This window comes from Oryctolagus cuniculus, chromosome 7 (genome assembly GCF_964237555.1).
Source record: "Oryctolagus cuniculus chromosome 7, mOryCun1.1, whole genome shotgun sequence".
Taxonomy (NCBI): Eukaryota; Metazoa; Chordata; class Mammalia; order Lagomorpha; family Leporidae; genus Oryctolagus; species Oryctolagus cuniculus.
The window spans coordinates 55,361,479-55,848,089 of record NC_091438.1 but is presented as its reverse complement, the minus strand read 5'-3'; the positions used below and the strand labels follow the sequence as shown (position 1 = coordinate 55,848,089).

General features: G+C 42.3%; 8 protein-coding genes, 2 long non-coding RNA genes and 1 pseudogene across 42 annotated transcripts; 5 read left to right on the top strand and 6 right to left on the bottom strand.

Moving 5' to 3' along the window:
- Positions 1 to 74,137: 74,137 nt before the first annotated feature.
- On the bottom strand, positions 74,138 to 86,723 carry BCAS2 (BCAS2 pre-mRNA processing factor). The gene is made up of 7 exons (XM_002715751.5): positions 86,500 to 86,723; positions 86,318 to 86,410; positions 80,465 to 80,535; positions 79,834 to 79,995; positions 77,476 to 77,526; positions 76,657 to 76,737; positions 74,138 to 74,500 (listed from the first exon to the last, which is right to left on the bottom strand). The coding sequence occupies exons 1-7, from the start codon at positions 86,590 to 86,592 to the stop codon at positions 74,374 to 74,376; spliced, it is 678 nt and encodes a 225-aa protein (XP_002715797.1). The 5' UTR covers positions 86,593 to 86,723; the 3' UTR covers positions 74,138 to 74,373.
- Positions 86,724 to 86,798: 75 nt separating this feature from the next.
- On the bottom strand, positions 86,799 to 166,846 carry DENND2C (DENN domain containing 2C). Of its 6 annotated transcripts, none has more exons than XM_008264627.4 (19): positions 166,054 to 166,846; positions 125,089 to 126,086; positions 124,421 to 124,557; positions 123,888 to 124,000; positions 122,792 to 122,962; positions 118,839 to 118,935; positions 113,488 to 113,532; positions 110,390 to 110,577; positions 105,914 to 106,023; positions 103,933 to 104,002; positions 103,269 to 103,346; positions 102,230 to 102,370; positions 101,616 to 101,764; positions 99,638 to 99,815; positions 96,848 to 96,889; positions 95,772 to 95,877; positions 92,168 to 92,407; positions 91,835 to 91,921; positions 86,799 to 90,181 (listed from the first exon to the last, which is right to left on the bottom strand). In XM_008264627.4, the coding sequence occupies exons 2-19, from the start codon at positions 125,913 to 125,915 to the stop codon at positions 90,150 to 90,152; spliced, it is 2,811 nt and encodes a 936-aa protein (XP_008262849.1). In that variant the 5' UTR covers positions 125,916 to 126,086; positions 166,054 to 166,846; the 3' UTR covers positions 86,799 to 90,149. The 6 variants fall into 6 exon arrangements, with proteins under 6 accessions (XP_008262849.1, XP_002715795.1, XP_069933919.1 ...); XM_002715749.5 differs by having other exon boundaries at positions 92,168 to 92,404; XM_070077818.1 differs by having other exon boundaries at positions 166,520 to 166,653.
- LOC138850570 (uncharacterized) lies at positions 88,876 to 94,223 on the top strand. Its single transcript, XR_011390510.1, has 3 exons — positions 88,876 to 88,992; positions 93,256 to 93,384; positions 93,689 to 94,223. It is a non-coding gene; the product is annotated as an uncharacterized lncRNA (long non-coding RNA).
- On the top strand, positions 147,103 to 147,728 carry LOC100352269 (mortality factor 4-like protein 1 pseudogene; annotated as a pseudogene).
- Positions 166,847 to 166,974: 128 nt separating the features above from the next.
- Positions 166,975 to 193,728, top strand: LOC138850572 (uncharacterized). The gene is made up of 4 exons (XR_011390512.1): positions 166,975 to 167,484; positions 169,417 to 177,424; positions 177,733 to 192,222; positions 192,619 to 193,728. It is a non-coding gene; the product is annotated as an uncharacterized lncRNA (long non-coding RNA).
- AMPD1 (adenosine monophosphate deaminase 1) lies at positions 169,689 to 193,817 on the bottom strand. 5 transcript variants are annotated; one of them, XM_070077833.1, is made up of 16 exons: positions 193,642 to 193,817; positions 191,540 to 191,551; positions 187,818 to 187,998; positions 186,396 to 186,561; positions 182,839 to 183,004; positions 179,414 to 179,633; positions 178,437 to 178,566; positions 175,804 to 175,998; positions 175,393 to 175,524; positions 174,567 to 174,730; positions 172,786 to 172,912; positions 172,443 to 172,606; positions 171,663 to 171,783; positions 170,808 to 170,981; positions 170,520 to 170,630; positions 169,689 to 169,863 (listed from the first exon to the last, which is right to left on the bottom strand). In XM_070077833.1, exons 1-16 carry the CDS (start codon positions 193,661 to 193,663, stop codon positions 169,705 to 169,707), a joined length of 2,244 nt encoding a protein of 747 aa, XP_069933934.1. In that variant the 5' UTR covers positions 193,664 to 193,817; the 3' UTR covers positions 169,689 to 169,704. The 5 variants fall into 5 exon arrangements, with proteins under 5 accessions (XP_069933934.1, XP_002715794.4, XP_069933936.1 ...); XM_002715748.5 differs by lacking the exon at positions 191,540 to 191,551 and having other exon boundaries at positions 193,628 to 193,786; XM_070077835.1 differs by lacking the exon at positions 191,540 to 191,551 and having other exon boundaries at positions 193,638 to 193,757.
- A 7,360-nt stretch (positions 193,818 to 201,177) lies between these two features.
- NRAS (NRAS proto-oncogene, GTPase) lies at positions 201,178 to 213,616 on the bottom strand. 3 transcript variants are annotated; one of them, XM_008264626.4, is made up of 7 exons: positions 213,460 to 213,616; positions 212,838 to 212,965; positions 210,236 to 210,414; positions 206,154 to 206,313; positions 205,507 to 205,630; positions 204,704 to 204,744; positions 201,178 to 204,604 (listed from the first exon to the last, which is right to left on the bottom strand). In XM_008264626.4, the coding sequence occupies exons 2-5, from the start codon at positions 212,946 to 212,948 to the stop codon at positions 205,511 to 205,513; spliced, it is 570 nt and encodes a 189-aa protein (XP_008262848.1). In that variant the 5' UTR covers positions 212,949 to 212,965; positions 213,460 to 213,616; the 3' UTR covers positions 201,178 to 204,604; positions 204,704 to 204,744; positions 205,507 to 205,510. The 3 variants fall into 3 exon arrangements, with proteins under 3 accessions (XP_008262848.1, XP_069933940.1, XP_051713328.1); XM_070077839.1 differs by having other exon boundaries at positions 201,178 to 204,624; positions 213,460 to 213,603; XM_051857368.2 differs by lacking the exon at positions 204,704 to 204,744 and having other exon boundaries at positions 201,178 to 203,447; positions 213,460 to 213,604.
- Positions 213,617 to 213,717: 101 nt separating this feature from the next.
- CSDE1 (cold shock domain containing E1) lies at positions 213,718 to 269,657 on the bottom strand. Of its 16 annotated transcripts, none has more exons than XM_008264621.4 (21): positions 255,821 to 269,657; positions 246,933 to 247,314; positions 242,195 to 242,341; positions 240,078 to 240,276; positions 237,599 to 237,708; positions 237,121 to 237,213; positions 236,395 to 236,492; positions 233,490 to 233,571; positions 233,075 to 233,203; positions 232,822 to 232,947; positions 231,946 to 232,158; positions 229,839 to 229,979; positions 229,587 to 229,751; positions 225,882 to 225,989; positions 225,115 to 225,290; positions 223,732 to 223,844; positions 222,654 to 222,773; positions 217,558 to 217,736; positions 216,612 to 216,775; positions 215,642 to 215,774; positions 213,718 to 215,031 (listed from the first exon to the last, which is right to left on the bottom strand). In XM_008264621.4, exons 3-21 carry the CDS (start codon positions 242,330 to 242,332, stop codon positions 214,984 to 214,986), a joined length of 2,535 nt encoding a protein of 844 aa, XP_008262843.2. In that variant the 5' UTR covers positions 242,333 to 242,341; positions 246,933 to 247,314; positions 255,821 to 269,657; the 3' UTR covers positions 213,718 to 214,983. The 16 variants fall into 16 exon arrangements, with proteins under 16 accessions (XP_008262843.2, XP_069933925.1, XP_008262845.1 ...); XM_070077824.1 differs by having other exon boundaries at positions 242,195 to 242,216; positions 255,821 to 256,053; XM_008264623.4 differs by having other exon boundaries at positions 242,195 to 242,283; positions 255,821 to 255,986.
- Positions 266,197 to 339,015, top strand: LOC100351515 (bile acid receptor). The gene is made up of 11 exons (XM_070077837.1): positions 266,197 to 266,320; positions 323,431 to 323,582; positions 325,710 to 326,075; positions 328,088 to 328,228; positions 332,990 to 333,129; positions 333,222 to 333,326; positions 333,455 to 333,554; positions 334,772 to 334,885; positions 335,290 to 335,421; positions 335,577 to 335,690; positions 337,677 to 339,015. The coding sequence occupies exons 2-11, from the start codon at positions 323,519 to 323,521 to the stop codon at positions 337,922 to 337,924; spliced, it is 1,524 nt and encodes a 507-aa protein (XP_069933938.1). The 5' UTR covers positions 266,197 to 266,320; positions 323,431 to 323,518; the 3' UTR covers positions 337,925 to 339,015.
- Positions 275,885 to 284,292, bottom strand: SIKE1 (suppressor of IKBKE 1). Of its 2 annotated transcripts, XM_002715742.5 has the most exons (5): positions 283,526 to 284,292; positions 283,188 to 283,293; positions 282,225 to 282,367; positions 280,065 to 280,178; positions 275,885 to 277,201 (listed from the first exon to the last, which is right to left on the bottom strand). In XM_002715742.5, the coding sequence occupies exons 1-5, from the start codon at positions 283,682 to 283,684 to the stop codon at positions 277,100 to 277,102; spliced, it is 624 nt and encodes a 207-aa protein (XP_002715788.1). In that variant the 5' UTR covers positions 283,685 to 284,292; the 3' UTR covers positions 275,885 to 277,099. The 2 variants fall into 2 exon arrangements, with proteins under 2 accessions (XP_002715788.1, XP_008262842.1); XM_008264620.4 differs by lacking the exon at positions 280,065 to 280,178 and having other exon boundaries at positions 283,526 to 283,788.
- Positions 339,016 to 339,617: 602 nt separating the features above from the next.
- SYCP1 (synaptonemal complex protein 1) lies at positions 339,618 to 453,152 on the top strand. Of its 6 annotated transcripts, none has more exons than XM_051856136.2 (33): positions 339,618 to 339,757; positions 342,185 to 342,337; positions 343,207 to 343,291; positions 343,458 to 343,501; positions 343,670 to 343,726; positions 345,444 to 345,608; positions 347,081 to 347,148; positions 348,780 to 348,853; positions 360,647 to 360,705; positions 363,161 to 363,230; positions 364,190 to 364,263; positions 366,036 to 366,144; positions 369,921 to 370,015; positions 371,221 to 371,405; positions 375,161 to 375,228; positions 382,808 to 382,869; positions 392,476 to 392,580; positions 393,319 to 393,422; positions 394,815 to 394,932; positions 396,048 to 396,118; positions 399,135 to 399,216; positions 399,791 to 399,853; positions 401,518 to 401,580; positions 401,736 to 401,798; positions 408,606 to 408,722; positions 409,443 to 409,553; positions 411,961 to 412,053; positions 415,249 to 415,323; positions 423,701 to 423,760; positions 430,074 to 430,247; positions 446,008 to 446,151; positions 452,462 to 452,548; positions 452,818 to 453,151. In XM_051856136.2, exons 2-33 carry the CDS (start codon positions 342,230 to 342,232, stop codon positions 452,953 to 452,955), a joined length of 2,991 nt encoding a protein of 996 aa, XP_051712096.1. In that variant the 5' UTR covers positions 339,618 to 339,757; positions 342,185 to 342,229; the 3' UTR covers positions 452,956 to 453,151. The 6 variants fall into 6 exon arrangements, with proteins under 6 accessions (XP_051712096.1, XP_008262839.1, XP_051712098.1 ...); XM_008264617.4 differs by lacking the exon at positions 339,618 to 339,757 and adding an exon at positions 340,666 to 340,923; XM_008264616.4 differs by lacking the exon at positions 339,618 to 339,757 and adding an exon at positions 340,667 to 340,828.
- Positions 453,153 to 486,611: the final 33,459 nt, after the last annotated feature.

The following is a 486,611-nucleotide window of genomic DNA, read 5'->3' as shown; positions in this document are numbered from 1 at the left end:
GGCAGTTGGGGAGTGAACCAGTGGATGGAAGACCTTTCCCTCTGTCTCTCCCTCTCACTATCTGTAACTTCACCTCTCAGATAAAATCTTTTTTTAAAAAAGGTTTTAAAATATTCATGTTTTAAAAAAAGGCAGAGTGATAAAGAAGAGGAAGAGACATAGACATCTTTCATCCACTGGTTCATTACCCAAATGGCCACAACAGCCAGGCTAAGTTGAAGCCAGAGCCAGGAATTCCATCCAGGTCTCCCATGGGGATGACAGGGGCCAAGTATTGGGCCATCTTCTCCTGCCATCCCAGGCACATTAACAGGGAGCTGGATTGGAACAGCCAGGACTAAAAATAGTCCTATGATAGGGAATGCTGGCGTCATAAACTGCACCGCAATGCCAACCCTTCCAATTTTTTGTTATTATAAACAATACTGTAATAAACATTGTAGTGAGTCATTCTTTATATGTCTATAGTTATTTCTTCTGAGTAGCCCTAAAAATAGAATTGCTGATTCAAAGAGTATGCCATTGTAAAAGTTTTTAATAGGAGCTAAAACTCAAAGGTTTGCCTATTGGGTTATTATATAAGTTGTTTTGATGTATTTTGTTCCTATAGATAAAGGTAAAATTAGTATGAATCTCTTTTTCAAGTCTCTTTTTCTCTAAAGGTCTTTATGTTTATGTCTGTCCATCCCACTCATTCCTCAATCTACTCTGGCCTGGCTTCCACTGTCATCAGGCTCCCAAAACAAGTTTTGTTAAGTCATCGGTTACTTCCACATTTTTAGATCGAGTGGGCATATTTGTTTCCCAAACTGTTACAGTTTGGACATGCAGTCCAAGCATGTCATCCCCAAAGTTCCCTGTGTCGGAGCCTTGGTCCTAGGGTAGCAGATATTGGGAGATACTCAGGCATTAATGAGGCAGGGCCTAATGAAAGGCCACTTTGTCATAGCGGGCACTGCCCTCAGAGCAGAATACAGGAGAAACCTGGAGTGAGTTCTCGTGAGAGCAAGTTGTTATAAAGCCTGAGTCTGATCCCTGAATCCATCTGACTTCTGTTTGGAGATGTGATCCTTCTTTCCTCCTGCATTTGCTCTGTCATCTGCCATGGGCCTTTGACAGAGCCTGAGCTGTGCTATTTGGACTTTTAGCCTCCAAAACTGTGAGGTTATAAATCTTTTTTCTTTATGGCCGGCGCCGCGGCTCACTAGGCTAATCCTCCGCCTAGCGGCGCCGGCACACCGGGTTCTAGTCCCGGTCGGGGCGCCGGATTCTGTCCCGGTTGCCCCTCTTCCAGGCCAGCCCTCTGCTGTGGCCAGGGAGTGCAGTGGAGGATGGCCCAGGTGCTTGGGCCCTGCACCCCATGGGAGACCAGGAAAAGCACCTGGCTCCTGGCTCCTGCCATCGGATCAGCGCGGTGCGCCGGCCGCAGCGCGCCAGCCGTGGCGGCCATTGGAGGGTGAACCAACGGCAAAAGGAAGACCTTTCTCTCTGTCTCTCTCTCTCACTGTCCACTCTGCCTGTCAAAAAAAAAAAAAAAATCTTTTTTCTTTATAAAATTAGCCTGCATCATTTATTTCATTGTAGTAACACAAAAAAGACTAAGAACTTATTTGTCTTCCCAGAGGATTTAACACCCTTGGCCACTCACCCTTCTGGAATCACTTCCTTCCTTGGGCCTTGTGATTACCACACTTAGTTTTGCACCTACCCTTGGGACTACTGTTTCTCTGTTACAGGCAGGACCAGAGGTCCCCAGGACAAGCCTGAAGCTTATTGACTTGGTAGAAGAACTTATAGGACTTACAGCTGTGCTATGGCTTACCAAAATGAATGCATAAATGGGGCCAGCATCATGGTATGGTGGGTTAAGGTGCTGCCTACTATGCCTGCATCCCAATCAGAATGCAAGTTCTAGTCTTGGCTGCCCAGCTTCCAATTCAGCTCCTTGCTAATGCACCTGAGAAAGCAGTAGAAGATGGCCTGAATGCTTGGGCTCCTGCCACGGACATGGGAGACTAGGTTGGAGTTACTGGCTCCTGGTTTCAGTCTGGCCCAGCCCTAGCTGTTGCAGCCATTTGGAGAGTGAACCAGAAGGTGGAAGATTTCTCTCCCTCTTCCTCTCTCACTTCTTTGCCTTTCAAATAAATAAATTTTTTTTTAAAGACAATAACAAAGGGAAAAGCACATGGATCAAAGTCCAGGTTAAAACAGGTTCAATTTTCCAGGTATCCCCTCCCACTGGAGCTGTGTGAGCATTAATTCCCCCAGCAATGATCTGTGAAAACAGGTATGGGAACCAGCCTTGTGGCATAGAGGGTTAACTGTGGCCTGCAAAACTGGAATTTCATATGTGGGACAGTTCATGTTTCAGCTGCTCCACTTACAATCTAACTCTCTGATAATATGTCTGGGAAACCAATGGAAGTTGGTCCAAATTCATGGGCCCCTGCCACCCACATGAGAGACCCAAATAATGCTTCTGGCTCCTGACTTTGGCCTGGCCCAACCCTGGCTGTTGCAGCTATTTGGGCGGCAAGCCAGTGGATGGAAAGATCTCTCTCTCTCTCTAACTCTACCTTTCACATAAAGAAAAAAATCTTTAAAATGCACACAAACACACACATGAAATATTGCTAACCAAGGAAGCTCACCAGAGCTCTTATATCCAGAGTTTTAATTTGGGTCAGTCGCATGAAAATATAACATAAATGATTCAGAGCCCATGCCCCCAGAAGTCAAACCAGTGCAGTGTTGCCCAATAGTTCAGACATACAGAAATACTCCCTAGTTTTTCTAAGAGTTAGCCAAGGGTCAAGCCTAAAGAAATGTTTCTTTGGAATGTGTACACAGATTTATTAAATATTGGATTTTCTCCAATCCTGGCTCTAGATTTGTTTGTCTTCCAAATCAGTTTTCTTCCCCAGGCAAACTTCTCTATGACACTAATTCATTTACCATCACTGATAACTTCCAAGTTTATGTCTTTAGCCCAGTTCCATCCACGTAGACCTAGGCCCATTTTGCTAACTATTTAATGTCTCCACTCTTTGAATATCCCAAAGGCCTTCAAACTCAGCATATCCAAGATGCACCTCTTTGTCGTCTTCCACGTTCTGCATCTCAATGCATGTGTTACCATTCACTTAATTCAACCAGGAAGACAGACATTGAGAAAGTAAATAAGCTGCTTTTACTGACAGATTGGATATAGGATGATGGGTCATCCTCAGAATCTACAACTTCTGACCCTTGTGTCCAATATATTAGCAGTCTTATCAATTTGACTTATTAAGTATTCATCTAGGGCCAGACATTTGGCACAGTAGTTAAACTCTGGTTGGGATGCCCACATTTTATATCAGAGTGCTTGGTTCAGTCTCAGCTCCTCTGCTTCTGATCCAGCTTCCTGATAATGCAGCAGATGATGGCTCAATTACTTGGGTCCCTACCACCCACATGGGAGACATGGATTGAGTTCTAGGCCCTTGGCTTCCTCCCGGTCAAGCCCTGACTCTTTCGGGCATTTGGGAAATGAAGCAGCAGATAAAGTATCTCTCTGTGTCTGTCTCTCTGCCTTTCAAAAACTGAAAATAAGTAAATAAACAATACTGTCTAAACCCATCCATTTGTCACCATTTCCACTGTCACTACCCTAAATCAATTTACCACCTTCAAAATATCACCACTGTCATCTCTATTTGCACTCTGACTCCCCTGAAATCTATTATCTAAGCTACAATAATAGTGATTTTTTTTTCAAAGGATAATTGTTCCCTGCTCCTCCAACAACCAATCCTACATCTTCCCATTACTCTTAAGATGAAGAGAAAAATCCTTAAGGGCTTGAAAGGTCTTATATCACCTGGTCTGAGCAGCCTCTCCGGCCACACCATATCCTATTTTCCCCTTGCTTTCTATATTCTAGCTATACTGGCCTTTAGTTTCCTTGCTGTAGCACGCTCTTTCCTTGCCTCAGGGATTTTGTACATGCTCTCCTCTAGCTGGAATGACCATTTCCCCAACATGGCCACCTACTTTACAGAATTAATTGCTATTCAAACGAAGTCTCAGCTCAAGCAGTACTTTCACTCCAATCTAGATCAGTTTTCTTTGTCAGATGTTCTCATAGATCTTGTTGCTTTCCCTCAGGGCTGTTTAGTAAAGCAATATAGTGTAGTGGTTAAGAGCAGGTACCACAATGGGTTTGAGCTCCAGCTCTGTCCACCAGCTATGTGCCTTTGAACAATTTATTTAATCTTTCTCTGCCTCCATTTCTTAGTGTATACCCATGTAAGTAAGAATAATAGTTAATAGTTACCCACTGTATACATATTATAGTACAAATAAGTTATCTAATGATTACTCCATTAAAGTATTTAGAACAAGGCTAACCCATAGATGCACATAGTATATCCTTTTATCATTAATATAAATTTGTAATAATGCATTCTTTTGTGTTACTATCTAATTAATCTTTATTTCTGTTATGAAAATTAATGAGAATAGAGTTGACACCTGCTTTTCCTGAGCATTTTATCACAATGCTCAATGTATAGGTGCTTATTAAATATTCAACATGGGTGGGCATTTGGCACAGCAGTGAAGCTACTCCTTGGAATGTTGGAATCCTGTATCAGTGCCTGGGTTTGAGTCTCAGGTCTGTTCTCCACTTTAGCTTCCATCAGTGTGCACCCTGGGAGACAGCAGGGAATAGCTTAGGTTCTTAGGTCCCTGTCACCCACATGGGAAACCCAGAATGGGTTCCAGGCTCCTGATTTTGGCCTGGCCCAGCCCTGGCTGTCAATGAACATTTGGGGAGTAAACCAACAGATAGGAGAACTCTCTGTATCTGTTTGCTTGTCTGTCTGTCTCTCTCCACATGAAAAAAAATTGGGGGGAAGCTGGTGTTGAGGCACAGTAGGCTAAGCCATTGCATGCAACACCAGCATCCCATGTGGACACTGGTTCAAGTCCTGACTGCTTCACTTCCCATCTAGCTCCCTGCTAATGCACCTGGGAAAGCAGCAGAGAATGGCCCAAGTGCTTGGCCCCTGCACCTATGCGGGAGACCTGCATGAAGCTCCTGATTCCTGGCTTCATCCTGGCCCAACCCTGGCCATTGCAATCACTTAGGGAGTGAACCAACACATGGAAGATCTCTCTCTCTCTCCCCTCCCCTATCTAGCTCTAGCTCTAGCTCTAGCTCTGTTTCTCTCTATCTCTATCTCTATCTCTACCTCTATCTCTATCTCTATCTCTATCTCTCTAACTCTGCCATTCAAATTTTTTTTAAAAAAATAATTTTTTTAAAAGATTTATTTTATTTATTTGAGAGGTAGAGTTACAGAGAGAGGTAGAGACACAGTGAGAGAGAACTTCCATCCGCTGGTTCACTCCCCAGATGGCCACAACAGCCGGAGCTCTGCGCCAGGAGTCAGGAGATTCTTCCGGGTCTCCCACATGGTGCAGGGGCCCAAGGACTTGGGCCATCTTCTACTGCTTTCCGAGGCCATAGCAGAGAGCTGGATCGGAAGAGGAGCAACCGGTACTAGAACCAGCACTCATATGGGATGTTGGCACTTCAGGTCAGTGCTTCATCACGTTTCACCACTGTGCCAGCCCCGAAATGAATCTTTTTAAAAACTGTGGTACTGGGGCGGGCGCCATGGCTCACTTGGTTAATCCTCCACCTTGCAGCTCCGGCATCCCATATGGGCGCCAGGTTCTAATCCCGATTGCTCCTCTTCAGTCCAGCTCTCTGCTGTGGCCCCGGAGGTCAGTGGAGGATGGCCCAAGTGCTTTGGCACCTGTACCCATGTCGGAGACCAGGAAGAAGTACCTGGCTCCTGGCTTTGGATCGGCGCAGTGCCAGCCGTGGTGGCCACTTAGGGGGTGAACTAATGGAGGGAAGACCTTTCTCTCTGTCTCTCTCTATATATCTATATCTATACCTGTTAAATAAATAATTTTTAAAATTTTTTTTAAAAAACTGTGGTACAGTGGGTTAAAGCTACGGCCTGCGGCACTGGCATCCATATGGGAGTCCCAGCTGCTCCACTTCCAGTCCAGCTCTCTGCTATGGCCTGGGAAAGCAGTGAAAGGTGGCCCAAGTGCTTGGTCCCCTGTACCCACGAGGGAGAACTGGAAGAAGCCCCTGCTTCTTGGCCTCAGCCTGGCCCAGCCCCAACCATTGTGACCATTTGGGGAGTGAACCAGAGGTTGGAAGATTTCTCTTTCTCTTTCTGTTTCCCTTTCCTTCTTTCTTTCTCTCTCTCTCTCTCTCTCTGCCTCTCAAAATAAAGAAATTGATCTTTCAAAAATAAAATAAATAAAATTTTTATGCATTTATTTGAGAGGCAGAGACAGAAAGACTGAGTTCCCAGGCCGGCGCCGCGGCTCACTAGGCTAATCCTCCGCCTAGCGGCACCAGCATACCAGGTTCTAGTCCCGGTCGGGGCGCCGGATCCTGTCCCGGTTGCCCCTCTTCCAGGCCAGCCCTCTGCTGTGGCCAGGGAGTGCAGTGGAGGATGGCCCAGGTGCTTGGGCCCTGCACCCCATGAGAGACCAGGAAAAGCACCTGGCTCCTGGCTCCTGCCATCGGATCAGCGCGGTGTGCCGGCTGCAGCGCGCCAGCCGTGGCGGCCATTGGAGGGTGAACCAACGGCAAAGGAAGACCTTTCTCTCTGTCTCTCTCTCTCACTGTCCACTCTGCCTGTCAAAAAAAAAAAAAAAAAGAAAGAAAGAAAGAAAGAAAGACTGAGTTCCCTTCTACTGGTTCATTCCTCAAATGCCTGCAAGGGCTGGGGCTAGGTTGGGCTGAAGCCAGAGGCCAGAAATTTAATCCCAGCCTCCCATGTTGGTGGCAGGGGACCAGTTTACTTGAGCCATCACCACTGCCTCCCAGGATACACATCAGCAGGAAGCTGAAATCAGGAGTTGGATATCAAATCCAGGCATTCTGTCTGACATGAGATACTGGCATCTCAACTGCTAGGCTAACCAAGCATCCCAGATGTGAGATTTCTGAGGTAATAATTGAACCAGTGCCCAAAGATATGAGAACATTGTTAAATAATATATACGACTCAGGTGTACAACAGATTGATTACACCTTAGAGTGTAATTCAGTAAGAGATTGATGCAGGGATGGATATTATGGCACAGCAGGTTAAGCCACCACTTGGAACATTCACATCCCATATTGGAGTGATTGATACTGCACTTCTGATCCAGTTTTCTACTATTGCATCCTGGGAGGCAGCACAAGATGGCTTAAGAGCTTGGGCTCCTGCCACCCACATAGGAGACCCCAGTGGAGTTCCAAACTCTGGGTTTCGGCCTGGCCGTTGTGGGCATTTGGGAAGTGAGGCAGCAGATGGGATCTCTTCTCTTTCTCTTCTTTCAAATAGGTGAAAAGAAATAAGTAGACAATTTTTTTTTTTTTTTGACAGGCAGAGTGGACAGTGAGAGAGAGAGACAGAGAGAAAGGTCTTCCTTTGCCGTTGGTTCACCCTCCAATGGCCGCCGCGGACAGCGCGCTGCAGCCGGCGCGCCGCGCTGATCCGATGGCAGGAGCCAGGAGCCAGGTGCTTTTCCTGGTCTCTCATGGGGTGCAGGGCCCAAGCACCTGGGCCATCCTCCACTGCACTCCCTGGCCACAGCAGAGAGCTGGCCTGGAAGAGGGGCAACCGGGACAGAATCCGGCGCCCCGACCGGGACTGGAACCCGGTGTGCCGGCGCCGCTAGGCGGAGGATTAGCCTAGTGAGCCGCGGCGCCGGCATAAGTAGACAATTTTTTAAAAAAGGAGGGATCAGTGCATTGGTTTTCATATTTATGGAACCCAAAGATTTCCTGTTTTAATGTGTATATTATTGGGAGGTCATTAATTGCTTACAATACCAACTTGTGGGGCCGGCTCTGTGGCACAGTGGGTTAACGCCCTGGCCTGATGTGCCGGCATCCCCTATGGACACCGGTTGGAGACCTGGCTGCTCCTCTTTCTGTCCAGCTCTCTGCTATGGCCCGGGAAGGCAGTGGAAGATGGCCCAAGTAAGATGCACCCATGTGGGAGACCAAGAAGAAGCTCCTGGCTCCTGGCTTCAGATTGGCTCAGCTCCAGCCATTGCGGCCATTTGAGGGGTGAACCATCGGATAGAAGACCTCTCTCTCTCTCTCTCTCTCTCTCTCTCTCTCTCTGCCTTTCCTCTCTGTGTGTAACTCTGACTTTCAAATAAATAAATAAATCTTTAAAAAAATACCAACTTGCACCTTAACTATGCCTACATTTTGGGAAATTCAGGTAGCTATCCTAAAAAAGGATGAAAGATAGTATCAAGGTTGAATAAGAAGAAAGAAATAGGGGCCAGTTCTGTGGCATAGCAGGTAAAGCTGCTGCCTATAGTGCCAGCATCCCATATGGATGCCGGTTCAAGTCCTGGCTGCTCCATTTCTGATCTGGCTCTCTGCTATGGCCTGGGAAAGCAATGGAAGATGGCCCAAGTCCTTGGGCCCCTGTACCCACATGGGAGACAGGAAGAAGCTCCTGGCTACTGGCTTCGGATCAGCCCTGCTCCAGCTGTTGTGGCCATTTGAGAAGTGAACCAGTGGATGGAAGACTCTCTCTCTCTCTCTCTCTCTGCCCCTGCCTCTGCCTCTCTGTAACTCTGCCTTTCAAATAAATAAATATTTAAGAAGAAGGAGAGAAGAAGAAGAAGGGAATAAAAGAATTGGAATTTCCCTGTATACAGAATTTTGATTTTGGGGGGGAGGGCTATAAGGAAGACCCAAACCAAAGGACACCTCCTGAGGCCAGTGCTGTGGCATGGCGGGTAAAGCCACCACCTGTAACACCAGTATCCCATATGGATGCTGGTTCCTGTCCCGGCTGCTCCACTTCTGGTCCATCTCCCTGCTAATGGCCTGGGAAAGCAGCAAGTATTTGGGCCCTGCACCCACATGGGAGACCTGGAGGAAGCTCTTGGCTCCTGGATTAGGCCTGGCCCAGCCCTGGCTGTTGTGGCCATCTGGGGAGTGAACCAGCAGATGGAAGAGTGCTCTCTCTCTCTCTCTCTCTCTCTCTCTCTCTTTCTCTCTCTGTAACTCTAACCTTCAAATACATAAATAAATCTTTTTCACAAAAACTAAACAAAGGCCACCTCCTGGCCCACTATAAAACACCACAAGAGAAATCCTAGTGGGTTTCACATGAAGAACAAATACTATTTGTTTTTTCAATTTTTCATTTTATTTGAAAGAGAGAGAGAGAGCATTCTTTCATCTGTTGGTTCACTCTCCGAATGCCTGCACCGGCCAGGGTTGGGCCAGGCCAAGCCAGAAGTCCAGAATTCTACCCAGGTCTTCCATTTGGGTGACAGGGATGCAAGTACTTGAGCCACTCTTTGTCTCCCGGGGAGCTCATTAACAGAAAGCTAAAATGGAGAACAGAGCTGGGACTTATACCTGGGCACTCAGATATGGGAAGAGCACATTCCAAGTAGCAGCTTAACCACTGTGCCAAACACCCACCTGCTATTGTTTTTTGGACGTCCAGCAGCTGGGGAGTGGCTGGGAAATATAGTCTTTAGGAAGGAAAATGAGCTGGCTTAGTAAATACATTGAATTGCCTTTGCCAGGTAGAATTTTGTGTTGAAGGATGGAGAATCAAGTACAAAAAAACCTGAGATCCAAATTCTAGACATAATAAACTGAAATTAACTAAGTTGTTTTTAAATATTGCTCTTTTAAAAGATTTATTTTATTTACTTGAAAGGCAGGATTACAGAGATGGAGAGGGAGAGGGAGAGAGAGAGAGAGGGAGAGAATGAATCTTCCACCAGCTGATTCATTGCCTGGCTGGGCCAGGCAGGAGCCAGAAGTCAGGAACTCCATCTGGGTCTCTAACATGGGTGGCAGGGGCCAAAGCTCTTGGGCCACCTTCTGCTGTTTCTGCAGGTACATTAGCAAAACATCGGAAGTGGAACAGCTGGATTGCAAATCAACACTCATATGGGATGCCTATATTGCAGGTGGCAGCTTAACCCGTAGTGCCACAATGCCATCTCCTACTTTATTTTTATATTTTTTATTATTATTTTTGACAGAGTTAGACAGGTCTTCCCTCCATTGGTTCACCCCCCAAATGGCCGCCACAGCTGGAACTATGCTGATCTGAAGCCAGGAGCCAGGTGCCTCCTCCCGGTCTCCCATGCCGGTGCAGGAGCCCAAGCACCTGGGCCATCCTCCACTGCACTCCTGGGCCACAGCAGAGAGCTGGACTGGAAGAGGAGACACCGGGACTAGAACCTGGCACCCATATGGGATGCTGGTGCCACAGGCGGAGGTTCAGTCAAGTGAGCCACGGCACTGGCCCCTCCTACTTTATTTTTTTTTAATTATTTATTTATTTGAAAGAGAGGCAGACAAAGAGACAAAGAAAGATGGAGAGTGATTTTCCATCTGTTGGTTCACTCCCCAGATGCCTGCTATAGCAGTGGACAGAATAGGCTGAAACTGGGAATTCAGGTCTCCCATGGGGATGGCAGGGATCCAACTACATGAGCATCACCTGGTGCATCACAGCGTATGCATTAGCAGGAAGTGGGAATCAGAAGCAAACCCACTAGAACCCAGGCATTCTAATATGAGATGCTGAGTTCCAAGTGGAACTGTTTAAAAAAATATTTATTTGAAAGGCAGAGTTACAGAGAGAGAGAGAGAGAGAGAGAAAGGGCAAGTGAGTTTCCATTCATTTGTTCCCTCCCCAAATGGTAACAATGGCCAGAACTATAGGATGGAGTCTGGAACTCCATCCGGGTCTCCCTTGTGGATGTATCGGCCCAAGGACTTGGGCCATCTTCTGCGGCTTTTCCAGGAATATTAACAAGCAGCTGGATCAGAAGTGGAGCAGCTGGATGCACATATGGGATGCCAGTGTCACAGGCTCCCCATGTGGTGTCTCAACTGTACCTAACTTCAACTCCCTGTTATGCTTTCTTAAAATAGAGTTCAACAGGGGCAGTTCCCTACTAGTGAACACCCCGGTGCAGCAGGTGATGGCTCCAGTATTGGGTCCCTGCCATGTACATGCAGAATCCACATTGAGTTCCAAGTTCCTCACTTCAGCCTGGCCCAGCCCTGGCTGTTGCAGGCATTTGGAACTGAGCTAGCAAATGCAAGATCTCACCTCTGTCTTTCTGTCTCCTTCACTGTCTACTTGCCTTTCAAATAAATGAAAATAAATAAATTTTTTAAAAATTAGAAGTTGCAATATTTTTAAAAGATTTATTTATTTACTTGAAAGTAAGAGTTACACAGAGAAGGAGAGGCAGAGAGAGAGAGAGAGCAGCGTCTTCTATCCACTGGTTTACTCCCCTATTGGCTGCAATGGCTGGAGGCTGTGCCAATCCGAAGCCAGGATCCAGGAGTTTGAAGATTTATTTATTCATTTAAAAGTCAGTGTTAGAGTGAGGGAGAGACACAGAGAGAGAAAGTGAGAGAGAGAGAGAGATCGATCTTCCATCCACTGGTTCACTCCCCAGATGGCTGCAACGGCTGGAGCTGCGCCAATCCAAAACCAGGATCCAGGAGCTTCCTCTGGGTCTCCCACATGGGTGCAGGGGCCCAAGGACTTGGTCCATCTTCTCCTGCTTTCCCAGGCCATAGCAGAGAGCTGGATCAGAAGTGGAGCAGCCAGGATACGAACCGGTGCCCATATGGGATGCTGGCACTACAGGCTGTGGCTTTACCCACTACACCACTGCACCGGCCCCAGAAGTTGCATTTTGAAGTGTAATATGTTTATTATTTTAAAAAAATCTTGGTGGGACTGGCACTGTGGTGTAACTGGTTAAGCCACCGCCTGCAGTAGCTATATCCTATATGGGCACTGGCTGATGTCTTGGCTGCTCCTCTTCCGATCCAGCTCTCTGCTGATGGCCTGGGAAAGCAGTAGAAGATGCCCTACACCCACATAGGAGACTTGAAGAAGCTGCTGGCTCTTAGCTTCAGATCAGCTCAGCTCTGGCCATTGTGGCCATCTGAGGAGTGAATCAGTGGATGGAAGACCTTTCTCTCTGTCTCTGCCTCTGTCTGTAACTCTGCTTCTCAAGTAAATAAATAAATCTTAAAAAACAAAAACAAACAAAAAAAAAACTTGTGGGACCAGTTCTGTGGCATAGTGGGTAAAGCTGCTGCCTGCATCCCATATGGGTGCTGGTTTTAATCCTGGCTGCTCTTCTGAACCAGCTCTCTGCTATGGCCTGGGAAAGCAGCCAAAGATGGCTCAATTGCTGGGGCCCCTGCACCCATGTGGGAGACCCAGAAGAAGCTCCTGGATCCTGACTTTGGATCAGCCCAGCTCTGGCTGTTGTGGCTATTTGGGGAGTGACCCAGCAGATGGTTCTCTCTCTCTCTCTTCTCTCTCTCTTTTTGACTCTGCCTCTCTATAACTCTGCCTTTCAAATAAATATTTGTTAAAAACTTGTTTACATAGAAAAAATGTAAAAGTTAAAATAAGGTGATTCTGTGAGCAGTGATCACCACTATTAACATATTGGTGTGTATCTTTTTAAAAATATACATGTGTTTTGAAATTATATGTTTTTGGTTTTATTTTTAATTTTAAAAGAATATTTTTTATTTATTTGAAAGAGAGAGCGATAGAGAGACATCTTTCACCCATTGTTCTACTGCCCAAATGGCCACAAGCCAGGAGCCAGGAGCTTCATCCAGGTCTCCCACATGGGTGCAGGAGCCCAAGCATTGGGGCCATCTTCTGCTGCTTTCCCAGATACATTAGCAGTGAGCTGGATTGGAAGTGGAGCAGCCAGGACTTGAATCAACACCTATATAAGATGCCAGTGCTGTAGGCAGCAGCTTGACCTTCTAGGCCAAACTGATGGCCCCCTGTTGTGTTTTCTGTTTGTTTGAATTTAAAAGTGAACTCCCATCTGCTAGTTCACTTCCCAAATGCCTATAATGCCTGGGACTGAGTGAGGCCTGGCCCAATCCGTGAGCCAGGAATTCAGTCTCCCACATGGGTGACAGGAACTCTGCTGCTGCTGCTTCCCAGGTCTGCATTTTCCGGAAGTGGGAGTCAGGAATTGGGGGTAGTTGAGCCCAGGTGCTCTGACACGCGATGCAGTCATCTGAACTGCTAGGCCGGACACTCACCCCAAACACATACCTTTTCACTGGGTCATATTGAGTGCTATGGCTTACATATTGTCACATGTTGGTCCCCTAAGAGTTCAAGTGCTAGAAACTTGGTCCCCAGTATGGAAAGATCAAGGTAAGGAAAACTTTAAGAGGCAAGGCCTGGTAGAAGGAGGTTAGGTCATAGGGGCTCCATCCTTTTGGATAGGTTCATTCTGTCTTTCAGGAGTTAGTCATATCTTGTGGGACTGAATCAGTTCCCATGAGAATGGGTGGGTATAAAGTGAGCCACCCTGTGCATGCTCCTTCTCCCCATGGCTGGTTTCCTTCCTGCTTCTCTGCTGTGATGTGACACAGCCCTGAGGCCCTCACCAGGATGCTGTCAGAATCATGAGCAAAATAAACCTCTTTATAAGTAACCCAGTCTCAGGTACTATGTTATAGAAACATAAAAGAGATGACACTGTGTATTGTTTTCGTTTAATACAAATATCTTCCCAAGTCAGTAAGTATCATTCAATACTTTTCATCCTTTTAAATTTTATTTTTTAATAAATAAAGTATTTACATGATTAAAATTCAAAACAGCATGCAAAAGTATATTTAAAGATGTTTTGTTCCTATCCTTGTCCCTTAAATCTCATTCCCACCAATCTCTATCATAATCTTTTCATTAGTTTCTGCTTTATTCTTGCTGTGTTGTTGTATTGTGTTGCTTTCCGGGGTAGGGGGAGAATATGAATATTCATATTTCTCTTTTCTTTATGCAAAAGACATCATATCATCTGGTAGTTTACATTTTTCATTCCTTACTAGTACATAGAAATCTTCCCTTTTTTTTTTTAAAGATTTTTTTTTTTTTTTTGACAAGCAGAGTGGACAGTGAGAGAGAGAGAGACAGAGAGAAAGGTCTTCCTTTACTGTTGGTTCATCCTCCAATGGCCGCTGTGGCCGGTGCACCGCGCTGATCCAAAGCCAGGAGCCAGGTGCTTCTCCTGGTCTCCCTTGCAGGTGCGGGGTCTAAAGACCTGGGCCATCCTCCACTGCACTCCCGGGCAACAGCAGAGAGCCGGACTGGAAGAGGAGCAACAGGGACAGAATCCAGCGCTCCGACCAGGACCAGAACCCGGTGTGCCAGCACCACAGGCAGAGGATTAGCCTAGTGAGCTGCGGCGCCGGCCTTAAAGATTTGTTTATTCAAAGATCAGAGTTATAGAGAGAGAGGGAAAGAGAAAGAGCAAGATCTTCTATCTGCTGGTTCATTCCCTAGATGGCTGCAAGAGCAAGGGCTGGACCAGGCCAAAGCCAGGAGCCAGGAGTTTCTTCTAGGTCTCCCACATGGACACAGGGGCCCAAGTACCTGGACCATCTTTTGCTGCTTTTCCCAGGCCATTAGCTGGGAGCTGGATCGGAAGTGGAGCAGCTGGGACACAAACTGGCACCCATAAGGGCTGCTGACCATGCAGGGGGAGGCTTTCCTCATTACGCCACAGTGCCAGCCCACCTTGTTGTTTTTATGGTTACATGGTATTCCATTGCGTAGATTTTTTAAAACAAACATCAAATTTCAATAAAACATCTGGGTGGAGTTCCTGACTTCTGACTTCAGCCTGCCCTCACCTGGCCTGTTGTGGCCATTTCGGGCGTAAACCAAGGGATGGAAGATCGCCTTCTCTCTCTCATTCTGCCTTTCAAATAATCGGTTTTTGTTTGTTTGTTTGTTTGTTTGTTTGTTTTGACAGGCAGAGTGGACAGTGAGAGAGAGAGAGACAGAGAGAAAGGTCTTCCTTTTGCCGTTGGTTCACCCTCCAATGGCCGCCGTGGCTGGCGTGCTACGGGCGGCACACCACGCTGATCTGAAGCCAGGAGCCAGGTGCTTCTCCTGGTCTCCCATGGGGTGCAGGGCCCAAGCACTTGGGCCATCCTCCACTGCCTTCCTGGGCCACAGCAGAGAGCTGGCCTGGAAGAGGGGCAACCGGGAAAGAATCCGGCGCCCCAACCGGGACTAGAACCCGGTGTGCCGGCGCCGCTAGGTGGAGGATTAGCCCATTGAGCCGCGGGGCTGGAACAGATAATCGTTTTAAAAAGAGAGAAAGAGAGGCATTTTTTTTTTAAATTGTATGCATTAATATCCTCAGGGTGAAGGAAGATTTCTTATCTAGTTTCTAAAACCATCAATTGTAAAGAAAAAAACAGGTAAATTAGTCTAAATTAAATATAAGAAATTGTGCTCATCCAAAAACATCATAAAAAGAGTAGAAAGATGGACTGCCACTTACAATACATATTAACTCACAAAGGATTCCTAATCTGATTATATAAAGACATCTTAAAAATCAACAAGTAAAAAAAAAGGCAATCAACTGGAAAAAATTGGACAAGAGGATTCACAAGAACATTTATGTTAAATTGCTCACAAAATATGACTGTGAATATTGTTGGTAATCATTGAGATGCACATGGAAACAGACAAGCTACAATACCTCCATTTGACAGAATGCAAAGATTGATCATGAGAAGCTTGGTAAATAAATTATTGTTATGTCCAGAAAACAAAATATTCTCCTTTCAAGAAATTGCATAATTTAAAGATACATATGATATAATGTATGAATCCTTTTGTAACATATTATTCATTTATTATTATTTGAAAGGTAGAGAGACATACAGAGAAAGGAGAGAGAGATTGTCCATCCTCTGGTTCACTCCTTTTTTTTTTTTTTTTTTCTGGTTCACTCCTACATGCCCACAAGGGCTAGGGCTGGACCAAGCAAAAGCCAGTATTTGAGAACTCAATCCAGATCTCCCATGTTGGTAGCAGGAACCCAATGACCAGAGCCATTATCAAGGTTTCCCATGTATGCATCAGCAGGGAGCTACAGTCAGAATCAGGGATAGAACTTAAACAAGACACTCTGATTTGAGACATGGACATCCCAGGCAGTGTCTTAGCTGCTGTGCCAAATTCCATGGCAGGCTCCCTAACCAGCATTTTAACCAGCAGGCCAACTACCTGCCCCGAAACACATTTTAAAATAAAAAAGGGCAGGTGCTTATCCTAACTGGTTAAGATGCACAGAACCTCTGCTTCCCACATGACAGTACCTGGGTTTGATATTCCTTTCCCAGCTCCACTTTTCTGCTAATGCACACCTTTGAGGCAGTAACTGATGGTTCAAGTACTTGAGTGCCTGCTAACCATGTGGAAGACCTGTATTGAGTTCCTGCCTATTTGTGGGCATTTTAGGGGTGAACCAGCAGCTGTGTTGTGGAACCAGGGGTTCCCAGCATGGTTTATTCCAAGTTCTTAGCTTAGAGTGAGAGTTGAATTTAAAGCAGAGACAGAGATAAGCGGCAAGCAGCAGAGCAGGATTTTTTTTTTAATTTTTAAAAAAGATTTATTTATTTACTTGAAAGAGTTACACAGAGAGAAAAGGAGAGGCAGAGAGAGAGAGAGAGAGAGAGAGAGAGAGAGAGAGGTCTTCCATCACTGGCTCACTCTCCAGTTGGCCACAATGGCTGGAGCTGTGCCTATCCGAAGCCAGGAGCCAGGAGCTTCTTTCGGGTCTCCCACATGGGTGCAGGGGCCCAAGGGCTTGGCCATCTTCTACTGCTTTCCCAGGCCATAGCAGAACTGACCAGAAGTGGAACAAGCAGGACTTGAATCGGCTCCCATATGGGATTCTGCCACTGCAGACTGGAACTTAACCCACTGCACTGCGGTGCCGACCCCAGTATGAACAAACTTAATGTGTCTGTTAAAACTCTTAAAGATTGGGGCTGGTGTTGTGATGCAGTGGATTGAACAGCCACCTGTGACACTGGCACCTCATATGGGCACCAGATTGAATCCTGGCTGCTCTACTTTTGATCTAGCTCCTAGCCAATGCACCTAGGAGGGCTACAGAAGATGGCCCAAGTGCTTGGACCCAAGCTTCCCATGTGGAAGACAAGGAGGGAATTCCAGGCTCCTGGTTTCAGCCTGACCCAACCCTGGCTGTTGAGGCCATTTGGGAAGTAAACTAGTGGATGGAAGATAGATTCTCTCTCCACCCCCGTCCCCCCCAACCCCACCCTTTGTCTCCCCTGTCTGTAACTCTGCCTTTCAACTAACTAAATAAATATTTTAAAAAATTTAAAAATTATTTGTAAAAGCATGTAATTACCATACAAGTCAGGTTAGTAGTTATCTGTCTCTGGAAAGAGATTAAAATCAGGAAGGAATGCTAGTAATGTTGCATTTCCTGACTCAGGTAGTACATAATGAATATGTAATTTATGATGATTGATTATTCTGCAATGCATATTTTATGTATTTTTTGTATGTGCATTGTATTTAAGTTTAATTCTGTTTCCAGGCCTGTTTTTTGTTGTTGTTATTGTAGTCCTTCTGCTAATCAAAATGCCATTTTATTTTTTTCATGGGTATCTTTACAGTTAGACTTTATATGTTTCCTTTCACCCTCACCTTTGCTTGAATAATATTTATTGCTTCCATGCTATACAACACAGTTTGTGTCTTCTTCCTCCTGTCTCACCTCCTTCTCTTTCTATATCCAAATTCAACTGATAGGGGGCTGGCACTGTGGTGTAGTAGGTTAAGCCTCTGCCTGTGGTGCCAGCATCCCATATGGTGCCAGTTTAAGTTCCAGCTGCTCCATTTTTGATCTTGCTCCCTGTTAAGGTCCTGGGAAAGCAGTGGAAGATCCCCAAGTGCTTGGGCACCTGCACCCACATGGGAGACCCAGAGGAAGCTCCTGGCTCCTGGCTTCGACCTGGCCCAGCCATGTCTGTTGCGGCCATCTGGGGAGTGAACCAGCAGATGCAAGACCTTTCTCTAGGTCTCTCCCTCTGTCTGTAACTCTGCCCCTCAAATAAATAAATAAATAAATAAATCTTTTTAAAAAATGCAAACGGTTTTCCATGCCTAAAATACTCTCATGGGCTCTTCAGCCATATCCGAATGCCTTAAGGGCTGAATCTGAGGCCAGAGTGCTATTTAGGACATCTGCCATTCTATGAGTCTACTGTGTATCCCGCTTCCCATGATAGATCGTTCCCTCCCTTTTTGATTCTATCAGCTAGTATTAGCAGACACTAGACTTGTTTGTGTGATCCCTTTGACTCTTAGACCTATCAGTGTGACCAATTGTGAACTGAAATTGATCACTTGGACTAGTGAGATGGCATTGGTACATGCCACCTTGATGGGATTGTATTGGGATCCCCTGGCACGATTCTAACTCCACCATTTGGGGCAAGTCCAATTGAGCATGTCCCAAATTGTACATCTCCTCCCTCTCTTATTCCCACTGTTATATTTAATAGGGATCACTTTTCAGTTAAAATTTAAACACCTAAGAATAATTGTGTGTTAATCACAGAGTTCAACCAATAGTACTAGAACAAAACAAAGAGAAAATACTAAAATGGATAAAGTATTATATTGTACATCAACAGTCAGGACAAGAGCTGATCAAGTCACTGTTTCTCATAGTGTCCATTTCACTTCAACAGGTTTCCTCTTTGGTGCTCAGTTAGTTGTCGCCGATCAGGGAGAACATGTGATATTTGTCCCTTTCCCTTGGAAAACCAAGACACCCTGGAAAAAAAAAAAAAAAGAAGACCTAAATGGAAGATCTCTGCGAGTGAGATCCCAGTGGAAAGAACGGGGCCATCAAAGAAGGAGGTACCTTTCTCTGAAGGGAGGAGAGAACTTCCACTTTGACTATGACCCTGTCAGAATAAGATCGAAGTCAGCGAACTCAAAAGACTTCCATAGCCTTGGCAACTTATGACTAGAGCCTAGGGAGATTACTGATGCCATAAACAAGAGTGTCAAATTGTTAAGTCAACAACAGGAGTCACTGTGTACTTACTTCTCATGTGGGATCTGTCCTTAGTGTGTTGTCCAAGGTGAAGTAATGCTATTACTAGTACTGAAACAGTATTTTACACTTTATGTTCTGTGTGAGTGCAAACTGATGAAATCTTTACTTAATATATACTGAATTGATCTTCTGTATTTAAAGATAATTGAAAATGAATCTTGATGTGAATGGAATGGGAGAGGGAGCGGGAGATGGGAGGGGTGTGAGTGGGAGGGAAATTACGGGGGGGAGCTATTGTAATCCATTAACTGTACTTTGCAAATTTATATTTACTAAATAAAAAATAAAAAAAATGCAATCAATGACATTACCTGATCAGGGCTCCCCTTTGTGCCATTAAATGCACTTATCCTTCTTCTACTTGATTTGTCTCCTTTAGAAGGTACCTTTTGATCCTCTTGAACTACAGACAAAGCTTTCCAGACTTACTCTACTTCCAAATTCTCTTCCCCTTCTCCATATTTTTTTTCATGTATTCCAAGCCTGCCTATATTGTCTGAGCACGGAATATTCTGTCTTCCTTATTCCCACCTTTACTCTTCCTAGTCCTAGTCTTATTTTTGGTTGTTTGTTTCAGATCTAGAGTTAAAAACATTCAATTCTCATTGCCAGATGAGTAAAATTGTCCTGTGTTCCCTTGGCGAGCTGTAGCTCATTCACCAGTAGGTAACTGGTAGATTCATACAATCGATGCTTTCTGTGCTCTTGTTGGATTAAGTCTGTTTGTCTTCACCTGAATGTTTGAAGGACAGTTTGGCTGAATATAAAATACTCTTTGGCTCAGTTTCTTCCTTTGCGTACACTGCATGCATTATTTCACTGCTTTCTGGCCTTCCCCGTTGCCGCCGGGAAGTCTATGCCAATCCGAATTCTTTCCCTTTTAAACGATCTTAACTCTCTACCTGGGTCACCAAATGCTTCTTCCTTGGAATGTGGATCCATTAACATTTTTCTTGAATGTACTTATTGATTGTTCTGATGCTTCTTTGGATGATTGTTCTCTTTCCTTTGCAAGATATGGCTGCTGAAATGAATGGACAAGGGCCTTGCCAAGAACAAAGACAGAAACCAAGGATTTTCATGCTGTACCCACAACCCCTTTTAAAGATTTATTTTATTTAGTTGAAAGGCAGAGTAGTAGTGAGATGGAGTCAGAGAGAGTGAGAGAATTTACTTTTTCTGGTTCACACTCCAAATGGCTGCAATGGTCAATGCTGAACCAAGCCGAAGTCAGGAGCCTGAAACTCCATTTGGGTCTCCCATGTGGGTAGCAGGGGCCTAACCACTTGGGCCATCTTCTGCTGCTTTCCCAGGCGCATTAACAAGGAGCAGGATTGGAAGTAGAGCAGCCCGGACTCAAACTGGCACTCTGATATGGAGTGCTGGCACTGCAGGTGGCAGCTTCACTTGCTGCACCACAATGCTAGTCCCCACACTAGCCCCCTTTTTAAGAGATATTCTCACTGTGCTCCAGAATAACCGTTTCTCATTAACTGCTTAATAGACCTTTGCTAGGTAACAGTATGAAGTAAAATAAAGCATAATTGACATTCAATAAATGTGCACACTTTAAATATAATATTTGATGAGTTTTGACATAGATAATTTTGATAGAGGGTATTTTAAAAAGGTCATAGAAGGGGCCGTCATCATGGAGTACAAGGTTAAGCCTCTGCCTGTAGTGTTGGCATCCCATATGGGTGCCGGTTCAAGTCCTAGCTGCTCCACTTTTGATCTAGCTCTCTGCTAATGCACCTGAGAAAGCAGTGGAAGATGGCCTAAGTACTTGGGCCCCTGTACCCACATAGGAGGCCTGGAAGAAGCTCCTGGCTCCTGGCTTCAGCCTGGCCCAACCCCAGCTGTTGTGGCCATTTGAGGATGAACCAGCAGATGGAAGATCTCTGTCTCTCCCTTTCTCTGTAATTCTGCCTCTGAAAGAAAGACAGAAAGATGGATGGAAGAAAGGAAAGAAAGGAAATTCATGGAAACATGGAATTAAGACAATATGCATTTTCCATGAACTTGAGAAGACCTGTTGTATAGGAGCCCTAGGTTGGGCTCTAAGAAGTGGGAGTACACATGCTCCCTGGTGTCATTGCCTCCAAAATTCACGTTGAAGCCTGGTCCCAAAGGCAGTGGTACTGAGAGGTGAGAGCTTTGGGAGGCGGTTAGGTCCAAAGGGCTCTCTCTGCCTCACAAAAGGGCTGGAGGGAACTGGCCGTGTCCTCGTTTCCCTTTCGCCTTCCACTGTGTGTGGACACAGGGTGCTCCCCGGGGGATGCAGCTTTCCAGGCACCATCTTGGAAGGAGACACCAAACTCTCACCAGACAGCAATTTGTTTATTTATTTTATTTATTCATTTTTTATTTTTATTTTTTGACAGGCAGAGTTGACAGTGAGAGAGAGAGACAGAAAGGTCTTCCTTTGCTGTTGGTTCACCCTCCAATGGCCGCCGCGGCCGGCGCACTGTGGCCGGTGCACCGCGCTGATCCAATGGCAGGAGCCAGGTGTTTCTCCTGGTCTCCCATGCGCTTGGGCCATCCTCCACTGCACTCCCTGGCCACAGCAGAGAGCTGGCCTGGAAGAGGGGCAACCGGGAAAGAATCTGGCGCCCCGACCGGGACTAGAACCCGGTGTGCCGGCGCCGCTAGGCGGAGGATTAGCCTAGTGAGCCATGGCGCCGGCACCAGACAGCAATTTGATCTTCAATTTCCCAGCCCCCAGAATTGTGAGAAAATTTTTTTTCTTTTTAAATAAATTACCCAGTCTGAGGTGTTTGGTTATAGCAGCACTAATAAATCCTCTTTGACAATTTCATTTGAGTGCTAACTCTGAGAAGAAAAGGAATCCCAACCTTCCTCCAAAGGAAACTGAAGAATACACACAAGAGAATGCCTACTAATTCAGCTACAGTCCTCCAAACACAAGTCTGAGGTTTGGCCAAAACTTCAAGTCTTTCTTTCTATTGATGTTGGTATGTCTACTTATATTTTATGGAGTGTTCTTTTGAAATTAATTCTTTATTAAAAGTGTTTAGATATGTAATACATAATTAAAACATATTTTTATTATATATTGTTACATGGACCAACTTTCGAAAGCCTCCTTGAGAATTTAAAAATGCAACCTACCACCATAATAAAGGAATCATCACAGTCCTTTAAAACTCCACACAGAGGGGCCAGTATTGTGTTGCAGCAGGTTGAGCCACTGCCTTCAACTCCAGCTTCCCATATTCATGCCGCTTCGAGCCCTGGCTGCTCCACTTCCAATCCAGCTCTCTGCCAATATGCCTGGGAAAGCAGCAGCAGATGACCCAAGTGCTTGAGCCCTGCTACCCACGTGGAAAACCTGAATAGAGTTCCTGGCTCCTGACTTCACTTTTGGGAGCTCAACTAGTGGGTGGAAGAACTCCCTCTCTTTCTCTTCGTCTTGCTCTGTCTTCTGCCTTTCAAATAAAATAAATAACTCTTAAAAAAAAAAAAAAGTACAAGGTCCAGCGCTATGGTTTATCGGGTAAGGCCGCTGCCTGCAGTGCCAGAATCCTAAACAGGCGCCAGTTCAAGTCCCAGCTGCTCTACTTCTGACCCAGCTCTCTGCTATGGCCTGGGGAAGCAGTAAGGATGGCCCGAGCCCTTGAGCCCCTGCACCCAGGTGGGAAAACCTGGAGGATGCTCCTGGCTCCCGGCTTTGGATCGGCACAGTCTGGCTATCAGCGGCCATCACAGGAGTGAAGCAGAGGATGGAAGACCTCTCTCTCTCTTTGCCTTTGCCTCTCTGTAACTCTGCCTTTCAAATAAATAAATCTTAAAAAATTAAACTGTACACAGAGTAAAATTTTTAAATTGTTGTCAAGGTTCTGGAAAACCAGCTTATAATTTTATGTATTTATATATTAAAGTCAGTGTTTTTAAAAAATTATTTTACTTATTTGAAAGGCAGATTAGAGAGAAAGAAGGAGGGAGGGGAGAGAGGGATATATATATATATATATATATATATATATATATATATATATATCTTCCATCTGCTAGTTCACTTCCCAAACAGCCACAATGGCACAATGGCCAGGGCTGCGCCAGGGCTGGGCCAGGCCAAAGCCAGAAGCCAGAAGCTTCATCTAAGTCTGCCACATGGGTTCAGGGGCCCAAGAACCTGGGCCATTTTTCACTGATTTCCCAGGCACATTACCAGGGAGCTGGATAGGAAGTGGAGCAGCCAGGACTTGAACCAGCACCCATATGGGATGCTGGCACTGCAGGAGGTGGCTTAACTGGCTGTGCCACAATGCTGGCCCCTATAGTCATTTATTTTCATTTTATGTGAAAGGCAGAGAGAGAGAGAGAAAAACTTCTTCCAACCACTGGTTCCTTCTCCAAATGCCTGTGACAGCCAGAGTTGGGCCAGGCTGTAGCCAGGAATCTGGAAATCAGTCCAGATCTCCTGTGCGGGTGGCAGGACCCCAGTTACCTCAGCCAGCACCAGCTGCAGGAGCAGGAAGCAGGACTGGACTCAAACCCAGGCATTCCATTATTTGCTGTGGGCCTCCCAAGCAGTGTCGTAACTGCTGCACAACTCCTGCCCTGGTTATAGTATGTTACTGAGAAATTTATTTCGGAGGCAGTGAGGAAGAGAAGAGGAGAGCCACATAAGACAAAGAGCTCCCATCTGCTCTTACTCCTCAAATGCTACAATAGCCAGACTGGCAAGCCTGGGTCAAAGCTGTTAGCCTGGAATCCACGTGAGTGGCAAGGACCCTGTCACTTGAGCATAGCTATTGTCTTCCAGGGAGTGTATGATCCAGAAGCTGGCATAAGGAGCAGAACTGAGACTTGAACATAGACACTCCCATATGGGATGTGAGCATCCTAACGAAGGCTTACACTGCTAGGCCAAATGCCCATCCCCAGATAACAGGGCATATAAATTACAGGTTTTTTAAAGAAATATTTATTTATTTGAAAGGCAGAGTTAGAGAGAGAGAGAGAGAGAGAGAGAGAGAGAGAGAGAGAGAGAAAGGGAGAAATAGGGAGAAAAAGAGAGGTCTTCCATCTGCTGATTCACTTCCCAAATGGCTGCAACAGCCAGAGCTGGGTCCATCTGAAGCCAAGAACCAGGAGCTTCTCTGGGTCTCCCACGTGGGTGCAAAGCACTTGGGCTGTCTTCACTGCTTTCTGAGGGGAAAATCAGGGAGCTGGATCAGAAGTGGAGCAACTGATACTCAAACCGGCACCCATATGATATGTGCTGGCAACACAGGTGATAGCTTTACCCTCTATGCCACAGTGTGGCCCCTACATTAATTTTCTGTTCATAAAACTGTTCATTTTTCTTTATAAATAACTCCAGGACATTGCGGCCAATCTGCAGAAGTTTTTATACATTAATAAAACAGAGAAATTAAACTGCACAAAACTAGTAAGTATATCAAAAGTTTTGCAAAGATTAAATAAATGCTCTCTTGCAACCCTAATTGTATCATCTGGGGCAACTACTCTTTTTGGAAAACTTTATGGAGAGGGTTCAGCAAGATTTCCATGGGTGCAATGTTGTTTTGCCAAAACTTATATAGGGTACGTGATATTGGGTGCTCTCTAGAATTTGTGTGCAGCCAAGGTTTGTAACACCTTTTCAGTAACACGTTAGCTGCCCTTGCTGAAGCAATCAGCAGGAACTCACTGCTTAGATCAGTGCCACCCAATGCAGTATGAATAAAATATGAGCTGCAGTTTTAAGATTTTCTAACTTTCACATTAAAAAAGAAGCAGGTAAAATTAATTTTAATGTTTTTTATTGATCCAAACTACCCAAAATATTGCATTTCAACAAACCAATAATACAAAGTATTAATATGTTATTCTTTTAATACTAAGTCTTCAAAATCCAGCACATCTCAGTTCTGACAAGCCACATTTCTAGTGGGCAGTAGCCATATGGACCTGTGGCTACCACACTGAGCAGTGCAGACTTAATTAACTTCTGCATTAACCACTCCTCAACGTGACAGGGTGAGAAAGTGAAGATTCTGGGACTTCTCACCCCCACAGTTGCTCACTCAGAGTTTTTAAAATGAATTTTATTTTTTAGAGCAGTTATAAACTTACAGGAAAAGTGGGCGCAGGGGCCGGCGCTGTGGCGCTGGTTAAAACCCTGGCCTGCAGCACTGGCATCCCATATGGGCACTGGTTCGAGTCCCAGCTACTCCACTTCTGATTCAGCTCCCTACTAGTGTGCTTGAGAAGGCAGTGGAGGATGGCCCAAGTCCTTGGGTCTCTGCACCCTCGTGGGAAACCCGGAAGAAGCTCTTGACTCCTGGCTTTGAATTGGCTCAGCTTTGGCCATTGTGGTCATTTGGGGAATGAACAAGTAGATGGAAGACCTCTCTCTCTCTGTCTCTACTTCTCTCTGTAACTCATGTCTTTCAAATAAATAAAATAAGTCTTTAAAAAAAACCCAAACAGGTGCAAAATACAGAGCATTCTGCTGCACTCCCTGCCTGCTGCCTCACACAGTTGCCCCACTACAAACATCCCATACCACAATGATACATTTATCACAATCAGTGAACCTACATTAGCAGGTCGTTATCATTTAGGGTTCATAGCTTACAGTAGGGTTGGCTTTGGTGTTTACCTCCTATGGGTTTTGACAAATGTGTGATGATAATTATTCATTAGTTTTTTTCTTTCTATTTTTTTTTAAATTTATTTATTTGGCAGAGTTAGACAGTGAGAGAGAGAGAGACAGAGAGAAAGGTCTTCCCTCCATTGGTTCACCCCCCAAATGGCCGCCACAGCCGGAGCTAAGCCAATCAGAAGCCAGGAGCCAGGTGCTTCCTCCTGGTCTCCCATGAAGGTGCAGGGGCCCAAGCACCTGGGCCATCATCCATTGCCTTCCTGGGCCACAGCAGAGAGCTGGACTGGAAGAGGAGCAACCGGGATTAGAACCCGGCACCCATATGGGATGCCAGTGCCACAGGAGGAGGATTAACCAAGTGAGCCACGGCGCTGGCCCCTCATTAGTTTCTTATATCATAGTTTCACTGCCCTAAAAAATTTCCTGTGCTCTGCCTATCAGGCTTCCCTTTCCCTCAAGAGCTGGAAATCACTGATCTTTTCACTGTCTCCAGTTTTTCCTTTTCCAGGATGCCAAGTAGCTGGAATCATAGAAGATGACGTTTGGGGCTGGCATCATAGCGTTCTGGGTTAAGCTGCAGCCTGCAACTTGGCATCCCATATGAGCACCGCTAAGTCCTGGCGCTCCACTTCCGATCCAGGTCCCTGCTAATGGCCTTGGAAAAGCAGCAGAAGATGGCCCAAGTGCTTAAGCCTTTGCCATCCACGTGTGACACCCAGATGAAACTTCGGCTTGGCCCAGTTCTAACCATTGCAGCAATTTAGGTAGTGAACCAACAAACAGAAGATCTTGCTCTCTGTCTCTCACTCTCTCATTGTAACTCTGCCTTTCAAATGAATAAATAAATCTTTAAAAAGTAAATAAATATGTTTTAAGAAATAAGATTCAGAAAAAAGAACATGATGTATATGCAGCCTTGTATGAATTTAAGTTTCCCCAATATTTCTTCTTTTATTTTATTTTTTAAGAAAGATTTATTTTATTTATTTGAAAGGCAGAATTCAGAGAGAGAGGGATAGATGATAGATAGATAGATAGATAGATAGATAGATAGATAGATAGATAGATATAGAGATCTTCTATCTACTCGTTCATTCCCCAAATGGCCACAATGGCCAGAACTGGACCAGGCCAAAGCCAGGAACCTCTTCCAGGTCTCTCATGTGGGGGCAGGGGCCCATCCTCTGCTGCCTTCCCAGGCATACCAGCAGGGAGCTGGATTGGAAGCAGAACAGGCAGGATTCAAATTGGTGCCCACATGGGATGCCAGGGCTACAGGCCGCATCTCAAACCCTCATGGCACAGTGCCAGCCCCTCCCCAATCTCTTTCTTTCACATCTTAATAGTTCTTTGTTGTTGTTGTTGTTGTTGACAGGCAGAGTGGATAGTGAGAGAGAGAGACAGAGAGAAAGGTCTTCCTTTGCCGTTGGTTCACCCTCCAATGGCCGCCATGGCCGGCACACTGTGGCCGGCCCACCATGCTGATCCAAAGGCAGGAGCCAGGTGCTTTTCCTGGTCTCCCATGGGGTGCAGGGCCCAAGCACTTGGGCCATCCTCCACTGCACTCCCGGGCCACAGCAGAGATCTGGCCTGGAAGAGGGGCAACCGGGACAGAATCCGGCGCCCCGACCGGGACTAGAACCTGGTGTGCCGGCGCCGCTAGGTGGAGGATTAGCCTATTGAGCCGCGGCGCCGGCCAGTTCATTTGTTTTTAATGCTGAGTGCTACCCCACTGTGTGGATGTGCCAGAGTTTACTTATCCTTTAGCTACTGAAGGATGTCATGATTGCTTTCAGGCTCTGGAAATCAAGACTACAGCTGCTGTCATTCCGGGGCCCTGGCCGCAGTTTCCACAGGGTCCCAGCATGCACCCCAGCTGTCTGGAACATTTCAGTTTGATGACCAGCCTGCATCCTGCTGCTGCAAGCCTCTCACCCGGCCACTGATGAGTGGGTCCTGCTTTTCACCAGCCCAGCCCCCCGCGGAGCTGTTTGAGCTTACTTCTGACTTCCCTGTGTAACAGGAACTCCATGCCAGGCTGCTGTTGATTGATTCCTGGTCAAATCAATCACATTCAGGCTCTGCCAACTCCCTGATCGGTTCAAGTAGAATACCTCATTAGTGTACAACTCAACCAATCAGGTGAACGAAATGGTCTGGAAGCCGTGAACTATTGACTTGCCTTTTTTTTTTTTTTGACAGGCAGAGAGGCCGTTGGTTCACCCTCCAGTGGCCGCCACGGCCAGTGCGCTACGGCCGGCGCGCTGCGGCCAGCGCACCGTGCTGATCCGATGGCAGGAGCCAGGTGCTTCTCCTGGTCTCCCATGCACAAGCACTTGGGCCATCCTCCACTGCACTCCTGGGCTACAGCAGAGAGCTGGCCTGGAAAGGGGGCAACCGGGACAGACTCCGGCACCCCGACCAGGACTAGAACCCGGTGTGCTGACGCCACAAGGCGGAGGATTAGCCTAGTGAGCCGCGGCCTGAACGTCTTTCTTTAGACGTACATAAAAATCCCAAGTCAGGCAGTTCTCGCTGGCAGCCCCTTTCTGGGCAGCTCCTGCCCGCTGCCAGGAGCTCTCTGCTGCTTTCAGTACATTTCCTTTGCATCGCTCACTCTGCGTGCCTCATTCTTCGTGGTCATGAGACAGAGAACCCAGTGGAGAAGAGGAGCTGTAACACAGAAGACGGCAACATAAAAGAGCTGCGGCTCGGAGAGCTGAAACCAAAGGAGCCAGGCCATCTCTAAAGAATCCAGCGGGAAGAATCTGCCACATGTCCTGGGGATGAGCGATTGGAGGGGCAGGTTCTGCCTGCGACGCTGTAGGCACCCACCTGCAGGTTTTGTGGGGACAGATGCTGAATGTACGCTAAGAGCATGTCTGGTAACTGCCCAGCTCTTCCAGGGGCCTGCACCGCTCCACACTCCCAGCTGCACGGAACGCGAGCTCCCGCTGCCGCATGTCTGCACCAGCATTTGTGGTTGTCCACGTACTGGGTTTTGGCCTTCGCAACCAAGTGTGTAGGATGTGGGCAGAAAAAAAAGGGGCACTGGGACCAGGCCAAGAATCTGAAACAGCTTGCAAGAACATACCCTCCAGAGGGTGTTTTTCAGTCCATGTTCCAGGAAAGCAACATTGTACTCAGACTAGGCCAAAGCGTCCCAAGAAAGGCTGGCTTATCACAGCAAAAATCCAGCTTTGGTGAAGTTATTTATTTATTTATTATTATTATTATTATTATTTGAAAGAGAGTTACAGAAGGAGGGAGAGAAAGAGAGACAGAGAGAGGCCTTCTATCTACTGGTTCACTCCCCAAATGGCCGCAATGGCCAGAGCTTAGCTGATCCGAAGGCAGGAACCAGGAGCTTCCTCCAGGTCTCCCACATGGGTTTAGGGCCCCAAGGACATGGGCCATCTTCTACTGCTTTCCCAAGTGCATTAGCAGGGAGCTAAATTGGAAGTGGAGCATCCAGGACTCAAACCACACCCATATGGGATGCTGGAGCTGCAGACGGGGGCTTTAACCAGCTGTGCCACAGTGCCAGCTCTTAGGGAAGATCTTTTTTTTAAAAAAAAAGATTTATTTATTTTTATTTCAAAGGCAGAGTTACAGAGAGCAGAGGCAGAGAGAGAGGTCTTCCATCCACTGTTTCACTCCCTGGATGGCCACGATGGCCGGAGCTGCGCCAATCCAAAGCCAGGAGCTTCTTCTGGGTCTCCCACGTGGGTGCAGGGCCCCAAGGACTTGGGCCATCTTCTCCTGCTTTCCCAGGCCGTAGCAGAGAGCTGGATCCAAAGTGGAGCAGCCAGAACTCAAACCAGCACCCATAAGGAATGTTGGCACTGCAGGAGGTGGCTTTACCTGTTACTCCACAGCGCCAACCTTTAGTGAAGATTTTTTTTAAACATACAAAATGTGTTGCTTTGTAGGTCTTTTTGTTTTAAAGATTTATTTTATTTATTTGAAAGGCAAAGTTACAGAGAGAGGGAGAGATAGAAAGAGATCTTCCATCCACTGGTTCACTCCCCAAATGGCTGCAATGGCTAGGGCTGGACCAGGCTGAAGCCAGGAACTTCATCTAGGTCTCCCACATGGATGCAGGCGCCCAAGCACATGGGCAGCCCTTCGCTGCTTTCCCAGGCACATTAGCAGGGAACTGGATTGGAAGTGGAGCAGGCGGGACTCAATCCAGCGCCTCTATGGGATGCTGGCCTTGCAGACTTTACACCACGACGCCGGCCCCATTTTGTACATCTTGAATACTGCCCTAACTCTTGCTGTAACAGTCCTCACAAACTGCTTCCCCAGGAGGCAGTGTCTTTTCTTCTCTTTCCTTTTGGAGAACCTTATCTTTTCAATGCCTCCTTCACTTGTCTCAAGTGAACAACAACTTTCCTCTGAGGAGCTCCCACTTGAGCTGATTGTGTTGTCGGGCAGGCCTGCCTACTGCCTGTTGTCAGAAAACACTGAGGTCATCTTCTGAGAGAAGATTTACGATGATTGCAGGCTTGCAAGGAGAAGGGGCAACTATCAAAGCCCAAGTCGATCTCCCCATTCAGAGAGCGGTTGGGGAGTTTTTGGAGCTGGAGTAAGTGGGGCACACTTGCGTGCAAGTGGGTGGCAGAAGATGGGAGGTCTGGACAAAAAGTGCGAAGGTGCCTCTCCCTAAGCTGAGTGTTTGAAGCTGGCTGCTGACGCGTCATAGGCGGTTTGTCATTTACCATGTGACGGTCCACAAGGTGACACTCTGGTCACTCTGAGTTGATCTGCGCAGGCTCCAGTTACAATGTTGCTGCAGCCAGTTCTGTCTGGTTTTGCCAGGGACCCCAAAAAGACAGCTCAGCAGATTTTTAGCAACACAACTATTATGGGAATCAAGTTACTGTCCAGCAGGCAGGCAAATGACTGTTGTGGCCTGTTAGTATGTTAGAGAGCTAAGGGAAGCCGTTAAGAGAAGAGGGCATTTTGTGTTGTCTACAGTTTCATTTATTCAGGTGGTACCACAAGTGACAGACCCATTGTGCCTGCTAGCAATTCTTTTTTATTTAATTAAAAAACGTATTTATTTGAGAGAGAAAGAGAGAGCCCATCTGCTGGTTCATTCCCCAAATGCCTGCAAAGGCTGCAGGCAGGGCATAAAATCCAGTAGCTGGGAACTCAGTCCGGGTCTCCCACATAGATACCAGGAACCCAACTACTTGAGCCTCCACTGCTGCCTCCCAGGTCTGCGTTAGCAGGAAGCTGGAACCAGGAGCCAGGAGCAGTTCTTGAGTCTAGGCACCGCGATGGGGGCACAGACGTCCTATCCAGTAGCTAAAGCTAGCCCGAATGCCCACCCATACAGTTCTAATGCACGTGTAGTGGTAACTCATTTTCTTTTTAGTTTGCAATTTCCTTTATTATGTATCATACTGAACATCCTTTCATATGTTTATTCCTCATGCATTTATTTTCTGCATATTTATATCTGCTCAGATCTTTGGCCTTATAAAGAATGTGATGCTTTGTTTTCCTATTGTTAAGTTTTTAAAGTTCTCTGTATATTTTGAATATCAGTCCTTTTTCAGATTTTTTCTTTCAAATATTTTCTCCCAGTCTGTGGCCTGTCTTTTTGATGCAGGCGTGGAGGCAGCTAGCAAGGGGGAGCTGAGGTCATCAGTCCCTCATCACAGCCTCAGACACTGATACTTGGCAGCCCTGCCCGCAGTGCCCAAATATGGCTCGGTGCCCCTGCAGTGGAAAACCTCAGCTTCCACACAATTAACACAGGAACTAGCACCAGCCAAAGACAAACCATGTGGCTGCATCCCCACAGTGACCTGTAGCTCATTAGAACATTATTATAATAAAATAACCATGGCCGACACACCTGCTCCCAGCACACACCTGACAGCATGGCATTTCTTAGTTTTCCAAAGACCTGGAAAAGTAGTGGAAGATGGCCCAGGTGCTTGGGCCCCTGCACCCGCATGGGAGACCCAGAAGAAGCTCCTGGATCCTGGTTGCAGCCTTGCCCAGCTCTGGCCTGTGGCTATTTGGGGAATGAACCAGCAGATAAAAGATCTCTCTCTCTCTTTCTACCTTTCAAATAAATAAATAAATACTTAGAATATTCATAAAATAATCTGTGGGGATTTTTATTTTGATTGTTTTGACTTTATAGATTAATTGGGAATAACCAACATCTTGACAATATTGAGTCTTCCTATGCATGAACCTGAAATATCTCTTCTTTGTTTTTTTTTTTTTTTTTTAAAGATTTATTTATCTATTTGAAAGGCGGAATTACAGAGAGAGGGAGAGACAGAGAGATCTTCCTTCTGCTGGTTCACTCCTCAAATGGCTACAATGGCCAGAGCTTGGCCAAGCTGAAGCCAAGAACCAGGAATTGCATCTTGGTCTCCCTTGTGGGCGCAGGGCCCAAGGACTTGGGCCAGCCTCTGCTGCTTTCTCAGGTGTATTAGCGGGGAGCTGGATTGGAAGTGAGGTAGCCAGGGCTTGAACCTGGATGGAAATCTTGGCTCCTGGAATCAGCCTGGCTCCGCCCTGGATATTGTAGCCATTTGGGGAGTACATCAGTGAAGAGAAGATGTCTGTCTGTCTGTCTCTCTCTCTCTCTTACTCTACTTTTCAAATAAATAAAATAAATCTTGAAAAAATGGAAAATAAAAAATTTGTGGGCAGAGTTATTAAAAGTATTATTTATCATCCTCTTAATGTCCTTGAGCTCTGTCAAGATGTTCTCACTTTAATTTATGATATTAGTATTTTGTGTCTTTGCTTTTTTAATTAGTTAGCATGGCTTAAGATTTATAGATTTTCTGTTCTTCTCAAAGAGCCAAATTTTAGTTTTGTTGATTTTCCCTTTTGATTTCCTTTTTGTTTCAATGATTTATGCTCCAATTTTTGTGACTTCTTTTCATCTGATTACTTTGAATTCAATTTGATCTTTTTCTGGATACCTAAGGAGGAAGCTTGAACAATTTCAGCTGTTTCTTCTTTCCTAATGTGTGCATTCAATATAAATTTTTCTTTAAGGTAGTTTCTGCTCTGCCTCACAAATTTTGATGTTACACTTTAATTTTCACTTAGTTCAGAGTATTTCTCAATTTCACTTGAAATTTCTACTCTGTGTTATTTAGAAGTCTCCCGTTTATTCCCTATGTACTTTGGAATCTTCAGTATCTCTGTTACTGATTTCTAATTTACTTCCATGTGATCCGAGAGCATAGATTACATGATTTCTATTATTTAAATTTGCCAAGGTGTGTTTTATGCCTTTGTCTTGGTCAATGTTCATGTGAACTTGAGGAGAATGTGTATTCTGTTGTTTGACAAAGTAGTCCGTACCTGGCAACTCTCTCCAGCTGATGGATGGCACTATTGAGTTTATCTACATCTTTGCCGATTTCCTGTGTGTGGGACCCACCCATTTCTGAGAGAGGGGCACTGAAGTCTCCTATTATAATAATTCATTCCATCTTCCCTGTGACGCTATTGGTTTTTGCTTCACATATTTGCTGCTATTGTTAGACACATATGAGAGGGCTTCCAAAACTTTCTAGAAAAGCTGAACTGACTTCAAAAAATTTTGAAGTCCTGGCATATGAGAGGTCTTAAAAATTTGTGGAAAATATATATCATGAAAAAATTATGCATGGATTTCAAAATTTTTTGCAATTTTGCAATTACCTTTAATTCCACATTCTACACTTTTTGAAGTGCTCTCATACATATTGAAGACTGCTGTCTTCTTGGAGAATTGACCCCTTTTTTCATGCTGTGATGTCCCTCTTCTCCTTGATAATTTTTCTTTTTTTAAAATCTTTTTTTTAATATTTATTTATTTATTTGAAAGTCAGAGTTACACAGAGAGAGAGAAAGAGAGAGAGAGAGGTCTTCCATCCATTGGTTCACTCCCCAGCTGGCCGAAACAGCTGGAACTGTGCTGATCTGAGGCCAGGAGTCAGGAGCTTCTTCCAGGAGTCCAACACGGGGGCCCAAGCACTTGGGCCATCCTCCACTACTTCCCCAGGCCACAGCAGAGAGCTGGATCGGAAGTGGAGCAGCCAGGACTCGAACTGGCACCCATATGGGATGCTGCACTGTGGGCGGCGGCTTTCCACACTATGCCACGGCACTGGCCCCAGATAATTTTTCTTTTTTTTTTTTTATAAATATTTTTTTTTTTATTTATTTTTTTTTTGACAGGCAGAGTGGACAGTGAGAGAGAGAGACAGAGAGAAAGGTCTTCCTTTGCCGTTGGTTCACCCTCCAATGGCCGCCGCGGCCGGCGCGCTGCGGCCGGCGCACCGCGCTGATCCGATGGCAGGAGCCAGGAGCCAGGTGCTTTTCCTGGTCTCCCATGGGGTGCAGGGCCCAAGCACCTGGGCCATCCTCCACTGCACTCCCTGGCCACAGCAGAGGGCTGGCCTGGAAGAGGGGCAACCGGGACAGAATCCGGCGCCCCGACCGGGACTAGAACCCGGTGTGCCGGCGCCGCTAGGCGGAGGATTAGCCTAGTGAGCCGCGGCGCCGGCCAAGATAATTTTTCTTACTCTAAAGCAGGGGTGGGGAAGCTTTATTTCTGCCAAGGATATTTATAACATAATTCATGGACCATACCAAATTATCAGCTTAAAAATTATCCTGCTATAGATCTATTGAATTTCAAGTTCTGCCTGTAGCTGCCTTGGCAGGGCCGGACCAATGAGTTGTGGGCCTTAGATGGGCTGTGGGCCAGATGTTCCCCACCCTTGCAAGTATGCCCTCTATGAAATTAATTTAGATATTCTAAGTTTCTTTTTTTTAAATTTTTGTTTATTTTTGCTTATTTGAAAGGCACACACACACACACACACAGATTTTCCATCTGCTGGCTCACTCCCCAGATGCCCACAACAGCCAGGACTGGGCTGGGCTGAAACCAGGAGCCCAGAGCTCCATCCAGGTCTTCCACAAGTACTTGAATCGTCACCTGCTGCCTCCCCAGGATGTACATCAGGAGGAACCATAGCTGAAGCAGAGGAGCCAGGAATCAAATCAGACACTCCAGTATGGGATGCAAGCACCCCAGAGGTAACCGCTGACCAATGCTCTCTCCTCTGGGCTGCGTTTGGTTCATGTTAATGTATATTTTCCTCCTTTCATTTACTTTGGTTGTCATTGTTGTTGTAGATGAATTAGCCCTTGTGTATAACAGGCTACAGGATGGTGCCTCCACCGGCCCTTCAGTTCCTTCAGTCTCTGACTGCAGACTTTGCTGTGATGGCAGAAGTGGTGCTGTGTGTCCAGGCACCACCAGCTATTGTTTTCATGAGAGCCACAGTGCCAGATCCCCACGGCACGTCTCTTCAGCTCGGTATTGCCACAGAAGGAGCAGGAGTACTTGGCAAGCTGGCTGATTTCAAGTTTCTTCACCACTTTCTGGAGAGAGGCGCCACAGCGGGGTCCCATATTTACCAACAACCCCGACCTTCTCAGTGCATTTAACCATATCGCCGCCCCCTCGATCAGAGCCCAGAGAGCTCCTTCATTTACCTTCAATCTATATGTGAATTTTTAGTGGGTTTCTAATAGACAAAATAGAACTAGATCTTGTTTCTTGACCCACTTTGACAATCTATATGTTTTAATTTGTGGTAGACTGCTGAAATGTATAGCAGTTATTTAAGTAGTTATATTACTATCTACTATATTTGTTTCAGTTTTCTATCCATTGCTCTTGTTTTTTGTTTCCTCCCACTCTTTCCTACATTTTGTGGTTTTAGTTAAACATTTCCTATGATTCCATGTTCTCCCCTTCTTAGTGTAATATTTACACCTATTTTTCACTTTTTCAAGTACTTGCAATATGTATTTGCAATTCATCCTAATCCACTTTCAAATAACTCTATCTGGGGCTGGCGTTGTGGTGTAACAGGTTAAGCCACCGCCTGTGATGCCAGCATCCCATATGGGTGCCAGTTCTAGTCCCAGCTGCTACATTTCCAACCCAGCTCCCTGCTAATGAATATGGGAAGGCAGCAGAAGATGGCTCTGCCCCTGCCACCCACGTGGGAGACCCAAATGAAGCTCCTGGTTTTGGCCTTGCCCAACACCCGGCCATTTCAGTGATTTGGTGAGCGACCAGCAGATAGAAGATCTCTCTCTCTCTCTCTCTCTCTCTCTCTCTCTCTCTCGTTCATTTACTCTGTAACTCTGACTTTCAAAAATAAGATCTATTGGGGCCGGTGCCATTGTGCAATAGGTTAATCCTCTGCGTGTGGCACTGGCATCCCACATGGGCACCGGTTCTAGTCCCAGCTGCTCCTCTTCTAATTCAGCTCTCTGCTATGGCCTGGGAAAGCAGTGGAAGATAGCCCAAGTCCTTGGGCCCCTACACCCATGTGGGAGACTGGGAAGAAGCTCCTGGCTCCTGGCTTCAGATTGGCGCAGCTCTAGCCATCACGACCATTTGGGGAGTGAACCAATGGACCGAAGACCTTTCTCTCTATCTCTCCCTCTCACTGTAACTCTACCTCTTAAATAAATAAATAAAAAAATACTTTTTTTTTTTTTAAAAAGACCTATCTATTTACTTGAAAGTCAGAGTTACAGAGAGAGATGGAGAGACAGAGAGAGCAAGACAGAGGAGAAAGATCATCTGTCCACTGGTTCACTCTCCAAATGGCTGCAATGGCTGGAGCTGGGTTGATCTGAAGCCAGGAGCCAGGAGCTTCCTCCAGGTTCCCCACATGGGTGCAGGGGCCCAAGGACTTAGGTTATCTCCCACTGCTCTCCCAGGTACATCAGCAGAGAGCTGGATCAGAAGTGAAGCAGCCAGGACTGGAAGCGGTGCCCATATGCAATGCTGGTGCTGTAGGCTGGGACTTTAACTTGCTGCACCACAGCGCTGGCCCCTCTCTCAATACTTTATTTATTTATTTATTTATTAACAGGTAGAGTTATAGACAGTGAGAGAGAGAGAGACAGAGAGAAAGGTCTTTCTTCCGTTGGTTCACTCCCCAAATGGCCACTACAGCCGGCGCGCTGCGCTAATCCGAAGCCAGGAGCCAGGTGCTTCCTCCTGGTCTCCCATGTGGGTGCAGAGGCCCAAGCACCTGGGCCATCTTCCACTGCCCTCCTGGGCCACAGCAGAGAGCTGGACTGGAAGAGGAGCAGCTGGGACTAGAACCCAGTGCCCATATGGGATGCTGGCGCCGCAGGCGGAGGATTAACCAAGTGAGCCACAGTGCCGGCTCCCCTCAATACTTTAATAGTTCATTCGCCTTTTCCTGCTTGCATGGTTTCTGAGAAGAAGCCGAATGTAATTTTTAAAATTTATTTTTATTTGAGAAACAGAGAAAGATAAAGAGTTCCAATCTGCTGGTTCACTCCCCCAGATACCTGTGACAACTAACTGCTAAGGCTGGGTCAAGGCTGAAGCTGGGAGCCAGAAATTCAATCCAGACCTTCCACATGGGTAGCCGGAACCCAATCACTTGAGCTGTCACTACTGCCCTCAGGTCTGCGTTAGCAGGACGCTGGAGACAGGAAGTGAGTCCAGGCACTCTGATAGGAGATGCAAGTCCCTCACATGTAATGCTTATCTTTGCTCACCTATATGTAAGGTATTTTTTTTCCTGTTTTCTTTCAAGATTTTTTCTTTATCTTTGATTGACTGGTTTTAGTATTAGGATAATGTTAGTCTCTGAGTTAAGCAGTATTCATTCTGCGTTTATCATTTGTAAGAGATTATAAAGAAATGGTATAAAATCTTCCTTAAATGTTAGAAATCATCAGTTGAGAGGTTGGTGTTGTGGTGCAATGAGTTAAGCTCCATCTACAGTGCCAGCATCCCATATGGGTGCCAGTTCAGGTCCTGGCTGTTCCACTTCCAATCCAGCTCCCTGCTAACGTGCATGGGAAAGCAGTGGAGGATGGCCGAGTGCTTGGGCCCCTTTACCACATGGGAGACCCAGATAAATCTCCTAGCTCCAGACTTTCTGCCTGGCCCAGCTCTGGCCATTGCTGCCATTTGGAGAAAGAACCAGCAGGTGGAAGTTCAGACCTCTCTCTCACTGCTGCTCCCCACCTCTCTCTTACTCTGTTTTCAAATAAATAAATCTTAAAAGGAAGGGAGGGAGGAAGGGAGGAAGAAATGGTCAGTTGAGACAACTTTTAGTCACGTCAAGGGCACAGCCCACAGCAGTCTTCCTCCTCTCCTGTCTTTGCAGAGAGCTTGCTGGATGGGCCAACAGCTAGCCTCTTCTCCAGTGTGACAGTTTCTGCACACCTCTTAGGTCATCAACACTTTGCCCAACATGTATGCCTGCAATGTTTTTTTTTTTTTTTTTTTTTTTTTTTTTTTTTTGATTTGTTTTTGTAGTCCCCACCCACAGGTCAAACTATTGGATTATAACTGAGTACCGTTAGCCAGGTAGTCCAAGGAAGGTGCAGAATGTAACAAAGTAAGAGAGAGATAGAGAGAAATCATCTGTTGAATATGATGTACTGAAGTGTAGCTTTTTGTCTTGCTTTGTTTTGTTTTTGCATTTATCCTGTTTTGTGTTTTCTGAGTTTCCTGGATCCATGGTTTGTTGTGCGATACTTATTTTGAGAGAATTCTCAGTCCTTAACACTTCAAATATTTCCTCTCATCCTTTCTCCCTTTTTTTTCTGGTTTTCCATTACACATATGTTACAACTTTTCTAACTGTCACACACTTTTTAGATATTTGTTTCTGGTTTATCAGACTTTTCCCTTTGCTTTCCAGCCTGAGAGGTTTCCACTGATACATCCTCAGACTCAGAGATTCTTCCCTCAGCTGTGTCAAGTCCCCTTCAGAGCCCGTCAGAGACGTTTGGTATTTCACAGTGGTTGGGTCTCTGGCGTTTCTGTCTGATTCTTTGAATGTCCATCTCTCTGCTTACATTACTCGTCTGTCCTTGCATGTTGGCCAATTTTTTCATTAGATCGCTTAGTATATTCATTTAAATTTCCTCATTGGATAACTCCAATGTTCTTGCCCTTTCTGGATGCTCTTTTAAAATTGTTTCCTGCCTTTTAGTATGCCTCGTAATTTTTTGCTAAAAGCTAAACATTATGTGTTGAGTAAAAGGAACCACAGTAAATAGGTCTTTAGTGATGGTAAGGAAATCTTCTGTCCTCCTATCATGAGGCCTCCATTTTTTTAGTGAGCCTGTACCCTGACTTCAAAAGTGCCTGTATGTCCCTGCTTCTCAATATCCTGCCTTAGGTGAGGATTTTTGTCCTTTCTTCACTGTAAGAACTTATAGAACTGGCCGGTGCTGCAACTCACTAGATTAATCCTCCGCCTGCGGCGCCGGTACTCTGGGTTCTAGTCCTGGTCGGGGTGCTGGTTCTGTCTTGGTTGCTCCTCTTCCAGGCCAGCTCTCTGCTGTGGCCCGGGAGTGCAGTGGAGGATAGCCCAGGTCCTTGGGTCCTGCACCCGTGTGGGAGACCAGGAGAAGCACCTGGTTCCTGGCTTCGGATCAGCGCGGTGCGCCAGCCGCAGCACGCCGGCCACAGTGGCCTCTGGAGGGTGAACCAACGGAAAAAAGAGGACTTTTGTCTCTGTCTCTCTCTCTTTCACTGTCTAACTCTACCTGTCAAAAAAAAAAAAAAGAACTTACAGAACTCCTGGAAATAAAACTTCCCCCTGTCCCATCTCTGGGACCCCTTTAAGTTTCTAACCCAGAGTTGTGCCCACTGAGACTCCAGAAATTTGTCAGTTACAGTTGAAGCTTTCCTATCCTAATACACAGCCCCTGGAAGTGTGCACTCTTGGGTTTCGTTTCTGTATGTTATGATTCTCTGCATCGACCTGTTTTTTAAATTCGGGGACAGCTGTTTCCCCTGTGTCCTCAGTTATCTCACAAACCTAATAAGATGGATCTCAGTTTGTCTTTGCTATAAGGGGAGATATTGCCAAGATCACTACATACCAGATTCTAAGCCAAAGCTGCAGAACCATTTTTGATCTATCTCTGGATCTTCTTTCTGTCCATTCTCTGACTTCATTTTTTTTTTTTTAAGATTTATTTTATTTGAAAATCAGAGGGGCCAGCGCTGTGGCTAAGTGAGTTAATACCCTAGCCTGAAGCACTGGCATCCCAATATGGGTGCCGGTTCTAGTCCCGGATGCTTCTCTTCCAATCCAGCTCTTTGCTATGGCCTGGGAAAGCAGTACAAGATGGCCAAGTCCTTGGGCCCCTGCACCCATGTGGGAAACCCAGAAGAGGCTCCTGGCTCCTGGCTTCAGATCAGTGCAGCTCCGGCCGTTGCGGCCATCTGGGGAGTGAACCAGCGGATGGAAGACCTCTCTCTCTGTCTCTACCTCTCCTCTCTCTGTGTAACTCTGACTTTCAAATAAATAGATAAATCTTTAACAAAAAAAAATCAGAGTTATACACAAACGCATTGTTCTTTAACAAAATAGACTTTTTCGTACCTTCAAATGCCATTCAGTTAACACTTCTCCACCTTAAACAACATTGTTAGGCCTTCTCTAGCATCTCTCCATCTTCTAGACCAGAGTGCCTTCATTTTTACCTGCAATTTTATTCGCAGGTCAGAAAGCAGGGTCAGTTTCTAGACTGATGTGAAAGAAAAAGGATTAATATGTTTATCTGTACCCCAGCAGATTATCTAAAATTTGTAAAACTTTTTAAAAAGACTTTATTGAAGTCTGAAAAACCAAAATGTGTGAACCTTTGAAGCAACGTCCAGACCTCCTGCCAGCCTTCCTGACTGAACGGGGTGCAGGAATGCATGGCTCTAGGCCGCGCACTGAGGCATCTAAGTATCAACGCGCAGCCTGTGGATCTGCGTTGTCCAACACGGAAACAGTTGTACAGGGCTGCTGGGCACTGACATGTGGCCAGTCTGAATCGGGATATGCCACCAGTGTAAAACACACCCAGGATTCTGAGGTATTCTGGAATTTTAATTATGATGAATAGGACTGTGCTTTGACAGCACTAACTGCATTCTGAGCTCTTAGTTGTAACAAGCTGTAACTGAGCCAAGGGGCTGACGCATGGCAAGAGGCTCAATATTTCACACTGGCCAGCTGACAGCCGTACCAGCAACTGTGTGCCAATATGCAAATGAGATATTTTGGATCTGACTTCTTTCTTTCTTTCTCTCTCTCTTCCTTCCTTCCCTCCTTCCTTCTTTCCTTCCTTCCTTCCTTTTTCTTTCTTCCCTTCTTCCCTCCCTTCCTTCCTTTCTTCCTTCATTCTTCTTTCTTTTTTAAAGATTTATTTATGGGACCAGCACTGTGGCATAGCACGTAAAGCCACTGCATGCGACACCAGGATCCCATATAGATGCTGGTTCAAGTCCCAGATGCTCAACTTCTAATCCAGCTTCCTGCTAATGTGCCTGGGAAAAGCAGAGGAGGATGGTCCAAGTGCTTGGGCCCCTGTACCCACGTGGGAAACTCGGAAGAAGCTCCTGGCTTCACATCGACCCAGCTTCGGCTGTTGTGGCCATTTGGGGAGTGAACCAGCGGATGGAAGACCTCTCTCTCTCTTTCTCTCCTTCTTTCTCTGTGTAACTCTGCCTTTCAAATAAATAAATAAATCTTACTTTTTTAAAGATTTATTTATTTATTTGAAGGGCAGAATTACAGAAAAAGAAGAAGAGACAGGAAGAGAGAGCGACATAGAGAGATCTTCCATTCACTGCTTCACTCCCCAAGTGGCCACAATGGCCAGTGCTAGGCCAGGCTGAAGCCAAGAGTCAGGAGCTTCTTCTGGGTCTCCCACACAGGTGCAGAGGCCCAAGGACTTGGGCCATTCTCTACTGCTACCCCAGGTGCAGGTGCATTAGCAGGGAGATGGATAGGAAAAAGAGCATCTGGGGCTTGAACTGGCACCCATATGGAATGCCATTGTTGAAGGCAGGAGCTTCCCCACTACACCCCAATGCCCTGAGACTTTTTCTTATAAGGTTGATATCTGAAAGCTAAAATAATATACCTCCTGGGGAAATAAACACTAGTGCTTTCAGACCGCCATTTGAGACACTTCTCACTGTGAATATATTCTTGGCGAGAATTCACTCTGAAAAGCATTGGCTGCTGGAGACTGCTGGAGCAAAACGCCTTTTACTTCACCGCACTGACTTGAAACAGTCAGACCAATTCAGAGTCACCTCAAAGTAGTCTATTTTCCCAGGCTGTTGGGGAAATTTCTTCAGTGCATGACAGTGTTTGCTCAAGTAATTTCATTTGTCTGTCTTTTCATATATTCCTTTTGCTTACTCTGCTTTTGTGTGCATTGCATAAACTGATTAATTCAGGAAATATTTTGCCTCAGTTGGCTTGTCATTTAACTTAAGGATAAAAGAACTGTACCTCTTAGAAAAATTATAATCCTTGAGGAAGAATTTTCTACCAGGTATTGGGGGATCTGGCTATCCTGGCTTGCCCAGCATGACCCACACAGGTAAAGATGATATTTTCGATATAATGTATTAACTAAAATTAACTTTATCTATTTCTTCTTACTTTTGAAAGCATAGCTACCAGAACTACTGTATATTATTCACAGAAATAAATGTAGCTAACAGAATAGCTGTGTCAAGAATTGTGAGATTATGGTTTGGCTTTTGTCACACTGGTTAAGACACCCCGTGGGACATCCACATCCCATACTGGAGTTCCTGGGTTCAGTTCCCAGGTCTGTTGCTGATTCCAACTTCCCGCTAATGTGTACCCTAGTAGGCAGTGGGTGATTGCTCAAGTCTTTGGTCAACACTACACACATGGGAGACCTGGATGGAGTTCCAGCCTCCTGGCTTGAGTCTGACCCTGCTCCAACTGTTGCAGGCATTTAGGGAGTGAACCAGTGAATGAAAGAACTTTCTTTGTCTCTGTCTCTCTGCCTTTTAAATAAAATGAAAGTATATAAATATTTTTTTTACAGGCAGAGTGGACAGTGAGAGAGACAGAGAGAAAGGTCTTCCTTTTCCATTGGTTTACCCTCTCAATGGCCAGCGCGCTGAGGCCGGTACACCACGCTGATCCGAAGCCAGGAGCCAGGTGCTTCTCCTGGTCTCCCATGGGGTGCAGGGCCCAAGCACTTGGGCCATCCTCCACTGCCTTCCCGGGCCACAGCAGAGAGCTGGCCTGGAAGAGGAGCATCCAGGACAGAACCAGCGCCCCAACCAGGACTAGAACCCAGTGTGCCGGCGCCGCAGCTGAAGGATTAGCCTATTGAGCCACGGCGCCAGCCTAAATAAATTATTTTTTAAATTATGAGAAGAGCTTGATGGTGTAGGATCATCTACATAAAAAAATATGTGGATAAATCACACTGGGGGATAGTGTTTAGCCTAGCAGTTAAGATACCCAAATCCAGGGACAGGCATTTGACCTAGCAGCTAAGGTGCCTGTGTTTTGTTTTGTAGTGCCTTGATTCAATAAGTGACTCCACTCCTGGCTCCAGCTTCCTGTCCATGTAGACCTTGGGAAATAGTAGTTGTGGGGATGGGGATCCCCAAATTATGTTGTGGGGTTTGAGAGCCCTGGCTGGACTTGGAGATTTAGTCTAAGTTCTTGTCTTCTTGCATGTAAGAATACAATCAGGAGATGTAGACAGAGAAGCAGGATTTATTGAAAGGCAAATAGAAGGTACCCACTCAGATGTGAGTGCAAGCAGCCTCAGGAGAGAGAATTGCCCTCACCAAAGGCTGGGGTCACCCTTTATGGGGTAGGGGTGGTGCTCAGGGCAGGGCCTGATTGAAGATCCAAAGGAGACAGGACTTGGGGTGGGCTGCAGCACATGTGGTAGCCTCCAGGAAGATGTCATGGCACCTGAACCATGATGGAAAGTGAGGTTTAGGGGCCGGCATTGTAGTGTAGTGGGTTAAGCCACTCCTGCAACACCCACATCCCATGAGTGCTAGTTCATGTCCTGGTTGCTCCACTTCCAGTCAATAATGCACTTATATGCTCCCTAATAATGCACTTGGGAAAGCAGCAGAAGATGGCCTGAGTGCTTGGGCTCCTGACACCCATGTGGGAGACCCACATGGAGTTCCAGGCTTCTGGCTTCAGACTGGTCCAGTTCTGGCCATTGCAGCCATTTGGGGTGTTAACCAGCAGATGGAAGATCTCTTTCTCTCTGTCTCTCCCTCTCTCTAGCTCTACTTTTCAAATAAATAAATAAAATCTAGAAGAAGAAGGAGGAGGAGGAGGGGTAGGGGAAGGGGAAGGAGAAGGGGAAGGAGAAGGAGAAGAGAGGCTTAGCTGTGTGATGAATGGATGTACTGCCTTCAGCCATGTTGGATCAGCAGGGAGGATGATGGGATTTGGAAGGTGACCATGGTTTGGGTGTTGGTTGTCTTTATTTCCTCCCCCACGTTACAATGATGGCTCAAGTGTTTGAGCTTCTGCCACCTGCATGGGAGACCAGGATTGAATTCCTGGTTCCCAGTACTGTAAGCACTTGGGAAGTGAAGCACTGGATGGGAGCTCTCTTTTTGTCTTTCTGTGTCTCTCTGACTCCTTGCATCTCATATCAGGGTACCTGGATTTGATATTTGGCCCTGGATCCTAATTCCAGCTTTCTGCTAATGCAGACTTTGGGAGGCAGTATTGATGGCTCAAGCACTTGGGTCTTTATTACTTTCATGGGAAATCTGGATTGAGTTCCAGGCTCCTAGTTTTGGCTCAACTGAGTCCTGGCTATTGCAGATATTTGGAGGATGAACCAGCAGCAAAAATGTGTTTACTAGCAAATTATTGAAAGTTAATTGCTCCTTAGGCCAGCACCGCAGCTCACTAGGCTAATTCTCCGCCTTGCGGCACCGGCACACCAGGTTCTAGTCCCAGTCGGGGCTCCGGATTCTGTCCCGGTTGCCCCTCTTCCAGGCCAGCTCTCTGCTGTGGCCAGGGAGTGCAGTGGAGGATGGCTCAAGTGCTTGGGCCCTGCACCCCATGGGAGACCAGGAGAAGCACCTGGCTCCTGCCATGGGATCAGCGTGGTACGCCGCCGCAGCGCGCCGGCTGCGGCGCGCCGGCCCCGGCAGCCATTGGAGGGTGAACCAACGGCAAAGGAAGACCTTTCTCTCTCTCTCTCTCTCTCTCACTGTCCACTCTGCCTGTCAAAAAAACAAAAACAAACAAACAAACAAACAAAAAAAAAAAAAAACAAAAAAAAAGAAAGTTAATTGCTCCTTAAAGACTACAAAGCATTCAAGAGAAACGTTTACTGAGACTTTGCTGAGGCATGGCGAGACAGAGCTGTTGAACTCCTCTAATAGGTCAATCTGGAGCAACCTTGAGGAAGCTTTTGTTCTTTATCTAATACTTTCTTTATTTCCAGAAATGTACTCCTTGGAATTAATCAGTAGCCTCTTCACAGAGGCAATATCCTCCCCATCTCTTAAGATGCTTGTAGGCAATCTTATTCTAAAGAAAGTAACTTCCAACCAGTGACAAACTTATCTCATTCATGTAAAGTCTGCCTTTTTAATCCAAGCCAATGTATGCTCCCTATGAACGTACACATTCTCACTACAGTTCGGCCACTTTGGAACACCTCCAAAGACTCATAAAAAGTCACTGAGCTTGTGTTTCCTGGGCTGAGGTGACTCATATTCTCCCTGAATAAGCCTTATACTACCGTTTTTGCTGATCCTGTTTATTTCTGTTGACAGTTTTGTCATGTGAGGAGTTAGGCTAATAGGTAGGTAGGTCAGGTTGCTGTAGGAATGAGACAAGGGAGCAGAGTCCCTTCAAGAGTGGACAAAGTCCTCGCCTCATCCCAGAGCCAGCCTGTAGCAATGCTTAGTGTTGTTCCTTTTTTTTTTTAACCATGAGAATAGGCTGGACAAGATTACCCATCTCCCCTCCTCTGTTGGGCTTTTAGTTTTATCATGAGCAGGCCATGCAGGATTACCTCTGATGGGTTTTGTCCTTGCCTCTGTTACCAGCTCTCTGATGGGCTGTCATTCTAGCCTCCTGATTGGCTGTTATTCTAGCCTTCTGATTGGTTGCTAGCTGTTATTCTTTTTCTCCCCTGATTGGCTACATCTAGGTAGTCACTTTTGTCTATAAAAGAGCCAGACATGGGAAGGTTCCCCGGGGAACTCCTCCCTTGGAGCCCCACTCCTGACTTCTGTGGCAGGAGGCTTATCACCTCAATAAATCTTGCTTTGTTCACCACCTGGAAATTCATCAGTGTGGACAAGAACCGAGGTCACCTTCATTGGTAACAGTCATGCATCAATGCTGGAAGACTTCATGTTTTCTGACTCTGTGAAGAGAGGACACCGGAAGTTCTACATTTGATAGGTCAAAGGACAAAATGCTATAAATTTAATTTAAAAATATTAAATAGTGGGGCAGGCGCTGTGGCTCACTCTGCCTGCGGTGCCGGCATCCCATATGGGCACTGGGTTCTAGTCCCGGTTGCTCCTCTTCCAGTCCAGCTCTCTGCTATGGCCCAGGAGGGCAGTGGAGGACGGCCCAAGTGCTTGGGCCCTGCACCCACATGGGAGACCAGGAGATGCACCTGGCTCCTGGCTTCGGATCGCCACAGCGCCGGCTGTAGCAGCCATTTGAGGGGTGAACCAACGGAAGGAAGACCTTTCTCTCTGTTTCTCCCTCTCTGTCTATAACTCTACCTGCAAAATAAAAAAAATATTAAGTAGCTTTTCTTTCAACTCTAGAGTTGTTAGATAGGAAGGTGGACATTAGCCTACCTGTGTGAGGGGGCAGTTGAATGAGGGCAGAAACACAGATGCAGCATATGCACATCAAAAGACTTGATCTCTCCAGGTACTTTGTTAAGTGGATCCCAGCCTCCCCCCGAGGGCATTTTAGGGGACACTTTCCTGCCCTGTGTCAGAGGGGGCTTTTAGGTGGGATGGCACCATTCTGATAAAGCTCTGGGAGGAATTTCATGAATTCCACACTTGGAAAACCCTCTGCCCAGCAATAGCTCAGAAGAGGGAGGTGGGCGGAGAAAAGATGGGCTCACATCTATAAAAGCTCCCATCTGAATGCAGGCCGGGCTCTCAGTCTTTGCTGCTATGCCAGCCTGGCCTACCAGGTATACTATGCCTCACGTGTCATTAGCTTGTGTACTGCCAATCTCAGTCTCACGTCTGAAATTCTTTTCTTATGAGAATCTAGGGTCTAGCCATCCCCAGAAGAGAGTTGGACAACGCTTCATTCCAAAAAATAGAATATGAGCCAAGCAGAGAAGACTGGCTAATGGACAGAAAAGGGGTAAATAAATGATATGAAAATAACTGATTGGTTAACACCAGGTTACTTCAAGGTTACTTTTTTTTTAAATTATTTTATTTATTTATTTGACAGGTAGAGTTACAGACAGTGAGAGAGAGACAGAGAGAAAGGTCTTCCTTCCGTTGATTCACTCCCCAAATGGCCACAATGGCTGGAGCTATGCCAGTCCAAAGCCAGGAGCCAGGTGCTTCCTCCTGGTCTCCCACGCAGGTGCAGGGGCCCAAGCACTCGGGCCATCTTCCACTGCTTTCCCAGGCCACAGCAGAGAGCTGGACTGAAAGAGGAGCAACTGGGACTAAAACCGGCGTCCATATGGAACGCCGGAGCTGCAGGCGTAGGATTAAACTAGCGCGACACGGGAGCCGGCCCCTCAATGCTACCTTTTTTGTGTAAAGATTAAGGCACAGAGATCCTTGTGTCAATTGAAGCTGGCCTATTTGGGAACTGCGGCTGTTATCTCTCTAGTCTTCATTTCCTGGAAGAATGTGAGTGTGAGTGACCATTTTCATTTTTAGCCTGGTCTGTTTAAGCCTAGTGCAGGAGCCTTGCCTGCAATGGCCTCCCGTAATTTTTATTTATAAATCACTTCTCCTGCCTTGGCCCCATGTGCTTCTGCCAGAAGGAGGCTGCCAGCAGAGTGGGAAGGAGAGCTGGGGTGTGTGCTGTTTTTCAACAGTGAACGCTGTCTTTCAGCGCTGAAACCTTGCTCTGGACTGTGCCTGTTGTTCCTAGAGGAGCAACCATTCCCAGAACACATTCCTCTCGTCTCCTGCCTGCCCAGCCAGCTGGAGTGGACACAGCGGTCTCTGAGGCTCTCATTACTTCTTTTTAAAAAGATTTATTTATTTTAGAGGGAGAAAGACAGAGCTGTTACCCGCTAGTTCAATCTTCAAACACCTCCAAGAGCCAGGGGTAGTTCAGGCCAAAGCCAGGAGCTAGGAGCTCAATCCAGGTCTCCCATGCAGACAGCAGAATCCCAATTATTTGCGTCATCTCTGGTGTCTCCCAGCATGCACATTAGCAGGATGCTGGAATCGGGAGTGGAGCTGGGACTCGAACTTAGGCACTTTGGTGGAGCTGGGACTCGAACTTAGGCACTTTGGTATAGGATGTGGACATGCAACCGGAGTCTCAACTGCTAGGCCAAACCCCTCAATCTCTCACTGCTTCCTTAAAGTTAAGGTAGAACAGGGTCTAAATCCTTCTTAAAGGTAAATCAAGTCAGTTGCAAGGACATTGTGGGGAGCGGGCATTTGGCATGGCAGTTAAGATGCCGCCTGCATCCCATATCAGAGTGCTGAATTCAAGTTCCAGCCCCACGTCTGATTCCAGTTTCCTGTACAAGAGGGGCCTTGCCACTCCTATGGGAGACCCAGCTAGAGTGTTCCAAATTCCCAGCTTTGGCCTGGAATAACCCTGGCTGTTCTGGGCATTTGTGAAGTGAATCAGCAGATGAAAGAACTCTTGTATGCCCATTTCTGTCTCTGCCTTTCAAATAAAGTGTAAAAGCTAAGACATTCTGGGGACACGTGGGGATTATATATTTAAATAATATTACATCAATGTTTAATTTTGTTTTTAACCTGATCTTTCCCCTACTCCTAGAAGTCACTGATGCTACCAAATCCTGGGTCCAAAGGGGCCATGTGGATGAGCCAGCCACTTTTTTTTTTTTTTAAGATTTATTTTATTTATTTGAAAGAGAAACAGAGAGAGGTAGAAACAGAGAGAAAGAGAGAGAGAGAGAGAGAGAGAGAGGTCTTTCATCTGCTGGTTCACTCCCACCAACAGCCAGGGTAGGCTGGTCCGAAGCCAGGAGCCAGAAGCTTCTTCCAGGTCACCCACATGGGTGCAGGGGCCCAAGCACTTGGGCCACTTTCCACTGCTTTCCCAGGCCATAGCAAAGAGCTGGATCGGAAGTGGAGCAGCCAGGACTTGAACCAGCGCCCATACAGGATACCGGTAGTACAGGTCGCAGCTTTACTGGCTATGCCACAGTGCCTGTCCCCTCAATCTGTTTTCACAAATGATAATACTTAATGTCACTGGGTAAAGAAATTATGGGATACACTGTGGAATACTACACAGAAGTAAAAAAAATAAGTTCTCTCATTTGCAACAAAATGGATGAAACTGGAAAACATCATACTTAGAGAAATAAGCCAGTCCCAAAAGGACAAATACCATATGTTCTCCCTGATCTGTGATAACTAACAGAGCACCTAAAATGTAATCTTTAGAAGTGAAGTTAACACTTCCAGATGCAATGACTTTGAACAGACCTTGTCTCAACTGTTGAAGGGCAGTTTTTTTTTTCCATAAAATTTGTGGAACTCTTTACTTAGTATAGAGTTAATCTTATGTGCATAAAACTAATTGAAAATAGGTCTTAGTAAAAATATAAGAATGGGAATGGGAGAGGGAGGAGGAAGAGGGGTAGGAGTGTGGGTGGGAGGGTAGATATGGTAGGAAGAATCACTATATTTCTAAAGTTGGTATTTATGAAAAAAAATACATCCAAAAATATTTAAAGTCACAATTATTTCAGGTTTGTCTTCAAGAGCAGCAAAATCAGTTCACATATATAACTTTGGAACAAAGTTAATGGCAAATCAAACAATTATCTCAACAATTATCCCTAGATATAAGGGAAACCAGGAAAAGCGCAGTATAAAGAACACCCATGGCCGGCGCTGCAGCTCTATAGGCTAATCCTCCGCCTGTGGCGCCGGTACACCGGGTTCTAGTCCCGGTCGGGGCGCCGGATTCTGTCCCTGTTGCTCCTCTTCCAGTCCAGCTCTCTGCTGTGGCCAGGGAGTGCAGTGGAGGATGGCCCAAGTGCTTGGGCCCTGCACCCCCATGGGAGACCAGGAGAAGCACCTGGCTCCTGCCATTGGATCAGCATGGTGCGCCAGCCACAGCGGCCATTGGGGGGTGAACCAATGGAAAAGGAAGACCTTTCTCTCTGTCTCTCTCTCTCACTGTCCACTCTGCCTGTCAAAATAAAATAAAATAAAATAAACACCCATGTAGTTTTCCCCTAGATTTATTTAATTGCTAATATTATGCTACATTTGCTTTACACCTCTCTTCATATATCTACCTATCATCTATCTATCATTATTCACCTTTCTATTTATCTATCTATATATACTTCTACTTTTTAGAAAAGCTTAAAAAAGATTTATTTATTTTTACTTTAAAGGCAGAGTGAGACAGATGGAAGGAAAGAGGTCTTCCACCTGTTGATTAACTGACCAAATGGCCAACAGCCAGATCTGGGCCAGGTCAAAGTCAGGAGCCAGGAATTCTATCTAGGTCTTCCAGATGGGTGCAGGGGCCATCATCTGCTGTCCTCCAGGCACATTGGCAGGGAGGCGGATCAGAAGCAGAGCAACAATCCCATATGGTTTGTTGGTGTTGCGAGAGGCTTAATCCACTACACTATAACACTGGCTCCTAAATACTTTTTTAAAGAATTTTTTTAAAGTTATTTGTTTGAAAGGCATGCACACATGCACAGATAGACGGCCAGAAATCTCTCATCCACTGGTTCACTCCTCATAGGCCCAATAAAACCCCAGGCTGAAGCTGGAAGCCAGGAACTGGATGCAGGTCTCTCCCATGAGTGGCAAGCAAGCAGGTACTTGAACCTGCAGCCTCCCAGGGTCTGCATTAGCAGGAAGCTGGAAGCAAGAGCAGAGCTGGGACCTGGATCCCAGCACTTTGAATGCAGGCATCCCAAGCAGCATCTTAACTGCTACACCAAATGCCCTTGCCAGTGTTTGTACTTTAAAAAGTAATTATTTATTTGAGGGAGAGAGAGAAATTGAAAGGGAGAGAGCTCCCACCTATTGCTTCACTCCCCAGATGCCCGCAGTGGCCCCTGGCTGGAGCTAAAACAGGGAACCAGGAACTCAATCTAGGTCTTCCAAGTGGATGGCAGAGGCCCAACCACTTGAGCCACGATCACCGCCCCTCAGGGTTTGCGTTTGCAGGCAGCTGGAATCAGGGACTGGTGGGAGATCAAAGCCAGGCACTCTCAAGTGGACGTGGCTGTCTTCACTGCCGGCCCCAACGCCTGCCACTGCTTGTGCTTCTTTTTCCCTTGCCAAAACCACTGAAAGCAAATCCTGGACTCGCGATACTTCCTCCTTAAAAAAATTCCAGTATATTGCCTTCAAAGAACATAAACCACAATGTCTTTATCTTATCAGTGAAATCGAACACGGATATAGTACTATTGGATAAGTATGTAGTCCCCAGTGTCCCCCAAATGTCCTCTGGCTGTCCTACGTCACAGTTCCCCTCATCTACACTTGGACTTGCCTCCCCGCTTCCTCCCGTTCTCTGTAGCCTGCCAGGGAGAGAGCCGGACCAGAGTTACAGTGTTCCTTGGCACCTTGCTCATCCCGCTCGGTTCTGAAACCTCAGCAGTTTCCCGGTTTCTGCGTGAGAAGTTGCTCAGCTTAGCGTAGGATGTGGCTTGGATGGGTTCTCAGTCCTCCCCCAGTCGTGAGCCCTCGTCCCAGGCTTCTCTGTCCAGCTATCAGGGTCCACCGATTCAGACTTCACGCTTCCACGAGCTCTAGTTCACTTGTCTAGTGAACCGTGGGGACCCTGCGAAAGTCTCAGGACTTCTGGCTGCTCTGGCAGAGCTGACGGATGCACCCGTGGGACTCTGATGTTGGCCTCATTCACTGTTTCTATTTTCAACCTGCTGTGTGAAGCCACTGACATCAAGGTGTGAGTGGACAACACCCCCGCCCCTCAACCCCGGACTGAAACCTTTCCGCTGTAACCAGCCACGTCCAGGGATCCAGCGCAGAGGGCTTTCCTCTGAGGAATCTTGCACCATTTCTCTTGGCTTGTACTACACAAAACCTTTCTCCAAATTAATTTAGGAGCTGGAGGTTTGGAGCCAATTTCACCTCTAATTCCACTCTGTAAATGAGGGATGGTAGTGCGATGAGCCAGAAGGCTCAAAGAGCTTCAAGCCAAATGGTACAAGTTACCTTAATGTAAGTAAACACCCAGAGTTCCTTTTCTTTCTTTCTTTCTTTCTTTCTTTCTTTCTTTCTTTTTTTTTTTTTTGACAGGCAGAGTGGACAGTGAGAGAGAGAGACAGAGAGAACAGTCTTCCTTTTGCCGTTGGTTCACCCTCCAATGGCCGCCACAGCTGGCGCGCTGCAGCTGGTACACCGCGCCTATCTGAAGGCAGGAGCCAGGTGCTTCTCCTGGTCTCCCATGGGGGTGCAGGGCCCAAGCACTTCCCTGCCTTCCCTGGCCACAGCAGAGAGCTGGAAAGGAAGAGGGGCAACCAGGAAAGAATCCGGCACCCCGACCGGGACTAGAACCCGGTGTGCCGACGCCGCAAGGCGGAGGATTAGCCTATTGAGCCGCGGCGCCGGCCAAGATTTTTTATTTACTTGAAAGGCAGAGTTACAGAGAGAGGTGGGGAGAGACGGAGAGAGAGCTTCCATCTGCTGGTTCACTCCCCAAATGGCTGTTACAGCTGGAGCCGGGATGATTAGAAGCCAGGAGCTTCTTCCAGGTCTCCCAGGTAGGTGCATGGGCCCAAGCACTTTCCCAAGTGCATAGCAGGAGCTGGATTGGAAGTGGGGCAGCCGCGTCTCAAACCAGTGCCCATTTGGGATGCTGGTGATACAGACGGTGGTTTAACCCACTATGCCACATCGCCGGCCCCAATACCCAGAATTCTGATGGTCTGGAAGATAGCACCCAAAGCAGACGACACAGCAGCCTCTCAGATACGCAGGCCAGCTTCCCTGGCCTTCAGGTTCTCCCCAGAGGACACATGGCTGTGGCAGAGTTTTCCAGATGCGGGTCAAGATACCATCAGATCTTTCCAGACTTCCTTGTCATTCGTTTAATGTTTAAGGCCTCTGGTCTCCTTCCAGCTCTGGAAATTGTAGCTACGTGTCTGCTTGCTCATTAAGTACATGTAACTGGCAATAATCCAGGCACATTCCTGAATATTTACTGGGAATTTGAGAAAGGAAGGTTGATTTCTCGGGTATATAATTGCTCCTAAAAATTCAAGCTTTCAGTGGGCCTGAGGATTACCTCTGCAATGGAGATACCAGAATTCGTGCAAAAATGGAATACAAGAATATTTTTTATTACTTTGTTAAGTATTTTTGCATTTTTGAAAATTTTTTAAAAAGATTTATTTATTTAATTGAAAGTCAGAGTGGGGACTGGCACTGTAGTGCAGCAGGTTAAAGCCTGGCCTGAGGTGCCAGCATCCCATATGGGCACCAGTTCTAGTCCCAGCTGCTCCTCTTCTGATCCAGCTCTCTGCTGTGGCCTGGGAAAGCAGTAGAAGATGGCCAAAGTGCTTGGACCCCTAAACCCACATGGGAGACCCAGAAGAAGCTCCCGGCTCCTGGCTTCTGGCTTTAGATCGGCACAGCTCTGGCCATTGTGGCCAACTGGGGAGTGAACCAGCAGATGGAAGACTTCTCTCTCTGTCTTTACCTCTCTCTAACTCTGTCTTTCAAATAAATAAATAAATCTTAAAAAAAAAAAAAGAAAGAAAGAAAGAAAGAAAGCCAGAGTTACAGAGAGAGAGAAGGAAAGGCAGAGAGAGAGAAAAAGGTCTTCATCCGCTGGTTCACTCCCCAGTTGGCTGCAATGGCTGGAGCTGTGCCTATCCAAAGCCAGGAGCCAGGAGCTTCTTCCAGGTCTCCCACATGGATGCAGGGGTCAAAGGCCTTAAACCATCTTCCACTGCTTTCCCAGGCCATAGCAGAGAGCTGGATTGGAAGTGGAGAAGCCAGGACTTGAACTGGTGCCCATGTGAGATGCCGACACTGCAGATGGCGACTTTACCCACTACGCCACAGCGCCAGCCCCAATTTTGATGGTTTTTAACAACTGTGGAAAATATGCATGAAATTCACCACATTCACCATTCTTAGGTATTTATCTCAGTGGCAGTAGGCACATTCACATTATGGTGCAGCTGTCACCACCATCCATCTCCAGTACCTTTTCATCTTCCCACACCCAGACTCCTTCCTACTTGCTAAACAGATCTCTGTTACCACCTTCTCCCAGCTCCTGGCAACCACTGTTCTGCATTTTGTCTCTATGTCTTTGCTCCATGAATTTGGTATATTGTATATCTGTTAATGACACTCCAGTTAATGTGAGACGTAACAAGAGATGTGACTATATAGAAAAGCGCGCAAATGTTTATATGTATAAATGCAATGACCCTATATGTATATTTACGAGTATATGTATATATGTGCATACACATGTATATATATGTATGTGTTTTGCAACTTGCTTTTCTTCACTCAACATTGCAATATAATATTATGATTAGTTGTCTATTGCTGCCTAACAAATTGTTCCAAAACTTGGTAGCTTAAAAAAAACATTATTGTCTGATATTTTCCAGGGGTCAGGAGCTTAGGTGTAGCTTTGCTGAGTCACCTTTTCAGTCTCTCCCAATCTCTGTGAATCAGGGTGTTGCCTGGGGCTGCAGCCATCTAGTGAACTTGACTGAGGAGGAGCCACTTCCACGCTCACTGGGGTTTTTGAAGAATTCATTTTTCTCCCAGGCTGTTGGGCTGAGGGGTGCGTTTTTTCATTTGGTTTGCTGGAGGTCGCCCTCAGTTCCTTGTCACGTGGACTTTTCCTTCGGGCAGCTCACAACGTGGCGGCTTGTTCCATCAGAAGAAACAAACAAGAACCAGAGAGACAGCGGAACGAATAACTCTTTATAACCTAATCTCAGAAGTGACACACAGCACAGGTGTGACCACCAGGAGGCAGGAATTCCGGCTGTGTGTGTGTGTGTGCGCACAGTGGGGTTATCCTTGTTCCCTTTTAACTCCAAGAGCACACGTGCGGGACAGCGTCCCCCTGCCTCCTGGAGGAGGGTGCCGGGAAGGCCGCAGAGGGACAGGGATTCATCCAGCAGCAAGTGGGGGAAAGCCTTCCGTGGAGAGCAAAAGGCAGATGAAAAGAGACAAAATAGTGGAGGGCCACGGCATGGTGGCTTCGGAGAATTATGAACATTTCCAGTTGCCTTGAGAACGGGGTTCAGGTAATGAAATGGCAGATGAGATGTGAAAGATGATTTGTCTTACATTTCAAAACGAGAGGACTGTGCCATGCCCTTACTGTGTGTGATCTCATGTAATCCTTAGAACCTCCCTATCCCATGGGAAACACACACACACACACACACACACACACACACATGTAAATCAACTTGCCGGAGGTTACACAGCTATTCAGTGACAATCAAAATATACCTCACAGCAATATGATCTAACCACTGGGTTCACCATTTTCCTTTCTCTTAAAAAAAAAAAAAAGAACTTTCATGCTCTATTTTAGATTTTAATTCCAGGCAACAAAGACCCAATGAAGATTTTGGAACAAAGGAATGACCCTATTAGATCAGTTTTAGGGGACCATTACTTTGGTAGCAGGAAAAGCAGGGTTCACGAGGAGCAGCTCCAGGCAGGTGTTATGGCTCAGCGAGTTAAGGTGCCACCTGAGATGCCTGCATCCCGTCCTGGAGTGCCAGTCCCGGCTACTCTGGGCTTCTGATCCAGCTTCCTGTTAATGTGCACCCTGGGAGGAGGTGAACGAAGGCTCAAAGTATGTGAGTTCTTGCCGCCTTCATGGGAGACCTGGATTGAGTTCCAAGCTCCTGGCTTTGGCCTGGCCCTGCCCCAGCTGTTGCCAGCATTTGGGGAATGAACCAGTGGATGGAAGATCTCTCTCTCCCTCCCTCCCTTCCTCTCAGTTATTCTGCCTTTCAAATAGACAATCTTTAAAAAAGAATGAGAGAGGCCAGCGCCACGGCTCACTAGGCTAATCCTCCACCTGCGGTGCCGGCACACTGGGTTCTAGTTCTGGTTGGGGCGCCAGATTCTGTCCCGGTTGCTCCTCTTCCAGGCCAGCTCTCTGCTGTGGCCCGGGAGTGCAGTGGAGGATGGCCCAGGTGCTTGGGCCCTGCACCGCATGGGAGACCAGGAGAAGCACCTGGCTCCTGGCTTCGGATCAGCAGAGTGCGCCAGCCGCAGCAGCCATTGGAGGGTGAGCCAACAGAAAAGGAAGACCTTTCTCTCTCTCTCACTGTCCACTCTGCCTGTGGAAAAAAAAAAAAAAAAAAAAAAAAGAATGAGAGGGACCAGCACTGTAGCATAGCAGGTAAAGCCGCCTCCTGCAGTGCTGACATCCCATACGGGTGCCAGTTCAAGTCCTGGCTGCTCCTCTTCCCATCCAGCTCTCTGCTATGGCCTGGGAAAGCAGTATAAGATGGCCCATATGCTTGGACACCTGCACCAATGTGGGAGACCAGGAAGAAGCTCCTGGCTCCAGGCTTCAGATTGGCTCAGCTCCAGCCATTGCAGTCAATTGGGGAGTGAACCAGCGGATGGAAGACCTCTCTTTCTGCCTCCTTTCTGTGTGTAACTCTGACTTTCAAGTAAATAAATAAATCTTAAAAGAAAAAAGAGTGAGAAAGTGCAAGAGGAGGAAAAGGAGGAGGAGGAGGAGAAGGAAGGAGAGCTGTTCCTATCATTCAGAGACGAGAGGACCTGAACTCAAGACTGATGGCAGTGGATAGAGATCAAGATTAGGGTGACATTTTCAGAGTCATTGAACAGGGTTTGGTGACTGGTTAAATGGAAGGAGTAGAGAGGAGTTAAAGACAACAAGCCGAGTGTGAGACTCCTGTGGGACCTCTTGGTGGAGCTGTAATGGCAGCAGTGCTGGGAGACAGTCATGGGGAAAGACCTGGATGAATGAGCCAACTGCTTGCTGGCGTTAACCGAAGCCCATGGGTAGGGCCGGCTCAGCTTAGCCAACTGAGGACAAGGCCTCAGGGAAGCAAGGGGCAGAAGATGAGCAGTGGCCCATAAAAAGACAAATACCGGTCGAACAGGTAGGGAGCAGATCAAAACCCAACAAAGAAAGCAATAAATACCACAAAGGAGTTACAAAAAGGCAACGTGGGAGTTCAGAGGAGGATTACACTTGGCCTCTCCGGGCCTCTGCTAAGTCATCTGTGAAATTACGTCAACCAAGTGGTCTCTGAAGTCTCTTTTGTCTCTGACCTCCGGCTCTGTTCAATGTCTACCATGTGCCCATTAACAGGGTAGATGCTATGGGAAGAGGCAAGGCACGCCCCCAGCTTACTGGCACTTCCAACGACCGGGGAGCTATGGCAGCTATGCACACACACACCTGCACATGCACACACACACACACACACCCCACAGGAGACAGATTGTGGATAATTAAGGGGTGAAATGTGTGGCATGGCCTGGGGGCTGTAGACCCCGAGGAGGAAGAGAGCACAGCACTGCATGTATAGACACTTCACGGAGCAGGAGCGTGGACATGGCTGGAGTCAGACACAGAGGAACAGGGTGGACACAGCAAGGGTGGGAGGTCACTTGCCCCACTGAACTTGAGGATCTCAGTTGAGAATTCATGGCAAGACAGGTTTAGATGGACAGGGTAAGGCTTTCCTTACTAACCAACTTATACCTATCTTGTAAAGCAAGAATGGGGTTTAGAATTGACATATAGTTGTGGGGGAGAGGGGTGGTGGTGTTGTGGCACAATGAATTAGGCCACTGCTTCTGAGGCCAGCGTCACACATTAGAGTGCCAGTTTGAGTCCCGGCTGCTCTGCTTCTGATGCAGCTCCCTGTTAATGGGCCTGGAAAGGTAGTGGAAGATGGCCTACGTCCTTGGCCCCTGTACCTACGTGGGAGACCCGGATAAAGCTCCTAGCTCCTGGCTTCAGCCTGGCCCAGCCCTGACCATTGTGGCCATGTGGGAAGTGAACCAGCAAATGGAGGATCTCTCTCTCTCTTTGCCTTTCAAATAAGTAAATCTTGGGCCCGGTGCTGTGGCGCAGTGGCACAGGCCTTGGACTGTGGTGCCAGCATCCCATATGGGTGCTGATTTGAGACCTGCTCCACTTCCGATCCAGCTCTCTGCTATGAGTCCCTGCACCCTTGTGGGAGACCCAGAAGAAGCTCTTGTCTCCTGGCTTTGGATCAGCTCAGCTCTGCCTGCAGTCAACTGGGGAGTGAACCAGCGGATGGAAGACCTCTCTCTCTCTCTCTGGCTGTACCTCTCTCTGTAACTCTCTCTTTCAAATTAAATAAATAAATAAATAAATTTTTAAAAAAAGAAAAAAGAATTGACCCGGAAGTAGTAGTGAGCCACCAGGATTCTTAGGCAGGGTTGCTGTATGTTCGTGGTACAGGACACAGGTTTTTACTGCAGAAAATGTCTACTGCTCTTTAACTCTTTCCTAGCCCTAATTGTACATCATGGTAGCTGCTGTGGGGTGCTGTCCAGATCACTCACCTCCAGGTCGGAAGCACTCACGACCCCAGCTTCCGGGAGAGCAGGTGGCTGGCAACTGTCAGCTATAAGTCCCTGCCTGTGACGTGCCTTCTCACCACCTTGCCAGGGGCAACCCACATGTGACAACTGTTGGGCGGGGTCTCCCAAGGTCCAGTCTCCCACCGTGGTTCAGGAAAGTGTAGTGTTCACTCAGCTCTTCATCTATGATCCTCAACAACTTAACTATAGGAAAATTTTGTCATGACAACAAGTTATTTGACCGGAAACAAGAATGAAAATCCTGTCATTTAAAGTAAAATGGACAGACCTGGAGGACACTATGTTAAGTGAAATAAGTCAGGCACAGGAAGGCAAGTCCTGCAGGTTCTCTCTCACACGTGGAAGCCACAGAGTTGCTCTGGTAGAACAGTGATTGTTGGAGTCAGGAAGGTAGGGGTGAGAGGATGAAGGGAAGCTTGGCAAAGGCACCAGACACAGACAGAAGTCACAAGTCCTAGGGTTCTGCCAGTTCACAAGCACCTGCTATAAACTCCATGAGGAACTAGAAGAGAGGTGCTGGAAGTCTCTAACATAAAGAAACGATAGGAGAGAAATGCTAATGACTGTGATTTGATCAGTACATGCTGTATAAATGTCTTGAAATATCACACAGTACCCATAAATAGGTACAATTATCACATGCTAATAAAAATAAAGGAAACTCTTGGGGAATGTGAAAAAGCTAAAGTCATTAAAAGGAAAACAGGAAGAAAAGAAAAATTTTGCAAGCTTAAGATTTTGGTTTGAATAACATTCTTTACAGTTTTGACACCTGTGGTTTTGAACACCAAGATCTACCTTCCTTCCAGTTATTTTTTTATTTTTTCAGTCTATTTGACAGACAGAGACACAGGGACAGAAAAAGCACCCATCCACTGGTTCACTACTCTGCCACTTGAGTGCCTGCAACTGCAGAGGCTAGTGAGCCCCAAACTGGGAGCTGGGAACTTAATCCAGGTCTGTCCAATCCTTAACAAGATTAATAGATGCACAACATTCAAGGTTCGATGAAATTCAAGGTTCGAGTTTTTAACACTGAAGTGAATGAATTTACATGACATTCTTTATAGTAAGAGGAGCCCTCAAAAACTTTGTGGAAAATGGAATTCAAAGATAAGTTTATCTGGAGGGCTTGTACTGTGGCAGAGTGGGTGAAGCTGCTGCCTGCCATGCCGGTATCCCATATGGGCACTGGTTCCAGACAAGCTGCTCCACTTCTGATCCAGCTTCCTGCTAATGCACCTGGGAAAGCAGCAGAAAATGGCCCAAATACTGGGGCCCCTGCACTTATGTGGGAGATCTGGATGGAGTTCCAGGCTCCTGCCTTGGATCCTGGCCCAGCCGTGGAGGTTGTTGCTATCTAGGGAGTGAACCAGCAGATGGAAGATCTCTCTCTCTCTCTCTCTCTCTCTCTCTGCCTCTGCCTCTGCCTCTGCCTCTCCCTCTGTAACTGTGCCTTTCAAATAAGTAAATAAATCTTTAAGAAATAAATGTTTATTTTAGTGCAAAATTTTTTTTGAAATCCATGCATATTTTTTAGTTAAAAAGCTAACAGATATAAAAAAGTATACATATTTACGGGGTACTATGTGATGTTTCTTTACATATATACATTGTGTAACGTCAAATCAGTGTAAATATACTTATTCACTTTTTATGAGATTTTATTTATTTATTTGAGAGGCAGAGTTACAGAGAGAGCGGGACAGAGAGAAAGGTCTTCCATCTACTGGTTTGCTCCCCAAATGGCTACAATGAATGGAGCTGCGCCAATCCAAAACCAGGAGCCAGGAGCTTCATCCAGGTCTCCCACGTGGTTGCAGAGGGCCAAACACTGGGGCCATTCCCACTGTTTTCCTAGGCCATTAGCAGGGAGCTGGATTAGTAGTGGAGTAGTTGGGACAAGAACCGGTGACCATATGCAGGTGGGGGCTTAACCTATTATGCCACAGCACCAGGCCCAAAATATTTATTCTTTCAAATATTTAACATTTTTTAAGTGAAAACAACCCCAAGTCCTACCTTCTAGTTTTTTTTTTTAAATAAAAATAGAGAAATACACAGTAAATCAGTTTTGTTCATCTTCACCCTACTGTACAGAATCCCAGGACTTCTGACCCTAGCCAGCTGTCCGCTAGCACCCGCCAGCCAGCCATTCCCAATCCCACTCTTGACATGCACATCCCACAAACTTCTTGAAAAGTTCTTGTACTACAAATTCTGTAAAAGGAAACATATATTGAAAATGCTAGGTCTGCAAGTGACGTGTTGCCAAGGAATAAATTATTTCCTGTGCTGTTATTATGTATTTAGCAATAATGAATACTAGGAAAAAATAGCAAAGTAGTAATTACAGCAATTATAACTGATTAGTTGTCATTATCATAAAAAGATGTTCTTGTTGTATTATACTCTATTACACCATAAGAACACTGATGTATTAAGATGTTTGATTTCTTTTTATAATTGATCATATTCAATGAATATGGAAGGATACTGGGAATTTATATAATTGCTTATGATAAAATTTTATGTGGTTATCTGTTTTCTACTACTAGAGGTTCTAATTTCCTAATGTCTTTTTCTGTTATTGGAACACCATCACTGCATTTCTAAAAGTGGAAAAAAGTAATGCAAGAGAACAACAAATCTTGATTGCATCAATATCTGTCATTTCTTATTTTTTGTTAGAAATTGAGATTAAAATTGGCAAGTTGGGCAGGCATTTAGCATAGTAGTTAAGGCATTATTTGGCACACCCAAATACCATCCTGGAGTGCCTGGTCCCACTACCACTTCCCACCCAGCGTCCTGCTAATGCACTCACTGGGAGGCAACAGGTAGTGGCTCAAGTTGGTGCCTGCCACCCATGTGGAAGACTCAGCTTCAGTTCTGGGTCCCCGGCTTTGGCCTGGCCTGGCCTGGCCTGGAGAATCTTTCTGTCTCTTTGTCCGTTTCTCACTCCATTTCTCTTTCTTTCTTTCTTTCTTTTTTTTTTTTTTTTTTTTTTTTTTTTTTTTTTGACAGGCAGAGTGGACAGTGAGAAAGAGAGACAGAGAGAAAGGTCTTCCTTTGCTGTTGGTTCACCCTCCAATGCCTCCAATGGCCGCCACGGCTGGCGTGCTGCGGCATGCACACCGCGCTGATCCGATGGCAGGAGCCAGGTGCTTCTCCTGGTCTCCCATGGGGTGCAGGGCCCAAGCACTTGGGCCATCCTCCACTGCCTTTCCGGGCCACAGCAGAGAGCTGGCCTGGAAGAGGGGCAACCGGGACAGAATCCGGCACCCCGACCGGGACTAGAACCCGGTGTGCCGGTGCCGCAAGGCAGAGGATTAGCCTAGTGAGCCACGGCGCCGGCCTCTCCGCCTTTCAAAAATGAAAATAAATAAAAATGAGAAAAAGGTGGCAAGGTAATTGCTATTCTATAGAAAACAGAGTTCTGTTTCATTGTAGATCTTCAGAGTGAATTTTATGGTGTAGCAGGACAAGTTAAAAATATTAGACTCTTTGGGGCCAGAGCCATGGCTCACTTGGTTAATTCTCCGCCTGCGGCACTGGCATCCCATATGGGCACCGGTTCTGGTTCTGGTTGCTCCTCTTCCAGTCCAGCTCTCTGCTGTGGCCCAGGAAGGCAGTGGAGGATGGCCCAAGTGCTTGGGCCCCTGCATCCACACAAGAGACCAGGAGGAAGCACCTGGCTCCTGGCTTCAGATCAGCGTAGTTCCGGCCGTAGCAGCCATTTGAGGGGTGAACCAATGGAAGGAAGACCTTTCTCCCTGTCTCTCTCACTGTCTAACTCTGCCTGTCAAAATAAATAATTAAAGAAATATTAAACTCCTTTGGTGCATTGGATGCCATTTATTTATTTAATCTTATTTTGAAAGACAGAAAGAGCAACAGACAATTCACTCCCCAAGTGCTCACAATAGCCAGTGCTAGACCAGGGAGCTAGGAACTAACACAGGTCTCGCACATGGGCTGTAAGGACCCAACTATGTGAGCCATCACTGTTGCCTCCCAGGGTGCATGTTAGCAGGAAGCTGGGATTGGAGTGGATCTGGCACTCAGACACTCCCATATGAGAGGCAGGTCCTCTAAGCAGCATCTCAACTGCTAACCAAAACCTGCCATGCACGTGCACACACAGACATGCACACACACATTTTTCTTGAGATGGAGAAACAGACAGAAAGTGTGTTCCCATCCACTGGTTGATTCCACAAATGTCCACAATAGCCCCAGACTGGGCTGCTGGCCAATGCCAGGAGCCTGAAACTCATTCCAGGTCCCCCATTTGGGTGGTAGTAACCCAATTATTTGAGCCATCACTGCTGTCTCCGAGGTCCACATCAGCAGGAAGCTGGAGCCAGGAGCCAGAGCCAGGCACCAAACCCAGGCACTCCAACATGGGCTGTGGTCCAATTGACATCTTTTTTTTTCTAAATTATTTGAAAGGCAGAGTTACATAGAGAGGAGGAGAGACAAAGGGGGGGAGGGAGAGGGGAGAGGAGAGGGGGAGGGGGAGGGAGAGAGAATCTTCCATCCACTGGTTCACTCCCCAGATGGCCACAACAGCCAAGGCTGAGCCAGGCTGAAGCCAGGATCCAAGAGCTTCTTTGTAGGGACCCAAGCACTTGGGCCATGTTCTGCAGCTTTCTCAGGCACATTATCAGGGAGCTGGATCAGAAGTGGAGCAGCCGGATCTTGAACCAGCACCCATATGGGATGGTGGCGTCCAAGTGGAGGCCATGGCATTTGGGAAGTAAAATAGCAGATGAAAGGTCTCCCTCTGTCTCTGCTCTCATTCTCTCTACCTAGCAGGAAGCTGGAGTCAGGAGTACAGCCAGGTGTTGAACCCGGGCACTCTGATATTGTATTGGACATTGTAGTAACAGCTAGGCCAAATGCCTGCCCCTCTATTGTCTTCAACTGGCTAGACATTCTCTTGTAATTGATTTTTTTATGATGATACAAAACCAGCTTTGGAAAAGCTGGTTTGACTATAGGTTACTAAACATTGGAGTTGAAACTAATGGTTTTTACTGTAAAAATCTCACTTTAATGAATTTGAAAGGCTATGTTGTATCCAAATCTCACAAAGGTAGAAATTTATTGCCACTGTACATAGACAAGCTATTAAGGTAAAATAAATATGAGCACATTGTTCACATCATTATTAAGACAGTATTCTCTCTTTTCCTGTCTACATTTACCCTTTAAAAAAAAAAAAAAGATTTATTTATTTGTTGAAAGTCAAGTTACAGAGAGAGAAGGAGAGGCAGAGAGAGAGAGAGAGGTCTTCCATCTGCTTGTTCACTCCCCAGTTGGCTGCAATCCAAAGCCAGGAGCCAGGAACTTCTTCCAGGTCTCCCATGCAGGTGCAGGGGTCCAAGGACTTGGGCTTTTTCAGGCCATAGCAGAGAGCTGGACTGGAAGTGGAGCAGCCGGGACTAGAACCAGCACCCATAAAGGATGCTGACACTGCAGGTGGTGGATTTACCTGCTGCGCCACAGCACCGGCCCCTCTTCTCTTGCAGTGTTGCTTGATGGTGATTTGTGGTGTGATGCGAGGCAGGTCATCACTAGGCACAAGGCCGCTTGTTGATAAAAGGTGGGAACCAAGGGTGTGATCTGCGAGTTGTGTATCACTTTAGTTCTTATCTCTCTGGACACAACCTAGTTACGTGAGTTACATGGCATAAGTAAGTGGTTGGACAAGAAACTCCGAAACTAATTTTTAGCTGAACACCCATGTGCTCAAGGTAAAACTTATAGGTGTGGGGAACCTTTTTTTCTGCCAAGAGCCATGTGGCTATTTATAATACCATTCATGGGTTAACATTTAAAAATTGGCCTGCTATGGATTTATTGAATTTCGGGTCCCACTTGTAGTTGCTTTGGGAGGGTCAGACCAAATGATTTCACAGGCCCTGTGTGGCCCATGGGCCAGACATTCCCCACGCCTGCTTGGAAGGACAAGTGGTGGTCCCAGCTATAATTTGTCATTGAACGAGTTATATCTGGGTTGTCTCCTTTTTCTTTGAAAAACGTGGCAGATACAAACAAATGAGATAGACCTTATAGGAATAATCTTCAATCTGTTTGACATTCTTTAATAGAAAGACTCTAAAAACTGCAGATCTCAACTTATTGTTAATAAAGAATTACTTACCCTTTGGGGCAGGTACATGGCTCAGCAGTCACGTCTCCAAGCACGCCAAGGGAGGCAGTAGGTGATGGCTCATGGGTCCCTGCCACCCACGTGGGAGAGCCAGGAGTTTCAAGCTCCTGACTTCGGCCTGAGCTGTTGCGGGTATTTGGGAAATGAAACAGGATTGGAAGATCTCTCCATCTGTCTCTGACTCTGTCTCCTTCTCTTTCTTCCATTCAAATAAATGGAAACAAACAAATGTTAAAAAAAAAAAAAAGAATTATTTAGCTCCTATCTCTCAACAAGCTTAGGAACTATTAACTCCTATGGATAGTTCCCAGCACAAACTATAAATCAGACCAGAAGGGGCCCAGTGCTGTGGCATAACAGGTTAAGCCACGGCCTGCAGCATCAACATCCCATATGGGCACTGGTTCAAGTCCTGGCTGCTCCACTTCCGATTCATTTCCCTGCTAATGGCCTGGGAAATTGTTTGGGCCCCTGCCACCCACATGGGAGACCTGAATGAAACTCCTGGCTCCTGGCTTCAGCTTGGGCCAGCCCTGGCTGTTGCAGCCATCTGAGGAGTGAACCAGTGGATGAAAGATCTCTTTCTCTGTGTCTCTCCTCTCTCTTTGGGACTGTGCCTTTCAAACAAATAAACAAATCTTCAAAGCAACAATGAAAACCAGAGCCCACGGGAGCCCTGAGGCGGGAATGATGTGTCTCTGCATAATAGACATGCAGTCTTTATTTGCCCTCTTTTTTTTCTCTTTTTCTGGTAGAAACACCATCAAAACTGTGAGGTGAGCACAGGCTGGCAAAACGAAGACAGGATTTCAATGGGTTGATGAAGGTCTCTGGGTAAAAATAAGCTGAACACAGGTCACGGCCTGGCTTCAGTCTCCCTGAGAGTTACAGCACCCATCCTGGGAAATCAGAGAGCAAGGCTCTGAGTCCTGGGAAGCACATGGCTGGGGGTCCCGGCGATGCCCGACTGCGGGCAGGAATGCAGTCAGGAATGAACTCCCTCTCAACCCTCTGGACAATGGGCACTGCAGAACACGCCCTGCAGGACAAGCAGGGGAGGCTGGGCAGTTCATCAGGACCTGGTTAGAGCAAGTCAAGAGCAGGTGAGAACGAGGCCAGCCTCACCTGGCCATTGCTCCTCCGTGTACACAGACGGTACATGGTGGTAGGCACCTTGGAGAGACAGGGCTGAAGCGCCACACTATTCCAGTCTGAGCTGCCTGTCTCCTACGGAGTGAGAGGCAGAATCCTGAGACCCTTCTCACCCATCTCCTTGGATGACTCCCCTTACTTCTTCCTCATGTTGGGTCAGACGAGCACATCCTGCAGCAGCTCCTTAATAATAATACCTGGGGGGGGGGGGGGCGGAGCTGGCGTTGTGGCACAGAGGGTTAAGCCACCACCTGCGAGCCTTGCATCCCATATTAGCACCGGTTCGAGTCCTGGCTGCTCCACTCTGATCCAGCTCCCTGCTAATGTGCCTGGGAGAGGCAGCAGCAGATGGCCCGAGTACTTGGGCCCCTGCCACTCACAAGGGAGACCTGGATGGAGTTCCAGGCTCCTGGCTTTGGCTTGGCCCAGCCCTGGTTGTTGCAGCCATTGGGCGAGTAAATCAATAACTGGAAGATTTCTTTCTCTGTATCTCTCCCTTTCTCTATCGCTCTGCTTTTCAAATAAATAAACCTTAAAAAAAAAAAAAAAAAAACCGTAGGACGTAAACGATTGAGCTCTCACATGACTGAAGATGTCTGTATCCTCACACTGCCCCCCGATCTGGCTGTGGAGAGTCCTAGGCTGGAATAATCTGTCATAAGAACCCTGAAGGCATTTCTCCACCGCCTGCTCGCTAGTGTCCAGAGCTGCTGTCCAGAGCCTGAGACATGGTGATTCCCGATGCTGCACCTCTAACCGCCTCCCACACAAACACCTTCCCGCAAGCTCCCAGATTCTCCTCTCTGTGCCTGGTGGTCCTACATTTCACAAACCACATGCTTCAGGGTTGACTTTTTTTTTTTTTTTTTTTTTTTTTTGACAGGCAGAGTGGACAGTGAGAGAGAGAGAGACAGAGAGAAAGGTCTTCCTTTGCTGTTGGTTCACCCTCCAATGGCCGCCGCGGCTGGCGCGCTGCACCGCGCTGATCTGATGGCAGGAGGCAAGTACTTATCCTGGTCTCCCATGAGGTGCAGGGCCCAAGGACTTGGGCCATCCTCCACTGCACTCCCTGGCCACAGCAGAGAACTGGACTGGAAGAGGGGCAACCGGGACAGAATCCAGTGCCCCGACCATGACTAGAACCCGGTGTGCCGGCACCGCTAGGTGGAGGATTAGCCTATTGAGCTGCAGCACTGGCCAGGGTTGGCTTATTTTCATCCATTGTGCTAGAACCTTTGGAATTTGGAAATCCATATCCTCAGGTCTGGAAAATTCTGAATTATTTTTGTTGATGATTTCCTTCCTTTTTTTTTTCTGAATATCAAGAAATTTGGATATTTACTTTCTGGACTAGTCCTCCTATTTTCCTATCTTCCCTCTGTTCCCTGTGTTTGTCTTCTTGGTTCCTCCTAGGAGAGTTATCAATTTTAATTCCAATCCTTCTATTAAATTTTAATTTATGCTACCATGTTCCTTAATTTCTAAGAGTGCTCATGATCTCTGATTTCTTAATAAAATAACAATCTGTATTTTATTTTATGGCTGCAGTATCTTCTCTGAGGATACATTTCTTGCAGGAAAAAAAAAGGTTTTTTCTTATGCCATCTGTTGTTTGCCCCATGGTTTTCTTATTTTTTTCATGTCATTAAAAAATACTTATTTATCTATTTATTTTAAGGCAGAGTTACAGAGAGGCAGAGGCAGAAAGAGAGAGAGAATCTTCTATCCACTGGTTCACTCTGCAAATGGCTGCAACAGCCATAGCTACACAGATCCAAAGCCAGGAGCCAGGAGCTTCTTCTGGGTGTCCCACATGAGTGCAGGGGCCAAAGCACTTGGGCCATGTTCCACTGATCTCCCAGGCCAGAGCAGAGAGCTGGATCGGAAGTGGAGCAGCCAGGACTCGAACCAGCGCCCATATGGGATGCTGGCACTGCAGGTGGCAGCTTTTCCTGCTAAGCCACAGCACTCGCCCCTCCTTGTCTTTCACAATGAAGATTTGCCTTAGGTTTCTATCTGGTAATCCTCAATTTCCTATTCTTATTTATTTATTTATTCGAATAACAGGAAGGAAAAGAAAGAGGGAGGGAGGGGGCACACACTCTTATACCTTGGTTCACTCCCCAAATGCCAGCAAAGGCTGGAGCTGAGCATTCAATACAGGACTCCCTTGGGGGTGGCAGGAACCCAACTACTTGAGCCATTACTGCTGCCTCTCAATATGCACACTGGCAGGAGCTGGAGTCAGGAGCTGGGTATTGATCCCAGGTACTCTGGTCTGCATGCAGGCCTATGTAATTGCTAGGTGGACCACCTGCTCCTGTGTGTGTGTTGTAGGGTTTTGTTGAGCCACACTGCTCAGTTAGTGACCTGCGTCATCTGATTTTTTTTAAAGAAATATTTCTTGGGGCCGGTGCCATGACTCACTTGGTTAATCCTCCACCTGCAGAGCTGGCATCCCATATGGGCGCCGGGTTCTAGTCCCGGTTGCTCCTCTTCCAGTCCAGCTCTCTGTTGTGGCCCGGGAGTGCAGTGGAGGATGGCCCAAGTGCTTGGGCCCTGCACCCGCATGGGAGACCAGGAGAAGCACCTGGCTCCTGGCTTCGGATCAGCACAGCGCCAGCCACAGCAGCCATTTGGGGAGTGAACCAACGGAAGGAAGACCTTTCTCTCTGTCTCTCCCTCTCACTGTCAGTAACTCTGTCAAATAAATTTTAAAAAAGATTTATTTCTTTGAAAGTCGGAGTACAGAGAAAGAGGGAGACACACAACAGAAAGAGAAATCTTCCATCTGCTAGTTCACTCCTTGAATGGCCGCAGTGGCCAGGGCTGGGCCAGGCCGAGGCCAGGAACCAGGAGCTTCATCCAGGTCTCCCATGTGGGTGCAGGGGCCCAAGTACTTGGGCCATCTTCCACTGCTTTCCTAAGCACATTAGCAAGGAATTGGATGGGAAATGAAGCAGCTGGGACTCGAACCAGCACCCATATGGGATGGGATGACGGTGTTGCAGATGCTGGCTCCCCCCGCCCCCACTTTTTTCCCCCAAAGATTTATTTTTATTTGAAAGGCAGAGTTACCGAGGGAGAGACAGAGTAAAGGGTAGGAGAGAGAGAGAGAGAGAGATATCTTTCATCGGCTGATTCACTCCTCAAATGGTCACAACAGTTGGGGCTGGGTCAGGCTGAAGCCAGAAACCTGGATCTCCATCTGGTCTCCCACATGGGTACAGGGGCCCAAGCACTTGGGCCATCTGCCACTGCTTTCCCAGGCACATTAGCAGGGAGTTGGATCAGAAGTGAAGCAGCCAGTACTTGAACCAGCGCCTATATGGGATGTCAACATTGCAGTCAGTGGCTTAACCTGCTGCAACCTGGTTGGGTCATTTTCTATGAACCTCCCAATCTCTACATCTTTAGGTCTTTTCTCTTGGGCTAGTCAGATCTCTGGAAATCTTTTCCAATTTCCTTCTGAGAATAGACAGAGGGAGAAGGACAGTGGGATAGATCACAGCATTCAGTACGCATTCATTCACACAATCTTCAATACAGAAATGTGGCTCTCAACTTTGTCTTAATCCTAGGGCTGTCATAACAGGACCCCACAAACTGGGTGGGTTAGCTTCTGGTGGCTGCCAGCAGCCCTTGGCCTTCCTTGGATTGCAGACATCACTCCAATGTGTCTTCACTTTGGCTTCTTCCCTTGGTGTGTGTGTGTCTCTTCTTATGAGGACACTAGATTGGATTTGGGGCCCATTGTGTATGTGGACGACTACTTTGCTCTGCTCCAACTAACCACTTTAGGATTGAGTCACTGAATGGAGGGGTTAGGGTATTTTAAAAACATCCAGAAACTGACACACTTCACATCTGAGGTGTCATTCATCTCTTCTTGAATATGAGCTCTTACTGACCCGCACATAAAAAATGTAAGAGCCTCCTGGCTTTGTCTGGCCCAGCCCTAGCCATTGTGGCTATTTGGGGAACGAACCAGTGGATGGGAGTTCTCTTTGTAACTGTGTCTTTCAAATAAGCAAAATAAATCTTAAAAAAAAAAAAAAAAAAAAAAAGCAGAAGTTAACACTGTGATTTCCAAGGCCAAATTATAAAAAGTTACATAATTTTTCCTTTTTTTCTGAACTGACACATGCCTTTGGAACCCTGAGTAGTCACACACATTTGCTACCCTGTAGCTACCGTTCCAGTGCCCGCATACACACACAGGTGCTCAAGGACTCTCACCTGTTCCAGCCCCCATTTGTCTCCCAAGCTCTGGTGTCAGCCGAGTATCCTTTCAGAGGAGTGTAGTCTAACTCACCATCTGACCTCGACTTCATGAGAAACCCTCAGGGAACACTGTCTACCCGAGCCATCAACTCCCAGAACAGTGAAAGATAACATTACAGTTTTATATCACTGCTGCTGGGGTGGCTGTATTAGATGGGGAGAATGGATAGGAGAAATGGAGAAGAGGAGGGTGAGATGGGAGAGGAGAAAGTATGTAGTTTTGATAAAATTAAATTTTGAAAAATTACAAGGAATAATGTGATGAAAGTATTTAAGATAAATTTTAAACATGACAGCGATCCTGGTGGTAACTGATTCTTTTCATACGGGCTAGGAAGCCTACTTTCTGTGGAAGTTGACATGGGCTGATCATTTCACTCCTAACTCTTCCCAGTACTTTCTCCCAAGAAGTACAACAGAGAAAAGATCCTAACTGAAAGTGTATATTGGGGCCGGCACTGTGGCGTAGCAGGTTAAGCAGCGGCATCCCATATGGGTGCTGGTTCAAATCTCGGCTGCTCCACTTCCGATCCAGCTCTCTGCTATGTCCTGGGAAAGCAGCAGAAGATGGACCAAGTCCTTGGTGGGCCCCTGCACCCACGTGGGAGACCTGGAGGAAGCTCCTGGTTCTTGGCTTCAGATTGGCGCAGCTCCAGCCATTGTAGTCATTTGGGGAGTGAACCAGCGGATGGAAGACCTCTCTCTTTCTGCCTCTGCTTCTCTGTAACTCTGCTTTTCAAATAAAAGAATCTTAGGGAAAAAAAATGTATATTGGGAGATAAACTATATAAATGTTTTGCAGCATACAACGTAAACACCCTTGTTCCAGGAAAAAGATTGTGTATGACAACTGCCTACCAAAGGCAGAAGGTGCCATGAGACCCAAGAGGTGGACAAGAGTAATTTATTAAGGACTTAAAGACAGAAGCACAGTGCGCAGTCATGACAGATTCCCATGCATGAAGCAGGAGAAAAAGGGTTTGACAGACAAAGGTGGTCTGCAGCTGGCAGAACTAAACGTGGACTTTCTCAAGAAACAGTTAACAGTCCAGGTATCTGGTAACAGGGGCAGGTTACCTTACCAACCAACTTTGTTTATCCCATAAGGTTTGGGATGAGTGTTGGGGTCACCTAAAGGGAAAGATGACAGTTACCACAGAGATAGTTATGTCAACCTGGATCTCTACAAACCTGCAGAAACTCCTGGCTGTTTTACCTTAAAGATCTTATGCCAGAATGGTTTACGTTGAAAGGAGAAAATCCAACCCAGCGACCTAACAGAATCATCAATCTTTTTTTTTTTTTTTTTTTTTTTTTTGACAGGCAGAGTGGACAGTGAGAGAGAGAGACAGAGAGAGAAAGGTCTTCCTTTGCCGTTGGTTCACCCTCCAATGGCCGCCGCTGCAGCCGGCGCACCGCGCTGATCCGATGGCAGGAGCCAGGATCCAGGTGCTTTTCCTGGTCTCCCATGGGGTGCAGGGCCCAAGCACCTGGGCCATCCTCCACTGCACTCCCTGGCCATAGCAGAGGGCTGGCCTGGAAGAGGGGCAACCGGGACAGAATCCGGCGCCCTGACCGGGACTAGAACCCGGTGTGCCGGCGCCGCAAGGTGGAGGATTAGCCTATTGAGCCACGGCGCCGGCCAGAATCATCAATCTTTTGGATCACATATTAAAGGTCCGGGTAGGCTGGTTAACTTGGTGTGGTAGCCCAGTGTCAGGTGGGCTGCGTTTAGCTTTGTTGGGTCGATCTTCAAACTCCATGTAATTATTATGAATAAGAGAGGAATCTCAAACAATGGCGCAAAAATTTACATGCTAAAGAAACACACAACCAGCTCTATTTAAATAGTGATTTGTCATTTAATAGAGCTGCTTCCAATAGAGAGATACAGCCTCAATCTGGCAAGCTCACCTTGGCTACAGGAATATGCAAGCTTTCCAAGGTCACTCTTAGTAGGATGGGCACTGTTCCAGCAACCTGGAATTCAATAGGTGGCAGGGACTCAACCACCTGTTGCCTCCCAGGTGTGCATTAGCAAGAAGCTGAAATGGAATGGAGCCGGGACTTAAACCCAGGCACTCCTAAATGGGGATGTGGGAAACCCAAGCAGCATCTTAACCACGGCACTAAATGCCTACCCCATCATGTATAAAGGGCAATACAGGGAACGGCACTGTGGCATAGGGTTAAGCTGCCGCCTGCAGTGCCAGCATCCCAAATGGGTGCCGGTTTGAGACCTGGCTGTTCCACTTCCGATCCAGCTCTCTGCTATGACTGGGAAAGCAGAAGATGGCCCAAGTCCTTGGGCCCCTGCACCTGCATGGGAGACCTGGAAGAAGCTCCTGGCTTTGGATTGGGACAGCTCCGGCCATTGTGGCCATTTTGGGAGTGAACCAGGGGTTGGAAGATCTCTCTCTGCACCTCTGCCTCTCTGTAACTCTGCCTTTCAAATAAATAAATAAATCTAAAAAAAAAAAAAAAAAAAAAAAGGCAATACAACAAAAAGATTCAATAAATCATATAAACTGTACAAAAGATGAGCAAAACAGCTGTGGGCCATGAGTTGCACTTTACTTGCTCCCCCACTTCTCATCCAGCTCCCTAGGAGGCTCCCTGGGAGGCAGCAGATGATGGCTCACGTACTGGGTCCCTTCCACCCATGCGGGAGACCCCGACTGAGTTCCACGCTCCTGGCTTCGGTCTAGCTCAGCCCTGGATTTTGTGAACACTGAGTGAACCATCAGATGGAAGCTCGCTCTCAGCCTTTCAAATAAACATTAAAAGACTCAGAATTGGGGTCCAATTATATAAACTGTTAAGTAACTTTTCTTAAAAATACCCTTCAAAAGCATTATCATCATAAGCCAAAACAATTCTAGGTTTATTTTGTATTTTCAGTGCTAATCATTTACATTTTTCTGGTGGTCTATTCATCTCAGTGATTTGTAACATACGACCATCCTTTAACATACTGCTAGTATTTTTCCTGAATTGGAAAATAATCTTTTCTGTTCTTTAATTCCTTATAAATATAGGAGTAAGGGGGCCGGCGTGTGGCACAGTGGGTTAATGCCTTGGCCTGAAGCGCCAGCATCCCATATAGGCGCCGGTTCAAGTCCCGGCTGCTCCTCTTCAGATCCAGCTCTCTGCTATGACTGGGAAAGCAGTAGAAGATGGCCCAAGTCCTTGGGCCCTTGCACCCGCGTGGGAGACCCGAAAGAATCTCCGCTTCGGATTGGCGCAGCTCTGGCGGTTGCAGCCATCTGGGGAGTGAACCATCGGATGAAAGACTTCACTCTCTGCCTCTCCTCTCTCTGTGTAACTCTTTCAAATAAATAAATCTTTAAAAAAAAAAATAAATATAGGAGAAAGAACAAACTCTAGAGCTGGACTACTGGATTCAAAACCTGGCTGACACTTTCTAGCTCTAATACTTTGGCAAATTACTAAACTGGTTTTTGTTACATGTTTGTACACGGGAACACTACCTACCCTCTGATGTCTGTATCAAATGATCTTTTATTCATGTAAATCTAGTTTTTTTTTGTTTTTTTTTTTTTTTGACAGGCAGAGTGGACAGTGAGAGAGAGAGACAGAGAGAGAAAGGTCTTCCTTTGCCGTTGGTTCACCCTCCAATGGCCGCCGCTGCAGCCGGCACACCGCGTTGATCCGATGGCAGGAGCCAGGATCCAGGTGCTTTTCCTGGTCTCCCATGGGGTGCAGGGCCCAAGCACCTGGGCCATCCTCCACTCCCTGGCCATAGCAGAGAGCTGGCCTGGAAGAGGGGCAACCGGGACAGAATCCGGCGCCCCGACCGGGACTAGAACCCGGTGTGCCAGCGCCGCAAGGTGGAGGATTAGCCTATTGAGCCACGGCGCCAGCCCGTAAATCTAGTTTATCAAACATAATAAGCTTGATATAACTGCCACCTATAATGATATCTGTACAGTTACTGTATTTATGAAGTCTTGTTTGGTGATTAAAAATGCATTTAGAACTACCTTTTTATTAGACAAAGGCATAAATCAAAAGTTTCTAACTTTTTATATATGTTAGAAGCTTTATATAACAGTCTTTGGCTACAAAATGTGGTGTAAGTAGTTCAAAATTAATTCTATGAAATATTATATAGTCATACTTCATCTTAAGTCTAAAAATTTTTTAATAGCAATCAAATACAATCACGTTGAAAATCTTTATTTTGCTAAGAAATACAAACAGGACAAAACACTTCACACATTTTAAGTTTTCTGAAAATTTCACAACCATCAACAGTTTCTGTGACAAGCTGTTGTCCTTCATAGTCCAGACAAAGTTCAGATGCCTGACAGTTTACGAAACCCCAACTTTTCTTCCTTTCTCCCCACCAAATTAGTCTTTTCAGAAGTCTTGCCGGATGTTTTCTTTGTTTGCCTCTCCATGTTGCTGCTTAATTTGATAGATTTCATTTTCTAGTTGCACAATTGTCCGTTCAATCTCGTAATTCTTACTGACCAGGGATACCCAACTTAAAAAGGAGAAAGGGGGGAAAAAGGGAAAAATCACTCAATGTAAAATTTCTCTCAGAAACTTTTATTTTTATTAATTTTTTTATTTGAAAGGCAGAGACGGAAGAGAGGGGAGGAGAAGGCAGGGGAGGAGGAGAGAAGACAGGAGAGGAGACAGAGGACAGGACAGGACAGGACAGGAAAGGAGAGGAGAGGAGAGACAGAAACACTGAGCTCCCCCACCCACTGGTTAGGCCCCAGACCCTTGCAATGGGCACACTGCCTATTTGCCAGGAGTTTGGAGCTAAGGCCTGGTCTGCTAGTGGGCGGCAGGAATCTAATCACTTGCGCCATCACTGCTGCTTCCCTTCTGCTTCCCAGGGACTGCGTTAGCAGGAAGCTGGAGTCAGGAATCGAAGCTGAGCACTGAACTCCAGCACACCGATATGGGACACGGGCAACTGAACTGCTTGGCCAAACACCTGCCCCGAAGATCTCATTTTAAAACGTGTAACAGGGGCTGGCTTTGTGGTGCAGTGGATTAAGTGACTGCTTGCAATGTCAGCATCCCGTATCAGAGCATAGGTTCAAGTCCTGGCTGCTTTACTTCTGGATCTAGCTTCCTACTAATGGGTCTGGGAAAGCAGCAGAAGATGGCACAAGTACTTGGGTCCCTGCCACCCACATGGGAGACCCAGATGGAGTTTCTTGTTCCTGGCTTTGGCCTGGCCCAGCCCTGGCTGCTGCAGCCATTTGGGGAGTGAACCAGCAGATTTATTTATTTGAAAGAAGAGCAATGGGGGGAGGCAGGGTTTGAGGGAGGTAGGGAAAAGTGGGAAGACAGGAAGAGAGACAGAGAGAGAATCTTCCATCCACTGGTTCACTCCCCCAAACTGCAATGGTCAGGGCTGGGCCAGGAGCCAGGAACTCCATCTTCCATCGCCTTCCCTGACAAACAGTAGCAGGAAGCTGGATTGGAAGTGGAACATCCAGGACTTAAACTGGCATCCACATGGGATGCTGGCATTGCAGGCAGCAGCTTAAACCTGCTGTGCCACAGCACTGTCCCCATTTATAAAAAAATGAAATAAAACATATATACAGTTTCACCCAGGGTCATAACACTTTTAAACTTCCACTTTAAAAAACAGGCACGATCATGAGAAAGTAGATTTATTTATTTGAAAGGGTTTACTCCCCAAATGGCCACAACAGCCAGGTCTGAGCCAGGAGCCAAGAATTCCATCCTGGTCTCCACATGGGTGGCAGAGACTAAGCACTTGGGCCATCTTCCACCGCTTTTGCAGGCACATTAGCAGGGAGCTGGTTGGGAAGTAGAGTAGCCAGGACTAGAACTGGCACTCCAACAGGGGATGTTGGCATTGCAAGTGGCAGGTTAACTTGCTGTACCATAATGCTGGCCCCTTCATTACTTCTTACAACTGCATGTAAATCTACAATAACCTCAAAACAAAATGTTCAACTCAAAAAGAGGCAAAAAATTAGAAACAGAAGAATAAAAAGAGATTGGATAAGATATAAGAGAAATAAAAAAATCAAGGCAAAGGCAATAGTTCCAGAAAGATGGTGGGGAACATTCTCCAATTGAAAACTCTAACCCAGAACCAAGAAGTCTCCCTTTTCACTGAAAAAATCTTTAGGACAATAAAAAGAGACATACAGTCTAAGAGACAGATAGCATGGGTACATGGACATGGAGCGAAGTGCAAAAAAGGAGATAAAGGGAGGAAGGGCAGGGAAGTAGCAAAGGAAAAGGAAAAATGACAACAAATTCATGACTATATTTAGAGGTTTGTACAAATGTAAAAACAAAAGGGAAAAAAATCTAAGGCACAAATGATCAAGTATGGAGTTTCCCTTCCTGTAAGATTTTAAACATTAATATTTTTCCTCTTAAAAGGAGAATATAGGTGGAATTCAATTCAGAGCCAGAAATACTGAGCTAAAAGCACAGTGCTTTAAGACCAGGAGTACTTAGTGATTGGATTCTTGTAACTCTCATTGCTTTCTAAGTCTACCTCCCAGGAGGAGGCAGGCAGTGAAGGGTGGACTCAAAAAAAGTCTATTTTTGACACCCAGGTCATCTCGTTTGACTCACTGAATCTTGATCTTGGAATGCACTAATCTAAAAGATAATGGAATTACAGACACTTACTTCGACTCCATTTCTCTTAGTTTAGATCCAGCTGTGAGTTGCATGTTCTTTCGCTGCCAGTTTAAATCTTGAATGTGTTTCCTATAAAAAATTATATGCACAACTCAACTACATTTTAACATAAGACTAAAATCAATAGGAAAAATTCTATTACAAGAGAATCTATCAGAAGTCCTTTCTCCTTGGTAATGCTGTTGAGTTTAATCCCCATTGTGAGGTACTAAGAGGCTGGAAACTTCACCCAACTGTGTTTACAGCTGGGGCCTCTGGATGTGATTAGGATTACACAGCTGAGTACCGGTGGTTTTACACAGCCCAGAACACGCTCAGACGCACTTGTATGTACCACCTGATGACTCTCCTAGCAACAAGGCCAGAACCAGACAGCCCCTTAGTCGTGGGCCTTTAGAATTGTGAATCAAAATAAACCTCTTTTCTCTGAAACTTACCCAGTCGTGGTACTGTGTTCATAGCAGTACAGAGTGGGTGTCCCCCCTCTTTCCTGTATGTACTCGTGCATGTACACATTCATTTTCAATGTAAACCAAGATACACATGGTTTTCTGCAACTTTTTCCTCCTCCAGGGTGTCTTGTACGTCTCAGACTTGCAAGCTGCAAATGGCCTGGCAGAGAAGATTTCAGACCTCAAACCTAACTCTCCCTCACTCAGGCAGGGCTAACCCAGGGCGAGCCGCTGAACAGACTGGACCAGCTGTCTGCTTTCACGCGACTGCAGTCTCCATAGTTGCTTTTTCCTCCCATTCTTTATTAAGGCTTCACCTAAATGTCACTCTAAAGCAATACAAACACCAACTTACCTTAACTTCTGAAGCTCTTTCTGTGCATGTTCAATCATGTGAACTAGATTTCTAAAGAAAGAAAAGGGAAGTCAGTCTAAGGCATGTTAAAACTTATAGTGCCACTAAAAAGTGAACTACTGAGGCCGGCACTGTGGCACAGGTGAAAGCACCTGCAATGGAGTTCCAGCTCCTGATTCCGCCTGGCCCAGCCCGGCCCCTGCAGTCATTTAGGGAGTGAACCAGTGCATGGAAGATCCCTTTCTGTGTCTCCCTCTAACTCTGCCTTTCAAATAAAATAAAAGTGAGCTACTGAGTTCATGGAAAGTCAAGCTTTTCTGTTAAAACACTAAGTATTTATTAAGTTCTCTGGGGCAGGCATTATGTTAGACACTCTATTAAAATTAGCTAATTTAATTTTCACAGAAATTCTCTGAGGCACGATTATCCCAATTTCCCATGTAAGGATACAGGCTTTAAAAGATTACATAACTTGGTTAAGGTGACACACGTGTCAGAGTTGGTTCTATTTCAGGCTTTTTTTTCTTTTTTTTTAAAGATTTATTTATTTACTTGAAAGGCAGTTATAGAAAGGCAGAGAGAGAGAGAGAGGTCCTCCATCCATAGGTTGACTGCCCAGATGGTTGCAACAGCCAGAGTTAAGCCAACCCAAAGGCAGGAGCCAGGAGCTTCTTCTGGGTCTCCCATGCAGGTACAGGGTCCAGGTACAAAGACTTGGGCCATCTTCTACTGCTTTCCCAGGCCATAGCAGAGAGCTGGATTGGAAGTGGAGCAGCCAGGACTTGAACCAGTGCCCATATGGGATGCCAGCACTGCAGGTGGCAGCTTTACCCACTAAGCCACAGTGCTGGCCCCTTCAGGTCTTTTAAACTCTAGAGTCTACCAGTTTGATTTTTCTTAAGCCATCAAAATTTATATTTAATAAGTATATCAAAATTTTCTGTTTCTCCATTTTTTTTCAAGTTTTACTTATTTATTTGAAAGGCAAAGTGACAGAGACAGCTGGAAAGACACACACAGTCATCTTCCATCCACTGGTTCACTCCCCAAATGACTGCAACAGTCAGGTCTGGATTAGGCAGAAGCCAGGAACTCCATCCTGGTCTCCCATATGGGTGGCAGGGACCCTGCTACTTGGGCCAACTTCTTATGCCTTTCCAGGCACATGAGCACCAAGCTGGGTAGCAGCACAGCAGCTGTGACTGGAGCTGGCACTCTGATACAGGACACCAGCATTCCAATCTGCTGCCCACAACACCAGCCTTAGGCCAGGTTCACATCCCTTCTCTGAGCTGCTGTTGTTTATAGAGCACAGCACACAAAATAGACCCTGCCCATGTATTGCCAAAATGGACTACTGGTTACTTGGTGTAGTACTTCTAGTCTAGATAAAGCTTCTTTAGGACAACAATCGCATTTTCCCACTTTGTGAAACACAGCTTTTTGATTGATCTCTATCTTCCATCTCTTCATCTTCCTGATCCCACATCTCCTTCTGTTGCATTGCAATAGACTTGTATTCATAAAGGAAACTGAGTCACCTGCTCCACAGTTTCCCAAATGATGGATTTTGTCACTTTCCACATCTGAACTTTTTCCCCCTAATATAAAGAAATCAAAATCAGCCAAGATGAGTGGATTTTAGGAGTCAGATTACAATGTAAGTCAGATATGTGTTTATTTCCACTAGAAGAAATGGTACATCGTGAGCTAATTCAGTGTGCACAGGGCCTTCAGAGAACATAACACACGAGCAATGAGAATGAACTACGTAAGCACCCCTACATTAAAGATTACCTTCTGTGAATCACACCCTACAGCTCGTTTTCTTATACTACCGTATCGTCAGTGCAATAGTTAAGTCCAGGTCACCTCAGTATTCTTCAACTTTGAGGTGGGTCTCAAAGCAGTGGCCTTTAATATGGATTACTGTTCTGGTTGTAGTTCCAGCACAGGAGCCAAGTCAAGGTCTAGCTGTATTACTTTTATACCGCTTCTCTTCCTAACTTCCGTCCCTTCTTAAAAATACTAAAATTTTGGCTCTGATGCATTTTTTTTTAAAGGGGCAGGTGTGTAGCATAGTGGTTAACACACCATTTGGAACATCTGTATCCTTTATGAGAGCCTGTGGGTTTGAGTCCTGGCTCCACTCCTAATTCTAGCTTCTCACTAATTCATACTCTAGGGGGCAGCAGGTAGTGGCTTGTACTTTGGTCTCAGCCATCCATGTGGGAGACCTGGATTGGGTTCCTGGCTCCTGGCTTTAGCCTCGCCCAGCCCCAGATGTTGTGGCCATTTGGAGAATGCATTCAGCAGATAGGAGCTTCCCTAGGAAAAATGAAAAAGCAAGGTTCTCACTCATTATATACTTTCCAGGCATTACATCCATGCTGTGACATCAGTTCCAGATTCTCAATTCGAACAGCCTGGTGCTCTAGCTGGGCCATAGAATTGTTGACACATTCTTGCCACGCGGTAATGTCATTTTTCTGACCTGAAGATGGGGCTGGAAGCTCGTATCTGAAATTAAATAACGAAATAAAACAAAGCCACAAATCCTGCTGAACCTTTATCCCTCCTCCCAACAGAAAGTGCCACAGGTGTAGGCACTCTGTGAAAACTATGAGACTGAAGATGTAGACCTTGTAGTAAGAAGAAATGGATTTATCCTTGGAAACAATCAACTTATGAATAAGACTTAGCACCATTATATAAAGAAACAGAAAGTTGTTTTACTTCACTGTGGACTAAATAAGCTACATGATATTCATATAAGGGATTGTTATATTAGCTATTAAGTTATATTACCGAAGAATACTTCACTCCTATTTTTGTAAAAACACCTATAACGGATAGAATAATTCTTTGCACGTGGACCCTTCTCCGGTCTCTCGTTTCAAACTATCCAGTCCTCCAACACCACCAGCACCGCCAGCAGCTCACTATAAACAGGGTATTACAAGGGGAATTTTAATTTCAATACTCTCACCGTTTCATACTGAGCAGTTCAATTGGTTGTCGAGCAGCCAGTCTTTCAAATTCATTTCTCATTATGTCAGTCTAGTGGAGAAATCAAGAGAATTATTTCTAAGATCATACTGACAAACTGCAATCATCAAACAATGGAGTTCAGCCTATTCAGTGTTTCTACTTTACAACGCCCACTGCAATGGATCATGTCCCCCTCCTCAACTCTTCCCTCAAGTACATGCTCTCAGGATGGGTGGCAGCACATTTAAAGAGGCCCCAGAGCAGGAGTCCCTAACTTGGTGGTTCTCAATCCCAGCAGCACATCACAATCAGCTGGGAGCTTCAACAGCAACCGTAATTCAAGCCAGTCTCACTCTTCTTCCCTACTCCCACTTAACTGGCTGGAGGTAGAGGCTGGGCACAATATTTTAAAAAATTATTTCATTTATTTGAAAGACAAGTCAGACAGACAAGGCTCTTCTATCTACTGGTTCACTCCCTAAAAGCCTGTAACAGCTGTGTCAGGCTGAGTCAGGAGTCCATGGGTCTCCTGAGGGCATGGCAGGGCCTTAAGTACTTAAGCCAGCACCTACTGTCTCCCAGGGTGTTCATTAGCAGGAAGCTGAAGTCATGAGCACAGCCAGGACTGGAACCCAGGCACTCTTAATTATGGGATGTGGGCATCCTAAGCAGAACTGCTAGACCAAATGCCTGCTCCCAATAATTTTTTTTTTTAAAGATTTATTTATTGATTTCAAAGGCAGAATTACAGAGAGGGAGAAACGGTGTGTGTGGGGGGAGATGCAAGGGGGTGTTGAGAGAGAGATCTTCCATCAGTTGGTTCACTCCCCAAATGATCGCCAACAACCATGGCTGGGCCAAGTTGAGGTCAGGCGCCTCAAACTCCAACTGGGTCTCCTCCTACATGGGTGCAGGAGCTCAAGTACTCAGGCTGTCCTCTGCTATCCCAGGTGCATCGGAAGTGGAGCAGCCAAGACTCAAACTGGTGTCCATATGGAATGCTAGTGTTGCAGGTGGCAGCTTAATTTGGTATGCCACAATGCCAGCCCCACCCCCAATGATTTTTAAATCATCAGTTGACTGTCATTGAAGCAAGGGTTGAGAACTATGGGTCTCAGCATTCACTGACGATAGGGAAAGATGGAACTTAGACAAAATTATTTGATTTAGGGCTATACGCCTAAACCTTCACTTTCTTTTTGGTCTGGCTGCTTTCACACTTTGTTCATTTCAAGCAATGGAGGAGAGGGGAGAAGGAGCGAAGGTACCCGCTTCTGTTACCTGCTCTAGCAATTTAAATGTTCAAAAAAAAAAAAAAGCAGCACAGCTAATGCATCATAAGGCCTAATGCTTGGTCATTATCCTAATTTCTGTTCTGCACATTTCTTATTCTGAATACAAAACTGCTTATGTAAAATATTAATCACAGTAATATTCTGGTTACCCCAGGTAATTCCAATTTTCTGAGGGCTTCAACCATCCTAACATTTAAAGACTAAAGCAAAAAAGCTTTCCAGAAGCTCATGTACCTGTTTAAAGTTTTACATTGGCATTTTTTGTAGGAGAAAAGTGTTTTTTGTGGAGTAGGGGTGACTGTTAAATTATACACAACTAAGAAAATTTAGTTATCTAGCTTTCTGCAGAAAACCAGGGCTTTCTAGCTATAAAATTATGCACACTAACAAACAAGGAAGGAAACTACAGGGGCTGGTGTTGTGGCATAGCAGGTTAAGCCACTGCCTGCGATGCTGGCATCTCATATAGGTGCCTGTTTGAATCTCAGATGCTCCACTTCTGATCCAGTTACCTGCTAATGGCCTGGAAAATCAGTGGAAGTGTTTGGTCCCCTGCCACACACATGGAAGACCCAGAAGAAGCTCCTGGCTTCTGTGGCCATTTGGGTAGTGAACCAGCAGATGAAAGCTCACTGGCTCTCCTTCTCTGTAACTCTTTCAAAATAAATACATCTTATTTATTTATTTGAAAGTCAGAGTTACACAAAGAAAGGACAATCAGAGATAAGAGAGAGGTCTTCCATACACTGGTTCACTCCCCAACTGGCCGCAACGGCTGGAGCTGCGCCTATCTGAAGCCAGGAGCTAGGAGCATCTTCCAGGTCTCTCACACAGGTGCAGGGGCCCAAGGACTTGGGCCATCCTCTACTGCTTTCCCAGGCCATAGCAGAGAGCTGGATCAGAAGTGGAGCAGCTGGGATTTGAATCAGTGCCCATATTGGATGTCAGCATTGCAGGCAGCAGCTTTAGCCACTACACCACAGCGCCAGCCCCCAAAATAAGTAAATCTTAAAAAAAAGAGAGAAACTACAAAAACACTTTACAAGTAACCCTGACCCATGCAGCATAGAAACCCTTGCCTAACTCAACAGATCTGGAATTTTAACTCAATGCTCTCCACAGACTGAGCCAGCATTCATGGATCTAAGTCATCAGAAGAACCGCAGGCCTGCTGGCCATGCAATGAGCATTCATTAAATTCAACTGCTCTGGAAGTTCTTTATATAGTCAGTTATGAATATCTGAGTGCCTATTGTGTACTGTCATAGGCAAATGAAGATATCATGTCTCTAATTTTCTCTATATTTATCAACAATCTGATATTTTCTGAATTACTGTCTCAGTATCTAGAATGTAAGCTGCATGAGAGAACTGACCTTGCTCCCAAATACTTGGCCTAGAACAGACCTTCATAAACAGCTGTTAAATCAATTGATGGAAGAGTGATTTCAAAGGCAGTCTGAAGAATGGTTAAGGTCTTGGTCAACTAGTGGCGTTTCTTAACTGCAATTTTCCCATCTATGGGGATAACGCACATACAGTTATATATAGCTAACAGGGCTGTTCTGTGGACTGAGATGGTAAGCTCAGTACACTATTAGCAGCTATTAGTAAGAAATAACTGAGGCAGGTGTTGTGGTGTGGCAGGTTAAGCCACAGCTTGTGCCACCAGCATCCATATGGGCGCTGGTTTGAGTTCCAGCTGCTCTACTTCTAATCCAGCTCCTGGCTAATGCACCTGGCAAAGTGGAAGACGGCCCAAGTACCTAGTCCCCTGCAACCACGTGGGAGACCTGGCCCAGTCCCAGCGGACTGCTGCGGCCATTTGGGGAGTGAACCAGCGGATGGAAGATTTCTCTCTTCTGTCTCTCCTCTCTATAACTCTGCCTTTCAATTAAATAATTTTTTTTAAATAAGAAATAATCTGTGTACTAATAAAGGTAGGAAGCATACTGTATTAGGTGTGGGGGGGGTGCTGATTAAAGTATTTAAGTCTGTGATTGAAAGGCATCACCTGAAACCTTCAGAAAGCAGTCCAACAAGGAAGCAGTATTATGCTTAGTTCTTAATGGGATAATTTAGGAAACAACACTGAGAAAAAACATGGGAAAACTGCATTTCACAGGGACATCTCTGTCTTACTTAAAATGTAACTTGGGGCCAGCGTTGTGGTGTAGTCAATTAGAGGGGCATCCCACATCAGAGCATTGGCTGGAGTCCTGGCTGCTCAGCTTCTGATCCAGCTCCCTGCTAATGCACCTGGGAAAGCAGAAGATGGTCCAAATATTTGGGCCCTAGCCACCCACATGGGGAGACTGGATGGAATTCTGGGTTCTTAGCTTCAGCCTGGCCCAGGCCTGGCTGTTGCAGTCATCTGGGGAGTGAACCCGTGGATAGATGATCTCTATCTTCTGTCCCTCCCTCCCTGTCACAACACTTTCCAAATAAATACATAAAAAATAAACAAATATGTGCAGTATAAAATGTACTGCAACCATGGCTGGCACACATGATGCTGTATGAGTAAGACTTCAATGGAGCCTCAAAGCTCCTACGGCCTTATGACAACAGAGGGTTCTTAACATTTCACTGTAGCACGCTATGTGTATGTGTGTGTGTGTAGTAATATTGCCACAAACCCACTGTGCTGACAGCAGCATAAAAGTACATGTGTAGCAAATACAACCATGTTCACTACATAATGCTAGATAAACTACGGTGTTACTGGTTCACATATTTACTATACTATACTGTTGTTTTAGAGTACGTTCCTACTTACAAAGGGGAAAAATTACTTTAAAACAGCATGCTGCTATACCTGCTGCAGCCCCATATCTCACCCACTCAATTCCTATGTCTTGATTTCATCAAATGGCCAGTTAGATGTAAGCACACTCTAAGGTTCATACAATGACAAACGCCCAAGGACGCATTTCTCAGAATATGTTCCATCTGTTAACACAGGAATTTACTGCCTCTCAATAATATAATCCTTTCTTATCTAAATGGCTGTGTATAATTAAAAAAATTAAAAAACCAAGCATGCATGTATTGACATGCTTGACAGAACCCACTAGTCTAGAAATATTAATATTAAAATATAAAATAGGTGTTTGGCCTGGAGGTTAAGACACTGCTTAGGATGCTTGCATCCCATGTTAGGAGTGTCTGGTTGGAGTTTTGGCTCCACTTTGGATTCTGTCCTACTGACACCCTGGGAGGCAGCAGATGATGGCTCAAGTATTGGGTCCTTGCCACCTACATGGGAGACGTGAGCTGAATTCCAGCTTGATCTGGCCCAGCCCTGGCTGTTGCTGCTGTTTGGGGAGCTGGACAGCAGGTTAAGAGATTTCTTTCTCTGCATCTCAAGTAAATAAAAATTGCATAAATAAAAAAATAGAGAAGATGTTTTACTTCTCACTTTGCCGATTGGACCTTAAGGATTCTCTTGGGTGTACTTGTAGGTTAAATATTTAAAGTCGGATCTACTTAAACAGCCGGCATTTGACATAGAAGGTAAGGCACTGAGTACCTGGGTTAGGTTTCTAGCTTCAGCTCCTGATTCAGCTTCCTGCCAGTGCAGACCCTGGCAAGCAGCAGTGATGTCCCTCGGGTAACTGGGTTCCTGCCACCCACATCAGACACCCAGCGTTCCCGTAGGCATCTGGGCATTGAACCAGCTGCTGGGGGCTCTCTCTCTCGAACATTTTATTTAAAAAGAGCTTAAAATAACTAAAGCAAACGGTATATATTTAAACACGGTTTGTCCACTTCAGTCGTTGGCACATTCTGTAGATAGCTAGGTTTCCATATAAAAGCCGCCCTCCAGTGGCCCCAAAGGGCACAGGCTATTTTATATAAATAAATAAAACCCTGGATCACTTGCGGCATAGTGGACCTTAGGGAGTAAAATATTTGAGAATTTACGCACGGACACTATCTTTAAAAAAACAAAGAAGTACTAATTTTTACATTAAGTGAGAGCTCGCGAGGCCCCATGGGTATCTAAAGAACCCCGGAGGCCGGCGCCGCGGCTCACTAGGCTAATCCTCCGCCTAGCGGCGCCGGCACACCGGGTTCTAGTCCCGGTCGGGGCGCCGGATTCTGTCCCGGTTGCCCCTCTTCCAGGCCAGCCCTCTGCTGTGGCCAGGGAGTGCAGTGGAGGATGGCCCAGGTGCTTGGGCCCTGCACCCCATGGGAGACCAGGAAAAGCACCTGGCTCCTGGCTCCTGCCATCGGATCAGCGCGGTGCGCCGGCCGCAGCGCGCCGGCCGCGGCGGCCATTGGAGGGTGAACCAACGGCAAAGGAAGACCTTTCTCTCTGTCTCTCTCTCTCACTGTCCACTCTGCCTGTCAAAAAAAAAAAAAAAAAAAAGTAAAGAACCCCGGAGACGACTGATCTATCATCTACCCGGCTGATTGCAGTAGACTGATGCCTCTCCGACAGCAGTTAACGCTAGGATTTAACATTCACTTACGTAGCTAACGCTCTCAATTCAAAACAAAGGGCCACAGGAATTCCTGTCCGTACGCTGCGTTCAAGGCATCGCACTTACTTCAAAAGCAGAATAATCCGGGGCTGTCAGGTAGCTCAGGTAGTTTTTAGTGGGTCGGTACCGGCGAGTTTCCTCCTCCACCAGGGCTGCAGCCTAGCAACGAGAACACGGGCCATTGCAGCGCGCTCCCTCCGGCACTGGGCCCGGGGCGCGGGGCAGCCACGCCGGCACCGGGCACTTACCGCTTCCCGCACACCAGGCGCTTCATAACCTTGATCGAAATACGGCAGCGCGTCCACCACAACCTCTCCGGCCACCAAGCCAGTGCCCGCCATGCTGGGGCACTCGGGTTCGCCTACGTTTCCTGAGTATCCGCCTGCGCTCGTCACTGACGTAACCCTCAACGTTTACGTATCTACTCTGGCGCATGCTCAGTTACTAATTCTGAAGGCCCGCACGCCCGGCCGCGGCGGCGGCTTAGTTTGGGCGGAAGTGACGTCAAGCCCGGATTCCCAAAATCTGCGAAGACCCCCGACTTCCTGTTCTCGGTTTCCTGTATTTTGCCTGGGAGTGACAGAACTTCGGTTGAGTTGATACTTTTCGTTTCCTCCAGGATGCTGATACCCCGGGGAAGGGGAGCCCTTTAAAACGTTTGGCGGGAAAAAGCTTCAGATTTGGTAGGGAGAAACTGGTTTCCCACGTCCACTTGGTGTTCTAACCTTTCACCTTCTCCCGTTAAGCTTGTCTTTGTGCCAGGCCTTGTACGTCCTTGCTCTACAACCGTTATGCTTAGGTCTCGGCGCCTGAAAAAATCTTTGCGTTGGATAAGTGCAGTTCGTTCACAGCCCATTAGAAGTGGGCACAGTCTCCAATTAAAATTGGGAAGCTTTAGGGTCTGTGTAATTAAGCCTTAAACTGCCCCCAGGACGAGATTTGAAATAGTATACCACGCCCACCCTTAAAAAAAAACTTTTCATGTTTGTATAGGGTGTATACAAAATCCACAATCATTTTTTGCCTTTAGGACTTACTGGATAGAACAGTGCTCCTCGTCCCCGCCCCCTCCCCCCAACCCACCCAGGCTGCAGCAGGTACACCCGCTCTGCTACGTGGCTCCTAGGCTGAGCAGGCAAAACCAAATAAGATAGACTAGGACTGAATACCCTACCTGTGTGCAATCTAGACTCGGGCCTTGTCTGCCAACACCCGTGTCAAATATTGGCCACGGTTAAGCTGGTTTGTCTATGACCAATTCAGATTATCTTTTTAATTTAAACATTAGGCAAATGTGCTAGCCATAGGTTGAAGATCTTAAGCAATTTTATTTAAAATTCTCCAAGAAATCTGTGGGATTTTTTTTTCATTTTTTTATTCGTTAAAAGATCTGTAAACAACATTTTATACAAATCTTGAGCAATTTTTTTTACAAATATGTTCAGATTTCACAACACTTTACAAAAACAAAATACAACAGACATTAAGGATAGGAAGTGACCTTAGATTGCAGGGATAACCCATTCTTGAAACCAAGCTCACCTCACGGAGGGATAACCAGGATCCACCACAGTAAACCCCCTTAAACCCATTATATAAATATTTATTTATTTGAAAGGCCAAGTGAGAGAGACAGAGAGAGTGAGCAAGAGATACCTGGGCATGGGGGAAATGGATCTTCTATCCACTGGTTCATGCCCCAAATGTCCACAACTGCCAGATCTGGGCCAGGCTGAAGCCAGAAGCCAGGAACTCCATCCTGGTCTCTCACATGAATAGAGGGTCCAAGTACTTAGGTCATCTGCTGCTTTCCCAGACACATTAACAGGAAGCTGGATCAGAAGTGGAGCAACCAGGACTCCAACCAGCGCTCCAACATGGTATGCCAGCTTTGCAAGCAGTGGCTTAACTTGCTATGTCACAATGACAGCCCCATAGTCCATTTTATAAACAACCAGTTATTGTTCCCTCACAGTTGGTATATAAGAAAAGACCAAGCCGGCGCCGTGGCTCAATAGGCTAATCCTCCACCTTGCGGCGCCGGCACACCGGGTTCTAGTCCCGGTCGGGGCACCGGATTCTGTCCCGGTTGCCCCTCTTCCAGGCCAGCTCTCTGCTATGGCCAGGGAGTGCAGTGGAGGATGGCCCAGGTGCTTGGGCCCTGCACCCCATGGGAGACCAGGAAAAAGCACCTGGATCCTGGCTCCTGCCATCGGATCAGCGCGGTGCGCCGGCTGCAGCGGCGGCCATTGGAGGGTGAACCAACGGCAAGGGAAGACCTTTCTCTCTGTCTCTCTCTCTCACTGTCCACTCTGCCTATCAAAAAAATAAATAAAAAAAAAAAAAAAGAAAAGAAAAGACCAACTGGTGAGATATCCAGTAGGAGTCCCATGGGGGAGAGCTGCTTAATCAGTATTTTTTAGGAAGACACAGGCTCAGTTCTATTCCCTGGATCCACATCTGTAGGAATTACATTACATAGCACTCTTCTTAAATGGTATCTGATTCAGATTCATTTCTGCACACCTGAATGGGTTGTAATGACTACACAGTGCAAGTCCATAAACTGTATCACATTACAACTTACAAGTTTTGAAAGTTTGAATAAATATTTTCTATTCCAGTTAAAACCATCAGCAGAAGTTGAAGAAAACAAACTGATGCTTGCAGTAGTATTTATCAATGAAAACTGCACCATCACTGACAACCCTGTTTTCCAATCACCACTACTACTTTAGATGGTAAGGACCTGCATGATTAAGTGGGGTATGTTCAAGAAATGTTCATATTCTGAGTCCAATTTAATTACAGCAAACTTTACAACAATTCTAGATGAATCAAGAAAGTTTCATCTAGGCACCTGTAATTTAAATAAAATCCCTTATCCTCAAAGCTGACAGGTGGATCCAACAGACTTAATGGAAAACTTTTTAAATAACTGTGGTCCCATAGAGTTGAAATTTGCATCTAACCAACTTTCTCTGTAGTTACAAAATAAAATTCCTGGCTTCAATTCTGTATTTGTTGTACAACTTTGGAAAAGTTATCTAACTTCTTTGAATTCCAGTTTCTTCATTAGCAAAACAGAAATGCAATTATCTATCTTAAAAAGCTGATTTAAGGACTGAATAAAATGACATATATACATGTGCCACAGTGCAAGGTACATGGTACACACACGTAAAAAAAGACAGTTCCAATGTCCTTGAGAGGACATTCTCCTCTATTAGCTATAATTCCACAAAGTCCAATGTTGACATGTGAGGGGTAAGATACATAATGTGGAGGAGCTGCAACATGTCTGTTTTTATAGGGTAACAGTAACAGTGCTAACAGGGAGGGCTTCAGATAAGTCAGATTCCCCTTTCCAGAAATTAGATTTAAAAATGAAGCTACCTGATGAGTACATTTCCCAGCCCAGCTCAGACATGCTCTGGGTTGAAAGCTGCCATGATATTTCAATGATGAGAAGTGCATATGGCTAGTGTTCTCCACTTCTGTCCGGCTTCTGCAGGACCTTGAACTCAGCATCTCTCACTCTGCTCCTCTTGGGCTGTTTTTTAAATGCAATACCAAGAATCCTTTCCCTTGTAAAAGACAACTGCCTTCACAAACCAAACACAAAACACAGAACAAGCCCAAGAATCAATTAGAAAACAAAAGTCAAAACAAAAACACTGGTGGCAGAGTAAACAGAACATTGGTTCCAGACTATTCCCAACAATGCTCCAGTGATTACTACAGCAGCATCAGGACAGTCTCTGAGAGCATGACTTGTTCTTTATACTTTTAAATGTCAAGGATTTTGTAGAATACTTCAAGGGATCCTGACCCCTGGAAAAATATCTTCTTTGGCACTCTTTGTTCTATTTAGGATGGAGGCAGTCAATCAAAATTTTCATTTCTTCTGCAGAAATTTCATTTTACTTCCTAAAGGGAGAAAAAGATAATGTGAACTCAATTCATTTTTATTTATTGGATATTATTTCAGGCAAGGAATTAACAAACTAGTTATTCAGAAAAGCCCAAGATTTAAGCTGCCATCTCAAATTCAGTTGACAGTTTAACCACCAAAAACTCCAAATGTCTAATGGTAGAGGTACAAAAGAACCCAGACATTATCTAATCCAGTGGTTTTCAACGCCATTTGTAGGTTAAAAACCACCTGGTTTGCTCCTTAGAGATGTCCTGGATCCCAGATGAAAATATTTTTAAAGTGCCTTGAGGTTGATAATATGCACTCAGAATTGAGAACTACTGATCTAATGTAATTCCATTGTATAAAGATGAAATAATTTCCCAGGACATAATCAGTCCATTGTCCCTTAGTTAAGGACAGGACCTAATTAGGGGCATGTATTTAGAAACCAATATATTTATAGATATCACAGAATATATATTCTTCATTGTACTGAACTAGTCACACCAGTATTCTCATATATCATAATGGATAATTAATTGTAATTGAAAAATTATAAACATTGTGTTTCCTTATGAAGTACAAAAATAGAGATTTGCAAAAAATCCTTATTTTTGCCTCAGTTTCTCTACACATAGTATTAAATTATTTTTTATTCTCTTCTTTATTTTGAAATGGCGAACGAGAACATAAGCTCCTACCCATTCATTTCCCCTGCAAATGCCTGCAATGGCCAGGGCTGGGCTGGGCCAAAGCTGGGAACTCAATCCAGGTCTTCCATGTGGGTGGCAGGAACCCAATCACTGAGCCATCATCACTGCCTCCCAGAGCCTATATTACCATGAAGCTGGAGTGAGGAGCTGGAGCTGGTTACCAAACCCAGGCACTCTCAGGTAGGACATGGAAGTCTTAACTGGCGTCTTAACTGCCAGACCAAATACCTGTCTCTAAAGGAGATACATTTTAAAAATTAATATTTCTTTATTCATTTAATTAATATACACATTGATCAGGAAGGCAGAGACACAGAATTCTCTATCCACTGGCTTTCTCCGCAGATGTCTGTAACAGCTGGGGCTGGGCTAGGCAGAAGCCAGGAACTGGGAACTCAATCCAGATAGGGACCCAACTACTTGAGCCACCACCTGATGCCTTCCACAATGCACATTATCAGGAAGCTGGAATTGGGAGTGGAGCTGGGACTCAAACCCAGGCCCCTGATATGGAACGAGGGCATCCTAAGCATTGTCTCAACTGCTTTGCTAAGCACTCGCCCTGAGAAGACATTGTTAATCTGGATTCTGTGGATAGGCTTCAGGGGAGGTCCCTGAGTGCCCTAAAATTACATGCAAAGTTTATTTGTATGGCATAAATACATTTTTCTAGAGAAAAGCACCATGGCTGTTATAAGACTCTCCAAGGAACATGACCTAGAAAAGATGAATAATCATGATTTGTAAACTTCTATCATGAAGGGATAATCACAGAGCTTCGTTTAAGGAAAACAGCCCCACAGACCATTCTGATAGGGAACCCCAAGCTCTATAAAAGAGACTTAGGTACGAGGGTTGTGGTTTCTGGTCAGCCTAGTTGAGGTTCTACTGGTGGTCTACTTACAGAGTCTGTGTGATACACTTCTCTAGCAGGAAAACACAGCAACTTACCAAGACTTCGCAAAATTTTGTTCATTCCACTGGGCTCAGACTCAGGCAGTGTTTCCAAATACTGATGGGCCCGGACCTCAAACAAACCTAGGAGGAAAACTTGCTGATGAAACTATTCAAAACCCAAGATGAAATCAATTACATTAAACTGTTCTCATTACCAATATATTACTTCTATGGCTAAGCAATATTACAAAATAAATAGTTCCCATAATAAACAACTCAGATTTTGAGGCCTTGAAGCTTTAAACTATTTTTTTTGTTTGTTTCTACTATTTTCAATCATTTCAAGAACTCACCAAATAAAGGGAGTACTTTATGATGGAAACTGACCTTTAACCCCAGTTTTCCGAAGCTCTCGGTCCTGGATGAATCCTGCAAACATCTGAGTCTCCATGAAGAGATCCAGGAAGTGGCGTACACTTCGAGAGGTGTGGGACTTACGGAATGGCTCCCTTTGGAATACACGTTCCCCCTGCTCAGTGACAGTCATGTTCAAAGAATAATGTCCCACTAGCTCCACAAAAAACCTGACAAATGCTTCTGATACCAGACAGTTGAGTGTCACATCTGCTAGAAAATGAAAGAAAGAAAACAGCCTCTAAGATTTGTGTATCTATGAACACCAGCTTTGGTTATGGAAGTTACAGATTTTTAAAGACGGAGAATAAATCCGGGAATGTTCATTTTAGGCTTCCTTGTACTATCCATGACCAACAAAAAACATTTTCTTCCCACACTTATTCCTATTTAAATCTTGTGGCCCTGGTAACACATCGGTGATGTCACCAGAACTGCTATTTCAAAAGCCCCCAGGAAGAACCAGCCACATTTAATCTGCTTTTCTATTTTTATCTTCCTGTGTGCTCCACACTGCATTCGTGCTGATGGCCTACTCATTTCTCTCCTACAAGTATGTGGGCTCCTAATTTCCTGATTCCTTTCCTTCATGACTGAGCATTTCTCTGGCACCGTCCTCCCCTAGAGCATGGTCCTCAGATGACTTTTAGTCAACATTCCCTCCCTTAACGAGCTAACTGGCACAGAGGAAGAGCTCCTCACGTTGATAACTTCCAACCTCAGTTCTCTAGCCCTGGTATTTCACCCTCTATACTTTCAGACTGCCCATAAGTGACTGTGATTTGGCTGTCCCATTAGTACCTACATTCCATTTGTCTAAAACTCACCATGTCAGGCCCCAGTTGGAACCTGGTAAACTATAAATCAATTAAATAAATAAAACATCTCTAAAACCTAATTTATTATATTCCTTACCAAATCAGATTCCCTCTGAACTTTCCCATTTCATATCACACATTATTATTCTATAAAAGTAAAAAATTGTAGCAGGTACTATAAGGTACTTTTGTAAACATACAAATAATAAATCCAGTGAGGTAGGTATTATTTTTCTTTTACAGCTCAGTAAACTGAGGCTCCAAATGATCAAAGAAGTTCATCAGGATCATCTCATCTCATAAATGGATATGCTGGACTCCCAAGTCAAGTGGTTGCTAACTGATACAACAGACCAGGGTACTGCCTTTCAGGTACTAGGATCAAACCTCAGATTCCACTAAACTCCTCCTTTTCCTGCCATATGCAAACAGTCTTCTCCTTCTGCTCCTTCACAAGTCTCTTTTCCACGGGTTCCACCCTGGATCAGGAATCAGGGACCTAGGCTGGGTCAGAGTTCTATCATACAGCAGCTATGGAGCAGGGGGTGGCTTACTTCACCTCTTTCGGCCTTTCCATAACTGTGTAGTGAGGGGCAGCTGATTAGGTGATTTCTAAGGTCTCTCCTGCATTACATTCTGATTTGAATCTAGGTTTCTGTTGTATTTTGTCCAACAGACTTTCTTCTCATCTCTCTCCTGCAATGAAGAACTGATGGTCCGTCACTGCATGCGTCATCATTACTTCCGTCCCACTCTCCCATCCCACCCAGTCACTCACTGCCCCATTCTCCTCCACTTTGCAGCAAAATTCCTTCTAAGAGTTCTCTATACCACTCATATCTACTTTATCGCATCTCTGTCTTTTAATAATTGTTTTTCTGGGGCCAATGCTGTGGTGTAGCGGGTAGAGCCGCTGCCTGCAGCGCCGGCATCCCTTATGGGCGCTGGTTAGAGTCCCAGCTGCTCCACTTCAATCCAACTCTCTGCTATGGCCTGGGAAAGCAGAAGAAGATGGCCCAAGTCCTTGGGCCCCTGCACCCACGTGGGAAACCTAGAAGAAGCTCCTGGCTCCTGGCTTCCAATCGGTGTAGCTCTGGCCGTTGTGGCCAAATGGAGAGTGAACCAGCAGATGGAAGATCTCTCTCTTTCTGCCTCTCCTTCTCTCTCTGGTAACTCTGACTTTCAAATAAATAAATAAATCTTTTAAAAAATTTTTTTTCTGTAAATTCCATTCTTCATTACTGTTACATATTCTTTTACACGTATGAATATGTTACAAGGTTAACAGTGAAATGAATATCCAGCCATTTACCACAAAGCTTAGAAACTGACTGTGACTGGTATTTTGGAATTCCCTATGTTATTTCATCTCAACAGTACTCTAATTCTACTCTCCAACAGAGAACCTGGAATTCTATATTTATCATTTCCTTGCTTTACATTACAGTTTCAGTATACACACATGCAACTCCAACAACATACTGCTAGGTTTTGTGTCTTTGAACATTATATAAAAGATCATGTTGCAGCCTGGCATTGTGACATGTTAAACCGGCATCCCACATGGGTACAGTTCATGTCCCAGGTGCTCCACTCCCAATCCAGCTCCCTGCTAATGCATCTGTGAAACAGCTGAAGATGGCCCAAGTCCTGGGGCCCCTGCACCCACATGGGAGACCCAGAAGCAGCTTCTGGCCTGGCCCAGTCCTGGCTGTTGTGGCCATTTGGGGAGAGAACCAGTGGTTGGAAGCTTGTGCTCTCTCTCTCTCTCTTTTAAGATTTATTTATTTATTTGAAAGTCAGAGTTACACAGAGAGAGAAGGAAAGGCAGACAGAGAGAGGTCTTCTATCTGCTGGTTCACTCCCTAAATGGCCACAACAGCCGGAAGTGAACCGATCTGAAGCCAGGAGTCAGGAGCTTCCTCCAAGTGCTTGGGCCATCTTCCACTGTTTTCCCAGGCCATAGCAGACAGCTGGATTGGAAGTGGAGCAGCCAGGACTCAAACCAGCGCCCATATAGGATGCTGGCACTGCAGGTGGCAGCTTTACCTGCTAAGCCACAGTGCTGGCCCCTCTCTCTATCTCTCTTCCTCTCCCTCTCTTGTTGTAACTCTGTCTTTCAAATAAATAAATAAATATTTCAAAAAAAGATTATTTTCTGTGGCAACTTTTATTTTTAAAGTTTCAAATTATTTTTAAATAATAATATATTTTTAAAATTATTTGAGAGGCAGAGGAAAGGATAGAGAGAGAGATAGAGAGAGAGAAACAGAGAGAGAGAGAATGAGCATCACTCTTCCCACCCCTTACCCCAATCCACTAGTTCACTCATCAAATGCCTGCAATCACTGAGGATGGGCCAGACCAAGGCTGGGAGCTGTGAATTCAATCCAGGCTTTCTGTATGAGTGGCAGGAATCCAATTATTTAAGCCATCACTACTGCCTCTTCAGAATGCTGAAGTTAGGAGCCAGGAATCAATTTCAAGCAATCCAATGGACCATCTTCTGCTGCTTTCCCAGGCACATTATCAGTGAGCTGGATCAGAAGTGGAGCAGCCAGGACTCAAACCAGTGCCCATATGGGATGCCAGTGATGCAGGCAGAGGCTTAACCCACTATGCCAAAGGGTCAGCCCCAAGGAAGCTGATTTTCAAGGTGTATGCAGTCTAAACCACTTTTTAAAAACAGATTTTAGCAGAGCACTGGGCAGTCAGTAAATATTTACAGCAATAACCTTAAACTTTTGGCCCATTTGTACCTTGTGAAAAGTTCCGCTCCTGAGCTAAGATTTCATTTCGTTCTTCCAAAATTTGCATCAGGGCAGCCTGAAGTTTAGATGGTAGAATTTCATCCTCATCAGATACCTTAAGGGAAAAAAAGCTGACATTTTGTATGGGCTCTAAGGGAGAAAATCTCAAGTATGTACTAGTTAGGTTCCCAAAATTCCACACATGACATTGTATATATTTTGGCTAAAGAGTCAGGTTGAAGTATCCTAACTTCCCCTACATGGAATAGATCCATGTTGTTTATAGTATATATATATTTAACTATACTTAAAAACATATGTAGTTTAGAAAATTTTCTGGCACTTTCCCAACGAGTATCTCTCATCTATAAGTCTTATGCTACACTGCAAAGATTACCTCTAAACAAAGGGTGTTTGAAATGTGATGATCTAATTAGACGTCTGAAAAAAGGCAAAGTCCTGGGAAACTTTTCACCCTGGGTCAGTGCTTACAAATCTATACACGGTCTACATGCAGAGGACTGCTCTAAAAGGACTTTACTAATAACTCTTCCTTATGACTTCAATGTGCAGAAGGAACAACTTATTTTTTGTTCACTGTTTCTTGTACAAATTTTTATAAACTTTTAATATATCTTCATGCATACTTCTACTCTCCCCCACACAGACATACGCCCCATTACATGATTAAGGCCTCAAGGCTTATACTATGTCTTAGTCATCTTTAGATTCCGACTTCCTACCAGAATATCTAGAAATAATTGGTGCTTAATAAATGCTTTTAGACTCAATTGAATTAGAAGTCTACCAGGTCAACCCATCTGGAATTGAAGGGAGGATTACTTCTTTTGAGAATGACACTTATCTCTTTCCTCCTTCCTTCTTTGGATTAAGCAGCTATAAACCTAAGCCAAAATTTTCAGGTCCATCTTGTATGAGTAGCCACAGTGTCAACTCAGGTAAGTGTAGAACCTACAAGCCTCACCTGAGTCATCTTCTCTAAGTACTTTCACATATTTTCTGTCCAATTATCAACACAGACTTTTCTCCTCAAACGTTATGTAATCACCTCTTTTGTCACTCACCTCCTGTAAGAACTTGTCTGCACAGAGATCAACTATCAGCACCTATGGAACAAAGGAGACAAGCAGGTTCAACCAGAGACACTCACAAACAAACACATTAGGCACTGCTGGATCAGGAAGAATGCTTTGATTCTTTCAGCAATGGGAACAAAATCAACTCAAAGTTGTACCCTATCTTAAAAGTTAACCCATCAACACAACAAGTTGCATGTTTAAAAAAAGATAGTATATACACCAATAGATTAAAAAAGACTAAAAAATATAGACAAAATGCACTTTGTGGACTTTATTTTGGAAGTGATTCAAACAATTAAAAACTTGTAACACAACTGGATATCTGAACACCAAATTTTGCTGACAGTAAGTAATCATTATGTTTTTTAGTGATGGTGGTTTTATATTTACATTTGAAAATGCCCTTACATTGTTATAAACATTCATATCGCAATATTTAGAGGTACAGGTAAAGATTAGCCATAATGTGATAAGTACTGAAGTAGGATGACTGGCACACAAGGATACATTTGATGTTTCTTTTCTTTTTTTTTTTTTTTTAAGATTTCCTAATCTTCCATTCTTCTTTTACAACTTTTTTTTTTGACAAGCAGAGTTAGACAGTGAGAAAGAGAGAGACAGAGAGAAAGGTCTTCCTTCTATGGTTCACCCCCCAAAATGGCCGCTACGGCCAGTGCGCTGCACCGCTCCGAGGCCAGGAGCCAGGTGCTTCCTCTTGGTCTCCCAGGCGGTGCAGGGTCCAAGCACTCGGGCCATCCTCCACTGCCTTCCTGGGCCAAAGCAAAGAGCTGGACTGGAAGAGGAGCAGCTGAGACAGAATCTGGCGCCCCAACCGGGACTAGAACCCGGGGTGCTGGCATTGCAGGCGGAGGATTAGCCTAGTGAGCCATGGCCCTGGCCTACAATTTTTTTTTTAAAGATTCATTTATTTATTTATTTGAAAGACAGAGTTACACAGAGAGGAGAAGCAAAGAGAGAGAGAGAGGGAAGAGGTCTTCCATCTGATGGTTCGCTCCCCAGTTGGCCGCAATGGCTGGAGCTGCGCCGATCCAAAGCCAGGAGCCAGGCACTTCCTCCAGGTCTCCCATGCAGGTACAGGGGCCCAAGGATTTGGACCATCTTTGACTGCTTTCCCAGGCCATAGCAGAGAGCTGGATGGGAAGTGGAGCGGCCGGGTCTTGAACCGGCGCCCATATGAGATGCCGGTGCTACAGGCCAGGGTGTTAACCCACTGCACCACAGCGCCAGCCCCTATTTATTTTCCTATGTTGAAATTTTCCACAATAAAAAGTTTTTTTAAAAAGTTAACACAGCAGAGTAGTGGGAATGAACAATCTTTCCAATAAGTGGTACTTGCACAGGTGGCTATAAGTACAAAAAAAGAAATGAAATTATCTCACACACACACAAAAAATCAAGTCCCAGGTGGATTTAGAGACAAAAGGAAAAGGAAAAATAATATAGCGGTTAACGTAGGAGGACAGTTTCATTAACAAAAACTTAAGCAGCTCACAGGTAAACAACAGACACAAAGAAAAAGGCTGATAATTTTAATCTCATTACAATTAAGAAATTCTATACATTAAAAAACCCCACTTTGGAAAATGAAAATGCAAGTCATTTACAAAATGGCTGCTAACTAGATTATAAAATGTCAGCTTACAAATCATTAAGAGGGTGGAGAAGGCATTGTGATGCAGTGGGATAAGGCACTGACTGCAATGCTGTAGGTATCCCATTTCAGGCTACCTGTTCACATCCTGGCTGTTCTGCTTCCAGCACTGTTGGAGGGAGCTGAAATGGGCACAACTGCTTTGGAAAACAGACTGGCTTGACTTGAAGATAGGCTTACCCTATGACTCAGCAATTCAATGTACAAGTATATACCATAAAACCATATGCATATATGTACCAAGGATCATGTATTAGAGTATTTATGGAAGCATTATTCATAATAACCCCAAGCTGGAAATAACCAACTCAAATACTCATCAACAATATAAGAAATATAAGAAATATAAGAAAACTGTGGTACTTTCACAATGCAATATCAAACAAAACTAGAATGATCCAACTACTGTTAAACTCATCAATATGGGATTAATATTACAGACATAAAGTTGAGCAAAATAGGCTTGACCAAAAAATACACACACACACACACACACAGTCCATTTATATTAAGTTTACTACCAGACAAAACTGAATTAATGTTGTTTAGGGAAGAATGCCCACATGTTAATAAAGAAAAACAAATAGATGAATATCCTAAATATCAAGACAGAGGTTACCTTTTGTGGAATATGGAGGAGGAAGCAGAGATTAGAAAAAGGCATGGTAGGGACTTCAACCATGCTGTACAATGCTTCTACATTGCTGTAGTGTTTTTACCCCATTTCCTTGCTTGTTGTGTAACTGTTCATTTTGTCATAATTTACCTTTGTGTACATTTTGTTTGGGGCACTTTTCAACATGTGTGCTATATTTGAAACAATTTTTTAAGTGAATCCAGAGTTTTTATATTTGACTTAAAAAAAAATGGACCTACCCTTCAGCATAACACAAGAGTGAGTCCATGGTTCACTACCATAAATAAGACAGAACTTTGGATTTGTGTGTAGCATAGTTTTTCTCACTTAAAAATACCAAAAATATGACTGCATAATATATTAATTATAATAATATCAGCATTCACTTAAAAATTCCACCACTCATAAAAGACCACTTATTTTTAGTTTTCAGTGTTCCAATATTTTAGCATTTCTTCCATCTCACCTCTTCAATGGGTAGGTCCTGGAGCTGTGGTAAGGAGCAAGATAGGATTCCAATAAGGAATGGGGTAGGTGAGCAGACAATGTCGATCATAGATGCTGGTAGGACTGGGATGTAGGTGTGCTGCCAGGTGAATGGATACAGCGTGGCTACCACAGCATGGCCACATTTTGACAGGGTGCTAGCCAGGGAAGAAAGCAAACAGTGTCACATACAGAACAGAATATGGAAGGTGTTTCAGATAATACATTACAGAATTAGAGCAGTCTCCCCTTCACTGAGAATCTTATGTTCAAAGTCCCCCAGTAGATGCCTGAAATTGTAGATAGTATCAAACCCTATATATTTGTTCATGTTTTTTTCTATACATACCTATGAGCAAGTTTATTTTATAAATTAGTAAGATATTAACAACCAATAATAGAATAATCTTAAAAACACCATAATAAAAGTTATTTGAAATATACAAATTTGTTTTTAGAATTTTCTGTGTAATATTTTTGGAATATAGTTGACCAGAGGCAATTAGAACTGCAGAAAGCAAAATCTGAGGTAAGAGGGGACTGCTGTACAACCTGATGCTGGTTAGGGATCGGAGGTGACAACTATATGAATATCCATTAATTTCTAATATTTTACTTTACTGAAAATGGGTTTTTTCTTTTCTTAAAGATTTATTTTATTTATTTGAAAGACAGAGTGACAGAGAGGTTCACTCCTCTAATGGCTATACTGGTCCTAGAGGAAGCCCTGAGTCAAGAGCTTCATTTGGGTCTCCCACATGGGTGGCAGGGACTCAAGTATTTGGGCCATTTTCTACTGATTTCCCACATAAGTAGGGAGCTGGACTGGAAGCAGAGTAGCGAGTAGCCAAGACTTGAACTGCTGCTCTGATATGGGATGCTGGTGTCACAAATGGCAGCTTAACTGGCTGTGCCACGTTGCTCCTTTTTACTGAAAATATTCAATATCCAGCTCTTCATTAAAATTTATCATGCCAAAAATTAGCATGTATTCAGAAAAGCAATACCCATCTTTAATAACAACTTAAGCAAAAATGTATTTAGAAAGAAAATCTTGGGAAGGCATTTGGCACAGCAGGTAAGATGACACTTGCCACTGGAATGCCTGTATCCCACATCAGAGACCTAGGTTTGAGTTCTGGTTCCACTCCTCATTCGAGCTTCCTGCTGATGGGTACCCTGGGAGAGGAGCAAATAATGGCTCAAGTAGCTGGGTCTCCCCTATCCATGTGGGAAAACTAAACTGCCTTCCTGGCTCCTGGTGTGGGCCTTGCTCAGTCCTACCTGTTATGGGCCTTTGGGGAGTAAACTGGTAGATGAGCAATCTCTCTTTATATCTCTGTGTGCCTTTCAAATAAATAAATGAAAATGTTTAAAAAGAAAATTCATTACAATCCAAAGAAGTCATTGTTACAGTCTAATGCAGATGGCTTCTTGATTATTTACGATTCAGAATTACCCATGTTACTGCAGCATTACAGGTAATTGAGAGATCAGACTAAGCTTACATTTTTTAAAAATATGCCCAAATTTTTTTTTAAAGATTTTTGTATTTGTTTATTTGAAAGTCAGAGTTACACAGAGAAGGAAAGGCAGAGAGAGAGAGAGAGAGAGAGAGAGAGAGAGGGAGGTCCTCCATCCAATGGTTCACTGCCCAATTGGCCGCAATATCCAGAGCTGCACCGATCCGAAGCCAGGAGTCAAGAGCCTCCCCCGGGTCTTCCATGTGGGTGCAGGGGCCCAAGGACATGGGCCATCCTCCACTGCTTTTCCTGGGCCATAGCAGAGAGCTGGATGGGAAGTGGAGCAGCTGGGACCTGAACCAGCACCCACATGGGATGCTGGCGCTTCAGGCCTGGGCGTTAACCCACTGCACCACAGCGCTGGTCCCAAAATATGCCCAAATTTTAAAATATGCCACTAGTATGAAATGATATATTTCACTTGTTTAATCTTACCTTAGGCTGTTGGCAACAAAGATAACCCTCCGCTCTAAAAGGAGAGAGGCACAGACCCGGATGAGATGACATACACTCAGGCACTTAAAGAGGCATTCAAAATCGACATGCTCCAGTCGGGAGTCTAGTGGTCGGCAGAGTTCAATAGACTGAAATGTAAGAATTTTAATCAGGGGTGCTGATGTTGGAAAACAATTTCTAATGACTGATAACACTAATGGATCCTGTGTCATTCTCTTACAAGTTATTAACTGTTACAAGTTAAGAGTCTACTATAAAGAGTCTGTAAAGTCGTTTATACTAATCCTTCTATAAACTTCTGGCTCTTTATTCTATCTGACAAAAAATATGTATAATCTTCATTTATCACATTGAAATTGTCACTACAAAGAGGCTCAATCCACATATGGTAGAAAATCTGAGTTTTTAACCCAGGATCAATTACATATCTTGCAAACCAATTGGATATTTCTCCAGTGTTTTATGGAAATAAAACATTCTTCACAGTTTATGGAAAAGGGACAACTATGCCATTAAACTTTTGGAAACTCTGCCTAACAGAATAAGACCTGCTTTTTAGTGGCTAACACACTTTGTAAAATGAATTAACTTACCCCATCTCCAGCCCCAGGGAGGTAGCTCTTAACTGTGATGGTGCGTCCAGGGGCTGGGAAAGGAGCTTCCATGACACTTCGCATGAATGGGTAAACAAGCGCTGGAGACATTTCTCTTCTCTTCTCGACTTCATCCAGAATCTACACACAGAAGATCTTTTATTAAGGGTTCAGTTAAAAACTATAAAAGAATCCTATTACAGGAACTACCAACCTTGATGTATAAGCTTGAACATGACACTAAAAGGATTTAAAAGATAAGCTTCTGCAACCAACACAAGTTCATTAAAGCATTATATCTCTTGGGGTATCTACACCATCAAGAAAAATTATTAACATATTTCTACTTTAGGGCTGGTGTTGTGGTTAAGTCGGTTAAGCCACACTTGTAATGCTGGCATCCATATCAGAGTACTGGCTTGAGTTCTGCTGCTGCACATCTGATCCAGGTCCTTAAAGTACCTGGGAAAGCAGCAGAAGATGGCCCAAGTGCTTGGGCCCCTGCATCCACATGGGAGACCAGGATGAAGTACTTGGCTTCCGGCTTTGGCCTGATTCAAACCTGGCTGCTGTGGCCCTTTGAGGAGTGAACCAGTGGATGAAAAATCTCTCTTTTTTTGTCTGTCATTCTGTCTTTCAAATAAATAAATACAAAAATCTTTAAAAAAGTCAACTTTGTTGTAGAGGAAGAGTCCTTTTCCATTTCACTAAACAAAGGCAAAGAAGGTGACACTGACAATGATACTCTGCAATGTGAGGTCTAGGAAAGATAGGAGCCAAGATACGCTTCTGGTTGTGTTCTCCCTTAAGCCAGGAGTTTTAGCAAAACAAAATGAGAATGATGAAGCAACAGCATCTGGATTAAAGATCTATATTTAGGCCTTTATAACTATAGTTCTTAATCTGCCAGTGGGCACCTTTCTAAAGTAATATGTTAAAGTCTGTGGCACTCAACATTGCTCACTGAAGTCATCAGCAACAAAAATTCCTCCAGGCTCAGAAGGTACAGCACTTTTCATATAGCCTATTCTCCACTCACCTTTGAGAAAAGATTGAAGCAGCCAAGGCGACTGACCATGCAGTAAACCTCAGGGAGTCGCTTTCCTTTTCCTTCTGGCTAAAAGGAAAACCCAACACAAAACATGAAACAGCACAAGTTTCTGCTAATCTGGACTATTAATGTTCTTTAGTATATAGAGCAGGAACCAAGGCTATCCTTCTCAATTAATAATGAAAGATGGGAAAAGTGATAAAACTGATAGCATGATCTATTCAAGTTCTGGCTGTCTCACTTCCGACCCAGCTCCCTGCTAATGCACTTGGGAAAGCAGCAGAAGACGACCCAAGTACCTGGGCCCCTGCCACTCTTGTGGGAGACCCAGATGGAGTTCTAGGCTCCTGGCTTCAGCCCTGGCTGTTGTGGCCATTTGCAGAGTGAACCAGTGAATGGAGGATCTCTCTAACTCTGCCTTAAAAAAAAACAAAAACAAAAACAAAAAACAAACAAACAAAAAAACAAGCAAGCAAATTGGAATACTCTATGGTTAACCCCCATCTAGTTCTTGCTGTTTAAAGCTAACATAGCTTCTTTAACACAGAGATCACTGAGTAGCCCTCAAATTCAGAGGCTTAGATAGTATTTCTGAAGTTCTTTGTCTAACTTAATTCTTTTACCAACTTTGTAGCACAAGTCTGGTACTTACCAAGAGCTTCTTACAGTAACCAAACCATCGACTCCCATCTTCACCAGTCAAGACAAAGGAGAATGTCTCACTGAAAGAATTTCCAATAGTTATTTTGAGAACAACCACTTATGATATTCCTCATGAAAAAAAAGTTGAAAATTAAGGTCCAACAGAAGTCAATTTGTGATAGAAGAGAAGGTGTTTATATATTTATTCCAAGTCACATTCCTGCTCAGGAATATCTAGCCCTTGAGAGTATCTTGCCTTGTACTGGAGTGAGGGAATATGTAAGGAATAAACTAGAAATCCCACTGCCTCCTTACTTTTTTATCCATCCACTCTAGCTATTAATCAAGCCTATCTTTCTCCTGCTGAATTCTAATTTAATCAAACAAATAAGTAAGCTATAAAGAACTTTGATGTTTGATGTTTCCCTTCCAAATTCTTTATTTAGTTATAGGAGACCGTATGGAACAATGATAGGCAAAGATTGTATCCTTAACACATAAAAATCAATAGGGGGGTCGGCCCTCTGGGGTAGTGGTAAAGCTGCCACCTGCAGTACCAGCATCCCATATGGACACCAGTTCGAGTCCTGGCTGCTCTACTTCCAATCCAGCTTTCTGCTATGGCCTGAGAAAGCAGTAGAAGATGGCCCAAGTCCTTAGGTCCCTGCACCCACGTGGGAGACCTGGAAGAAGCTCCTGGCTCCTGGCTCCTGGTTTTGGATCAGTGCAGCTCCAGCTGTTGCAGACAACTGGGAAGAAAACCAGTGGATGAAAGACCTTTCTCTCTCTCTGCCTCTGCTTCTCTCTCTGTGTAACTCTGACTTTCAAATAAATAAATCTTTTTTTTAATCAATATGAAGAATGTCAATTGATTAGAAACATGGGCAAAATATATAAAAAGATAGTTACTAAAAAAACTAAAAATACCTAAGAAAAAAATGTATTAATCTAAGAAATCCATATCGAATAACATACATATACACATATATATATGATCAAAGGTAAGATTGGAAGGGAATATATGAAAATATTTACAGTGATTATCTCTATGTAACCAGATTGCCAATGATTTTTAATTTCTGCTTTTTATTTACTCTTCTATGTTTTCTAAATATTCTAAAATTAACATGCAGAACTTACTGGGGAGACAAGCCAACCAGGGAGCTTCCAGGCCAGTATGAAAGAAATGCCTACGTAGTTAGCAGGGCCACTGACAACACAGGTACATCACCATCGATGGCTGAGATGAGAGTGGCGATCAGGCCAAACTGTTCATGAGAGAGAGCAGCTTGGTCTGGAGGCAACAGGAGGCTTAAAGGCAGAGCTGCTCAGGCAACAGCTGAGCTGGCACCCAGCGGGCCAGCAGCATGTGATACAGTTCACCTAATCAAGCTGGTTCAGCCTAAATAGCTTTAAAAATAATTACAGCATTGAACAAAGAAGTTATCTATTTATAAGCATGATTCAGAGAAATGATGTTTTATTAACTAGAAATGGTAATTTCCTGTAGATATCTGGAAGAAATTCTTCAACACCTCCCTTCTCAATATACCTACAGCTCCCCAACTGAAACCGCCTTTCGTCCAAATCCCACAGGGGAACACACATGGGGCTGTGGCTTCCTCCATCACCTTAAGGAACTAGTGGAAGACACTGCTCTGTTTTGTCTCTGTTTCTCGGTAGAGTCCCAAAGTCCAGGTCTTTTTTTTTTTTTTCTTTTCCATCCACGTGGGGGCAGTTCTAGTTGAAAGAACTATTTTTTCTGCAGACCCGGCAAACTGAAGAGACTGTCAGATTTCCCTCTGACAATGAAAGTATTGTGTTTTCTGAGTCCCACATAGGAAGTGCTCTAATTTTGTTTCTTCTTTCCTCCCACTGCATCTTTAACCTGCCACAGCGTAGCTTCATCTCAGCTCTGCCCATTTCTCAAATACCCTGATTCTATTTTGGTGGTTCCAAGAAAGAGAAATCAGAAAAAGTAGTCCCTTTACCTCTTGAGTTCTGAGGTTGGCACCCAGTCCTTTGAATCAGGAAAACAGAATTTTGGGATAACTTTGAGCCTCTCTTCAGTGTCTCTGGATTGCTTATAGCCATGATCACCCTGAAAAAGAAAACATTGCAGATGCTGTTATTCTGTGTAAGTGGAGAAGAGAAGGAAAAAGCCTGGCCTGGGCTCAAGAAAAGAGGTCTCTGCTAAGCCTGAGCAGATGTCTCAGAGTGGCTTCGTGCTGCTCAACAAAACAGGCGGCCAGGATAGAAAATTACCCAGGATGCACGAGGATTGCTTCTAAGAAAAAGCAGCCTAGGCCGGCGCCGCGGCTCACTAGGCTAATCCTCCGCCTTGCAGCGCCGGCACACCAGGTTCTAGTCCCGGTAGGGGCGCCGGATTCTGTCCCGGTTGCCCCTCTTCCAGGCCAGCTCTCTGCTGTGGCCAGGGAGTGCAGTGGAGGATGGCCCAAGTGCTTGGGCCCTGCACCCCATGGGAGACCAGGATAAGTACCTGGCTCCTGCCATCGGATCAGCGCGGTGCGCTTGCCGCAGTGGCCATTGGAGGGTGAACCAACGGCAAAGGAAGACCTTTCTCTCTGTCTCTCTCTCTCACTATCCACTCTGCCTGTCAAAATAAATAAATAAATAAATAAATAAATAAATAAATAAAAAGAAAAAGCAGCCTACTGTTACTCAGACAGGGCACCTGTGGAGATCCTGTAATATAGTGTAGGAGAGATGACTGAAAAGTTTCTTTCTTTCTTTTTTTTAAAGATTTATTTATTTATTTGAAAGTGAGAGAGATAGTTACAAAGAGAGAGGAGAGGCAGAAAGAGAGAGTTCTTCCATCTGCTGGTTCACTCTCCATTTGGCCACAATGGCCAGAGCTGCACCAATTGGAAGCCAGGAGCCAGGAGATTCTTCTGGGTCTCCCACACGGGTGCAGGGGCCCAAGGACTTGGGCCTTCTTCTACTGTTTGCCCAGGCCATAGCAGAAAGCTGGACGGGAAGTGGAGCAGCCAGGACCTGAACTGGCGCCCACATGGGATGCTGGCACTGCAGGCGGCAGCTATAGCTGCTACGCCGCATCACCGGCCCCTGAAAAGAGTATCTAATCTAGCACTCACACACAGTAGGAAACCAGTACCAGTATTTTTATCACTTATGGGACATAAGATAAATAAAAAATACATTCTACAATACAGTCACAGCAGAAAACTAGTCAGCTCAAGACATTCTCTGATAATCAAAGATACTTTGAACAGGTAGATGAATATTTAGAAATATCCTATTTTTAAATCTACAATATATAATCACTTCCCTTTAGCATATAATCTTTGTTAACCTAAGTACTGGTTAGAAAACTTAATGTAAAATTTGAACATGGAGGGGCTGGCACTGTGATGTAGCAAGTTAAGCCTCTGCCTGTAGCGCCGGCATTCCATATGGGCACAGCTGTGTCCTGGCTCCTCCTCTTCTGGCCCAGCCCTCTGCTGTGGCCTGGGAAAGTTGTAGTGGATGGCCCAAATGTCTGGGCCCCTGCACCTGCGTGGGAGGCCCGGAAGAAGCTCCTGGCTCCCAGCTTCAGAGAGACCCAGCTCTGGCTGTTGCAGCCATTTGGGGAGTGAACTAGCTCTCTGTCTGTAGCTCAAATAAATAAATAAAATCTTAAAGACTAATTAGCATACTGCCTTCAGATAACTAGTATAAATGAACTGTCCTTTACTTCCTTAGAAAACTGCAGTCACTCTGGGTTACTTGGATATTAAGCTCTTCAAAATGGAAAAGCATTCTACCAAATTTTCAGTGGTATTACAGCCTATTATTTTTACATGATTCCTAATCATCTTCATTCAGGGTTTTCTACAACAGAATGAAAAACAGGCTGCATCAGCTCTCTCTCTTCCCCACCACCTAAGAGTGCCTGAGCACTGAGCACAAAGATGCTAATCACTCAGAGACATCCCTGAGTCCCTGCCAGAGCCACCAGCCCCTTATCTGATTCTGAGCCTATTAACTCAGGCTCAGGTTCTCCCCTGCAACTCCAAGACTGCTCAAAACCAGAAGGGAAAAATTAAGCTCCTCCCGACAGAAAACTTGATTAATCAGGCTATAAAGATTACATTATTTTAGACTATTATAGTACCGTTTTACTAAATCATGTTGTGGCATTGTGCTGTCAGGTTACACTGAAAAATTTTATGAGAAATTAAATTTAGAGGTTTATTTACTATAGGAATATTGTTGAAGGTATCTCAAAATGAGAACCTATGCAGGACATGTCTCTTAGACTCCAAGCACATGAGCTATCACCTGCTGCCTTCCAAAGAGCACAGCAGCAGGAAGCCAGATTGTAAGGGGAAGAGCTGAGACTTGAACTGCACTCCAACATGGGATCTAGGTGTCCTAAGTGGCAACTTAACCACTACACCAAACACCTGCTCCCGGGTCTTTATTTGGTATTTTAAAATGCTCTAAAATCACAGGGGATGAGTGCAGACCCTAACAGGTACCCAGGGCCACCAGCATTCAATATGAAATCCAAGTGGCCTACCAACTGCTGGGTTTCCTCTCTGGCCAGCTTCAGAACTGAGACTCTAGGGATGTAGAAGTTGAGCTAAGTATCTCCACATGGGCCATGTTTTAACCTACACTAAAGGGCTATGCTTGGTACATGGATTGGAGTAATAGCAAGGCCCACTCTCACCAAGTCACCTCTAAACACATGTGGCACGACCAGCCCAGGGCAGGGAAGTCAGCCTTCACGCCTTGCCTGGAGGCCCTGCAGGGCCGATGTTTGCCTGATCCTAGGCTTCCTCGTGTCTGTGCCCCCAGACCCCTGCCAGGGACAGAAGGTGGCAGCAATCACTGAGTGGAAGTGGAAAGGAAGCAAGACAGGGCCAGGGGAGCTAGGGGTGGGGAACAGGACAACTCAGGAACCCACCCTGGGGAGGTGGTAGGGAGTGAGGCCATGTATGAACTGAGGCTTTAAGACCTTGGCACATGTCCAACTGTCCTATCAGATTCACTTATAAAACAGAAATTCGGGGGCTGGCACTGTGGCTCAGCAGGTTAAAGCCCTGGCCTGAAGCACTGGCATCCCATGTGGACACCGGTTCGAGACCCGGCTGCTCCACTTCCCATCCATCTCTCTGCTGCGGCTTGGGAAAGCAGTAGAGGATGGTCCAAGTCCTTGGGCCCCGGCACCCATGTGGGAGACCCAGAAAAAGCTCCAGGTTCCTGGCTTCGGATTGGCGCAGCTCTGGCCATTGTGGCCATCTGGGGAGTGAACCATTGGATGGAAGAATTCTCCCTCTCTCAGCCTCTCCTCTCTCTGTGTAACTCTGACTTTCAAATAAATAAATCTTTAAAAAAAAACACAGAAATTAAAAGATAAGATGATTACACATTTCAGGATGGTGACTGCGGAGCATTAAACTCCGAGCACAGGGCCTTCTGAGCCTGTGTGACTCTACTGGTCCTGCCGCTCCTCACCCAGTTTCAGCCGGTTCCCACCGCCTAGAATGTATGCCGACTCTTGGCAGTCTTTCCAGTTTTTCAGGAAGGCAGAAATACAGATTAGCAAGTGAAATTTGATTTTTAAATATTGGCAACAAAAATTATTGATGTTATTTTTACAAAAACATTATGAATCCCCCCCCCCAAAAGTCCCACATGTCTGTGAGCTTAGTTTGCTCAAGGGCTCAATAAGCTACATGGGAGCAGGAATGTAAAGATCTTTTTCAGTTGTATCCCGTAATCCAATCCTGGCAAAATTAGGTATTTTAAAAATATCTGATTAAATGAATACATGAATCATTTTATTTAAAAAATAAGGCAGAGAAAACCCAGTAATAGTGTTAATAGGAAGTACCATTTATCACCTGCATACTTTGTTCCAGGAACTGTATTAAGTACTTTACAAACATTATCTCATTAAATCCTTACTAACAGTAACAGAGCTTACTCTATGCCAGATACTGTTTTAAGTATCTTACATAAATTAGCTCATTTAATCCTTAACTCACAAAGGTGGGTACTATTGTGATCACATTTCACACATGAGGAAACGGAGAGGCACGGAGAGCTCAGGTAGCCACTCAAAGTCACAGCACTGATAAGTGGCAAACACAGAGTGTTGGCTTGGAGTCCATGCTTCAAAACACTGCCCTATTCTGCCACTAGTATTAGTCCCCTCTCTAAGGGTGAGAAAATTCAGGCTTTGTAACTTGCTAAAGACAATTAAATGGCAGAGGCAAAAATAAAAACACAAACTTGGAGAAGGAGCTTGTTTGTTTTTCCCTCTTTGGTTGCAGCTGATGCCTGACAAAGATGTCATCAAAGTGATTTACCAGCCCCTCCAACAAGCACAGTACTGGTGACAGCTGGCTGAGATAACAATAAACAAGAAGAGAGGGAACAGATAGGTGCAGAGGCACCAGAGCATCCTGAATGCCTCTTGGCCTCCTTGCTCTTACCTTGCCAGGGAACTGCTGTATGACCTGGGGAATATAGCTAACTCCTGATGGCTTCTTCTGCAGAGACACCACCACAAAAAGTTCAAACAGCTGCTGCTCTTGTAATTCAATAAGATCCCGCTCCAAGGTCTGGTAGTGAGGGTTTCTTTTGAAAGACTGCTGCCGTTGTGCTAGGCGCTTGTGGCGATCTGTAATGAAATCACAGAGCAATGTTTTTCTTCTGCAGCCTTATCTTCTCTCTAGCACCCAGAGGTCACAACCCATACAGGACTAATCTTCACACAGTCACTGCTGAATAAATGTTGACTAAGTAATACCTGCCACTAGAAACACTTGTAAGGGCTGTGACATGCTACAGGGACAAGAGCAGACTGCCTAGGTGCCCAGGGATCTCACTCCACCTCCAACGAGCAGTGGGATGGACATTCCACGTCCCAACTAACACTCTAAATACATCCCAACACATCCTCTGTGCTAGCCCATTTGTCATGGCCTCATATCAAGGCACATGGAAAATGGCACTGGACTGATGACAAATACCATTGCTGGGAACACCACAAAATCATGGGAGCAATGCAGGGATTTGACAAAAGAACTAAGTGCTGTGGAAGTTAAGTACAGAAAGGGATGTGGTTGAGAAAATTAAAACAAAAATTATTCTCATATTAAAGAAACTTCCTTTCTTTCTCTAATGGGCATATATAACTAATAAGGGATATGTGTTTATATCAATAAATGGTGCTAATTTCAAAAGGGAAAAAATGAAGTGGAAGAAGACATTTATTAGTAGACTTTCCTCAAAAAGGTGAACTAATTGGGCCGGCGCTGCGGCTCAATAGGCTAATCCTCCACCTAGCGGCGCCAGCACACCGGGTTCTAGTCCCGTTTGGGGCGCCGGATTCTGTCCTGGTTGCCCCTCTTCCAGGCCAGCTCTCTGCTGTGGCCTGGGAGTGCAGTGGAGGATGACCCAAGTGCTTGGGCCCTGCACCCGCATCGGAGACCAGGAGAAGCACCTGGCTCCTGCCTTCGGATCAGCACGGTGCGCCGGCTGCAGCGCCCTGGCCGGGGCAGCCATTGGAGGGTGAACCAACGGTAAAGGAAGACCTTTCTCTCTGTCTCTCTCTCTCTTTCACTGTCCACTCTGCCTGTCAAAAAAAAAAAAAAAGTGAACTAATTGAAGCAAACTATTTATTTTTAAAGATTTTTATTTATTTATTTGCGAAGTGGAGTTACAGACAGAGAGAGGGAGAGACAGAGAGAAAAGTCTTCCATCTGCTGGTTCACTCCCCAGATGGCCGCAACAGCTGGAGTTAGGCAGATCCAAAACCAGGAGTCAGAAGCTCCCTGCAGGTCTCCCATGCAGGTGCAGCAACACAAGCAGCTAGGCCATCCTCCACTGCTATCCCAGGCCATAGCAGAGAGCTATGGATCAGAAGAGGAGCAGCCAAGACTCAAAACGGCACTCATATGGGATGCTGGCACTGCAGGCAGAGGCTCAGCCTACCACACCACAGTGCCAGCTCCAAAGCATACTGTTTAAAGAATAGATAGCAGGCCGGTGCCGCGGCTCAATAGGCTAATCCTCCGCCTTGTGGCACCGGCACACTGAGTTCTAGTTCCGGTCGGGGCGCCGGATTCTGTCCCGGTTGCCCCTCTTCCAGGCCAGCCCTCTGCTGTGGCCTAGGAGTGCAGTGGAGGATGGCCCAAGTCCTTGGGTCCTGCACCCGCATGGGAGACCAGGAGAAGCACCTGGCTCCTGGCTTCGGATCAGCGCGATGCGCAGCGGCCATTGGAGGGTGAACCAACAGCAAAAGGAAGACCTTTCTCTCTGTCTCTCTCTCTCTTTCACTGTCCACTCTGCCTGTCAAAAAAAAAAAAAAAAAAAAAAAAAGAATAGATAGCAATCCCATCCCAAACTGGATAGCACCTCTATTCTCACTTACCTTCAAATTCTGAACTGGGAGAAGCCACCCCCACTCCCAGAGGAAACTGTGTAGTTAAAAAAGAAATAGTCCCCGTGTCCCAGAGATTTGTTTATCAGTCATTCTGAGCCACTGATCAAAAAACTCATTCTCTTTCTCTCTCTCTCTTTTTTTTTTTTTTTTTTGAGCTATATGTATACTGCCCCAAAGTTACACTATGGGTCAAAATATTAAGAACACCTAAAAATAGGAGGAGGCACCTCAGTACGTTTAGTGCTGGAGGCAAAGCTTTCTTACTGACCCAAAGGGCTGAGTTCAAGTCAAGAAAATGTGAGATCCTATTTCTATGTGGCAGCAGCACGAAATTAGTCATCTCTACACATCTAGGCTGAAACTGATGATGATGTAGGTTTCACCTTCAATCAGGCTACAGAATCAAACACCTGAGACAATTTAGGCCGGTGGAGGAAGCACAAGACTATTAATCATAACGTTAGTGTCGAACTTGGAACTGCCCCATATTCAGGTTTGGTAATTCACAACTCCCACTTTTTCCATGCCTTAGTATGTCAGCCAGTTAAATAGGAACTAAATAACTTGCTGTGACAAATCATTAGGTGAATGAGACAGAGCACCAAGATGTGCTTGGGACAAATATATAGCTAGAAATGCATGATGCATTTTATATTCTAACACAAAGCAGACAGCACAATAATTTGGAATATAAATGCCTATGAAGAAGTAACACAGAAGTGTTTCCTTTCTCAATGTCAGAGACATCAAAGTTAATTAAATAATTACATTTGAGTGACTGTAAAATCAGATATTTAATGCTAAGCGTTAGTCTCAGAGGATGATTCATATCCACTGTTTTGGCTGCCAGGAAACTATGGCATAAATGTCTGGACATGCAGCTCTGTGCTGCTCCCCTAAGAACATTCCACCCTAAAACCATCCAGGTTTGCCTCACTCCACTACAGCAGATTTTCAACACTGTCAAACATCTGACGGTGTACTATTTAGTTCCCCAAATCTCAATGGGTTCTGGAAATGAAGACATCAACAACAAAATCAAAGCTCAAGTGGGAAAAACACGTTTACTCACAAAGGCTGGGGCCACCCCACCCATACCCATGATCATCACGAGAAAGGGAGCAGCCCCACTGACTCACTCACTCTTTGGCAGATACTCGGCATCACTTTCGTTCCCACTGGTTTCACCTGAAAAGAGAGGAAGAATTTCCATTCGTATTGTCAAACAGCAGGAAGTACATGAAGATGAGGACAATGTCAACTTCCATAGAGCTGGGGACCTGGAGTAAGGATGAATAAGGATGCGGGTCTCTTCCCAAACCATTTAGCTACACCACGATGGTTACCAAAAGAGAATACAGTAGCTCCACCTTTTCTGTAGGGGGTATTTTCCAAGATCCCAGTGGATGCCTGAAACCATGGATTGTACTCTACCTTCTTTATACTGTGTTCTTTCCTATACATACATACCCACAATAAAGTTTAATTTATATATTAGGCACAGCAAGAGATTAACATAATAACTAATAATAAAACAGAATAGTTATAATAATGCACTGTCATAAAAGTTATGTGGATGTTGTCTCTTTCTCTCAAAGTACCTTACTGCACTGTACTCACCCTTCTGGTGATGATACACTACCTATGTCGAGATGAGCTGAGCTGAAAGACGTAAGCATTGTGATGTAGTGTTAGGCCACTTTGTAAGGGTAACACGGGTTCTGTGATGCTGTGACAGATCTGATAATCAAGACAGCTACTAAGTGACAAATACGTGGGTAGCATATATCCTGTGGATACGGAAGGACAAAGGGATGATTTGTGTCCCAGGTGGAGCCAGAAGGTGTGAGATTTCATATCATGCACCCCAGAAAAACGTGCAATTTAAAACTTACAAAAAGTATTTATTTGTGGAACATTGCATTTACTGGTTTTGGACTACTGCTGACCCTAGGTAACTAAAACTGTAAGGGGGACTACTGCAAAAGACTCAGAAGAAACTATTCCATCTTCTGCCCACTCTGCCTCACTCCTCAGTTTCCCTCATTTCAGACTAGTTTTAAATAGTTTATTTCAGAGTAGATTTTATCTTTCCATTCACATCTTTGTCCATGCATTCCCAAATAAAGTACCAAAGACAGAACATCAGGCTGATTAAACAAAAACCTGCACACCAGCAAGACTGCAAGTTTAGAACAGAAAATGTGGGGACTAGGAGAAACGGGTAACCAGGAAGTCTTAAGGAAGTAACATTCTACTTCTTTTATGATACCTTTAAGCTACTTTTGGCCATTACTGTGATTTTTCCTTTACTATGAATTTTCTTAGTACTCAAACTGCTTTGAACTATTCTTATTTTTCCCAATAAGGTATTTTATTTTAAAAAAAAGTTACTTATTTATTTTGAAAGTCAGAGTTACATAGAGAGAAGGAGAGACAGAGAGCTGTCTTCTATCCACTTGTTCACTCCCCATATGGCCACAGTGGCCGGCGCTGGGCCAGGCCGAAATCAGGAGTAAAGAGCTTCTTTAGGGTCTCCCACACGGGTGGTAGGGGCCCAAGGAGTTGAGCCATATTCTGCTGCTTTTCTTAGGACATTAGCAGGGAGTGCTCTCTAACTCTGCTTTTCAAACAAATAAATCAATCTTTTAAAAAAAAGTGCAGCAGTCAGGACATGAACTGGCACCCACATGGGATGCTAGCATCATAGGCAGAGGCTTGACACACTACATCACAACACTGGCCCCCCAATAAAGTTTTAATTATCTTGAGGATAAGAGGCTGAATGGCTTTCATAAGGGAGTATTATGGATCATAATCCCAGACACATAATTTAAGGGAAAACAGCTTTTTGAATAAACAAATAAAAGTTTTTGGGATGGGGCCAGTGCTGTGGTACGGTGGACTAAACCTCTGTCTGTAGCACTGGCATCCCATGTGGGTGTGGTTCTAGTCCCGGCTGCTCCTCTTCTGATCCAGATCTCTGCAAGGGCCCAGACAAACAGTAGAAGATGGCCCAAGTGCTTGGGCCTCTGTGGACACATGGGAGACCCAGAAGAAGCTCCTGGCTCCTGGCTTTGGATCAGACCAGCTCCAGCCATTGCAGCCATTTAGCTGCTTCACTTCCCATCCTGCTCCCTGTTAATGTGCATTGGAAAATAGTGGAAGATGGCTCAAGTGCTTGGGCCTCTGCACCCACGTGGGAGACCTGGATGAAGCTGCTGGCTCCTGGCTCCTGGCTCCAGCCTTGCCTAGCTCTGGCCATTGTGGCTATTTGGGGAATGGACCAGCAGATGGAAGAACCCTCTCTTCCCTTCTCTCTCTCTGCCTCTCCTTCTCTGACTTTCAAATAAAATAAATAAATCTTTTTTAAAAAGAAAAAAAAAAAGATGCCAGGTAGGATACACACACACACACACTCCTTAATTGTCCACAAGTTAAATAAGATGTTAGAAATAGCTAAACATCCATTTCTATCTATATAATGATAGTACAGCTTTGCTGGGGGTTGATACTGAAAGACCTATAAAACACATGAAGATTATTTTAAAAGGAAGGCATTCAAAGTCTGAGTAGTATGAGTTGCAGGACCATTTCCATAGAAAAAGTGTTACCAAGTGTTCAGAAAGAAAAGAATGAAGACAGTGAGAAAAGGCAGTAGAACTAGAAAGGACTTTACATAAGCAGCATTTACGTGGGTCTAGCACATGGACAGTCATAGGCTTTGATGACCTGCATTCTAAATAATGAATGAAGGTTAAGGGAATTATGAATCAACAGGGAAATCTATTGAGAATCAATCTCTATGGACTACAAAAAAGTACTAGGTTATTCCTTTTTTATATGTGACTTCAACAAATAACATTATAAAGGCAGAATGTTACATCATTCTGTAACACCTGAAAACTGGAAGTTAAGAAATGTTTCAGTTGGAGTTTATTCGCAAACTCTGGCATGTACTGACAGAGTAGGCAAGTGTAATTATCTGCATTTTTTAGGCATTGCTGATGTGTCAACAAGCACGTAAGGAGGAACACAAAAATCTGAGAATTCTGATGACAGAGCCGAGTGATCTGTGGACAGGAGAAAAACTCCTCTTGGCCATTGAAAGAACTGATCACAAAGGCTGAGAAAATGCTTATTTTCTTTGCAAAAGAAAACCAACTTTTGGGGTGTGGCTGTGGTGCAGCAGGTTAAACCTCTTCTTGAAGGGCGAGCATCCCATATGAGTGTCAGTTCGCGTCCCAGTTGCTCCACTTCCAATCCAGTTCCCTGCCAAAGTGCCTGGGAAAGCAGTGGAAAATGGCTCAAGTGCTTGGGTCTCTGTGCCCATGTGCGAGACATGGATGCAGCTCCCTGGCTTCCACGTGGAGTAGGCCTGGCTGTTACAGCCATTTAGGAAGTGAATCAGCAGATGAAAGATCCCTATCCCTGTCTCTGTCTCTGTCTCTGCCTCTCTCCCTCTAACTCTACTTTCAAACAAATAAATAAGTAATCTTTAAAAATAAACAAAAAGAAAACCAGCTTTTTGGGAAGAGTTACAATGTAGGGGCTATCTTTTGTTTTTGATGCTACAAGTTGGCAATTCTAGCTATTGAAGAATTTTTTTCAACAATGACACAGTTTAAAAAAAAGGATTTGGTTTGCAAAAACTTGTCTTAGAGTGAAATATACTAAAATGTTCCTACCCCATATGCATAAAGCATACAGAATGAACTAGGATCATTAAGAACCTATTCAGAGTGGAGTATCTGGAGAGTAGTTATCAGCAAAGTGCTATCAATGTGGAGAAATGATAATGTGTGCAAGCACTTGTTCTGGCTCTAGTGTCTTCATATGTTACATAATCTGCAATTTATAATTTATTCCCTTATCTATGAAGTAACAACAATATGTGCCACACAGGGCTATTTAGAAAATGAATACTAATGCATGAGAGATTACTATCTGTGGATTAAAAATAAAAATATATTAAAAATAAAATAAAATAATAATGCATCAGAAAGGATCTATCACACTATTTCACATTAGTTTCTATTTTCTGTATTTTAAATTATAAAAATAATATGAAATTATACAAATAAAATCCTTTGATAATACCCTTGTGGAGGATAAGGAAACACACACAAAAGAGAGAAACTTCTAGTTTCTCATAAACTTTGAGTTTATGAGAAAAATTGAGAGTAATTGTTTTGGTGAAAGAAAAGGGTAAGATTTTGTGGAGTCAAGCTCCTTGATTCAAATCTACATTTCCCCTTCTGGCTCAGTTTGTCTGCAAAATTAGGGCAGTCCCTTGGGTCTGGCATTGAGGCAGTGGGGTAAGCCAGTGCCTGAGATGCCATTATCCCATATTGGTACTGGCTCAAGCCCTGGCTGTTCCACTTCCTATCCAGCTCCCTGCTAATGCACCTGAGAGGGCAGCAGAGGATGGCCCAAGTGCTCAGGTCCCTGCCACTCACATGGGAGACCTGGATGGAGTTTTAGGATCCTGGCTTCAGCCTGATCCAGCCCTGGCTGTTATAGACACTTAGGTGATAGGGACCCAAGTACTCTACCCATCCCATCTTCTGCTGCCTTCCATGATGAGCATTAGCAGGAAGCAAAGCAGCCAGGACTCAACAAGTTACTCTGATAGGGGAATGGGCATCTCAAACGGCAACTTAACTGCTGTGCCAAACATCCACCCCTCCATATCTTAACTGCCAGACAACCAAGTTAAGAATTTTAAATGAGGTTTTATTTATTTATTTATGAGAAGAAGAAAGAAAAATTGAGCTTCCATTTGCTGGTTCACTTGCCAAATACCTGCAACAGTCAGCCAGGCTGAAGCCAGATTAAGGAACTCAATTCAGACCTCATGTGGGTGGCAGAAACCCAAATACTTGAAATATAATGCCCCCCAAAGGTCTGCATTCGTAGGAAGCTGGAATCAGGAGCCAGAGCTGCATATCTAACCCAGATACTCTAATATGGGACACAGGTATCTCAACAGCTAGGATGAATGCTTGCCCCCTTCATAAATTTTTAAAAATTTTCTAGGTAATTTATTATAAATGCTTCAGCCTTAATTAAAACAATGTAAGTTTTATGTTGACATCTGCAAGATGATAAAACGATTGAACTTATTAGTAAGTTACTAACATACAGCTTCAGCCTATGTCTATCTAATATTTTCATTTCTGCACTGAAAGAGTCGATCTATACTGTTAAATACCTATAAATCAAAGTAGGACTACAAAACAATGATTCAGAGTGCCTGTGAAAATTAGTTTGATTTATAATTTTTTCATTTATTCATCCAATAGCTATCACTTGACACAGAATTAAATAAAAGAGATCTGAGAAACTGTCCCTCATTCTAAACGTTATATTTAAGTGCAATCAACAAAAAGTAAACCAAAAGTGTTAATACATATCAAACATTAAGTCACATAATTATTTTTCCCTCAAATGCTGACAGCCTACAGTTGGCTGGAACAGAACACAATTCTTACCTTTTGAGGGAGGTATCTCTTTTCCAGTGTAAGGGTGTAACTTTACCTTCTTCTTCCCTCTCTTAGACTCAAATATATCATCTATTTTCAATACAAACTGGAAAAGGCCAGAAAAATACAAATTAAAACCAACATTCACGAATTTTACAGCTTGATGGCATTATTATTAGTGATTCTCACTCAGAGAAAATATCTGTTTTATAAATAAAAACCTTTATGGCTCTCACTTTTGAATTTAAATGGTAATCTTTAGTTGGATGATATTTGTTCTTTTATTTATTTATTTGACAGATAGACAGTGAGAGAGAGAGACAAAGAGAAAGGTCTTCCTTCCATTGTTTCACTCCCCAAATGGCTGCCACGGCTGGCGCTGCGCCAATCTGAAGCCAGGAGCCAGGAGCTTCCTCTAGGTCTTCCATGCAGGTTCAGGGGCCCAAGCACTTGGGCCATCCTCCACAGCCTTGCCAGGCCACAGCAGAGAGCTGGATTGGAAGAGGAGCAGCCGGGACTAGAACCGGCATCCATATGGGATGACGTCGCCGCAGGCGGAGGATTAACCTAGTGAGCCACAGCGCCAGCCCCTGATATTTGTTCTAATACCAAGTCCCTACAACATGGGTAAGGGAAGTAGGAAAGGGCATCTCCTCCCTGGGGTTTTAGAAAGACTTCTTGTCATTCCATGTCACAAAATGAAGATGTGGATACTGTACTCCACACAGTGACCAAGCCTTTATCATCAAACCCAAGTTTTTTCCTGCCCAGAAAAGGAAGTGGAAGGGACACTCATTCACTTGGAAGGCAGGGTGGGGCTCAGTTATTTCTGCTGCCAAGAATTCTTCCCAAAGAGAGGATCACCACACTTAGAAAGCTTCTGTCAAGGGAAATACTCTTTGCTGCTGGGGGTACTAACATTAAAATTCATTTTATAAATATGTCCTAAAGGGCCGGCGCCGCGGCTCACTAGGCTAATCCTCCGCCTAGCGGCGCCGGCACACCGGGTTCTAGTCCCGGTCGGGGCGCCGGATTCTGTCCCGGTTGCCCCTCTTCCAGGCCAGCTCTCTGCTGTGGCCAGGGAGTGCAGTGGAGGATGGCCCAGGTGCTTGGGCCCTGCACCCCATGGGAGACCAGGAAAAGCACCTGGCTCCTGGCTCCTGCCATCGGATCAGCGCGGTGCGCCGGCCGCAGCGCGCCGGCCGCGGCGGCCATTGGAGGGTGAACCAACGGCAAAAGGAAGACCTTTCTCTCTGTCTCTCTCTCTCACTGTCCACTCTGCCTGTCAAAAAAATAAATAAATAAATAAATATGTCCTAAAGATGAGAAATTCTCAGATATGTTCAAGTACAAAAATTGTTTTGTTCCCTTCTGCTCATCATTCTATATCTCAAGCAAGCAGAATATGGACCATTTAATTTGTTATATAACTGTTCCTATTTAGTAAACATTACTTATTAAAAATTTTTTTTTTGCTGCTGTCAAAGGGGTGTGGGGTGAGGAGAAGGTTGGAGAGAGGGACCCACAGATTGGAATTAAAAAAAGTGTAAAGAAATAGAGCAGGTCAACACACACTTATTAAAGGAGAAACTAATCAGTTTTGCCATGTATGCTTTTCTTAAATTTCCAAATTTTTCTTAAGTATTCATCCTTAATGAGAATTACGATTACTAAGAGCATTACATAAAATTACAACCAACAAAGTTGCCTGAAAAAAAATATTCTTGCTATTTTGCAATTGTTTCTCTTGTAATCTCAGCAATCAGTGGGCAGTGAATCAGTTCACTGCAAGAAAAACAAGTGAGAAATATGAGCTTCCAACACACAGATTATTCCCACAGTACTAGATTATTTTTTTCTCTTAAAAAGATTTTTGTAGTTTCCATTCAAGTGAAAAATGCTAATGTTCTTAAACACTACCATTTAAAAACCAAATAAGGGGGGACAGAATTGTTGTAGCATAGTGGGGGGTTAAGTTGCCACCTGCCATGCCAGCATCTCCTGAGGACACTAGTTCATGTCCCTGCTGCTTTGCTTCTGATCCAGTTCCTTGCTAGTGTCCTGGGAAAAGCAGAGGAAGTTGGCCCAGGTGTCTGGACCCCTGCCACCCACATGAGAAATTAGAATGAAGCTCCTAGCTCCTGGCTTTGGCCTGGCCCACTGCTGCTCATTGTTGGCCATCTGGGGAGTGAACCAGTGCATGGAAAAGCTCGTTCTCTCATTCTCTCTCTCTCTCTCCTCTCTCTCCGTAACTGTGACTTCCAAAGCAAATAAATAAATCTTTGAAAGTTAGTGTTAGGCAGTATAGGGAAGATTATGTAACAGTAAACATATGTGGGTACATGATGACTCAAATAGCATAATTATTCATGTGTATCTGAAGTATAAGCAAAAGGTATTGACAACTGGTCTGGTAGAAAAGACACCAGCTGGGATGCCTGCATTCCATATCGAGTGCCTGGGTCTGAGTCCTGGCTCTGCTCCTTATTCCTGCTTCTTTCTAATGCAGACCCTAGGAAGCAGCAAATGATGACTCAAGCAGTTAGGTTCCTGCCACCCACATGGGAGACTTGGCATAGGTTCTTGGCTCCTGACTTCAGCTTGGCCCAGCCCAGGACATTGCAGGGATTTGGGGAATGAAGCAGTGGATGGGAGTTTTATCAGTTTGTCTCTCTGTCTTTGTCCTTCTCCTCTGTCTGCCTCTTGAACAAGTAAATAAATATTTTTGAGGAATACTCAAATATTATAAAGGAAAAGAAGCCACGTGCTCTGGAAATATGAGATAAAGTGATAAAATTTTAGTTAGGAGCTAGGAAGAATCTACATATACCTTCTAGTTGCAGGAAGCACTGTAGGTTGTCTAAAAAAATGATAGAAACCATAGTGCTATAGAATTGCACTCAAACAATACAAAACACTAGGAAATGTACTCTAGCCAACAATCCCACCCATGCTTCCACAGCAGGAAAGAAAGGAAAGGTGGGAAAAGAGGCAGCTGGACTAAACCAGCAATTTCCAAATGTGAAAGCAGTTTCCCTTCCAAGAACAGCTGCAGTCATCAAAGGGGAAATAAATGAAAACTCTTTTCTAATGGAAAGTTGTTCCTGAAGATAATCCAAAGCCAAATGTGTATTCCATGAGAGACATCTAAAAGCATGTCATCCAAGGAGGATGACAGAAGGGGTAATGACCTGTTTCTGACCAACAATCAAGAGGTCATCACCATTTTCTTTCTCCTACTTCTCCAAAAGCCTTTGAGAAAATAGTAGAAAAGGAAAAGTTGGATTTATCACCTATAACCACAGAAGAATAAGCTTTGAGAAGTTGAGATCCACAGTATATAAAATACTGAAGCATGAAATCAAAAGTCTTGGAAAATCTCCTTGGATCTCATTTAACTCTGCAGTCCATAATTCCTAAGTATCTGCTAATGCCATTCCAATGATCAGGTCTTAAGCACAGTCCCTTAGATGTCTGTATTCTATGAACACATGCTCTGTTTTCTCCAAGAAGAAAGCTGACATGCTGTGCCAGCATGCACTACCAGAGGAGAGGGCGACTGCAGGCTGCTGGGCAGTCCTTTAAACCTTTGATTCTGCGATATTCCTCACCATGATGAGAAAATAAAAAAATCCAAAGACTTTTTTTCCACTGAGAGAAATCAGTTTAGTGCTTTATAAAAACTGTGCGTCTTCCAACTTTTCACATATTAAGGGCAGGAAACAGATCAGAAAAATGAAAGTAATTCTGGAGCAGACTATTTCCCAAGGAGCCAGTTAGCAGTTACTAAACCAATAAACAGCTGTGACTTTTATTTAATGTTAAAATCAGGTACAAAAATCACGTGTTCCTTTCCAGATCTTCTAATTCCAACCTATTATTCGTTTCAGTCTAAAGCTTATTTATTCTCTTATTAAAAAGCTGAAGTAAGAGTCGAAGCATGAAAACACTGGAGTCCTTACTCTTGGAAGATTTCTCCTTTTCCTGTTTGCAACTTCTCCAGCTCTGAAAAGCTTCCATTCAGTTAATGTGACAGGCAAAGTGGTATCCTTTGTGAGCTTTGGCCGTAAACAAGCTCGTGAGTTCTTCAGTTCCATAGTCTTCCGGTGAAGGAACTGAGGTTTGGGAGGAAGCTAAAACAGAAGATGTACCGGTAAGATAAGCTCATCTGGTTAATGCCTGTGTTCTCACACAAAGTCAAAGCTAGCCTAGAAAAAATTTAGCTTGTCCCTCATTTCAAATCGTCTCACATGAAGATACCATAATTTCCTTCTCACCATTTGTAAAGAAGTTTCTCAGGTTTCTAATCCAAAGCTCTTCTACTACTATAATGCAGTCAAATGCCCAGAAAACAACTGCTCAGCATATTCATAACCTGAACAGAGCCTTTGCCTCTAGGGGGCTCAAATGCTCTCCAGGCCACAAAGGTTAATTTGGGCTTAGGTTAATAACATAATGACAGTGAACCAAATGGTCATGGCTTGTCTGAGGCATTCCTATTAAAAATTTTTGATGGGCTAAAGCAACAACAACAGAACAAAGAAAACAAAAAGATGTGTGTGGTCCAAAAGATAAAACAGGAAACAAAAATCCTCCACCAGGGGCCGGGCGTTGTGGCATCCTGGGTAAAAGCCACCACCTGTGATGCCGGCATCCCATATGGGCTGCTCCACTTTCAATCCAGCTCACTGCTAATGGCCTGGGAAAAGCAGCGGAAGATGGCCCAAGTGTTTGGGTCCCTGCCACCTACATGGGAGACCTGGTTGAATCTCCCAGCTCCTGGCTTCTGCCTGGCCCAGCCCATTTGCAGCCATCTGGGAAGTAAACCAGCAGACAGAAGATCTCTTTCTCTCTACCCTTCTCTCCCCACTCCCCTCTTTGTAGCTCTGACTGTCAAATAAATAAATAAATCTTTAAAATAAAAAACAATTCTCCACCAACAATATAACCTACATTTCACTGCCTTTTAGTTTTGGCCCCAGTTAAGCCATTTTAACTTTTTTGTAGAGACCATAAACAAGAGATCAATGATTCCTTCATTTAATCCTCTGGTTATACCTTGGGTGCTCTGAAAGCATATTTAGGGGGTGACAGCTTCCATGCTGAAGGAGATCTCCACATGGGTAGAGGTTGCACTGGAATATCTTCATAGGGATTTTCTTTGGCAGGATCTTGAGAGTAATAAGGGGAAAAAGGCTTAGAGGAACATAACTAAATGGAAACAAAATGAGTACAACTAGCAAAAGAAACAAACAACCTGATCATCATCAGCTCTCTTATTCTACATTGCTATAGCAATGTGAGTCTTAAAATCACTGTCTTTGTAAGCTTATAAATCACTTTAGTGTCCAACCAAACTAAACTAACTCTCCAAATGCTGTACTATAAACAGCTTCTGAACTGAGCATTCCATTACACTGGATGTAAAACTCATTAAAGAATAAAAGAACTCATATACCAAAGGTTTTCATATTAAAAAGAAAAATCCAGAGCAAGGTATGTTTGATTGTAAAAAAAAATGCCATCCTACAATTAAGGGTTTCACCAAATACATACTCATTAAATTTAATTGCAAAGTTGTGGACACCTACATATGATATCCTCATAGATATTATCCTCAGATTGCGTGTAATAAAGTGCTGAACCAGAATTTCTTCCAAGTTCTTCATGGATCTTCTGTGAGTTCCGATTTCGAAAGTGCTGAATATCCTCAAATTCAAAGGATTTCCTTAAGAAAGGAGATATGTTTAAAGTTCTATTGTTCAAAATTCTAATCTTTAAATTGACACAGTAGATAGAAATCAATAAGTAAAGAACTCACATGCAGAATTACAAAGGTGTTTTTATCAAAGATCTAAGAATAATACACTCGACTGGGTGCCCTATATGTACCACGAGAAAAATGAGAGACTTCCAGCCAATCACATTCATATTCTCCATTGGGTTCCCTGAAAGTTCACTCTCTAATGAAAGCTGGAGCTAAGGCCAGCGTGCCCTAATTGAAATGGAAGAATGTACTTGTTTCCCTTCAGATTCTTAAAGATATAAAATGGAAGGTCTTCTGATGTCCTTATGTCAGCAGAGTGTGTTAGATATTACTACATCTCTACTTTCCCCTCACGTTAATTAACATCTACATGTTCAAATTAGGGCTGCCACCTAAGCTGGGAAATGGAAATAGGTGGGAAAAGGAAAAAACAGCTCAACAAACCTGTGAGGGAAATACTTAGATGTCACTCTCCATAGGATAAAAACATACCTTTTGGACCTCCCTCTGATCTTTCCACCATATTTCTTTGGTTCAGGTTCCCGAGAAGAAGAAGCCAAAGAAGATTCTGCACAAGAAGTATTTTCACAGTATTTTTTGTCACAGCTTCTTTCCTTACATGGCATAACACCAGATTCAGACAAATATCTGAATGTCCTACGAGGTTTTGGCAAAGGATTTATAGACGATCCACATTCTTGCCCCTCAGGTTCAGAGTAAATATTTTCTAAGCTCTTAGTTATTCCATATGAACTCTCCAGAACCCTGAAATTCAGTTCTTTTTCTGAAGAGTCACAATGTTCTAAAGCCAAATTTAAGACTTTATTTGGGGGAAGTGATTCTATTTTCTTCCATAATATCTGTGAGGTATAGAGGTTTCCTGGAGGTAATGAAGTCTCTGGATCCAAAACAACTTCTTTCCAGCTTTCAATTTGTTTGATACGAGAACATACCCAGTTGGATTCTGATTCATTTTTAAAGAAACGTGTATTAAGTTCATGTTTTTCACTTTCATCCTCACTTTGATCACAGCTTTTTGCATCTTCACTCATGCCTAGACCCACATTTTGAGAGTTGCTTACATCCAGCTTTTTGCTCGGTCCCTCCAAAACAGGATTTTTCTTAGGAAGAATCTGTTGTTGATAGTTATTATATCTCACTCCAAAGTCCTTTGGATGCCATTTAACTGGGTTAGATATACCATTAGTCCTTCCTTCCCACTGAGAAATTTTTTGTTTGATGTTTTTGCAGTGGCTTCTTGACAGTGTCTGAACAGCAGAACGAGAAAAACCAACATCCATGTTCCCAGTTGGGTGCATGACAAGTAATGAATTTCACAAAGGTTCCATTACAAGTAGCTGTGAAATACTGTATTCTTTATCTTGTCAGACTCCAAGTGTTTCCAGTATTTTCTTTTCATGTTTAACTCAGGAATCTCTTTTTAAATTTAGATCATTGATCTTTGTTGAAAATGGCTATCTTGAATAACCCTATTAAAATGAGACAAGAAAAACTGTTAACAGTTTTATAATTTCCTAATTATTAAAACTCCAACAATTTTGTCTACCTACCCATAAATATTCATTCACATTGCATATGTACAAATGTATAATTCAATTCCATAAATGTACTCCTAAGCTGGTCATATATTCTAAGAAAATGTTATTTGTGGTATCTCTCAAATTGTGAGCTTTAATGTATTGCCATATTTAATTTCCGAAAGCTAGGCAGAATAAGGTTTTATAAGAGATTACACATAGGGATATATAGTATTATTTTGCACTAAATCAATCCTTTTGAAATCTCCTGCTGAAATAAGAATTAATGGAGTACTCTAAAAAGATGCATATGCAGAATTACATCTCAAATAACCCAAAAGTCCTGTACACATCCAAAGCGAGAACCAGTTAGTCTGGAAACACTAAGAGCTAGTTTCCTGCTCACGTCTTATGTTGATAGACAATATTAGCCTATCACAAACCCTTACTTCTACTTTACTACTAGCAGGATAGGATTCTATATACACCACGCTAAAGACAGTCCAAGGTGCCCATTAACTTTCAGTGGCTTTAAAACGTAATAACCTATTTTGTCACTGAACTTCCCACATCTCTGCCACCACACCCTTGACCCAAATCAGCAAAAATACTTACAGTCACTGTCACATTCCTTCCTTTCACACAGATGCTTCACTCTTTCAGGCCCATACACTACTTCCTCAAATGTAAAATTTGGCACAAGACCTTTCCTACCAGCTGGGTAAAGACCTGATCTCAAGTTCTACTGCATACTGGATATAAATAGCAACTGATTCAAAACTTCCTGAGGCAGGGGTCATCCTTCCGGAGCACTGTCTGTGTGGCCTTGATTAAATAACAGGCAGGAAGATATCTTAGCCTAGCTCCGTCAGGACAGCTGACGAAAACTGATATATATATATATATATATATATACACACACACATATACATACACACACACACACACACACACACACACACACACTTTCTTGGCAGAGAAACTACTCATCAAGGCTTCCATCAATTTTCATTTAAGCCATTACCACAAGCCTAAAGGAAAGCTGTGCCACAAACAAAACTTTGGTGATGGTCTGATGCAAAGAAAATCATCCTCCTCCCCTTTTTTTTTTTTAAGATTTATTTATTTATCTGAAAGGCAGAGTTACAGAGACAGAGGCTGGTCCAAACCAAAGCCAGGAGCCAGAAGCTTCTTCCTGGTCTCTAACGTAAGTGCAGGGGCCCAGCATTTGAGTCATCTGCTGCTGCTTTCCTAGGCACATTAGCAGGAAGCTGGATAGGAAGCAGAGCAGCTGGGACTTGAACCTGTGCTGGCACTGTAGGTAGCAGTGTAGCTCACAGGGCCATAATGCTGTTTCCCTCTATTATTATTAATTTTCTATTATTATTAATTTTCATCTTATTTGAAAGGAAGAGAGAAAGAGAACGACATCGATTTTCCATCTTACTGGTTCACTCCTCAAATGTCTGCAACAGCCAGTGATGGAGCAGGCTGAAGCAAGGAGCCCAGACTCCATTTGAGTTTCCCACACTGGTGGCAGAGCCAACATATGCTTCTTCCCAGGGTGTGCATTAGCAGGAAGTTGGATGGGATGCAGAGTAGCTGGAACTCGAACCGGGCACTCTGGAGGGATACAAGCATCCCAAGAGATGACTTAAAATGCCCACCCTGCAAAATATTTTTTGTGGCAAAATAAACTTATTTTTGAATTCCATTTTTCATGGAATTCTTAAAATACCTTTGTATATAAAATAAATGCTTTCAGATATTTAATAACAGACAGGTCAGAACTGTGAGCCCTGCAAGAAATGAGAAAGTGAGATAGGCCCTAGGATGGCCCAGCTTTCTTCCTGGAGACTTTCAAGAAAGGTGTGCTGAAATAAGGAACCCAAACAGAGTATAATCCTGTTGTGGAGCTGAGGATAAAGAGACTGAAGTTTGGAAAGGCTGAGGCAGATATAATTTCCAGGGAAGGCTGAAAAGAGAGGAGAGAGCAACTCAAAGAAAAAATCTATATAGGGTCAAGAAATCTATACAGGGTCTCCTTGAATCTCCGGCTGAATACAACTGCTAAGGCAAAAGTTAATACTACATGAGGCCGGAGGACAAGCAACTAACAGGAAAAGAACAACTAAGGGGGAACTATAGACTAACTAATATCCCGAGTTCACACAAGTCTGAGAAATGTTCAGATTTCAGTAATAAGCAAGGGAACAAATCACTGAAGAGCCAGGTAATTTAGCATGGACACCACGAGTTCATGGCCTACAAGTAAGGCTTAACTAGTTCTGGAGAGAAGACTACTTTAGCACCACACGAACAAGGTTTCATAAGCAGATTCATGATTATTAAGTTCCTACCCAAAAAAGTAATAATCTTTCCATGAAGACAAAAAACCTCAGACACTCAAAAATGTAACACTGTACAATGCTTAGTGTCCACTCTAAATTATTTAACATGCAAAGAAGCCTGAGACTCATAACCAAGATAAAAATCAGTCAGTAGGACAAGAACCAAAACTGATAGACTTGATGGAGTTAACAGATAAGACTTCAAGTTAGCTTTTTTAAAATATATTCATAAACTTAAAGAAACAAATATTTCAAGTAATAATGGATGATTTTCTAAATTTGATTTAAACCCTAAACCCACAGATCCAGGTGGCTCAATAAACCTCAAACATATAAATACAAGGAAGGCAACAACAAAGCAAACCACAATCAAGTTGCTAAACCCCAGCGATACAGAGAAAATTCTTTTATATATATATATATTTATTTTTTAATTTATTTGACAGAGTTAGACAGTGAGAGAGAGAGAGACAGAGAAAAAGGTCTTCCTCCTGTTGGTTCACCCCCAAATGGCTGCCACGGCCGGAGCTATGCCAATCCGAAGCCAGGAGCCAGGTGCTTCCTCCTGGTCTCCCACGCAGGTGCAGGCGCCCAAGCACTTGGGCCATCCTCCACTGCCTTCCCGGGCCATAGCAGAGAGCTGGACTGGAAGAGGAGCAGCCAGGACCAGAACCCGGCACCCATATGGGATGCCGGCACCGCAGGCGGAGGATTAGCCGGCACCGGCCCCCAGAGAAAATTCTTAAGAAACGGCTGGAGGAAAAAAAAATACATATTACATAAGGGAAACTAGGTATGCCAGAAAACAATGGAAAATGTTTAAGTTTTTGGGAGAAAAACACTGAATCTAGAACTCTACATTTCCTTCAAAATGAAGGCAAAATAAAGACTTTCAGTGAAACAAAAGCTCTGAGAATTTGTCAACAGCACCTAGGGCCCATGAAATAATTTGCAGGTCCAAGACAAACTGAAAACAGTGTTCAAAAGGTAAGAAAAGCAGCTTTAACATAAAGCCTTTTCCTCTCTTTTGCAGATTCTTTCAACTGGCTGTAATGTTGCATTTAAGTTAAAAAAATGTATTGCCATAAATTTTACCAATCATTTTGACATTAAACAATGTTCATTTAAAATGAAAGCATCAGCATGTAACTTGTATGCACAATTACCGAAGGTAAACAATTGCTATTTGACTTGTTCCAACGGGTATCTAGAGCTGGCCAGCAGAGACAAACGCAAGTCAGCATTAGGATGGTTAGAAGAAGGAGGAAGACAAGCCCCTCCCAGGCATGGAGTCAGACAAGAGAAAGTTCTCAGGCCTGACAATAATTGTGGGGTGAGTGTAGATCCTCATTAGAATTTGGGACCTCAACCCTGCGATATGGGGCATGTACTTAGGTCTAATAGCTACCTTAATCTCCCTTCTGTCAGTCATCAAAGTAATATCCCATGATCTGGCTAGGGCAGGACCTGGAAAGTTCAGTCATATGTTTCCCCATCCCATAGGTCTGTTGCTGCAATCCATGATAGACAGATGACCCCCAAAGATCTTTAAACCTCTACCCAGAACACACTTGGGACCTAGATCAGATACAGGCAATAAGACTGCCTCTGCAAAGGCAGGGCCTTTACTAGCTGCCCACCAGACACACATGATGTTGTCAGCTGGGGGCCAGACAGCCATTGTCAAGCCCTGCTCCAAGACCCCATGGGCATGTACACCCAACCTCAACCCTCACATGCCCAGACCTCTTAGGGACAGCAGTGGTTGCAGGGGGTTTGGAGGAACCAGGCAGGGCCAGGAGTACTAGGGGACTAGAGACAGAGTATCGAGAACCCATCACTGGGAGGTAGGCAGGAGGCTAGATCATGTGTGAATGGAGGTTTCAAGCCTCTGGTGCACATTCCATTGCCCCATCAGGCCTCATTTTTTTTAAAAGATTTATTTATTTGAAAGACCGAGTTACAGAGAGAGGTAGAGACAGAGAGAGAGGTCTTAGATCCGATGGTTCACTCCTAGATGGCCGCAACAGCCAGAGCTGCTCCGATCTGAAGCCAGAAGCCAGGAGCCAGGAGCTTCTTCTGGGTCTCCCACGTGGGTGCAGGGGCCCAAGCACTTGAGCCATCTTCTACTGCTTTCCCAGGCCACAGCAGAGAGCTGGATTGGAAGTGGAGCAGCTGGGACTAGAACCAGCACCCATATGGGATGCTGGCGTTTCAGGCCAGGACTTTAAGCCGCTGCACCACAGCGCTGGCCCCAGGTCTCATTTATAAAACACAATTTCAAACATAAAATTATTAGGAATTTCAAGATAGCTACCACAGAACATAAAACCCCACAGCGCCCCTTTGAATGTAGGGTCCCATGTAACTGGGTCATATGCCAAGAAAATGATTCTGTTTACACCATATGAAATGTTAAAGAAAGTTCTTTGGGGCTGTGCTGTGGCGCAGCTGGTTAACGCCCTGTCCTGAGGCGCCGGCATACCATTTGGGCACCGGTTTTAGTCTTGGCTGCTCCTCTTCTGATGCAGCTCTCTGCTATGGCCTGGGAAAACAGTGGAAGATGGCCCAAGTTGTTGGGCCCCTGCACCCTTGTGGGAGAACCGGAAGAAGCTCCTAGCTCTTGGCTTCGGATCAGCACAGCTGATCAGCACAGTTGTGGCCATCTGGAGAGTGAACCAGCAGATGGAAGACCTCTCTCTCTGTCTCTACTTCTCTCTGTAACTGGCTTTCAAATAAATAAAATAAATCTTTAAAAAATTTTATTTATTTGAAAGCCAGAGCAACAGATAGAGAAGTAGAGACAGAAAGAGAAATCTTCTATCTACTAGTTCACTCCCCCTAAATGGCTGAAATGGCTGGGGCTGGGCAGGGCTGAAGCCAGGAGCCAAGAGCTTCATCCAGGTCTCCCATGTGGCTGCAGGGGTCCAAGCACTTGGGGCATCTTCTGCTTTCCCAGGCACATTAGTAGGAAGCTGGATCTGAAATAAAGCATCTGTGACTTGAACCAGTGCCCATATGGAATGCTGGCGTGGCAGGCAGCGGCTTAACCTGCTATACCTCGATGTCAGTCCCAGATACCTTCCGTAGTCAAAATGAGCTGAGGTTGGGTAACAAATCTTATTACATGGAATTCATCTGGAATTAGTCAAACCTCTAACTTTCCAAATTGCTGCTTTTTAAATCTTGACAATAGTTGAGCTGGAAATAACATGGCTGCAATTTCAGATATTTTTGGTTCACCTTATTCAATTCAGGCAGAGCATCATTGCACAAATCTGTGGGACTAGGCAATCTCCAACTCCACCCCCACTGCCCTTCTGCAATGCTGCTTTCTTAGCAAAAACTGAGAGGAGGCGGACACGGTAGATAATTCCTGGGCCAACTGGTTTGTTTTTGTATTTGGGATTCTTCCAGATTCTAATCTGTATTCTAATTCCCACAATTCACACTGCTAGGGAAGGCTTGACTGATTTCCATTTCCCTTGACTTATCACCATCTATGGTGAGGGCTACTTTTATCCAGGCCAAGTGCTGGCTTCAAGGTATAAAAACTGCTTTGATGGCCGGCGCCACAGCTCACTAGGCTAATCCTCCGCCTTGCGGCGCCGGCACACCGGGTTCTAGTCCCGGTCGGGGCGCCGGATTCTGTCCCGGTTGCCCCTCTTCCAAGCCAGCTCTCTGCTGTGGCCAGGGAGTGCAGTGGAGGATGGCCCAAGTGCTTGGGCCCTGCACCCACATGGGAGACCAGAATAAGTACCTGGCTGCTGCCATCGGATCAGCGCAGTGCGCCACCTGCAGTGTGCTGGCTGCAGTGGGCTGGCCGCGGCGGCCATTGGAGGGTGAACCAACGGCAAAGGAAGACCTTTCTCTCTGTCTCTCTCCCTCTCTCACTGTCCACTCTGCCTGTCAAAACACACACACACACACACACACACACACACACACACACACACAAAAACTGCTTTGAATCTCTACTCACATAAGAAGGGCTCACTTCACTTTGTAATTCGGTTTATCAGTTTCTTTGTGTCCATTGATATTCACTAGCCCTAGGAAAATATATGACTTTTCTTTCTTTTCCTTTCCCTTCTTTCTTTTCTTCCTTCCCTCTTTGCTTATTTCCTTCCTTCTTTCTTTGAAGGCAGAGACAATTGGAGATCTTCCACCTCCTGGTTCACTCCTCAAATGCCTGCAACAGCCAGGCCAAAACCAGGAGTTAGGAATTAGGAACTCAAGCCAAGTCTCCAATGTAGTGGCAAGGATCCAAAAACCTGAATCATCACTTGCTGCCTCCTAGGGTGTGTATTAGCAGGAAGCTGGATGAGAAACAGAGGCAGGACTAGAAGCAGGCACTTAGATATGGGATGTGGGCATCCCAAGTGGCATCTTAACCCCTGCACTGCATGCCCACCTCATTGTAAGTTATTTAAATAGTGTATGTGTATGGCTGTCAGTACACAGTCTTGCCAAATTTAACCTCCTGAATGTCTGTCTCACTCTTAATTTCTAACCTCATTACAATTACCTTAATTTATGCTTTTACCATTCTTCTGCTAGCACTACTATACATACCCTCTTTTGTGGTCTACCTTCCTCCAATTGCAATCCTATGCCAATATCATTGCCACAGTGCTATTCCCAAAACTTAGATATGATCAGGTCACAAACCAGTAAAAACTCTTTAGGAAAGCTCCATTATTTACCAAAGTGGTTAGCAAAACACACTGCCAAGGAACAATGGACTTTCAAGAACTAGAGCAAGGGTCTGCTATCAAAATTGAGTAATACTCCCCCTTACCAGTTTGCAATTACATTGGTGGACATAAACTCCTCTATATAGTCACCACTCTGCATCTGTGAAGTCAAACAACCACAGATTACAAATACTCAGGGCTGGCCGGCACCGCAGTTCAATAAGCTAATCCTCTGCCTGTGGCTCGGGCACCCCGGGGTTCTAGTCTTGGTCGGGGCGCCGGAGTCTGTCCCGGTTGTCCCTCTTCCAGTCCAGCTCTCTGCTGTGGCCCAGGAGTGCAGTGGAGGATGGCCCAAGTGCTTGGGCCCTGCACCCACATGGGAGACCAGGAGAAGCACCTGGCTCTGGGCTTCGGATCAGCACAGTGCACTGGCCGCAGCTGGTATTGGAGGGTGAACCAACGGCAAAGGAAGACCTTTCTCTGTCTCTCTCTCACTGTCCACTCTGCCTGTCAAAAAAAAATAAAAAATAAATACTCAGGGCTGGCGCTGCGGTGTAGCGGGTTAAGCTGCTGCCTGCAGTGCTGGCATCCCACATAAGCGCAGTTTTGAGTCCTGACAGCTCCACTTCTGATCTAGCTCCCTGCTAGTGTGCCTGGAAAGCAGAGGAAGATGGCTCAAGTGCTTGAGCCCCTGCACCCACGTGGGAGACCAAGAAGAAACTCTTAGCTCCTGGCTTTGGATCAGTCCAGCTGTGGCCATTTGTGGAGTGAACCAGCAGATGGAAGAGCTCTCTCTCTTTCTCTGTCTCTCCCTCTCTCTCTAACTCTGCCCCTCAAATAAATATTTAAAAAAATACTCAGAAAAAAATTGTGTCCATACTGAACATGTCATTATTCCCTAAACAATAATTACTTACATTGCATTTTCACTGTATTAGATAATCTAGAGATGATTTAGAAATACACAGAGGGCCAGGTATTTGGCTCAGTGGTTAAACAGCCATTTGGGACATTTTTTCCTCCACAAATTAATCTTAAACATTTGATCCTTGCTACTATCTATTATACATATCAATACCAACATAACAATAAAAAATATACAGCCAATATACATTACTGAAAAAAGTTGGGAAAAGCTAACCAAGCAGTTTTAAAGCTTTTTAAAAAAAGTTGTAAGTACACCTATACACAACTGTGTTTTTAAAAATTATTTATTTATTTATTTGAGAGGTAGTGGGGGAGAGAGAGAGAGAGAGAGAGACAGTTCCCCTATCTGCTGCTTCACTCTTCAAATCCAAGAACCCAATCCAGGTCTCTCATGTGGGTAGCAAGGGTTCAACTATCTGGGTCACCACCTGGGTGTGCATTAGCAGGAAGTGGGAATCAAGAGCAGAGCTGGAACTCAAGCCCAAGTACTCTGATAAAGGATGTGAATGTCTCAAACTGGCAACTTAGCTGCTAAGTCAAACATCCACCCCCACACCTGTGTTTGTATGGTACATACACAAAATACGGACACACAAAATATTTTTGCTCATATATAGCCTCTGGCTTAAATGATAAAATATTTTAATATTTCATGATGTACTGAGATGAAGTCCATATTCCTTAATACAAGATCTTTCACTTTTTTTTTTTTTTTAATTTTTGACAGGCAGAGTGGACAGTGAGAGAGAGAGACAGAGAGAGAAAGGTCTTCCTTTGCCGTTGGTTCACCCTCCAATGGCCGCCGCTGCAGCCGGCGCACCGCGCTGATCCGATGGCAGGAGCCAGGATCCAGGTGCTTTTCCTGGTCTCCCATGGGGTGCAGGGCCCAAGCACCTGGGCCATCCTCCACTGCACTCCCTGGCCATAGCAGAGAGCTGGCCTGGAAGAGGGGCAACCGGGACAGAATCCGGCGCCCCAACCGGGACTAGAACCCGGTGTGCCGGCGCCGCAAGGTGGAGGATTAGCCTATTGAGCCACGGCGCCGGCCCTAGATCTTTCACTTTCTGATTCTAGCTTTAACTCCTACCACTTGCCTTGCTCACTTGTTAAATATATTCCAATAACACCAAATAATTTGCAACTACTAGCAGATCAAGGCTAGAATGCTGGAGTAATACAGAGTTAAAATACTACCAGATTTGCTTCTTGGCTACATACCTTTGTCAAGTTACTTAACCCTTTTCAGGTTAAGTATGGTCACAATGATTATAGCATAGATAATACTATGCATTTTACATGAGACAAGCATAAACTACTCAATTTAGTAACTCATCTAATCCTTAAAATAACTCAATGAGTTCAATACTACTGTTAGCCTCATCATACAATGAAGAAATGAGGCACTTGGTACCACCGTTGTGGCACAATGGGTTCTGTGGCCTGCAACACCAACCTCCCATCAGGGAGTATTGGTTAAGTCTCAGCTGCTGTGCTTCTGATCCATCTTCCTGCTACTGTGCCTGGGAAAAGTAGTAGAATCTGGTCCAAGTGCTTGGGCCCCTGCCCGCTTGTGGAAGACCTAGATGGAGTTCCAGGCTCCTGGCTTCTGCCTGGCCCAGCCCCAGCCATTGCAGTCATTTGGGGAGTGAACAAGCAGATGAAAGATCACTGTCTCTCCCTCTATGTCTGTAACTCTGCCTTTCAAATAAATGAAATAAGTCTTAACACCAGTGGCACCGGCATCCCATACAGGTGCTGGTTCGAGTCCCAACTACTCCACTTCTCATCCAGCTCTCTGCTAATGGTCTGGGAAAGGAGTGGAAGATAGCTCAAGTGCTCGGGCTGTTGCACCCATGTGGGAGACCTGGAGGAAACTCCTGGCTCCTGGCTTTGGATCAGCCTGGCTCTGACTTGTCATCTGGGGAGTGAACCAGTGGATAGAAGACCTCACTCTCTTTGTCTCTCCCTCTCTCCATCTGTAACTCTGCCTCTCAAAGAAATAAGTCTTCAAAAAATTTCTATTAAGTATATTCATATTAAAATATGAATATATTAATTTATAATTCATCTGGATAATTTTTTAATAAAGCCCACAGGAATAAACCTTGCATAAAATTCTTCACTGATTTTAACTGTCAATATTTTAATACACATGATAAAAGATTGAACCAATAGAGAAAAAAGTAAATGTGAAACTAGCTTCTACTTTTTAAATTTTTATCATCTTACTTGCTCCTTGAATAACAAATCTTCAAAGCAGCAGATACAGGATATCAGCCTTTTATCTCCTCCTATCAGAGGAAACAGACTTTTAAGTCACTAAAATGGTTCCCAAAATAGCAAAGAAACTTTTTAAAAAATCATACTACTACTCATAATACACAGCATAAATTTCTCAGGCCATTATTGTGCCTAACTGCAAAGCAAGAATTAAGAGAGATTCCCTAGCTGGCATGGTGGTGTAGCAGGTAAAGCCGCCGCCTGCAATGTGCCTGGCTGCTCCACTTCCGATCCAGCTTCCTGCTAAAAGCCTGGGAAAGCAGCAGAAGATGGCCCACGCCCTTGGGACCCTGCACCCACATGGGAGACCTGAAAGAAGCTCCTGGCTTCAGCTTGGTCCAGCCTTGACCATTGGGGTCATCTGGGGAGCAAACCAGTGAACAGAAGATCTCTGTAACTCTTTCAAATAAATAAATCTTTTTTTTTTTTTTTTAGAAAAATGATTCCTCAAAAATTTATTTTTTTCAAAGCTCTATCCAGTCTGTTGAGACATTTGTTATGGAACTTTCTGACATTTTTAATTTATAAAATTTCTTTTCTTTTCTTTTTTTATTCGAAAGGCAAAGAGACAGAGATCTTCCATCCACTGGTTTGCTTCCCAAATGCCCACAAAAGCCAGGGGTGGGTCAGGCTGAAGCCAGGAGCCTACAACTCATACTGGATTTCTTGCATGGGTGGCAGGAACCCAAGTACTTGAATAATCATCTCTACCTCCCAGGGTGCACACTAGTGGGAAGCTGGATGGGAAGCGGTGTAGCCAAGACTCAATCCAGGCACTCTAATATGGGATGTGGGAGCCCCAAATACTGACTTAATTGCTGTGCCAAATGCCTGCCTCAAGGTTTTTTAAATGAAAGAATTAAACATTGATAGTTGATATAAATACATGTCATATTCTGAATTTTGAAGCATAAATCTAAGACTAAAAACAATGTTAACTTTGTGTTACATGGTTAATTATCCATATTGTTTATAAAACCATCAAAATGACAGTTCCTCTTCTTTGCTGTTCACTGATTCTAACACATACCACTGGAGGCCTTATTTACCACAGTCAAGTGATCCTGGGAGTTAGCCCCATTAACTCATACAATGGTGATTCCTGTTGGCTTTACCTTCAAAACGTACCTCTAACTCTGACCACTTACCTTCTTCACTGTTAACACCTAATCCAGGTCATCATCATTTTCCTTCTGATTTTCCATTTCTATTCCATTTTCATCTTCCCTGCTCTTCCTATCTAAAATAAGATTCCTTTCCCCATGGTTCTCCATGCCTTTACTTTGCTGTATATTCTCCATTTATCTGACATTTTATTATTTTAATTGATAGGATAGAAACAGGATTCACAAAATCATGCCCCTCCTGATCTGACCTGACCTGTTTCTATCTCCCATTTGTGCAACCCATCTCCCACTCCCTGGCAGCTCTACCTCGCTTCAAACCCATCTGCATCAAGAAGTGTCTTCACCCTCATCACAAAACACTCTGCGCTGCCCATGCACATGCTCAGAGTTCCCCATGTAACTGGTATGTGACAGCAACACTGCCAAATGGAGCATGTCATGTTTAAGAGGTACACAGCCCCTGGGCAGAACACCAGGTGGGGTGCCAATCGAAATGCCATGTTCCAAAGAGCCAGAACAACCAGGCCAGGTGCAGATCCAAGCGTTGTGTGCCACGGGTGTACCACCATACCTCCCCACCCCACCTGATTAAAAACCCCTCCAGTGCTGTGGCACAGTAGGTTAATCCTCTGCGGGCAGCGCCAGCATCCCATATGGGCACTGGTTCTAGTCCCGGCTCCTCCTCTTCTGAGCCAGCTCTCTGCTATGGCCTGGGAAAGCAGCAGAAGACGGCCCAAGCACTTGGACCCCTGCATCCACATGGGAAACCCAGAAGTTGTTACTGGCTCCTGGCTCCTAGCTTCCGATCATAGCTGCCACTTGGGGAGTGAACCAGCAGATGGAAGACCTTTTTCTCTGTCTCTCCTTCTCACTGTCTGTAACTCTACCTTTCAAATAAATAAAATCTTTAAAAAAAAAAAAAACACTCAAAAGAAAAAAAAAAAAAAAAACCTGCCCAGCTCCTGCTGTGCTAGAGCACAAGCCCCCAGTAAACCTTGTTTAGGTTGCACATTGGCCTCTTTATCAGTTTGCATTGCAAGGAAGTCAAAGTATTTTGTGTCTGCATCACAGTTATTTGTTCATCTTCTTACTGCCTCTCTGCCCCGTTGGAATTTTCACTATTGCATCCCTAGCACCTAGAAGAGTATGCACCATTCAGTAACCCTGAACAAGTGTCTGTTGAATTAATGATGAACTCCTACGGGGCTGGTACTGCTCCACTTCCAATCCAGCTCCTTCCTTATGTGCCTGGGAAAGCAGCAGAGGACTGCCCAAGTGTTTGGGCCCCTGCCACCCATGTGGGAGACCCGGAAGAAGTCTCTGGCTCCCAGTTTTGGCCTGGCCCAGCCTTGGTCATTGTGGCCATTTGGGGAGTGAACCAGAAGAGGGAAGATTTTCTTTCTTTCTCTCTCTCTCTCTCTCTCTCTCTCTCTCTCTCCTTTCTGCAATCCTGCCTTTCAAAATAAATAAAGAAATCTTAAAAAAAAAAAAAAAGAAAGAAATCCTAAGTATAGGAATGTTTAAAGAAGAAAGTGGGTTTATGAAAAATTTGCAATGTCTATTACTTTACAGGTCTCTAACGACTTGAAGTTGTCCCATTTACAGAATAGGAAAGCATCTTACAATATTTTAAGGATAAAACACCAAAATAACTTATCTGAATGACAATTATCATCACAATAATAAGAATGTTTTTCAGGATTCACAGTTTGTCAGACATTATATGCATAATCTCCTTTAATCCTCACAGTCATTCTTTTTTTTTTTAACTTTTATTTAATGAATATAAATTTCCAAAGTACAGCTTATGGATTACAATGGCTTCCCCCCCACACAACTTCCCTCCCACCCGCAACCCTCCCCTTTCCCGCTCCCTCTCCCCTTCCATCCACATCAAGATTCATTTTCAATTCTCTTTATATACAGAAGATCAGTTTAGCATATATTAAGTAAAAATTTCACAGTTTGTACCCACATAGAAACACAAAGTGAAAAATACTGTTTGAGTACTAGTTATAGCATTAAATCACAATGTACAGCACATTGAGGACAGAGATCCTACATGAGGAGTAAGTGCACAGTGACTCCTGTTGTTGACTTAACAAATTGACACTCTTGTTTATGGCATCAGTAATCACCCTAGGCTCTTGTCATGAGTTGCCAAGGCTATGGAAGCCTTTTGAGTTCACCGACTCTGATCATATTTAGACAAGTTCGTAGTCAGAGTGGAAGTTCTCCCCTCCCTTCAGAGAAAGGTACCTCCTTCTTTGATGACCTGTTCTTTCCACACAGTCATTCTTAGAGGAAGAAATCTTCATTCACTACGTGAGGAAACTAAAGCTTAGCAAGGCAACGTGACCTTCTCAGGTCATACACATTACTCTAACTGGGAAAGCCAGAATTTAATAGGACATAATATACTACCCTCAGGATAGAAAAGGGCAATATCTAAGATAGGGTTCCGTAAACTTTGATCTCAAATCCTCTGAAGGAAAATTTGATTTCTATGTATTTGCTTATTTATAAATTATAGTATATACAACTATAAGAATATCAAATACAGAAAGCACATAAAACCTAAAAGTTTTAAATCCACGAGATGTTCTTAAAAATTACTGTCTTTTATTACTTTAAATTATTATGCTATATTTTTATTATGCTATGTTTGTAAGAGGAGGGTATAATAAATATTTCGCTCTCACTAAAATTTAATTACAAGTATGTGTAAGAGCAATGAGACTAAACAAAATGTTTTATTTTTCAAAGATTTAGTGCTAAATTCAATTTATTTCAATACTTGGTTCAAAGTGTGTTATAGGCTGACTTATGTCTCCTAAAAATTCCTATGTTAAAGTCCTGACCCCTAGTACTTTAGAACATGACTGGATTTGCAGATCAGATATTTAAAAAGATAATTAAGTTAAAAAGTTACCAGGGTGGGTCCTAATCCAATATGCCTAATGTCCTTAGAGAAAGGAGAAGAGGAGTTTTGTGGTATAGTGGGTTAAGCTGCTGCTTGCGACAGTGGCATTTCATTTTGGGCATGGGTTCTACTGCCAGCTGCTTTGCTTCCAATCCAGCTCTCTACTAATGTGTATGGGACGGTAGCAGATGGCCCAACTATCTGGGCCCCTGCCACCGACATGAGAAACCAGTGTGGAGTCCCAGGCTTCAGTCTGGTCTAGGATGGAATATTTCTTTTTCTCTCCAACACTCTCTCTCTCTCTGTCTTTCAAATAAATTTTGAAGAGAAAAGAAAAAAAGAGAGGAACTTTGGACATAGAAATAGGATGACCATGGAAAACACATGGAAGGATGGCCATGGGAAACACAGAGAGAAAACAGCCTTCTACAACCCAAAAGAAAGGCCTTAGAAGAAACGTACCATGCCAACACCTTGATCTCAAACTTCTATCCCCCAGAGTGGTGAAAACATCCATTTCTGCTGTTTAAGCCACCTAGTCTCTAATATTTTCCTATGGTAGCCCTAGCATACTAATACAAAGAGCCATAGAATTCAAGAAAGTTAACACACCAGACACATACAGCCGATGAGAGAAGACCTTCATTGAATGAATCAAAATATTCGTTTGGGGGTGAGTGTTAGGCATAGCAGTTAAGATGCCTGTGTCCCAAATCAAGAGTACCCGCTGAATACCAGCTCCTTTACTGATTCCAGCTTCCTAGTAGTGCAAACCCTGGGAGGTAACAGGTGATGGCTCAAGTAGTTGGGTTCCTGAGACTCACACGGAAGACCTGTACTGAGTTTCCTACTCACAACTTCTGCCCAGCCCAGGCCAGACCATTGCAGGCACTGGGGGAGTGAACCAGCAGATACACATTCTTTGTCTCTCTGCCTTTGTCTGCCTCTCAAATAAAAAACACTCACTTGTCAATTCTGTTCACCTTAAATTAAGCAAAAGTTTTTGTTGAAATTGGCTAGTAAATTCTCATCTTCCCCAATGTCCCTCAACTGTATTTGCAAACTAACTGGACAGTGCTATATTTCTACATTTTCTTCTTTTTTAAAAGATTTATTTATTATTTTAAAATAAAATAAATTTATTATTATTATTATTACAGAGAAAGAGAGAGGTAGAAGGAGATCTTCCATCCACTGGTTCACTCCCAAAATGGCTGCAATGGCTGGTGTGGGTAAGGCTGAAGCCAGGAGCCTGTAACTATATCTCCTTCTCCCACATGGGTTCAGGGGCCCAAGAACTCAGGCCATCTTCTGTGGCTTTCCTAGGCACATTAGCAGGGAACTGAATCAGCACTGGAACAGCCAAGACTGGAACTGGTATTCATATGGGATCCTGGTTTGCAAGCAGCAGCTTAACCCATTGTACCACAACACTGGCCCCACATTTCTACATTTTCAACAAACTGATTCAAACCTAAGTGTGTGGGCCGGCGCCATGGCTCACTTGGTTAATCCTCTGCCTGCGGCACCGGGTTCTAACCCAGGTTGCTTCTCTTCCAGTCCAGCTCTCTGCTGTGGCCCGGGAGGGCAGTGGAGGATGGCCCAAGTGTCTGGGCTCCTGCACCCGCATGGGAGACCAGGAAGAAGCACCTGGCTCCTGGCTTAGGATCAGTGCAGCGCCAGCCGTAGTGATCTTTTGGGGAGTGAACCAACGGAAGAAAGACCTTTCTCTTTGTCTCTCTCTCTCACTGTCTATAACTCTACCTGTCAAATAAAAAAAATTCTAACCCTCCCCCCCAAAAAAAAACTAAGTGTGCAAATGTGAGAACTTTATAGACGGCACATATCTTTGTTTTGGGCAATGAATACTTAACCAAATATCAAATTATCTTGGCAAATCATGGTTCTTAAGAAAACCAACTGTGATGTAGCAGATATTCAGGGCTCTGCTAAAGTAATCAAGTAGCCAAGAGGTATATGAATATAAAATGTAAATAACCCTTTCTTTGCTTACTTGGGAGAAGCAAGAATTGTTTTTTTTTTAAATTCTCTTTTTTTGAGACAGAGTCCTTCAATTTCCATCGACAGATGCTATGAAATTCCATAGTATCTACAGCCACATAAACATAAAATGGGAACAGAATTGATAACAAACTCATCTCACCAGCAAAATCCAACCTTGGCTTTGAACCAACTAGACAGCAATCTTCTCCTTGAGAGCTGCATTTACAATAAACTCTTATTTTTGCTTAATCAAGTACTCTTACCAAATTGTGTGTATATTTCTATTGTTTTGTGTTGCTATGTACTAATAATAATTGCAAAGAAACTTCCAGAAAAAAGTGTTTATCATTTGGAAACCTGTGTCAGAGCAAACCACTAAGCACAATGTGTTGGGGGTGGAGTGCTGCTGGGGTGGCTGGGAGACTCCCACTTCAGACGGAGTCCCAGGCTGCTCAGCCCTGTCATCCCTCAGGCTCCCATCCATAATTCAGCCCAAGACCCAAGGAGTCAAACCTGTTGCCACAGGCTCACTGCACCCATACTCACCAGCACAGAATAAAAATTTTTATTTTAAATTGATATGGGGTATGGGGTATAATGTGATGTTTTCATATATTTACACATTGTGCTAAAATTATATTAAGCTAATTAACATATCCATTACTTCACATACTACTTTTTTTGTTTAAGATTTATCTATTTATTTGAAAGGCAGAGTTACAGAGAGACAGAGGCAGAGAGTGAGAAAGAGGTCTTCCATCAGCTGCTTCACTCCCCAGATGGTTGCAACGGCCCGAGCTGTGCCTATCCAAAGCCAGGAGGCAGGAGCTTCTTCCAGGTCTCCCACGTGAGTACAGGGGCCCAAGTGCTTGGGCCACCTTCTACTGCTTTCCCAGGCCATCCATAGCAGAGAGCTGGATCAGAAGTGGAGCAGCAGGGACTTGAATCAGTGCTCATATGGGATGACAGCACGGCAGGTGGCAGCTTTATCTGCTACACCACGGTGCCAGCCCCCATACTTACTATTTTTTAATAGTGAAAATATCTAAAATCTACCCTTAAAACAATTTTGAAATATACAAACCATTACTATGACTATGATCACCAGGATGCACAATAGATCTCAATCTTATTCCTTCTAACTGAAACTTTGGACCCTTTGGTCAACATCTCTTCCCAGGCATCACCTCTACTCCCAGCCTCTGTTGTGAAGTCCATATGTCTAACAAAGTCATTGACATATGGACAGCACTGATGCTTTCCCAAATGAGGGGAACCAGAGGCGCCTAGCAGTGAAGGGCAGAAAAGCTCTATAAGCAGGAGGAAAGAAGAATGCAATTGAAAACTGTTGCTCTCAGTTTAAGTATCAAAGACACTAGAAATCACAAAAGTAGCTGTGCTTCTGCTGCAACTGGACCTTAACCTAATGTTCCAGCCAGTAACTAGCATAGAGACAACCTCGGTATAGTTACTCAAACTGTACTATATCCAGAAATACACCAATTATAAGAGGCTATATGGAGCCATTGGGGAAATATGCTTTAAATAAAGTAGAAAAAGAACTAACTCCACAAACTAGTTTCCTATACCCATAAAGACAGCCAAGTTTTTTTTTTTTTTAATCAGTATTTACAGAAAAATTCCAGGGGCCAGCGCTGTGGCGCAGCTGGTTAACGCCCTGGCCTGAAGCGCTGGCATCTCATATGGGTGCCAGTTCTAGTCCTGGCTGCTCCTCTTCTGATCCAGCTCTCTGCTCTGGCCTAGGATAACAGCGGAGGATGGCCCAAGTCCTTGGGCCCCTGCACCCACGAGGGAGACCCAGAAGAAGCTCCTGCCTCCTGGCCTTCGGATCGGCGCAGCTCCGGCCGTTGCAGCCAATTGGGGAGTGAACCATCGGATGGAAGACCTCCTCTCTCTCTCTCTCTCTCTCTCTCTCTGTGTAACTCTGACTTTCAGAATAAATAAAAAAATTTTTTTTAAAAAAGAAAAGAAAAGAAAAATTCCAAATCCCTAAGAATGGGGCAGGGGTTTTGGCCTATTGGTTAAGCCACTGGTTAGGATGCCCGTGTCCCACATCAGAGAGTCTGGGTTTCCTTCCTGCCTCCAGCTCCTTACTCCAACTTCTTGCTAATGTATATCCTGGGAAGCAGTAGTGATGGCTCAAGTAATTGGGTCCCTGTCACCCATGCAGGAGTTTTGGATTGTATTCTCAGCTCTCCTCTTTCCCCTCTCCCCACCCCTGTGGGCACTGTGTCTCTGAGCTCAGTCAAATGAAAAAGAAAATTCCTAAGAATGTGAAAATAGGCTCCTTAGCCAGACACAGTGATTAGCATTTAAGAGATAATTCTGATTTCCACAGAGTTACTTTGGAGCCTACAGACCAAAATAGACTAGGAAATTAGATTCATAGGATCCCAGTGCTGTGCTAGTGAATTATCTGTTTCCTACATTAGGAGTATGGAGACCAAACTCCCAGCAACTCCTCCCTCATACTATATGTCTTCATTATAAACACAGGAATTTGGGGAAATGCATATTCCATTTTTAATGTTAGAGGTATAAAATTATTTCACTCATTGAAATATATGTATTTTAAATGCAGCAGAATAAAGACAAGCAATATCATCATTGTCCTGGCTATAGAGGATGAGAACAGTTTAATTTGTACAATGGGCACTCTGTCAAGATTACAAATGTCTAGCAGATCAACAGGATGAAAATCCACTGCCCAACTTTCTAACACTCTGTTGGTTTCTCAAGTCTTTTAGTTGGTTTCTAAGTCACCTCTTCCTGCTATTAGGTAATGTTTGTGAAAGGCAATGATTGTAAAATTAATTTGTGCAAACTAATGTTCTTTTATAATAGAACCTCTGCTATAACATATATGCTAATTAGTATACTAATCAAACCACATTCTTGAACTGAAACATAATAATGATAAAAGACTACTGGTGTTAACAAATAAACTAACGTTTTGCCAAATACTAGTATTCTAAAGATGTGCAACTGGATATACCTAAGGAAAAAAAATTCAGAGTCTTTTTTTTTTTTTTTTTTTTTGACAGGCAGAGTGGACAGTGAGAGAAAGACAGAGAGAAAAGGTCTTCCTTTACCGTTGGTTCACCCACCAATGCCAGCTGCGGCCGGTGCACTGCGCTGATCCGAAGCCAGGAGCAAGGTGCTTCTCCTGGTCTCCCATGTGGGTGCAGGGCCCAAGCACTTGGGCCATCCTCCACTGCACTCCCGGGCCACAGCAGAGAGCTGGACTGGAAGAGGGGCAACCAGGACAGAATCCGGCACCCCGACTGGGACTAGAACCCAGTGTGCCAGCGCCACAGACAGAGAATCAGCCCATTGAGTTACGGCGCTGGCCTAGAGTCTTTAAAAGAGAGAAAAATATATAATCTAGCGCCAAAGTTAAAAATATTTTTCACATAGTCTAATGATATAGTGTATTATCCACAGGCCTCTTCCATAAAGAAGGCTATCAGTTAACAGAATAGCACTTAAAGTCATTTTTTTAAAAAGATTTATTTATTTGAAAGAGTTGCACAGAGAAGGAGAGGCAGAGAGAGAGAGAGAGGTCTTCCATCCACTGGTTCACTCCCCAGATGGCCACAATGCCCGGAGCTGCATCAATTCGAAGCCAGGAGCCGGGAGCTTCTTCCAGGTCTCCCACACAGGTGCAGGGGCCCAAGGGCTTGGGCCTTCTTCTACTGTTTTCTCAGGCCATAGCAGAGAGCTGGATCAGAAGTGGAGCAGCTGGGACTAGAACCAGCGCCCATATGAGATACTGGCACTGCAGGTGGCGGCTTTACCTGCTATGCCACAGTGCCAGCCCCTTAAAGTCATTTGATAGCATGACTGGGTTCAAAGCTAATTTTGCTTTTTTTTTTCCTAATTGTTTATACAATCCCTCCCTTTTGACTTTTACTTATGTATTTATTTGAAGGGCAGAATTACAGAAAGAGAAGGAGAGATAGAGATATTCCACCCCCAGTTCACTCCCCAAATGACTCAACAGCCGGGCCTGGGCCAGGCCAAAGCCAGGAGCCAGGAGCTTCTTCCAGGTCTCCACATGGGTGGTAGAGGCCCAAGGACTTGGGCCATCTTCTGTTGTTTTCCCAGACACATTACCAGGGAGTTGGATCAGAAGTGGAGCAGCCAGGACTTGAACCAGCACCCATATGGGATGCTGGTGCTGCAGGCTATGGCTTAACCCGTTGTGTCAACACCAGCCCTAATTTTGTTCTTACAATATTTCTGATCAGCAGTGGAACCTAATTACTGTTCCAATATTTTTAGCAAATAAAATATAAACAGAGAAATCATGTAGGATCAGAAGAGATGTGTTTGTATGGTAATGTAATATTTTAAATGATATCATGAAATAATTATAGAGGTTGGCATTGTAGCACAGAGATTAAAGCTGCTGCCTGCAACGCTGGCCTCCCATATGGACGCCGGTTCAAGTCCTGGCTGCTCTACTTCTGATATAGTTCCCTGCTAATATGCCTGGGTAAGCAGTAGAAGATGGCTCAAGTACTTGAGCCCCTGCACCCATGTGGGAGACCCAGAAGAAGTTCCTGGCTCCTGGCTTCAGTCTGGCCCACCCCTGGTTGTTGTGGCCATTTGAGGAGTGAACCAATGGATGGAAGATCTCTCTCTCTCTCTCTCTCTTTCTCTCTCTCTCTTTCTGCCTCTTTCTCTCTCTGTAACTGTGCCTTTCAAATAAATAAAATAAATCTTTAAAAAAATTAATGAACAGAGTGGAAGTTGAAATAAAGATTGCTGAAGAGCTAAAACCATGGCTTGTTCATGACTGGGACTTAATTACCCAATTACAGACAAAAACAGCTCTTTTATCTTCCTGCCAAGAACAATGTGGATTCCATTCTGGAGGATTATGCAATTATCAGAAATCTCCTGGAAACACAGATAACTCAGAGTACACTGTTACTGAAGCCGTGGCAGGGATAAAAGAATACCTCAACATAACACTAGGCACTCAGCTGCTCTATGAATCTGAGACCCTGGGAAGCTGAAATCCTCGCAGATCACCCTGATGCCCCCTTATTCCAGGTGTCTGGAGTGCCACATCTATTGCATTGTTTGTGTGAACTGCAGCCATGTTGACCTATACACCTCTGCATGAGAAGAGCCTTACTTTATTACTGAATTATCGTCACAATTTCTTAAAGTACCTGGCAAAGAATTCCGCAACTGTGTTTAGTGCCAGTGATTATGAAGTGGCTCCTGCTGAGTACTACCGGAAAGCTGTGTGAGAGGCGTGCATATCACTCACTAAGGAGTGCATCTCTGGAAACACATTTTTGTTCTTAGTCCTTCTCTTGTCCAAACGATGTACTTTGAAGATGATTGTGTATAATAGAATTGATGTTTGTTTTCTGTTTGATTTTAAACCGAGAAAATAAAGGGGGTTGCGGCTCCTTTTTCTTTTCTTACTTTCTCATTTCAAAGTTTCCAGAGTATTCAGTGATGGACAACAGAGGGACATGCTGAAGAGTGTTTTATTGCCTAGTTCACAAAGCTGCTTTTGAATGCTGGTGCTCTATTCCTTTGACACCATGCACTTTTTTCTTTTTTTCAGGCAGAGTGGACAGTGACAGAGAGAGACAGAGAGAGAAAGGTCTTCCTTTGCCGTTGGTTCACCCTCCAATGGCCGCCGTGGCTGGTGCACTGCGCTGATCCGAAGCCAGGAGCCAGGTGCTTCTTCTGGTCTCCCATGCAGGTGCAGGGCCCAAGCACTTGGGCCATCTTCCACTGCCCTCCCGGGCCACAGCAGAGAGCTGGCCTGGAAGAGGGACAACCGGGACAGAATCCGGCACCCCGACTGGGACTAGAACCCAGTGTGCCGGCGCCGCAGGCAGAGGATAAGCCTATTGAGCCGTGGCGCCAGCCAACACCATGCACTTTCACAGTATGTGTTAATGCTGTGTGACAAGACGCTCTGATTGCTAGTGCCAAAGGTTCAATTCAGTGTTTATAACTGAACACACTCATCCATTTATGTTTTTTTTTCTTATGGTGCTTAAAGTAAAGAGCCCATCCTTGGCAAGTCATTCATGTTGTTCCTTAGGCATTTTGTCTTTGCTCAAATTGTTGAAGAATGGTGGCTTGTGTCATGGCTTTTGTATTTGTGTCTAATATATGTTTTAACACAATAGATGCAATGCACTGTGTAGCTACAGTTTTCTGGAAAAGTTGATCTTTCATGAATTGTTTTTCAGATCTCCAATAATTTTTTCCTTTAAATTAAAAAAAAAAAACAGCTGAGCTTAATTGGTTAATTCAGTTACCCTAGGGAACACAAGCCTAGTTCTGCTTTACAAGTTCATGCATACAACCACTAGGAGTTTATTGTCTGTGGCTAGACATAACAATAATATCAGCTAATATAACAGGATGTCAAATGCAACTTTCTGTCTTCTCTGTGTTTCAGCAGGGACTACAAAGTCCAAAATCAAAACAAGAGGAGCCAAATATCCCCACCTTCTAAGAGAAGTGCAAAGCTTCCCAGGTGGGATGGCCAACTGCCTCTGCAAGTATCCATTCGTTTACTGTTCTCAAGGCTATGTAGGAGAAGAATTGCAATTCATTCATTTGAGGATTACAAGGGACCTTCCTTAAAGAAACTAGATGGTGTGTATTTCCCTGCCTCCCATGGAGGCTGGGGGTGGGAGAGGCATAGTTCTTCCTATCTGCCTCAACCCCAAGGCTGGAACCTCGAGATAGCCACTAGAGTACAGGGGCAGGGAAGAACAAGGCACACCGGCACTGGTGTCTGACCTCTGCCTAGGCGATAAAAAGAGCTGGCTCGTAGCTCAATTTTAAAGACTGCCTAGGTACAATAGGCAAATGAAAAGTTTCAGCATAAGACGATTTACAAAATGCCACAATCTGGAAAGTTATATACTCGTTTAACTAACTTCAATAACATGACACTTTGAGAATATCAATAAAGCAACATTAGAAACTATCCATATAATTAAATCAAACACATCTTAATCTTTTGATCTGATTATCCTTTAAAAATCCCCTTTAAAATAGTAAAAAAAAAAAAAAAAAAACCTGTCACAAACTAGGACTTTTCAGTATTCAAACTGCTTCAAAATTGTTTTAACATAACCTAATTTTTTAACCTAATTTTTAAATCACAAATTTAAACTGGGCCAAGTTCTTCTTAGCAAGACACTGGAAAACAAAGGCAACAAGATATTACTTCCTAAAGTAAGTTCCAGAAACTGAATAGAAGTACTAAATAGAAGAATTAAATAGTTCTATTTAGTTCCAGAAACTAAATAGAAGCAATTTTTAAAAAATGTTTTAAAATGTTTTAAATTACTACTACTTCTGAAAAAGTTTAAAAACAAAGAAAGGGAAATATACCAGTAAATCTATCACCTCCATCATAATCACTGGTTTATTTTGGCATATTTCTACCCTGTGTTTTTTCATAAGCATACTTTTACATAGTGTCTGTGTAATTGTATACCACTTTTTTTACTCAGAGTTATATAAAAATATGCAATTTTCAAGGTTTTCCCATTACAGACATAACAGGCTCTCCTAAAAACAAACATTCACATCCATTGTACGTAATTTCCTACCTCATTCTAAAACTTAGAAGCTAGAAGACATATGTTTCCAAGTTTCCAAATCATATCCGCACTTGACAATATAAAAGTAAAAGTGCATTCACATAATCATACAGGTAAGGAGAGTAACGAGAGGATCCTTGTATTTGGTAACAGATTCTGATTCCAAAAGGACAGTGAGAACAGATAACAGTTCAAACCTAGGGAGAAAGTAAGTGAGGAAATGGACAAAGTATGAATACCTATATTTGAAAGTCAGTAAAAGGGATACTAAAAACAAAAGGGGCAGGCAACTTCAATGTAACATTCTTTTTTAAAGATTTATTTCTTATTTTCATTTGAAAGGCAGAGTTACAGAGAGAGAGCAGAGACAGAGTGATCTATATTGGGGGGAAAGCCTATATTTTTAAAAAACTGACAAAAAGCAGTAAGAAATATAATAACATAAGGAAAAGGGAGGGGAAGTTAAGTCTCAGTAGAAAGAGGGTTCGCACGGTTCGCATGGCAGTCTGAGAATGATAGCAGTTGATGTGTAAATAATGAAGACCATCACCGAGCCAGCAGAGCTTGCTAATACTGATGTATTCCGTACAATTCCAGACCATTCAGGAGCAAGGAGCACTAGGACCTTAACTACAAAAGACCTCCTCCTACTGCCTTGTTAGGGATTTTCCCTCTCTGTACCCACACCTGGAATAGCCCAACGTGACTGACAGCTGACCTTCCTGGGATGGCAGAAGTGAGTAATACTGCCATTTTGAGCGTGCTGTTCGAAAAATCCAACAGCACCTGTGCAGAACATTGAGCAAGGTGCATAAACCAAAGTACTGTGTATCAAGGGATGTCAGCCAGAACTGCAGACTGAGTGCAGACTGAAGCACTCTGTGCCAAGGAGAAAAGTCACACCTTCACAGTGCCATAAAAGTACCTGTTCCCTTGGAGCTCCCACTGGACCACCAGTCTTGTGCTACAATGTCTCCCATGTGTTTGAGCCCCCAGCAAAATAAACCTTGATTAGAGACTGGTGTTATGGCACTGCAGGTTAACTCACAGCTTGAGACATGGACTGGAGTACCAGTTTCCACTGATCAAGTTCCTCCTACTCCACTTCCAATCCAGTTAATGTACCTGGGAAAGCAGCAGATGATCCAAGTTCTTGGGCACCTGCCATCCATGTGGGATACCAGGATGAAGTTCCTGGTACTCAGCTTCAGCCTGTACCAGAAGCTGGCTGTTGTGGTGGTATGGGGAGTAAACCACCAGATGGAGGATTTCTGTCTCTCTTTTTCTGTCACTCTGCCTTTCAAATAAATAAATTTAAATATTAAAAAAAAAAACTTGTCTGGGTTGCACATTGGCCTCTTGTCAGTTTTTAAAAATATTTATTTATTTGATTGGGGCCGGCACTGTAGCACAGTGGGTTAATCCTCCGCTTGTGGTGCCAGCATCCCATATGGGCGCTGGTTCTAGTCTCGGCTGCTCCTCTTCCTATCCAGCTCTCTGCTATGGCCTGGGAAAGCAGTAGAGGATGGCCCAAGTCCTTGGACCCCTGCACCCATGAGGCAGACCCGGAAAAAGCTCCTACCTCCTGGCTTTGGATCGGCGTAGCTCCGGCCGTTGCAGCCATTTGGGGAGTAAACCAGCGGACAGAAGACCTTTCTCTCTGTCTCTCCCTCTCACTGTATGTAACTCTCTCAAATAAATAAGTAAAATATTTAAAAATATATTTATCTATTTGAAAGGCAGACTTATGGTGGGACATGGGGAGAAAAAGAGAGAAAGATCTTCCATCCACTGGTTCATTCCCCAAATGGCCTCAATTGGTGGCACTGGGCCAGGCCAAAGCCAGGAGGCTGGAACTCCATCTGAAGCTCCCATATTGGTGGCAGCGGCCCACGCACTCGGCCATCTTCTGTAGCTTTCCCAGGTGCGTCAGCAGGGAGCTGGGTCGGAAGTGGAACAGCAACAGCACTGGCATCTGAGGCAGCAGGTTAACCCACTATGCCACAAGGCCAGCCCTCCTCTTGTTAACTGCTATTTGCAAAGGAACCAAAGAATCTGAGCTCAGGTAACAATACCATGTGACCTTATTCTGTGAAAATTAAAAATAACCATGTTCTGAGTTAGAGAAACTGCCTGCTTAGTTGAGGATAAAACATTTCTAAGAGCTGCTCAGCAGCAAGCTGGGTAGTTAACAGAAGATCAACAGACTATTCAACTGAAGCTGGACCACGTGATTTATGGAGGGTCTGTTCTACGTGATTCTTCAACTCCATTTTGAAGCGAGGCATAAGGAATGAAAAGTACACCAGGGCCAAAGACAGGAAAACTAGAGATCAGCTCTACCTGCGGGGATGCTTTGCTTCTTAGTGTGCACAACAGGAGATCATGGGAGGCAAGGAGCCTGGCGTTATGAGGAGGGCAAAATTAAAGTCTGGGGCACTGGGGGAAGAAGAAAGACGTATGTGAGGGAGAGACCCAGTCTGAGAAAGACACAAACAAAAAGAAAGCAGGAACACATAATATCAAAAAGGGAGGATCTGGAGTGAGCAATTACAATTTTGGGAAGAAGGACTGAGAATCAAGGACAGAGTGTCTAAGGGCAGCAACAGCAAAGGAGTCGATAGGCATGGTTTTATAAAATGCACACAAAGACACCTGGCCTCTAAGGGTCTTGAACCTGCACTGTGGAGGAGAAGGACCAACTACTGAGCCAAATCTTCCTTCTCTTGCACTACAGATCAGTGTCTCATGAACTTTTAAAATTACAACCATGGTAAGAAATACATTTGCACACACACACAAAACAGAAGTTTCACAAAACAACAACCACTCTTCCCACTTATGATAAAGCATAAGACAAAGTTAAAATATTACCATTATTTAAATACTTTGAAATTTCTAATAAATAATACAAAAATTAAGATTAGGAAAGATTCAACTTAATGAAATAGGTAATCTTTCCTGTTCATAAATTAATTCCAGTCTGGAAAGCACAGGACAATACTATGTACCCATGAGATTCATTACGGGTCTGTTTTATTCTTTTGCTTTTAATTGGGCCAGGTTGGAAAATGCTAGCTGAAACAGTAAGTCGCTATGAATGGCAAAAATGGCAATACACTTTTTCTAATTAACAACGTAAGTTCTTTACTCAATATAAAATGATAAGCAACGGCATTTAATCATTCTTCAGAGTAAATGAAGAACTAAGTTGCAAGAACTCATTCATTTGTTTGGAGTACATATTTAATTCAATAAATGTGATGGAGTGGGGAGGTAAGTGGGTCTTTTAGCCAAAAGATTTTTTAAAATGTTTCCAACTTTTCTTCAGGTTTGTGACATGGAAACAAAATGTAGCAATATTTCTATTTATTCAAATATTTATACAGAGAGAGAAGCAGAGGCAGAGAGAAAGAGAGAGAGAGAGAGAGAGAGAGAGAGAGGTCTTCCATCCCCTGGTTCACTCCCCAATTGGCCACAACGGCTGGAGCTGTACAGATCCAAAGCCAGGAGCCAGGAACCTCCTCCCGGTCTCACACACAGGTTCAGGGGCCCAAGGTATTGAATTGGGCCATCTTCCACTGCTTTCCCAGGCCACAGCAGAGAGATGGACCAGAGATGGAGCACCACGGACTTTACGGGCTATGCCACAGCACCGGCCCCTCAAATTTTCTTTACTTAGAAACACAATGGATTCATACAATCTGCTTAGCTCCTCATCTCTTAACAACTGTCAAACTTTGATATGATATGCCACAGTAAAGACGTACAATTTGCTCTAAGTAAACTCTACAATTTTAAAACATTGCTGCTCTGGGGCCAGTGCTGTGGTGTAGCGGGTAAAGTTGCCCCTGCAGTGCTGGCATCCCATGTGGACACTGGTTTGGGTCCTGGCTGCTCCGCTTCCAATCCAGCTCTCTGCTATGGCCTGGGAAAGCAGTAGAAGATGGCCCAAGTCCTTGGGCCCCTGCACCCACGTGGAAGACCCCTAAAGCAGTAATTTTTAAAGGCAAATTGGCTTAGTTTGATTTTAAAATTACAATGATTGTTAAACTGTTGAAAATACTACACTTCAAAAATGCATTTAAAGGTCACAAATAAAACCATTTTTACCAACAGCGGATAAAATTCCCCACACTTTGCTTGACCTTGAATTATATTAATATAAATTTACTGTGTAATGATAACCATTGCTTTACGGTCATGATCAAATTAACCATCACTCTAATTCACATAATTTTCTGTTGTGTTCCATATTATTCCTTACAGTTTAAACAGAGACCGAGGTAAAGAGGATTTTTAGTAAATACTCTTGCGGAGCAGGCTGTGTCATTTCCTCCCCAGCAGGCCCTATTACTAGAGTCTTAATAGATTCTTATTTAATCAGAATATCAAAGCATACAAATAAGCCTTTATATACAAAATTATACTTCAGATTGCTAAGTAACCAATTCAAACATATCCCACACAGCTGGAAGTGATTTGGTTGTTTGTTTTTTTTTTTTTTTAACTCCAACAGGAAAAAAGGAGAAAAGAAAAACAAATTCTTTTTTTTTTTTTTAAGATTTATTTTATTTATTTGAAAGATAGTTACAGAGAGAGGTAGAGACAGAGAGAGGTTTTCTATCTGTTGGTTCACACTGCAAATGACAGCAATGGTCAGAGCTGAGCTGATCTGAAGCCACGAGCTAGGAGCTTATTCTGGGTCTCCCATGTGGGTACAAGGGCCCAAGGAGTTGGACCATCCTCCGCTGCTTTCCTAGGTGCATTAACAGGGAGCTGGATCAGAAGTGGAGCAGCTGGAACTCGAACCAGAACCCATATGGGATGCTGGCGCTGCAGGCCAGGAATTTAACCAGCTGTGCCATGGTGCCTGCCCCAAAACAAATCCCTTTAAAGTGGCAGCAAGCAAAACACACACACAGTTTCATTAATCTGCCCTAAATTTTAACATTCTCACAGATTAAAACCACAAATATATCATTTCTATGCATAGAAACTTGGAAGGAAAAAGTAACAACGATGGGTCTTCATGTCCTCTGCTGTAAACATTCATCACTGCATGAAAACCATGGGAGTGGCCAGCGCTGTGGCTCAGCAGGTTAAGCCACCGTCTGCAGTGCCAGCATCCCAGGTGAGTGCCAGTTTGAGTCCTGGCTCCTCCACTTTCGATTCAGCTCCCTGCTAATGCACCTAGGAAAGCAGTGGATGATGGCCCACGTGCTTGGGCCCCTGCACCCACATGGGAGACCCAGAAGTTCCTGGCTCCTGGTTTCAGCCTGGGCCATCCCAGCTGTTGCAGTCATTTGGGGAGAGTATCAGCAGATGGAAGATCTCTCTCTCTGTATCTCCCTCTCTCTCTTTCTCTCTGCATTTCCAACTTTCAAATAAATAAATAAAGCTTTAAAAAAAATGGGAATCAGTTATCTGAAAAAAAAAGCACATAAATAAAACCTTTACATAATATCACTGGATTGTTATTGTCTGAACTAAATGTTTAAAAATTCTATTTTCAGGCTGTAATTAGGAATCTAACATTTGGAGAGGAAAAGAATTTTGAATTTTCTGGGTGAAAATAGAGTGAACACCTTGATAGCAAGATGTGAAAAAAATTTAGTCCTTTTCAATTTCTTTTTCTTATCTCACCATCATCTACTTAACTGTTCACTCTTACAACTCACTGTAATGCCTATGTAGTGAAAACAAAACAAAACAAAAACTTCATTTTCTTTTTCCACAGGATAAAAATTATTTATTCACATCAGAGAAGGAAAAGATCAAAGATGCCATCCTGTCCAATCCTATGGGAACCAGTCCAGGATACTCCTTCAAGCTTATGCCTTTTACTCCACCAAGGTTTCAAGGCCCCCACTTCATTGAGGCAAACAGATCACTGATTCACTGATTCAGTAAGCAGTACTGAATACTGAAAAATATTTTCAAACATACTGACATTAATCTATTTCTTGGTATCTTCGGTTCCAAATCAGTAAAGGGAATAGTTGTGTATATGAGAAATAAGATGAATGGGAATTTTTCAGATTTTTTTAATGTACTAAAATTTGGAAATAAGAGGTATAACACTTTGAAAAAGCATGATTTTTTTCTTCTCAACTTATAAATCCAAGTTATTTCAAAGAGTATCTCTTAGGATAAGGGAGAGCAGACAATGGCCTGGCTGGAGGCCAAATATGACCCAATGCCTAGTTTTGAAAAGCCTCTGAGTGGTTTCTATATTTTTAAATGGTTAAGGGGGAGAATCAAAGTATAATATTTTGTGATGTGAACATTATATAAAATTCAAATGTTAGTGTCCATAAATAAAGCTTTATTGGAACACAGCCCATGCTTATCATTCATTTAAGTCAGGGGTGGGGAACTGTTTTTCTGCCAAGGGCCATTTGGATATTTATAACATCTTTCATAGGCCATACAAATCCATCAACTTAAAAATTAGCATGCTACACATTAACTGAATTTCCAGTCCCCCCTGTGGTTGCCTTGTCAGGGACAGACTAAATGACTGTGAGGGTTTTATTTGGCCTATGGGCTGGGCATTCCCCAGTCCTAATTTAAGCATTATCCATGGCTGCTTTTTTGGCAGAATTTGGCCATCGTGACACTGTATGGTCCACAAAGTCTAAAATATTTACTATCTAGCCCTTTACAAAGAAAATGTGCTTGTTTAGCATAGTGGTTAAGACACCTATGATCCATATCAGAGTAGCTGGGTTCAGGTTCACATTGAGGCTCGGATTCCAGTTCTAGTGTCCTGCTAATGCACATCCGGGGAGGCAGCAGATAATGCCTCAAGCTCGTGGGGCCCTCCACCCACATGGGAGACTAGGATTGAATTCTAGGCTCCAGCTGGGGCCTGGCCCAGCCTAGGCTGTTGTGGCCATTTGGGGAATGAACCAGTTGATGGAAGAATTCTTTGTGTCTCTGCCTTTCAAAAAAGAAAAGAAAAGAAAAAAGTTTAAGTTTGCCTAGCATCCCTTAGAAGACCACTTACTCTAATGATGCTGCAAATTAGGAAGACAGTTTTGAATTATCTGTTTTGAGAATTCTTTTTATCCAGTAGTGGAAAACTTTTTTTTAATAAATTGACTTATTTGAGAGACAGAGATATAGATATCTAGCCAAAGAGAGCTCCCATCTGCTGATTCATTTCTCAAAAGCCCAAAATGGTCAGGACTGGGCCAAGCCAAAAATGAAAGCCAAGAATTCAATCCAGGTCTTCCACGTGGGTGACAGGGACTCAGTTACCTGAGACATCACCTGCTGCCTCCCAGGACAGGCACTGGCAGGAAGCTGGAATCAGGAGCCAGTACTAGATATCAAACCCAGGTACTCAAATGTGGGAAGTTGGGACTGGCGCTGTGGTGCAGCAGGTTAATGCCCTGGCCTGAAAAACCAGCATCCCACATGGGTGTTGGTTTGAGACCGGCTGCTCCACTTCCAATCCAGCTCTCTGCCATGGCCTGGAAAAGCAGTAGAAGATGGCCCAAGTCCTTGGGCCCCTGCACCCACGTGGGAGACCCAGAAGAAGCTCCTGGCTCCTGGCTTCCGATCGGCGCAGCTCTGGCCGTTGCAGCCAACTGGGGAGTGAACCAGCAGATGGACGATCTCTCTCTGCATAACTCTTTCAAATAAATAAATAAATAAATAAATTTTTTTTTAAATGTGGGAAGTTAGCATCTTTGTTTTTAAGATTCATTTGAAAGGCAGAGCATCAGTAAAAGAGAGAGACAAATATTTCTCCATCCACTGGTCCATTCCCCAAATGGCCACAACAAAGCCAGGGCTGGACCAGGCTGAAACTAAGAGACAGGAACTCTATTCATGTCTCCCACATAGGTGACAGGGTCTAGGCACTTGATCTTCCCTGGGGCATCAGCAGGAAACTGTACAGGAAGTAGAGCAGCAGGATTCCAACCGGTGCTCTGATATGGGATACCAGCATGGTAAACTGTGGCTTAACCCGCTGCAACACAATAGCTGCCCCCCCCTCGCAACCCCTGCCAGCAACATAGGCATCTTAACTGCTAAGTCAAACAGCTGCTCCAAATCTCATTCTTTAAAGAGAAATATGAGTTTTGGAAATGGCTAAGATATTTAGAGCCAAAACTATATAAAACTGGTATCATGATGAATCAACCAGCAGACATCTATTGATAATCTAAATTTATGGAAGATAATTTTTAACTTTTTTAAAAAAGCTTTATTTGAAAGATGAAATAACCAGGGGGTGGAGATGGGGACAGAGAGAGAGACAGAGAGATCTTTCATCTGCTGGTTCATTTCCCAAATAGCTGCAGCAGGGACTTGGTCAGGCAAAAGCCAGGAGTTCCTTCCCAGTCTCCCATGTGGATGCAGGTACCCAAGCACTTGGGCCACCATCTGCAGCCTTCACGCGTGCATTAGCAGGAAGCTGGCTCAGAAGTGGAACAGCCAGGACTCAAACAGATATTCTGATATGGGATGCTGGCACCACAAGTGGCAGGTTAACCCACTGTACCACAACGCCATTCCTCATTCTTTTTGTTTGTTTTTTTAAGTTCTATCTCTGATTTCTAGGAGCTAACAATCTAGTGGATCAGTTACATGCTTTCATAGCCTTGAGTCAAGGTAAATGGGATACAGATGCCATGCAAATAGAAAGCATAGAAGAGAAAAGAAAAACTGTATAATAAAGCTAGAGATCTACTTTCTCATGGGGCTGTGAATTTTCTATGAAAGAGGAACTTCAGGGGTGGATGTTCGGCCTAGCAATCAAGAAACCAGGGTAAGATGCCTGCATCCCATACTGGAATCCTGGGTCTGACACCTGGCTCTAGCTCCTGACTTCTGCTTCCTCCTGATGCACACCCTGGGAGATGGCAGTAATGGCTCAAGTGATTAGGTACTGCCACCTACATGGGAGACCCCCAGTGAGTTCTCAGCTCCCAGCAACAGGTGTTGTGAGCATTTGGGGAGTAAACCAGAGAAGGTAAGCTCTCTGTCTCTTTCCATCTCTGCCTCTCAAATTAAAAAAAAAAAAAAAGAAAAGAAAAGAAAAGAAAGGAAAAAGAAAAGAAAAAGAAAAACAGGGCCAGATTCCCATATGGGTGCCAGTTCAAGTTCCAGTTGCTCCACTCTAGTCCAGCTCCCTGTTAATGTGTCTGCAAAAGCAGCAGAAGATGACCCAAGTGCTTGGGTTCTTGCACCCACTTGGGAGACCTGGAAGAAGCTCCTGACTCCTGGCTTCAGCCTGTCCTGGTCTTGGCCATTTGGGGAGTGAACCAGCAGACGGAAGACCTCTCTCTCTGTCTCCTCTCTCTCTCTCTCTCTCTCTAACTTTGCCTTTCAAATAAATAAAATACATACTTTTTTAAAAATAAAAAATAAGGGGCCGGCACTGTAGTGCAGTAGGTTAATCCTCCGCCTGCGGCACCGGCATTCCATATAGGTGCCAGTTCTAGTTAGTCCTGGTTGCTCCTCTTCCAATCCAGCTCTCTGCTATGGCCTGCGAAAGCAGTAGAGGATGGCCCAAGTCATTGGACCCCTGCACCCACATGGGAGACTGGGAAAAGGCACCTGGCTCCTGACTTTGGATAGGCCCAGCTCCGGCCATTGCAGCCATTTGGGGAGTGAACCAATGGATGGAAGACCTTTCTCTTTGTCTCTCCCTCTCATTGCCTGTAACTCTACTTCTCAAATAAATAAATAAAATCTTTAAAATAAAAAATAAAATAAAATAAATTTTTTTTGACAGGCAGAGTGGACAGTGAGAGAGAGAGACAGAGAGAAAGGTCTTCCTTTTGCCGTTGGTTCACCCTCCAATGGCCGCCGCGGCCGGCGCGCTGCGGCCGGCGCACCGCACTGATCCGATGGCAGGAGCCAGGAGCCAGGTGCTTTTCCTGGTCTCCCATGGGGTGCAGGGCCCAAGCACCTGGGCCATCCTCCACTGCACTCCCTGGCCACAGCAGAGGGCTGGCCTGGAAGAGGGGCAACCGGGACAGAATCCGGCGCCCCGACCGGGACTAGAACCCGGTGTGCCGGCGCCGCTTCCAATGGATGGAAGACCTTTCTCTTTGTCTCTCCCTCTCATTGTCTGTAACTCTACTTCTCAAATAAATAAATAAAATCTTTAAAATAAAAAATAAAATAAAATCTTTTAATAAGATTAAAAAAAAAAAAGAGGAACTCCAGTAGTACTTCAGGCAATAGGTTTTTTTGTTTATTTGTTTGTTTTTGTTTTGTTTTTTTGACAGGCAGAGTGGACAGTGAGAGAGAGAGACAGAGAGAAAGGTCTTCCTTTTGCCGTTGGTTCACCCTCCAATGGTTGCTGCGGCCGGAGCACCACGCTGATCCGAAGCCAGGAACCAGGTGCTTCTCCTGGTCTCCCATGCAGGTGCAGGGCCCAAGGACTTGGGCCATCCTCCACTGCCCTCCCGGGCCACAGCAGAGAGCTGGACTGGAAGAGGAGCAACCAGGACTAGAACCAGCACTTATATGGAATGCCGGCGCTGCAGGAGGAGGATTAACCTAACGCACCACTGCGCTGGCCCCTTCTGTTCACTTTCAAAGCCAACTTTTTAGTCCTATCAACTTCATATTATCATTATCTGTCCTCTCCTCCCCACCCACATGACTGCCTTCCTATTCCAAGTCCTTTTCTTATCTAGACTATTTCAACAGCCCCTAAATTGTCTCCCAATCTCTTGCCTTTCTCCATCCAACCCAGTTTACACACCAAACCTTCCCCATATTATCTTTCCTAATTACTTAAAATCTTTCCCTGGCCTTCCATTGTCTTTAGGATCAAGTCCAAAGTTCTTAGCAGGATACAACAGTCCTTCACCACTTGGCACCAGAAGACTTTTTTTTCTCATTTTCTGAATCAAAACTTTTTAATTACCTAAATCTGTATGTTATCTTAACATATCTTGCACTTAGAAGTATTAAAAATGTATTTAACAACATATTATATAGTGAAATATTTTACCAAACTGGATTAATCGCTGGTTTTATCACTCCAAATTAGGGGAACTAAAACCACACACTTACCTAGCAATTTCAGTGATCCTCATGTGATCAGGAGCCAAGCTCTGAATTTTCTATTTCCAGCTTATTTCCAGGCACCTTCTCCTTTAGTCTAATCACCATCTCCATAACATGCCATGACTTTTAGCAACAACAGACTACAACACATTCCTCAAACATACCATATACTTTCACCTATATCCCCGGTTTGCATTCATGTCTTGTTTCCCTGGCCAAATCAGAAACTCCTCTTCATCTTTCAAAACCAAATTCAAATACGGTGTGTTCTCTCTAATCCTCCTTCTTCCCACATGTAGAATTATTCTGCTTCATCCGTGTTCTCATTAAACTAGCTATCCCCCTGCGATGGCTCTTACCACACTGAAACTGTAGGAATTTACTTATGTATCTGGCTGCAACTATCTTGAAGACAGAGACACATTTTCTTTCCTCCAGCACTTAATGTATTGTCTAAAAACGTGTATTTTTTTTTAAATATTTAAAAACTTATGGGGCTGGCACTGTGGCGTAGTGGGGAAAGCCAATGCCCTGCAGTGCCAGCATCCCATGTGGGTACCAGTTTGAGTCCTGGATGCTCCACTTCTGATCCAGCTCTATGCTATGGCCTGGGAAAGCAGTAGAAGATGGCCCACATCCTTGGGCCCCTGCACCTGCATGGGAGACCAGGAGGCTCCTGGCTTCGGATCGGGCAGCTCCAGCCATTACAGCCTTCTGGGGAGTCAACCGGTGGATGGAGGACCTCTCTTTCTCTCTCTACCTCCGCCTCTCTGTAACTCTGCCTTTCAAATAAATAAATAAATCCTTAAAAAAAAAAAAAAAAACTCTTACTGAAAAATAAGCATCTCTTATGGCACTAAGATAATGCCAAAACTGTAGTCTGTAGTTACAGAGTCACCAAGAGCTTGGAAACAAAAAGAATCCCATGTTATTCACCAGCAGAAAAAAACATGTTCATACGTACAAAGTATAATTAAATCGTAGCTTGTACATGTCTTCATCTATATCTTACAATACCAGTTTCTTTCTTACATTCTTCTTGAAAAAGTTCTTCATAGAACTCTCTTTCAAGTGTCGCATGTCATGTGTATCTCACTGGCACAATTTGAAACTCATTTTGCACAGAGGTTAAGATCAGAGTCCTTGGAGCCTGACTGATCTGAATCTTTCCTCTGCTACCAAGCTGCCAGATCACAGGCAAGTTATTCAACTCTCCATGCTCTCCATGTGATCTTAATAACAACATAGAGGCCGGCGCCGCAGCTCACTAGGCTAATCCTCCGCTTTGCGGCGCCGGCACACGGGGTTCTAGTCCCGGTCGGGGCGCCGGATTTTTCCCGGTTGCCCCTCTTCCAGGCCAGCTCTCTGCTGTGGCCAGGGAGTGCAGTGGAGGATGGCCCAAGTGCTTGGGCCCTACACCCGCATGGGAGACCAGGAGAAACACCTAGCTCCTGCCTTCGGATCAGCGTGGTGCGCTGGCCGCAGTGCGCCAGCCGTGGCGGCCATTGGAGGGTGAACCAACGGCAAAAGGAAGACCTTTCTCTCTGTCTCTCTCTCTCACTATCCACTCTGTCTGTCAAAAAATAAAAAAAAAAATTAATACATGCAGTGCATTTAGAACACTGCGTGGTTCGGAGCAGGCCCTAGTCAATGCTATGATGATCACCAGCTTTTTTAACAAATTTACATGAGATATTCAACACTTTATAATATTTACTTTTCATGTTATCTGAAAGGCAGAGAGAGAGAGAGAGAGAGAGAGAGAAGGAGCAAGCAAAAAAAGAGACATTCCATTCACTAGTTCACTCCCCCAAATGTCCACAAGAACCAAGGCCGAGCCAGGACAAAGCCAGGAGCCCAGAACTCAATCCAGATCTTCTTTGTGGGTGGCAGGGTCCCATGCACTTGAGTCATCTTCTGCTGCCTCCCAGGGTGTGTATTACCAGGAAGCTGGGATTGGAAGCAGAGCTGGGACTCAAACCCAAGCACTTCGATGTGAGATGTAGTCATCACAAACAGTAACTTAACCACTGGCCATACAGTTGCCCCATCATCAGCTTTTAAGATCACTTTTTTTAAATTTATTTTAGTTCACTTGCTACAGTCTAATTGTCCAGATGGATAAAATTATACGTTGCTCATATGTGAATAGAATGTAAGCGCTAAGACTGTGCCTTGGGATACAACAGGTGTTTGATAAATATCGTGACTATAAGGCTTCAGATTTCCATGATCAGCAAGTTACAAATCATAGCATATTTTACATAGAAAATACATGCTTAAAACTGGTGTTTTAAAGAACTTTCAAAACACCTATTTTCCACTGAATTGTAGAAAACATGTTAAAAAAATTTAAGTGTCACATAAGCTATATTCACTTGTAACTTTCCTTCTACTACTCAATTTAATTTGATCTTGATATCTAATGGTCTAAAATTCTTGCTTGCAATATAAGACTCACTATGGACCATTTAAAAGTAATATATGGGGCTGGCACTGTGGCGCAGCGGGTTAACACCCTACCCTGAAGCACCGGCATCCCATATGGGTGCAGGTTCGAGACCCGGCTGCTCCACTTCGGATCCAGCTCTCTGCTATGGCCTGGGATAGCAGTAGAAGATGGCCCACATCCTTGAGCCCCTGCACCCATGTGGGAAACCTGGAGGAGGCTCACGGCTCCTGGCTTCGTATCAGCACAGCTCCAGCCGTTGCAGCCAACTGGGGAGTGAACCATCGGATAGAAGACCTCTCTCTCTCTCTTTCTGTCTCTCCTCTCTCTGTGTAACTCTGAATTTCAAATAAATAAATAAATAAATCTTTAAACAAACAAACAAAAAAGTAATATATAGGGTGGGGCTGTTGCTGTGGTATAACAGGCAAAGCTGCTGCCTGCAGTGCCGGCATCCCATATGGGCGCCGGTTCTAGTACCATCTGCTCCACTTCTGATCCAGCTCTCTACTATGGCCTAGGAAAGCAGTCAAAGATGGCCCAATTCCTTGGGCCCCTGCACCTCCGTGGGAGACCCAGAAGAAGCTCCAGGCTCCTGGCTTCAGATCAGCGCAGCTATGGCCATTGCGGCCAATTGAGGAGTTAACCAGTGGATGGAAGACCTCCCTCTCTCTCTACCTCTGCCTCTCTGTAATTCTGCCTTTCAAATAAATAAACAAATAAATCATTTAAAAAAAAAAGTAATATAGGGTGGGAATTTGAGATGCCAGATGGAAAACTTGCACCCCATATCCTAGTACCCATTTGTTTCCCAGCTCCCAATTCCAGCTTCCTGCTACTGAGGACCCTGGGAAGTGGCAGGTGATGACTCACATAGTTGAGTCCTTGTCACCCAAGATGTGGATTGAGTCCCTGGCTCCTGGCTTTGGTCAGGCCCAGTTCTGGCTATTGTGGCTATTTGGGGTGTGAACCAGTGGATGGAAGCGTTGTCCTATTCTTTTTGCCCTTTGAATCATTTTTTATTAAACATGATTTCCAGCTTTAGAAAACTGCTTAATGTCAATCAAAAAATTAATATTCTTCTTTTATTTCTGTATTTAAAGAATGTATTGGGCTCTCCCCCCGACACATTTGTTAAAAATCAAACCTGAATACAATTACAAGTTTAATATGAAAAAAAAAGAATGTATTGCCAGTTCAACACACATATCTAAGATTAATGAAAAGTCAAGAACACAAAAAGACACAGTTCTTATATTTCCTGGTTTGTGCCTGGGAAACTGCTTCAGAACACATCTACAAGTATGCCCAGCAGAGGCCTGACGGTTACAAACTACTATTCGTGTTCTTATTTACCATGTTACCCCCCCTCCAACCTATCTCACACACACCCACAGAAAAAAAGGCAAATATCCATAATAAATCCTGTACAAAAAATACAGCTATGTGTTTCTACAGTAACTTGGAATGACCTAAATCTTCCTATTAGCAGTCTCTCAGTGTACAAACAAAAACATAAAGTCCTGATTTGAAAGTCAGCTTATTAAACCAGATATCTTACACTTATTTAGGTTGACCGATACCAAACTTGGTGGTAAATGATTCCACAACAATGTATATGAGCTATTCTAGAAAATGTCATCCATCAGTTAAAAACAGACCACAGTTCAAACGACGCTGATTGTGTGAGAAAAGAGCTGAAACAACTTATTTACATAGTAAACAGAAATTCAACACTTTATCTGAAACACTGCAGGTGAATCACCAGCTTCAGGTAAAGGCTTACAGAGCGCCTACTGCCTACTACGCGCCAGCCCGCCCCAGGTACACGGTCCAGTAACAATGCCTGACTAGCCCTGAACGCCGCGGCTCGGCTCTCGACCCGGGGGCGACCCACAGGCACGGGCTTCCCAGCTTTGCAGAACGCAAGCACGGGCCCGGAGGAGTTAATCTGACGAAGCTATCACATCTGGCAAGTGGCTCGCGGCCCAAGCCTCGGACTTGACTCATAATCTACTCATCTTCTGCCACACTAGTTACTCCGATATTCTTAGGTGTTTCCCCGTCAGATCGTTACCATTCGAATCCTCCTTGCCATCTTTCAGCACGGTGCTTGTCAGACTCTGTTAAGATCCGACACAAACAGATCCTAAGAGCCGTGTCGAAGTTCAAGCGCGCCGGCGAAAACGCCGTCCCTCTTCCCGGCTTCCCGGGAGCCTCAAGCCGCTGCGAGGGCCGGGCAGGAAACCCGCGGTCCGGCTCCACCACACCCCCCGCGCGGCCGAGCGCAGCACCACCCCAAGCCCGGCGTCGGCGGCGCGTCCCTGGGGCGCCGGAGGTGCGGAGCCAGCCCGCGCGCGGGCCCGACTCCCTCAGGGCCATCGGACGGCTCTCGGCAGCCCGGCGGCTCGCACCCGACGCCCATCGGCCACGCCAATAGCCCCAAGTGGCCGAAACTGCGGCCTCAGACCCCGCCCCGGGTCGCCTCGGTCCTACCTGCCAGAGGCTCGACGCTGCCTCCGCCGCGGGGCTGCGAGGCTCGCGTCCTCTCCGCCGAGGGGCCACCGTCCCGGCTCCCACTCGCTTCGGCTCCGATCCGCCCACGCAGGTCCGGCCGAAGTTCCCGCCCTGGCCCCACCCCTGCCCGTCGAGGACCACTTCTTATTGGCTCCTGTTCCCACCCGTCACGCTCGGCCCGCCCCGGGCACCGCCCGGGACCGTGGTGAGGGGGAACCTCCGGGTCCGGAGCCCGCGTCCCGGCCAGAACCTTGCCCAGGGCCTTGGTGGCCGCGACTCTGCCACCGTCGAGCGGCCGAAGCCTGGAGCCAAAGCTCCGCCGCCCACCCCGTGCCACCCGTCAAGGCAGGTCAGAGAGCGGCGGACTTGAGCTTTTACGTGGCGGTTGACCGTCCACGGCTACCCACGAAATAAAGCCAGCTTAATCAAGGACTGCAGATGGCACCTCAGTCGAGGAAACTACGGAACTGCGCCTGCCGCCGGGCCCAGCAGCCCTGCCGTCTGCAGTGGAACAGCAGCGCCGTTTCGCTGGGCGGTCCGCAGGAGCAGAAGTTCCTCGGGCCATAGCACTACGGCTCCAGCGTGGAAACGCAGATGCTGATAACGCTGGGAGCACCCGAGGCTTGACAGGGTGCCCTGGGCACGCCCTGCCCGCCGTGGCCGGCCGCGCGCTCCTGCTGAGGTGCGTGCGAGGCGCCCGGTTGCACCAAGGCTGCCCGAGAGGAGCCTGTTTCCCAGGCGTTCGCTCACCGCCCCGCCCACCTCACCGCACCCTCTGCGGCTGATGACCCAGCTCTTCCCACATTTGTTCGCACGGAGGCACCAAAATAGTAAGACTTCCAGAAAGAGAGGTGTTGGGTTACACATCGCACCCGCCTCTCACAGCCAACTTAACCGAAACACAAAAGGTAGCAAGCCGGTGCGAAGCCCGGAACTGCGGACAGACAGGATTCACGCCCTAAGAGGGAGGGAGGGGGAGTAATGATAAAATGTAAGTGGAAGTCCAAAACGGAAAAGAAACGTGAACATCGTCTGTTAAAATTTTGAGCTCTAATCTTAATGAACTCCTCCCTTCCAAAAAAGAATTCACGTTTGACATATTTAGAAAACTGCCTGGAGAGTCGTCTAAAATGAGACTTGGGGCTAAAACAGTGTCGCTTTGAAATTACTTTTTGAACTTTTCATTGAGGAAGATTGGGCGGCAGCCATGAGGCAGACTGAATTCCAAGTACCAAGTATGAAATCAAATCTCCCATGGATTGTATGCAAATTCATTGATTCTTTACCCCTTGGGCTGCCCTCTCCAACACAAGTTGGAGATTCAAATAATGATAGGCAATGGGCTGTTAAGACTGATAATCGAGTGTTTACTTGAACGATTTGTGTTATTTTGCTGAGAAGAAGGCCAAGGTAAAAATAAAATCAGTTTCTCTAAGGGACAAATACTCAGCGAACAAAACTTCAACTTCAGAAATCAGGAAGAGGATTCTTACCCCAGGACTAGTCCAAACACGTTGTCAGGGCCACACCTACGCTTGTGGCTACCTGCACAGATGTGGAAACATGCAGGGATTTGCTTTTCTTTTTTTTTTTTCTTTATTTTTTTCCACTTGAAATGTAACTTCCCGAGATGTTTCACAAAATTTGCTTTTTTTACATTTGTAGCCTCAAACTCAGTAACTTTGTAATGCAAACAACTTGAGGGTAGGAATGAAATTTTATTCTTTATATCTTTGATACCGGATGCTTTAGATGTTTCAATGATTGTTAAGTTCAATGAAATATCAGCCCAGCCACTAGGTGGCAACACAGTAGTATGTGTAGAAGTATAGTCTGGCTAACTGGAATTTCACCTTGAGTAACAGGCATGTTCTGAAAATTTACATGTATATCTTACTTTGCAAAATCATTTAATAGGTACCACTAGAGTTCACTATAACCTTATTGTCAATTAGATCCTTAGGGGTCAGCACTGTGGATTAAAGTCTCTGCCTGCAGCACCGGCATCCCATATGGGCGCTGGTTCAAGTACTGGCTGCTCCACTTCTGATCCAGCTTCCTGCTAATGTGCCTGGGAAAGCAGCAGAGAATAGCCCAAGTGGTTGGGCCCCTGTACCCACGTGGGAGACCCAGAAGAAGCTTCTGGCTCCTGGTTTGGGATTGGCTAAGCTTCTACAGTTGTGGCCATTTGGGGAGTGAACCAATGGATTGAAGACCTCTCTCTCTCTGTCTCTACCTCTCTCTGTAACTCTTTCAAATAAATAAAATAAATCTTTACCCAGGATAGGCAGGGCCTGTACTATGCCCCTCATAAGCAGGAAGCATCTATAGACGATATGATTTTATCCCTTCAACATCCCTTAAGATGAAAGGTATGGAGTCTCTGAGAGGGGAATGTTGTAGGCAGGCACATAGGATAAAATTGATCAGGTTTGTGAGCTGGAAGACCACGCCTTCACCACACCCCTGTGTGTACTTGGCCATACCTGTGTGTCCACGGGCCAATCAGACTAATTAACCGTTCTCCTTTGGAAGTGGATTAAAGGCGAGGGACACGGTGGGTCCAGCCTTTTGGCCCTTTTTTGGATTGTTTCCCTTTTGCCCTGGGCCTGCTTTCTGCCCCTGTGCCTTCGGGTGTGTGGCTTTCAGGCCACCTGCCTCATGCTTCCTGGCCTACATGCTCCTCCACGTGGCTGGCTCCTGGTACTTGGTACTTCTCCCACTGAATAAAAAAGTTTAAAAACTTAAAAAAAAACTTTAAAAAGACTTAGATCCTTTAAGTTGATAATTCTTTTTTATATAAATAACATTTTTTGAAGATTTATTTATTTATTTGAGAGGCAGAGTTATAGACAGTGAGAGGCCGAGACAGAGAGAGAGGTATTCCATCTGCTGGTTCACTCCCCAAATGGCCGCAATAGCCAGAGCTCTGCCAATCTGAAGCCAGGAGCCAGGAGCTTCTTCCGGGTCTCCTAAGTGGGTAGGGGCCCAAGCACTTGGCCCATCTTCTACTGCTTTCCCAGGCCATAGTAGAGAGCTGGATCAGAAGAAAAGCAGCTGGACTCGAACCAGTGCCCATACAGGATATTAGCACTGTAGGTAGAGGCTTTACCTGCTATGCCACAGCACCAGCCCCCAAAAATTCTTTTTTAAGATAAAATTTCCCTGCATATAACTGACAACTACTGGTTTCCTATAACAGGATATATCTGTTCTGTTTTTGTATGAAAAAACCATTGTTCATTTGTACTTTGTCAAAGCCTTTTAATGGTTTTAATTGCCTTGAGAAAGTGTCATTACATAACTCCCAATAACAAGTCATTTGCTTGTTTTTTCACTCAGCCTTAATAACCATTTTGCCTGAAAGTCGCAGCTACCCTGGCGTCAGACAAACCTAGGTTTCCACTGCTACTCCATCAGGTGAGTCCTGTTTACCTTGCTAACTTCAGTTTACTCATCCTGCCTCAAATGGAGATAGTGTCTACTTTGTAAAGTTGTGAAAAGTATTAAATGAAATAGTATTAACGGAACATTTAATACAATCCTTGGTTTGTAGTAGAGACTGAATAACTGGTAACTATTATTCAAACTCTACAATGAAAATCTCACCCATATCACTATTTGGTTTCTTTATTCTGTTGATTTAAGCCCCTCAGCAATTAAATTGAGTTCATAACACCAGGTTTCATAGCGATAGGCCATGCGGATTTGGGCTACATTCGTCTTCCGGATATCATTTCCAATGGGGCCTTCCTCAAGGTAATTGTTGCCCAAAAACTTTGCTTTTTCCTAGAAGAGAAAAAGAAACAGAATTATTGTGGCCTATTTTCACCCTGATGTGGACAATATTACATCCTCCACAAAAATTCCTTCCTTTTGTTAGCCACTGGTGAAAGGAAAAACAAAGCCAAACCATGTAGGCCTCGATGTGCGTAGTCTGCTGAGAAATTGAATGTATTTTATTTCTTTTGCCCAAGAGGCATGGCCAGAGACAGAATAATGCTTTCTTGTAGGAATCAAAAACCGCATATAATGGTGTGTCCCCAGCTAATTTTTCAGATTCAAATTGCCAGACCCTAAACTCAAAAGGGCATGGAGCCAATGTTGTGGCATAGCAGGTTAAGCCACCACTTGTGATGCCAGCATCCCATAGGGGTGCTGATTCAAATCCTGGCTGCTGTACTTCCAATCCAGCTCCCAGCTAACGAGCCTGGGAAAGCAGTGGAAGATGGTGCAAGTGCTTAGGCCTCTGCCACCCACATGGGAGACTTGGATGAAACTCCTGGCTCCTGGCTTCGACTTGTGCCAGTCCCAACTGTTGCTGCCATTTGGGGAGTAAACCAGCAGATGGAAGACATCTCTCCCTTTTGCGCGCTCTCTCTCTCTGTAACTCTTTCAAATAAATAAATAAACTAAAAAAAGCAGCCAGTCCAGGACAGGTCTACCTCATGAGAAATTCCACACTGCAGAACACTGTTCCTCGCCACTTCACACATGTCACAGGTACTCAGCTTGAAGACTTGTGCTGCAATGGCGTATTCTTCCATCAGGGGCTCCTGTAGTTATTTAAATGAGGCAAAAAAGAGGAATGCATTAATAAAAGAAATAATACACATCCTACACAAAAAAGAATAATGAAATACCTTGATTTGACTTTTTAAATTCTGGGTAGGGAAAAAATAGTCCAGCAAAATATCTACTTCTATTGCTCAGGAGCCCATATGTATAGTTACCTTGGTGAAGTGGAACTGCATCGGATCATCGGTAGACAGTGAGATCATTAGTCCTTTCTGGAGAAAATCTAAAAATGGATTTTTGGCATACTCTAGAAATAGGCTGTTGTTACTTAATGGTGACATGGCGATAGGAATCTGGGCTAAGAAAAACAAGTATTGTAACACAGGACTCTGAAAAGGAAGAAGAGAAAAAATATTGAACATTGAAAAAGAGATACAAACTGGATAAATATTAAAATCTCATAGCCTGCCTTAAACTGTAGCTTTCAACAAAACAATCACCTATTCTTCAAAATCCCCGAGTAAAGAAGAATTACAGTTTCTCAATGTAAATACTATTTAGAATAAAGGTATTTGCGACCATCCATTTTCAGAATCAATTTTTGAATCAAATCATCAATTTTTGAATCAAACCAAATTATTTGAGTTGCCTAAAGGTCGATGGCCTGTCTTAGGCAAAACACTTCACCTGAAAACATTTTTTTCTCTCTACAAGAAAGCTCTGACTCTCACAAGAAACATCTTAAAGCACGCTGGAACAAGAAGTCTGGCAAGACCAGATGAAGGTACGCCAAGCTGCCTCTGAATTACCCCTTGTCAGAATCCTAAACCGAAAGTCAGGAGATCTGTACCAACTCTTCCCTGCCAGCCATGAGCTCGGTAACCTTGAGCAAGTCCCTGTACTTCCGAATGCTCCACAATGGACTGTGCTAAATAATCTGAAACATCCCTTATGCCCCTTGAATTTAATTCTCGAATTGGTAATGACTCCTAACACTTCTGTAGGGGAGAAGAAACATGCTTCAAGCTCGCATTTATCCGTTGATATTAAGGAGAGAGCTTCCAACTCACCTTTTTTAAATTCAGGCCATGAGAGATATTATCTGCTGTCATGAACGCGGTCATGAGGTGGGTGAGAGCCCCAGCTTCCCCGCAGTGAGGTCGGAACAGAAATGTATTCATGCCTCGTTCCCTAGGGAAGTAGAATTGCAGGTTCTGGGCACAGAACTGACTTACAGGAAACTTTGGTAGAAAAACAAACACTCTGGAAGGGAGCAAGTCATCCAGAGAATTCAAAAGAACTGGTGATCTCAAATAATCATCTTAATTCTTCCTAAAGAAAACTTTTAAAATAAGGACAGTCGGAGATATGGGGGTAAAGAGATCAGAGTTGATTAGCTAAATGGAAACATCTTGAGTGTCAATGGATTTATATCAGTGTCTCAGCATTTCTCCTACCCACACCATAGCAGAGAATTGTTTCCAAAACACCTCATAATATAATATTCTTTACCGAGATATATCAAGAAGGGTCAATATATATGCCATTTTATAAAATATCTTATAGTGATGAGTGTGAATTTGTTTTGTTTCTTTTATCAAAGGGAGTGGTAGTGTAAATTACTTAGCTTTCAACAAAAGGAACTTTGTTAATGAAGGTGACAAAAATGTCCATTCCTGCCCCTGAATAAATAAACTGAAGGAGAAGCTAAGGGAAAAAAATTTCTGATTTGAGTCAATTGGATGCACCCCAAGAATGCACTGTTGCCCTTGACCACCTAGAGTGCCAACGCATGAGTAAAGAGCTGTGTCAAACAGAATCTCCTGTGGCTCCAGTTCTCGTGTACTTACTTTCTCAGGCTGTTGAGCACCATGATGTTTGCATACATGTAGTAGGCATAGTAGGTGTAAGATGGATTCTTCTCTATTGTCCACTCCTGGGGTTTGGGGCTCTTGGAGGAGAACATGTGGCCACTGTGTTTGGACTCATCATCCACACTGTCAAAGCCAGTGATCTGCCAGGAAAAACAAGCCACATAGTGGGCTCAGTCTGTCTGCAGGCTTCCAGCCCTCAGACGAGCTTTTAGCTCCAAAGGCAAGGACCAAATGCAAAGAGAGAAATACAGACTCATTCATGGCTGTGGAATCGCCCATTCATGAGCAGCAGTACCAGGGTCTAAAGAGCTGTGCTTACATGCTTGAGGAAGACACTGAGTTCTGGATGAGCTTGGGGGTTGATGGTCGCCTCAAATACTGGCATGAACACATTCTCCAGCATCTTTCCGAAGTGTGGAAGGAAATTCTTGGATCGAAACACATCACTAGAGGCAAGAATGAGAATTGGGGAGGAAAGGAATATTTATAGGACTGATGGGCCCCAAATGAGGGAAGCATAGGGTCCAATGCCATGTACAGGAAAAGACCTGCTATGTGCATCCTAGGTTCGCTCTCATACACTCTTCTTGGTTACTCATACCCATGGCATGCTGGGCCACACGCTTCATCTCTTCAACAAACCTGCCATGGTAAGAAGACTAAACCATCGCAGATCATTCCAGATAGAGAATGAGGAGTCTGGCAGTTACATCACACAAGTTTCAGTGGTTTATCTGTGTACACGGTGTACAAGATGGTGAGCATGAAATGGTTATCACGAATATCTCTTGTCTGTTGGGGCAATTTAGTACTGAATATATGCAAGCCATTCTTCAAATTTCATTCTCATGTAACTCAATAACTTAGATGTCATTTTTACCCCATTTGAAAGTTGATGAAGCCAAGCATAAAGAGGTGATGTAACTTACTCAAGGTCACATAGCTAATAAGTAGAACCAGCATTCAAGCACAGTGAGTCTGAGTCCAGAATCAGACTCCTAACCGCCGTTCTCTACTGTCTGTTTGCCTTATGGTATTAGATAAGAATTGCTACCCACCTCAGAATGTGACTTCTAAAGTTGAAAGACAGGATGAAAGCCTTGCATTGCCACAGGGCATACAGAGCACAGAGGCAGGTGGCCAGAGAATATATAAACACAGAAGTTAGATTTAAAAAAAAAAAATCAATGATACTGAAGAAACTGAGAGAAGCCATCCCTGAAGGCAATGAGGGATAGCAGATGGTGTGAAAGGGAGTGGACTTCTTTAGCAATGCTATTCGTAAACACTCACTGATGCTGGAGAATTTGGGTGCTTGTAAGTGAGACAACTTGCAGACAGTAGCAAAGGTCCTGACACAGGAAAGCTCCATCCCACTACAGAGGAGTGTGGGAAAGAACAGACCAGACACAGAGAAAAAGACAAGGAGAAAGAAGATAGACACTAAACTGTCACATGATTCTTATTCGAGCTTAGTTTTAAACTTTCTCAGTAATGTATGTGTGATCTTGATAAAGTCCTGAGTTTAAAACAAAACACAACACACTCCTGATTTGAAAACTGAACTGAAATGATGTTCCCAACTCCTGTCTGTGGTCAAGAGTGCTGTACACCGTGGGCATTTGGTGCAGTGGTTAAGGTACCATTTGAGACGCCCACATGCCATATTGGAATGCCTGGTTCGAACCCAGATCCTCTGCTTCTGATCCAGGTTCCAGCCAATGTATACCCTGGAAAAATAAGGGAGGATGGCCCAAATGCTTGGGCCCCTGCTACCCACATAGAAGACCCAGATGGAGTTCTGGGCTCCTAACTTCAATCCAGCCCAGCATTGGTGGCCATTTGGGAGGTGAACCATTGGGTAGGAGATCTCTTTTGTCCCTCCTCTTTCTTGTCACTCTGCCTTTCAAAGAAATATATACATCTTTAAAGAGTGCTGCACCCAGCGTGGGCAAACTGAAGACATGGGACCTGGGACTGATTTGTGCTTTCAGGAAGCTCCTTTCGCTCTAGGAGAGCTGTACATGGTCGTTCATGCGGGGGCAATGAGGTGGATGAGACAAAGACAGGCTTGAGGTTGTCTGCCGGGCAGGTACGTACTAGATCCTGGGGACCTGGATCATCCATGTCATGTTAGAGCTGTAGATGCGGTTGCGGACGAACCAGGAGGAAAGTTTGCTCCACTCATCAGGGCTGCGGCCATAGATGGACAGACGAGGCTCAGCATGCTGGTACTTGGCGTCCACCAAGTCTGCACCTACCTCCTGCAAAGCCAAGACAGGAGTCCAAAGCCGGAAATCCCCCCAAGTCCCTCAGTGCTCTACACCTGTGGGAGCTATGGAGAGGAGATGGGTGCTGAGAAGAAGCGAGGAAATGTGAGAGGAAGTAGGAGGAATATGTCGAAGTTTAACATCTGAGGGATCTGAGAGTTGAGGAGATCCACGGGGGGACTCAGACGTTTATGGAGATTAGAGAATGAAACCTCAGACTACGGATGGTGAAGCAGCCAATGCGTTTACAGAGCAAAGGTGGCTTTTCCTAGCCCCCCTGCCTCCCCAAACACACCTGTTGCGGCTCCAGGTGCTGTTTCTGCTGCCTGAGGCACACACATCATGAAGGTGAGAGCGTTAGCATTCCTACCCTAAATCTTGAATTCAGTTTCCAACCCTGAGAAGGCCAGGTCCCAAAGCCACACCCTTAACTTCTCTACCCTAGGAACAGAGGTCTTGCAAAATCGTTAGAGTGGACATTTCAGAAGAGCTTCTTAAATCCATGTGTGTAGTCCTTGGCCCCAGAGATGGAAGCTTTCTTTGCCCCTCCCTCTCAATCTCCCTTCGCCCCTTCTTCTTTCTGCCCCCCACACCCGTCTTCCTCCTCTCCTGAAGAACCATGCCAGTGGGCATCAATCTGATCTATTCTTCCTCACCTTGATGATAGTGGCAAAATATTCCCCGTTAATGTAATTGTCTGTCTTCAGGTAGAGATCCCGCAGCTCACTTGCTCCTACAGGATTGTATTTGTCATTGAACTTATCAAAACGCTGGAAGGTCTGGCGGCCCTGGATCAGGAAAACGGAGCAGACATGTAGGATAGGCAGAGCTATCTGGACACAGAGTGCTGGGGATTGGCCAAGTTAAATAGAATTGTCAGCAGGGGAAGGGGCCGGGCCCAGGAATGGAATTTGGGACAGTTGACAAAGACCGACTGTCAAAATTGTGGTGTTTTCAATCAGGGTAGTAAGCAAACATAGTTAACATAGCTAAGAGAAGAAGGGCTGGTAGAGGAAAGACGTGAGGTTCTGAGTGTTAGTGAAGCAAACATTATCTTTTCAACATACAGCATGAACATCCAGAGAGTCGACAGTCAGGTCATAGGGGTGCAGTTTTAATTTATCAAAAAGTTGCTTTAGGGTTAGATTCTTCTCTTTGGTGCTGTAGACCACTCTGTCGGCATCCACTTGGTAAGATTTCTTAATGAAGCGGAGCAGGTGTTTCTGGTTCATACAGGCAGCTGCATGGATGTGGGTGTCCACCTGTGTGTGCATTCAGAGAAGGAAAAACCAGAAATTAGCCTTAGTTTTGCTGGAGTGTCAGAGGCTGTGAGGCCTGCAGGTCCCGCCATGGTGGGAGAAAGGAGTGCATAAGTGGCAGGCGTGATCTGACAGCTGGTGCAGACAGACCAGCGAGAGGAGCCGGGAGGACCCTCTAGGTGCCAGGATACCAGAGGTTTCGCTACAAGGAATAATAATGTTGCCTTCTCCTGTCTCGATTTGCATCCAATGTACTTCCTGTGTGTGACCCACACAAAATCCTCAAGGGCTCTTCTCCATGCCTGAAACACAGTTGGAAGTATTGTGGCTACTGCAGCTTTTATCTTCAAAGGAAGAAAGATTGAAATTATGAAGCTGTGGCACAGTGATGACATTTATGTAGTAGATATTTTTTCCTTTTAAACTTTTCTTAAATTTATTTCTTAAAAAAGATTTATTTACTTATTTATTTATTGGAAAGGCAGAGTGGCAGAGAGAGAGAGAGGGACAGACAGAAATTTTCTACTGGCTGTTTCACTTCCCAATTGGCCACAATGGTCATGGCTGGACCAGGCCAGAGCCAAGACCCCAGAACTCCAGCTGGGCCTCCCCATGGGTGGCAGGTACTTGGGTCATCTTCCTCTGTTTTCCTAGGCATATTAGCAGGCAGCTAGACCAGTGCTACTTAACCCGCTGTGCCACAACACCCGCTCCTCTGCATTTTTCTTGTAGGGATTCTGCTGAAAATAGTTAATCTGACGGCTTTTTTTGAAGTTGAAGTTCAGAGAGGCCGTGATCAATACCATGCTGATCCTGCTCAATCTGTTTTTACTTGGGAAGGTTGGGAGGTCTAAGCACATGGAACCAACATCTCCCTGACAACTGGTGCAGGTGTTCTTGCCAGGTCATGTCAGGGCTGACAGCATCGTATGGTGAGACAGAGCAAGCTTCTACAGCAGATATTGTTAGAAGTATAATTTTGTAAGATGAAGTTTTGACTGATCAAGTTAATTTGCCCAAGATTTTATAGACAGCTGAGCCAACATTTGGGCCAGAATCTTTGCTCTTGTATTTCCCATTCTCATGTCCATGCAATCATTTATTTAAATGGTTAGAACACATTTTTTAAATGCTCCTAATTGATTGTTTTTCATAATCATTATCTCATTTGTTGTTAGCAGTCCACTTGTGCGTTGAACTGAGCACATGTAGTTCCCAGTTTTACAAATGAGGACACTGAAACTCAAAAATACTTAATTACTTCCCCCAGGGCTTTATAGTCGGGAAGTAGAAGAAAAAGAACTAGATGAAAGGTCTTGCAAATCCTGGAATAGTAGTTCTTGAGGTTTTATGCATTCCCATATGGCGCCGGGTCTAGTCTCGGCTGCTCCTCTTCCAATCCAACTCTCTTCTATGGCCTGGAAAAGCAGTAGAAGATGGCCCAAGTGCTTGGGCCCCTGCACCCATATGGGAGACCGGGAGGAAGCTCCTGGCTCCTGGCTTTGGATCGGTTCAGCTCCGGCCATTGTGGCCATTTGGGGAATGAACCAACAGAATGAACCAACAATTTGCTCTCTGTCTTTCCCTCTCTCTGTAACTCTACGTCTCAAATAAAAAATAAAAAACAAATTAAAAAGAAAAGCCAGGAGCCTGGAACTCCACTCAGGTCTCCTACATGGGTGGCAGGGACCCCAGTACTTTGTCCGTCTTCTACTGCTTTCCCAGGTGCTTTAGCAGGGAGCTGGATCAGAAGCAAAGCAGCTGGGACTGGAAGTGGCATTCATATGGGTCGCTGTGTTGCAGGCAGCAGCTTAACCTGTTCCACCACAATGTTGCCCCTGATCATTGTAATTTTTTATACCAAGAATATGGTAAATTTTTCTCTGAGAAAAACAATAAAAATGACATTTAACCTTTTAGACACAATCTGGAGAAAACAATAGTAATGGCACTTTTAGGAGCTAGCACTTAGGCACAAAGGGTTACACTGCCACTTGCAAAGTGCCAGTTCAAGTTCTGGCTGCTCCACTTCCCATCCAGCTCCCTGATGATATGCCTGGGAAGGCAGCGGAAGGTGGCCCTAGTGCTTGGGCTCCGCACCCACATGGGAGACCTGGAGAGATTCCTGGCTCCTGGTTTCAGCCTGGCCCAGACCTTGCTGTGGCCTAGCCCGCATTTGGATGTTTTGGCCATTTGAGGAAATGAACCAGTGTTTGGAAGATCTCTCTCTCTCTCTCACTCTCTCACTTCCAAATAAATAAATCTTTTTTTGAAACAAATGGCATTTTTACTCTTGTAGACACAATTTATCTGCTTTCACTAAAACCTCACTACAATTGCAGCGATCTTAATCAGAAAATGGTGTTCTTCTTGTCCCTCTCAAGAGATAATTGGATTAACGTGTTTACCCAGGCATTGCCCTGCACAGCTAAAACATTTACCTTCCTGCAGTTGTAAAAATCGCGGTGAGGGTTGTTCTTCAGCTCCTTCAGCTCGTCCATCTCGTTGAGCATCTGGTGCACCTGGAACTTGGAGGAGAGGAACTTCAGACGCCGGTGCGTATAGGTCTTACTGTGAAAAACACGATCACACGATTCTCAAAGCATTCCAGACATTTAAGGAAAACTGTCACAATTTCAAAACGTTGGGAGCCTTATCACCCATCAGGCATAATCATTGGAACTAACGTTTCAGGTTACTGTGCACTTGGAGCTCCAAGGGCTTAATCTTTTCATGAAAGCTGAGCACAACAGTGGAGGCCGTGAGCAGGCGTTTTAAAAACCAGTGGAGGCCGGCGTCGCGGCTCAACAGGCTAATCCTCCGCCTTGCGGCGCCGGCACACCAGGTTCTAGTCCCGGTCGGGGCGCTGGATTCTGTCCCGGTTGCCCCTCTTCCAAGCCAGCTCTCTGCTGTGGCCAGGGAGTGCAGTGGAAGATGGCCCAAGTGCTTGGGCCCTGCACCCCATGGGAGACCAGGAGAAGCACCTGGCTCCTCCTGGCTTCAGATCAGCGCAGTGCGCCGACTGCAGCAGCCATTGGAGGGTGAACCAACGGCAAAGGAAGACCTTTCTCTCTGTCTCTCTCTCTCACTATCCACTCTGCCTGTCAAAAAAAAAAAAAAAAAAAAACACCAGTGGAGACAGTGTCATTCCAAGTTAAGGGCCTTGGCACTGGAGTCGACAGATTGGGCTCAAATTCTGGCTCAGCCAGCTGTGTGACTTTGGCCAAGTTGGTTAACTCAAGAGCTTCAGCACATAAAACTGTAATTATTGAAATAGCTACCTCACAGAGCAGTAGTTAGGCGTGAAAACAATAAGGTACACGGAGAGCTTCACTTAGTATTTGAGCACGATAAATATTGAATAAATATTCTATCACCAGTAGTAGTGCTACTTGCTTAGGTCTCATTCAACACTTACACAGGTCCTTGGGCAATTAAAGCAAGCAAAAAATTCATATCATCCAAGAACTCCTCCATATTTGGGTAAAGAAGTGGCTTGGGCTCATCTTTGCCCGCTGCTGCTTCGTTAGCATAGATGTAAACCACACCGTCTTTCATTTTGAGGTGATAGCCCAGGTTTTCGGGCAGGTTGTCTGTTCGGAAAGGGTCCTCTCCCTTCTTCAGAGCAGGTGTAAAGACTTTTTCAGTGAAACAAAGAGTATATAACAGCACATAGGATGAAGAACCACATTAAAAATAACCAAAATACGAAATACTATAAAATCACATTAGTATGGTATCTCATACATCATGAATTGCAATTTTGCAGAGCTAAGCTCAAGTTCACTTTTTCATTTTTTAAAGGTGGCTAAAGTGGTCTAAAATAACCATAAAATAATATTTTATCTAATAGAAGGATATGATTTTTCAAGTTCTTTAGAAGCACTATTTATATAAGGTAATGGATATACTACTTATAAATAATTTTTATTATTTAGTGAGGTTGGTTACTAAAGGCTTTCTATTTAGAGTTTTTAATAGTCTATTAGATAACTGCATAAAATAAAACTGAAACTACAGTTAAAAATACAAGGATATTTTGAAAGTTCATGGAAAAACAAAGTTCAAAGTTTATTTTGGTGCAAAACGTCTTTGAAATCCATGCATAGTTTTTTCATAATATGCATTTTTCCATGAACTTTTTTTTGGAGTCCTCTTGAAGAATTTGGATCTTTAGCTTATTTAAACTAAGTTTCTTCATTGGTCTTATTTAGAGTGTTTTTAAAGTGGGCTTTCAAAGAGCAGTTTCGGGGCCAGCACTGTGGCACAGTGAGTGCCAGTTCGAGTCCTGGCTCCTCCACTTCTGATCCAGTTCTCTGCTATGGCCTGGGAAAGCTGTAGAAGATGGCCCAGGATCCTCGGGCCCCTGCACCTGCATGGGAGACCCGGAAGAAGCTCCTGGTTCCTGGCTTCGGATCAGCTCAGCTCTGGTTATTGTGGTCATTTGGGGGGTGAACCAGCAGATAGAAGACCTCTCTCTCTCTTTCTCTGGCTCTACCTCACTCTGTCATTCAAATAAAAAAATTTTTTTAAAAAGAGCAGTTTCTAGTAACAGAAAAGCTGAGTGGAAAGAGCGTTTCCAGGTATCCCCACAAACACAGAGCCATCCCCACTACTGGCAACCTGCATCGAGTAGTAAAGTTTTTTTTTTAAGCATCAGTGAACCTGCATTGTCATAATCACCCAAAGTCCACAATGTACAGTAGGGTTTGCTCTTGGTGTTGTACAGCCTGTGGATTTTGGCAAATGTGTAATGACTATCTTCACTCTTAATGTAACATGCAGAGTAGTTTCACCAGCCTAAGCTGGTTTTAATACAAAGCATACAATAACTTTACAAGAATTATAATTTTTATGTGCTTACCACCTTTTAAAGCACATACAATTCCTGCTAATGGAATTGAGAAGGGAGTAAGTGGATACATGTTCCCTTCTTTCTACAGCTAACAATTTCAGCCTAAGGAAGCCAAGAACACATTCCACGCTGTAAGGGCATTTAAGCATTCATCCTTACCAGCAAGCATGGTCACTCCTGGCTTCTCACTGCTGTGCCCAGTGAAGGCATCAAAAAGTCTCCTGTTGGCAAGTGATGCCTAAAGCAGCCAGAGAGAGAAAATAACACAGAAAGAGCTGGTGGCCGGCGCTGCGGCTCACTAGGCTAATCTTCCGCCTGTGGCGCCGGCACACCGGGTTCTAGTCCCGGTCGGGGCGACGGATTCTGTCCCGGTTGCCCCTCTTCCAGGCCAGCTCTCTGCTGTGGCTAGGGAGTGCAGTGGAGGATGGCCCAAGTGCTTGGGTCCTGCACCCCATGGGAGACCAGGAGAAGCACCTGGCTCCTGCCTTCGGATCAGCGCAGTGCGCCGGCTGTGGCGGCCATTGGAGGGTGAACCAACGGCAAAGGAAGACCTTTCTCTCTGTCTCTCTCTCACTGTCCACTCTGCCTGTCAAAAAAAAAAAAAAAAAAAGAAAGAGCTGGTGTATCTTCTTCTCACAACTGGGAGATAAGAAAAGGGAAGAAGTGAATCAGGATATTGGTACACCAGGTACCAGTTTTCTAATCCCGCACTTAAACAGATAAATAAAGTATAATTTAGGGACACAAAAGCAAGACAAACATCCTAAAAGCTATTATTATAGAGGATGGACCAAATTGGGTAATATGATATTTTTTAACATTTATTTTATTTTATTTGAAAGGCAGAGTTACAGAGAGAAAGTTACAGAGAGAGAGAAAGATCTTCCAAGTGCTGGTTCATGCCCAAATCCCAGAAGGCTGGGGCTGGGCTAGGCTGAAGCTGGGAACCAGGAGCTCCACCAGGGTCTCACACATCGCAGCTCTCCCGGGCACATTAGCTGGGTGCTGGATGGGAAGTGATACAGCCAGGACTCGAACCAGGGCTCACAATGGATACTGGTATCACAGGCAGCAACTTAACCCACTGCACCAGAACACTGGCCCCACGCTTAATATTATTTTAACATTAATAGGAATTACAAAGGAGAGGTTATAGATCTTTAATAATATGGCAATTTGCCTTTCAAATAAATACATCTGTAAAAAAAACACGACTCATATTTTTAGATTGTGCTATTTGCAATTTGGGTGTATATTTTAAACTTTTTTCTTTTTAAAAGATTTACCTATTTATTTGAAAGGCAAAGTGGCAGGAGAGAGGGAGAGACAGGGAGAAAGAGATCTTCCATCTGCTTGTTCACTTCACAATGGCTGCAACAGCCAGGGCTGAGCCAGGGACCAGGAACTCCATCTGGGTCTCCCAAGTGGGTGCAGGGACCTCAGTACTTGGGCTGTCTTCTCCTGCTTTCCTAGGTGCATTAGCAGGGGGCTAGATTGAAAGCAGAGCAGCCAGGACTTGAACCAGCACTCTGATCCGAGATGTTGGCATTGCAAGCAGTGGCCTAATTACCTGTTGCACCACAATGCTGGCCCCAGACATTTTTCTTTCAGAGAAGCAGAGAGACAGTGAGCTAAGAGACATAGAGAGAGTTCCAGTCTGCTGATTCACTCCTCAGATACCGGAATGGCTAGGAGTGGGCCAGGCTGAAGCCAGGAGCCAGGAACTCAATCTGGGTCTCCCATATGAGTGTCAGAGATCCAACGACCTGAGTCATCGCCTGCGGCCTTCCAGAGTCCACATTAGCAGGAAGCTGGAATCAGGAAGCAGAGCCAGGACTCGAACTCTAGGTGCTCTGATATGGGACGTAGGTTATGTCTTAATAGGCATCTGAACAGCTAGGCCGAAGACTAGTAGCATACTTTAAATGGAATATTCAGTAGTAAAACCAAGCTGCATGTCGCATACCTGCTATGAGATAATTCCTTACCTGGATAGGAGCTCTCATTTGCTTTCCAAGCTGTGCCTTCAATGCTCCGCAAGTACTTGGAAGGGGTTTTGGGGAACCTCTGAAACGACTTCAGCATGTATTTCTCCCGGATACACAATGCCCGGTACAGCCCTTTGCACACTATTTCGAAGTCTTCCACTGTGACCTGGCAAGAAAATGTCAGCCTACCAGAAGCTATGGAGTGGGTACCACTTCTCTCAGGCACCCAGCTCCACTGTGTGTTGCAGCCATACTCACTTGGCTGCTTCCTGCCCCACGTTTTCCCTGGGTCTCTCTCCAGGAGCTGGTCCTGAGCTCGCTCATCTGCACCAAGACTTCCATATGGTCTTTCTCTTACCGTCCTGTCTTTGCTTTGGCTTTTTGCAGTGATTATCTAGTGAGCATTATTAAAGGAACTCTTTCTAGCATGGTGTATACTTTCTTCCCTCCAGGCTGCATACGGACAGACAGCTTAAGTTACAGGATTTTGAAGGTAATGAAAAAGCGAAAGGCAATGTGATTCTAACTGTGAGAATTCAAACCATTTGTTGGTCAGTCAGGGACATAACTATTTGGGGGTGAATGAGGTGTCAAAAGTCCCTCAAACATCATCAGCCATGCATTGTTTTCTGCAGCTGTGGATGGAAGAGAATAGCATCCTATGAAAAGTCAGTCCTCTGGGTGGTTTTAAAGAGAATTTTATCTGTGACTAAAAATGAAGAGATTCTACAGAAAAGCTTTGCAAGAGCTGCTAGTAATTTCCCAGATTGGTCCATTTCTCCTGTCTGCCCTGCTCCTCCTCCCCCAGCAATGCCTGGCTGGGCCAGGCCTGCTTAAGTGGCTATCATTGAATACTCATTATCAGAGTCCAGACATTTTCTTTCTAGGATCAACATAGGCTTGTTCCCAATAGTTTGACATTCAGATATTGATCCTGGTCAGATTAACTATTTACAAAAAGATTTATTTATTGAAAGGCAGGGTTACAGAGAGTGGAGGAGACTGCGAGAGAGGGGAGAGAGGGTGAGGGGGAGAGAGAGAGAGAGAGAGAGAGAGAGAGAGAAAGATTCCATCCTCTGGTATATTCCCCAAATGACCCAAACAGCCAGGGTTGGGCCAGGCTGAAGCCAGACACCAGGAGCTTCATACAGGTTTCCTATGTGGGTGTCAGGGCCCAAGTACTTGGGCCATCCTCTGTTTCTTTCATTAGGCACATTAGCAGGGAGCTGGATAGGAAGTGGAGCAGCTGGGACTAGAACAGGCGCCCATATGGAATGCCAGCACTGCAGGCCATAGCTTAACCCACTGTACCACAATGCCAACCCCAATTTAACTATTTTTAAAGGCCTGCCGAGCTGGGCCGAAAGAGGTGCTAGGTCTGGACGCCAACTTCCTGTGGCACGCTTGTCCATTGCCACCTACTAGACCACCAGTCTATCAGCTCCTCAAAGACAGCATCTGGGTGCTATTCACTTTCATATCTTCAGTGCTTAACACACAGTGCCCACTACAGAGCCACAGCTCATTAAGGACTGACTGAAGTGAATCAATTTTTATCTGGAATTAATGGGAACTTAGCCCTTATTCCCCCTTTACCTTTCTGTTTGAATTACTAGGATGGGCTGGATGCTTGGCTTAGCAATCAAGAGCCTCATTCAGATGCCCACATTCCATGCTTGGGTCTGAGGCCGAGCTCTGCTCCTGACTCTAGCTTCCGGTTACTGCAGACCCTAGAGAGCAGCAGTGAGCTCAAGTGACTGGGCTCAATGCACTCATGTGGGAGACTTAGATTTAGTTTCCAGCTCCTAGCTTCCGGCCCAGCCTGTTGTGGGCATTTGGGGAGCAAACCAGTGGATGAGAACTCTCTCTTTCTCTCTCTGCTTCTCCAATAAATTAAAAAATTACACTAAATATGTAAGTGACAAGGATAAAGACTGATTCGGGTACAGACTACAGCCAGGTGGAGTGTGCACAGCAGTTCGGCCACATTCAGCCAGCAGCTATGGCCCCATACTTGGCTCTTCAAAGACTCCAGGCCAAGCTTGCAGGTGCCCTCAGCTTTCACGGGAGCAGCTACTCTCTGAGTTGTGTACCTTGTCCTCCCTCCCATCTTCCCTCTCTTTGTTGTTATTTTCATTCCTACCAAGCCTGTGTTACATTTGTCTCCTAGTTTTGTTTGTTTGTTTGTTTGTTTGTTTTTTTTACAGCAGACAGGGAGAGTTAGACAGTGAGAGAGAGAGACAGAGAGAAAGGTCTTCCTTCCATTGGTTGATTCCCCAAATGGCTGCTATGGCTGGCACACTGCACCAATCTGAAGCCAGGAGCCAGGTGCTTCCTTCTGGTCTCTCATGCGGGTGTAGGGCCCAAGCACTTGGGCCATCCTCCACTGCCCTCCCGGGCCACAGCAGACAGCTGGACTGGAAGAGGAGCAACCAGGACAGAATCTGGCACCCTGACCAGGACCAGAACCCCCGGGGTGCCAGCGCTGCAGGTGGAGGATTAGCCTAGTGAGCTGCGGCGCCGGCTGTTTCCTAGTTTTTATGTTGTTTTTTTTTTCCCCAACTCTGGAGTTCTCCAAACTGTGTTTTCCATGTACTTATCACTATTAAATGTTTGTTTTTTTTTTCAATTATTTAGTGTCTAAAACCCCTGCCACTGGCAGAGGACCATGTCCTCACGGAGCAAATGGGCAAACAAGAATGGTGAGCATTTCATTGCTCTGTCATTTTCAAGTATCTTGCGACTTGCCATAAATGGGTTAGTTATATGAGAAAGGAATCAGGACTGGTCGTAGAACTATATTTGGAGCATAGACTAATGGCTGAACAGCAGTTTCACCAATATGATGCTGATACTGCAAGTCCATGTGGCAGAGATTTATTAATTGAACCAACTGGTCTGGCCAGGGCAAGCAGGTCAAGTTGTTGGTAACATGAGTTGGCTCTCTGTGTGGCATCCTGGAGTCTGTTCCAAAGCAGTAACCTACTGTGTAAGCATCTGCAGTGAAATTGCAGCGTTCAGTTGGTCAAAAAACAATAGCCCTGGTAGAGTTCTCTCACTTCTCCCCCATATGTCCCATTTTCTTCTGGTCTCTTTTCCTCTACCCCTCTCCTGATGTGTTTTCTTTGGTTGATTTATGATACCTCTACCTCATCTCTCTATTCTAGGTCTGCGCTAGATCCGTCTTTCTTGAGAACTCCCTGTTCCTCTCCAAGGCTCCCTTTCCTGCTTATGAGGCCATCAGCAAGACTGGAGGCCTGCTGCTGTCTTCAGTTCTTTTGCCAAAATATGTCCACTGTATTCTGTAGCACGTATACCACATTTTACTCCACAGTCTCCATAGTGAAGCAAAGGAGACAGAGGACAGACTATGCAGAATGGTAAAAGCAATACAAAAATATAAGACATACCAGTAGTATTGGAATTCAATAGCGGAGCATAACAAGGGACAGGTGGGCTAAACAGCTTTCTCAATGGGAAGGGGAGAGGGAAGAAGCTAGACTGGTCAGGCTGAATGGCTTGCCACAGCTGTGTTGGAGTGACAAGAAGTAACTCACCCCAGAGGCATAGTCTCCCGTGATCTGCACTCTCTGAAAATCAGGGACTGTCTGGTAGGTTGGAGATAAAGAGATGTATTCATCAATGTGCGACAGTTTGGTGGAAGATGCTTCACTGAGTGGAATGGACAAATTAACAGTCTTCCGTCCTTGGAAACGCTTTTTCCTGGGTTTGAAATTTAAAAACAAGAAGACTTAATTTTGTTTTCACCAGGAGTTTCCTTGTGATAGATATTTAACTACACAATTTTATTTTGAAGACAAAAAGTCAAAGTTAAAATGTGAGTTGGGTGTCAGAAACAGGATCCAAGTGCAGTGGGAAGAGAAATCACTGCAGATGCACTTTTTCCTGGTTATATGATGGAGTAGTGGTCCTTATGGAACATACTAGAAAGCCTTCAGCATGACACCATTCTTCCCAGGCAATCCACTCCTGGCCAAAATAGGCAGTCTGGTTACTTCAATAAGCACAGGCTAAGTCAGGTACGATCTGTGTCATTTTTGTTCGTGTTCCTTCAATTCTGTGAGCTTCCCTATCTCCTTATCTGACAAAATGGTGCAATAATGGCTACCTTATAGAATTCCTGTGAGATTTAATGTATATAAAATGCCTAGTATGGTACCTGGAACTTAAAAGATGCTTAACACAATGTGCTCAAATCAGCAAGTATTTACTGAGTTTCTGTTTTGAACCAAACCCTATATTAGGACCTATGGGGGATTCCAAAGAAGGTGTATTATTGTTCTTTTCTTAAAGACATAAAACCAGGAGAAAGCTGGCAGAATGACCTTTTCCCCATGAGGCTGGTAGGATGGAGGATGCCCAACAGGAGGGAGTTCCAGGTCAGTGGTAACTATAAGTTTGAGAACTAAAGTGTGGCAGGCCATGACAGATGGCGAATCCTGGAGTAGCTCAAATAAAAGGAAAAGGACACTGCAGGAGAGGGATTTCTGGCAAGTTCTGGGGAGGCGGTGTGTATGCTATCATGGACGTAGGCTGGGCAGGGCTGAGGGCTGCCTCCCTGAGGGGAGCTACATCCCTGAGGCCAGGAGGGCCGGGTTCACGGTGGGGAGGGAGCATAACACTGAGGGTGACTGGAGGCAGAGTCCAAAGACGAAGGCTGTTGCATTCTGGTTTCTGCAACCATTGTGTGTAGGCTGCACGTGTTAGCAGCCTCAGCGCACCTGGGCTTGGAACAACTGCATGGGTAGCGCGAGTCTGCTTACTTGGGTAGACAGGGAGGCATCAAGTCAAGGGAGATGTGGATGAGGATAGGAGACTCGTGCTTTTTTCTTTTAGAGTCATCCATAGGAAAAAAATTTGAAACCATTACGGAATTCTTCCTCTAAGCTGAGCCATCATTTGGACAGACTGAGCCATGCCTGCATTTCCCCGCCTTTGCCCCCCCTTAGGTCACTTACCTCGTGCCTTCTGGGGAGGTGGCCAGTGTCTCCATGTGGAGTATGTGCGCTTGCATCTCATGATGAGAAATTGGACAGATCTCATCCACATCAAAAGGGGAGATCTCCTGGCGGCCCCCCTCATCTTTGACTTCTGAGGCAAACACTTTTTCAGCGAAGCTACGCATTGCATCATCGAGTTCTAAAAGACATTCACACGTATTAGCATTCAAGGCCCTTTTCAAAAGGGACTCAAGGTTTTGGCTGGGTGTAAGCCACGGGCAAGTGACTGTACTGGGTGTGTGGTTACTCTGCTCTCCAGCCAGAGTTCCAGAAACGTGACGGAGCCCTGTGCCTGCTCTTCTTTAGTGAGAATCTGTGTGTGAAGCTTAGGAAATCTGCTCTCAGAAGCACGAGGTCAGATGCTCACGGCACATTGTGGGAAAGCGTTAAGAGTCACTGGGCTCTTGCAGCACTAGCCCTGGGCATAAGGGCACCTGTTTCTGGCATCGTGTCTGACTTGGTAGTACTCATTCATACAGCACAGTCCTGCCCATTAGGTTGGTGGGGTTTTTCTGATGTTTCAAAGATGTGAGTAGGGTTGTTGGTCCCAGGAAGAACCAGTGATCTCTCGGATCTATGTAGTTCTGAGAAACCAACGTGCCCTTTGGGGCCTTTCTTAGGACAGATTTTGTGTTTCTCTCACACATCAAACTTGATTTTGTCTGTCAAATCCTGACAATTTGGTGATAGGTTGCCGTGTAGGGGAAGGGAGCCACTAAAATACCTCACTGAGTACTGGGAGTCCCATTTCTTCCAGATCTGGACCTTCTGTAATGAATGACCCCCGGAGAGCTGATTCTACTTTTACATGCCTTTATTTTCTCATTCTTAAAATGGGGGGAGAAGGCGACCCTTAGCAGTGGGTGACCCCAAGACCTTCAGGATGTAAGAGCACCAGTCGCATCAGATAGGACTGTGATGACCTTCAAGCTATTCTGTGGAGTTCCACTGTGTTCTTTAGACTTCCAGTTGTTTCTATCAGTCACCTGCAACGCTTCTAAAAGTCTCTTGGCATTTCCAGAAAAGAGAGCTGGTGGCAATCGTGGGAATGGCCAACAGATAGCTCTGGGCAATAGCAAAAAACAGAAGCATTCCCCATAGGGTGACAGAGCACATTGTGTGCTCTGAGAGCGTCCACCCCCTAACCCCCACCATTCCATCGGTGTCTTTACAGACCTCCAAAGGGTCACGTTTTCAGTTATAACTGAAGTAGCTGTGGTATGCTCAGGCATCTGCTTTGCCCGTGCCAACTCCTTCACCTTCCTCTGTTTCAGTTTCCTGATCAGTAAAGAGGGAATACTAATGCTTACTCAGCCTTACTCGAGGTGCTGTTATGAAACCATGTGAGATAATGTGTGGGGATGGTTTAAGGAAAATAAAGCACCACATTAAACTGAGTGATGTAATTGGGTAGCATTGGTCAAATGCACATTTGCTATTTGTGTTAGCTTTGGGTAATTAAGGAAATGATCAATGATGTGACTTAGTATAGGCTGAAGCATGCACTGGAAATGATTGGAGTTTATCAAAACTTTGTTAACACTAACAGGTTAGTCAGTTTTCAAAGCCCGACTTGTCACAGCAGAGTTAACAAAGAAGCCCACACTGTGGGTGGAACTTCATGCATCTGTTTGCCTCATTAAGTTCAAACACTCCCCAAAACTAAAAAGCATCTTTGGATACTGTTACTAGTTCTTTGGCAAGCATCAGGATCCACAAAGGAACAAATGGAACATGAAGTACATTCATTTTTTTTTCAATGGCCTAAGAATGCCTCTCTAACCCACTGCCAACTGATCCCCAAAAATAGTACCACTCCTCCCTGAACTTCACACACAGGCACATGCACATCCAGGAGGAGTGGCAAGCGGCAGACAGAAGAGGCTGCGTGCACCAGGAGGGGCCAATGAAAACAAGCCAGTGGGTTATGACGAGGAGGAGGAGGATGGCGATGCAACTGACTTGTCTCGCCGGGTCTGGACACCTCTGGGAGAATACCACAGAAATGGATGCCTAGAAACCAAATGCTACTTGCTTGAGATCTGGCTCTTCCATAACAAGCACTCATAGCTGGGACTGCACACACTCATTTGTTTCAGATCTTTAAATGTGATTTTTACTAAGATTATCTCTCCCTGAGCTATTACAGACAGTTGAAAAGCAAAAACTAACAAGTAGCTTATATGATGATCCCAAAGTATGTTGCTGATAATCCCTATCACTCAATCAACCAGCTGTTTGGTTCATGCAACCACCGCCTGGAGCCGACGCTGTAGCATAGAAGCTCAAGCCTCTGCCTGCAGCGCCAGTATCCCATATGGGCACCTGTTCAAGTCCCAGCTGCTCCACTTCTGGTCCAGCTCCCTGCTAATGTGCCTGGGAAAGCAGTGGAGGATGGCCCAAGTGCTTGGCCCCCTGCCACCCACATGGGAGACCCGGAAGAAGCTTCTGGCTCCCAGCTTCTGCCTGGCCCAGCCCCAACTGTTATGGCCATCTGGAGAGTGAACCCGCAGATGGAAGATCTCTCTCCCTCTCTGTCTCTCCTTCTCTCTGCATCTCTGCCTTTCAAATAAATAAATAAATCTCAAAACAAAACCACAGCTGAAATGTGATCCCTAATTCCAAGAGCTATGCCTTTCAGAAATACTTCAGGGAATAGTGGTGATTATGGAAAGAAAAGAGTGAAACTGGTATTTCAGAAGATTGGTAGAGAAGACTTGTTGATGACCTGAATTCATGGAGGAAAGGAGAAATGATTCCCTCAGCTTTGCGTAGAAAACTACTAACTTCTTTTTTCAATGTGTTATATTTGAGACAGTGGAACATGTGAGTAGGAACACCTTGACAGTAGAGCGTCTATTTTTGGAGAGAAAATGGACAGGAGAATAGAAACAAGTGGAATAGTGAAGCATAAATAAGCTTGGATTAGGAGGGGGAGAAGTGTCTCTGACAAAACACACAGTCACTGGGCGTTCAGTGTTCATCATCATAAAAGCACAGTGTTAGCGACAATAACGCCAACCTCCCAGAGTTGTGGCAAAGATGAGCAAGAGGTACTTTAAAAACTACACATTACTATCCAGAAACGTGGCGATTATTATTAGCACAGGAAGTGCAAGACTCTTGAGAAAAGGAATGTCATGCTTACTTCTTTGTCCAACAGAGCCAGAAAAGCATGCTGACTTCTCAGCAGTGTTTGATTAACGTGCAGGAAATACAAGGGTGCAGGCCTTTCCTCTTGCACGTCTCGTCTCCTCGAGGATCTGAGGCAGGCGCACTCTCAGTGAGCAAAAGGACAAGTCGCATTTGAGAGCGAAGGGAACCTACAGCTAATGTTACGGTTTAATCTCAAATGAGTTTTTACTTTATTGGGTCACAAAAATTCACAACAAAATTTTTTGCACTGGAGCTGAGTGTTGACTAAGGCAAGGCTCAATATGTGCTTCTTGTTTCAAAATATCACATAAATGCCCCTAAGAGGTCTTCTTTATAGTCTTTTTTTTTTTTTAATCCAGAAAAGCCATGGATTCATTTGCTATGCTATGGGATATTCTCTGTTGACTTTCAATGGTATCACTTAATAAACACTGCTGAAAAATAACCATGTTTCTGAATTAAGGATCCATATTGTATCCTTAATTGGTGGCAAATGTCAGGGAAAAATAGTCCAAAATACTCACCTTTTCCTTCAGCTGTATAAAATAAAACAAGATAAAACACATGAACAACTTGTGGAAATCATAGAGGCTACGAATCAGTGCACTGACAGAGGCAGGTAGGCTGCGAGAAGGAGGCCTCAGGTGTTGTTCCAGCTCAGTCTGAGACTGGCTACATTTTGCTGTGGTCAGAAACTCTGGGAATGTGGTCATTATATAGCTAGTCATTTCCTTTTCCTTGCTAACATGACTCTTTAAATTAATGTGTGTAATCTTAAAAAGGTACTTTTTGTACAATGTGAATTAAAAAAAAAAACCTGGTGAGGAATGATGGGAACTCTCATACAATACTGGTAGCAGGTGAGCTAAAATAGCTCATTTGGTAAGCGGTTTGGTAGTACCTACCAAACAGCCATTTCTGAGAAGCTATCCTATGGAAATAATCTTCAAACACAGAAAAAGCTTTAGATACAAATACTTTGTTAGAACATATTTATACTCACCATGCATGGACTTCAAAAACTGAAAGAATATTAATTCTTTATATTCAGAATGTATTATAATTAGAATACTTGACTTATATGAGAGTATTTCAAAAAAAGTTTGTGGAAATTGAATTAAAAGATAATTTTGCTGCAAAAAAATTTTTGACATTGGTGTATAATTTTTTTCATAATATACTTTCCATAACCTTTTTGAAAACCCTTGTACATGAGCCGGCGCCGTGGCTCAATAGGCTAATCCTCCACCTTGCGGCGCCGGCACACCGGGTTCTAGTCCCGGTTGGGGCGCCGGATTCTGTCCCGGTTGCCCCTCTTCCAGGCCAGCTCTCTGCTATGGCCAGGGAGTGCAGTGGAGGATGGCCCAGGTGCTTGGGCCCTGCACCCCATGGGAGACCAGGAAAAGCACCTGGCTCCTGGCTCCTGCCAGGATCAGCGCGGTGCGCCGGCTGCAGCGGCGGCCATTGGAGGGTGAACCAGCGGCAAAGGAAGACCTTTCTCTCTCTGTCTCTCTCTCACTGTCCACTCTGCCTGTCAAAAAAAAAAAAAAAAAAAAAAAAAAAAAAAAAAAAAAAAAAAAAAAAAAAGAAAACCCTTGTACAGCTTTTTAAAATGATGTTTAGGAAGATTTTGGAATACCATGGTAAAATGGTTAAGTTATAATGTTAATCCAAAATATTTTCCTGCCAAAAGCAGGATATCAAATTACATATGCAATATGTAATGTAAATATACAATAAACTACATATATACTATGTACATGTAAATTTACAATAAATTATATATACAATCACAACTGAGATTTACAAAAATTCTTTAGTTTTACACAGAAATAGGTGGAAAAGAAAAACTCTAAAAGATAGATGATGGGACTGTGTGATTTTTTTTCTTATTATTTCTTAATTTTCTAAATGGGTGTTTATTACTTTTTTCAGTATAGTTCCTTTTTCTTTTATCCAGAGCATGCATTAATTTATGATGAAAAAGGATTCTAACTTCTTAGTGCATGATCACTTCAAAAGCCTCATGGAAAATGGAATTAAAGACAAGGTTTTTGGTGCAAAAATTTTTGAAAGCCATGCACATGGAAGGTCTTCAAAAATTCATTGAAAACCTGTATTATGACAAAAACTATGCATGGATTTCAAAAATCTTTTGCACCAAAATATACTTACTTTTTAATTCCATTTTTTTCCATGAGCTTTTCGAAGTACCCTTGTATTTTTTCAAAGTACTCTGCATACAAACCTGGGTCATGAACCATCATGAACACAGTTTGGGTTGATACCTCTGTCATGCTGCTAGTGATTTTCAGCTGATACTTCAGCTAGAAACATTGTTTAGGACCTTCTCAGAGCTATGACCACACAGGTTTGTTTAGACTAGCAGAGCTGATGAAATACCTCAATAGTTTTCTATTGGGGTCATCAAAGATGCTACATACTGGACACAGTTCTAGAAAATTCCCGACCTCCCAAAACTAGAACAAAGAAAGAAAAAAACCTTGAAAATGTTTTTGCTTCTTTCTGACATGTATGAACCCAGAATTATCCAAGCTGATATGATAGTTAAAGGAATGATTGTATATGAAAACAATGAGCGCTCCAAACACTTTTGCACACCTACCTGGAAGTTTGAACAGAGGCATTGCTGCTGGGACTCTGGTTTCTACGATAGCACAGTAGAAAGGAAGAGTGAGGAGACTGTGGGGCTGGCTGGCTGACACTATAAACTATCCTGACGTTCATTTTTTTTATTTTGCTTTGCCCCCTGTAATCTGACCCTTGTCTGCTAAAAGGAGCAAGATGAGCTTTGGACCTATTTATAGCTTTAAGCAATTGACAGTGAAAAACAGGTGAAGGCTTCAGTCTTTATTTTGGGTTTTAGAAAAGACATCTGTGGTGGGCCAGGAATGGCATTTCAATACTCTAAATCTTTCTGCAGGTTGGATTTTTGTCAAGTGTAGTTTTATTACATGATGTGACCACTGATGAGTATTTTCCACCCTACTGAAACACAGGGAAGTCTTCCAGGCTTCTGATAAGACAAAATCCTCAGAGTTTCACATGATGAAAACAGTTTCTGTTAGATGCTAGTGTATCTTGAAGCTACACACACACAAACACACACACATGCTTGTTTTCAAGAGAAATATCTCCAACTTAGCAGATATTCACTTGACAGAATTTATTGAATGAATTCAGTGGTAAATTTAGACACCCAACTTCTGTCTGGAGTGTTCAGCTACCTGTATTCTATCTATTGTCATAACAATAGCTTCCTTTTGCATAACATTTTATAGTACTCAAGACACTTTCCAAACATTATCTATTTGATCCTGATTACAATCCTATAAAGGAAACACTGTATTTGAAAGGCAGAGTGACACAGAGAGAGGGGAAACCAGAGAGATCTTCCTTCCACTGGTTAACTCTCCAAATGGCTGTCAACAGTTGGGACCAGGCAAGGAAAAAACCAGGAACTGGGAACTCCATCCCGGTCTCCTATGTGGGTGCAGGGGCCCAAAGACTTGGGCCGTCCTCCACTGCCTTCCCAGGCACGTTAGCAGGGAGCTGAATCAGAAGCGGAGCAGCCAGGACCCAAAATGGCACTCTAATATGGGGTGCTGTCATTGCCAATGACTGTCTAACCCACTGTGCCACAGTGTTTGCCCCAATAGATAAGTATAGATAAGTATTTAAAAAATACTCAGTAATATAATTTATATATATATATATATTTAATTTTAGAGGAAGAAAAAGAGAGAGAAGCTGGTGCTGTGGCAAAGTATGTTAAGCCTCCGCCTGCTGTGCCAACATCCTGTGTGGGCTCCAGTTCATGTCCCAGCTGCTCCTCTTCTGATCCAGCTCTCTGCTATGGCCTGGGAAAGCAGTAGAAGATGGCCCAAGTGCTTTGGCCCTTGCACCCATGTGGGAGACCAGGAAGAAGCTCCTGGCTGCTGGCTTTGGATTGGCCCAACTCTGGCTGTAGTGGCCATTTGGGGAGTGAACCAGTGCATGGAAAACCTTTCTCTCTGTCTCTACCTCTCTCTGTCTGTAGCTCTACCTCTCAAATACATACAAACATACATGAAATCTTTAAGAGAGAGAGAGAGAATATCATGCTCCCACCCACTGGCTTACTCTCCAAGTGCCTCCCCAGTGTCAGGACTGGGCCCCAACTGGGCACAGGAGCTGTGATGCAACCCAGGTCTCCCATGTGGGTGGCAGGGACCCAAGTGCTGAGCTGTCACCTGCTGCCTCCCAAGATGCACATCAGCAGGAAGTGGGAATCAGGAGCAGAGCCGGGATCCAACGCAGGCACTCTGATGTTGGCTGTGGGTAGCCCAAGTGGCACCTTTAAGTGCTAGGTCAAACATTTGCGCCATTCAATAAGATGATTTCAAGTGGAAATTGTTGCTATGAAAACAAAACAAAGCACGGTGATATCTAAGAGGAGAGATGATTTTCAGCTAATTCGACAACTGAAGACAGGAGTAACTGTCTTCTCAGAACTCTTTAGTACTATGGAACCGATCTCACACAAGTCACTACTGGATTGAACTAGCGAGTGCACCAGTGGATGGAAAATCTCTCACTTTCAAATAAGTTAATAAATCTTTAAAAAATTTTTATGAAAGGTGATGAATGCTGAAAGAGATAAATCACAGAATTGGAGTGGAAATGATAGATCCCACCTATTTTGAAGACAAGACTATCAAAGCACACACTAGATATGAGGAGTAATGGAAAATGAGTTTTGAGATGAAGTCTCAGGTTTCCTTGTGGGTGATTTGTAGAAGAGCACTGCCATTCACTAAGATAAAGGACACAAGGCAAGCAGGATTAAGACCAAAGATGATGCACGAGGAACTTGAAAGTCTATGGGAAAATGGAATTAAAGGTGTTCATTTTGGTGAAAAAAAAATGGAATTGCACGCACAGTCTTTTGGTGATAAGCCTTTTTCCACAAACTTTTTTAAAGGTCCTTCATATTTGGCTTATTTAATCAGAGTGGAAATGCCCATGGGGCAGATATTTGGCTTTGGAGCTCAGGGGAGAATTGTGGACCAGATAGATTTGAGCCTCATTAGTAATGATGTTGGTTAAACTTTGATAATAAGTTACATTACTTTGAGAGTGTGTGGTGAGAAAAAAAAAAAAAAAAAAAGGAGAGCAACAGATAGATGACTCTTAAGGAAAACCAATATTTCAGGGTTGGTTGTGGAAGGAAGAGACCACAAAGGGAAAGCTGAAATCATGGGGGAAGGAGGCGAACTAGGAAACATTGGCTCATGGAAACGCTGGGAGCGGAGCAATCCGAAATTGAGTCACAGGGTTAAAAGCTGTGTGAGACTTCCTCAGAGGACAGAAAACACTCCATGGGCTTCTGCATTTAGGAAGGTTGCTGATTACTGTTGGCTCAGTCGGGTCCTTTAAGAAGCTGCCCAGAAAGAAGAGAGATGCAAGAGACACAGTGGGATAGCCTAACGGGAGCGAGCAGGTGGGCAGAGTTCAGCTCGTGCCAATGCCGCACAGGTTGGATCCCGTGAAGGGAGCGGGGAAGGAAGGCAGACCGTGTAGGCAGAACCTCAAACTGTGGTCTGAGAATATCTTAGCCAGGGCAGTGGGGAGTTCCCCAGCAAAGACTGCCCACAGAGAACAGCTGGCCCGGCCACGGCAGCCTCCCAGGTTCACCCTGTGGACGGGAACAAGGAACATCAAGGCATCGCCTCAGGGTTGCTGATGAGCAGTGTGGCGACTAGAAGCTGCCAGCCAGCCCATGGCAGGTTCCAGAGCCCTTTCTCCCAGTACTGTGACGGCCCCGGGTGGAGAAGTTTGAGAGTTCCGGGAGTAGGGGCTTTGATGGTTTTGTGAGTTGAAGGGTGAATAGAAGTGCAACCTTTGAGGGGTGGTGCTGGTTAGTTGGGGGCATGGTGGGCACCACCCTTAGAAGGGGTGAATGTCTGTCTCAAGGGAGTGAGTTAGGTCTCTTGGGAGTGGATTAGTCACCACGAGAGCGGGTGTTACGAAGCAAGGCCCCCGCGTGTGTCTGGCCCCTTCTTCACATGCTACACTGCGATGCGGTCTACCACGTGAGGCCGTGACATGAGGCCTTCCCCAGATGAGGCTGTCCCATCTTGCACTTCTCGGACTCCCAAACTGCGAGCAAAAATCCCTCCTATTTTCCTTTTTTAATATTTATTTTATTTATTTGAAAGGGTTTTTTTTTTGGGGGGGGGGGTAGACAGAAAGATCTTCCATCCACTGGTTCACTCCCCAAATGGCTGCAATGGCTAAAGCTGAGCTGATCCGAAGCCAGGAGCCAGGAGCTTCTTCCAGGTCTCCCACGTGGGTGCAGGAGCCCAAGGACTTGTGCCATCTTCTACTGCTTTCCCAGGCCACAGCAGAGAGCTGGTTCGGAAGAGGAGCAGCCAGGACTCAAACTGGCACCCATATGGGATGCTGGCACTGCAGGCAGCGGCTTTACCCGCCATGCCACAGTGCGGGCCCCCACAATTTGCTTTTAATAAAACAATCTAAATTTCAACAGTGTACTGTGCTGTTAGAGGAGAGAAGGAGACATGCTAAGGGGTCCACACAATAATAAGTTCTCAGCACTAATGTATTAACTCAGGGCCGGCTTTGTGGTATAGCGGGTAAAGCCACCACCTGCAGTACCAGCATCCCATATGGGCACTGGTTTGAGTCCTGATGCTTCATTTCCTATGCAGCCCCCGCTAATGCACCTGGGAAAGTAGTGAAAGATGGCCCAAGTGGGTCCCTGCACCCACACTGGAGATCTGGATGAAGCTCCTGGCTTTGACCTGGCTCAGCCCTGCCTATTGCTGCCATTTGGAGAATGAACCAGTGGATGCAGCCCTCTTTCAAATAAAATACATCATTAAAAAAATCAAAATACATCAACTCACCTAATTTTCACAATAATCTTTTGAGGAACTATTATTGTCTCCATTTTACAGTTGAAGAAATTCAGATACCGAGAAGTTGATTTGCCCAAGGCCACGCAGCTAATAAGTGAGAGAGGCAGAATTGAAGCCCAGATATTCTGGCTCCTGAACGGAGGTCCTTAAGACCTGACTATTGCTTAGTTGTGCAATAAGCATGATTGTGTTTATAAGATACTGGGTTCTGGACTAGATATGAGGATGAGACTTAGTGATTTCCAGATATATGGTCGTGGGGTAGACTGGTTAAGTGATTTTATACTTTTATTTATGAAATCATCTTCAAATTAAATCTTGAATGGGAGCCTAAAATGAAAGAACCATCAAAGTGGAACTGCTCCCGAAGTAAGAGGACAATAGACGAGCACAGCCTTATCCATTCAGCCTTTCTTCAAAGTATCTTCCAAATACATAAATAAATCCTAAAATAAAGATGCTAGAGAGGGAGAGATAAGAGGTAGATCTTCCACCTGTCAGTTTACTCCCCAAATGGCCACAACAGCCAGTGCTGGGCCAGGCCAAACCTAGGAGCTCCATCTGGGTCTCCCACTGGGGTGCAGAGGCCCGAGGACTTGGGCCCTCCATCCTCCACTGCTTTCCCAGGCACAGTAGCAGGCAGCTGGATCAGAAGTGGAGCGGGGAGGGGGATGACTTGAACCACTGTCCTTGTGGGATGCCAGTGCCACCGTGCAGGCCGTTCTATGGTACTCTAGCATTAGGTTTGAGCAGCATAGTTTGAAAACTAGTGAATCAAAAAGAGCAGATTCTGGAATCAGGAGAGCTTGGTTCAAATCTTAGTTAAAGTCAAGTTAGGGGTTTCAAATTTCTCATAAACAAAATGGAGATCATTCTTACTTTACATGCTGTATGAGGATTAAATCAGATGAGTTACGTAAGAACACTTTGAAGCAATATACAATGTTGGTTTATCTTTCTAGAGAGCCTTGACTTTAGGAAATTTTCACAGATTTCTCCCCAATAAAGATTGTTAATGAACCACTGTTTATCTGGTTCACTGCTATATGCGCATGATTGTAATAGGTGTTCAATAAAAGCCTGCTAAATGGATTAGGAAGGAAAGCCATCTGGAGAATGTTCTGAACCAATGGGCTTGTGGTTATGCTTCACAGGGGATACAAACAGAGTTCTCAGAGAAACCCAGGCCTTGGGAATTTCAGTTCGCATGCCATGCTAGAGTTTTATTTTGGACTTTAATGTTGAATGTCAAGCTCCTCAAATTCACAGGCAAAGCATAAGCTTACATGATCTAACTTTAGAGATGCCTTTACACCATATACCATTATTCCTATCAGGGATGCTGAGTCTCAGCAGTAAATGTGGAGAACAGATACTAAAATGTTTTAAAATAATGTTTTTTCAAACTTACATAGGTGTAATTTATACATCTTAAGCCTCTACAGAAAGTGTCCATAGTGCCAGTTTCATCACTCCCATAGCAGCCACTCTGGAAGATTGCTTTTCCTAACCTGGATAATATTTCAGACACCTGCATTTAAGGCTTTAGTAGGCTCAGTCCAACCACACCCCCACAGGGCATGTACTGCCTCTATCTTTAGGAACAGTTAATAACACTTTAACCCCCAGTACTGAAGGTGCTATCCATTTTTTACTTTATATGATCCCTATAAATTGATGGCATTTTGAATACAGCATTAAGAAGGACTAAGTTTGGTGTTTGAGGTTGAAAACTAACAGTGCTCCCGCTCCATACCAGTAGTTAAGAAACTATCTTAAGTGTGACGTAGATCACATGATGGAAAACGAAGTCACCAAATAAAATGATCAGCTCACTAGGTCACATCTTCCAGTCATAAATCTGAACCTTCTTATGCTTCTTTTGGCATTGGAAAGGGCATTTGTTATCTGTACTTTGTGTTCCCACAGTTCCAATTTTCCTTTATTAAGGTAAAGGACCACATTTCATTGCCAAGTTATTTTAAAAACACTACAAAGCATTCCTAACAGTTATGCAAAATGAACACCAGCAAGGCCTCCTGGCCCTTTTTCATGTATTTATGGATATCAGATAACTCATGAAACTATGCTGGCCTTTTAATGACCTTGAATATTAACTTGTTATGACAAATGAAACCTTAATAGCACAAAAAGATGCATCGGAGATTCCCTCATAGTCCCAATAAACAAACTTCTTTAGGTATTTTTTCAACATTTGCCATCTAAAATATTTATATCCCTCCATATATCTTCTTTTTAGGGAGAAAAATTAAATTTTTGTTAAATCTTTGGCCTTTGGTAGAATGCACCATATTCCCTGTATTGCAATATTATAGTGTTAGCTATGAAAGCTTAGGTTTTAAGTAATTCTTTTATAACTCAATCTCCTTAATTAGGGCTGGGAAATCTGAGATAACCTAATTCAACTCCTGTATTTTGCAAATGAAGAAACTGGGACAGAGTAGTAAAATTATAATTGGAACCCAGGTTCTCTGGCTCCTAGACCATTGCTCTTCCAAGTATACTGAGATTGCTAGATTGTGCAGTAATAATAATAAAAAAAAAGACAAAGAATTTCCAATGGTAGTTTCAGGTGCTTCATATCAATGTATGAAAATTTAAGAAATATCTACATATCCTCCTAAGGCAATATTTTAAAGCAGGCTTTGTCATAATAGTAGTCGCCACTTACCTGTGGAAAATATGCTGCAGGAGCCCCAGTGGATGCACGGAACTGCAGATATTACTGAACTATTTATATGTGTGTATGTATGTGCATATATGTGTATGTATACATACAGTTTTTCTTAACCAAGTAGAATTCTAACAATATGTAATACAATTACAACATCACTACTCTTGTGCTCTCAACATATGTACTGCAATACCTTGATACTCTGACAGTCAATCTGACAACCAAAAATGTTACTGATTAACAGGCAGGTAATAGATGTGGTGTGGAAATACAGGACAAAGGGACTAACGCGATGTTGTGAGACTTATCATGCTACTCAAAACACTGTGCATTTTAAAATTGATGAACTATTTCTAGAATTTTCCATGTAGTATTTTCAGATCACAGATTAACTGAAACCAAAAATTCAAAACTGTGAAGGGGGTGGGAGGCTACTGTACTGAAAAAATGAGGACCTTCCCACACTGTAAAAATATCATATCTAAAAGGCATTTCAGTGTGGAAAAAATCAGGACTAAGCCAAGAACTTCCAGTTTTTATTTTTTAAGCATTATTTAACAAGAAAGACATTCAACCAAATTTAAAACAAATTCGGATGGCTTAATTTACAATAAAATAACCAACTTTTCATTTAGGGCCAAAGAGGCCAATAACTCTCATTTTAAACAGCAGAATTGCACAACTGATATTTTTACCCATATATGATGACAAAGAAATATAAATGTCATAAAACTTCCATTGACACCCATCCCTTCCCTTCAGAGTAGAGTTCATATACTTGTTTTAGGTCAGTACTCAGGCTTTTCAAAATCAATTACATTTTGAAATATATCTACAACTACTCTGATAAGAACATTTTAAAAACAATTCTTATAGAAAACAAATACCTTAAAAAATTTTTTTTGTGGCACATTAGACTGTTTAAAGAAATAGCAAAGAAGAAAAATAATGTACAAGAATTATAGTCCCCTTGTTTGTGTTTTCCCTAATTAATTATTCTTGCTTCTTATAATTTATTAGCAGAGATGAATTACAAGAAGCAGATGCACCATGTTTTGGTTCTTGGATTTAGCTGCCAGCTTAAGAGTTCATGACTGTAAATACAAAGCAAAATACGCTTATGTTCACAAATTCTGGAATGGGAAAAAATCAAAATCTCTCTCCAAAGTTTTGGTCTATCTTTGCTTTCAAGTCATGACAAAAATTCACAGCAGTTTAAAGGCTGATAAACTACTAAACATGGCACCCACTAAAATAAATTTGTGATTAATTTTACTTGTAATACTCCTAAAGTGAAAACTGTAATAAGTATTATCTTGTGTTACCAAGTCAAAATTCTATAGTAAGTTGCTGGAGCATATACAACATTTAACAGATTCATTTACAGATCAGGCATAGTAGCCTTTGGACAGAACATCTTATTTTCACACTCCTGAAGGTGCAACCTTAAAAAAAAAATAAAAAAATAAAGCAATATGCAATTTAGGACAGCTGGCCAGGCACTTAACTTGGGGAAAGTGACTTTGAGATTTTTGAGGTAAATTAGAATTATTTTCAGCAATTACAAACATAAATCTAAAAACCACATTTTATACCACACTAATTATTCAGCTTTTAACTCTAAGTTTGTCACTCTATTGTGCCAAAATTCATACCTCAGTATTACTTCTTAGGAAGTTATGAAGAGCATTTTCAGGTTTGAATTTTGGCTTCTTTTTGATACTTCTGTGCTTAGAAAGAAAACTGTTAAAGGTGCATACATACAAGAGCCCAAATGGGTAACTATCTTTCCCTGTAATTTGACATTAAATTTGACAGAAGCTTTTTAGAAAAAGAGTCACATAGCCAGTCACATAGATACTTAGAAAAAAGGAACACAGCTGAGGTGGTAAGCCTCGATCTAGCCTCAGGAAAATCACAGAGCGATGCTCTAACAGGAGCACAATCAAAGAAGCAGTTTTTGTTTACACATGACGGCAGTACTGTAAATGAGCTGTAAGGAGCACATCTCTCTGGGTTTATCAGACTCTGGGCCTGGTATATGTCTCTGTCCCTCTTCTGAATTCATTTCAATGATATGTGTTTGCTTAGTAACTGAACATCTGTATTAAGAGGATGAGGGACCTCAGTAAGTATGGAGACTTTAGAATACCAGAGCAGAAAGTGGCCTTTCTGGAATTAGTCTTTTATCAAAAGTTATCCAAGTCTGTTTCTCATTAGAACTACTAACTGTCTACAAACAGAAATGCCATGCCTCTGAATCCTCAAAACAATTCATTGTATTTTTCACTCCTTTCTCAAACAGCAGGTTCAATCCAAAGTTACTTTTTATTTTGAATACACGCATCAGGTTTCATTATCTGCTATGCACAGGTAAATTTATCAACATTCTGTTTCAAACACTCCAAAGAACATTATGAAAAAGGAAAATCAAAAAAAATTTTCATTGGAGGCATCCTCATTCTCAAAGAAATGAGAAAACATATTGGCTTAGAGTTTCCATGTGGCTAAAAACTGGGTCTAAATACTTTATAAAGACTTCTAAACTGACCTGCCTTGGGATACTACACTTTTTCCAGCCATGGTAAAGGACTCATGCTAACTCACTTCTTGTTTCCTTACAGGACTAACAGCAGGAATCCAGCAAAGCTAGGAGCTGGAATTACTGGTATGGGAGCAGATGTGGAAGGGTTTCTCTCTTGGTGATGCTAAATGGTTCATTCAAGTTTTGAAACTGTGACCTTGGTCATCAGCACCATGCTTTACTCCACTGGAAAACTTCATCTCCTGTTGCTGTGGAAAAAGGGGCAGAGGGTGAGGTGAGAAGATTGAGGAAAATTATATGCTTCATTAAACTATTAAATGCAATGAAAATGCAATTTGCCTGTTAATATATTGTATCTGAGGTTTAAGAATCATTGATCACAGCTACTAAATAACACCACATCACATTTTTACAATGTTTGAACGTCTATAAATGTAGAATTTTCTGGCATGACCCAAATTTGAATACAAATGGAAGTTCATTGAACATTAGGTTATCAGTAAACTAGAAGAAACAAATTACATACATTTTCCAGGTAGTAACCTACAAAAAAGTAGAGATTAGGTAAAAATTAAGTGAAATTATTCATAATTGTTTCCAGGTTCATCTTTCTCCTGGGAGAACCTAAAAACATGCCTCTGGAAAATCATCTTCATACATGTCAGAAATGGCATCTGCTATCATACAGTTATCTTTCTCTCAAAGGTAGATAGGTCATAGACATTTCTCAGACATTAATTTTTATGTTTGGGTCATCTATTCCACCGAAACACTGTAAAGGAATTATAAATCACTTTTAGGAAAAAGGCACTTTGTTGTGAGAGTTGGATTTAATTTCATGAAAGTTCAGAAGACTAGGATAGACTCAAAAGTCAGTATTCGCTTTTGTATTTATGAATGCAGAGCAGATGCCAGTTAACAAAATATAGCTGAAATACTAAAAACAAACCAAACAGCAACATTAACTATATTCTTGGCAAACAGTAATTTATGACATTTCTCTACAAACTAACATAGTTCCAAGTTTAATAGTAAAAAGAAGAAAAATCACCAGCAGTTGCTACGTTAGAGCCCAACACTGTTTCCAACAGAATTTTATGTCTACAGTTTGGTTCTGTTTCAGAGCATAAATTGCTTTTCAGATGAAAAACCTGGGGTGGCAGAGGTGTGTTTGTGTGGATTGGGGGAGAACCCAGTGCAGAACAATACTGGGGAATAACAAGAGGTGCATTTCTCTGGTCAGACAACCAAGTGAGGAGGTAGTTATTCTGAGAACTTCTCAAATAGAGAATATTGTGCTGATCTACTATGAGTTGGGGAAGTAGCATGAGCTTCTCTGTGAGAGTGAAGACAGCAACAAGAATGCTTCTCCTCCAGGAAAGTCAGGACCAGGGTGTCAGTGCAGCTGGAATGAAAATGGAGCGTCTGTAAGTGGCTCAAAGTATAAGATAAACACAGTGAAAAAATCAACATGAATGATTATTCATATGCAGATGTGTCCTACCTTGAAAGTGGCTCTTTTCTGATGACAGAACTTTGCAATAGCTATAAGAACAGAACACACGCCATGTCATTATTACTTAATTTGCTTATCATAATCCTTCAAACTCCTGGTGTGAAGCATATGGTATGCATACACTTCATAAGTAATACCTTCTAATTTCTAATAATATATATAAATAAAAGAGGCTTGTAGAATGTTTTTAAAAGTTTACAAGCCAGGCACAAATACTGCACGTTCTTCTTTATCTGTGTAGGCTAAAATTAACAACCAAAAACCAAAAAAGAAACCCAAAACAAAACAAAAAGGAAATGTGTGTATCAGTTTTGTTGCAAAATCAGTGTTTTGTCAAATTTTGTTTTAAACTTTTGTCAAACAAATTGATTGGAACTACACACTATTATAGTTTCAATGATTTTGTGACTATTTTAAAATTTACCTTACATGAGTGAAACTGAACATCTTGTCATTTGATTATTGTTTACAGCCCTTACCTATTTTCCTGCTGAACTATGGTCTTCTTTTTATTTACTCTTTTTATTTAGTGGAGCATTAAGCCTTTGACTATAATGTAAATTTAAAGTGCTATCTTAATAAATAAATAGAATATTACGTTGAAAAATAAAACAAAAATAGTTTAGACCTCAGTAATCTCGGAGAAGATGTCACTGGGGAAATACTTCATAGTTACAGGTGCACAGAAACTCCGTTGAAAGGCAACAAAGAGACAAATAACACCAACATCCTTATTTTGCTAAATAGTAAGATTTTGTAATTCTGTCGTGAGGCCACATACTCACACTCACCTTGTTACATCACCACACAGGGCAGCCCCATACAACCTTGAGTCCCATCATCACTGCTGTTGAGCTTTTTCATTCGGTACTGGCGTATTTCCCTTACCAGTGTGTAAAAGGCATCTTCGACACCCTATAAAAGAGGAAAGAAAAAAAAAAAAAAAACAGAGAAAATTAAAGAGCTCAGCTGACACGATCCAAGTTACAAGCTCTCGCATTTGCACTTTATGTGGGTTTAAAGTTCTAATTACTCAATTAGTAGCTGATAAGAGAGGGTGATTTAAGTGTAACAATCCTCTTGAATCACATTAACGGTTCATATATAAATGGCACTTGTAGAAAAAACATTTAAGCAAAGAAAAAAGGGTAATGTGGGGCATGCAAGACAGAACTATTAAATACAACGTGCTGTTGATGGAAAATGGATTAATGTTTATAAATATTTTTAATCAATCATCTTCACTAGATTTGTGTGTGTTAATGCAGGAGTAAAAATGCCACATTAGATCAATAAATACACTTTGGATTTAAACTAGATTAACAAAATTATAATTTTAAGAAATAAAAAAAAAGAAAAATTAAAAATCCATAATGACAAAGCATACAGATAATACTCACTAGAATCCATCAATCAAATTTTTCTGCCTAAGACAAACCTGTCTGGTCTTGGCTGAAGTTTCAATGAATGGAATCCCATAACTCTTGGCCAGTTCATGGGCTTGTTTTGTGTCAACTGTCCTTGTTGGCAAATCACACTTGTTTCCTACCAGCACCATAGGTACATCATCTGAGTCTTTCACTCGCTTAATCTGCTCCCTAAAACAGCAGATATGTTATCAGAACATAAGAAAAACAAACTTTCAGGAAGGAATAAACAGGGCAAAAGAGAAAATGGCAAATTTCACAGTCCTACTACCTTCTAGAACTGACTTCGGGTCCCTGTCGCCCCCCACAACCCCATAAATCCACACTAAGGAGACTGGTTCAGACTTGATGTGGTAGTCACAGGGAAATCATAAGTACCAGTACACTTCCTGGTTTAAGTCAATGGGTATTCTAGTCTGACCTGTGTTCTTCTTAGGTTCTTATATTCTCCAAAGAGCTCAGCTCTGGATTTTACTAGTAACTAGAATTGTATCCTAATGAAGGTGTGAAGCATAAAAAGTGAAGCTGACTGCCTCTAATAAACTGTTACCTTTAAAAAAAAAAAAAAAGATTTATTTATTTGAAAGTCAGAGTTACACAGAGAGAGAGAAGAGGCAGAGAAGAGAGAGAGGTCTTCTATCTGATGGTTCACTCCCCAATTGGCCTCAATGGCCGGAGCTGCGCCGATCTGAAGCCAGGAGCCAGGAGCTTCCTCCGGGTCTCCTATGTGGGTGCAGGGGCCCAAGGACTTGGGCCATATTCTACTGCTTTCCCAGGCCATAGCAGAGAGCTGGATTGGAAGTGGAGCAGCCGGGCCTCAAACTGGTGCCCATATGGAATGCCAGTGTCCCAGGCTAGGGCGTTAACCCATTTCACCACAGCGCCAGCCCCTCTAATTAACTTTTTCAAGTTCCCTTAGGAGTAATGGTATATAAAACTGTCCTAGGCTGGCGCTGCGGCTCACTTCGCTAATCCTCTGCCTGCGGCACCAGCACCCCGGGTTCTAGTCCCGGTTGGGGTGCCGGATTCTGTCCCAGTTGCTCCTCTTCCAGGCCAGCTCTCTGCTGTGGCCCAGGAAGGCAGTGGAGGATGGCCCAAGTGCTTTGGCCCTGCACCCACATGGGAGACCAGGAGGATGCAATGGCTCCTGGCTTTGGATTGGCACAGCGTGCTGGCCGTGGCGGCCATTTGGGGAGTGAACCAATGGAAAAAGGAAGACCTCTTTCTCTAACTCTGCCTGTCAAAAAAAAAAAAAAAAAAAAAAAAAAAAAGAATAAAACTCCTTAAAATTTTTAAAAAATTATTTTCACATTTTTTTTTATTTGAAAGGCAGAATTCTTCCACCTGCTGGTTCAACTCCCCAAATGCCTGCAATAGCCAAGGTGGGCCAGGCCAAAGGCAGGAGCCTGAAACTCCACCCAGGCTTCCTAGGTGAGTGGCAGGGACCCAATCATCTGCTGCCTCCCATAATGCTCAGTAGGAGGAAGCTGGATTGGAAGTGGAGGAGCCAGGACTAGAATCACACACATGGATACAGGGCATGGACTGCACCAAATGCCCACTCCAGGTGTGACAGTATTCAGTTCAAGGCAATCTATCTGGTTTTTCTTCACACAAAACTATAGGCAGAAGTAAAGACATAAAATAGAAAACAACAGAACTGCTCTGAGTAAACAGAGCTGAAGGCTCTGGAACTCCCAAGTGATAGCATGCCTTTCAATGACTTGCGAGGCATACCACAGTTGGTAAACTACTGCTCCAAACTCTCTTGATCAGTGCTGTATCAACAGATTTTTCTGAGATGATGGAATGGTTTATATCTGCACTGTCCGACAGGGTAGCCTCAGGTCACACATAGCTATTGAGCAGTTTAAATCTCATTTTAAATTTTCCTTAATTCTATTGAGTTTAATTGCACATAACCACAAATGGTGGTGGCTAACATACTGCTCTGGATGCTACCCTTGGATTATATATATATACACACAGTATAGACCTAAATTGCATTAAGTTGGCTATCTACAGACCTGTGATCTGGTGTGACAGCAGCAGTCTATGTTAAGGAATAACATAAGAGAGCCTAAAATACCTGGGACATGTCACTTTTAGGTCACTACTGCTCTTTACATCAAATAACACCCTCTGAGCATCCAAGAAAACTTCTTTCTGGTGTCAGTATTAATTCTGCTGCTTCTAAGCAACTGATTTGTTTTCAGCATCCAGATACTCCATCTTTCAGCTGGCTACTTCCCTTTTCACAACAGCTGCCCAATTTGTAGTCAATCCCTAGGTCATTGGGGCTTCATGCAGTTGCAGAATAACCACATTCCAAATATCATTTTAATTTTACTTTTATTTTCTCTTTGACTCACTTCTTAGGCCTACTATTCATTAACTTAATCTTGCTATACCATATGGTTTGGTGTAGGGCATAAATAAAAAAATAAATGCATTATAAAGAAGAAAAATGACTTCTAGAAATTCAGCAATTAGATGTTTGCTGAATGTTGAAAATTTTATTAAGTACAGTCATCCCTGTTTCTGGTAGAAGCCTGATTCTAAGACCCACTTCTCCTGAAGATTTCAAGATCAGGGATGCAGAAGTACCTCAGGTAAAGTGGTATAGTATTGTAGTATTAGCATTTTCCTTTTGCATATCTTTCCATATACTTTAAGTCATCCCTAGATTAATTCTTTTTTTTTTTTTTTTTGACAGGCAGAGTGGATAGTGAGAGAGAGAGACAGAGAGAAAGGTCTTCCTTTTGCTGTTGGTTCACCCTCCAATGGCCGCCACGGCTAGCGTGCTGCGTCCGGCGCACCGCGCTGATCCAAAGGCAGGAGCCAGGTACTTCTCCTGGTCTCCCATGGGGTGCAGGGCCAAAGCACTTGGGCCATCCTCCACTGCCTTCCCGGGCCACAGCAGAGAGCTGGCCTGGAAGAGGGGCAACCGGGACAGAATCCAGCGCCCCGACCAGGACTAGAACCCAGTGTGCTGGCGCCGCTAGGTGGAGGATTAGCCTATTGAGCCGCGGCGCCGGCCCCTAGATTAATTCTAATTCCTATTATAATTTAAATGCTATATAAACATTTGCTGTACTGTTTGGGTTATATACAAATCAAAAAGTCTGGACCTGTTCAATACAGGGATGTGGAACCAATGGCTAAAGAGGGCTCACTGTGCTACAATTACTTTCAGAAAGAGAAAATGGAAAATAGAGCAGGCTTAAGAGAAAACACTGAACAGTCATGGATGGAAAACAGGTTGGAACTCAGGGCAGCAGAAGACTTGGGGAGCATTTACTATTTACCAGGCACTATTCTGAGTGATTCACTTACTTATTAACTAGCTTAATCTTCCCAATGACTCTGGTGCATATCATAGATAAGGAAACCAAAACACCGATTTAGTGGTCTGCTCCAAAGTCACACAGCTAACAAATGATCAAGCTAAATTTCAACCCAGGCAGCTCCACATTCTTAACCATCCTATCATTCTTCCTAAAACACACCATGCTAAGGAAAAAAAAAAAGCTCTGGGTTTTTAGTCCTGACTCTGTTACTACTCATAATTATTTCAGAAAACCTAACAAACCAGCTTCTGAACTCTATTTCTGATTCTGTAAAATAAGAAATGTTGTACTGGCATTTTTTTTTATAGTTCAATTTAGCTTAGAAATGACGGTCCTATGACAAAAGCACATCTTCATGTTCCTCTGCCTTGTTTCATCTTTGTCTACTCCTTCTTTGCATTGTCCCCATCATCTTTTCTCCTAATTCCTGAAGCATGTTTCTCAGAGGTGTTTTCCTCTTGGATAATCCCTTTGTGATCTCTCATCACAACACCACCTCTGGTTCTGAGATGCACCCAGTGGCAAGCTCCATTATAAAAAATTATAGTGACAGTATATTACAGAAAAATAAACGCCAGTATTTACTTTTAGTAATAATCACATGTTCTATGTCAAACAACCTAAACCCAACTCTTCAATAATTAGAAAGCTGTTATCTGCCCTGATACAGTATCCTAATTCCTCCACAAAGCTTTGCAATACCCTTAAAGACCACCTTTCAGAAGAAATAACGCTCTTAGTACCTGTAGAGGTTAATATCTGCAAATGATTTGCTATTATTGATGGCAAACACACAGAGGAAGCCTTCGCCTGTCCTCATGTATTGGTCTCTCATGGCACTGTACTCCTCTTGTCCAGCTGTATCCAGAATGTCCAACAGACAGGTTTCACCATCTATAACCACCTGTTTTCGGTAAGAATCCTGGGGGTGTGGAAGTTAGGAGGCAGGGAGGGAGAAAAACGGATTTGATTTTTGCATAAAAAAATTCACATGAATGCAATGTTATTACCAAGGAAAAATAATCTAACTATTCAAGTTCATTTCTTTCTATCTGGTTTGTCCCCGAAACTGCAAATATATTATCAGGAGCAGAAAGTATTTATGTCAAGTCTCTCCAGGAACAATGCCTCAACTCCTGTATGCCTACAGGAAAGAAAATCATTCTGTTCCTGGAAAAAATGAAAAAATAATTCAAGTGGCAGCTCTCATGTATTTAGAAGACTAGAGATTAAATTCAGTGTACTTTTAAGAAGCTATAAACTGGACTGTTTAATGTTTTGAGTTGTTTACTTTTAAAACTGTAAATATACCTCCTCCAATTATAACCTGGCAATGGAGACAGAATCATTACATTTATGATAAAGGTACAAATTCCTTTTGTTTCAGGGAAGATTATATTACCAATTTCTTTTTCATAACAGATTGTGCTCTTGGGAAATATTTCTGAATGCTGAAGGTACCAAACAAATTAAAATTAATTCCCAGGAAGAGAATTCCTCAGGAAGACAGACATTCATAGACCATATTAAAAATATTTCCAGTGTAGCTTTAAGGCAGTCATTTTGCTTTTACTGTAATTTTAAAAAATATTTATTTGAAATTCAGAGACAGAGACTTTCCTTCCATCTGCTGGTTCACTCTCCAAATGCCCACAACAGCCAAGGCTGGGCCAGGTTGAAGCCAGGAGCTCAGGTTTCATTCCTGTCTCCTACCTTAACTCACCTCCACTGCCTCCCAGGGTGTGTATGAGTAGGAAGCTACAATCAGAGTGGAGCAGACTTGAACCCAGCCACTCCAAGATGCATGTGGTGTGAGCACTGTACTGAACACCTGCCCTGCTTCTATTTCAATATTCTCCTGACATCTGCGAAAACTCCTCTAGGCGACTGGAAATGTTGTACTTTGTCATCTAGGTGGTGGTTACGTGAACGTATACACAAATGTAATCTGAGGGGTATCAGGAGCTCTACTTCTCACATCTGATTCCCTGGGTTCAAGTCCTGGCTTTAGCTTCTAATTCCAGCTTCCTGCTAATGCAGACCCTGGGAAGCAGCAGGTGATGAAGGCTCAAGTAGCTCACGCTGATGGCAAATCTGGATTTGTGAGTGCCCAGATCCTGGGTTTGGCGTGGTCCAATCCCAGCCATTGGGGAAATCTGGGGAGTAAACCTGCAGATGGGAGCTCTATCTCTGCTTCTTAGACTAAAAAAACAAAAAAGGAAACTGAGCCGTAGATATAAAATTTATGTATTTTATTTATGTAAACTAACCCTCAGTAAACTAAAAAAATAAACTTCAATTAAAATGTTAAAAAGGTAGTATAAAATATGAAAGCTGTAAAGTCTGAAGACTACCGGTAAGCATTAGCAACTAATTTTAAATAATGGCCATATTAAAGTTTGTTTGCATCAATTAAACATTCAATAGCCAGGTGGTAGAGGGGGCAGTGTGTGGATTAAGATACAATAATCTCTAGACATTTCTCATTTGAAGAACATTTTTTACAGGGCTTCAGATGCCACTTGCTGAACATGCTCTAGAACACAAACTCCCATGGTAACAACAGAATCCTTTATGCAGAGCTTTACCATTCACAAATAATTGAAACATTGATTTTTGACATCCTTGTGTGGTAACTACGGCGTGTTTAAGGTAATTTAATACATGAGGCTCAGAGATTGATTTTCTCAATATCACTAACGACATAAGCTGAAAACCAGGACTGAAATCCAAAGCATAATGCCCTACATATCGAGTTTTCTAGTCCAATGCAATCACTGCTGCCCTGATGAGCTAAACAATGAAAACTGAGGAATGACTGGATTTCTGGATCCTTTTACAAGACTACTTCAAAAAGTTGGTGGAAAATATTAATTTAAAAATGTTATCTTGGTACAAAAAATTGTGAAATCCATGCAGTTTTTTCACAAGCATTTCCATGAATTTTTTGAAGAACACCTTAATATATGATTTCAAAACTTTCTGCACAAAAATACTTATCTTTCAATTCGATTTCCCAGAAACTTTATGATGTACCCTCCTCTCTTATATCCTGCATTTGATCTATGGCCTGTGTTTATATTTAACACAGCTACCATATGAAAACGACCTATATACATGTCAACACTGAATTTGCAAGAGTTTACGGAACTGTTCAAAACAGTACACTTTTAAGGCAATCTTCAGCACCTAATTAAAAAAAAAAAATTCCTCTCTGGGAAGCTTTATTTACTATATGAGGCAGTACCTAAAATAACTTTTTACTGCATCTCTTTACAGAATGGATAATGGATATGGGTAAACTGAGGGCCCTGGTCGGGTCAGTGATCTACCACAGGTCCTCACCTCTATGGTGGGATCATATTCATCCACAAAGTGGTTCTGGATTAGCTGGATTGTCAGTGCGCTTTTCCCAACACCACCTGCTCCAACCACCACCAGTTTGTACTCAGTCATTTCACACCAGCAAGCACCTATGGGATAGTTATCAATTAGGGTTAATGGGCAAGCCACAACTACTGCACTTCAAAGCTTTCTATAATCAATAGTAACTAAAACCGGAGTTTGGATTGAATCGGTTCCATACACGTGACCTCCCACTACACTCTCAACGTGATTTAGTAACGCAGAAACTATTGCAGGTGTGTGGGCCACAGATTTCTGGATTATAGCCGTCTACCTACCCCCACCCCTTTCAATAGTCCTTGGGCTCCGCCCTCAGCCTAAGGTAAAGGAAAGCCCCTCTTCCCTGCCCCCACCCCTCACCCTTTCTTAAAGTCTTCTCACTTCTGAGAGGGTGGCGTCCAGGCTGCGATCCCTTCTGTCTACAAAGAGCTCAAGTAGGGCCCTAAGCCAAAGACCCCCGCCCAAGGCCTTTGTCTCCAGCTCGTAGATTCCGCTCGACTCCTGGCACCAACCAGACGCCTGCATGCTCCAGAGCCCAGAGATACGCACGCCAGATCCTTACCTCAAGCTCCGCTGCCTCCACTTCGAACGAATTCAGCACTACAACCGGGAAAAATGCTGGAGACCCCGGAACCGCCATGAACAGCCCCCACCAGGGAGCGGCACTTCCGGCCCCGCCCGCTACGTAATCAGTCGGCGCCCGGGGCACCCGAGTCCCCGCCCCGGCCACGTGGGCCTCCGACCTAGAAGTCACGCGGCAGGCCGCACCCAGACCCGCCCCTCCCGCACGGGACGTTTCAAAAATGAAAGCGCTAGGTGCTAGTGTCTCAAAAATCAGTAAAACTTTATTCGCTTCCATTCTTTCGCCATTAACAGAAAATTGGAGAAAGCAAAAAATGTTTTGTGTTTACAAAGATAAACGGCCTCTTTACCCAGAGATCAAAACCTCAAACGACAACGGGGAAGATCAAAGCGCCCTCCCCCGCATCCCCTGAGCTGACCCTTGTCATCCTCGACAAAGCCTTCAGTCCACTGGCCAGGGACCCTGTATTTGGCCAATTTGAGACGAGGGCCAAGAAATCAGACCAATCCATTCCCGTGATAGAAAGTGGAACAGAAGCTACACCAAGGGTCAAGTGCCTTTATTCTACAAGACACAGGAACCAGGCGGCTACTTATAAAAAAAACAAGATTCATTTCAGGCACAACTTTTTTATTTTTTTTTTCTGTTTTGTTTTTAAATCAGTAAAAGAAACTGGGTCCTAGAAGCTGCAGTGGTCTAAGCAGCAGCAAGTTTGTGCATTCTTCTTTTGTTTGTTTAAATACGTTTAAATTATCACACTGCTGGCACACCTCATTTGCATGAAATTCTGCACCATACATACTAATTGCAGTAAAGTTATTTACCCCCCATCCCGGAAAAAAAAAAAAAAAAAAAAACTACTCTGGAAGATAATTTTCATTAAAATCTAACCAAACTTCGTTAAGTGGATTGTGACAAGATTATAAATGATATGAAAAATAACATTTTTAACATTTGGCCATCAACTTAAGAAAATGGTTTGCCTATACAAGTTTTTGTACTTTTTAAAAAGGTAATATAATCTACCCTCATATGGTCCTCAGAATTAAAGCATAACGAACAGGAAGGAAAGGAAAAGAATGCAACTGAATGCTAAGGCAGAATATCTTGCCAGAAGTAATGAAGGTAGAGTATACACTAAATATCAAGTGCAGAATTTCATAGGGCCAACAAGATAACAGTCTATTTTTCACTTACACAGGCGAAGTGGATTTTGCAATTACCAGTTGCGTTAAATGCACCAAATAAAGCTCCTAAAATTGATACTATAAGGCGCCACCTTAAGTTTTCCAGGCTGCAACTGTGCATAATTTTAAAATGGTTTTCTTAAATTTATTTATTTTTTTAAACATAACACGAGGAAGGTGTTAAAACTGGTGTAATAGCTCAATAGAATAAGTATTCCAGATTTTGGGAGGGATGAAGAGGGAGATACTCAAAACCCTTCACCAGAATCCCCCCAACTTGATCATAGTGGATTAATGATGTGCTTTGTGGATGTGGTTAGTCAATGACACCAGCTTGACGGATCTTTCTTTCTGCGCCAAATCCCTATGAAGAAATAAAATTATAGTTAATGACTTGGATGCACCACCATCACAGTACATTCACAGTTCCACACACAAGTTTAGAGTATTATTTTACATCAACTTTTCTCTAGAGGAGGAAAATCCACAGTACATCCTCTTGACCCTAAGCTACGTTCAAAATATCAGGAAAAGCCAGAAGTATATTTCACAGAGGCTGGTACTGTGGTGCAGTGGGTTCAGCCGTGGCCTGCAGTGCCTGCATCCCCTATGAGCACTGGTTTGAGTCCCAGCTGCTCCATTTCAGATCCAGCTCCCTGTTTATGGCCTGGGAAAAGCAGCGGAAGATGGCCCAAGTACTTGGGCCCCTTCCACCACATGGGAGATCGGAATGAAGCTTCTGGCTTTGGCGTGGCTCCGCCCTAGACACTGTGGCCTCTTGGGGAGTGAACCAGTGGATGGGAGATGTCTTTTTCAAATAAATCTTAAAATATTTCATGTTGTAAGTAACCACTCCATTAGGGGATGAACCACACAGAGAGTCCTAACTAGTTATATGCAAAATTTTGAAATAGGATCTCAACAGTAAGTTCGTTTGTCAATTGGTCTCCCCCAAGCTCTATATGGAATCATACCATTGAGTTATCTGGTCCCTTTGGCTGACGAAGAACCATTAGGCGAGGAGCACTGGCATCATCAAGGGTGATGTTCTTCAAACGATTGACCAAGCGATCAGGTCGAGGAGCTGCAACAGCCTTGGGGCCCTCACTGCAGTAAAGTCAGGCGGTGAGAAAAAGTACTTAGAAGAGAAGTTATCTTTTTACATCTAACTGCCCAAATGACTCACTTTTAATGAGGACTATTGCCTCATCAAGCCAGCTGGCAAGACAAGACAGGCAAGTCTGTTTATATGTATTTCCTCCATCTCAAGGTTACCACTGCACAGAAGCTAGAATAAAAATTCCTCTCACAGTAACGAATGAATCAGCATGACTAAGGCATAAAAATTAGAATTTTAGGGGAAGGTATTGTGGTGCAGGGGGTTAAGCTGTCACTTGGGAAGCCTGCATCTCATAGCAGAGTGCCAGTTCATGTCCTGGCACCTCTACTTCTGATCTAACTTCCTGTTAATGCATCCTGGGAGGCAGTGGATGATGGCCTAAGTGCTGGGACCCCCGCCATCAATATGGGAGACCTGGATAGAGTTCCAGATTCTTGGCACTGACATGGGCCAAGCCCTGGCTACTGCACATCTCTCTCTGGTTCTGCCTTTCAAATAGCTGAAAATAAATAAGCAGCAAATAACCTAGAAATAGTTTAATGAAAGAAAAAGAGCTAAGCAGAATTCCTTAAGTGCAAGAAAAAGAGCTCAGCAGAGTTCTTTAAGGGACACTCAGGGATCTCATATAAGATCTAGCACAGCATAATAACCAATTGTTTCATCTGGTTAAATTTATGAGACTAAAGTCAGACAATGAACACCAAAGGCAGGAAACCATCAAGAAAAAAAAAAAAAGAGGAGGCACAGAAAAGTAAAGAAATGTGATAAAGCAGAGCTTACAGAAGAGACAGGGTGTTTATTAATCCAACTACAACCAAACTCACCAGACCCGCCAAACATTACAGGCACTGCACTTCCCAGTGCGTTGATTAAGAATCACTGAGAACTCCACCTCATCTCCTGCCTGTAGCTCAATACCATCCTGAACTTCTTTCACGTGGAAAAAGAGCTTCTTGCTATCTCCTACTTCATAGTTAATGAATCCAAACTGCAATGAAAAAAAAAAAAACCAGATATAAAGGGGCGCAGAGCACCTCAATTTGAAAGAAGCACAATACCTTTATCCTAACTAGAAAGGACACATAAAAACACGGCAATAAAGTTGATGTCCCACTTTAGCTGCCTGTGCAGAAAAACTGTCTGGGAAGAAATATATCTTTATGATCACTGCCATTCACTACAGCAGCAGATTGACTGAAACAAAGAAAGGCTGTATTATTCCTTCATATTATGAACTGTGTTTTCTAAGTTAGGAAAAATCAGGAAGTCATTACTTTAACATACATATCCCTTCTAGAATTACAAGGGTTATGGTATTATGGCAAACAGCCATACAATGTTATATTCTCTGTACTGATGCTGAAAAATGTTTTTGCTGAGGACTTGAAAGATTTCCTTGAGATCTCAGTATTAAAACTAGTTTTGTTTGCCTTAGCTTATTTTATGAACACTTGTAAATATGGTTTATTTGTGTGGTCTGAAAAAGAAGCTCTGAGTAGAAGTGTGTAAGATCTTCTCATCTTTCTATTCTGGAAACCTGAATTCAAAATTTATTTTCCCTATTTTGTTAGCTACTAATAACCTCCAATAGTCCTTTGCTCTCAGGTGGTTTTCTTCCTATTTTCGTAAGCTACCTAAAATCAATGGAAGTAAAACAGAAATATAAAAAAATCAAATACATGTAGATAGCTTCCCCTTGGCTGAAAAAATTTGAAGGTCTTGGTTACTCATAAAAGGATCAAATACAAATCCAGAGATGCTAGTACTTACCTGATCTTTCACACACTCCACCGTGGCCCTACGCAGGGGTGTGATGTTGTAGGCCATAGTCTGTGCATTTTGACCCAGGACACACAATTGGAACTTGACACTCTCCCCTTTCTGCAGGCAATCCCCTTTGTTGGCCATCCCAACTATGCCAAATGGATAGACCTCACCCTTCATATCCCCTGTAAAGAGAAAATAGGTGTGAAGTCTAAAAGCTAGTAATTCAGTTATTTGCTGATGGTACTAAGTTCATAAATAAAATTGTGAGAAATGTTTTTATAAATATAAAATTTTTGAATACTTTAAGGCTTAAATTAAATCCTAAAACTTGAATACTACCATGGGAAAAAGTATCATCAGTATTTGACTAGTTCTAATGAACAGTTTTAAACTGCATTTACTAACTTAAAAATAACACTAGCACTTAACAATCCCATTACCTAAATTTTAAGCACTATGGGGGCCAGTGCTATGGCATAGAAGTTAAAGTTGTCACCTGAAGTGCCGGCATCCCATATGGATGCTGGTTCGACTCTCAACTGCTCCACTTCCTGTCCAGCTCTCTGCTGTGACCTGGGAAAGCAGTGGAAGATGGCCCAAGTCCTTAGGCCCCTGTACCTACATGGAAGACTAGGAAGCTCCTGGATCTTGGCTTTGGATTGTCCCAGCTCTGGCCATTGCAGCCATTTGGGAGTGAACCAGTGGATGGAAGACCTCTCTCTCTGCCTCTGCTTTGCCTCTCTGTAACTGTGCCTTTCAAATAAATAAACCTTTAAAAAAAAACAAAACACTATGGGCCACTAATATATATATGTGTGTGTGATATGTATGTATATATATTTTTGAAACAGAGGTTGATCGATCTTCCATCTGCTGGTTCACTCCCCAAATGTCTGCAGCAGCCAGGGCTAGGCCAGACCAAAGCCAGGAGCTGAACGCAATTCAGATCTCATTTGTAGGTAGCAAGGACTCAACTACTTGAGCCATCACCTGCTGCATTCTAAGGTGCACATTAGGAGGAAGCTGGAATTGAGGTAGAGCCAGGACTTGAACCAAGCCACTGTAGTATGGTATACAGGTACACAAAGTAGCATCTTAACCACTGGGCCAACTGCTAGTCCCTGGGTTATTAATATCATCCACAGGACTATCTTCTTTCCAAGCATACAATATGAGCCTCTAGCCAAAAATATTTTTGCCTACTCTCAGGCAGTAAATTTGACATCCCTTCTTTATGAGTTCTGACTCAAAACAACAGCTTTTCTCCTAGATCAGGTCTAGGAGAAACCTTTCCTTAAAGGGCCAGATAGTAAAAATTTGGGCAAGTCATTCTACCTCTGTCAACCTACCTAATTCTGCTATTACAGTGAAAATGCAAGCAAAGACAACACGTGAACAAATGACCTTGATTACGTTTAAAGAAAACTTTATGGGGCTGGCACTGTGGCTTAGCAGGTAAAGCCGCTGCCTGCGGTGTTGGCATCCCATACAGCCGCTGGTTCAAGTCCTGGCTGCCTTGCTTCTGATCCAGCTCTTTCTTATGGCCTGGGAAAGCAACAGAAGATGGCACAAGCCCCAGTAGAAGATGCACCTGTGTGGGAGACCCAGAGGAAGCTCCCGGCTCCGGATCAGTGCAGCTCCAGCCAACTAAGGAGTAAATCAGCAGATGGAAGACTGCTCTCTCTGCCTTTCCTTCTCTCTCTGTGTAACTCTGACTTTATTCAAATAAATTTTTTTTTTAAAAGAAAACTTTATTTATGACAGGTCATTTTGTGTGTGTGTTGAACTCTGTCCCAGAGTAAAAAGTTGTCCAAAGGCCAGCACTGTGGCATAGCGGGTAAAGCTGCAGCCTGCAGTGCTGGAATCCCATATGGTCACTGGTTCGAGTCCCAGCCACTCCACTTCTGATCCCGCTCTCTGCTATGGCTTGGGAAAGCAGAAGATGGCCCAACTCCTTGGGCCCCTGTACCCATGTTGGAGACCTGGAAGAAGCTCCTAGCTTTGGATCAGCTCAGCTCTGGTCATTGTGGCCATTTGTAGAGTAAACCAGAGGATGGAAGACCTCTCTCTCTGCTTCTCTGTAACTCTGGCTTTCAAATAAATATATCAATCTTAAAGGAAAAAAAAAAAACAACTTGTCTTGATACCAGTGCAGGCTATAATTGAAAACTGGATCAGGCCGGTGCCGCGGCTCACTAGGCTAATCCTCCGCCTGTGGCGCCAGCACACCGGGTTCTAGTCCTGGTCGGGGCGCTGGATTCTGTCCCGGTTGCCCCTCTTCCAGGCCAGCTCTCTGCTATGGCCCGGGAGTGCAGTGGAGGATCGCCCAAGTGCTTGGGCCCTGCACCTGCATGGGAGACCAGGAGAGGCACCTGGCTCCTGCCTTCGGATCAGCGCGATGCGCTGGCCGCAGCATGCCGGCCGCGGTGGCCATTAGAGGGTGAACCAACGGCAAAGGAAGACCTTTCTCTCTGTCTCTCTCCCTCTCTCACTGTCCACTCTGCCTGTCAAAAAAAAAACAAAAAAAACAAAAAAACAAAAAAACAAAAAAAAACAAAACACTGGATCAAAGAGTTCCGCTGCACATTCTAATGAATAAAGGGAAGAGGAAATTAAGTATGAAGTAGAAGCTTCAGAATTGTAAACACTTTTACCCTTCTTATGGTGGTAGGTGAACATTTAGAATACACAGGACCCAAAATCTTTGAGAAAATTCCTACAGAACACAAGTAATTAAAGAGGCTAGGCATTTGGTGCAGCTCTGTTGCCATTTGGTACATCTGTATCCCATATTGGAGTGCCTGGATTTGAGTGATGGCTCCATTCCTGATTCCAGCTTCCTGCCAGTATGTACCCTGGGAAGCAGTAAATGATGGTTCAAATACTTGGATCCCTGGCACCCCATCGCAAGACCCAGAATGAGTTCTGGACCCTTGGCTTTAGCCTGGCCCAGCACTAGTTGAGGGCATTTGGAGACAGGTAGATCTGCCTGTCCTCTGTCTTTCAAGTTGAAAAAACAATTATACTCATTGTTATTTTAATATTAAAAAAAAAAAAAACTGGAGAAGGCTGGTTGTGGTACAACAATTATCATTTATTAAGTAAGCATGTATTATGATTCACAATTAGTCTCCATAGAACCTTCTAAGTCTGAAGATATCTCTAATTTAAAGATGAACAAGATGAGTTAAGAAGTACTTAAGTAATCTGTCCATAGTTACACAGTTAGGAAGCATTCAGATCTTGGCCTGCCTTACTCCAAAGTCTTACAATCAGTTACAACTGTGTTCCTAAATAAGAGTTGCAAGAGCAACTCTTTAGAAAACCATCAGGGGCTTACGTTGCAGCGTAGGAGGTTAAACTGCCGCTGCAGCAACAGCATTCCATAGGGGTCCAGGTTCTGAGTCCTGGCTGCTGTATTTCAGATCCAGCTCCCTGCTAATGCGCCTGGGAAAGCAGAAGACACCAAAGTTCGTGTGTCCCTGCACCCACCTGGGAGACCTGGAAGAAGCTCCTGGCTTAGTCTGGCCCAGATCTAGCTGTTGTGGTCATCTGGAGAGTGAACCAACAATTGAAAGACCTGTCTTCTTTCTGTCTCTCCCTATAACTATGCCTTTCAGATAAATAAATCTTCAACAATAAAAAAAACCCAAAACAACAAAAAGGAGACCATCAAGTGGGGAAATGTGATTTGTCCAGGCCCAGAAAACTCTAGGCTTGGAGATGCATGAAAAGCTTCCTTTTCCACAAAATTTTTGGTTTGGATTACATTCAACAGCCAGTGTTGGAGAACAAGTGGACTGGAGGTTGGGGATGCAAAGGCCATAAAAGAAACATGTTTGATACTACCTCACAATTTAAAGTGGGTATCCCATACTCCCATGGCCTTTTCCCAGGGTGTGGTCTCAACATGCATAACACTGACTTGATATGAACTACACATGGTAAAAGAACAGGTTATCAAGTTCATGTCCTTGTCCCAAAGGGTCCTGCTACAGTTTGGCTCCCCAACTCATAGATCAATTTAAACTCTAAAGTCGTAAATTATTGGTTCAGAAGAGCTTGGATGCTTAATCCAAGTTTGGTGACTGGGAGGTGGGTCTAGTGGGAGACCCCTGGGGGCATGCCCCCAAAACATAATTCTCCAGAGAGGTTTACTTTTTTTTTTTTATATTTAGTGAGCATAAATTTCCAAGTACAGCTTATGGACCACAATAGCCTCCTCCCCCCATATCTTCCCTCCCACCCACAACGCTCCCCTCCAACTCCCCAGAGAGGTTTACTTATAAAAGTGCCTAGGTGTGCTCTCTTTCTTGCTTCTGGGTTTTTCAGGTGATCTTTCCTCTCCTTGTATTTTGCTGTTAACCAAACTTACCAGACACTAGATCAACAGGGCCACCAAACAGGGACCAAGAGAGGGCCGTGAGCCCCCAAAACTGATTCCTTCATAACCACGAGACAGGTATTTAGCTGTCATAATGAAAAGCTAAATAATATATATCTGCTATTTTCCTACTCTGTTCTGACTTCTGGATGGTAAAAGGATTTATTTTCTTTGGTTGAAATGGTAAACGCTCATCTATGTAACTATGCTATTCTTATCACCTATAGTTTCCATTTCTACTGCAAACTTCTTTTATCCACACAGACCTAAGCTGATCCTTCTGGAGCTGGTGATTGGAAGGGTGGCATCAGAACCCAGATTCTTGAAGATGGGGAGGAAGAAAAAACAACAAAGTAAAAACTGTAGGGAATCTTGGTGTAGAGATGAGAAGTAAGAATCCCATGGAACTCTAGCAATTAAAGAAGGGATATAGTAAACTCCTGCACAAATATTCAACATTAAACATATATTTTAGTGAGAGATTTTGTTTTTGGTCTATCTCAGTATGACTCAGAATCAGTCATATGCTCACATAGAAATACTTCGCTTATAATTTAAATTCAGGCTGACCTTAATGCCAAGGGACATAAACGTGATTTCTCCTAATTAAATTTTTTATGAAATCTGAAAACAACAATTATTATTCTATTTTAAAAGCTTAAAGCACTCATCTGCAGGTATGTCAAATATCAGTCTGACAGGACGAAGTACTCACCTTCCTCTACAATCTCAATCATTCCTTGGTACTCTGTCTGTGTTGGATCGACACTCCTCAGGGGGCGAATGACTTTACCAGAGTATATGGTGGGATCAGCTTCCTCAGTAATGCCATTCACTTTGAAACAAAAACATGTACACCTCTGAATTTTATTTAAACTTTCCCAAAGGAAAAGAACTAAGCAAATAATATCACCATAATATAGAGGGTGGACTGACTGCCTACTAGTCTTGAAATGAGATAGGTCCTTCTTTCTAGAACAGTCACCATTAAAATATCTGATTTTACTAAGTAAATTTATTTGAGCAATTAACAGGTATTCATATTTAAAACATCTTGGTTTCTCAACTTTTCCAGATGACCAAATGTCACCATTTTATTAAGATCTTGTTTGATCTCTAAAATGACAATTCCAATACTTATAAATTTCCCTGAATTTATACATGTATTACTATCTTTTTAAGTATAATACAAATAATATGTTATATATCTTCTCGTCATATTTTCCAGCAAAAAAATCAAGTTCAATGAAAGCAGAGATTTGTCTTCTTTCTTCACTACTGTATCCTCAGTGGCTAAAACACAACATGCACATTTAGATATTTATGGAACTGAAATGAATCTGCTCTCAGAAAAGGTTATATGGAGAGTAAATGAAAGCCAAAAGTTAAGCTGGAGATTTAGACAGCAATGGTTTTCTTAAGTCCCATTTTTCTTATTTATACTCTTTCTTCTCCAAAACAGTCCTCTAAAGAATGTCTCTCTCCCTGGCCTCATGTAGACTGACACACATCTGGGGTTAATTTTGAGAAAGAGACAATGAATTGAAAATGAATTTAAAGCAGATGGCCTAAAATATCATTAACAGTGCTTCCCAATTACCTGCAAGACCTCAGATTGCTTACTCCTAGAATTTTAGTACGCTGGGATGGAGTCAAGACAATGTCTTAAGCTGCCAGGGGATGCTGTTGATCTGGGGTTCACACTTGTGAACAAGTGGATCTCCCTCTCCCACCCTATCCTTTATTTCCCACTTAAAAGCAGAGGCTGAAGAAGTACAGTCACAATTCACTACCTGAGTGTGTTTTGTTCACTTTTTCAGCACTGATTTTGTTGCCTTTGCCTTTGGACAAGCTGTACTCGACCATGTCCCCCAGTTCCAGGCTATCGACATCACCAGAGAACTCACTAAGGGGAAAGGAAACGACATTTAAATAAGCTATTACCAAAAACACCAATGATAGTTAAGTAGCCTTCATTTCTTCTATAGCATTCATGGCATGCTTCTTTATGTGGATATGGCTTAAACCACTTTATATATACTAACTCATTTAATCCTAAAAATACCATTGAAGAGATGCCATAATTCCTAGTTTCAAACATTAGAGATTAATTAATTGATGAAAGTTACTAGGAAGTAAGTGGCAGAGCCTGGATTCAAAAGTGAGCCATGTGGTTAAGAAGCCATGCTCTTAACCATTATGTTGTATCTCACCATGAATGTATAACTGGGGAACCAACCTATACAAAAAGACAATATTCTTTCATTGAAGCAGAAAGGCTCCTATCCAATGTTCAAAGCAAGCACAAACCTGTGTCTTTTGGCCCCATGTTCCCTATAAAGAGGTAGATGACTACCTCTAGGTTTTATCTTGCCATAATTTCACCAATATGAATTCTTGAACTCAAAAAAATTGAGAGGGGGCCCAGCATCCAGACGCAGCACATTAAGGTACTGCTTAAGACCAGCATCTCATACTGGAACATCAGTTCTAGTCCTAGCTGCTCCACTTGATTCAGCTTCCTGATAATGTGCCTGTGTAGGCAATAAATGATGGCTCAACTATCTGGTCCCCTGCCACTCCATCCAGGGAGACCTGGATAGAATTCCTGGCTCCTCACTTCAGCCTGGCTCAGATCTGTTTGTTGTGGCCATTTGGGGATGTGACCAGCAGATGAAGATCTGTCTCTGTTTCTCCCTGTTACTCCACCTTCCAAATATATACATGCATACATAAATCTTAAAATTGAATTAAAATAAGCTTATATTTTGATGCAAAAAATTCTGGAAGTCTATGCATAATATGCATTTTTCACCAACTTTTTAAAGACCCCTTGGTTGTACTCCCACATTGATAGTGCCTAGGTTCAATACCTGCCCCTGTATCCTGACACCATTTCCTACTAATATAGACACACAAGAGGAGGCAAGCGTCACAGCTCAAGTAATTGAGTTCCCCGACATGGGAGACCTGGACTGAGTGTCAGGCTCTGGCCAGGCCTGGCCTAGTCCCAGCCACGAGAAGGCATCTGAAGAATAAACCAGTGGATGGAAAGGCAAGTGCTCTCTGCCTCTAAATAAATAACGCTGTATAATCAAAAAATATTAAATATTTTTAATTCTATCCCAAAAGAATGAATGATAGTAAGCTGCAAGTTCTTACAAGGAATTCCTTACCTGTAATGGAAAAAGATTTCCTTATCATGATTGGCTGTTTCAATAAATCCAAAATTATCCTTCAGAGTTGCGATATAACCCAACAGTCTCTTAGAATTGGAATTACGACCTAAAAGTCGCACACAAGTTGCAATCTGCTGGCCAGGCCTCTGTTTGTCACTAATACTAAATTCAACCTGTGAAAAATAAGGATGCTCATCAATACTGTACCACTTCCACATCAAGCTTCTTCACTATTAAAGCAATATCTATAAAACCCATTCCACGTCTTCCACTCGAATATCCTTGATAATTACTCTGATGGAATAGGTTTTCACCATCAGAGAGACATACACTTTAACTCATTCCACTTTCCACAAAGGTCCAAGTTTTGTCTATTACATATTCCTTAGAGTCTCAATTACTCTAGAGGATGAGCCAAAAACCACATATTAAGTAGGAGAAAAACAGTAACAGCAATGTAAAAAATCTGTTGGGATTTTATCTTTATGATGTTTCATAATAACTTTCTTAGAATGACCACTTTCACCAAAGCCAATGGATTTAATCATTTCCTATCTAATGCTTAAACACTGATTCCTCAAAAAGCTTTAACTAGGAGCCTGCTAAGATCTTAATAGCTACTTTTAAATTGGAAGAATATCGTATTTAATCTTCTAGGCAAAGAAAACACTAGCAAAACTTGATTAAAATTTAAAGAAGTCATCCCGCAGGAATACTATCAAGGTAATCTTTAATTCTCGCTCACAAAAGAAGAATTATCTTGCCTTATCTCCTATTTGAGGAGAAGTAGATCCTTCCACATCCTTGGCTTGAAAAGCGATAGTCAGTTTCACCCCACAATCATCATAAGCAATGATGCCATCCTCAGCTTCCTATGGAAAGATATTTAATGGATCACCATCAAAAATCTTAAGCACAAAAACACAGCAGCATAAGCAACTGTAATTCTTAGACACCAGAGCCAAAGAACTAGCAGAGCTGTGGAAGTAGCTTCTCCTAGGGTTCTCTAACAATCAAAGATTATTCATGTGAATAAGACGTAATTTTGCCTTAACCCAAGACTGGCTCAATCTGCTGCAACATGGTCTTTCAGATTTAATTTTTTTTTGCTATTGAAGAGGGGAATAGTAAACTGAAAATTTATAAACATTTATTCTGTACTCCACACAAGTGAACAAAAATCAAACTGGATGTGTTATTTCCAACCAAGTGAACATACTATAGGCCAACCTTTATCATCCCATCATCTTTAGTATCCCTACAGAAGCTAAGGTATCCCTTTTTAATAATTCACAGTATTTCAGTGTTTTGTAGACAATCTATGTATTTACCAATGCATGAGAATTGAATTTGGTAACAGATCTAGCTGTTTAAGTCAGGATATACTAGTGTTCCTATAACACCTAAATTATCCTACATAAGAACAAATAGCTCTGTAAAGTTTCAAAAATGTCAACTACGTCACACAGAAAAGAATGCACAGCAGCTACATAAATGATGCTGTTTTTAGGATTTCATCATTTCTATGGTGATAAAATCAAATATTGCATGTTCAGAGCCAACTCATTTGTATTCTATCTATAACTACTATGAGAATATTCACTGGACATTTAAAATATAGCAGGCATTATGTAATATGAAATTTAATATTATGACAAAAATATCTTATTCCTCACATAATACAAACTGGGAAAGTCTTAGCAAGTTAAATAAACTTGACCAAGATGACAAAGTTAGTGACAATTTACGTGACAAGCTGATCCAGAAGATTTGAGTTTAGTTAAGGGAAGAACCATGAAATCAGTAAATGCAGGTCTAACTCCAATGGCATGAATGTGCCTGCAAGTAAACCAAACTCAAAATCTCAGCAAGCATTGTTTGCTGTCAATCCTGTCTAGCCACCAACTGAAATATCTAGTCAGCATCTGAGGATACTATACAGATAAAATAATCCCTGTGGAGCCCAGGGTATTAAAACAGATTCATAAACAAGTTAATAAAATAGTGACAGAAGGATGTATATACAGTGTTGATATAAGACAAACAATTAATTAAAGGGCAGGAAGATTTTCTTAATCAAGCCAGTTTTGCCAAACAAGAGGGGAGTAGGACATCTGAAGAGTTAAAAGCCAACAGAAAATAAGCCATGTTCAACTTTATTTTTGTTGTTGTCACTTATTGCATCATCTGCCATGTGTGCAATTCCTACTCAAGTGCCTTTTTTTTTTAATCTGAGAGGTAGAGTTACAGTTGAGAGGGAAAGACAGAGAAAAAGGTCTTCCTTTCATTGGTTCAATCCCCAAATAGCTGTAACAGCTGGAGCTGCGCCAATCCAAAGCCAGGAGCCAGGAGCTTCATCCCAGTCTCCCACGTGGGTGCAGGGGCCTGAGGACTTGCGCCATCTACTGCTTTCCCAGGCAGTATCAGAGAACTAGATTGGAGGTGGAGCAGCAGGGACTAGAACTGGCGCCCATATAGGATGCCAGCACCGCAGGTGGAGGATCAATCTACTGTGCCATGGTGCCAGTCCCTAGGAGTGCTTTTTACACACAAATTGAATCTAAGGAGCGGTATTGTGGCACAGCAGGTTAAGCCATCTCCTCCAACACCAGCATCCCAAATGGGCACTGGTTCCTGTCCCAGCTGCTCCACTTTCTGATCTGGCTCCCTGCTAATGGCCTGGGAAAGCAGAAGATGGCCCAAATACTTGGGCCCCTGCCACCCATGTGGAGACTTGGATAGAACTCCTGGCTTTGGCCTGGCCCAGCCTTGGCAGTTGTGGCCATTTTGGGAGTGAACAACTGAAGATCTGTCTCTCCATCTATTGCTTTAACAAATAAATAAATAAATCTTTAAAGACTAAACAAAACTGGGGCTTCTGCTGTGGTGTAGTGGGTAATGTTGCCGCCTGCAGTGCCGGCATCCCATATGGGCCCTGGTTCGAGTCCCAGCTATTCCACTTCTGATCCAGCTCCCTGCTAATGTGCCTGGGAAAGCCGAAGATGGCCCAAGTTCTTGGGTCTTTGCACCCATGTGGGAGACCCAAAAGAAGCTCCTGGCTTTGGAGTGACCCAGCTTTGGCCATTGCAGCCATTTGGGGAGTGAACCAATGGATAAAGACAGCCTCCCTCTCCCCATGTAACTCTGCCTTTCAAGTAAATAAATATTAAAAACAAACTAAAGAAAACTGAAGTTCAGATGTAAAGTAATTTTCCAAACTATAAAGTAAGTGCAGAATGCTGTCTCTAACTCCTAAGTAGTTATTTTTAAGTTATTTGACTTTCTAATCTTTTCATGTATCTTCTCTTGAATATATCCATTATCTCTGTCCCTATTTAAGGAGTATCTTAACTACTAAGGAAATTTGTATCAACCCCCTTCATTTTTGTGTGTATGTCTTTTCTCTACCATCCAGACTTAAAAAAAAAAAAAGGATTTATTTATTTGAAAGAGTGACAGAGGGAGAAGGAAGGAGAAATATATCTTCCACCTACTGTTTCACTTCTCAAATGGCTGCAACAGTCACATCTGAACATGGCCTAAGCCAGGAACCAAGAGCTCGTCAGGTCTCCCACTTGTGTGGCAGGGCCCAAGTATTTGGGCCATCATCTGGTGCCTTCCCATGTACACTAGCAGGAAGCTGGATTGAGGCAGAGCAACCTGGCCTCCAACTAGCACTCAGAAATAGGATGTTAGCAGAAGATTAACCCACTGTACCACAACAGCCCCTTGGTTGTTCTTCCATTCATCCATATTTCTCCTATCCTCCCCTCACTAAAACCCAAACAAACAAAAAAACCAAACAAACATGATCTTCCTGCTAAATTACTGCTTTCTAAAGAAAGCCTGAGTTCTTTCACCTGTACCTCTATTTAAATATGAAAGCTCATTCCTACCACCATCCATTAAATTTCAGTACTTTCCCACATCCTTAGTTAGAATTTTTGGCACAGTACTCAAGGTCTTTAATGGTAACATTTTGCATTATGTATAATTTACTTATTTCTACACAACTTTCTCAATTTGTTATTTACTTAAGACCAGAAACCATCTTCAGTGGATTTTTCAGTAAATGGAGCTTAAAATGGGTGAAGTGAGCCTTCTCAACTTTCAAAGTCTTATTAAACTGTTTGGGAAGAAAACACTGTAGATAACTGGCATTCGAGAGGTAATTGTGCATCTCATGGGACATTTAACCATGTTTGGAGACATCTCTGACTGTGAAATTGACCTCTAGTAGATAGAGGTCAGGGATGCTGCTAAACAACCCAACCACTCTATCCACCACCAGCAAAAAATTACCCATCTCAAAATGTCAAAAATGACAAGGTTAAGAAACTTGCTTCAACTAGTTCACCATGAATAATAGGAAATCCTTAAAGAAACAACACTATTACATGATTATTTTGTGTATGTAATTTAAAAAGGAATAGAAAGCTAATAACTTATTTTGACCATATGAAACTTACCTTCTCTTTGCCTTTATTTGGGCTAGTGGTTTTAGAATTGGAAAAAGTGGCTTCTTTTTCTACAGTGCCCAGAAAACGATGATCTGAATGAGAATGGAATGAAACCGTGCCCTTGGGAAGCTTTTTAATCCTAATAGCATGATTTCTTTGGGCAGAGAGCATATCCTACAAATGATAAAATAAATTAATGATGATCTAAACAATGAAATATCTGAAAACTATCTCCTCATATTTTTCTCAAAAACTACTCACAGGAACCACAGTAAACTCCACTTCATCTGCAATATGGAGCTGGTTCCCATCCAGAATTTCACTGAAGTGGAAGAACATACGAGCATCACGATCCACGCACTTGATGAAACCAAAACCATCTCTCATGGCAGCGATCACACCCTGAAATCCAAGTAACATTTTTATTGGCTATGAAGCTTATCAAACTCTGGAAGAACTACCAAGTTAAACAGATCAGGAATTTTCTACTCGAGACCTGAATACTATATCCACATTTTTATTTTCACTGAAATATAAACCTTAATTGTTTTCAATAAGGCAATTTAATTTCAGCAGTTTTCTGAGACTACCCAAATGTTATTCTTCGGCAAATATTTGAACATGAAACATGCCCACAATATCTCATAAAACTAACTATTAACAATATACTTTTAAAAATTTCACTAATTTGTTAGGACAACATTTCAAAAACATCAAAGAGGAATCTCTCTGGTTTCTACCTCAAAAATTTTATTCAAGTTTAGGTACCAGAAGGACCTAAGATTTATGTTTGAAGAATAAAATATGGTAAAATTCTTTTCTTATATGCTTTCTCCTCTTATTATCAGTTCTGTGAGAGAATTGTCATCAAGCACCTGGAACATTTTACGCACTCCAATGTTTACTGAAAGCAATGAAAAGGAATTATCAACCTGCAATCAGATAGTACAGCAGTGACTATTCTAACTTGTTTTAAATATGATCTAAACAATATTCTGACATTTAATTCTTGTTAAGTCTTGATGATAACCAGGCTAAGTAAAGTAAAACAGATCCTGCATGAGCAGCTTGAACAAATCACTCAGATGTCCAAACTAAATTAAAGTACACTGTCAAGCATCCAATAAGATTATTTCTCCAAAGGCAAAGGTTAAAAAAAGGATTGTAAAATTTGAGTGCATCCAGTCTACTGAGACATAGAAACAGAACTAAATGTAAATTATGCCTGGATGGGGCTGGCGCTGTGGCACAATGGGTTAAGCCACTATCTGCAACACTGGCATCCCATATGAGTGCTCATTTAAGTTGAGGCTGCTCCCCTTCCAATCCAGCTCCCTGCTAATGAGCCAGAGAAAGCAGCAGATGGCGGCCCAAGACCTTAGGCTCCTGTAGCCAAGTGGGAGACCAAGAGAGTTGTCAGGAGCCTGACTTGAATCTGGACCCAGCCTTTATGGCTATGTGAGGAGTGAACAAGCAGATGGAAGATCTCAGTAATTCTGCTTTTCAAATAAATATTTAAATATATATAAAAATTAATTTATTTGAAAGTCAGAGTTAGAGAGGAGGAGAAGCAGAAAGGGAGAGGGAGAGAGGCAGGGAGGTAGAGAGGTAGGTAGGTAGGTCTTCCAACCACTGATTCACTCCTCAAATGGCACCAACGGCTGGAACTGTGCCGATCTGTAGGCAGGAGCCAAGAGCTTCTTCCGGGGCTCCCATATAGGCGCAGGGCCCCCAGGACTTGGGCCATCTTCTACTGCTTTCCCAAGCCATAGCAGAGAGCTGGATAGGAAGTGGAACAGCCGAGACTCAAACCGGTGCCCAATATGGGATGCCAGCACTACAGGCGGCGGCTTTACCTGCTATGCCACAGCGCCAGCCCCAATAAAAAGTTAATTCACAAAACCTGAGTTTGTAAAACATGGTTAGGAAAACAATGTTAGTAAACATATCCATTAAAAAGAATTTGCAAAGTTCTACCACAAAAGAAAACAAATCTAATCTATTGTTTAATTTAGTGTATCTATTGAACATCTTAGGAAACAGTTTGGGAAAACCCATTTTCTATAATAATAGATTTGAATCCTCTCATTCTTCATATTAGGGTCAATCAGTAACTTTCAAAATATCTTAGTGATCATACTGTCAGATTTCCATTCTAAAACGTCTTCACATGTATTTCCAATATAACTGAGACAGACACCAAACCCAGACTGATTCATATGTCTGAATACTACTACCTTAACAAAGTAACTGCCCAATATGGTCATTCACTCACAAGAATTGTTAATGTAGTACCAATTCAACTGTAATACTACACGTGCACACACAATCTGTATTATATACAGATCCGGTAACATACAACACTTACCATTTCTCTGGATTCATTAGTGAACTGAAATGTATTTGATAGAACTTCTATGTTGGTTGCTCGTTCTAATTTGTCACGTCGATCTGTTGAAATATTAAACCTAACATGGTCGCCTTCTAGCAAGGTCACCTTGGATTTTGTATCTTTGTCTCCAAAGGGAAGTTCTTTAGGAATCACAAAGTCAACTTTGATGCGTCCTGGCAATGGGTCATTCTGATGAGAAGGAAAAACGATTTTAGCTGAAGATTTCTCATCCTTCCTAGTTCTAAGTCAAACAAGAAGAACACACAGCAAACCCATGTTATTTATGACAGATAGTTCCCTGAAGGGAAAAAAAGGTGTTGACAATATAAGTCCAATTTGAAAGTGAATTTCACATTGTACGGTTACATGATACAAGCACAAAATCTCCGCCCTGCAGTTAAGACCTTAACTCTAATATGAAGAGATTCAGGTAAGAGCATTTCAGTCTTTTTTATTTCCTCACTTTTTAAATTTTTATTTCCACATTTACTCAGCAATGACATCATCCTTCTCCTTACACCCCTCCCAAAGAAAACAAATTGCTGAGAGGTGGGGTGTGAGGAATCAGAAAGAAATAAAACAATGCACACCCCAATAGAGCCTAATCCAATAGCTTTCCTCACAATTTAACCAGTATTTCTTCTTCCGGCCTTTTCTGTTTATCACCCAGGCAAAAAACACATTTACGGATACATCAAAACTTCTCAATTAGTTGAATTACACAAAGAGATATTTAATGGTTCATTATTACATGACAACATTCATCACAAGGAATAAAATTTCAGTATATTGGAGCATATTATTATATTGCTAATGAGGTGAAAGACAACTCTCCTGAAAAAGACTATTTACCTGGTTTTTACTGGGTACTTTTGGGATAACTTTGGTTACAGTTCCTTCAAAATGTTCAATGCTGATATCTTCAAAAATGACTGTTCCTTGAGGCAATAGTCTGACATCTGTTGCAACTTCTTTACCCTAAAATCAGATGAGGGTGGAGGAAAAGGGAGTAAGATAATTATAAGCAATTTCTTAAACATGTATTATTAATCTTTTTTCCCCATTATTAATCTTAAAAGGCCAAAGATCAAGTTAACTATCTTACATTTCTATCCTTGATTGTGAATTCCACATCATCTCCAGGCTGTAAGGCTTCTATGTCACCTTTAAATTCACTATAGTGAAAGAATATTTCTTTTACAATATCACCTCTTTCAATAAAGCCAAACGCCTCCTAAAGCAAAACAAAAAAATCCAAGAATATTACCAGAGTACAAATTTATGATTATGACTTAAAAACCAACAAGCTTTTCAGAAAATGATGCAGTTGAAACAACTGGGTAACATTATCAATTAAACAGCCCATGTTATTACAAGAAACTTTCAGAGATGAATCAAGTTAAAGGTGAAATATTTCTGAAAGGGAAGAAAGATGAAAAGGAAAAGGTTTGGTTTTGAAATACAAAACTTAGAGCAGAGCAGTCAAAGAAAAACTCAAGATCCTCAAACTGAATGCTTACCTTCATGGCACAAACTACTCCCTGACAGCGGGCTTGCTTCTTTTTCAACAGCATAATGTTACGAGCACTTACAGCACCAGTACTAGAAAGGAATAACAAGGGAATGAGATTTGCTAAAAATGCATTAGTCTGGTTGGACATCAGTTTAAAGAAGTAATTTTCTATGGTATCAAAAATTCAATACCATTTTTAAGAACAAATGTTAAGATTTAAGACTTCTAATTAGAGAAGGACACATGAAGGACTTTTGCTGAAAATTCCCTGCTTTCTAAACTTGGCGTGCACACGCAAACACACGTGTGCATGCACATATGTGCGCACACACACACACACACACTCGGGTTTTTCCTTGGACTGCTGAAAAGATGATTTTTTTAAATAAACTTATTCTAGGTTATATAATGTTCAACTCTTTCGAGTCCAACTAAAGAACAGTGAATGCTACCAAAGGTAGACAATAAAGTTCTAGAAACAGTTATCCGCTAAACAAGTATTTGAATATTATGTGATGCAAACTAAGGCACTGGTGACACAGAAATAAAGAAAGGTGAGTAAATGCAGTAATTTTGAGAACTTTTCATGTTTTTAAAAACCCTGACATTCACTTTCATTGAAGAATTGAAACCAGAGATGTCACCTGTTGCTTATACTGCCCCCATCTTTGTGCAATATAAATTCAACTTTTAGAGATAACAGTCTCCATAACATATAACACTATTGTTGACACAGCTGTTTTAAGAGCTGAAGACCAAGCAATTTACCTCCCTTAATTCTTCATAGACAAATCATAGCCCAACTACTTTTTATTTCAAATATCTAACACGATAACAAAGACAGCAGACCCCTATTTGCTTCTGCAAATAACTGCAGCAATAAGGCTTTTGAGTCAGTCAAGGATACAAATGTCTGCTAATTTGTAAGCTGTATGAATTTAGGTAACTAAATTTTTTTGAGAATTTGTTTTAGGCTGGCGCCGCAGCTCAATAGGCTAATCCTCCAGCTAGTGGCACTGGCACACCGGGTTCTAGTCCCGGTCAGGGCACCAGATTGTTTCCCGGTTGCCCCTCTTCCAGGCCAGCTCTCTGCTGTTGCCCGGGAAGGCAGTGGAGGATGGCCCAAGTGCTTGGGCCCTGCACCCCATGGGAGACCAGGATAAGCACCTGGCTCCTGCCTTTGGATCAGCGGGGTGCACAGGCCGCAGCACCGGCCGTGGCGGCCATTGGAGGGTGAACCAACGGCAAAAGGAAGACCTTTCTCTCTGTCTCTCTCTCTCACTATCCACTCTGCCTGTCAAAAAAAACAAAGAGTTTGTTTCATTTTACAGATAAGACACCAAGTAAGACAACTGTGAGAATTAATTATATATAAAACACTAAGTCCAAGGGCTTAGCACATACAAGAACTAAATAAAATGTTAAAAGTATCAGTGAGCTGGCACCAGAGCGCAGTAGGTTAATCCTCCGCCTGAGTTGCCGGCATCCCATGTGGGCGCCGGTTCCAGTTCCAGCTGCCTCTCTTCCAATCCAGTTCTCTGCTATGGCCTGGGAAAGTAGTGGAGGATGGCCCAAGTGCTTGGGCCCCTGCACCCACATGGGAGACCGGGAGAAAACACCTGCTTCCTGGCTTCAGATCGGCGCAGCTCTGGCCGTTGCGGCCATTTGGGGAGTGAACCAACAGAGGGAAGACCTTTCTCTCTGTCTTTCCCTCTTACTGTCTGTAACTCTCTCTCAACTAAGTAAATAAAATCTTAAAAAAAAAAAAAAAAAAAAAAAAAAAGTATCAGTGGCTCCTTCATTAGAAATCATGTTCTATCCTCTGGTTTCCTACTTTTAAACTGAGGCCTTCAGATTGGTACTAATAATATCCATACCCACAACTCAGATTCTTTTGAGCCTTACAAGATCAAGGCAAATAATTCTGTCCATATCCTAGAACTTTTCTTTCCATATGCCATTTAAAAGTACACTGCTGGCACTTTCTCCAACTTGTTTTTAACTTCCTTCTCCACTTGGATCTTTTGTCTCTCCCAACCCCCAAATAAAAATTTATCTACTTTCCTTGACTATTTATGCTCACCAGCTCTACAAGTAGAATTCCTGCCCATTATTAGCCTTCTAAATCTCAGTTACGCATGTAAATGCATACTTGGTATATCTAGATATACCAGTGACTTCAAACTCAGATTGCCAAAATAAATATAATGGTTCTTCCACCCTGAATACTTCCTTCTGTATCTCCTTAGCCCACTTAACAGTGCCAACATCAGCCCAGCAGATGAAAAGAACAGTATCTGGGACTGCCCTTAATTCCAATAACCTCTGTATCTAATCTACTATTAAGTTTGATACTTTATCTTCCTAGTGACTTGACTTCTCTACTATCCCATTTGTGCTTTATCTTTTGTAGGGCTCCAACTTTCATGTTGACTCTCATTACTCACCCCTGGCCCAGAGCACTCCTATTCTCCAAAGTCTACTATCTCCACAATTCCAAAGATTCCATGTCTTAAAGCCTTCAAATCCCTAAAAGCCCAACTTCATATCCCTACAACCCAATTAAATCAACTCAGACTTTTGGTCATTTTCCCAAACATGCCATGGTACCCCTCTAGGAGTATCTACAGATCACTCTTTCTTCTCACCTCCCTATTAACTTCATATCCTTCCCTCAAAACCTTACCTCAATCACTGCCACTTATTCACTAATCTCTAGGACAGCTCCTTAACTCTAACCATCTTTCAGTTCTCGTTCTATTTCTGATATCCTGCATAGGGTCTGTCAGAGAATACTCACAGACCCTCAAATACTCAGTTAAGCAAACAAAACGATCAAGACAACATGGAAAAAAACTGAAATGCAATAATCCCAAAAAGAATACCCTAGGAGAATTTTTAATAGAACTTACTGTTTATTATTATCAATTACAAAGTTAATCTTATCTCCGGTTTCCAGCTGAACATTCCCTTCAACATCTTCAGGGGTGTAAGTCAGATAAAACACTTCCTGTGAATTAATAAGTTATTATTACTATCTTGGCAGGGTGTAGTATTCATTGTATACTGTGATTTTCCTTAAATACTTCTGATACTGGCATTTTAAGCCAAATGTCTTAAAATTAAATGCTTTATGACAATTAAGTTATTTATGTAAACACACACTTTCCCTCCATGGTGCTAATGACTTCTGCGAGTCCACAGCTGAGCAGCAATCAACTTCAAAAAGCTTACACAAGTGGAAGCATTTGCCCAGAGACTGTAGTTATAGTTAAAAAAAAAAAAAAAAACCCAATTTTTATATAAGGCATTCCAAACAAAAATAAAGCTCGAGTTAGTACTTAACAGGAACCAGAAAAAAAGATCCCCTCCAACAACCCCCAAAAAAGTGATTAAAAGGAGCATTTTACCTTAATGTTCTAACTAAGGTCACACTTGGGCAAGCTAAGACAATTGAAAGTCCTATGGAATTTTTCGTTTTAGATTTTTTGATCATGCTGCACTTGAAGTCTCTTAGAAACCAAATTTAAAATTGATTTTAGCAAATGCAGCTTAAGTTTTCTATTGTGAATTTTAAAGTACGCTTATAGATCACATAGTGGATCAGGCAAAGGTTTAAGAAAAATACACAAGTTTACCCCATTACGTTCGTAGCATACACTCCCTGTTGGACTCTGACCCGGGGCAGCTGGAGATTTACTCTCTAAGTTGTGAGGAACAGCGCACACAACCTACCAGTCAAAAAAAAAAAAATTTCCATTGCTAATCATTTCAGGAGCAGCACTGTGCAATATAAACTGAATTTTAATATCCTCTATACTATACACAGGGATGCATTTTGATATGATCCACAAGAGGATGTCATGCTGCCAAGTCTCAAACTTATAGTACATAAATTGACAGTAAGGGTTTTATGTAAAAACCCAAATTGAGTCTTGACCATATTTTTATTAGTCAAGAAATGCCAGTGCTTCTGATATAATTTTAAAATAATAATCTTTACACTACAGCTCTCTTGCGTGCAAACTAAGGAGATGGGGAGAATCTTCCTTTTCTAATGTGAAAGATATGCAAATGTAGGGCCCTAAGAAAACACAAAGCATCAAAGTCACTAACTTGTCCATTCATTCGTTCTTCAGGGAGGATTTCTGATTTTATCTTCACCAGTTTAACAGCAATGGGTTTCCCAGTCCGCCGGTCAGATGATACTTCAAACTCAACATCATCTAAAATAAAGAATATGTTATGCTTATTGCACTAACTTTTGCAAAATGGTATTTCATTTCCAAGCTATACTTAACATAGCATTTGAACTGCTTTATATCAATGGATGGTCTCAAAGACCCCTGGGGCCAGTAACATCAGCAACACCTAGGAGCTTAGTAGAATGCAAATTCTTGGGCCTTACTCCAGACCTATACAAAAACAAACTTGGGATCGAGTATAGCAACCTATGTTTTAACAAAACTTCCAATTAAATCTGATACATATTAAAGTTTCAGAACCAGTACCTTCAAAACAAGATAGCCACATCTTAAGTCTTAGCTTTCACAGCATTAACACATACTACCAATGAAGCAATATAACTTTCAGCAAGTTAAAAAGTCACCCTGTGGCCAGTGTTGTGGAGCAGCAGGTAAAGAAGCTGTCTGTGAGAGCAGCATCCTATATGGGTGCTGGTCTGTGTCCTGGCTGCTCCACTTCCGATCCAGCTCTCTGCTAGTGGCCTGGAAGAAACAGCAGAAGATGGCCCAAGTGCTTGGGTCCCTGTACCACACAGGAGACGTCAATGAAGCTTTTGTCTCCTGGCTTCACTCTGGCCCAAACCTGGCCATTGGAGTCACCTGCAGATTGAACCAGTGGATGGAAGATCTTTGTCTTGCCTTCTTTCTTGACTTTCAAAATAAATAAATAAATCTTAAAAAAAAAAAAAAAAAAAAAAAAAAAAAAAAAAAAAAAAAAAAGGGCACCCAACACCTCAACTTCCTCTTCTGCAAAGAATTCCTAACAAACAGGGTTGCTGTGAAGATTCACCAAAATACTGCTCTGATAGCATGCATCTAGAGCATCTAGAATACCAAATATTCAAGGTGTGAGGCAACTACTTTGTCAAAGATGTTTTAAAAACGATACATTGAGGCCGGCGCCGCGGCTCGCTAGGCTAATCCTCCACCTAGCAGTGCCGGCACACCGGGCTCTAGTCCCGGTCGGGGCGCCGGATTCTGTCCCGGTTGCCCCTCTTCCAGGCCAGCTCTCCGCTGTGGCCCAGGAAGGCAGTGGAGGATGGCCCAAGTGTTTGGGCCCTACACCCCATGGGAGACCAGGAGAAGCCTGGCTTCGGATCAGCGCAGTGCGCCCGTCGCAGCGGCCACTTGTGGGGTGAACCAACGGCAAAAGGAAGACCTTTCTCTCTGTCTCTCACTATCCACTCTGTCAAAAACAAAACAAAAACAAAAACAAAAACAAAAACAAAAACGATACATTGAGACTTCAAAACTTCAGTTCTTTAGTAAGTCAAACATTTTCATATGTTGAAGTGAATTCTGTGACAACCACCAAGATGAATTTTCAAATAGTCCTAGTAGTGGTATTCTAGGTAATGTAAGTCCTATAAAATATATTACTTGGTAAAAAAAAAAATCTTAAGTATCATATTTTTGCTGGCTTAAAAATCTGAGTGCACGGGGCTGGTGCTCTGGTGAAGGTTAGCAGTGTTGGCATTACATACGGACACCAGTTCAAGTCCCGGCTGCTCTACTTCTGATCCAGCTCCCTGATGATGTAACCTGGGAAAGCAGTGGAAGATGGCCCAGGTGCTTGGTCCTCTGCATCCACATGGGAGACCTGGAAGAAGCTCCTGGTTTCAGCATGGCCCAGTCTTGGCCACTGTGGCTATTAGGGGACTGAATCAGTGAATGGAATACTTCTTGATTTTTTCAAATAATAAAATCTTTAAAAACAAAAAGATAGATAAGTTTATTTCAGTGCAAAAGCCCTGGGAATACATGCACATGAAGAACCTTCAAAAAGTTCATAGAAAATGTCTATTACGAGAAAACTGCATGGGAGCTGGCGCCGTGGCTCACTGGGCTAATCCTCCGCCTGTGGAGCCAGCATCCCATATGGGCACTGGGTTCTAGTCCTGGTTGCTCCTCTTCCACTCCAGCTCTGCTGTGGCCCGGGAAGGCAGTGGAGGATGGCCCAAGGGCTTGGGCCCCTGCACCTGCATGGGAGACCAGGAGGAAGCACCTGGCTCCTGGCTTCGGATTGGCAAAGCTCCAGCCGTAGCAGCCATTTCGGGGGGTGAACCAAACGAAGGAAGACCTTTCTCTCTCTCTCACTGTCTAACTCTATCTGTCCAAAAACAAAAACAAAACAAAATCTCAAAAAATCTTTTGCTCAATAAGTATTTCACTCCTAAAAAAGAAACCACTATAACACGAATTAGGATTATACTAGTTTACACAAATATACTTCAGTGAGTTTAGTACCACTAAAAGACCAGAATTCTGACTAAAACACTTTTTGAAAAGCAGTCTCAGGAACATCCAAGAGCAACTTGAGATTACATTTTTGAAAAGAACTGACAGATTACCTCCTACTTTTAAGTCCTGCAGGTTGCCATTATACTGTGAACAGTGGAAGAAGAGTCTAGCTTGACGTTCTGAACACTGAATAAATCCATAAGAGGTTAACAGTTTTTCAATAACCCCAGTTTCACGCAGTGCTGCTGAAGTACCATTGGGGTACCCATTGTGTCCATTGTTGTGGAGAAGGTTTGGATCAAAGCTCATCTGTTTTTTAAAAAAGAAAAAGATCTCAATACATATTGTTCTGTACATTATCTCCACAGCATACTAAATCTAATTAACAAATCATTAAATCTTCAAAATAAAAGGAAAAAAGTTAAAGGGTTGAGTTTTATTAATGAAAAGTTAATTTAGCTAATAAAACATTTCAGAGGAAACATTCTGGGGGAATTACCACCATTTAAGTTAGAATTTTCACTTACTAGACAAAAATCTCTGGAATTTACTATTAAGGTAAAGCAACTACATTAGTAAAGGCTGACTGTTAACTTTACACTACTAAACAATTTCAGAACAATAGTTACTAATATTTAAGATGAGATATTAACATCCATTGTGAAAATTACACCGACCTTTTAATATTACTCGTAAGCCATGCACCTTGAAGGCATAAAGTTAATAGATTAATGCAGTAAACTTTCTTTGCAATGCTTAACCCACACCGGACAAGTTTGGACTAATCCATGTCCTCTAATAGAAAGTAATACAAAACAGTGAGAAAATTTCTAAGACAAAAGTCCAAGACAGCCAAGAGTATTTCCATTCTAAAAATGTTTTAGCACTTCACAGGTCCATTTAAAAGAACCCTTCACCTGAAATGTTCCACTTTCTAGATATTTATGAAATCTGTAAATACTGTCATTTTGTTTTTTTGGAAAAGATAAAGCAAAAGGAAATATTCTTCAATGAAAAAGCAGCTACTTAGATGTAATGCAATGGAATCTCTTTAGGCTATCAAGCATTATTACACACTATCACATTGGGTATTTTGTTTTATTACTTAGTTTAGGAAAGTTTGAGTGAAGCATAAAATAGGCCAAAATGCCAAAATCTGTAGGAAAGGCTAGGTCTGTAATTTACTCGAGTAGCAACACTTTTAAATCTTTAAAACTTTAGGCTCTTACCCTGAAAAACTGATTAAGCATTTTAAGTGAGATGTTGGCTATCATTTTTAAAAAGGGATATATTTTCGGCCGGCGCCGCGGCTCACTAGGCTAATCCTCTGCCTTGTGGCGCCAGCACACGGGGTTCTAGTCCAGGTCGGGGCACTGGATTCTGTCCCGGTTGCCCCTCTTCCAGGCCAGCTCTCTGCTGTGGCCAGGGAGTGCAGTGGAGGATGGCCCAAGTATTTGGGCCCTGCACCCCCATGGGAGACCAGGAGGAAGCACCTGGCTCCTGCCATCGGATTAGCGCAGTGCGCTGGCCGCTGCGGCCATTGGAGGGTTAACCAACGGCAAAGGAAGACCTTTCTCTCTGTCTCTCTCACTGTCCACTCTGCCTGTCAGAAAAAAAAAAGGGGGGGAGGGATATATTTTCATTAGGAAAAATATAATTACTAAAATTCTAGGGAGATAAACAGAAGCGTAAGTAGTTAGGAAGGTAACTTCACCTCGTATCTATAGGTGGCTAAATTCTAATTCCTTCATACTACACTGTTCTTTGAAATACAGTAATGCTAATTTTCATAAAAGCCCATAAAATATATTAACCGCCATCTTACCAATAAGAAAATAAGACACACAGAGGCTAAACAACTTGCCATAGTCATGCAGTGGCCGATTTAAACCAAGAAGGTCTATGTCCGAATATGGGCTCTAAACAACAGCTTCTCAAACTTAAGTTACCTGGCATTTTGGTTAAAATCAGATTTGGAGGTGGTAGGGGTGGGGACTTGGATCCTCTATTTCTAACAAGATCCAAGGTAACAATCAATGCTTGATTCTTGGACACATTTTGAGCAGCAAGGTCCTAAACCACATAAGTTATCTCTCAAGATTCAAGGTTAAAGAGATGATTAGGCAAGTTAGACAGTCTTCAGGGCATTTCAACCAGACCGAGAGGGCCTAAGTCATGCTATTAACACAAAGCGAGACAAGTTTGGATCACTGCTTTCCTGACTTACAGATCTCTGATACGTGGGGGTCCTTTTTTGTTTTTTAGTCCCAGGTGAGGTAGAAGATGAAGACAAAGGCAAAGAGAGTGAAGGAGGGGCTGGAGGAGGGGGATGAGGATCTGATGACACACTAAACACGTTTTCCATCTCAAACAGCTGTAGTAACATAGCAATGTTTCAAACTATGATCAGTAACTATGTAATGCACATTTCATAGTCAATCTTTGTACACACACCAGGTCCAGCAAAACATAACTCGATCTTTTTTTTATTATGCAGGAAAAATATAACATTAAAAAGCCAAACTGAAACATTTAAAAAACTCAATCACTAACCCATGGTTTCTACAATTTTTTAAATGCTATAAGGATGCTCTGTCACTGGAGTGAGTCTGTTCAGCCCAATGTCTTCTCAATGTGCAGCAACTTTAAAATCCAACCTTCTATATCAGTGCTCTCCCTTAAAGTAGATTACACACAGGTAATCCAACTGGGTGCGGAAATAAGGAAGTAAATTTTTTTGCCCAGAGATTAAATGATCTTTCATAAATACTAAATATTTACAGTAGAGTTCTGAGTCGGCATGTCATATGGTCATGTCTCACGTATTACTCCAAGACTGTGTGGAAAGTAGAGAACATAATAGGTTGATAATGAAGCCCTCGCTCATTTATTTGTTCTCAGTATATTACAGTTAAAATATGTCCAATTAAGTGGTCATACAATTTAGTTATCTAGCTTAACTATCCTTACAAATGTAAAAATTGCTGAAAAAGAATCTCACAGAAGAAATCTCAGATGGAATATAAGGCAAGTATAGGCAAAGTGTTTAGAAGCTAACACTTCTATTCCTAGTACTGGTTCTTTAACTTCCACATTATGAAAGAACTGTCCACCTAATAAAACCTGACAAACGTACCAAATAGTCAAGGTCTAGATTGTATGAACTCACAATTGTAACAAAACACATACACGTATATTGTCCAAGATACTAACTCATGATAGGATAAAGTTTTTAAACAAAATACTTAAAAACTAAGCATCCAGAAAATAGTATTTCCAATGAGAATGAAACATTTCTGCACTGTTAATAGGAAACTATTTAATAATGCTTATTTCACCTTTATCCTCTTTATCTAACACTGTTTTACAACTCAAACACAACACATTTTATGTTTTTAACTAACAAGCATATGATCAAACTAATTTGAGGATTATTCTTCTGGATCACTAACTTACAGCAGGCCTTTTAAGTTTTTTTCTATGTTTAGACTGTAGTTCTCATTATGCAAATAAAATATGACTTGTGATAAGCCACAAAAAAAAAGCTGCAGAAAGAGAGACTCAAGTCTCCAGTCCTGCCATAAATACCTGCAAGTTACAGATGAGAATCCTATTTTTCCTCAACAAAGGAAAAACCAGCCAGAATTGGAAGGAATTAGGCTAGTGTTCCTTTCTATGTCAGGGTTTTAGGCTGTACTGCTCGAGTCTTATCCATAAATACACACCAAAAGAGCCGAAAAAGAGCTTTCCCTCTCTCCCAGCATCTCTGATGACTTGAGCTCTTTCTCTAGCCTTTATCCATTTGGAAGGGGGCTTGTTTCCCAAAGGGAAAAACATACCAAATGACTCTAGACATGATAAAATGTTAACACTTTTCTGTTCAAAGAATTGCCAATAATTTGGCTGAACTCTATTTCTATAGCATTGTAAATGGATTTTTTAACCAGCACCAAACACTTTCAAGAAGTCCCCTTAAACAAAGTGGAAATTCTTGTAAAAACAGATAGATAAAAGTAGAAGACTAATGGAAAGAGCAAACAGCTGAACAAACTGGTTTATTAAAAAAAAAAAAAAGTTAAAAGACACATGCACTCAGAAAAGAGGTGGTGGTGGTGGAAGGGACAGGTATGTAAATGTTAGTTGGTTTTTAACACGGGGAAAAAATTCAGTTGCCTGCTTCATAGCATACAAAACACATGTTCCAAGTGAACTGAGTTGATGCCCTAAGAAATATTAGAAAATCAGATGTGCACTCACATATTTATAAAATATGTGAGACTTTCTAGATGTGAAATCATTGGAAAAATTATGCAGGAAAGGATCAATATTTGATTATACAAAAAAAGTACATTTAGGGGCTGTTGCTGTGGTGCAGCGGGTTAATGCCCTGGCCTAAAGCACCGGCATCCCATATGGGCGCCAGTTTGAGTCCCGGCCGCTCTCTTCTAATCCAGCTCTCTGCTATGGCCTGGGAAAGCAGGAGAAGATAGCCCAGGTCCTTGGGCCCCTGCACCCACGTGGGAGACACAGAGGAAGCTCCTGGTTTCTGGCTTTGGATGGGCACAGCTCCGGCTGTTGCAGCCAATTGGGGAGTGAACCAGTGAATGGAAGACTTCTCTCTCTCTGCCTCTCCTCTCTTTGTGTAACTCTTTCAAATAAATAAATAAATCTTTTTAAAAAAAGTACATTTATATTAAACCCTAAAGAAACTGATACTTAGAATTAAAAATATTTTAGTGCACTAAAATTTAAGCAAATCAAACTGCAGAACAAAAGCTTCTTGAGGGCAGTGACTTTCTGTTCAAAGCTAAATCCTGGGAGTCTATAGGAATAGTGCCCGGGATACAGTATGCACTGATTTGCTGAATTATCGATAAATAAAAAGATAAATGAAAAAAATTACTCTTGAGGATCATTTATCATTAAGCACAAAACCTTTAAAACATACAAGAAAACCCCAGGGCTGGAGCTGTGGTGTAGCAAGTAAAGCTGCTGCCTGTAGTACCAGCATCCCATATGGGCACTGGTTCAAGTCCCAGCTGCTCCACTTCTGATCCAGCTCTCTGCTATGGCCTGGGAAAGCAGTAGAAGGTTGCCCAAGTCCTTGGGCCCCTGTACTTGCGTGGGAGACCTGGAAGAAGCTCCTGGCTCCTGATCAGCATAGCTCTGGCTGTTGCGGCTATCTGCGGAGTGAACTAGCAGATGGAAGACCTCTCTTTCTCTGCCTCCGCCTCTCTTTGTAACTCTACCTTTCAAATAAATAATAAATCTTTAAAAATAAAGAAGAGAAAACCCTGTATTTTGGCAATAAAAATCCAGATAATTTGCTTTATCATTATTCATATTCCAAAGTAGAAAAGACTTTAAAATATTTAAAAATTAAAAAAAGGGTAAGAATAATCCATATGCTTTTACCATAGTAAAATGGTACAGTTTCTCTGAGATGCAGTTTAGCAATATGTATCAAAACATAAAGGTATTTTCTGAATAATTTTACTGCAGGAAACTTCTCCTGAGGAGATCTGAAACCTGGACAAGTTTTAGGTACAAGTACATTCACTCAAACATTCTGGTAAGAAATTCCTGGACACAATCTAAAGCCTAACACTTCACAGTTCAAGAAGTCATGGTAATTTACATAATGCTAAGCAGTCATTAGGATATACAAAAATATGCTTGCACTGTAAAATGAAATGAGAAATACAAGATATTTATATGACTTCAACTGTATTATAATAAAAGACCAGAAATAACCTAAGGTTTATAAATAAGAAAACAGGTGTCTGAAGGGCAGAGATCTAAAAATGGTAAATATGGGGAAAAAATCCAGTTCTGACTCCTCACCTCATCCTTAAACCATTGTCTTATTCATTCAACCAAATCTTGAGTACCTATAATGCAGCAGTACTATTCTAGGATCTATTCATATAGTAGTCAATACGAGAGACAAAAATCTCTAAACTTATGAAATTTAGGCTTTTATCCATCTCTCTTTTAAAAAAAAAAAGTATTTATTTGAAAGTCAGAGTTACAGAGATGAGAGAGGGGAGAGGGGAGAGGGGAGAGGGGAGAGAGAGAAGAGAGGAGAGAGAGGAGAGAGGAGAGAGAGAAAGAGAGAGAGAGAAAGAGATCTTCCATCTGCTGGTTCACTCCCCAGATGGCTCAACAGTCAGGGCTCGGCCAGATTGAAGCCAGGAGCCAGGTTCATCCAGGTCTGCAGAGGTATTAACACTTTGGCCATCTTCCACTGTTTTTCACAGGCCATTAGCAAGGAGCTGGATCCCTTGGTCGGCGCCGTGGCTCACTAGGCTAATCCTCCACCTTGCGGCGCCGGCACACCGGGTTCTAGTCCCGGTCAGGGTGCCGGATTCTGTCCCAGTTGCCCCTCATCCAAGCCAGCTCTCTGCTGTGGCCAGGGAGTGCAGTGGAGGATGGCCCAAGTGCTTGGGCCCTGCACCCGCATGGGAGACCGGGATAAGTACCTGGCTCCTGCCATCGGATCAGCGTGGTGCGCCAGCCGCAGTGGCCACTGGAGGGTGAACCAACGGAAAAAAGACCTTTCTCTCTGTCTCTCTCTCTCACTGTCCACTCTGCCTGTCCAAAACAAAACAAAACAAAAAACCCACACACTAAAGTCTGTAAAATCAAGAGACATAATCACTCAGTACCAAGACAAAAGATAAAATGTACTTTAATGAAAAATTATTTAAAATCTATCCAGGAGAGAGCACTTAGTACAGTTGGAGCTTCTCTAAGAGACCAAATAAATTAAAAGAGCAGAATGTATTAATATAATCCTGTGTGGAAAAATATCAGTTTGAGTCAAACACTCCCTTTGTCTTACAATAGACAATAAATAATCTAGTATTGATATTTTCATTCTAGATGGCATACAAGATCAAAGTGTTATACTTAAATAATTACCATGGTATTCATTTTTAAAAACAAGAAAACTACAAACCTACCTCGCAATGATAATCAAATATTGCACTTTCAGTAGTATTTGCTGACTCTTCTTTTTCAGCACACGTTTCAAAGGATGAAAGTTGCTAGTATTAAAGAGCGAGAGAAAATGATCTATCAAGCTAATAAAGAATACAACTGCTGCTGCACCGGGCAATCTCACAGTACAGCACTGAAGAAAACAAAGACTACTAGCAGCGTTGGGAAGTGCTCTTTCAAAGCTGTTGAGTAGGCACAAACTTCTTGTTTCAGATCAAGTGTTGTGTCTTCAACTTAAGTGTACTCTTCTTTGGTCTTGTTGGTTGTTTCGAGGTTTGTTCTTTGCCTGATCTGAACTTGAAGCAGCAGTTTCAGGTGGTAAAGTCTGTTCTGTTACACTTCATACTGGAAACAAAAAACATAAGTACAACATACAGGGGAGAGTTAGGAACAGAGGGTGAGAAAATGAACAAAATTACTTCATTAACTTATAATCACGAGTCAAGCAAGTAAAGCAGGAAACTTCCAAGCAAACTCATTTGATATTTGTACAATCTCTGCAGTATTAACAACCACCTCCTTTAGTAACACACTTAAGATCAAGTTATCCACAGTCTTTACTGACCAAATAAGCTTGAAATTATACAGAATATTCAATTTAGTATAAGCATTTTATAAGCACCCTGCAACTGTTAGATTTTATGGAAAACATAACTATAGTTCCTGTCATCAGAGAACTTGCAATCTTGCTGAGAAGACAGGAGTTATATATGGAGAAAAATCAGAACACAAGACAGAAAGGTAACAAATTAATTTGCTCAATTAATACTTGAATTCCTATGTCACATACTATACCAGAAATACTACTCAATTTTTATTCACTACTGTATGTGCATCAAAGCAACATGGTGCGCACAGAGGCTTGTTAAGAGGTAGAGTATGAACTGAACCTGGAAACAAAAAGGCAGAATTTTAGAAGAAAGAAACAACTGAATGAATATTTTAGGCATGAAATATAACACAGGCCATCTCAGAAAATGTCAGTAAATTCTAAGTATCTTGCAAGCAAGGACCAGGTATTACATAATCTTCATAGTACACATCAAAAGTTTTCTGCATGAATGTTTGAGGCAACAAGTGTGATTGCTTGTTTCAGAGGAAAATAGGCTAGCCTGGCCAGAACAGAAGTGAAATGGAGTGTGTGGTCCAAAAGCTTTTTAGAGCCGATTATGAAGCACTTCAACTTGATAAATGAGTAAAAAAGTCCTAGTTTTTGATAAAAGCGTTAAGTCTTGAAATCCTTTGGGAACTGACTGAAGCAAACATAAATGTCATTTGAGCTGTTTAGAGTAAATAGATGAGAAATGTCTGGAGAAAAAGTAAACACATTTAGAAATAAATACAATTCTGCTTTACATGAATTATAAAATTATAAATGATTAATTTGTCCTACTCTCCAATGTTAACTAAAATGGTGCTGTTAACAGATGATTCGCATAGGGAAAAGAAAAAAGTGGGTATAGTAAGCAATGGATATTTATTTGGAAAATATCAGCAATAACTGTGAGGGGGCTGGTACTGTGCCTCAACAGGGCAAGCCACAGCTTGTAGCACAGGCGTCCCACTTGGGGGCCAATTCTTTTCCTGGCTGCTCTACTTCCAATCCAGCTCCCTGCTAATGTGCCTGGGAAAGCATGGGAGGACAGCGAAGTGCTCAGGCCCCTATACTCATGTGGGAGACCCAGATGAAGCCTTAGGCTCTGGCTTCAGTCTGGCCCAACCCTGGCCAAGGTGGCTGTCTGGGGAGTGCACTAGTGGATGGAAGACCTAACTCTGCCTTTTAAATCTTAAAAAACACTGTGAGAGGGGACAGCTGGTAAAACAGCTTAGACTAGGAGAATGAAATTCCAATCACTGATACCATTAAACAGGTTTAGCATTTCTAATCCTAAAATCCAAAATGTTCAGCTAACCAAAACTTTTTGAGTGCTAGCATGATACCAAAAATGTTTTGAGATTCTGGAATTTGGGATGCTTAACCAGTAAAGTCTCTACAAAAAATTCCCAAGTCCAAAAAAAACCTCTAAAATGTGGGGGCTAGCACTGTAGTGTAGGCAGGTTAAGTTGCCACTTGGGACTCTAGTAGCAGCGGTTTGAAACCCAGCTGGTACTTTTCAATCCAGCTCCCTGCTAATGCAACTGGAAAAGCAGTAGCAGAAGGGCCAAGTTCTTGTGCCCCTGAACCCAGGCGGGAGATACAGATCAATTTCTCAGTTTCAGCCCAGCTCAGCCCCAGCCACTGCCAGTGAACCAGCAGATGGAAGATGGATCCCTCTCTCCCCCAACTCTTTCAAATAAATAATAATCTAACACTACTTGCTTAAAAACTAACAGGGCAGGTGCTTGGTGCGACAGTTAAGATGCTGCTTGGGACACCTGTACCCCTTATCAGAGTGCCTGAGTTTGAGTTCCAGCTCTGCTTCTTACCCAGCTTCCTTCTATTGCGCATCCTGGGAAGGCAGATATGGCTCAAGTACTTAGGTTCCTGTCAACCACAGGGATACCTGGTTAAGCTCCTGGCTTGAGCCTAGACCAGGACTTTACTGTTGCAGGTATTTGGGAGCAAGCCAGTAGGAGGACTGTCTCTGCCTTTCAAAGAAAATGAAGGAATAAAACCTAGCTCTAGCCCCACCTCAAGATGTTTCTGACTGGCAGCCAGGGTTAAGAACCACTATTCAAGGCGTCACTACCTTTCTCCACTTCCTACTGCTCTCCAGTCCTTTATCTCATTTCTTCCCTTAATCTTTAAACACAACTACTGGGTGACTGCTAAATTCTATCTGCCTTTGCTCACGTGAGCGAATTTTCCACAAGGAATTTAAATTTTGCTATCTTAGGATGGGAGTTGTACTGCTGTGGATTATACTGTTGCTTGAACACCTCCAACCCATACTGGAGTGATGGTTCAAGTCCCAACTACCCCGCTTCCTATCCAGCTCCCTGCTAATATGTCTGGGAAACAGTAGATGATAGTTCAAGTATGTGAGCCCCTGACATCTACGTGGGAAACCTGAATACAGCCTGGGCCTGGCTTAGCCCTGGCTGTTGCAGACACTTGGGGTGTGAACCAGGTATGGAAGATCTGTCTCTCCCTGTTACTGCCTTTGAAATACATTTTTGCTAGCTACAAAGTGACAAAAGAAAACCTTTCTTGACTATTACAGCACAAACTTTGATTATTTTCTTAATTTCTACTAAATGAGACAGATGTACCCACTTACTGACTCAACGTCTGATCAACTTTTCAGGTACCAAACCATTTTTTTTTTCAAAGATTTATTTATTTATTCGAAAGGCAGAGAGAGTTACACCGAGAAGCGGCGGGGGGGGGGGGGGGGGGGGACAGACAGACACGTCTTCCATCTGTTGGTTCACTCCCCAATTGGGTGCAATGGCCAAAGCTGTGCAGATCCACAGCCAGGAGCCAGGAACTTCTGGGTCCCCCACGTGGGTGCAAGTGCCCAAGGACTTGGGTCATCTTCCACTGCTTTCCCAGGCTATAGCAGAGAGGTGGATCGGAAGAGGAGCAGCCGGGTCTCAAACTGGCGCCCATATGGGATGCTGGCACTTCTGGCCAGGGCGTTAACCCGCTGTACCACAACGCCAGCTCCCAAACCATTTCTGTACTTTGTTTACTTCATGTGTCTGACTGTGTATGTATCTTGGTCTTCCAATTGTATTTCAATTTTCTGAGAAGCAGACTCAAGTTTATTATCACAACATTCAGGATTATTGGAGGGCCAGTCTTGGCCTGTTAGTATCTATTAAAGCTCAAGGAAACCTACCAACAATTATGAAAAATTTAAGTGGCTGAATGAGTATTTTCACAGCTATGAGATTTCTATAATTAAATGTTTTCAATCAAATTAACACTGAAGCACTTAAAAAGTGTTGGTCAGGCATCAGTGAAATTAGCTATCTATTCAGGCCAAGATTATTAACATTCATTGGTGGTACTGACAACTTCTTGTGCCTTAACTGTCTGGGTATAAATGTATCTCCCTCCATCTCCTCCAAAGCTAGACAGAATCACAAAAAAAAAGTACCACTCAAATTGTTACTAGTTAGGCAACAATTCAAAAGTTAATCTGAGGGGTTGGCACTGTGGCATAGCAGGTAAAGCTGCTGCCTGCAGTGCCGGCATCCTATGTGGGCGCCAGTTCTAGTCCTGGCTGCACCACTTCTGATCTGGCTCTCTGCTATGGCCTGGGAAAAGCAGCAGAAGATGGCCCAAGTCCTTGGGCCCCTCTACCCTCATGGAAGATCTGGAGGAAGCTCCTGGCTCAATAGGCACAGCTCCAGCTGTTGTGGCCCAACGAAGAGTAAACCAGCAGATAGAAGATCTCTCTCTGCCTCTCCTCCTCTCTCTGTGTAACTCTGGCTTTCAAGTAAAATAAATAAATCTTTAAAAAAAAAAAAAGTTAATCTGAGAGTCTCCCTGACTACTGATTATAATCAACTTTTTTTTCCTTTGCTTAATATGGAAACAGTATCATTACTAATTATTTACTATTATGTCACAATGTTTCAGGAGCTAAAGCTAAATCTTTTACTTGGACAGAATCCAGATGGCTATTCCCTATGTTATCTGTCTTAAAATTATAACCACCTGTTTCATTTACTATTTGCCTTGGGTCATTGCTTTATCTCAAAGGCCTAACAGAAGCCAGTGACACAGTTAAGTATTAAATTGAAACATGTTGAGCTAATTTATTTATGTGCTAAAAAATCCATCTCAAATTACACTACCCACTTTATCATTTTTAAGTAAATTTTTTTTTTTGACAGGCAGAGTGGACAGAGAGAGAGACAGAGAGAAAGGTCTTCCTTTGCCATGGGTTCACCCTCCAATGGCCGCCGCGGCCGGCACACCGCGCTGATCCGAAGCCAGGAGCCAGGTACTTATCCTGGTCTCCCATGGGGTGCAGGGCCCAAGCACTTGGGCCATCCTCCACTGCACTCCCTGGCCACAGCAGAGAGCTGGCCTGGAAGAGGGGAAACCGGGACAGAATCTGGCGCCCCGACCAGGACTAGAACCCGTGTGCCGGCGCGGCAAGGTGGAGGATTAGCCTAGTGAGCCACAGTGCCGGCCCCCACTTTATCATTCTAACAAATGAATCTGAAAGTGAGACAGCACTCACTGGATAAGAATGGTAATGAAAGGGGCTGGTGCTATGGTGTAGTAGGTTAAACCTCCACCTGCAGCACTGGCATCCCATATGGGTGCCAGTCCAAGTCCCAGCTGCTCCACTTGTAATCAAGCTCCCTGCTGATGGCCTGGGATAGCAGTGGAAGACAGCCCAAGTGCTTGGGTCCCTGCACTCCTGATGGGCCCAACTCCAGCCGATGCAGCCATTTGGGGAGTGAACCAGCAGATGGAAGACTTGTCTGTAACTCTGCCTTTCAAATAATCTTTTTTTAAAAAGGCAATGAAAGCCTAAAAAGATCTCTCCACCTATCTCCCTTCTTTCTAGGACTTTCTTCCTTTGCGAGGAAGAGCAAAGACCCTTACAGGTCAAAGTTCTCAACTGCCTTACTTAAATTTTCCAATTGGAAACCTGACTTAATGTCATTATTTCTTGATGCATTAACTTGTCATAAGTTCATGTATAACACATTTTGCTATAACCTGTTTAGCTTTGGTGCTTAACAGGTTTGAATTCACTGTTACTTTGGGATCTAAGTAAATGATAAAGTTTAGATAACTAACCAACTTAAAACATCTGTTACCTCCCACTGAGAAGATATAAAATTGATACTACTAAACATACAAAACCAGTAGAAACAACTGTGCTAGGCCATTAATGACCTGAATGCTACTACCATATTTATCTGTTGTTACATACACGAATACTTTGAAGTAGGACATATGCCAGAGTGGAAAGATGAAGAAAGCTCCAGGCACATCAGAGAACAATGTAGATGAACATAATCCAACAGAAACAGAATGCAAGCCACATGCGAATGTGTAAAGTTTTCTAGCTATTTGATTAAAATCAAAAGAAACATATGGAATAAATTTTAATTCAATGTCTTATTTAAACCAATTACAGTCAAAATGTAATCACTGTGCTGGTTATAAAAATACAAGATTTTTACACTGCTTGAAATCTGACATTATTTTACATTACAACATTTTTCAATTCAGACTAGTCACAGTTTAAAAGCACAAAAGCTACATGTGGCTAGTGGCTACCACACTGGACAGCGGGGATGGGATGGGGTGGGGAAGTACTGATGTAGCTAATAAAGAAACAGCAAATCCAAAGCTTTGGGGCAAATGTTTTCAGTAATAAAAGGAGGCACCATGTAACAGAGCTTGTGGCTATTAAAAAAGAAGGAGTGCAAATCACTAACTGATTAGTACTGGCTGTAGCCTCAAACCAATGGACAGCTTACATGTGCAAAATGTGAGAATTGCTGATTAATCTATTTTCAACTACACACTAATGTTTTACCTCAGCAGAAAAGGATGTGTTATAGTTGCTTTTAACTAGATATTCACACATGTTAAGTGGAAAACATTCTAATATCAAGACAAAGGAATTTTTAAAATACTGCTTGAGCAGAAGGGATTTAACACAAGAAATGATGGTATTCAAGAAAATGAGTCTCCCACCACACACATTCTAGTTACTAAATCCTATTAAATACAACTGCCATTTTTCTAACTGTACTAATTCTCTATTACGAAAAATGCCAGTCTTTACAGCTCTCCATAAGACAGTTTGATTCAAGTATCCTAAAGTAGTTCCCCCTTTGTTTTTTGAAAACACAACGCTAGCAGGCACACCACTTGTATTTAATAAGACCTAAATATTTTTATTTCATTTTGCAATACAGTATTAAAATCCATCCCCTCAAAAGTCTGTCCAAAAGCAATTTGCATGTTGCAAGTACTTTGTTGAAAGTATGGCCTTCACAATGTGAACTTATTACAACTGAACTATATACCTGAAAAAGGTTAAAACAATGTTTTGTACATTTGCCCTAATTAAAACAAACAAAAGACATGTGCGTGTCTTTAGGAGGGGGGAGGGGAAAAAAGGGGTGGGGTAAAGCAAGAGAGTATGTCAGCTTTCACCCTCTCAATTCTCATTGCTAAGAATTTACCAGAATTATCAACCACACTCTTTAAAGGTCACTCTTAAGTCAGAACTTATTTACAAAAAAAGAAAACCTATCTTCTGGGCCTCAAATACTTTACTTTTCAACTCAGCTGCTATAAATACTCATCTCGATGGTAAACATCCAGAGCAGCTGCAAAACCACTCAAACTACTACCATCTCTTTTATTTCCGTCCTAGGGCTAAAAGGAAACAAAAAGAAACAAGGTTGAGTATTTATCTAGGTTTCATGACTTAGGTATACACCTATTCAAATATATAAACCCCCTCTTTACCCACTCCAAGGATACCCATTATTGGTTAGTCCCAGAAGAACAAGGTATTATACATAATACCTCTCAACACAGTACTGAGAATGTATTCCTTATAACAACCCAAAATGAAAATTACTCAGCATCTTGGTATAGTGCAGTTTGCATTACTGGGCTGTAATTTGGAAATCTACATTTGAAAAAATAAAGTTGGCAGTCCTAGCTGCGACCTGCCGGTCCTTAGCAATCCCATAAAAACCAAAGGCTCTCAAAAGAAACAGATTTAACTACCGGAGCCTTAGAACATCCTCCCTCCCGAGCACATTTTAAGAGCAAAACGAGATAATTAACTGGTCCCATAGTGTTCAGAATCTTTTTTCCCCACAGACTGAAGGCTGGGTTAGAGAACACTGCCTGCCATCTGGGTGTTTCTAAGGGAAAATCTTAAAGCAAAAGAACAGGAAAAAAAAAAGGCAGCTACAAGATTTGGTATTGATAAAACATCAGATTGGTAAAAACCTCAAACGTGTGCTCCTACTGGAGCTCTAAAAAACCAACCACACAGAATGACAAAGCCAAGCCGTTCATTGCACAATGCTGGCCAAGCGCTTGCACCATAGAGCCGGAGGAGGTGGTGGGGAAGCCACCACTCGACTCTCCCAGCGCACGCCATTTCCCCCACGATACTGGGGTGGGAGCCACGTGCCCAAAATATTAGGGGCTGGTTTCCTTTCTCCAGAAACCCAAGGGAGATGAACAGGGGACGTCGGATGCTGACCCCCAGCTCTAGCTGGCTGCAAGTGAGGGTGCCAGTTCTGCCGCGTTACTGTGCCAGACTGTGGAACCGACGTTTCTCTAGGCACTTCCTTAGATGGAGCGGGGTCTCAGTCCACACACAAAAGAAGGCGCCACTGCCGCACTGCGCTCTGGTCCTCGTAGTCTGCTTCCCAAGCAGGTGACAGCCAGGAAACTAAGAGTCAAGAGTAGGCCCCTCTCTTCTGCCTCGGGCTCTTCCAACCTAACACAAAGGACCGCGCCACCACCCCCTCGCCCCGCCCGCCGGGACCTGTAGTTCTCATTTCCCCGGCCAAGCCGCAGAGGGGGAGGCGGCCAGACTACAGCTCCCGGCAGCCTCCGCGCCCCAGCCCCGCACCCTCTGCCTCCATCTTGGCTGCGGTCGGAACCTCCATTTTCGCTCCCTCCCCCCACTTTAGTCACCACCACCACTGCCACCACGCGCGCCCCCCGGCCTCAACTCCTCGCTTCGGCTTTGAGGCCTGACACGGAGCCCAGACAGTTGAAGGAGGACGAATGGGGAAACCCGGGGCAAAAACTCAGGGTGAGATCCACCCTACCCAGAGCTCTAGCAGTTCCCACCTTGACTCAGAAGTCTCTCCCATTAGTCCTGGTCTTCTCATCCGCCCTTAGCCAGGCTTCTCGCTATCCCTAAGTGGACCCTGAGGTCGTACTCACCCCAACAGCTCAGCGCCCCCTCTCCAGCGCCGCCATAAGCAGCACGGCCCGGTACGTAGGAATAAATCTCGCTTCTCTCGCGAGAGTTGCAGGCTCCAAGCGCGTGCACGGGAAAGGCGGGGCGGGGAGGGGGCTGTGTGCTCCTAATACGCTTGCGCACGAGGGCTGAGTGACGCTAACCAGTGCGCTGCGCTTAACCACAAGCAAGATGGTGGCTGGTTTTTCTCCGGGTTGTACTGCGGAAAGCAATCTCGATGTTTACTGACTCTGCTGGGACGCTAGGGGCGGGGTGGTGAAGGATTTAAGGCGTCTCTAGTCATTGCAAGACTAAATATATTTTAGCGAAGCTGGATTAAACTTTGAGGACTAATGATTCTGTGGGCATATCAGGGAAAACAGGATTTCCCAGGGATAACCCAGAAGTCCTAAAACCTTAATTTCTCACAACGCAAGCATTCCTTCTTTTATCTACTACAATTAAACGAATTTAGAGAGTCAGGTTTTTAGTAAGGTAATTTGAAAGTCTAAAGTAAGACCTTTGTCTTCAAGAAATACATTGCAACAGATCGAAGAGTGAGCAAGGCTGCATAATCAGTTAAACCACACTTTAAATTCCTTCAGCCGACCTTTCTAGTTACCAGAAGATATTCACAATGTTATCAGATAATCGAAGAGACTGAATTAGTAATTAAAAGGTTGAAATCAGGGCAAAGGGATGGTTCATCCAATTGGAGAAGGAAGAAAATGGTAAATTCTGGCCACAGAAAAATCCAATTTATTATCCCATCAAAGGATACAGCACGCTCCTCTAGTGAGACTAATGCTTTTCACAGGTTCAGTAGCTCACTCCACAATAGTGGATAAACAGTGACCACTCTCCTACCCACCCAGTTTTCACTTTTGGGGGAGGGTAAAGATACCTTCCTAGGCATACTGCCATTTGGACCTCTGCAGACACAGACATGGCTCTGAAAAGCTTTCCTTTTATACAAAGAAATTTACATTAGTAAAGTAAGCTACTGATTCAGAGGTTTTCCTTCCAGAAGTCCCGCTTGTCTGCCTAGGAGAGATCTTTTCACAGGTAAAAGATTAGAGAATTGACACCTGGCTCAGAGAGAGGTGGACACAGGTGGTTCTCTGAAAGCTGGAAACTGACTGCGAAACGAGACAGACTTTGATTGCCATGCAGTTCCTCTCCTAAATCTCCCATGGCTGGGGTGGCCACCTCTACCTTCAGGAGTGCCCAGCTGCTATTCTTTTGTGTAATACAAGATTATTACATAAACTTCAACCATCTGACTCACACTTTCAATCAGTCTTATCCTTTGAATGTGGCCCCATGCCTGTGCACATGATACATTTCTTTCCCAGTTAATCTGCCTACTGTCAGTTCATTTTGCAGATTAAGGTTATTTAGCCTTCAGGGGGAAAAGAGAAAATTTAAAACTTCCCTATGCTTTTTTTTTTTTTTTTTGACAGGCAGAGTGGACAGTGAGAGAGAGACAAAGAGAGAAAGGTCTTCCTTTTGCCGTTGGTTCACCCTCCAATGGCCGCCGCTGCAGCCAGCGCACCGCGCTGATCCGATGGCAGGAGCCAGGATCCAGGTGCTTTTTCCTGGTCTCCCATGGGGTGCAGGGCCCAAGCACCTGGGCCATCCTCCACTGCACTCCCTGGCCATAGCAGAGAGCTGGCCTGGAAGAGGGGCAACCGGGACAGAATCCGGTGCCCCGACCGGGACTAGAACCCGGTGTGCCGGCGCCGCAAGGTGGAGGATTAGCCTATTGAGCCACGGCGCCGGCCCTTCCCTATGCTTTTAACGCATGTATTCAGCATCTCATACGTCCAATTTCTGGGAAATATATAGTAGTAAAAAAAGGACATGGGTCCTGTTCACAAGGAACTTTTAATCTAGCATCATTAAATAATCACAAAAACAAATCCAAAGATAGATACTAGAATACATACAACAAAGGAAAAATTCTCAGTATTAAGAGTAAGTATATAGGACCAGCGCCATGGCTCCCTTGGTTAATCCTCCGCCTGCGGTGCCGGCATCCCATATGGGCGCTGGTTCTAGTCTTGGCTGCTCCTCTCTCTGCTGTGGCCCCAGGAAGGCAGTGGAGGATGGCCCAAGTGCTTGGGTCCTGCACCCACATAGGAGACCAGGAGGCACCTGGCTCCTGGCTTTGGATAGATGTAGTTCGGGCCGTGGCAGCCATTTCACGGGTGAACCAGAGGAAGGAAGACCTTTCTCTCTCTCTTTCACTAACTCTGTCTAATAATAATAATAAGAGTATATAATTTCCAGTTCTGAGCAAATTGCCTTGAGTACTAAAAGAAAGAAATAGCCTGTTTCTAGTCAAAGATTTCCTCTCTACGTCTGGAGCTGTTGATCTAATCCCAGGCATACCACCTCAAAGCTGCCTCTTTGCTCTCCTTGATGCCTTTCCACATTATCCTAAGCACAAATATTAGCTTCACCTCCAATCACTTGAAAGCTTACTCTTACAATTATAACTTCACACTACAGGAGAGGGCCTCTAATGTTCATCTGTGCATCCTTTGCTCCTGTCAGTGCCTGGCCTAGACAACTCTCAACAGCTTGTTGAATGAACAACACTGGATAACAGTATGAGAAGTTGGAAATTAGAATATTCTGCTGGGGGAGTACAGAATGCAAATGTTTCAAAACCAGCTGTTTTCTTTCCTTTGTCGAGTTTTTAAACTGAGATCACTCCTTCCCAGCAATGGAGCTAGTCTGGATATTCTAATCTACTGTTACAGAGAAACTATGCTGGGCTCTTGCGCTAGATACAAGGTCATGTGAAGCTGGGCTAAAAGTAGAATTAAGTCTAAGAGCACACATTCTCAAATATCACAGCAATGCAAAATGTAAAAAATAACAGTGTCACTAAATTCTACCGGTGTAATTCCCATTAGTCTCAATTTCTACCATTACACATAGCTCCAAAGACTTTCTTAAACCATGAGACTATTTCATACCCTCATTCTGAAATATCCCAAATGCTTTAAATTCCGCCTTTATCCAAAATTATTGTCAATTTACATTTGACACAAAATGCAAAAGTGTTCATATACTTTTTAGCTTGTAATGCATTAAAGAAAGTAACAGGTGGAATAATTTGAGTTAAATCACTAATTAGTATGCTATCTTTTTTTACAACTCATTTTTACAAGATCAGAATTTAAGGCCACTTTTTCAAATGAATTTTGAAGTCAAATCAAAAAATTAAAATATATATACCTTTTAATTTTGTTTTTAAACTGAGATTAGTTAAAAACTTTTCTAAAGTTTCATAAAACCAAGTGAAATCACTTGGAAAACCATTTCCTATACAACAGAGTGGGAAGAGATTTTGAGAAGATGATCAGTCTATTAAGGAACAACCATAAAGGGAAAAAACGGCTAAATTATTTTTAATTATTCATCATACTTATTTTTCTACTCTGAGAGACTTAAATAGACAATGAAATTGATTAGAATTATGTGTTTTATTTCTCTACAGTTATCAGAAAGTACATTATCTCTTGAGCCCATTTAATAATCAAAAGTAAGCAGCTCTTACATTATTTTAAGGTTTTCTTGAATAGAGGGGGACAAGATTTCTGCAGTTCTCTGTCAGATGAGAAAAATTAGGTCAATGTGGAGCTTTTAAAAAAAATGTTAAGTAAGGCTAAATGTATTCAAGATTTTAAGGACAGTTTCTATTTTGATATTATGTCCTTCCTAGTTAGGAAGGCTAAAAGGGACCTTCTTTTATAACATTGTGATAACAGAGGATTGAAAAAGTGCCCACATTCAAAGTCTCAGACCAGGAAAATACATCTAGAGCAAAAACTTTCCTAAAGAACAATTATTTTCATAAGAATTAATGTAAATAATTAAAATTTGGTCCTTAAGCAATACAGCCCCAAATTTTTATTCCTTAACAAGCTCCTAAATGGTTAAAATGCATTGTACAAATAAGTATAATCTTATAGGGTCCCTGCCTGCTGGCCAGTCAGGCTCTGTGAGACTGGTTTTTTGATGAGAAAAAGAGAATATTATTATTATTATTATTATTATTATTATTTGTGAGTAAGAAGGCAGCAGAAATATTTCCCAAATCTTCCTGATAGGGGTGGGGGAAAGCTTTATAGATTGAGTAGCAAAAAGCTGGTATGTGGAAATGCCTGGCAAGGCAAATCATGATTGGAGAGGCTTGGAATCAGGCCAGCACAGTAAGTTGGACTTTTAATTTCAGATTTCCATGTTTAAGGGACCTTTCATTTCTGAAGGGGCTCCAGTGTCCTCAAGTTCTCATGCAGCTCTGGCTGCTTGGTTCTGCCAGCTAGATTTTCCTTCTTTTATGCATGCCTCTGTTGGTGACATGCAGCTCTCTGTTTTGGGTTTCCTCTGCATAAATGTGCTGAAAAGCAGTGACTTCAAAAAAACGTGATCAGCCCATCGTTAAAGCCTAAGATGGGGAAATTTTCAGGAAAAAAAAGGGGAAACATGCAAGAGGTTTTTATATTTGGGCATCAAACCAAATCCTGTAAAAGGACAGTCTAATGTCAATAACATTAATGTAATACATTATTAGAGTTTAAATAATACTGTATAAAAAATAATGCAGGGCTGGGGCTGCTGTTGTGGCGCAGCAGTTTAAGCTACCTCTTGCATCACTGCCATTGCATGCAGTGCTGGTTTGAGTCCTGGCTGCTCCACTTCCAGCTACTGATCCAGCTTCCTGCTACTGTACCTGGGAAGGCAGTGGGAGATGGGCCAGATGTTTGGAGCCTGCCACCTATGTGGGAGATTCAGGTGAAGTCCCTGGCTTCTGATTTCAGCCTACCAAGACCTGATTGTTGTGGCCATTTGGAGGATAACCAGATGATTAAAGACCTCTTTCTGTTTCTCTGCCCCCTGACCCCTCCCCATTGCTCTGCCTTTCAAATAAATAATAAATCTTAAAAAAAAACAACAACAACAACAACAAAAAAAAACAATGCAGTGCAGGTGTTTCGAGTTGAGGTTAAGATGCTCCTAGGATGCCCACATTCCATATCTGAGTGTACTGGGTTTGAGTCCTGGATCTGCTTTAGATTCCAGCTTCCTGTTGCTGCACAACCTGGGAAGCAGCAGGTAATGACTCAAGTAGTTGGATCCCTGCCACCCACATGGGTGATCTGGATTAAGTTCCTGGCTTCTGAGTTTGGCCTGGCTCAGTCCTAACTGTTGTGGGCATTTGGGGAGTGAAACAGCAGATAGGAGACATGTCTCTGGCTTGTCTGTCTCTTTCAGCCTTTCAAGTAAATACTTAGTTTTTAAAAAGAAATACTTTAAATAAAGCTTCCCTTTAAAATATTAACATGGGAGCTGGTGTGGCACAGAGGGTAAAGCTGCCACCTGAAATGCTGGCACCCCATATTGAAATATAGGTCTGAGTCCCGGCTGCTCCACTTCTAATCCAGCTCCCTGCCATTTGCCTAGGAAAACAGCCAAAGATGACCCAAGTTCTTGGGCACCTGCCACCCATGTGGGAGAATGGGATGGAGTTCCTGGCTCCTGGCTTTGGTCTGGCCCAGCCCTAGCCATTGCAGCCATTTGGGGAGTGAACCAGTGGATGAAAGATCTCTCATTCTGTCTGTCTCTCTCTGTGTGTCTCTCCCCCTCTCCCTCTGTAACCCTTTCTTTCCTTCCTTCCTTCCTTCCTTCCTTCCTTCCTTCCTTCCTTCCTTCCTTCCTTCCTTCCTTCCTTCCTTCCTTCCTTCCTTTCTTTTTCTTTCTTTTTTGACAGGCAGAGTGGATAGTGAGAAAGAGAGACAGAGAGAAAGGTCTTCCTTTTGCCGTTAGTTCACCCTCCAATGGCCGCCACGGCTGGCGTGCTGCGGCCAGCACACCGTGCTGATCCGAAGGCAGGAGCAGGGCCCAAGCACTTGGGCCATCCTCCACTGCCTTCCCGGGCCACAGCAGAGAGCTGGCCTGGAAGAGGGGCAACCGGGACAGAATGTGGCGCCCCGACTGGGACTAGAACCCGGTGTGCTGGTGCCGCTAGGTGGAGGATTAGCCTATTGAGCCGCGGCGCTGGCCTCTGTAACCCTTTCAAATAAATAAATTTTTTAAAAATTAAAATATCAACATTGCATGTTATATAAACATACTATGCTGCTGCGCCAGAAGTATTCACCATGACATAGTAACTGTGGGAACCAGCTAACCAAATGGAAGGGTGAAGCACAAGATTTTTTTTTCAAAGATTTTTATTTACTTATTTGAGAGGTAGAGTTATAGACAGAGAGAGACAGAGACAGAGAAATGTCTTCCATCTACTGGTTCACTCCCCAGATGGTTGCAGTGGCCGGAGCTGAGCCAATCCAAAGCCAGGAGCCAGGAACTTCTGGGTCTCCCACGCAGGTGCAGGGGCCCAAGTACTTGTGTCATCTCCACAGCTTTCCCAGGATATAACAGAGAGCTGGATTGGAAAAGCAGCAACCAGGACATGAATTGTCACCCATACAGGATGCTGGTGCTGCAGGCTGAGGCTTAGCCTACAAAGCCACAGCACCAGCCCCAAAAGAATATTTTAATTTAGCAGAAATTAGAACCTGATTAAAAAAAAAAAAAACAATTGTACCTAGGACATAGTCTATAAGGCCCTAACTGATCTATCTTATTCTCTAAACCATGGTTCACTATGATTCAGTTCCACTGTCATTTTTGCTCTTCCCACACTGTCAGTTTGTTCCTACTTCAAGATCCCTGAACTCTACTGTTGTCTCTCCCAGGAATGCCTTTTCCCTGGATCAATATGGTAGCTGGTGCTTTCTCATCCTTTCAGATTTCAGCTCAAATGTTATTGACTTATGGCCTTTTCTACATTTAAAGGACCCACAAGCATCATCACTCTCCACAATATCAGCTTTGTTTTACTGTATTCACTGCATGTATTGCCATCAAAAGTGAACACCTTTATGAATTTAATTGTTTATTGCCCATCTTCCTGAGCCATAGCATAAGCTTCAATTCTTTTTTTGATTCATCACTGTATTCCTAAAACCTAGGACAGTCATGTATGTAGTAAATATTTAGTAAATATTGGATGAATGAATCACACCTGTTTTATTGAATCTACAGCAGCAGTATTGATTGTATATCATTATTTATGGATTACCAATATGGAAATGTCATTTTTACTATAACATTCTTTCACTTAGAATTATTTTACACTAAAAGACCTATTTTAAACATACTTTGATGTAGATTTTTTTTATCATGTTATTCTGTGTATGTAAAAAAAGAAAAGCAAAATAAATTAAGGCATTTCTGAAACTCTTTTTTATGAAGTCTTGTGCTTCCAAATCACTTTTTCTAATAATAAATTTGACCACATTTTAAAAAGTCCATTCACCAAAGGTCGAGATTAAAATTAAAAATCAAACCCAGTATTGTGGCACAGTGGGTTTAGCTACTTCTGTGCCACTGGTATCCCATATGGGAGCACAGATTTGAGTTCCAGCTGCTCTACTTCCAATCCAGCTTTCTAATGCCCCTGGGAAAGCAGGAGCAGATGATCCAAGTAGCTGGGCCCTTGCCACCCATATGGGAGACCAGGATGGAGTTCCTGATACCTGGCTTCAGCCTGGTCCAGCCTTAGATGTTGCAGCTATTTGGGGAATGTTCCAGCAGATGAAGGCCCTCTCCCTGTCTTTCTCTCTATGCTCTTTGTCATTCTTCCTTTCAAATAAATATTAAATAAATGTTAAAAAGCTAAAAATCAACTGAGAAGTATATTTGCTACATATAAAACAGCATATTTGTACCATGAATATGTAATACATTAGTACATAAGAAAAATCCAAAAATGAAGAAAGGATTTTAATGTCCATATTTTTACCTGTTGTCCAGATTTTATCTAATATCCAGATTCATCTATTGGGGCTAGGAGCACCAGCATCCCATGTGGGCACTGGCTCAAGTCCTGTTTGCTCCATTTCCAATTCAGCTCCCTGCTAATGTGCCTGGGAAAGCAGTGAAAGTTGGCCAAAGTCCTTGGGCACTTGCCACCCAAGTGGGAGACCCAGAAGAAGCTCTTGACTCCTGGCTTCAGCCTGGCCCATCCCTGGCCATTGCAACCATTTCTGAAGTGAACCAGAAGATGGGAGATCTTTGTTTCTGCCTCTCCTTGTCTCTCTGTAACTCTGGCTTTCAAATAAATAGATAAATCTTAAAAAAGAAAACTAAACCAAAAAAATTTATTTGAAAGGCAGAGTTGAGAGAGAGAGAGAAAGAGAGAGAGAGAGAGAATCTTCCATCTGCTAGTTCACTCCTCAAATGGCTGAGCTAGGCAAAGTCAGGAGCCTGGAACTCCATCTGGATCCCCCATGTAGGTGGCAGGGGCCCAAGTACTTAAGCCATCTTCTGCTGCTTTGCCAGGTGCATTAGCAGGGAACTGGATCAGAAGCAGAACTGGCAAGAGTAGAACCAGTGCTCTGATATTGGATATTGGTGTCACAGGTGGTGGCTTAACCTGCTGCACCACAATATAGGCCCCTTAACCACGTTAAGAAAACTGTGAGGGCAAATAAACACTTGAAATTATCTTAGCCTCATTAGTAATCAGGTCGGCATATTTATTTTGAGATAATTTTAGACTTACTGAAGAGTTGAAAAATACTACTGAAAGTTCAACCAGTTTCCCTTGTTACCATTATATAACCATGGAACAGTTATCTTTTTTTAAAAAATGTATTTATTTATTTATATGAGAGGCAGAGTTAGAGAGAGAGAGAGAGAGGGAAAGAGAGGTGTCTTCCATCTGCTGGTTCACTCCCCAAATGGTGCAATGGGCAGAGCTAGGCCAATCTGAAAGGAGCCAAGAACTTGTTTCTGAGTCTCCCATGTGAGTGCAGGGGCCCAAACACTTGGGCCATCTTCTGCTGCTTTCCCAGGCCATTAGCAGAGAGCTGGATTGAAAAAGGAGCAGCCAGAACAGGAACCGGCACCCATATGGGATGCTGGTGCCACAGGCAGAAGCTTAATCTACTACGCCACAGCACTGGTCCCTCACAGAACAATTTTCAAAACTACAAAATTAAACTTGACACAGTATCAAATGAACTACAAAATTGATCTGGGTTTAATCAGCTTTTCCTCTAATGTCCATTTCCTCCCCCAATATCAAACATAGGATTCCATGTAGCATTTTGTTTTAAATATTTTTTTATGGATTTTTTTTTTATTTGACAGATAGAGCTAGACAGTGAGAGAGACACACACAGAGAAAGGTCTTCCTTCCGTTGGTTCACTCCCCAAATGGCTGCCACAGCCGGTGCTGTGCCGATCCGAAGCCAGGAGCCAGGTGCTTCCTCCTGGTCTCCCATGCGGGTACAGGGGCCCAAGCATCTAGGCCATCCTCCACTGCCCTCCCAGGCCACAGCAGAGAGCTGGACTGGAAGAGGAGCAACCGGGACTAGAACCCGGCATCCATATGGGATGCCAGTGCGCACTGCAGGTGGAGGATTAACCAAATGAGCCATGGTGCCAACCTTAAAGATTTATTTTTTATTTATTTGAAGGAGTTACTGAGCGAGGTAGAGGCAGAGAGACAGAGGTTTTTATCCGCTGTTCACTCCCCAGATGGCTGCAACAGCTGGAGCTGTGCTGATCCGAAGCCAGGAGCCAGGAGCTTCTTCCAGGTCTCCCACGTGGGTGCAGGGGCCCGAGGACTTGGGCCATCTTCTACTGCTTTCTCAGGCCATAGCAGAGAGCTAGATCAGAAGAGGAGCAGCTGGGACTACCGCTGGTGCCCATATGGGATGCCGGTGCTTCAGACCAGGGCTTTAACTTGCTGTGCCACAGTGCCGGCCCCCCATGCTGCATTTTTAAACTGCGTCTCCTTATCCTCTATTCTTTGACAGTTTCTCAGTCTTTCCCTATCTTTCATAACATCAACATTTTGAAACAGAATGTTATTTTGTAAATGTCCCTCAGTTTAGCTTGATTTGATTTTTTTTTCCTGATTAGCTTGAAGTAATGCATGATAGTCACATGTCACAAAATTACATTTTGGTCAGTAACAGTCTGCATAAACCAGATTGTCCTGTAGGATTTTATTGGAGCTTAAAGACTCCTATCACCTAGTGACATCTTAGCTATAGTAAGGTCTTAGCACCAGACATTACTCTTGTGTTTGTAGTGATACTGATGTAAACAGAATGGCTGTTCTGTAAGTCATATAAAGGTATGACTTCAGCACATACAATTATATATAGTACACAATACTTATGTTAGTAAGGGATTGTTACTGGCTTATATTTTCTTGGTACTATACTTTTATTGTTATTTTAGAGTATACTCCTATTTTTTTTTAAAGCTTTACTATGAAACAGCATGCTGTGTTCTGCTGGTGGTGGCCTCGCATATCTTGTTTACTGTTGCTCTTGATTGCATTAAGAAGCCACATGAAGGAGTGATGGTGCTAAAGCATCTAGTTTTGGGTAAGTGTACTCTGTGGGTGGTATTCATGACAAAATCACCCAATGGTGAATTTTTCAGAACATATCCCAGTCATTAAACAATGTGTGACCATACCTGGAAAAATACTACCCTTCTCATTGCATCATATCAAGGGATATATGATTTTGAAGTGTATTATTACGGTGTTTACCCTCACCAGTTGATGTCTATTAGGATTCTTCATTTTAAAATTACTGTTCTTTCCTTTGTAATTACTAAATAGTTTGGCAAGAGCGTCTTTGGGATTTATTGGATTGTATAGTGACCTTTCTAAATTCATGTCCACTCAGAACTTCAGAATGTGACCTTATTTGGAAATATGGTCTTTGCAAATGTAATCAAGTTGAGATGAAATCATGTTGGATTAGGGCAGGGCCAAATCCAATGACTGGTGTCCTGAGAAGTGGAGATTTTGGATAGAGACAATAGGCAATGAGAACACCATGTAAAGAGTTTGGAGTGAGCCATTTAAGTCATGGAGGCCGGCGCCACGGCTCAATAGGCTAATCATCCACCTGCGGCACCAGCACACTGGGTTCTAGCCGGGTTCTGTCCCGGTTGCTCCTCTTCCAGGCCAGCTCTCTGCTGTGGCCCGGGAGGGCAGTGGAGGATGGCCCAAGTGCTTGGGCCTTGCACCCGCATGGGAGACCAGGAGAAGCACCTGGCTCCTGGCTTCGGATCAGTGTAGTGCACTGGCCGCAGCGGCCATTGGAGGGTGAACCAACGGTAGAAGGAAGACCTTTCTCCTGTCTCTCTCTCTTTTTCACTGTCCACTCTGCCTGTCAAAAAAAAAAAAAAAAAAAAAAGTCATGGAATGCCAAGAATTGCCAGCAACCCCAGAAACTGGAATAGGGGCATGGAACACATTCTCCCTCAGAGCCTTCATGAGGAATCAACACTTTTTATTTCAGACTTAGCCTTCAGGTCTATGAGGAAATATGTTTGCTTTTAAAAAACAATTTATTTGTTTGAAAGGCAGAGTTAGAGAGGGCAGGGAGAAACAGAATCTCAAAGTGCCCTCAACAGCTGGCAGAAGGCCAGGCCAAAGTCAATACCAGGAACTCTATCCAGGTCTCCCACATGGGTGGCAGGGGCCCAAGTACTTGGCCAGCATCCACTGGCTCCCCAGCACATTCCCAGGAAGCTGGATCGGCAGTATCAAGTAGCTGAGACTCCAACTATCACTCCAATATGGGATGCAGGCATCTCTTGCAGTTTAAATTGCTGAGCCACATGTCTTCCTCAAATTTCTGTTGGTTTAAACCACAGTTTGTGACACCTGCTTATGGCAACCATAGGAAGCTAATACACAAAGAAACTATGCAAATATCCCATTTCTGCTTAAACTTTACTTTTTTTTTTTTAAAGTACTAATTTGAAAGGCAGAGCAACAGAGGGAGAGACAGAGATCTTCTGTCAGCTGGTTCACTCTCCAAATGGCTGTAACAGTCAGCTTTGGGCCAGGCGGAAGCCAGGAGCCAGGAACCCCATTTGGTCTCCCACATGGATGGCAGGGACCCAATACTTGAGCCACTCTCCACTGCCTTCCCAGGCACATAACAGGAGCTGGATGGGAAGTGGAGCAGCCAGGAATGGAAGTGGTGCACCAATATTGGATGATGTCATTCCAAGTGGAGGCTTAGCCCACAATGCCACAACACCAGCCCTTGGGCTTCAAGTTTAGTCCACTGGTTTTAGCATCTATTGCTGGATCTTGCCGAATCTCTTTTGCCACGTAGAACTGTTATTGGACCACCAACATTTGTGCTGCACCACTTCCTCAAAGGGTGCTTTATTGTTTCTAGGGTTTTATTTCAAGCTGTGAAAAGCCATTGAAGTAGGCAAAATTTCTCCAATGGCCACCAGATTCCCACTGCCTGGTATAGATGCTGTTTCAATCCCTCTTGAACATGGGTGGGACCTATGAATATAAGAAAACATCACTCTTTTAAAGTAAAGGAATCACTACAGATATAATTAAGATCTCTAGTTGTCTTAGTCAAGATTATTCTGGCTAGGCCTGACTCAATCAGGTGTGTTCGCAAAAGAGAGAAAAAAGGTGGAAGACAAGAGAATTCACACAGATGGTCTCTGTTGGTCTTGGAGACAGTCTTTGTGAGTTCCACAGGCACAAGAAAATGAGTTTTTTCGGGGCCGGCGTCGTGGCTCATTTGGTTAATCCTCCGCCTGCAGTGCTGGCATCTCATATTGGTGCCAGGTTCTAGTCCCAGTTGCTCCTCTTCCAGTCCAGCTCTCTGCTGTGGCCCAGAAGGGCAGTGGAGGATGGCCCAAGTGCTTGGGCCCCTGTACCTGTGTGGGAGACCAGGAAGAAGCACCTGGCTCCTGGCTTCGGACTGGCGTAGCTCTGGCCATAGCAGCCATTTGGGGGATGAACCAACAGAGGAAAGACCTTTCTCTTGGTCTCTCTCTCTCTAACTCTATCTGTCAAATAAATTAATTAAAAAAAAAATCAGGTGGACTGAGTTGTCCTACTTGAAAAAAAAAAGAAAATGAGTTTTTCAATATTCATGAGTTTTGAAGGGGGCTCAGAGCCTCAGAAAAGATGAAAGCCTTGTCCAACACCTTGATTTCAGCCCTGTGAGGCTGACAGAACTCATTTGATCCCTGTAGGGACTTCCAGCCTACAGAACTGTGAGATAATAAATGGATGAGTGTTGTTCTAAACTGCTAAACTTGTACTAACTTGTTAGATGGTAGTAAAAATGAACATGGCCATACTCCAAATTTTTATATTGGCACTCTCCTGATCATATAAGTTTTTCATGAAAAATGCACAGAAACAGCCAAAACCTGGATTCCTTTTTCAAACGCTCCTTAGTTTGTTGACTGAGATTGCCTTTGTCCAGTCATACCCCAGGAATGCAAACCAAGTTTGCTTATGCTCACAATTAACCACATCACAATCTCAGACATTCCAACTTGAGTGATGTTAAAAAATGAAATAAAAGGCCGGCGCCGCGGCTCACTAGGCTAATCCTCCACCTGTGGCACCGGCACACCGGTTTCTAGTCCCGGTCGGGGCGCCGGATTCTGTCCCCGTTGCCCCTCTTCCAGGCCAGCTCTCTGCTATGGCCCGGGAGTGCAGTGGAGGATGGCCCAAGTCCTTGGGCCTTGCACCCGCATGGGAGACCAGGAGAAGCACCTCCTCCTGGCTTCGGATCAGCGCAATGCGCCGGCCGCAGCGCACTGGCCACAGCGGCCATTGGAGGGTGAACCAACGGCAAAAAGGAAGACCTTTTTCCTGTCTCTCTCTCTCTCACTATCCACTCTGTCAAATAAATAAATAAATAAATAAATAAAAACATTTCTAGGATAACATACAGAAACTCAACCATTAATTCCACAGATATTTTCAGGCTCCCTGAACTGCTGAGTGAAGTTATTTGAAGCTCTGAAAATTCTGCCTCCTTTAGCAGGTTTTGGAGAGTGATAAAAGAAAAGGCATCATCCACATTCCACTATGAATAACAGTAGATAAAACTCATCAGTTCATTCTGAAAGTTGCCATCAGACTTTCCAGCGAAATAGGAAACATGACAGCTTATAAACATGTGTAACACAGATGAAGTAGGTCAATTAGTTGTCATATTAGTGTATGACACAGATAGGTATGTATGTAGTACAGATGAAGTGGGTGAACAATTAAAAATTAGTTGTCATACAGTAGCAAGAATTTTCTATTTATTTTATTATTTTTTTTTGACAGGCAGAGTGGACAGTGAAAGAGAGAGACAGAGAGAAAGGTCTTCTTTTGCTGTTAGTTCACCCTCCAATGGCCGCTGCGGCTGGCGCGCTGCGGCCGGCGCACCGCGCTGATCCGATGGCAGGAGCCAGGTGCTTCTCCTGGTCTCCCATGGGGTGCAGGGCCCAAGGACTTGGGCCATCCTCCACTGCACTCCCGGGCCACAGCAGAGATCTGGCCTGGAAGAGGGGCAACCGGGACAGAATCCAGCGCCCCAACCTGGACTAGAACCCATTGTGCCGGCACTGCTAGGTGGAGGATTAGCCTAGGGAGCCACGGCGCCAGCCAAAAATTAGTTGTCATATAGTAGCAAGAATTTTCAAAAATGTCATTACCTATGTATCTGAGCAATGAATTTTATAATCACACAATGAAATATATACTGGTGAAAATGAATGAATGATGGTTGTCTACAACAAAAATGTATGAATCTTAAAATTGAATGAAAAAAATCATATTCCTATACTACAAAAAAACACACCATTTTTATAAAGTTCAAAAAGGAACAAAACTAAAAAAGAAAAGTCACTTTAGGGATAAATATTCTAGGCCTTTTTACATGTGATAAAACTACTAAAGGGAGCAGGGGGTGGAGAAAGATAGGAGGGGCTCAAATAGATGAAAGCAAAGCACTGGTAGTATTCCAATTCTTTTTTTTTTTTTTAAGATTTATTTATTTATTTGAAAGGCAGTTACAGAGAGAAGGAGAAACAGAGAGAAAGAATCTTCCATTCCTTGGTTCATTCCCAAAATGAACACAATGACCAGGGATGTGCCAGGCCAAAGCCAGGAGCTGAGAGCTTGTTCCAGGTCTCCCTCATGGATGCAGGGGCCACAAAACTTCGGCCATCCTCTTGAAGCTTTCCCAGGTGCATTAGCAGGGAGGTGGATCAGGAGTGGAGCAGCCAGGACTGAAACTGGCACGCATATGGGATGCTGGAGCTGCAGGACATGGTTTAACCTGCTGTGCCACAGCTCTGGCCCTACTACTTCTTAAGTTGGGTGATGAGCCACTGTCTGATCATTTATTGACATGCCACATTTATTCTTTTGTAGATGTTAAATATTACATGGAAATATAAATGCAAAATCATAAAGTAGTCCCAAGTTTATAGATATATGTCAGTTTCTGAAATATACTTTTCAGGATTCTTTGTTACACACAATTCAGGTTAATTTTAAAAATGAGTTCATCATAAGTAATTCTCAGGCTCTCTAGGACAGCCAGGAAACCAGAATTGGAGGCTACTGAGTCGGTAATAATGCTACAGACTTGCTTTCGTGACGATCCCACTGTCTCCAGATGGGTAGACACTTCAGTTTACATCACAGTGGAGACTGAAGGTTGTCACTAAAAATAACCTCAGCAAAACACCTTTGCTGCTGCGCTGTGGAGCCGAATGTAGTGCTCAGTGTTGGTGGTCACCATCCTCAAAGGATCCTACATGGTTCCATTCTTTTGTAACACTAACTTCAACAGTGAAGACATCTGTATCTTCTCTAGCTGCAAAGGAGGCTGGGAAGTGTAGCACTTTCAAATTATTTTGGAGGGGGAAGGTTATGTCTCATTAGTGAGGATTCTTTAAAACACAGGAGTTGGGAGGCAGCAGGGATTGTGGCACTTCAGGTTAAGCTGCTGCTTGGGATGTCCACATCCCGTACTGGAGTGCCAGCTTGAGTCCCAGCTCCTCCACTGTGGTCCAGTTCTCTGTTCATGGGCCTTGGTTGCAGCGAATGAGGACCCAAGTAGCTGAGTCCCAGCCACCCACATGGGAGATCCAGATGGAATTCCTGGCATCTGGCTTCCATTTTGCGGGCATTTAGACAGTGAACCAGTGGATGGATGATCTATCTGTCTCTCTCAACTGTGCCTTTCAAATAAATAATCTTAAAAACAAACAAAATACAAACATATTGGGTAGCTGAAACATAAATGAGAGCTGTCTGTCCCAGTCCACTCTCTTGGCTATATAGTATGAACAGACTCCTTCAGCTTATGGAGACATTAGTCACTTTCTCAGTATTTTTTCGCTTTGCTAACAGAATACTGGCATTTTGGGGGCAGTTATGTACTTAGTACCCTTTTGCAGCTAGAGGTGGCAAATAAGGCAAGAAATGTGTTGGAATGTCTAGGAAAACTTTGGGTAACAAACCCTTTAGATGACATTAGGGGATATAGACAGCTGCACAGGCCACTTCTGTTTTTCTGTCTTCAATATGGGAACATCTGCATCTTCTGCATGAAGGATAAGTCAACACAGTAAGGAGACAGATTTGACATAACTGCACCTGCTCCTGTTTGTAGTATGGTTCACTGATTATTATTCCTTCCAGTTACATATACTCTCATATACCACTCTAGAAAATTAACTATTGTATTTCATTATTTAAGACTTAACTATTGAGGTCATGATAGTTTCTCACATAGGAGCTGTGGTGTTTCTTTTGCACTATTTTTTAAAAAATATTTATTTTATTTATTTGAAAGACAGAGAGATCTTCCATGCGCTGGTTCACTCCCCAATTGCCCACAATTGCCAGAGCCATGCAATCCAAAGCCAGGAGCCAGGAGCTTCTTTCAGGTCTCCCATGTGGGTGCAGGGGCCCAAGAACTTGGGCCATCTTCTACTGCTTTCCCAGGCCATAGCAGAGAGCTGGATTGGAAGTGGAGCAGCCGGACTCAAACCAGAACCCATGTAGGATGCCGGCGCTGCAAGCCAGGGCTTTAACCTGCTGTGCCACAGTGCTGGCCCCTTGCACTATTATTAAAAAATAGATTTTGCTAATCAAGAAACACTTGAGCAGTGTTTGATATTTAGACATTTTAACTGAGCAGTTAAGAACGTGTATTAAGAATCTGCCTTGGTAGTAGCTGACATTGCGGCCCAGTGATGCTGGCATTCCATATGAGCACTGGTTTGAATTCCGGTTACTCCACTTCCAATCCAGCTTCCTGTTGATGTTGTCTGGGAAAGCAGCAAAAGATACCCTAAGTGCTTGGGCCTCTGCCACCTATGTGGGATACCTAGATGGAGTTCTCAGCTCTTGGCTTTGGCATGGCCCAGCTGAGACCCTTACAGCATATAGGGAATGAACCAGTGCATGGAAGATATTTCTTGCTGTAATTCCCTCCTTCTCTGTAACTCTGCCTCTCAAATAAAAAAAATCTTAAAAAAATATATAATAATAATATGAGGTTGGCACTGTAGCATATGGTTAAGCTTCTGCCTGTGGTGCATCCCATATGGGTGCTGGTTTGAGTCCTGTCTGCTCCACTTCCAATCCAGCTCTCTGCTATGGCCTGGGAAAGCAGTAGAAGATGGCCCAAGTGCTTGGGCCCCTGCAACCATGTGGGAGATCCAGAAACTCCTGGCTCCTGGCTTTGGATTGATCCAGCTCTGGCCACTGCGGCCACTTGGAGAGTGAACCAGTGGATGGAAGACCTCTCTCTCTCTTTCTATCTTTTCCTCTCTCTCTAACTCTGCCTGCCTCTCAAATAAATCTCAAAAAAAAAAAAAAAAAAAAAAAAAAACTGCCTTGGCTAGAATCTTAGTTCTAGTTTGACAAATAACCTCTTTGTGCCTGAGTATCTGTGAAATGAGGTACAGTTGCAATGGAGATTGTTTAACATAGTACATGACACATAATAAGGCACTCAATAAATGGCAGTCATTATTGGCAGTACCATCTGTACTTTGTGTGGAGCTAAGGTTTTCTAGTTCTTCTCTTACCCATTTTTGTTTCCACTAGACTCTCAAGTTTGACTAAGTCCCTTTTCTGTGTCCTATACACACTTCCATTGGATTTGTCACACTGCATTGTAATTATATGTATATTTGTCTCCCCTGCTGGGCTTTTCTATGAAAAGCATCTTTTTTTCTTCCCCTGTAACTCTTAATGAAGTTATCAGGGATTGGTGCCGCCTGTGGTGCTGGCATCCCATAAGGGTGCCAGTTCGAGTCCTGGCTGCTCCACTTCCGATCCAGCTCTCTGATATGGCCTGGGAAAGCAGTGGAGGATGGCTCAAGTTCTTGGATCACTGCACCTGCCTGGGAGACCTGAAGGAAGCTCCTGGCTCCTGGCTTTGGACTGGTGCAGCTCCAGCCATTGTGGCCAATTTGGGGGTGAATCAGTGGATGGAAGACCCCCCTCTCTCTCTGCCTCTCCTGCTCTGTGTAACTCTTTCAAATAAATAAATCTTTAAAAAAAAAGTTATCAGGAATTATTACTAAAATACAAATTCCTAGATCTCATCCTCAAATTTTTATTCATGGGTCATTGAATCACTCTGAGGAACAATGAAATAAGCCATGTTTGAATTAAATTAAGTATAAGGAATTCATCTAAGAATTTTATCTAAGGTATTGATGTGATTCATACCTTTTTATTATGAGACTACTGGTAGAGTTACAATGCTCAGTACGATGTGCTAATTACTAATTATTTATAGGAGCTGGTGCTGTGGCATAGCAGGTAAAGCCACTGCCTGCAGTGTCAGCATCCCTTATGGGCGCTGGTTTAAGACCTGGCTGCTCCACTTCCAATCCAGCTCCCTGCTGTGACCTGGGAAGGCAGAAGATGGCTCAAGTGCCTGAGCCCCAGTACCCATGCGAGAGACCTGGAGGAAGCTCCTGGCTCCTGGCTCTGGATCAGCACAGCTCCAGCCATTGCAGCCATTTGGGGAGTGAACCAGCGGATGGAAGACTTCTATCTGCCCCTTTCTTTAACTCTTCCTTTCAAATAAATAAATAAATCTTTAAAAAAATTATTTATGAAAGTCTTATGGCTACTTCACAAGGTTGCTAAATATGTGAAAAACTCTCTGCACTTCCTAATAATTAGACTCATTACTAAGGAAAATAAGCTAGTCTTCTAAAAATGAAGTTTTATTAGGGAAGATAATTTTGTACTACAAAAACCAGTCAAGTTCTGCTACCCACTATAAATAAAACTTTAATTTTCAAATGAAGCATATTTTTCCTCCATTAAATTTTTTTTAAAGATTCATTCTATTATCTGAAAGGCAGAAAGAGAGTGAGAGAGAGAGAGAGAAAAGCAACATAGAGACAGAGATTGATTAATCTTTCATTTGCTGATCCACTCCCGAAGTGGATACAATGGCTGTGGCTGGGCCAGGCTGAAGCAAGGGGCTTCATCCAGGTCTCTCGTGTGGGTGCAGGGCCCAAGCACTTGGACCATCCTCTGCTGCTTTCTCAGGCACATCAGCAGAGAGCTGAATTGGAAGTATAGTAGCTGGGACTTGAACCTATGACCATATGGATGTCAGCATTGCAGGTGACTTAACCTGTGGTGCCAGAACACCGGCCCCCATTCAATTTTCTAACTATCCATTACCTTCATAGCATTAACCCACTATCTCTCTCACTATCCCCCAGTGTAGTGGGCCATTTGATCACTTTACCATTCCAATGAAATTTCACCATGACAGCTGGCATATGGCCTATGGTAATCTGTGTCTTGAATGGACTTGTGGGACACACTCAGGGCACTTAGGACATCAAGCCAAATCACGGGACTCAAAGTATAGTCTTGGATGGAGATAAAAATGTTTGCATTTGAGTTGCTTTTTAGTCAAATTCTCTGCAGAACATCAAACAGAAATTTGATGAATTTTAAGGTGACACACAACTCTCCATTAATGCATAGTAGATGAGCAAAATCCACTGGTATTACTGGGATTTGTTGCTTTTAGGACATATTGGAGAGACTGGAATTAATTCTGTACAGCAGTGCAAAAGAAACTTTACATCACACATAGAACTAACAAAAACCTCTTTTTAATCCTGTCATTCCCATGCAGCATGGTGCTTAATGTTATGGGAAAACATTGATGAGTTTAGTACTCATTATTCCAACTACTTTTTGATAAATCTAAATAATAAGATAACATGAGGTAACTTAGAAATTTGAAACGTGAGTAAACAGACAGGGGAATGAGTTGAGGAGTGAACCTAGTCCACCATCTCAATGCTGCTTTCGTGTTGTCTACACAGCATTATGAATGTAATAATTCTCAGGAGACAATAAAACTCATCTAAAACAAAAGTCAAATACTAGTACTAATAATGAAAGACACCCGAGTAAATAGTGGTTCTTCAGTATAAAATGGGAGTGTTAGATAAATAGAAATATAGTACCTAAGCACTGTGATGTGAATAATTCTATGGTATATTCTTCACACGGGGTAAACTGCCTGCATTGAGGATTTCCTACTAGGACAAAATTGAAAAATGTTGACTCATATTTAATAGAGGAAAAGCCACATTTTTTTAAAGCATTTAACCATGCACACGTGAGTGTGCACATACACAGCCCAAGCCCCTCAGCATTCTCTGAACAATGTGACCACTGCATTGCCCTGGGGGAGAACAGCTGACTTAGATTTTTCAAGTATGTTTCCTGGGGACTAACAATAGGTTCTCTCAAATTAAGAGTAAAGACACCAGGCACAAAGTGCCAACTCTTAGCACCAGAGAGACTTAAACCTTCACAGGATGTTACAAAGAAGAGAATCTGCCCATTAAGTTCTAAGCAGTTGCATTCCTTCTGTCAAGTGGGAAAAAAACCCAGGTTTATGCCAAATAGATTTAAAAAGTTAAATACTTTTAAAAATCCTCATAAGTGTATTTCACAATCCTATATAAAATAAAGTTCCTGTCTTACAATAAAATGCTTGAAGTTCTAGAGATGTGGAAAACAAAAATGAACTGAAAACAGAGCTTATAGAAAATGAAGGTCCCAGGATGAAAATCAGAAGTAGTTTCCTGCAGAAAGGAATGGTGAAATTCACTGTGTATTCTCACCAATACACCTAAAACTGTTTTGTGGACAGCCAATATTAACTGGTACTCTAAACTGTCACGTGGGAAGTTTAAATCAAGTCTGAGGCAAGATACTGAATGGACAATACTCCAATGGAAAGACAGCAACTTCCTTCCTTGATAAGACAATTTCCAGCCATCATTCAGAAGTTCAGTTATTTGATGGCTTGGGAAGCAGTGTCCACTGAATTCTCCTTTCTGACCTGAAGTGACTCGCTGCTGATAGACAATAATTCTCGTAGTTCCTTGTTTTCAAGCTGAAAAAAAAAAAGAGAACAGATACATGTTTATTTCCAGGATTTGTACTGCCAAATTGCATCAGGACAGATTGGTTTGGGCCAGGAAAAGAAAACTTATTTTCATTTTAAGGTTATAAGGAAATTCAAAACACACACACACACACACACACACACACGCTGAGACTTTCCTAAAAGACTACTTATTAATTTAACATTTACTGAGTACTAAAACTGCAAAGAAGAAAAAACACAAAGTCCCTTGAGGAATTTACCATTTGCCATACCCTTCATGGTTCCCACGCGTTTTAACTACTGTTTCTTCAATTTTCAATTTCTAATAATCTTTTCACTCTCTCCTTCCAGCTCTCCCACAGTTTTAGAAAATGAGAGGAGAAAGGTGGCAGGGAACTAGTGCTTGAGCATGCAGGGAGGTACCTGCCAGGTTCATTATGTATGCCATCTTACAGCACTCTGTAAGGGAGGTCTCTTTGCTGACATCCGTATTCTACTCAAGATAAAGATGCTGTAGTTCGTAAAACTCCAAAAACTTGTCCAAATCCAGGTCACCTGGATGTGGTATTGCTGACATCTGTGTCCAATGACCATTTTTTTTTTCTTTCTTAAAATAGTAAGTAAAACTGGTCCCACATTTCCTTAGGACTGTATCCATAACTGAGGTAAACCAGGAATAGTGCAGACAAGGGTGATTTGTTATTTAGCTAGCCACGAAGTCCTTCTTAGGACTTGCCACTCCCTTTGATTCCCAAACAGAGCTTACACTCTTCATCTTCACTCTCTCTACAGGACACTGAGACACCGCACTTCTTCAGCCTCGCCAAGGGGTCAGAGCCCACGGGCAACACACCTTCCACCATTCCAAGTGCTTCCCCGGGACTTCCATCCCTCTCCCAGCACTTGCTCTCATTTCATATCACTTCACTTCTAGTCTTATTCTTCCTGCTGGGTGCTGGGCAGAGAACTCTTTTTCTCTCTGGCAGTTCTTTTTCTTTTCCTTCCTTCTGTTTTTCTTTTTTAATTTAAATATTTATTTATTTATCAATCATTTGGTTCATTCCCCAAATGGCCACAGCAGCCAGAACTGGGTTGGGCTGAAGCCAGGAGCCTTTTCCAGGTCTCCCTCATGGGAGCAGGTGCACAAGTACGTGGGCCACCTTTCGCAGCTTTATCAGGTGCATTAGAAGGGAGCTGCAGGAGAAGTGGAGCAGCCGAGACTTGAACCAGTACCCAAAAGAGATAGCCAGTGTCATAGGCAGTGACTTAACCCACTGCACCACTGTGCCAGTCCAGCTCTCTGGTTTTTCTCAAAAGCCCATTATAACAACTTATAATAAGTAGGACACAAACCACCTACCAAAATGTTTTTCCTTAATATTTTTATGGGAGGCCGGCGCCGCGGCTCACTAGGCTAATCCTCCACCTTGCGGCGACGGCACACCAGGTTCTAGTCCCGGTCGAGGCGCCGGATTCTGTCCCGGTTGCCCCTCTTCCAGGCCAGCTCTCTGCCGTGGCCAGGGAGTGCAGTGGAGGATGGCCCAAGTCCTTGGGCCCTGCACCCCATGGGAGACCAGGAGAAGCGCCTGGCTGCTGCCATCGGATCAGTGTGGTGCGCCTGCTGCGGCGGCCATTGGAGGGTGAACCAATGGCAAAGCAAGACCTTTCTCTCTGTCTCTCTCTCTCACTGTCCACTCTGCCTGTCAAAAAAACAATTTTTTTTATGGGGTACACTAATAATCCAGGCCTTTTTTGTATATTTCTATTTTAATAAAAATATTACACAAAAATAGCTTTTAAAAAATCAAGACTTTGGGGCCGGCATGGTGTTGCAGCGGGTTAAGCCTCCGCCTGCAGTGCTGGCATCTCATATAGGTGCTGGTTTAAGTTCTGGCTGTTCCACTTCCAATCCAGTTCCTTGCTAATGACCTGGGAAAACAAGTGGAACATGGCCCAAGTCCTTGGAGACCCACAAGAAGCTCTTGACTTTGGCTTGGCCCAGCCCCAGCCACTGTGGCCATTTGGGGAGTGAACCAGCAGATGGGAGACTTCTCTCTCTCTCTCTCTCCCCCTCTCTAACTCTGCCCCCTTTTTTGTAAATCAAGAATGTGAGGCTGATAAAATAAATAGCAGTTCCTTGGCTTTGTTCCTTAAAAGCAGTACCACTTTATGTCTTTTCTTCCTTAATTCTAAATAATCTGCCTACACTTGTATTTCCTAGTCATCAACTTTAGGTATTACTCATATGACTTCCTCCTGTGGCAGATGGGGAATACTGGCTCATATAACCTATTCCTTTCACTTTCTCTACTCTCATAGTATCTCAACCTCTAGGCAATTCTTGGTTGGTAGTTTCACAGAATGCTGTTTATTACAACACTGCCTTTTTTTTTTTTTTTTTTTTTGGACAGGCAGAGTGGACAGTGAGAGAGAGAGAGAGAGAGAAAGGTCTTCCTTTGCCGTTGGTTCACCCTCCAATGGCTGCTGCGGCCAGCACACGGTGCTGATCCGAAGCCAGGAGCCAGGTGCTTCTCCTGGTCTCCATGCAGGTGCAGGGCCCAAGAAGTTGGGCCATCCTCCTCTACACTCCCAGGCCACAGCAGAGAGCTGGCCTGGAAGAGGGACAACCGGGACAGAATCCGGTGCCCTGACCGGGACTAGAACCCGGTGTGCCGGCGCCGCAGGCAGAGGATTAGCCTATTGAGCCATAGCGCCAGCCAACACTGTCTTTCTTAAAACGATATGAAGAGTTTTAAGTCGTAAGAAAACAGAAAATATCAATATATTACAGTGATAAGGTAGTGATGGCATATATTCCAGACTATGAAAACTGTGAAATATCATGAACTAAAAATGGCAGCAATCTTACCTCTAATTGGGCTAGCTTTTCCTGAATCTTACAGAACTGGTCATCATCTACCTGAACTGCTTTCCTCATCACTTCTCCCATTTCACAGATTCTGTCAATCTGACTCTCAATTTCCTGTAGAGAAATTAAGAGGGGGGAAAAAAGTCATTCTACAGATATGAAGTGCATGAGAACACATTATTATGATTTTTAAAAGTTCATTTTTTCTATATTATACAAGTTACAATGTAGTTACACTATAATCTGAGTCATGGAAAGTAAAGTCATAATAGAGTGAGCTTATGGCATTCACAAAAAATTTTTTTATTTTAAAGAATTTTTAAAAGGAAATTTGTTTACTTTAGAGGTAAAGAGAGAGAGGGAGTACACTTCTCGCTGATTTGCTGGTTCATTCCCCAGTATCTGCAACAGCTTGGACTGGATTGGGTTGAAGCTGGGAGCTAGGAATGCCATCCAGGTATACAAAGTGGGTGGCAAAATCCCAATTACTTGAGCCATCACCACTGCCTCCCCCGGTCTGCATTAGCAGGAAGCTGGAATCAGGAACTGGAGGCAGGCACACAGACCCCAAATACTCCATGGGACAAGGATATCTTAACTGCCAGGCTAAACGCCTGCCCCATGAATCCAAAAGTCTAAGAACAACTAAATGTTGGACGATATCATCAGGTGGCCATTTTTCAATTAAATTTGAAGACTTTTACTGGCAAGAAGCTTACCACAGACCAAGGTGTCTTTATCCGGTCATATTGCTTAGAAAGTATTTCTGAATGAGCTAAACTTTGTCTCCCTGAAGGTTCATATTTTTCCTTCTGAACCACAGTAAATAACATTTATTTTTATTTTTCATATGAAAGGAATCGAGTATTTAAAATATCCCTTTGGTGGGAATCCAAGTACAGCAGTTAAGATGCTGTATGGGATGCCTGCATCCCATTTCGGAGTGCCTGGTTTCAAGTCCTAGCTCTTCGGCCTCTGGTCCAGCTTCCTGCTAATGTGCATCCTGGGGGCAGCAGAGGAACAGCTCAGGTAGTTGGGTCTCTTTCACCCACATGCACATGGGAGATCCAGACTGAGTTCCAGGTTTCTGGCTTCAGCTTGGCCCAGGTCTGCTATTGTGGGCATTAAATTAGTGGATGTGAGACCTTCTGTCTCTGCCTTTCAAATAAAATGAAAATAAATCAATAAAATGCATCCAAAAGGATCTGAGATGAACTGTATCTTCCACTGCAGCAATTAGTGAGGCTCCAATCTATTGTCCAGGATTCAGTAATAGTACATGTGATTGTATAATGACAACTATGAAGCACTCAATGAACACAACACCAATTACTGGCCTCTCAACTTACATCATTCCCAGCCAAGTGTAGAACTGGGCCAGGTTTTTGTTTTTTAAACCATACTTGTCTTGTCTAGTAACACAATATAATGCTACTTTGTTCATTTTGATAAAGATTTACTGACTGTTTGTTATGTGCCAGGTACTACGTTAGGAATTAAATGAATTCATATTCCTTACAATTAGGGAATTTATAGTTTGGTATGTGCAAGTAATACTCAACCAACCATGAAGATACCTCAAAAAGTTCATGTAAACTAGAATTAAGCAGTTAGTTTCTTTTGGTGCAGTTTTGAAATTCATTCAGTTTTTTAAATAATATGTACTCTCCATGAACTTCAATGATCAGAGCTGCACTGATCCAAAGCCAGAAGCCAGGAAATTCTTCTGGGTCTCCCATGTGGGTGCAGGGGCTCAAGCACTTGGGCCATCCTCTACTGCTCAGGGAGCTGAATTGGAAGTGGAGTAGCCGGCACCCAAACCAGTACCCATATGGGATGCTGCACTGCAGGCGGCCGCTTTACCCACTCTGCCACTGTGGGCACCACCTTCAGCACTACCTGAAATTGCTGGAAAAGCTAAGCATTCATTAACATCTTAAAAACAGATCTTAGCGAAGGATGGAGGGACGTTAGCCCCACTCAAATTAAAGGATCTCAGGAGCCACTCATGCCCTTCTATTCACAGCTTTACAAAGCCACAGCAAATAAACACTGAATGTAATAAACCTGCCTTTTATTTTTTAAAAAAATGGACATGATCTAAAACAATCTCAAGATTTTCATTCAGTTCATTTAGAATTTAGCATCCAAGTTTCTTACTGCAGAGTGAGACTGGTGAGCTTTCAGGACCGGTTCAGCATCCACTGCCTTTTTAGCGACCATTAACTGTAGCATCTGTTTCCGGTACTTGCTCATGATGAGTTCCAAAGCATCCTGGTGTTCTTCCAGGGAAACCCAGAGCTCTACCAAACAGATACAAAACAAAATAACTGAACAGTGAAGGCTGTGAGACAGATCCCAAAGGCTAACTATTGATAGGTGGAATTCGATGACACTCCATGATACTGTGAACCCAAAGTTGTAGCAAACTGAACAGCTAAAGTCTACATGAAAAATAACTTTCTAGGTAGAGGCAGCAGTTTGGCAGAAACAACATGGGGGTGTGTAATCAGAAAAACACCGGCTTGAGTTCAGTTCTGTGCCTTACTTGCTTACCACTCATAAGTAACTCATTTAACTTCTCTGAGCCTGTTTCTTAAAGGCACTGTATAAATACCTGGCTTGCCTACCTCAAAATGAAGACAGGAGACTACAGGGTAATAACATATACGAAAGCCCCCTGTAAAGCGCTGTACAACTAGTACTATTAACGTCGTTAATAATGCACTCATCAACCTAAGAATGCAAATATATATTCTGAGGATAGAATTCCACTCTTCCATCATGTGTAAGAACATATACAAAACCTTCGAACTTAACATCAGGGTTCATTACGTTAATATCTAAACATTCAACTTTAAGCCCTTAAGGATATACAGTGTCGTCATGCAAGCCTCCATCTGGGGGTACCTAAAAAAGCCATGCAATAATTCAATTCAAGCAAGCGTCTCTTTGATAAGCTGCTTATAAAAACAAACCTTGGAACGGGTAATCTAACAAGCTTCTTACTGGGCCAGCACACGGTAACTTTCCTAGTAAAAGTACTGACCTGAAAATACATTTAGGGTAGTTTCGCCACTCCCAGACGTGAAACAATCCTAACCACACAAAGGCCTGACTCACCTCTGTTTTCCTGCTGTAAGTCTCTAATCTGTGTGTTTTCTTGGGACAGCAGAATGTGGGGTTTGTATTTGGACATATCCTTCACATCGGATGCATCCTCTTGATACTGCACAAACAGAGACAGCCTAAGCGCACTGTAAACAGAACTGGGGCAGACGCAGCTGAAGAGGCAGGAGTCAGAGCGCCAGGGCAGGATCACCAGCCCCTACCCTGCAGAAAGGTCTTCCTGCCGCCCTGAGACCAGGGATAAACTGCGGGCCGAGGTCCCCCGTCACCTCGCTCTCCACTCCTCAAGCGCCCAGAACCCCAGGGCCCTGGTCCGCTACCCTCCGCCTGACCTGGTCCGGAAGCGCTGTCCCCGCCTCCCGCATAGCAGCCACTCGCCGGTGCAGCGCCGCCGACTGATCCACCAGCGACTCGGCGGCCGCATCGTGCTCCCGCAGCCTCTCTAGCAGCGTCTTGGCGTCCGTCAGAATCTTCTCGATGGTGCAGCTCATAGCGGCTGCCGGACCCAAATCCCGGCCAGTTCACCTACGCTATTTGCTCAGCTCTCCCTTGAACCTGTCTCCGCGACACAAGCGTCACTTCCGGTACGTCGAGAAGCGCCTGCGCAGTGGCCGCCCGGTCCGCCGGGTGACCTGCAGTAACCTGCGGCTTCCCTGCAGCCCCGCCCGGCGCGGAGCCCGAGGCGTGCCCTTGCCACGCCCTTGCCACGCCCTTGCTTTCCCGTTCCCACAGCCGGGTGGTCCAGCTCAGCAGTAGCGGGATGAGCCTGAACTCCTCTCCCTGTTGGTTTTGATTGATGTCGACTGTTTTTCTGTCGTGCCTGGCTTTTTCTTTTTCCATGTAACTGTTAACAAAACTGTAGTAAAACACACATTACGATGTGCCATCGGGATCGTTTTTCGTGTACAGTTCAGTAGTATTAAGTACATTTCCAGTGTTCAAGCATCCCAGCATCCATCTCTGGAACTCTTCATTTTGTGAGACTGAAACGCTGTACCCTTTAAGGAAAATTATTACCATTCAGTATTAGGGTCCTTGATTGAAATTAAATAAACAATCACTTAAATAAAGATATCTGGTAGCAGAAAAAAAAAAGCAAAACAAATGCCTTTTCTTGTTTCTGTTATCACCTTTCACCCACTATTAGAATCATAGGATTGGGTAAGAGTTGGCTGCATTTGGCCTTAAAAAAAAAAGAGGTATAAAGGATTTAGGGTGTACCCTGTTCATTTCCGGCCTCTCCCCACCCCCAGCCCCTGCAAACCACCTTTCTATTTTCTGTCTATGAATTTGACTAAGCACCACATATAAGTGAACTCATATGGCATTTTGTGTGTGTGTGTGCGATTGCTTATTTCACATAGAACACAGTGCTATATGGTTAATCCATGTGAGTATTGTAATGTGTCTACATTTCCTTCTTTTTAAAGGCTGAATGATGCTCCTCTATGCAAGTGTGTATATACCACATTTTGTTATCCATTCATCTGACAATAAACACCTAGGTTGCTTCTACCTTTTGACTGTTGTGAATGATTCTGTTGCAAGTATCTCGCTGAGGTCCTTCTTAAAGCTCTTTTGGAGACATGGATTTATTTACATCTGTGGATCTATATGTTTGGAATTGCTGACTCATCTGTTAATCCAACTTAGAATTCTTTGAGAAATCATTGTATTGTTCTTCACAGAGGTTGCACCACATTACACTTCCACAGTGTACAAGGGTTCCGATTTCTCCACTTCCTTGTTGACGCTAATTATTAGCATTATTGTTGGAAATAGTCACCCTAAGCGGTGTAAGGTGGAGTCATCATTATTTTCTGCTTGTCCCGTCAATTTGTTGTGGCTGTTAATTCAGTTAGAAAATTGGAAATAAACTAACCAGAATAGCAATGACTCATGTGTTGTTATATTGATTTGCAAGTGTTCCAATAGTTGTTCCTCTTCAGAAATTTTACATCTTTTTTTTTTTTTTTTTTTTGACAGGCAGAGTGGACAGTAAGAGAGAGAGACAGAGAGAAAGGTCTTCCTTTGCCATTGGTTCACCCTCCAATGGCCGCCGATCTGATGGCAGGAGCCAGGTGCTTCTCCTGGTCTCCCATGGGGTGCAGGGCCCAAGCACTTGGGCCATCCTCCACTGTACTCCCAGGCCACAGCAGAGAGCTGGCCTGGAAGAGGGCAACCGGGACAGAATCTGGTGCCCCAACCGGGACTAGAACCCGGTGTGCTGGCGCCGCAGGCAGAGGATTAGCCTAGTGAGCCATGGCGCCGGCCCCCCTCTTCAGAAATTTTAAACATGACTTTTTAACCTTTTGATACCAGTCTTTGTTTCAATTGGTCTTGTTCCTATAACCCCTTCTCCCACTACTACCTCTTTAACCTCCTCTAGGTCTTTAATTTCTGAATACATTTGTATTATCCCTGTTTATCAAACTCTTTTCTTGTGTTCTTTCTTTACTTATCAGGCTGGATTCTCATGATTGGCACCCTGAACCATTGTCTCTCTAGCACCCCTAAATCCTTTATACTTTCAACACTTGTTCAATCATGATTCTAGTAGTGGATGAAAGGTGATATAGAAACAAAAAAGGGTATTTGTTTTTGCTTTTCTTTTTGTTACCAGGTATCTTTATTTAAATGATTACTTTTTAAAATATTTATTTATTTATTTGAAAGTCAGAGTTACACAGAGAGAGAAGGAGAAGCAGAGAGAGAAAGAGAGAGAGGTCTGTCATCCGCTTGTTCACTCCGCAATTGGCTGCAATGGGCAGAGCTGTGCCAATTTGAAGCCAGGAGCGTCTTCCAGGTCTCCCATGTGAGTTCAGGGGCCCAAGGACTCAGGCCATTTTCTACTGTTCTCCCAGGCCATAGAAGAGAGCTGGATTGGAAGAGGAGCAGCTGGGATTTGAACCAGCGCCCATATGGGATGCTGGCACTGCAGGCGTCACTTAACCCGCTACGCCACAGCACCAGCCCCTTAAATGATTATTTATATCAGCTTCAACCAAGGACCCCAATACAGAATGGTAATGATTTTCTAATAAATTACAAGTCATTGTAGATACAATATAAAAGCAGTAAATCAGGTTTTGATGATGACATATTTGGTATGCATGAAAAGAGGAAGCATCAAGAAAATCTTCCTAAAAAGAAAGAATATTTGTCATTTGAACAGTTTTGTTTTTACTTTTTAATTTAAAATTTTTAAAGATTTATTTATTTATTTGAAAGGCAGAGTTACTGAGAGGCAGAGGGAGAGGGGGAGAGAGAGAGAGAGAGAAAGAGAGAGAGAGAGAGAGAGAGGTCTTCCATCTCCTGGTTCACTCCACAAGAGGTTGGAACAGCTGGAATTGGGCTGACTGAACCCGGGAGTCAGGAGCTTCTTCTGGGTCTTCCATGCAGGTGCAAAGCCCCAAGGACCTAAGCCGCTGTCGCCGCCTCCTCCTCCTCCTTCTTTTTCTTCCTCCTCCTCCTCCTCTTCTTCTTCTTCCTCCTCCTCCTCTTCTTCTTTTAAAGATTTATTTGTTTGAAAGGCAGAGTTACAGAGAGGCACACAGAGAGAGAGAGAGAGAGAGAGAGAGAGAGATCTTACATCCACTGGACTTTGGTCATCTTCCACTGCTTTCCCAGGCCATAGCAGAGGGCTAGATCAGAAGTGGAATCAGGACTCAAACCAGTGTCCAACATGGGATGCTGGCGCTGCAGGTGCTGGCTTTACCCACTATGCCACAATGCCGGCCCCATGAATTTAATTTTTCAAGATTTTTAAAATTTATTTGAAAGTCAGAGTTAGAGAGAGGTCCTCATCTGCTGGTTCACTCCACAAATGGCTGCAATGCTGGGGCTGGGCAAGGCTGAAGCCAGGAGCCAGCAGCTTCTTCCAGGTCTCCCACTTGGGTGCAGGGGCCCAAGCACTGGGGCCATCTTCTGCTGCTTTCCCAGGCACATTAGCAGGACCTGGATATGGGATGCCACCATTGCAGGTAGTGGCCTGTTACACTACAATACCAGCCCCCTGTTTTTATTTTTTAAAAATGTTATTTACCTACTATTTGTTCCGGAGGAGGGCAAAGAGAGGGAGTGCGCCTCATCCCCTGATTCATGATTCATTCCCCAAATGCCCACAACAGCCAGTAATAGGCCAGGCCAAAAGTGAGAGCTGGGAACTCCATCCAGGTCTCCCACAGGGATCGCAGGAGCACGAATACCTGAGCCAGCACTGCTGCCTCCCAGGATGTGCGTTAGCAGGAAGCTGGAGTCATGAGTCAGAGTTCAGATGCTCCAGTGTGACATGTAGGCATCTTAATTGGCGTATCACCATTAGGCTAAACAACCACTTCTTTTTTTTAATGAAGAAGGCTTGCACATGTTTATAGGATTTTAAAAATATTTATTTATTTGAAAGGCAGAGTGACAAAGAGAGGGAAAGACCTAAGGAGAGAGAGAGATATCTTTCATCCACGGTGTACTCCTCAAATGCCTATAACAGCAGTGACGGGGCCAGGCCATAACCAGGAGCCAGAAACTCCGTCTGGGTCTCCTATGTGGATGGCAGGAACTCAGGTATTGAGCCATCATCTGCTACTTTCCAGATGCAGTAGAAGGGAGCTGTATTGGAAGCAGAGCAATTGGCACTTCAACTGGACCTTTGAAATAGGATGTTGGTGTCCTAAGAAATGGCTTAACTCACTGTGTCACAACTCTGACCGCTTTGCAGGGGAAGGAACCATTAGACAAAAAGATACAGATGAGTGTGATGGGGGAGGGAGAGGGGAGAGCATTTGAAGAAGGAAGAACCAAGAGGAAAGGGAGCTAGTAGCTACTCATTTCATCTTTGCTGGGTGTTGACTAGAATGGTGGGCATAGGGTCAAGAACACAGGTCCTATATTTGAATGTCCCCCCAAAACTCAAGTTGAAATTCAATGCCATTGTGACAGTATTAAGAGATGGGACATTAGGGCCCGGTGGTATGGTGTAGTGGGCTAAACCTCTGCCTGTGGCATCTGTTCATCTTCCAATCCAGCTCTCTGCTGGGGTCTAGGAAAGCTGACGGAAACTTACAAACTGGGTCAAAAGCACACCCTCCAATTAGAAGCTGGTAATAAGAGGCCCACAAGAAATATGTAACATCAAAAAGTTTACAACAGTGCATAAGGTTGACACAAATAAGGGCTCCCTGCGAACTTGAGGGAAAGCATCGGGATTCAGGGCCCAAGGGGGACTCACGGTGATGGGCCTGTGAGAGGAGTCAGGGCTCAAGCGCAAACCAAGACTCAGCTGCTCTCCCTCAGCTTCCGCAGCAGCTGTCTCCACTCCTCCCCAAACCTTTCTACAGGGTCTTCTCCCATCCTTGCCTGTGGCCCTCCGAGCCCATGACGCACGTGCCACCTGCAGTGCATGACGGGCTGCCTTAGTGCAGAACCGGCTATGATGTCCTCTAGGTGCCAAGTTGTCTCCAGCTCCCAGAGACAGCCACGGGCTCCCTTTCATTGCATCTTGTTCCTTTTCATCTTTTGCTTTGTTTTCCTGGTTGGTATTTTCCACACTGAGATTGGTTACTGCTTGTTCCTCTTTCCTTGTCCTCCTCCTCCTCCCCCCACCCCATTTTTTTCTCTCCCCTCCCCCATTCTCACGGCCCCTCATCCCATATGTCCTGGCTGCTTCTCTTCTGATCCAGCTCTCTGATATGGCCTGGGAAAGCAGTAGAAGATGACCCAAATCCTTGGGCCCCTGCACCTGAGTGGGAGACCTGGAAGAAGCTCCTGGCTCTTGGTGTAGGATCAGTCCAGCTCTGGCTATTATGAACATTTGGGGAGTGAACCAGCAGATTGGAAGACCTTTCTTTCTGTCTGTCCTTCTCTCTATAACTCTGCCTATCAAATAAATAAATAAAATCTTAAAAAAAAAAAAAAAGGCAGAAGAGAGGTGAACAGATTTCTTCAGAGACTCCGAAGGCTCCAGTCCTGCTGAAGGCAGATCTGAGACTCTGGCTTCCACAGCTGTGAGAGAATGACTTGCTTTTAAGCCACCTAGTGGTAATTTGTTATGGCAGTCCTAGGAAACTAATACACACATGTATGGTGTTCTGTTTTGCTTTTTAGTGAAATTGGAAAAATATCATTGGTACTGTTCATTTGCCTTCATTCATAGAAATTAAAAACAAATAAAGGAAAGCTATCGCTGATGGGTTTCTTAAATAATCAGAATCTAATCTCATTCAAATTAATAGGAGAGAATTTTTAAAACAAGTGTTTTTGGTATCACATGCATTGGGAGAGATAACAAGATAGATATCTTGGTCATGAAATCCAAAATACTTCCTGCTGAGTTTTTCAAATACTTAAAAAAAAAAAAAAGAAATACCACGTGATTCAGGATTTTCACTTTGGCAAAGGCATTTAAGCAAAGGAAATGAAATTAGTGTCCCCAGGGCAAGGCTTTGACCTAGCAGTTAAGAAAGGGGTTTGGAAATGTATGGAGTTAGGCTAATTGGGGCAGAAGTGGGTGAAACAAAGCAACAGAATAGGAGAGGTGCAGAGGAAAGGGGCGGGGAAAGTCCTTTGAGCATGTTATTTCTTTACATATCTTGTTGCACGTTCAGCAGGACTACTGAAACTTCATCAGAGATGTGGCACTGAACATCATCACCAACCATAAGATAAGTCTCCAGTCGTTCTCACTCCATCTGTGTAGACTCCAGTTACAGGGTTGACTGCAGCCGGTTCTGTCCAGTTTTATCAGGGACCCCGGAAAGATGGCTACACAGATTTTTTTTTTTAAAGACATGTATTCTGGGGTTGTAAGTTACCATGCAACAGAATACCTCATCAGGCAAATGACTATTGGGAGCTATTAGTATATGTTAGGCAGCCTCAGGAAGCTTGCTGTTAAGCAAGGAGAGGGAGAATGCTTTGATGTCCATGGGAGCAGTATCAGTCAGATTCTGGAAGAAAATCTGCATGACTACCCAGCCTTTAGGAAACACTGCAGGCCCACCTGCCTCATCATTGCAGAATTTCAAACAACCCTTCAATATACGCCCTTACTAAATCCCACGCTTCATCTAATTAGTGCTTTCCTGCATTTTCCCACCACATTTAAACACAGCCCTTCAGATACCTACAGTATCCAAAGAGAGGTCTAAGCACACACAGCAGGTAGGAGACACCGGCTGTGAGAGTTCTCTAATTCTCTCCTTGCTATGCTTGCACATTCTGTTCCATCAAAACCTGGAAAGCGACTTTTCAGGCCCACTCAAGGCCAAAGAGTAAGCAGCTCTATTGAATTCTGCCTCTTAGAATCCTGTGAACCTTTTCTGCACGTATTGCCATTCCCTTCCATTTCTCAGGATGCCTAGATCCTGCCCCAGCCAGTTTCTCCTGATAACTTGAGATGCGATGGAAATCCAAAGTGTATAGCAGAAGAAACCTGAGTTCTGTGGCGCCGTAACCATTGTAACACCCTGTCAGAGAAAGGGCTTTATCCAGAAGAGATGTCATTGGTACCAAAGTCCCACTTCAATAACAGGATAATGCTAATAGCTGGTGTTTATTAATTGCTTAATATATGCCAGGCATGGTTCTAAGAGCTCTTTATTCATTAATTTAGTTAATTCTCCCAATGTATTTTTCCAAATGATGATGCCTTATGCATTAGAGAACTTCAGTATTATCTACAAAGCTCAGATTTTTCTGATATTGATCATTTTCCCTAATTCATCTTTCAAAATTTTAAAATTTATTTATCTGAGATGCAGAGTCAGAGGGAGAGAGAGAATGCATGAGTTCCTATCTCTGGTTTGCTCCCTAAATACTCGTAACATCTGGGACTAGGCTGAGACTGAAGTGGGGAGCTGGAAACTCAATTTGGGCTTCTTATTGGGGTGGCAGGAACCCAGTTATTTGAGCCATCACCACTGCTTTCCAGTGTCTGCATTAGCAGGAAGCTGGAGTCAGGAGGCTGAGGCAGGTATTGAACCCAGGCACTCTGATATGGGACACCTGACCCAATGATGCAGGACAATTGATTTCCTTCAATTTGCTGTGACAACTATTTCGATTAGTAGTATGAATAATGTGCATCTTTTATGCATATGCTCCTCTTTTACAGGAGCTGCTGCCTACAGATTAATGATTTCTTCATAAATCTAGACATAGATTACCCTATCATGGAAGAGAATCATTGCTTTTCTTTGGGATTGTTGTGTGTCTTTGAATATTTGCTCAGAAGAGTTAGGAAGAGGAGCACAAAGATCTGAAATCCTTTTCCCTGTAACCTGGAGGATTGTGTGTGAAAAGCAAGACGGAGTCCATCATGGCAATGCCTGAGCAGGGCAACCAGTGAACCTCATGTGGTCTTGGTTAAGGCTGCATAAATCAGACTTTGGAAGCTGTACTTTGAACTGTGAGATATTGGTTTCCTGGACCCAAGCTGCCTCCCAAACTTTCATGGCAGAGAAACAGAAGATCTTTCCTGAATACAATGTGTATTCCCACTATCAGTTATCCTGCCCCTAGACCCAGTTAGAGAAGGCCACTCTACTCTGGCTGGCTCTGGGAGAGAGTGTGAGAGGCCATGGCTTGGAGAGGCCAAGACAGCATTGAAGGGATGGCTGACCTTGGGAGGGAAACTGTCATTCTACAACACTGTGACCTACTGGGGAGTAAGAGCAAAGACAGGAGCCCTCTGGGGTAAAGTATGGCCAGTAGACTCTAGGGCAATGATGGTTGTATTTTGTTTTATAGTGTCGTAGTCCATTTTATCTTGAAGCCAGCAGTAAAGTTTGTAAACACTAATGCTTCATATCAGCTGTACTTTGGGATTTTAGCAAGGTATGGATGTCTGTACTTGGGGTAAAGTGATAGACGGATAGCTCTGGCAGGATGGAGAAATGATTTTGAGAACATAGCAAGAGACCTTGGAGAAACACAAAGCGGTAGTTTGGAGTAGCAGATGGCAGGAACCCATGATGCATTTGTGGAAGATGTGAGAATTTCTCAGGCAATCTTAGGAATACTTGCAAGGTGGAAAAAACTCCCTGAGATCACATGGGCTGGAGGCTTAGACTGTGCTAACAGGACATTAGAGAACAAGATGACCTCCTTGCTGCTGGAGAAGTTGGGGGTTATCCTTGTAACCCAAAGAACCTTGGCTAAGGCGTATCAGTGTGTGTTAGAACCTTGTTGAGGGTAGAGATCTGGGGCAAGCTGTCAGTCTGCCACCTGTGGCAGGGTAGCCTGCATGTGGGGTGTGAGGAGCTTCCCCTGCTGCTCCACCTGAAAGCCAGCCTGGCATACCTGGGCACGTCAGCTGTAGACAGTCTTGTGCTATTTGTGTCCTGTGTATCAAACCTCATTTTCTTACCCACTCTATAAGTTGTATTCCAAGCCTGTCTCCATCTCGGCATCACCTCTTGTTTACAATTCTGTTCCTGCTCATGGACCGGCATCACCACCTGCTGGACTCCTGGCCCTCTCTCAAGGACTGTTTTGGGATGATGAAAGTGCTCTGGCCAGCGCCATGGCTAATCCTCTGCCTGCGGTGCCAGCACACCGGGTTCTAGTCCCGGTTGGGGCGCCGGATTCTGTCCCTGTTGCTCCTCTTCCAGTCCAGCTCTCTGCTGTGGCCCGGGAAGGCAGTGGAGGATGGCCCAAGTCCTTGGGCCCTGCACCTGCGTGGGAGACCAGGAGAAGCACCTGGCTCCTGGCTTTGGATCAGTGTGGTGCGCCGGCCATAGCGGCCATTGGAGGGTGAACCAACGGCAAAGGAAGACCTTTTTCTCTCTCTCTCTCTCTCACTGTCCACTCTGCCTGTAAAAAAAAAAAAATGCTCTAAAATTATATTGTGGTCATGGTTTTACAACTCTGTGACTAATAAAAAATCACTAAAATGTGTATTTTAAATGTGTGAATTTTATTACAAGTGTACTTTAAAATGTATAAAAATGGAAGTATAAGTTAAGTTTATTTTTGGTAAAATTTTTTAAACATTTATGTATTTGAAATGCAGTACATGAGAGGGAGAGGGAGAAGGAGAGAGAGACCGAGCAAGAGAGCGAGATATTGATCCTCCATCCTCTGATTCTTTCCCTAAATTGCCACAACAGTCTGGGCCAGGCTGAAATCAGGAGCCAGGAACTCCATACTGGTCTCCCACGTGGGTGGCAGGGGCAAAGATATTTGGGCCATCATCTATTGCCTTCCTAGGTGCATTAACAGGAAGCCGGATCAGAAGTGGAGTAGACCCAGCTTGAACTGGCCCTCTGATGCAGAGTTAACCAGTGGTTTAACCAGCTGTGCTACAATATTGGCCCCGGTGCAAAAATTTTTTGAAATCCATGCAATTATTTTCTTATACATTTTTCCATAAACTTTTTTTGAAAACCTATTATATATGAACATATAAATATGGTATGTAAAAACAGCTATTAAAAATCAAGTTTTGGGGGCCAGTGTTGTGGCACAATGTGTTAAGCTGCTGCCTATGACATCACCATCCCATGTGAGCACCAGTTCATGTTCTGGCTGCTTCACTTCCCATATAGCTCCCTGCTAATGCTCCTGGGAAAGCAGTAGAAGATGGCCCAAGTGCTTGGGCCTTGCCACTCATGTGGGAGACCCAGATAGAGTGCTAGGCTCCTGGCTTTGACATGGCCCAGCTCTGGCCGTTGCAGCCATTTGAGGAGTAAAACAAGCTGCTGGAAGATCAGTCTCTCCACCCTCAGCACTATAACTCAGCCTATAAAATAAATAAAATAATTAAAAAAATCAAGCTCCAGATCATTGATTGGGCAGTGTGCAATAAATTAATAGTAGCTTACATTTGTATTTATACAATATAACATTCATTATGTACAATGTAATGATCTAAATGCTTTATTCACAATTCCCACAATAACTTATGAGGTAGATAGCCTTACTCCCACTTTTACAGAGAAGGAACATGAGATGCAGCAAAATCACAGTTTCCTCCAGGTCTTACAGTTTATCTATGCCATGATGCTGTAGTGTGGTATTAGGGAATTCTGAGGGGTTAAATACGTCTTCTCATTGAAAAAAGGGGTAAAGTCAGGGTAAGAAGGGTAATGTGGGTGATTGGTGTAAATATTTGGTATACTATATTTTTTTTTTCCCCGACAGGCAGAGTGGACAGTGAGAGAGAGAGAGAGAAAGATCTTCCTTTGCCGTTGGTTCACCCTCCAATGGCCGCTATGGCCGGCGCACCACACTGATCCAAAGCCAGGAGCCAGGTGCTTCTCCTGGTCTCCCACGCAGGTGCAGGGCCCAAGGACTTGGGCCATCCTCCACTGCCTTCCCGGGCCACAGCAGAGAGCTGGCCTGGAAGAGGGGCAACCGAGAGAATCCGGCGCCCCGACCGGGACTAGAACCCGGTGTGCCGGCGCCGCTAGGCGGAGGATTAGCCTGTTGAGCCACGGCGCGGCGCCAGCCTTAGTATAGTATTTGGAATAGGCTTCTCTCTCACTCCCCCGTCCCTCTCTTTCCCTCTCCCCTCCCCCCCCCCCCAAAAAAAAGGAATAAATTGAATCAAGTGGATCAGAGGGTATATCATTTATCTATTGGTGAATAATAATCTCTCCCAAAACCTACTGGCTTAAAACAATAACCTTTTATTTTTTTTTTTTTCATGAACCTGCATTGCAGTTCCAGTGTGAGTCAAGTTCAGCAGATTCTGGTTTGTGATTGATTGATTAGAAGGGTCTATGCGGTTCTGGATGGATTCTCTCACATGTCCAGGGGTAGGCTGGCTGTTAACTGTGGTTTTTGGGAGTGACTGAGTCATGTTGCTCTTCCTCTAGCAGACTAGCCCAGGGTTGTTCTTATAGCTCCAGGCTTATGAGCTCATTCCAAGCCCTAATGTGCAAGTGGTTTTCAAATTCTGCTTGTTTATGGATGCTACAGCACCTCTTTGGCCAAAACAAATCCTGTTTCCAAACCACGTTCAAAGTGTGTTGAAATAGATCCTAGCTGTTTCTAGTAAACAAGAAATGTGAGATCATTTTTGCAAACCACCATAGAAGGAGAGGTGATAATGTTAAAGGTCAATAAGAAGGGTGAGAAATTATACTCTGGTGGCACAATCACCCATGGTTTTAAAATGTTCTCAAGCATGGCTCAGCTTCTTAGAAACAGATTGACACTTACAAAAAAGATTATAGAGCTAGGAATGGAAGAAAATGAGCTCTTTGGGAATCGGTAATGGTTTCCAGTTGAAGAAGGTGGCAGTGGATCTAGCGATGTGGCGCCTGGTAGAGAGGTGGCAGGGGTGCTTGACAGAGGCCGTTCCGCTGAGGAGAAGGCACCTAGTAGAGATCACAGTTTTAGTGGGTTGGAAGAGGAAACACAATATGAGTTCCAGACAATCTTTGGTCTTTATTGTCATATGTGACATATTCCTTAGGACATTGATAAGTGTGAGTGTGCAAAGCAGGTGGAGTAGTCAGCATTCTCCAGAAAACAAACCCAATAGAATCTCACACACACATTCACACACTCACACTCACAAAGCACACTGTCTATGCAGAGATTTATCAAACTGGTTCACATTATCACAGAGACCAACAAGTTCCACCATGACTATTTGAAAGCTGGCAGCACGGCTTAGTGCAAGAAGCCGGCAGCTTCAGAACTGGGTAAGCCAGTGACAGAGACTTCAGCCTGAGTCTGAAGGCCCAGGAGCCCCTGAGGGACACTGGTGTGAGTCCCAAAGTCCAAAGGCCTAACCACCTGGAGCCTGATGTCAAGCAGCAGAAAACGTGCCTGCTCCGGAAGAAAAGCAAGGCAGAGAGGGGGTTTCCTCCTTGCTTCATGTTCTTCTTCCCTCTGGGCCCCGATGATTGGATAATACCACATTCAGGGCAAGTCTTCCCCACTCAGTTTGCTGACAAACTTGCTAATCTCTTCTGAAAACACCCTCGCAGGTATACCCAGAAGTTATGATTTACCAGTTCTGTAGGCCTCCCTCAGCGGACACCCAGAATTTAACCATCATGACAACATACTCTATAGAAAGAACAAGTAGGGGCAAAAGACAGTGATACACTAGATTTTTAAATACCATATGTGTTGTGAACCACAATTTCTAGGGAGAGAGTGGCTTCAATTTTTAATAAATTGGTAAGTTGGTTTATATAAGTGTGCTTTTTTTTTTGTTTGTTTTTTGAAATTTGTGAGTGATTCATGTGTATCTGGGGAGTGCTGGCACAGACAGAACTCCAGCTTTGTTTCTCCCAAATGGGGCAGTAGTGATGACGTCATCGACTTCTTCCATTGCACTCCTTTGCTAAGGTTTCTGCTTTTCCACTTATGTATGTGTTACCAATAAAGGTTTAGGGTTGTAATTTAGTTTGTCAACAATGACTATTTTCAGATATCACTAGACATTTTTGCTTAAAAAGTGCTATCAGGGCCGGCGCCGCGGCTCATTAGTCTAATCCTCCGCCTTGCAGCGCCGGCACACCGGGTTCTAGTCCCAGTCGGGGCACCGGATTCTGTCCCAGTTGCCCCTCTTCCAGGCCAGCTCTCTGCTGTGGCCCGGGAGTGCAGTGGAGGATGGCCCAAGTGCTTGGGCCCTGCACCCCATGGGAGACCAGGAGAAGCACCTGGCTCCTGGCTTCGGATCAGCGTGGTGTGCCGGCCGCAGCGGCCATTGGAGGGTGAACCAACGGCAAAAGGAAGACCTTTCTCTCTGTCTCTCTCTCTCACTGTCCATTCTGCCTGTCCAAAAAAAAAAAAAAAAAAAAAAAAAAAAAAAGATAAAAAGTGCTATCAGGATTCTTTGGCGAACATTTTTATTAAATAGAACATTTTTATTAAATAGAATTAAAGCAATAACAAAACTTAAAGCTGGTATATCCCCCATAATAACTTTGAATAACAATAACCAGAACAATAATGAACATTTACTAATGTTTTTTTATTTAATAAATGTGTATTTACAAAGTGCAACTTTTGCATTGTTGTGGCTTTCCCCCCCAACCTCCCTCCCACCAATGATTTTATATGGTTTGCGCATACAGTAAGCATTTACAGGTATTAGTTCATTTGCGTTTTTTTCTTAAAAGACATTTATTTTATTTGAAAGACAGACATACAGAGAGAAGGAGAGAGAGAGAGAGAAGGAGAGAGGGAGAAAGAAAAGGAGAGAGATCTTTTATCTACTGAGTCACTCCCCAAATGGACACAATGGCCAGAGCAAGGGCCGCTCTGAAGCCAGGTGCTAGAAGCTTCTTCCAGGTCTCCCACATGGGTTCAGGGGCCGAAAAACTTGGGCTATTTTCTTCTGCTTTCCTGGGCAAATTAGCAGGGAGTTGGATGGGAAGTAGAGTAGCTGGGTCTTGAATTGGTGGCTATATATAGTAAATACTCTTGTCTGTATTTTAAAATTTCTGAAAATTTTTTTTAAAAAGATTTATTTATTTATTTGAAAGTCAGAGTTACACAGAGAGAGGAGAGGCAGAGAGAGAGGAAGTGAGGTCTTCCATCCGCTGGTTCACTCTCCAATTGGCCGCAATGGTCGGAGCTGCACTGATCCGAAGCCAGGAGCCAGAAGCTTCCTCCGGGTCTCCCATGAGTCTTACTCCAGGTCTCACAGTTATGCAGGGGTCCAAGGATTTGGGCCATCTTCTACTGTTTCCCAGGCCATAGCAGAGAGCTGGATCAGAAGTGGAGCAGCCAGGTCTCGAACTGGCGACCATATGGGATGCTGGCACTGCAGGCCAGGGCATTAACCTGCTGCACCATAGCACGAGCCCCTGAAATGTTCTTTAAATTTAATGATAAGTTCATTCATGCCAATCAACCACTAAATTCACATGAATTTAAAACAGAAGACATCCCTGACTAAAAGGGATTCAAATTATCCACTGAGATATTCCTTAGAGGAGTATCTGTGTAATAATAAATCTGTTGTTATGTCATGTTATCAATAACATCTTTGTGCCTTTTACAGTAAATATCTTCCACTCAAAATTACAGAAATTCTTTGAGTTGACTTTTTGATTTTCTACCAGATTTCCCTGGTGTTTGCTTTCCAAAAATGTTCAGCAAACCATAGTTTCACAATAGTAAATATTTAAGTAACTGTTTTAGACAGTTTCATTTAAACTTTTAAACTTTACTATCTCATTTAACATTATTGTTTAGTACATTCTTTGAAACTTAAATGGCCATTAATATATGGGAAAATATTTAAATAGATTTTTAGCCATTTTTACGTATGTAATATCATCAAATGAAGCACAGTGGAAGTTCAATTCATTTATCTAACAACTATTCTGAATTATGTAGAAGAGAAATACAATGTGTGTACAAGTTATAGATAACATAATGAGGTCATTCACTTAGGTTGTTTATGTTAGCATTCCCTTGTGAGCTCAATCTAATCTCTCTCTTTTAGAGACTGTGTTCTGAAGATCTTTTCATTTCCTATGTTTCAGATATTAAAGTACTTTTCCCAACGTGTCCTGGATAATTAGGTTTCCACAATTCTCCCGTAGCATGCAGTCATTTTACCTTTGAATCCCTCTAACTCTCTCAACAGTCCTGAATGCCTTTATCAAACTTGATTATACATTTCTGCTAGGAATTAATGGATTAGTTCCTTGGTTTTTTGGGATTTTCAAGATGCTCATGTATTTATGCCTCTAGCTCCTTTTGGCTCACTTCCATCACTTTCTTCCTGGTGGAAAACTGCATGTCCCAATGGATGAGCTTAAACTCTGGTTTTATTATACCATGATACTGTCCTTTGCAATACTCAACTAGCCTGCCAGCTCTTTTTATTTTTTAATGTTTATTTATCTTTCTGATAGGCAGAGAGAGAGAGTGAGCTTCCATCAGTTGGTTCAATTCCCAAATGCCTGCAAGAGCCAAAGCTGTGCTAGGAGCCAGGAAGTCCACCTGGTTCTCTCACATAGTTGGCAGGGACCCAAGCACTGAGTCATCTACTGCCTCCCAGGATGCATTAGCAAGAAGCTGGATCAGAAGTGGAGTAGCCTGCACTTGAATTGGCACTCTGATGTGGGATGTGGGCATCCCAAGCAGCAGCTTATCCCCAGTGCCCACCCCAGTCTGCTGATTCTTTGGGTGGTCTTATGTGAGATGAGCACGTTGGTAGACAAGCCAAGAAGTCCCAACAGATTTCTCCTAGAACATGGGGCTTATGATTTTTATTTTGAGCCTCGTTTTTCCTGTAGTCATCTGGCCATATATTGTGGTCAATGTTTTGAGGAGGTTAGTCCAGTTTATCTACTGTGTTAATCTATCCCTTATTGAACCATTGCATAAACCTTGGAGTTAAACATACCTAAATTTTGGTTGGATTCACATCTGCCAGCTCTGTGACCATGGACAAGCCATTTAACTTATCTGAGCCTCAGTTTTCTCATGCATAAAGTGAAGCTGACATTAGTGCCTGTATAATATGGTGATCGTGAAAATTAGAAAGGCAATATATACAAAGAATCAAGCCTAGTGCCTGGCCCATAAAGGGACTGTGCCATTTTGTTCGGGATCATTGCAGAGTTAAATAGCACAGAAAATTGAGCTGTAGGACTTGTCAGTTTATTGAGAATGACCCCTAATGAAAATAGCCTTTTGGGAGTCAGAAGTAGAAAAAACTACCATAATACAGGGATACTGAGACCTCTATTATGTTACCATGATGCTCAGACCTTACTGCAGGTATCAGCTTCCCCTGCACAGTTGTTGACCTGGGTCTCTGGTGAAGTCCCCAAAGTGCCACATTACAACTGTATCTCTCTCTCTCTCTCCTTTTCAAATATTTATTTATTTATTTGAGAGGTAGAGTTACAGAGAAAGAGAGGTCTTCCATTGCTGGTTCACTCCCCAAAATGCCACAATGGCTGGAGCTGTGCCGATCCGAAGCCAGGAGCCAGGAGCTTCTTCCAGGTCTCCCACAGAAGTGGAGCAACCGGGACTTGAATCGGCACTTATATGGGGATGCTGGGACTGCAGGTGGCAGCTTTACCTGATATGCCACAGCACCAGCCCTAAGACTTGAGATGAAATAACGAGGGCCAGATCTACCCCCTTGCCTATTTTGAGCAAAAAAATCCAAAACCAAACCAAACAAAAAAACTTGGACAAGATATTTGTGCAAGAACAATTTATATGACATTGGATATCTTGGATATTACTGGAGAGTGATCCTGAGAGAAGGGAAACAAGCAAGTGAGCCCTATGACTGCCCAGTGTCCTACCTGGAGAGATTCCAGGCACAGCCCAAGAGAGAGCTACCCAGGTAGAGTCCAGTGCTCTCCTAGAGTTGAGAAGGTCTGGGGAAGCCAAGGTATCCCAGAGTTCACAGGTCAGAGTTCCCAGTGAGGCAGAGAGGTGCCCTGACCATGAACTGTAAGGGGACCTTCATTCTTGGATACTTCGTCAAGCACAAGCTTTGGGGGACTGTGTGAGGCTGCGGAAAGACCTCCCGACAGACTAGAGGGTACCACGCTTGAAGCTGCTGAGCCACAGCCTAAGGGCAGTTCATTACTCTCTGCAATCCAGAAGCCAGAATACCAGCACTTCTGCACAGATCGCCCTCTGTAAACAGGGTGCGATGACACCGCACATGTAGTGGGGTGTGGCGGATGAGAAACTCAGAGCTTAGGGAGCATGAATCTTTGATCACGTTTGATAGGAATACCTCCCCTTTGGTCATATTTCATCTTTGAAAGCAATTTGCTGGTTAAGTCCCCACTGCTCCACATATGATCCAGCTCCCTGCTAATATCCTGGGGAAACAGTAGAAGATGGCTCAAGTCCTTGGGCCCCTGCACCTGCATGGGAGACTTGAAAGAAGCTCCTGGTTCCTGGCTTCTTGCAGCCTTTTGGGGAGTGAACCAGAGGGTGGAAGATCTCTCTCTCTCTGTCTCGCTTTCTCTCTCTCTATAGCTCTACCTTTTGAATAAATGAATAAATCTTAAAAAAAGAGAAAGCTATTTGCTATTCGAACAACTTCAAAAACAGCCTCATTAAAGGGGAATAAGTGTAGAAATATATATGGAGAATTCTTTCTCCACTGTTCCAAACACTGACTTCTTTCCTTGTAGGAGCTGTAAACTCAAAGGCCAAGAGTGTCGTAGGATCATGCTGGAAGCTATCCTGGTGCTGTAGGTTATAGAATTAGTCCTCTTTCAGGGTCCAGTTGATGTAGAAGGAAAGGCCTTGGTGTAGTGCAGACTGCTTGGGCATGGGCTGAGGGGTGCTGGGGCTGGATCCCTCTGTGGTCTGCCTTAAGCTGCTCTGGGGCCCACTGGCTATGTGTGGGGCTGTGAATGCTGCTGCTCCTGCCACTCCTGCCACTGTCACAGCTTGAAGACTCTGTTCCAGGAACCCTGAAAGACAGGGTTTCTACTGCTCCTTTTATTGCTGATCAACCCCCAAGCTAGTTAGAGGTGTTGCTGTAGAACCCCCAAACCTGGGCCTCTTGCCCAACACACAGAAAGCCAATCCATGACACAGGGGCAGTGGAGAAAGTAGGTGTTTATTACAAAATGCAGAGCAAGGAGCCAGACAGCTATTACTCAATTCCTGGGCTCTCGGAGGAGTGAGGGGTGAGGGTTCCTACAGATTGAAATTGGAGCTGAGAGGTGTGTGATCAGCTTGTGTCCAAGATCCTGGATGGTCAGCGGTACTTGTGACCTTCCTTTGACTGGCCAGTGATGCCGTGATCTGTAGGGAATTTGTGATGGCCAGGTGGGCTTTAGTTGTTCTGGGGTGGGAGGGTTACATGTTACCTTCTGCCCCAGACCTGGAATTTCCCTGCCTGGACCCAGAATGCCCCTAGACAAACTCCTCTGGACAATACTGGCCAACAAGTTTTATCTATCCGAGAAACAAAGGACTTCTTTAGTTAGGTGATTAGAAACTCATAGTACCAGCTGTACCACTCCCTCAGTACAGTGAATTCCTTAACAGGAAGTGGGATTGGAAGCAGCGTAGGCGGAACTCAAGCCAGCATGCACATGGAATGCATCAGCATCCGAGGTGGTGGTTTAACCTGCAGTGCCACAATGACACGCCCACACTTTCATTCTTTCATCTCTGCCTGAGATCCTTCAGGGCGCAACTCAAATATCTCTCACTCTTGAGATCTCAACCAACCATTCTTCATCAGGAAACCTTCTGCAAGCCATCAGTTTTGGTTAGGTTTCTTTATTACACACTGTCGTAAAATTGTGGGTCTTTTTTTTTAAGTACATCTATAATTACATAGTCACCAGGGTGATTATGAGATTACTTTCTGTTTTCCAGTAATCTCCATGACAATGGAGACGATTTTTTTGTTTGTTTTTACTACCACTGATCCCTGGAAGCTACAAAATGCCTGAAAAATTCTACAAATACTGTGGAATGAATCAAAGGCTTCCTCTGGACCTTTTGATCAAATATCCTTAGCTTGAATTTGGAAGCAACTCAATTTGATTCTGCTAGTAAGACAAATTTGTGGAGCATTGCTGTAACTTCATGAGATATAGGGAACTGGATTGGAAGTGGAGCAGCCAGGACTTGAACCAGAACCCATATGGGATGCCGGTGCCACAGGCTCCTGGCTTCAATCCTCCAGAAGGAATGGACATTTGGAGAATGAACTAGTGAATAGGAGCTCTTTTCTCTCTGTGTCTTTGACTCTCTCCCCTCTCAAATAAATAAATAAAAATTAAAATTAAGAAACTTCCCACACATCATGGTTTACAACAAAGGAAAAAAAAAAAACAAAAAACAAAAAACCTTAGGCCGGCGCTGCAGCTCACTCTGGCTAATCCTCCACCTGTGGCACCGGCACCCCGAGTACTAGTCCCATTTGGGGCGCTGGATTCTGTCCAGGTCGCTCCTCTTCCAGTCCAGCTCTCTGCTGTGGCCCGGGAGTGCAGTGGAGGATGGCCCAGGTCCTTGGGCTCTGCACCCGCATGGGAGACCAGGAGAAGCACCTGGCTCCTGGCTTCGGATCAGCACAGTGTGCTGGCCGCAGCGCGCCTGCCGCGGTGGCCATTGGAGGGTGAACCAACAGAAAAAGGAAGACCTTTCTCTTTGTCTCTCTCTCTCACTGTCCACTCCTCCTGTCAAAAAACAAACAAACAAACAAACAAACAAAACAAAACAAAAAAACCTTAGATATGTGGTAGCCAGAAAGAATAATAAATGTAAACGAGGCCAGTGCTGTGGCACAGTGGATTAAGCTCCACCTGCAGCGCTGGCATGCCATATGGGTGCCAGTTTGAGTCCTGACTGCTCCACTTCCACATCCAGCTCCCTGCTAATCTGTCTGGGAAAGCAGCAGAAGATGGCCCAAGTCCTTGGGCCCCTGCCACCCATGCAGGTCAGATGAAGTTTCTGGCTCCTGGCTTCAACCTGGCGCAGCCCTGGAATTGCAGCCATTTTGGGAGTGAACCAGTGGATGAAAGATCTCTCTCTCTATCTCACCTTCTTTCTCTGCATCTCTGCCTTTCAGATAAATAAATAAATCTTTTTTAAAAAAAAGTAAATGTAAACTATAAAAGCTGGCTGTGGTCTGTACTAGTTATTTGTTTCTTCCTCTGCTATGTCTCCACAGTTCTTTGTTTGCATAGTACTTATGACAGTCTATCCTGGGTAATGTAGACAATATAATATAGACAACTAGAGGCCGGTGCCGCGGCTCACTAGGCTAATCCTCTGCCTTGCGGCGCTGGCACACCGGGTTCTAGTCCCGGTTGGGGCGCCGGATTATGTCCTGGTTGCCCCTCTTCCAGGCCAGCTCTCTGCTGTGGCCCGGGAGTGCAGTGGAGGATGGCCCAAGTGCTTGGGCCCTGCACCCCATGGGAGACCAGGAGAAGCACCTGGCTCCTGCCATCGGATCAGCGCGGTGCGCTGGCCGCAGCGCACCTGCTGCGGCGGCCATTGGAGGGTGAACCAATGGCAAAGGAAGACCTTTCTCTCTGTCTCTCTCACTGTCCACTATGCCTGTCAAAAAAAAAAAAAAAAAAAAAAAAAAGACAACTAGAAAGGAATTATATTGTATGGAGGGGTCTTCAAAAAGTTCATGGGAAATAAGTAGTACAGAAAAATTATGCAAGGATTTAAAAAAATTTTGCACCAAAATAAACTTTTTCTTTTTTACTTGAAAGAGTCACACACACACACACACACACACACAGAGAGAGAGAGAGAGAGAGAGAGAGAGAGAGAGAGATCTTCCATCTGCCGTTTCACTCTCCAAGTGGCTACAACAACCAGAGCTGGGCCAGGCTGAAGCAAGGAGCCAGGAGCTCCATCTGCGTCTCCCATATAGGTGGCAGGGGCCCAAGGAGTTGAGCCATCATCTGCTGCCCTTCTAGGTACACCAGCAGAAAACAGAACAACAGGCAGAGGAGTCAGAACTTGGCCTGGCATCCTCACATAGGATGCCGGTGTCACAAGTGGAAGCTTAACCTTTTGCGCCACAATGCCAGCCCCTAAACTTATGTTTTAATTCCATTTTATAAAAACATTTTGAAGTAACTTCGAATTTGTTTTTGTATCACTTAACAGCTATTGAAGTGCCTACATTATAGTCAGGTGGCAGGGGGTTTGGGATAGTCATATTTGTTGAGAATCTTTTATTGAGGTGTGCTGTGAATGGCCATAAATTGAACTTGATTAAATTTGTCATTGGGAGACTGCTATCTAAAACACTTATTTGAAAATTCTTTAGAGTTTTTATGTAGTATATAATAAATCAATTCCTGGTGCTATCAATATCAATTTGAATGCTTCTAAATTCCTTCTCTGGCTTTTTAGTTACATCAACCATAAGTGAATAGAAATAAGCTAGTTAACACAGAAACAACTGTTTAAACTGTCCCTTTCTCCTCCTGCTTTTACTTTTTATCACGTTCATTCTTCTTAGCCTGTGGAGAATGGATCAATTTTTCATTCTAATTTTTAGTGTTTAACTTCAGCTTGATAAAATACTTAAATGTGTGTATCAAGTGAAAAATGAGGTTACAAAAGGTTAATGCTTTAATGCTTTTAATAACAATTAGTGCCATTTCTGCATCATGTCAAAATGATACAAGTTCACTTTGGCAGGACCCAGATGAGCTGCTAACTAAGAATTACTTGATTTTGTTAAAAAACAAGAAAGAGCAATCATCCTCCTTTATAGATAATTTTAAAAATACCCATTCTAGCAGTAATATTATATAAATAAATGTTAAATAACCACAAGCATTATGTTTAAAAATGTAAATAATTTTTTGTCCTTACAATTAGAACCTGAGCTGATCTGTTAGTGACTCACTACCCAGGAAAGACTGACAACGCCAGAAAAACCGGTCCACATGAATCATGTGCATTTCTACAACAGTCTATCAAATATATGATTGATTAAGGAAAAATGGGGTTATAGCAAAATAAAGTGTTGGAGTATTTAATTCTACATTTTAAAGTGAATTTATACAAAATATCTGAGAGCCTAAAATCACTGGTAAAGAGCTTTATGGTAATAAATACTGAAACCCCAATTCCTATGGTATTGTTTAAATCTTTAATTCATATAACGGTGACTCACCAGGCCACTTAAACCAAGTGTTTCTAAATTCATTTCACAATGAGGAGCTATACATCTTGCCACTTTGGATGAAGAAATAATATTTTTCCCAGCAGATTTTGACTGGTATAGGAAAAAATATTGGCAGTATGACTTTCTAAATTGCTTAGATAGGAGAATTATAAATAGAATACTTTACAAAATTTCCTGCCCTTGAAATTGACAATGTCATGAGCTTTACTTTCTCCCCTGGGGATTTTACTAATATGGTTTCAAGGGGTAGATGTTTGGTGCAGCATTTAAGACGTTGCTTGGTTTGCCTCCATCCCACACTGGAATGCCTGAGTTTGAGTCCTGGCTTTGCTCCGGGTTCCAGTTTCCTGCTAACTTGCACCCTGAGAGGCAGCTGGGGATGGCTCAAGTAGTTGGGCTTCTGTCACCCATGGGGGAGATATTAAGCTCCAAGATCCTGGCTGCAGCCTGGCCCCACCCTGATTGATGTGGGGGTTTAGGGAGTGAATTAGCAGATGGAAGATCTGACTTTCTCTTTCTCTCTTTGTGTCTCTCTGCCTTTCAAATAAAAAAAATGTGTAAGAGGGGCTGGTGTTGTAGCATAGTGTAAAGCCACCACTTGCCATGCTGGCATCCCATATGGGTTCTGGTTCGAGTCCTGGCTGCTCCACTTCCAATCCAGCACCTTGCTAATGGCCTGGGAAAGCAAAGCAGCAGGAGATTGCCTAAGTGCTGTGTCCCTGCACCCACGTGGGAGACCCAGAAGAAGCTCCTGGCTCCTGGCTTTGACCTAGCCCAGCCCTGGCTGTTGTAGCCATTTGTGGAATGAACCGTGGATGGAAGATTTCTCTCTGTAATTCTGCATTTCAAATAAATAAATAATTCTTTTTTTTTAAGCAGCTCAAATACACACTCAAATTGATGATCAATCACTAGCATCATATGTATGCAAAGTTTACATTGCACTATTATCCCTTATGTTTTCCTTTAGTATCCTAGTTTTTTGCTTTATCTTTCTAAATTTAAAACATTCTCAACTGTAGGAAATATGATACTTTGGTGGAACGAAGCATATTTTCCCATAAATCCTTTAAAGCTTTGTAACATTCTTAGTCAAGCCAAGCAAAAATCTTTTATAAGTAGAAATCTAAACTTAATTTTGTTTTTGGGCACGCAAACTGATAATTTGCTTGTGCTACTTCACAAGAAATATTCCCTAAACTATATGTTAAACCGGTCTCTCAAGCTCTTTTTCACTCATCAAGCTAAAAGTTATGTATAATAGAAAATAATGTCTAAAGTTGGCTTGACTAAGAATCCAATTTTTATATTTTACAGACATAACAAAACAGCTAAAAATTCAGCTATAAAAAGCTAAAAATAAATGGAAAAAAGTGCTATTTAAATAATTAGCCTTATATGAAAGAATCAGACTCTGAAACAACTTTGCCAAGAGAAATGTTGTAGGTTTCCAGGCTTCTTTCATAATAAACGGAAAACAACAACATAGGAACTAGCATACCCTTATAATTAGTGGCAGTAGCTTTTAAAGGGATGTTACTTTGCCCAGATCCTATTCTTTGTTTAAATTTTGTGTGACAAGCATTTTATAAATGATTAGAAGAGGTGGTTTCTGTTTCATTAATGAGGCTGATAATGGTTAATTTCTAAAGTGGCGTAAACAGTTCAAAACCAGATCAGGAATGAAAAGCCAATTATGTAGAAATGATCCAGCTGTATTTAATATGATTTTTTTTTCGCTGTGAAAAACCTCAAATATGTTTTGAAGCACTTGAGAGAAAAAAAAAACAACTAAATCACCTATCTGGTAATTATATTTCTTATTGTTTTGTTTAGAATTGAAAGCTACTTCAAGTTTGGTTTTCAAATTCAGTGAAACAGCTCCCAGCCACAAAATGAATCCACTTGATGTAAACATAAAGTGAAATCAGTATCTTAAGAGACATTCCTTTTGGTTGCTTAATATGAGCTCCATCTGTAGAGCCTGGTTTTATTCAAAAGAATTCACGCGAGAGCCACCAGCTTTTCGCCCATTCACAATGCTGTGCGATTATCACCTCTAATCCCAAAGCATCTTCACTCCAAAAGGGAAGTCCATACTCCTTAAACTGTTGTTCTCCATTCTCCCCATTCCTAGCTGGTGGCAGCTGGGCCAATCTGAAGTCAGGAGCCAGGATCTTCTGGGTCTTCCACATGGGTGCAGGGACACAAGGACTTGGACCATCTCTCACTGCTTTTCCAGGAAGGGAGCTGGATCAGAAGTGGAGCAGCCGGGATTTGAACTAGCATGCCCATATGGGATGCTGGCACTACAGGTGGCAGCTTAACCTGCTACAACACAGTGCTAGCCTCTATTCACTCATTGTTTAATAGACACTTTTTTTTTAAATCTTTTGGCTGTAATGAATATGATGATGTGTTGTGAATATATATTTATTAAGTTTCAGTACCTAGGAGAGGAATTGCTTGGTCACAGTTATTTTGTGTTTCACTTTTTGTGGAACCACCAAACTTGCGCACCAGACTGAACCATTTTACATTTCCGTCTATGATGTCTGCAGCTTTCAGTTTCTCCCTGTGTACACCAATACTTCTTTTTCTTTTTTTTCTTTTGCATTCCCAGTGTCAAGCGGTACTTCGTTATCATTTTGATTTATATTCCTCTAATGATTAATGAGTGGAGCATCTTTTCTTGTACTTTTTTTTTTTAACCTTTTGTATGTTTTCTTTGGAGAGATGACTATTCCAGTCCTTTGCCCATTTCTAAGCTGGAATTTGGGGGCAAATGTTTCACTTAGTGGTTAAGATGCCCACATCCCACGTTGGCATACCTGGGTTCAACTCTCACCTCTGGTTCCTGGATCCTGCTTCCTGTTAATGCAGACCCTGAGAGGCAGTGGTGATGGCTCAAAGGACTGGGTTCCTATCACCCAAGTGGGAAAACTGGCTAGTTTACCCACGTACCAGCTTTGGCCTGGCCCAGCCCTGGCTGTTGTGGGCATCTGGGGAGCAAACCAGCAGGTGGAAAATCTCTCTCTCTCTGCCTTTAAATAAAAAATAAATGAAAATTTTTAAAAAGTCAAATTGTTTTATAAAAATTAAAAAGAAAAAAATTGGAGAGTTCTTTTTGAGTTGTAAGAGCTTCTCCAGCTTTGGAGAATGCCTATTTACTGAATAACAGATGTGATGCAACCTAGAATTTTTGTGTTCCAAATAAATTTCATTTTTTGAATATTTGATCTATTAATTTTTAGCATCAATAGACTTAGTAATAGTTTGGTGCTGAATTGAAAATAACATGTGGCATAGCGGGTAAAGCTGCTGCCTGCAGTGCCAGTATCCCATATGGATGCTGGTTTGAGTCCTGGATGTTCTACTTCCAATCCAGCCCTCTGCTGTGGCCTGAGAAAGAAGTGGAAGATGGCCCATGTCCTTGGGCCCCTACACTCAACGTGGGAGACCTCGAGGAAGCTCTTGGCTCCTGGCTTTGGATTGGCGCAGCACTGGCTGTTGTAGTCGTCTGGGGAGTGAACCAGTGGATGGAAGACCTCTCTCTCTCTCTCTGCCTCTGCCTCTCTGTAACTCTGCCTTTCAAATAAATAAATAAGTAAACCTTAAAAATAAGAAAATGAACATGAAGTAACTGAAGTGAAAACCAATGCCATTTACAATCACTTAAAAAATGAAATACTTACTTATGTACTTTATGAATCATATATAAGGTTTGTACTCTGAAAACTATGAAGAAAATATCAAAGACCTAAATAGAGGTACACCATGTTTGTGGATTTGAAGACTTAACATAGTAAAGATGTAATTTCTTGTCGCTCCCCGTCTTCGTGGAGGAACGACACAGGACCCTGCGCTGTTCTTTTGTCTGCTCGGCCCTCCCCGGGTTTGCTGCTGGTTCTTCCCGGGTTGGCTACCGTCCCTTCCACCTCCGTGGAAGGGCGGTTCCCCCTGCCACTTTCCCCACTTCCGCGGGGGAGCGGCACACCGCCGGCAGGCTCTCTCGGGGGCTGCACAGGTGTTCCTTCAGATAGATGTTCCCCGGTGCATGTTGTTTCTCTCCTCCTTTATAGTCCTCTTCCACCAATCCCAACTCTGCTACCCACACGCCAAGCACGCTGCTCTCCTCCAATCAGGAGTAGGTCCTACAGTTTATTGGTTGAACTGGAGGCAGCTGTGTAGAAGCTGTTTCTCCCTTCTCAGCGCCATATTGTGGGAGAGCAGATGCATAGAATAAGTCTTAATTCCAGTAACTTAGTCTAGTCCGAGTTGCTCCCCACAATTTCTCAGAATAGCTAATAGATTTAATGCAAGTGGGCTTCAAAACATTTGTAGAAAATAGAATTAAAATAAAATGTGCATTTCCACAAACTATTTGAAGATCCTTTGTATAATTCCTATAAAAACCTTTTGAGTTTTTTATAGTGATATTTAAGCTAATTTTCAAAGTTATATCACAAAGCACAACAGAATAACTGAAATAATCTTGACAAAGTGGGGTAAAATTATAGCTTACCAGGGGCTACCATAATCAGAACAGTGCATGATATTACTGGCAAGAGAGATGCAGAGATCAGTGGAACAGAATGAAGAACTCAAAGATCCACACAAATATTTCCGACCAAATTTTGACAAAGGTGTAAAAGCAACTCAATGGAGGAAAGATTGCTTTTTTTTAATAAAGATTTTTTATTTATTTTATTTGAGAGAGTTACAGACAGTGAGAGGGAGAGAGAGAGAAAGGTCTTCCTTCTGTTGGTTCACTCCCCAAGTGGCTGCTACGGCCGGAGCTGCTCCGATCCGAAGCCAGGAGTCAGGTGCTTCCTCCTGGTCTCTCATGCGGGTGCAGGGGCCCAAGCACCTGGGCCATCCTCCACTGCCTTCCCGGGCCATAGCAGAGAGCTGGACTTGAAGAGAAGCAATTGGGACTAGAACCCGGCAAGGATTGCTTTTTTAACAAATGGTGCTGGAGCCATTGAACATCCATAAGCAAATAAATAAATTTCACCTCATGCTGTATAAACATTTTCAATAAAATCGAATGATTAGGGGTGTGCGTTTTGCATAGTAGTTACTTAAGACACTGCTTAGGATGCCCACATCTCATATTGAAGTGTCTTGTTTGCTGCCAGCTCTTCTACTTCCAATCCAGCTTCCTGCTGGGGCACATCCTAGGAGGCAGCAGGGGATAGCTCAAGAGCTTGAGCCCCTGAGTCTGGCCCAGTAATGGCTGTTTTGGAAATCTGGGGAGTGAACCAGCAGATGAGAGATATCTCACTGTCTTTTTCTCTGTTTCTCTCTCTTTCAAATAAAATGAAAATAAATACAGATTTAAAAAAAAGAAAAAGAATTAAAAATGAATGATTAAGTTATATTTAAAACTTAGAAAACACAGGAGAAAATCTTCAGGATCTAGGGCTAGGTCAAGAATTCTTAGATTTAACACTAACAGTGGAATCCATAGGAGAAAAAGTTGATAAATTAAACTTCATCAACATAAAATACTTGGTATGCAAAATACTCTGTGAAGAAGATGAGAGAAGACAAGCTACAAATAGGGAGAAAATTTTGCAAGTCACATATGAATGAAAGACACTGGTATCTAGAATATATAAAGACTCTTCAAAAGTGAACCTCATAAAGATAAACAATCTCACTACAAAATGGGAGAAAGATGTGAGCAGATGGTTCCCCCAAGAGGGTAGATGAATGACAAATCAGCACATGAGAGAATATTCAGCATGGTTAACTGTAACAGAAATACCAATTAAAACCGCAATGACATTATTACGTATCTATGGAAAGGGCTAAAATAAACAGTGGCAATATCAAATTCAGGTAAAGGTGCAGAAAAATGGAATCATTAATTTATTGCTGGTAGAAATGTAAAATGGTGTGGTGGCTCTGGAAAACTTTGACAGGTTCTTGTAAAATGAAATATCCAACTATTGCATTCTTGGGCATTTATCCTAGAGAAATGAAAGTCTATGCTAACACAAGAACCTGTACATGCATGTTCATATTTACTTGAAAAAACCATAAGCTAGAATGAACTCATGTTTCTTTGCACAGATGAATGGTTAGAGAAACTGTGGTACACACGTAACTGTGGGATACACCAACAATGAAAAGGAGCGGGTTGTTGATACATACAACTTGGGTGAATCTCCAGGGAATCAGGCTTGGTGAAAAAAAAGACAATTATAAAAAGTTACATGGTGTGGGAAACTTTTGTATAACATTGTGAAATGACAACATTTTAGAAATGGAGGACTGATTAGTAGTTGCCAGAGCCTGGGACTGGGGGAGAGGGGATGAGAAGGAAGGTGGATAAGGTCTAGAACAGAGAAACATGAGGGATTTGCCTAGTGACATAACTATTCAGTATTTTGGCTGTGTACATGAACCTATAGAAGAATATTGTGAAAAACTTCATATACACACACAAAGAAGTGCAAGAAAATCTGGGGAAATCTGAATAAGATAGGTGATTTGTATCACTCTTAATGTCATGAATGTGACACTATACTATCATTTTACCAAGTGTTACCATTGGGGGAAACTGGATAAAGTGTGAGAGCTCTCTGTATTATTTCTTACAACTGCAAGTGAATCTATAATGAACTCAATGAAACATTCAATTAGAAAACAAAGCAATAAAAGGGAATGACAAAAATGTACTTCAAATATGTGCTTTTTCTATTTAAAATCATTGAAGGGTTTCCCACTACACCCAGAATAAAATTCAGACTCCTCTGTGAAGGCTTATACAAGCTGGTGTGTATTTTTCCTTCAGTCTCACTTTGTTCTAATCCTTTCTTCTCTCAGCATTCACCACACTGGCTTTCTTTTGGTTCATACAAGCTAAACTTCTGTATGCTGCTTCCATTAAAACACTCACCTCCAGCTATTATTGTATCTGGTGTTTTCCCATCTTTTCGGCCTTGGTTCAAATGCTGTCTCCTCAAAGAGCAATCCCAATGACAATCACTCAAATAGTAATAGATATTTAAAAACAAATAAATAAAACAAGTGGGGAGGGGCGTGGAACTGTGGCATATCCAGTTAAAGCTGTTGCCTGCAGTGTCAGCATTCCATATGGGTGCCGGTTCGAGTCCTGGCTGCTCCATTTCTGATCCAGCTCCCTGCTGTGGCCTGGGAAAGCAGTAGAAGATGGCCCAAGTGCTTGGGCTCCTGTACCTGAATGGGAGACCTGGAAGAAGTTCCTGGCACCTGGCTTTGGATCGGCTCAGCTCTGGCTGTTGCAGCCATTTGGGGAGTGAACCAGTGAATGGAAGACCTCTCTCTCTCTCTCTCTCTCTCTCTAACTCTGCCTTTCAAATAACTAAATAAAATAAATCTTAAAAAATTAACACATGGATTATATTTGTAATTGTTTATTTGAGCAGCAGAGAGACATATAGAGGGAGGCAGAGAGATACAAAGAGGGTGAGCTCCCTCCCATTTGGTGCACTCTCCAAGTGCCTGCAACAAGGGCTGGCCTGAGGCCAAATACATAAATAAATCTTTAGAAAATATTGACATATATTACACATAACTTTAAATGCCTTGGAATGAGTACTGTGTTACCTTTATAGCAAATCTAACATGCTATTGCAAACCAAGTAAGAACACGTAAAACTCTGTACCTGCATCATTCTGAATGAAGCTTCCTTTGTAAAACTAAGCAAGAAGTAAGTTGCCAATGAATTGGAATACCTAAGATATAATCTGGATCCTGAGGATATATATTCTTTTTAAGTTTTTAATGTTTTCAGAATAGTTTTAAATTTATGAAACAAAAATTTGAAGTAGTAATATAAATAGTCCCATAGAACCTTCATCCCACCATTAACACCTCACAGTAGTTTGTCACAATTAATGATCACATCCAGTTTCCCTTTTGTAAAAACCCAAACTCCTATCCCTCCTACCCCTCTCAGCCTCTAGCAATCAACATTCTGTGTTCAGATTCAGATTTTTTAATTTCTGACTCATGAAGGAGAGCATGCAGTATTTATCTTTCTGTGTGGGGCCTATTTCCTTCAACATCACGTTCTCAGTTCCACCCATTTTGCTACGAATGGCAGGATTTCATTCGTTTTATGGCTGAATAGTATTCCATTGTGTTTATCTACCACATTTTATTTATTTATTCATTTAAGGATGCACATCTTGGTTGATTGCATAGTTTGGCCATTGTGAATAGTGTTGTGATAAACATGGTAGAGTGGGTGCCTCTTTGATACAATGATTTTATGTCTGACAATATTGAAGATACATATGGTTCTAGCTTATAACGGATATACTGTAAACTTTGGTTTCCAAGGAAGTTTGTTAGAGGCTTCATTCTCATTTTAGTTATATGATAATGATTTAAAATTAATTTGGAGTTGTTGGTATAGTGGTATTGAGGGTACAGCAAGATAATATGAATTAGTGGAAAGTTTAAATCATTGAGTACGTGAAGATACAGCAATTCGAATGTAGAAACTAATAATTCAGCTTCTAAGTAGATGCTAAAAATGGGAATTATTTAAATAATAAAAGCAATTTAAAAATTAGTCTTGATATTTACAACTAATAATTAAAGGACCAATGTTCTTTCATCAGTATTCTCTTAAGAAACATGTTCCTGATAAATAATCCTCTTTTTATTTTTTAAAATTTTTAAAATTATTTTTAAAAGATTATTTTTATTTATTTGAAAGTTACAGAGTTACAGAGAGAGGAAGAGACAGAAAGAAAGGTCTTCCATCCGATGGTTCACTCCCCTGATGGCTGCAATGGCTGGAACTGCGCTGACCTGAAGCCACGAGCCAGGAGCTTCCTCTGAGTCTCCCATGTGCGTGCAGGGGCCCAAGGACTTAGGCCACCTTCTACTGCTTTTCTAGGTTGTAGCAGAGAGCTGGATTGGAAGAGGAGCAGCTGGGTCTTGAACCGGCACCCATATGAAATGCCAGCACTGCAGGCGGCAGTTTCATCTGCTATGCCACAGCACTGGCCCCCCAAATGGCTTCTTAGTCATTGCGCTTCACCCCTACTCGATAATATGTACTTTTGAAGGTAAGCATTCCTTACAAAAAAAAAGCACTACCTGCACTGTATGTTTATTATTTTTTTTAACATAAGGTTGTTTCGGAGTATTTCCTTTAGTGAATAATTTGGAGGCTATTTTTGAGATATTTTAGAATCAATACAGTGAATTTTAATGCAATGATATTATTCTTTGGTTCACTGATTACAATTCATAGATAAAGAACCTATTATTAAAAAAGTGAGCACAAACTCCACATAGTCTGACTTTGTAGATTTTTTTCTCAGATTCTGCCAGGTAGTAGATGAGGACCCTTGAAGAATTCAGCATGAATATGGTAGTTTTGGGGCTGTTGTTGTGGTGCAGGGGTTAAGGACCCATTTGAGTCCTGGCTGCTCCATTTCTGATCTAGCTCCCTGCTAACGCATCTGGGAAAGCAGCAAAGTTGACCCAAGTGATTGGGCCACTGCAATCCACATAGAAGACCTGGCTCCTGGCTCCTGACATAGCCAGGCCACTGCAGCCACTTAGAGAGTGAATCAGTGGGTGGAAGGTCTCTTTCTTTCTCTGTCTCTCCCTCTCTGTCTTGCAACTCTGCATTTCAAGTAAGTAAGTAAATAAATAAATAAATATTTAAAAAAATGTGGGAGACACGGATGGAATATGGTATTTGCAAAATGAAAAACTGGATTGAAATCAAAGCCTAGAATCATGAGGTCAGAGGAGATGTGACAAGGAAAATCAGAATTTAGGGGTGGACCATTTGCCTCCTTCTGAATGCCTTAAAGGGTTGGGACTAGTCTAATATACAACAGACTTTGTGTGACACTTAAAAAAGTGAAATCACACCCACCCACCCACACACACACACATATTTATGTCCTGTTCAGATTCTTGGCTTTTCATTGAGTTTCATCTCTGTTGCTAATTGATTAGCCATGAAAATTTGAGCAAGTAGTTTCTTTTTGTGTTTTCTTGGCTGAAAAGAAAGAGGGAAGTTGTATTCAATGACTTGTACAGATCTAAAATTACATCATTTATGAACTATTATTCACACTTCTAATGTGCTTAGCAACTTTGATTTTTCTGTAAGTAATGCAAAGGTAAACTTAAAGTTGAATTGTCAGGCCGGCGCCGCGGCTCACTAGGCTAATCCTCCACCATGCGGCGCCGGCACACCGGGTTCTAGTCCCGGTCGGGGCGCTGGTTCTGTCCCGGTTGCCCCTCTTCCAGGCCAGCTCTCTGCTGTGGGCCAGGAGTGCAGTGGAGGATGGCCCAAGTGCTTGGGCCCTGCACCCCATGGGAGACCAGGAGAAGCACCTGGCTCCTGCCATCGGATCAAAAAACAACAAAAAAAAAAGTTGAATTGTCAAAGAATCTGTATAAATGGAATTTCAGTTAATGAGTTTTTCTCCCTTTCCTGTATATATTACTCATTAGTTTGTAGAGACCCAATGTTTTGTAATCAAAGTGGAAGAATGTCAAATTCAATAAAGAAAACAAAATATTTATTAACTAAACAACAAGGAACTCTGGAGAGAGGGTGACCTGAAGCTTCTGAAGGCCTCAATCCCTGATGATATGGTTATTATTTGATTGATGTCAGCCTGGAATTGCCCTTGTTTTGACCCAAGAGAGGGTTATGTGGGAAGTTTGTCTCTGCGATAGAGCTGAAGCATTGCTCTGCAGAGTGTCTGGAGCCTAAGTGTATGCAGAGCGACCCCCCATCCCTTGATAAAGAGAGAAAAGGCTCAGTTTGCTCCAGCTGGAAGGTTGAAGTGATTGCTAAATCTATCTATACTCATTCTGTGAGGAAAAGGACCATCTCTAGGAATATCATATAATTGTGAGTATTTTATCTTCTTTAAAACAAAGAAATTTTATACTGTCTATAATAAAAAATGAATGTTAATTTTGTTGAAACCTTAAACTAATATTAAACTGTGAGATGTTAATAAAAAGGGTGTTTTTGAGATCTTTTATTTCCACTATCATAAACTAATTTTTGCAAAATGAATAAGCTAGTTATTGTTAAGCTATTAAAATGAGAGTCAAGCTATAAAACTTTTTTACCCTTGAAAATAAGAACTTTCATTAACTGTTTTATATTGTAATTTAATTCCGTTCTGGAGAATGTTAAAGCAATTCTGGGTTATGGTTGCACCTCAATTTAAGTTGCTTCATATTGATTATTTACTAATATATTTGCTAAATGAAACTTTAAATCAAGAACTTAGGATAAAATATATATATTTTTTCAGACAAAACAGATTACATGTAAATTTAAATGAAATATATTCTGATAAATGTGCATTCATGATAACTCTTATGAAAATACTATGGAATTAGATGTGGAATATATTTCTATATTTATGACATATAAAATATTATTTTCATAATCATGAATTTTCTAAATATTAATCTAGTTTCCATTAGCTTAAGATATGAAAACTATTCCACAAAATACATTAGTCAATTTTTGCATTTAAGATTATATATGAAATTGTGGGATTCAATTTATATAAAGTCTATAATAGGCAAATCCACAGAGATAGAAAGTGCGTTAGTGATTTCCAGGGAACCAGAGGAAGGGTAGGGAATGACTGCTAATTGCTTTGGGATTTCTTTTTGGGGTGATGAAAATGCTCTGGAATGAGATGGTGCTGACAGTTGCAAATAGTGTGACTGCTCTTGATTATATACTTTAAGAGTCGATTTTATGATCTATAAATTATGTTACTAAAGCTACTGTAAAAAAAGCCATCTGTGAAGATTTCATATTCTCCCTCTAGCCTAAAGTTAAAAGGTAGAGTCTCATAGAGGAATCAAGAAGCCCTGATTTGTGTTGTTATTCAGATACATTCTTTACATTTTCTGTGGTACCAGTGAGCTCTGACTAGAGAACTCTGACTCAAAGGAGCCCCACCATGAAAAGCCTTTTTATGATTGTCTTACAGCACCGCCATTCATTCTTCCCATGGAGGCTGTTGTGGAAAAGAAAATGTGTTTCTCGAAAGTTATCTACTTTTCAGTTCTATCAATTTCATGTGCTGGATTACTTGCAATTCAAGTGACATACATTGCAAGAATAAAAATGTAAAAAGTATAAATTCCACCACATTCAGGTTTCGTTCTCAGGATTTCAATGTGTTTTCCCTATTAAAGTTCTAGGTATATGAAAGTGTACTAAGAACAATATATGATTAAAGCAGAGGAAATGCAAATTCATTTGTAGAACTGAGTAACATGTAGCAAGAATGCCATCACAACTTGTGAAAAATACAGTTTTTATGAAAGTTATATTTGTTAAAGAAAAAATATAGACTTTTTCCATGCCAAGTTGATCCTCTTGATAAAGGCTCCTCTTTTAACAAAGTTATTTTGTTTTAAATAAATATTTACTAGGAGGATAACAAAGCAGAATCATTCCAGAACCACTGAAACTTTTCTCTTTAGCAGTCTAGGAAGTTTTTGATTACATATTTCTCTCTGCTATGAATAATCTACTTAAATGTTTTAAAAACTGATTTTCTGAGCACTTTAAGTTTGAAGGGTTTGTTTTCACCACGCACACATATTTTTATTAAACATCTGAAAGTCTCAAGAAAAATTTAGTGAAAATTTTAATTTAGAAAGTAGTACAAGTATTTCCATGAGTGTCAAAAAAATAAAGTTCATATTTTAAAACACATAACTTCATCAGAGGCTTATTAAATCCTATATACATATTCCCTGGAGTGTAACTAGTCCATCAAGCTGATAAAAATAGGTTTGTCATGGGGTGAGCATTTGACCTAGGGGTTAAAATGCCCGTTGGGACACCTGCATCCCATATCAGAACTGAGTTCAATTCCCTGCTCCAGCTTCCTGCTAATCAGATCCTGGGAGGCGATAGGTGATGACTCAAGTGGTTGGGTCCCCGCTACCCACGCGGGAGACCTAGGCTGAGTCTTTGGGGAGTGAGCCAGCAGATGGGAACCATTTCTATCTATTGGTCTGTTCTCTCTTTCTGGCTCTCAAATTGAAAAAATAGGAACAAATGGGTCTGCTCTAAAAAATATTTTGAGACATTTATTTGCTAGCAACAGAAGGACTGGATTTTGAAATAATGCTATTCATGATATGAACCCTGACAGAGGCATAATTATGAAGTATCTACGTATGTGTTTTTTTAAATTTATTTTTATTTATTTATTTGACAGGCCAGAGTTAGACAGTGAGAGAGAGAGAGAGAGAGAGAGAGAGAAAGGTCTTCCTTTTTCTGTTGGTTCACCCCACAAGTGGCTGCTATGGCTGCACGCTGCGCTGATCCGAAGCCAGGAGCCAGGTGCTTCCTCTTGGTCTCCCATGCGGGTGCAGGGCCCAAGGAGCTGGGTCATCCTCCACTGCACTCCCTGGCCACAGCAGAGAGCTGGCCTGGAAGAGGGGCAACCGGGACAGAATCCGGCGCCCCTACCGGGACTAGAACCTGGTGTGCCGGCGCCGCAAGGCGGAGGATTAGCCTATTGAGCTGCGGCGCCGGCCACGTATGTGTTTTTTAAGATATTGCCAGTTTTGTTTAATATACCGCCTCTGCTTTGTTTTATATTATTTCTCTTCTTCTTCTTCTTCTTTTTTTTTTTTTTTTTTTTTTTTTGGACTGGCAGAGTTAGACAGTGAGAGAGAGAGAGAGAGACAGAGAGAAAGGTCTTCTTTTTCCCTTGGTTCGCCCCCAAAATGGCCAGTACGGCGGGCTTGCTGCGCCGATCTGAAGCCAGGAGCCAGGTGCTTCCTCCTGGTCTCCCATGCGGGTGCAGGGCCCAAGCACTTGGGCCATCCTCCACTGCACTCCCAGGCCACAGCAGAGAGCTGGACTGGAAGAGGAGCAACTGGGACAGAATCCGGCGCCCCCTAGCGGGACTAGAATCCGGGGTGCCGGCGCCGCAGGCAGAGGATTAGCCAAGTGAGCCGCGGCGCTGGCCATGTTTTATATTATTTCTCAAATTAACCCATAGTAGGCAAATTGAGCAAAACTAAAGAGTACTAAATACTTTTTCATTTTCATTCTTCTTCAGATGTTTAACATCACATGGAACTTGATAGTAAATGCAGAAATTTTAAAAGTAAGGTCAATAAAAAAACCTCAAGTTCTCACATTGGCTTGTAATATTCTGAGATCTTATTGAGATTCAAAAGAATAGCTTGGAAGGATCTAAACAGATGTATTACTTTAAAAAATCACACAAATTAAACCAACATCACATGGAATTCTTTTCTTATGAGAGCCAATTGATTTGTTGTAGTGTAGTGCAAATAGGAATATGTACTAACTGGTCTTATTGATAGTAGTTCTTTCTTTCTTTCTTTTTTTAATTTATTTTGTTTATTTGAAAGACACAGTTACAGAGTGAGGTAGAGATAGAGAGAGAGGTCTTCCATTCACTGGTTCACTCCCCTGATGGCTGCAATGGCTGTACCTGTGCCGACCTGAAGACAGGAGTCAGGAGCTTCTTCTGCGTCTCCCACATGGTGTGCAGGGACTCAAGGATTTGGGCCATCTTCTACTGATTCCTAAGCCATAGCAGAGAGCTGGATTGGAAGAGGAGCAGCAGGGACTAGAACCAGTGCCCATATGGGATGCTGGCGCTTCAGGCCAGGGCTTTAACCCACTGTGCCACAGCATCTGCCCCAGTAGTCCTTACTTTTTCTTTCTTTCTTTTCTTTTCTTTTTTTTTTTTTTTTTTGACAGGTGGAGTTAGTGAGAGAGAGAGAAATAGAGAGAAAGGTCTTCCTTCCATTGGTTCACCCCCAAAATGGTCACTACGGCCGGCACCTGCGCCAATCCGAAGCCAGGCGTCAGATGCCTCCTCCTGGTCTCCCATGCGGGTGCAGGGCCCAAGCACTTGGGCCATCCTCCACTGCCTTCCCGGGCCACAGCAGAGAGCTGGACTGGAAGAGGAGCAACTGGGTCAGAATCAGTGCCCCGACCGGGACTAGAACCCGGGAGTGCCGGCGCCGTAGGCAGAGGATTAGCCTAGTGAGCCGCGACGCCGTCCTAGTCCTTGCTTTTCAAGGGAGGCCATGTTGAAAGTGCACCTGGTTGGGAGCACTTCATTTGCTTCATCTGTTCCACCCAACACACACATTCATATGATTGTTGCTATGCTATCAGAGGAATGGGAGAGTCAAGTTTAAAAAGTTTGGATCCTATTAGATGATGAAACAAATTCCAGAGTTTTAGCCACAAATTTATCACATGAATAATAATAAATCATAGTGTAAAGTTTTTCAATGTAATCTAAAAAGCTATCTTGAAAGTTTGTCGGGCATATATTTTTTGGCATGATTTAAAAGCCATTTTTTCTTTCTTGGAACTTTAAATTTTTACTTTATTTTAAAATTTTAAAAAATTTTATTTAGGGGCTGGCACAGAGGCATAGTGGGCTAAGCCTCCACCTGCAGTGCCGGCATCCCATATGGAAATTGGTTCATGTCCCAGCAGCTCCTCTTCTGAGCCAGCTCTCTACTACGGCCTGGGAAAAACAGTGGAAGATGGCCCAAGTGTGGGGGCTCCTGCACCTGCGTGGGAGACCTGGAAGAAGCTCCTGGCTCCTGGCTCCTGGCTTTGGATCAGTCCAGTTCTGGCCATTGGGGCCACTTAGAGAGTGAACCAGTGGATGGAAGACCTTTCTCTCTGTCTCTCCCTCTCTCTGTCTGTAACTCCACCTCTCAAATAAATAAATAAAATCTTAAAATAAATAAGTAAAAATTTGAGAGGCAAAGAGAAGGCAAATTTCCCATATACTGTTTCCCCACCTAGATGCCTGCAATAGCTGTAGCTGAGCTAGAGCCAAAGCTGGGAACACAATCCAGGCCTCCTATGTGGGTGGAGAAATCCAGTTACTTGGTCCCTCACCACTGCCTCCCAGGGTTCAAATTAGCAGGAAGATGGAGTCAAGAGCCAGAGCCAGGTATTGAATGTAGGAACTCCAGATGTGAGAAGACGTCTTAACCACCAGGCTAAATGCTGCCCTTGGAATTTTTAGAGGTGAAAAATAGTCTTTTAGAGGTGTGTGTGTGTATGTGTGTTTTCTTTTTTTAAAAGAATTATCTATTTATCTGAGAGGCAGAGAGAGAGAGAGAGAGGTCTTCCATTTGCTGGTTCACTCCCCTAAATGGCTGCTACTGTTGGAGCTGTGCTGATCTGAAGCCAGGAGCCAGGAGTTTCTCCCCGGTCTCCCACGACGGAGCAGGGGCTCAAGCGCTTGGGCCATCTTCCACTGCTTTCCCAGGCTATTAGCAAGGGAGCCAGATTGGAAGAGGAGCAGCTAGGACTCGAACCAGAACCCATATGGGATGCTGGTGCTGCAGGCGGCTGTTTAACCTTCTAAGGCCACAGCGCTGGCACAGTCTTTGTGTTCTAATGGAGAGGACAAGCTATAAAATAGAATGGTCTCTAGAGTTATCTATATTTTCTTCCTAATTCCTATGTAATTCTATTCAAAGGCACATTCTTTTCAAAGCTCTTCCTAGGATAACAAATACCAGTGGTTTTCTTATAAGTTATAGTCTTAGATTTTGATAGTTTTTCCTCATAGCAGCGTATTCTTTTAAGGATTTACTATTAAAAGACTTTTTTTAAATAACTAGTAAACTGTTGGTATTAGTCAAGCAAAACCAAAATTAATGTCTTAATGTTTAGAATATCACAGTGCTGTGAAAAACAAACATTTACAAAGAAATCAAAAGATAGAAATGCTATGAAAGCTATTATTTTTCTACTGTTTAATTGCCTCTGTCTCTATGAAAAAGCCTAATTTTTCTTCCCAGTTCATCTTAATTTAGAACACTGAGATTCTGAAGCCATTAGAGTAACAATTACAGGAATTAATTGTTAAGCCAATAACTGCTGGGTTTTATATATACTGAACTCTCTCAACAACTTTACTAGGATAGTTTTGTTGTTGTTGTTAAAGTCTGTGGTTTTGTGGATTTTTAAAAAAAAGATTTTATTCATTTATTTGAGAAGCAGAGCTACAGAGAGAGGGAGAGACAAAGAGAAAGGTCTTCCATCTACAGGTTCATTCCCCAAATGGCCATGATGGCCTGAGCTGACAGATCTGAAGCGGGGAGCCAGGAGCCTCTTCTGGATCTCTCACGAGGGTGCAGGGCCCAAGCACTTGGGTCATCTTCTACTGCTTTCCCAGGCCACAGGCAGAGAGCTGGACTGGAAGAGGAGCAGCCGGGACAGGAACCCACCTATATGGGATACTGGCGCTACAGGCAAAGGGTTTCTACCAAGATTTATTTAGATATTTGTAAAGAATTGAGTATTTAAAAATAGCAGATTAAATAATTTTGTATTTAGAGATATGAAAAATCAGCATTTTCTCAATTAAAGTTAAAAATAAATGCCACAAGCCGTTGCGGCCAACTGGGGAGTGAACCAGCGGATGGAGGACCTCTCTCTCTGTGCCTCTTTTTATCTCTCTGTGTAACTCTGACTGTCAAATAAAATAAATCTTTAAAAAAATGCCACATATATAAATTCTGCTAAATCCTTTAGTTTTTAGAAACAACATTGTACTTTCATAGAATCATACTGATTTAAGAATCATACTTTCAAACAGTCCACACAAACTTTGTTTCCATCAAGTTTTATTTTGAAAAATCGAGCGTTGATTGAAGTAAATGAAGCAGTGAGAACTGAACTGGAGAATGGCGAATACTTATGTCACTTCATCTGATGGGCGCTGCCTTGTGGACCCAGTGCAGTACTATGGTATGTAACAAAAACCTCCTGTAAAATAATCAATGAGACTTTGTTTTTGTGGGAATCATGGTTAATTACAAAGATTTTTTAAAAATATACTAGTAAACAAACAAAACACTGTAAATTATTCCATACAAAAGAAAATAATAATAAAGAAGAAAAACACAATACTCTGAAATTGTTTTCAATTTTGAAAAAAGAATTAGCATGCAAATTTGAAGTTATTTTTAGGGCTTAGCTGAAGCTAGTTTCTACACAGTTTGGTACATGTAATTTGCAGTAGCTATTAAAGATACTTGAATTTTTATCTTCATGTAAGAGTCTTACAAAAGAGAAAAAGATAGAAAAGAGAATGTAGGAGACAATAGAAATTTTCTATTAAAAGATTAAGGCTATACTCTAAATTTAATCTTACATACAGTTTTCTTATACTTTGAATTCTTGATTTCCATGCCATTGGAACATGAGTCATATTCTTCTAGGGGGAAAGAGGCAACTTTTTTTTTTTGACAATCATCCAAGAAGGCCCCATTTCTTTTTTGAAAACAGCTGCATTGTTTCATTGGTAACTTTTTATTATCAGGCTGTCATTTGGTATTCACTCAACATTTAGCATTGCTGCTAATAAAATGCTAATAAAAATAATAAAATTGATGCTAATAAAATAAGATTGCAAATGATTTATGTGAATTAATAAAAATTATGTTGTTTATAAATCTGGGTGGCAGAATTTCTAGGATAAGAATAATAAAATCACCTAGAAATTCAACAGGAAAATACAGATAATACTTGTTACAGCAATAGAACAACTAAATATTTCTGGGTCCTTTGGAGCAATTCAGTAATTCTGAGAGCCAGAAGTGAGTGGTGTCTGGGAGCTTCTGATAATAGTATGATGCACATCAGGCATAAGTTTGTAGTTATAAGTGCCTTTGAGTATCACATTTAATTTTATTTTTTAAAAAGATTTATTTTATTTACTTGAAAGGCAGAATTACAGAGAGAGAGAGAAAGAGAGGGAGAGGGAGGTATAGAGAGATCTTCCATCCACCTGTTCACTCCCCAAATGGCCACAATGGCTGAGGCTGAGCCAGGCTGAATCCAGGAGCCATGAATTCTTCTGGGTCTCCCACACAGGTACAGGGGCCCAAGGACTTGGGCCATCTCCTGCTACTTTCCTAGGCACATTAGCTGGTTTGGAAGTGGAGCATCAGGACTTGAACTTGTGGCCACATGGGATGCCCTTGTAAGCGGTGGCTTAACCTGGTATGCCACAATCATGGCCCATTCATTTCATTCTTTTTGTTTGTTTGTTTTAAAGATTTATATATTTATTTGAAAGGCAGCGATAGATAGAGAGAGAGAGATCTTCCATCCGCTGATTCACTCCCCAAATAGCTGCAAGAGTCAGGGCTGGGCCAGCACCAAGCCAGGAGCCAGGAGCTTCTTCTGGGTCTTCCACATGGGGGCAGGGGCCCAAGTACTTGGACCATCTTCTGTTGCTTTCCCAGGTGCATTAGCGGGAAGCTGAATCAGAAGTGGAACAGCTGGGTCTTGAACCCTGTGAAATAAGTAAATTTATCCCTGATAAACAACAAACAAGAAAGGATCTAGTAATTTTAAAAAAGGCAAAGGAGGGTGTTAAAATATGTTAAGTAAGGTGTTCAAGCAAAAATACTTTTTTTTGTTTGAAGTAACAAGATAATTGATAAAAGTATATTTTAGCTGGATTTTTTGAGGGGTGATTGGATAATTTACAAGCTCTGTTTCCAGCTTGAATGCACTAAAGCTAGTTATATTTGTAACAAGGAAAAGGTAGAAGATGGGGAAAATATTTTCCCGTTCCAAACTTTGATAAATAATACTTCTACTTAAAGAGTGGGGCTGGATGGCATGTAAGCTACCAGTAGTTATCGCTCTTTCTGTCACCTGCTTAGAGACCTCTGCAGATCTCTGGAATGGTAGCATTTATTATAAATTGCAATTCAGTTTTTGGTCTGCCTGTCATGGTGGACAGCAAACTCTTGGCATGTAGTGGACATGTTGAACTCACTGTTGGGTGTAATGCTTTGAAATTTGAAAGCAATTATAAAATTTTGACTTTTTACATTTGTTTTTTTATTTAAAAAAACCTAGATATTTTGCCAGAACAAATCAATTATCAACTTCACAACACTGATTTTCAAGAATCACCGTATTGCCAGTATTCCACTGCTCAGTTTCCTGCAGCTTTACAGTCCCAATCTTTTCAAAGTCATTTCAACACTTATAGCTTGGATCCACAGTGCAGTGGTGATGGACAATGTGGACTTGGTTTCTGTGAATTAAGCAAACCCACTTATATGACTGCTCTTGATGCTGAAGATGAATACCCTGGAATAAAAAGGTCCAGATCAACGTACTCTTCCTTGCGAATTAAGGGGCAGGAAGAACTTTGTGTAGTTTGTGGTGATAAAGCATCTGGATATCATTATAATGCACTTACTTGTGAAGGTTGCAAAGGTAAGGATAAAGTTAAAATAAAATGAAATCTTAGTGTTCACAGAAATTATAACATTTTAGGCACATGAGAATATTCTTCCTTTTTAAAAATCTGATAAATTAAACCTGGCAGAGTCATGATGTTTAAAGGGATTAATCTGTGGTATCAAATGCATGAAAATGTAATATAAAATTTAGATTTCATTTTCTTTTCATTTTTTATGAGATCTTTTACATCTAAACACAAAATTCTATACTATATACCAGAAGGTTTCCATATTTGTAGATGAATGTGATGAAATAGAAAATCATGTTTCAAAAAGAGCTGAATGTTAACTATTACATCTTTTCATGTGGTTGGTATAACTCGTGCATTTGAAGGGAATTTGAATTACATAACTTCTAAAATTCTATTTTCAAATGCTTTTTTAAAAGCAAATTGGAAGTTTGAACATGAAGACATCATTGAAAATATCATTTTCAAAGAATGAAGCAGTCTTTGTTGAAGTTTTGAGGTCTTGAAAGACTCTTAGATCTTTTTAAATTTACAAACAGAGAGTTGAGCAGGACCTGGACATGATTAAGGCCAATACAGTATTAGGTAAACATGTCTGTTCAGGGTGAAGTTGTGCCGTTAGAATCTTACAACTCACCCCTTGCAAAGAAGAACCAAATGATGATCTCACAAAAAATGGTGAAATGAAAAACACAGGAAGCGAGGTAGTAGCCTTATTAATAGACTAGATCAAAGAACATTTGCTTACTCTTGAAATGCAAGGCCTTGCTATTAAAACTAGATTGAAGAATGAGAGTTAATTCTTGAAACTTAGATTGAGATTTTTTAAAAAAAGATTTATTTATTTATTTGAAAGTCAGAGTTACATAGAGAAGGAAGGAGAGGCAGAGAGAGAGAGAGAAAGGGAGAGAAATATATAGAAAGAGAGAGAGAGAGAGAGAGGTCTTTCATCTGCTGGTTCACTCCCCAATTGGCTGCAATGACTGGAGCTGCACCAATCTGAAGCCAGGAGCCAGGAGCTTCCTCTGGATTTTGCCACATGGGTGCAGGGGTCCAAGGTCTTGGGCCATCTTCTACTGCTTTCCCAGGCCATAGCAGAGAGCTAGATTGGAAGTGGAGCAGTTGGGACTTGAACCGGGACTTGAACCGGCACCCGTAGGGGATGCCGGCACTGCAGGTGGTGGCCTTATCTGGTATGTCACAGTGCTGGCCACCAGACTGGGATTTTTACTCTCTGTGTTGAATATGAATCATAAAACCCCTCATTCCCAAGGGTCAGTAGAAAAAGAGGATATAGAAGACTTTAAGAAAGCATTGACTAAGCTACCAACTTCACTGCTTAGAAGGAAGAAGAGTAGGATAGGAGGGCTTATTGCAGAGAACAGGAAATGAGGGAGGAAACGGGAAGAGAAATGGCTATGCCTGGGTTTAGAAGTAACAGAAAAAGTATAGATCTTCATTTCCCCTACTAAGCATGGCGCCTTCATTGTCTCAGACCAAATAAGCTAGCAACACTTTCTCATCTAGGGTAGTGCTAAAAGGGGGAACAGACAGACCAAGTTTGGAAGAATATTTCTTCCTTGGTGGGTTGAGGTGAAAATATGAGGAGAGAAGAGATGTCTTTCTTATGCTGTTACTTTACATGACCACATATTCTTTGAAAGAAGCTTCATGGAATCTTGATATTTTGTAAAATATAGTCTTGGAAACGTTTTTAGATGATATATTATAGTCAAAGTAAAATTGAGTTGTCTTTAAGGGATAGTCATTTGCTTTAATTTCCAGATGTGATTGTTGAAAGGAGCAAACTTTGAATAGAAAATATGAACCATGAAAGGGTTAAGACAATTATCCAGACAAATGTATATTAAAAAAAACCTGCCTATTGAGGGAAAATCATTTTACTGAAATAATTTTGTTAACTTGACTACTTAACTCTATTGTGTAGGTGTATACTACTGAAAATGATAGGTTACTAAAAATGCTCATAGTAAAATTATTAAAAATTTGTTATTAGGTTTCTTCCGACGTAGTATCACCAAAAATGCAGTATATAGTTGCAAGAATGGTGGTAACTGTGAGATGGACATGTACATGCGTAGAAAATGTCAAGAGTGCAGACTGAGAAAGTGTAAGGCAGTAGGAATGTTGGCAGAATGTAAGTGTCATTATCTTTTTGCTTTGTTTTGTTTAAAGAAGGATTAATTTTTCTTTTCTGAGAAATTAACATGTTTTTCAAGTTGTCATTTTAAACATTTATGCATTTGTTTGGATGTAAGCTATTTCTCCAGCAACTATTCAATGACAATGACCAAGTTACCAGTGTAGGTGATTATTTCCATAAACCCTGATCTATTCTATATTGCTCTAGCTTTGGAAATTATGATACTTTCTTCTTACTTAGGTTAGTAATCTAAAGTTACATAAAACATCCAGGAAGAGCAGAATTTTAAACGAGTAGTTCCCCAAAGCCATCATGATACCTAGGAATGTAGAATGTACTGACAACTAACACATAAGCATTAAAATTCAACTTCACAGACAGTAATGGACATAAAAGTACCTAGTCTTTTTGAGTGTTTTCTATGTTCACTGTATTTTTGCTTAAATGAAGTGATGCCATTTGATTCTTATAAATTTTTAAAAAGATTTATTTATTTGAAAGGCAGAGTTACAGAAAGAGAGGGAGAGACAGAGAGAGACATCTCCCATCTCCTGGTTCACTCCCCAAATGGCTGCAACAGTTGGGGCTGACCCAGGCCAAAGCCAGAAGCCTGGAACTCCGTCCGGGTCTCCCCAGTGGAAGCAGGGATCCAAGCACTTGAGCCATTTTCCACTGCTTTTCCAGGAGCTGGGTCAGAAGTGGAATAGCCAGGACTCAAACAGGCGTCCATATGGGATATTGGTATCACAGGCAGCAGCTTAACCCACTGTACCACACCAGTCCCAATCCTCATAAATATTTTGGTATCATTTCTCCTCTACAGAGTATTTTTTTTAAAAGGTTTATATATTTATTTATTTACTTGAAAGGCAGAGTGTCAGAAAGAGAGACAGAAAAGGAGAAGAGGTCTTTCATCTTCTGGCTCACTCCCCAAATGACTGCAACCACCAGGGCGGGGCCAGGCTAAAACCAGAAACTTCATCCAGGTCTCCCATGTGGATGGCAGGGACTCAATTACTTTAGGTACCTCTGCTGCTTTCCCAGGCACATTAGCAGAGAGCTGGAGAGGAAGTGGAGCAGCCAGGACTTGATTGATTCTCCAATATGGGATGCTGGTGTTACAAGCAGCAGTTTAACCTACTGCATCACATCAGTGGCCCCTCTGTCAAGTACTATTAAGTATTTTCTTTTCAGGTCTAATGTAGTCTTGGCAAAGTCTATTATCTTACACTCATACTAATACTAAATTAATTTCTGAGTCATTTCCATCATTCTCTTTTTCTAGTTCAATCTGTTTTAAACTGCTATAATAATCTTCAATTTTTATTTTTACATTATTATTCAGTACACACTAATGCAGTTTTATGTTTATGTTATGCAGCTTAATACAAATAAGTAAATCTTTAAAAACGTATTTATATGTGTTATAAGTGGGCTGGCGCTGTGCTGTATCAGGTAAAGCTGCCGCCTGCTGTGCCAGCATCCCATATGGGCACTGGTTCAAGACCTGGCTGCTCCACTTCTGATCCAGGTCTCTGCTATCACCTGGGAAGGCAGTAGAGGATGGCCCAAATCTTTGGGCCCCTACACCCACATGGGAGACCTGAAAGAAGCTCCTGGCTCCTGGCTTTGGATGGACCCAGCTCCGGCTGGTGTGGCCATCTGGGGAGTGAACCAGTGGATGGGAGACCTCTCTCTCTGCCTCTGCCTTTCTGTAACTCTGCCTTTCAAATATAAAAATAAATCCTAAAAAAATTGGATCAAAAACATTGCAGGGCTACTTTTGCAGTTTAAATATATTAGTACATCCCAACAAGAAGTGTTGGAAAAGTCAGAGACTCATGTTATGTGCATCTGTTATATACATATTAACATCTATCCTCTATAAACTTTTTCTTTGTTACATTTCAGTCTATTATTGTTTGTGAAGACCTTTTAAAATTATTTTTCTGTCATACAGTCTTTGGGTTATTTCTCCCAAACATTGACAATTGATCCAAATAGTGGTTTAATATATTGTCTAGAACTAGTTTATAATATATTGGCTAGTTGAAGGATGTAATCCTGTAACTTACCATTAAGACTCTTCCTACAGGGCCAGTGCTGTGGCACAGCAGGTTAAGCCACTGCTTGAGATGCCAGCATTTCATATCAGAATGCCAATTTCAGTCCCAAATTCATTGCTGCCATTCAAGCTTCCTGCTAATACACCCAGGAAAGCATCAGATAATGGCCTAAGTACCTGGGCCCCTACTGCCATGTGGGAGGCTGGGATGGAATTCCTGGCTCCTGGCTCCTGGCTCCTGGCTTTGGCCTGGCCCTGCCCTGGTTGTTGTAGCCAATAGGAGAATAAACCAGCAGATGGAAGACCTTCTCCCTCTGTCTCTGTTTCTCTCTCTCTCTCTCTTTCTGCCTTTCAAATACATGAATGAATCTTCAGAAAAAGAATCTTCCTGCACATTGACATTCATCCATTAATCATAATTTTTTAAATATGGTTGCTAACCCTAGATTTGCAAAATGACATGTTAAATTCCATGTGTATTTTGTCTAAAGTATTTTCTTGATCTGTCATTTGAAGAATCCTATTCCAAAAAGAACTGAAATTAAGCTGAAATAATTGTGTGATTAAATTATACTGAATTTCACTGATTATTGCTTCTCCTTTCAAGTTCTCATGAGAAAAATTTTCAGGTGTGTAACTTGTATAACATTTATGTTTCTGCCTTTTTTTTTTTTTTTTTTTGACAGGCAGAGTGGACAGTGAGAGAGAGAGACAGAGAGAAAGGTCTTCCTTTTGCGGTTGGTTCACCCTCCAATGGCCGCCGCGGCCGGCGCATCGCGCTGACCCGAAGGCAGGAGCCAGGTGCTTCTCCTGGTCTCCCATGGGGTGCAGGGCCCAAGCACTTGGGCCATCCTCCACTGCACTCCCTGGCCACAGCAGAGAGCTGGCCTGGAAGAGGGGCAACCGGGACAAAATCCGGCACCCCAACCGGGACTAGAACCCGGTGTGCCGGTGCCACAAGGCGGAGGATTAGCCTAATTAGCCATGGTGCCAGCCCTCTGCCTTTTTTTTTGAGAATCATTATGAAGTCTCTTAACTTTAATGACATTCTGGCTATTACCTAACATTTGTACAGTATCTCAGACAGCAGCTCAGTTCCATAGCAACTCATTTTTTCAGGTGAAGAGATAAAACTCATTAGAAACATTTTTTCTTAAATCAGTTCTTCACTCTTTAGATGACTATTTTATTTTTTTCTCTCTGAAAAGGAAGATTCAAGTCATCATAAAACACTATATATATATATATATATATATATATATAGAGAGAGAGAGAGAGAGAGAGAGAGAGAGATGCCCCAAACTGTGAATCTTATTATTTTTTGCTCTGAGTGAAACTAAAGCATGCCCTTTTCTCACATGCCATGGACTCCTGATGACATGGCTCCTTTATTTAAAGGAGTCTACAGATATAATTTCTATACCCAATCAAATTATTCTTGTCAATTAGAAATAATAGAAATTCTTTACCATAATTTCCTCTTCTGTGTGAGATTTTATCAATTTATTTTCACCTCCCATCACTTGTGTATCCTCTCCTCTCTGCCATTCTCTATCTTTTTTTTTTTTTTTAAGATTATTTATTTATTTGACAGATAGAGTTACAGACAGTGAGAGGGAGAGACAGAGAGAAAGGTCTTCCTTCTGCTGGTTCACCCCCAAAATGGCCACCACGGCCGGAGCTACGCCGATCCGAAGCCAGGAGCCAGGTGCTTCTTCCTGGTCTCCCATGCGGGTGCAGGGCCCAAGCACTTGGGCCATCCTCCACTGTACTCCCAGGCCACAGCAGAGAGTGGGACTGGAAGAGGAGCAGCCGGGACTAGAACCTGGTGCCCATATAGGATTCTGGCGCCGCAGGCAGAGGATTAGCCAAGTGAGCCACAGCGCCAGCCCCATTCTCTATCCTTTTAAGATACGTTTCTTACTCAGTGAAACTTAAAACCTCTTTCCAACATACCTCATTCCCTGACAAAATAATGAAACCATTTAGCATGGGTATTGGATTTTTGTTTTGAATCAGCTCCTGATATAATACTTTTTGTATGATAGGTATGCTTTAAATACTCATGAAAAAAGACAAACATGACAAAAGGCAAATATTAATCCTTGGTTGATTTTAGTAGTAGTTTATGGTAACTGCTCTTATTCAGGTAGAGTTGTCAGTTGATGATATAAAGTTCTACGAATATAAAGGCAACAAACCATCAATAAAAACTGTCTACTTTATAAAATAAACATCATGACTAGTTTTGTTTATAAAGAAAAAATTGACTTAGCTTGTTTTAAAAATCATAAGCTGTTCCCTTAAACTTATAAAAATCAAGGATAAAAGCTGTTGATGTTCATTTAGCTTCTCTACCGACTGACATTCTATCTTGCATCCAAGATATAATTAATATGGAAATTTCTCTAAAGTCTAAATTTGTAATTTGGAGAAGCAAAATTAATTTTCAATTTATGTTTGGGATGACTGTCTTCTTTAAAGTAGACAAGTTAATAAGGGAAACAAAAGGAGAAAATAATGTAGTAAATTTAGCTGTTGTGTACATACTTGACCCAAAGGAAAGTTCTTCATAAAAAGACAAGTCTATGATCATGTGTATATATTATTTAAGATAATTTTCATCAAATCCAAACTGTTATTTGCCAAAATAATTGCTCAAAACAATTTATGTGAATTTTATATCACAGGTTTGCTCACGGAAATCCAATGTAAATCAAAGAGACTTCGAAAGAACTTTAAGCAGAATAGTTTTTACTCTAGCATCAAAGTAGAAGAGGAAGGAGAGGACAATAAACTTGTATCATCCACCACAAGATCTGGAAAAGTGGCAAGTCTTTTCATCAAATTTCTTGTTCGTTTAATAATGTTGCTTCTTTAATAAGTAGATGATACAGTTTTTCTTCTCATGTGTTCTTACAGATTCAGGAGAGCGTGGAACTAACTCAAGAGGAACATCAATTTATTAATACCATTGTGATAGCTCATCAAAAATACATGATTCCTTTAGAGGAAACCAAGAGATGTGTATGTGTTCATTACTGGCAAAAAATATTGTATACTTAAGAAATAAGAGCACAAATATAAGTTTAAATTTTCAATAGTTACTTGCAAGAAAATAAAATTTGCTAATCTTATTTCTTTTTGTGGGTTAGCTGCAGCAATATGCAAATCCTGAACTGAGCTTTTGGTGGCTCTCAGAGACAGCAACGCTACACATACACGGTTTAATAGATTTTACCAAGGCTCTCCCAGGTAATTACCTTTGGAGGAAAATTAAGATAATTTATTGTTTAAATATTTTTGAAAAGTTCCCTGTTTTAAAAGAATCGGACATTTTAGGAAGACAGAAATCCCTTATTTCTATCAAAGCTGATGTTAACAGCAAACTGATGTTTATTTTGTCTGTATTAATTAATCAGCTTGATGAAATCTAAATATTTAAAAATATTACTCAAGTGACTTTAGTGACTTAGAGTTAAAACAAACAATATGGTTGGTTTTATAGGTTTTTAAATTTTTAAAAGGTTTATTTATTTATTTGAAAGGCAGAGTTACAGAGAGGCAGAGAGAGGGAGAGACAGAGAGGGGTCTCTATCTGCTGGTTTAATAATTCATTTTTATTAATATAAATAAAACAGATTTTATGTAGTTCATAGATACAATTCTAAGAATATAATGCTATTCCCCTCCCTCCCTCCCTTCCTTTCTTTTTCATTTTTATGATAACATAGTGCTAATTTACTTTATAGCCACAGGCTTAAGGCTCCACTAAATAAAGAGTTCAGCAAGTAAAAAGTAGAAAGACCACTAGTAAGCAGGAATTTCATTTCATTTCATTTTTTGAAATGGCCTGTGATTTATATTTATATTTTATTTTTTTTAAAGATTTGTTTGAAAGGCAGAGGTACAGAGAGGCAGAGGCAGAGAGAGAGGTCCTAAATCTGCTGGTTCACTCCCCAGTTGGCCGCAATGGCTGGAGCTGCACTGATCGGAAGCCAGGAGCTAGGAGCTTCTTCTGGGTCTCCCACATGGGTGCAGGGGCCCAAGGACTTGGGCCATCTTCCACTGCTTTCCCAGGCCATAGCAGAGAGCTGGATCAGAAGTGGAGTAGCCAAGACTCAACCAGGGCCCATATGGGATGCCAACACCACAGGCAGAGGCTTTACCCACTATGCCACAGTGCTGGCCCCAGTGTGTTTCATATTTAGATTAAAACATGAAGCAAAGTAAATTCCTCAAGACTAAATGAACTATATTTAACTTGTTCTTGTCATAGGCAAAAATTATCCAGTTCTGACAAAAGTGTCCCCCAAATTACCGTGTGGAATCAAGAATTTTATTCAGATTTGAAGTCACATAACATGATTACTCTTAGGGAGCATTTTGGATTCCCTAGTAAATAATTTAAAATGTTAAATCCTATATCTGAAAACCACCTTTTCATGATCCATATCTTCATCACCTTATAGGTTTTGAAAACCTAACCAGTGAGGATCAGACTGCATTACAGAAGGGCTCAAAAACCGAAGTGATGTTCCTTCATGCAGCCCAGCTCTACAATCAGAAAGAATCAGCCTCTGAAAGTAAAAAAAGGCCTTCTTTTAAACCTCATTGTTAACGTTACCATCAACATTAGCAACAAATCATGTAACATTGAGCTATGTTTCTTATATTTTTATTTTACCTGTTAGTATGGAAATAAATACTTCACAAGAGCTGTTTGTAAATTTACTTTTCCAATGTAATAGGTTAGCTTTTGTTTTCCTTTTAAAGAAAAGTCATTCTTTATTACATAGCATCCTGGAAGAGATATTTTCTGTAAAATATGACTGTTTAGGTGGCTTCATGTTTTAGTAATAAAAATGATAAAGCTACCATGTGTTAAGAATGTTTTCCATCTAAGAGTTATGTTGGATTCTAAAGGAGAATTTACTATCTTTTTGAAGATTAGAGGAACTAAGACTTCATATTTTTCCTTTTTGACCAGGTCCTATGAGGATAGCAAGTCATTCAGCGCATATACTGAACCTGAACCTTCACACTCAGAGTGACACTAGAAGTGTTAGTTATTCTACAGAACAATTTCGCAATGAGGATTGTCCTTCTTCTGGTTTAACTGGTAATGCTATATCCATTATAAACTATTATGTTGGATGGAAAAATTTAATCACATAGGCTTTTTCTTATACTGTTCTAAGAAAAAAATGCTACGTGCAATATGTTTGATTCTATGCATATTCTGATGAAAATACATTCTCACACTAATCTTTCTAGGTATTACTGAAGAATTTATCACCTCAGTGTTTTACTTCTACAGAAGAATGAGTGAACTTAATATAACTAATACAGAATATGCTCTGCTTGCAGCAACAACTGTGCTTTTTTCAGGTAAAAACCATTCAGCAGTAAAAGTCTGGATTAAATTTGGCAAAAAAAAAAAAAAAGGTTTGTAGTTAAGTTATTCATTACAACCAAATGTATTACAACCAAATGTATTAATTTGTTTCATGAAAATTTCCATCTCTACAGTATCACTTCTTTACACTTATGAAGATTCTGTAATTTCCTACAACTTAAAAAATGCCTTGAGGTGGACATTTGGCCTAATGGTTCAGTTGTTTGCATCCCATGTAGGAGTCCTTGAGTTCAAGTCCTGGCTGCTGCTACTGATTCCAGCTTCCTGCCAATGCAGACCCTAAGAGGCAGCAGATGTTAAGTAGCTGAGTCCCTGCAACTCGTATGAAAGACCTGAATTGAATTCGTAGCTCTGGCTCCAGCCCAGCTCTGGTCATTAGGAGGTGTTTAGGGAGTTAACCACTGGATGGGAGCTGTGTCTATTGGTCTCTCTGTCTCTTGAATAAATAAAATTTATTTTGAAAAAACAGTGCCTTCCTGACGTCATGGATCTTTTCGGGTTTCTTTAAGGGGTTGTCCATGTTCCTGTTTCCATTTCTTCCATTTGCTTCTGAATTCTCTATAGTCAATAATGCCATTTTGCCCCCTATTCACCCCTCTACCAGAACTTGTCAATATCTTTGAACTGTTGGCATCACTGATTCCAGTGATCAGTTATTAGTTTTCATCTCACTTGATGCATCAGTTATACTTGGCAGAAGAGAGAGAGAGAGAGAATGTCTTCCATCCTCTGGTTCACTCCCCAAATGGTCACAATGGCCAGAGCTGGGTCTATCCAAAGCCAGGAGCCAGGAGCTTCATTTGGGTCTCCCATGTGGGTTCAGGGGCCCAAGGACTTGGGCCCTCTTTCACTGCTTTCCTAGGCCATAGAAGAGAGCTGGATCAGAAGTAGGGCAAGTGGGACTTGAACTGGTGCTCTTATGAGATGCTGGTGCCTGTGGCGGAGGCTTAGCTAATTATGCCACAGCCATGGCCCCTATTTTTACTTTTTAAAATGTGTGTATTTTTTCCTCCCCCACTCTTCCCAGACCCCAGATAGAAGCTCAATGAGGGAAGGAAATTTTGTCTGCTATGTTTACTCCTGTATCTCCATCATGATGATGTTATAAATGAATGCTGCCTGTTAAAAAACTCTTGGTTGGCTCTCATATTTTACAGCTAGATTTTGTTAACGTTCAGGAAATTAATCTTTTTAAATTTCATGTATGCCATGGTTTCTCGTATACAAGGTACTTTAAAAAGTTCATGGAGGGACCAGCGCTGTGGCATAGTAGGTGGGGCCGTCGCCTGCAGTGCCGGTGTCAGATGTGGGCGCCAGTTCAAGTTCTAGCTGCTCCCCTTCCAATCCATCTCTCTGCTGTGGCCTGGGAAAGCAGTGGAAGATGGCTCAGATTCCTGGACCCCTGCACCCACATGGGAGACCCAGAGGAGGCTGCTAGCTCCTGGCTTCGGATTGGCCCAGTTCCAGCTGTTGCGGCCATTTGGGGAGTGAGCCAGTGGATGGAAGACCTCTCTCTCTAACTCTCTCTGTCTCTGCCTCTCTGTAACTCCACTTTTCAAATAAATAAATTAGTTAATTAAAAAAAAGAGTTCATGGAAAATGGAATTAAAAGGTAAATGTGTTTTGGGTGCAAAAAAATGAAAGGCATGAATAGCTTTTTCATAATATGCATTTCTGTGACCTTTCAGGACCCCTTATATTCTCAAATTGACCTTTCCTTCTTATGTGACTTAATTCTCTAATAATTACTTAATTCTTTAATAATATGACTTATAAAGCTTTATGAAAATTAAATAACTCACATAGAGGAAAATTAATTGGCATAATATCTAGCATATAATAATGATTTGGTAAATATTTGTGATTTTGTTATTAAAAACTGCATTATTTTAAATGAATTCATTTTCTTTTACCACTTCCCAATATACATTAAGATAAATATCATGTTTTTTTTTCAGATCGTCCATGCCTTAAAAATAAACAGCTTGTGGAAAATTTACAAGAACCAGTTTTACAAATTTTGTATAAATATTCAAAAATTTATCATCCAGAGGACCTACAGCATTTTGCTCGTCTCATAGGGAAACTTACTGAACTAAGAACTCTGAATCACAACCACTCAGAGATACTTAGCAGTTGGAAAACAAAGGAGCCCAAATTGATGACTTCACTGTCTGAGAAATGGAATTTGTATTCACATTGTTGAAATTTTAGGATGTTGTGGTTTGCCTTAAAGTTTGTAATCTAAATTGTTTACTCTGTCATCATAGATTCATTTTTTGAAAAACATGAATAGGATTGCTGTTATCAATGTATCACCACAAAACGGACATCATTAGTGCTAATTAAATGGACTGCCACTAGAGGTCCATCTAAGACTCTTTTCAAGATTGGATCCAGAAGAAGCAATGGTCATCGTGCATGGTTCTTCAAGAGGAAAGAAACTCCATTTTTTTAATGTAGAGAATTGAATGAAAATATATAGATGTCTTATAGACAAGAAAAAGGCTAGCTAGTGGCAACAGTTGTAATTGGAATAGAAGCAGTTTGGGACCCTCATTAAGGTCAAATTGATGAAATAATAAGGAACTAACACTTTAAACTTATTCCTGTTACAGTATTTTATGAAGTATTAAAGGAGAGCAAACTTTGTACAACTCTTATCTTTTCTTTTTTCTTTTTATTTTTTTTTGACAGGCAGAGTGGACAGTGAGAGAGAGAGAGACAGAAAGGTCTTCCTTTTGCCGTTGGTTCACCCTCCAATGGCCGCCGCGGCCAGCACGCTGCGGCCGGCACACCGCGCTGATCCGAAGGCAGGAGCCAGGTACTTATCCTGGTCTCCCGTGGGGTGCAGGGCCCAAGCACTTGGGCCATCCTGCACTGCACTCCCTGGCCACAGCAGAGAGCTGGCCTGGAAGAGGGGCAACCGGGATAGAATCCAGCTCCCCGACTGGGACTAGAACCCGGTGTGCCGGCGCCACAAGGCGGAGGATTAGCCTATTGACCTGTGGCGCCGGCCTCTTATCTTTTCTTAATGTCTTTTAGAACAGAGAGCTTTTAGAAGTCCAGATGAGAAAATGTGTGATGAGGATTAGAAGATATTGAAGACATTAAGATAACAGACCATTAAAATTTGTTAACATATATTAGAAAAATTGGCATATATTTTGATGTTTTTCCAATTTTTAAAAAATGAAGATGGTGTTTTTAAAACCTGAACTCTTTCCACAAACATTTAGCCCTTTGTTGGTATAGAACGGTAATGTATAAAATAAATTTCTTGAAGTACATGAAAGTGAGAAATTCTATTGTGGCACTATTTTTAAGGACTGGAATAAACAAATAAAAGCTGTGAATTTTAGTTTCTATAATACTAGGAGTAGAATTTGGTTTTCAATAAATAAAAAAACCATAATTGAATTTTTCACTATTATAAAATTAAAAATAAGCGAATATTGGATTTATACCTCCAACATTTTTTTACACCCCTAACTTTGAGAAAATTAATTAATTGTATCAATCATTGTCCCTAGAAAGTAGCTTGTGTATATTCTTGGTATCATATCTTGGAGGGAATGTCTTCTCTTTTTTAGGAAAATGTTTTCAAGTGTTTACTTATTTACTTCAAAGGCAGAGTTACAGTGAGAGAGAGTGGGAGACCGACACCGACAGAGAGTATGCCTTCCACCCTTTTCCACCCATTGTAAGGGCCGCAGCGTCGCGAGGGACCTGGCTGAAGCCAGCCTCATCCGGGTCTCCCACGAGCCCTCCCGCCATCTTCCTCTGCAGCCGGCCTGGAAGGCTGCGCAGCCCGCCGGCCACAACGCTGACCCCTTAAGGGGTCTTAACTCAATTTCCTTAATGACATGGGGGGGGGGGTTTAAACTCATCTTCTGTTCCATATCAAAAATATTTTAACTTTAGCGGACACTATTCTGTCTGACAAGTTTATACAAAATAGTTTTGATATCTAGAGCAAGAAAGCAAAGTTAATACTATTATTCCAAACGGAACTCATTATCGTGCTGCTCTTACCCAGGTACTTAGCACCAAAGTAATGATACATTTCGCGTTATCCAAACCTGAAACCAGACTATCATCTGAGACCCCTTCCTGTCTTTTCACTTCGATTAGCAAGCCATCAAGTTCTAATTTCACTTCCTAGATGTTTTCACACTTGGCGCTTGCTTTTCCTCCGCACGTCTTGCGGAGACCGTGACAACCGTTTAAAGTCCAGTCTCATCAGCTTAAGCCGTTCTTCTTGCCACCCTCTCTACTCAAGTCTCTAAGATGCTCATCCGTAATATCTGAAACCCAGCGGCCCTCGCGAGCCCTTCTTAGCTGCCCCTGAAACGCCCAGTCCCGTCTCTTGCCATTCTCCACTTGGTCCTCACACACCTACGCCACACTTGGTGGGTTCACTTTATTAATCTCTCGACTCCAGTGTCGTTGCCGGCATGTGTCCTCATTTACTGCCGGGCCCACTCTCACCCTTACTCGCCCTTACTGACTGAAGCGGGAAGCCGCGGGAAGCGCCACTTTCCCTACGGCTCACCGCACTTTGTACGCATCGTCTTTAAACAATCACACAGCACACTGGCGCTTACTGGCACATCTGTTTTCTTTCTAAGATTGGGGAACCGTAGAGGGCAGAAATGGGTTTTTTGACTCCTAGCTACAATCTGTCATGGTCTTTGACACTTTTCCCGGCATTCTTTGACAATAGCCTAAGTTTAAAGAACGCCAGAAATAGATTTTTGACTTCTAGCTACAATCTAACATGGACACTTTCCCCGGCATTCTGTGACAATAGCTTCAGTTTAAGGAAAGCCACCCGTAAGCAGAAACAGAATCCAGAGGAGGATTATTTCCAGCGAGAAAGGAAATCTCGCGAGATGTAGGTCTCGTGAGCGTGGCCAGCTGGGGCTGATGACCGTTATTTAGCCGTTAAACCGCAAACGGTCGGTTCCACTCGTGGCGCCACGCTGGTAGAGATGTTTCCCGCCCTTTCTGGGGTTCGGAGGCAGAAGTTCGGGGTTCTTTTTGACGCCATCGTAGACAGCAGTTCGCTGGGACACTAAGTCCCTGGTTTGCCATTAGTTCTTCAAAGGTAAAAGGGGCCGAGTTGTTTCTGAAGAGGGAAACCAGAGTCGGGGTGCGACTGGAAAACCAGAGTCGGGGTGCGACCGGGAACCCAGAGTCGGGGTACGACTGGAAAACCAGAGTGGGGGCGCAACCGTGAACCCAGAGTCGGGGTGCGACCGGGAACCCAAAGTCGGGGTGAAGCCGGGAACCCAGAGTCAGGGTGTGACCGGGAACCCAGAGTGGGGGCGCAACCGTGAACCCGGAGTCGGGGTGCGACCGGAACCCAGAGTCGGGGTGCGACCGTGAACCCGGAGTCGGGGTGCGACCGGGAACCCAGAGTCGGGGTACGACTGGAAAATCAGAGTGGGGGCGCAACCGTGAACCCAGAGTCGGGGTGCGACCGGGAACCCAAAGTCGGGGTGAAGCCGGGAACCCAGAGTCAGGGTGTGACCGGGAACCCAGAGTGGGGGCGCAACCGTGAACCCGGAGTCGGGGTGCGACCGTGAACCCGGAGTCGGGGTGCGACCGGGAACCCAGAGTCGGGGTACGACTGGAAAACCAGAGTGGGGGCGCAACCGTGAACCCAGAGTCGGGGTGCGACTGGAAAACCAGAGTGGGGGCGCAACCGTGAACCCAGAGTCGGGGTGTGACCGGGAACCCAGAGTGGGGGCGCAACCGTGAACCCGGAGTCGGGGTGCGACCGGGAACCCAGAGTCGGGGTACGACTGGAAAACCAGAGTGGGGGCGCAACCGTGAACCCAGAGTCGGGGTGCGACCGGAACCCAGAGTCGGGGTGCGACCGGGAACCCAGAGTCGGGGCGAGGCCGTGAACCCAGAGTCGGGGTGCGACCAGGAACCCAGAGTGGGGGCGCAACAGTGAACCCGGAGTCGGGGTGCGACTGTGAACCCGGAGTCGGGGTGCGACCGTGAACCCGGAGTGAGGGCGCAACCATGAACCCAGAGTTGGGGTGAGACCGTGAACCCAGAGTCGGGGTGCGACCGGGAGCCCAGAGTCAGGGCGAGGCAGTGAACCCAGAGTTGGGGTGAGGCCGGGAGCCCAGAGTCGAGGTGCGACCGGGTACCGCACCCCCGCTCCCCGAGGCAGCCAGCCACCATCTCCCGGGGAGTCGGCCAAGAACCCCAGTTTCTCCTGGCGGGTGAGGCCATTGCACCGGGTGAGAGGTGGGCTTGTCGCGGCGACGCCTTGTGGACGCCGGGACTGCGGGTGCTGGTTGGGGGTTGGCGGGGAGAATTGGCGGCTGTTCTACTTTGCACTGCCTGCGCGATACGCGACGCCCTGGGTGAAGCCAGGATTTCGTTAGCCACTCAGTATACAGATTTCACCGTTTTATAAATAATAACCTGTTTGTTGATGGAACAGTGTGAAACGGCCCCCTCGCCTCCTCCTGGGTCGAGAAGAAAGAAAATGGAGAAGCAGAAACCCTTTAAATTGTTTGTACCACCAAGGCTAAGCAGCAGCCAAGTGTCTGCAGTGAAACCCCAGACCTTGGGCGGAGACTCTAACTTCTTCAAGGTAAATTTACTTGTGAATCTTGGTCTGACTGTTCTTACCCTTAGATGAATGAAGCGGAAGTGTACTTGTTTTTTTTTTTACTATTCCTTTTTGTACACACGTGGTAGGAGCTGCATATATTAACCCTCCTCTTAAGTGATCTGATGCAATTTGTAAGACATACAATTAAATAGTAAAATGTAAATTGGGAGAAAAAAAACTAGGAAATCTCCTAAAGAAAAATTAAGAATATTGGCCATATGTCTACATAGGCCTAATAATGGGTGCATTGACTCTGCTTTAGCTTTGGATTTGAGCTTCCTGGTGGACGGGACAATGAAAATAATTTATAGTAGAGTTCTCATTGAAAACGGAGGAATTACACCAGACTTCTCAGATGAAAGAATACTTTTCCCTCCCGAGTGAATTTAAATATTTCTTATGTGGTACTTGATATTGGAGGTGCATTGATACAATGAATGTTTAATTTTGAATACTGTAAAATATTTCTTAGGGCTCTAACAGTATATTGTTAAAATGCTATTCATTGAAGACAATTCTCAATTCTATTGCAGGAGTGATCATAATGGAATTGAAGACTGATAATATTCTATTTACTCATTAAAATTACTAATACACTTGAACACCTATAAAGCATATATTGAGTAATTTATAGTTTAATTTCATCTAATGAGTAATAGCACCTAATTATGAATATTTTTACTTTGTTTATATAGCAGAAGTATTTGATATTTTAAATAATATATGTATTTTAAAGAATCTACAATTATAGTCACTTCTTTAGGCAGGTGTATGTTTATGTATGTGTTACAAAGTTGGGTATCAGAATTCTGTGGAAAAGTACATTTAAGAGCTTCTTGTTGTTTTAGAGTTTCAACAAATGTATTGAAGATGATTTTGGTTTTCCATTTGCGATGACTAATCTCTCCAAAAGTGGGGAAAACATTGATCCAGGTAGGACCCTGAAAAAGTAATATATCAGCTTGCATAGAAGTGTTTAGTTATATATACATTATTTTTGAAAGTGCAGCATTGATATCTTTACCATTAAAGCTAGATATGACACTTAATATAAAAAAAAAGTGGGAATATTTATTATCAGTTGTCTTTTATCTTGCAGATCCTGCCTTACAAAAAGTTAACATTTTGCCCATGCTTGAGCAGGTCAGTTAAGCAAAGTATGTATAGATATAGTCTGTTTAGGTATTGAATTGCTTATTTGAAAAAGCAAAAACTCTTTAGTTGTTAGATTGCTAACCTTTCTGTGATTAACTGCTGTTATTTGGAAGCTCTTATCAGAAATATTTTCTAATAGGAAACATTTTTTTTTAGGTTGATAATTCTAATAGTTGTCACTATCAGGAAGGACTAAAAGACTCCGATTTTGAGGTCAGATTTCCCATTTACTTTAAATTTCCTGCAAGTGGAGTATAATTTATTAGTTGTGTATATATTTTAAAGCTTCAGAAGGGTTAATATTTGGTTAATGTTTTAAAATATAGTCTTTAAAAACAGTTTTTTGTTTTTCTTTCAAAGTTGCTGAAACACTAGGGTTCTGTAATTTTCTGGGTTGTAAAAGTGTCTAGTTCTTTAGGGGCAATTTACTTTTAAATCATAGAAGTCAAGAACAAAGTGGGGACCGGTGCCGTGGCTCACTAGGCTAATCCTCTGCCTGCGGCACTGGCACACCGGGTTCTAGTCCTGGTCGGGGCGCCGGATTCTGTCCTGGTTGCCCCTCTTCCAGGCCAGCTCTCTGCTGTGGCCAGGGAGTGCAGTGGAGGAATGGCCCAGGTCCTTGGGCCCTGCACCCGCATGGGAGACCAGGAGAAGCACCTGGCTCCTGGCTTCTGATCGGCTCAGTGCGCCAGCCGCAGCATGCCGCCAGAGCAACCATTGTGGGGGAGAACCAACTGAAAAGGAAGACCTTTCTCTCTGTCTCTCTCACTGTCCACCCTGCCTGTCTAAATAAATAAATAAATAAATTAATTAATTAAAAAATAAATTAAAAAGGGGGGAAGATGGATACAATATGTGAAAAAAACAGACTCAAGTCAGTATTTCACAAAATAATCTTTTATTTTTTCCTTTTTTTTTTTTTTTGACAGGCAGAGTCAGTGAGAGAGAGAGAGAGAGACAGAGAGAAAGGTCTTCCTTCTGTTGGTTCACTCCCCATATGGCTGCTATGGCCGGCGCACTGCGCCATCCAAAGCCAGGTGCCAGGTGCTTCCTCCTGGTCTCCCATGCGGGTGCAGGGCCCAAGCACTTGGGCCATCCTCCACTGCCTTCCCGGACCACAGCAGAGAGCTGGACTGGAAGAGGAGCAACCGAGACAGAACCAGTGCCCCAAGTGGGACTAGAACCCGGGGTGCTGGCGCCGCGGGTGGAGGATTAGCCAAGTGAGCCGCGGTGCCCGCCAAAATAATCTTTTAATTTGTAGATGAAATCGATTATTTAGCTGGCTTATTGTATAAGGAATTTGTAAGGCATCTATACTTTTGATTTTAGTTATACAAATCATTCTTATGATATAGATGTCTTTAAAATGAAGAGAACTGATAAAATGTTATGTGTTTGTTGCTGATACAGTATAATTTAAAAGTATATAACTTATTAATAAATCTTGATAACAAAGAACTATCAGCAATCGTATATGTGTTGCCGAAGTGAGCACAGAACTGTCAGCAATCAGAAACCAGTGTGGAAAAAACCAAAAAACTCTGCATTTACAGTATAATGTGGATAAAAAGGCAGGAAATCCAAATAAAACCTCAACCTTAATGAAAATTAAATCTGTATTTGCTATTATTTTTCTTGTTATATTGTTAAATTTCATGTATTTTAGTTTGCATAATCAAAATGTTTCAAGATTATTATTAGGATTTATAGTTTTCTTGTAGAGTGATTTATTATAGCTTTCAACCATCTAAATTCTCTTATTGTCTAAAATATTTCCTTAGTAATTTGGAAGAGTTGATGAATCTTTCAGTGTGCTACTATGTAAGTGGAAGAGATTCGAGTTCAACTGTTAGTGCGTAGGTATTTTCAAGAGTTAACTGTAGTGACTATATTAAAAATTTTAACAATGTTTTAAAACTTATTTTAATAGAATTCAGAGCCAATGAGTAGACTATATTCAAAACTGTATAAGGAGGCTGAAAAGATAAAAAAATGGAAGGTGAATGTAGAATCTGATGTGAAGCAAAAAGAAAATAAGTTGCAAGAAAACAGAAAAGTAATTGAAGCACAGCGAAAAGCCATTCAGGAACTACAGGTATAATTTTATTTTGAAATATAATATAGTAAATCTTACCAGTGTTGTGGAAAATACAATAATATTTCAGGATAAATTGTGTTAATCTTGTTTCTGTGATGGGGATTTTAAGGATAGTGCTTTTTTTTTTAAACTTTAGGAATGAGCACAGAGGGCAAGTTATATAAAACTTTTTTTTGAGTGTTTGCATTTCTTAAGCCTTTCTAAACTATCCTAGCATTTTCAGAAACCCATCTATCTTTTTGCTTATCAGTTCTCATGTTAATGTGAAATACAAAGAGAACAGATTCAATGCAGTTCATGGATACAACTCTAGGAATATGATAATGCCCTCCTTCCCCAAGTTATACAAAACTTAACAAAAAGGGGGACAGTGTGTTTCAGCCAGTTAAACTGCTGCTTGGGCTTCCCATATTTCAGGAGTCCTGGATCCTCTGCTTCAGATCCAGCTCCCTGCTAATGCACCTAGAAGGCAGCAGATGATGGCCCAAGTACTTGGGTTTCTGCTACCCACATGGAGACTCAGATGGAGTTCCAGGCTCCTGGCTTGACTTGCCCAACCCTTGCTGTTGCAGGCATTTGGAAGAGTGAACCAACAGATGGAAGATCTCTCTTTGCCTCTTCATCTCTTGTGTCACTCTGCCTTTTAAATAAATCTTAAACAATGAGAAATAATTAGGGAAATGATAATTTAAATATTGATTTAATGATTTGAATTTATTATAAAGTTATTTTTATTATTACTGATTATGTATTATTCGATATAAATGTCATTACATTAAAATATAATACTTGTATTTGAAACTCTGGCTTTGGTTTTTGTAAAAAGTGAGAGAAAATGTTGAGGAAATACATTGTTGGGTTAGAACAAAGATAAAACATTATTTCAAAATATTTGGGGAGCCGGCGCCATGGCTCACTTGGTTAATCCTCCGCCTACGGCGCTGGCATCCCATATGGGTTCTGGGTCCTAGTCCTGGTTGCTCCTCTTCCAGTCCAGCTCTCTGCTGTGGCCCGGGAAGGCAGTGGAGGATGGCTCAAGTGCTTGGGCCCCTGCACTCGCATGGGAGACCAGGAGGAGGCACCTGGCTCCTGGCTTTGGATCGGTGCAGCGCCAGCTGTAGCAGCCATTTGGGGGGTGAACCAACAGAGGGAAGACCTTTTTCTGTCTGTAATTCTACCTGTCAAATTAAAAAACAAATTTTGGAGAAGATAATGTTGTGTTAAGATATTGGTGAATTCTTTTTAAGAGATGATTAAGCAAACTTCATTTTAGCTTGATGACTATAAGACTCATATTCTTATGGGAAATCCCTGTGCTGTGACCAAAAATGTTACTTTTTGTGTGGAAAGAAAAGAATTCTTACAAATTATTCATTATAGTGTGTTAGCAAAGAAATACTGCTTAATGATTACAGTGATCTTTATTTTACTAATCAAAGTGTCGCAAACTGTTTTGTTTTGTGAAATAGTTTGAAAATGAAAAAGTAAGCCTGAAATTAGAAGAAGAAATTCAAGAAAATAAAGATTTAATAAAAGAGTAAGTCATAAATTTAATTAATTTATTCTCTCCAAATTTATTTTTGGTTTCAAATTGTTAAAATAATTTTTAAAAATTCCTCAGCATTTTCTATGTGTTTTGTTAATTTGTAAGTAGAATTCTATCCCAGTCTGCATTTTTGTATTTGGCAAACTGTGGGTCATTAATAACTACTCACTTTTTAAAATGTCAGACATTTGGAAGAACTATTTTGATGTTAAAAAAAAAAAGATGCCTCATGATCCTGTTTCTGTAACTGCTTCTATATACTAGGAGTCTTCCAAAAGTTTATGGAAATGCACATTATAAAAAAACTATGCATCATTTTCAGGATTTTTCTTTGCACCATAAATCTTTTCATTTTTCCATGAACTTTTAGAAATACCTTTGTTTTATTTCCCTTTGTGTTTCACTGTTGTCTTAAGTATGGCATTTTTAAAATAAGGCTTAATTTAGTTCCAAACTAATTCTTATTCTCAAATTCCTGTGGAACAATTCATTTCTATAGGACAATGTTTAGTTTGAAAATTAAATGTAGCTGTTAGAAACTTCAATAAGACAGCTGGAGTTCTTATTATTCACATAATAAAGCCTCATCTGAAATTTACCTTGTTTTATATTTGAGGGTTAGGCATCTAGAACATTTCTGTGGTAATTAATAAATGAAAAACCCAGTTTTATTTTCTCACTAGGTGTATCTGGAACTGTTTATTGAAAGATTGTTAATAGCAACTTGGTAGAAATTAAATAAAGAGCTTTAACTTTTAACTTTTTTCTTTTCTTCTTTTTAAAGATGTATTTATTTATTTGAAAGGCAGAGTTACAGAGAGGCAGAGGCAGAGAGATATCTTTCATCTGCTGGTTCACTCCCCAAAAGTCTGGAAGGCTGGAGCTGGGCTAATCCGAAGCCAGGATCCAGGAGTTTCTACTGGGTTTCCCATGTGGGTGCAGGGGCTTGGGCCATCTTCCACTGCATTCCCAGGCTGTAGCAAAGAGCTGGATTGGAAGTGGAGCAGCTGGTCTCGAACTGGCATGCATATGGGATGGCAGCACCGCAAGGGGCAGCTTTACACACTGCACCAGCCCCTACATTTAATTTTTTTTAAAGATTTATTTGAAAGTCAGAGTTATATATAGAGAGAAGTCTTCCATCTGCTGGTTCACTCCCCCAGGTGGCTGCAGCGGTCAGAGCTGTGCTGATCTGAAGCCAGGAGCCAGGAGCCTCTTCCGGGTTTCCCATTCGGGTACAGGGGCCCAAGCACTTGGGCCACCTTCCACTGCTTTCCCAGGCCATAGCAGAAAGCTGTATCAGAAGTGGAGCAGCCGGGACTTGAACCAGCGCCCATATGGGATGCTGGCACTGCAGGCGGCAGCTTTACCTGCTATGCCTGGCTCTTCACTGCCCCACAATTACTTTTAAAGGAAGGCAGTTACTAAATAATCTTTGCTAATAGGGCAATCAGACCTTTGTTCATGTAGTTACTTATGAATGATATATGATATATGCCAAATATTTTTAAAAGTTCTTGAAAAATTTAAAAACTGTAACAACATGTTTCGTAGCTTTTATGTATGATTTTGCTTTGAGAGCAGGTTGCACTTAGGCTAATTCTTTTTTGTTGTTGTTTCAGGAACAATGCTACAAGGAATTTATGTAATCTACTCAAAGAAACATGTGCTAGATCTGCAGAAAAGACAAAGAAATGTAAGTATCTTTCTCTTCTATATGATTTTATTAATTTAGTGGTGTAGGTGGATAGGGGAGAAATTATCTGTCCATTTTTTGTAACCGCTTTTTTAGAAAGATTTGTTTATTTATTTTTAAAGTCAGAGTTACAGAGAGAGAGAAGGAGAGGTGGTGGTGGTGGTGGTGGTGGGGTCTTCCATCCACTGGTTTACTCCCAATTGGTCGCAACAGCCAGAGCTGTGCCGATCCGAAGGCAGGAGTCAGGAGCTTCTTCTGGGTCTCCCATGTGGGTGCAGGGGTCCAAGGACTTGGGCCATTTTCTACTGCTTTCCCAGGCCATAGCAGAGAGTGGATTGCAAGTGGATCAGCTGGGAATAGAACTGGTGCCCATATGGGATGCCAGCACTGTAGGCGGCAACTTTACCCACTATGCCACAGTGCCGGCCTCTGTAACCACTTTTGGTTGACCAAGTTTTTATGTGCCTCAGAACATTTCTTTATACAAGTTCTCAAAACTATATGAAAGATGATGTATTTCAAAATGTGTTATTTTATTAATCCTCATTTTTTTTTAAAAAAGATTTATTTATTTGAAAGGCAGAGTTATAGAGGGGCAGAGGCAGGGGGAGAGAGAGAGAGAGAGAGGTTTTCATCCACTGGTTCACTCCCCAAATGGCTGCAATGGCTATAGCTGTGATGATCCGAAGCCAGGAGCCAGGAGCTTCTTCAGGGTCTCCCACATGGGTGCAGGGGCCCACGGACTTGGTCAATCTTCCACTGCCTTCCTAGGCCACAGCAGAGAGCTGGATCAGAAGTGGAGTAGCTGAGCCTCGAATTGGCACCTGTACGGGATGCCGGCACTGCAAGCAGAAGCTTTACCTGCTAATCTACAACGATGGCCCCGTTAATCCTCAATTTAGTTAATGTTAATCCTTAAACTAACCCTCTGTTCTGTCTGTATTGAACCAAGAATAGACTACTTAGCCATGTTCATGATGGGAAGCACTGAATAAGGACTGTGCTGAAGGTATAGTTTTTAAGAACAGTGGTACAATGTTATATCCGGTAAAGAAGTCTCAAATTTCTCCTGAAGAAAAATTCTTTTAAAAAATCCTGATAAGGTTGTGGTGTGCATTTTCTGCATAATTGATTTTTAATTGTAAAGAGGGATTTTTTCATTTTGATGAAAAACATGATTATTAAATATTAGTCTTTATCTTTGCCATTAATTTGACAATAGCTCTGCTTTGTTTCTGCAAGAACCTTCTTGGAAATACTGTCCATTTGCTTTTTCAGGATATCCTCTATTTTTCTTAACTAAAAATTTATCATATCATACGGCTTACTGCTTAACAGCCTGTATTCAAAAATTAGGCTGTGCTCAAATTCAGATTTTCAGTTTCTATCTGCTTTGAATAATTTGAATAAATTATGTAATCTCTGCCACTATGGTTATTAATAAATAAAATGCTTATTAGTATTGTTTTGATAATTAGTTAATAAATATTAAATTCTGAGAAAGTACAAAGTGCTTAATAAATGTTAACTATTATTACTATTATTATTTCTAGCATGTACTATTTCTAGGTATTTTTTATTCTTGGTCCCTGCCTGAAGTATTTTGGTTCTTAGAAATATGTCTTCTGGAACATACTGTATTACTGCTAACTCCTCTATTACATTTTGTTTATTCAACTTCTGAGATGAACTTTTCTGCCTAGATGTAAATAGTGGTGAAAAGTACACAATGGGTGCTGTGGTTTTGAGAGTTTTAAAAGTTCATGTGCTGGAAGTATGGTTCCCAGTGTGGTCATGTTGAGGCTGTGGAACCGTTAAGCAGTGGGACCTTGTGGAAAGTAATTAGATCATAGGTGCCACCCCTGGGAGAGATTAATGAAGTTCTTATAGGAATAAATTAATTACTTCAATAATGAGTTGCTATAAAAATATTGAGGCTCTTGCTCCTTCAGCCTGTTGCTCCTTTGCGTCACCATAAGGTCTCTTCTTCATATGCATGATGGCATTTGCTATGTTGAGACGCAGACAGAAGGCCCTCACTGGAGATGAGCAGATACTGGTACCAGGCTACTCTTGGAGTTCCAAAATTCTGGGCTAAATAACAAATAAACCTCTCTTCTGTATAAAAGACTCAGCCTCAGTCATTTTTATCATAGTACCACAAAATAAACTAATTCACTGGGGTGGAGGGACAGTACATTGGCTTTGTCATAGAAACTGACCTGGGCTAGAGAAACAAGGCTGTTGGTTCTTTCCTCAATTTACTTTTCATCTCTGTAAGTTAGTGATAATGTGGTTGGGGAGGCTTGAAGAATCTTTTAAAACATTTTATTGTGATTTCTTATATGAGCTAAAGTTGGGAAATGTTTTAGTACTTATTATTAGTGTAAATGCTATCCAGATTCTTGCTTAACTTATAGACCAGTCTTTTATTGAACTTTCTTTTAATTATCATGCTATTGTTTGTAGTGCTTACTGTATGTCATGAAATCTTCTACCTGCTGAGGAAAAATTGCAGTGAAAGTAGAGGGGGCACAGAACATAAATAAATGAATAATAGATTTATATAAGGTGATGATAACTACTAAAGAGAATAGTTGGGGGTAGGGTGGTTGGGGAATTTTTCTTTTACATTTGAATAGAGACTGAACACAGTAAAGGAATAAGCCCATGTACCAATTTTGGGAAAAATATTTCAAGCAGAGGAAAGCAATAACTGCAAAAGTGCCTGAGATGAGAGCCTGTTTGATCTTTTTAAGCCACTGTTCTATATCTTCTGTCTTTCTTACTGCCTTTGATATTTTTTGTCTTTTTGTCTCATTGTGTTCCATTCAGGATAATTTCTTCTAACCTTTTTTCCAGCTCAGTAATTCTCTGTTCAGTTAATTCTTGTCTGTTTTATAATTCATCAATTGATTTATTAGTTTCTCTTGCTATATTTCTGGTTAAGTATTAGCTGATTATTTAAAATGTGTAGTGTCACTTTTTAGAGTTTTAAGTTCCTTGCTGAAAATTTTAAGCTCAATTTGTTATCTCCATGAACATAGTAAACACAGTTGTATTGCAGTTTGTGTCTAATAAAGCCAGTTGTCTGTTTTGTAGATTTTAGATTTGTTTCTTATATAATCATGTATCTTTTTAAAAATATTCATTTATTTATTTGAAAGTCAGAGTTAGAGACAGGGAGAGACAGAGAGATATCTTTCATATGCTGGTTCATTCCCCAGATGACTGCAACAGCTAGGTCTGTACTGGGCCAAAACCAGGAGCCAGAAGCTTCTTTCAGGTTTACCATGTGGGTAGCAAAGGCCCAAGCACTTGGGCCATCTTTTGCTGCTTTTCCCAGGCCATTGGCAGGAAGCTGGATTGGAAGTGGAACAGCCGGGACACCAACTGGAGCCCACGTGGGATGCTGACATTGCTAGCGGTGGCTTTAAGCACTATACCACAGTGCTGGCCTTTCTCATCATATATGTTATCCTTGATTATTTACTAATTATTTGAGAATTGTAACAGTCACATTTTTCTAGTTCGTTGAATGTTGAACAATTTCGGATTATGTCCTGGAGATTTCAGATATTATATAGTGAGATTCTGGGTCCTGTCTAAATCCCATGGAGAACGTTTGGTTTTTAACAGGTAGCCACTCCAGTAATTCAAACCACAAGTTCTTTTTTTTATTTAATAAATATAAATTTATAAAGTGCAACTTTTGCATTGTTGTGGCTTTCCCCCCCAACCTCCCTCCCACCTGCAGCCATTCCATCTCCCACTCCCTCTCCCATCCCACTCTTCATCACGTTTCATTTTCAATTATCTTTATATACAGAAGATCAACTTAGTATATACTAAGCAAAAATTTCAACAGACTGCACCCACACACCTGCACAAGATATAGAGTACTGTTTGACTAGTAGTTTTATCATTAACTCTCATAGTAAAACATATTAAGGACAGAGATCCTGCATGGGGAGAATGTGCCCAGTGACTCCCGTTGTTGATTTAACAACTGACACTCTAATTTATGACGTCAGTAATCACCCGAGGCTCTTGCCATGAGCTGTCGAGGCTATGGAAGCCCCTTGAGTTCACCATCTCTGATCTTATTTAGTCAAGGCCATATCACAGTGGAGGTTCCTTCCTCCATTCAGAGAAAGGTGCCTCCTTCTTTGATGACCCGTTCTTTCTGCTGGGATCTTGTTCACTGAGGTCTTTCATTCAGGTCGTTTTTGCCACAGTGTCTTGGCTTTCCATGCCTGTGAGACTCTCATGGGCCTTTTAGCCAGATCCAAATGCCCCAAGGGTTGATTCTGAGGCCGGAGTGCTGTTTAGGGCATTTGCCATTCTATAAGTCTGCTGTGTGTCCTGCTTTCCCCGCAGGATCATTCTCTCCCTTTTAATTCTATCCTTCATTATTTGCAGACACTGGTCTTATTTGTGAAATCTCTTCGACACTTACCCTATCTTTTTGATCAATTATGTACTTAAACTTATCACTTTACTAAGTGAGATGACATTGGTACATGCCTCCTTGATAAGATTGAATTGGAATCCCCTGGCACATTTCTAGCTCTACCACTGGAGGTAAGTCCGAGCGAGCATGTGCCGACTTGTATATCTCCTCCCTCTCTCATTCCCACTCTTATATTTAACAGAGATCACTTTTCTGCAAACCACAAGTTCTATTTTGTATTTTGTGTGTGCAAGTTTCAATGTCAGTTCAATTTTCAAAGCCTTTGCTATACTGCACTAATCCATGTATACTTTGGTTCTGATCCATGTATCCTCTACTCAGAGGGTAGTTCTAGGACTTGAATAGTGGTTTGTTTGGAGTTCAGTTTTCAAAGTCTTTGCAACGTTACTTTGGGTATGTCTTATACATGTACATTAATTCTTTCCACCATGGGATTTATGCTAGCTCATGCACAGCTATCTCCAAGATTATCCCTGGACATTCTGCTTCACAAGATTATGCCCTCTCTTCTCCATCCTCTGGCCAGAAATATGGGTTATTTTGAAGTTTTGTCTGTCCTTGCTGCCATGGCTTCTGCAGTTTTACTCCTGATGAAACTCTTGAGGCAGGACTGGGAAAGAAAAAAAAAGAAAAAAAACATGTGTTTCCTGTTTGCTGTTTGTGCTTCATGTTGCAGTCTTGCTGGAGTTTTACGCTTGTATTAATGCCAGTAGACAGGGTGGGGAAAAATATAAATAGGAGACTCACCTTTATATGAAGTACTTTTTTCCAAGTTTTTCTCTCCTTTTTTTTTTAAAGATGTATTTATTCATTTGAATGGCAGAGTTAGAGAGAAAGAGAGACAGAGACAGAGACAGAGAGACAGAGTGAGTGAGGGAGAGGTGGATCTTCCATTAGCTGGTTCACTCCCCAAATGGCAACAATGATAGGAGCTGGGCCTCCAAAGCCAGGAACCAGGAGCTCCTTCCAGGTCTCCACGTGGGTGCAGGGGCCCAAGGACTTGGGCTATCTGCCACTTGCCCAGACACATTAGCAGAGAGCTGGATCAGAAGTGGAACAGCGGGGATTCAAATTGGTACCCATATGGGATGTTGGCATCGCAGGCAGCAGCTTTACCTCCTATACCACAATGCTGGCCCCTGCTCCTCTCTTTAATTTACTTGCTTTTGTATCCTTTTTAGAGTCCTCAAAGAGTTGCCTTTTGCATTCATTCAGAGTTTTAAGTTTTAATCAATGGAAGAGATAGATGGTAGTGTGCTTAATCTTGTCTGGCACTGGTGTTTGTTCTAAATTTTTTTTCCAATCCTCAACCTATTCTAAACCTCATGATTCATTATTATTTGCCCTAGGTATTTGATTCTTTTAATAATTAACAAAATTGCCTCCAGGTTTTTAGTTGTCTCAGCAGGAAGGTTGGTCTGAACTAATTACTCATTAACAGAAAAATAGAGTCCAAATGCAATCAAATGTAGAGTTCACAATATAGATCAAATCATGTTATTGTCTAATATGACTTCTCATAGTTTACAGGATAGCATACTATTTGCTTCTTAACCTTTACCTTGTCAGATATTTCCAGGTGTCCCACATATACTCATGGAAAACTACCCCTAAAGGGATTATGCTTCTGTGCCTTTGCATATGTCATTCCTTTTTACTGGCTGCTCCTTCTTCCTTCTTTTTTAAGATTTATTTATTTATTTTGAAAGAGTTACAGAGAGAGAGGGAGAGACAGAGAGCGAAATCTTCCATTCATTGGTTCATTCCCCAAGCGGCCACAATGGCCCGGGCTGGGCCAGGCGGAAGCCAGAAGCTTAGAACTCCATGTGGGTCTCCCAAATGAGTGGGACGAGGCCCAAATACTTGGGTGATCTGCTGCTGCTTTCCCAGGTGCATTAGCAGGGAGCTGGATCAGAAGCAGAGCAGCTGGGACTTGAATAGGTGGCTTATGTGGGATGCCAGTGTTGCAGGGGCTGCTTAAACTGCTGCACCACAATGCCGGCCCCTCCTATTCTTTAAAAATCAGAATAGATATTACTCAGTCTTATTTACTCTTCTTCTTTCACTCAGTACTTTGCATGGAGCACTATTGTGTGTTTATTAATTCCTTCAATAAATGCTTGAGTGCTTACAATGTGCTAGACATCTCAATGTCAGCTTGAGGGCAAGAGCTTATGTCTTTTTTTTTTTTTTTTTAAGATTTATTTGAAAGGCAGAGTTACACAGAGAAAGGAGAGCCAGAGAAAGAGAGAGGTCTTCCATCTGCTGCTTCATTCCCCAACTGGCCACAATAGCCAGAGCTGTGCCGATCCAAAGCCAAGAGCCAGGAACTTTTCTGGATCCCCCATATGGGTGCAGGGGCCCAAGTACTTGGGCCATCTTCTACTGCTTTCCCAGGCTACAGCAGAGAGCTTGATTGGAAGTGCAGCAACCGGGTCTTGAACTGGCGCCCATATTGGATGCTGGTGCTTTAGGCCAGGGCGTTAACCCACTGTACCACAGTGCTGGCCCCAAGAGCTTTTGTCTTAATTGATTCAGTTTATTCAACACTTTGCATACTGTCTATGAAGAGAATAAGGAATGAATTAGTGAATGAACAGGAACAATTCTGATCTTAGATATTCCCTATAAAAATTCCCTTTTATTAAAAAAATTATTTGAAAGAGTTATAGCAAGAGAGAGAGAGAGAGGGAGAGAGAGAGACAGAGATCTTTCATCTGCTGGTTCACTCCTCGAATGGCCAGAACAGTCAGGGTTGGGCCAGGCTGAAGCCAGGAGCCAGGAGCTTCTTCCAGGTCTTCCACGTGGATGTAGGGGCCCAAAGACTAAGCAGTATAGTGGTAAGGTGTAGAACGAGTGGAAATATTCTGTAGACATTATATCTCAGTCTTTTAGTAATCTTTTGCTTCTTGAATGTGACTTCACAAGTACTTGTTATTATCGTTCAGGGACTAAGGTGGGACAGGCTGGAGTTGGGAATTTCCCTTTCCCCAGGTCAAGGAGGTGGTGATAAAAACCCAGCTGACTGCTCTGTTTAAATAGTTTCTCTAAAGGGTAAGCCTTGATGAGAAGAAATGGATACATTGGTATATTTCATAATGGTTCCTTTCCCCATTCCTTGTCAGAAGCAGAGAGTATGTTACTCCAGTGTTCCCTGTGAGTACCTGGTAATAATCACAAGAGTGTGTGTCCCTTCCCTAAAGACTGGAGATTGAGTCTCCCTGCATTTTTCTTTTTTTTTTCTTTAAACTGGCCAGTGGTTTATTCAAGTCTTCAAGCAGGTAAATAAAAGAAACTAAATAATATATAATGTATAAACATTTGTGAGGGAATAAACCAACTGCCTGTATTTTTCATGACTAGATATTTGGTGAATTGTCAGGGAAAGAATACACATTAGACTAGAGATAGTCGCCCATTTTCCTATGAGAAAACAAACCTCATTTTCACTAACTTCGTGTAAAAACACTGCATCATTAACAAGCCATTAGATCACTAACTTGTCTTGTCCCTATTAAGATTCTCTAAGACTTGATTCATGATATTTTTTGATAATTTTTTTCTAATGTCCAAGTAAAACTTATCCCTTAGTAAAACCAAGGTCACAGACATCAGTGCACACTTTGATGTACAATGAAAGATGAAACCAAAAGCAAGCAACCAGCAACTCAAGATATTACTGAGAAAATTCAGCAGGTGTAGGTGAACAGGTAAAAGAAAATATGCAAAGGTTCACAGGAACATGTTTCTACCATTTAAAAGTTCTTCAGAGATTATATGTGAATTCTATAAAGTATATATGTATATAATTAAGTAAAATGTTTTAGACAAATTCATTGTGCTTTTATTTTAAATAGTGAAATTAAATACACAATTTTTTTCTTTTTTGTACATTTTCCTGAGGTACAGTGTGATGGTTCATGTATACAATGGACAGTGATTAGACAGTGTAGTTAACATTTCCATTTCCTTAAACATTTTTCTTTTAGATTTTTATTAACATGCAATAATGATACACATTGCTGGGGTACAAGATGGTACCTTAGTTTAATTACATATATGTACTGATCAAATTAAGGAAGACAACATTCCATCTCTTCAGAGTCACTCCATGTTTGGAGCCCTTGAACTTTTCTCTTTCAGCCATTAACAACATATATAATTAGTAATCACATAGTTTTCATAGTATAATGTAAAAGAATGTTTGGAAAAATAATGTTTCCATATAATATCAAATTGAAAATTTTGGAATTTCTTCCAAGAACCATTGTTTTTGCTATTTCTTGCTATTTCTTTCTGAGCTTTTTAAGTATGCATACTCAAATTTAGACAAACTTACTCCAAGTATCAAACCACCCAAATCAGAGTGAATTTTTATATTTTATATTTTAATACTTCTGCAAATGCATAGAATTTCAAGTATCGCTCTGGCGAAAAGCCACTTATGTTTCATTTCTAATCATCTTTAAGAATAATTATGTAATTCTAGCTCCAAGATACGTTTATTTACTAAGTTAAAACTGGGAGCTGATTTGCTTCTGTTTCTTCAAAGCAAAAGGGAATGTATGGCTTCTCTGATAAGGCATATTTTCTTCAAATATGTAGATTTTTGTTTGTTTTTTATTTTTGAAATCAATGCTTGTTCTTTGGTAGTCACCAATTAAGAAACTATAGTTTCCTATGGGTAGGGTAAAGAATCCAAGATATAATCGTAGGTGTCACCTTACATACCCACAACTGGTCCATAGGACAATCCTGCTGCTGTGGTAGCAGAGTGCTGACAGTTTTTTCCCAGTAGTTCATTTATATTTATGTACATTTTCATTATCTTCAAGGTCCTTTAGAATCTTAATTAGGCCTCCCAAAATAAGAGATGACTTATGATAGCAGTAAGCAATACTTTTAATTTGAGGAAACATCTCATCTAGGGCAGCAAAACAAACTATTTGCATAGCACAAACATAGAGGGTCAGCTTCTTTGCAGGTACACTGTTGATCTCATCAATAAACCGGTTTGTTAGAGAAGAGGCAGTGTCCTCCAAATGGTGATAGAGAATTTGTATTGTTCACTCAGATGGTTTATTTATTTATTTTTTTGACAGGCAGAGTGGACAGTGAGAGAGAGAGACAGAAAGGTCTTCCTTTTTCCATTGGTTCACCCCCCAATGGCCGCTGCAGCCGGCGCGCTGCAGCCGGCACACCACGCTGATCCGAAGCCAGGAGCCGGGTGTTTCTCCTGGTCTCCCATGCGGGTGCAGGATGGACCTGGGCCACCCTCCACTGCCTTCCCGGGCCACGGCAGAGAGCTGGACAGGAAGAGCTGGACTAGAACCCGGTGTGCTGGCGCCGCAGGCAGATGATTAGCCTATTGAGCCATGGCACTGGCCCATTCAGATTATTTTTTTAAAGCTGTTGTTAGACCTTTGTATCACTGCAAATCTGGAAGAAATATGTAGATTTGTGCCAGAGCTGGTGGTAGATGTAAGATTCTTCTCTATATATTGGTGATTCTTTGAGTATGAATTGGAATTGGTATGGTTTTCTATGAGGTGACACAGTAATATGGCAGTACAGAACTCAGATTTTATTGATGGCAATGACCTGTCCATGTCAGTTACAGCCAAGGGTAGTCATGTGTCTTTCTTGGTTAGTGAAATGTAAATGGATGTCTTCTATTTTTTTCTTCCCCCTACAAAGTAGATATGCTTTTGGGAGCTTCAGCAGCTATAGTTCTGGAATTCCAAGAGCAAGGTGCTGGCATCTGCTCAGCATCTGATGAAGGCCTTCTAGGTACATCATGGCAGAAGCCATCACACAGCAAGACATCTGGAATTTTTAATCTCTCAGATTTGTTCACACTGAGTTTCTAGCAATCCACTAGTTACAGTTCAGGCTTACCCTGGCTCTGGTTTCCACAGAGTTTCTTGTTTGAGGGTTTCTGCCCTAGTAAATTGTGATTCTCTTTGAATTTTTGTATTTGCCTGCTTGTCTTTCTAATTTTAGGGGCAACAGTTGGTCTTCAGATCTAACTTATCTTGTAAGAAAAGTTACTGATTTTTCATTTTGTTCAACTTGTTGGTAGCATGAAATAGTGACTTCCAGGCTTTTTTTCACATCATACTAGACCCAAACTGCTTTTGCTACTATTTTTAAAAAATATGTATTTATTTATTTGAAAGGTAGAGTTGCAGAGAATTAGAATGAGAGAGAGAGAATCTTCCATCTGCTGGTTCGTTCTCCAAAGTGGCCAGGAGTCTGGAGTTTCATCTGGGTCTCCCATGTGGGTGGTAGGGGCTCAAGCACTTGAGCCATCTTCCACTGCTTTCCCAGGCACACCAGCAGGGAGCTGGTCAGAGCTGGAACATGGGACTGGCACCGTGATGCAGTGCGTAAAGCTGCTGTGGGTAGTACCAGCATCCCATATGGGTGCTGCTTCAAGTCCTGGCTGCTCTACTTCCAATCCAGCTCTCTGCTAATGCACCTGGGAAAACAGTAGAAGATGGCCCAAGTCCTTGGGCCCCTTAGCCAATGTGGGAGACTGGAAGAAGCTCCAGGCTCCTGGCTTCGGTTCAGCCTCGCTCTGGCCATTGTGGCCATTTGGGGAGTGAACCAATGCTTGGAAGACCTCTCTATATCACTGCCTCTGCCTCTCTGTAGCTTTCCCTTTCAAATAAATAAATAAATCTTAAAAAAAAAGAAAAAGAAAAGGATTTTTAAAAAAGATTTTATTTATTTATTTGAGGGGCAGAATTACAGACAGTGAGAGGGAGAGACAAAGAGAAAGGCCTTCCATCCACTGATTCACTCCCTATTGGCCTCAATGGCTGGAGCTGTGCTGAACCGAAGCCAGGAGTAAAGAGCTTCTTCCAGGTCCCCTACGCGGGTGCAGGGGCCCAAGCACCTGGGCCATTTTCTACTGTTTTCCCAGGCCATAGCAGAGAGCTGGATCGGAAGAGGAGCAGCTGGAACTTGAACTAGTGCCCATATGGGATGCTGAGACTGCAGGCGGCTTAACCTACTGCGTCACAGCATTGGCCCCAGGATTTCCTTTAATAATAATAAAAAAAAAAAGTAAAGAAAGAAGAGAAAGAAGAAGTGGAACATCCAGGGCTTGAACTGGTACCCATATGTGATACTTGCATTGCAGGCAGTGGCTTAATCCACTACACCACATTGTTAGCCCACTATTTAAAACATTACTAAATTAGATATCCCAATGTCCTCATTAATGCAGAATTTCAAAAATTTAAAGATATTTTGAGTTATCTTATTGGTATCATAAATGTTTTAAAATTTAATTTTGAATTTTTTTGTTATAGATGAATATGAACGGGAGGAAACAAGACAAGTTTATATGGATCTAAACAATAACATTGAGGTAAGAGTGAAAATTTGAATATGTTGAACAAGGAATTTCTAAGCAAAGTACAATGATTGCTGCAAGGATACAGACAACTGTTCCTTCTAAAAGGATTACTAGCTATTTGTTATATATGTGTGAACTGACAATAAAATTCCTAGGGTCCTACACTGTGAATATTGGTGTTTTTATGTATTTGGAAGAGAGAGATTGAGATCTCCCACTGGCTATTTTACTCTCCAAATTCTTTCAACAACTGCCAGGCTCCTGGGAACTCAATTCAGCACTCCCAAATGAGTGTAGAATCCCAATTACTTGAGCCATCACTGTATTGCCTTCCATGGTTTCCATTAGCAGGAACCTGGAGTCAGGAGCAGAGCTGACCAGAACCCAGGCACTTTTATATGGAATGTAGGTTTTCCAATTGGCATCCTAACTGCTAGGCTTGTCCCATATTAATCATTCTTTAATGTAGTGGATTTTTTAAAATTTTCATTTTATTAGTGGGAGAGAGTGAATGAGAGAGAGAGAGAGAGAGAGAGAGAGAGAGAGAGATCTTCTATCTACTGGTTTACTCTTCAAATGCCTGCAGCAATCGGGTGGGCCAGGCCGAAGACAGGAGTCTGGAGCTCAATCTGGATTTCAGTTGGGTTCCTTGGCAAGAACCTGCTGCCTCCCAGGTGTGCATCTGCAGGAAGCTAGATCAAAAGTGCAGGAGCTGGGACTTGAACCAGTGGCTCCCATTATGGAATATGAGTGTCTCAAGCAGCATCTTAACTGCTGCTTCAAATGCCCATTCCTGTACTAACTTTTTGAGTTATACATTAGTCACACTATTTAGCTTAATTTATCGGTTATTTATTAACTTAGAGACTAGCACAGTGTGATGTATAACCATCAGTTTGAAAACAAAGTATTATTAAATCTGTGTCTGGTTTCTGCCTTTCCTTATCTGATTTCCTATTACTCATCACTTTGCTTTTCTATTTTAGTCAATCTTTTCTTTTATATTTCTTAAATTTACTCCTTTTGATCTTGGTTCTCTGAATTTGTATTCTCTTTCCAAAACTTTTGTATCTTAAGATCTTATATACTTATAAACTTCACTCTGTTTTTGTTATCTACCCTTACTACTTTATGTAAAATGTCTTTTTATTATTCTTTATCTTTCTGCTTCATTTAATTTTTATGAAGAGCATTTAAGACCACATGACAGGTTGGCATTGTGATGTAGTAGATAAAGCCAATACCTGCCTTCCATATTATAGTGCCTGGGATAGAGTTCTGCCTCTGTTTCCAGTCCAGTTTTTGCTACTGTACATCTGGGGAGGCAGCAGGTGGTGGCTCCAATACGTGGATCCCTGTCACTCAAGTGGAAGACCCAGAGACCCAGATGGACTTTTGGCTCTTGGCTTTGGCCTTCCCAGACAGATTGTTGTGGGCATTTGGGGAGTGAACTAGCAGATGCAAGATCTATCTCTCTGCCTTTCAAATAAAAACAGACAAGCAAACAAACAAAAAAACCTTAAAACCCGAAAACACCTGGCATGGCATTTATTTAATATATATATGTCTCTCTCTCTCTCTCTGTACATGTGTACTCTATAATAAGTTCCAGTAGTGTATTGACTGTGTATTAAATTACAAATGTCTAAAACAGTCCCTAGCATATAATAGACAACTGTTTATAATGAATGAATGAAAAATTCATCTGATTTTGCAAAGCCAGATTTGTTGAGTATTGAATGAATACATGCTGCCAGATTATGGATGTATAATTTTGGACTGTTATCGGGGAAAGGTTTTACTTTAGTGGGGGAAGACAGAAGTAAAATAAGTAAACACAAATAAGTATAGAATTACAGATTTTTGGCCGGCACCGCAGCTCAATAGGCTAATCCTCCGCCTGCGGTGCTGGCACACGGGTTCTAGTCCCGGTCGGGGCACCAGATGCTGTCCCGGTCGCTCCTCTTCCTGTCCAGCTCTCTGCTGTGGCCTGGGAGTGCAGTGGAGGATGCTCCAAGTGCTTGGGCCCTGCACCCGCATGGGAGACCGGGAGAAGCACCTGGCTCCTGGCTTCGGATCAGCGTGGTGTGCCGGCCGCAGCGGCCACTGGGGCATGAACCAATGGCAAAGGAAGACCTTTCTCTCTGTCTCTCTCTCACTGTCCACTCTGCCTGTAAAAAAAAAAAGAATTACAGATTTTTGTATGTCCTGTTAAGTAAATGACTAGGGTGTCCAAAAATCATTTTGCTGCCGTTTATATTATGTAAAATAGCTGTAGTTACTTTAAGCATCTGGAAAACTAACATAATAGATACTCAGTAGATTTTAAATACATTAATTATTCAAAGTTATAGGTTTTTCATTATTTAAAATTGTGTGTTTTCTATGTAATGATTGCATATTACAAATTTATTAATATTTTCATAGTTTGAAGAAAACTGTTTAAAATCTTAACTTTGTATTTCAGAAAATGATAATAGCTTTTGAGGAACTTCGTGTGCAAGCTGAGAATTCCAGACTGGAAATGCATTTTAAGTGTAGGAATTCCATTTTATATTACTGTTCTTTCATTTCTATTTTTACTAGCTCATATTAATGATTTCCTCCTTTTAGCTTGAAATCTTCAACTGTTTTTACATTTTGTGCTTTTCTGTTTTTTTTTTTTAAGTCCCTCAATATCTTGTGGGGTGTGGTAGGGAATTGATATATCTTAAAATTATTTATTTATTTATTTATTTATTTATTTATTTATTTATTTTTGACAGGCAGAGTTAGTGAGAGAGAGAGACAGAGAGAAAGGTCTTCCTTCCATTGGTTCACCCCGCAATGGCTGCTGTGGCCGGCACGTTGCACCGATCTGAAGCTGGGAGCCAGGTGCTTCCTCCTGGTTTCCCATGCGGGTGCAGGGCCCAAGCACTTGGGCCATCCTCCACTACCTTCCCGGGCCACAGCAGAGAGCTGGACTGGAAGAGGAGCAACTGGGACAGAATCTGGCGCCCCAACCGGGACTAGAACCCGGAGTACCAGCGCTGCAGGCGGAGGATTAGTTTAGTGAGCCACGGTGCCAGCCTTAAAATTATTTTTTAATTTCAAACCTCTTTCCATGAAATCTTACTATAGTTCATATTTAACTTTTTAGAAGTGTGGTTTTATTTTATTTTTATATTTATTGGTAATGTGTGCATGTTAAAATAAATATATATGTAAGATATATTATTCCAGATTTGTATATTAACAAGGAACAAACTTTTACATGTATACAATTTAAGACTTGAAGAATTTTAAGTTATTATAACTTTGATATTATTTAAATTCCCTAGTACTAAAGGGAAAGTTAGCAACAATAAAACAGCAATTTTAGCTCATTACAAAATTTTGAAGTTTAATATAATTTTGAGATATATAAAGAAATGAAATAAACTTGAAATTTTATTTGTAACAGAAAAGTTAAACAATTATGTTAAGACATTGTGGTATATTTATTTTATTTTTACAGTAAAGGAAGACTATGAAAAAACCCAACGCCTTGAAGAAGAATATAAGAAGGAAGTAAATGACAAGGAAAAGCAGGTTTTTTAAAATCAACTCTATGTTCTTTGTATTTGCTAATTCATAAAATACTTAAAATTTTGAAAAAAATTTACATTTTCTGACTAGATGGTAAACTTCTCTCAGTGAATTTTAATATTATACATCTTAAGTATTTGCCTTTTGCTTAGCTAAGTGAATTTTTATTGACTCAGATATACACTCACTGAATACTAGCCTTTTTTGGTTTTTCAATTAATGAGTTATGTATAATACTTACATCAGTGGATAATAGTACATTGTGAAAAAAGATATTATTTTGTGAGAAATTTTGTTTAGACAAACCTCATAAAATGTAGAGATGATTGCTGAGCACTCAACTCAAATTTTACAATCTATTTTGAAATACACTATTCCATAATACCAATGAATGAAAATGAAACCATTCATTTGCTTCTTTCTATTAATATCACATAGTGGGAGACTTGAAAATGGCAAGTGTTTATTCGTTGACTTTTCAAGAATGTTGATTTCAGATTATTATGCCAATTCAAGCCTGTGCTTCCAAATGAAAAGTGATAAAAAGAGTTCTGTTCTATTTCCCACTATTTTTGCAGTTTTTTTTTCTAATTTGCTTCAAGATATCCTATAATCGCAGGTCACAAGGATATCTACTTAAACAATAGTCAAGAAATTTAAAGTACAGAGAGGATATTTAGAGTTTTAGGTTGTGATTAATTGATGAAATTTCAACCTAAGTGTTATGCTTAGATATTTTGAAAGAGTTACAAGTTTTTAAATTTTAACTTTGTTGTTAAGCTATGTCTCTGAAAGAAGGAACTGTTTTTACAAGTTAAAATTATGCTTATTATAAAGAACACAAAAATAGAGTGAAATGCTAAAAAAATGCTTGCTGGAGTTTTGGGTACATGGGCCTTGTTGGTCTTGCTTGTAAAATGGTGTCATGGCCAGCTGCTGACCAGTTTTTGTTTGGGACTCCCAAGTTTCATTATTTGTTAGACTTTTTTTTCTGAGGCTCTCCAAATCCTTGGCTGATGGCATATTGGAACTGGGTTGGTCAGGGTAGGAAGCACAGGCTGAGTATCATCATTCTATATGCTGGCTCTTCCATTATATGCTTTATCCTCACCTCTTTCTGTACTTGGGTATTCATGCTTAGCGATGATTTTTTTCAAAAAAGGTTTATTTATTTACTCGAAAGGCAGAGTGTCAAATGTGGGGAGGGTAAACAGGAGAGAGAGAGAGAAAGAGAGAAAAAAAAAAAAGAGAAGAGAAGAGGGATTATCTTTCATCTACTAATTCACTCCTCAGTTGCTACAATAGCCAGGGATAGGCCAGGCTGAAGCCAGGAACCAGGAACTTCATCCTTGTTTCCTACATGGGTGGCAGGGATTTGAGTACTTGGGGTGCTGCCTTCCCAGGTGCATTAGCAGAAAGGTGGATCAGAAGGTGGAGCCCCTGGCACTTGACCTGGCACTCCAATATAAGATGCTGGCATCGTAAGCAACAGCTTAAAATTTTTAGTGCTCACTATTTGTTGAATGAGTCAGTACACTCCATTATGTAATTTCAGTAATAACTTGAAATACATAGTATGGTATTGGTTATATCATAATAGTTCATTCAATTAGGTATTCAATAAATATTTATTATTCAAGCATACATTGAATGTCAAATACAGCCAAGTGAGAAGTATGTAAGCAAGTATGTAAAATAATTCTAGGTGATGATAAATGCTATGGTGCCACATTTACCTTTTAATCTATATGTTTTATTTAAATATTTCATTTTAGATGTCACTACTTTTGGTCCAGATCACTGAAAAAGACAATAAAATTAAAGATTTAACATTTCTGCTAGAGGAATCCAGAGATAACATTAATCAATTAGAGGAAAAGACAAGTAAGAATTTATATAAGAAAATATGACAATGTGTTTTATGTATTCCTATTGCTGAAACCTAAATTTTAGCTTTTATTTAAAATGTATTATAATGCTTTCTAATGCTGTAAATTCTCAGTTTGAGTTGGGTCAATTGGAGGAGGGCATAATAGAATCACTTAAGGAGCTTTTTCCAAGTACCTGTACTCCTTTTTTTCTCCTTTTCCATACTCCTACTTTCTTCAAAGTAAATTTTGAACATCACACTCTATAAAGATAGATATTTAAGTCTTTTATCTTTCCTGAGGTATTCTATGAGGCTGGAATATTGCCTGGTGCATATGAACACTGAGTATTCCAAGGGAGGAGTTAACTGATTCTTCCTGGAGCAAGATAATTATTTGCCATTTGAAGAAGAGAGAGTGTTTTAAAGAATAGGAAAACAAATGCCACAAGATTCCTATGATGCTATGGAAGATGTATGATATTTCACAAAGTACATTTAGGAAAAACTGTTGGTGGTTCAGAGTTTACTAGATGGACAAGTTTTGTGGTGCAGTGGGTTAAGCTGACACCTGCAATGTCCAGCACCCCGTAGTTCAAGTCTCTGCTGCTTTACTTCTGATATGGCTCCATGCTAATGCACCTGGGAGAGAAGCAGATGGCCAAACTGCTTGGTTACCTGCCCTACATGGAGACCTGGATGAAGTTTCTGGTTTCTAGGTTCAGCCTGCCCCAACCCTGGCTGTTGTGGCCATTTGGGGAATGAACCAAAATGTCTCATTTTGTCTTTTCGTCTGTCTCTGTAATTCTGCCTTTAAATAAATAAATAAATTTAAAAAATCCACTAGACAGTGAGTTAGAGGAGACAGTATAGACAGAAGAAATGTCTTGTGCAAGACAAGGAAATGTGACAAGGTATAATTTTAATTGATAAACTGACTGGTGTGACCCCATATTTTTGATAACTCAAGCAGATAGATGAGACTATTGTGGGGAGCAACTCGGACTAGACTAAGTTACTGGAATTAAGACTTATTCTATGCATCTGCTCTCCCACAATATGGCGCTGGGAGAGGAGAAAACAGCTTCTACGCAGCTGCCTCCAGTTCAACCAATAAACTGTAGGACCTGCTCCTGATTGGAGGAGAGCAGCGTACTCGGCGTGTGGGCAGCCGAGTTGGGATTGGCGGAAGAGGACTATAAAGGAGGAGAGAGACAACATGCACCAGGAACATCTAAGGGGAACATCTAAGAGGAACACCTGTGCAGCCCCCGAGAGAGCCGGCCGGCGGTGTGCCGCTCCCCCGTGGAAGTGGGGAATGTGGCGGGGGAACCGCCCTTCCACGGAGGTGGAAGGGTCGGTAGCCAACCCGGGAAGAACCAGCAGCAAACCTGGGGAGGGCCGAGCAGACAAAAGAACAGCGCAGGGTCCTGTGTCGTTCCTCCACGAAGAGGGGGAGCGACAACTATAAAGAATGTTTAGATTCATTTATGCAGGACCTTAAATGTCATGTCATGTTTAGACTATGTTATTATTTTGCAAACTTGTTCAAGTGGCAGGATACTTGAAAGTCATAGTGTACTTTGTGAAATATCATACATCTTCCATAACATCATAGGAATCTTGTGGTATTTGTTTTCCTATTCTTTAAAACACTCTCTGTTCTTCAAATGGCAAATAATTATCTATTTCTTGCTAACGTGTGCTAGCTAATTTTACCTTATTGTCATTATCATAGGCTATATTCCAAATATATTGAAATTGTTTGTTTCTCTTCATTTTATGTTCTTCCTTTCTTACCCCATGACTTCTATCCAAAATAAGTCTCAAATCTCAACTCCAAATCTGTTGGCTAAATCCTAGTGAAGTCTTTCTGATTCTTAATAATGGTTTAGGCATTACCCTTTTGTCTTCTGTGACTGTGAGTGTCTTGAAGGGATGGATGATGTCTCATTAACTATCTTTTTGTAATTCTAGTGACCTAGCATTTTGCTTTGCATATAATAAGAGTCATTTGGATGAATGGATACTTAACCTTAAATTATAAGCTGGAAACACTGTATTGGTTATAAAGGACTATAATTCTATATGATTTTGTAGACTCATAGCCACTGAAATCTGTTCATTTAGATTACTTTTCATTGTTTCCATACAATGTACCTTCCATTTTTTCTTTTGGTTTTTCTTTATTTTATTTGGATACTTTCTGTTGATCTGTAACTTAATCCTGCCTCGACTGTCTATTTTGCTTTAAATCCATCTACTGAATTCTTAATTTTGGATTAATCATATATTTTTCTCTTCTAAAATTTCCACTTGTAATTTTAAAAAAGATTTATTTTGTTTATTTGAATGGCAGAGTTATAGAGAGAGAGGTTCACTCCCCGAATGGCCGCAACAGGTGGGCTGTGCCAGGCCAAAGCCAGGAGCCAAGAACTTCTCCTGGGTTTTCCTTGTTGGTGCAGGGGCCCAAACACTTGGGCCATCTTCTCATGCTTTCCCAGATGCATTAGCAGGGAGCTTGACTGGAAGTGGAGGAGCTAGGTCTCACACTGGTGCCCATATGGAATGCTGACGTTGCTGGTGGCGGCTTTACCCAGTATGCTACAATGCTAGCCCCATTTGACTTGATGTTTTAAGATCCATTTCCTTGGTTAAATTCTCTTTCATTTATTTATTTATGAAATAAACTTGAAACTTGGCATTTTTACTTAAATTTTTAAAAATTGAGTTAAGCAGAGAGAGCGGGAGAGAATGCGAGAGAGAGAGAGAGAAAGAGAAAACCTCTTTTGCTAGTTCTCTAAATGTCCACAATGGCTGGGGAAACCAAAAACTCAATTGAAATCTCCCATGTGGGTAGTAGGAACACAGTTACTCGAGCCCATTGCTATTACTTCCCAGGGTCCACATTAGCAGGAAGTTGGAGTCAGCAGCTGGGAATCAATCCCAAGTACTCTGATGTGGGATGCAGGAACTGGTGTCTTAACCACCAGGTCAAATGCCCATTCCAAAATCTTTTATTTTAAAAATCATATTTTTCATCTTGTTTTGAATATATTAATGATTGATATTTAACATCTGTTATCTGTTTACTTCAATATCTCTTTTACCTATTAGTTGCTTTTTTTTAAAAAAAGATTTATTTATTTGAAAGGCAGAGTTACAGAGAGGCAGGAGCAGAGAGAGAGAGAGAGAGAGAGAGAGAGAAAGGTCGGTCTTCCATCCACTGGTTCACTCCCCAAATGGCTGCAACAACTGGAGCTGGGTAGATCTGAAGCCAGGAGCCAGGAGCCACGGGAGATAATAGTCTTAAAGAATCATTTTAAGATCATGCTTAACAGGGCCGGCGCTGTGGCGCAGCAGGTTAATGCCCTGGCCTGCAGTGCTGCCATCCCATATGGGTGCCAGTTCTAGTCCTGGCTGCTCCTCTTCCGATCCAGCTCTCTGCTGTGGCCTGGGATAGCAGTAGAAGGTGGCTTAATTCCTTGGTCCCTCACACCCGTGTGGGAGACCCTGAAGAAGCTCCTGGCTCCTGGCTTTGGCCATTGCAGTCATCGGGGGAGTGAATCAGCAGATGGAAGCTACCTCTCTGTAGCTCTGTCTTTCAAATAAAATAAAATAAATCTTAAAAAAAATCATGCTGACCAATATTAGCATATTTATATTAGCATCATTTCCCTCCATTTGGACTGTTATTTAATAGAGAAAAATAGTCATTGTTATAAATAACAACTAATTTTCTTGGTATGTTTTTTTGTTAAATACTACTTACCTATATAACTTTCTTTTTTAGGATTACAGAATGAAAACTTAAAAGAATTAAATGAGAAGCAGGATCATTTGACATCAGAACTAGAAGACATTAAAATGTCTTTGCAAAGAAGTATGGTATGATTTATTTATTTATTTTTTAAAGATTTATTTACTTTATTTGAAAATAAGAGTTACACAGAGAAAGAAGAAGAAGAAGAAGAAGAAGAAAGAGAGAGAGAGAGAGAGGTCTTCCATCTGCTGGTTCACTCCCCAATTGACCACATTGGCTGGAGCTGTGCCGATCCGTAGCCAGGAGCCAGGAGTTTCCTCTGGGTCTTCCCATGCGGATGCAGGGACCCAAGGACTTGGGGCATCTTCTGTTGCTTTCCCAGGCTACAGCAGAGAGCTGGATTGGAGGTGGAGCAGCCAGGACTGGAACTGGCACCCATATGGGATGCTGGCACTGCAGGTGGCAGCTTTACCTGCTATGCCACGGTGCCAGCCCCAGTATGGTATGATTTAAAAGCTAATTGTTTGAGCTGGCACCGTGGTGCACTAGGTTGATTCTCTGCCTGTGGTGCTGGCATCCCATATGGGTGCTGGTTCTAGTCCTGGTTGCTCCTCTTCCAGTCCAGCTCTCTGCTGTGGCCTGGGAAAGCGGTGGAGGATGGCCCAAGTCCTTGAGCCCCTGCACCTGCATGGGAGACCAGGAGGAACCACCTGATTCCTGGCTTCGGATCGGTGTAGCTCTGGCTGTTGTGGCCATTTGGGGAGTGAACCAATGGAAAGAAGACCTTTCTCTCTGCCTCTCTCTCTCAATGTCTGTACCTCTATCTGTCAAATAAATAAATAAAATCTTAAAAAAACACTAATCGGTGTATAATAAGCCTCACACTATAAATCAATCCACAAATATGTGTTATATACTAATTATATAAATAAGGACCCAGGACTTCAAGAAGAGAAGACACAATTTCTGTCTACAAAATGCTTATAGTTTAATTAGTGACATTGGATAAGAACATCAAAAGTATATATAAAATATGAGCAAATACTAGGTAGCAACAGAGTGATTCAGGCAATAAATTGTTATATTTTTAAGAATTGAAAGAACATTATGGGCTGGTTTGACTATGAAGACTTTATGGAGGAGTTAGAACTGTAGGTGGAATTTAGAGAATGATGAATAGAAAGAAGAATGGTACGTGGACATTCTAGAGAGAGGAGGGTGGATGATGGGTAGATGTGTAATGGAAGAGGGGCAGCATATTTATAGAAAAGTATTAACTATTTTTTCTTAAGGCCTTTAGATCATTGCTTTTCTTTTGTATTTCATTTAGAGTGCTCAGAAAGCCTTAGAGGAAGATTTACAGGTAGCAACAAAAACAATATATCAACTCACTGGAGAAAAAGAAGCCCAAATGGAAGAATTTAATAACACTAAAACTGCCCACTCATTTGTTGTTACTGAACTTAAAACTACTATCTGTAACTTGAAAGAATTACTGAATACAGAACAGCAAAGGTAAATTTTTTTAATTTTTAATAAAATAAATGATTAAAAGTAATTTACTTCAATATTCAGTACCATTTTCTATTAATTGTTAACAAATAAGTACTTCCTGGAGCAACTATAATCAAGTTCTTTTTTTAATGAGTACAGTGGGGAAAACATTTTAAAAGTTTGTAGGTGAGCATTCTAGGAAAAGATTTAAAAGTAGATACTTGCTATGATAGTTCCGCTGCATGTTTTGTCAGAGTCAAGCTAAATAAACTCATCAATGCTGATTCAATGATTTTTTTTTTTTTTTTTTTTTTTTGACAGGCAGAGTGGACAGTGAGAGAGAGAGAGACAGAGAGAAAGGTCTTCCTTTGCCGTTGGTTCACCCTCCAATGGCCGCCGCGGACAGCGCGCTGCGGCCGGCACACCGCGCTGATCCGATGGCAGGAGCCAGGAGCCAGGTGCTTTTCCTGGTCTCCCATGGGGTGCAGGGCCCAAGCACCTGGGCCATCCTCCACTGCACTCCCTGGCCACAGCAGAGAGCTGGCCTGGAAGAGGGGCAACCGGGACAGAATCCGGCGCCCCAACCGGGACTAGAACCCGGTGTGCCGGCGCCGCTAGGCAGAGGATTAGCCTAGTGAGCCGCGGCGCCGGCCCTGATTCAATGATTTTATGTAATTAATAAAATTGTTGATTATTATCTTCTTAGAAATAACTTCCAAGTTTGTCTGTAACTTTTTTTTTTCTGATTTACTGGTGTCTGTAGACATCTTTTGTTATAGAGTAGGTACTACTCTATGTTTACTAAATGAATAGATTAATGAATATTAACTATACAAAAAACTATTCATTTGCATTTCATTTTTTTTCTTTTTTTTTAACTTTTATTTAATGAATATAAATTTCCAAAGTACGGCTTATAGATTACAATGGCTTCCCCCCCATAACGTCCCTCCCACCCGCAACCCTCCCCTTTCCCACTCCCTTTCCCCTTCCATTCACATGAGGATTCATTTTCGATTCTCTTTATATACAGAAGATCAGTTTAGCATACATTAAGTAAAGATTTCAACAGTTTGCTATCACACAGAAACAAAGTGAAAAATAATAGATGATTTTTTAAATGATGATGAAATCAGATAAGACCTATTGTCATGTTTAATCCCAGTGAGAGTCAAGTTGGGAATTGATAATTTCTTCTTCTTCTTCTTCTTCTTTTTTTTTTTTTTTTTTTTTTTTTTACAGAATATCAGTTTAGTATACATTAAGTAAAGCTTTCAACAGTTTGTACCCCCATAGAAACACAAAGTGAAATATACTGTTTGAGTACTCATTATAGCATTAAGTCTCAATGTACAGCACATTAAGGACAGAGATCCTACATGAGGAGTAAGTGCACAGTGACTCCTGTTGTTGACTACAAATTGACACTCCTGTTTATGGCATCAGTAATCTCCCTATGCACCAGTCATGAGTTTCCAAGGCTATGGAAGCCCCTTGAGTTCTCCGACTCTTATCTTGTTCAGACAAGGTCATAGTCAAAGTGGAGGTTCTCTCCTCCCTTCAGAGAAAGGTACCTCCTTCTTTGATGGCCCTGTTCTTTCCACTGGGATCTCACTCACAGAGATCTTTCATTTAGTTTTTTTTTTTTTTTTTGCCAGAGTGTCTTGGCTTTCCATGCCTGAAATACTCTCATGGGCTTTTCAGCCAGATTGGAATGCTTTAGGGCTGATTCTGAGGCCAGAGTGCTGTTTAGGACATCCGCCATTCTATGAGTCTGCTGAGTATCTCGCTTCCCATGTTGGATCACTCTCCCCTTTATGTATTCTATCTGTTAGTATTAGCAGGTACTAGACTTGTTTATGTGCTCCCTTTGACTCTTAGAACTTTCATTATGATTAATTGTGAACTGAAATTGATCACTTGGACTAGTGAGATGGCATTGGTACATGCCACCTTGATAGGATTAAATTGGAGTCCCCTGGTATGTTTCTAACTCTACCATTTGGGGCAAGTCAGCTTGAGCATGTCCCAAATTGTACATCTCTTCCCTCTCTTATTCCCACTCTTATGTTTAACAGTTCATTTGCATTTCATCTTAATAGCAGCTTGCCTAAAAGTTTTATTAAAGACTTGTTCTGGGGGCCAGCTCCGTGGCTCACTTGGTTAATCCTCCGCCTGTGGCGCTGGCATCCCATATGGGCTCTGGGTTCTAGTCCCGGTTGCTCTTCTCCCAATCCAGCTCTCTGCTGTGGCCCGGGAGGGCAGTGGAGGATGGTCCAAGTGCTTGGGCCCCTGTACCTGCATGGGAGACCAGGAGGAAGCACCTGGCTCCTGGCTTCAGATCAGCTCAGCATGCCGGCTGTAGTGGCCATTTGAGGGGTGACCTTTCTGTCTCTCTCTCTCTCACTGTCTAACTCTGCCTGTCAAAAAAAAAAAAAAAAAAAAAAGACTTGTTCTGTTTTTCACTACTTTATATTAAGGATATATTCGTATAAAGCTGTGTTTTGAGACCTAGGTTTTTGTCACATTAGCATTAGAATTATTTAAGTTTGATAGGATAAAGGAGAACAAGATTCTCTTTAAAGTCATGAGTGTAGCAGTTAGTTCTTCTTTTCTGCTTGTACGTGGTGAGGAAAGAAAAGCTAGGTTTTCTAGCTCCCTTAATTTTATATATTGTGTGTGTGTGTGTGTGTGTGTTTAAAACCATGTGTATGTTTCCTTCTTAGGTAGGAGCAGCCTGCTTTGTCATTTATTTATTTATTTATTTGAAAGTCAGAGTTTGAGGCAGAGACAGAGAGAGCGATTTTCCAATTACTGGTTAACTCCCCAAATGGCCACAACGGCCATTTGAATCTTCTGGGTCTCCTGCATGGGTGCAGGGTCTCAAGCACTTGGGTCATATTTGCTTTCCTAGGCCATAGCAGAGAGCTGGATTGGAAGTGGGGCAGCTATGTCTGTAACGGGCAGCCATGTGGAATTTTGGCACTGCAGGCGGCAGCTTTACCTGCTGTGCCACAGTTCTAGACCCTAATTTTATATATATTGTTGATTGACCTACCCAGGCAATTTTCAAATTGTAAGTTCGCAAAGGTTCGTATGTCCCCTTAGCTCTGTTTTATAGATTGAGGAAACAGAGAAATTAAGGCAGAATTCAGGATAATAATAGTTATAATCTCTCTCACAGTTCTAGTATGCATTAATTTCATTATCAATAACTAGGAGACAGGGGTGCGTTTTCTGGCACAGTGGGTTATGAAATGGCCTGTGATGCCAATATCCTATTTGAGCTCTGGTTCAAGTCCCAGCTGCTCTACTTCTGATCCAGCTCCCTGCTAATGGCATGGGAGATCAGTGTACGATGGCTCCTGATACTCATGTTGGAGACCCAGATGGAATTCCAGGTTCCTGGTGTTGGCCTGTGGTTGTTGCGGCCACTTGAGGCGTGAACCAGAGAATGAAGCTCTCTGTCTCTTCTCTCTCTTTAACTCTGCTTTTCAAATAAACAAATATATAAATCTTAAAAACAAAAACAAAGAGACACATTGTAACTATAAGCTGTAAGGTTTTATGTAGATGTAATTAATATATATTTTTATTATTGTAACATTTTATTTAAAAATGTTACACTACAGCACAGAGTAGGTATTAAATAAATGTTTAATAATTGGGTAAGTCTGTGCTAAGGTGTATCAGTTGCTAATTTGCAGCAGTTCTACTTAATAGATGAATTCTGAATAAAGGCATATTTTAAGTTGTAAAATTATGTATTTTATAAGGCTGGAAAAAAATGAAGACCAGTTGAAAATAGTTAACATGGAGCTTCAGAAGAAATCAAGGGACCTTGGTAAGTTTTAGAGAGTAACATGTACTTAGATAATTTTAGCTACTTATAAAGATATAAACACTGTTTCAGAATAAAAAATAGTTTTTCCTCTGACATTTGCTAATAGTGATTTTTTGATAATTTTTATTTGATATTTTTTGAAAACAGAAAATTTAAACCTTAAAGAATATTCAGGCCGGCGCCGTGGCTCAATAGGCTAATCCTCTGCCTTGCGGTGCCGGCACACCGGGTTCTAGTCCCGGTCGGGGCGCCGGATTCTGTCCCGGTTGCCCCTCTTCCAGGCCAGCTCTCTGCTATGGCCCGGGAGTGCAGTGGAGGATGGCCCAAGTCCTTGGGCCCTGCACCAGCATGGGAGACTAGGAGAAACACCTGGCTCCTGGCTTCGGATCAGCGCAATGTGCCATCGCAGCGCGCCGGCTGTGGCGGCCATTGGAGGGTGAACCAACGGCAAAGGAAGACCTTTCTCTCTGTCTCTCTCTCTCACTGTCCACTCTGCCTGTCAAAAAAAAAAAAAAAAAAAGAATATTCAGTTTCACTAAGCAGCTCATAGATATCTAGAAGTGAAAAGAATTTAAGAAATGTTTATATTTTGTTTATTTTAGGATACAGGAACTTTAGTAATTATCTGTTCTGTTTTAATTAAAATTTAAAATGTCATTGCTTAGTTATGTTGAATTATATACTATTTATTATAAAATGTGATCTTGTTTTATCACATGGTATTGTTAATATTTAACAACTTTTGTGATCAAAAGAGGGACAAATTCTGTTACAGCTATTTACTAATAACCTATGCTTCATATTTATAAATTTTCCTATCTACAAATATGGAGAATTAGAAAGATACAAAATATTTTCTTTTCCAATTTCAGTGAAAAGAATTCTTTTTAATTTGTAAACATTAAAAAATAATTCAAGGACTGGCAGATATTTTTCTAGAATGACACTGTAGCTTTCTGTAAGCTTATTAGCTTTGAATACACAATAGTTTAATATTTTTAACTAATTCTGCCTAATATCTTAAATGTTTGTTTAAGATTTCATAAGTAGTTTAGGCTATTTTGTTGAACTTTTGAACCGTATTTATGCTTTTCCTTTTGCAATGTTTAGTTTTCCGCTATTCATTAACCCTTGGTCATCCAAAATTGTAATATTCAAATAATTTTATTTTTATTTTATAAGAATGGTTGTAAGTACATTCCTCATCCAATATTTAAATCTTCCTTCAGAGCATAAACTTGTATTTCAAATCACTGTGTGTATCTACTTTGTTTAGAATTATTTAATAGAATGTTGTAGACTAAAACATAATTTTGATCATTTAACATACCTTTAAATGAGTATTTCCTTGTAACAATTCAGTCTACTATTGAAATGAAATGGCAGTTGTTTACCATATAAAAAATTCAGTTGTACAGTATGATTTTTCTTGGAGCGTACATTATGAGAAGTTTGAATAGGAATCCTATAACTGAAACAGTAGCGTCTGTGATTTTTAGTGTTTTCATAGACATTGCATGTTTTGGGAACATACACAAGTAGTGAAATACCATGCTCATGAAAAATCTCTTATATGGGCAAAAGGTTAATAGAGCAGTGATATCCAAAATAAGGGAGTAAGAATTCCACTAGCATATGGGAAGAACACATTAGAATTTCTATTTATTTTTTATGTTTTATTTATAATGAATCATATCCTCACATATATTGATAAAGTTATATAAATGTGAGGATACTTTAAAGAGTTCATGGGAAATGGAATTAAAAGATAAATTTAGGTACCAGCATTGTCCTGTAGTGGGTAAATCCACAACCTGCAATGCTGGCTTATGGGCCCATATGGGCAATGCTGGCCCACAGGGGCACTAGTTTGTGTCCTGACTGTTCCACTTCCAATCCAGCACCCTGTTGATGGCCTGCGAAAAGCAGAAGACAGCTCAAGTGTTTGGGCCCCTGCCACCTATGTAAGAGACCCATATAAGGCTCCTGTCTTTGGCCTGGCCCAGTTCTGGCTGTTGCAGCTGTCAGATGCATTTTTTTAAAAAATATTTTATTTATTTATTTGAAAGGCAGAGTTACAGAGAGAGAGTGCGAGAGACAGAGAAAAAGGTCCTCCATCTGCTTGTTTACTCTCCAAATGGCCACAATGGCTGGAGCTGAGCCTGATCTGAAACCAGGAGCCAGAAGTTTCTTCTGGGTCTCCCATGTGCGTGCAGGGGCCCAAGTACTTGGACCATCTTCCATGGCTTTCCAGGCCCATAGCAGAGAGCTGGATCAGAAGAGGAGCTGCTGGAACACTAACTGGCACCCATATGGGATGCTGGCACTGCAGGTGTACTGTGCCACAGCGCTGGCCCCACAGTATTGAAGGTTTCTTGTATAGTTGTGTTTCAACATTTTTTTGTACCAAAATAAAGTCGTCTTTTAATTAAATTTTCACAGTTTCTAAGTGCCTTCATATATAAATAATGTATTTGTATTTTATATGTATTTATGTTTGTGCAAATAGATTTATTAACAGAGAGATGTTAATGCTAGTACCAAGAGGAACTTGAATAAGTCAATGTGGACTGCAGAGTTGGGAAAGGCTTTATGGAAGGAGCAATTTTTTTTAAAGATTTATTTATTTATTTGAAGAGTTACACAGAAAGAAGAAAAGGGGGGGAGAGAGAAAGAGAGAGAGAGAGAGAGGTGCTCCATTCACTGGTTCACTTCCCAATTGGCTGCAATGGCTGGAGCTGTGCCGATCAGGAGCCAGGAGCTTCTTCCAGGTCTCCCACGTGGGTGCAGGGGCCCAAGCACTTGAGCAGTTTTCTACTGCATTCCCAGCCATAGCAGTAAGCTGGATTGGAAGTGGAGCAGCTGAGATTCAAACTGGCACCCATATGGGATGCCAGCACCACAGCTGGTATCTTTACCTGCTATGGCCATCATTGGCCCCTTGTTTCCAGTTTGTTCACCTCCTGCTCATTCTTTGCATCTCTGTGTGAATGCTTCTTTAAAAATACAAATCTGATTATTCAGTGTTTAAAATTTAAGAACCACCTTATTGCCCAAGTTAAAACTGCTTAGATACTAGCTGTCTTTTCATTGCTCGTTTGGAGTGAGGACAGTGCATACCAAGTAAGTTAAAGCTATCTGTGGGGATGGCGCTGTGGCATAGCAGGTGAAGCCACCACCTGCAGTGCCACTTCCCATATGGGCGCTGACAGAGTCCCCGCTGCTCCACTTCTGATCCAGCTCCCTGTTAATGTGCCTGGGAAAGCAGTGGAGGATGGCTCAAGCCCTTGGGGGCCTGCACCCATGTGGGATACCCAGATACCCAGATACCCAAAAGAAGCTCCTGACTCCTGACTCGTGGCTTCAGTTCAGCCCAGCTCTGGTTGTTGTGGCCATTTGAGGAGCGAATCAGCTAATACAAGTTATCTTTCTCAGCCTCTGCCTTTGCCTCTCTGTAACTTTACCTTTCAAATAAATAAATAAATCTTTAAAAACATCTAAGAACTCTTAAAGCTATTTAGAATAATTTTTTGTCATGGTATTTATTTTTATTTATTTTTTTTTGCTTTGCTGCTTCTTGTGTCTCTTATCCTCAACTCAGTTTAATACTGCTCTAAACAGGTCATATTGTGGTCATTTTTCATATCTGCAGACATCTTTTCTTTCAGACTGGTAACAGATTCTCCATCTGTTCTACTGCTTCCACTTTGGTTACTAAGTATGTAATCTAACAACTATTGAGCTAAGACTTAGTTATTTATTTTTCATTTAGCCTTGGACATATAATGAAGAAACATAACAGACATGGTCTTTTCTTGTAGAGGGAGATAAAACATAGAAATATTTAGTTACAATTTGGGATAAATGCCATGAAGGGAATAAAAATAATGACATGTAAGAAAATAATAGGGTCTAACGTAGTTTTGGTGATCAGAGTGGCTTTTAGCTGAGACTTAAAAAGTAAATGAGATTTAAAGTGTTAGGTAAAGCAATGGGTTATAGAGAACTTTTCAGTCAAAAGGAAAAGCATGTAGAAATTCTCTGAGGTGTGAGGGAGCTTGGTTCATTCAGCTGACTGAATGAAAGCTTCTGTTATTGAGGTTAAGAAGTGATATGGAGAGAGGAGTGACAGGAGTATTGGGAGTAGAGCCAAGGAAAGGAATTCTGACTTTGATTCCAACAATGAAAGAAATCCATTGAAAAATTTTGAGCAGAGGAATAATATGATCTGTTTTTTTTTTTTTAAAGGACATTATAGCTTCTATATGGCAGATAAATTTAATGATGGGTGGAAAGTGCAGGTAGTGAGGAAAAAAGAAGGGGAGAAGAAGTAAGGTTGATGGCTATTCAAATAGCCCAAGTGCAAAGGAGTGTCTTTTTTTTTTTTTTTTTAAGATTTATTTATTTATTTGAAAGAGTTACAGAGAGGAAGAGAGAAAGAGAGAGAAAAAGAGAGTTCAATTTGCTGGTTCATTCCCCAAATAGCCACAACAGCCGGAACTGGGCTGATCCAAAGCCAGGAACTAGGAGCTTCCTCCGGGTCTCTCACAAGGGTGAAGGGGCCCAAGGACTTGGGCCATCTTCAGGGCATAGCAGAGAGCTGGGCTGGAAGTGGAGCAACTGTGACTCGAACCTGCATGCATATGGGATGCTGGCACTGCAGGCAGCAGCCCTACTGGCTATGCCACAGCGCCGGCCTCAATGTTCTTTTTTGTTATTTATTGTTATAATGTATTTATATTATTATTGTTAGTTTTTATAATGTGCAGAGACAGAAATTTTCAGTAAATGGTTCTAATAATTAATAATCCTTAGCAGTAAGGAAACATAATAGAATTTATTACAGATGATAGCTGGACATAATTAGAGAACTCTGTGGGTAGTTAAAAATGTAAGGTAGGAGAAGAAGTGAGAGATTTGGACTGGAAAGATCTTTCAGTTCATTAGTATACTACTGAATTTATTGGAAGTATTAAAAAGAAGCACTGTAAGGGGCGGCACTGTGGCATAGTGGGTTAAGCTGCTGCCTGCAGTGCTGCCATTCCATGTGGGCATCGGTTCAAGTCTCAGCTGCTCCTCTTCTAATCTATCTCCCTGCTATGGCCTAGAAAAGCAATGGAGGATGGCCCAAATCCTTGGGCTCCTGCACCCACATAGGAGACCCTTAGGAAGCTTCTGGTTTCTGACTTTGGATCTGCTCAGCTCTGGCTATTGCAGTCATTTGGGGAGTGAACCAGCAGATGAAAGCTCTCTCTCTCTCTCTCTCTCTCTCTCTCTCTCTGACTTTCCCTCTTCCTCCCTCCCTCTCTCTCTCTGTAACTCTGCCTTTCAAATAATTAAATAAATTCATCTTTTAAAAAATGTAAAAACGCTTCACAATGGCAAGAAAGAATGGTATCGCAAGAATAACAGAAACAGCAGTTAGGAAATATGAATAATGCAAGGTCTTAAAAATCAAAGGGAATAAAGTGAGCAGTGGTTAATGGTATAAAATACTAGAAAGCTTCATGATGAGGAAGAGGGAATAGCATTACAAACTGGTTGTTGGAGATCTTTGAGATCATTATTTTATTACCACCATAGGTATAGGCATTAGTTTTGCATAATGTTAAGAAAGAAATGTGCAGGTATGTCCCAAATTTGGGACATGCTCAATCTGACTTGCCCCAAATGGTGGAGTTAGAAACGTGCCAGGGGATTCCAATACAATCTCATCAAAGTTGCATGTACCAATGCCATCTCACTAGTCCAAGTGATCAATTTCAGTTCACAATTGATCACACTGATAGGTCTAAGAGTCAAAGGGATCACACAAACAAGACTAGTGTCTGCTAATACTAACTGATAGAATAAAAAAGGGAGAGAACGATCCAACATGGGAAGCAGGATACACAGCAGACTCATAGAATGGCAGATGTCCTAAACAGCACTCTGGCCTCAGAATCAGCCCTTAAGGCAGTCGGATCTGGCTGAAGAGCCCATAAGAGTATTTCAGGCATGGGAAGCCAAGACACTCTGGCAAAAAAAAAAACAAAAAACAAAAAACAAAACAATGACGACCTAAATGAAAGATCTCTGTGAGTGAGATCCCAGTGGAAAGAACAGGGCCATCAAAGAAGGAGGTACCTTTCTCTGAAGGGAGAAGAGAACTTCCACTTTGACTATGACCCTGTCTGAATAAGATCGAAGTTGGCAAACTCAAAGGGCTTCCATAGCCATGGCAACTCATGACTAGAGCCTAGGGAGATTGCTGACGCCATAAACAAGAGTGTCAGATTGTTAAGTCAACAACAGGAGTCACAGTGTACTTACTCCTGGTGTGGGATCTGTCCTTAATGTGTTGTCCAATGTGAAGTAATGCTATAACTAGTACTGAAGCAGTGTTTTACACTTTGTGTTTCTGTGTGGGTGCAAACTGATGAAATCTTTACTTAATATATACTAAATCGATCTTCTGTATATAAAGATAATTGAAAATGAATCTTGATGTGAATGGAATGGGAGAGGGAGCGGGAGATGGGAGGGGTGCGAGTGGGAGGGAAGTTATGGGGGGGAAGCCAATGTAATCCATAAACTATACTGTGGAAATTTATTTTTACTAAATAAAAGTTAAAAAAAAAAGAAATGTGCAGGTAGCAAACAGAAATTTGTCTGCAAAACAAAATGAGAAATCTGATGGTAGCTTATAAGTGGCAAAAGGTCAATCAGATATTTTTGATTTATATTTGGATAGGGTATTTCTATAGAGTAGGAGAAATTAAAGATTCCTCTACATAGAACCAGTGTATATTGATAATATAGCAGCTAAATTCCCAGAGAAGGAGGGAATATAGAGATCCAAAATACAATGGTTAGAATTAACTTCAGAAAAGAGGATCACTTCTCCTTTTAAATTTGGAGTGAAGATTATGAAGGCAGATGTTTAGACATTGATGAGTTGAAGGTAAAGACACATGCTGGGCCGGCGCTGCGGCTCACTAGGCTAATCCTCCATCTGTGGTGCTGGCACCCCGGGTTCTAGTCCCGGTTGGGGCGCCGGATTCTGTCCTGGTTGCTCCTCTTCCAGTCCAGCTCTCTGCTGTGGCCCAGGAAGGCAGTGGAGGATGGCCCAGATCCTTGGGCCCTACACCAGCATGGGAGACCAGGAGGAAGCACCTGGCTCCTGGTTTCGGATTGACGCAGTACACCGGCCATAGCGGCCACTTGGGGGGAGAACCAATGGAAGGAAGACCTTTCCTCTGTCTCTCTCTCTCTCTCACTGTCTAACTGTGCCTGTCAAAAAAAAAAAAAAAAAAAAAAAGACACATGCTGACCTATTCCAAATATATGTTATATAGATCCATTGCTTATTTTGTTTCATAAGCTTTTGTTGTATTTGGCTGTGGAATTAGCTGTATAGATACATTGCTATTAATATATATTATTATGTTTGCATAGTTAAGTTTGGACTTCTGTGCTTTATAGAATTCTATTTGAATTAATCTAGCTCTTTGTTTTTCCATTTTTTTAGCATTCTTATTTATTTTCTCTATTTTTTAAATCCCCTTTAACACATTTATATTCTTTTTGTTTATTTTAGAAGAGATGAATATGTTAAAAAATAACAAAGAAATAGAAATTGAAGAATTGAAAAAAATCTTGGTAAGTGCATTGTCTTTCCTATTAACATGCAATAATTACTTTTCTTTTTTAAACTTTTATTTAATAAATATAAATTTCCAAAGTACAACTTTTGGATTATAGTGGCTTTTCCCCCCCATAACCTCCCTCCCACCTGTAAGCATCCCATCTCCCGCTCCCTCTCTGCTGCTCCTCCGCACGCGGAGGAGCCGCACCGGACCGGGCGCTTGTTGTTCCCTTTTTTTACAAGTCCTTTCTATAGTAAAGTAAGAATAAGTAAACAGCAAACTCCCAAAGCAAGAATGAGTAGAGAGAAATGAGAAAGAACGAAGTAACGAACTTCCCCGCGAACTCTCCAACGCACTCTCCAACCAACCCACGCCACCATGCCGTCTCTCTCCTCCTATATAGTCCTCTCCACCAATCCCAACTCGGCTGCCCACACGCCGAGCACGCCGCTCTCCTCCAATCAGGAGCAGCTCCTGCAGCTTGTCAAGTTGGTGAGAGGCAGCTGGGTAGAAGCTGTTTACTTCTCTCCCAGCGCCATATTGTGGGAGAGCAGATGCATAGAATAAATCTTAATTCCAGTAACAGTATAGTCCGAATTGCTCCCCACAGATCCCCCTTTCTTTTTATTTTTTGGCGTTGATACGCGCCTGTGTAAAGTTCAGTGCGATCTTCATGCTATTGACTCTTGTTTGTCCTGCTACTTCAGAGTTTGTTGAAAAATGTCCCGTATTCCAAAGATCTCAGGGATTGGTTATTCATTGTTTTCTTCCTCAAATGGAGTTTTCTTCTTCTAGATCTTCTGCTGGCAGGTTTATCAACCGAATTCTTCTCTCAGGGGTCCATATTGGTTGTGCTGCACCCTGTGGAAAAAAACAAACGGCGCCTCGTACTCTTCTGAGTAAGGGGAACGGGCCTTTCCATTGGTTGTCCTGTAAATCCTTCCACATTACCCACTGTATTGATTCCTTATCAGCTGATTGAGTATGCATTTCTGCAGGTGTTTTACCGTTCTTTTTCTTGTTCAAAAAATTAATTGTATAAAGAGCTAGGGCCAAGACGTCCTTGTTGGATGTGGCCATTTCCCCTATTCCCCCTTTTTGTTTAATTATTAAATTTTTTAAATATAAGTGAGCGCGTTCTACCACAGCTTGCCCCTGTGGATTGTATGGAATACCGGTAATATGGGAGATTCCGAATTCTTTCAAAAATGCAGCAAAACGCTTTGATGTATACGCTGGGCCGTTATCCGTTTTGATCACATGAGGAACTCCCCAGGCTGCAAAAGCCTGCAAGCAGTGTTGGATTACTTGTTGTACTCCTTCTTTATTCATGGCTGTGGCCATAATTACACCTGAGTATGTATCTACAGTGACGTGAACACAGCTTTGTCGCCCAAAAGAGGGGATATGTGTAACGTCCATCTGCCAGATATGTCCTGGTTTAAGGCCACGGGGATTGGCTCCCGCAGGAATCTTTGGAACTATGGTAACAACGCACTTTTCACAGGATCTAATGATATCTTCTGCTTGCTTGCGGGGAATATTAAATTTAAAACTTAAAGTGTGGGTGTTAACATGCCATTTAGAGTGATATTCTTTAGCTTGTTCCAAAGCGGTGCATGCAAGCAAGAATCTTGAATAGTGATCTGCCATCATGTTTCCTCGAGTAAGTGGGCCAGGTAAATTAGAATGAGCTCTTATGTGGCCTATGTAAATAGCATGCTCTCTTTGATTTAATAACCCCTGAATTTCACTTAGATAAGAATAGACTGAGGAGGATTTAAGAATAAGGCACTGTGTAGCGAGCATCTGAACTGCATTCACCACATATGCACTATCAGACAAAATATTCATGGGTGCGCTCTCTCTGCGTAATACTGTTGCGATAATAGCTAATTCTGCATGTTGTGGAGAAGGGGATGCTGTTAAAATAAAATATCGTTGATTGTTAAATATAGCTGCTCCTGTTCCGCCTTTAGCTCCATCCGTAAATACGGTAACTGCCCCTTGAATTGGATCCCTTCGCACCTTCTGCACCCGTTTTATTGAAACCTGTGTGCAGAAGTTAACAAATGGATGGCGAGGGTAGTGATTGTCAATCTCTATTTGTAGAATGAGAACTATGTATGCCCATTGCCAGCATTCCTTTGTAAAGGCTTCTACTGCCTCTTGAGCAAAGGGAACTACACATCGCTTTGGAGTCTTCCCCGCCATTTCTGTCGCCTTTTTTATTGCTGTTAATATTAAATCGGCCACCGCAATGCCTTGGGTGTATAGTACACGCGGTGCATGTGAATGTGGGTATACAAACAACAAGGGTCCTCCTTGCCAAATGACTGCGAAGGGATACAGCTGTTCCATAAAAATTAATATTTCTAGGGCTTGTTGTGGATCACATCTTTCCATCTGCATTGCTTTAATTTGTTTTTCAATTTTCTGTAACGCCAAGCGGGCTTCTATTGTCAGTCTACGAGGGGAATCAAGCTGGGCATCTCCTTCTAAAATATTGAATAATGGCATCATATCTTCGGTAGTTAATTTACAATAGGGCCTCAACCAATTTAAATTGCCACATAATTTTTGGAAGTCATTAAGGGTCTGTAACCCATCTATTGCAATTTCAAATTCTAATGGGGTTACCTTTTCAGAAGTTACTTTAAGTCCTAAGTACTGTACTACTTCCCCTTTTTGTATCTTCTCTGGCGCTACTTGTAACCCAACTTTTTCCAAATATAATAGCAGCAGCTTATATGCTTCCATTAGGTGACTTTCACTTTCAGCCGTTATTAACAAGTCATCCATGTAGTGTAAAATTTGTACTTTTGGGCACTGTTGTCGAACCGGCTCTACTGCCTGGTCAACATATAGCTGGCATATGGCAGGACTGTTAGTCATTCCTTGGGGAAGCACCTTCCATTCATATCTTTTGTCGGGACCTTGATGATTAATGGAAGGAACGGTGAAAGCAAACCTCTGAGTGTCTTGTTCATGTAGAGGTATGCTAAAAAAGCAGTCCTTCAGATCGAGTACTATTAGTGGCCAATGCTTTGGGATCATAGTAGGAACCGGGAGTCCGGGTTGCAATGCCCCCATGGGTTGCATCTGCTGATTAACAGCCCGTAAATCATGCAACAACCGGTATTTCCCTGATTTTTTCTTTATCACGAATATTGGCGTATTCCATGGGGAGGTTGATGGTTGCAAATGGCCTGCCTCTAATTGTTGTGATACTATATCATTTACCGCAGCCAACTTTTCCTGGGTAAGGGGCCACTGTGGTATCCACTTTGGCTTGTTGTCCAGCCATGACAATGGCAGCGGCTGCATCTCAGTGGCCCCCACGAAAAACCCGTGTTCTGTCTTTTAAAATCGCCTATGGGCTGGGCTAGGTCCCTTCTGCCTTCTCTGGAGCCTAATCCTTTCTCCTGATATCCCTTTTTATACATAATACGCCGTCCTGTAGAACTCTCCAATTGATCCTCATTTGTTAACGTCAGTCCCAATTGTTCTAAAATGTCTCTTCCCCATAATGTGATGGGGAGTGCACTAACATAAGGTTGCACATTTCCCTTGTTCCCTTCTTGATCCTGCCAATGAAGCACCTGAGCACTCCTTGATGGTGTCATGGCCGCACCTAGGCCTACTAAAGTATTATCTCCTGGCTGAAGGGGCCATGACTTCGGCCAATCATTTTCCGAAATTATACTTACATCCGCGCCTGTGTCTAGCAGGCCCTGAATCGACTTTCCTCTAATGGTTAAGGTCCACAGAGGTCGATCTGCTAGAGATAGGGACAAGGCTGCAAATTTCTCCCCTTGGGGTCCATGAACGTCCTGCGCTCCAATCATGATCAGTATTTGAGCCACAGGTTCTTCTGGTTTGATTTGAATAATACCCTTTGTAGATTGTATTAGCACTTTTAACTTATCAAAAGGTAACTGAATGACTCCGGTGATGACCATTAGGCCTCTCAAAGCATTTGTTTCTTTTCCTACGATTATTCCAAGTCCGTTATGCTCCGCTGAAATTGCTTCTGCCCTCACCTCTATGGCTTGTGGCCCCATTTGAGGTGTCAGTACCGAATATTCGGTGGCTCGTAACTCTGCGCGGTAAATATTTGGTTTTGGGACCGTGGCACCCACCGATTGTTTTGGCCCCGGGGTGCAGGGGCCCACATTCCGTTTTTTTGCTGTTGACCATATACACCTGATCTTCTTATGGGGCCCGGCTCATTTGGCATCCTCTGGGGATTGCCTGCGCTGTTTATTTTAAAGTAACATTCACTGACCCAATGATTTCCTCTTCTACAGCGTGGGCAAAGGCCTGGTCTTCTCGAGTTCTCTATGCCCTGCCGATCTCGGGCTGGAAATCTGGCCCTACATTCCCTCATTGGATGCCTTTCTCGACCACATCTAAAGCATATACGTCCCCTCATGTTCTGTCTAAATTGTCGGGTTACTGCTACTGCAGCATGTGATCCAGAAACTACATCATCCATGACATCCCTACAGATTTTCAAAAAGGTAGGGATGTCCTTATGCTGCCATGGTCTAAGAGCTTCCCGACATGTTTTATTGGCCTGTTCATACGCCAATCTTTTGACTAAGGGCATTGCTTCTTCCACGGTTTCGAAAATGTTTCCTGCTGCTTCCATTAATCGGTTCACGAAATCAGCGTAAGGTTCGGTAGGGCCCTGTACTATCTTAGTTAGGCTGTGTCTTACTTCTCCTTTTCTGGGTATCACCTTCCAGGCTCTTCTTGCTATCTCTCTCACCTGTAAGAGGACAGCTGTTGGTAATCGGGCCTGCTCATCGGGACAGGCAAATCGCCCTTCTCCATTTAACATTTCCTCATCCCATGCTTGATTCCCTGTTTGATAGTTCTGCTTTGAATATTCTCGCGCAAATTCTTTATAGGCAGCTAGCCACAAGAGGAAGTCACCCCCGCCTAACACCGCCTTTACTAAGTTTCTCCAATCCTCAGGTATTAGGCCTTGCTGCCCGATGTTATCAAGGATTGCCTGAGTGTAACTTGCATGGGGCCCATACAATTGTACTGATTGCTGCAACTCTTTAAGTAACTTATGGTCAAGAGGCGTCCATCCCCTGTTTCCCTGTGGATCCTGAATTATAGGAAACACCTGGCCTGGTTCCTGGTACTGCTCCCAAGCAGGTTTTCTATAAACAGCTCCCCTTTGCTTGTTTTCGGTTCTTGGCCTTTCTAGCTCCTCCTGCATACCTACTCCCTCCATCACTCCTTCTTCCTCCCACTCTTCTTCAATCTCATGTGGAAAAAAGGGGCTTTTCTTTACAGGAGGAAACTTTGGTAGTACCAATGGGCGATACCGGGGTGGTGATTCATCCTTTATGGTTGAATTTGCCAGCCTTGTATGGCCAGGCATCTCTCTCGGGGGCGAGGTTCCCTCCTCAGCTTCCTTCTCCCCCTCATAAGCTTCCTGGCTCTCTAAATCCTTCTTTGATTTTCTTCTCACTTGTTCGTTACAATAGTTGCTCGCCTGGCTGCCCTGCCATAATTCTTCCTGCATTTCACTCCCCTCATTAAGCAACAACTCGATCCCTTCCGTGGGGTTCTGAAGCACCTGATCAACGAGTTGCCACAGCTTCAGCACTTCTATCGGTTCCCCAGCCTCGCGCATTTTCCGTCCCACCTGCCTCCACTGCTGTGGAAACCAGGGGGACGTCTCTACGATTGCTCTTACGAATGCATGAATTTTCCTCCCCCCTCGTTTCCCTTGCTTAGAGGAAAAGCTGCGAGGAGGTGGGGAGTAGGAAGAGAGAGAGAGAGAAACCATATTTAGCCCATAGATGATCTTTAGGGAGAAACAGAGGATGGTGCCCAGCAGGAGGAAGAGGTAGCCAGTGGGCAAAGAGTAGCCAAAGAACTCCATTGTCTGTACCGTCTGTGACATGTTGGAGCAGTGGGCGCAATGGAAGACTGAGTCTCCCAGACGTTCCCAGTTAATACCTCCTTCCTAGCTTCTAATTTTCTTCCCCCGCGGCTTTTTTCCTAGGTTCTGACTAGCTTTTCACCGGCACTCTTTCCGTCCGGCCTTCCCCTAGGCTCTTTGCTAGTCTCTCTCTCCAGTAATTTCCCACTTCTTCCCGGTCTTTCCCTCCTAGGTTTCCTATCCGAGTCACGGCACCACTTGCTGCTCCTCCGCACGCGGAGGAGCCGCACCGGACCGGGCGCTTGTTGTTCCCTTTTTTTACAAGTCCTTTCTATAGTAAAGTAAGAATAAGTAAACAGCAAACTCCCAAAGCAAGAATGAGTAGAGAGAAATGAGAAAGAACGAAGTAACGAACTTCCCCGCGAACTCTCCAACGCACTCTCCAACCAACCCACGCCACCATGCCGTCTCTCTCCTCCTATATAGTCCTCTCCACCAATCCCAACTCGGCTGCCCACACGCCGAGCACGCCGCTCTCCTCCAATCAGGAGCAGCTCCTGCAGCTTGTCAAGTTGGTGAGAGGCAGCTGGGTAGAAGCTGTTTACTTCTCTCCCAGCGCCATATTGTGGGAGAGCAGATGCATAGAATAAATCTTAATTCCAGTAACAGTATAGTCCGAATTGCTCCCCACACCTCTCCCATTCCATTCACATCAAGATTCATTTTCAATTATCTTTATATACAGAAGATCAATTTAGTATATAGTAAGTGAAGATTTCAACAGTTTGCACTCACACAGAAACACAAAGTATAAAATACTGTTTGAGTACTAGTTATACCATTAATTCACATAGTACAACACATTAAGGACAGAGATCCTACATGGGGAGTAAGTGCACAGTGACACAAAAATTACTTTTCAAAATAATATTGTATCTACCAACTTAGACTCTCACATTGTAGGTGTGTTTTTTTTTTAGCTAAAACAGAAAAACATTTGGTTTCAAGTAAAACTATGTTCTTATTTGTACCAATTTTTGTACATCCTGTTGATTATCATGTTCAAGGTATTGACAGCACATATGTAAGATCAAGTATATTAAGGGGCTTCCCAAAGTTCATGAAAAATGCATATTATGAAAAAACTATAAATGGGTTTCAAATTTTTTTCATCAAAATAAACTTGTCTTCCAATTCCTTTTTTTCATGAATTGTTTGAAGTTCCCATGTATGTTATATAGCTAATCATAATTTGGTACTTTTGGATATTGTGCCTTCGATTTCTTTGGACCACAAAGCTGCAGCTTTAAAAAATATATGCATGATATAGAATCAATACATATGTTTTGTGTTCAGGTAGAGTCGTGTTTAATGAATTTATTGGATAAGGCTTCATTATATTGTAGTTGATTGCAGTGTATAGAGCTGTGCTGATCTGAAGCCAGGAACCAGGAGCTTCTTCAGGGTCTCCCATGGAGGTGCAGGGGCCCAAGGACATGGGCCATCTTATACTGCTCTTTGAGGCCATAACAGAGAGCTGAATTGGAAGTGGAGCAGCTGGGACTCGAACAAGCGCCCATATGGGATGCTGGCACTGCAGGTGGTGACTTTACCCGCTATGCCACAGTCACAGCCCTGACCTATATGATTTTTTTTTTTTTTTTTGACAGGCAGAGTGGACAGTGAGAGACAGAGAGAAAGGTCTTCCTTTTTCCATTGGTTCACCCCCAAATGGCCGCCGCGGCTGGTGCACTGCGGCCGGTGCACCACGCTGATCCAAAGCCAGGAGCCAGGTGTTTCTCCTGGTCTCCCATGCGGGTGCAGGGCCCAAGCACTTGGGCCATCTCCACTGCACTCCTGGCCACAGCAGAGAGCTAGACTGGAAGAGGAGCGACCGGTACAGAATCCGGCACCCAGACCGGGACTAGAACCTGGAGTACCGGTGCCGCAGGCGGAGGATTAGCCTATTGAGCCATGGCGCTGGCCTGCTGACCTGTATGATTTTTAAAATTAAAATTCTATAGTTCTTGGGGCCGGTGCTGTGGCACAGTGGGCTGGGCCTCTGCCTGTGGCACTGGCATCCCATAAGGGTACCAGTTCTAGTCCAAGGCTGCACCTCTTCTGATCCAGCGCTCTGGTATGGCCTGTGAAAGCAGTAGAGGATGGCCCAAGTGCTTAGGCCCCTGCAAGAGCATGGGAAACCCAAAGAAGCTCCTGGCTCCTGGCTTCAGATCAGTCCAGCTCTGGCCATTATGACTGGGGAGTGAAGTACCGGATGGAAGATCTTTCTCTCTGACACCTTCTCTCTATCTGCACTCTACTTCTCAAATAAACAGATAATATATTTGAAAAAAAAAATACAGAAGGGCAGCACTATATTGGTTTAAAAAATTTTATATTTCTTGTTCCAGTGCTCTGCCCATTAAATAGTCTGTCATTATATTTAGTCTTTTAAATAATGACATTTTCTGTTTCTAAAGAATTTTAGCCAAGAAGGAGCTCATAGTTTTTTGTTTTTTGTTTTTTTTTTTTAAGATTTATTTTATTTATTTGAAAGAGTTACAGAGAGAGGTAGAGACAAGGACAGAGGTCTTCCATCCGCTGGTTCATTCCCCAGATGGCCGCAACGGCTGGAGCTGCGCTGATCTGAAGCCAGGGGCCAGGAGCTTCCTCCAGGTCTTCCACATGGGTGCAGGGGCCCAAGAACTTGGGCCATCTTCCACTGCTATCCCAGGCTATAGCAGAGAGCTGGGTCCGAAGAGGAGCAGCCGGGACTAGAACCAGCACCCATATAGGATCCTGGTGCTTCAGGCCAGGGCCTTAACCTGCTATGCCACAGCGCCGGCCCTAACTCACAGTTCTTTTTTTTTTTTATTTTTTTTTAAAGAGTGAAATTATTTATTTTTCAAGATTTGTTTTTATTTGAAACTTAGAGTACAGAGAGTTCTGAAGGAGAGACACACAGAGAGATATATATTTCATCCATTGGTTTACAGCCCCAAATGGCTGCATTGGTTGGTGCTTGGCCAGGTGGAAGTCAGGAGTTTCATCTGGGTTTGCCTCGTGGATGGCAGGGGCTCAAGAACTTGGGCCATCTTCTACTGCTTTCCCAGGCCATAGCAGAGAGCTGGATCAGAAGTGGTGCAGCCAGAACATAAACTAGTGCTCATGTAGGATGCTGGTACTGCAGGCTGCTGCTTAACCCATTGATCCACAGTGCCAGCCCCTCCAAAATATTTTTCAAAATATTAAAAATATTGAAACGCAGAGTGACAAAGGAGACAGAGAAACACACACACACACACACACACACACACACAGAGAGAGAGAGAGGAGAGAAAGAAGAGAGATGTCTTTCATCTGTTGGATCTGTTGATTTACTTTCTAAATGGCCACAACAGCTGGGACTGGGCCAAGCTAAAGCCAGGAACCAGGAATACCATATGGGTGGTAGGAACCCAAATACTTGAGCCATCATCTGCTGCCTTTCCCGGCACATTATCAGGAAGCTGGATTGGCACAGAGTAGGTGGAACTTGAACCACACAGGCAATCTCATATGGGTTTTGAGTATCCCAAGGGATAGCTAATCTGCTGTGCCACAACACCTGCCTCAGCTAATAGTTCTTTCCACAACTCTTTTTTGGATAGTTTAATTAATTTGAATATGTATGTGATTTGACTCTCATGATATGTTAATATTTTTAAATAGGCTGAAAACCAAAAGCTTTTAGATGAAAAGAAACAGTTTGAGAAGATTGCTGAAGAATTAAAAGGAGCAGAAAAAGAACTAACTGGTCTTCTCCAGACCAAAGAGGTTTATGGATAAAGTTTTTTCAAATATTTTATTAATAGAATATAGATTTTAAAAAGATTATGGTATAACTAGTTGCTTTGTGAAATATTTCTTCACAAAATTCCTTTCCAAAGGATATGTTCTTTTTACATTTAATATGCTAATAAATGGTTTTAAGATACATCTGGAAAAGCTTCACACTGTAATGTGGAAAAAAAGTCAGCATTTAAGGTATCAGGCTATGCATAATGCTATGGTTTATAACAATTACATTTATTATTATCTTGAATATTTCTTAATTGGTACATTTAAAATTTAACCTTTATTAAATTAGGATCTTAGTTTTTAATGTTTTTTATAATGCACATGTTCTAGTTTTAAAATATGTTTACAGTCCATAAAAATTTTACATTGTAACTCTCTCTTTATCATAGTAAAGATATCTTAGTTTTTTAAGTAACTGATTTTACAAATTAATACATTTCTATTTAGTAATATAAAAGTTTAATTGAAATTAATTATTTTATAGAATAAAATTGATAAAATGTGGTATAGTATATTTATATTTATATTGAGGTTGCCATTACTTATTGTTTGAAAATTATGATTGTTGCATTAAATATACTTAAGCTGGAAATATTAACATATTCCTGCCAAAATTTTTGCCAAATATTTAATTTAATGACATAGAGTGACCATACCTTTTATATGAGAAAATTACAAAAATGCCTTCTATTATAATGCACATTTATTTTACAGAAAAAAGTACATGATTTGGAAATTAAATTAACTGCCATTGAGACAAGCGAGCAGCATTATTTAAAACAGGTTAACGATATGAAAACTGAGCTTGAAAATGAGAAGTATGTTTTCCATTCATCTATAAACAGTTTATATATTCTAGTTATAAGATTTATGGTAACAAATAATAAATTAATGAATTCTGTTCAATATCTATTTAACTGGATTTGAAATTGTATTCCCAATTGAAGATCAAAATAATTTACCAATTTCATGGCTAAGAGAAGTACATTATCTATGGTATAAAGGAATATCTAACAAAGCTGAGAACTACTTTAGAATATCATTGTATTACTTTTTTGGGAGATGTTTAGTTCCTCATAAAAATAAGCAATTATAGTTGTAAATAGTTATTTTGGTTGTTTTGCTAAATAATTTCATAGGTTTGTGTTGCTAAAATGTCAATATACAAATTCATTTTTATATTGTTCAACTAAAATAATTGATTTCATTTCCCCAGTAAGTTTAAAGAGAAAGTGGGGGAAAATAATTATTGTGTTATTTCTCACAGAGAAGTAAATTTAAGTATCCAGTCCTAGTGGTGAGCATGAGTTTTCCCTTTTGACTGCTTCTCAGCACTAGATAAAAATGAGAAGTAAACAGTTTATGAAACATCCTTTCCCCTTCCCCTTTAGTCCTGTTCTCTGCTTCTGGTGACCTTTCATCATTCCTTTTTAGGGCCCTGAGTAAAATTCTTGCATTAACCAAAGTTCAAAATTTCATTTAATAAATGGATTTGTTAATTATTTATTCTTAAGTGTAAATTTATATTATCTTTGGTATATTTGCTTTTTCTACCTTTCATTGCTTATTGAAAAAAATTATTTCTTCATTAATGAAATTTCCAGTGTTATTAAATAGGAGAAGATACTGAGTGTTCCTGAAATCACTTATAGAGCTGCTCATTCCCTTAGTTTCACTTGAAATTGGTTCTGGGTAATAACCATTAACAACAGTAATCCCATCCAGAACATTTGAGGTCTTGTAAGAGCAACTTAGATGTTGTGCTCAAAGGTTAAACTTAACTTCGTTTATTTTAAGGAAAATAATTTAATTAAAAATAGCTTAGATTTCATGTTCTACTTTAATCAAATTATTAGAAGTTTAAAATAGTTTTCTAAGAGTCTACTAGAGAGAAGATCATATGAAATTCAAAATTTGTGAAAAGATATGAAGGGATGAGAGTGTGGGGAATATTCAAAGAAATAAATTGAATAGTATGTATGGCATTTTGAAAACTTATAGAAAAATTTCACATGTGTACAAAGTAGAATTAATATTGTGAGTAATCAGCATAAGCCTTTTGCCCAGCCTCTGGAATTGTTAACTAATGGTCAATCATGTTTCACTTATATCTCCAGCCCTTCTTTCCTTTACCTAAGATTATTTTGGATTAAATTCTATATCATATCATTTCATAAGTAAATATTTTGATATGGCCTTTTTAAAAACAGGCTTAAGAATACTGAATTAACTGCAAACTGCAATAAACTTTCACTAGAGAACAAAGAACTTGCACAAGAAACAAGGGATATGGCTTTAGAACTCAAGAAACAGCAAGAAGATATTAATGTGAGTTGAAGAAGAAAATATTAGGGTTAAAATTAGGATTAGAATAAATGACTTCTGAAGATTCTTGCACCTTTGAAAGTCTAATTGTCTTAGAACTGACATTGTGTTTTAGAAGAAAAATATGGAGGCCAATGTTGTGGCACAGCAGGTAAAGCTGCTTCCTACAATGCCAGCATCCCATGTTATAAACATAGGTTTGTGTCATGGCTGCTCCACTTCTGATCCAGCTCCCTGCTAATGGCTTGGGAAAGCAGCGAAGGATGGTCCAAGTGTTTGGGTCCCAGCCACCCATGTGGGAGAACCTGGCTTTTGGCCTGGCTCAGCCCTGCCTTTTGCGGCCACTTGGGGGAGTGAACCAGCCAGTGAAGATCTCTTTCTGTTTCTCCCTCTCTCTCTGTAACTGATTTTCAAATAAATCATCAAAAAAAAAAAAAAAAAAAAAAAAAGAAGAAAAATATGTATCTTGGTCTTAGATGGATAGTAGACAACAGAATAAAGACACTAATCACAGATAAAGTTAATGTAATTTAAGCATCAAGATTTTTATAAAGTGTTTAATTGACAAGTATTACTGAGTAATTCATGTAAAACTTTGTGGAGGATACAGTGATGAGTAAAATATCCTTTCAGAGTTTATGGCTTAATAGAAAACATAGTAAATATTTAAATTACTTGACCAAAATATTATATCATACTAGTTAATGGGACAAACTGTTATTGGAGCACGCAGGATGACTTTTGCCTTGATGAAAGGGAAGGCTTCAGAGAAAATACAGCATTGAATTTGGCTCTAAAGATTAGTTATATGAGTTCAGTAGATTTCAGTGAATGGAAGCATTCCTTGAAGTCACAACAATATGAGCAAAAGATACAAGCCTCAAAGTTATCACTGGAAAACAGTAAAAGATTTGTTTTGTTGCCTGTTACATAGAAATTGTTAAGAGAATAACTAAAGTAAGGCTGGAAAAGTAATGTGAAACTGTGCAAGTTAAACAGCACATTTTTTCTTTACTAGAACTAAATTCTTTTGTACTGACAGATAAAATGTCTTAAATATTAGTTTCCACTTAATTTTTACTGAAACAAAATAATTAATATAAACATTATTTCTTTAGAATAGCAAAAAACAAGAAGAAAGGATGTTGAAACAAATAGAAAATCTGAAAGAAACAGAAACACAACTAAGGCAAGACTAATTTTTTTTTTAATTTGGTCAAAAGATTACGTCTTTTTTTCTATTATTTTGTTTTAGTTAATTTAAAGTCAACATGTTGACTATCATGTAAAGTAAAAAAAATAGACTTAATGGTTTAGAATTCTGCTTAAAAGTAAAATTATAATAACTATTTTATACTTAATGTTTATACTGTGCAGTTAAACAGAAGTTAAAGTATCATGAACTTTCTACTTCTTTAATTTCTTTACTTAAGAAAGTATACTAATCATATTCCAGAAAATTTAAAAGAGAGATGTAGAAAAACTTAATTCTAGTTACTTAAACTTCTATAATACTGTTGCAAAACTTATACCCCATCTATATTTTAAAGAATATGTTGGCTCTTGCTTGTAATCACTGGCACATAATTTTGTGACTCTTCCATTTAATATTATTTTAAGCATTATCCATTTTTCTAAATCTGTTTACAATTTATATATTAATGCTTTTATCCCAGTCAATCCAGTGGCTGTCAAAACTATTTATTTTAATCATTTTTACTTTGCATACTTTTACTTCCTGGTTTTAGACTATTATAAATTATACTATAGTAAACATCTTGGCATATCTAGATGTTTTTCTTATATTGAATCTGATAAGACAACTTAAAGCAATAGAATATATTAGATCATAGCAGTAGTGATTTCAATGACTTGGTAATCAAATGATTGTAAACCATGCAATACAACAAATATTGCATTACAACACTGGTTCCAAATGTTTTAATTGATATTTTGATTATTATCAATAGTTTTTTGATAATTTAAAAGATAAAAATATTTCCATTGCTTTTGTGGTTTGTAAATTTTTATATTTTGGATAAGCTGTAGAATTTTTCATATTTTTTAGATTTATTTTAAGGATTGTCTGTTTAATATGTGCTGTCTACTTATCTTTTGAAATCTTTTTTTCCTTTTTGATTTGTTTATGCTTTAAAAATGTATTATTAACAGCATTTATTTCCCCTAACTTGTTGTTTTTTTTCAGTGTTGGGGAATTTTTTGATATATGGAAATATAAAATTTTGAAGGAATTATCTTTCCTTGTGTGATTTTATAATTGCTTTTATACTTAGAAATTTTGGCATGCTTAAAATCAAATGGTAATCTTTTCTTTAGTTCTTTTAAAAATTTATGTATTGATATTTGGTCTCTCTCTTTTTAAATATTAAAAATATTTTAAGTCATCAGTTTACTTCTGAATTTATGAGAGTGTTTCTATGCAATTTCTATTTTTATTATTTTTAAAATAATCTTTTTATATTTTAAGTTTCCTGATAGTTCAGTTTTGGTTTCTTATACTTAAAGAAAGTGGTTGTTAAAACTTCTTATTTGGGGGCTGCCGCTGTGGCATACAATCTGGTTAAGCCTCTGCCTGCAGTGCCAGTATCACATATTGGCATTGGTTTGAGTCCCGGCTGCTCCTCTTCCAATCCAGCTCTCTGCTATGGCCTGAGAAAGCAGTGGAAGATGGCCCAAATACTTGGGCCCCTGTACCTATGTGGGAGATCTGAAAGAAGCTCCTGGCTCCTGGCTGTGTTTTGGCCCAGCCCTGGCCCAGCCATAGCCTTTGTAGCCAATTGAGGAGTGAACCCGCGGATGGAAAATCAATCTCTTTCTCTCTGTCTCTATCTCTCTTTCTCTCTCCTCCCTTCTCTCTCTGTATTTCTGACTTTCGAATAAATAAATCTTTAAAAACCCACTTCTTATTTTAAATAATGTGAGCTCTTTTTTAGACCTGATACACCTCTTTTATTTGATTGTTTGAGGGTTATATGAAGTCATGTGAATAAAGTGCTGGGCACAGTACCTGGCACTTAGCACTTAATAATTGTTAGTTTGTTACTATATTTCAGACTTGGAAATTCACCTTTTATTCTGCCTCTAGTGAATCATTTTGTCCCTTTTGCTCAATTTTCTTTTTCAAAAGTTATTGTTATTTACAGATTGAATCTCTGTGATTAAGCCACTATACAATGTGGAGATAAAATGAGAACACACCTTTTAGGGAGAGACTCCTTTTTATTTAGGATAATTTACATTATTTGGATTATATCTTATTTACATACCTTTCAACTCTGTGGATTTATAGAACTCTTAATACAAATATATTTAAGAATAATAAGAATCTACTGATTACAAATTTAATACTCAGTTAAAGAATAAATGTCCTAGATTTTCACAAGGCCAGTTTTTCCTCATAGGGAATACTGTGACAACAGGGAGAATATAATTAGGAAAGTAGTTTCATAACACCTGAGAAAAAGCAACATTATTTTCACATGCAACAGACATGTTTTCAATTAAATTATTTTCAAAAGGATAATACATCCATTTGGTACAAAATTTAGAGGGACAAAGGAGCTCATGGGGAAACAGAAGTATCTTTTTTACCCTTTGACTTTTTGCTGTCTAACTTCCCTACCCAGAGGGAAGTTTTATGCTTCTAGAGATACTCTATGCATATACGATGATATACGTGTATGCAAATATTCCGGTCACGTAGATTTTCATTAAAATCACTTGTATTTTTGTTCATAATTTACTTTTGCAAAATTATGAATATGCCTTAGAATAAATAATGACTGGTTTCTGACTAAGAAAGCATTAAAATTAAACCTTGACTTAATATGGGGTACCTCAAAATATTCATAGAAAAATGGGATAAAAGAAGTTTATTTTGGTGAAGAAAATTTGAAAGTCATTCAGTGTTTTTCATAATATGCATTTTCATGAGTTTTCTGAAGACTCTTATAAGTGTTTCTAAGAATTTTTAATAGAAAAATTAAGAAGCCAGATTTATTTTAAAACATTGTATAAATTAAAGATAAAGGTGAAAATATGCCTTTTGATAGTAATGCTTATAAAATTAGCAAATAAAAATAAAAAGTAAATCAACAAAAAATGCCACCATTTTAGAAGTATCAGAAAGGAAATAGAATGAAAATATAATTTTAATTGTAATGTCACTTTTCATTTCCTTTCAGAAATGAAATGGAATCTCTGAGAGAGGAGCTAAAACAGAAAGGAGATGAAGTTAAATGTAAACTGGATAAGAGTGAAGAAATTGTATGTTATATTTATTAATAGGTTATATGGAAAAATTTTAAAGCACAGAAGCAGCATCATGTCTTTAAAAAGTATACTATTGTATCAACAGTGAACTAAGGACTGTCACTAAAAATATAGGCAAATTTGTATTATTTTGCTTACATATAAAATTTAGATTATTTTATATCGAAGAAACAGTGACATAATTCTGAATTTCTTTTCATGAATTCTCCATATTTAATGTTTATATACTTTTATGTAAATAAGACTCATACTTTGTTAATGTGGAATATACTGATGAGGTGATGAATAAGTTTGTGTTGTGCTTTCGTAAATATGAGTTCAACAAGTTGAAAACTCTTTTAAGGGAAGAGTATTATAATTTCTGAAATGATCAAATCAGCTAGGTAGCATGTCTGTCACTTTACATACAAAAGTAATTTCCTTTTTTAAAAAAATACCAAAATAAATTGGGAGAGCTGATAACTATTTTTGTAGAACTGTGACTAAGTTTTATAATTCTATATCTAAGATATACCTACAGAAGAAAATAGAAATTCTATTAACATTTTTAATCTGCTATATTTTTTAGGCTCGAAGCATTGAATGTGAAGTTTTAAAAAAAGATAAACAGATGAAGATATTAGAAAACAAGGTATTACCAAATTGCAAAAAGTTATGTTTGAGAATAGAGATTTTTTAACACTACTTGTATGATTGGATTCTTTAGGGCCTACCTTTACACTGTCCTGTATACAGAGATTTCAGTTCTCCTGTGGAGGTTTTGTGAAATAATACAGTACTTTCATTGCATTTTTTTTCTTGAGAAACTTTGGATTCACAGGTTTTACATAGTGATTCAGATGTTCATTTAATTCCTCCTTAATAATCTCTTCCATTCCCCCAAATACACTAAGCAGCTATAATTATATATATACTTGAGTTGCAGGATGTTTTTAGAAATCATTGTTAGGTATCTGTAATCAACAGAGCTACAGAAAGCTTTCTGCTCTTTTTATGTGAAGTGTTTTTATTATCTGAGTATTCTCATCCCTATTCACTTTTCCATTCTCTAAACCTAACTACACAATTGCCATAATCTTGACCTTTTGTATAGTGGACGGTACTCCCGAGAGTATAGTTAACCTTCTGAAGTTCTGAACTCTAGTAGTCAACACTATTTTCTGCTATCTCAAATTTCATTTCTTTCTTTTTTTTTAAGATTTATTTATTTATTTGAAAGGCAGAGTTACATATAGGCAGAGAGAGAGAGAGAGAGAGAAAGGGCTTCCATCTGCTGATTGACTCCCCTGATGGCTGCAACAGCCGGAGGTGCACTGATCCAAAGCCAGGAACCAGGAGCTGCTTCTGAGTCTGCCACGTGTGTGCAGGGGCCCAAGGACTTGGGCCATCTTCCACTGCTTTCCCAGGCCAAAGCAGAGAGCTGGATTAGAAGTAAAGCAGCTAGGACTAGAACCGGTGCCCATATGGAATGCTGGCGCCATAGGCAGAAGCTTAGCTTAGCCACAGTGCCGGCCCTTTCATTATATTTTTAAAGATTCATTTATTCAAAAAGCAGAGTGATACAGAGAGGGAGAGACAGATACTGAGAGAGATATCTTCATCTGTTCACTTCCCAAATCCTGCAGCAGCGAAGGGTAGCCCAGGTCAAAGCCAAAAAGTCAGAAAACTTCATCTGGGTCTCCCATGTGGGTAGCAGGAACCCAGGTACTTGAGCCATTGTCCACTGCCTCCAGGTTCATTAGCAGGAAGCCTGATTAGAAATGCAGCTGGAAAACAAACCAGGCACACTGATAAGGGATGTCTGTGTCCTAGGTGGTAGCTTAATTTGTTGCACCACAATGCCTGCCCCTCTCACTTTTGTACAGCTTTTCTTCCTTTTGAACTTTCAAGAGACCATTTATGGGCGTGGGCCATATACAGATTTGTATGAATAAATAACTTGTAAATAGCAGCGCCACACTCCATTTGGTTTCAGAATATCGGTTGACTATGACTGTATATGGGGTTATAAGAAAAATATTTAACAGTATTTTATGCTAATGAGAAAGATTTAAACATTTTTCCATTGAGTGTTATATTTACTCTGGTAGAAATTAGAATAATGTACATATCTGTGATATTTTAGGACACCTTAGGAATCTGTTCTGCCTTTATGTTACTTACTAAATATTTCTTGGGCTAATATCTCTTAATCTGGTTCTGCATGCAGACCCAGATGATGTGGTATCATAAAGTGATCACAAAAAATACAAAATGAGATACTGAAAATAAGTATAATTTCTCATAATTTTCTAGTGTAACAATTTAAGGAAACAAGTTGAAAACAAAAGCAAGTATATTGAAGAACTTCAGCAGGAGGTATGTATCATAAATATTTTCAAAATAAAACTAAGATTTTCATTATAGTTTTATAGAATATGCTTCTCTTTAATAATTTAAGTCTAAGTTAGAGGCAATATAAATTTGAATTGCTTTATTACTGAATATAATTATTTATTTTTGACATTTAACAGAATAAAATGTGGAAAAAGAAAAGTACAGCAGAAGGCAAGCAATTGAATGTTTATGAAATAAAGGTATTTAGCACCTTTATTTTTGTTTTTAATTGCTAGTAAATAGATGAGAATTAAGAAATTTTATATCATTTATACTATAGCACTTTTAAGAATTATCTTTCTGGGCTAGCACCTCAGCTCAATAGGCTAATCCTCCGCCTGCGGCGCCAGTACTCCTGGTTCTAGTCCCGGTTGGGGCGCCGGATTCTGTCCCGGTTGCCCCTCTTCCAGTCCAGCTCTCTGCTGTGGCCCGGGAGTGCAGTGGAGGATGGCCCAGATCCTTGGGCCCTGCACCTGCATGGGAGACCAGGAGAAGCACCTGGCTCCTGGCTTCGGATCAGCGGCCATTGGAGGGTGAACCAATGGTAAAGGAAGACCTTTCTCTCTGTCTCTCTCTCTTACTGTCCACTCTGCCTGTCAAAAAAAAAAAAAAAAAAAAAAAGAATTATCTTTCTGATTGAGGAGATCAGTCTTATTATTGTACTGGAGTGCTTCCCTGTGTTGTAGCTAGGTTAGAATCATCTGAGCTGCTTAAAAATATATGTGTGTACGTTATGTGTATGCTATATGTGTTACTTGCTCATGTTCATATTATTTACCCATACATTGAAAAGTGAGCTTGAGTAAGTTTGTGGTAGATCCTTGTAATCTACATTTTTTAAAAGCTCCAAATGTGATTTTCCTACAGCACAAGGTATTTGAGAACCATTAGAAAACAAATTAGTTTATAGAAAACAAATTAAAGTTGTCAGTTAGTTGTGGTATTATTTAGTTTTCTCATTTCTTCAGTTTTGTTAAGTGTTATTCTGAGTTTCATTTTCTAAGTTTCAAAATAGTTTCCAGTATAAATAGTAATGTCCTGTTTTCAATCCTGATATTGATTATTCACACCTTCTCTAGTGTGTGTATTTTTTTTTTAAAATAAGATTTACTTATTTTTTTTGAAAGGCAGAGATTTAGAGAGAGAGAGGGAGAGTGAGATCTTCCATCTGCTGGTTCACTCCCCAGTTGGCTGCAGTGGCCAGGGCTGGGCTGGCAGAAGCCAGGAGCCATGAGCTTTATCCAGGTCCACCATGTGGGTGCAGGGGCCCAAGTATTTGGACTATTTTCCACTGTTTTCCCAGGCCATTAGCAGGGAGCTGGATCAAAGGTGGTACAGCCAGAACTTGAACCAGTGCCCAAGTGGGATGCCGATATTGCAGGCTGGGGCTTAACCTTCTGTTCCACAGCACTGGTCCCTTGTTTTTTTCTTGATCAGTGTTACCAGGAATTTGTCAATTTTGAAAAAATTTTTTTATCTTCTCTGTTGGGTATTTGTTTTTATTTCATTAACTTCTGCTCTCTATTATTTCCTTCTACTATTATTTTTCTTTATGTTTTTGTCTATCTTGAGATAGATTCTTTAATCAGTAATGTTCAGTCTAAGGTACCCATTTTAAACTTATAAATATCCCTATAAGCATTGCTGTAACTATATCCTTTAGGTTTTGATAGAGTGAGTTATTTTTTTTAAAGATTTATTTTATTTATTTGAAAGACAGTTACAGAGAGAGGTAGAGACAGAGAGAGAGAGAGGTCTTCCATACGCTGGTTCATTCCCCAGATGGCTGCAATGGCCAGAACTGCACCGATCAGAAGCCAGGAGCCAGGAGCTTCTTCCAGGTCTCCCATGTGGGTGCAGGGGTCCAAGGACTTGGGCCATCTTCTACTGCTTTCCCAGGCCATAGCAGAGAGCTGGATTGGAAGAGGAGCAGCCGGGACTAGAACCTGGTGCCCATATGGAATGCTGGCGCTTCAGGCCAGGGCTTTAACACACTGTACCACAGCGCCGGCCCCGATAGAGAGTGAGTTATTATTGTTTGGTTCAAAATTTTCCTGTATCTCTTAGTTTCTGAATTGAATGGGATACACTGTGTGTGTGTGTGTGTGTGTGTGTGTGTGTGTTTAAAGATTTATTTATTTACTTGAAAGTCAGACACAGAGAGAGAAGAGGTAGAGAGAGAGAGGTCTTCCATCCGCTGGTTCACTCCCCAATTGGCTGCAATGGCTGGAGCTGCGCCAATCCGAAGCCAGGAGCCAGGAGCTTCTTCTGGGTCTTCCATGTGCGTGTAGGGACCCAAGGACTTTGGCCATCTGCTGCTGCTTTCCTAGGTGCATTACCAGGGAGCTGGATATGAAGTGGAGCAGCCGGAACTTGAACTGGCATCCATATAGGACTGCAAAGAGAGGCTTAACCCCTATGCCACAGTGCTGGCCCCAGAAAATATTCTCAAGTACTGAGAATTTAACTATGAACCTTGATAGTACTCCTCAGTGTACTTATCTTTTAAGAATATTGGAAAAATAAGTTTTTTAGGTCAAAAAGTGAGGAAAACATACTTTTCAAAAACACTCAGACTATTTAACAAAATGATCATGTATATGGTCGTAAAATTTAAGAGATTGAAATCACATAGAGTATATTTTCTAACACAATTATATTGTCTAGAAATTTTAGCATATATTTTATCAGTCTAAAGTTAATATCTTTACTATGAACATCATTACAGCAATATAGTTGAGAAAAGTTAAAATACATTATGAGTAGATTAACCATTCCAATCTCAATAAGAAATAATTATAAAATCCTGGTAATGAAATTGAATCAGTGATTTAAAATCTGATGACTAAGCAAACTTCAGACTCAGATAATTCTAGAAAGGAGTTTTTTATGTAGACAATCTGTAAGAATCTATACATGAATTAAAAGTTACTAGATGTGTTTAGTAAGGTTGTTAAATAGTCATACAAAAATCATTACTAGTCTTAAACATCTCTAGTAAGCTCTCTGAAAATGTGATTTTTATACAGCATACACCATTTATGTGAAAATGAAAATACTAGTTTTCTTCCAAATTGATCTATGTATTCAATTAAAATTTCATCAGCACTTTTTATAGGACCTGACAAGCTGATTCTAAAATTTATATGTAAGAGCACAGGGCAAAAAATAATCTTTAACAGCAAGGTGGGGAAATATGTCCTACTAGTTATAAAGATTATTTGTACAACTAAGACAATGTGACATTAGCACATAGACTCAAATCAGTTGAACAGAAGAGATAATCTAGAATAAGATTCTTGCATAAATGCAAATAATATATTCAGGGGTGCTATTGAAGTTGATGTAGTGCTGAGACATTTAAATATCCATATGAAAAGAAAGGAAATTGTGCAACTACATTAAACACAAGTGAATTCCTTAAGGACATAAATGTGAAAAGAAGGACTTGAAAACAGAAGATAGAGCATAATGTAAATAAAGATTTCCTAATCAAGATAAACAAAAACATTGATATATCCCTATGCTTTTTTGGTATTGAATGGATTTTCTGTTCAACCAGATGATTACTTACTGTAATAAACCTAACCAATGTAATAAGACTAACCAACGTAAATACTGTTGAGAAATTAGTTAAAGGGGCTGCTGCTGTGGCATAGCGGATAAAGCCACCACCTCCAGTGCCGGCATCCCATATGGGCGCTGGTTCCAGTCTCGGCTGTTCCACTTCTGATCCAGCTCTTTACTGTGGCCTGGGAAAGCAGTAGAGGATGGTCCAAATCCTTGTGGGAAACCCAGAAGAAGCTCCTCGCTCCTAACTTTGGATCGGCACAGCTCTGTTGTGGCCAATTGGGGAGTGAACCAGTGGATATAAAATTCTCTCTCTCTCTCTGCCTCTTCTCTCTCTGTAACTCTGACTTTCAAATCTTTTTTAAACTCTTATTTAATATGTATAAATTTTGAAAATAGAACTTTTGAATTATAGTGGTTTTTCTCCATAACCATCCTCCCACTGCAAACCATCCCATCTCCTACTCCCTCTACCATCCCATTCTTCCTTAAGATTCATTTTTAACTATCTTTATTTACAGAAGATCAACTTAGTATATAGTAAGTAAAGATTTCAACAGTTTGTACCTGCACAGACACACAAAGTATAAAGTACAGGTTTTTGTTTGTTTGTTTGTTTTTTGACAGGCAGAGTGGACAGTGAGAGACAGAGACAGAGACAGAAAGGTCTTCCTTTGCCGTTGGTTCACCCTCCAATGGCCGCCACGGCCGGCACACCGCGCTGATCCGAAGCCAGGAGCCAGGTGCTTCTCCTGGTCTCCCATGGGGTGCAGGACTCAAGCACTTGGGCCATCCTCCACTGCACTCCCGGGCCACAGCAGAGTGCTGGCCTGGAAGAGGGGCAACCGGGACAGAATCCGGCGCCCCGACCGGGACTAGAACCCGGTGTGCCAGCACTGCAGGCGAAAGATTAGCCTAGTGAGCCACGGCGCCGGCCTTATAAAGTACAGTTTGAAAACTAGTTTTACCATTAATTCGCATCATACAACACATTAAGGACAGAGATCCTACATGGGGAGTAAGTGCACAGTGACTCCTGTTGTCGATTTAACAATTGACACTGTTATTTATGACGTCAGCAATCACCTGAGGCTCTTGTCATGAGCTGCTAAAGCTATGGAAGCCTTGAGTTCACAAACTCCAGCATTATTTAGACAAGGCCATAATCGAAGTGGAAGTTCCCTCCTCCCTTCAGAGAAAGTTACCTCTTTCTTTGATGTTCTTTCTGCTGGGATCTGACTCACAGAGATCTTTCATTTAGGTTATTTTTTGCCATAGTGTCTTGGCTTTCCATGCTTGAGAAACTCTCATGGGCTGTTTAGCCAGATCCAAATGCCTTAAGGGCTGATTCTGAGGCCAGAGTGTTGTTTAGGGCATTTGCCATTCTATGAGTTTGCTGTGTATCCTGATTCCCATGTTTGATCGTTTTCTCCTTTTTAATTCTATCAATTATTATTAGCAGACACTTGTCTTGTTTATGTGATCCCTTTGACACTTAATCCTATCTTTATGATCAGTTATGAACTTAAACTGATCACTTTGACTAGTAAATTGGCATTGGTACATCTTGATGGGATTGGTTTGGAATCCCCTGGCACGTTTCTAGCTCTACCATCAGGGGTAAGTCTGAGGGAGCCATGTGCCAAACTGTACATCTCCTCCTCTCTTATTTCCACTCTTATTTTTTAACAGGGATCACTTTTCAGTTAAATTTAAACACCTAAGAATAATTGTGTGTTAATTAAAGAGTTCAACCAATGGTATTAAGTAGAAAAAGAAAATACTGAAAAGAATAAAATAGTAGCTGTTCCTCAACAGTCAGGACAAGGGCTGATCAAGTTGTTTCTCATAGTGTCAGTTTCACTACTACAAGTTTCCTTTTAGGTGCTCAGTTAGTTGTCACCAATCAGGGAGAACATATGATATTTGTCCCTTTGGGACTGGCTTATTTCACTCAGCATGATGTTTTCCAAATTCCTCCATTTTGTTGCAAATGACCAGATTTCATTTTTTTTTTACCAGTGTGTAGTATTCTATAGAGTACATATCCCATAATTTCTTTATCTAGTCTTCTGTTGATGGGCATTTAGGTTGATTCTGTGTCTTAGCTATTGTGAATTGAGCTCCAATGAACATTGAGGTGCAGACAGCTCTTTTATTTGCCAATTTAATTTCCTTTGGGTAAATTCCGAAGAGTGGGTTGGCTAGGTCGTGTGGTAGGGCTATATTCAGGTTTCTGAGGAATCTCCCAACTGTCTTCCATAGTGACTTTACCAGTTTGCATTCCCACCAACAATAGATTAGGGTGCTTTTCCCCCTACATCCTCGCCAGCATCTGTTGTTAGTTGATTTCTGTATGTAAGCCATTCTAACTGGGGTGAGGTGAAACCTCATTGTGGTTTTGATTTGCATTTCCCTAATGGCTACTGATCCTGAACATTTTTTCATGTGTCTGTTGGCTGTTTGTATTTCCTCCTTTGAAAAATGTCTATTTAGGTCCTTGGCCCATCTCTTAAGTGGCTGGTTTGTTTTGTTGTTGTGGAGTTTCTTGATCCCTTTGTAGATTTTGGTTATTAATCCTTTATCAGTTGCATAATTTGCAAATATTTTTTTCCCATTCTGTTGGTTGCCTCTTCACTTTCCTGACTGTTTCTTTTGCAGTACAGACACTTCTCAATTTGATGCAATCCCAATTATTAATTCTGGCTTTGACTGTCTGTGCCTCTGGGGTCTTTTCCAAGAAGTCTTTGCCTGTGCCTATATCTTGCAGGGTTTCTCCAATGTTCTCTAATAATTTGATGGTATCGGGTAATAGATTTAGATCTTTAATCCATGTTGAATGGATTTTTGTATAAGGTATAAGGTAGGGGTCTTGCTTCATACTTCTGCATGTGGAAATCCAGTTTTCTGAGCACCATTTGTTGAATAGACTGTCCTTGCTCCAGGAATGGGTTTTAGCTCCTTGATCAAATATAAGTTGGTTGTAGATGTTTGTATTGATTTCTGGTGTGTCTATTCTGTTCCATTGGTCTATCCATTTGTTTCTGTACCAGCACCATGCTGTTTTTAATATAACTGCCTGGTGGTATGACTTGAAATCTGGTATTGTGATGCCTCTGGCTCTGTTTTTGTTATAAAAGATTGCTTTAGCTATTTGAGGTCTCTCCTGCCTCCTTAAAAAAAAAAGAAATTAGTGAAAAATAAATATATGGTTGCTTATTTTATTTTACTTGTCAAGACTAAATATATATCATAGAAGATAGATTTTGTCAAAAGCAGCACATCTCACCGTATGGAAAACATAAATTTGTACAATTATAATTTTTATGAATGAATAGTCTTCCAAGATTCACAGAATCACAAAATGAATATGGAATGTTTTCAAGTAATCTACAGTATTCACTAACATCCATGGTATTTTCTTTGCTTTATTAAAGGTCAGTAAATTAGAATTAGAACTAGAAAGTTGCAAACAAAAGTTTGAAGAAATGACTGACAGTTATCAAAAAGAAATTGAGGAAAAAAAGGTATCAGAAGAAAATCTTTTAGGAGAGGTGAGAAAAACTAAATGTTTAGATTTGATTATTTTAAAATTCTATATTTGTTTATTTGAATTTTAAGAGAAAACTAAAATTGAAATTTTAATTTAATATATCAAATATATATCATTATATATTAAAATTAAATGTACATTTATGGTTATTAAGTTTATATTAGGTACAGCTGTCAGTTTCTGTAGAAGCTAAAAGCATCTTTTATATTCTAAGTATTTGAATATTAAGTAGCATATAATTATTTTGAATGTAATTCACATCTTGAGATTTGATTATTATTTATAGCACTTGTCTATACTCCTGTAGAACAGTGGTCTTTCTGCTTTCTACTTGTTGAATTCTTTATTTAGTGGAGGATTAAGCCTGTGACTATAAATTGAAAGTATATCATTATAAAAATTAAAAGAGGAAAAGAAAAGGAAGAAACAGAGAGGGAGGGTGGAAATTATCATTATGGGCTTAAAATTGTATACATGAAATACATGAAATCTGTTCTCTTTATATGAATAATTTAAAAAAATTTATTATCACAGTTTTTTAGTGTCATCTCGCTTGACGGAACACCCTAAAATAAATCAAAACAGTAATGTATTTTTTCCTTGGTTTTTCCAATTTTTTGGTGTTTGACATTTGCATTTTCTGTAAGTAGAGCATATGCTTTTTAGAAGTTAAATTTTCTTGGGCATTCATTTTAACAAACACTTTTTGTTTAATTGATAGGTTGAGAAAGCAAAAGTAATAGCTGATGAAGCAGTAAAATTACAGAGAGAAATTGATTTACGATGTCAACATAAAATAGCTGAAATGGTGGCACTTATGGAAAAACACAAGGTAATTTTTTTCTTTTTAAATAATGAAAATTATTAATTTGAGTTATATTTTTGTTAAAAATGTTGAACTCAAGATAGTTTTCTAATTTTACAGAAAATTATTGGCTATGCATTTTTGACTAATTATAGCTGGGATATTCTTGATGTCCCATTTTTTTTTTTTATATGGTGAAAAAACATATATTTAGAATTAGCCAGCTGGACTCCGTTCAGATGATCCCAATTTTGTTGGCAACGTCCAGAGCATCATAGTCAGGAGCCAGCCACACATACGCCTTCTTCTCTCCGTCAGGTCTGATTAGGGTGTTGACTTTGGCCACATCAATATCATAGAGTTTCTTCACAGCTTGTTTGATCTGGTGCTTGTTGGCCTTGACATCCACAATGAACACCAGTGTGTTGTTGTCTTCTGTCTTCTTCATGGCCGACTCCGTGGTCAGGGGGAACTTGATGATGGCATAGTGGTCAAGCTTGTTTCTCCTGGGGGCGCTCTTCCGAAGGTATTTGGGCTGCCGTCGGAGGCGTAGTGTCTTGGGCCGCCGGAAGGTGGGGGACGTGCGGATCTTCTTCTTGTGGCTGTGGACGCCTTTCAGCACTGCCTTCTTGGCCTTCAAGGCCTTCGCTTTGGCTTCGACTTTAGGAGGGGCAGGAGCTTCCTTCTTCGCCTTCGGCGCCATCTTGGTGAAAAGGCGATGCCCCATTTTTCTTAAGTTCAGAACTTAACTGTATAAAGGTGAGCTTGGATGTCATTTCCTGGAGGAAATTTCTACAATCATCTATGATAGGTAGAAGTAATCACTCTTTCTGAATTGTTCTAGTAGTCTTTCTTTTTTCTTTGTTTTTTAAGATTTATTTATTTGAGAGGTAGTTACAGAGAGAGAGAGAGAGGGAGAGACAGAGAGTAAGGTCTTCCATCTGCTGGTTCACTCCCTAGATGGCCACAATGGCTGAGCTGAGCCAATCAGAAGCCATGAGCCAGGAGCTTCTTCCAGGTCTCCCAAGAGGGTGCTGGAATCCTAGAACTTGGGCCATCTTCTACTGCCTTTCTAGGCCGTTAGCAGAGAGCAGGATTGGAAGAGGACCAGCCAGGACATGAACTGGTGCCTATATGAGATGCCAGTGGCACAGGCAGAGGCTTAGCCTACTATGCCACAGTGCCAGCCCATCTAGTAATCTTTCATAGCATTTCCACCTTATATTTATTCAAGTATGTACCCAGGATATGTATCTCATTAATTTGTGTCCTCTACAGATACCTAACACATACTAGCCTAAACAGTTTTTTTTTTTTTTTAAATCAAAGGAATAGATAGATGAAAGGCTTAATGTTTGTTGGGTTTGTGAGTATCCTATCTTTTGTTGTTTTAGAGTAATTCTGTTAGGAAAAAAACAGTCTCATTGCCTTCCAGATTTGGAGAAGATTCCTTTTTAAAATTGTTGCTGGAATTAAATAAAATAAAAATAAAAAAAATTGTTGCTGGAATATAGCATTATTGTTAGGTAAACAACGAAGATTAAGAAGTAATTTGATTAACATTGTGAATTCATAGACTTAAATTTGGTGTGTTTTAATTCAGTGTAATTTTTATACTTTATATCAAATCCTTTTATCAAGTTGTGCCACTTTTGGTCAGGGAGAGCTTCTTCAAACTGGTCTCTTCAAACTCTGTTTCTGATAGCCTTTTCATTATGACAGAATGTTTAAGGCTCGTCTCGAATGTCCTATCTGAGATTTGGAATTAGCCACTCTCTGAGAAGTCCTAGTATTTATAGTATCTTTTTCTTAAAAAAAAAAAAAAAAAAAAAGACTTATTTATTTATTTAATTAGTTAGTTGAAATGCAGAGTGACAGAGAAAGGGAGAGCTAGAAAAAGATCTTTACATTTACTGGTTCTCTTCCTAAATGGGTGCAATGGCTGGAACTGGAACAGGCTGAAGCCAGGAGCCCAGAATTTGATCTGGGTCTCCCACATGGATTGCAGGGGCCCAAGCACTTGGGTCATCTTCTGTTACCATACCAGGTACATTAATAGGGAGCTGGATCAGAAGCAGAGCAGCCAGGACTTGAAGCAATGCTCCAATATGGGATTCCAGTGTTGAAAGCAGCAGCTTAACCCACTGTGCCACAACACCAGCCCTTATAATGTAATATATTTTTTTTAAAGATGAAATTCACTGTTTCCAATTAAGCAGAGTTATTTCTTGCTGTTGGGTTATTTCTAAGACTGCGTTTCCTTTTTTTAAGTTGTTGAAATTGAAAAATTAAAAAATACATGTACTCCAGCATACATATTACTGAATTTTTAAACAGCATTTTTGCAAATATTAAATGTTTGGATACCAATCTTAGTCAAACATAAGCTATTCAGTTTTAATATATTTAAAATATTTTTCTTTGTTCAATATAGCACCAATATGATAAGATGGTTGAAGAAAGAGACTCAGAAATAGGACATTTAAAAGCCAAAGAACAAGAGCATTCATCAGTGAAAGCATCTTTGGTGAGATACAGAACAAATCCCAATAAAAACCAATTTTCACAGTGTCAACATAGTTGATAAAGAATAATATTAAGTAAAATTGTTAATTTTTTTAAAAAATAAAATGATTCTAGATACCTATACCATATTTCTTTTTGCAACTAGTTTATCTCACATATTTTCCTTAAGCATATTGTAGTGTCTGTTAGAACTTTCTTCCTGGGCCGGCGCCGCGGCTCACTAGGCTAATCCTCCGCCTAGCGGCACCGGCACACCGGGTTCTAGTCCCGGTCGGGGCGCCGGATTCTGTCCCAGTTGCCCCTCTTCCAGGCCAGCCCTCTGCTGTGGCCAGGGAGTGCAGTGGAGGATGGCCCAGGTGCTTGGGCCCTGCACCCCAAGGGAGACCAGGAAAAGCACCTGGCTCCTGGCTCCTGGCTTCGGATCAGTGCGGTGCGCCGGCCGCAGCGCGCCGGCCGCGGCGGCCATTGGAGGGTGAACCAACGGCAAAGGAAGACCTTTCTCTCTGTCTCTCTCTCTCACTGTCCACTCTGCCTATCAAAAAAAAAAAAAAAAAAAAACTTTCTTCCCTTTTTTAAAGATTTATTTATTTATTTTAAACACAAGTTACACAGAAAGAGAGGCAGAGGCAGATGGAAGTCTTCCATCTTCCAGTTCACTCCCCAAATGGTTGCAACTGTCAAGGCTGAGCCAGACTGAATCCAGGAGCCTGGAGTTTCTTCTGGATCTCCCATGTAGGTAGCTGAGGGCCAAGTACTTGGACCATTTTCTGCTGCTTTCCCAGGTTCATTAGCAGGGAGCTGGACCAGAGGTGGAGCAGCTGGGGCTTGATCCCACACACAAATGGGATACCCATGCTGCAAGCAATGGCTTTAACTGCTCTGCAACAACACCTGCCTCAATACTGTAATTTTTGATTTGTAGAATCAGTGTTAAATCTGAAAGGAATCTTATAGTTAAATGATTTTACAATTTTTTAATTTGAAGGGTAAAGAGATAGACTGACAGACCTCCTGTCTGTTGGTTCATCGTCCAGATACCTGCACCTGGCTGGGCCACTCTGGTTGCCAGGAGGCTGGAACTCAATCCGGGTTTCTTCCATGTGTGACAGGGACCCAAGTACTTGAGCCATCACCTGCTGCCTACTAGGGTGCACATGAGCAAGAAGTTGGATTGGAAGTGAAGTAACCTGGACCTGAATTAGGCAGTCCATATGGGATGTGGGCATCCCAGGCAGTGACTTAATTTTTGTGCCAAATTCCCACTCCCCAATTTATTTTAATTAGTTAATTAATTAATTTTAAAAGATTTATTTATTTGAAAGGCAGAGTGATAGTCAGATACAGAGAAAGAAATCTTCCATTTGCTGGTAGGCAGTCAGTGGTGGTCCAGGCCAAAGCCAGGAGCCCAGAAACTCCATCCAGGTCTCCTACATGGGTGGCAAGGGTCCAAGTACTTGGGCCATCTTCTGCTGCCTTTCCAGTTGTATTAGCAGTGAACTAGATTGGAAGCAGAACAGCAGGGACACACGCTGGTGCTCTGATATAGAATACTGTGTTTCAGGCAACAGCTTATCCTGCGTTACCATGTCACTGGCTCCACCAATTTATTTTTTGAAATGTTGTTATAAACTTTTTTTACCCAAATGATGTCTTATAAACTCTAGTTAAATAAATTTGGAGCTCTGATTGAGATTGGAAGAGGAGGGTGGAATAGATTGGAAGAGGATAAGGACAGACAGGATGAGTTTTAGAGAAAACTGTAAAAAATTTAAGTGAAATCTAGGAGCCCTCATATCAATAGGCTTTAAAAGCATATGCAGGGGGCCGGCACTGTGGCTCACTAGGCTAATCCTCCACCTGCGGTGCTGGCACACCAGTTTCTAGTACCGGTCGGGGCGCCGGATTCTGTCCTGGTTCTCCTCTTCCAGTCCAGCTCTCTGCTGTGGCCAGGGAGTGCAGTGGAGGATGGTCCAAGTCCTTGGGCCCTGCACCCCATGGGAGACCAGGAGAAGCACCTGGCTCCTGGCTTCGGATCAGCGCGGCGCGCTGGTTCATTGGAGGATGAACCAACGGCAAAGGAAGACCTTTCTCTCTCTCTCTCTCTCTCTCTCACTGTCCACTCTGCCTGTCAAAAAAAAAAAAAAAGTATATGCAGGGACTGGCACTGTGGCTTAACGGATTGATTAAGCTTCCACCTGTAATGTTGGCATTGCATATGGGTGCCAGTTTGAGTTCCCAGTGCTCCCTTTCCAATCCAGCTGCTTGCTTATGCACCTGGGAAAGCAGTGGAAATTGGCCCAGGGCATTGCACCCCTTTATACATGAGGGAGACACAGAAGAAGCTCCTGGCTTTGGTCTGGTCCAAACCCAGCCATTGTAGCCATTTGATGAGTGAACCAGCAGATGGAAGATCTTTCTCTCTCTGTCTCTCCCTCTCAAGGTCTGTAACTCTGTCTCTCAAATAAATAAACAAAATCTTTAAAAATCAAAAGTATATACAAGGTGTTTCAAAAAGTTCATGGGAAAGTAGAATTAAAAGAGGTTTGTTTGTTTGTTTGTTTATTTATTTATTTATTTTGACAGGCAGAGTGGACAGTGAGAGAGAGAGAGACAGAGAGAAAGGTCTTCCTTTGCCGTTGGTTCACCCTCCAATGGCCGCCGTGGCCGGTGTGCTGCGGCCGGCGCATCGCGCTGATCTGAAGCCAGGAGCCAGGTGCTTCTCCTAGTCTCCCATGGGGTGCAGGGCCCAAGGACTTGGGTCATCCTCCACTGCACTCCCTGGCCATAGCAGAGAGCTGGCCTGGAAGAGGGGCAACCAGGACTGAATCTGGCGCCCCGACCGGTACTAGAACCCGGTGTGCCGGCACCGCAAGGCAGAGGATTAGCCTATTGAGCCACGGCGCCGGCCAAAGGTTTATTTTGATACAATATTTTTTTTTTTAGAAATTCATGCATAGCTTTTTCATAATGTGCATTTCCACAAAAGTTTTAAAGGTACTGTCAAGTGCATGGATTTAAATTTCTTGCATGAAAATAAGCTTTAAATTCCACTTTCCATGAACTTTTTGAAGCTCTCTTGTTTATTTTTTGAGTGAATTTGTGAAACTGAATTTACTTGAAGCACTAGTTTACATTTTTGTTGTCTTGAGAAATATGAGTATGTGGGAGTATTATAAACCTAACTTTTTTTCTTCAGGAGGTTGAGCTATCCAATCTCAAAAATGAACTTACAACCTTTAAGAAGCAACTTGAAATAGAAAGAGAAGAAAAAGTAGGTTTTGTAGCATTATAGATAAAATTATTATTTAGTTTTAACTTTTATAAATATATTAGAAAATTGTTTGACAAATTTTGGTATCTAAGATGAGAAAATATAGTTTTTCCCTATTTATCTTTGGAAGTATTTAACATTTCCTTATTTAAATGCTAAACACATAAGTGCACTTTTAAGAATAGGAATGCCTTCAGTATACTGAATGTTTGAGAAATAATATCCCATATATTAAAATGCTTATTCATTTAGATATTTTAAGCTATTCAATATGTTTTAGAAAAAAATTACATTATTATATAGTGTTTTTCAGTTTACAAAGTGAATTGATTCACACGTTAAAATCACTGTACCTTTTTTTTGCCTATATGACAGAAATTTTGCTGAGCACCCTATTTAATAGTGTTATAAACCATATGTTATATATTTTCTTCATTTTTATATAGCTTAGGTTATTTATTCAAGATCACAGTTCCCATTAGCTATTCCTTGTATATTTGTATATGTATACACATGCACACTCACAAATATGCTTGTATGTTCATACATACAAATTTGAATTTGTGGTAGATTATTTGAAATATTTGCTGCCTTTTCCTTGGGGTCCTTCCCAAAGGGAGGGTTGCATATTTCTATTTTACGGACTTCAGATTTGGCCAAATGATCTGTTTTACTGAATGGAATGTGAGCAAAGGTGGCACTTCAAGAGTAAACTTTATTATGAGCCATCATTGATTCTTCAAGCCTGTCTTTTCTCTTTGAACTTGAGGCTAACATACTCCTTCATCCTAGATTACTGAAGATGGTAAAGAATAAGGCAGAAATCAGCCTGTAATTGATAAATAATATGGATATGAAGTATACTTTTGTTGTGAGCCCTAGGATTTGGGGTTATTTATTATTACAGCATTATTTAGCCTAAGCTCATTGATATAGGGATCATACCATATACATAAACTTAATTACGCATTATGAAAAATTCTATTTACATATTATAAAGAATGTAGAAAAGTACAAAAAGAGTAAGAATAGGCCATACCTCAAGAGTTTACTATTTTTCCATTTGCTTTCCAACTTTGTATATTCAGATTGGACTTCTCTTAGGCTTTCCTAATAATTTCCTAGTAATTATACCTTTACCATTTTTTCTAATATTTATACATCTTATTTCCTTCTCTTTTTACATTGCATTGACTTTTTTCCCCCCAGAAACCATTTATTTAATGTATACAAACTTCATGCATTTCATAAATACAGCTTTAGGAACACAGTAATTCTTCCCACCTACCCGCCCTTTCACCCTTCTTTCTCCTCCCTCTCCTATTCCCATTCTTATATTTTACTAAGATCTATTTTCTTTTCTTTCTTTCTTTCTTTTTTTTTTTTGACAGGCAGAGTGGACAGTGAGAGACAGAGACAGAGACAGAAAGGTCTTCCTTTGCCGTTGGTTCACCCTCCAATGGCCGCCGCGGCCGGCGCGCTGCGGCCGGCGCACCGTGCTGATCCGATGGCAGGAGCCAGGTGCTTCTCCTGGTCTCCCATGGGGTGCAGGGCCCAAGCACTTGGACCATCCTCCACTGCACTCCCTGGCCACAGCAGAGAGCTGGCCTGGAAGAGGGGCAACTGGGACAGAATCCGGCGCCCCGACCGGGACTAGAACCCGGTGTGCCGGCGCCGCAAGGCAGAGGATTAGCTTAGTGAACCATGGCTCCGGCTTAAGATCTATTTTCAATTAACTTTAAACACATATAATTAACTCTATACTAAGTAAAGAGTTCAACAAATGGTATGAAAAAGAACAAAACCTGTTCCTAACAGTCGAGACCAGGGCTGTTAAAAGTCACTGCATCTCTCTGGTCCTGGTCGGGGCGCTGGATTCTGTCCTGGTTGCTCCTCTTCCAGTCCAGCTCTCTGCTGTGGCCAGGGAGTGCAGTGGAGGATGGCCCAAGTCCTTGGGCCCTGCGCCGGCATAGGAGACCAGGAGAGGCACCTGGCTCTTGGCTTTGGGTCAGCGCGGTGCACCGGCCGCAGTGCGCCAGCTGCAGTGGCCATTGGGGGGTGAACCAATGGCAAAGGAAGACCTTTCTCTTTGTCTCTCTTACTCTCCACTCTGCCTGTCAAAAAAAAAATAAATAAATAAAAACGTCATTGCATCTCAAAGAGTACATTGACTTTATTTCCAGAACAATGTTAAATAGTATTGGTTAAGGTAGATATGCTAGTCTTATTTCTTACTTCAGTGGGAATTTTTCTGAAATTATATTATATATAATGATTTTTAGGTTTGAAAGATATACTTTTTATCATACCTGTGTAATCCATTAAATATTTTGGTCGTGAAAGAATACAAAATTTAATTAAATATCTTTTAAATATCTTCTTTGGCATATATTGAAATCTCCATAAAGATCAATATACATTTAGTTTTTCCTTTTAATACTTTTTAATACTGTATATTTCATGCTGTGAGTTTGCCTTGGCTTACATTATTTTTATTATTTCTATATTGTGTAATTTTGGGCTGTTTCTTCTTTGTATCCAGAAGATTTTTATCTTGTTTGCATATTCATGGGTCTTTAGATTCTAGTTTGTAATTTACATTTATTTTTATTACATCGTCTATACCATTGTCACTTTTTGAGAATTTTTAGGGCATTTTCTTTGTACTCTTAAATATAGTCAGTTTATAAATATCCATGAAGACATAAAGCCGAAGTTTAACTGTAATCTACAGACTAATATCTAATTAAAGATGAATGCTAATCATTCATATTTATATAAATCATAATGATAAATTACACTTTCACAAACATTACAATGATGTAAGTAATACTTAGAAATGTAAAGGAAAATGTTAACAAAATCCCAGAGCCCACGTATTAGAAAAACTGTTGTCAGTTTTGAGTATATATCCGTTCAGATGGCTCTTCTATGAAAAGTCAAAGCAGAGGCACACAAACATAAACACACACATACACATTAAGAGAGATAAAGAGTACCTTTGAAAAAGACATGTTAGTATTTTATTTTATTTATTTATTTTTCATTATTTTTTTTGACAGGCAGAGTGGAGAGTGAGAGTGAGAGAGAGAGAGAGAGAGAGAGAAAGGTCTTCCTCTACCGTTGGTTCATCCTCCAATGGCCGCAGCGGCCGGCGCGCTGCGGCCGGCGCACCGCACTGATCTGAAGCCAGGAGCCAGGTGCTTCTCCTGGTCTCCCATGGGGTGCAGGGCCCAAGGACTTGGGCCATCCTCCACTGCACTCCCGGGCCATAGCAGAGAGCTGGCCTGGAAGAGGGGCAACTGGGACAGAATCCAGCACCCCAACTGGGACTAGAACCTGGTGTGCTGGCGCCGCAGGCAGAGGATTAGCCTATTGAGCTGCAGCGCCGGCCCTAGTATTTTATTTTATTATTTATTAAAGGTTTATTTGTTTATTTGAAAGAGAGTTAGAGAGAGGCAGAGGTGGAGAGAGAGGTCTTCGATTCGCTGGTGTCACTTTCCAAATGGTCCACTGGCTGGAGCTGGCCTGATCTGAAGCTAGGAGTCAGGAGATTCTTCCAGGTCTCCCCCGTGGGTGCAGGGGCCCAAGGACTTTGACCATCTTCCAATGCTTTCCTAGGCCATAGCAGAATGGAGCAGCCAGGACTTGAACTGGCACCCATATAGGATGCCAGCTGCAGGCTGTGGCTTTACCTGCTACATCACGGCGCCAGGCCCCATATTAGTATTTTTTTTTTTTTTTTTGACAGGCAGAGTAGACAGTGAGAGAGAGAGAAAGAGAGAAAGGTCTTCCTTTGCCGTTGGTTCACCCTCCAATGGCTGCCAAGGCTGGCGCGCTGCGGCCGGCACACCGCGCTGATCCAAAGCCAGGAGCCAGGTGCTTCTCCTGGTCTCCCTTGGGGTGCAGGGCCCAAGCGCTTGGGCCATCCTCCACTGCACGCCCTGCCACAGCAGAGAGCTGGCCTGGAAGAGGGGCAACTGGGACAGAATCCGGCACCCCGACCGGGACTAGAACCCGGTGTGCCAGCGCCGCGAGGCGGAGGATTAGCCTAGTGAGCCGCGGCGCCGGCCACCATATTAGTATTTTAAACTAAAGCATATGATATGTGAATTTATCAGAAAAAATAATTTGAAATTGGAGTTTCAGAAATTATTAAACTTAAAATAGATAACATCTTTATCAAAATATGTAATAGTTCCCAAAAGAGCTTAGATTTTAAGATGAGAAAATAAATGATTAAAGTCATTTTGAGAGGGAGAAAAGCTTTTAGTGCCCTTACAGTTTTTTTTTGTTTGTTTAAAATTTGTTTATTTGAAAGGTGGAGTTACACACATATACACACACACATATACACACATGCATACAGAAGTATGCGTCCAGAAAGAGATTTTCCATCCTCTGATTCACTCTCCAAATGGCTGCATCTTCTGGGATTGGGCCAGGCTGATGCCAAGAACCTGGAACTCCATTCAGATTTCTCATGTGAGTGAGAGGGGCTCAAGCTCCCAGGCCATCTACTGCTGCTTTCCCAGGTGCATTATCAAGGAGCTGGATCAGAAGTAGAGCAGCTGGGACTAGAACTGGTGCTCATGTGAGATGCTAGTCTTGCAGGTGGTGGCTTAACCTGCTGCACCACAATGCTAACCTCACCCTTGTAGTTTTTTAATAGACTTTTAAATTTTGAGATGATTTTGCATTCATCTGCAGTTGTAAGAAATCATTGAGAGTGATTCCATGTATCCTTTACCACATTCTCCTCACCTTCCCTCCGCATGGTGACATCTTATAAACTGTAGTACAATACCATACACAGAATATTGACACTGGTACAATAAAATACAGAACTATTCCATCTCCCCAAAGATGACCTGGTTTTACCCTTTTAAAGCCGCATTCACCACCCTCCCCTGACCTCTGACCCCTGGCAACCACTAATCTGTTATCTATGTATAATTTTGCCATTTCAAGAATGTTATATAAACAGGCTCATATGGTATGTAGGTTTTTTCCCACTCAGCATAATTTGGAGATTTATCCAAGTTGTGTATATCATTAGTTTGTTACTTTTTATTGCAGGATAGCATTTCCTTTATTAATTTATTTTAAAAATTCTTATTTTTTATTTATTCAAAAGGTAGACACACACATATAACACACATAAACACACATACACCAACACACATAGAGCGCACACACACACACACACACACCAGAGATCTCCCATCCACTGGTTTGCTCTCTAAATATCCTCAACAACTGGGAGCTGGAAACTCAGTCTGGGCCTCCTGTACAGATGCCAGTGACCCTACTGCTTGAGACATCACTGCTTCTCCCAGGGTGCATACCAAGCAGGAAGTTGGACTTAGGACTCAAACCCAGGAACTCTGTGGGATGCAGATATTCCCAAGTGGCGTCTTAACTGCTGCACCAAATGTCTGCTCTTCTGTATTTTTTTTTCTTGTCAGAAACTTATTTTTATTGATAGTGAAATGAGGATGTCAGTATTCACTGTATAGGTTATATAAATCAAGCTTGCCTTTATATTGATAAGAATGCCTTATTTCACTTGCAAGCATAATTATTCCAGTAAATTCCTTTTAGTCTTCTTGCCTGCATGATACCAATAATAAATTAAATTAAAAGGAAGTAACATTATAATCAAAGAATAAAAGAAAAACAGAAAACCAACCTGTGTTTGTTGCTCCTTCCTCTCTCCTCTAATTAACTGAGCTTCCCCACTCCCTTTTTGTCCTATTAGAGTAGAGGTTCACTGAATAATGGAGCTTGGTCTGAAGAGAAACATTTAATGGTAAAAGGGAAAGTATTAGAAGATGAGAGGCCTGTCCTTTTATTCATTATAAATGGGGTTTCTAAGACTTTGATGACTGATCCCTGATCTAGGCCTTGACTTTTCAAATTGTTGAAGTGAAAAGTTGATATAATTCTGTTGAATCTGTTTTTCAGTGTTTGTCTTTAGTAGTTTCATCTTTAAATGAGATATTTCCTTACTAAGAAAAAAAGTTCCACTTCTGGAGTTAACATTGAAGGACTTTGTGTGTTCTAAAAGTTTATTTTATATTCTCTTCTTCAGCATGCTCTATTTGGCATGATTGACACATTTCATGTCATGGTTGGCCAGAGTAGGACAGCTTAAGGTCAGGTCCATGTTCTAGTGATAACACTGGAGAATTTGGGCCTGCAGAAGAGTGCAGACTGGATGATACTTGTACCCCTTGAACTTTGTTTCCACCTCCTCAGCTTTCTGATATTGCCCAGTAGTGATTTTGCAGAACTCTGCCTGCAAAAAAAAAAAAAAAAAAGAATCTTTTGTCTGTGAATTGTGAAGAAAGGGAAAGATTCATGCTAGTTTTGCAATCACACCTCAAACTGCAAAAGTTACAACCATAGGGTATGATAAGTACTTAGTTTAAGGTGGAAAAGTCACATAGTATATACAGGTTTGGTACTAGTCACAGTTTTTTTTTTTTTTTTTAAGATTTATTTTACTTATTTGAAAGGTGGAGTGAGAGAGAGAGAGAGAGAAAGAGAGAAAGAGATCAGTCTTCCATCTGCTGGTTTACTCCCCAAATGGCCACAACAGCAAGGCTGGGCCAGGCCAAAGCAGGAACCTGGAACTCCATTGGGGTCTTCCACGGAGGTAACGTGGGAGTACTTGGACCATATTCTTCTTTCCTGGGCACATTATTGGGGAACTGAATTGGAGGTGGAACAGCCGGGATTCAAATTAGGTGCCCATATGGGATGCTGGTGTCTCATGCAACAGCCTTACCTGCTATTCCACAATGCCAGCCCAGCTACTCACAGTTTCACTAGGGGTTTTGAAATGTATCTCTCATGATAAAGGGAGAGTACTGCATATGCTCTCAATTTATTGCTTCTCTTTTTATCCTCTTAAAAGTTTTCTAAGAACGAAAGTCTTTGATCTTCGATAAAGTTCAATTTCTCAGTTTTCCCTTTTGTGGATTGTGCTTTTGGTATCCAGTCCAAGAATTCTTTGTTAAGCCTTCAATGCCAAAGATTTTGTTGCATGTCTTTTCCTAAAAGCTTTATAGTTTAATGTTTACATTTAAGTCTGTGAGCCATTTAAATTTTACGTATTACATATCCATTTCTGAAGGCCAGGCTTAAATTTTCTTTGTCCTACTGAATAAATTCTGTAGCTTGGCATATTATACTTCTCCCTCTGACAACAAATCTTCTTTCTATTTTTATCTTGACTGCTTCTATACACGTACCTTATTGAGCAAAAGTTATATGATATTTCCTAAATATTGTATACCTTTTTGTTTATTCATGTAATTGTATTTGGTTCTCAGCATTTTCTTTTTTGATCTCATGTTGTCTGTTTATCTCATGTTGAAAGCTTATATATTACTCAGAATCCACCTGAAATACACTTCTATTCAACACACAGGGAAAAAGCTAATTCTGCATCTAAAGGCCCATAATACTTTGAATTTCTGCAGCTCTCCATAGTTCAGTTACTTCTGTGTATGCCTTACTTTGTAGTCTATTCTATTGACTTTATCCTATAAATAAGAAAGTTGAGATTCAGAATTTTAAGATACTTATTCAAGATTTCACAGGCAGACACTGGAGATAGATAAGAATAAAAAGAGAATCAAAACCTAGTACACTGCCGGCGCCGCGGCTCAATAGGCTAATCCTCCACCTGCGGCGCCAGCACCCCGGGTTCTAGTCCCGGTCGGAGCGCTGGATTCTGTTCCAGTTGCTCCTTTTCCAGTCCAGCTCTCTGCTATGGCCCGGGAGTGCAGTGGAGGATGGCCCAGGTGCTTGGGCCCTGCACCCACATGGGAGACCAGGAGAAGCACCTGGCTCCTGGCTTCGGATCAGCGCGATGCACCGGCCGCAGGTGCCATTGGGGGGTGAACCAACGGAAAGAGGAAGACCTCTCTCTCCCTCTCTCTCTCACTGTCCGCTCTGCCTGTCAAAAAAAAAAAAAAATAACTAAAAAAATAAACAATATAAGCACACTAAAAAATATTATATAAAATTACCTTCAAGCTATGTATACAAGGTATATATGAAATGTAAGTGAAGTTCCTGTTTATACTTATGTGCCATCCCCAACATATCTCATTATGTACATGCAGATATTCCAAAGCCCCAAAATATCTGAAATCTGAAGCACTTCTCGGTCCAAGTATTTCAGATAAAGGATAACCAGTGATATCTCTGTAGCAAGGAGCTAATTTGTCTTCTTTTCATTATTTTATAATATTGAGAGGTTATTCATCTTTGATAGTACTTGTTAGGAAAGATTTTGATAAGAACATTCAGCTGAAATAATGGTAATGATTTTGTTTTGTGCTCTTGATGTTTATTTTAATAGGAAAAACTCAAAGGAGAGATGGAAGAGAATAGAGTTAGTCACAAAGAAAAAAGAGACAAGGTAAGAATTTTATAGTTTTCTTTAAAAGCTATTTCATTTTATAACAATTAAAAATTTTATTTTTAAACTTTTAAACTCTGAAAGGCAGAGTGACTTAGAGGGAGAGATCTTCTAACTGTGGGTTCACTCTCCAAATGGCTGCAACAGCTGGGACTGGGCCAGACTGATGCCAGGAGCCAAGAACTCTACCCTGGTCTTTCATATGGGTGGCAGGGGCCCAAGCACTTCAGTCATCTTCTGTTGCCTTCTTGGGTGCACTATCACGGAACTGGATAGGAAGGGAAGCAGTTGGGACTCAAACCAGAACTCCAGTATAGTATGCCCATTGCAAATGGTAGTTTAACTCACTGTGTCATTCCAACCCCCATTTTCTAATAATTTATTTAGAATTCTTTTGTTCATAAGTGGGAAAATAATATTTAAAATATACCACATAATTTACTTCTAAAATTTTTTCTTGCTATTCGTTAATTCAAAAGCATTAGTTAAAGATTTCAAAGCATTTATTATTCATCCTCTCATAAGAGAAGATTTCAGTTTTTATAATTCTTACAATACTAGTAAATTAGGAAGTTCTGTGTTTTCTTGAAAAATTTTCAATGTTAGGGGGAAATATTTTGATTAAAAATTCTAGTGTTAATAAAATAATTTTATGAAGATGAAGTGCTAAATCTGATTTGATCTTCATACACTGAGCACATATATCAAGTACATCACATTGTATCCCATAAATATGTTCAATTAAATAATTTTTAAAATATAAATTTTAATGTTTATAATTATATATAATTTTGAGTTTTGAGGGGGCTAAGAATGATATTCTATTTTCCTCACTTAAGTTCTGAACTAATTGAGAAAGTCAAAGGAGAACCAAAATACTATTTTTATTATTGATAACTGTTATTGGAGAATGTTTCTTATATTTGAAGGCAAAAAGATATCTTAATTCTGTAATCTCAAATTAGATTTACCTACTCTGTCATAGGTAGAGTCTGACTAGGTCAGGTCAACCTGCTTTATGGCCTGCTCTTGTAAAACTTATAGCATATAGGGAATATAGCAGAGTGAATGCATGCATCCTTTTGTTATCAAGAGGAGAATAAGCCTGTTCCTTACTAAGGGAAGAGGCTGTACTGTACTCATATATGCCCAATTTCTTTTTTTAAATTCACTAAATCACATTAGGTTACTGTTCCTCCCCTAAGGATACAGAAAAAGGTTGGGAATATTACATATGGGGAAGTATGGGGAAGAAGTGTACCTTTCAGCCTCTATCCTATTTGATGATATGATTATTGGAGAAAAATCTTGACTAATTTTTAAAAAATTGTTAGTGTATTCTTTATACATAGTGATATAGTCTGCTAAGTTTCCACTGAGGTTGCTATCATTATAGTTAAACTGAAAGTGACAGAATAGTCTGGGAACAATTCAGTAGTTAGGTATGGATGATGCTACAATTTAGTTACATTTGAGTGCAAAGAAAAAAAAAGGACAGAAACATTGACCCTATGAGTGAATATTGAATGTTTCATGTGTCCAGGACACTGTGCTAAACACTTGAAAACATATTTAGAGAAATTATCATTATGACAGGGGTGGGCATTTGACCTACCAGTTAAGATGCTTGGGGTGCCCACAGCATATAGCAGAGTGTCTGGGTTTGAGCCCCATCTCCACTCTCAATTCCGGCTTCATACCAGTGTGGACCCTGAGAAGCAGTAAGTGATGGCTGAAGTAGTTGGGTCCCTGCTACCTAAGTGAGAGATCTATTTGATTTCCTGGCTCCTGGCTTGTGGCTCCAGCCTAGTCCTTGCTGTTATGGGCATTTGGGGAGCGAACCAGTGGATGGATGCTCTGTCTCTCTGCCTCTCAGATTTAAAAAATACAGTTTTTTAAAGATGTATGTATTTATTTGAAATTCAGAGTTACACAGAGAGAGAGGGAGTTGCAGAGGGAGTGAGAGGTCTTCTATCCACTGGATCACTCCCCAATTGGCCACAATGGCCAGAGCTGCGCTGATCTGAAGCCAGGAGCCAGGAGCCAGGAGCTTCTTCTGGGTCTCCCATGCGGGTGCAATGGCCCAAGGACTTGGGTTATCTTCTACTGCTTTCCCAGGTCATGGCAGAGAGCTGCATCGGAAGTGGAGCAGCTAGGACTAGAACTGGTGCCCATATTGGATACCGACACTGCAGGTGGCAGCTTTACCTGCTATGCCACAACACCAGCCCCAAAAATACAGTACTAATAACCACATAATTAGATATAGTCTTTTTATTTTTAAATTTATTTATTTATTTGAAATTCAGAGTTACACAGAGAGAGAAGGGGAGGGAGAGAGAGGGAGAGAGGGAGAGAGGGAGAGAGGGAGGGGGAGAGAGAGAGAGAGAGAGAGAGAGAGAGAGAGAGAGAGAGGTCTTCCATCCACTGGTTCACTTCCCAGCTGGCCGCAAAAGCTGGAGCAGTGCCGATCCAAAGCCAGGAGCTAGGAGCTTCTTCCAGGTCTCCCATGCGGGCGCAGATGCCCAAGGACTTTGGCCATCTTGTACTGCTTTCCCAGGCCATGGCAGAGTGCCGGATCGGAAGTGGAGCAGCCAGGACTCGAACTGGTGCCCATATGGGATGCCAGCACTGCAGGCGGTGACTTTACCTGCTGTGCCCCAGTGCTGGCCCCTGAGTCTTAGAGAAGCGTCTGATGCAGATCAAAAAATTCTTTTCTAAATATAGAATGTGTTCATATTTTGAAAACATATATCATATATTCTTTGTTTTGATTCATGTTTAATTTCACAATATATGCCCTTTGTGTCTCTTACCAAGTAGATTGGTAAATGCTATGTATTTTATCTGGGGAGTCTGGATATATATGTTGTAAAATGAAAAAAATGATAAAATTAATTAAGAACTCTAACTGGGCTTTTTTCCTTTACTTTATTCCAACACTGCTAACACATAAGCCTTACATATGATCATTGCATTTACTAAATGTTTCTGAGTTTGGACAAGTTATTTAACTTGCTAATACCTCAGTTTCCTCACCTATAAGAGGATATTAACAGTACCTATCTCCTCAAGTGGCTATGGAGATTAAATGAAACATTTAGAATAATGCTTGGCACATTGTTAAATGTCATGTAAGTGTTTGTTTAGAAAAATGATGAATGTTCTATATATGTGTGTCATTGGAAATGTAATATGCAGTAAAGAAAGTAACTTATAAGAAAGCACATATGTTTCCAGGACGTATGGTAAAGAGAGTAATTCAGTATTCTTCAAAGGGGGAATGTTTTCTTTTAGACTAAGAAAATGTCAATTTCCTGATATGGCCACAAGGTGGTATAGTGACATCAAATTGTCATTCTCAGGATTATTGGGGGGGGAAATATCTGTGAATGAAAGCAGCTGCTTTGGAGATTCCCAGGGTGTCTGTCTTCTGATGAATCCAAAGCATAGAAGAAATTTGCTTTCATCAAAATCATGTACTCAGTGATGATGAAGAAATATGCAGTAAGGATACAGAAGTGCTACTCTGAAAAAAATGCTGCTGAAATTCACTACTGCTGACAAAAGGATTTTAAAGTGACTAGGAACTGAGCAAGAAAGTTGTGAATCCCATAATTTAATTCTCTGATTTTATAGGTGGATAAATTTAAGTTTAGAGATATTTGGATGTTTACTTATAATCACCTGGCAAGATAGCAAAAGACCCAGGAGAAAAGTGCATATTATATTACTTGGCTCATGTTTTTAATATAGTTCAGTGTTTTTTTAATATAGTTCATGCAGTTGTCTTTTTTTTTTTAGATTTATTTATTTTGAAGGAAGAGTGACAGGGAAAGAGTGAGGGAAGAAGGGAGGGAGTGGGGAGAGAAGGAGGAGAGACAGAAAAGAGAGAGAGAGAGAGAGAGAGAGAGAGAGATAAATATCAAGATCTTCCATATGTTGGTTCATGCCCCAAATTCCTGCAACCGCCAGGGCTGGACCAGGCTGAAGCCAAGAGCCAGGAACTCCATCCTGGTCTCCGACATTGGTGGCAGGGGTCAAGTACTTGAGCCACCATCTGCTTCTTTCCCAAGCACATTCATGTGACGCTGGATGGGAAGCTAAGCAGCCAGGACTCCGATGTGATATGTGCTGCAATGCTGGTCCCCATGTAGTTGCCTTTTAAACTTATACTGTATAGCCATTTAATTTAAAAACTTATTGCAAGGTCAACCATCTGTCACAGGGCCTCTCCTATACTTTTTAAAATTAAAAAAAATTTTTTTTTAAATTTTTGACAGGCAGAGTGGACAGTGAGAGAGAGAGAGTGAGAGAGCGAGAGAGAGAAAGGTCTTCCTTGTCCGTTGGTTCACCCCCCAATGGCACCTGCGGCCGGCGCACCGCGCTGATCCGATGGCAGGAGCCAGGAGCCAGGTGCTTCTCCTGGTCTCCCATGTGGGTGCAGGGCCCAAGCACCTGGGCCATCCTCCACTACAATCCTGGGCCACAGCAGAGAGCTGGACTGGAAGAGGGACAACCGGGACAGAATCCTGTGCCCTGACTGGTACTAGAATCTGGGGTGCTGGCGCCGCAGGTGGAGGATTAGCCTATTGAGCTGCGGTGCCGGCCTCTCCTATACTTTTTAATAAGTCCTAGAGAACCTTTGAAGTTTTGTCCTTGTAGGCCCCCACCTTTTTTTTGGTGGGGGGTAAGGTTTAATTATTTATTTGAAAGTTAGAGTTGCGGGGGTGGATAAACAGGGAGATAGAGATCTTCCAACTGTGGATTCATTCCCCAGATGGCCACAATGGCCAAGGCTGAGCTAGGCTGAAGCAGGAGCTTCCTCCAGGTCTCCCTCATGGGTTACAAGAGCCCAAACATTTGAGCCATGAGCCATCATCAGCTGCTTTTCCCAGACCATTAGTCAGGAGCTGGATTGGAAATGAAGCAGCTGGGTCATGAACTGGTGCCTGTATGGGATACTGGTGTTGCAGGCAGTAGCCACAACTCTTTAAATGCTCCATTCAGGGGAAAGTGCTGTGGCTTAGCAGGTAAAACTGCCAGCTGCAGTGCTGGTTTCTTATATGGGTGCCAGTTATAGTTCCTGCTGCTCCACTTCCTTTTTTTTTTTTTTGATAGGCAGACAGTGAGAGAGAGAGACAGAGAGAGAGGTCTTCCTTTGCCGTTGGTTCCCCCTCCAATGGCCGCCGTGGCCGGTACGCCGCGCTGATCCGATGGCAGGAGCCAGGTACTTCTCCTGGTCTCCCATGGGGTGCACAGCCCAAGCACCTGGGCCATCCTCCACTGCACTCCCTGGCCACAGCAGAGAGCTGGCCTGGAAGAGGGGCAACCGGGACAGAATCCGGCGCCCCAACCGGGACTAGAACCTGGTGTGCCGGCGCCGCAAGACGGAGGATTAGCCTAGTGAGCCGTGGCGCCGGCCATGCTCCACTTCCAATCAAGCTCTGTTCTGTGGGCTGGGGAAGCAGTAGAAGATGGTCCATGTGTTGGAGTGAATGACAGAATAAGGAGTGTTTTTTTTTTTTTTTTTTTTTGAAGATATCCTGGGCTTTATTTTATAAATAAAATAAAATATGGCGGCCGGCGCCATGGCTCACTAGGCTAATCCTCCGCCTAGCGGCGCCGGCACACCAGGTTCTAGTCCCGGTCGGGGCGCCGGATTCTGTCCCAGTTGCCCCTCTTCCAGGCCAGCCCTCTGCTGTGGCCAGGGAGTGCAGTGGAGGATGGCCCAGGTGCTTGGGCCCTGCACCCCATGGGAGATCAGGAAAAGCACCTGGCTCCTGGCTCCTGCCATCGGATCAGCGCGGTGCGCCGGCCGCAGCGCACCAGCCGCGGCGGCCATTGGAGGGTGAACCAACGGCAAAGGAAGACCTTTCTCTCTGTCTCTCTCTCTCACTGTCCACTCTGCCTGTCAAAAAAAAATAAAATAAAATAAAATATGGCCCCAACACCATATCACACCCTGTACTTCTTAAATGTGAGAATAAGGAGTTTTGATGCTGATCTTTTATTTTTTTAAATAATCCTGTACTTTTAATCAAACAGAGACTTGAGATTACCTTGTTTTCATATAAGCTCAGTGAAGACTAGAAGAGTCAGATACCATTTTTATCTTAAGAAAGCAAATACTGTGACAAAGAGGATTAGTATAATGTATTTGAACTTACTTAATCAATAATGAATTTGGGAGTAAATTTTAGTCTAGTTTATTGTGGTGTTAATTCTACCAGTTACACTTTAATGAAAGAAATAAATGTTTAATAAAATGATGTTTAATGATAGTTTTATTCACTTTTGTTGTTCAATGCAGAGAACACAAACATTGGAAACACCTGAAACTAAGTATTGGAAAGTTGATTGTAAAGCAACTCCTCCACAAAATAAATCTCGAACTTTCACATCAACAGATCATGGCAAATCCAAAGATAAAAGGGACTGTTTGTGGACATCTGCCAAAAATGCTTTATCTACACCATTGCCAAAGGTTGGTTGTTAAAATTTTCAAGATAGTAGTAGTATTTTTATAAAAAACTTTTATTTAATAAATGTAAATTTTGAAAGTACAACTTTTGTATTATAGCGGTTCTTCCCTCCATAATCACCCTCCCACCGCAAACCATCCCATCTCCTCTCCTTCTACCATCCCATTCTTCATTAAGATTCATTTTTAACTATATATACAGAAGATCAACTCTATACTAAGTAAAGATTTCAACAGTTTTCACCCATACAGACACACAAGTATAAAGTACTATTTGAATACTAGTTTTACCGTAGTACAACACATTAAGGACAGAGATCCTACATGGGGAGTAAGTGCACAGTGACTCCTGTTGTCGATTTAACAATTGACACTATTATTTATGTTCCTCAGTAATCACCTGAGGCTCTTATAATGAGCTGCCAAGGCTATGGAAGCCTTTTGAGTTCACAAACTCCAGCATTATTTAGATAAGGCCATAATTAAAGTGGAAGTTCTTTCCTCCCTTCAGAGAAAAGTACCTCTTTCTTTGATGGCCCCTTTTTTCAACTGAGATCTGACTCACAGAGATCTTTCATTGAGGTCATTTTTTGCCACAGTGTCTTGGCTTTCCATGCTTGAGAAACTCTCAAGGGCTTTTTAGCCAGATCCAAATGCCTTAATGGCTGATTCTGAGGCCAGAGTGCTGTTTAAGGCATTTGCCATTCTATGAGTCTACTGTGTATCCTGATTCCCATGTTGGGTCATTCTCTCCCTTTTTTTTATTCTATCAATTATTATTAGCAGACACTTGTCTTGTTTATGTGATCCCTTTGATACTTAATCCTATCTTTATGATCAGTTATGAACTTAAACTGATCACTTTGACCAGTAAGATGGCATTGGTACCTGCCAACTTAATGGGATTTGGAGTCCCATGGCAAGTTCTTAGCTTTACTCTTAGGGGTAAGTCTGAGGGAGCATGTGCCAAACTGTACATCTCCTCCCTCTCTTATTCCCACTTTCATTTTTAACAGGGATTAATTTTTCAATTGGATTTAAACACCCAAGAATAATTATTAGTATTTTTTAATGAACAAGAAGATTCTAGTAACTATAATGTATTGTCTGGTATCACATACACATATATAAAACTAGTTTCTTGAAAGCTTCAATATTTTGGTGATATCAGCATAAAATGGTTTTTTTTTCTGCCACTGTCCACAGCTTAATGACATGTTGGGCAGATTCCATAATATGCTGGTCATTTACCAATGCAGAAAAGTCCCTGATGTGGGAAATCTGTTTCTGACTTGACATTTTACAGTATCAACCCAGTTACCTCTCTTTGCTATTTACCCCACATCATCTTTCTACTGGAATCCTTTTATAATCAGTCCTCATGGAGTAGGTACCACTAGTAAGGTGGTTCAGTCCTAGCTATTTCATGTTCATTTAATCCATAGGAAACTCATACAGCCTTTCCATGCTAAGTAGTAATGAAGAAGGATCTATTTCTTTTTTTTTTTTTAATTTTTATTTATTTATTTTTTTGACAGGCAGAGTGGACAGTGAGAGAGAGAGACAGAGAGAAAGGTCTTCCTTTGCCGTTGGTTTACCCTCCAATGGCTGCCGTGGCCAGCACGCGGCAGCTGGCGCACCACGCTGATCCAATGGCAGGAGCCAGGTACTTCTCCTGGTCTCCCATGGGGTGCAGGACCCAAGCACTTGGGCCATCCTCCACTGCACTCCCTGGCCACAGCAGAGAGCTGGCCTGGAAGAGGGGCAACCGGGACAGAATCCGGCACCCCGACCAGGACTAGAACCTGGTGTGCCGGCGCCGCAAGGCGGAGGATTAGCCTAGTGAGCCGCGGCGCCGGCCAGAAGGATCTATTTCTAACCACTTTCTCTTCTCTGACAATCATCTCGCTCTAATTTCCTTTTCTTCTGTTCAGCTAGACACAAAGACTTGTAAATTTGCTGCCTGGGCTCATATCCAACTAGAGAATGAGGTGCCAGTGTTTATAAGGTACCCCTAGTCTTTACAAGGATACTCTTGAATTCTTGCCTCATTGGTGAGTTGAAGGGAAAAATATCTCAACTTTGCTTTCCTCTCTAAACTGCAATTTCAGGACCTTATCTCTCAGTTACCTTAAAATAACTGAGAAGGAGAGAGGTGTTTGTTGTTAACAGGACCTGTTCTACCATTGTTTAACAAGTCCCAGAGAAGGATCTGGCCTGAATCTTAGGTCACTCTTTTTAGAAGAGGGTTACTAGTGATTTTACCCTTGCTATGTTCAGTTGAAAATTCCTGAGCCAAAGGAAGAGTCTCACTCACATCTTTTTTTTTTTAACTGTTATTTAGTAAATATAAATTTCCAAAGTACAGCTTATGGATTACAATGGCTTCCCCCCCCATAACTTCCCTCCCACCCACAACCCTCCCAACTCCCGCTCCCTTTCCCATTCCATTCACATCAAGATTCATTTTCAATTATCTTTATACACAGAAGATTGATTTAGTATATATGAAGTAAAGATTTCAACAGTTTGTAGCCACACAGAACATAAAGTGTAAAATACTGTTTGAGGACTAGTTATAGCATTAATTCACATTGAACAACACATTAAGAACAGAGATCCTACATGAGGAGTAAGTGCACAGTGACTCCTGTTGTTGACTTAACAAATTGACACTCTTGTTTAAGGCATCAGTAATCTCCCTAGGTTCTAGTCATGAGTTGCCAAGGCTATGGAAGCCTTTTGAGTTCTCCGACTTCAATCTTATTTACACAAGGTCATAGTCAAAGTGGAAGTTCACTCCTCCCTTCAGAGAAAGTTCTCTTTGATGTTCTTTCTGCTGGGATCTGACTCACAGAGATCTTCATTGAGGTGTTTTTTTTTTTTTTTTTTTTTTTTTTTTTTTCCACAGTGTCTTGGCTTTCCATGCTTGAGAAATTTTCATGGGCTTTTTAGCCAGATCCAAATGCCTTAATGGCTGATTCTGAGGCCAGAGTGCTGTTTAAGGCATTTGCCATTCTATGAGTCTACTGTGTATCCTGATTCCCATGTTGGGTCATTCTCTCCCTTTTTTATTCTATCAGTTAGTATTAGCAGACACTTGTCTTGTTTATGTGATCCCTTTGACTCTTAGACCCATCAGTATGATCAATTGTGAACTGAAACTGATCACTTTGACTAGTGAGATGGCATTGGTACATGCCACCTTGATGGGATTGGTTTGGAATCCCCTGGCACATTTCTAACTCTACCATTTGGGGCAAGTCAGCTTGAGCATGTCCCAAATTGTACATCTCCTCCCTCTCTTTATTCTCACTCTTATATTTAACAGAGATCACTTTTCAGTTAAATTTAAACACCTAAGAATAATTGTGTGTTAATTACAGAGTTCAACCAATAGTATTAAGTAGAACAAAAAATGCTAAAAGGGATAAAGTATTAACTTGATATATATCTTATTTACTTTATGTAAATTATGAAAGACTATATAGCATAGAGAGGCTTTTATATAAAATATGTTGTATTTGTTACCATATTGTTCAAAATATGAAATGAATTATTAAAGATTGGCCTGTCTTAAAATTTTTTTATTGAAATATTCATAAGAAAAACACTCAGATATTAAATATTCAACTTGGATTTCCATAAACCAAACTTAATCTGATAACCAGCAACCAGGTTAAAAGATAGAATCTTACTACCTCAGATGAACTTCTTATTTTCTTTTAGTCATTTGTCTGTACTCCAAAGCCAATTACTGTCTAAGCTTATAGTATTAGATGTACTTGTTTCTTCATTTTCTATAAATGGAGTCCTACAGTTTGTGTTCTTATTTTGTCTAGACTTCTTTGATTTGATATAATCTTTGTGGAGCTCATCCATATTGTTGCTTGAAGTTGTAGACTATTTTTAGTTTGTGTAGTATTCAGTCATGTTATTGTATTACAGTTCACTGATCAGTTGTATTGTTTACCACATTTGGGTGATTTCCAGATTGAGTTTTTATGAATAGTGTTATAAAAATTCTGTTATCTGGCATGTGTGCATTTTGGGTGGTTGTGTACCTAGGAGTGATATTTTGGGATTACAGAGTTTTGCATTTGTTCCATTTTAGTAGATACTACCATTTGTTCTTCTGTTTGCTTTGGTTATTGTACCAATATATTATAGCCCACAGTGGATGAGATTTCTGGTTGCCTTGAATTCTTACCACCACATGATATTTTAAAATTTTTTTGAGCTTAACCATTCTATTGGTAGATGTGATGACTGTACTTTTTTTTCAATAAACTTTTTACTTTGCAATGAATTGTATATTTACAGAAAAGTTACAAAGTTGGTACAAAGAATTATATATTTTCCACTCAGTTACTCCTATTATTATTTTATATTACCATAGTACATTTGTCAAAATTGTGAAATTTACATTACTACATTACTATTAACTAAAATTCATCTTTAATTTAGATTTCACAGTTCTTCCATTAATGTTCTGTTTCTGTTCAGTGCAATGTACCAAATTGCATTTCATTGTCATGTTTCCCTAATTGTGATCTGAAATTTTAATGGGGACATTTACAACTAGAATTTTTTCTGTAAACATTGATTTCATCATGTCCCATAGATTTTATATTTTCATTATCTATTCAGTTTATATTTTTAAAGTTTACTTACTTGTTTACAATTTAAAAGGAAGGGAGAATAGAGAGAGAGAGATCTTTCATCCACAAGGAACTCCTTAAACATGCATGACAGCAGGGCCTGGACCAGATTGAAGGTGGGATCTGGTAACCCAATCCTAGTCTTCTCTGTGGGTTTCAGGATCCAAGTACTTGATGTATCACTGACTACTTCCCAGAGCGTGATTCAGCAGGAGGCTGGTTTGCAAGTGGAAAAGATTGAACTCTCAGTCACTCTGATATGGGAGATGGGAATTCCAAGCAGCATCTTAATCACTGCACCAAATATCTGCCCCTGTATTTTTATTTTCTTCATACATTTTTAAAAAATTATTTATTTTTAATCTAGCAACCTTTTATTTAAGGAATACAAACTTCATGTATTTCATATATACAAATTTAGGAACATAATGATCCTTCCCATTCTGCCCTCCCTCTCACGTATGCTCCCATCCTTCTTCTTCCTCTCTCTTCTATTCCTATTCTTATTTTTACTGACATATTTTCAGTTAACTTTGTATATATAAGATTAACTCTACACTAAATAAAGAATTCAACAAATAGTATGAAAAAAAGCTGTTTCTCAACAGTTGAGACAAGGGCTGTTGAGAGTCATCACATCTCAAAGTGTCAATTTCACTTCCATAGATTACTTTTTAGGTACTGTGTTAGTTACCACAGATCAGGGAGGACATATGATAATTATCTTTTTAGGATTGGTTTTGTTTCACTAAGTATAATGTTTTCCAGTTGCATCCATTTTGTTGCAACTGACAAGATTTCATTTTTTTAACCACTGTATAGTATTCCATGGTGTACATATCTTATAATTTCCTTATCTAGTCTTCAGCTGACAAACATCTGGGTTGATTCCATATCATAGCTATTGTGAAATGAACTGCAATAAACATGGGGGTACAGATCACTCTTTCATATGCTGATTTCATTTCCTTTGGATAAATTCCCAGGGAAGGGATGGCTGGGTCATATGATAGGTCTGTATTCAGGTTTCTGAGGTATCTCCGTACTGTCTTCCACAGTGGTTGTACCAGTTTACATTCCACTAACAGTGGATTAGGGTATCTTTTTTCCCCACATCCTTGCCATCATTTGTTGTTTGTTGATTTATGTATGAAAGCCATTCTAACTGGGGTGAGGTGAAACCTCATTGTGGTTTTGATTTGCATTTCCCTGATGGCTACTGATCCTGAGCATTTTTTATGTATCTGTTGGCCATTTGGATTTCCTCTTGAAAAACATTGTTCAAGTCCTTTGCCCATTTCTTAACTGGATTGTTTGTTTGTTTGCTTGTTTTTTTTGACAGGCAGAGTGGACAGTGAGAGAGAGAGAGAGAGACAGAGAGAAAGGTCTTCCTTTACCATTGGTTCACCTCCAATGGCCACTGTGGCCAGCACGCTGTGGCCAGCACAGTGCGCTGATCCGAAGCCAGGAACCAGGTGCTTCTCCCGGTCTCCCATGCGGGTGCAGGACCCAAGGATTTGGGCCATCCTCCACTGCACTCCCGGGCCACAGCAGAGAGCTGGCCTGGAAGAGGGGCAACCGGGACAGAATCCGGCGCCCCGACCAGGACTAGAACCTGGTGTGCCAGCACCACAGGTGGAGGATTAGTCTAGTGAGCTTCGGCGCCGGCCGGATTGTTTGTTTTGTTGTTGAGTTTCTTGATCTTCTTATATGTTCTGGATAATAATCCTTTATCAGTTACATAGTTTGTAAATATTTTCTCCTATTCTGTTGGTTGCCTCTTCACTTTTCTAAGTGTTTCTTTTATAGTGCAGAAGCCTCTCAATTTTATGTCAGCCCATTTGACAGTTTTGGCTTTGATTGCCTGTGCCTCTGGCATCTTTTCCAAGAAGTCTTTGTCTATGGCAAGGTTTCCCCAATGTTCTCTAATAATTTGATGGTATCAGGTCATAGATTTATGTCTTTAATCCACTTTGAGTGGATTTTTTTTAAATAAGGTGTAAGGTAGGGGTCTTACTTCACAATTCTGCATGTGGAGATCAGTTTTCCCAGCACCATTTGTTGAAGAGGGATTGATTTTAGCTCCTTTGTCAAAGACGAGTTGGTTGTAGATGCATATATTGCTTTCTGGAGTTTATATTCTTTACCATTGATTTATCTGTCTTTTTTTTTTTTTTTTTTTGCCAGTACTAGGCTGTTTTGATTATAATTGCCCTATAGTATGTCTGTCTTTTTTTTTTTAAAGATTTATTTATTTAGTTGAAAGAGTTACACAGAGAGAAGGAGAAGCAGAGAGAGGTCCTCCATCCGCTGGTTCACTCCCCAGTTGGCCACAATGGCTGGAGCTGTGCCAACCCAAAGTCAGGAGCCAAGATCCAGGAGCTTCCTCCAGGTCTCCCATGTGGGTGCAGGGGCCCAAGGACCTGGGCTATCTTCCTTGCCTTCCTAGGCCATAACAGAGAGCTGGATTAGAAGTGGAGCAGCCGGGACTCAAACTGGAACCCATATGGGGTGCCCGCACTGCAGGCAGTGTCTTTACCTGCTACGCCATTATGCTGGCCCCTGTAGTATGTCTTAAAATCTGGTATTGTGATACCTTGGCTTTGTTTTTGTTCTATTAGATGACTTTAGCTATGTGGGGTCTTCTGTGTTTCTATATAAACTTTAGTATCATTTTTCTTCTAGATATGAGAATGTCAGTATTTTGTTAGGGATAGCAGTGAATCTGTAAATTGCTTTTAGTAGTGTGGACATTTTGATCATATTGATTCTTCTAATCCATTAACATAAAAGATTTTTCCATTTTTTGTGTATTCTATTTCTTTCTTTAATGTTTTATAATTTTCATCGTAGAGATCTTTGATGTCCTTGGTTAAATTTATTACAAGGTATTTAATTGCTTTTGTAGCTGTTGTGAATGGGATTGATCTTAGAAGTTCTCAGCCATGGTACTGTTCAGTGTATACAAAGGCAATTGAATCTTGTGTGTTAATTTTATATCCTGCCACTTTACCAAACTCTTTTATGAGTTCCAATCATCTCTTAGTGGAGTCTCTTGGCTCCCCTATATATAGAATCATGTCATCTGCAAATAGGGATAGTTTGACTTCCTCCTTCCTAATTTGTATCCCTTTGATTTCTTTTTCTTGCCCAATGGCTCTGGTTAAAATTCCAGGAGTGTTTGAATAGTAATGATGATAGTGGGCATCCTTGTCTGGTTCTGGATCTTCCAGCTTCTGGGACTGCTTCCAGCTATTTCCCATTCAATAAGATGCTGCTCATGGGTTTGTCATAAATTGTCTTGGTTGTGCTGAAGAATGTACTTCCTATACCCAATTTGCTTAAGGTTTTCATCACAAAAGGATGTTGTTGTATTTTATCAAATGCTTTCTCTGCATCTATTGAGATAAACATGGTTTTTGTTCTTCAGTTTTTTAAAAAGATTTATTTTATTTATTTTAAAGAGTTACAGAGAGAGGTAGAGACAGAGAGGTCTTCCATCTGATGGTTCACTCCCCAGATGGCTGCAACAGCTGGAGCTCCACTGATCTGAAGCCAGGAGCCAGGAGTTTCTTTCAGGTCTTCCACGTGGGTGCAGGGGCTCAAGGACTTGGGCCATCTTCTACTGATTTCCCAGGCCATAGCAGAGAACTGGATTGAAAGAGGAACAGCTGGGACATGAACCAGCATCCATATGGGATGCTGGCGCTTCAGGCCAGGGCTTTGACCACAGTGCTGGCCCCTTCAGTTTGTTAATATGATGTATCACACTGATTGATTTGCAAATGCTGAATTATCCTTGCATACCAGGGATAAATCCCACTTGGTCCAGGTGAATGATCTTTCTGATGTGTTGTTGCATTCGATTGGCTAGGATTTTTGCATCTATGTTCATCAGGGAAATTGGTCTATGGTTCTCTTTATCTGTTGTTATCTTTTTCTGATTTAGGAATTAGGTGATGCTGGCTTGATAGAAGGAGTTTGGGAGGATTTTCTCCATTTTATTTGTTTTGAATAGCTTGAGAAGAATTGGAGTTAGTTCTTCTTTAAATGTCTGGTAGAATTCAGCAGTGAAGCCCTCTGATCCTGGGTTTTTCTTTGTTGGGGAGGGGTCTTTATTACGGATTCAATTTCTATCTTGTTTATAGGTCTGGATGAGTGGTGACAAATTCTTTCAATTTCTGTTTGTTATGGAAGGCCCTTATTTTACCTTCATTCATAAATGAGAGCTTTTCAGAGTATAGTATTCTGGGTTGACAGTTTTTTTCTCTTAAGACTTGGACTGTATCTTGCCATTCTCTTTTAGCCTATAAGGTTTCTGATAAGAAGTCAGCTGTGAGTCTAATTGGAGAGTCTCTCAAAGTAATTGGTGTTTCTTTTGTACACATTTTAGAATTTTTTTAAATGTTTTACTACAATGTGTTGTGGTGAATATCTTTTCTGGTCATGTCTATTAGGAGTTCTATGTGCTTCTTGTACTTGGATGTCCTTTTCTTTCTTCAAATTGGGGAGGTTTTCTGTAATTATTTCACTAAAAAGTCTTTCTAATCTATTCTCTTTCCATGTCTTCAGGAACTCCTAAGACCTGTATGTGGGGTTGTTTGATAGTATCCCATAAATCTTCAATGTTGTTTTTGATTTTCTAATGTTGTCATCATCGTCTTCTTCTTCTTCTTCCTCTTCTTCTTCCTCCTCTTCTTCTTCCTCTTCTTCTTCTTTTTCCTCTTCTTCCTCTTCCTCTTCTTCTTCTTCATCTTCTTTTTCTTCTTCTTCTTCCTCTTCCTCTTCTTCTTCCTCTTCCACTTCTTCTTCCTCTTCTTCCTCTTCTTCTTCCTCTTCCTCTTCTTCCTCTTCTTCTTCCTCTTCCTCTTCTTCTTCTTCTTTTCTTATATGACTGAAAATTTCCAGAGATTTGTCTTCTAACTCAGATATTCTTTCTTCTTCCTCACCAAGTCTGTTGTTAAGGTTTTCCACTGTATTTTAAAAAGATTTTTATTTATTTATTTGGAAGTCACAGTTGCACACAGAGAGAACAGGCAGAGAGAGAGATAGAAAAAGAGAGAGAGAGAGAGAGGTCTTCCATCAGCTGGTTCACTCCCCAATTGGCCACAATGGCCAGAGCTGCGCTGGTCCAAAGCCAGGAGCCAAGAGCCTCCTCCAGGTCTCCCATGCGGGTGCAGGGGCCCAAGGACTTGGGTTATCTTGTGCTTTCCCAGGCCATAGCAGAGAGCTAGATCAGAAGTGGAGCAGCTGGGATTTGAACTGGTGCCCATATGGAATGCTGGCAGTGCAGGTGGTGGCTTTATTCGCTATGCTACAGTGCTGGCCCCTCCACTGCATTTTTTATTAAATCTGATGAATTCTTCATTTGTAGTATTTCATTTTTGTTTCTCTTTAGAATCTCAATTTCATTGGAAAAATTTTCACTCACGTCATGTATGGATTTCTTTAATTTGTGGATTTGCTTTTGATTACTTCTGAGTGATCCTATGATTAATTTTTGAATTCCATTTCCAGCACTTCATCAATCTATTCATATTCACATTCTAGTACTGAAGTGTTGTGTTCCTTTGGCGTGATTTTGTCTTCCTTATTTTTGTTTCTCAAATTACTAAATTCATTTTTAGGCATTTGTTGGGATCCTTGTTTTTTGCTTTATGTTTTCTTCTTCTCATGGCTTTTATCTTTGGACTGTGCCTCTGTGACTTAGTGGAGTATCTGCTCTTTTGGTGAGTACCAGAAGTATGTGCTTCTTTTATTATTATTATTTTTTTTTTTTTGACAGGCAGAGTGGACAGTGAGAGAGAGAGACAGAGAGAAAGGTCTTCCTTTGCCGTTGGTTCACCCTCCAATGGCCGCCGCGGCCGGCGCGCTGCGGCCGGCGCACCGCGCTGATCCGATGGCAGGAGCCAGGAGCCAGGTGCTTTTCCTGGTCTCCCATGGGGTGCAGGGCCCAAGCACCTGGGCCATCCTCCACTGTACTCCCTGGCCACAGCAGAGAGCTGGCCTGGAAGAGGGGCAACCGGGACAGAATCCGGCGCCCCAACCGGGACTAGAACCCGGTGTGCCGGCGCCGCTAGGCGGAGGATTAGCCTAGTGAGCCGCGGCGCCGGCCAGAAGTATGTGCTTCTTGTTGCCAGGGAGCTCCAGAGTCAGGGGAGTATCCAAGTTAACACCCAAGTTGAGCATGGTAAATTTTTTTTTATCAAAGGGGAAGGTTTGATCAGCTCTGTTGGTGTAATCTTACCCTCACTTCCTTTCTTCCAAGGTGACCAATGTCTGGGCGCTCGCCCCAGTGGGTACACTGTTCATCCAAGGCGCCCCAAGGACCACACAGAGGATCTGTGCAGTCCTCAGTGTGAGCACAATTCCCACAACAATGACCTACCCCAGGCAGTTAGGGAGCCCTGTGCATGTGGAGCCGCCCATAGCAACTGCCCAGAGACCCAGCCACACCCTGCACCCTCCCTCACAACCATAGTATTTTCACAGTCCCAGCACAGAAGACTCCCACAGTCACTCTGCAAAGTGACACAGGATCCATTCTGCCCTGCCAATCCGTCCCATCCCACAGAGAGGCAGAGATGCTCTCAGCCAGCTGTGTGGGTGCTCTGCATAGGCAGCCTAAGCCCCAGAGCCTGTGACGTGCTGGGAGGCTGGGGGCACCTCACAGTCCTATGTGGATGCCCAGCCCCTTGTCAGTCCTCTGAACCAGACTCAGGTGGCTTCTCTCTGCTGGTTGCTGGGTGCTTGGACACAAGCTGATGCAGCTATAACATATATCCAAAATGGTGCCTACCCTGTCTCAGCTAGTTGCAAGGTGCCATTGTTGAGGTGTTGGGAAGAGTGAAATGTGCCGTCCTTTCTCCTCTAGGTTAGCAGGTACACTGTCCCTTACAGGCTCCAGGCTGGACTCACGTCAGGCTTTCCCTGCAGCTTTGTCACTAGTGGTTTGGACTGCTACAGTCTGTTCTCACCTCACTCTCCAAAGCTGGTGCTGAGGTTGGCTGCTGGAGTTTATGTTGTGTCTGTGCTTATACTGTGTGTCCACACTGTCCATGTAGATCCACAACGTCCCTTTAACTTACGTGGAGTTTCCACTATAGTTTTCTCCCTAACTCTTCCCTGAGATTGTACTCTCTCCACTTTTTATTTTTTTTAAACTATCTTCCCCTAGACTAGAGCAGCAGTAAGCTCCCTCTGTATTTCACCATCTTGGAATCTTTTGCTTCATACATCTTAAAGTACTTGGTAGTTTCGTTGTGATTTATTTCTGACCCATTGGTCATTTAGGAGTGTGTTGCATTCACTTATTTGTCAATTTTCTAAATATACATTTGGTTGATTTATAGTGTTGTTAAAATATTCTGTTTCCTGCTTATCTTTCTCTTTCTATATGACTTAAAACACAAATGCATAAAGCCTGGTACTTTGTCAGGCTTAGAATATGTGAATACGTAGTTGTTTCATATTATTGTTGAGTTTCTCTTTTTTTTTTTCTTCCAGTTTTTGTTCATGTATGTTAAGGCTCTGCTGTTTTAGGTATATATAACAATATTCTCTTGGACTTTTACCATTGTAAAACATTCTTTGTTGTATTAAATTTTATTTTAAATTATATTTTGGATATTATTGTAGCTACTCTGTGTGCCTTTTACTTACTATTTACATGGTGTACCTTTTTTTAAAAACTCTTTTACTTTCAGCCTATTTGTATTTTTGAATATAAAGTGTGTATTGTGTAAACAGCATATAGTTGAATTATACTTTTTTCCATCATTCATTCTACCAATCTGCCATTTGAAGCATGTAATCCATTTACATTTAATGTAATTACTGATAGGTGGAATTTACTTCCACCAGTTTGTTGTTTTCTGTATGTTTATGCCTTTTTTCTTTTAAAGATTGATTGATTTATTTGAAATTCAGAGTTACACAGAGAGAGGAGAGGCAGAGAGAGAGAGAGAGAGAGAAAGGTCTTCCATCTGATGGTTCACTCCCCAGATGGCCGCAATGGCCAGAGCTGTGCTGTTTAGAAGCCAGGAGCCAGGAGCATCTTCTGGGTGTCCCATGAGGGTGCAGGGGCCCAAGGACTTGGGGCATCTTCTACTGCTTTCCCAGGCCATACCAGAGAGCTGGATTGGAAAAGGAGCAGCCGGGACTAGAACCAGCACCCATATGGGATGCTGGCGCTTCAGGCCAGGGCTTTAACCTGCTGCGCCACAGTGCTGGCCCCTTCAGTTTGTCAATATGATGTATCACACTGATTGATTTGCAAATGTTGAATTATCCTTGCATACCAGGGATAAATCCCACTTGGTCCAGGTGAATGATCTGTGCTGTGCCACAGCGCTGGCCCCTCACCTGAATTTTTAAAAAAGATTAATTTTTATTTATTTGAATGAGTTACACAGAGAGGTAGACACAGAGAGAAAAAGAGGTCTTCCATCTGCTGGTTCACTCCCCAAATGGCTGCAATGCCCGGAGCTGAGCTGACCCAAAGCCAGGAGCCAGGAGCTTCTTCAGGGTCTCCCATGTGGGTGCAGGTGCCCAAGCACTTGGACCCATCCTCTGTTGCTTTCCCAGGCACATTAGCAGGGAGCTAGATTGGAGGCAGAGCAGGTGGGACTAGAACCAGCACCCATATGGGTTGCCAACACTACAAGTCGGGGCTTTAACCCACTGGGCCACAGTGCTGGCCTTTCATTTGAATTTTTTTCTGGCATCGTTTTTCAGACTGGAGGAATTCTGTTAGTATTTCTTATACAGAAAGTCTATGAGTGATAAATTCTCTCAATTTTGTTTATCCAGGGAAGTCTTAATTTCTCTTTCATTTTTGAAGGGTAGTTTTGCTGACTATAAAATTTTTTTTATCAGTTCCTTAGCACTTTAAATATTTGAGCCTATGACCTTCTGGACTTCATGACTTCTGATTAGAAATTCTGTTAATATTATTAAGGATCCGTAGTTTATACAGTGAGTTGCTTCTCCCTTGCCACTTTCAAGACAGTTTTGACAGTTTGATTATGATGTATCTAGGTGTTGTTCTCTTAGAGTTTATCCTACTTGGAGTTTGTTGAATTTTTGGATGTTAATGATAATTTCCTCAAAATTTGGTAGTTGCAGCTATTAGTTTTTCAAATATTCCCTCTGTACTTTCTTTATTCTCATCATAAAATTCCTATTATGTGAATGTTGGTGTGCTTGATGGTTTCTCATATGTTCTGAAGACTCTTAATTTCCTTTGCTATTTTTTTCTGTAATTGAATTGAGTTCTGTAATTATATCTTTAAGTTCATAGATTCTTTCTTTTGATTGCTCAAATATGTTGTTGAGTCCCTTTAGTGAATTCTTCATTTTTAATTACTGTGCTTTTCAAATATCAAATTTCAATTTTTAAATAGTTTATCTTTATTGATATCCCACTTGATGAGTCATTGTTTTCACACTTTAGTTGTTTGAATATAGTTTTCTTTAGCTCTTTGAACATATTTAAAATAGTGACTTAATTATTTCTATTAAATACAGTGTTTAGTCTTCTTCAGAAGCAGTTCCTATTAGTTGCCTTTTTCTTCCTTATGTGCCATACTTTCTTCTTATCTTCTTCCTGTTCTTGTTCTTCTTTCTCCTCCTCCTTCTCTTTTTTCTTCTCCCCCTCTCCTCTCTCCTCCTCCCTTTTTTGCATGCCTTATTTTTTTATTTTGGTTGTTACTGTTGAAAACTGGACATTGAAAATTGTCGCTCCCCCTCTTCGTGGAGGAGCAACACAGGACCCTGCGCTGTTCTTTCGTCTGCTCGGCCCTCCCTGGGTTTGCTGCTGGTTCTTCCCGGGTTGGCTACTATCCCTTCCACCTCCGTGGAAGGGCAGTTCCCCCTGGCCACATTCCCCACTTCCGCAGGGGAGCGGCACACCGCAGGCCGGCTTTCTTGGGGGCTGCACAGGTGTTCCCTCAGATGTTCCCCTTAGATGTTCCCGGTGCATGCCGTCTCTCTCCTCCTTTATAGTCCTCCTCCGCCAATCCCAACTCGGCTGCCCACACGCCGAGTACGCTGCTCTCCTCCAATCAGTAGCAAGTCCTACAGTTTATTGGTTGAACTGGAGGCAGCTGTGCGGAAGCTGTTTACTTCTCTCCCAGCACCATATTGTGGGAGAGCAGATGCATAGAGTAAGTCTTAATTCCAGTAACTCAGTCTAGTCCGGTTTGCTCCCCACAGAAAATAATGCGACATCACTGGAAATAAGATTGTCCCCTGTTTTGGTTCATTACTGTTTCTGCTTATCTTAGTTGTTATTGTGTGTTTTGTGACTTTTCTAGGCTAATTTTGTTTATAGTCTTTGCCGTTTAATAGTCTTTGCCGTGAGTACTACTGAACTCTCTACTTGATTAGCTTTGTATTCACCTAATGTTTGAACAGAGATTTCCTTAAATGTCTGGAATCAATATATCTTTCAGTTCTTGCAAAGTACTCTATGTGTATATAAAGGCATGCCTTCAACAGTCAGCCAGGCAGTTGACAACTCTGCTGTAGCTTTCAATTTCTGCTTTTGCAATCCCTCAAGAACCTCCAGTGTCGAGAGTTAGGCTCTTCTCAGGTCTTTCCTGAGCTTGTGTAGAGCCCTACACACATAGGCAGTCATCCATATTTCTAGGCATATGTCAAAAGTTTTGCATGTATCACTTCCTAACCTTCCTTTTAAGGTTTTTGGTTGTTCTTTTGTTTATGTTTACTGTTAGTTTCTGTTTTAGATTGCTGCCAAATTAAAATACTTTACTTGTAATTGTTTTTGACAAATGTTGCCACCACCACCCTGCTCTGCTCCCCATGCACCACAAGTTAAGTCTTATTGAGTGAGCTCTCAGGTTGAATATAGTCAGCCTTGTGAGTTGAATTTTTCTTGTAAATTTTTTGAAGAAATTGAAATAATCTCTAATATCAAAAACATCTGAATTAAATGCTTATCCAAAATTTCTTCCTCATATACTTGCCAATAATGACAATCTATGATTGCTAATAAGACTCAAATTTCCTTGAAATGGTTTATTGAATTCTTTATTAATAATGTTTTATTTAATAATGTATTCTTTTTTATTCTTGGGTAGGTATATACAGTGAGGACACCAACAAAACTTAAAATACAGGAAAGAGAAAACAGGAATATACCTGCTGAAGAAAATACTAAAAAGAGAAAAGCAGTCTATGAATTTGATGTTAATTCAGACAGTTCGGAAACTACTGATCTTTTGGTAAAGATGTTACAAATAATGAATATTTATTATTTGTTTTTATTATCTACTATTTGTCTATATTGTTTCTTAGTGTATATGTATAGTATATAGATAGAACATAACCATTGCAATACTAAAATATAGTAAAGCTCTACTATAATACAAAGCCTTTTGCTTTTGTAGCATTTCAGAGAAATTAGGGTTAAATAATTTCCCTTAAAATTTCAGAAAACAGCATTGCCAAAGCAATCTATATGTCATAATTAACATTTTTAAAGACTTATTTATTTGAAAGAGTTAACATAGAGAGAGAAGGAGAGGCAAAGAGAGAGAGAGAGGTCTTCATCTGCTGGTTCACTCCCCAAATGGCCGCAATGGCTGGAGCTGTGCTGATCCAAAGCCAGGAGCCAGGAGCTTCCTCTGGGTCTTCCCACATGGGTGCAGGGGCCCAAGGACTTGGGCCATCTTCCACTGCTTTCCCAGGCCATAGCAGAGAGCTGGATCAGAGTGGAGCAGCTGGGATTTGAACTGGAGCCCATATGGAATGCCAGCACTGAAAGTGTCGGCTTTTCCTGTTATGCCACAGCTCTGGCACCGACATTGGAGATAATGAATCATTATCTTGTTTTCTAGCAAACAAGGGAGTTTTTACCAGATTTAAAAAAAAAAAAGATTTATTTGAAAGGCATAGTTACACACACACACACACACACACACACACACAGAGACACTAGTTAAAGTCCTGTCTGTACCACTTCTTTTTTTTTTTTTTTTTTCTGACAGGCAGAGTTAGACAGTGAGAGAGAGAGAGATAGAGAGAAAGGACTTCCTTTTTCTGTTGGGTCACCCCCAGGTGCTTCCTCCTGGTCTCCCATGCGGGTGCAGGGCCCAAGGATCTGGGCCATCCTCCACTGCACTCCCTGGCCACAGCAGAGAGCTGGACTGCAAGAGGAGCAACCAGGACAGAATCCGGCACCCCGACCAGGACTAGAACCCTGGGTGCCGGCGCGGAAGGTGGAGGATTAGCCTAGTGAGCTGTGGCGCCGGCCCCTGGCTGTACCACTTCTGATCCAACTCCCTGCCACTGCAGCTGGGAAAACAGCAGAGAACTTCCCAGGTGCTTGAACACCTGCACCAGTGTGGGAGACCCAGAGAAAACTCCTGACTCCTGGCTTTGGTCTGATCCACCCCAGCCATTGCAACCATTTGGAGAGTGAACCAATGGGTGGAAGACCTCTCTCTTTGTCTCTCTCTCTCCATGTAGGTCCACTGTGTCCCTCTAATTTGCACGGAGTTTGTAATTTGCATGGAGTTTCTCTGCTGTTTTTTCCCCAACTCTTCCCTGAGACTACACTCTCTCCACTTCTTTTAAACTATCTTCTAGACTAGAGCGATAAGCTCCCTCCCTGCTCTGCCATCTTAATCCCTCCCAATAAGTGCCAATAGCATGTTCTAAGAGTTATTTTCCTCTAGCATTTTGTATAACTAATTATTTACTCTCTTCACACATTTCAGTATATTCTAAAGGCATAATAATGTTTTTTTGAGATTAACTAATATTCATTTAATTTAGAGGATAAACCTTACCAAACTAAATGGAGCAATGTACAAAAAATTCTTAATGATGAAATTCCAGTTAAAGGCATATGCTTAATTATTTTCACTTATAAGATCTTTAAAATTTTCTGTTACTTTGAGACCCTCTTTTGTTAGCTTTCTGGAATAATAAGCAGTTGAAGTGTAAAAACTGTAATTGTTGAAATTAACTTATAGAATTTCTTTGTTGTATAGATAATGATTAACATCTTAACAAAACTTTGAACTTTACATAAATTCAGTTATTTATAACTAGTCTATACAGTATAAGTAGAGATAACGTTGCTTCCAATTTACAGATAAGAAACTGAGTCACACAAGATAACTTAGCTAGTTAAATCAACCACATTTGAAGACAATCTGGCTCCATAGCCTGTGTCATTTTACATAATAATTGCTAATTCAGATTGCAGATCAGATATATTAAAGTAGAATGAGAGTTAATAGAAAGAACATAAACTTTGGAATTAAACATTCCAAGGTTATAATTCCTGCTGTTTTTCTCATATCATGAATTTAGGCCAGTTTCTTGGTTGATCTGAGGCTTAAAATTTTTTGAAATGATTTCATCCTAATTTTTAAAAGAACGTTACCCTTTGTAGCACAATAAGCATAGTGGATTCATATATTGAAAGAGCTAAAAGAAGAAAAGTGCAACTGAGAATTCTTAAAAAAAAGATTTATTTTTATTTATTTGAAAGGCAGCATGAGAGACCTAGATGGAGAGACACAGAAAAAGATCTACCATCTGCTGGTTCACTCCCCAAATGGCTGTAATGGCCAGGGTTGGGCCAGGTGAAGCCAGAAGCCTGGCACCCCAACCAGGTCTCTTCATGTGGGTGGCAGGGGCCCAGATACTTGGGTCACCTTCTGCAGTTTTCCCAGGTGAAGTAGTTGGGAGCTGTATTGGAAGTAGAGCAGCTGGGACTCAAAGCCACCCTCTGATATGGGATGCTGGCTTTGCAGGTGGTGGCTTAACATATTGGGCCACAGTATCAGCCCCTTAATGAGAATTCTGTATCAAGGAAAACTGTCTTTCAAAAATGAGGTAGAATTTGAGATATCATTAGATAAATAAAAGCTGGTAGAGTATATAATACCACTAGGTCTGCTCTTCAGGAAATGCTAAAAGGGAGTCCTTTTGATTGAAAGGATATTAGTAACTCAAAGATGTTTGAATAAATATCTCTGATAAAAATAAATACATGTCAGTTAATAAAAGCTGCTATTATAATTTTAATTTGTAACATTTTTACATTTTTATTTTCTACATGATTTTAGAGATATGCATAAAAATTTGGGCACAAAATGTATAAAGACATACTTTGTGAAATAAATAATGGAAAGGAAGGATGGAGCCATGTAGAAACAGAGGCTTTGTAGACTATTGAGCTTAAGTTGGTATAAATTCAAATCTGACTATCCTAACATTAGGATGTTAAATATAATCTCCATGATAACCACAGTGAAATTATATAATACAAAATGAAATCAGAATGGAATCAAAATGTTTAAGTAGAAAAGTCATCTAAGTACAAAAGGAGGCAGTATGAAGTAATTGGGGAATGGAGGCGTACTGAAAACAAATAGCAAAATGGAAGAATTAAGTCCCTTCTTATCAATAATTACTTTAAATGTAAATGGATTATACTCTGCAAACAAAACTCCTAGGTTGACAGTATAGACTTAAAGAACATGATCCAGGGTGCTAGTGCTTAGGATGCCAGCTAAGACTCTTGCTTCTCAAATCAGAGTGCCTGGGTTCAAGTCTTGGAAATGCCCTTGTTTTCAACTTGAATGCCTAAATTTAAAAAGATATCAAAATCACTTAGTGCTAAAAAATTGAATCCAATAACATATCAAAGGGATTATTTACCATAATTTAGTGAGATTTATCCCAGGATTGTCTGAGTGGTTCACCATGCTAAAAATTATTTAATGCAATAAATAATAAATAAATAATGAAGACAAGAAAGCCACACAATAATCTCAACATAGAAAAGGCTTTTGACGAAATCCAACACCCTTTGATGATAGAAAAACTCAGAAACTTAGAATGAAAATTCCTTAACACAATAACAGGTATTTATGAAAACTCCCACCTAACATTGTACTCAATGGTGAAAGACAGCTTTATCCTTAAGAGTTAGGATGAAACAGGATGCCCTTCTCTGTTGCTATTCAATATTGTACTGGAAATTCTAACTAGAACTAGTAGATAACAAAAAGAAACAGAAAGCATGTAAATGCAAAGAAAGGAGTAAAATAACTGTTTCCACACATGAAATGATTGTATAGAAAATTGCTCAGATCCTACTTTCTTGTAGATTCCACTTTCTTATAACTCCACTAGAGCTAATAAATGATTTCAGAAAAAATTGCAGAAAACAAGATCAATGCACAAGTTATGTTTCTATACACTAGCAATGAACAGTACAAAAAAGGAATTTAGAAAGCAATTTTTTATAATAACATCTAAAAGATTTAAATACTTTGAACAAATCTATAACTAAGGAAGGAAAAGACTTGTATCCTAAAAATTATAAAACACTGGAGAAAGAATGAAAGATGGCCTAAATAAATAGGAAAACATGTTCATGGATAGGAAGACTTAATATTTATTTTTAAGATTTATTTATTTGAAAGGCCAGCTGACAGAGAGAGGGAAATACAGACATCTACTGATTCACTCCCCAAATGGCCACAATGGCTAGGGCTAAGCCAGGCCCAAAGCCAGGTGCTGGGAGCTTCTTCCAGGTCTTCCATGTTGGTAGTGGGGGCCCAAGTACTTGGGTCACCCTTGGCTGCCTTTTCAGGCACATTAACAGGAAACTGGATCGCAAGTGGAGCAGCTGGGACATGAACTGGCGCCCATATGGGATGCCAGTGTTGCAGGTGGCAGCTTTTACCTGCTATGCCATAAGCCACCAAGCCAGCCCCTAAATTACTTTTCTAAGCTGGTCAACTGGTGCATACTGGTTGTATGCATATCTGTAAAGACAGAAATGCTTTATTTATTGAACTTTGTGGAAAATCTGTTTGAATATTCTATCCATGAAGCCTCTGAAGTTTTTGTTAAGGGTAGCTTTAATAAAATGAAAAAGGTTATGTGACTGCTTATCTGAGTAAATTGTACAGCAAATTCATTAAGAAAACAGATTCTGGAGCCAGAATTCTGGAGTTCCACCTCTTATAAACTGTATAATCAAGGGAAAATTACTGAATTCCCCTTAAAATGGGGATAATAGTATACCTAGTATACCTACTTCATAAAATTGATGTGAGGATTAAAACTAATTAAAATATTGCCCAGAAATAGTAATAAATATGTGTTAACTATTATTTAGGGGATCTATAATTTCATAAATCAATAACTGACATTATGCTTTTTTATTTTGACAAAGTACATATAAAATTTACCATCTTAGCCATTTTAACTGCATAGTTCAGTATTATTAAATACATTCATACTATGTAATTATCACCACCAGTTCACCTCCATAAAACTCTTTTCATCTGACAAAACAGAAATATTATAGCCATTAGATAATAATTCAGCATTCTGTCTCCCCTCTAATCCCTGGCAACCACCATGCTACTTTCTATAATTGCTCTAAGTATCACATATAAGTAGGATCATATATTTTTTGTGTGATTGGCTTTTTTCACTGAGTGTGTCTTTAAGGTTCACCCAAGTTGTAGTACATATCAGATTTTCCTTCCTTTTTAAGGCTAAATAATACTCCATTATTTATATATACAACATTTTTTATCCATTCATCTATTGGTAGGCTCTTTTTTTTTAAAAAAAATATTTATTTATTTATTTATTTGGGAGGCAGAGTTACAGAGGGAGGGAGAGACAGGGAGAGAGAACTCTTCCATCCTCTGGCTCACTCTCTAAATGGCCACAACGGCCTGAGCTGGGCTGATTCAAAGCCAGGAGCCTCTTCTGGATCTCCCATGCAGGTACAGGGCCCTAAGCACTTGGGCCATCTTCTACTGCTTTCCCAAGCCATCAACAGGGAGCTTGATTGAAAATGGAGCAGTTGGGACCTGACCTGGTGCCCAAATGGGATGCTGGCACTGCAGTTGGAGGCTTAACCTAACTATGCCACAGTGCTGGCCCCTGTTGGTAGACTCTTGGTTCCTTCCACATTTTAGCTAATGTGAATAATGCTTCTGTGAACATGGATGTTCAACGATCTCTTCAACACCCTGCTTTCAATAATTTTGGGTGTATCACCTCTTGGCCTTTTGGCCAAGATCAAGTGCAATTATTTTGGGTGTATACCTAGAAATGGAATTGCTGGATCATAGACAATATAAATCTATAGGATTATAAGTACTTATTATAATGTCTAATAAGTTTGAGTAAGCAGGATGAAGGGGAAGGAAATAAAGTGGTAGTGTAATAACACTCTGAAATAGAAATCAGTAGAAAAATGCTACACATATGCATCTTGTATTTTACATATAATAGAATAAAAATCTAGATCCTGCTTGATTTGAGGCTTAACATACTAAAGGATTTAGATTGAGCTTATATTTTGTTGTTGTTTTCTTTCTTTCTTCTCTTTTTTCTTTCTCTTTTTCTCTCCCTTTCCTTCTTCATCCTTTCTACCTATTCTCTTCTTCTCCTTATTCTACATTTTGTCATTTTATGTGATAAAACATTTTAGAGATATTAGTGTCATAGCCCAACATTATACTTTTGTATTTTTCTTTTAAGAGCATGGTTTCAGAGGAAGAGGCATCAAAAAAACTGCACAAGAAAACTAATTCATCAGCTCATTTTTATACCAGAACACCAAAAAAGGTAGCTTTTGAATTTCATTTCAGAAAACAAATTTTGAAAGCTTGACTGTCTTTTGAAATAAATTTATTTCTTGCAAGTTTACCAAACCCTCTTATGAGTTCCAGTAGTCTTAGTGGAATCTTTTGGTTCCACTATATTTAGAATCGTCACCTGCAAACAGGGATAATTGACTTTCTCCTTTCCAATTTGAAAAAAGCAAAAACAAAAACAAGTTATATTATGAAGTTATATTGAAGTTATATTATGATTTTATTTTCTTTTGTATTCAGACCCCTTCATATCCAACAAACCCTGGATCTACACTGAAGTTTGGAGCTATGAGAAAAATACAAGAGGACCGTTGGGCTATGCTTGCTAAAACAGATAGGCGAAGAAAACTAAAAGAAGCAGAAAAGCTGTTTGTTTAATTTCAGAAAATCACTGTATTAAGGTACCCAATAACTTCAAAGTTAGAGTTAATTTTTTCTTATTATTTTCCTATGAGCTAAACTTAATATTGTCATTGAGACTTTAAAATATTTGCGTAAAATTTTTTCTTTGAATTTTTGCCCAAGTGTTAAATATCTAGATAGTACCTAAAAATTTATAATTATGTTTTGATATTTCGATGATTGCATTTTGTTGTTACCTTTTTGTACCTATGAAAATTGTTTTCAAATTCTTAAAGTTAGCCTTTGAATGCTAGAAATGTTTTATTGAGATTTCTTCTTTATTCTTTACCATTAAAACGTTTTAGATGCAAATAAGTGTTTCTTATTTGTTCCGTAAGTTCAGCTGAAAAGCTAATCATACTTTTGAGAGTGTTACTGATCTTCAAAATATTGAAAGCACTTAAGTGGATTTTTATACTTCTTAAGTAGCTTTGATTTTCTATTTATGAAATTGACAGATGGCTTTTATTGGCAGGAAAAAAAAGGCTATACCAGTATAAGTTCTTGAAATACTTAATTTTTCCACATTCATGAAGCAAATACTTATTGAGTGTCTACTAAGAATTAAACATGGATCTAGATGCAGAGAGCTGACACTGAACAAAACAGAAAAATAAACTCTCTCATTTCCTGGAGATTAATTCTAGTGAGGGGGAATAGACAACACAATAAATAACCAAAACTAATAGTATATTACTTAATGATAACTGCTAAGGGGAAAAATAAAACAGAAAAGTATTAGAGAATACGAAGGGAGTTGAAATTTTACAGATGGTAGCTTTCATGGAAGTGACATTTGAGTGAAGATCTGATGAAATATGAATCTCAATCTATCTAGGGAAAGAATTTCCTTGGCAGAAGGAACAGGAAGTATAAAGGCCTGGAGGTGAAGGTATGCCTAGAGTATCAAGGAAGGGGCAGAGAGGCTAGTGAGACTCAAGGGTAGCGAGCAAAAAGAACAGAATAAAGAGAAGGCCTGGCAGTTAATGGTATGGAGATTTTGTTTGAGCAGGTAATGTAGAGTTTGTAGGTCATTGTCAGAACTTTGGCTTCTACCCTGAATAAGTTGTAGATAACAGTAGATGTTTTGAGCAAAGGAGAGCCATGTTTTAATGAAACATTTCTGGCTACTATATTAAGAATACATTGAAAAGAGAGCAAAGGACTTAAAAAAAAAGAGAAAAAACAGGAGGTTATTTTAGTAATGCATTTGAGAGATGATAGTAGTTTGAGCAAACATAAGAGAGGCAGAGGAGTAAAGTTGTTAGCTTTAGGACCTATTTTGAAGATTAGATGAGGCATGAAAGAGTGGGAAAAAAACTTTAATGTTTTTGGCTTGAGCAGTATAGTTCTGCAATGTTAGGTTTGAAATGCCCATTTAGACATCCAAATAGTGATCAAAAGTAGGATTAGAGCTAGATATAAATTTAGACATTGACAGTTAATTTAAAGTTGTCAGACTGGATGAGGACATGTTCAGTCATAGAAGTAACTATACCTAGAAAAGAGAAGAAGTCAGAGAGATGAATAGGAGCCATCAAAGTAGCAAGAATAATTGTACAACAACTGGAATTGTAGTTTCCTGGAAGTCAGGCAAAAAAGTATTCAAAGAGCCAGGAGTGATAAATTATGTTATATGCTGCTCAGAGATAAAGTAATATTGGTTAATGTAGTATTGGTAAGAGGTGATTGGTAATCTTAGTAGAAGTATTAGTGAAATAGAGCTTGATTGGAAGGATTTTAGGAGAGAATGGGGGAAAAAGAAGTGGAGATAGCTATTTCTGCCAAACAAGGGTAGGGAATGTCTGGCTCATGAACTGTAGAGGCCAGCAAAATCATTTGATCTGGCCCTGCTAAGGCAACCACAGACGGGACTTGAAATTAAATAAATCTAGGACCTCTTTTCATAGAAACATATATTTACATTGAATCATAATAACTAATTTTGAGGGATAAGCAACCAGGTTCTTGGTAACACAACCTTGCATCAGTTAGGGCTTTCCAGGAAAACAGAGCCAATCCAAGATTTACATAACGGATAATAAAGAGATAGTACAGGAGATTTGGAAGCTAAAATTCTAAGGATTAGAAAGCTGGGACCAAGGAATCTGGTGAGGACTTAGAGTACAAAGTAGGTCAAGACCAATGTTCAGTAAAACCATTAAGCAGATTTCCATCGTCAATCTTTTTCATTCTTTTCTGTTATTCCTTGGTTAGATGTGGCCCACCCCCACTAGGGAGGGCGATCTGCTTATTAGTTTATCTATGCACATTTTAAGACTTGTTAGGACAAAGGTTTTAGGGATCTATTCTTGTCTTCCTCACAGTGAAAACTCTTAGCAGAGTGTTGCTCTCATATTGGGACTGACAGGCAGCCAAAGCAGTCTGCGATCCAGAGCATAGAGCTGAGGAGCTGAGCGCCTGGGCTCAGGTCTTGTAGGACCACTGTCTTGCCTGAGGCTTGAGTACATATCTGGGTCTGTTGCTCTGAGGCATACTCAGGCAGCTCTGGCCCAGGAGACTAGGATGTGTGGGTGCTTCTGATCTTGAGGGGCTGGGCACACACGACCATGGCTTCAGGGCTGAAGGAGTGGTGCCAGGGCTGGGACCCCGAGGGGCAGGGCACAGTGGCAATTCAGGTCTTCACACAGCACAGCCTCGAGCACTGTGGGATAAAGGGCCACACAGTGGTGACTGTGGACTCAGATGGTGGATCATGGCAGAACCAAGGCCGTGTAAGACCACACAGAGCAGCAGCCAGCTCCCAGGAACAGCATGAGGCTGCTTAGGAGTGGACCTGGGTGGGGGAGCAGTGCAGGCAGGACGTCACTCCCCAGCGAGGTGAGGTGCCTCAGCAGTAAATTCTGTGTAGGCTGTGGGAACAGGTAGGAGGGGGCATCTTCTCCCAGAGGCAGAGGAAGGTCTTGAGCTGAGGTCTTGATAGGGAATGAGGCCACTTTGGCCATTGGCAGCTGAAGATGATTAACCAGAGAAGGGCGCTGAAGTCTATTTATACATCATTTATTGCAGTTCCATTAAAAGAGTAGCTCTGCTAACGGGTCCTTAAGAGAAAAGGGGGATTTGATTGTGGGTATGGTGACGGGAGAGGCTCAAAGAGCAATGTGTGCATAGCTGTCAGAAGCCTGGTGGGGTTCCTTGGACTGGTTGCTTTGCCCAGTCTCCTGGCCAGAAGCCCAGAGTGCCTGCCCAGCAAAGGCAACAGTGTGTCAGCCCCCACATCTCCAACCAGGACCAGTCCCTGTGCATCTTCATGGCTCTGGGTGCCTGGCCCTCCCCAGGGCCTGTTCTGCAGGAGGACAGAGGCTATTTACCAGTTACTTCCAAGGAATTCAGGTCCTGACCTAGCTCCCGTGCCATTCCCCAAACAACAGAAAGAAACTTTGTAGGGATAAAGACCACACAGGTAGGTTAGGGCCTTCCCTTTAAAACCAATCGCTCAGGACCGCAGGGATGGCTTCAGTCCTGAGAGCGAGAACGCGGGCTTCTCCCTCCCGCTCATGCTCATCTCCTCCCTGTCCCCTCACCCACCCCCTACTGCCTGCAGCGGCCTTCCTAGGACCCCCACATGCGCTTCCTCCTGGGAGAAACTCGCGCCCTCCAAGGGGTCGGAGCGGAGCGTCGGAGCCCCGGGCAGGCCTGGCACCCAGAGACCGGGCAGCGACATTTTAGCACAGAAGAGAAGCATGGCATTCCCACTTGCTGTGTCCTGGAGCCCAGTCTGGGTAGGGAGAAGGCGCCGCGGTTTCGGCCCCGCCTGGGACTGCCTGGCGGGACTGCGTCAGAAGAACGGGTGGCGGAGGACGGAATCCGCAGATCGCTGGGAACAACACGCTCCCGGCCACTCGGGACCCACCGTGCTGGGCGTGGACGCCGTGTAGCCCCAGCCGGAAGGGGACGGAAGCGTGGAGCGGCGCCAATCTCACCTTTGCCGCCAGCTGCCAGGAGACTCTGGCAAGGCCTGGGAGATCTTTCAACCCAGAAGTCACCTGAGGACGTGAAGAGGTCAATTGCCAGGTCGCTGGGCCCTGGGCGGCGGGGCCAGGACCACAGACGTCAGCGGCGGGCGCAGCTGCATGGGCCGGCTCGGGGCGAACAGGAACCCGAGCTCGGCCACCTGATTCCGTGCATGGGCGATTTCCCTGAGGACCGGGCCGCTCTAGAATCCAGTTCCTGGACCCAGATCTCGGGTTGTGGAAGAGAGGGGGGGTCGCGGACGCGAGGTCCCAGGTGCGGCGGGCAGGAGGGACGCCGGCAGCCCGAGATCTGCGGAGCTGCCTTCCCGGGACAGGAGCGTCCTCTCCCCTAACGCAGAGACCGCAGTGGACACCAAGGCCCCTGCACCGTGGGCTCTGCCTTCGGGCTGGGCTCGCGGGGCACGCCCGGGGCTCCGGGGCGGGAGGAGTTGCAGAGCAGCGGCCCGAGGAGAAGGGGGCTCGGCCTCTCGGGACCGGGTTCCCTGACACTGAGCGCGGAGGGCCGGGTTCAGCAGAGAGCGCTCACTTGACACCTGGACACCAGCACGGGACTCTAGGCTCAGCCCAGGGCACGGAGGGCCTCGTGAGTCCCCGCTCCTCCTTGGACTCCTGTCCACGCCTTTCCCAGTGACACGCAGGACGCCGCCCCCCCCCCCCCGACTCGCCGTCGCTCTGCTACTCAGGCCTCTGCCGGGGAGAATGAGCTTGATCCACAGTGGAGTCGGCACAGGGAAGAGCTTTCCGGCCTCCTGGCGAATGTCCACCTGCAGGGCCTGAGTTTCCGCTCCCAGGTGAAGTTCCCGCCTCGACCCAGAACAGCGCCGTCCTCTTCCTTGCAGTTGCTCTCCCATTGCCCAGAGGGCGCTGTGAGTTTTGGAAGATTTGTGATTTACTGGAGTTGCCCTTTCTCCAACTTCTTTTCTTCCTCATCCCTCTCCATGGTCCACATCATCCTGGCCTTTTCTTCCACACTCACTTTAAAAATTATTTATCTACTTATTTTAAAGGCAGTGTTACAGAGAGAGGGAGAGAGAAGAGCTATCTTCCATTTGCTGGTTCATTCCCCGAATGCCCAGGAGACTCACTCCGAGGCTTCAGCCCACACCTGCAGCCAGGTGTCGCTGAAACAGGAGCAGCCAAGGATGGTCTTGCCCGAACCGTCAGGAATTGAGGGTCTTTGTCTCAGCTTTGGGAGTCAACTCCAAACTTGTTTGAAGATTGCGTTCAATGCCTCACACCAGTGGATTTGAATGTCTTTTCAGTGGTGTTTGGAGAGGTGGGGAAGCATCTTCCAGCCATAAAAGCAGTTGATGACTTTACAGTACTTCTTCTCTGTGCTGGAATCAGTCAGCAGGTGGTAAATGGAAAAGTTGGGTGGCTCAAGCCCACTGCAGGATATCCCAGACCTTATCTAGTTCATTTCATGGTTTCTCATTTTCTCATTTTTTCTCATTTACCAAACTCAGGGGTGGCCTAGTGGTTAATTCACTAGGTTTGGTTGGGACACTTGCATCCAATATCAGAGGGCCTGTTTTGGAGAACTGGCTCAGCTCCTGATTCCAGCTTCCTGCTAATGCTCAAGGAGGCAGGCAGTTGATAATGGTTCAAGGAGTTGGGTCCCCGCAACCCACATAGGCCACCAGATGGAGTTCCTTCTTCCAGGATTTGTCTCCCAGCCTAGGCCTTTATGAGGATTTGAGTGAACCAGGAGATGGGCTCTGTCTCCCTCTCTCTGACTCTCTAGATGTTTGTGTCTGTCTCTCTCTACCTCTCATATAAAAATTAACACAGAAATTTAGCAAAGTCCCTAGACTTGCTTTCCTCCTTCAGTCAGGAAGTTTGCCCTGTAGCCCTCATTTCAATGGCCTCTTTTTCCTAGGTCTGTGGGTGACACTGGCGAGGCTGTGATGTCATTGTCTCCAAGTGTACATTGAGCTCCGCCCTCTCTGGTGTTTCCCCTCTGCCCTTACCTGATGCCACTGCTCTTCCTGCACTACATGGAGAATGAAGATGACCTTGACCTCACTTCTCTGCTGTCTGGATTCCAAGATGATTCCCAGGGTCACAGGGGATCACCTGTAGAGATCACCAACTTCCATGACTCTGTGTTGGTCACCTCAACACATAGTGCTAACCCCACCATCAGAGGACACCACCAATTATTTGAGTTTATCCCATCCTGACTTTAAAACAATGCAATAGACTTATTCATCAAACAGTCATCTATTTGCAGATAGATGGAGCAATCAGTACGGGACAAATTCCCACTATTATTTGTATCTTGCATTCATGTGCTACTTTTGTTACAATTGATGAAACAGTAGAGGACATTATTACTAACTAATGTCAACAGTTTGCTTTAGGATTTATTCCTTCGGTTGTAGTGTTCTGTGAGTTTCAGACGTGAGTAATGCCATGACCTCCAATACGTGAATGTCTAGCATGTCAAAATCCAAAATACATTCGTTCCATCTCAACAGCCTCAAATGTCTTAAATCATTCCAGTACCAGCTCTCACAGGTGATCTCCAAAGTCTCATCTAAATATCGTTTAAATCATATATGAGAAAGACTTGAGGTAGCAATCATCTTATTGAAAAATTCCCCTAGGACCAGTGCTGTGGCATAGCAGGTAAAGCCGCAGCCTGCTGTGCTGGCATCCCATATGGGCACCGGTTCTAGTACTGGCTGCTCCACTTCCAATCCAGCTCTCTGCTGTGGCCTGGGAAAGCAGTAGAAGATGGCCCAAGTCCTTAGGCCACTGAACCTGCATAGGAGACCCAGAAGAAGCTCCTGGCTCCTGGCTTTGGATTGGCAAAGCTCCAGCCATGGCAACCAATTGGGGAGTGAACCAGTGGATGGAAGACCTCTCTCTCTCTCTCTCTCTCTCTCTTTCTCTCTCTCTCTGCCTCTCTCTCTCTCTCTCTGCCTCTCCTCTCTCTGTGTAACCCTGACTTTCAAATAAATAAATAAATCTTTAAAAAAATTCCCCTATAACTATGAACATGTGAAACTCGGCAAGATATGTGCTTCCAAAATACATTGGTGCGAGTGGCACGGGATAGATGTTGCCTTTCCAAAGTGGAGGGAGCGGCTGGCGATACCCATTAGATCTTGAGACTCAAGAATAGTTCTCTTTGGTTCCAACACACTGCCAGCTGGGCCCACTAGGGTGGCAGCATCTCACCAGCAGTCTGGAGAGCCTCTGCTCAGTGAAGTTTGCCCTAAGATTTCTGCTCGGCTGTCTGGCCTGTGAGAGCAGAGGCCATATCTGAGTCAACTGAGGTCACTTTCCTCTTTTTGAAGAAAACGGCGTATTCCCAGCTGATCCACTCCATGACTGTGCTTCCCATTCCAAGGAGGCTGACAGCCCTCCTTTCTTTCAACCCCATCCTCCCAGTTTAAACTAGCAGCATTCTGCCCACGTAATCCCATAAACTCATCATCAGTGACAGCCCAGCCACACCCTGGTGTTCTCTTTAGAACTCATTCTCCTTTTTTGTAATAAGACAGGCTGACGATTTTCCAAATCTTCATATTCTAGTTGCTTTTTTGCGCAGAATTCCCTGAATTTCTCTCTTTTCGAATTTTAGGATGAATAATCAGAAGGCCAGCCACTCCTTCAATGCACTGCTGAGAAATTGCTTCCATTAAATGTTCAATTGCATTGCTTGCAAGTTATACTTTCTGTAGAACAGTTTAGCCAAGCTGTCTGCCTCTTAAAAACAAGGTCCACCTTTCCACCGGTCTTCAATCATATATCCCTCACTTCCATTACAGTCCTCATCAGAGTCCCCGTTTCCATCCGCCGCCTAGTATGCACCTCAGAGCTCTTCCAGCTTCCACCTGTTTCCCAGGTGCAGAGCTGCTTCCATATGTGGAAGAATTCATTAGACCTGCACCTCATGTCTCAGGAGCACAATCTGTCTCTCTGTGTCAAGAATGATCCTGCAAGGACTTACAGGATATGGACAGCTGTCCATCAAGATTGATGGAGGATGGGTTCCAGGACCCCTTACAGACACTAAAATCACTGGTGCTCAAGTCCTGTACATGAAATGGTGTAGTATTTACATCTGACCTGGATGTTCTCCCATAGGCTTTCAGTCATCACCAGGTTACTTATGATACTAATATAATACTAATATAAATACTGTGCATGTGATGTGCTATTTATAGATTAATTATAAGAGGAAAAAGTTTGTACATGCTCAGTACAGATGCATTTTTTCAAATGTTTTTTTTTTTAAACTCACTGATGGTGGAATCTGCAGATGTGGACCAACAGATTCTGGGGGCTTCCCATATGAAAAATAAGGAACTGTGTTATGTGGTCGTGTGGGCTAAGTCCCAAGCCCTGCTGGCAGGTAGCTGGGCAGCCAAGAGAGACTGTGGTTCCAGCCTGAGTCCTAAGAGCAGGAATGGAAAATATTGGGCTCCATCAGGCAGGGTTTCCCTCTGTTTGCTGCCATTTGGGGAGTGAACCACCAGATGGCAGCTGTTTCTCTTTCTCTCTCTTACTGCCTCTCCCTCCCTCTTCTCTGCAGCAGCCTTTCAAAAAAAATCTCTAAAAAAAAAAAAAAAAAAAAAAAAAAAAAAAAAAAAAAAGCCCAAACAACCATGTGCAGGCACTGTGGCGCAGTGGGTTAAGCCACCACTGATGACTCTGACATTCCATATCAGAGTGCCTGGTTCAAGACCTGGATGCTTGTTTCCAACCCAGCATTCCTGCTTATGGTGGGAGGCAGCTGCAGAAGGCTCAAGTTCTTGGATTCCTGCCACCTGTGTGGGGGACCCACATCAAGCTCCTGGATGCTGACATCAGCCTGGTCCAACCGTGGTTGTTGCAGGCATTTGGGAAGTTAATCGGCAGATGTAACATCTCTTTCTATCTGTCACTGTCTCTCTCCCTCCTCTCTGCCCTGCAAATAAATAAGTAAATAAATATTTCAAACATTATTAAATCTCAATATTTAAATGTTTGATGAGTTATTTGTTGTAATGGATTATAACATTGAAATAAAAAAATTCAAGTGATATAGAAAAATTCAATGGTATAGACTAAAACTAAATTTGGGGTAAACTTATACTTTGGGGTAAGAATTTCTTCCTTCCTTCCTTCCTTCCTTCCTTCCTTCCTTCCTTCCTTCCTTCCTTCCTTTTTTTTTTTTTTTGTAACTACAGAATGCTAGTAACCACAGTATTCAGGAAGAATTGCATGAGAAATCTTCCAGTGTACAAACATGAATATAGTAATTGCTATAGTCAGGATGGTTAACCAGTGGTAAAATTTTTAAAAGAAAGCAGTCTTAGGATATTTATATGTTCTCAAAGAGGCACTCACCAAAGTTATTTTTTTACAACACTGATATTTTATTTTATGAATGTAGTCACTTTTACAAAACTAAAAGCAGATATCAAAGCCAGCAAAGAGTTTGTAGAATCTCTGCACCAATTTTCATCTTTGTCAGTGATGATGAAATTGGTATCCAAGGTAAAACCAGGCACAGGCTGATTTCTTTCTTGGTCATATTTGACCAGGGAAGAGGGTCTGTTTTGGAGCTACTAAATAACTTTTCATAAACACTGATCATTTTCTGAGAACCAATTTGGTTTGTTGAACAAAGTAAAGATTTCATTTATTTATTTTTTCTGCTCTTTGGCATTTTATTTTTTGCTTCTTAGTATTTCTTTTTTGCTTTTTACTTTTGTATTTCTATTTTTTGGGCATTTTCCTTAAAAAAAAAAACACTGAACTGAAATATAGAATGTGGATGTTTTGGGATCTGAATAAAATCTTTTAAAATTAAATTTAATTAATTAATTTATTTGAAAGGTAGAGTTACAGACAGTGAGAGGGAGAGACAGAGAGCGAGGTCTTCCATTCACTGGTTCACTCCCCAAAGGTCGGCAATGGCTGGAGCTAGGCCAATCTGAAATCAGGAGCCAAGAGCTTCCTCTGGGTCTCCCATGCAGGTGCAGGGGCCCAAGGACTTGGGCCATGTTTCACTGCTTCCTAGACCATAGCAGAGAGCCGGATCGGAAGAGGAGCAGCTGGGACTAGAACGGGCACCCATATGGGATGCTGGTGCCACAGGTGGAGGATTAACCTACTGCACCACATCGCCAGCCCTTGAGTGAAATCTTTTGAGACCCTAGTTACCCTGAAGAACACAAGACATTCCTAAGCCTACTCAGTGGTGTGCTCATTACTGGTGCAGACCGCAGGATGTCTAAGGCAGCTACTGTATTCCTAAAGCAAAGCCCATGTCACCCACAGGCTCCTGGAGTCTGCGGATGCTGTTGCTTCTGCAGCCTCCCTGACTGGGTTTTCTCAGAGACCTATCACTGGAGCTCAACCCAATGTTCTTGCCATACATGCTCTGATACTTTACAGGTAGATTTACACTGAGCGAGATTCTCTGGGCAGCAGCCTGGTCATGGTGCTCCCCCCACCCCTACTTGTTCCAGCTTAAATAAGAGAAGTGCGGTTCAGTTCTGCAAGGTTGATAGCTTTCATGTCTCATATTGTTAGAAAGATCACTTGCTGACTAGCAACGTGCTAAGATACTGGCCTTAAATTTGGATCAGATCTCTCAGTATTAGTTAAAATAATATAAAGCAAAAACAAAATCTAGCCTATTAGGCTAGATTCACGAGGAAACATGAATATGAACGATGTACAGACAGCCAGACCATCACTGAATGGCGCTGAGAGGAGGCAGCCCTCTTGCTGGAACACACTCCCCTCCCTGTATCTGACTTCATGAAAGGAAAACTGCGGGGTCATTTTCTTCTGTAGAGATAGGAAAAAGGAAGCAAGAAAGCTAGGCTGAGAGAAACAGGGGCGGCCCACTCCGTGCTGCATTTGGTTTCTTGATCTCTTTTTATATTCTGGTTATTAATCCTTTACCAGTGCACAGTTTGCAAATAATTTTTCCCATTCTGTCAGTTGCCTTTTCACTTTCCCGGGTGTTTCTTTTGCAGTACAGAACCTTCTCAAATTTATGTAATCCCATCTGTTAATTTGGCTTTGATTGCCTGTGTCTCTGGAATCTTTTCCAAGAACTCTTTGCCTGTGCCAATGTCTTACAGGGTTTCCCCAATGTTCTCTAATAATTTGATGGTGTTGGGTCATTTTGATCCATGTTGAGTGGATTTTTGTGTAAGGTGTAAGGTGTAAGGTAGGGGTCTTGCTTCATACTTCTGCATGTGGAAATCCAGTTTTCCAAGCACCATTTGTTGAAGAGACTGTCCTTGTTCCAGGGATTGGTTTTAGCTCCTTGGTCAAATATAAGCTGGTTGACAATGTTTGGATTGAATTCTGGTGTTTCTATTCTGTTCCACTTGTCTATCCATCTGTTTTTATAACTGTATCAGGCTGTTTTGATTATAACTGTCCCGTATTATGTCTTGAAATCTGGAATTGTGATGCCTCTGGCTTTGTATAAAATTGCTTTAGCTATTCGAGGTCTCTTGTGTTTCCATATGAATTTCAGCATCACTTTTTCTATATCTGAGAAGAACGTCTTTGGTATTTTGATTGGTATCACATTGAATCTGAAAATTGCTTTTGGAAGAATGGACATTTGATGATATTGATTCAGAGCCTTTGGTTTTCACAAGATCCTACATTACCTGTCATTCCTCAGCTCATTCTCATCATCCAAACTGCTGCCTGCCCTCCTTCCTTCCTTCCTTCCTTCCTTCCTTCCTTCCTTCCTTCCTTCCTTCCCTCCTTCCCTCCTTCCCTCCTTCCCTCCTTCCCTCCTTCCCTCCTTCCCTCCTTCCCTCCTTCCCTCCTTTCTTCCTTCCACCTGCCCCTTCAGTGCTGGGCTCTCCGAATGTGGATTCCACTCAGGATCTTGTAGGAGACACAGGGTAGTGACAAAGTCAGGCCCCAGCTGCAGTTCCCAAGGCATGTTGATCACATCTCAGTCCCCAAGGACTCAGAGAAACCTAAGCAGGAGGACATCAGACAAGGTCCAATAAATCCTAACTTCCTGGTGAAGAAATAGAGGTCCATGAAGACTAAGAGACTTCCCCAAGCACCCACAGCCCATGCTGGCAGCGGAGCCACCGCAGCAGCCTTGGCCTTCAGCTTCCTGCCCCGAGCATGGAACACTTACTACAGGAATGCACGTCTAGACTGCAGAGCACTTTGGATGAAACATGTCTACTGCTGCTGCTAAAACTGAAACAAATCATATGGCTCACTCCTCAGAAAAATCGTTTATCAGTTTTATGGTCCTATTATTTGATTCTCTGTCGGTTTTCAGTCACTGGCTGAGAGAACTGGACCAGAGAAAACACAAGTGTTTGTGAGTACCTCCCATATCCCTGTCTCTCCGGTCTGGGTCCTTGCCTCCTCCATTCTCCTTCAGGTTTTCTCCTCTCTGCAGTGCTGGAGGGTCCTGGCCTCAGGCAGGTCATCTCTTTATGCAGATTCATGGTATTCTCTTCTTGGAGACAGTGAGACCAGAGATTGGTGATTGGTTCTGGGTCTCTGTAGTTCTAGGTTTTCTCCTTGGTTGCCCAGATGAGCTGGAAAAAAAAAAAAAAAAAAAGAGGAAACAAACCACCACCAATAGAGATATGGTCAATAAAGAGATTCCAGAACAGACTGAGATCTGACAAAGCCCCTTGTAGAGGGGTCAGAGCTAAGTCGTGACCACTGCCAGACTGACTCGGGGGCGGGGGGCTCTACGTGCAAAGCAGTCAAGGGGAGGACACTGCCATCAGGAGAAAGGGAAAGAACAGAGCAGTGGGAGAAGAGAGGAAGACTACTGGCTCAAGTGAAGGTGAGAAACACGCAAGGCGAGAGCCCAGAGGCCAGGTCCATGTCACAGAAAGGTGGTCCCAGGCCTTGAACCTAACCAAGGAATGCCTGTTGGATTTGCCTAGCTTGACTTAACACTGTTTTGGGTCTGTGACTTCCTTCTACTCTTCCTTCTGCTCTTGTTGAACTAGAGCCAATGTGATTGTTAACCTATGTCTGTCCTACCACTGTACACTGGGGGTATTGAGTGGTTTCTTTAACGTCAGAGGGCTACAGATGGAAGGGGATCATACCAAGGATCTGTACTTAACAAGCACCTCATGTTCATCTCGTGTGGGTGATGCAGGTGGGATTCCAGACTGCTGATCGGATGCAATCCACCTGACGCTTTGAGCTGATGGTATACTGGGACTGCTTGAGATTGTTTTCTGCTAATATCACAAGATAACTGAAGCAGGCTAACTCAGGAGAAGAGGCTTATGTAACTTGCCGTTTCAGAGGCTGAACATCCACACAGCATAGGACTGGCTCTGACAAGGGCCCTGTGGCAGCAGGAGGAAGTGCATGAAGGAGGAAGTAACCATACTGCAGAATAGGAAACCAGAGAGCAATTCATGGTCAGCTCAATCCTACAAGTGCTCAAGGATCCCATGAGAACCTCCCTAATGCCTTCAGAGGGCAGCTCCACCAAGGATGTAAGGCTCTCCCACTGGGTCCCACCTCTTAAACTTCAACACCATATTCCAACACTGCCACCCTAGGGACCGAGCTACCAACATGTGAACCCTCAGAAGACTCACTCAAACCACATCCAAACAAGGCAAGGACAACATTTGGAAGCCTCAGGATAAGATGAATGTATTTTGCATTTGGGGATGGATGTGAATTTCTGGGTATTCCAAATTGGACTATGGTAGGAAGGATTTCTAAAATTGACTCCAAAACTGTCTTACCCTTTGCCCCGGAAGCTGGTAAGGTGAGGAGACATTATGTCTATGGTTATATTGTCACATAGCATTCATGTGACCTTCACTGGTGCTGTTAACTCAGTGGGCCCTTAAATGCCAGCATTTTTTCTGTTCGGTAGGAAAAGACTGTATCTGAGATAGTGGGAGGAGGAAAAGGACATATTTTTGGTGAAAGATGGAAAAAATTCCAGGAAGGAAAGAACACAGGCACTCTGGGGAGACTGGTGGTGCCTCCTGGATGCCAGTCAGCTTTGGAAGAAGGACCTCAGTCCTTGTTCCACAAAGGGGTGAACTCTGCCAATGTGTGCAGTGAACTGCAAGAGTAGGCTGAGCTCTAGAGGAAAACACAGCCAGCTCACTCCTGGCCTTCAACCTCCTAAGAATCTGATGTGAGAACCTAGCCATCTCACCCCAGACTTCTGTGGTTTGAAACCACCAACATGTTGTAGTTGGTGTTGCATAGCAATAGTCCTAGAGAATCTCACAATGGGAGGAGGTAAAAACCTTTCAAAAGTGGACTTTGTTTACAATCATTATATTTTCAGTTGAACCAAGTTTCTCCACCCTGGAACCATGTACAGGGCACAATCTGAACTGTGCAGAGCTATGCATCCAGGCTAGTAAATCTGCATTAGCCTGGGGTTGTGGGTGGTGGGAATCCAACAGGAGAAAGTGGTGGAACTATGGTAGCAGGGATAGAAGAGAGAAAAATGAAAGGAGACAGAGATTAAAATGGGGGCAGGGAAGAGAGAGACAGAAGTAGCCATGAATGAAAAGGTCCAGACGGGACTACTACGGTCTACATAAGTCAAATAACTTACACTTGCCCACAGCACTGCAGGGTGGGAGTGGCACACTATGGTCATGGTCAGGTGTATAGGCGCCTAGTCCCTTTGGTTCACAATCAAATCATAAAAGGTAGAGGACTCTCTGTGCCAGACTGAAGGCTGCAACCTGTTGTGGGGTTTTGACCCCTTGGACTTGGCAGCCGTCCTTGTACAGCTCATATTACACAAGGTAGCTAGCTTTTGGTGCACTGTAACAGGACAATTCTGAGTTCAGAGGTTCAGAACCAGTATAGGACACCCCTCTAATACAGGAGCTGACAGCACCCTGGGGTGGAGGCCAAGAGCACACTGGGCTGAGCCTGCAGACATGGCCAGGAGGTCAGGGAGCCATTCTCTTAAGAGCACCCAGGTCCTCAAGAATCTTCACTTCTGTCTAAATAGGGTGTGTGGGTAGCTTTACTTTTGGACACTCCCTGGCCAGATGTCCTGGGTACTACAACAGCCAAGGTGATGTGGAATCCACTGGTGCAGTCCCTGCTGGGGCCACAAGGAGGCATTAAGGCCCTTCCACCCGGTACTCAGCTTGCAGAGAAAGTGCTCCTTATGGTTGCAATTTCCTTGGATGTTGCCAGTCATCTTAGCCTTTTGGGAGAGGGAGGAGGGGCTGTATCCAAGTAAGGAGAGAAGAGGAGGTGGAGGAAGAGAGGAAGTTTGGGGAGCTGGAGAGAGCTGGGAAAATGAGTGAGGTAGAAGATGACCACAGAGATGGGGAGGGAGAGTGGGGATCTAGACTAGAAGGAGGGAGAGGAGGAGGAGAAATTCCAGTTAGTCAAAAATTCTGTTTCAAGACCATCATGGCTCCTTGGGCAATATACAAAGGAAAGGAAAGGAAATTCTTCTGGGGTAGAGGCAGGAATTCTATGTCAGGGGAGAAAGCTGGCATCACAGAGAGGGTAGGTGGATTTGGTAGCGTCCCGAAGTGTTCTTCCCACTTTCTCATCCCCAAACAGATTTAATTTCATTCTCTGAGATATAAAGAGGTGGGCAGAGAGAACCTGAGTCAGAGATGCCTCCTCCTTAGAGATTAGCATGACCATCTTGCTGCAGTCACTCTACACACCACACACTTTGATAGCTTGCCTCTCTCACCCCGCCTCATCTTCCTCTTACGCTGATGCTGGGTTGGAGGTTGATCTAAGTCATCTAAGTGACTCCTAGTCCCATTAGACAAATTACCATTGGCTCAAGTCCACACAGGATAAATTGTGTACAGAGAGATTGCAGATTACAGAAAAATATTTTTGTGGCTATAGTGTCCAGTTTTTGCTAAACATGTTGTTTGGAGAAGTAATGTTTCTCTAAGAGGAGATGTTTCTTTGAGCCAGCTCATTTGCAGCTTCAAAAGACTGGAGCCATTTTCTCTACAATCTTCTGACAATGTCCATAAAATGTATTCTCCCTCTTCCTATTACATGTGCTATGGGATCAGTTTTATTTCTTGGTCTAGTATAGAGCTTTTTTTTTTTTAAATAAAGCAATTTCAGGATGGGTTACACAGAAAACACAACATTGTATGATATATGTAAGAAGCACATCCAAACAAAAAGATTTGGAAAACCGAGAATTAAATATACACCAGAAATAGAAACACAAAGAAAGAAGTGGTTGACATACTAACATCACATAGCTTAAGATTCAAGTCAGAGATCACAGAATGATGAAAGAATTATACTATTAGGTAAGGGGTAAAATTGAGTGAAGACAACTTGATAAATATCTAAATACTAACTAATAGCACATCTACATTTTTAACAATCTATTTTTAAACTTCTCCATGTGAGAAAAAGCATGGTATCTGTCTTTCTTGGTCTGGGTTATTTCACTTAGCGCAATGGCCTACAGTTCCATCCATTTGTTGTAAATGCCAGGGTTTTATTATTTTTTTAATAGCTGAATAAATCCCATTATGTGTGTCTACCATCCTTTCTTTATCCATTCATCAACTGATGGACACCTACATTGGTTCCATAACTCTGTGACACAAATTTTTGTGAATAATGTTGCCGTGAATGTGGGAGTACAGGTATCTCTTTCATACTGGCTTTACTTTCATGAATATATTCCCAGAAGTGTGATATCTGGGTGATATGGTAGATATACTTTTAGGTTTTTGAGGAATATCCGTACTGTTTTCCATAATGGCTGCACTAATTTGCCTTCCCATCAACAGCGTATCAGGGTTTCCTTTTCTCTAGAACCTCATAAGCATTCATTACTTTTGATTTCTTAATAATAATCTTCCTAACTGGAGTGAGATAATACCTCATTGTTACAGTTCTTTGCATTTCACTGATGCCCAGCTATTCTGAACAGTTTTTCATGTCTTTGTTGGTCATTTGTATTTCTTATTTTGAAAAATGTCTATTCAGATTCTCCTGCCAATTTCTTAACTGGATTGTTTGGTTTGTTATTGAATTTATTTTAGTTCCTCAGATATTCTGGATTATTAATATACTTTATTAGTTGCACAATTTGTATTTTTCTCCAGTTCTGTCAGTTCTCTCTTCACTATGTTGATAGTTTCCTTTTTCTGTGCAGAAGCCTTTTGGTTGAGGAAATAAATAAAAATAAATAAAAGTATTTCTGTTGCAGATGACCTGATTCTATATGTGAAGGAACCAAAAGACTTCCCCGAGAGACCATCAGAAATAATAAGTCAATTCAGCAAAGTTGTGAGATACAAAATCAACACATAAAAATCAGTGTTCATTTTTATATACTAACAATTTTACTGAGAAAGAATTTGTAAAAGAAATTCCATTCACAATAGTGACATTTAAATATCTCGTGATAAATTTTACCAAGGATGTGAAAGACCTCTTCAAAGAACATTACAAAACAAACTAATTGAAAAAAAAATTGGAGACCCCCTAAATGAAAATAACTCCTGTGTTCATGAGTTGGAAGAATTAATATTATCAAAATGTCAAGATGTCCAATTTATAGAATCAATGATCCCCATCAAAATACCAATGACACGGGGCCAGCACTGTGGCACCTGCTTCCCATATGGGCTTCGATTCTAGTCCTGGTTGCACTCTTGAGATTCAGCTCTCTGCTAGGGCCTAGGAAAGCAGTAGAAGATGGCCCACACACTCAGGCTGCTGCACTTGCATGGGAGACCTGGAAGAAGCTCCTGGCTCCTGGCTTTGGTTTGGCTCAGCTTCGGCCATTGCGGCCATTTGGGGAATGAACCAGCAGATGGAAGACCTTTCTCTCTGTCTCTCCTTCTCATTGTCTGTATCTCTACCTCTCAAATAAATAAATGAAGTCTTAAAAAATACAAAGAGTGGGAATAAGAGAGGTAAGAGATGTGCAATTCGGGACATGCTCAAGCTGACTTACCTCAAACGGTAGAGTTAGAAACATACCAGGGGATTCCAATTCAATCCCATCAAGGTGGCATGTACCAATGCCATCTCACTAGTCCCAGTGATCAATTTCTGTTCACAATTGATCATAATGATAGGACTAAGAGCCAAAGGTATCACATAAACAAGAATAGTGTCTGCAAATACTAGCTGATAGAATCAAAAAGGGAGAGAATGATCCAACATGGGAAGTGAGATACACAACAGACTCATAGAATGGCAGATGCCCTAAACAGCACTCTGGCCTCAGAATCAGCCCTTAAGGCATGCAGATCCAGCTGAAAAGCCCATGAGAGTATTTCAGGCATGGAAAGCCAAGACACTCTGGGGAAAAAAAATAACCTAAATGAAAGATCTCTGTGAGTGAGATCCCAGTGGAAAGAACGGGTCATCAAAGAAGGAGGTACCTTTCTCTGAAGGGAGGAGAGAACTTCCACTTTGACCATGGCCTTGTCTAAATATGATCAGAGTCGGTGAACTCAGGGGGCTTCCATAGCCTTGGCAGCTCATGACAAGAGCCTAGGGTGATTACTGAGGCCATAAACAAGAGTGTCAATTTTTTATGTCAACAACAGGAGTCACTGTGCACTTACTCCTCATGTAGGATCTCTGTCCTTAGTGGGCTGTACATTGAGATTTAATGCTATAACTAGCACTCAAACAGTATTTTCCACTTTATGTTTCTGTGTGGGAGCAAACTGTTGAAATCTTTGCTTAATGTATGCTAAACTGATCTTCTGTATATAAAGAGAATCAAAAATGAATCTTGATGTGAATGGAAGGGGAGAGGGAGTGGGAAAGGGGAGGGTTGTGGGTGGGAGGGACGTTATGGGGGGGAAGCCATTGTAATCCATAAGCTGTACTTTGGAAATTTATATTCATTAAATAAAAGTTTAAAAAAAATACAAATGACATCTTTCACAGAAGTAGAAAAAACAATCCTAAAATTCATATGGAGGGGCCAGTGCTGTGACGCAGCGGGTTAAATCCCTGGCCTGAAGCGCCGGGAACCCATATGGATGCTGGTTAAATCCCTGGCCTGAAGCGCCGGGAACCCATATGGATGCTGGTTCTTGTCCCGGATGCTCTTCTTCTGATCCAGCTCTCTGCTATGGCCTGGGAAAGCAGTAGAAAATGGCCCAGGTCCTTGGGCCCCTGCACCCTCATGGGAGACCCAGAAGAAGCTCCTGGTTCCTGGCTTTGGGTCGGCACAGCTCCGGCCGTTGCGGTTATCTGAGGAGTGAATCATCGGATGGAAGACCTCTCTCTCTGTCTCTACCTCTCTCTGTAACTCTGTCTTTCAAATAAATAAAATAAATCTTTTAAAAAAATAAAATTCATATGGAAACACTAAAGACTCTGTATAGCCAAAATAATCTTTTACAATAAAAACAAAGCTGGAGGTATCACAATACCAGATTTCAAGACATATCATAAAGCTATTCATGGGGTATAGAAATGGATACACAGACCAATGTAACAGATGAGAAACCACAGAAATAAATTCATGGATCTACAATCAACTTATCTATGACAAAGGTGTGAAAACACTCCCTGGAAAAAGGCCAGTCTATTCCATTGGTGGTGCCGGGAAAATCGGATTTCCACATGCAGATGGTTGAAACAAGACCCTTACATTTTACTCCATACAAAAATCAGCTCAAAATGGATCAACGATCTAATGTACGACTTGAAACTATGAAACTAAAAGAGAAAAATATAAAGGAAAAACTCCAAGACATTAGCATAGAGAAAAATGTTTTGGATTAAATTCAAAAGCATAGGCAATGAAAACAGATGAAAACAGCCAAATCAGATTTAATCAATGAAAATAAAAGTAGCCAAATCAGAAACCACAGACGCCATCGCCACATCACATCACTCAATGAAACTAGCATCTCACGTTTCTCCTGTTTACTGGACTTGAGGGCTCCAAGGAGGTTGGGATATTATTTTAATCATCTGTGATTTCAAGGCTCCTGGATGAAATTTTAAAAAATGAAAGCTCTAACTCATTACTCATCAGTAATATCTGTGAATGTAAACAGACTAAATTACCCAATTACAAGATTCAGACTGAGTAAGTAGACCATAGCCAAGACCCAACAATAAGCTATCTATAAGAAACTCACCCATAAAGACAGACTAAAAGGGAAAGGATGGGAAAAGATGTTTCCTGCTAATGGATACTGAAAGTGAGCAGGAGTAGCCATTGTTAGATCAGACAACAGGTTTTTAAGACAAAAACTGGAAGAAGGCTGGCGCCGCGGCTCACTAGGTTAATCCTCCGCCTTGCAGCACCGGCACACCGGGTTCTAGTCCTGGTTGGGGCGCCGGATTCTGTCCCGGTTGCCCCCCTTCCAGGCCAGCTCTCTGCTGTGGCCAGGGAGTGCAGTGGAGGATGGCCCAAGTGCTTGGGCCCTGCACCCCATGGGAGACCAGGATAAGTACCTGGCTCCTGCCATCGGATCAGCGTGGTGCGCTGGCTGCAGCGCGCTGGCCGCAGCGGCCATTGGAGGGTGAACCAACGGCAAAGGAAGACCTTTCTCTCTGTCTCTCTCTCTCACTGTCCACTCTGCCTGTCAAAAAAAAAAAAAAAAAAAAACAACTGGAAGAAGAGATGAGGTTACTATATAATGACCAAAGGGTTAATTCAATAAGATTATATGACAATAATAAATGTATATGCACCCAATACTGGAGTGCCCAATTTTATAAGACAAACATTATTATATCTAAAAGGAGCAATGAATTCTAATGCAATAACTGTGCGGGACTTCAACACTGTACCTTCATAGATGAGCAGAGATCTTCTAAACAACAAAATTAACAAACAAACATCAATGATAAACTATACTATAGCGCACATAGACCTAACAGGCCACGATAGAATATTTCAGCCAAATGCTGCAGAATACCCAATGTCTTCATCTGCACGTGGAACATTCTCCAGGATAGATCATATATTCGGCCACGAAGCAAGGTGATGTGTTTGCATCGCAGTTGGCTGAAATTCTCTGAGAGAACAGACCTGTCATCAAACACAAGAGAATAAAAAAAATCCTATTTATTGCATCCTTTCCAGGTCAATTGAGTGCAACCTGATTTGAGGAAGTCTCACAGTAAGGACTTAAATGATGGTTGAAAGTAAATAGGTGGTACAGGGGCTGTCCAGTATCAGTAAGAGGGTGGAGAGTAGAATATTCTTATTGGTGGCTGGGAATGTGAACTAGAAAATCTTCTTTGCCAGCCAACAGGGCAGCAACAACAGCATCAGAAAAGGATGAGCAGTTTGATCCAGTAATTCCCTTTACAGGAATACAGCCTGGAGAAGCACTTCCACAATTAATAATGGAGATATAAAATATATATGTACATGGTGCCCCTTGAGACTTTATTAGATAATAATAAACTTTTTTTTTTTTTTTTTTTTTTTTTTTTTTTTTTTTTTTTTACAGGCAGAGTGGACAGTGAGAGAGAGAGACAGAGAGAAAGGTCTTCCTTTTGCTGTTGGTTCACCCTCCAATGGCCGCCGCGGCCGGCGCGCCGCGCTGATCCGATGGCAGGAGCCAGGAGCCAGGTGCTTTTCCTGGTCTCCCATGGGGTGCAGGGCCCAAGCACCTGGGCCATCCTCCACTGCACTCCCTGGCCACAGCAGAGAGCTGGCCTGGAAGAGGGGCAACCGGGACAGAATCCGGCGCCCCGACCAGGACTAGAACCCGGTGTGCCGGCGCCGCTAGGCAGAGGATTAGCCTAGTGAGCTGCGGCGCCGGCCTGATAATAATAAACATTTAAATCATCTGAGGGACATTTACATAGCCAGTAGAGTGGTCCAGGAACACCATCTAAAATTACACACGTGTCTAAGACAACACGGCAGACTGTGAAGATGCAGATGGTGATGGACTGATAAGAAACTAATGTTAGGGGCAGTTACTGTGTGCTAGACACAGGCTTCAATACTCTGCCTGCTGGGGCTGGCGCTGTGGTGCAGGAGGTAAAGCTGCCGCCTGAAGTGCCGGCGTCCCATATGCGTGCTGGTTCAAGTCCCAGCTGCTCCACGTCTGATCCAGTTCTCTGCTATGGCCTGGGAAAGTAGAAGAAGATGGCCCAAGTCCTTGGGTCCCTGCACCCGCGTGGGAGACCTGGAAGAAGCTCCTGGCTCCTGGCTTCAGATCAGCAGAGCTCCAGCCATTGCACCTAATTGGGGAGTGAACCACTGGATGGAAGACCTCTCTCTCTCGCTCTCTCACGCTCGCTCTCTGCCTCTCCTTCTCTCTCTGTGTAACTCTGACTTCTAAATAAATAAATCTTTAAAAAAATACTTCACCTACACATCTCATTAAAACATACAACAACTCATGTAGGAAGTAGTTCTATTTGGAAATTTTTATTTTTGTTTTTCTCTACCATGAATATTAAAAATCATCAATGAAATGAGCTGAAGAGGATACAAAAATATAAAGACCTCCATGTTCATGGATTGCAAGAATTAATATTATTAAAATGTCTACTCTACCCAAAGTGATTTACATTTTCAAGACTATCCCCATCAAAATCAAATGTCATTCTTCACAACACTAGAAAATAAAACTCCAAAGACACAGAACTTGCTTTTACCCCTGTAGGAGGAGGGATTCTTTTCGACAAACCCCTTTGGTATTTATTCATGAGTCTTGGGGGCTTGGGCAGGGTTTTTCCACATTTGATTTAAAGTGGAGGGGAAGAGGATGAGAAAGGCTAGTTAAGAGAGGATGCGCACCACAGGCTCTGATGACTCAAAACCCAGAGTCTCTACCTGGCCTTGAACCACCAACCTTTCAATTAAGCGCTGAGTGAATTAATGATTGCCCACAAAAGCAGTCACTGCCCCTCCGGGCGCTTCTCTTGTCCCTATCTGCAGCTCCTGGGCTCCTTGGCTTAGTCTCACCCTAGAGACCCTGGGTGTGGAGTGTGAGGGAGGCAGGACTGAGCCTGGGATCCAGGTGACGTCGGTTCCCACAGACGTGAAGGCCGCCACCCAAGGTGAGGTGCCTGTGTTGTTCTGCGCGTCCTCAACCCCACCGATTCCCAGCTGAGGAAGCTCCTCTAACTTGCGAGTTAAGATGGAGCCGTGGGATTTCCCTCCTCTGTGCATCTGATGATACCTGTGCCTGCCTTGAGCATCCCATTCCCTTTCTTGTTTCCAGTTATCCCCATCATCCTTCTTTCCCCGTGGACCACTCACTCCAGGTTCTCTCTGGCACAGCTCCTGAGCCGGTGGCAGACCCCAGAGGAGAAGTAACCTTGGCCAGGTCGGGGTATTTATGTCTGCTGCTCCTTGTTGCTTAACTGCTATTGGTGTCTGGCATTGTTTTGTCTTTGTGGTTACTATGTGTGCGCTTGGGTTGCAGATGGGCTCTGGGGCACATATTAGAAAGTGGATGTGAGACCCTCAGGCTGTAGGTTCTGGCCCCTCGCTGGCTGCCTCTTTGCTGCAAATTTGCTGGGCTCTCTCGGGGGCCACCAAGCTCTCCCCTCCTCCAGCATGGCCTGGCACTCTATCCTCAGGCCCCACAGGGTGCATGGGTAATGGGAAATGCTCCTCTCTGCGATGGTCACCACACTTCCTTCTTGGAAACGCTCTGTGAGCACGGACAGTTCGCTCCCTCCTTGGAAAGTACTTCAGCTCACAGTTCAAGACCCTGGAACGGCGAGGGTCCCAGGCTCCTCCGAGGGTCTACTGTAAGTGCAGGGACGTCAGGGCAGGCTGCCAGCATGGCCTCTGCACAAGGCAGCTCCTCCAGTCCCAGCACTGTCACTCGTCTGCCTGAGACCCAGGTCATCTCCTGTACTCTTCCCATCCTATACTTTCCCTTGTGTCATGCGGATAGAATGGTCTGCACACCTAATTATGTGGCACAGATCCACAATCCAACTGCACACTTTGCACAGTGTGGTAGCTGGTGTAAACTGTACTGACAGAAATGATACATTTTCCTCTGCTGTATAAATCAATGTGCAGAAAAGTGCATAAAACATAAATGTCCACCTTAACAAATCGCCATAAATTAATGTATTTAGATCATCCCCAGAATATATGCAGCTTCCAGAAGCTTCCAAGATGCCCTTTCCGGCCACACCTCCTACCCTGCCCTGAGCACTTACCATCATCTTACCTTCACGATGCTCTGTTCCTTTTTTAGTTTATAATTGTCTACTCCTTGTGTGCTCCTACATGGCTGAGCTTTAATCTAATTACTTAAGATCTATTCTCCTCACACTTGATGTTCTCCACTACATTAGTCACTTATCCTCACTTTCAGTGAAAACATCCCAATCTGTCCATTCTTTTGATGATGGAGTTGTTTCCAGTTTGTGCAGGTGTCCCAGGGCAAGAAGCACTCATGTCTTTCATTTCTCAAAGAAGGAGCAGAACTCCAGGATTCTTGATTATGCCAATCAAAGCCATGATGGGTTAAAAATATTTAAATCAAAGCATGCATATTGTACCATTTATAGGAAAAACATCAAACAAAAGTGAATCCACGTGGTATATCGTATATGCACACTCAGCATTACACATCAAAGCGTTAATCACTGTATTTTCTGTGCATGTTTTCCCTACTCCATTAAATTTCACATTTTCACGAATGTCATCTGAAATGACCTGGGCCAGCTGGATTGAGCTGGTTTGACTCAGAAGCGCCGCCTCCTCCCAGCTCCATGAGGAGTCCTGGCCTACACTTGTTTTTCGTTTTTGTAGATTCTTGTGGTTTGGAGATAAAGGTCTGGGTGCGTGGGGTGGGAGGTGACCTCTTGCTCCTACTGAAGGCCTTGGGGCTAGGCTGGGGTAGAGCCCATGGAAATGGAATGGGTCCCCAGAGTGAGGGGAGGGGGGGTGGGAGGCTGTTTCTGTGGGGAGACAAGGCTGGAGGATGAGAGCCCACGCAGGTTGGGTGGCACAGTGGGATGGGGAAACCCTGGAGGAAGGGCTTCTATTCTGCAGTCAGGCAAGGAAACCACCTGTGTGTTTAACCCCCCTCCTACCTCTGCTTCTGCGCCCCTCTGACCTACTTCTCCCATTATCTGACTCGCTTCCTCCCCACTTTCCTCCTCCAAGTCAACAGCCACACAAGGTGTTCTATGATCTAAGTGCTTATATGCCCTGAGAAATCACATGTTGAAATACTAACATCCAAGATAATTCTATCAGGCTGTTGGGGAAGTTAATAAGCTCTTGAAGGTAGAACCTCCAGGAAAGGAATTAATGTCTTTATAAAGGAGTCATACAGAGTGGTCTTGCCCCTCCTATCATATGAGGACACATAGAGAAGGGACCATTTGTGAATCAGGAAGATTAATAAATTGGAACTCTGGGCCGGCACTGTGGCATAGTGGGTAAAACTGCCATCTGCAGTGACGGCATCCCATATGGGTGCCGGTTCAAGTCCCAGCTGCTCCACTTCCAATCCAGCTCTCTGCTGTGGCCTGGGAAAGCAGTGGAAGAAGGCCCAAGTATTTGGGCCTAGGCACTCCATGGGAGACCTGGAAGAAGCTCCTGGCTCCTGGCTTCAGATCAGCCCAGTTCTGGCAGTTGTGACCATCTGGGGAGTGAACCAGTGGATAGAAGACCTCTCTCTTTCTCTCTGCCTCTGCCTCTCTGTAACTCTGCTTTTCAAATAAATAAACAAATCTTTTAAAAAATAAATTGAATCTCATTAAAATTAAAAATAACTTTGTGCCTTGAAGCACACCATTAAGAAAATGAAAAGTTGGGGCTGGTGTTGTAGCGTTAGCAGGTTAAAACTGTCACTTGTGATGCCAGCATCCCATATGGGCACCTGTTGGAGACCTGGCTGCTTCACTTTCAATCCAGCTCCCTGCTAATGCACCTGGGAAAGCAGTGGAAGATAGCCCAAGTGCATGTGCCCCTGCACTCATGTGGGAAATCCGGAAAAAGCTTCTGACTCCTGGCTTTGGCCTGGCCCAACCCCAGCCATATGGCCATTTGAGGAGTGAACCAGCAGATGGAAGATCTCTCTCTCTCTCTCTCTCTACTTCCTCTTCTCTGTAACTCTTTCAAACAAACAAATAAATCCTAAAAAAAAGAAAATTAAAGTTATACACTAGGTGAAAATATTTGCAAATCATATACCTAAAAGATATTATATTAATAATATCTAGATATTTCTTTCAACTCAGTATACTGTAAGACAATCTTAAAAAGCATAGAAGAAATCTGTCCAACAGAAATAAAAACATAGGTTCACATAAGAACTGGGGAGATTTTTTTTTTATGACAGGCAGAGTTAGACAGTGAGAGAGAGAGACAGAGAGAAAGGTCTTCCTTCCGTTGGTTCACCCCCCAAATGGCTGCTACGGCTGGCACTGTGCTGATCTGAAGCCAGGAGCCAGGTGCTTCCTCCTGGTCTCCCATGCGGGTGCAGGGCCCAAGCACTTGGGTCATCCTCCACTGCCTTCCCGGGGCACAGCAGAGAGCTGGCCTGGAAGAGGAGCAACCGGGACAGAATTTGGCGCTCCAACCATGACTGGAACCTGGGGTACTGGCGCCGCAGGAGAAGGATTAGCCTAGTGAGCCATGGCGCCAGTTGGAGATGTGTTTTTGACAATATTATTCATGGTAATAAAATCTGAAAGCAATTTAAGGTCTATTCCAGGTAGATGAATAAATCAAATGGGTATCTTTGTACAGTGGAATTCTATTCAGCAATAACAACCTAGATACCTGATACATGCCACAGCATAGGTGAAGCTCAAAATGATTATGCTAAATTAAAGAAGCTAGTCTTTTTTTAAACTAGAAACCTTTTATTTAAGGTATAGAAACTTCATGCATTTCATATATACAAATTAAGGATCATAGTGATTCATTCTTCCCACCCTACACTCCCTCCCACCTTCTTCCTGCCACCTTTCTTCCTCCTCCCTCTTCTATTCCCATTCTTATTTTTCACTAAGATCTATTTTCAATTATCTTTATGCACCTAATTTTTAAAAAATTTTTATTTGACAGATAGAGTTAGACAGTGAGAGAGAGAGAGACACACACAGAGAGAAGTCTTCTTTCTGTTGGTTCACTCCCCAAATGGCCACCATGGCTGGTGCTGCACCGATCCGAAGCCAGGAGCCAGGTACTTCCTCCTGGTCTCCCATGCGGGTGCAGGGCCCAAGCACTTGGGCCATCTTCCACTGCCCTCCAGGGCCCCAGCAGAGAGCTGGACTGGAAGAGGAGCAACCAGGACTAGAACCCGGTGCCCATATAGGATGCCGGCACTGTAGGCAGAGGATTAACCAAATGAGCCACAGCGCCAGCCCTATACACTTAATATTAACCTTACATTAAGTTAAAGAGTTCAACGAATAGTATGAAAAAGAAGTCTGTTCCTCAATTACTGAGACAAGGGCTGTTCAAAGTCATCACATCTCAAAGTGCCAATTTCAGTTCTATAGATTACCTTTTAGGTACTCTATTATATTAGTTACCACAGATTAGGGAGAACATATGGTATTTGCCTTTTTGGGACTGGCTTATTTCACTAAGTGTAATGGTTTCCAGTTGCATCCATTTTGTTGCAAATGACAGGATTCCATTTTTTAAAAATTGCTGTGTAGTATTTCATGGTGTAATATACCGTAATTTATACAGTCTTCAACTGATAGACATCTGGGTTGATTCTATATCTTAGCTATTGTGAATTGAGCTGCAATAAATATGGGGGTACAGATAACTCTCTCAAATGCTGATTTCATTTCCTTTGGGTAAATCCCAGGAGTGGGATGGCTGGGTCATATGGTCATATTCAGATGTCTGAAGTGTCTCCATACTGCCTTCCACAGTGGCTGTACAAGTTTACATTTCCACCAACAGTGAATTAGGGTACCTTTTCCCCCACATCCTCACCAGCATTTGTTGTTTGTTGATTTCTATATGAGAGCCATTTTAACTGGGATGAAGTGAAATTTCATTGTGATTTTGATTTGCATTTCCTTGATAGCTACTGATCCTGAGCATTTTTTCACGTGTCAGTGGTCATTTGGATTTCCTGTTTTGAAAAATGTCTGTGCTAGTCCTTTGCCTATTTCTCTACTGGGTTGTTTGTTTTGCTGTTGAGCTTCTTGATCTCTTTATATATTCTGGATATTATCCTTTATCAGTTGCATAGTTTGCAAATATTTTCTCCCATTCTATTAGTTGCCTCTTCACATTGCTGAGTGTTTCTTTTGCAGTGCAGAAGCTTCTCAGTTTAATTCCATTTGTCAGATTTGGCTTTGATTGTCTGTGCTTCTTGGGTCTTTTCCAAAAAGCCTTTGCCTATACCAATGTCTTGCAGGGTTTACCCAATATTCTTTAATAATTTGATGATATTAGCTCATAGATTTAGGTGTTTGATCCATTTTGAGTGGATTTTTGTGTAAGATGTGAGAGAGGGGTCTTGCTTTATACTTTTTTAAAAAAGATTTATTTATTTGAAAGAGTTACAGAAAGTGGAGAGGAGAGAGAGAGAGGTCTTCCATCCACTGGCTCACTCCCCAATTGGGCACAATGGCTGGAGCTGCGCTGATCCAAAGCTAGGATCTAGGAGCTTCTTCTGGGTCTCACATGAGGGTACAGGGGCCCAAGAACTTGGGCCATCTTCTACTGCTTTCTTAGGCCATAGCAGAGAGCTGAATCAGTAGTGGAGCAGGCAGGACTCAAACCGGTGCCCATGTGGGATACCGGTTCTTCAGGCAGCAGTTTTATCCACTACACCACAGCACCAGCCCCTGTTTCATACTTCTGCATGTGGAGATCCAGCACCATTTGTTGAAGAGACTGTACTTGCTCCAGGGATTGGTTTTATCTCCTTTGTCAAAGATAAGTCGGTTGTAGATGTGTCGATTGATTTTTGGAGTTTCTATTCTGTTCCATTGGTCTAGTCATCTGTTTCTGTACCAGTACCAGGCTGTTTCTATTATAACTGCCCTGTATAATGCCTTGAAATCTGGTATTGTGATGCCTCCAGCTTTATTTTTGTTGTGTAATATTGCTTTGGCTATTTGGGTCTCCTGTGTGTCCATATGAATTTCAGCATCATTTTTTTCTAGATCTGAGAAGAATATTGTTGGTATTATGATTGAGATTCCATTGAATCTGTAAATTGCTTTTGACAATATTGATATTTTGATGATAAAGATTCTTCCAATTCATGAACATGGAAGATTTTTCCACTTTTTGTGTCTCCTTCTATTGCTTTCTTTACTATTTTGCAAATTTCATCATGGAAATCTTTGATGTCCTTGGTTAAATTTATTACAAGGTATTTAATTGTTTTAGTAGATATTGTGAATGGGGTTGATCTTAGAAGTTCTTTCTCAGCCATGATATTTTGCATTCAAAAGCTATTGATTTTTGTATATTAATCTTATATACTGCCACTTTACCAAACTCTTTTTTGAGTTCCAATAGTCTGTTAGTGGAGTCTTTGGATCCCCTGTATAAAGAATCATGTCATCTGCAAATAGGGCTAGTTTGACTTCCTCTTTCATAATTTGCATACCTTTGATTTCTTTATCTTTCCTAAGGGCTCTGACTAAAACTTTCAGGACTATATTGAATAGTAATAGTGAGAGTGGGAATCCTTGTCTAGCTCTGGATCTTAGTGGGAGTGCTTCCAACTTTTCCCCATTCAATAAAATGCTGGCCATGAGTTTCTCATAAATTGCTTTGATTGTGTTGAGGAATGTCCCTTCACTACCTAATTTGCTTAAGGCTTTCATCATGAAAGGATGTTTTATTTTATCAAATGCTTTCTCTGCATCTATTGAGATAAACATGTGGTTTTTGTTCTTCAGTTTGTTAATGTGATGTATCACATTGATTGATTTGCAAATGTTGAACTATCCCTGCATACCATGGATAAATCCCACTTGGTCTAGGTGAATGATCTTTTTGATGTGTTGTTGGATTCAATTGGCTAGTCTTTTGTTGAGGATTTTTGCATCTATGTTCATCAGGGATATTGGTCTGTAGTTCTCTTTCTCTGTTGTATCTTTTTCAGGTTTAGGAATTCAGGTGATGCTAGTTGCATAGAAAGAGTTTGGGAGGATTCCCTCCCTTTCAGTTGTTTTGAATAGCTTGAGAAGAATCAAAGTTAGTTCTTCTTTAAATGTCTGGTAGAATTCAGCAATGAAGACGTCCAGTCCTGGGCTTTTCTTTGTTGGGAGGGTCTTTATTGCTGATTCACTGATTAATCTCTGTCTTGGTTATTGGTCTGTTTAGGTTTTGTCTGTCTTCCTGGCTCAGTTTTAGTAGGTTGTGTGTGTCCACAAACCTTTCCACTTCCAGGTTTCCTGATTTTTTGGCATATAGCTCTTTTTAGTTATTCTTGATGATGCTTTTTATTTCTGTGGTATCTGTTGTTACATTTCCTTTTTTCATCTTTGATTTTATTGATTTGGGTCTTCTCTCTTTTTTTTTGGTCAGTTAGGCCAATGGTGTGTCAATTTTATTTATTTTTTCAAAAAATCAGCTCTTCATTTTTGTGATCTTCTGTACTTTTTTGGTTTCAGTCTGTTATTTCTTCTCTAATTTTAATTATTTCTTTTATCCTACTAATTTTGGGTTTGGTTTGCTGTTGTTTTTCTAGGTCTTTGAGATGCATTGATAATTCATTTATTTGTTGCCTTTCCAATTTCTTGATATAGGCACCAATTGCTATAATCTTTCCTCTTAACACTGCTTTTGTTGTATCCCATAAGTTTTTTTAAAAGATTTTATTTATTTATTTGAGAAGTAGAGTTATAGACAATGAGGGGGAGAAACAGAGAGAGAAGTTTTCCTTCCATTGGTTCACTCCCCAGATGGCCACAATGGCCAGAGCTGTGCTGATCCAAAGCCAGGATCCAGGAGCTTCTTCCAGGTCTCCTACATGGGTGCAGGGGTCCAAGGACTTGGGCCATCTTCTTTTCCAGGCCATGGCAGAGAGCTGGATATCCCATAAGTTTTGATATGTTGTATTGTCATCTTCATTCACTTCAAGAATTTTTTTGATTTCTCTTTTGGTTTCTTCTGTGACCCTGCTTCTTAGGTCCTCTAATAATGACTCTGTCTTTTGTTCTAAACCCTATCTAACCCACTTGGGGCCTCTTTCCTTTGTAATCATAGCCTCTACTCTTACATCAGTGGCTCTACTCCCAACCTGTGTGTATTGATGGTTCTCTCCCCAACTTAATGTTGTATGATTGTTCAGAATTTTTCTACAGACAAATCCCTTTACCCCCAAGAGATGGGCAGCCTTTCTGCCAGTCTTGGTTGGGATCAGCTTCACAGCTTCTCTCTCTTCAGTGTTACCTCAACCAACTGACTCCAAAACAACTCCAACAAGAGGAGGTCATTGGGTTCAACAAGACTTCAGCTGATGCCATCTGAGGTCTCCAAAATCATGTCACCTCACTAACAGGCGTAGTACTACAGAACACACTGATCTTAACAGTGTTATTATATTAACCAATCAGGCCAGGCAAAACCATATCCATCAAACAGTCTTCACGAGGGTCCAGACTCCCCTCATTTCTCCTCTATAAAATCCTCTCATTACTTGGTTAATGCCACTCTTAGGACCATTGGCTGCTATTCTCACCCTGTCTTTTATGCTACCGTGTCTGTTTAAGTGTTTACAGGAGGCGATATTGGAATGAACCAAAGCCTTCAGCAACCAAATGCTGCTACAGGGATACTCAGCTCCCCACCCAGGAGATCACGGCTTGAGATCTCGCCTCATGCCAGCAGCTTATTGAGACTTATCACCTCAGGTCAGCAGGAAGCAGCCATAGAAGATAGACTATTGCCCCTCCACCCCTCCTGGACTTTTGGGGCTGATGTAATCCCATACACCACCTACTTTATTTAAACAAAAGAAAGCAGGGGAAAATATTGGTAAAATGGCATGGTGTTGTCTGAAGTGTGATTTACATCCTAGATACCAACCTAGGCTCTAGCCCCCGCTGCCATTGCTAGAAGCCTGGTGACCATGTGGCCCAACCAGAGATGTCAGCTCCACCCCCACCCTAATGGGATTTGCTGCTCCTACTTCCCTGCCCCCCACCCCAGCAAAGGTATAATAGGACCTGCTTCCCACACACGTGCTTTCTTTCTTACTCTCTCGCCATCTCCCCCTAGCCTGTCGGATTTCCCCAGCCAACAATAAACCTTTCTTCTAACTCTGGTGTTTGCTGTGTTTTGTGGTGGTCTTACACTTATAGTGTTGTTAAAGTATTCTATTTCCTTGCTCATATTCTGTGTAGTTATTGAAAGTGGAGTATTGAAGTCTCCAACTATTACTGTTGAGTTTCTCCCCCCCACACACACCAGTTTTTGGTTCATGTGTGTTAGGGCACTACTGTTAGGTACATATAACTTAATATTCCCTTGGACTTTTACCCTGTGAAACATTCTTTGTTGTCTCAAATTTATATTAAATCCCATTTCTGATATTGTTATAGCTACTCTGTGTGTCTTTTACTTAATGTTTGCATGGTGTACTTTTTAAAAAAAAAAACTCTTTTACTTTCAGCCTATTTGTTGAATATAAAGTGTGTATTGTGTAAACAGCATATAGTTGGATTGTACTTTTTTCCATCACTCTCTCCAAGAAGCTAGTCTTAAAGTACTACAGATCATGTGATGCCAAAGTCTCCCATGACCTTGTACTAGTGGCTGTCTCTTCAGGTGAGGCAGAGCAGTCAGGCTTCAGAAACTGCTGCTGAGTGAAGGAGAACACAGGGAGGAAGAAGTACGTTTGTCACAGGGGAAGCCATGAGCAGGTGGGTTTTTTTCGGAAAGGGACTACAAGACATCCTCCCTGGAGGAGATGACATCATAGCCTGACACTGTGCAAGATGTCAAGGCATGTGGATAGATGGGCGAGGAATGAACTGAGTCTCCTTAGTTTGCCTTTGCTGGCTGACTCTCCAGGTCCCACACTCTGTCTTTGAAAGGGTGAGTCTGACATGCCAAGGGAGGGGGAGCAACGAACGGAATGGTTTGCTAGGAGGATGGGGGAAAGCTTGATGTGTTTACCAGAAACTCAATTTCATCATAGATTAGTTTCATTTCTCCTCAGCATTACCAACATAACATTTTGATCAGTCCTCCAGCTGACCTTAAGAGTCACTGATATTGTAGAAGATGAAATACATATCCTTTTTTTTTTTTCGGTGAACACCTCCAACTTTATTCACAGCCACATACCCTTTTAAATGTCAGAGAGAATTGGCCTAACTAACTCAGGGGAACACTAACTATAGGACAGAACCGATACTGGAGCCAATATGCCTCTCTAATCAGCTTGAAGTAGCTTTCCAGGTGGACCTGGGCCACAACCCAAAGCAATTTACCTGATTGGCTGAAGGTGGGGGTGGGGAGAAATGTGCCTGGGCTCAGGCTAACTGCTGGAATTGCCCACATCTCCCTACTTTAAGGTGAGTGTGACCCTGCTTAACATGCCATAGCAATAAGCCACAACCCACAATAAGCTTTGGGTTAAACTGAAGGATGCCTAGCAGAAGGATGAAGGGCAGGGACGAAAAAAAAAAAAAAGGGCAAAGGGCAAAAATGCAGGACCCACTGTGTTTCAGGCCTTTCTTATTGGCAGGTGGGAAAAAAGGTGCTGTCAGACAGGGGCATGAGAT

What these genes read in the sequence shown, in the direction of transcription:
- AMPD1 (XM_070077833.1), bottom strand. Translation starts at nt 193,663, where the DNA reads ATGCCTCTGTTCAAACTTCCAG. An exon ending in TTAATTGCCCAAGGACCTGT is followed by an intron (nt 178,567 to 179,413) that starts GTAAGTGTTGAA and finishes TGTTTTTCACAG; the next exon opens with TAAGACCTATACGCACCGGC. An exon ending in AGTGTGGAATTTCTCATGAG is followed by an intron (nt 169,864 to 170,519) that starts GTAGACCTGTCC and finishes TTTCTCTTCTAG; the next exon opens with GAAAAAGCAAAGTTTTTGGG.
- NRAS (XM_008264626.4), bottom strand. Translation starts at nt 212,948, where the DNA reads ATGACTGAGTACAAACTGGTGGTGGTTGGAGCAGGTGGTGTTGGGAAA. An exon ending in AATATGATCCCACCATAGAG is followed by an intron (nt 210,415 to 212,837) that starts GTGAGGACCTGT and finishes CCACACCCCCAG; the next exon opens with GATTCTTACCGAAAACAGGT. An exon ending in GCAGATATTAACCTCTACAG is followed by an intron (nt 206,314 to 210,235) that starts GTACTAAGAGCG and finishes CTGCTGTTTTAG; the next exon opens with GGAGCAGATTAAGCGAGTGA.
- SYCP1 (XM_051856136.2), top strand. Translation starts at nt 342,230, where the DNA reads ATGGAGAAGCAGAAACCCTTTAAATTGTTTGTACCACCAAGGCTAAGC. An exon ending in CTGAATACAGAACAGCAAAG is followed by an intron (nt 371,406 to 375,160) that starts GTAAATTTTTTT and finishes GTATTTTATAAG; the next exon opens with GCTGGAAAAAAATGAAGACC. An exon ending in GTCTTCTCCAGACCAAAGAG is followed by an intron (nt 392,581 to 393,318) that starts GTTTATGGATAA and finishes TTTATTTTACAG; the next exon opens with AAAAAAGTACATGATTTGGA.
- CSDE1 (XM_008264621.4), bottom strand. Translation starts at nt 242,332, where the DNA reads ATGGAAAACGTGTTTAGTGTGTCATCAGATCCTCATCCCCCTCCTCCA. An exon ending in TGGAGTTTACTGTGGTTCCT is followed by an intron (nt 229,752 to 229,838) that starts GTGAGTAGTTTT and finishes TATCATTTGTAG; the next exon opens with GATATGCTCTCTGCCCAAAG. An exon ending in AGGGACCAGATAACTCAATG is followed by an intron (nt 215,032 to 215,641) that starts GTATGATTCCAT and finishes ATTTCTTCATAG; the next exon opens with GGATTTGGCGCAGAAAGAAA.
- LOC100351515 (XM_070077837.1), top strand. Translation starts at nt 323,519, where the DNA reads ATGGCGAATACTTATGTCACTTCATCTGATGGGCGCTGCCTTGTGGAC. An exon ending in TACTTGTGAAGGTTGCAAAG is followed by an intron (nt 326,076 to 328,087) that starts GTAAGGATAAAG and finishes ATTTGTTATTAG; the next exon opens with GTTTCTTCCGACGTAGTATC. An exon ending in GAAAGAATCAGCCTCTGAAA is followed by an intron (nt 334,886 to 335,289) that starts GTAAAAAAAGGC and finishes CTTTTTGACCAG; the next exon opens with GTCCTATGAGGATAGCAAGT.
- DENND2C (XM_008264627.4), bottom strand. Translation starts at nt 125,915, where the DNA reads ATGCACCCAACTGGGAACATGGATGTTGGTTTTTCTCGTTCTGCTGTT. An exon ending in AGAGATACCTCCCTCAAAAG is followed by an intron (nt 113,533 to 118,838) that starts GTAAGAATTGTG and finishes CTCTCTTTTCAG; the next exon opens with GTGAAACCAGTGGGAACGAA. An exon ending in TACAGCAGTTCCCTGGCAAG is followed by an intron (nt 106,024 to 110,389) that starts GTAAGAGCAAGG and finishes TTTCTTTTTCAG; the next exon opens with GGTGATCATGGCTATAAGCA.
- SIKE1 (XM_002715742.5), bottom strand. Translation starts at nt 283,684, where the DNA reads ATGAGCTGCACCATCGAGAAGATTCTGACGGACGCCAAGACGCTGCTA. An exon ending in CTCACCAGTCTCACTCTGCA is followed by an intron (nt 280,179 to 282,224) that starts GTAAGAAACTTG and finishes ATTTCTCTACAG; the next exon opens with GAAATTGAGAGTCAGATTGA. An exon ending in AAAAGCTAGCCCAATTAGAG is followed by an intron (nt 277,202 to 280,064) that starts GTAAGATTGCTG and finishes TTTTTTTTTCAG; the next exon opens with CTTGAAAACAAGGAACTACG.
- BCAS2 (XM_002715751.5), bottom strand. Translation starts at nt 86,592, where the DNA reads ATGGCGGGCACTGGCTTGGTGGCCGGAGAGGTTGTGGTGGACGCGCTG. An exon ending in CGCCTGGTGTGCGGGAAGCG is followed by an intron (nt 86,411 to 86,499) that starts GTAAGTGCCCGG and finishes TCTCGTTGCTAG; the next exon opens with GCTGCAGCCCTGGTGGAGGA. An exon ending in GCCTGGAAAGTATATAATGA is followed by an intron (nt 77,527 to 79,833) that starts GTGAGAACCTTG and finishes TTCTTTCTTTAG; the next exon opens with AAATCTAGTTCACATGATTG.